At 39.9% G+C, this 547,517-nt stretch overlaps 4 protein-coding genes and 2 pseudogenes across 26 annotated transcripts; 1 reads left to right on the top strand and 5 right to left on the bottom strand.

The window, feature by feature from the left end:
• Nucleotides 1-6,334: 6,334 nt before the first annotated feature.
• On the bottom strand, nt 6,335-67,028 carry DYNC1I2 (dynein cytoplasmic 1 intermediate chain 2). 9 transcript variants are annotated; one of them, XM_038001925.2, is made up of 17 exons: nt 66,808-67,028; nt 64,187-64,303; nt 61,566-61,683; nt 47,619-47,709; nt 42,509-42,568; nt 39,914-40,029; nt 30,017-30,112; nt 29,641-29,803; nt 29,430-29,529; nt 28,809-28,934; nt 27,775-27,921; nt 27,313-27,426; nt 26,877-27,010; nt 25,876-26,020; nt 11,468-11,608; nt 9,736-9,861; nt 6,335-8,249 (listed from the first exon to the last, which is right to left on the bottom strand). In XM_038001925.2, exons 2-17 carry the CDS (start codon nt 64,292-64,294, stop codon nt 8,136-8,138), a joined length of 1,899 nt encoding a protein of 632 aa, XP_037857853.1. In that variant the 5' UTR covers nt 64,295-64,303; nt 66,808-67,028; the 3' UTR covers nt 6,335-8,135. The 9 variants fall into 9 exon arrangements, with proteins under 9 accessions (XP_037857853.1, XP_007963536.1, XP_072875917.1 ...); XM_007965345.3 differs by lacking the exon at nt 66,808-67,028 and adding an exon at nt 66,562-66,737; XM_073019816.1 differs by lacking the exon at nt 66,808-67,028 and adding an exon at nt 66,269-66,683.
• Nucleotides 67,029-183,849: 116,821 nt separating this feature from the next.
• Nucleotides 183,850-211,779, bottom strand: CYBRD1 (cytochrome b reductase 1). Of its 2 annotated transcripts, XM_007965335.3 has the most exons (4): nt 211,436-211,779; nt 192,457-192,665; nt 188,528-188,682; nt 183,850-187,443 (listed from the first exon to the last, which is right to left on the bottom strand). In XM_007965335.3, the coding sequence occupies exons 1-4, from the start codon at nt 211,626-211,628 to the stop codon at nt 187,140-187,142; spliced, it is 861 nt and encodes a 286-aa protein (XP_007963526.3). In that variant the 5' UTR covers nt 211,629-211,779; the 3' UTR covers nt 183,850-187,139. The 2 variants fall into 2 exon arrangements, with proteins under 2 accessions (XP_007963526.3, XP_007963527.2); XM_007965336.3 differs by lacking the exon at nt 192,457-192,665 and having other exon boundaries at nt 211,436-211,735.
• A 23,113-nt stretch (nt 211,780-234,892) lies between these two features.
• Nucleotides 234,893-237,240, bottom strand: LOC103217304 (ubiquitin-fold modifier 1 pseudogene; annotated as a pseudogene).
• On the bottom strand, nt 234,893-296,332 carry DCAF17 (DDB1 and CUL4 associated factor 17). Of its 4 annotated transcripts, none has more exons than XM_038001930.2 (15): nt 295,905-296,332; nt 295,390-295,493; nt 286,072-286,162; nt 281,624-281,760; nt 280,185-280,263; nt 276,921-277,010; nt 272,076-272,180; nt 271,674-271,779; nt 261,211-261,353; nt 255,980-256,089; nt 253,007-253,097; nt 251,569-251,652; nt 249,437-249,592; nt 248,569-248,661; nt 234,893-239,671 (listed from the first exon to the last, which is right to left on the bottom strand). In XM_038001930.2, exons 1-15 carry the CDS (start codon nt 296,028-296,030, stop codon nt 239,507-239,509), a joined length of 1,680 nt encoding a protein of 559 aa, XP_037857858.2. In that variant the 5' UTR covers nt 296,031-296,332; the 3' UTR covers nt 234,893-239,506. The 4 variants fall into 4 exon arrangements, with proteins under 4 accessions (XP_037857858.2, XP_037857861.2, XP_037857859.2 ...); XM_038001933.2 differs by lacking the exon at nt 295,905-296,332 and adding an exon at nt 295,596-295,896; XM_038001931.2 differs by lacking the exon at nt 248,569-248,661.
• METTL8 (methyltransferase 8, tRNA N3-cytidine) lies at nt 295,821-475,836 on the top strand. 11 transcript variants are annotated; one of them, XR_012094219.1, is made up of 16 exons: nt 296,470-296,730; nt 340,505-340,659; nt 359,775-359,866; nt 380,912-381,282; nt 382,973-383,022; nt 388,365-388,428; nt 389,257-389,396; nt 394,948-395,054; nt 395,196-395,261; nt 396,672-396,988; nt 410,211-410,428; nt 412,410-412,606; nt 412,945-413,088; nt 425,121-425,223; nt 430,497-430,616; nt 475,478-475,836. XR_012094219.1 is itself a non-coding variant. In XM_007965331.3 (10 exons), exons 2-10 carry the CDS (start codon nt 340,517-340,519, stop codon nt 396,860-396,862), a joined length of 1,224 nt encoding a protein of 407 aa, XP_007963522.1. In that variant the 5' UTR covers nt 295,821-295,934; nt 340,505-340,516; the 3' UTR covers nt 396,863-397,243. The 11 variants fall into 11 exon arrangements, 4 of the variants coding, with proteins under 4 accessions (XP_007963522.1, XP_007963521.1, XP_072875911.1 ...); XR_012094218.1 differs by lacking the exon at nt 475,478-475,836 and adding an exon at nt 439,514-440,103 and having other exon boundaries at nt 412,185-412,606; XR_012094217.1 differs by lacking the exon at nt 475,478-475,836 and adding an exon at nt 439,514-440,100.
• Nucleotides 443,497-444,008, bottom strand: LOC119625163 (small integral membrane protein 26-like; annotated as a pseudogene).
• Nucleotides 475,837-547,517: the final 71,681 nt, after the last annotated feature.

Genomic DNA, 547,517 nt, shown 5'->3' with positions numbered 1-547,517 from the left:
TAGAACCAGAAATACCACTTGACCCAGCAATTCCATTACTGGGTATATACTCAAAGGATTATAAATCATTCTACTGTAAAGACATATGCATATGTATGTTTACTGCGGCACTATTCACAACAGCAAAGACTTGGAACCAACCCAAATGCCCATCAATGATGAACTGGATAAAGAAAATGTGGCACATATACACCATGGAGTACTATGCAGCCGTAAAAAAGGGATGAGTTCGTCCGGGTGTGGTTGCTCACGCCTGTAATCCCAGCACTTTGGGAGACTGAAGCGGGCAGATCACAAGGTCAGGAGATAGAGACCATCCTGGCTAACATGGTGAAATCCTGTTGCTACTAAAAAATACAAAAAAAATTAGCTGTGCGTGGTGGTGGGCGCCTGTAGTCCCAGCTATGCAGGAGGCTGAGGCAGAAGAATGGCATGAACCCGGGAGGCGGAGCTTGCAGTGAGTTGAAATCGCACCACTGCACTCCAGCCTGGGCGACAGAGTGAGACTCCATCTCTAAATAAATAAATAAATGGATGAGTTCATGTCCTTTGCAGGGACATGGATGAAGCTGGAAACCATCATTCTCAGCAAACTAACACAAGAACAGAAAACCAAACACTGCATGTTCTCACTCCTAAGTGGGAACTGAACAATGAGAACACATGGATGCAGGGAGGGGAACATCACACACTGGGGCCTGTCTGGAGGTGGGGCGTTAGGGGAGGGACAGCATTAGGAGAAATATCTAATGTAGATGATGGGTTGATGGGTACAGCAGACCAGCATGGCACGTGTATACCTATATAACAAACCTGCACGTTCTGCACATGTACCCTAGAACTTAAAGTACTTTTTAAAAAAAAGTTCTAGAATCACTTTCCTAGAAGCCAGAAGAGTAATCCTAGTTCCTCTCTCTCACAAAGAGTTGCTTTGTGGTCTTTTAAATATGTAGTATTATATGTAGGCTTATTTGAGCTGAAAACTATCATAAAAGTAGTGCAGCAACTTGGTTAAGTACACAACTCTAAAATCAAGACTTTGTGTTTAGTTCCTAAACTATGACTCGCTTAATGCCCCTAGTCCCAGGGATATGCTGGACCTGGCTTGTACCAGTCCAATGAGGGCCCACTATGTGTGTATCTTCCCAATTCCATTTTCACTGATACTACATTTGTTGTTTGCAATTGGCCATGGTGGGAACATCTACATCATGCAAACTGGCTACACACCAATTTCCTCTTTTTTTTTTGAGACGGAGTCTCGCTCTGTCGTCGGGGCTGGAGTGCAGTGGCCGGATCTCAGCTCACTGCAAGCTCCGCCTCCCGGGTTTATGCCATTCTCCTGCCTCAGCCTCCTGAGTAGCTGGGACTACAGGCGCCCGCCACCTCGCCCGGCTAGTTTTTTGTATTTTTTAGTAGAGAAGGGGTTTCACCGTGTTAGCCAGGATGGTCTCGATCTCCTGACCTCGTGATCCGCCCGTCTCGGCCTCCCAAAGTGCTGGGATTACAGGCTTGAGCCACCGCGCCCGGCCCAATTTCCTCTTTTGTAGATTAGCAATCATATTTCCCACATCTGTGTGTGTGTGTGTGTGTGTGTGTGTGTGTGTGTGTGTGTAAGATCATTTAATACATGCTCAGTAAATAGCAGTTATTACTACTACATGGCCAGAATGTACACAGGCCAGTTCTTTGTAAGGCAGAGGAAATGGTAACTTTAGGAACAGCTGTACATTTCCACTAAGTATAAAGTAATGGTAAAAGATCTTTGAGTAGGTTCTCATATCACTCCCATCTCTACTGTTTTTTGTTTTTTGTTTTTGAAACTTATACTGATTTAGCGCTCTCTTTCAAAAGCAGAATAAAAAAGCTAAGATAAAGATTATCAGTGAATCCCAACTGGTCAGGAAGGCTTTGTGTGGTAAAGCAGCTGTGTCAGCAAAGATACCTGAACTTCTAGGAGCCTGTTTTTAACCGCTAACAGCCAGGAGACAGAGCCTGCAAAGCTTACAGGAGCTACTGAAGATCAGATACTGAACCTGTTGAAGGTTCACCTTCCATAATACCAGTGCTTCATACCTGTATGGTGCTTCATAGATTAGCATGCATTTTCACATATATTCGGGTATAATTCTCATAACTTCTTTGAGAAGTGGTACATGAAAGAATAGGCTTAGAGAGGTGAAAACATTTGCCCAAAGACATGGTTAACTGAGTTTCAACACAAGTTGACTCTTAAAATTCAAGGCTGTTAGAACTAGAAATATAAATTTCAAGACTATCATGTTTGAAAAGGCTAATCTACCAACTAAATATTAATATTTGGAGTCAATTATTTCCTCTCAGTTGACGTAATTCCAATTAAACCACATCTTCTTAACATTCATTTAGCATTTTGGGGCATCTGATCTACATGAATGTATTATTCCAGTTATTCCCTGGTAATGCTGATACTGCAGCACTCATTTTACAGCAAAGAGGGGGAAGGTCTAGAGAGATGAAGAATTTGTCTAAGATGAGGAGCAGGAAACTCAGGGGCAGTCTTCTTTGTATCACACTGTATTACTCCTTATTGGACTTTTAGCACAAAATAAACATTTTTTCTTGATACAAATACTACTTAAGTAACTCCTGAGTTTGAGGAAAAATAAGGCTCATCATTTCTTTTACCTCTAGAAAATGAAGTTTCCTTCAAATGCATTTAAGAACCCTTAAAGTACTGACAAATTCATGACTATATCAAACATTATTAGAAATGAGGCCCATTAATAAGGGGCTAGTCATTTTACCACGTTTCTTCCTCAGTGGGTATTTATTATATCAGGTTTTGCCTTGTTTCTGGAAATCACATTTTGGATACAGTAAGAGAGATCCCTACCTGCTAATTCAGATAAGAAGCAGGTAAGAGCTATTTCTGCAGGACTGATCTCAAGGTGTCCTGTAAGCCCGACAGCCAATACACAGTTCCTTAAGGAGCAAAGGTCTTCCTTTTAGTGATCATCTTCTCACATGAGCACACATTATTTCCAAGGGGACTAACCCTAGGGAAGGGAGAAGTACTATGTAAAGAGTGTAACAGCTGAATAGCTGTTGTTCCTAGATTTACAGAGAAGTGACTGATTCCGGTTCTGCCACTATGTAACTGTGTAGTCTTGAACCAAGTTTGTTCTCTCATTGATTCAAAAAAGGAGTTCCACTTCCCCTTTTCACAGGCTCCAGATACCACAGTCGATGTTCTGTATATAACTAACAGAAGAGCAACAGCTGAGTCTACGATAGAAATTCAGAGTGGGTCATTTTTTTTCAACTAAGCATAATCTGTAACTTTATCATAGAATGTAATAAAACATTCCTAGAAAAAATATCACTGATTAAAAGCAATTGGTATTTTTCTCAGTTCACTGCTACTCCTGAAAACCTGAGGATTCTGCTGAGGGTTTAAGTTATGTGATTTCCTAGAATTAAAAAATAATTTCTTAAACACCAACCCACTTTATCCTGAGCTCGTTACATTGCACAGAGGGGTACACAGATGGTCTCTCTCCATTCTTGTATTCTTAAAAAGAAAATGAAAAATAAAATCTCTTATTTGTATAGTACTTTGTAATATAATTTACAAAGGTCTTCACATATACATTTTCTCACATAATTGTCACAGAAAGCAAATATTTTCCTCATTTAAAAGATGATAATACCCTTGTCCTAGATTATATTATTAGAAATGGGGGAAATCAGGAATAGAACTTGGGTCTTTTGTGCCTAGTGTTCTTTCTCTTATATACCAAGCCACTCTTAAATGTAAGAAATTTTGTTTCAATGCATTTCCATTACCTTGTTCAGACAAAAAAAAAAAAAAAAATCTAGTACAAAAATTCACAAAAGATAAAATTACTGCTATCAAAGTCTTACCACTGGCATACCTGATTTCAGGAGTCACAGTGTCAGGTCTCTGCATGTTCGGCCCAACGCAGGTGTGTTCTACATCTATACAATCACCGCCCCACAGCTTTCTGACCAAATCAAGTACATTATAAGAGAGGCAGGATAATACATTACCAGAGACCTGAATAAGTGACCTCACAAAGTGAAACAGACCTTTCAGAAAGCTTACCTGAGTGCAAGCTGTTCCGTCCTCTGACTGGGAACTGGTAATGGAATATTAAGAAGCCAAAACTGGGATTCCTGCTATGAAACTAACAACACAAAATACCATAATTTTATAAAAGTTTATAAAAGTCTGCTGATTGGCTATGTGGAAACTATCAGTGGCTAAAAGCTACATACTGAAAACTTAAAATACCTGCCATCCATTTGAACTTTTAGAAGTTTGGGAATTGTGAACATGGCAGGCAGAAAGACAATCTAAATACCTAAAGTCCAACAAAAGGAATGAGAGAACTGGCCTATTGTGAAAAGCATTCCAGTGTGAGGAATTCCAAGTCTTATAAGTTGGTATTCTGGTTAGCAGTGTAGGATTTTTCTTTAAGATGGACTCCGTAACATGTTTCCTATTTATGAAAAGGATTTACAAAATCTAATACAGTACAAGCAAATTACTACCATTTGGGGGCTGTAAAACTTTTGAAAAACTTGATTAAAAGAATGTTCCTAATTGTAATCTTCCCCTTCAAAATACTGAAAATGGCTGTTCTCTTAATATTGCCTTTGGGGCAATTTCCAATTCTTTGACAGCATTAGGAGCCCCTAGATTTGTAAGCCAGATCTCTAAGTAAATAATTTCACAGCATCAATAATTTTTAATTAGTAAATGATAAGGTCCAAGTTGGGAGTGACTGTTCCTCAAACCTGTAAGGTCCTTAAGTTGCCAAGCAAAGGGGTCCCCAACCCCTGGGCTGCAAACCAGAACCAGCAGTGATCCATGGCAGGCCATGTAACAGGAGGTGAGTGGCAGGCAGGCAGGCGAGTGAGCAATACCACCTGAGCTCCCCATCCTAGGGATCTAGGTTGTGTGAGCTCCTTCCTTATGAGAATCTAATAATGCCTGATGGTGACCTGAGGTGGAACAGTTTGATCCCGAAACCACCTCCCAAACCTCCCCCTGGTCCATGGAAAAATTGTCTTCCTTGAAACTGATGCCTGGTGCCAAAAAGGTTGGGGACTGCTGGCCTAGCAATCAGCAAGATGGTAGCGGGAAAGCAAGAACTCCTTTCTTGTTGCTGTGTAGCTTGGATTAAAAACAAAACTCAATGGGAACCCCATCACTAAGTCATCAAGAAGAAGCAAAGCTGTTGGCTATTTAACCTTAGCTTATCCTGAAGACTGAGACATGACACCAGCACCCTAGATGATAAGCAGCATCTGGAGCTGCACTTGGAGCTCCATTCTCTTTAGCATACATTTAATTATACAGTCTTCTCATTTAGAAAACTATTAGAATATCAATGTTGAAACGCTGGGGTTGTGGAAAAGACATTTAAAAATGCACTGCCTAGTGAGTGGCGGGTGACCACTGAAATTTATGACAGCGCTTTAGGAAAAAAAAAACCTACTGGATTTCTGACTTAAAAATAATGCACTACTCAATATAAGGAAAAATAGTATGATATGCTTCACAGCAGATTTTCACTCATCCATTCAAGTCTTTCTGTATGGTTCAAGGGGTGGATATTACAGTCTGTCCACACTAGTACAGAACTGACTAAAACATTTGAACAACACTGAAAGACTAGGACCAATCATTCCTAAAACTACTTTCCTATAGTTCCTCCCACTAAATTTTAAGTCATCCATTCCTTCGAGATGCAGTATTTCAGCATTATTGTAACAACATTTTATATAAGGAGACTTTCTAAACTTTATAGGGAACTGGATCTGTAAATAGGAAGAAAGCTTCTACCAATGAATATTTGGTTTAAATACCAAAAAATGATTATTTCAGAGATTTATTGCAAGTTAATTGTCTGTGAAGCTGGATATTCCTTAACATAAAGGTAATCAACTTTAATGTTCCATTCAAAAAGACAAAAACCAAACAACAAAAATTAAGAAATTAACCAGAAAGCTACAGCTTGTTTTCTCACTCAGAAAAAAAGTACAACTGATAAGGTACAATTTCTGTAACTGGATATTTTTCAAAATTATAAGCCTTTTAGTTCTAAAAGTATAAAGAACTGTGATACACTTCTAGTCAACCTAATCCAAGCTTCTATATCCACACTGACAGTCTCAATACTTTCTCTTTTGCTATTATATAGTCAACTTAAGGTAATTCCTTAAAGTAAATTTGTGTGTTCCTAAAAATACAGACTAAAGTTGAATGGGCAAAGGAATACATTGCATTTTCTGGGGGAGAAGGGGAGAAGTCATTCCCAAAAAGTGAAACATTTAAACAATTTTATTCTTTCTTTCACAACTAAACACAACACCTGGAGTTTGAGGAACATCTGATTTGACATAGGATTTCCAACCTTTTCTTGTTCATTATATTTTAACACTTGTTTTCCCTACTTTTGGTCATTTTTACAAACTGAAGGTAGAGATACAGTAACTACATGAGTAGTGAGTACATGAATTTTTCTATATAAAGACAGTGTGACTGCTAAAATTGAAGATTTGACTCACAGACACTGCTACAATAAGATAACTTGAGGTGTTGTCTTTGGTATATAATGGGCAATTATGGGGTATCAATTTATGAAACTGAATACAGAAAAGCAAAGAATTGCTTACTTTTCTATATTCAGTTTCATATATTGATACCCCATAACTGAGTAGAGCTGAGAGAAAAATTCAGAAATCATTAAATCAAAACTTAATTCCCACATATAAAGAATGAGGCACAGACTTGGCTAAAATCACACTTCTCATAGGTGCTTCAGCAAGAATGAGAGTTTGGGGCCAATAATTCCAGGTCAATTATTCCTTACACTATACACTACTCATTATTTGGAAATTTCTCTCCCAACAAATCTTTGTTACAATTATTGAAAGAAAAATGTTCAAATTCTGATTTCTAATCTTTCTTCCTAGTTCATGTTCTGTTGAATAAAAGACAGTTACACTTCAGAAGTACAAAAGTTTGGGATCAAGTAAATCGACAATTTAAAGTAGATAAAATCAAGATCTGATCATAGTCCTTTCCTCTATTCCTGAAATTCACTGATTTCAATACTAATTCTTAGATATTTGTCACCTACCTTTCTGACTTGTAGACAATGCTGTGGCAACAGATCTCAAGATGTAGATTTTAATGCCAAAGTATGGTCCATCTGAGCACTTTGCCTTTATGGCTACTGAAATTATGAAATCAATTTCTCTCAAAGGTTTTACTCTCAGTGAGGTCACATACATAGTTCTTAATCAGTGAAAATTATAGGCAGCTTTCTATTTATCCTTTAAAGGAAATATGTCTTAGATGGAAAGAATATAAAGTAGTAAAACAAAAGTTAACCTAGGGAAAATTTTTTCACCAACAGATTATCTAGACATCAATTCACAATGCACTGGGAGATCTATAGTATATACCACATGGTATATTTAGAGCACACAGCTTTGAGATGGCTGCTTACAACAGGAGCTTAAAGAAAGATATGGAAAAAATTTATTTTATAAAAGATGGAAAAATTCAAGTTGTAAGGAGTAAAAATGAAAATTTGAGAAGTTAACGCATATTTGTTTTTATTTATAGGTAACTACCACATGAATTATAAAGACAACAAAGGATGTCAGAATGGAACATGGATAGGTGTATGCATACTACGGCCAATGAGAAACAATGTTCCTATATATTATGGGTAGTGAGAATTATCTGTGTCATAGGGAACCGTGATCATTTAAAAATATGCAGAACTTATTTCATCTGTGCTTTAGAAATAACTGTATACAGTGTTATAAGTTGAAAAGAATTCAAAATAATACCAAATATACACCTGTGTATTAGAATTCAAAAAAGCTGCTTTCTGTGAAGTCAATGAGCTATATTAAAAAATGACACAAATCCAAAACAAGATGCATGTTATATATAAAAGGACATTGTAAGTCACCTTACTGCATTAAACCCATGGTTTAATCCATGAAATTTCCTTTTAATTATCATTTAGATAGAAGCATGCAAATAATCTTGGGATCTACTTAAGAACCTTTCCCAAATCCACTAGTTACACTCCCCTTTTCAGGAACTAAGCAGGTATTCGGGCAGCTGCTTCCTCCTCTGCATCAGCTCGGTTTGCATTTATTTCTGCAAGTGTTCGGCCAAACCGTGCCCATTCATCATTGCGGGGAACAGCAATCTGCTATTAAAAGAAAGACAATGTTTTATATACAATGAAATAAAAGATCATTTTACCCACTATTATTCAGTTTGTTTTCAAATAATTTTTCTGTTAAAAAGTAATAATTGACCTGAATGGCCTTTCCATAATTACGGGGACTATAACAATGATTTACAACATTTCAAAACAAAAGACGGTGTTTGTGAAGTGTGTTGTGACAGCCTCAGAAATGACTTGGCTATTATCACCACCAATCCAAGAGAGAATAACAATGATGCTTTGTAAATATAACTCCTATGCACCATCTCATGGATTCTGCTGGAGAAGAATTCCTTAAAATTTTTTTACTGTATTCTTGCATACAGTAAATAACTGAGTTTTTTTCTGTAAGAAACAATGTTTGAAGCATGGTTTCATAAGGGGGCTGGTTTGTTGTATTTTTGTTTGGAACATAAGGTAATCTTTCTTGATACCCTAACTCCTTCATCAAAAGCTATGCTACTATTCACTGCTTTAGTGTTGCACCGGTGGCAAAAGAGGCTTGTGATGCTTTACTTCATAGAGGCAGCTATATATATATATATATATATATATATATATATATATATACAAAATTTTTTTTTTTTTTTGAGACAGAGTCTCACTCTGTTGCCCAGGCTGGAGTACAGTGGCACGATCTCGGCTCACTGTAACCTCTGCCTCCCAGGTTCAAGTGATTCTCCTGCCTCAGCCTCCCGAGTAACTGGGATTACAGGCATGTGCCACCACACCTGGCTAATTTTTGTATTTTAAGTAGAGATGGGGTTTTGCCATGTTGGCCAGGCTGGTCTCGAACTCCTGACCTCAGGTGATCCACCCACCTCAGCCTCCCAAAGTGCTGGGATTATAGGTGTGAACTACCGTGCCCGGCCCCAATAACAAATATTTTCGATAACTGCCATTATAATATCATAGGAGTCTGACACTGTCATGTTAGGGCACAAACCACTCACTGTGGCAAATCGCTGTGCCTGCTTCTAAATCTACACTATCCAGTAGGGTAGCTACTGGCCACATGTGATTATTTACATTAAAATTAATTAAAATTAAAAATTCAGTTCTTCAGTTGTAGTAGCAGATATTACTTTTGGTTTCTACTACTTGGCTCAAATTAATGAATACAGAAAAATAAATCTTATTTCAATATCAAGAAAACCCCAAAGTCCACCTATAACTCCAAACTTCTCCCCAAAGAATTTCTAATTTCCAGCAATGCATGCTTCAAGAAACAAGGTACTTTCAATGTATTTATTATATTACCCTCAAAATCTGTTGCATGGGAGACAGACCATTCGGTTTAGAAAGAAAATATTTCAAGAGTTGCTTCTGTGGTAGAAAGTAAATTTTATCTTTACGACGATATAGTTTATACAACTCATAAACCTCAAAGCCTAGGGTTAGCCACAAAGATGCCTTTACTACAATGCAACTAAATAGATATGTCAAAATTATAGGCAGAGTCCCATACCTCTCCCACATCATATATAACAATCTGTCCTTCAGAATCACCCACAGCAATCTCTCTGCCAGAATGGGTCCATCTCACACGATTAAGAGCAGGATTACCCTCCACAGAAATGCTGGCAGTTGGTACCTAAAGTCATTTAAAATAAAGGACAGTGTTGAAAGTTTCATCAAGATTTCTATAAACATGTAAAACAGTAATTCTTCTCTCAATCTGGCTACATTTTTAAAAACAAAGATGAAAATAGATAAAGAATTTCCCCAACTTTTTTCTTCTTCAGTGACATACGATGAATGACATTATAGTCAATCCTTGAAAATTGTTTGCGAAAGCAAGTCCTTGTATAAAAAATTCTCAGAAGATTAGACACATTATTTTGAAAGGTCTTCTCTTAATAAAGAGTCCTTTTTTGTTGTTTTAATGTCTTTAAGAAGTCAAGCTGTTTGAAAACACATGGCCAAAACCCATTTAAAAAGAAAACACTTCAAAAGCCCTCATAAACAGATTATGGTTTGATTGTAGAGGACAGGAATCACTTGTGTAGCGTGTATCTCTGTCAGCTGAAACCTGTATTTGACTCATTGTTCCTAGAAACAGTTCATACTGAAGGTGCAGTATGAGTCTGTCTAAAGCCTCCTGTTCCATGAGCTAGCGGGAGACAGCCAGGATGATGGCACCAAAACAATGGCACCAGCTCCCTGGAATCTGACTGTGCCTCTTCTTTGCTAAGGAAGAAGAGTTTTATTTGCTACACATGGAGCAAAAAAACATTCAGTGTTTGATTCAGACTAAAAGTATGATAAAATTTTTAAAAATTTTTGAAATTTGACAAAAAAATCCTTTGTATTAGTCATCCCCAAATAATTTAACCCCATACACAGAATACCAAAATTGTTATAAAGAAATATTACATTTCAATCCACATTTAACTGTAACCTCAAATCTCTAAGACTGAAATCCAAATAAAACAGAATTGGTACCATTCTAGGTAACTAGGAAGAGATGTGGGAGATCTGAGTTGACTCTCTCTCAACAATTGTTATTGATAGAAATACTAATATTAATTCTATTACCAATAGCAATATAAAAGAATTCTAAGAACATTTTAAGCTTCTCTAAGCTGGTAAAAATACATGTGACTAAAAATAAATAAGAGTTGCAATTAAATTTAATTGCTAATAAGTGATTTTAGTACAGCAATTAGGAAATTTGACAGTTGCTATATTCATTTTATAGTAATACTCTGTTTTCAATCCTTCATGGAAAAAAAACTCATCAAAAATCAAAATACATTTTTCCTTCCTTCAAACTAATCAGGCTAAGATTAATGTTTATGGATGATATACAATGCTATCAAGGCTAAGAGATAATTTAGAAATTCAGAATTAAGGTTAACATACTTCGACAGTCTGAAACTATCTGCCTGCTAGCCTATGAATGAAAAATATCCCAGTTATCTTATGAATGAGACTTTGCCAGGACATTAGAGACATGATAGTGCTTTTCAGAAGTAAAAGGAAATGCCCCAGTGCTCCTGTCAACATTATTTCTCCCTTTAGTTCTTCACAGCATGCTGTTTATTATTTAGGGTACAAAGCTTATTTGAGTTCTTTGTGATGAAGCTACAATCACAGAGCCCTTTTACATTCTTTGGAATAAAAGGAATTTCGCAAATTATTCAATAAATATCCAATTTTCTATTTTTCAATGCAATTTTTGTTATTTTCCTGCTCACCTCTGTGTCATTATTGAGATTCCACAAATCCAATCTCCCCATGCCATCCACACAGGCAAACAGGGCTGGGTGGGTAGGTGACCACATAACATCATAAACATAGTCTGCATTATCTTCAAATGAATACAAAGGCTTGTTATTCTGAAGGAGAAAAGTTGATTTTTAGCATAGTCCATATATGACATACAAATCATTAAACTACTTATCACTGTTAAAAAAAGACATTCAACAAGTATAACATTTTATGATATTTAACTCAGCCGAGAAAAAGTTCCTATAATTTGTTTCACTACAGAATTACCCGGTATTATAAACTAAGAATCAACTATTGATTGCATTTTCCTTTTAACTTGTAGATGCCATACCGCTTAAAAAAAGAAATAGAACATGCTTCAAAAACATCTGTCAATGAGAAGATTCTGGGAAGATAACAGCAATAGCAGTGTACTTTTTAAATCTCCTCTAGATCTCCCCATAAACTCAGATAAAGCAATGAGGGTGGGAAGAGCAAAGATTCACAGACAGCATCTACAGCAGAATCAGGAAACAAACTTCCAAATAAAATCAGGTGGAAACAAACCTCTGACAACTACAAGACTTGCATGGTATCAGTATCTGTGTGGGAAGAAGATGAAGGAAGGCACAAGAACTTCTGACAGGTGGAGAACAGAACCTCAGTCATAGCAGATGCTCACTGGACAGTGTGGTGGGCCAATCTGAGAACAGCAGCAAAAACTAGGAGACAGTTTGGCACAATTCCGTTTATAAATACATTTGACCCTTGAACAATACAGGTTTGAATTGCACAGATCCACTTATATTTTCTTCTGCCGCTGCCACCCCTGGGACAGCACAACCAACCCTTCCTCTTTCTTTTCCTCCTCAGCCTACTCAACTGTGAAGATGATAAGGATGAAGACCTTTATGATGATCCACATCCACTTAATGCATAGTAAATATATTTTCTCTTCTTTATGATTTTCTTAACATCTTCATTTCTTTAGCTTGCCCTTAAGATGACAGTATATACTTCATATAACATAAAAACTATGTGTTAATCAACAGTTTATGTTGTCAGTAAGGTTTCTGGTCAGCAGTAGGCTATTAGTAGTTAAGTTTATTGGAAGTCAGAAATATGTGGATTTTGAACTGCTGGGATGGGCGCTGGCACCCCTAACCCCTGCATTATTCAAAGGTCAACTGTAAACGCAAGCAGACTACAGTGCAGTATAAGTAAGGTCTCATGGTACAGTCTGGGTGCTATAAACTCTCAAAATTAACAAATCAAAGTTCCTTTCCAAGACAAAGTCTCACAGAAGAGAAACTGCTGGGAATAGAATCCGAGTTGTAGAATGCTGGACAAAAGAGACAAAGCAAAAAGTTCAGATAGAAGTGGTGGAGAGAAGCAGAAAAGGCACATCTCAGAAAGCACAAGATACATGTATTTTCACTTTGCAAAAGCCAGAGAAGAGAGAGCTTTAACCTAGAAAATGAGCTAGGAAAGCTATCCTTGCCCATTCCCTCCCTCCTAAAAGTACAGAAAAATTCATTTCACTAGCAGACAATAGCAAAGAAAAGGATCTCAGATTCCATAAAAGTTATTGTGGTGTCAAGAAAATTATATGGGAAAGGAACAGTCTTTTCAAGAAATGGTGCTGGGAAGACTAGATATACATATGCAAAAGAATAAAGCTGGCCCAGGCGCCATGGCTCATGCCTGTAATCCCAGCACTTTGAGAAGCCGAGGTGGGTGGATCACATGAGCTCAGGAGTTTGAGACTAGCTTGGCAACATGGCAAAACCCCATCTCCATGAAAAATACAAAAATTAGCTGAGCATGGTGGCATGCACCTATAGTCTCAGCTACTTGGTGGATGGCTTGAGCTCAGGATGTTGAGGCTGCAGTGAGCTGAGATCACGCCACTGCACTGCAGCCTAGGCGATGGGAGTGAGACCTTGTCTCAAAAAAAATAAAAAAAATAAAACAAAGCTGGATCCCTCCTTCCTTAAGTCATACAGAAAAATTAACTCAAATGTATCAAAGATCTAAATGGAAAGTAAAACCATGAAACTTTTTTTTTTGTTCTTTTTTGAGACAGTCTTGCTCGGTAGCCCAGGCTGGAGTGCAGTGGTACGATCTTGGCTCACTGCAACCTCTGCCTCCTGGGTTCAAGTGATTCTCCTGCCTCAGCCTCCCAAGTAGCTGGGATTACAGGCATGCACCACCATGCTCAGCTAATTTTTGTATTTTTAGTGGAGAAGGGGTTTCACCATGTTGGCCAGGCTGGTCTTGAACTCCTCACCTCAGGCGATCCACTCACCTTGGCCTCCCAAAGTGCTAGGATTATAAGCGTGAGCCACCGCGCCTGGTCAAAACTATGAAACTCTTAAAGGAAGCATACAAGTAAATCTTTGTGACCTTGAACTTAGAAATGATTTCTCAGTTAAGAAGCCAAAAGCAAAATGACAAAAGAAAAAGTAGGTAAACTGAGCTAAATCAAAATTAAATACTTTTGGGCTTCAAATGATATCATCAAGAAAGTGAAAAGAGAACCTACAAAATGGGAGAAAATATTTGCAAAACCATGTATCTGATACATCACTGTGTCCACAGTGCTTACAATAGCCAGTAAGTATTAACACATGAAAAGATGCTCAACATCATTAGTCGTGAGAGGAATGCAAATCAAAACCACAATGAGGTATCACTTCATACCACTAAGATAGCTAGAATAAAAAAGTAACAAAGGTTGGTGAGGATATGGGAAATCAGAACCTTCATACCTTGCTGGGGAATGTAAAATGGTGCCGCCACTTGAAAAATAGTTTGGCAGTTCCTCAAAATGCTAATTAGTTACCACGTGACCCAACAATCCCACTCCTAGGTATATACCCGAGAGAAATAAAAACTTGCACATTCACAGCAGCATTATTCACAATAGCCAAAAAGCAGAAGCAACTGAATTGTTCATCTGATGAATGGATAAACAAAAAGTGGTATATCTATACAATGGGGTATCATTCAGCTATAGGAACGATACACTGATACAAGAAATATCAATATGAAGGGATGACCCTTGAAAACATTATGCAAAGTGAGAGAAGCCAGTACACAGTTGAATGATTCCATGAAATGTCCATAAACTGTCCATAACAGGCAGATCCAAAGAGACAGAAAGCAGATTGATTAGTGGTTTCCAGGAGCTGTGGGGGATAGGGGAGAATGTGGAGTGACTGCTAATGGGTATAACGTTTCTTTCTAAAATTTGAAAATGTTCTAGAATTAGATACTGGCAATAATGCATGCCTCTGTGAATATACTAAGAACCACTGAATTGTGTACTTTAAAAGGGTAAATTTCATGGTGTAAGGATTTTGCTCAATAAAACTGTTATTTAAAAAGAAACTAATTTTAAAAGAAGCGATAAGGTGATTTAGAAAAAGTGATAAAGAAGATCAGCAAAGGTACATCTACAATGGCAGGTCCTGAAGAAGAAAACCAAAGCAGTAATACAGATCAAATATCAAATACAACTCAAAAGAACTCTCCTAAAATAAGACAGCTTGAAACTACATATTGAAAGGGTATCCTGCGTATCTAGGAACACTCCCCCTTTAAAGAAAAGGGAAAAAATCATTTGATCACCCAGGTTTTTAAAAAAGACCAAATTGCAAGTAGGGAAAAGAAAATCAGATTGTCATCAGACTTTGTGACAGCAATGCTTTTTTCCAGAAGTCCATAGAGTAACTAAGGTATGCAAAGAAAGAAAATGTAAGTCATGAATTTTATAAACAATCAAACTAACCTTCATAATCATATACTTTCATGGAATATGGGAATAATGCACCTGTGGGCACCTTCTGCATCATATACTATAGAATGAGCTTCAGATGACCAAAAAGACCGAAGAGACGTTAACATAATGTCTGGTGGATAACCAAGTCATTTACGAGGGTAAACATCTCATTATGGAAACATAAACAATCTGCAACCACACACATTAATATGAATGACATCACAGGAATGCAAAATTGAGACTGAGAAACCCTACAGCACCAACTCGACAGAGATCAACCTGGTTTCTTCCTCAAGAATAAAACAGCAAGAAAAAAAAGAGGGATGCAAACCCTACTTTAAAGAGGAACTTAGAAGATAATGTCAATTGTGGTCGGGCTTGGTGGCTCATGCCTGTAATCCCAGGACTTTGGGAGGCCGAGGAGAGCCGAGGAGGGCCGAGGCAGGCGGATCACTTGAGGCCAGGAGTTTGAGACCAGCCTGGACAACATGGTGAAACCGTCTCTACAAAAAATATAAAAATTAGCCGGGCATGGTCGTGGGCGCCTGTAATCCCAGCTACTCGGGGGGCTGAGGCGTAAGAATCACTTGAACCCGGGAGACAGAGGTTGCAGTGAGCCGAGATCGCGCTACTGCGCTCCAGCCTGGGCAATAGAGTGAGAGTCCATCTCAAAAAAAAAAAAAAAAAAAAAAAAAAGATATGTCAATCGCAAATGGATGGCCCTCCTTTGGATCCTGTTTCAAATACATAGTAAAAAGAAAAAAAAAATTGAACACTGATAGGCCATTTGATGAAAATAAGGAGCCAATGTTCATTGTGGGGGGTTTAATAATGATATGGTAGTATTTTTTAAGAGGTTTTATTTTTTAGTGATACATATTGAATATAGTTGAAATGGTATGTATAGGTTTGATTTTAAATAATGCAGAGATAAGTATAGACAAGATTGGTTATGTGTTAACTGTGGAAGCTGGGAACAGCTTCCACAGTTTCATTATATTATTATATTATAATGGTTTCATTATATTATTCCCTCTCCTTTTGTATCAGCGATTTTCCATGTTTTTAAATTGTGAATTAAAATTTTTGAGATATAGTAAATGTCAACAGCATGATCATTTTAATAGCCAAAAATGTTTTTTAATTTAAAACCCAAAATTTTAATAAAACTTAACTAAGCTAAACACAAAAATTAAAAGCCTTTTTCTTTTACGATCACTGTCTGTCACTCTCCCTGATAACATTACCAAACGAAGTCTCACTCTGAGAAGGTGGTTTTCTTTTTTTTTTTTGAGATGGAGTTTGACTCTTGTCACCCAGGCTGGAGTGCAATGGTGTGATCTTGGCTCACTGCAACCTCTGCCTCCCAGGCTCAAGTGATTCTCCTGCCTCAGTCTCTCGAGGAGCTGGGATTACAGGCATGCACCACTACACATGGCTAATTTTGTATTTTTAGTAGAGATGGGGTTTCACCATGTTGTCCAGGCTGGTCTCGAACTCCTGACCTCAGGTGATCCACCTGCCTCGGCCTCCCAAAGTGCTGGGATTACAGGCGTGAGCCACCGTGCCCGGCTGAGAAGGTGGTTTTCAACCTAGGATGTGCAAAATCATCTGCAGAGCTTTTGAAAAATACAGATGCAGGGCTCAACTCCAGATGCACCTCATCGGATTCTGATGCACACCAATGATTAAGAACCACTGTGCTAAGGCCGCTGACTCCTGAGGTGATAGTGTACTTCAAAACAGCTTATTTTTAGGCAATGTTATGTCTTCCACCAAAGACCAAGTAATTCCACTCTAGGTATACACCCAACAGAAATGAGTACTTACGGCCATCAAAAGACATCTACAATTATGCTCACAACAACACTATTTGTAATGGTCCCAAACTGGAATTAATGCAAATACCATCAGCAGTAGAATGGATAAATTATGGTATATTTACACAATGGAATAGTATACAGCAGAGAGAATAAATAATCTACAACTATACTAAAAAAAAAAACGAATGAATCTCACAAATATAATGTTAAGCAAAAGAAGTCAGACACAAATGAGTATTTTTTTTTCTTTTTTTTTTTGAGGTGGAGTTTCGTTCTTGTCTCTCAGGCTGGAGTACAATGGTGCGATCTCAGCTCACTGCAACCTCCACCTCCCGGTTTCTAGCAATTCTTCTGCCTCAGCCTCCCGAGTAGCTGGGATTATAGGCGCCTTCCACCATGCCCAGGTAATTTTTGTAGTTTTAGTAGAGACAGGGTTTCACTACGTTGGCCAGGCTGGTCTCGAACTCCTGACCTCAGGTGATCCGCCCGCCCTGGCCTCCCAAAGTGCTGGAATTACAATCATTAGCCACTGCACCTGGCTGAGTATTTTATACTGTATGATTCCATTTTTATATGACACAAAATATGAAAAAAGCTACGTGCAAATTAGATTAAAACTTACTTGTATTTATAATATAAAAGAAGATTGCTAAATGTATCACAAAGTGGTTACTAGGCTGAGTACCTAGGTGATGGAATAATCTGTACAACAACCCCCCATGACATGATTTTACCTATATAACAAACCTGCAAACATACCCCTGAACCTAAAAGTTAAAAAAAAAATTCACCTACTCAGTGGACTAATACGCAGCCAGAGACAAAAACAGGATGCACTGTAACTGGGTAAAAGATTACAATAAAAAGAAAAACAGGGCTGGGCGTGGCTGTTCACACTATAACCTAACCACTTTGGGAGCCCGAGGCAGGCAGATCACTTGAGGCCAGGATTTCGAGACCAGCCTGGTCAAGGATGGCAAAACCCTGTCTCTACTAAAAATGCAAAAACTAATTGGGCATGGTGGCACATGCCTATAATCCCAGCTGTCTGGGAGGTTGAGGCATGATAATCGCTTGAACCTAGAAGGTGGAGGTTGCAATGAACTGAGATCACCCCACTGCACTCCAGCCTGGGCAACAGAGTATGGTCACGAGTCAAGCCATATTTTTCCTAAGCTCTTTAAGGTTGCACGCTGAGTTGAATAGTGTCTTCCTAAAATTTGTGTCTACCTGATATCTGTAAATGTGACCTTATTTGGAAATAGGGCCTTTGCAGATGTAATCAAGTTAAGATGAGGTCATGTTGAATTAGGGTAGGTCCTAAATCTAGCACGATTGGTATTCTTAAAAAAAGAGAAAAATTCGGACACAGAGACAAACACGTAAAATGCCATCTGATCACAGAGGCAAAGGCTGGAGTGATGGTAGCTGCAAGTCAATGAACAGCAAGGACTGCTGGCAACCATCAGAAGTCAGGAGAGAGACAAGAAACAGATTCTCCTTCAGAATCTCCAAAAGTAACTAGCCTATCGACACCCTGATTTTGGACTTCTAGCCTCCAGAAATGTGAACGAATAAATTTCTGTCATTTTAAGCCACCCAGTTTGTGGTGATTTGTTATGACAGCTTCGGGAAAAGAATATAGATTACTTTTCAAAGCTGGGGTAAGTGGGGAGTTCTAGATTAATAACAAAGAGAGTCCCTACAGTGAACACATGAAGATAATAGTGAGATGCTTCCTAGAGAACTGGGAAATAAATATGTCATCAATTTGGATCAGAAGAGAAATAAATGGATTCTCTTTCAAAAGAAATTAATTCCAAGGTCAGAAATACCTTTCTATATAACTTGACTGAATGTATTAACTTTTTGAGACCAAATGTGTCTATTAAAATAGAAATACAAAGAAACAATCTTACAAGGAAAATGAAGACAGCACCCACTCAAGCATCGTCCAGGAGAAAGGAGTCTCAACCAATAGATTTTGAGAATTACTACCCCATGGCAAGGCTAGAATGAATCAGGCTATCTTAGCTTGGTGCCATTAAACATTCAAATTATAAAACTCCTTTTGTTCCAACTCCTTACTCACCAAGCAATCTTTTGATTATAATTTGGCTTCCCATGTGGATTGTCTACAGGGAAACAATGAGCTGGTCAGGCTCACAGGAGTATCTGGACCTTCTGGCAGTTATGTTTTTCACTGTAAATTAATAAATTGACATTCTCCAATGTACCAGTGTCTTAGGAGCCTGTTAGCTCCAGTTAGCACTCCCTGTCTAATCAACTCTAGTATACTGATTAAATTGAGTTTCTGAATATGCAAATGAGAGGCTGGACATTGGCCAGTAGCAACTTACTGAGGCAAATGCTGCTATGCAGGCCTGGGTCCAGATGAATAGGCAGCCTGCCCTTAGAACACCCAACTTCAAAGCATTTTTTCATTTTAACTTGTCTAAATACGCAGAGTTGTTATTCTAAGGACTAGTAGGAACTTTTCACCTTGTTTAAATGCTGGTGCCCTCTGAGAGTTAACTAAGTAAGCTATTAAAATAAGGAGGGGTTCTAAGACTTATCAGAAAGTGTGAATAATTTCAAGATGTGTAAGGACTACAAAAGTGTGAAAGCTCCCCCTTCTAGGAAATTACCACATTAACAATCTTAACTTTTCGTCACTTTATGGTAAATACGGTTCTGATAAGCATTTGTGCACACAGCTCAAAATCCATCTTGTCCCCAAGTAAATAATTCTTATGTTTTAACAGTAATCTGTAACAAGTATGGTTAAATGTGGTAGAACATTAAGCGAATCTACCAGGTTTACCCATAATCAAACTCTTCTAGAATCCTTGTTACCCTGCAGAAGCTTTCACTCTTTATTCTCCCAACCATTTTTCAGACCTGCCAAAGTGCTTCTGTTGTGAATTTAAAATTTGGTATTTTGAGATGGTAACAGAGTCTTTTAAATATATTAGAAGCACTGTCTTATTGGTTTAAACTTCCAAATATGGAAAATAATCTATTTCTGTTTGTCTTCTATACAGGTTGAATATCCGTTACCAGAAATGCTTGGAACCAGAAGTGTTTCAGATTTCAAATGTTTTTGGATTTTTGAATACCTGCATTAGACTTACGGTTGAGCGTTCCTAATCTGAAATGTGAAATGTTTCAAAGAACATTTCCTTTGAGTGTCACATTAGTAGTCAAAAAGTTTTGAATTTTGGAGCATTTCAGACTTTGAATTTTCAGATTAGGGGGCTCAGCCTGTATTAAAAATAGTTGAGTTCAATAAAGTAATGAAAACAAGTTGATGAACCAGAACTCTGTGACTGAATTATAAATCTCTGGCTAGGCAAAGATTAGTGGCTAGCTGTAGATGACTTTAAACTAAATTTGAGGCTGTGCCAAATTGAGATTCCCAGGGATTTTTAGAGGACTCATAGAAAGAGAGAAAAGGAAGAAATCTTGTTTTGCTACCAGGGCAGAGCCAGATCTTAAGGACACAAAGGTACAGCAATATCCCACGATTCAGCCTTCCAGTTTATGAGGACTCAACTCCTAGAGTCAGAGAGCACTTAAAAAGTAGAGGCAGAGAAGCAAAACATTTAAAGTCTGTTAAATTCAAGAGTGTGAAGACTTTGGTTTAAAATGAAATTGGAAAAATGTTTTTAAAGAGAGATTATTTAAAAACACTGCCTATTACTCTTTATCATTCATTATTAATTAACATTGCCCATCAGTCATTATTACAGCATAGAGGCTCTATCAGTTTTTCAGCAGGGCAGAAATAAATACCAGCAACACAATTAACCAGGAAGTGTAAATTGACATGGCCACGGTTTGGCCAAATATAAAAGAATTCATCAACAGACTACTCCTTCTCTACCCTTCACAGAGTAGAACTACTTGTGTGCAGAAAGTTAGAATAAAGGGTGATTCTTCTGATAAAGTTTCAGAGGGTCCTTGGGCATTTGTAAAAACACCGTGTTCTACGGTGGCCCATCCTTTGTACACTAACATCGGAGGGACGTTGGGGGCAGGGTGAGAGGCATGTATCACAATTGAATGAATAAATGAGTCTTCTATATAAGGCTCAAGGAAGGAAGCAATGCCTAGCCTAATTAGCAAAGAAAGAGATATGCCCACTTGTCATTCTTATTCAGAAGGCACTTCTATGTTGAAACACATTAAAATACAAGACTAAAAATATCAACCACCCCTCAACTAGCTGTGTAGTACCACAAAAGCAAGTATCAATCAGTCTGCTATCACAAGATAAATTGTTCTTGATTAGTCAAGATGAACTCCTTATTTTCAAATCCTATTGTTAATGTATATAAGGATGGAAGCCTCAAATTTAAAGCCAAAGGATGCTGGCAAACTGACACCCTGAGATAGTAAGAAATAGATAAAAGATTTTCACACACAGACTAAGAACAGAATAGGGAACCCAGAAATAAGACCGCACACCTACAATCATCATCTTTGACAAACCTGACAAAAAACAAGCAATGGGGAATGGATTCCCTGTTTAATAATGGTGCTGGGAGAACTGGCTAGCCATATGCAGAAAACTGAAACTGGACCCCTTCCTTATATCTTACACACAAATTAACTCAAGATGGACTAAAGGCTTAAATGTAAAACCCCAAACTACAAAAAACCTGGAAGAAAACCTAGACAATACCATTCAGTACATAGCCATGGGCAAAATTTTCATGATGAAGATGGCCAAAGCAATTGCAACAAAAGCAAAAATTGACAAATGGGATCTAATTAAAGAGCTTCTACACAGCAAAAAACAAAAACAAAAAAAAAAACCCTGAAAAACAAAAAAACTATCAAGTAAACAGACAATTTACAGAATGGGAGAAAAATTCTGCAACCTATGCATCTGACCAAGGTCTAATATCCAGCATCTATAAGGAACTTAAACAAATTTACAAGAAAACAACCCCATTAGAAAGGGCAAAGGACATGAACAGACATTTCTCAAAAGAAGACATACAAGTGGCCAACAATCATATCAAAAAAAATTCAACATCACTGATCATTAGAGAAATACAAATCAAAACCACAATGAGATACCATCTCACACCAGGCAGAATGGCTATTATTAAAAAGTAAAAAACAAAACAAAACAAAACAAAAAAAACTGGCAGGGTTGTGGAGAAAAAGGAACGTTTTTATACTGTTGGTGGGAGTATAAATTAGTTCAACCATTATGGAAGACAGTGTGGTGATTCCTCAAAGACCTAGAGACAGAAATACCTTTTGACCTAGCAATCCCATGACTGGGTATATACCCAAAGGAATATTAATCACTGTCATAGAGACACTAGCAAAGACATGGAATCAACCTAAATGCCAATTAATGGTAGATGGCATAAAGAAAATGTGGTACATATACACCATAGAATACTATGCAGCCATAAAAAGGAATGAGATCATGTCCTATGTGGGGACACTGATGAAGCTGGAGGCCATTATCCTTAGCAAACCAATGCAGGAACAGAAAACCAAATATCACATGTTCTCACTTATAAATGGGAGCTAAACAATGAACATACACACAGACACATAGAGGAGAACAACTCACACTGGGGCCTATCGGAGGGTGAGGGTGGGAGGAGGGAGAGGCTGAAGGAAAATAACTACTGGATACCAGGCTTAATACCTGGGTGACACAATAATCTATATGACAAATCCACACATCCTTTACATGTACCCTTGAATGTAAAATGAAAGTTAAAAAAAAAAAAGATTACTTTCAATTACTGAAAAGGAAGTTGGCTAACAATCTAACAAAAATGTGTCTCCTGTGACTATACATGGGACTACTAAGATGAAAGCGCATCTAAAAATCTAGCAACTTACATGGCTGTATGAAGCCTTTGGAGAAATAGTTGGCTTCATCTCACCAATTCTGCATCTTGCTTTGGTTTTATAGGTTTATCTGAAATACTTGGAACCAGAAGCATTTGAGATTTTGGACTTTTTCAGATTTTAGAATACAGGAAGTCCTCACTTAACATCATTTATAGGTTCTTGGAAACTGTGATGTTAAACAAAACAACATAAAACAAAACCAGTTTTACCACAGGCTAATTGATACAAACAAGAGTTAAGTCCCTATGGCATTTATCTGGTCACAAAAAATCACCAAATTTCTAAATAGTGACCCTAAACACTTCAAATATTAAACACTGAAATAAAATGTGAGCTACACGTACAATCCAGAAAGATTATCATTACTTTTTCAGGTGGAGTTTTGCTCATCACCCAGGCTGGAGTGCAATGGTGCGATCTCGGCTCACTGCAACCTCCTCCTCCTGGGTTCAAGTGATTCTCCTGCCTCAGCCTCCCGAGTAGCTGGGATTACAGGTGCCCGCTACCATGCCCAGCTCACTTTTGTATTTTCAGTAGAGATGCGGTTTCACCATGTTGGCCAGGCTGGTCTCAAACTCCTGACCTCAGGTGATCCACCCACCTCGGCCTCCCAAAATGCTGGGATTACATGGTCACATTTCAGAAAGATTAATAAAAACAAGATAATTATTAACCCAATTTTTGGTGAACCAGTGAATGATGGTGGTAGTAGAGGTAGTAGGTTAAATCAAGGAATAAATGTTTTGCAAAGTGAAAATTGTAAGGAGCACACCCTATCACCAGGCAGTTCTACAACAATGACAAAGACAGCAGGTTCGCCGAGCGGTTTCACACTGCATCCTTTAACTGCCGTGCCTTTGTATGATTACTATGTATCTTACAAATTTTTATTTTATGACAATTTGTATTCATTCATTCATTCATTTTCCAACCTGCTTTTTGCAGTTCAAGGTCACAGCTGGTCAGAGCACAAGACAGGAACCCACCAGGGACAGGATGCTATTCTATCACAGGGCACACTCAGACACACACACACTCATTCAGACTGGGACAATTTAGACACGCCAGTTAAGCAATCCTCCCACCTCAGTCTCCTAAGTAACTAGGACCACAGGTGCGCACCACCATGCATGGCTAATTTTTAAATATTTTGTAAACGTGGGGTCTCCTTGTGTTACCCAGACTGGTCTTGAACTCCTGGGCTCAAGTAATCCTTCTGCCTCGGCCTCCCAAAGCGCTGGGATTACAAAGAGCCACTGAGCCCGGCCAGTGTTTTTTCTTGTCAATTTTATGACAAAACACACTATTTGATGACCTGCTGTTTTTGTGTTATACTTATGGTTATACATCTCTAATCCAAAAATCCAAAATCCAAAATGCTCCAATGAATGTTTCCTTTGAGTGTCACGTCTGCACTCAAAGAGTTTTGAATTCTGGAGCATTACAGATTAGGAATGCTCAACCTATGCTAGCTAGATTATGCGTTTCTTTGCTTGTGAGCTTTGAGAATCTTCTTCTACCTTTTCCCACTGTATAAATTTCATTAAAAGAACAAAAATTCAAGAACAATCCAAGAAAGGAAAGAGACAACTTATTAAATGTATTCAGGCTCTGTCTGATCCCCATTAAGAGGTAAAAGAGACACTAAACATTGGTAAGTGCCTATTATTTGCTGGACACTGTGTTAAGCATCTCTCTGTCTCCTTTATTAGAGTTAAGGTAAACACTATTTTTATATCTGCTACTGATAAACCCGAAAATGCTCAATTTTAAAAGGCGAGCTTTTAGAGGCAAAGTTTTCTAAACCATTTCATTATTAGACAGAAAGGAGGCATCCAGAAAGGACAAGAATGAATAATGAGTTCATCACAGACTTCTAAGGCCAACACTGGATAAATAATTAGGAGTTCACTAAAATAGTGAAGAACATCTCTTACATTAGGTTTTCTCACAGAAACTGAAGAACCAAAGATCTCTAAACTTTGTCTCATGATGGATTATTTAAAAAGTTAATATTTAGGATAAGGCAGATGGAAACAGAAAAAAAAAAAAAAAACCTTAGAATTTAAATAGAATCTGATGCTTAGTATGCATTTTCCCAACAATAATGTAATACCACAGAAAAACCAGACAGCAAAGTTAAGGCACTTTCATTATAAAATGAGATTAAATGAAACTACAAGTCTATCACAGGAGGTAATGTTGCCTACTTGGATTTGTCTTGAGACTTTTTAACAGGTAAGACAATGTCACATTTATCTGGAATTGCTGAAGGATCAGGAATCATTTTATCACATAAATGGGTTTTTTAAATACTGAAGTTTATTAAAACCAAAATAAATGATTTAAATGGCTTATCATAGAATAACAAAAAATATATGCATCCATGCTGTTACACAATGCTTTCCTAAGGATTCCAGTTTACTACATACAGCCATATTATACACGACTTAATTATAAATCACTTTCTCTCTCTCTTTTCCCTATTTCCCATCAACTCTGTGAACCACTGTAGTTATGAATAAGCTGTTAAAAACTCTCCAAAGGGCAAATGCATAGCTTTTGTGCCGAGCTGAATGACAACTATATGAGGTGCTATGCGAGATACTCAGGGCTTTTTCCCCAATGCAGTTCAGGGTAAACAGTTTTGGATTCAAAAAGACTGAAGTGGTGGGAAGACTGGTCTTTGATTCTGTGTAGGGTCACCATACTTGTTAGCATACTTTTATAAAAACTACAACATCTAGTAGTTCACTCATGCTCTGTGTAACTTCTTTGCAGGTTTCATCTATTAGTAAACAATTGTGATTTAAAAGGTTTTCATCATTCCTGTGTAGTATCAGATCACCACCTTGTGTCAGAAACCTGAGCAAATAGCAGACATCTATATTTTAGATACCTTAGTTGTCCAAAGCTTTACTGTCCAGTCAAATGATGAAGTGACAAAAAGATGTGAGAAGTCTACTGCTCCAACAGCTGCATGACAATGGATGCCAGTGATTGGTCCTTGATGCCCTTCAAACATCTCACTGATTCCAGCTTTGCTAATTTCATAAAAGTGAAAATGTTAGCAAAGTCTCCTATAAGTAGACCAAATACACACACTTTTTATTATAGGTTTATATATCAGGCCTTGACTTAATTTTGACAGACTTAACTCTGTGCTCATAACTTATCAGAATTAACCTTGTTGAGTGTTATTCCATCCACATTTAGTAATACTACTAAAGCAGTAAGTACCTTTGGAAGTGTAAACATCATGCTGTTGACAACAGACCTCAAAAGTCCAGTATCTGAAATGGTGTAATAGAAACAAAGATACGCTACATTTAAGAGAGACAATCAGGGCTACTTTTAAATCAAAAGCTTTGAAGTGAAGGTGATCTATATTTGAGATGAAATCTGGGCAATTTTTTTTTTTAAAGGAAGCAATAAGGTACAGCTAGACAATTTCAAAACAGACAGAATGGAAAGAAAAATATTACTCAGTTTAAAATATGTATGACATTACTGTACAATTATCAGGAGACTGAACTAATACTGAAAGTCCAAATACATCAAAATAGGAAACCGCTGAAAATCTCATTTATAAGTCTATAGGTCAATATTGGCATGTGTATATTGTATTTGTAACTACTGAATGTTCCTGCCTATCACTAACTTATGTGAGTACATGCACACACACAAAACCACAACCCACAAAATCTAGAACACATCATGAATCCCAAATTATCTTTTATACAAAAAGGTATTAAGTTTTAATTTTATGTGCCTGAACACAAAAAATCTGTCACAAATAACAAGTAGATCTATGACAGATTTCTACTTAAATAAGGCAATTTGTTTCAATAGGATTAAAGGAAGAATTTTAAATTATTGCAAATTCCAGTTTAGGTTTACCTGCCATGGCGGCATGCTGTGTACACAGAACCTTCTTCACTCCCAACAACAAAGTTGTTGACATCTCCAACAGGGAAGGACATAGATGTCACAGCTACTGCTTTTGACTGTTTATGAACCAACTCCATGCTATCCTACATAGAAAAACCTGAGAAAATTAGTTTGTAAACTTGCAATTTTAAATTTCTGTAGAAAAACTTCTAGTCTTTGATTGTAAACAATTCTTTTACTGTATTATTTACATAAATCTACCTCAATTAAATGAAGCAGGTTTCAAAGTAAAATATATACATAAAAAACTATATTAAACATGCTTCAGCTTATAAACTGTTGTAACACTACTATAAAACAGTGTATGAGAAACATAAGTTGAGGTATACACACATGTAAAACATAACATTTACCTCAAAATTTCAGTTTCCCAAGTATAACCCACCTGTGGATGGGAAAGCATGTCCAGACTCCACGAACAAATTTTTCCATCAGTAGAGATGCTAATCAGATTGTGAGCATTTTGTGTTCCAACAACATTCACACAATATACAGGGTGCTAGAGATATTTAAAAAAAAAGTTTTCAGGGATTATTTTACCAAAAAGCAAAACAAAATGTTTAGTTTAATTATAAGCATTCTATTTACTATCAAGTCCCATAACTTGTAGGTATTCTTAATATGAAGTTTGCTATTAACAGAAGGTTGTCACAGAAGAGAGATGAGTCTCCAATAAATCTCCAAAAAAAAAAAAAAAGACGGCCTTCATTCTTGGTTGCTAAATGGTGAGGAATTCATACACCAAAGGAAGTGCATTCTGAGATGACTCTGATGGCCACAACACTAAGTATTATAGCTAAGGGTGAAGGAGCACAGAAGCCTAATGGAAATAACCTTATTTACTTACTGTGTGTGCAGCTGCTGACAGTGGAGTTCTTTGCACTGGAGTTCTTTTATTGCTACGGTTATCCCAAAGCACAATTTGGCCTGAATATGTACCACCAACAACAAGATTTGGATGAAATTTTGCAAATGTGGCAGACATCACAGCTGACTGCAAATAAGTAAGATTTTCATACTTGAGATTCAAATGAATAAAGCCTGACAAGTTCTAAAAACCAATCTATTTCCGAAATATTTCTTTCTTCATTTTATGATATTAGAGGTTATAAAAAACAACTAAATTAAAGTTTTCACTGTTTCAGAAATATAAAAATGTATCTTTAAGATATTTTTTGCTTAAAAGTCCAATGTAATGGCTGTTTACATAAGTAGGTTTAACCAATTTATCAAAGAAAGCAAAAAGTTATTTAACTATAGTATTAAAAAGATAACTAGACCTGCATTAGCCTCTGAGACAGTAATCTAACAGTAGAGTACATGCTAGTTTGATTCAAGTAAGTGTTTACTCAAGATTATGACATTATTAAAATATTTTAACTTATGCAACCAGAAAAGGCTTGCAAATTCTAACCTTCTACTAAATCTACTTTAAAAATCTGCATCTGTTTTGTACTTCAACCATATGTTTCTACTTAAAACCATTTAGTTCCAATTCCTCAGGCCATGTATAAGTAATTCAGTGGGCCAATCATCTAATTGTATATTCACAAATAAGTTCCTGGGAAACTCCCTGTAGGAAAGACATTTTATAAAAGATTCCTTTTATACAGTCAATCACCATAAAAGAAAATCACAACTGCAAAGGACTTTAGGTGTGATTAAACATTATAAGAGATGTCAGAAAAGCTACAAAAGGCAGATCATGTTGAACTGAGAAGTCTTCAGTTTTCTGTTAACATCTGTTTGCAAATATGGAGTGGTTTAGTAAAATGCCAATCCAATGAAATCATTATGTTGACAAGAAAAGAAAAAAGGCACTTGTCTTAATTCATCAATGAATTCTTAAACTTGAGGAAGACTGTTAAAAGACCACCATACCTGGCAGTGAAACACATACTCTGGGGTAGTTTTTTTGTATTTCATATTCCATACAAGGGCCACACCATCAGGCTCATGAGGGGCATCTTCATTGTTATTATAGGAAGCCACAAGTAACTCCGGATACTGCTCAGAAGAATCAAGAGGAAAAGAAATGCTATGCATTATAATAAGAACTGTTTTATATTCCTAGTTATTTATCAGATTATTATTCTGAAAATACAAAAATCTAACATTTCATCAAGAGAGACATCTCTAGCGTTATGCTCACTGGGACATTAGTACAATTTTAAATTAGAACAGTTAATTATTTTAAATGTTTTAATGTTAAAACATTTAATTAAAATATGTGTCCACATTTTACACAAAGGATTTGGTGAGCAACTGAAATTAGTAAAACTGGCCTATAGCATCAAGTCCTGAATTTTAAAAATAAACAATGCTTCTAATCTTTCTTCTAAAGTACATAGGATGAGTATGTTAACATTAGAGCCATCATCCAATTAATTTTAAATAATACATATTGATTTATTACACAAAAATTCCCATAATTAAAATAAAATGACCTGCTAATTATAATTTTAAAAATGAGTTAAGAGCAGCCATTTTGTTGCATTTTACCTGAGATGACCAATCCAAACAACTAACAACCCGATGCTTCGACCAACGTTCGTCAAAAAATTGTCGATTTAATGACAGCTTAGCACCTGCTTGAATCTCTCTACAAAAAAAGACCAACCCCCACAAAAGATGGTGTTATAATTTTTATCACTCTTAATCTTAAAGTAATTTAACATTATTGAAGCTAAAGATCTTAGCAATTCAACATTACCCTTCTTTGTCTTCCAAATCTCTCCCACTGTAGTCAAAGAAGATGTTAATCTGCTCAGAAAGAGCTCTTTCTACAATTCTTGTAGAATGGTCAAAGAAACTTAAGAATTCCTCAGAGTGCAAGATTTGTTGCTTTTCTTCTTCAGTCAGCTCATGAGGGGGAGCTGGAAAATAAATAATTTTTTGAAGTATGATTTATGTCAGGCAAATCACATCAACTCACTATCACAGTATGGATCAATGAATATTACACATTCTTTTTCAATCAGATTCACTTATTTGATTTACAGCATTTCATACTGCTTTAATACATAAGTAATAAAAGGAATCTTAACAGAAATCAACAAAATTTTTTAAAGTTTAATTCTTTAAGATACCTTTACTATCATTTTCCTCATCTTTCTTTAAAGTTTTTTCTTCTTCAGGTTCAATAGGTGGTTTAGGAGCCACTACATCATCATCTTCCTCTTCATCTGAAAAAAAAAAAAAAAAGAAGGATATAATAAATTATTTTAATGAAAACAGCTGGTAACTTTTGAGACAGTATTTCCGAAGGTATCACAACTCCCAAGATAAAAGCAAAACTAAACCACGGACAGGACAGAACAAGTACAAATAATAGGGATTTTTATCAACATAATCAAATAATTAAGTGGAACCTCTTGGTTTTTATACATACCTATGTGGTACCTCAGCAACAGCCACCCTAAATTCTGTAGCTACATAAACTGAAATAAGATATATAAGCAACTAGGATGAATTCCTCATGAAGTCTCTAAAAGCTTGCAAGCATTTATCATTCTAGACAGAACAACATGCAACTCCTGCATAGTTTTATATAGCATGCTGACACATTAATGCTGTAGAATGAGGAAAATCAAATGTCTAAAATAGCCTACAGAGCTGGCTGCTTACTTGTGATCTGAAACCATCAGTGTCTAATGGGTCTTCATATGGCATAAAGATGGCTTACATTAACTCTCAGGTTGCTATTTGAGAGGCAGATTTTGAAGATAATAGCTATAAGACCACATTTTCTATTCTGTCATTTTAAATGCAAGTCTCATCATCTATTGTTACATGATGTGGCAATAAGCACTTAAAATAATGTTTTCTTAATTTGAATAAAAGTATACATTGGGATAATACACAATGTTTATAAGACTTCTAAAAAATTACTAAATCTCTTACATCCCAAACCAGGAAGTAATTTAAAATCATTTATTTTAAAATGTTATAGAACACATAACCCTGCCTACCTTTTCTTTTGCTACACACTGAGATGGGTTTTTATGAAGAAAATGTTTATTTTTATTGCCTAAACACATGCGTTATTTGTCTATAAGGGAAAGGCAGCAGGCATCTGCAGCAGAGTGCAGCTCAAGTAATGAAAGCCTATTCAATAAGGGGACTTTACTTGTTATAGTCATTTCCCTGACTCATGTTCAAAATTATCTAAAACACACATACATACAACGTACACAAAAGAATGGTCAAGAATGGGAACCAGCTGCCAAGTCATGGTCCCAGCAGCCAGGCCAGCTGACTAGATAGCAACAACCAGATGGCACTGCTGGGATTGTGTCTTTCTGCTACAAGGTGGCAATGGGATGGCATAACATTCTTCCGCTTCACTGCTTCCAATCCTGTGTCTCTCCCCAATGGCGGGCCTGTGCAATTACCAGCACTCCAGGAGGCCTAAAGACAAGCCTTTACCCTGCAAACAAAATGCAGCTTGTAGGCCACACCAGCTGCCAAACCACACACATAGTGTTAGGTTTAGAGAGCTATGAAAATCTTTCTAACTCTATAGTATAAGCAATAAAAATATAACTGTACCTGTGGAAAGAAAGCTTTAAATGACACTGTATAATGCACACAATGATACAACCTCCAACTTAATCAAAATGATAATGACGTATGCCAATCCTACATTACTTGAAATTGAGCGATTTTTACGTTCTGACAAGTTTACAGAACTAGGATAAATGGCACGAGTGATTTCAATATATGCTCATACTTTTGAACCAAATGGTGAAGGTTAAAATTTTTCCTTTCAAGGGCCTCAATCAGCCACAAAGGAAAACAGTAATCACTGTCTTTTCAGCCAGCCCAACCACATTTGTCAGCCCTTTCTCCGTCAATGCAGCCAGAGCAATCAACCTGCCAAACATTCAGAATGGAAAAACAATCTGAAAATACAGGGTATAATGCACCTGCCAGTGAAAATGGCCATTTCAAGAAAAGCTAGTGATCTCAGTGACCCTGCTGAGGAGGCGGTGGTGCAAAGGGGAAAGAACACGTAAAAGAATTCTTAGTGATCGCCACTCTCTTGCACACTGACACTTCCTTACAAAGCATGCCAATTACAGCTTTTGTGCTACTTAAAAAAAATGAAAAGCTTTTTGGGGCAAAATAATCACATAGAGAAACAGAAAGACACTACTCCTTTTTAGATGAATTCTCATATGCAACAAATTATTAATCTGAAAATAGTATAACTGGTAGCAATTCTATACTACATTACTCAAGCATTAGAATGAAATTCTTCCATAAAGTCACCTGCAGGTGTAATGTAATAAAATAATTTTATTACATTTAACTTACAAGTTGTCTTTTAGAATAATAGGACATCTACTTCAACTAAAAATTCACTGTAAGAATATACATATATTCTCCACTTTCTGCTAACGCTACCAGTTACCCTAATCAAGTTTACTAGTAGGGTTCACTGTATGTAAATCCTAAAATCAAAGATAGGAATTTTGAATCACCCAGGACGGGTCATTCTTGAGCACTGTGAATTATAAATTACAGCCTCCTACCCACATCTTATTCTCCTCCTTCAACTTGGTTGTATTATACGGCCTCTAAGTACCATTTCCAATGACAGGTGTCAAATTCCTGTCATAATGCATATGGTCAGTACTTTAGTGCTAAGTGACCTCATAATTTACATATTTAACAGAAAAGATCTTGTTTATAGACACTCTTTTCCTTCTAAAATTTAAAATGTAGATGAAATATGTCAGACAGTGATCTATATCTGTGTACTATACAGCATGTGCCATGCCTGTTTGTCCATATAAATTATTTCAGTTGTAGCTGAATGATGAGTATCAACTATTTAAACACATGCTCTCAGGGTTTTATTTTAGAATTAAAGAACATACCCTCCCTTTCTACATGGATTAAAACCAGATTTTAAAACTATCATTGGTACTTAAGCTTCATAAAAATGATTAAATTTCAAGGAACATAAAAACAACGCTGTTCTTAAAAACTGTAAAATGCAATCTTTTTGCTGTAAGGTTGATCTTAAATAATTATCAAATTTACTAAATATTTGACAAAAATGCTTAACAACAATAACATCAGATTAAAGAATGTTCTTCTGAAACAAATACGCTTTTCTTGTTATAAGCTAATATGATAGCTACCAAAGGACTATTAACATGGCCAAAAAAATAAAATTACAGTTCTAAAGATTTTCTAATCTAGTCCTTATTACATGATGAGCTATATTTAAAACTGGAAAAGACTGTAACAGAGCAGGAAGGCTGAAAAATGGGGCTGCCATGTCACATCAATTTATTGATGAATATTCATTACAATATGCTAAGTGGTTAACTCCATGCTTTCTCTGACAAGGAATCTAAGGTTATAAACTGAGCAGTAAAGAGTGCATAAAAGTAGCAGTTACTTTTAAAATGACAAATCTCTTGTCAATGAATGCTAAAACTAGGTTTAATGAACCACTGAATTTTTACTGAGTTAACATCAAAATTGTGATGTATTTTGGTGAGACAGAAAGAAAAGCTGTTTTGTAAATTAAGCTGCACCTAGAAATAACACCAAAGAATGAAATTCCAGTTGTTGGAATAACCTGTTACAATGGAGTAGGTTAATCAAAGTTAAATCATCTGTGAAATGGGTGGCTTTTGTTAAACTGAAGGAAGGAGCCTTCAGAGCAAGTTTTCTCATCTGTACCTCATGGTACATTTAAGATACATTTTACATTCAAGATACCTTTAAGATAAGCTATGCCACAAAGCATACTTTGACGTTCATTTTACATTCAAGATACCTTTAAGATAAGTATGTCACAAAGCATACTTTGAATTATTTTAAAATATTACGAGACATTTAAAAGGTAATACAGTATCTTAGAAAATCCTTACTGAACAAACATTGCTACTTATGAATCTATCACTTTTAATGATTAAATCTCAATAGGAAGTGAAAAACAAATCCCATCATTAGTGCACTGTTGTTTAGGAAATATGTTTGTTGTCCATCAATTTACTAATGTAGTTTTATTATAACGGTGCATCCCATTTTAAGATAATTTAATATCCTATGAAAAATTCCTAACTTATAAGGTAGTCTGATTATTCCTGGTATAAAGGAAGCTGACACTGAATTCTAAAAGTCAGGACATTTTGCTGCATATAAAAATATGATTTGACTTATAAAAATTCAACTTATGAATAACTTGACAAACATCTATGAAAATATTAGAGGAAAATGCTTTAATCATTAGTTTAAAAATACAGATTACATAGGAATGATTTTCCTTTAATATTTTCAAAGAATCCCTTCTTTTCTGGGTGAATTTCATTTTGAATCACTCTATTTCAATCCATTTGTCCATCATTTCATCTTCTTATACCTTACTCTTTAAAATCAAATGTATATTAAAGAAAATCTTCATTGGGACAAAGCTTCACGAATGTATCAATGGAATCCATTCCTTTTCTTTTTTTACACCATCTAGAATAAGATGCAAGGTCACTTGGCTTTCTTTGGCTTTTCAACAAGGAAAAAATACACAGCTGACTTTTTAATCAGAAATGATTTCAATATAGATATAACGCTAGCTTGGGGAGGAAATAAGAAACGACTAATAGTTTAATTATACCACCTCCTTTAACACAAAATTTGTCTCTCCGTAGCCTTTTTTTTTTTTTTTTTTTTTTAAGAGATCGGGTCTTGCTATGTGCCTTGGCTGGCCTCAAACTCCTGGGCTCTAGTGATCCTCCTGTCTCAGCCTCCTGAGTGCCTGGAACTACAGGCGCACACCACCTTGACCAATTACAGTCCTTTTTATATAAAATTTGGGTTTCATTCTGGCAGTATTAGCATTCTTACATAGGTCATGTTATCTGTGATCTCATCAAATATTACATTTTTCTGAGGCCAGGGTTTCAGATATGCTGGTTAAAGTCTTTCAATCAAGATTAAGAACAAATGCTTCAATTTTCAATTATATTTATATTCTCATAGGTCCTCTGAGGGTTAAAACTAATTTATTAAATGTGTTATTCATTCCAGAATCTTTTAAAAATCCATTTTAATTAATTATTTATTTGAGATAGAGTCTCACTCTATCGCCCAGGCTCGAGTGCAATGGCACAATCTTGGCTCAATGCAATCTCTGCCTCTGGGGTTCAAGCGATTCTCCTGCCTTAGCCTCCCAAGTAGCTGGCATTACACGTGTGTGCCACCACACTTGGCTGATTTTTGTATTTTCAGTAGAGATGGGGTTTCACCATGCTGGCCAAGCTGGTCTCAAACTTCTGACCTCTGGTGATCTGCCCCACCTCGACCTCCCAAAGTGCTGGGATTACAGAAAAATCCATTTTAGATAAGGACGATGTATTAACCAGAAAGCATACAAATTTGGTCTTCTGGGAGTGAATTCCAAATGTTAAGATCATGCAATAAGTGATTACAAGATATTCACATATAATAATTTTCTACACACTATGAAGCTAATCAACAGGTATTGAAGAAAACATATCTGGCTACTAAGCCAATACCAACAGTAATTATAAACTCCTTCACAGAAAAGAAAGTGAAATGGAGTAAGAGAAATGGCACTTCACTAGAAATCAAGTGCCAGTTTCTGGATGTATGCCTGATATTCTCTCAGACGGTGGACTCAGGCTCACCAATTAATCCCCTTAAACCTCAGTTTCCTCAGAGATAAACAAGCTGATTAGATTAGGTAACCTTCAGGATTTCTTTTTCCTTTAATAATCTTTCAAAAAATAGCAAAATTAAAAAAAAATTCATACAGAAGAAGTGAATAAGAAAAAATAATGCCATTTTTCAAAAGAGGTAAAACTTTTAAAAGGTAAAGAATAACTTTTTTAGGAGTATATCTGTGGGCACCACGTTCTTGCCAAGAGAAGCTTTCACCTGCTGAGAAGAAAATTGACTGAAGTCACGTGGTACTAGTCAATTTCATTCACAGTAGGTGCTTTAAGACAGCAAAGCACCACAGTTCAGAGACAGTACTACCAACTTACAGAGTAAACTTGAAAGCAAGGTGGCGGCCAGAAGGTGGAAAAAGAAAAACAAGGCAGAATAAAAACTGCTTTTTTAAAGGAATAGGCTTGGCCATTTTTATTTAAAAAAAGAATACAAAAGAAAGGTAAGAGTTAAGTCTATGACCAATTTTTACCTTCAATTTGGTAAGTTACATCTGCACGGATTTTACTGCCTACCGAAGTTCAGTTTGCTGTCTGTTACATGCCAATTGTGATTTCACCAATTTTGTTTTACGGTGAGTTTTGGAATTCATTACATCATTCTTAAATGGGAACTAACTAGGCAAAGTTTGAGAACCACTGTATTAAAGTGATGGGTAAGCAAAAGAACAGTTAAGCACACAGTGTTTCCATTATAAAACCTTAATTTCAAGGTTTTTCTCTTTCCTTCTTTCTAAAACTTATAAAATTTGGGAAAAGAAACTTAATGTGAGAGGTCCTGACATGAAAATAACTATAATGATAGAGAAAAGAAATTATCTCATTTTTTCCCCAAAGGATACTGCCCAAATATCTCATTTTTATAAATATTTCCAAAGGGTAAGGATACCTCCATCGTATCAGGACGCATTTTTTTCCTCCCCTTCACTTATATACCTCAACCTGTAACTAAAAGGATGACAAATCCAAAGAAAGGATAAGCTAGTGCCTCTATATAGAGCAAATAAACGTGTAGAATCAGTGCTAGATAATATAAACTAAACAACTTACTACAGGTTACTATAGAAAAACAGGAGTTGCTACTTCAGTGGCAAGACAAAGTACACCTTAGACTCAGTCATATTTGGTTTACAATCACAGCCTACTAGCTATGTGATGCTCGATAAACTAACTCTTTCAGTTTCAGCTTCTTGGTGTGTAAACAAAACCAATACCTAACTTTTAGGGCTTTGGTGACAGCATTACTGATGATGTAAAGTGTCTCATACTATGCCTGATATGTGGTAGGCACTTCTTGGTGTTATAATTTTTAGTCACCAAGTTAAATAAGAAGTTTGGAGACATATTCATTGGAACCAAAATATTAACAATGGGTGGTACACAGCAGTATCAAAGACATTTCCTCTCTATATCCTTTCTGTACTTCTAAATTCTCTATAATATACCACTATAGTAATTAGAAAAAAAATTTTTTTTAAATGAAAGTCTTGGCTGGATGCAGTGGCTCATGCCTGTAATCCCAGCACTTTGGGAGGCCAAGGTGGGTGGATCACTTAAGGCTAGGAGTTTGAGACCAGCCTGGCCAACATGGTGAGTCCCCCATCTCTACCAAAAATACAAAAATTAGCTGGGAGTGGTGGCGCACGCCTGTAGTCACTGCTACTCAGGAGGCTGAGGAGGGAGAATCACTTGAACCCAGGACGTGGAGGTTGCAGTGAGCTGAGATGGCACCACTGCACTCCAGCCTGTGTGACAAAGTGAGACTCTGTCAAAAAAAAAAAAAGAAAAAAAGAAAAAAAAGGCTTCACTTAAACTGGGTATAACTATATATATAATAGGCATTACTCAAAATAGTTTCAGAATACTTTATATTTGAAACAATCCAAAATGCACTGTACCATAAGTGTAACAGTGTAACTAAAAATACAATCTCCAAATTATCAGATGAAGAAAAAGGCCTAAATTTATTTTTTTAAATGAGTTACGGTGCCTTCGTTTTGGCTACTCTGCTCACTTTCTGAGTTAACGTATCTACTAATGTAGCTCCTAAATGGCAGACATAATACTCACCAAATTAATATACTAGTTAACAAAATAATATTCTCTAGCAATTATAGAATCCTGCAGTATTAGTATTCTCATATTGACAGCTCCACACTTTCTTTCCTTCCTTTTTTAAAAAAGTTGCTTATGTCTCAAGCAAGTTTATCATCAGTGTTTTTCTTGTTAGGATGAGGACCTTGCATCTACAAAAGCTATCTTACCAACCAATGGAGCAGCAGGAATGAAAAACAATGAATACACAGAAAATTTACATGGCCAAGTAAAAAGTACTTGGACATGGCCGGGCGCGGTAGCTCATGCCTGTAATCCCAGCACTTTGGGAGGCCAAGGTGGGTGGATCCCCTGAGGTCAAGAGTTCGAGACCAGCCTGGCCAACATGGTGAAACCCCATCTCTACTAAAAATACAAAAAATTAACCAGTCATGGTGGCAGGCACCTGTAATCCCAGCTACTCAGGAAGCTGAGGTGGGAGAACTGAGCCAAGATGGCGCCACTGCACTCCAGCCTGGGTGTCAGAGCAAGACTCCGTCTCAAACAAACAAACAAAAAACTTGAACAAAATTTCCTCAAAATTTTGAAAGTGTAATTATATGTATCATAATGTTGTCATCCCCTTTTGAGAAGAGTGAAAGGAAAAGTTTAATGTATTTATTTCATTTCCATCCTCAGAGGACAGCAAAAGGAGAATAAAGTGTCTGTGATGATCTATTATTAAGTCAAAAGGTTGTAAATAGCTACAATCCTAATTTTTTTTGAAACGGAGTCTCGCTCTGTCGCCCAGGCTGGAGTGCAGTGGCACAATCTTGGCTCACTGTAACCTCTGCCTCCTGGGTTCAAGCAATTCTCCTGCCTCAGCCTCCCGAGTAGTTGGGATTACAGGCGCCCACCACCACGCCCAGCTAATTTTTGTATTTTTAGCAGAGACAAGGTTTCACCATGTTGGTCAGGCTGGTCTTGAACTCCTGATCTCAAGCAATCCACCTGCCTTGGCCTCCCAAAGTGCTAGTACAGGTGTGAGCCACCGCGCCCAGCCACAACCCTAATTTTTTTTTAGGTATATGCAAATATGAAATTTTAAAGATTTTCTTTGGCAGTAGACAGGGATTTCAAGGATTTCTCCTCGCTTCTGCTTACCTGTATTTTCTGACTTTCTGCAATGAATATAACTTTTGTTTTTCCTTAATGGAGAAACATGGTAATTTAATTAAAAATTTAAAAATACATTAATTCAAATATTTGATAAAACTTCTATTCCAAAATTGTTAACAGCTCTAAAATCCATAACTCATTTGATGGTAAACTCTGACATGACCAGAGGTAAAGCTATTTATAATCATTACTTCTCTCACTCAGTATGTTCACATGCTTTGCTGCCAAAATATTAATGCCCAAAATACTACTGGAGTGTTAACATATGATATATATGTTTTATTACTTTTATATAATCTGAAAAATTCGGAATTCTAATACATATGTGGCCCCAAAAGCTTCAGATAAGATACTGTGAAGTGTATTAGGGATCTTACATAAATCTTTTTTTTTTTTTTGTATGATATGAATTCATTAGCCTTACTGGGAAATGAGATCATAGTACTTTATGCTGGAATCATTAGCTATTTGCAATGCTTTCTGGTTTAAGAACCAAAGGGTCTCCACATTCAATAGGTCTGTGCATACTTCCCCATATTATACACAAATTACAGGCTACTAACTAATCAACACAATAGAGCCACTATACCATAAAAGAGAAAGTTTAAGAATTAAGTCTAGATTTGTTCATTAGTATGAATAACATCAGGGTACAGTGTGCTATTCAGAAATAATTTACATGACTTTGTTTACTATGGGACCCACTCTCTTTTGGGGAAGAATTATGCTCAATGACAGAAATAGAACATTCTTAAGCTTTTTGGCTTCTAAAGGCAGTATATATTAATGACAAAATAAGGGCTGAAAGACTTAAATTTATGTCAACAAAATTAAGAAACCATACATACAGCTTACAACATTAACTTCTAGTAAGTTTTAAAACTCCAAAAAATGAAGACATAAATACAGAAACTGTAAAGCATTAGTTCTCTCATGTTTCCCTAAGAAAATATGCCAAAATACAAAAGCAAAAAAGAAATAAAACAAAAATCAAAGGAAGAAAAAAAGAATCTATGTATTTAACATAGGCGCTCAATGACAATTATACTAAGGATAGATACTCACCTTCTTTGGGTTGAGCCATAACTGGAGTCTGAGTTTCCTTTGTATATGTGACAATTTCTCGAGGAGGAAAGTCGACTTGAGTGATTTTAGCCATTCCAAGTTTAATAGGTCCTCGTCTAAATTGAGTAAATACAAACAATACATTTTAACTACATCGAACCATGTTATTTTCAAAAATTAAGAATTAAACAGTCATTTGCACCCAACATTGTAATTTCAATCCATTTTATTCAAGAAATTTTAGATTAACAATTGGCTTTATTTTAGCAAAAGAATGAGAAGGTAGCAAAAGCAAAAGATATTTCTGAATCATTCGGTGTTTTCATTTTTCATTTTAAAAAGGCAAGTAATTTCGTTATTTAGAACAAATGTGTGGGCAATAATGCAGTAAGAGAATAGGAACTTCAGAGTGGACCACTGAATAAGGTTGTTATAAGAACTGGTTTCAGCTGGGATATGGTTCTTTCTGGATTTTTTTACAGAATCAGACATGGATATCACTCAGACCACATTTAGTTGATCTCGCCACTAGGAGAATTCAGCTTTACGACTGAAAAACAGGTTTCTACTGAAAGCTTTTTTTCTACTTATATTTGGCAGAAATTGAGGATTACACTATCAATTTGGACTTTAAAATGAAATATTTAAAACTTTTAAATCTCTAATCTCTGCATGATCAATACTGTCCTTGATTCATATATGGACAAACTAAGGTCCAGATATTCTACTTAGACTAAAACAACAGATCTTTTGAATATCATAAATCTACTAAAGTCACTTCTGTTTAAGTTAAATACAGGGAACACATTCTTTTTTGACAATGAAAGAGAGCTGTGGCTGAGGAAAATGAACCAAAAGAAAAATATATTTTATTAGCTATCTGGAAGATCTTTTATTGGTTTTATTAGATGTTTAAATTCTAAACCAAATAAAGTACGCTTCCAAACTCCCAAAAAGGTTCTCAGTGATGAAGCTGCCTTAAAAGGATACACAATAAAGACACTGCTGCAACTTTCAGAATATAAGGCAGGCTATCACTGGTAATCTAACTTTTTTCTTATGTAAACATTCTTTTCATTCTGTTTAGTAACTAAATCCAAGCCCCATACAATCTAATAAAGCATAATAAAGTATTATAAAGTATAATAAAATTAGTACATTTAAAAAATTAATGTTCCAAAATGTGGGCCGTAACAATTTTTTAATGTCTTTTCTAGTTTAGAAATAAAAAAGAAAGGGAAAAAAAGTATAGTCAAAGAATTAAGTGGACGATTTAAGTAACCTGAAGTAATCTAGAAGTCTAAGAATAAAATTTGAAGACACTTTATATTCTGATTTTTAAGATGCAAATTATGTAAAAAGTAAATCACTCACATAGCTGGAAAAATATCGTCAAGCCTACAATATTAGGAACAAATTACCAACTTGAATGCATACAGAGTCTAACAGACAAAAACCATAATATTAAACAAACAAAATATTCCAAGATTTTATAGGAGGAGGTGCGTAGGGAAGTAATACCTCACTTATCCAAAAGCTACTTTTACTGAAAATAAGCAAGCAATGGGAGGCAGTGGGGGAAGCCTCAGTGTGGCCAATACAGAGGGCTTCCAGTTCATGTACAAGAAACTCATATTATTCTTATATGCCTCAAATCAAGGCTTATTTACCTTACTTTAGACACAATTTCAAAAGGTATATTCATATGTTTTAGAAGCTGTAAATTATCAGGGGAAAAGGGCTATCTGAGTCAGGCAAAATGGCAGCAGCAAACATTTATAATTTGCATTAGAATCTAGAATAAATAATTGAATGAATGAATGGATGAATAATCTTATCTCTATGTCAACAAAATTTTAAAAAACCATACATACAGCTTACAGCATTAACTTCTAAAAGAACAAGTTTTAAAACTCTAAAAAACAAAGACATAAATACAGAAACTATAAAGCATCAGTTTTCTAATGTTTCGCTAAGAAAATATGCAAAAAAAAAAAACAAATATAAAAGGAAGAAAGAAAAGAAATCTATTTATTTAACATAGGGGCTCAATGACAATTATATTAAGAATATTCATCCATACATTCTATGAATAATCTATTCATCCATTCATTACTCATTTATTCTAGATTCATGAATAGTTTTATTCTAGATTCATGAATAAATAGTAATGAATGAATGAACAGTGTAAGGACCAGTATCTCCGTTACTCTCAAAACCTTAGAAATCATCAGTGAATTTTAATACAGAAAAATAGGTTAATATTCATATCAAGTAACCCTGAAAAGGTTCAATTACATGTAGAATATTAGAAAAAGTCTGAGAAGTTTTTCAATACATCCTGGAAAACTTGTATTAAAAATACAGAAATAATTTTAAAAGTTTGGACACTTAAATGGACTTAGGGTACCTAGAACATCACATAGAATATCCTTTCACTAAAGATACTGGATAAATGAGGTGTCACAGTAAAATGTAACTCTTGTCCTTACTACATGATACAATATTATAAACTTAAGCAAAATAAAATTAGGACAGTTTCACAAAGAATCAAATTCATTATAAAACAGGGAAGGTAAAAAATCTATTCAATACCCCAAATCGGAATCTGAGTGAAGCTGAAGAACTGATGGATCTGTATCCCAATGCAGCGTCCTAAATGGTTGTAGGACAACCATGAAGCATTAGCAAAAAAGGCCATAAGTTAGTCAAGCAAATACATTCTATGAATAGCTAAAGCTAAAGTACTATTCACAATTTAAAAACACATGTTCTGGTTAGTATTGAAAAAAAAATCAAAAACAAAACAAAAAATCCACCAGGTCACTCAACCATCTAGTGCATGCAATAGGCTTCCTATTGTTAAAGATACAAGCATACAACCCAGAATAGTTAAAAGACATTATGTGCAGATTATGGGAAACTAATATTGTATAATAATAGATCTGCTTTAGAACAACTAAAGGCACACAACCCAAGTAATTATTTATGGATAACAAGCTAGGCTATAAAATGGTTGAAATGTTAAGATCCCCAATGAAAACAAACACATTTAAACCTCTTTAACATTTTAATCTTCCCCAAAGCATTAAATGAGTGCAGGAAATTGTCATACTGGTAAAGGAAATGAGTCAACACATAAGCCTTTTGGTAATAAAACCAAAGACTATCCCACTGGGATACAAAATAGCTAAAGTTTCCAAAATGTGACCCTTCTATAATCAATGGGTTAAGCACTGCCTTGGGCTTACATATCATCTGCTTAAAGAAAACAACTAAATATTTCTGTCTCTAGGAAAAAACAGATTTTTCCCTGGAAAAATATTTTATGTTCAAATATCAATCCTAAATATTCAGTGATAAGTTTTAGCATCGCCTGCTGGCTAAGTAACTTACAGAGCATCTTTTCCACTTAAGCCAAACTTAGTTACTAATAGAACAAAAGGTACTTTATCATACTGACATTTATATAGGTTAGCAATATATAAGATAATTATGTACGGTACTGCATAATGTTCACAGTCCCCACTAAAAAAAGTTAAGCACAATACATTTAGTATTACCATTTTTGTCAAATATATTTTTTGCTTACGTAAGACATTATAATGTACAACTAGTTTTAGTTGCTGCAATGTTTTAATACAGCAAATGGTTTCTCTACCTGCCTGTATAATTTATCAAGAAAAATAATAATGAATCTAGAGAAATCCTTCATTTTAAAAAACATAAAGAAAGATCTTGGAATTTAAACAAGGTTATGTGTATGCAATGTAAGAAGCAGCCACAGTGAAGATCTACTTTGTACTAAGCAATGAATAGCAACAAGCTTAGGCTTTGTTAAATCGAAAGTTCTATGAGATGGTCTCCAAGGAATGTTCTGTCAACAGCCTTTACATTATGTAAGTAAGAGCTCTGTTACCAATGACATAAAATTCCTTGTTGAGGACGTCATTTTAGTCTAAAATCAAGTAAGACTGTACCTCAAAATACAGCCAGTACTGAAAACGCACTGGACATACCTGTACATGATTACATTTATTAGGGGCATCTTCAGGCATATAGAGTACAACTGCAAGTACAAAGCTTGAGAAGTAAACTGATCAAAAACGGAAAAATGGGCCAGGCGCGGTGGCTCACACTGGTAATCCTGGCACTTTGGGAGGCCGAGGTGGGCAGATCACTTGAGGTCAGGAGTTCGAGACCAGCCTGGCCAACATGGTGAAACCTGATCTCTACTAAAAATCAGAAAGTAGTTGGTGTGGTATGGTGACACACACCTGTAATTCCAGCTACTGGGGAGACTGAGGCAGGAGAATCGCTTGAACCCAGAAGGCAGAGATTGAAGTGAGCCGAGATCACGCCACTGCACCCTAGCCTGGACAACAGAGCAAGACTCCAACTCAAAAAAAAAAAAAAAAAAGAAAGGAAAAAAGAAACAAGAGGCCTAGATTACCCCATTGAATAATTGTTCCTAAATTTCTGAGATAACAAATGTAATGCAGCTTCCTAATCTGCAAAGTTAGAGAGAGATCATTTCTCATGGCCTTTTATATTTATTCATAAACTACCACCAGTCCCAACAGAAATTCTTGGCACTCAGAGTGATTCAAACATGTTTAAATAGCATATTTTATAATGTCTTATCTATTCCTACTTCCTGAGTGTACTAATCTTAGACCATCTTGGTCAACTGAAACTACACGTACAGGTGCATACACATATCTCACATTTCTTCATGCATTTTCCTATTATATTTCTTCTAACTGTCTTTATTCTTACATTAACATTGTGTTTGCTCAATATGAGTTCCTTAGGTTTCATTCTCAGACCTGGGCACTCTTTTTAAATGTCACATATTTAGAAATGCATTATTTCACTGCCAATATCACCATCACAATTATAACTGCCTCTATGAAAGCTGGATATGATTCAGTAGAATTCATCATTTTCTATTATTGTGTGTGCGTGTGTGTGTATACATAAAAAAGAATACACTTAGCCCTCTTGAAAATTAATGTTTCCAAGTGAGTCTGTGCTCTCAAAGGAGACAATGTACATATTAAGGTTAAAAAGATGTGGCTCGGTACGGTGGCTCAAGCCTGCAACCCCAGCACTTTGAGAGGCTGAGATGGGTGGATCACCTAAGGTCAGGAGTTGAAGACCAGCCTGGCCAACAGAGCGAAACCCTGTCTTTACTAAACATACAAAATTAGTTGGGCGCGGTGCTGCATGCCTGTAATCCCAGTTACTTGGGAGGCTGAGACAGGAGAATCGTTTGAACCCGGGAGGTGGAGGTTGCAGTGAGCCAAGATCGTGCCACTGCACTCCAGCCTGGGTAACAAGAAGGAAATGTCATCTCAAAGAAAAAAAAAAAAAGTAAGGTCACCTCACTCAAAAAGAGGATTTTTCTCTCTGTTAAACTCACAAGAAACGAATTTTGTATTCATTATCTAACAAGAACAAATACTTTAAAAAATATTAACTATTTGTTTTTGTGTTTTACAATTTATCATTTAAAAAAAAACTACGCTTCACACTAAACATAGGTTAGCACACTACCCTTATGGCTTTTCAATAAAGCCAACAGTATCTTTAAATTCATGATGTAATCAATACAATGTAAATTCTATGAAAGCAAGGACCATCAATGTTTTATCTTCTGTGGTAAGCCATAGTATTTAATAAAGTTGGTAACTTAATATTTGTTCTATAGACAAATAAATATTTTTCTTACCAGCATTACTCCCTCTATTAATTTACAATATTCTAAAAGGTCTCTAATAATCTCTGGCTTGTCCATAAAACTCATGGGGACATGTTTTAATTCACATTAATTTAAAAAACTTAAGTAGGTGTCAAAGTACTTTTGAAAGCAACCTTGCTGACACCGAATTAAAATAATCTACTATTCAAAATCAGGAACAATGAGTCATAATGTACACAGTATAGTATCTACATAAAATAATGTATAATATCAAATAAAGACATTTAATAAATATAGTAATTTTTTATATTGGGAAATATTTTTACTATGGTAATGTTGTAGAAGGGGAAAAAAAACCCCTTCACTTAAAAATGCCAGTTGATTATTAATTATCTAAAGGAACAGTGGCTGGGTGCAGTGGCTCATGCCGATAATCCCAGCACTTTGGGAGGCCAAGGTGGGTGGATCACTTGAGTCTGGGAATTCGAGTCCAGCCTGGGCAACATGGCAAAATCCTGTCTCTGCAAAAAACACAAAAATTAGCCAGGCATGGTGGCGTGTGCCTGTAGTCCCAGCTACTCGGGAGGCTAATGTGGAAGGATCGTTTGAGCCCAGGAGGCAGAGGTTGCAGTGCGCCAAGACTGCGCCACTGCACTCCAGCCTGGGTGACAGAGACCCTGTCTGCAAAAAAAAAAAAAAAAAAAAAAAAAAGGAATAATGACATATTTGTATAAAAATACAGAAGTACAAAATACAAAAAAAAAATTTAACCTATAAAAGTGAATTTACATTAGACAAATTGTCCTTATTCTGTAACACATACTATATTATAAGCTAATAACATTATTTCTAAAAAGAAAATTTTGATTTTTCTTAAATGAAAGAGTTATGTCATTTACCTCCAAAGAGAGCATAGCTTAGATATGCAATTTTGGTTCTATTTGGAAAGCACTTCTCAAATTCAAGCTGGCAAGCTTTATGTGGCTTTTAATCATTAATGATAACCTGATTATTCAAGAGCTGATTGAAGTATTGAGTTTACAGATCATCTAGTCACTTGCTTCTTTTTTCTTGCCCTGTCTTTTAGATATTTATTACTGGTTTGCAACTTCAGCTAGAGGGACTAGACAAAAAAAGGATAAAACTTCTAACAGTTTATGTCTTATTAAAAGGTGTGTGAGAGATTTTCTTGGTGAGGACATGCAACTTCCTGGCCCAAAATAAGCATTCTTAATCAGCTGTGGATTTTGACTACCTATGTTTAATTTCATTTCAGAAGTCAAAAAGTATGATACTATTAAATACTATTTTGTGTGTGTATGCATGTGACAAAGAGGAATAAGTAGTGATACTTTTCCCAATATGATCTTTGAAAGAAAGCTGAAATCTTACTGAACTTTTGAAAAGCAAGACCCAACATGTATGCGGGATCCTAAAACAAACATGAAATGTAATTTTACAAGGAAGATGCAAGTTCAGGAATACTTGACAGTAAACATTCTTAATGTTGTCCTTAGCAGTTACTCCTTACTCTTGACATTTTATGCATTATTATTCACTCTCTTAATTAGTAGAACTAATGACTTAATAGAACAGAATTGAGCTGTTTAACAGAATTGTTTACATTTTCAATTACTGAATGGGGAATCAAGCACAAGAGAGAGGTTTTACGCTATTTACACCCAAAACATTCACATGATAACCAACAAAAAGTTTGTTTAAACAGAAAAATCTAAATCCATTAATATCACTATTTTTAATATAAAATAATTAGCATAAAACCGGTTGACTAGTACTAATTAAATGTGACGGTCAAAATATTATTAACAAAAAAAAAAGTTTTTTTCTCCCAATGTCCAACAGAGAATTTCTATACCATTTTAGATTTTAAAATGTTAGGACTAACTTGACACAACTATTTAGAGGCCCTTTAAAGTATCAACAGTATTTGGGCACTGAATGCATTCTATCATTAAAATATTAAAAGGAAAATTACTGTACCTAGATCCCACGGCGCCATCTCCAGAGTCTTGGCTTCCAGCTTCACTTGGAGTGCTCACAGATTTGGAGGATGGAGACATAGGAGGAGGGACTAAATAGTGAAATAGACAGGTATCCGCTGTTACTACACGGAGAGGTTGCTCAGCTTATGACGTTTCAAAAATAATTTAACATGAAGTAATTAACAAAAAAGAAAAAAACAATGGCAAACCAAAAATCAAAAATATATGAATGAAAATGAACAGCAGAAAGAAAGGGGAAAAGACAAAAAGTTAACAATGCATGCTGAAGATTCATGCAATTTTTCTGGCAAAATGCATTTGAGCTTTATAATTTTTTTTAAAAGGCAAGATTATGGAAGGATGCATCTTCATCTCATCCACCACCAAATGTGGCCACTAATTTTCAAAGGAGAGCATTCCTTCTCCCCTTTATAACTTTTCACTTTTAATATCACCAGATTATAAATATTATTTACAATTGCTGCCAAAATTCAACTCTGAAATATGTTTCATTAAGTTATTTAATCTCTGGTTTCTCAAGATTTATTTTAAAATACTAACTTTTGTCTAATAATTTTTCCTTCAAAAATTAATGTTTAAAATGATTTCAGTCCCCCCAAACCCCCCTAAAAGATGTCAGTTTAGAGAAACGACTGCAGCTAAAGGAATGGCTCCTTTAAAACGTTCATTAGTTTCCAGCAATTTGGGTGAAAAATGCAAACAGGCCATAAAACAGCATGCCTTCTAGACATTATGCATAACATAAAGTGACGCATGCAAATAAACAAGGCAAGACTTATGGGAACTTCCTTACCCCAGTATTCAGAAAAAACTGAAGTGTACAGACAAAGATACAGACACCCAAAATATTCTTAATCCCTTCTTATAGAAAAATACACATTTTTCATAGTATATAAAATAAACAGCAAGTGCTTTCCCCTAGATCCTCAACTTTTAACATTATATAACAACAGCTGAACGTGCACATTTCATGCTATGACATTTGTAAAACTTTTTGATTACCGTTGCAGGGAGTATAGGAGGATCATCACTGCCATCTTCTGGTTAAATATTACCATAAATGTCCCCAATCCCAAGTATCTTTTCAAAATAATTTTTCAGTGTATGATATTAAGTGACTAATACAGTTTATGTTGAGCTGAAAGCCCTTCTTTTAATAGTCTACTGAAAAGAAGGCAAGTTCCTAGTTATAGAGGAACTAAAGAAATAAGTATTTAATTAAAAGTCTGTGTTTTTTAGGATAGTCACATCCATTGAACCTTAAAATTAGGTCTAAATGTTTATACACGCTGCAGTAAAAACAGTGGGTTTGGTAATGTAACGAAATGTATAATATATTACGATGACTTGCATCTTAAACATAGGTATAAAACTGATCATCCTTATTTTTTCAATGGCAAATTCTAATTGACACCAATAAGATTAGAAGAAAAAAATCACAACTAGAATATTTCTTTCCTAAGATATAGTGACTAACTGCTTAAATTTCAAAGGACTATAGAAACATAATGTTTCTAACATTGTGATTAAATCTGTCAGAAAAAACTGTAAGACCAGATAGCTTCCTATAGTTTACATGTAGATGACACTGTGCTAGGTGCTATATGTATAATTCAAAGTAGCTAAAAATGATTTTTATCTAAAGTAGAAGAATATTAATGTCCCTTAATTTATCTTAGGTTACATTTCCTCATCAAAATTTTTGTCCATCTTTCACTGTGAGGCTTCCCCTAGTCTAAGTCCCAACTGATATAGGAATAGAGTAATACTTAACAGTTGTTTGCCTACTGTGCTGTAAACACAAATAAATGTTTATTAAATTATAGTGAGGCACCACAATGTTTTCAAGATTTTTAAAGAAGAAATTTTGTACGCTTTAAATTACATACTTAATTTCATACTCAGAAAAACAATTTTTCCAAGTGTACATATCAGAGGGGTTGAAGGAAAATTAGTAAAATTCCCATCAATCTATTTGTGATGAACTAGAGAATTCTTTTTCAGTTTAACATGCTTTTCCCCCTTTCTGATGATTTCAAGTACCAATGACTCCACTGAACAAGTTCAACAGTATTTCACTTGGTTAAAGACTACATTTTTAAAAAGTGTTAATCAAAATTCTTTACAGAAACAGGCTAAATACTAATTATACAGACATAAATAGACACATTAACATAGCCAGTTCTGAAATAAAAGTTTCAGAAATAAAAAATAAATCCAAAGGGTGATGCTACCATATTATCACAGTTTCTTAGCCAAACAAAGGCAAAATAAATCGGTGACTTCAAATTTGTAATTATATAAATATCTCCATCCCAGAACTATCTTCTTTTACCAAAACATAGTTTCAAGCCAAATGATGGAAAAGACTCTATAAAGGACTCTTAGCTATTATCTGAGCCACAGCTACATCTTGCAATAATAAATAATGTATACCACAGAAGGGACAATCCTAGAAAGAAATTACTATCATTACAAAACGAGGAAAATTAATTTTTAAAAAGGGGAATGATAGTGTTATTTGGTGACTGCTACATTTTAACCCAACTAGTCTAGAAAAATCAAAGGATACTATAATTACACAATAAGGCAAATACCACTATATTCCCAGACTTCAATAAACCCCTGAGAACAAATGAATGCATGCATTCGGGAGGCAAAACCAAAACAGAAACACTAATCAACTCATAGGTTCTCAAACGTAAGAAAAGACTCGCTTCTGGAACTCATTTTTAAGGACGGTTTTTAAGTCTAATCAGCCTTGAAAATAACAAACCATTAATAATTTTTGCCAAGTATCTGAGATATGATCTGCTTAGTAAGAACAGTGATTCAATCAGATTACCTTTACTCCACAGTTCTGTATATAAAACAGCCTAAAACAAGCTTTAAATGGTATAAAATAAAGGAATTAATATAAACACAGGTGAGTATGTTAATGAATTTCATCTTCTTAGAAGTTTCAAGCACAGATACCTGTTTTCTTTGACAACCATTGCAGAAGAAAAAAAAAAAAAGCTAAACCATGGCAGTCACTGATCATGTAAGTAATGTGAAAAAGACTGTACCTCTGTACCTCTTTAACTCTCCAGGACAAAAAGCCAATCAAGAAAGCCTTTCCTGCCAGCTTAGATCTTGGCCTTCCAAGGATATAAAATTAACACTGTTGGCTTTTGGCCTGTGAAGAAACAACTAGAATATTTTTAGACGACAAAGGACCTGGGAATGCACCTAGATTTAGAATTAGCATTAAGTCTGGGTCAACCACTCAGAACTACACAGAAGTCTCAAGGGCAAAGGATAGCACATAGCTGAATTATTTTTCAAGTAGAAGAAAGCCTCTGGCAAGAAGGGGTTTTTATCAGGAAGAAAGACCTGGAAAAGCTAGACAGCCAAGTAAGGTGAATGTAGGGATTGGAAGTGTTGGTAGAAGACAGTGAAATGCAGGAGTGAGATTTTGGGATGCATGTAACCCAAAGTCGTGAAGTCTCTTCTAAGCTCATTAATGATACTCAGTACTCAAACATAGCCCACGTTACAATAATGCCCCCTTCTGAACACAAGTGTTCTTAGCGTGGATTATTAAAATTTAAATAACTATCTATTTTTCATACCTTACTCTTTTTTTTTTTTGACCTTCTGAAAGATGTTACTTTAAACCTTAACTCTCTGAAATATTAATTTATCCCTTCCCCTTGCTCCTTCTCTTCATAATGAGGTTTAAATATCCTCTACTAATCTCTCTTAAGTGTTTCATTTCCTTTATTCTTTTCAATGTGATTCAGAGCATTACATTAAAAAAAAAAAAAAGAAAGAAGTGAAAATAAAATTTTAGCCCGGGTGTGATGTGTCATGCCTATAATCTCAGCACTTTGGGGGACTGAGGCAAAAGGATTCCTTGATCCTAGAAATTCGAAACAAGCCTGGCCAGCATAACAAGACTCTGTCTCTCAAAAAATTAGCTGGGCATGGTGGTGCATGGCTGTAGTCCCAGCTACTCGGTAGGCTGAGGCGGGAGGACTGCTTGAGCCCAGGAGGTCAAGGCTGCAGTGAGCCATAACTGCACCACTGTATTCCAGCCTGGGTAACAGAGTGAGCCCTGTCTCAAAAAATAATTAAATTAAATTAAAATACAATTTAGTTGTTGACCTAAAGCAGAATGGCTTTAATTCGCCCTTACCAGGTGGTAAGACATATATGACCTAGAAATAATGGAACAAAAATTTAGGTGTCTAGCCTGTGCTGGTACCAGGGGTAAAAATATAAGTAATATATTCTGCTTGCTCTCAAGAATCTCTAACAAAAGTAGTCAAGTTACCAACTAATTAAGAATCTACCAGTAGGAAGGGATGGTGACTGATGCCTGTAATCCCAGCATCTTGGAAGGTCAAGGCAGGAGGATCGCTTAAAGCCAGGAGTTTGATACCAGCCTGCCCAACATGGTGAGTCCCCATCTCTACAAAAATAAAAAAATTAAGTGGCTATGGTAGAGTGAGCCTGTAGTCCAAGCTACTCGGGAGGCTGAGGTGAAAGGATTGCTTGAGCCTGGAGGCAGAAGCTGTAGTTTGTGCCACTGTAATCCAGCCTGAACAACAGAGTGAGATTCTGTTAAAAAAAACAAAAACAAAAACAAAAAACTACCAGCAAAGAAAAGTTATGAGAGGTTTGATTAGCTGTATCTCTTTTTTCTTTAAACAAATTCTTTTTAGTAGGAAAAAAAAATCCACTTTAGGAAAACAATAGATTGATTTTTTAAAAATAAACCCAGTGTTTTTATACTACTATAATTTAAAAATATTTAATAAATACTCAAGGAGTACATTCTATATTGAAAAGAACAACAAGTATCCATCCTGAGTCATGATACAAAATAGATTTTTTACTGTGGTTTACTGTCAAAAAAGGTTTGAAAGCCATTGCCTTCATCTGTATCCTGTGTTTTTCAGGCCAAATTATAAATAAGTACTGGACTTGTAGGCATATGTTTTAAGGATTATGACATGCACTTAGCCTAATTTTCTAAAGGTAATGAGATCTTCAGAAAGCCTTTAACCCTTCACAGATTCCATTATAATGGTAAATCTGCCAACAAGAAAGGGAAAAATCGTTTAGAAATAAGAACCTCAAAGAAAGGAAAAGACGTCTGTAGATCTAACTTAGAAACTTAAACTCTTACATCTAAACACAGTGTTAACCTTTTCTGGAAAGGAACAGTCAACACTGTTTATAGCTATTTGAGGAAACTGGTAATTCGATTGTTAATCAGCTCAAGCTGCTTTGATAAACACAATCTCACATGCCTTCACATTATTGAAAAGTTCAACTCGATATCATAAGCTAAATAAATTAAAGCAATGACATTTGGATTGTTTTTCAAAGCATATTTACTTACTGCTCCCTACAATGCTGTATCCTCACCAGAACTGAGTCTCCACTCTTAATTACTGACAGCTAAAAACTCTGAAGTTAAATAGTTCACAATAGATAAGCTAATATTTAATCAAGAGGAAGATACTATTCTGCCCCACTGAGAAAAACCTTGGTTGAAAATTAGGCCAGAAAATATATTCTGCAAAAAAATAAATTTTATTAATAATTTATTTATAAAATGACTGGAAATAAAATATGCCACCTTCCCCACTGTCTTGCAACTAATCCAAATATTCAACTAAGTTTAAATCACATATAAAATGTTCTTCAAAACCTTTCTATAGCCAATCATGTTCACTAAGGACATTTTTATTTTAAAAAGTAGCTACTTACTAAATTATCTCTCCATGGCTTAATTTAGTAATAACATTAAACTAACAGTATGAGGTTTAGTGATATCTTTCTTCCTTCTCCCTTTCTCTCTCATATCTACACTCATAAACAACAAAAAAAAGTTGGCATAAAGAAACAAGGGGCTGGGCGAAGTGGTTCACGCCTGTAATCCCAGCACTTTGGGAGGACCAGGTGGGCAGATCATTTGAGGTCAGGAGTTCGAGACTAGCTTGGCCAACATGGTGAAACCCCATCCCTACCCAAAATACAAAAATTAGCTGGGCTTGGTGGAAGATGCCTGTAATCCCAGCTACTCAGGTGGCTGAGGCAGGGGAATCGCTTGAACCTGGGAGGCGGAGATCGCACCATTGTACTCCAGCCTGGGAGACAGAGCAAGACTCGGTCTCCAAAAAAAAGAAAAATAGCAAGGGAATGATCTCTTCTAAAGTTTATAGTCTAAACACGCCCATTCAAGATGAATATAAAAATAAAATACTAATACTACAATATTTACCCCCAGCAAAAAGTTTTTTTTTGAGTTCTAATCGATTAAGATAAAATCAGTTTGTTATTGGCTACAAATGGTTTATCAAGACATATTTTTTATCTTAACCAACTTTTCTCAGAGTCAACTCTCAAAAATCAGAGTCACCTAAGAGAAGCTATAAAACTAGGATAATTGGCTAGGCACAGTGGCTCACACCTATAATCCCAGCACTTTGGGAGGCCGAGGTACACGGATCACGAGGTCAGGAGATCGAGACCATCCTGGCTAACACAGAGAAACCCCATCTCTACTAAAAATACAAAAAACTAGCTGGGCGTGGTGGCGGGCACCTGTAGTCCCAGCTACTTGGGAGGCTGAGGCAGGAGAATGGCATGAACCCGGGAGGCAGAGCTTGCAGTGAGCCGAGATCCCGCCACTGCACTCCAGCCTGGGTGACACAGCAAGACTCCGTCTCAAAAAAACAAACAAACAAAGTAGGATAATTGAAAGCTGGTTATAGCTACGATTAAACAAGTCAGTCTTTAGTCTCTACAGTAGTTTGGTTTAATGACCCATCTAAGACACTACCCTGCTTAAAACTCTATGAAAATGCCTTTCATCACCTATAAGGCTACAATTTTTTTAAATGTTGAAATCTCTCAGAAAATCCCTCAAAAATTTGTGACTTTGATTTATGGGTAAATTCTCTGTGAATGTGGGCTGGACTTAGTGTTTCTCTTCTAATGGACAGAATGTGGCAAAGGTGATGCTTTGTGACTTCCAAATCTGAGTCATAAAAAGGACAGTTTTCTTCTAACTCTCTTTTTCTCTTGGACTGTTCACTCTGGGAGAACCCAGCCAACATGCTACAAGGATACTCCAGTAGATCTGTGGAGCGGCCCACAAGGATGGGAACTCAGCTGTCTCACTAGCAACCAACAGCAACTTGCCAGCCATGTGAATGAAAAACCATGAAAGCAAGTTCTCGAGCCTCCGTCAAGACTTGAGATCACTAAAGCTCTAATTGAAATATTGACTTTGACCCAATGAGAAAACCTGAGCCAGAACCACCTAGCTAAGCTGCTACCAAATTCTTAACCAGCAGAAACTATGAGAGATAATAAGTGTTTATTGTTATTTTGGGGAGAAAAAACAGATATAAGAAGAAATAGAAAATCTGAAGAGACCATAACTATTTAAACAACTTGAGCAGTTAGGGAGGCCAAGGCAGGAGGATCACTTGAGGCCAGGAGTTTGAAACCAGCCTGGGTAACATAGCAAGACCCCATCTCTACAAAAAAATTTTTTTAAACTAGCCAGGCATGGTGATACCTGCCTGTAGTCCCAGCTACTTAGGAGGTTAGGCAGGAGAAGGACTTGAGCCCACGAGTTTGAAGCCACAGTGAGTTGAGATCACACCACTGCACTCCAGTCTGGGCCACAGACTGAGACCCTGTCTCTAAACTGCACCTCCACCCGCGCCACACACACGTGCACGCGCGCACACACACACACTCCAAATGAATAACCCCTGCTCTCTACTCTCTGTAGAAAAAAGTCATAATCCAAGGCAGTTCTACAATGGAAATCTATCGAGTTTTTAAGAAACAGGCATCTTTTATAAATTATTCTACAAAATAGCAAAAACAAAAACTGACCAATTTATTTTAAAACCATAACCATGATGAAAAATGAACATGGACAGTACAAGAAAATCAAAGGCAAACTTCATTCATTAGTACATATACAAAAAACCCTCAATAAAGTATTAGCTAATCTTTTTTCTTTTTTTTCTTGAGACGGAGTCTCGCTCTGTGGCCCAGGCTGGAGTGCAGTGGCGCCATCTCTGCTCACTGCAAGCTCCACCTCCTGGGTTCACACCATTCTTCTGCCTCAGCCTCCCGAGTAGCTGGGACTACAGGTGCCCGCCACCACGCCCGGCTAATTTTTTATAGTTTTAGTAGAGACAGGGTTTCACCATTAGCCAGGATGGTCTCAATCTCTTGACCTCGTGATCCGCCTGCCTCGGCCTCCCAAAGTGCTGGGATTACAGGCGTGAGCCACCGCGCCTAGCCTGTGAGACCTTGTTTCTACTAAAAATACAAAAATTAGCTGGATGTGGTGGCACCACGTTCCTGTAGTCCCAGCTACTCGGGTGGTTGAGGTGGGAGAATTGCTTGAGCCTGGGAGGGGCGGAGGTTGCAGGGAGCCAAAACGACACCACTGCACTCCAGCATGGGTGACAAAGTGAAACTCTGTCTCAAAAAAATAAATAAAAAAGATAAAATACATGCGAAACTCATCTGCCACGCCTGGAGGTGACTATTAGTAACTAAAGCAAAAAAGTAAACATGTCTCCTGCTTTTCTACCATTTAGGGTAACCAAAAAGCCCTAGTTATTGAGGAAACGCTCCCCTTTACAGAAGAACTTTAGCCAATAAACGTAGAACAAATGGCAGAATTACAAAAACAATGTTGCAACTCCTAATTAAATAACTTAGATGAGGATCGTCAGTATTAACACCATCAGATAAAAGGCTGATAAAGAAATGAATAGTCACATAGTGCCCAAGTATCACCCTCTGATATTACCTATTAGTCACAAGGGGGTAATTATGATGGAGAGATCAGCTTATCACAATTGTAACCCAATAATGAAGCTCAGCATCGCTCAATAGCCAGAGAGATGTGCTACTGATGTGATACAATATGAAGGACACAACATCACTTACGAGATTTTCTTGCCAAAAAAGTTCAGCCTAAAGTGAATCAAGCTTATTTTCTTTTCTTTTTTTTTTGAGATAGGGCCTTGCTGTGTCTCCCAGGCTGGAGTTGAGTAGTGCGATCACAGCCAGCACCTCAACCTTGCAAACTCAATTGATCCTCCCACCTCAACCTCCACAGTAGCTGGGACTATAGGTGCCTGCTACCATGCCTGGCTAATTTTTTTTTTTTTGTAGAGACAGGGTCTTGCCATATTGCCCACGCTGGTCTTGAACTCCTGGGCTTAAGCGATCCACCCACCTCAGCCTCCCAAAGCAATGGGATGACAGGTGTGAACCACCACGCACAGTTCGAATTAGATCAAAATCAAGCTTTTTAATCTAACTTCTAGTTCAAAGGAAATATAAGGGATAAAAGCTAAATGTGAGAATGCCATCAGACAAACCCAGGAGGGGAGACAGTCTACAAACCAATTGGCCCACCCTCTTCAACAAGTAGATATCATGAGGCAAAAAGTAGTATGTGTGTGGAGAATATTCTAGATTTTTTAAAATTAGAAAGGGTATAGTGGCTCATGCCTATAATCCCAGCACCTTAGGAGGCCAAGGCAGAAGGATCGCTTGAGCCCAGGAGTTCAAGGCCAGCCCTGGCAGCACAGTGAGACCCCATCTCTACCAAAAAAAAAAAAAAAAATTAGTTGGGCATGGTGGTGTGCACCTATGGTCCCAGCTACTTAGGAGGCTGAAGTGAGAGGATCGCTTGAGCCTGGGAGGTTGAGGCTATAGCAAGACATGGTTGCACCATTGCATTCCAGCCTAGGTGGCAGAGCAAGACCTTGTCTCAAAAAATAGTAATAAAAATTCAAAAAATAAAAACATATAGCAATGCAATGTATGTATGGTATATCAACACTTTGGAGGGAAACAAACCAAATTTCTTGAGGGGAAGAAAAATGTTTGTGAACCTAGGACTATTTTGTTAAAGGAACACAGGGGGTGATTTTCTATACCAGATATTAGAATATAACACAAAGGTACAGTAATTAAAACTAGGTTGTGTAGAATCAAACAAATAGATCCCAGAAATGCCCAGAAATATATGGGAATTTACTGTATGACAAAGTTGACATCAGACTTCAGCGGGGCGGGAAAGATAGACTAATAAATGGCATTGAGAAAATTAGCTAACTATACAGAGAAAAATTAGGTTGGATCCCCACCTCATATTTTAAAAAATATAACCCAAATATCTACATGTGAAGGGTACAACTATAAAATTAATATGAAAAACACAGAAAAATATATTTGAATCCACAACACAGGAAAGGATTTCTTTTTAAAAAGACCAAAAGCACACAAAAAAGGGTCATACAGGTTGAGTATCCCTTATCCAAAACGCTTGGGACCAAAGGTGATAGATTATTTTGGATTTTGCAATATTTGCATTATACCTAGCAGTTCAGTATCCTAACTTAAAAATCTGAAATCTGAAATTCTCTAATCAGTATTTCTTTTGAGTGTCATGTTGGTGCTTAAAATGTTTCAGATTTTGGGGCATTCTGAATGCTGAATTTTTGGATTAGGAATACTTAGCCTGTAATTGCTAGATTTGACCATATCAAAATGAAGGATTTGACCATACCAAAATAAAGGATCCTGTTCAATGAAGAATACTATAAACAATTAACAGGTAACAGATTAGGAGAAGGGTTTTTTAAAAGACTAAAACAGACAAAAGTCCTCCCTAAAATATACAAAATACACAAAGAATGCCTACAAATCAGAAGATAAAGAACCTCAATTGTAGTAAATGGGGAGAAGGATATGAATATGCAATTCGCAGAAGGGAAAACTTGAATGGTTAAAAGATATATAAAGAGGTGGTCAATCTCACTGTAATCAGATAAATGTATATTAAAACATTTTGATGTACCACTTTATATTCATCAAGTTAGCAAAAGTTAGAAAGCTGGATAACCTCCAGTCATGACGTGAATATGGTAAAGCAGTTACTTTTTCAGGCACTGGTAATGGGAGGGTAAACTTTGTAGCCATTCTGGAGAGTGATATGCAGAACCTAATTAAGCTAAGTCTTATATACAATAACACAGCCAGTCAATTCTTGGGCATACACCCCAGAGAAAGTATTCCACAGTCCTCAAGGGAAAAAATACATACTTTCTGCAGTGTTGTGTATGATGGTAAAGCAAAGAGACAAAAGGAAACTGAGTGCATATCACTGGGGGAATGGATAAGTAAAATGTGGTACATAATAGGATACAGTATATTAGAAATAAATACTAAATTTGTATATAGCAATATGGAATAAACAAAAGACATACAGCACTATGCCATTTATGTATATAAAGTGTGTATACACAGATATGTGAAACCTTGAAAAACAGAGGATAATCTGAAGGATGTATGTTAAAAATTCAAAAGTGGGCCAGGCATGGTGACTAATGCCTGTAATCCAAGCACATTGGGAGGCCGAAGAGGGCAGATCATGAGGTCAGGAGTTCGAGACCAGCCTGGCCAACATGGTGAAAGCCCGTCTATACTAAAGACATAAAAAATTAGCCAGGTGTGGTGGCATGTGCCTGTAATCCCAGCTGCTCGGGAGGCTGAGGCAGGAGAATCGCTTGAACCCGGGAGGTGGAGATTGCAGTGAACTGAGATCACGCCATTGCACTCCAGTCTGGGCGACAGGGCAAGACTCCATCTCAAAAATCAAAACAAAAAACGAAAAACAAACAAAAAAAACTGCAAAAGTGGGCACTTAATGCATTAGTGGGAATGAGAATGGAATTAGATATGAGAAATGAGGGACACATACACAAACCCTAAAGAATGGTCTTTCAAGAATTAATGATGGAGATGGGCCATTGATACAGTTTGGACATCCCCTCCAAATTTCTCGTTGAGATATAATCCCCAGTGTTGGAAGTGGGGTCTACTGGGAGTTGCTTCAGTCATGGGGGCAGACCCCTCATGGTTTCATTTAAAACTGTGTGGCATCTTCCCCCACCTCTTGCTCTTGCTCACTGCATGAGACATGCTGACACCCCTTTGCCTTCTGCCATGATTGGAAGCTTCCTGAGGCCTCGCCAGAAGAAGTCAGCACCATGCTTCCTGTAAAGCTTGCAGAACCATGAGCCAATTAACCCTCTTTTCTTTTGTTTTGAGACGGTGTTTCACTCCTGTTGCCCAGGCTGGAGCGCAATGGCCAGATCTCCGCTCACCACAACCTCTGCCTCCTGGATTCAAGCAATTCTCCTGCCTCAGCCTCCCGAGTAGCTGGGATTATAGGCATGCGCCACCAAGCCCGGCTAATTTTGTATTTTTAGTAGAGATGGGGTTTCTCCGTGTTGCTCAGGCTAGTCTCGAACTCCCGACCTCAGGTGATCTGCCCACGTCAGCCTCCCAAAGTGCTGGGATTACAGGCGTGAGCCACCCCACCGGGCCACCTCTTTTCTTTATAAGTTATTACCAACCTCAGTATTCCTTCATAGCAACACAAAGAACTAACCCAGCCATAAATTAGGAAATATGAACACTTTGGGGGTGGGCAGATCATGAGGCCAGGAGTTTGAGACCAGCCTGGCCAATATGGTGAAACCCTGTCTCTACTAAAAGTACAAAAATTAGCCAGGCATGGTGGCGCAAGCCTGTAGTCCCAGCTACTCAGGAGGCTGAGGCAGAAGAATTGCTTCAACCCAGGAGGTGGCGGTTGCAGTGAGCTGAGATTGTGCCACTGCACTCCAGCCTGGGAGAGAAAGTGAGACTCAGTCTCAAAAAAAAACAAAAAGAAAGAAAAAAAGAAATATGAACAAGTGAAACTAAAGTCTTAAGAAGAATACAAAAGAAAAAAAACCCTATAGGAGGAAAACAAAAGCCATTTCACAGAAAAAAAAGGTAACTCAAACAAAGCCTAACAAGCAACTTGGTTTAGTTACAAGAAAAAAGTGTTCTGATTCATTTACTCTTAAAATTGCATATTCAACATAAGCTTATTGAATAAATACATAAATTAATATACTTCAGTCTTCAAATTCTACAAGAAAAGAAAAGGAGCTGAAAGAAATAATTAAGCTGACCATAAGAGTAGCCAGCCTTTTCACCTTGAAACCTTTTAGAAATATCAGCTCTAAGGACAGTCATGTTGCAGTTTCACAACAAGCATAGAGCATTTACAATCTCCAGTATTTGTCCCCTGGACTAGATAAAATAAGCCCACAAACTAGCCCTAAAATGTTAGGTCTCTAAAGGATAAAGGCCATGTTAAACTAAACTACTATGTAACAGCACCCAGCACAGAACTATTTTAAGTAAGCGTTTTTTCCTGATATGTAACTGGATTGCCTGTGTACCTCTACTATTTCAGCTTTTTTTGTCTAGTACAGTTATCAAAATTAATAACTCAGAAAAATAGTAAGATTAAGTCAAATCACTGCCAAAATAAGCTACCAAAATTATCTCCCTTATTAGCAATGACAGCAGAAGGCTATAAGCTTATCCTTCCAATCCTGTACCTTTGAATATTAATATATTTTGCATACTAACAATATAATTTTGATTGTATCTCTCTCTAATCTCCAGAAAGGAATACAGAGTTCAGATCAGGAATCCCAGTTATCTTTGAGCTTAACACAGTATAGCACACAAAACCTGCTTAACAAATGTTTGTTGAAATAAATTACTGATTTAATAAGAGAAGTCAATTGGTAGTCCAGTATATGTTAATAATTACTCTTGCAGCTCTTTTGAACAAATAAAATAACCATGTACTAGCATATGTGGAAAAAAGACAATTCCAAATAAATTATAAGGCTAATAATTTTAGAGACACAAGGAAAATATGTAAAATATATCAAATCAACCCACTCACTTATGTCTGAGCTGAACAGAATCTATGCCTATCTCTTATAAATGGATATATTCTTAACCTTACCAATGGGGGATTCTGGAGTTAGCCCCATGCTTTGAAGCAATGCTTCAGCTTCTCTTCTTTTTTTTTCAAGATCTGATTCTTCTTGCACAGGAGCAACAGCTTCCTTCTTCTGATCAGTCTAAAATTTTTAGGTTAAAAACTTATGTTTACATATAGTATGAAACACTTATTTGCAAAAATGTTTTAAATAATATGCTAACACTGTATACTTTTAAGGCATGAACTTAGTTTTGAGTACAGGTTAAGTTTTTTTTATAGTCATTAAATGAAAATCATTCTCAACAGAGTTCTAGTAAATAACCTCCAAATGATATGTACTAAACTGCTCTATTTTATATGTAATCAAGGAGTTTCCACAAAAATTTTCCTAAAAGATACACTCAAGAAGTACAGTCAACTTCAAATTATCTACAGTATGAAATTGCTGTCTATGGTCAGGAATAACAGACAATTTTCCCCAAGTGGCACAAAAGGTTAGATACAATATCACATACAATGAAAAAATTAAAGTGTAATTATTTAAGAGGTAACAAATTTTAAGTAAATGACAATATTTGTTGAAAAACAGTATCACAGACTTCTGTATAATGTCTTCATTTTATTTGGGATTGGGTTTTGTAAAATTAAACTCACTTTTGCATAGCACAAAACATTTTGTTATGAAAATTTTTGCCAGCTTTTATCTCAGCCATTTATAGTTTTAGCACAATCTTCTGGTTAAACTAGATAAACCTCAATACTCTCAGATCATCCAAGACATCTCAAGTAAAATATAAGCTTTCCAAGGAAAAGTTTTTTTATGTAAATCTCAAATCCCTATGCCAACCAGACAACTATTACTCAGACATTGTCTGGAGTGAATTTTGTTAGCCATAACATTCTATACCATTTTGACTTAAAAGTCACCAGAAAAATTAATCAAAATAACGAAACAGGTTGTAGTATCAAGCTGATGCTTCACTGTTGATAAAAATATATTAATAGACTCACAGTTTAATACTATTGTGTTATCTCTTATAACATTTTTATAAACTTTGTTTTCTCCCATTGGTCTGTGTGACTCAATAGTTTTATAAACTTTAAATTAGGTATGGATCATGCAATAGATATCCCTTAGAAGCCACTTTTGCCAGTTATGGCCATTATTAGAAAACAAAAATGAAATCTGCTCTCAGCACGGAAATGTTTAGGGTTATAAACATTTTTTTTGGACTAGCTCTGCCAACCTGAATCATGCTTCTACCAGTCAGCTTTTAATCTAATAGCTAATGTAAAGCTCCAACCCTCTTATAATGTATCACAGAAAGGTGCAGAATAAACTAGCAAATTCTTCAACTACAGGCCTTTACAGCATCATAGTAAAGCTGCACATAAATTGTACCTTCAACTTTTCTACTACTTATTTTTCTCCTAGTCCCCAAGAGATAGTTCTGGCAGTCTTGGCTATTATTTATGCTATCATATATAAAAACTTGGTCCTAAAGACACACAGGAAAAAGTACCTTACGCTAGCTATTTAAAACATATCTGCAGTAAAAGTACACAGATATGTCTAAAGAGTTTCCATAGGGATAAAAGTATATTTCAATGTAGGAACAAGTAAAATGTCTCCAGCTCAGGGTCAATGTACATTTGCTGTATATAATGTGATGCATATTTCTGATACAAAAAATCAAAAGAAGTACCTGGTCCACCTTTATGGTACCATCATACCTACTGCTCGGTATAAATATTTCAATGACTAACTCATAAGAGATAAGAACAAATTCCTTAGTCAATTAAATCATCTATTATGTATATTTTATTTGCCATTAATATTATCCATTCTTACAAATTAGCAGTTCAGACTAGCAAAATATTCAGATAAATTCAAAGTCCAAACTAAGTTATGATACATATATACCATATTTATGAGCTATTATAATATAGACCTCTTGGCTGAGTGTGGTGGCTCACGCCTGTAATCCCAACACTTTGGGAGGCTGAGGTAGGAGGACTGTTTGAGCTCAGTGGTTGCAGACCAGCCTAGGTAACATGGCAAAACCCCGTCTCTACAAAAAATACAAAAATTAGCCTAGCATAGTGACATGTGCCTGTAGTCCCAGCTACTCCAGAGGCTGAAGTGGAAGGATTACCTGAGTCAGGGGAGACTGAGGCTGCAGTGAGTTGTGATCACACCACTGCACTCCAGTCTGAGTGACACAGTGAGACGCTGTCTCAAAAAAAAAAACAACCCCAAAACAAAAAAAAATACAGATGCACCTTACTTTATAATAAATATACTCCTAGAAGACTAAATATGTAAACTGAACTTTTATAAATGAAATTTTAGAAATGCATCAATCTATATGAAATTGTTTTTAAAAATCATATTTTATCAGTTTTGTCATTTTCACATATCTTGCTTCTTTCAAGATTCACTTATAGTGCTATGTCTGCAGTCAGAACTGCCAGATTTTTAAGTATCCTGAAATTATTAGGTTTGTCCAAAAGTAACTGCAGTTTTTGCCATTACTTTTAACCACAATTACTTTTGCACCAATCTATATGTAAATACACAAATATGTGAAATAAAACACAATTACTTTATGTTGTTTATTTAAGAAAAAAATGAAACATACTTCTTTTTTTTTCCTTTCTTCTTCTTTTCTCTTCTTTTCCTCTCTGATTTGGGCCAGTCGCTGCTTCTTACGTTCCAACTCAGCCTTTAATTCACTTTTGTCTGACATGTTTGTGACCTTAGAAACATGTAATCGTTACATTAGTAAAAGCAGTACAGTTGAAAAAACTAGTGTTCCAAGAAAAGAACTGTCCCAAAAGGCCATATAGTTCAATGCTATCTCAAAAGAGCACAAAAATCTTACTTTTAAAATAATGGGGCTGGGCAGTAGCTTACTTTGGGAGGCTAAAGTGGGAGGACTGCTTTCAGGCCATGAGTTTGAGACCAGCCTGGGCAACACAGCAAGACCCCATCTCTACCAAAAAAAAAAAAAAAAAAAGGCAAGAAAAATAAAAAATTAGGGGGGCATGGTGGCATGTGCCTGTAGTCCCAACTACTTGGAAGGATTGCTGGAGCCCAGGAAGTCAAGGCTGCAGTGAGCCGTGATCATGCCAAAGCACTCCAGCTTAGGCAGCAGAGCATCTCTAAAAAATAAACTTTTAAAAAATAAAATAAAGGAAGCATATATATTATTACTAAGACTTAAAAAATGTATAAACAAATATATATAATATTACCTAGAGTAGAGCACAGTAGCTAGCCTATAGTAAGCACTTTAATGTTTGCATACACAATGTCTCAAAGTTTTTGATGACAATATAGTAGGTACCCAAGATAAAGGTCAAAACTGGCTCTTAAAACAGAGGACAAGGTTTGGCATTTAGAAGCTCTTAAGCTATATGACAGGGATCAAAACTATTACCAATTCTATTGCATTCATAGAAACTTGACAAAAAACAATAGGAAGTCAAACTGAAAATTTCTGTAAGTTCTAAAAGTGTTGTAGTAATACTAAAGACAAGCAAAATGCCAGAGTTACCATCATTAGCTATCAAATCAAATGACTTTGTATTTCTCTACAACACCACCTTACCTATATCTTGTGATGGCACTTTTAGTACAATTATTTGTGGACATACCTGAAATGTTCCCTATTAGATTGTAATGTACTTGAAATCAGGGACTGTTTTTTAGTTATTTTTGTCGTCTTCACAACATCCGGCAGAAGTATCTTAACATTACAATTGACACTGGCTAATGAATAATAGATACGGTAGACAGAATTATAAACTGAGCTTCAAAAACCAATTGCATTAACACTACTTCAGCTTGAGTTTTAGGAAGAAGCAATGAATTAGGATTTTTTTTTTTAAAGTAGCCTAGCAGCTGAGCATAAGGCAGGAGCCACGAACTCGTTACCTTTTCCACAGGATTGACTTATTGCCTAATGATCAATCTCTTTCAATGTCTCTGTACAAGTGAAGTATTAAATGTTTTAGATCAAGAAAACTAGGAGAATAACCTCTGACAGTTTTGTATTCCCAGAGGTTAGGGGAAATCTCTTAAAAAGCACAATTGTTAAATCTGAATAAAGGTAAGTCAGTCAAGAGGAGAAATTCACCTACTAACAAATGGATAAAGCAAATTTCAGCTACTAAACTCCATTAAGACTGGCAAGCGAACTGACAATTTTCAAGCATACGAAAAGGATGAAAAGTTGACATGGCAGACCCTGAAATACATACACAGTATTTGTTTGAACAAACTAAAAGCAAGAGACCGTGTTTCTTATTCTACCCTTTCTACACCTCTAAACAGCTCCATCCAAATGGCTGGCAAAGAGAACTTCCATACGTAATTGTATACTACGCTAGGTATATTATGCTTTGCTCAACGTCAACTGTAAAATAGATATACCAACACTAATTGATATTAAAACAAGCGCATTTTTAGTTAAAGCCCAACAACAAAGTCTTGACCAGCTGAACTATAGCTGACCAATCCTCTCATCCTCACAGAAGCCAGAGCCTTCCTCCATGACTGACATGTTCACGTTCTTAAGACTCAAGAGAGACTCTAGAGTTTTGTGCTAGAACCTCCGTGTTCGGGGACTTTCCATCACACTTAAGGTGAGAGGAGACCCTATCAAGGCAAGTACAGATGGACTTAATTTGTAAAATGGGGCAAGGCGAAAAGGAATCACCTTCTCCCCTGGGGTCACCGCCAGGAAGGCGCGGTCCAGGGCACGGAGTCCAGGAGAAGCCAGTGGGCGCCGGAGAAGCCTCAAGGCTCCCCAGGCCGCCTCTGGAGGGTCGAGAAGGGAAAGGAATGGACTCCTCTCGCCGCGCCGCCCTGAGTCACGGCACCCGGGTCTCCCCGCCTTTCCTCCCCAAAGCCGGGCCGGGCGGGGCTGTCAGCAGGAACTGCCAAGCCGCCCTTCGAATTGCGACGTGGAACACAGGCGGGGAGGCCTTGAGGGATCAACAGTCAACCCACCTGCCAGGTGACTGGATAAGGAAGAAACCTCCCGCTTGCAACTTCCCGGTAACGTCTCTCGCCTAAGCCCCCAACACCAACTGTAGCCACCACCAGCTCTACAGCTTTCCAAAGCACACAAAGAGGGATGGGCGGCGGCTGCTACGGCGAGAGCTTAGGGACAAATATCCTCACCAGAACGAGGTCGCTCCCAGAAATAAAAGGTGGGGCCCTGCTACGAGGAATTATAGCTCCTCCGTGACTTACCTGTCGTAAAGCAGAAGCCGGTAGATAAAACAAAGAACCCAGCAAACCCAGGGGCCTTAAGTATTTCCGCTTTGCCAAAAACTGGAAAACTACGCCTAATATCCTCGGGCCAGGAATCCAACTACCGCCCTTGCCTTACAAACTGACACGACCAGGAAGAACTACAAGCCCCGGCAACAAGGAAAATCTGCGTGCGACGTGCAGTGCATTCTGGGAATTGCAGTCGCTGGGCGTTGCAAGGTGTGCTGGGACATGTAGTGTGTCCCCTCCTTTAGGTTTCCAACTCCAAGGCCTTCTTCCGTTGAGAAGATTCTCTGTATTCTCGTCTATTGATCCGTGCTCACAGTGTAGTATGTGTTGTAGTGTAAGATCTTTGACCCAACATTGGCGGCATTTTAAGAAGGGCTATTTTCCAGTGGTGAACCTGTGAATCACACTGCTGCACATTTGGTGAAGACACGAAGTAGATTTTTTAGGATGTAAAACATATATATATGTACATACGTATGTAAGTTTTAGGGAAAAAATGTCTTATAGAGGCTTCATGTGGCATCTTAGGCAAAATCTAAATAAAAATATGTCAACCGACATAGCAAATAATTCTTCAGTATTTTGTTGCAGTGTGGTAGCATTTTGGTTTTCTCTCAAAGAATTTTAGGAGATAAAGCATTTTGTACTATTAGACTCTCAAACCAAACTAGAATGTTTTCCACAGTTAGATTTTTAACATACAAAGAAAAGTTACTGGAACATGAATTTACCAGCAATGTATGCGTTGATACACCTTTTTAAAGTTTAAATAATTTAAAGCATTATTTGGCAGGAGTTAAAGCTAACATCAAGGCAATATCTTTCCTATGTTATAGAAAACTGATTGTTCTAGAAGTTCTAGATATTGCCCAAGTCTAGAATGAACCTTTATGATTCAAATTCCAAGTCATTGGGTTTGTGGTCTTTTTCTTACCTTTCTCTGTATTATCTGTGGTCTTTCGTATAGAAAAAAAATCCTAAAAATGAATTTGAGAAAGAAAAATCCTTGGCTTTCCACAGCTTTTCCCAATAACCTAACATTCAAAGAGCTTTATAGCTATGTTATTTTCTTACTTCTTTCCTAATATTTAGTTTTCATTTATTAATTTGAAAAAAATATATTATTGATTGCCTACCATATGCCAGGAATAGTGATGGGTGCTGTATTAAGAGCTAAAATGGACCAGGCGTGGATGTAATCCCACACTTTGGGAGGCCGAGGCAGGCAGATCACCTGAGCTCAGGAGTTAGAGACCAGCCTGGGCAACATGGTGAAACCCCGTCTCTACAAAGTTAAAAAATTAGCAGGGTGTGTGGCGTGTGCCTGTAGTCCCAGCTACTCACGAGGCTGAGGCAGGAGGATGGCTTGCGCCTAGGAGTCGGAAGTTACAGTGAGCTGAGATCGCACAATTGCATTCCAGCCTGGGAGACAGAGCAAGACCCTGCCTCAAAACAAAAACAAAAACAAAAACAAAAACTGTGCATCCTTCTTCTCAAGGGAGAAAGACAGGACACTCACTCAACTAATTATGGATGGCGACTGACAGTTTAACTTACAATTTTTTTTTTCTCATTACGATGGGCTTATTAGAGTAAAATGCATTTTCAACATATATTTTCGACTTAAAATGGGTTTATCAGGACATAACTCAAGGCACATCTCTATAATGATGGGATTAGGTAAGGAAGTCATAGAAACACCTGGAAAAACTTTTCAGGAAACTTCTGGAAGGAGGTGATTCTAGAGCTAAGTCTTTGATTCTCAGAGGCTGAGTAGAAGTTAACCAAGCAGATTCAGAAAGGTACCTTGGGAAGAGAAAAAAATATGGACAAAAGACAGAGGTGTGAGAGCATAGAATGCTGGTGAATCTGGAAATAATTCACAGTGGCCATAGGCTAAGACAGGAACTGGGGAATGAAGCCATAAGCAGGGGCAAAGTCGCACATCCCAGTTTAGATTTAGTCCTACAGATTATGTAAATCCACTGATAGATTTTAAGCGGGTGCATGGTGTGATAAGGTTTGCATTTTAGGTAGCTGACCTTTCAAAGTAGTCTGGAGAAAGACTAACATGCTGGTGATTTTCTTTGCCCCCCAGATTCATTTCCTGCCCTTCTCTGCTAAGCTCTATGCCTCTGAGGGTTGACCTCAGTTTCTTTAAGGACTGCCTTGTGATTGGACATAAAGAAGGCCAAGGCAAGGATATCAGAAGGTGGGTAGAAAGGGAAATTGGGGCGTCTCTTCCTTGCTCCTTCCTTCTTTGAGTGTCACATGTCCAGCAACAGCTTCGTTCCTTCATGACTATAGTACCTGCCAGATGGCTCTTTCTCCATGGCTCTAGTTTTCGCTGGGCTCTCTGGTGATTTTATGTTCTCCTTTTATCTCTTGAACACCTCCTCTGTAGCTAGTCTCTGAGTGCCTCATTATCTCTTGTTTGTTCCCTTACTACCTGCTCACCCCTCTGTAACTCGTCCTTTCATTAAAGTATTTTCATATGAACTATCTTGTGAATTCTGTTTCTTGTTGAGACCCTTATTGATACAGCTTGCCTAGAGGGATGAGAGGTGGAGAAAAGAGGTAAGGTAGAGACTGGAAGCAGGGAATGCAACTGGAAGACTTTTGGGTAGAGCCAGCATTTATAAATGCATGAACTAATACATCATCAGTGAGAATTAAGAAAAACAGATGGATTGGAGAGATGTTAAGATTATGTGAGACTTCTACAGCAGTAAAACAGACTAGATACCCCTTCCCACTGAAAACCACTAAATATGCTGACTGGATAATATAGCTTTTAGGTGGGTATAGTGGCTCTTGCCTGTAATCCCAGCACTTTGGGAGGCCAAGGTGGAAGGATCACTTGAGCGCAGGAGTTTGAGACCAGACTGGGCAAGATGGCAAACCCTATTTCTATAAAAAATTTAAAAATTAGGTATGATGGCACTCACTTGTAGGCCCAGCGACTTAGGAGGCTGAGGGCAGGAGGATTGCTTGAATCCAGGCATTTGAGGCTGCAGTGAGCTATAATCACACCATTGCACTCCAGCCTGGGTGACAGAGTGACATCCTGTTGCTTAAATAAATAAAATTTTAAAAAATGTTTTAAGATATAAAATATGTAACTAAAAAACTCCCATGTTTTTGTTGTTTTATTTTTAACACTTTTTTGAAGAAACTCATTATCAGCACTGATTAGAAAGACTGTACCCTGGACATTACATAGTTCAAACCACTATGTCTTCCTACTTTTTAAGTTGGAAGGGCTGGGGAGGAATCCTAATAAGCATATGTGCTGCAGGATGTTTTCGAAAGGGAGAATTTGCATTTTAAAAATTCTTATAATGGTTTGTAGGAGAGGGTAGAAATATATACAGATGAATTTATTGAACAAATTCATATCTGGATTTACATTTGAGTTCAATATGCCAAGGTTTGCAAAATTTTAATACAATTAATATATTGACATAATGCAGGATTTCATTTATATAGAATGCAAAAGCAGGTAAAACTAATGAAACGTCAGAATAGTGGCTATTGAGGTATAGGGGTATTGATGGCAAGAGACATAGGGAGGCTTCTGTGGTGCTGGCAATGTTTCACTTCTTCATCTGGTGGGGGTTACACACATTTACATATCTGTAAAACTTCATTGACCTCTACCCTCAACATGGGTCCTTTTTATTGTATGTATGTTATATTAAAAAAATAGTTAAGAAAAAAGTAGCTATTAAACCATGGGACTTAAACAAATGTATAAAACATCAAAAAGATGTAGCAAACACCAAATTGGAAGAGGAAGGAATTTGAAGGGGTTAAAAATGTATTCTGCTACCCAGCAGTTCAGGCATCTCAAAATATTCCAGGAACTCTAGTACGTCCCAAGTAATCAGCTAGAGCATCTATAGCCATTTGTTGATGACCTTATTATATACATCCTCATCATACAAGTTTTTAATGAAATTATGTTGTGTAAAGAAAGTTGTGTCTCCATAGCAATGCATGAAACTTTCTAGTAATTATACTTTCAGTGTTCTTGTGTAAATGTCACTTGATTGGTTTATAACTTTGCTAAAATGACATGTAAAATTTAATACACACATTCTTGTGACCTTCTTACCATGCAAAGAATATATTTCCCAGGACCTTTTCATAAATATTAGATCGTTATTATTTTTTCCACATTTTAATCAGAGGCCCTCTAAGATTTCACTTTGGTTAAGTTCACGAGGTCTCTACCAGATTGCCTGTGGAATCTTAAGATTGTTCGTTCTTCTCATGTTAACAGCTCTTTCTGAGTCACTTGTGTTTTTAATTTTTTTCTAAATATTTCCACTTCACCTTCGGGAAATGTATTTGACCCTTTTAGAAACATTGGCATAAGAAAATATTTTCTTCCAACTTTGGAAACTATCTTGACTTTCCCATTTCCTCTCATGTCTAAGAGAAGCTCTTTAAGAAACTATCTTCACTCAGGGGAGTGTTCATGAGCCGACCAGCAAGTCTCTGATAATTTAACAGCATTACTTTTCTATTATCCTTATTATTGTTCTAGTCTGTATTTTTCCCTTTGGAGTGTTTGCTGCATTGTTAACTTAATATAGGTTTTTTTTTTTTTTTTTTTTCATTATTACCTCTACTTGTCTTGATGCACATATTTTCTCTCTTAGTGTCAAAATAAGGTGATGGTGAATTATGAGTCCCTTCTGAGCCTAGAATACTTTTGTAATCTGGTAACCTTTGGCATGAAGCACATATCCTAGTGAATGATGGAGCACTTAAGAGTGATTCGCCACTGAGCATTACAGAAAATAGGCTGAGGGGCTCACAAATTCAAGGCAAGTTCCTTCTACTCAGCATGGTGTATATACTGCACTCTCACTTTCCTACCCCCTATTATGTGGTTAAGAGAGAGGAGATAATGATGGCTTCTTAAAGTTACTGATAATGCACTAAAAAAAACTCCGTTAGGTGTAATGGTTTTAAAAGGTAGAATGAAAACACAGCTAGGAGATCAACACAAAAGGAATCATTTTCTGATAGAGATGGTGAGCCTGTGCTCTTGATAACACACACACGCAGCTCCCATTAACTATAATGGGAATTATGAGTGCCCTGTTAAAGGAGCATATACCCCCAAAATGTGGTAGGGGGATACTCTTTCTTCACCAGAGTTTCTTGTACTGATTTAGTTTCTTATGGTAGAATAAAATATTGTATTATATTTTTAATTCCTCTTGACTATTCAATATATCATCTTTTGAATGTGGGAATGTAAAATAAAAATTGCTAAAATTGGCAGCTAGAATATATTTAAACAACCACAAACCCTATGTAAAGCCCAAACCTGACCCAGATTGATTAATTCTCAGGCTAGAAGCATTGACCTGTAATACTCCTCATTGAATAAATATTTATTCAACATTTGACCTTACTGACTTTAGATAAATTTAAGAATGGTTAAGACTTTCAACATTAATGTTGAAATGAGCTTCTAATTTTGGAGAGCTGTTGACTGACAACATGCACAGATTTGCAAAATAAGAGCTGTGGTTTGCTCGGTGATCTTTCCAGCTATACGTAAGTATAGAAATATAGAAATCTTGATCACCGACAGAATTTTAGGGTTGTTTTGTTTTGTTTTTGAGACGGAGTCTTTCTCTGTCACCCAGGCTGGAGTGCAGTGGCGGGATCTCTGCTCATTGTAAGCTGCACCTCCCGGGTTCAAACCGTTCTCCTGCATCAGCCTCCTGAGTAGCTGGGACTACTGGCGCCCGCCACCACGCCCGGCTAATTTTTTTTTTTCATATTTTTAGTTGAGATGGTGTTTCACCGTGTTAGCCAGGATGGTCTCGATCTCCTGACCTCGTGATCCGCCCACCTCGGCCTGCCAAAGTGCTGGGATTACAGGCGTGAGCCACTGCACCCAGTCAGAATTTTAGTTTTTAAAATGTTGTTTTTGGATATGCTTGAATGTGTGTGCGTGCACACGCGCACAGAGAAATATTCGCACAAATGTAACACCATTTCCTGAGTTCCCAAGCCGTGCATCCAACTCTCCACTGGCTATCTCCTGGAGATCCTGCAGGCTCCTCAACTTCTACATGTCTACAACTGAATTGTCACCTTTCCTAACAAGCCTGTTCCTCCTCCCCTGTTTCCAACCTCACTGATGAAACCATCAGTCAACCAAGCCACAATCTTCAAAATCATCCTATTTCAGATTTCATATCCTCCACATTTGTTGATTCCATCTCCTACATATTTTCTGGAGGCAACAGGAAGACATTTGTGGTGTGAATGGGCAGGCTGTAGCAAGCGTGAACCTAGCATCAGATCTAGGCAGATGGTCTTCCTGAGAGAAGTGTGAACACAGGAAGTGAGAATCCAGCCACGGGACTGGCATTGCAGAAATTCAGGCAAGATAGTCCCAAGCTCAGATAACTAACAGATTAGTGGGGAAACGAAGCAGTAATGAGCGAATGCCGGGGTTGGAGACATAAGATGGGGAATATATTCCTGGAACTGGGATGGCAAGCAGGATGTGGTGAAATATGGCCTAAATGGTCACTTGCTACAAGTAAGATAAAAGGTCACAACTGGGCCAGCAGTAAACACTTTTATTAATGCAGAGCCACAAAGCTCTGGATCCCATAGTCCTTACATTTCCCTGGCCTGGGAGCCAAATTAAGCTCAGAGGCTGGAATAGGAATGCAGGAGCAGATGGGAGTTGGGTGGTCCCAGCTTCCATCTTCTGGGACTTTGCGGCCAGAAAGGTCATCACATAGCTATCTCTGGATGCTATCTGTGTGTCATTAACAGCTCCCTTATCATTTTAATTTATTGGTTAAGATATGTTTCTCTGAATAATTTCACAGTTTCAAAAGAACAGTATTTGTGCCATGTGTTAATATTTGGCTGTTCTGGCTGGGCGCGGTGGCTCAAGCCTGTAATCCCAGCACTTTGGGAGGCCGAGACGGGTGGATCATGAGGTCAGGAGATCGAGACCATCCTGGCTAACACGGTGAAACCCTGTCTCTACTAAAAAATACAAAAAACTAGCTGGGCGAGGTGGCAGGTGCCTGTAGTCCCAGCTACCTGGGAGGCTGAGGCAGGAGAATGGCATAAACCCCGGAGGCGGAGCTTGCAGTGAGCTGAGATCTCGCCACTGCACTCCAGCCTGGGCAACAGAGCAAGACTCCTTCTCAAAAAAAAAAAAAAAAAAAAAATTGGCTGTTCTCAGGTATATACTAGATTACTAAGGTACCTGGATTAGGACAGTAAATTGCAGGAGGGCAAATGCCTCATCTTGCTTGGCCACCACTGTTTCTCCAGCCTTAAGAATAGTATCTAGCACATGGAAGGTATACAAGAAACAGTCATTAATTTTGGTTGAATAACTATGTAATTATAATGGTATTTGTTGCTTTGGACCTTACAGATTTAGATTCTAATAGTTAAGACATCACAAACTGTAATCTTGCTTTTCTCATTGTAACAAAGTAAACAAGGAAAACTAGGAGTGATGTTCAATATATTGTTTTCAAGCAGCTCTATAGCAAAACATTTAAATTAATAAAGATGCTACTTATAAATTATTTTTGAGGGGCCGGGTGTGTTGGCTTATGCCTGTAATCCTAGCACTTTGGGAGGCCAAGGCAAGAGTATCACTTGAGCTCACAAGTTCAAGACCAGCCTGGGCAACATAGTGAGACCTCATATCAAATAAATAAATAAATGTTGACATTCCAAAAACTCATAGAAATCATAGAAAAATACTAGTACTCTCAGGTATGAGATGGTGTGAGATAACTACAAGTGACACTGTGGGAACCAGCACAGAGCCCACAGCTGCGGGGGCATCAGCACCCCCAAGACCCGAAGAAAGGGAGAGAGAGTAACACAAACCTGACCCAAGAACATTGCACAGTGTGAGGTGTCTTGAACCCAGGCAGCTCAGGTGACCTCACAGGGAGGAAACCAAGGAATAAGTGACCCTGACGTCACTCTGATCTCCTCCTGGGACTTCCCATTGGCCAAACCCTACTGGAAACCAGTAGGCACAGGAGACCATTCACCCAGGTCAGCCTCCTGAGGCCGAAATCAGGGTGGAGAAGGGTGAAAGTGCATCTAGAGGGGCAAAGGGAAGGTATCAGATGACATGTTACAGGTGATAATGGTAAGCACTTGTTCCTGGTAGACAACCATGCATTCTTAAGTTTTCAGTTTAAGCTGACTGGAGCTACTGGCTTCAGGCAAATAATAGCTCATCTCAAGGTAGCTACATGTCACAAAACACCAATGGGGATTGGAACAATGCCTGTAAGGAGTGTGTGTGTGTATGTGTGTGTGTGTGTTGTTACTATTCAAGGACAATATTTTCCAGGAATAAAACCAATGTACATTTTGCCACTCATATAAGAAGTTGCACGTGAAACCCTGAGCTAATTGACACTATGTTTCTAATTAATTCTAATAATAATTAGAATCCTTTAATTGGGCCCCCTGAGCAATGACCCAACACTGCCCTTTATTGTGAACTGATTAGACATAAGGAAGTAGAGGGAGATGAAGGACTTAATTATTTAAAGACAATGTATTTGATGGGGTAGATATGTAACACTGCTTTTTCTCTAGCCAAATTTAGAACTATTTGAGAGAGAGAAAGAGACGGAGACAGAGAGACAGAGGCAGGGACAAATAACTCAGGCAGGTCCCCTTGGAGGGCCTGCTTGTATGAAACTCATAGCAGAGGACAGCAATGTATGTGTGCTTTCTTTAGGTGCACAGATGCCAAAGGAAAGAATAAAGTAGAGAGAAAATAGGAAGCTGCATGTACCAAAGTTTTTTTCTCCCAAATTCACCAATCAGATAATTCTCTCCCCCTCCTGCAGGGAGGAGTAAGGGAGGGGATGGAGAGAGGGCAAGGGTGGTACTCTGGAGAGATCCCACTACAAAAAACACTAAGATGAGGAGAGAGGAAGTGCTTTTCCTATAGAAGACAATATCTTGGCTTACTGGATACCAATAGAGAATATACAAGGAAAGGAAAAATAGTGACTTGGTTTGAGAAATGTTTGACTTTAGTTGCAAGTGAACATTAAGTTGGGGATATACAGTAGGAAGGTGCATATATGGATCTGGAGTTCAAGAGAGATGTTGGGCTGGAAATGTAGATTTGAGAGTCATATACATATGGATAAATAATAGTTGGAGATGGACATGAATAACAATGATTTGGATTTATGTACATAAAAAGAGGAGAAGATAACTCTTTGGAATACTGGCAAACACCAGCACTCAAGGAATAGGTGAGAAGAAGTGAATATTAAAAGGTAATGGAGAAAAGTAGGTAGAAGAAAATCCAAGAGTGGCTAGGCACAGTGGTTCATGCCTGTAATCCCAGCACTTTGGGAGGCTGAGTTCGGTGGATCACTTGAGGTCAGGAGCTTGAGACCAACCCGGCCAATATGGCAAAACCCTGTCTCTACTAAAAAGTACAATACATTAGCCGAATGTGGTGGCATGCGCCTGTAGTCCCAGCTACTCGGGAGGCTGAGGCAGGAGAATCATTTGAACCTGGGAGGTGGAGGTTGCAGTGAGCCGAGATTGTGCCACTGCACTCTAGCCTGATCCACAGAGCAAAACCCTGTCTCCGAAACAAAACAAAACAAAAAAGCCAAGAGAAAGTAGTATTTTTAAAAATTTGATTCATTTGGATTTATTTCTTTGTTCTGTTGACAGGTTATAGGGCATCCCAAGTATAATACATACAATAATATAAAATAACAAATGTTAACAGTTGAACTGTTGTATTCAACTATAGTGTTGAGCACTAATGATCAATGACACAATCTGGGCATAAAGACCAAAATTTAATTATTTTATTTTAAAGTTCCGGGTTATATGTGCAGGATGTGCATGTTTGTTCCTTGTAGATTCTGGATATTAGAATCTGGATATTAGCATCTACATGGATTGTTTTTCCATCTGTTTGTGTTCTCTCTGATTTCCTTGAGCAGTGGTTTGTAGTTCTCCTTGAAGAGGTCCTTCACTTCCCTTGTTAGCTGTATTCCTACATATTTTATTCTCTTTGTGGCAATTGTGATGGGATTTCATTCATGATTTGGCTCTCTGCTTGTCTGTTATTCATGTATAGGAATGTTTACTCTCGCATTTACTGTAGCACTATTCACAAAAGCTAAGATTTGGAATCAACCTAAGGGTCCATCAACAGATGAATGGATAAAAATGTGGTACTTATACTACATGAGGTACAATTCAGCCATAAAAAAGAATAAGTCCTATCATTTGCAACAACATGGATGGAACTGGAGATCATTATGTTAAGTGAAATAACCCAGGCACAGAAAGACAAACATCGCATGTTCTTGCTTATTTGTGGGATCTAAAAATCAAAACAATTGAACTAATGGAGATAGAGAATAGGATTATTACTGGAGGCTAGGAAGGGTAGTGGGAGGGTAGGGGAGACGTGGGAATGGTTAATGGGTATAAAAAAAATAGTTAAAAAGAATGAAAAGAACTAGCATTTGATAGCACAGCAGCATGACTGTAGTAAAAAATAATTTAATTGTACATTTAAAAATGACCCAAAGAGTATAATTGGATTGTTTATAACACAAGGGATAAATGGTTGAGGTTACCATTTACCCTGATGTAATGATTATACCTTGCATGCTTGTATCAAAATATCTTGTGTACCCCAGAAATATATATACCTACTATGTATCTACAAAATTAAAAAGTAAAATTTAAAAATTAAAAAAATATATTTTTGGTAGTTATATAGAAGATGGATGAGTGGGGAATCTAGAGCAGGGGTAGGGAGACCAATTAAAAATTTAAGTGAGAAACAATGAGATGAAAGAAGACAATGAGAGAGTTGGGAATAGATCTGAGGAATATTTATAAGGAGAAACAGTAGGGTTCCATGACTAATTTAGGTTATGGGACACATAAGAGTTCTGAGCAGCATAATAATTTAGTTCACCATTTATTAAATGGGTTTAGAAACAAAGAAATTTTCTATGAATACAATTTGAAGATAGAAACAATTGAAAATAGAAATTCATATACTAGTTTACTTTCACTGACTAAAGCAGAGCCAATAGGCTAAAACAGATAATACACGCAAATTAGGATAATCCAAGGAGGGTTCATTTGCCCTGGGGACTATAATTATCGACTGTGATAAGTGCTTCGAAGGAACAAACCAGGTGCAGATAATAACAGACTGAAGATCTTTTAAGATAAAGTGGTCTAGGGAAGGCCTCTTTGAGGTGTTAGTTCAACAAAGACCTCTGTAAAGAGGTCAGTCTTGAAAAGGCAAGCAAGGAAATAATAGAGGAGTGAAATTTTTTGGCTGCCTAGCGTCTGAATTCTTTTCTTGTGTGTGAGGACTTTCCACTATGTGAGTCTTGGTAGGAGGCGGGCTTCTCCAAAGCCCATTTACTCACTTTCTTAGCCTTCCTAGCAGTTAGGGTATGAGCACTTGAGCCAGGCTTGGATCAGAGTCACCTGCCCAAGTCAGTGAATCAAGAACTAGTGCTACTCAGAAGCACAGCAGAGAAATGGTTTTGGTGGCAGTGATTGTGGTAGCAACCTCCAGTTTCTGGAGCAACCACTCCAGGGTTCCTTTATCTATGACAGCTTTACTGACAGAGGCTAAAGCAACAGGGGCCTCTTAGACTGGGTTCAGGTGTGACCTTGCCTGAAGCCCTGTTTGTCCAGGCTTGCTTTGTTTCTTCCTGTTCTCCAAACCTGATATTCCAGCCCTCCTGGAAATTCTGTGAGCCACTCAATGCACTCCAATACATTTCTTTTAGGCTTAAATCAGCCCAAGTCAGTTTCTGGTGATTCCGTCTAAGAATCCTGATGAATATGGGGGGTGGGGGGAGGAATTGGAGTACACGGCAGTGTTGGAGGACATTGGGATTACAGGAATGTGCAGAAGCCCTGAAGTGGGAGTGGAGGTGGAGAGAGAGCTTGGATTACTTGAGGAACTGAGAAAGAAACTAAAGTGGTTGGGGTTAGTGAAAAGGTGGCAAGTGGATAAGATGGGTGCAAGTGGGTGAGCTAGGCAAGAGTCCAAGCTAGCAGGTACCTGTGATAGAAGTAGGAAATGTGCTGGGCCTATTCTTTTCTCAGCCAGACTCAACTGTCTCATGTGTCCTGATCAGATGGGTCTCCATCGGTCAGCAGGACTCCAGGGCCATTCTAGTGTGGTGGTATCCACTCTGCTGTGCCAAGAAATTCCAAACCACGTCCTACACAGAAGGCTAGGCCTTGGGCTTTCCACTTCCACTCAATGAAATCTCTCTCCTTTGAAGACCAAGATACTGTTTATATATCTCTAAAGACATTTATAACATTCAGCTTTTGTTACATGTTTTTGAGAATTTGTCATATACCTTACTAGACAGTTAACTCCCTGAAAACAGAGTGGGGAGGTGGAATGATCACATGCTTTGGCAAATATACATCTGGAATTAAAAAATGTTTTGGTCCTTTCAATTACACGTTATATGATCGCAGACAAATTGGTTCACCTCTCTGAACTTCAGTTTTCTTATCTGAAAAATAAGCATACTAGTATCTACTTTTTAGGAATATATCGAGGGTTATTTTTACTGCAAATCACTACACAATGCCCCCAACATAGGAGGCACTCTAAATCACACAAAAGGTGCTCTGTAAATGTTAGTTCCTTTGTGTCTTTTGTGGTATTTCATTGAACAGAATAGAATCTGCTGGATTTAGGAAAACAAAATAAAATCCTTGCTTTCTGTGCTTACCTCATTGTGAAATGCTAATTTAAAATAATGTAGATTACACTGCTTTCTTAGTTCAGAATTTGATCAGGAAAAATTTCTTTTTCTTAAAAATTTACTTTTTCTTAAAAACCATTTTAAAGCATTATTGGCTGGGTGTGGTGACTCACACCTGTAATCCCAGCACTTTGGGAGGCCGAGGCAGGCAGATCATCAGAGTTCAGGAGTTCGAGACCAGCCTGGCCAACATGGTAAAACCCTGTCTCTACCAAAAATACAAAAATTACCTGGGCATGGTCGTGGGTGCCTGTAGTCCCAGCTACTCAAGAGGCTGAGGCAGGAGAATCTCTTGAACCCAGGAGGCAGAGGTTGCAGTGAGCTGGGATCACATCACTGCACTCCACCAGCCTGGGCAATAGAGTGAGACCCTGTCTTTAAAAAAAAAAAAAAAAAGTTATTGCCATTCACTCAGTTCACTTCAGAAAGTGTAGTGATTTTTAAAAATCAACAATTTATTTTCTTCAAACATCTCTGGAGACATGATCTAGGGTATAAACAAAACACTGGGTCCAAAACCAGAAGGCAGATTTTATTATCTTGGGAATGCAGCAGGATATTACTCAAGTCCTGATTATCTTAACCAAAAACACTCCCTTATGCAATATTCCCTCTTTTCCATTTTAAGAACTTGAAATCATATATGCTCTATATGATTGTCATCAACTGATCAAATATGTAACTCGGCTGTTAAGTTAAAACTTTTAAAACATTATAAGACAAAAATCTTGAGTCTCTCAAGCCCCTTGCTTCCTGACTTGCTTAAGCAACTTACCTAATGGAATAAACAAAGGTCTTTCAGAACGCTTTTCTTTCCTCCTTGCCCTGATCCTTTAACATACATTTCCTGATCTCCATCTTCTGATTTCTTTCTTCTGTCTCCTAGGATTTTGGTGCAGTTTCTTTTTTCACATCTGGGAATAGGTAAAGAATAAAAGTTTGCATTGTAAATGCATGATGTTTCACTTCAAATCACAAATGAGACAAGGCAGATTGGACAGAAGATTCATCCACCTTTTTGTCTCTAGTTACTTTCTATAAACCACAAGAACTTACAACCAGTGAGGGACCAGTCAAGGAAAAGCTTGATTACATAAGGTTCTTGTTTAATGACATTTTAAAAAACATATAGCCCTCTCTTTAAAAATTCCCATATTCTCAGGCTGGGCACAGTGGCTCATACTTACGATCCTAGCGCTTTGGGAGGCAGAGGTGGGTGGATTGCTTGAGCACAGGAGTTCCAGACCAGCCTGGGATGGTGAAATTCCATCTCTACCAAAATATATTAAAAAATTAGCTGGGCATGGTGGTGCGTGCCTGTAGTCCCAGCTACTCAAGAGGCTGAGGTGGGAAGATGGCTTGAGCCCGGGAAGCTAAGGCTACCATGAGCTGTGATCATGCCACTGCACTCCATCCTGGATGACAGAGTAAGATGCTGTCTCAAAAATAAATGAACAAGTAAATAAATAAATAAATATTCTCGACCCTAGTGACGTTCCCAACACTGAGAATACCCCCATAGCCCTGGCGATTGAAGCCTGAGGTGAAAACATTATTGCAACTTTCTGCAGAGGGAAGGGAAGAACCTTTTGTTATTTCTAAATACAAATGCGACAAATAATAACCACTGAAAAATAAATAATCAGGCCCTTGTCATCAATTCTTGGCATGTTTGCCTTGGAATTCTAAATCACTAAAAATAACAGTTCAGATTCTCAGAGAAAAGACTTGCAAAGACCTCAGGCAAACAAATGGAAACACTTATTGCCAAGAAAAGCACACGTAGAGCAAGATGTATTTGTTGCATGTGAAAAGGATATGCAGGTGAGCATTGGTGTTCTTTTTGTATTGGCCCTGAGGTTGTTTTAGGAGGATTTAACCAAGTTGACTTTGAAAGCATCTGGTCTTCGTAGGAAGGATTCCTTTTGTCAGGTTGGGAGGAATCAAGGAACAATCCCGCTCTTTTGTTGTAGGTTTTGTGCCCAAATAGATCACTGGTTTCCAGATTTCCAAGACCAAACTCCAGTTGATGAGAGGAAATAAAACTGTCAACAAACAGATTAATTTATGATGCTTGAACAATTATTCTGTTCTTGTTTAGCTATAGGTTTTAGGTGGCATGTATCAGTGGCTTTAAAGGACAAGCCAGTATCAAGAAATTTGAACAAATATTTTTTCACACACTTAAAACTCAACCAGGTTAATATACCTTGTGCCAGATTCTCTCAGAACACAAACTTCTCCCTAGCGCTTCAGTAGGTTGGCTGATTCAGTGCAGGTGTGGGTGTCTGTGCATCTCTGTGTATTTGATGGTTACTAGCAATGGGTAGAGTTAAGTCATTTGTGTTCAACTCAAAAATTGGAAGTCCATTGCTTAAGAAAAAATACATAGGCTGATTGGGCATGGTGGTTCACTCGCAGCACTTTGGGAGGCCGAGGCAGGCAGATTGCTTCAACCCAGAAGTTCAAGATCAGCCTGGGCAACATGGCTCTACAAAAAAGTACAAAAATTAGCTGGACATGGAGGCACACACATGTAGTCCCAGCCACTCTGGAGTTTGAGGTAGGAGGATCAGCCTGGGAGATTAGGGCTACAGTCTGTCGAAGGAAGGAAGGAAAGAAGGGAAGGAAGGAAAGAAGGAAAGGAAGGAAGGAAGGAAGGAAGGAAGGAAGGAAGGAAGGAAGGAAGGAAGGAAGGAAGGAAGGAAGGAAGGAAGGAAATACGCAAGTTGTACTCTTTGAAATGATTGCTATTTTAAATGGAATCTTTGACAAAACAATAGAAACATAGAGCATCACAACCCAAGTTTCATTTAAATTCATACCTGATGAGTATGTAAGCCTCTTATGCAAAGGCAAGTATCTTTCTCTATTTTCCATCTTTCCTATTCAATTACTGGAACACTGGAATTGACCCAATGAAATGTCAAATCTAAAGTGTCTTGTAGTGCCTGGTATGTTGTACACGTTCAATGAATGTTAGCTACTACCTTTTCCTTTCTCTGCTATTGCCTTTTAAAGTTTTGATCCAAACAATACAGTTTAAGCATATAATAATTACATAATCTTATTCAATGAAACTGCTAATATTGTGTATGTATTCATCTTATCTCCATGTATTAGTTTCTTATTGCTGTAACAAAGCACCACACACTTGGTTGCTTTAAACAATACAAACATTATCTTACAGTTTTGTAGTTCAGATGTCTAAAATGAGCCTTACTAGGCCAAAATCAAGGTGCTGATGGGGCTGTGTTTCTTCCAGGAGCTGCCAGAGAAAGTCTGTTTTCTTACCTTTCCCAGATTTTAGAGAAGGTCCACGTTCCTTCCATCTTCAAAGTCAGCAATTGCCAGTGTCTTTTTCACATTGCATCGCTCTAACATTCTGACTTCTGCCTCCCCCTCCCATATTTAGGGACCCTGGTGATTTCATTGACCCCACTAGTCATCAGCAGCAGCAGCAGCATCTTACATGCTATAAGCTTCATATATGTCTCATATTTTTATCTGTGTTTCTCATAGCAACAAGAATAGTTCTAATTATGTGTTTTTGGTTATTTCTTAAGCTAATAGAATAAGAGTTCTTAAAGGGCAGTCTGAAAAGCTCTGGTGATCTTTGACTTTCAGGTAGTATGCAAGTTGCATTAAAATTCAACACAGAAAAATATGTAGCTTAAAAAACCCAAAAGAACATTTTTTAATATTACAACAAATTTGTAATATATATATATAAAGAAAATTTAACGACATTGCTCAACAAAATAAGAGAGTATGCCAAGGAAGAAGACGTGGGACCTGGAAAGAATTATCTAGGCCAGGGGGGAAGGGAGTTCTTAGCATACAGCATGCCTGGACACAAGCCAGATATGAGCCTGAGAATGCAGTACAGACATGGCTAAAATGATTATAATGAAACTGCTAGATTACTTGAAATGTCCAAATGTATTGGAAGGATATTTATATGTCTTTTAGAGAGTTTAATGATGACTCATAGTGAATTAATCAAATAAAAATACAAGGAAATTATACCATCAAGGAACTGTATTTATAGTATACTATGTAGTTTAGCTCTGAATAATATTAACAAAATGATAATAATGTAAACATTGAATATTGGTTGAATGAAAATTATGTGAAAACTACATAAGAGGATGAAAAGAGAAAGAAGATATACCAGGGGTGAAGAGGGTGGGGCTATATGTGGGCAACAATCAAATTCTCATCTACCATAGTAGGAAGTCAGAAAAAAAAATCAAAATATTAGAAGAAACAGCTAAAAGTACAGATATTATTACTGGGGAGGTTCAGGACGGGACCCTTCTATTACTATTTGACTGTGTAAATGACATATGTGTGTTATTTTGGCAAAAATTACAATTAAGACAAAAATTTACCTGTATTTATTTTGAAAATAAAAAAGTAGGGATTATTTACAAGGGCAAAATCCCTGCAAGTGTTTTTGCAAGTGTTGTTGCTTTTCTTTCTTTCTTTTTTCTGCCTCTGGCAAGTAGCAGTTTCCAGAAATGTTTATTCTAACCAAAGTGATTTTATTGTTATTGTTCTTTGGTTCCAGAAGTTGAAAGACTTTAGTATGACTTAGCCAATTAATAAACATGACTAGCCGCAATGAGACAGACCAGGTAAAGTCCTCAGACAGTGCCTGTACAAAATGATCAGGAAAAACTGTACTAGAAGTGGCAAAGTGTTTAGGAAGAATATTACCAGAGGCAAAGATAATATTGAAAATATTGAAACATTCTTGCTTATATTTCCGTCAGACTGAACTATTCCAAGTTTCCAAAATGTGTTGTATTTTCTTAGCTACCGATTTTTCATACATACTTTATGAGGCAACCATAATTAGTCCTGCAGCTCCTGGTATTACCTTTTTACCTTATCTGTAGGAGGCTTGCCATACGTGATAGAGTTTTTAATAATTAACAGAATGACATATCTAGAGGAGATAATTTAGTTCAAATTAAGCTTGGGAAGAGCCTCTTACCTCCTTCCTGCTCTCTTAGTTTTTTGCTCTCCCTACCTTCCAGTCTGTGATGAGCACATGGTCAGCCAATGACTTAAGGGACAGGGAGACAAGATACTTAAAATCAAAACTGTTTCAGGAATTACAGCAAATATGACTCTCAATTGTGTAGATTTCTTTTAACGTACCAAGGTTTGGGGCAAGAGGATAAATTCACAGGTTATTTTTCTTCTATTTGTTTTCCCAGTTAAGAGGCCCCATTACTCATTATACATTTTCCCATGAAGTTGCACAATTGGATTAGCTGATTCCAGAAAAAGGTGTCTGGATGCAGAAGGAGCCACAGCAACCAGCCCCAAAAAGTCAGTCAAAGAATGGCTGGCTACTGATACAACCCAAGGCAAAGCAACTGTTATTCTTTCCATGACTAAACAATGAGGACGACTCTGTTCTATTGCAGTTTATTCATTCAGACAATATTTATTGAGTATCCTAGTGCCTGGCACTGTTCTAGATACTGGGCACACAGCTGTGGAGACAGTGACACAGTTCTGCCTAATTGTATCCTTTTCAGACTCAACCATGAAAATTAAGAAGAGTACAGTTGAATTTTTCACCCCCTAATCAAAGTCCAATCCAGATTTTGCCAATTCTTACTTGGCAGTATTTAACCAAAAGTTTCATAGGAATGAGGCTTTCTCATGAATTTGCAGTGTTCCCGGATTCTGATCCTTCAGGAAAAACAAACTTTATTTCTGCAGTACTGTCCTCTTCTGTGTGTTCCACTACCTCGCCACCTCTCAGATAAAGAACTAAATTCCCTGAAAAACCACAACTACCTTGTAGTAGAAATCGGTCCCTAATGATATTACACTTGCACAAATTGAAATGGGGTTAAAAGCTCACATTGTGGATTCTTAGATTTCTTGCTAAGCTGGAAGCTTTTATGGGGCTCACTTTAAATTGAGAGGCAGAGTTTAGACCCTTTTGTTACTTAAGAGATTGAGCGAATTAGCAAGTCCAAGGCAAATCTTTTTTGATTACTGAACTATTACAAATGTCTCCTGGCCAAAGAATAACCTCTCTCCACAGAGAAATCTTCAGCAGGACCTTTTGCTTAAATTCATAAAATCTGTTAAAGCAAATCTCTCACATTTCCATTAAGTCAGTAAATTACTTCTAGGGGAAAAAGAAAATGCTAGTGATAAAATGGCTGGACTATATTAATGATGGGAGGTGGGGCTGCAGAGGTGGAAGAATTGATGCCACATTTACAGTGCGGAGAATTTCAGCCTTTTTCACGTGTTGGGCTAAATGTAAATGATGTCACCTTCTCCTTCCTGAGTGAGAGGCAAAGTTATCAGGCCGCAGAGGCTTCACAGAACGCGTTCTGTGGCTGACACTAAAATGACTACAAGGTTATTCTTTCCATATCTATTCTCTTGGAATTTTTTTCAAGATTTTATTGTAGATGGGAAAAATGCATAATGCTTACAGAAACAAAGCCCTAGCTACATTCTTGCTACTGGATTATTGTCATTCTATCTCAATGCTGATTGAAATCCAAGACTTTGTATCGAAGCCTTAATGAGATGCTGGCAAATATCTTTCTGCCCCACTGGAAATGTAATCTTTCTATTGAACATTTTGTACCAGTGAATTTCATCTGCAATAGCATTTTGCATTTGAATCAGAGAGGTCACTGCTTGAGAGCAGACCATGTGGTACTGGCTTGGTTCACTTTTGGGTGAAATTGATCCCTAAAGGTGTTGAAAGTATAACAGTGAGTCATTATAGATAATTAGCTCATTGTTTCATTCAGATGATTAGAGTCATAATACCAGTGTGCAATCTGTTATATTTCTAAATATCAGATTTTCCCATAAAAATGAACTGCCAAATCTCATGTTCACAGTGCATCAAGTAGATTGAATTAGTGTATTATCTTTTAATGCATCTTGTTTATTTACATTAGATTTACTTAGGGAGACTCATGCATGTCATAACAGTTGTCCCTAAAATGGTAATATTTTTCTAGCTTTTTCTCAGTTTCGTGTGAATGAAGTAGTTTATGCTGTGAACATAGGCTAAAATACAAAGTAGAAATACTCTCTCCCTTGCCTAACCATCAACATTTTCTTGGCCTTTAGACAGTTAATCATCAAGGAAAAGTGCTAAATTGTACTCTTGTTTGCTAAGGTTGAGATAGCAGAAAAGGAAGCAACAACGGTCTTTTATACAGATAGGAAGCAATAACAAAACACATTTTCAAATATTTGGCTTGGTAGCTAACTTTTTTATTTCATGTCTATAAGCAATAAAGCATATCATGGTAGGAAATTCATATATATATGTATGCGTGTTTTTAAAGTAAATGTATGCCACCAAAATATAAAAACTGTTGCTTTTCATGCTGTGCTAATATCAAAAGACTGAGCATTTAACTGCTATATGGACATGGCTTTTCAAGTAAATTTGCAAATCAAAAAGGCCTAGCATTGCCTTCATTGAATTCACTTAAATAGTAGCAGCTTACTGTTCTATGCAATATGATCAAGTTAATCAAAAGATGAATAGAACTACAAAAGAGATTTACCTACATTAAGAGACCAAAAGATTGGGCTATAAAACCCAATTATTGGTATTCCAAGTGTGGAAGAAATTCAAGAAAGCGTGAAGCTAGTAAATAATGGAAGAATTTTAACTTTGAGTAAAAATAAAACCTACAATTTCAGAATAGTAAGTTCATCACCATCATAATGTAATAACCTTGTTATGATGCTGTTAGGTATAGAGAAACAAACTGAAAATTTTGGTATAATTATTTAAAAGGCCGATATAATTTTCTGTAAGTAGAAACATTATTTATAAAAATATTTAAATGTACCTTTTGAAATTTGCAATATATATTTAAAAGAACATTGTACAAATACCTTGTTTTTAAAGTATTTATTTTTAAAATTATATATATTATTTATTTCAGTAGCTTTGGGGTTACAAGTGATTTTTGGTTACATGAATGAATTGTATAATGGTGAAGGCTGAGATTTTAGTGTGCATTGTATCTAATATGTAGTTTTTTAATCGCTCACCCACCTCCCATGGACCTTCCTTCTGAGTCTCCAGTGTCCATTATACCACGCTATATGTCTTTTGTACAAATAGTTTTAACCAGCAAGTCCATGTTTCAGAAATTACACTAAGGAATTTAAGAGTTTAATAAGGAGGTTTAAAAGGAATTTGGCTACAATTATCATAGTGCTTTTAATTATAACAACAAAAACTTAGAAAAGCCTCAGGATCCCACACTAATGATTTGGTTGTGCATATTACTTATAATATAGAACATACAGATTCTATATAATAGAGTACTATGTAGAGATTATAAATGATGTTGCAAAAATATAATTGCAGAAATGTATTTGTTGATATGGAAATGTACTTGCAATGTTATGCTATGTAAAAAAAAAAAACCAGTTTACATAAGTGTTTATAGATAATGATCCTATATATATGAATATACGTGTGTGTGTGTGTGTGTGTGTGTGTGTGTGTGTGTTCAGGAAAAGTAGTCACCAAAATACTGAGTGGTTATCTCTGAGGGGTGGTTTATATCTTATTTTTATTTTCATTTTGCTTCTGTATTTTTTATTTGCATAATTTTTTAAAAATTACAAATACAAAAGGAATAAATTGTTCCATAGTGCCAGAAATGTTATACAGTATATTTTTCTAAGTAGAATTAAATACAGTATATTATTCTTTTTTTTTTTTTTTTTTGAGATGGAGTCTTGTTTTGTCACCCAGGCTAGAGTGCAATAGTGCAATCTTGGCTCACTGCAACCTCCACCTCCTGGATGCAAGCAATTCTCCTGCCTCAGCCTCCCGAGTAGCTGGGACTACAGGCGCTTACCACCATGCCTGGCTAATTTTTGTATTTTTAGTAGAGACAGGGTTTCACCATATTGGCCAGGCCGGTCTCAAACTCCTGACCTCAGGTGATCAAACTTCCTCAGTCTCCCAAAGTGCTGGAATTACAGGCGTGAGCCACCGCACCCAGTGTAATGGCTTATTTTACAGCAAAGAGTGGTCAGTTGTCTTCCATGGTCACTAAGACAGGTTAAGAGCCTGAATTACAGCCTCAGAAAGCTCCATTGTCATTTCAAAGAGCCAGACAATTGTGTATTGATTATCTGTATTTTTCCTCAGTGTTAAAATCATCTCTTTATCAAGCACTTACTATGCACTAGTTTCTCTAAACACTTTACATGCTTTTTTCTTCATTACATGTTTATACCCACCCTGTATAGTAGCCATTATCTACCCTGATTTATGGACAAAAGGACTCATGTTTAAAGACTTCAATTATTTCTCAAGTTTACATAGTACAAGTTAGATGGCAGAAGCAGGTCTATTTCAAACCCTTGTTCTTAAATGCTACTTTTGTATCATTTTGGATGCATTTGGCTGCAAGTAACAGAAAATCTCAACTCACATTGTCTTAAAGAAAATGTCATAACTCACAAAAGCAGAGATGCGGAGGTCATGTGGCTCCAGGGCACCTTGTCAGGGCATCAGTTTCTCTTGGCAGGGATTCTATTGGCTTTTCCCTCCTCTATGTCTTGGCTTCATTCTCAGGCTGATAGCAAGACACTTGTCAGTTCCAAGCATGATATCCAACCACAACACCATCCAGCAAAAGAAAGGAACCAAACCTTTCTTGTCTTTCATTTAAGAATGAGGAGACTTCCTGGAAATCTCTCCTCCCCCACAGACTTTCTCCTGTGTCTGTTTTATCAGAATTCAGTCATATGTAGATTCTTAAAACACTTACTAACAAGAGGTAGGATTACTGTGATTGACTTAGATTTATTATCTCGGATGAAATAGACTCTGAAGTAGACTCTGATGACTAGGAACTTGGACCACTCTATTGCTTTCTATAAAAGTAGTTATTATCAATTAATTGGAATGCTCAGAGCCAGATTTCAGGCCTCCCACTAGCAATTTATGAACTTTGGATATTAACATTACGCTGTACTTTATCTTATTTTCTACTTCAGTTTTCTCACATCATGTTTATTTTTTAAAATATTGAAATGTGTGTCTTATTGTAAGTGACCTTGAATCCTTTATGGAATGAGGTGGAGTAAAAATAATGGTTAAGTAGCAATTTAAACATTTCAAATTAAAAAAAGTACTGATTTTATTTCCAACCTGGTTTATCATCTGTGAACTACTTACAAAGAAAAGGGCTAGTACAAATTATGTGCATATTTATGACATTTTGGGGCTATTCTGTAAAGCTGGGTTATTTTTTAGGAGGAACTCCTTGACAGTGATTATTGTTAAGCCTAGGATTCAAGTGATGAGGGACATTATTTCCTCTGGAGGTCTGCATATAAAAAATTAAGACCCTTGACTACCTACATGATTGGAGCAGTTTCGCTAGATGAAGAGGGCTCAATCAATCAATTATTTATTCAAAATCTTACTTCTTATTTTTCTACACACTGAGCAGGGCAGAAAAATATGAGATTCAGATCTTGCCCAAAAGGAGTTTACAAATGAAATGGAAAGACACCCCCCAGCCCCATATATACAACAACCAGATAGAAGTCCCATACTCTACATGGTGAAGGCAGCTATGGGATGAACTCCCAGTTTTCCCATTTGTCGTACAAGGAATTTGGGCTGGCTGGATAATTCCTTGGTTCTGGCAGTGCTTTAACCTTCTGAAATCCTGTGGTGCTTCTAACACTGGAAGTCTGTCATTTCTTCTCCACTTACCCATTTTAATAAGGTTGAAAGATAGACCTTAAACAACACAGAAAATCCAGAACCTAGGCAAATCCTGATAGATCAGACCACTCAAGTGATGTATTTTATAGGTACCTTTATTGGGGCAAAAACTGCATATCACTGCAGAAAAAAGCTTATGTTAGGTTGGGATTTATTCAAAACAAAAGATAACTTCTAGGATAAATTGTGAGTTCCTGTCTTAAACCTTTAAGATCTACAACTAACAAATGAGGCTCAGGATGGTTAGTTTGAGGCACTAGATCCTGATTTACAAAATATTCAAATATGGTCACTGAGCCATACTTGTGAAAGCAAGCACATGGCACACAGTAGGTACTCAATAAATGTTTATTGAATGAAATAAAATGAATGAGTGAATGAATAAAGGAGTGAATGAATGAATGAATGAATGATTTTCGTCTAAGTGTTTCAGGCTGGGTTCCCTGCGAAGCTGAGTCAGAAGACACTGACCAGGAGGACCAGGGAGAGGAGGAAGGGGGGGACGAAGGCCAAGGAGAAGTTGAGCCTGGTGCAGTCCTAATGAAGGCCTCAGCTCACCATAGTGTGAGCTCTGGAACTGGAGTAGTTCTGAAGTATAGCTCCAAGCTGGCCTTTGTACCCATTTTGACCAGTGTTGGCTATGAGCTCCCCCTAGAAGGAAACCTGACCATGGACAAGGCAGCTTCTTTCAGCTGAGGCAATCCCCAAAGAAGGCTAATAGCTGAGACTTCCTTCTGGCAGCTCTCCCAGGAGTCCAGGGAATAAGTCTGCAATGGATTGATTGGTGGCCCCCCAAAATATATGTCCCCATCGTAACCCTCAAAACCTGTGAATGTGACCTCATTTGGAAAAAGGATCTTTGTAGATGTAAATAAGGACCCTGAGATGAGATCATCCTGGATTACCTGGGGGGGGCGGTCCCTAAATCCAATGACAAGTGTCCCTTTAAGAGATAGAAGAGGAGACAACCCAGAGACACAGAGGAAAAAGCCATGTGAAGACAGAGGCAGAGACTGGAGTTATGCAACCACAAGCCAGGAAATGCTGGAGCCATGAGAAGCTAGAAGAAACGTAGAGGATTCTCCTCTAAAGCATTCAGAGAGAGCACAGCCCTGCCTACACATTGATGTCACACTTTTGGCCTTCATGGCTTTGAAAAAATAAGCCCATGTTGTTTCAGGCCATTCAGTTTGTGGTCATTTTTGTGACAGCCCTAGGAAACTAACACAAAGTCCTTCTTCCTGACGGACATCTAGGTGACTTATTACAGTGTCCACGAAAGATTGAGTTTAATGGTATTTCTGGTTAGGCCTAGGAAAACTCAGAAATCTTTCTTTTAGGATATTTCAATTCAATTAAGTTTTTTTGTTTTTTGTTTTTGTTTTTGTTTTTGGTGAGGGGGTACTGCTCAAAAGAAGTGATTAAAAAAATGGACACTAGTAATCTTAACAATCATTATTCATACCTATAGAATTAATCCAGACTCCGAGGTTGGTATCTGTTCTCATTGTAAAAAGACCAAATTAACTGACAGGACCCCCACAGAATTCCTGAAAAGGAAGGCTTAATTGGTATTCTTTCAGAAAGACCTACCCTACTTACTTTACATCTTACCTGAAAATGTTATTTTTGTTATAGTATATTTCCAAAAAGGACTATTTCTTGGTTTGAATGTAGCAGCATTTATAGATTTTTACCCAAAGAAATCCAAATTACATACATTATATGACTATAATTACTTATAAACTATGTATGCTATAATTTAATTGTATTTTGAATAAGTGATTTGCATTTTGTAAAGAGCATTTGGTATTTAGCCACTAAGTCACTGGGAGAAAACTTCCATATTGATATGGAAGGTTTTAAAATATTTACATTTCAACTAAGTAAAGGGGGGAAACATCCCAGGTTTTTCTTACAGAGAATTAAAGTAATCTTTACCATCCAGAAATAATGCCCCATCAAGAAAATCGCATTTGTGCTATTTGAAAGGAGAGGGAGGATATCTATGAAACATAAAGCATAGAATTGAAGGTTTATAGAAAAACCTGGAAAATCAGCATAGCTTATTTGTGAAAAGGTTCTTGTTCTCATTAAATTTTGATGTATTCTTTACATCCTGGAATTGTTTCCCTTCATTGTTGAGTGTCACAAGGCAGAGAAATCTGGAAGTACCACGTCATGAATGGGACTGAATTCATTTCAAAAATATTTCAAAATAGGTAATTACGAACAGATAATTGAAATTCTCATTTAGCAATCACTATTATTTCAGACAACTGCAAGATTTCTTTTTCCACAGCTAGGCAGTACAAACTGGTTACATCAAACACACACAAAAATGTTATATTTGGGAATGTTAAAAACATTGATTAAAATAAAAATCCTGATGCCTGGGCTTCAGGCCAATTTTGTAATGCTTTTAAATCAAAGGTGGTCTTACTGGTGGTAGAGGAAAGGAAAAAGAAAGTGAATATAGCAGGAAGGAACAAAGAGAGCAACAGGGAGAGGAAGAGATGGGAGAAAGGAAGACTGGGGAGAGGGGAGGAGGGGAATCGAATGAAAACCACAGACAGACAAACATTCAAGACGCAGAGATTTTCAGTCTCAAACTCTTCTAGAGAATAAACAGATTAAGAAAATGACTTAACTCATTTTATGAAGCTAGCATAGCCTTAATACCAAAAGCAAACGAGGGCAGTATAAGAAGGAAAATTTACAGAGCAGTTTTTCTCATGAATATAGGTGCATAAATCACAGATAAAGTATAGGCAACCCAACCTGGGTGTAGTGGTGCAGGCTGTAGTGGGAGACCGAGGTGGGAGGATCTCTTGAGCCCAGGAGTTCGAGGCTGCAGTGAGCTATAATGATGCCACTGCACTACAGCCTGGGCAACAGAGTGAGACCTCATCTAAACAAATAAACAAAAATTTGGCAGCCTGAATCCAGCAATGTATTGAAAAGATAATAAGCCATGATAAGGTTAGTTTTATTTCAGGAAGGCAGTTAGTTTAACATCAGAAAATCTTTTTATGGTTATCATATTAACAAAATAAAGGAGAAAATGCATGTGACTATTTTGATCAATGTAGAAAAAGGGTTTGGTATCCATTAAGGTTTCATTTTAAACAATCCTTAGCAAACCAGAAACAGACAGGAACTTTTTAACCTTATAAAAGATACCTAGCAATTATATAAACATTAAATGTAAAATGCTAAAATAATTCTCTTTAAGACAAGTGTCACATGTTCTGACTTCTACGTAGAAGCTAAAATATTTGAACACATGGAGGCAGAAAGTGTATAAATAGATAACAGAGACTAGGAAGAGTGAGTGGGGTAGGTGAGGAGGATGCAGAGAAGTGGGCTAATGGGTACAAACATACAGTAAAATAGAAGGCATAAATGCATGCAATGTTTGATAGCAGAGTAGGATGTCTATACTTACAAAAAAGTGTTGTACTCACGTGATGGACATCCTAATATTCCAACTTGGTCACTACGCATTATATACATATAAAAAATTTCTTATGTACCCCATAAATTAGCACAAATTTTAGAAATGACTTAAATAGATGCAGAAATACATTATGTTCATAGGTCAGAATATTCAAATTTATAAAATGTTTACAAAAATTAGATTAACAAGGTAAAGGAAAAATCATATCATATTGAAAGATGGGAAAAATATTCTATAAAATTCAGCATATTTGTTTATAATTTAAACAAATAACCCTCTTAGCAAACTAGGAATAGGAGGAAACTTCCTTAATACATAGCAAACAATATATTCAATATTGGAATACTAGCATTTTCTGCAAACTAAGGACAAATAAATGGTGTTATTTTGGTTGAACATTTTACTGGAGGATCTAGGTTGTGCAATAAGATTAGGAAAAGTAGTAAGTTACAGTCAAATTATCAGAATTAATAAGAGGTTATCAAGGTTGTTTTATACAAGATATACATAAAAACTAAATTTTATTTCTAAATACCAGTAGCAAAGATTTTAAAATATAATATAGGGCCAGGCGTGGTGGCTCATGCCTATAATCCCAGGGCTGTGGGAGGCCAAGATGGGCAGATCACGAGGTCAGGATATAGAGACCAGCCTGGCCAACATGGTGAAACCCTGACTCTGCTAAAAATACAAAAATTAGCCAGGTGTGGTGGCATGCACCTGTAATCCCAGCTACTTGGGAGGCTGAGGCAGGAGAATCACTCTAACCCGGGAGGCAGAGGTTGCAGTGAGCCAAGATCGCACCATTGCACTCCAGCCTGGGTGACAAGGCCAAAAAAAAAAAAAAAGTAAGAAGAACAAAAAACGTAATGTACTTAAGAATTAACCTAACAATATGCATGTAAGATCATTATAGACAAAATTATAAAACTCAATAGAAAGATATTAAGACCTAAATAAAAGAAGTACGATAATCATAGGAAGAGAGAATCAGTATGAGTGTGAATATTCTCCAAATTGATCTAAAGAGTCCATGTAACTTCCATTAAAATCTTAACAGAGCTTGTCACAGAACTGGTAAACTGACTTTAAAATTACATATACAACAGCAAAGGTCAAGAATAGCCAAGACACTCTTGAAGAATAGGAGACCTGCTCTACCCAGATATCAAAACTTAATAGAAAGCCACAGTAATTACTCCCATAGAGGTAGACAGAATGGAGAGCCCAGAAATAGACACACATATGTGAAAACTTGCTCTGTCACACATCTGGTATTGCAGATCATTTAGGAAAGAAGGGTCTAAACAAGCAATAGTACTGGAAAAGTGGATATCCATATAGGAAAAAAAAAAAAAGTGAAATTGGACTCCTACCTCACACCATAGCCCAAATTTCTTTTTTTTTTTTTTTAACTTTTATTGTAGGTTGGGGGCACATGTAGAGGTTTATTTTATGGGGAAACTCGTGTTATGGGGGTTTGTTGTACAGATTATTTCATCACCCAGGTATTAAGCCCAGTACCCAATAGTTATTTTTTTCTGCTCCTCTCCCTTCTCCCACCCTCCACCCTCAAGTAGGCGCCTGTGTCTATTGTTCCCTTCTTTGTGTTCATGAGTTCTCATCATTTAGCTCCCACTTATAAATGGAAACATGCAGTATTTGGTTTTCTGTTCCTGCATTTGTTTGCTAAGAATAATGGCCTCCAGCTCCATCCTTGTTCCTGCAAAAGACATGATCTCATTCTTTTTTACTACCCACCAACTTTCAATTCCAGTTTAAATTAAAGATGCAAATGTGAAAAGCTAAATTTTTAGAATAAGTTATGAGAAAATATTTTTATGACCTTAGTTAAATAAGATACACAAAGTTCTAACTGAGAAAGTATGATGAATTTTACTACATTAGAATTAAGAACTCCTGATCATCAAAAGACCACCATTAAGAAAATGAAAAGACAAGTCATAATCTGGAAGAAGGTATTTGCAACACACATAACCAACAAATCACTGGCATCTAGAATTTATGAAAATTTTACAAATCAATATAAAAAGAAAAAACAGCCTGATAGAAAAATGAGCAGAAAGCATGAATAAACATTTCACAGACAGGAAATAGGAACGACCAATAAACATGAAAAGATGCTTAACCTTATTAGTAATCAGGGAAATACAAATTAAGATAATGAGGAGATGCCATTTACATCCACGGTATTGGCACATACTTAAAAGTTGGAAAATATCAAATACTAGCAAGACAGTGAAGCAACTGGAATGTTCATATAACACTGATGGGAATATAAATGGATACAGCTACTTTGGAAAACAGTTTGCCATTATGTAATAAAGGTAAATATGGGCATACTCTGTGATTCTACTCCCCATATGTATAACCAATAGAAATCCATTTATATCTTCACAAAAACATATATATTCATAACATATATAATGAATGTATTGAGTTTCCAACCCAAATGTCCCCCAACGAAAGGATGGATATGAAATGGTGTTTATGCTGTAGATTCCCATGGAACAATATAAATGAACTACAGCTACTCAGATAGAGATGAATTTTTTTAAACGGAGTCTTTTTTAAATTTTTAATTATTGTGGGCACATAGTAGGTGTATATATTTATAGGGTACATGAGATGTTTGACACAGGCATGCAATGTGAAATAAGCACATTATGGAGAATGCGGTGTCCATCTCCTCAAGCATTAATCCTTTGAGCTACAAACAATCCAATTACACTCTTTACAGTTATTTTAAAATACGCTATTAAGTTAATGTGCTATCAAATAGCAGGTCTTACTCTTTTTATTTTTCCTTCCTTCCTTCCTTCCTTCCCTTCCCTTTCTTCCTTCTCTCTCTCCCTCTCTCTTTCTCTCTCTCCCTCTCTCTTTCTCTCTCTTAGTCTCTCTTTCTCTCTCTCACGCTCTCTTTCTCTCTTTCTTTCCTGTCTTGCTCTGTCACCCAGATTGGAGTGCAGTGACACAATCTCAGCTCGCTGCAATCTCTACTTCCCAGGTTCAAGCGATTCTCCTGCCTCAGCCACTCAAGTAGCTGGGATTACAGGCATTCACCAACATGCCTGGCTAATTTTTATATTTTTAGTAGAGATGGGGTTCCACCATGCTGGCCAGGCTGGTCTCAAACTCCTGACCTCAAGTAATCTGCCTTCCTTGGCCTCCTAAAGTGCTGGGATTACAGGCATGAGCCACTGTACCCAGCCTTATTCATTCTTTCTAATTATTTTTGTAGCCATTCTTCTAATATCTATGTCCATGAGTTCAATTGTTTTGATTTTTAAATCCCACAAATAAGTAAGAACATGTGAAGTTTGTCTTTCCCTGCCTGGCTTATTCCACTCAACATAATGATCTCCAATTCCATCCACGTTGTTGCAAATGACAGGATCTCTTTTTTTTTTTTTTTTTTTTAATGTCTGACAACTGCTCCTTTGTGTATGTGTACCACATTTTCTTTATCCAATCATCTGTTGATGGACACTTAGGTTGATTCCAAATCTTAGCTATTGTAAACAGTGCTGCAACAAACATTGGAGTGCAGATATCTCTTTGATATACTCATTTCCTTTCTTTTGGGTATATACCCAGCAATAGAACTGCTGGATCATATGGTAGTTTTTTTAGGAACCTCCAAACTGTTCTCCATAATAGTTGTACTAATTTACATTCCCAGCAACAGTGCAAGAGAGTTTTCTTTTCTCCACATCCTTGACAGCATTGGTTATTGCCTGTCTTTTTGATATAAACCATTTTGACTGGGGTTTGATATAGAGGCTTGCTCTGTTGCCCAGGCTGCCGTGCAGTGGTGCAATGATGGCTTACTGCAGCTTTGACCTCCCAGGCTCGAGGAATCCTCCCACCTCAGCCTCCAGAGTAGCTAGAACTACAGGCATGCACCAGTATGCCTGGCTAATACTTAAAAATTATTTTTTTGTAGAGATAGGGTCTCACTATATTGCCCAGGATAGTCTCGAACTCTTGGCCTCAAGTGATCCTCATGTGTAGGCCTCCCAAAATGCTTGGATTATATGCCTGGCCAAGAGCTGAATCTTATAAACATAGTATTGAGAAGAAAAGCCAGTGGCCAAAGTATTTACAAAATATATTAAATAAAGTCTAAAAACAAAGGATATCATATAAAGTCTAAAAACATGCACAAATGAACCATTTATTATTTAGGGTTATAATGATATATGGTAAAAACAATAACATGAAAACAAGAGAATCATAAGCAATTTCAGGATAATGGTTATCTGAGAGTAAGGTTGGGACTAGGGAGAGGCAAACAAGGGGCAAACATGGGCACATGGAGTTCATTTTATTTTTTAAATTTAACTCACTAATACGTACATGTTATAGTACATGTAGTTTATAAAATATTTCAGATGGAGGAAACTAAGACTATCTTAGCTATACTCTTAGAACTAAAATAATTCTGATTTTATAAATGGGGCAATTGAGGCTTTTGGTTGTATTTATCACATTAATCTAAATCTGGGAAGTATTCATGTTAAATCTTAATAACCTGAGAAAAAAGGAACAAAATGCCAAGAGAAAGAGGAAGTTAGAAAAGAGGAAGTAGAGTGATGGACGGAGAGACAGAGAAGAGAAAGAAGAGATGTCCGGACAGAGCTAATTTAGGAATACATTTTGGTGTTTTTAAAATCCAGTTACCACCTGCTTAACTTGTCTGCTAAAAATAATGTACTTAGTAACATCACCAGTCTATATTCTCTAATGCAGAGAGTAAACATTTGCCTGGTGTGTTGCCTGTAAATGTCTCTAGATACAGAACACTGGTTACCTGGGAGAACCCATGGTCTTCTTCCACTGTCACACTGTAACACTGATTAGTTAACCATATTAGTTGAAGCCTTGGACCTAGAGAAGATGAAAGTTGGAGCCAGCTAAACTGGAGGAATGGTGTGACAGGAAAAGAAGGGAGCCCAGGAGGTTGGGCACAGTAATCCCAGACTGGAGAACACACAGGGAGGATGAGAAAACAGAAATTTGGGTGTCTAGAAATCTGGCCCTAGAAAAGGGAAGGGATAGTTTTGTCCAAGATCAGTCCTAGCCTGAAAAAAGAAGTAAAGAAAAGGGAGAACAGACCATCATCATGTCAACTCCATTAACTTTGTGTGTGTTTCCATTCATGAAGTTTTGTTATAAACTGGTGATAGGAAACTTAAAAAATCTAATATTGGCCGGGCGCGGTGGCTCAAGCCTGTAATCCCAGCACTTTGGGAGGCCGAGGCGGGTGGATTACGAGGTCAGGAGATCGAGACTATCCTGGCTAACATGGTGAAACCCCGTCTCTACTAAAAATACAAAAAACTAGCTGGGCGTGGTGGCGGGCGCTTGTAGTCTCAGCTACTTGGGAGGCTGAGGCGGGAGAATGGCGTGAACCCGGGAGGCGGAGCTTGCAGTGAGCCGAGATCGCGCCACTGCACTCCAGCCTGGGAGACACAGCGAGACTCCGCCTCAAAAAAAAAAAAAAAAAAAAAAAAAAATCTAATATTACCTAAGGTGGGATTACATGATCCATTATAAAAGGTTAACATGTGGTATGATTTGGGGATGTTGGAGTTGGTCCCAAATCTTAGCTTAAAGTATGTCCACAGTCCCCATTAGGTGTCTGAAATTCTCTTAGGGAAGGTCTTCATGACTTCTCTTCCCTCTGCCAAGGAAAATGGCAAATGCTTCTTTCCAGAAGTGCTTTTTCTTTGAAGGCAGAAAGTTTTATGGGCTGACCTGCTGAGTTTAGCCTAGAAGCTGAGCCTGACATAAAATTTTAGGAGATAATTTAAAGGGCCATCAATCTTAAGTGAAAAGGATACAGGGCAACTTTTCAGTCTGCAGAACCTCTGGTCCCAGGAAAAGCCAGCACAAATGGAAACTCTCAGGTGGATACCAGCTGGCTCCTTGCCACCACACCCTACTGCTCTCTCTGATCTGTTCTGCCTCAGGCCTCTTGGCAGACAAAACCCATTAGATATTTAGTTTGTCGGTTTAAGGCTTTGCCTCATCCAGCAAACCTTTTTTTTTTTTTCTTTTTTTTTTTTTTTGAGACAGAGTTTCACTCTTGTTGCCCAGGTTGGAGCACAATGGCCCGATCTTGGCTCACCACAACCTCCACCTCCTGGTTTCAAGCGATTCTCCTGCCTCAGTCTCCTGAGTAGCTGGGCTTACAGGTATGCTCTACCACGCCCAGCTAATTTTGTATTTTTAGTAGAGACGGGGTTTCTCCATATTGGTCCGGCTGGTCTGGAACTCCCGACCTCAGGTGATCCGCCTGCCTCAGCCTCCCAAAGTGCTGGGATTACAGATATAAGTCACCGCACCCAGCCCAGAAAACCTAAGCGACATCTATTGAAGGATTAACATGTTAAGAAAAAATATGCTACTGACGTCTTGGTGAGAATGAGTTGGTTATATTCTTTCCTTCTTGAAACCCAGAGATGAGCAGGCCACAGAGGGAATAGAAATGTAGTTGGGGTCATGGAAAAGAAAGGAATCAACTTTGAAGTGCAGAGTAAAGTCCAGGAGGAGTGGTCTATGTGATGCCAGAATGCAAGCAAGGTCTTAGCATCAGGGAGATAGGTAACGGCAAAGAAAGCCTGGGAGACCATCCAAAGGACTTGAGAGGACCCAAAGACAAAGCCTTGTGCCATAGTGCACTACCGGAGTTCCATAGACATATGTGTCAGATTTCAATGATCTGAAAAGTTTCTTCAATCTTGCTAAATAACTTCACATGTGTCTATATTGTATATAGTAAAGAATTATGGTGGGATGTGCACAAAGTATTAACAGTGCTATACGTTGGTTGTGTCTGAGGAATTTTAAGGCTGTCTCACTCTTCTTTATTATTTATTTTTCAGGTTCTCATGGTTGAATTTCTACAATGAATTTCTACACTTCCTAAGTAGTCACTTCATAGGAAGTAGCTTGACTCCTCCAAATTCCTTCTTTTCTAAGAATATTCCCAATGTAGAAGTAGGCCCCAAGGGACTTTGTCTGCAACATATAACCCTGTCTCCCTTCCACCTATGACGAACCCAAGAATGAAAATTAAATCAAGTTGAGTCAATCCAATTCTCTCTCCTTGAGTATCAATTAGGATTCTCTGGACCACAAGTAACAGAACACCTCAAGTCCACTGTTTTAAACACTAAGGGCAATTACTACCTCATATAACAAGATACTCAGGGGCAGAGTAGTTACATAATGACACCAAGGAAGCAGGGATATTCTACAATGACATAAAAAACACAGCTTCCTTCCCACTTTCAGTGCGGACTCAATCATGTTAACTTTGATCTTGGCTAGCATTCCTTATTGCTGCAAAATGGCGCGATCTAGACTCACCGCAACCTCCGCCTCCTGAGTTCAAGCAATATTCCTGCCTCAGCCTCCCGAGTAGCTGTGATACAGGTGTGCACCACCACGTCCAGCTAATTTTGTATTTTTAGTAAAGTCTGGGTTTTACCATGTTGGCCAGGTTAGTCTCAAACTCCTGACAGGTAATCTGCCCGCCTTGGCATCCCAAAGTGCTGGGATTATAGCAAGCCTCGCCACTGTGGGCTAAAAAGCTCTGGGGTTCTAAATAAACTTGAAAGGCAGTCTAGGCACGAGGACTGCAATTCCTGGGCAAGTCCTGGATTCAGAGCCAGTAGACTTGGGATGCACGTGACCTGGTGAGACACCAGCTAGGGCAACCAAGGGAGTGTTTGTGACACCCCTCCACCAACCCCAGATAGGAAAGCTCTCAGCTCCCGGAGACATCTTTTGTTCTGCTTGAGGAGAGGAAGGGGAGGGTAAAGAGGACTTTGTCTTGCAACATGGATACCAGCTCAGCCACAGTAGGACAGGACATCAGGAAGAGTCCTGAGGTCCCTATTCCAGGCCCTAGTTTCCAGATGACATTTACACACACCATGGGCCAGAAGGGAACCTGCTGCCTTTAAGGGAAGGACTCCATCCTGGCAAGATTCATCACATGCTGACTAAAGAGCCTGAATAATCAGCAGTGGTAGTCAGGCAGTAGTCTCTGAGGGCCTTGGGTGAGACTCGGGGTTGTGCTGACTTCAGGTCTGACTCAGCACAGTCCCAGTGGTGGTGGCCCCAGGGGTGCTTATGTCATCCCTGCCCTGGCTCCAGACAGCTCAGCAAACAGAGAGAGACTCTGTTTGGGGGAAAGTAAGAGAAGAGAACAAGAGTTTCTGCCTGGGATTTTAGAGAATTCTTCTGGATCTTATCCATGACCACCAAGGTAGTACCTCTATGGATCTGCAAGAGCCACAATATTACTGGGCTTGGGGTGCTCCCTAATGGAGATATGCCTACAGTGACCAAAGAGTTAGATCACAATACACAGGTCCCTTAGAATACTTGGAAGCCTTCCCAATAAGGACAGGTACAAACAAACCCAGACTGCAAAGACTACAATAAATACCTAACTTTTTAATGCCCAGACACTGACAAACATACACAAGCATCAGGACCATATGGGAAAACATGACCTCACCAAGCAAACTAAATAAGGCACCAGTGACCAATCCCAGAGGAACGGAAATTTGTGACCTTTCAGACAGAGAATTCAAAATAGCTATTTTGAGGAAGCTCAACAAAATTCAAGATAACACAGAGAAGAAATTCAGAATCCTATCAGATAAATTTTACAAAGAGATCTAAATAATTTAAAAGAATTGGGCAGAAATTCTGGAGCTGAAAAGTAAAACTGACATTTTAAAGAAAGGATCAGAATCTCTTAACAGTGGAACTGATCATGCAGAAGAAAGAACTAGTGAACTTAAAGACAGGCTATTTGAAAATACAGAGTCAGAGGAGAAAAAGGAAAAAGGAATAAAAAAAAAAAGAATGAAGCTCACCTACAAGATAGAGAAAATAGCCTCAAACGGACAAACCTAAGAGTTATTTGGCCTTAAAGAGGAGGCAGAGGCCGGGCGCGGTGGCTCAAGCCTGTAATCCCAGCACTTTGGGAGGCCGAGACGGGCGGATCACGAGGTCAGGAGATCGAGACCATCCTGGCTAACCCGGTGAAACCCCGTCTCTACTAAAAAAATACAAAAAACTAGCCGGGCGAGGTGGCGGGCGCCTGTAGTCCCAGCTACTCGGGAGGCTGAGGCAGGAGAATGGCGTGAACCCGGGAGGCGGAGCTTGCAGTGAGCAGAGATCCGGCCACTGCACTCCAGCCTGGGCAACAGAGCGAGACTCCGTCTCAAAAAAAAAAAAAAAAAAAAAGAGGAGGCAGAGAGAGAAAGAGAGATCAGGGTAGAAAGTTTATTCAAAGGGACAATAACAGAGACCTTCCCAAACTTAGAGAAACATATCAATATTCAAATACGAGAAAGTTATAGAACATCAAGCAGATTTAACCCAAATAAGGCTACCTCAAGACATTTAATAATGAAACTCCCAAAGGTCAAGGATAAAGAAAGGATCCTAAAAGTAGCAATAGAAAAGAAACAAACAAATAACATACAAAGGTGGCTGAGCATGGTGGCTCATGCCTGTAATCCCAGCACTTTGGGAGGCTGTGGCAGGCGGATCATTTGAGGTCAGGAGTTTGAGATCAGCCTGGCCAACATGATAAAACTCCGTCTCTACTAAAAATACAAAAATTAGCTAGCCGTGGTGGCACATGCCTGTAATTCCAGCTACTTGAGAGGCGGAGGCAGGAAACTCACTTGAACCCAGGAGGTGGAGGTTGCAATGAGCCAAGATTGCACTACTACACTGCAGCCTGGGTGATAGAGCGAGACCCTGTCTCAAAAACAACAACAAAACAAAACAAAACCCATATGAAGGAGCTGTAATACATCTGGCAGCAGACTTCACAGTGGAAACTTTACAGGCCAGGAGAGAGTGGCATGACGTATTTAAAGTGCTGAATGAAAAAGTTTTTGTCCTAGAATAGTATATCCAGCAAAAATATCCCTCAAAATCATGCTTGAAGGATATACTATTCTTTATATCATTAACAATAAAGATATTCTCAGACAAACAAAAGCTGAGGGATTTCATCAACACCAGACCTATCCTACAAAAAATGCTAAAGGGAGTTCTTTAATCTGAAAGAAAAAGGATGTTAATGAGCAATAAGAAATCATCTGAAGATACAAAACTCACTGATAATAGTAATCACACAGAAAAACACAGACTATTATAACACGGTAATTGTAGGGGTAAACGACTCGTATTTTGAATAGAAAGACTAAAAAATGGAATTATCAGATATAATAACTACAATAACTTTTCTAGACATAGAATAATAAGACATAAATAGAAAAAACCAAAACTTAAAAAGCAGAGGGATGAAGTTAAAGTGTAGAGTTTTAATTAGTTTTCTCTTTACTTGTTTGTTAATTTGTTTATGCAATCAGTATTAAGTTGTCATCAGTTTAAATAACAGGTTATTAGACATTATTTGTAAGCTTCATGGTACCCTCAAATAAAAAAAATATACAACAGACACACAAAAAATAAAAACTAAGAAATTAAAACATATCACCAGAGAGGATAGGAAAGGAGGAAGAGAAATCCACAAAACAACCAGAAACAAATAACAAAATGACAGGAGTAAGTTCTTACCTACCAATAACATTGGATGTAAGTTTATGACCAGCTTGGGCAACATGGTGAAACCCCATCTCCACTAAAAATACAAAAATTAGCCTGGCATAGTGATGCGTGCCTGTAGTTTCAGTTATTCAGGAGGCTGAGGTGGAAGGATTGCCTGAACCCAGGAGGTGGAGGCTGCAGTGAGCTGAGATCATGAAACTGTACTATAGCTTGGGCAGAGCGAGACCCTGTCTCAAAAATAAATAAACAAACAACAACAACAACAAAGCCAGGCATAGACTGAAAATAAAGGAATGGAAAAGATATTCCATGCCAATGGAAACCAAAACAGAGCAGGAGTAGCTATATTTACATCAGACAAAATAGACTTCAAGACAGAAACTATAAAAACAGGCAAAGAAAGCCTTTATATAATGATAAAGGGATTGATTCTGCAAGAGGATATAACAACTGTGTGTATATACGTACCCAACACTGGAGTACCCAGATATAGAAAACAAATATTTTTAGAGCAAAAGAGAGAGGGAGACCCCAAACAGTAAGAGCTGGAGACCACAACATCCCACTTTCAGCATTGGACAAATCTGCCAGACAGAAGATCAACAAAGAAACATTGGACTTAATCTGCACTACAGAGCAAATGGACCTAACAGATATTACAGAACATTTCATCCAGTGGCTGTAGAATATACACTCTTTTCCTCAGTACATAGATCATTCTCAAGAATAGATCATATCTTAGGCTACAAAACAAGTCTTAAAACATTCAAATAATTGAAATAATATCAAGCATCTTCTCTAACCACAATGGAATAAAACTGGAAATCAATAACAAGAGAAATTATGGCAAGTATTCAAACTCATGAAAAATAAACACTATACTCTTGAATGACCAGTAAGTCCATGAAAAAATTAAGAAAATTAAAAAATTTCTTGAAGCAAATGATAATGGAAACACAACATACCAAAACCTATGGGATACAGCAAAAGCAGTACTAAGAGCAAAGCTTATAGCAGCAAGTGGCAACATCAAAACAGTACAAAAACTTCAAATAAACACCTTAATGATGCATCTTAAAGAGCTCAAAATGCAAGAGCAACAAAACCCAAAATGGGTAGAAGGAAAGAAATAATAAAGAGCAGAGCAGAAATAAATGAAATTGAAACAATAAATAATACAGAAGATCAGTGAAATGAAAAGTTTTTTTTTGAAAAGATAAAATTGACAAACCTTTAGCCAGATTAACTAAAAAAAAAAAAGAGAGAAGACACAAATAAATAAAATCAGAAATGAAAAAGGAGACATTACAACTGATACTGCAGAAATTCAAAGGATCAACAGAGGCTACTTTGAGTAACCATATGCCAGTAAATTGGAAAACCTAGAAGAACTGGATAAATTCGTAGACACATACAACCTACCAAGACTGAAACATGAAGAAATTCAATGCCTGAACAGACCAGTAATGAGTAATGATAATGAAGTCATAATAAAGTCCAGGATCCCATATTTTCACTGCTGATTATTGTGAGAAATTTAGAGAATTGAATCCTACTCAAACTACTCCAAAAAATAGAGGAAGAGGAGAAAACATTTCTAGACTCATTCTATGAGGCCAGCATTATTCTGACACCAAAGCCAGACAAAGACATGTAAAAAAAAAAAACTACAAGCCAATATCCCTCATGAATATTGATTCAAAAATCCTCAACAAAATACTAGCAAACCAAATTCAACAGCATATTAAAAACATCATTCATCATGACCAAGTGGGATTTATCCCAGGGATGCAAGGATGGTTAACATATATAATCAATCAACATGATAAATCAAATCTCCAGAAAGAAGGACAAAAAACATATAATCATTTCAATTGATGCTGAAAAAGCATTTGATCAAATTCAACATTTCTTCATGATAAAAACCCTCAAAAAATTGAGTATAGAAGGAACACACCACAACACAAAAAAGCCATATATGATAGGTCCACAGCTAGTATCATACTGAAAGGGGAAAAGCTGAAAGTCTTTCCTGTAAGATCTCAGACACAACAAAGATGCCCACTGTCACCACTGTTATTCAACATAGTAATGGAAGTCCTCGCTACAGCAATCAGACAAGAGAAAGAAATAAAGAACATCCAACTGAAAAGGAAGAAGTCAAATTATCCTTGTTTGCAGATGATATAAGCTTATATTTGGAAAAACCTAAAGGTTCCACCAAAAAAACTATTAAAACTGATAAACAAATTCAGTAAAATTGCAGGCCACAAAATCAACATACAAAAATCACTCTGGCCTTGGCAACAGAGTGAGACTTTGTCTCAAAAAAAAAAAAAGAAAAGAAAAGGTAAACATAGAGTACACAAAGCAGTCAAATATGCATTTGTCTGAGGTAGGGGGAGACAATTTCTAATCTCCTCTTGTTGCGGGAACCAAGGAACCAGAGAGACCAATAGGTGGAATAGGAGGATTTTATTTAGGTGCACTGGCTCAGCAGATTCACATCCAAAAGGCTGAGCCCTGAACAAAGACAGGGCTTGACTTTTATACATGTATCTGTGGTGTGAAATGCAGTGGTGTGAAAGCAGGTTTACAGAAGCAGAACAAAGGCAGTTTATCAAACAAGGACAGGCTCATAACTCAGGCTTTCATGTGACTCTTGCTATGTGGGCCAGGTGGCTGTTATCTAGGCTTGCTCAAGTTGCCTGCACAATCTTATCTCATGTCCTCAGCTATGGTGCCCAGATTGCAATCATGTCTCATGACCTCTATGGTGCTACTCAGATGAAAAACAGAGACTTACAGACACTAGTTACAGAAAACAGGAACCTATAAACTCATAAAAACTTGCAGAGCAGGGTACAATTGCATGAGTGGGGAGGGATTCAAGGGGGAAGCAGCTTATACTAAAGGAAAGGAAGAAAATGTGTTTTTTCTTCTGCATCGCCTGCTTTACTCTTGTCCTGCACCCATGGAGATAAGCTGTTAATTTTCATTGTCAGGGTTGGGGTGCGAGGTCCCCTGTGGAGACGTGTGGCCTTTTATCTGTACCTTTCAGTTTAGGAGCAAAAGGAAAGGCAGTTTTTTTGTTGCTGTTTTTTGTGACTCAGTTTTCAAGCTTAACTTTTCCCTTTTGGCATAATGAATTGGGAGTCCCTAGTTTTTATTTTTCTTTCACGATGAAATGATCTGGAATTCAATCTAAAGCAATGAGTTTACTGGATGTGGGGGTTGGTAGGTGACAATGTCACCTTTGAATGTCGGATGGTTTAGAAGACTCTGTTTAAGTGTATATGTGGGTCCATTTCCAATTCAGAAATAGATACTGTAGAGGAGGAAAAAAAGTCCTGTTTCACTCATCTTAAGTTCTCCAGCTGGTGCCATATAAATTAGGCTGGCCAAAGACAGATTAACAAGAAAAAAATAAACAGACGTTTATTAGCATATGACTGGTGCTTACATATGGGCATACTCAGAATTGATCGACTCCATTATGTGGTTAGAAGTTGGCTTTCTATCATCTTAGGCTTAAACAAGGAAAGAAGAGTTTTAGGCTTCTGCATGGGGGAGGCAAGTTAGGGGTAAGTGACCAGGAAAAGTATGGTAAACAAGGGTTGTTGGTTTGTTATGCAGATGGAAGTGCCTTCTCCATTGACAGGCGTTGTTAAGGATCCTCTTCCTCCTGGTACAGAGGGAAGCACCATTTCTAAATGTAAATTGACTTTCTAAATGTAATTTCCTGGTCTTCTGGTTCTCAGTGGCCTTTAGCTCAAAATAAGCCAAATGCCAAATAGGCATATTTTAGGTTGGCATATTCTGGTACTCCTCAATATTCATATGAAACTAAATATAAACTGTCTTGGAGATTGACTCTCAAATGTTCAAGAAGCTCAGCTCCAGAAGGGCTGCTACCAGAATGAGGCCTGCAGAATCTGCATTCAGAAATGTGACTGTCTTGGAGAATTAAGAGAAAGAGAAAGAGGAAGACACCAATCCAGCTATTCAAATGGCTTTTGATGTATAAGGGCTAAATTCTCACTTCTGGGTGTGAATAAGTAAATATGCTAAAATAACACATCTGTAAAGTTGAGGATTTTGTCCCGAGAATGAAACAATAAATTAATTTTAAAAAGGGGGATTTTAGTTTTAGGAATGTATTATTTAGAAATATATTCATGCTAAAATATCTTTTTAATTTCTAAAGTTACTATGGATGTCTACATCCCTGTATTCCCCCCTAGCTGCCATTTCTTTTTTAAAGACATGGTCTTGCTCTTTCACGGAGGCTGCCATGCAGTGATGCAATCATAGCTCACTGCAGCCTGGAACTCCTGGGCTCAAGCAATTCTCCCACTTCAGCCTCATGCACTACCACAACCAGCTAATTTTTAATTTTGTGGAGATTGGGTCTCACTGTGTTGCCCGGTCTGCCCTTGAACTCATGGCCTCAAGTGATCCTCCTGCCTTGGTCCCCCAAAGTGCTGGGATTATAGGCATGAGCCGCCACACCAGCGCTTCTTCATTTCTTATTCTGAGAGACTGAGACTAAATGGAGAAGAAGAAGAATGGATGTAGTCTGGAAGTATAGAATTATTCAATTTGGCTACATCTGTGTTTAAACTGAGAAAAGAAAAATAGGTCAGAACACTTTGAGCTATTGGTGGAATGCAACGTTTAACAGGACCAGAGAGACACAACGATACAACTTCAGTAATAGTCCTGCTGCCCAACATGCCCAGGGGCAATTCTTTGAATTTTATTCTTTCTTTTCTTCTCTGTAGTTTCCTCACTAGCTGCCTCACTCATTATCTTCATGTTTTTAGAATTTGGGATACAAGGAACAATGTAATGCAAGGAACAAGCCAATCAACAGCTTATGTTATCTTACTGTAAATTATTGGTAAACAACTTAGAAACTGCCTCTTCTTTTTTTCCTTTAAAAACCAACTTGTGGCCAGGTGCAGTGGCTCAGATCTGTAATCCAAGGAATTTGGGAGGCCAAGGTGGGTGGGTCACTGGAGGTCAAGAGTTTCAGACCAGCCTGGACAATATGGTGAAACTCTGTTTCTACTAAAAATACAAAAATTAGCCAGGCATGGTGGCATGTACCTGTAATCCCAGCTACTCAGGAGGCTGAGGCCAGAGGATTGCTTGAGCCCAGGCGTTTGAGGTTACAGTGAGCTATGATCACACCATCGCACTCTAGCCTGGGCAAGTGAGTGAGATTCCTGTTGTCATGGAATCCCTGGGGTGTTGCTTCATCAGCCAGAAACCTCTGTGGCTGGCAGTATGTTCTGCCTGAGTGTTGCTTGCACCCGCTGGGCTCATTCTGCTCACTCAGCCTGGCAGGCTGTGCTCGGCTTGCACTACTGGCCTGGATCCCACACCTGCCAAAGGCAAGCCAGGCAGAGTGGCAAGGGGTGTGTAGGTGAGCAAGCACGAGGTGAGACCACTGTGCACAGCAAGGGATGCTGGCTGCTGCAGCAAGGCAGGCAGCTCCAGGCTCTGGCACAGGTGCCTCCATGTGAGGCTGTGATTGGACAAGATGTTCCACACACAGCTTCTGCTGCAGGCATCCACATCTGGATGAGGGGAATGTGGTGGTACCTGGAAGGTTGGAGATACCGGGAACCACTGAGCCCCAAAGAGGGTGTCACAGCTCTGGCTTGGGGATCCCCTACATCTGGGCTCCCTGAAGGGCCACAGCTCTTTTCCCCTTCTCGTTGCCCACAGTGTGGCAAGCAGGGAGGTGTTTCAGCCCTGTTTGTGTTACAGCTCTTTCAGTCCTGCCATTCGGCAGTTCCTGAATCCTTGTCCCATGTACAGGAAGAATGAGATACACAGACCACTGCAGGGCAAGCAAAGCAGAGAGGAGCTTCATTGAGCAACAGAACAGCTCTCAGGGGATCCAAAGTGAGTAGCTCCTTTCTGCAGGCAGGTTGTCCCAATAAGTGTCCAGCTGTCAGGAGAGAGAAGACCCAGAGTGGGTAGCTCCTATTCATAGGCAGGCCATCCTTACATCTGTCTGAGTCCAGTGTTTTTATGGGCTTAGAAGGGAGGAAATGCATGCTAATTGGCCCATGGGTGGTCATGGATGCGCTCGGAAAAAGCACCGAGTTCTTTTTCCAGGTGTGGACTCCACCTGGAAATGGTAACCCAGCCCCCAGGTTTCAGGCCATCCCTGGATTGAAGGTGGGTAGGGACCCGCTGTTTTCCACCCAGGAACCTGTCTACCTCCCACCATCAACATTCCATCCATGGCACCCAGACTGTTCATGCTAACGGGCATCTGCAGGCCCACACTGAGCTGCCCTCAGCACGCCCCCGCCACCTCCCTCCTGCACTCGTCAGTGCCCAAAGTCCAAAGGGGGCCAGGGCAGCATGTCAGCACCACCCCAAGTGCACACACACCTGGCTGGGTCACAACAGCGTCTGGCTTTGGCCACAACTTTGCTTCTGTAACAGAGTGGGCACTGAGTACAGGGAGAGGCCAGGGAGGGAGAGCAGGCACTTCTGAGCCTGTGGGGTCTGGGGGCACTTCCTGGGCACCCAAGAGCACAGGGATGCCTGGGTCTGGAGCTGTAGCTGGGCAGCTGCAGCTATACTCAGGAAGCACAGGGTTCCCGCCCTGCCAACTTGGAAGCAGGCAGGGCTCCTGCCTGTTCCCAGCTCCTGCTGGCTCCATGGAGCACGCAGCCCTGGCGGTACTTCCCCCACTACAGCCAGCGTCTTCACAGCAGCTGCTCCAGACAGGCTGCCACTGCCATCACTGTCTCTAAAAAATAAGAAAAAAGTCAAACCCTCTCTTTCCTCTAAGAGGGCTTTGGTCTCTGTGTCTGGATGGGAGATTTGGGTAAAGAGTTCTGCAGAGAACTGCCTTCTCTGCCTCTGCCTCAGGGCAAGAAGTTCAGGTTATGGTATGGGCAGTCTGGTACCAATAGTTACACTTGTTTTGGCCTAAAATTACATAGCATGCTTTAAAAATTGCAGCTATTGGCTGGGTGCAGTGGCATCTCTACAAAAAATTTAAAAATTAGCCAGAGGCAATGGCATGTAGCTGCAGTCCCAGCTCCTTGGGATGCTGAGGCAAGAGGACTGCCTAAGCCCAGGAATTCAAGGCTACAGTGAGCTATGATGGTACTTCTACACTCTAGCCTAGGGTCCAGAGTGGAAACCCATCTCAATCAATTAATAAAGTAAAATAAAATAAAATTACAGCTGCTATCCATTCCTTGTCATTTAGACTTGTATTTTCACTTGTGGCCAATTCCTGTTAGTTTCAATCTGAAAGGTGCATAGCATGAGTTTTCTCGCCTCCAAGAGAAGAGGCAACTGCTCCCTCTGACCCATTCAGGTGTTCTATGTGACTAGAGATTTTATAGAGGTGTCAGGACTATTGTGTAGGATGGGAAGCAGCCTCATAGGGCGTTTTTCACCAGAAGAACATTTTAGGGAATCTAACTCATCAGGAAAGGTAAAAATTAAGGAATTGGTTACCCCAATACCTTGAGCACCCTACTGCCACCTGGCAATTAGAGGCAGTCTGGAACACATAACAGAGAAATTCCTGACTTTTAGGTGACACCCTGAGGAGTGACACTCATAAGAAGCACACTTCTCAAAGCAAAATGCATTTCTGGCCTTGATCACTTTTGAAAAGTTCCTAAATTATGGGAATTCAAGCTTCAAAATCGTAGTGCTCTTTTAAGGGACAGCCTCCTTTAGAAACACTAGCTGGTTTTTATGTACAACACTTACAGGGCGTCCTCTTGTAATATCTAGGAAAATGGACCCCATGACCCAGGATGGTCATAAGCAGCAACGGCTGAAATGAGCGTCCTTTGAAACGCCTAGAATAACTCAAGTATGTGCACAATTGGAAAAGGCTGGTTTTAAAACCAGACAAATTGAAGGAGAACTACTCTCTATTTGTGCTGGCTGAAATCTGATACAAGATTTGAATTTTTTTTTTTCTTTTTAAGTTATGGTCAGAAGTCAATTTAATTAAAAGCTGATATTTAGGCTATAATTTTTTTCGGAAAAAATATCTCTCTGCTTTTTTAATTTTAGGTCCTGTTTCTGAGAATTTTTCTCAGTCAACTGAAACCCTTCGTAAAATATGTTTGGTCCCTCTGTTTCTTGCTTTCCTGTTGACACGATTCTACTGAGAAAAATGTAAAACTGCATCAGCCTTTTAGAAAGCTTAAAACCTCCCAAATTGGCTACTCTAGACTTACTCTTCTATTTCCTTCTACTTCTGCTCCTCTTCACCTTTGCCACTTTTAAAGCTACATGAAAAAATCTAGGGGACCAGCCTGACCAACATGGTAAAACCCCCTCTCTACTAAAAAAAAAAAAAAAAAAAAAAAAAAAAAAAAAAAAAAAAAAATTAGCTGGGCGTGTGGCACGTGCCTGTAATCCCAGCTACTCAGGAGGCTGAGGCAGGAGAATTGCTTGAACCCGGGAGGCGGAGGTTGCAGTGAGCCAAGTTCATGCCACTGCACTCCAGCCTGGGGCGACAGAGTGAGACTCCATCTTAAAAAAAAAAAAAAAAAAAAAAAAAAAAAAAAACATAAAAAATAAATCTAGGGGAGACTTCTAGCAGCCCCAAGCCCAGGAACATCAAGCAACCATCAGGTGATGGTCAGGGGGTTGTTAAACTGTTTCTCTAAAAATAATAATTGTTTGCAGCTGGCACCATGGAAGGCCCGCCTCCCAGTGGATAGAAAACACCTGAAGCTGGTGATTAGCGGCTTCCCAATAAGATCTCAGGAGTTGGGTGGGCTCAAGCATGGGCATTAAGAGGCAAATGGTGGAGTTTAACTGGTATATGATCTTCCTTTAGAACACTTGACAGTTATGGGAAAAATGTCTCAAATGAGCATGCACACAACTTCAGCAAACACACTGCACAAGCAGCCCCTCCCAAGTGCTGGCCGGCCACCCTGCATGTGGACAGCCTGCTTCAAGGGAAGAAGTGAGGGAGAAGAAATGAAAACCCTCCAACCATGCCAATGTATAAAACCCCAAGTCAACGGCCAGATGGGGCACTTGGATTTCTCATCTCCCACTTGGCCCTCTTCCAAGTATATTTTACTTCCTTTTGTTCCTGCTCTAAAACTTTTTTTTTTTTTTTTTTTTTTTGAGACGGAGTCTTGTTCTATTGCCCAGGCTGGAGTGCAGTGGCACTATTTCAGCTCACTGTAACCTCTACCTCCCAGGTTCAAGCGATTCTTGTGCATCAGCCTCCTAAATAGCTGGGATTACAGGCATGTGCCAACATGCCTGGCTAATTTTTGTATTTTTAGTAGAGACAGCATTTCGCCATGTGGGCCAGGCTGGTCTGGAACTCCTGAACTCAAATGATCTGCCCGCCTCAGCCTACCAAAGTGCTGCTGCTGCCGCTGCTGCTGATGATGATTATCTTGTATGGTCAAAGTTGATTGAGATTGGATGGATCATCGTTTCCATTGTGCAAACCACCCTCAGTCTTCCAGAATGGTGTAATGCACAAATGGGATAATAAAAAATCAGTTGGAAAAGTTTAAAGAAACATTTACCCTTCCCTGGCCTAAGGCTCTTGCATTTGCTTTTCTTTTCTTTTTTATTTTATTTTATTTATTTATTTATTTTGAGACAGGATCTCTCACCTCGTCACCCATCACCCAGGCTAGATTGCAGAGGTACAATCTCAGCTCACTGCAGCCTCAACCTCCTGGGCTCAAACGATACTCCCACCTCAGTCCTCCAAGTAGCCAGGACTACAGGCACACATCATCACACCCAGCTAATTTTTTGTAGAGACCGGATTTCACCACGTTGCCCAGGCTGGTCTTGAACAGCAGAGTTCAAGCGATCTACCTGCCTAGGCCTCCCAAAGTGCTAGAATTACAGGCATGAGTCATCATGCCCAGCCTCTTCCATTTTCTTAACTTACACTCTACCCTGTTGGAAAACAGCAACTTTCTCCATTTGAAATAATAACTGCAAGACCCATGCACCCAGATGAAGGAGCCTATAAACCAGCTCTCCTTAAATGTGATGCTCCTCATTTTTGCCAAGGCCTTAAACGCTTCTGGTTAAAGTTTCTAAATTAGTTAAGGATTCTTTTAACATTGAGCTCCTGGGAGAGGAAGACATCAAAGATCCTGGCGTACAACCTGGAGATTTTGTTTACTGGAAATGACATCAAATAAAGGGACTATATCAAGTATTGTTAACCAATCCTTGTGCAGCCAAACTCAAGGCCATCTACTCATGAATTCACATTTCTCATTTTAAAAAGTTAGCCCCACCTGAGCAGACATCGTCCATCACTGGAGAAGATCTCCAACTGGAGCTGACCTGCAGCTAGTCACCTTGTTCTACAGACCAGGATGAAAAGTAGAAATTCAGTTAGAAAGAATTACCCAAAAGACTAAATGGCTACAAGACATTAGAAAGACAAACCCCTTACATGATTTACTTGATTGGTTACCTTAAGAAATAAAAACACCTTTCAGATCTGGATTTCAACTTGTTTTGTTAATAATTGTCCTTATTTGCATCATATTGATACAGAACAGCTGGGCTCCCAGCTAACCACCACCCTCAAGCCTGAACCCTCAGCCCTAAGTAAAAACAGTTGGCCCCATTTTTCTGCCCAAGTGATTGCATTTTTGGCCTGCCATTCCCCTATCCAGTGCCCGTAAAAAGACTTCAGCTGGCAGAGCAACACAAGTGACTGATACAAGTGGTTGGGGATGCAAGCTGCTGAAAGTTGGAGATACATGTGACTGAGCTTCAGGGATCCATGCAGCTGAGTGTCAGAAACTACAAATAGATGCCACTAACTTCAGACAGTGCAGCTTCAGGGAAAGATCACCTTCTTCCCATGCCATCCCCTTTCAAATTCCCCATCCCACTGAGAGCCACTTTATTGTCCAATAAATCTTCCAGATACACTATCCTTCAAATAGTTCATGTGACCTGATTCTTCCTGGACACTGAACGAGAACTCAGGTGTCAAAAAGGACAGGTGCAGGAAGATGTCACCCTGACCCTTCACTGAGGTGTTACACTTAGCCATCCATGGACTGCAGGCTGAGTGAAATGAGCCACTCCAGTTTCTGTTCATGAAGAGGGTCAAGGTCAGGGGGAAAATCCCATCTCAATATTTTTGGTCCTTAAATTGATTATGCTTTGTATTTCTAGATGTCTAACATCAAGAAAGAAGTGATCCAACATGCTGTGGCTCCCCTGAAGGTGGATGGCCTAGATCTTGTTACTCTGTCCCTTTGCATTGCCAGTCAATTCAGCCTTGAGACCTCTCTAAATTCTTAAGTTTAAAGTTTTAAATTTTTTTATTTTATATTTTTATGTAGAGATGGGGGTCTTGCTATGTTGCCCAAGTTGGTCTTGAACTCCTGAGCTCAAGTGATCATCCCACCTCGGCCTCCCAAAGTGCTGGGATTACAGGTGTGAGCCACAGTGCCTGGCCATCACTAAATTTCTTAAGCCGTGGTACCTGTCCTCTTTCCCTCAGACATGAAATGAGATTTCTTGGAATGAGCCTTCCCAATGACATGAGACAAACATCTAAAATTTTGATCATCAATGATTTCAGAAGAGAAAGATTTTGATCAAAAGGGGGAAATGAGAAAAGAAAGAACAATGTTTAGCCAATCAATACCTTAGGTTACTTTAGTGTAAATTCTTGATAAACAACTTACAAACTTGCCTCTTCTCTTTTCCTTTAAAAACCCACTTGTAACTTCTGCTAATTGGAGCATATATTCAGGCAACTTGAATCTGTGTTCCTTGGTTGCAGTCCTCAAACTTGGCCCAAATACATCCTCTACTTATGCTAATTTGGCCTCAATTTTTTTCCTTTAAGTCAACAAAGCTATTCTCCAGAAAGCAATACAGATATACAATTTGACCTCTGGTTTCATTATTCTACATGTTTATATTTCTTTTAATAATATCTTTTAGTGTGTGTGTGTGCCCAGGCAAAGAAATTCAGACTTCTTTTTAAAAAGCAGCAACAAGGCTGGGTGCAGGAGTTCATGCCTGTATTCCTAACACTTTGGGAAGCCAAGGTGGGAGGATCACTTGAGACCAGTAGTTCAAGACTAGCCTGGACAAGACAGTGAGACCCCCACCTCTCTACAAAAAATTTAAAAAATTAGCTGGGCACAGTAGTGCATGCCTGTAATCCCAGCTACTTAGGAGGCTGAAGCAGGAGGAGAATTGCTTGAGCCTGGGAGTTCAAGGTTGTAGTGAGCTATAATTATAACACTGCACTCCAATCTGGATGATGGAGTGAGACCTTTTCTCAAACATTCAACCAACAAACAAAAAACCCCATAACAACAACACTGTATGCTTAAGGAAAATGTTTGGATGGTAAAATAAAAGCAATACCTAAACCAAGGTTATGATTTATTTGAAAAGTATTTGTTGAACTTCTGTGTGAATGGCACTATGATGATTAACAAGAAAATGTAGTAGTAGGCAGAGCACAGTAGCCCACACCTGTAATCCTAGCACTTTGGGAGGCCAAGGCAGAAGGATTGCTTTAGGCCAGGAGTTTGAGACCAGAATGGACAAAATGATGAGATGCCATCTCTACAAAAAATTTTAAAATTAGCCAGGCATGGTAGCATGCACCTGTAGTCCCAGCTTCTTTGGAGGCTCAAGTGGGAGCATTGCTTGAGCCCAGGTCGTTGAGGCTGCAGTGAACCACGATCACACCACTACACTCCAGCCTGAGCAACAGAGTGAGATCCCATCTCTAAGTGAAAAAAAAAAAAAAAAAAGAAAATGTGAAATGTGGAAGTCCTTGCAATATTAGTGTGGACTCTCAAGGTTAGTTTAAAAGGATAGAAATACCATTCAAACCAACTCAAGTGATTAAGGACATTTATTGGCTCATGGTACTGAAAAGTTTGAGAATTGCTTCGGGCACTGCTGGATCCAGAGGCTCAATGTCATACCTGTCTTTCTATCTCTAGACTGCCTTCCTCTGAAGGACTTAGATGAACTAGAAAAGAAACCCACAGTTTAGAAAGTCTAAGGCATTTCCAGTCACCATTAAGGAAAATTTCCCTTGAGATTTATGTCTCCAGGTCCCACTTTGTCTTTAGAATTAAAGAATTGAACTATGATTTGCAAGGTTCCTTCTGGCTTCAACATTTAGATTTAGCAAATAAAAATACAGGACACCCAGTTAAGTTTGAATTTCAGGTAAACAATGAGTAATTTTTTGGTGTAAGTATGTACCAAATATTGTATGGTACATTTTTACACTAAAAATTGTTTGGAACATGAATTTTATTGTTCCAATATTATTACTCATACAGCAATAGTTACCACTAGTGGTTTTGGTGTGACATAGCTGCCATTCAGTAAAATATTGTTTCTTGAAGTTATCCTGGGTATATTGAAACTTGAATATTTACAAATGTGACATTAATATGTACTTTTACAGGTTTTTCATCTGTCAAACAAGAATAATCATAGAATTTGCGACTCTCCCATCAATGTGGGGTTGAGAGAGTTAATGTCCTTAGGGCTTCTTGAAAGTAGCTAAAAACAAATATAGATTTTGATTATTATTGCTACTTTTATAGCTGATATTTCTTTTTTAACACATTAACTTCCCTTCACTGAGCAAACTGCTCAGTTGTTGGAAGGACTCATGTCATCGTCCCTCTTTTCTCAATGTGTCTCGCTGCTGTTGAGCTAAACAATTCTTTAGCTCCCAGGGTGCTTATTTAATAAATGATGCTGTGAAGTTCCCAAAGAAAGACTTTCAATTTCCCTCTTGTGTGATGGCTGTGATCAAGCTGCAGCACCCTGTGGTCTGCGTCAATGGAATGTATACTTGGAACTCATTCACTAACTTGCTTTCTGTATTTAATCTGTTAAGTTCTATAAACTGTAGAAATACCTGATGCTTTTTTTTCTTCCCTCAATAATTTTCTCCTCTACTTTTCCTCAAATTTGGAAATAAAGGTTAATTGCTATATATTTTTTAGCTAATTTTCTCTTTCACGAGATGCTTGGAAGTCATCAGTATTTAAAAATGCACACACACACCATCCTGTAGCTGATTCTACAATTTCAGCTCATCAGCTATTATTTACACTCAAGCTAGAGTGTAAATAGCTTACACTTGAGCTAGAAGTTGAGTATAAATAACAGTTGATGAGCTGAAATTGCAGAGTCATGGAGTTATTAGAGAATTTTGAGATTAAGTCAGATTTCTTCCTTTCACAGGTAAGGAAACTGAGGCTCAGAGAGATTACATGCTATAGTTAAGATCACACAACCCAGGTGACACTAAACTTGGGTCCTCCATGAACCAAATCCAGCCCCCCACTGCCTGTTTATGGAAATAAAGTTTTATTGCCACACAGCTGCACCCATTTGTTGCATTGCCTATGACTGCATTTGTACTACAATTACAGAATTGAGTGGTTGCGAGAGTTGCCCACAAAGCCTAAAATATTTACTATCCAGCTCTTTAGATAAACAGGTTGCCCACTAGGCCTCCGTAGTCCTCTGCCTCCAGCTAGAAGAAAGGGAACAGGCATGGAGACGTATACATGAAGCAGGGACTGGCGAGGTGGTAGGGACAGCCAGGCCTGGAGTGGGGTACATCATTTCCGCCCATGTTCCATTGATGAACATGAGTCATATGGCTTCACTTAGTTGCAAGGGCTGGGAAATATAGTCCTTTGAGACACAGTCCAAAGTAACTGATTCCCAGTACAATTCTACCCCATGAAAGTAGAGGCACGGATTCTGATAGGTAGCTAGTTTTCTGGAGCACAGTTGGTCAGTACCCTGTTAGTCTCCTGTAGCATAATAGATACATTTGGTAGGTATCTGCTCAGCACATGGCCCCCATCTCCAAGAACTGCAGAATCTCAGAGGATGGGGCCCTGTGGTGGTGTCTTTATTATCTGACCCCACCAGTTGTCACAGATCGTTACTGAATTAAAGAGCAACACCTAGCTCAAAGGATCCTTCCAGAGATTTTGGTCAGATACTAAGAGATACTTGTCAGGCTCTGGGTTTTAAAAACGAATATTCTTCATTTACTAAGCATTTTAACTAAAATGACATATGTACACTCTCACTAGAGACAATGTTTTGTTTTTAATCTATTCCAAAATGATGTACGTTACTGGGCCTTTTTTCCTAGAAATAGTTTTTTAAGCCCTGAAGACTTAAAACAGACTGATGTTTTACATTCTGACCTCTATGTTATGCCCTTCCTCCAATCCCTCTTCATTTAAAGAAAGCTACTACACTGATCCCTTGGGCTGTTTTGTGTGTGTGCATGTGTGTGTTTATCTTCAAGTATTTAGGGAGTACAAGTGCAGATGTCTCACATGCATCTATTGTGTCATGGTGAAGTCTTGGCTTTCAGTGTACCCAGTACCCAGATAGAGAAGATTGCACCCAACAGGTGATTTTTCGACTCTTATCCCCTCCCAATCTCCCACCTTTTGGAGTCTCCAATATCAATTATTCCACTCTGTATGTCCACATGTACTCATTGTTCAGCTCCCATTTATAAGTGAGAACACACAGCATTTGACTTTCTGTTTCTGAGTTATTTCACTTAGGATAATAGCCTCCAGTTCCTTCCATGTTGCTGCAAAAGACATGATTTCATTTCTTAAAAATTATTTTATATTTTACCATCATTTGGTGGTTGAGTTTCATTCTTTTTTATGGCTGGGTAGTATTCCATGGTGGGTGTGTGTGTTTTGGGGGGGGGGGTGGGTGTGTGTGTGTCTGCATATACAATACATTTTCTTTATCCAATTCTCCATTGATGGACACTTAGGTTGATTCCACATTGTATTTCCATTCTTGCATTGTTATAAAGAAATACCTGAGACTGGGTAATTTATAAGAAAATAAATTTAATTAGCTCACAGTTCTGCAGGCTGTACAGGAAGCACAGTTCGGGCATCTGCTTCAAGGGAGGCCTCGGGAAGCTTTTACTCATGGCAGAAGGTGAAGCAGGAGCAGGCATATCACTTGGCAAGAGTGAGAGCAGAAGCGAGTGCAGGGGGAGGTGCCACACGTTTTTAAATGACCAGATCTCATGAGAACTCACTCATTATCGCAAAGACAGCGGCAAGCCATCAGAAATCCACCCCCATGACCCAAACACCTCCTAGCAGGCCCCACCTCCAGTACTGGGGATTACAATTCAACATGAGATTTGAGTGGGAACAAATATTCCAAATATATCACATGTCTTTGCTATTGTGAATAGTGCTGTGATAAACACACAAGTGCAGGTATCTTTTTGATATTAACATAAAGATTTCTTTCCCTTTGGGTAAATACCCTTTTGATATTAACATAAAGATTTCTTTCTCTTTGGGTAAATACCCAGTAGTGGGATTGCTGGATTGAATAGTAGTTCTATTTTTAATTCTTGGAGAAATCTCTACACTATTTTCCATTAAGGTTTTACTAATTTACATTCCCACCAACAGTATAAAAGTGTTCCTTTTTCTCCACATTCTTGCCAACATCTGTTGTTTTTTGACTTTTTAGCGATAGCTGTTGTGACTAGTGTGAGATGGTATCTCATTGTGGTTTCAGTTTGCATTTTTCTGATGATTAGTGATGTTGAGCATTTTTTCACAAGATTTTTGGCCGCTCGTATGTCTTCTTCTGAAAAATGTCTGTTCATGTTCTTTGCCCACTTTTTTTTTTTTTGAGACAGGGTCTCACTCTGTCACCCAGGCTGGAGTACAGTGGCATGAACATGGCTCACTGCAGCCTCAACCTCTCTCACCTCAGCCTCCCGAGTAGGTGGAACCACAGGTGCATGCTACCACACCCAGATAATTTTTTACTATTTGTAGAGATGAGGTCTCACCATGTTTTTCAAGTTGTTTGCCTATGTTTGTTTGTTTGTTTGTTTGTTTCTTTCTTTCTTTCTTTCTTTCTTTTATTTTTTTATTTTTTATTTCTTAACATATTGCAGAATTTTATTTGCATATATTCGCATAACTGACAAAGGGCTTTCTCTACTAGATAGCAGTCACATTAATTAAGGCATTATATTATTGATCAGAAATGAAGAGGTACACTATTGTGACAGAATAGTGAATAATGAACTTGTACATATGCTGCTTCTATATTTGTAAAAATGGTGTAAACACTAAACAATGAGGAAAATTTTGAATTTTTTTCAAAAAAATGCTTTCTTACTTGGAATAAAATGTGAAACATCCCATCTTACACAATATTAAATAAAAATATAAAAAGACATAGATGATTTTAGAGATTATCTGCATGACTGTAAAGTAGAAAAAGTTTTCATAATGGGTTATCAAGTCACTAATACAAAGGAAAGACTGATAAATTGGACCATTTCAAATTAAGAATTTCTTCACCTTTAGGAAAATGAGAATGTAAGCTGAATTCACAGGGTACTAAATTAATTCAAGATTTCCCTGAAGAGGAAAGCAAGATAAAAAATACTCAGGGATTAATTAATACATCTGCTTATAGCTCTTGACATTGAAAAAAAAATAGCTGATTTAAAAATAACTATAGCTTTTCTTTTTTTTAATTTTTTAAAATTATTATTATACTTTAAGTTCTAGGGTACATGTGCATAACATGCAGGTTTGTTACATATGTATACTTGTGCCATGTTGGTGTGCTGCACCCATCAACTCGTCAGCACCCATAGACTCGTCATTTACGTCAGGTATAATTCCCAATGCAATCCCTCCCCTCTCCCCCCTCCCCCATGATAGGCCCCGATGTGTGATGTTCCCCTTCCCGAGTCCAAGTGATCTCATTGTTCAGTTCCCACCTATGAGTGAGAACATGTGGTGTTTGGTTTTCTGTTCTTGCGATAGTTTGCTGAGGATGATGGTTTCCAGCTGCATCCATGTCCCTACAAAGGACACAAACTCATCCTTTTTTATGGCTGCATAGTATTCCATGGTGTATATGTGCCACATTTTCTTAATCCAGTCTGTCACTGATGGACATTTGGGTTGATTCCAAGTCTTTGCTATTGTGAATAGTGCTGTAATAAACATACGTCTTTCTTTTTTTTTAATTTAATTAATTTATTTTTGAGTCAGAGTCTCACTCTGTCATCCAGGCTGCAGTACAGTAGCACAATCTCAACTCACTGCAACATTCAACCCTGGGTTCCAGCGATTCTCCTGCCTCAGCCTCCCAGGTAGCTGGGATTACAGGCACACACCACCACACACGGCTAATTTTCATATTTTTGGTAGAGGTGGGGTTTCACCATGTTGGCCAGGCTGGTCTCGAACTCCTGACCTCAGGTGATCTGCCTGCCTCAGCCTCCCAAAGTACTGGGATTACAGGCATGAGCCACCACGCCCAGTCTGCCCACATTTCAGTGGGGTTATTTTTTGCTTGTTGAGCTGTTTGACTCCCTTATAGATTCCGGATATTAACCCTTTGTCAGATGCACAGTTTGCAAATACTTTTTTCCCATTTTGGAGGTTGCTTGTTTACTCTGTGGATTGTTTCTTTTGCTGTGCAGAAGCTTTTTAGTTTAAGTCCCATTTGCCTATTTTTGTTTTTGTTACATTTGCTTTTGAGAACTTGGTCATAAATTCTTTGCCTAGGCCAATGTCCAGAAGAGTTTTTCCCAGGTTTTCTTCTAGGATTTTTATAGCTTCCGGTCTTATGTTTAGGACTTTAATCCATCTTGATTCAATTTTTGTCTGTGATGAGATGTGTAGGTCCAGTTTAATTCTTCTGCATACAGCTATCCAAATTTCCCAGCACCATTTATTGAATAGAGTTTCCCTTCCCTATTGTCTATTTTTGTCGTCTTTGTCAAAGATCAATTGGTTGTAGGCATGTGGCTTTATTTATGGGTTCTCTATTCTGTTCTATTGATCTATATGTCTATTTTTATAACAGTACCATGCTGTTTTGGTTACTATAGCCTCATTTTTTTTTTTTTTGAGATGAAGTCTCGCTCTGTCACCAGGCTGGAGTGCAGTGGCACAATCTCAGCTCACTGCAACCTCTGCCTCCCGCGTTCAAGCTATTCTCCTGCCTCAGCCTCCTAAGTAGCTGGGACTACACATGCGTGCCACCACACCCAGCTAATTTTTGTATTTTTAGTAGAGACGGAGTTTCACCATGTTGGCCAGGATGGTCTCGATATCTTGACCTCATGATCCACCACCTCGGCCTCCCAAAGCACTGGGATTACAGGCGTGAGCCACGGTGCCCGGCCGCCTCGTAGTATAATTTGAAGTCAGGTAATGTTCTGTTTGCTTAGGATTGCTTTAGCTATCTGGGCTTCTTTCTAGTTCCATATGAATTTTGGAATTGTTTTTTCTCATTCTGTGAAAAATGACATTGGCAATTTGATAGGGATTACATTAAATCTGTAGACTGCTTTGGGCAGTATGGTCATTTTAACAATATTTGTTCTTCCAATCCATGAGCATGAGATGTCTTTCCACATGTTGAGTGTCATCTACTATTTCTTTCATCAGTGTTTTATAGTTCTCTTTATAGAGCTCTACCCATTGATGTCAGTCTATTTGGGTGTTGCAATTGCTTGTTTCAATTTCTTTACATTACTTTTGTTGGGAAATTTTTTCCTGAGTAGTATGTATGTTGTTGGCTGAGTAGGATACTTTGACTTTTATTTTGGGTGCCTGAAATAGTATAATCTTTGTACAACTTCTTTAGCAGTGCAAAGGGCCACTGGTGTATGTGATTCCCTCAGTGGCTTAGGGCACACTTATTAGTTGAGGTTGTGATAGTTTTGCTGGGAACTTGGACACCAACTGAACCAGTCTCCAGGCCCTGATATTAGCAGCAATGGGGTGAATGTGGCTGTTTTTAGACACTAGAGCAGCTTACACTGGCTCTGATGTTAGTTAGCCCTGGAGGACTGATTTTTGGGCCAACCTCCAGTTGGCTTGCTTAGAAGCTAGTAGTGGGAGTGGTGGGCTGGGTAGTGGGTGGATTCTCAGGCAGCTGGTGTGGTGTGGGTGATGGCAGTACTGTAACCCACAAGGTCTCACCTGGTCTGTGCTGGTGTTCCTGATAGCTTAATGTGTTGAGCAGGCTAGTCTCCAGCCCTACAGCCACCCATACCAGTGTGGTAGGTATTGTCCTAAGTGTGCTTGGGACAGCGTAGTCTCCTCTGCCCCTCCCCTGGCTTAGTGGTGGCTACAGCTGTGTCACCTCAAACTTGGCCCGAGGATGGGGCACAACCCAGTGGGGAAACTCTGAAAATGGTGCTAGCTGTGGGCTTGTGATCAAAGAGAGCAAGGACCTTCTCAGGTGAGCAGCATGAGCAAGAAGCTGTGGGGAGTGTGGTCTGCTTGAGTGTTAGTCTCACAGCAGCAGGGCAGTGGATATCGTCCTAGGTGTATGCAGGACAGCCTGGTTTCCTCGTCCTTCCTTGGCCAGGCAGCAATTGCAGCCATGTAAACTTGAATTTGGCCTGAGAGTGGGATGCAGACCAGCATTAAACCCTCCAAATGGCACACTGGGCCTGTGACCAGAAAGGGTGGAGTATCTCCCAGGCAAACAGCATGGGAAGGACACTGTAGGGAGTGCTGTCTCAGTTCCACAGCAGCTCATTGCAGGGTAGTAGGTGTTATCTTAGATGCACATAGGAGGGCTTGGTTTCTCTGGCTTTCCTTGGCTGGATGGTGGCTTGTGTTAACCCATTTTGTGTTGCCATAAGGAAGTACCTGAGGCTGGGTAATGTATAAAGAAAAGAGGTTTGGCCAGGCATGGGTGGTTCACACTTGTAATCCCGGCACTTTGGGAGGCTGAGGTGGGTGGATCACTTGAAGCCAGGAGCTTGAGACCAGCCTGGCCAACATGGTGAAACCCTATCTCCACTAAAAATACAAAAATTAGCCATGTGTGGTGGTGCGTGCCTGTAATCCCAGCTATTTGGGAGGCTGAGACATGAGAAAAGCTTGAACCTGGGAGGCAGAGGTTGCATTGAGCTGAGATCACATGCCACTGCACTCCAGTTTGGGCAACAGAGGGAGACTCTGTCTCAAAACAAGAGAAAAGAGAAGAGAAGGGAAAAGAAGGGAAGGGAAGGGGAGGGGAGGGAAGGGAAGGGGAGGGGAGGGAAGGGAAGGGAAGGGAAGGGAAGGGAAGGGGAGGGGAGGGGAGGGGAGGGGAGGGGAGGAGGGGAGGGGAGGGGGGAAGGGGAGGGGAGGGGAGGGGAGGGGGGGAGGGGAGGGGACGGGAAGGGTTCATTTGGCCCACGGTTCTGCAGGCTGTACACAAAGCGTAGTGCCAGCGTCTACATCTGAGGAGAGCCTCAGGAAGCTTACAATCATGCGGAAGGTGAAGGGGAGCCAGGGTGTCACATGGCAAGAGAGGGAGCAAGGGAAGGAGGGGAAAGGTGCCAGGTTCTTTAAACAACCAGCTCTGGATTGAACTCACAGATCAAGAACTCACTCATCACCAAGGGGATGACACCAAGCCATTTATGAGGGATCCACCCCCATGACTCAAAAACCTCCCACCAGGATCCACCTTCAACGCTGGAAATCACATTTCAACATGATAGTTAGAGGGGACAAACATCCAAAGTCTATCATGGCAGCAGCTGAGTGAGCTCAAACTCAGCCTGAGGGCGGGGTGCAACCCAGCATTAAACTCAAAATGGCACCTTGAGCCTGGGACCAGAGAGGGTGGGGTCCCTCCCAGGCTTGGGCAGGCAGCTGAGGGAAGTGTGGTCCGCTCATGTCTCATTTCTCAACAGCAGCCCACTGCAGGGTGGTAGGGACCCTTCCAGGGGTGTGTGTGAGTGCCCAGTCTCCTGTCTTGCTCCTTGGAGCAGTGGCAACAGCCATGTCTGTAGATCCCCAGTATGTAGGCTCTCAGTATGGCGCCTGGCTGAGGCTGCTCTAGGCTTGGGCGCCTGTGAGATTCTGTGTGGGTTCCCATTCTGGAGCAACATCTCTGTGCAATCTTCAGGCAGCTCCGTATGTCAGACCCAAGGCACTAGCTCATGAGTTGAGGGTTTCTCTTATAGCCAAGATTGTAAAAGCTGAGCCCTGGGGTTTCACTCTTAGTCTGTTTACCAATGTATAGAAGATTCCTGGCTCACAGGCAGTCCCCGGCCAGGCAAGCTGCCTTGAACCCTCTCCTTACTTCTGGTGTTTCCCATCTCTTCTCTGGTGAATCCCAGCACTCTTTGCTGGATGATCTGTTTGAAATCTATCTACTCACTATTCAGGTTCCTCCCTGAAGAGGAGGCACATACTACCTGTATCTAGGCAGCCATTTTGATCCCTCATCTCTGGGCCTTTTAAAATAATACACATAGCTTATTAGGCTAGGAAAGGAGTATAGCATCATAAAGACAAAACTTGCCTGATCTTAATATTCTTCAGCACGATATAAAATGTGAGCATAATGATATTGTAAGCATTTTAGTAGGAAAAACATAAGCACAGAAGCTGCAGAGCAACCACCCCACAAAATTGAGCCCCCACAGAAAGGCCTAGAAAGCTATACTACAGAATGAGCAAAGAATGAAGCAGTACACAGAGAAGGGTAGAGTCAAAAGAGGTGAAATGGCTCCATCAGGAAAGGAGCTCCTGCTAGTTTTTGAGTTCCTGGTTCTAGTTCTGCATGAGGCCCATTTGTGCTTCCTAACTTTGAGATTTTTAAGACACCCACTACTATAGTGGACAGATACGGTTTTGTCTACACTGCACCCCCCTTTTTTTTTTTTTTTTTTTTTTTTGAGATGGAGTCCTGCTCTGTCACCCAGGTGGAGTGCAGTGGCGTGACCTTGGCTCATTGCAACCTCTGCCTCCCGGGTTCAAGCAATTCTCCTGCCTCAGCCTCCCGAGTAGCTGGGATTACAGGTGCTCGCCACCATGCCTGGCTAATTGTTGTATTTTTTTAGTAGAGACGGGTCTCAAACTCCTGACCTTGTGATCCACCCACCTTGGCCTCCCAAAATGCTGGGATTACAGGTGTGAGCCATCATGCCCAGCCTCCTTTCTTAATTTGGGAGAACAGCTCCTCCTCCACCCTTGATGAGTTCTAATATGTAATGACATGGCCTTGCTTTTTTGTCTACAGTGACATACACAGAGGAGAAGCACATGACCCAAGCCAGGACAATCAGAGTCTTCGGGGATGTTTTTGAAATAGAAATGAGAGAACAAAGTTCTTTTCTCCAAAGAATGGGTCATCAAACTATGCCTGGGCCAAATTCAGCCCACTGTGTGTTTTGCTTTTGTTTTTTGAAATATTAAAGTAGGGAATTCCCCATCCCCACCACCTAGCTTCACCCAGTGATAGCATCTTATGTAACTGTACAGTAGTACATCCTCAGCACCATGAAATTGACACTGGCACAATACAACTAACTCGACCACAGGCCTTACACAGATTTCACCAGTTTTTCACTCTTTTTTTATGTCTTTGTATATAATTCTATGATATTTTATCATAGCTACAGAATTACGTAGCCCACATCACAATTAAGACAAAGAACTGTTCTGTCACTTCCTCTACCCTATTATACTCACATAATCCCTTCCTCCTTCCCTGGTGTTTGACAATCACTGATCTGCTCTTCATCTCTATAATGTGGCCATTTCAAGAAGGTTATATAAATGGGATCATAGAGCACGCAGCATTTTGAAATTGGCTTTTTTCTCTCTTTCTAAGGAAAATTTATTTGTGCTGGGCACGGTGGCTCATGCCTGTAATCCTAGCACTTTGGGAGGCCGAGGCAGGTGGATCACGAGGTCAGGAGATCGACACCATCCTGGCTAACACAGTGAAACTCCATCTCTACTAAAAACACAAAAAATTAGCCAGGCGTGGTGGCAGGTGCCTCTAGTGCCAGCTACCCAGGAGGCTGAGGCAGGAGACTAGTGTGAACCCGGGAGGCAGACCTTGCAGTGAGCCGAGATCTCACCACTGCACTTCAGCCTGGGTGACAGAGCAAGCCTCCATCTCAAAAAAAAAAAAAAAATGAGACAAGGTATTTATTATATGTTGCCTAGGCTGGTTTCAAACTCCTGGCCTGAAGTGATCTGATCCTCCCACCTTGGCCTCCCAAAGCACTGGGATTACAGGCATGAGCCACCACACCCAGCCAAAATCGGCTTTTTTCACTCCACAGAATGCCTTTGAGAGTCATTCAAGCTGTCATATGTAACAACAGTTCATTCCTTTTTCTTTCTGAGTAGTATTCCATTGTATGGATGTACCACAGTTTAACCATTCACCTGTTGAAGGACATTTAGGTTGTTTCCAGTTTGAGGTTATTACAAATAAATATGTGTATGCAAGTTTCTGTGTGAATATAAGTTTTCATTTCTCTGGGATAAATGCTCAGGAATGTAACTGCTCGATTATTTGGTAAATATATATAGAACTTTTTAAGAAATTGCCACATATAGTTCCACAGTGGCTGTATCATTTAACATTCCCGCCAGCAATGTATGAGCAATCCGGTTTCTTTGCATCCTTGCTAGCATTTAGTACTGCTGAGCATTTGGTACTGCTGATGTTTTTATTTTAGTCATTCTACTAACTGTATAATAGTATGTCATGGTTTTAATTTGAGCTTCCCAAATGGCCAGCAACTTTTAATTTTGAAACAGGGTCTCACTCTGTTGCCCAGGCTGGAGTGCAGTGGCATGATCACAGCTCACTACAGCCTTGAGCTCCCAGGCTCAAGTGCTCCTCCCACCTCAACCTCCCACGTAACTTGGACTACAGGCGTATGCTACTACGCTCAGCTTTTTTTTTAAGAAATGAGGTCTCTCTATGTTGCCCAGGCTGGTCTTGAACTCCCGGACTCAAGCAATCCTCCTGCCTCAGCCTCTCAAAATGGTGGGATTACAGACATAAGCCACTATGCTTGGCGCTGGCTAGCAATTTTGAATGTCCTTTCATGTGTTCAGTTACTATCTGTATGTCTTTAACTCACATTGGGCCACTCTCACCATTGCTCCCAGGAAGCAGCTTTAGTTTACCCCCTTCAAAGGCAAAAACTGGAGTAGCCTCTACAACAGGGAAGCTCTTAACCTCCCTCCCTAAAGAAGGAAGTGATGGAGGGTTGGGGAGTAAGAGTGTTGGTGTGTGAGGGCTGGGCAAAAAATCCTGGATCCAAGAATTTAAGAGTTTGGCTCTTGCAGGAGGCTGGAAGAGAGGAGAATTAGGTTTTTATTCTTTAGAATCTCCTACAACTGTGGGACAATACATACTTAAATAGCTCTATCAATTGCCCTGGACACGACTTTTATTCATTTCTTGAGAAGAGCAGACCCAAGTCAGATGGTGGAGAGGGGACTTGACAGAGTCATGCATCTGGGTCCTCATTGTAACATTGCTGTTATTTATAGAGATTTGTTGAATAAATATACAAATTACTTCAGTGATGTGGGTTTATTATTACCTCTTACTACCTCTCTTGCTTCACTTGGAAAACAGAAATGGTCATTATTCCATTGTTCTACCTCTCCTGGAGAATAATTACTGTAAAGATTTTTTAAAGTGGAAAATGACCATTTTGAATGAGTGCAAAGATTGGTTACTGTGGTAGATAGAATATGCCCTATGCCCCTATCCCCAGATTATAGAAAGAAGAGGTAAAATTGCAAATGGAATTAAGGTTGCTAATCAGCTGACCTTGAAATAGAGAGAGTACCCTGGATTATCCAGGTGAGCCCAATGTAGTCATAGGGTCTTTATATGTGAAAGAGGGAGGCAGAAGAGTCAGTGTCAGAGGAATGTGATATGAGAAAGACTCAACCAGCCATTTAAAGCCATCAACCTGGCTTTAAAGATGGAAGGAGACCCCAAGCCAAGGAATGCTGGTGGGCTCCAGAACCTGAAAAAGGCCAGAAAAGAGACTTTCCTTTACAGCCTCCAGAGGGAACACAGCCCTACAAGCACTTTGATTTTAGCCAAGAGAGACCCGTTTTGGATTCCTTCCAAAACTGTCAGAAAATAAATTTGGGTTGTTTCAAGTCACTAAATTTGCAGTGATCTGGTACAGCAACAACGGGAAAACTAATACAAGTACTTTCAAATGTTTTAGAACAGGAGTGGGCCTTTCTCGATTATTGCCATAATCAGGTGTTTGTCATGAAGACTAAGGCCCCCATGGGTAAGGTTCTGCGTCCCAGTTAGTTGAATATATCCTAATACTGGCCAGGTGTGGTTGCTCACATCTGTAATCTCAGCATTTTGGGAGGCCAAGGCAGGCAGATCACTTGAGGTCAGGAGTTCGAGACCAGCCTGGCCAACATGGTGAAACCCTGTCTCTACTGAAAATACAAAAAATTAGCCAGACGTGGTGGTGCACACCTGTGATCCCACTTGGGAAGCTGAGGCGGGAGAATTGTTTGAATCTGGGAGGTAGAGGTTGCAGTGAACCAAGATTGCACCACTGCACTCCAGCCTGGGTGATAGACAGATGCTCTCAAAAAAAGGAAAAGAAAAAAAAAAAAACTATAGTATTGATATGGACAGGAGACAGGGAAATACTGAATAGAAGAGGGCAGGATCCCTGGCAAGGGTTCCACCCTCAAACCTGGACCCACAGCCCTAAATGAAACCATGCATTCCTGTTTTCCTGTCCAAAGGTTGCCTTTTCCAAAACCACTGTGGCCCACCACGCCCCCCACCCTGTAGCCATAAAAACCCTGAGCTCCAGTGGCAGAGAAGCAGAGCAGCATAGAAGGAGTGAAGAGAAGAAGCATTTGAATGTCAAGAGAAGAAGCAGTTGAACACCAGAGACTATGGTCAGAGAGGAGTTTGGCCAGGGACGGTTGGAGAGGGGTTCGGCTGGGGATGGCCAAACTTCAGGGGAAGATTATCTTCCCTCTCCATCCCCTTTCCAGCTCCCATCCCACTGAGATCCACTTCCATCACTCAATAAAATCCTCTGCATACAGCACCCTTCAATCTGTTTGTGTGACCTGATTCTTCCTGGACACCAGACAAGAATTCGGGATGAACCGGGTGCAGGAACCCAAAAAGGCAGTCACACTGACTCTTCACTGAGCTTTTTAACACTTAAGCTGTCCACAGACAGCAAAAGCTAAAACATGCCCTCTGGGGCTCCACGGGTCACGGGCAACCCCTAGACACTGCCACAGGCCAGTACAGGGTTTGCTCCTGCCGGTGCCCAAGGTACTCGCCGCAGCTCCTGCACTCTCTCACTGTGTGCTCCCATTTCTGCAAGGGGTTTGAGCAGCGGAGTAAACAAGCCACACCCCTGTCACAAGTCCTACGAAGGGGTGACAGGAACTCTCCCATCTCAGTATCAGCCATCAAGCACATTCTATTGAAATCCATTTTACATGTTTTTGCTATGGATAGCAGTGTTTCTGAAAGTGAGTACTAGGGCTGCCATAACAAACTGGCATAGTTTAAAATAATAGAAATTTGGCCATGTGCGGTGGCTCATGCCTGTAATCCCAACACTTTGGGAAGTTGAGGCAGGTGGATCACCTGAGATCAGGAATTCAAACTGGCTTGGCCAACATGGTGAAACCCCATCTCCACTAAAAATACAAAAATTAGCCAGGCATGGTGGCACACGCCTGTAATCCCAGCTATTCGGGAGGTTGAGGCAGGAGAATCCTTCAAACCCAGGAGGCGGAGGTTGCAGTGAGCTGAGATCGCGTCACTGCACTCTAGCCTAGGTAACAGAGTGAGACTCCATCTCAAAAATAAATAAAATAAAATAATATAATAACAAAAATTTATTCTCTCACAGTTCTAGAGGCTAGAAGTCTGAAATCAAGGTGTCAGGAGGGACAGGCTCCCTCTGCAGTTTCTAGAGAAGCATCCCTCCTCACCTCTGTGAGCACCTAGAGGTTGCTGGCAGTCTTGGATGTTCCTTGGCTTGTGGCAGCATAACTCCAATCTATGAGTACATCTTCACATGGCCTTTTTATATGTGTGTTTGTCTTCAAATCTCTTTCTTTTTATATGAATACCAGTCATTTAATTTAGAGCCCACCCTAATCCACTATAACCTAATTTTAACTAGATGACATCTGCAAAGACCCTTTTTCCAAATAAGGTCTCATTCAGTGGTACCGGGGCTTAGGACTTCAGCATATCTTACTAGGGGACATAATTCAAGGCCACAAAAGACGGCCACTTCCTCAAAATTCCCTGGTGTGCTTGTTAAAGATGCAGATTCTGGGGCCCACCCCAGACTACTTGATTGGGTTTCTAGGGTTCAGGTCTAAGAATGTGCTTATTGAATAACCCCCTCTGGCTGGGCGCAGTGGCTCAAGACTGCAATCCCAGCACTTAGGGAAGCTGAGGTGGGCAGCTAACCTGAGGTCAGGAGTTGGAGACCAGCCTGGACAACATGGTGAAACTCCATCTCTACTAAAAATACAAGAATTAGCCAGGCGTGGTGGCACAAAGCTGTAGTCCTGGCTACTCAGGAGGCTGAGGCAGGAGAATCCCTTGAACCTGGGAAGTGGAGGTTGCAGTGAGTTGAGATCACATCACTGCACTCCAGCCTGGGTGACAGAGTGAGACTATCTCAAAAAAAACAAAAAACAAAAAACAAAAAACCACCCTGCACCCTCTCATGAATATCACTTATCCTAACATTTAAGAACCATTGATATTTTTAATGATTTTGGTTTTCATAGTTTAAAAATAGGGGATGACAGCAGGCTGGGTGCTGTGGCTCACGCCTGTAATCCCAGCACTTTGGGAGGCCGAGGTGGGCGGATCACGAGGTCAGGAGATCGAGACCATCCTGGCTGACGTGGTGAAACCTGTCTCTACTAAAAATACAAAACATTAGCCAAGCATGATGGCAAGCGCCTGTAGTCCCAGCTACTCGGGAGGCTGAGGTAGGAGAATGGTATGAATCCGGGAGGCAGAGCTTGCAGTGAGCCAAGAACGCGCCACTACACTCCAGCCTGGGCAATAGAGTGAGACTCCATCTAAAAAACAAAACCAAACAAAACAAACAAACAAACAAAAAACAGGGGAAGACAACTCAGTCAAAGTCACTTCCTGGCTTTCATATCTTTATTTTACATATTTATAGAGGTGAAGATGCAGCATTCTCTTGCATACCACAGGTATCCAGAATTTCCACAAAATGCTAAAGGCTCCCAAGAAAAATATCAGGTGTTCAAATGCTTCCACAAACACGAAACTGACCCTTTTTTCCCTTTAAGCTTCCCACAAATGACATCCAAGTTGGAAAATGTCTTGGCTGAAAAACAAACACTGTTCTAAAGGAGAAAGAGAAGGTGGCCTTGGAGTCCCTGAAGCACAACGTGAAAGAAACAAGAGAAAGAAACCAGCTCTGATGTGTTTTCCGACCGTGACCCAGGTGCCTCTGGAGGAGGTGGCTCAGGAAAGAGGGGAAAACAGGAACAAAATTAATTGTGGGGAATCTAAAAGGGGCAATTCAAATTTCTGGAAAAGTTCTAAGTGGCTTGTTAGCAATAAGGCAAGACACATGGACATATGGGTCCTAAATCAGTAACCCCTACCCTTTGTTTTCTCTAGCCAAGGTTGATTTGAAGAATGTTAAAGCACATGGATTGTATATAGAAATACCAGGAAAGATGGCTGCCAAAATATGAACGTGGCTGTCTCTGGATGTCAGGATTTCAGGTGTTTTTTGTCTTTATCATTTTCTGTACTTGGGTTTATTTTATTTCAACAAGCAGGTATTATTTACAAAGTCAATAAGTAAACGGTTATTATTTTAAAATAGTTGTGCATATGAGTACGTTACATGTGAAAGTGAGATGGTAAAGAAAATAATAGGAAATGATTGTGTTCATGTAATCCATGAAGAGTCCCCTGCCCTTTGTAGCAGATCACTGTCTCCTGATCCAGGAACAAATAAAGGAAAAAGACCAGGACCCGTCACCCTCTAACAAGCCTTAATATGTCTCCCACCACCTCCCGCCTCTCAAATCTGAGGATGAGGAGGAAGTAGGAGGAAGGAAGAGGGGAGGGCAGGTCAATTAGAGGAGAAGAGGTGAGAAGGGACCTGAGGGGTCTGAGCTGGGGCTGAGACTCTCCTCAGGCAACTGAGGGACTGGCTGGAAGATGGATGGAGAGTGGATCACAGATGAGCTTGCTGAGATTTTCATGTACACATCAGATTTACAAGTTAATTACTTTGTGGACCAGGCAAAGGGTATTTTATTAAGAAATAAATGATTTAACTGTCGGTCCATGTTTGGGACCACTGTCAGTTTTTACACAGAACAACACGCCTTATCAGATGTTTTTGCCTAACATGGCAGTAAAGGTAATTTTTCTCTAGGGACTATCCCAGCTTTTAAATAATGTTTTCTAGAACATTTCTAGCTGACAGGGAGTTTACAGAGTTTAAAGTTTAAAATATAAGCTTAAAGGGTTAAGCTTATGTTTTTACTTTCTGAAAAGTAAAAAATAACTTTGTAATCTTCTCCACACAGCAATATATACCCATAATCCACACTTCCAACCACAACATGATTTTTGCAGGGATAGGGTTAGGCTTGGCTGACTAGAGATGTTCTTCAAAAAGCCTCCTCACCATCAAGGTCCTTTGGAGTTTAGAATGTGGTGGAAGGGAAGATGCTAACGTGAAGTGTGTGAGAACAACGGAAGGAGCAGACTTTCTTTTACTTTTTATTATTTTATTTTCGAGATGGAGTCTCCCTCAGTCGCCCAGGCTGGAGTGCAGTAGAGTGATCTCGGCTCACTGCAACCTCTGCCTCCCAAGTTCTAGCAATTCTTCTGCCTCCGCCTCCTGAGTAACCGGGATTACAGGCACGTGCCACCACACCTGGCTAATTTTTGTATTATTAGTAGAGATGGGGTTTCACCATGTTGGCCAGGATAGTCTTGAACTCCTGACCTCAGATGATCCACCCACCTTGGCCTCCCAAAGTGCTGGGATTACAGGCGTGAGCCACTGTGCCAACGTATTTTTTAATTTTTTAAATAGAGATGGGGTCTCACCACGTTGACTAGGCTAGTCTCGGGCTCCTGGCCTCAAGTGATCCTCCCATCTTGGACTCCCCCAAGATTATAGGTGTGAGCCACTATGCCTGGCCAGAAGGAGCAGACTTTGTCCAGAGAATTTTTAAAAAGAAAAAATGCTGGTTGAAAGTGGGGATCTGGGGCAGAGCATTTGGGAAGGTTATGGAAGCTGGAGGCCAAGAGGGGCCATGGCAGAACAACACAAAAATTCAGGTGAGGCAAGGAGAAGGGAGAGCAGCTTTGGCAGCACAGGGGGCAGCAAATACAGAAAATTATAAAGATAAAAAACCTGAAATCCTACCATCCAAAGACAGCCACAAAGGTATTTTGGTAAACATCTTTCCTGATATTTCCATATTCAATCATGTGCTTTAACATTCTTTAAATCAATTAAAAACAAAAACAAAAACAAAAAAAACAGGGTCTGGCTCTGTTGCCCAGGCTGGCATGCAATGGTACGATCATGGCTCACTGCAACCTCTGCCTCCTGGGCTCAAGCAATCCTCCCGCTTCAGCCTTCTGAGAAGCTGGGATTACGGGCACGTGCTGCTATGCCCGGCATTTTTTTTTTTTTTTTTTTTTAGTAGAGATGGGGTTTTGCAAGAGCCTATGTTGCCCAGGCTGGTCTCAAACTCCTAGGCTCAAGTGATCCACCTACCTTGGCCTCCCAAAGTGCTGGGATTACATGCATGAGCCACCATGCCCGACCCACATCAATCTTGGCTAGAGAAAACAAAGGGGAAAGATTACTTATTTAGGACATGGACATCCATGTGTGCTGCCTTATTGCTAACACATTCACAAACCGCTAGAAAGAACTTTTCCAGAAACTTGAATTGCCTCTGTCAGATTTTCCAGAATTTCTTTTTTTTTTTTTTTTTTGAGACGGAGTCTCACTCTGTCGCCCAGGCTGGAGTGCAGTGGCCGGATCTCAGCTCACTGCAAGCTCCGCCTCCCGGGTTCACGCCATTCTCCTGCCTCAGCCTCCCGAGTAGCTGGGACTACAGGCGCCCGCCACCTCGCCCGGCTAGTTCTTTGTATTTTTTAGTAGAGACGGGGTTTCACCGTGTTAGCCAGGATGGTCTCGATCTCCTGACCTCGTGATCCGCCCGTCTCGGCCTCCCAGAGTGCTGGGATTACAGGCTTGAGCCACCGCGCCCGGCCCAGAATTTCTTTTGTTCCTTCCCCCACCCCTTGCCTGGGCCACCTCCTTCATAGGCACCTGTGTCACTGTCAGAAAACATATGAGAGCTTGTTTCTCATGGGACTGCATTGTGCTTTAGGGGTTCTAGGCTCACCTTATCTTTTCCCTTCAGAGCAGTGTTTTTCTTGGGTACCTCTTTGGAATTCATCAGGAAAGCTCATCTCTTGAGTATCCAGGAACCTAACAGGGCAGTAGCTGCCCAGAATAGATCAGGGAAAGGCAAGGGAAAAAACTCTATGCTCACCACTTAGCTTACTCCTATAAAGTGTGTGCAGCCCATCATCCAGCCAAGTTACGACTTGCCTTTGAACAGTTAACTGAGCATGATACTGCCTGACCGAGGGGTGTGGAAAGGAAACCAACATTTGGTGAGCTCCCGCTCTGTACTCTGTACTAGTTAATTTTTACATTATTTTATTTAATTTTTAAAAATGCAGAGAGACAGCATTGGTGTTGTTGACATTTTGCAGATGAAGAAACTAAGGCACAGGGAGGCTAAATAACTTGTCAAAGGCACCAAATTAGTAAGTGGCAGAGCTGATATTCAAATCCAGGTGTGATTTATCCAGCTCAAAAAATCATCATCCTTCTCACTGGGTAGAAACCCTGTGATCAACTAGAGAGTCCAGATCTCTACCTTTTGTTCTTGCTTTGGATTGCTGCTGCTATCCAATACAGAAGGACTTTGGCCTTGAACTTTAAAAGTCATTCTTTAGGGTAGGCATTGTCATTGCCTGATGTGTTAGTCCTGATCCTCTGAAAAGCAGACACCAAGATGTAATTCAATGTGCAAATACTTTATTAAGAAAAATTCTGCTGTGAGAGAACATGGGCAGAAGAAGAAGGCTGAGAGCCATCAGATGGCAATGCAAGTCTGATCTCGAAGAAGAAAAGGAGGGAAGGTTGGATGAAGCATCCTGGACCACTGAGCAGTGTAAGGAAGGTTTGACAAAAACCTTCGGCCGTAAGAGAAGTCCCATGTCTCCAGGAATGAGCCTGCCTTATTATCCCCTCCCTGCTCAGTTACCTGCTGGGAGGTGCGATGGGCAGCACGGTCTTAGTGCAAATGCTGGGATGGACAAAAAGTGAAAGACAACCCACAGAAGGTGAGAAAATACTTGCAAATCATATATCTGATAAAGGACTTGTCTCCAGGGTATATAAATAACACAATTCAATAATAAAAACATAAATAACTTATTTAAAAGTAGGCAAAGAATCTGAATAGAAATTTCTCCCATGTAGATACACCAATGGCCAATAAGCATGAACAGATACTCACCGTCATTAGTCATTAGGAAAATGCAAACAAAACCACGATGGGACACAAGTCACACTCACTAGGATGGCTATGATAAAAAAAAAAAAAAGGGACAATAACAAGTATTGGTAAGAATGAGGAGAAATTGGAACCCTTATACATTCTGGTGGGAATGTAAAAGGGTGGAACTGCTTTGGAAAACAGTCTTGCAGCTCCTCAAAAAGTTAAACATCGATTTATCATATGGTTCAGTAATTCTACTCCTAGGTACATACCCAAGAGAATATTGAAACCCTACGTCCACATGAAAACTTGTACTCAAATGTTCATATCAGCATTATTCATATGAGCCAAAAGTGTTTATCAACAGATAAAAGGATAAACAAAATGTAGTATATCCATACAATGGAAGGTTATTTGGTCATAAAAGGAATGAAGTATCTGTATTCATACCATGGAATATTATTCAGCCTTTAAAAGGAAGAACAATCTGACACGTGCTACAACCTGGATGAACTTTGCAGACATTATGCTAAGTAAAATAATTAGTCACAAAGAGACAAATTCCTCTGTGATTCCACTTATATGAAGTACCTAGAGGAGTTGAATTCATAGAGACAGAAAGTAGAATGGTGGTTTCAGGACTGGGCGGGGAGAGGAAATGGAGCATTGTTTAGTGGGCACAGAGTTTCAGGTTCACAAAGTGAAAAGAGTTCTGGAGATTTGTTGCACAGCAATAATGTACTTAACACTACTGAACTTACTCTTAAAAATAGCTAAGATGGTAGATTTCATATTAGGTATATTTTGCCATGATTTTTTTAATGAAGAGAGGGAAGAAAAGGAATGAAGTACTGATATTATACAACATTGATGGACCTTGAAAACATTATGGTAAGCAAAAGAAGCCAGACACAAAAGACCACAGATTGTATGATTCCATGTATATGAAATATGAAGACTAGTCAGGCATAGTGATGTCTGTCTGTAGTCCCAGCTCAGCCAGCTGCTGAGGTGGGAGGATCACTTGAGCCCAGGAGTTAATTCAAGGCTGCCGTGAGCTATGATCATGCCACTGCACTCTAGCCTGGGAGACGGAGCAAGACCACATTTCAAAAAAAAAAAAAAAAAAAAGAAGAATAGGCAAACACATGGAGACAAAAAGTAGGTTAGTGGTTGCCACGGTTAGAAGGAATGGGGAATGGAAAGTGACCACTGATGGATACAGACTTTCCTTTGGGATGATTTAAATGTTACGGAATTAGGCCGGGTGCAGTGGCTCACGCCTGTAATCCCAGCACTTTGGGAGGCCGAGCCGGGCAGATCACGAGGTTAGGAGATCAAGACCATCCTGGCCAACATGGCCAAACCCCATCTCTACTAAAAACACAAAAATTAGCTGGGCATGGTAGTGTGCGCTTGTAGTCCCAGCTACTCAGGAGCCTGAGGCAGGAGAATCGCTTGAACCTGGCAGGCAGAAGTTGCAGTGAGCTGAGATCACGCCACTGCACTCCAGCCTGGGCAATAGAGCAAGACTCCATCTAAAAAAAAAAAAAAAAAGTTACAGAACTAGATAGTGGTAATGGTTGCACACCTTTGTGTACATACCCAAAACCTCTAATTCGTACACTTTGAAAGGGTGAAATTTTATGGTAGGTGAATTATATCTCAATAAAGATGCTATTTTTTAAAATGCTAAAATTGATTTTGGAGTGTATCAGCCACTAGGACTCCTTTGATTACACTCCCTGTAGTTGCAGATCCACAAGGAGCATTTCATGGCTACTACACGTGAAGCTCTATTACAAGTATATTTTTGGTGTTGATTGTGATAATAGTTACCTGAGATGCATTCAGGGCAGACCCAAGCAGGGTAATGGACTGAATTATTTCTCCCAAAGATTTATTTTTCTAGGATTCAGTAAGTGCATGGTCCCAGATTTCTCACTGAGGATATATGAGTTTTGATGCTGGTATTTCAATGCTGCAACCATTTTGATTTTCAGCGAGCAAAGGATATAGGAGCAGAAAATGTGAAATGATTTCATATCTACTTTATGACCCTAACAAACAAAAAATTGTATTCGTATTTTCAACTACAGACCAGAATCACACTTATGCAATACTGTCACTAGTATTGTTACTCTCATTATCCTCACTTTGGGCTAATCAAATGGAAAGAAGGGAGGATGGGACAAGCCTTGAAAGAAGGTGGGAATTCTTATGGCTCACGTTACTTTGTAACTTTTATTTTTATTTACTTGATTGATTAATTAATTAATTTATTTATTTTGAGAGGGAGTCTCGCTCTGTCACCCAGGCTGGAGTGCAGTGGTGCGATCACGGCTTACTGCCAGCTCTACCTCCTGGGTTCACACCATTCTCCTGCCTCAGCCTCCCGAGTAGCTGGGACGACAGGCGCCCACCACCAAACCCCGCTAATTTTTTGTATTTTTAGTAGAGACGGGGTTTCACCGTGTTAGCCAGGATGGTCTTGATCACCTGACCTTGTGATCCGCCCGCCTTGGTCTCCCAAAGTGCTGGGATTACAGGCGTGAGCCACTGCGCCCGGCCGTAATTTTTTAAAGTTCCAGATTCGCTAGTTTAAGTGAAAGATAAACCAAAACTTAACTTTAAAAAAACCTTCCCAGAGAGGTGGGAGGGACAATAGAAGAAGGAAATAGTAGTAAAAACTGGACATTCTGGAAATTACATTATTTAAAAATTTGACTTTGGATTCACAACAATGTTTTACATGATTAATATCATATGATGTGAAAATTAAAAGTGAAATTAACAAACCCAATTGTAGATTAAGTGATAGCTAAAACACACAGTGAAGGAGCTACTTCAAGGTATTTTAAAATATCGTAATTTGACTGGGATGTACCCAAAGATAAAAAGAACTGCAAAAACAAAAAGCAAACAAACTTAAATTTTTCCAGTCATCATATTGTTAGCAATAATATTGCTATAGTTATTCTAAACTATTATGTATGTAATAGCATACATTATTATTTATTTAAAGCAAATAAATAATTGTTAATTCATTATTCACAGGGCACAGTGGCTCATGCCTGTAATCCCAGCACTTTGGGAGGCCAACGCAGGCAGATCACTTGAGGCCAGCAGTTCGAGACCAGCCTGGCCAACATGGTGGAACCTCATCTCTACTAAAAATACAAAAATTAGCCAGGTGTGGTGGCGGGCATCTGTAGTCCCAGCTACTCAGGAGGCTGAGGCAGGAGAATCACTTGAACTTGGGTGGTGGAGGTTGCAGTGAGCCTAGATTGCACCACTGCACTCCAGCCTGGGCAACAGAGCAAGACTCTCTCAAAATAAATAAATAAATAAATAAATAAATAAATAAATAAATAAATAAAATAACTATGAACCAAGATTTTCAATGTAAGAATTACAAATATCAGAAAAGTTAAGTAAAAACTATGTAATTCTAAATTTGAATTAGAAATATAAACACATGATACATTTTCTCATGAAAACATTTCTTAATTCTATTGGAAAGGCCTAGAAACAACAATGAATCCAGTGTCAATTATCTAGCCTAGCACTCAGACAGTGGTCTCTAAATACAATCTCCCACAAAAAGGAAACAGGACTTCTTAGGAAAATGGCTAATTAATTTGGGCAGGAAATGATTATGACAATCCCAGAACCTCTTGCCATATTAGAGGCAAGGAAGCTATTTAAAACTACCGGGGGTCACAGCAAAAGGATTCAGAGAATTCAATTGGAAGAGGCTCCAAGGGACAATTCAAGAATCAAGAGGAAAAATAACTGCAATGGATTGAAATGCATTGAAACCAATGAGTTCATAATAATGCTAAACAAACAAACACTATTATCCTTAGAGAATACAAGGAAATAAATTCATTTTTCTGAAAAAGGAAAAAAAAAAGAAGCATTTATTCTGTCTTTCCTGTATAAATTATACCTCAGAGCAATCAAACTATTGTTCAGTAGTTGTTTTCTTGATAGATTTCAGCTAATAAATAAAGAAGGAATGATAGAAATCGAGTCTTACCGTTTTACAACTGCTCTCACGTACAGGTATGGACAAAGATCACCAATGGGCTGCTAACTTTACAGACAACCAGGCATTGTGCGCCCCCTAGTGGAAGTTCACCATGTATGACATATTCTTGATGATAAACTGGAATCCGATACAGCGGCCACTAGCCACATGTGTCTATTTCCGTTTCAGTTAACCTCTATGTGCTGTCCATTATGGTGGGCACTAGCTGCTTGTGGTCAAGTTTAAATTAATTAAAACAAAATAAAAATAATACAATTCCTCGGTTACACTAGCACAATAGCCACATGTGTAGATATAGAATATTTCCATCATCACGAAAAGTTCTACTGCACAGGGTTGAAAATGTTTGTAGGAAGTACAGGGGACTAAAGAACATAATTCACACAGTATAAGGATTCTATCAGCAAATCTAGGATGTGGGAAACTTTATAGGACAAATGACCCAGTTCTTTCAACAAATAAAAGGGGAAAAGGGAGAGAGGAAAGAACCTTTCAATTAAAAGAGATTGAAGAAAAATATCACCAAATGCAAAGCGTGACCTAATTTGGATCTTAATTGCAAAACTTTAAAAAGATTAGGGAGGCAACTGGGGAAATTTGAACCCTGGGTATTTTATGGTCCTAAGGAAATATGGTTATTTTTTAGTGATATTATGGTTATGTTTAATGAAAGAGTCCTTATCTTTTAGAGATACATTCTGAAAGGTTACAGGAGGAATGGTCTAGATTTTTCTTTAAAGTAATACAGCATGGAAAGACGGTTGACTAGGGTATAACATAAGATTTGCCATAATATTGATAACTCTTAAAGTTTGAGACTCCATTACACTGTTCCCTCTATTTTATGTATATGTTTGAAATTTTCCATAAGAAAGGTTTTAAAAATTACTGGTTTTAAGTTTATTTTTATTTTTAATTTTTTTTTCAGACAGGGTCTATGTTACCCAGGCTGACCTCAAACTCCTGACCTCAAGCGATCTTCTCATCTCAGTCTCCCAAGTAGCTGGGACTACAGGTGTGCCACCATGTCCAGCTAAGTTTATTTTTTAGAATCATAAACTAGGTCTGATTTTTTTGCTGTTATATCTTTCTTAGTCTCCATGTCAGAATGTTTGAAACATAGAAGTAAATGGTAAGACAGACAGGCATGGAACAGGCTGGCATGTTTGGGAGATGGCATGCACAGTCTGGCCACTCTTTAGGTTCTCATTAGTAAAATCGCTGTGTCTTTCAAATAATTACTGCCTTGTTAACAGGAAGTTTTAATTCAACTGAATAAATTCAATTCAATAAATTTTCAGAACAATTTGATAAATAACTCACGAAGCCAATGTATAACAAAGTATTTTATCATTTGAGCACTTTCTCTGTGCATAACACTCCCCTGGAGTCTGTGGATGATCCAAAAGAAAAAATAGGGAAAACTCCTAAAAAAATTCTCTGGCCTTGTAAGAGAGGTAAGATTTATACGTATAGAATAATTACAAGAAATGACTAGAGGATTTCCAAGGAAGGTTAAAAAAAAATAGAAAGGGCCCAGCGCGGTGGCTCAAGCCTGTAATCCCAGCACTTTGGGAGGCCGAGACGGGCGGATCACAAGGTCAGGAGATCAAGACCATCCTGGCTAACACGGTGAAACCCCATCTCTACTAAAAAATACAAAAAAAAAAAAAAAAAAACTATCTGGGCGTAGTGGCGGATGCCTGTAGTCCCAGCTACTTGGGAGGCTGAGGCAGGAGAATGGCGTAAACCCGGGAGGCGGAGCTTGCAGTGAGCTGAGATCCAGCCACTGCACTCCAGCCTGGGTGACAGAGTGAGACTCCTTCTCAAAAAATAAAAATAAAAAAAAAATAAATAAATAAATAATAAAAAGGAGAGTTGAAAAGGGACTTACAAAATAAAAAAAAAAAAAAAGGTAGCCCAAGGTTTTGCTCTAATCTAATGTTGACAATGACAGTGTAAGATCTCAGAAAATGATAACCCAAAATGAAGACCTCAGAGGCAGCTCTCTCTGACCTTCTGGCTTCCTGTCACTGGCCTCTCATTCTTCCCCAAGGCTAGCCATAGAAGAAACTCTTCTGCAAGGTGTATCTCGGAAACCGGAATCCATTTCCCCTAAAGCCAGCCATAAAACCTAAACATATTATTCTAACTCCACTCCTCCACCTATGCCACCTTTCTGTGTAAAAACTGGCCATGAAGTGATTTGACCTAATTTGTCTGATTGTAGGTCATAAGATCTCCCCATTCCAGAGAGGGTCCAGCCCCATACCCAAGAGGAAGGAAGGATGCACAGAGGCCAAGAAGAACCTAAATAGAGGCCAGGTGGCTCACGCCTGTAATCTCAACACTTTGGGAGGCCGAAGTGGACACATCACCTGAGGTTGGAAGTTTGAGACCTGATGAAACCTATCTCTACTAAAAAATACAAAAATTAGCTGGGTGTGGTGGTGTGCATCTGTAATCCCAGCTCCTTGGGAGGCTGAGGCAGGAGATTCACTTGACCTCAGGAGGCAGAGGTTGCAGTGAGTGGATATCGCACCACTGCACTCCAGCCTGGGTGACAGAGTGAGACCCGGTCTCAAAAAATAATAATAATAAATTAAACATAAATAATAAATAAATAATAGACAGGCCTTGCTGGGTTTCCCCACTCAGTCTATTATAGCTCATAGCCTTTTCATCCACATTTTGGTGAACCTAAGCATGAAAGTAGACAGTTTCATCTGTATCTTTGGGTCTTCATTCTGAGGGCTCCTGTGTCATGTAAAATTATGGTCAAATACATTCATATGCCTTTTCTCCTATTACTCTGCCTTTCGTCAGTTGGTTTTTGCAAACGTTTAAGGGCCACGAGGAAGTTTTCCCTTGGCTCCTATAACAGCAAACACAGGGCTTAGTACACAGCCAGCCTTTGCACGAGGCACTCACACTTTACCTTATTTAGGCTCATATTCTTGGACAGGAAAATTGAGTTCATAGTGGCCTGTATATTTTTCTTCCATATTTTAACTGTAGACACCAGGAATATCACTCCTCAAGCTTGCCTCACTCAACCTGAGCTGGTCTTTGCGCACATACACGTGCCTGTGAGGAGGTGGTGGGGGAGTATGGGGAGACTGGGAAGATGTAATGGAGGTAAGACTCACCCAAAGGAAGCCCTTGGGCTAACTCACTGTGGTGAGACTCGGTGTGAACTGATGAGCTGGGCCAATGTACTTTTTTCTCTAGGGAAACTGCTTTGCAAATATAGAAAGGAATTGTCTGCCTGGAAGAGGAGAGAGAAGGGAGCAAAGGCAAGAAGAGCAAGAAGCTGAATCACATTAATGGCTAAATGCCAGCAAAAACCTACTGTGACTCAACCCGACTCTCCATTTTGTTTTTTCCAAAGTCTAGTTATTTAGATTTTTCAAGTCCTCTTTGTACATTTATTATTTTATAGTTACTATGAATTTCAGAGTCTTAGGACTCAGATATGCAAAGATGTTTTTCTAATTCAAACTGTAGCCTTTAGTTTTGACTCAGTCTCTTCTGCATAAATATACATCAACTATGAAATTTTCCCTTCCTTCTTCTCCTTCCTTTCACCCTGGAGAGATATGAATTCCCAGGTGGAACACAATGGGAGTGTTCACGGAGTGCTGGCATCAGGAGCAGCTCTGGTCTGAGCATTGCTCACCCTCACCAAGGGACCCACATGGTCCTAAGTGATCTTTCTACCGCATGCCTGGCTGATGCTCTGACCCCAACAGCTCTGGGGCTGGTCCCATATTGCCTCTTCCTCCTTCTGTGGCCTAAATAGTCACCTCTACTTTCTCTTGGAGGGTCAAGGGCTCTTAGTTTTGTTCCCTGGAACATGCTGGCATTCCCTGGCTTTTGAGACGATTTTCCATTTTATGGAAAATGTAGAATCTGCCTGGACCTGTCCCTCAGCCACCACAGTCTGTTCAGGAACTGTTGAATGTAGCACTTTAAAATATATGTTTTTAAAAAATTTTAACTTTTATATTAGGTTTAGGGGTACATGTACAGGTGTGTTATATAGCTAGACTCATGTCATGGGGGTTTGTTGTACAGATCACTTCATCTCTCAGGTATCAAGCCTAGTAGTCAAGTATTATTTTCTTTCTTTTTTTTTTTTTTGGAGATGGAGTCTCACTCTGTCACCAGGCTGGAGTGCAGTGGCATGATCTTGGCTCACTGCAACCTCCGCCTCCTAGGTTCAAACGATTCTCCTTCCTCAGTCTCCTGAGTAGCTGGGATTACAGGTGCACGCTACCACACCTGGCTAATTTTTGTATTTTTAGTAGAGATGGGGTTTCACCATGTTGGTCAGGCTTGTCTCGAACTCCCAACCTTGTGATCCATCCGCTTGGCCTCCCATAGCACTGGGATTACAAGCATGAGCCACCGCGCCCAGCTGAAGTGTTATTTTCTCTGCTCTTTTCCTCTTCCTATCCTCCACCCCCAAGTAGACCCCAGTGTCTGTTGTTCCCTTCCTTGTGTCCATGTGTTCTCATCATTCAACTCCCACTTATAAGTGAGAATATGCGGTTTTTGGTTTTCTGTTTCTGTGATAGTTTGCTAAGAATAATAACCTCCAGCTCCATCCATGTTCCCACAAAAGACATCTTTTATGGCTGTGTAGTATTCCCTGGTGTATATGGACCACATTTTCTTTATCCAATTGGATGCAGCACTTTCTTTCTTCTTTTTTTTTTTTTGAGATGGAATCTCGCTCTGTCGCCAAGACTGGAGTGCAATGGCGCGATCTCTGCTCACTACTACCTGCTACCTCTGCATCCCGGGTTCAAGCAATTCTCCCTGCCTCAACCTCCCAACTAGCTGGGACTACAGGCATGCGGCATCACGCCTAGCTAATTTTTTGTATTTTTAGTGGAGACGGGGTTTCACCATGTTGGCCAGGATGGTCTTGATCTCTTGACCTCTGATCTGCCCACCTCAGCCTCCCAAAGTGCTGGGATTATAACCGTGAGCCACCGCACCCGGCCTGGATTTTTACTTTCTTATTATCTATGGCAAGGATCTTCCTTTTTTCCCCCAAGAGTTCAGATAAGTATCTTCTCAAAAGTTTAAAATATACTTTATCCAGAATTTTAGTTCCATACCAGAAGACTTTTTCTGGACGTCTAGTCTTTCATACAACCAAAAATGGAAGTCATCATTTTTATAATATAAACACTGCTTTTTCCTACACTTTTCAAGTGGAAGGTTTATTTTGGTTTTAGGGGCTTTATTATTTTTAATATCAGTATTTAAATTATAAATTTCCCTCTGACTACCCTATATTAATGATCAAGATAAAATTTTGTTTATTACTAGGTACAACGCAATATAATACTCTTTATTCTTGTTTCATTAATCTTCACAACATCCAGTGCAATGTATATGATTCTTCTTCATTTTATCAATGAGGAAACTGAAGAGAAGGAAACTTAAATAATTTCCCCTTGGATCCTGAAGATAGATAGCAGGCAGGGAAGCTGGGATTCCAACCAGCGTCTGCCTGAGTTCAAAATGGGGTCTTGCAACTCATTCAATGGGTTTTATGAGAAAAGAAAAACAGGATATTTGAGGTGAGAGTAAAAAGGAAAAACTGACATTAGATTTTAGGATGTTCATGTCAAAGTTACCTCATGGTTGGAAGTAAGGGAGAGAAAAGGATGAAGGCTGTTAAGGGGATAATAGCTGTCCAGCCCAAGCGCAGAGAATGTGGGGCAGCCTGAGAATGTGCGGCAAAGCAGGAACAGCTGTGCACAGACACCTTCTGCGTTCGTCCTGGGTAGACACAGTGGCAGAAACTCACCTTTCCCTGCCTAGTTCAAATTGTTATTAACTGTGCTTTCTTGGCAATATCAATTTACCCAAAAAAAGAAGAATTTTTAATCCAATGGCCATACGTGTAATGTATAGAACATCATTAATGAACACATTTTTTTAGCCCTAAATAAAATAGTCTTTGGTAATTCCAGACCTTGGCTCCAAGCCAGCTAGCTTCTTGCTTTTATTATTTGCAACAGAATCCAGAATTCAGAGTGAATAGAAGAGCCGAACAGGAATATAACTCCCGATAATATTGTCTCTGCGCCTTATGCACTTATCCTTTTTGTCTCTCCCCAGGGGAAAAGCAGTTATTCTTACTTATGCTAAATCCAGTTGTTCCCCACCGTGGTCATGTAAATCCCGGCACCGAGTATGCGGCAGAATAAAGTCAAGGCAGTGGGAGGTGCTCACACAAGAGCAACAGGCGGCCCCAAAGCCCCAGACTGTTCCATCCATTTTCTCCTAAAAATAAAGGGTTCTATTCATAAAAAAACTTTCATATATTCTTGGGATTTTTCTTATCAAAAAAAAAAGCCAACATGATATGCAGGCAAAGAATAACTCCTGGTTCACAAACCACGCCATCCTTTCATTTCCCAGAGTAAGCAAATAAACCAGGGACAGGACATGTGGGAGAGTTGACTGTATTCAGCATATAAAAAACATCTTCTGTAAAAAGGGATCGGACCTCCAATTAGACCCCTAAGTTGTTCCATTTAAGGGAAACTGCCTCCTTTCTGCACATCCATTTAACAAAATGAATTACCCAAAGGTTAAATGTGAGAGATTTTATAACTTTATTTTAATGGGATTTCTAAATATCATAGATTTCATTTCTTCTCAGCAAAGAAGAATGGGTTACTTAGAATTTGCCAAGATTCTTCTATTCTCTCTCCTATTTTCAATCTTTAAAAACTATCTTTCCATTATAAATCCAAATTATTGTATGCTTTAGAATGCTTCCTCTGCTGGGGATAACCTCCCCTTAAACTCTAGTAATCCCAGGCCCACCCTGGCCCACCTGCCCTCGGCATCCCCAATAGTTAAAGGATCAATATCTTGGGTTTACCTGTAATCCATATTTTGCATACCAGTATGCCTTGGCTTATCTGCTGGGAAGGTCTGTGCTGGGATTTATACTCAGGTGTGTTAACTACTGTATTAGTCCATTCTTATGCTGCTATGAAGAACTGCCCAAGATTGGGTAATTTATAAACATAAAAGATTTAATTGACTCATAACTCCTTATGGCTGGTGAGGCCTCAGGAAACTTATCATCATGGTGGAAGGGAAAGCAAACACATCCTTCTTCACATGGTGGCAGGAGAGAGAAGTGTGGAGAGAAGGGGAGAAAGCCCCTTATAAAACCATCAGATCTCTTGAAAACTCACTCACTATCATTAGAACAGCATGGGGAGCCACCCCAATAATCTAATCACCTCCTACTGGGTCCGACCCCCAACATATGAGGATTACAGTTCAGTTTACAATTCGAGATGAGATTTTGGGTGGAGACACAGCCGAACGTTATCAATTATCTATTGCAGCATAAACAATTACCCCAAAATTCAGCAGATTAAAACAATATATATTCATTATCTTACAGTTTTTGTGGGTGAAGAATCCGGACATGGCTTGGCTGGGTCCTCTGGGGCTCTCACAAGGCTGCTATGAGCAGCAGGTGCTGCTATCATCCTCTGTTGAAGAATCCACTTCCAAGCTCACTCACATGAATGCTGGCAAGGCCAGTTCCTCCTTGGCTATTGAGCTGCAGGCTTCCTTTCCTCATTGGTGAGGATGCCCAATTCCTTGCCATGACAGTCTCTCCAGAGGGCAGTTTGCTTCAACAAAGTGCTTCTCTAAAGTTATCAAGAAGAACAGAGAGAGAGAGAGAGAGAGAGAGAGAGAGAGAGAGAGAGAGTTAGGAGAGGCAGTCTTCTGAAACCTAATCTCAGAAGTGCCATCTCATCACTTTTGCTGTATTCTACTCATTAGACACAAGTCATTAGGTGCAGCTCATATTTAAGGGAAGGAGTTACATGTGGGCATGAAAACTAGAAGGTGCAGATGCCTGGGGACCAACTTAGAAGTCTGCTTACCAAACTAGGAGACAAATTGCTGAGTGGTAGGGGTAATATACATGTCCAACCTTGCTAGATAGTTCCAGATTACTATCCAGCAGAGTATGAGAGTTGCCATTATCATAAGTTCTCACCAACATTTGCTATTGTCAGTCTTTTTAATTTTTGCCAAGCTGTAGGGTATAAAATGGTTAATGAGGTTGAGCATATTTTCATATGTGTACCACATAGAATTGTTCTTCTGTGAAATGCTTTTCATGTTGTCTATTTTCCTACTAAATTTTTTATTTTTCTTATTGATTCAAAGGAGCTCATATAGTCTCAATTCTAACCCCAAGGCCATTATATGTGTGGTATCTTCCTCTAGATTTTAACTTATGTTTTCACTCTCTTGGTATCTTGATGTCTTTGGAGAAGCCATAGTTTATTTTTTAAGACAGAATCTCACTCTGTCACCCAGGCTGGAGTACAGTGGCATGATCACAGCTCACTGCAGCCTTGACCTCCTGGGCTCAAGTGATTCTCCTGCCTCAGCCTCCCGAGTAGCTTTGACAACAGGTGTGTGCCACCATACCCAGCTAATTTTTGTATTTTTTTTAGAGATGGGGTCTCACTATGTTGCCCAGGCTGGTCTCAAACTCCTGGGCTCCAGTGATCCTCCTGCCTTGGCCTCCCAAAGTGCTGGGATTACAGTTGTGAGGCACAGTGCATGACCTGTTTATTTTAATGTAGTTGAATTTATGTTTCCAGTTTTGCATTAAGAAATCCTTCTTTCCCTCAAGGGTAAAAAGAGAATATTCTACATTTTCTTCTAAAGTTAAAAAATTTTCCCTTTAGGTCATCTATCCATCTAAAATTGACTTTTGTGTATAGTGTAAGGTTGGAGTCAGTTTGACTTTTCCCTTGTATGGCTAATCAATTAATTTTTATTAAATAGTCCTCCCTCCCCCTAATCTGCAATGCTAGTTTTTTCATAGGTGAGGTTTCTGTTTATTCATCTATTCACGAGTCTTATTCTAGATTCTGTTTTGGTCCATGAATCTATCTCTAAATTTATATGATGACTTTATAACAATTCTTAATACCTGGTAGTAGTGTAATTACTAACACTTTTTTCTTCTTCAGGATTATTTTGGCTATTCTTGGCCCTTTGCTTTGCCATATAAAATATATAAATTTTAGGGTCAGTTTGTCAAGTTCCATGAATAGAAAGTCATTAAATCTACAGCTTAGTTTAGGGAAATACTGTTTATATCTTGTTTATTGTCTTTTACTGAAGTTTTTATTCTTTTTTTCTATAAAAGCCTTCACATTTTTGTTAGATCTACTCCAAAGTTGTCTTATTTTTTTTATTGTCCTTGTAATTGGCATCTTTTAATTATGTGTTCTAAATATTTGTTGAAGTATAGATGTGCAACTGTATTTTGTATATTGACCTTACTTATGCAGTCTTGCTAAGCTCCTGTTAAGTCTAATGGCTTTTTGATGGAGTCTTTTGAGTTTCCTAGCAAGATATTCACAAATAGGAACAGTTTGTTTCTTTCAGGTCCTCATACCTTTTATTCCTCTTTCCTGTTTTAAGAGCAAGCTAGATCATCTAGTACAATGTTACAGAAGTGGTGAGAACAGTCATCCTTACCATGTTCTTAGTTTTAAAGAAAATGCTTTTCAAGGTCTCGCCATTGAGTGTGATACGTGCTGTTAGATTTTTGCAAATTCCCTTTATCATGTTAGATAGTTTCCTTTCAGCCTTCGTTTACTAAGAATTTTTAAAATCATAGATGACTAGATTTAATCAATTGCTATGTTTTGTATCTCTTGAGCTAATCATATTTTTCATTAATCTGATAATGTGGTAAATTACTCTAATGTGAAATTAAACTTTTATTGTAGGAATAAACTATGTTGGTCACAATAGATTGACTTCTTTATGCATTGTTGATTTGATTTGCTAAATTTTTAAAAGGATTTTAAAATAAATTACACTGGCTTGAAAAATTTTTTTCCAGGTCCTTATCTGGTTTTAGTATCCAAATTACACTAGCCTTATATAATGAGTTGGATGCTCATCTCTCTTTTTCTATTCTCTGCAAGATTTCACATACGATTGCACTGATCTCTTGAATGTTTGGTTATGCTTGCCTTTTGAACTAACTAGGCCTGGTGCTTTCTTTATTGGAAGAATTATAGCTACTAATTAAATATACTTAGTAATAAAAGCAGAGCTTTTTTTGTAAATTATTTTATTTCTTCCTTTTTTTTTTTTTTTTTTTAGACAGAGTCTTGGTCTGTCACCTAGGCTGGAGTACAGTGGTGTGATCTCAGCTTACTGCAACTTCCGCCTATCGGGTTCAAGCAATTCTCATGCCTCAGCCTCAGATCTCATGCCTCAGCCTCAGAGTAGCTGAGATTACACGCATGTACCACCATGCCCAGCTAATTTTTGTATTTTTAGTAGAGACGGGGCTTTGCCATGTTGGCCAGGCTGGTCTCAAACTCCTGGCCTCAAGTGATCCTCCCTCCTGGGCCTCCCAAAGAGCTGGGATTTCAGGTGTGAGCCACCACGCCCAGTCCCATGATGATTTAGAGGGACTATGTTCAAGCCAGTACAGATATTTCATAAAAAATATCTGGCCATTTTCTAACCAATTAATTTGTTGCACCATAAGCTACCTCACATCTTTCAGCAAGAAAAACTTTAAATTAGAATAGTAAAGATATTACACAATGAATTAGGACACAATTAAAATTTGCTTTAAATATTTCTTTGTGGGAGATGACACCACACTTCTACTCAATGAAGAGAAACATTTTTACAGTCCAGAGGTCTTTGATTTTTTAAACATCTATTATGCCATGAAGTCATAGGGAATAGGTTCCAGCAGCTCAGGCTCCTTCCCATGGGTTCTCACAAAGTGTGCTTCTCTGGGTGGAGCAGGCTGGCACTTCAGCTGAACCCAGGTGCCTTTCTCTTTGGCTTCCTTCTTTTTCTGATCATTTTCCTTCACGCGTTTCAGGAAAAGCTATCAGGGCTCTTAGAATGCTTAACATGCTCAATACGCACATTAATTCTCTTGGCAAGAATCTTGCCCTTAGCTTGTTTGTTTATAACAATACCAGCAGCGCGCTGGGAAACATTGTAGACTCTCCCAGTTTTGCCATGGTTAATGTTCACGGGGCATTCCTTTTTAAACAGTACCCATCCCCTTGATGTCTACAATATCACCTTCCTTATAGGTTCACATATATGTGGCCAAAGGAAAAGCCCCATGTTTTCTAAAAGGCCTAGAGAACATATATAGGGTGCCTCTCCTCTTTTCCTCCATGTTAGTCATTTTGGCGAATTACCGGAAGATGGCAGTTCCAGCTAAAAGGCAATAGCAGAGCTTTCTATCTGGTGTGTTCTGAGTGGGCTTCAGAGATTTTAAACACTCAGCCCTGAAGAGGCCAAGGCAGATGGGTGAGAAGTGGACATGGGGCTCCAGGAGGCCCTGGCCAATTGCCTTTGGTCATAAGCATTCTGATGTCTCTTTTTTATTGTTTTTGAGAATGGTCTCACTCTGTCACCCAGGTAGAGTACAGTGGTGCGAACATGGCTTACTGCAGCCTCAACCTTCCGTGCTCAAGCGATCCTCCCACCTTGACCTCCCAAAGTGCTGGGATTACTGGCATGCATCACCATGCCCAACCCTATTTCCATGTCGTTACCCTACTGTGCCATTGAAGTATTTTGCCATTGAGGCATTGGAGAGACAAAATAACCTCCAGTTAAGAATCACTACTCTAGGGCCTGAAGTCCAGTCTTTAAACTTCTGCTTGATGCCCAGAGTCCTGGTATCTGTTGACAAAACTTCCTAATACCAAACGCAAGGCAATTTCTCCAAATATAACTTATTCCTGACATTCCCATTGTCATGCCCCGCTGTCCTGGGAAGATGCTGCTGTAATTCTTGCAGCCTCTTTCTCATGCCAACAGCTTGGCTGGACTGTTGATTGTTCTTTAGGGAGATACCATTTTCTCTGACTTGAGAAAGTGACCCTTCATCTCCCATAACAAGATTTCCTATGGGGATGGGGTGGGGCTGGTTTCAGTCTTTGGATCTGGCCTGTTGAGATCCAGTTTGTTCTTCCAAGAGTGGCTGTGTCATGAGATATGACACTGAGAATGTGTTTGTTTTCCTTGAGAAAGTAATCTTCCCACTGGTTTTATGTGAGAGAGCCTGTCCTTTTCCTATGTAAGAGGACATGGAGTTTTCCAAAGGGGATAAATTGCCCCACTTGACTGTGCAACAAGTCAGTTGGAAATGAGCAGCAGAACCACAGAATTGCAGCATTAATAGATGCCAGCGGTACAAAGGTGGTGAGCTTAATAACAGAGCCTTAGAGAAGGGGAGAGAGTGACTGATTGACTGAAATCTTAGAGCAGAGAACAGAAGGAGGGAAAAAACATTGTGTAATGCTTTTCACAGAGAATGTGTCTAAGAACCACAGGGTAGGGAGCGAGAGGGAAAGTATAGAACAAATTGTACCTTGCACTATCCTAAACCTGGCCTAGTTAATTACAGTGGGATAGGGGGTGCCAAGAGGGCCCAGAGCCTGAGACAGATATGACATTGGGTGGAAATCCACTCAAGCATGTAAGAAATCGTATCCAATGGCTTTAACATGTGAGAAGATTATTCTTCTCTCACAGGAAAACATGGTGGCTTTCTTTTGCTAGGTAGTCAAGGGCTTAGGTCTTAGTCTTAGTCTTTTCTCTTGTTCTGTGATGTGTTGGGTGTCGCCTTTATCTTCATGAACAAGATGACCCACTCCCACCCCCATATTCCTGCTAGCAGAAAACGGGAAAGAAGAGAATCATATCCCTTCATCTTAAAGGCATAACCCAGAAGTTATACACACTATTTTGACTCGCATTTCATTGGCCAAAACCTAGTCATCTGGCTAATATGGTCACACCTAGCTGCAAAGGAAGCTGGAGATTCTGGGAAGCTGTGTGCTCAGATAAAAGCAGGGGTTTCCTCTGAGAAATTTCTCTACCACCACTAACCTGAATGCTTCTTGTCCTCAATCTTCTTCCTTTTCCTCCAAATTCAATTTCCTAAAAGCCCAGAGAACATATCTGGCAGGCCCATCCTCAGAAGAAAGAAGATGAAAAAGAGGAGGCAAAGATGGGATCCTCTTTAACAACAAGGGGTTGTTAAATAGTTAGATTTTGTTACCACTAAAAGAAAGGGGACATTAAGCATCATCAGGAAAGCCAAGTGATACTTGGGGTCCTCTCCTGGGGTCCCCACTTCTACCAGAAGAGTGACCAGCTAGTCATTGCGATGAAACTCTACAGAAAATTCAGAGGCAATGCTGTGGGCTCTTGGCCAGTGAGGGGCACAGGCTTGTTCAGTTGGGACCTGAAGTACATCTAGTGTTCTAAGACAATCACCCCTAGGAACACTCATCTTCCAAAAGGGGTGAAATTTTATTTATGGAAGTCAGCACTTCTCTGGGGATGAAAGAGTTAGAGACCCAATGGGGAAATGTCTTTGGCCACATTGGAAGAGATGCTTCATTATACCCAGAGACTCTCAATTCTGCAGGCTATGGTCTGTCAGCTGGAAGATCACAGCAGTCTAGCATTTACCTGGGGGTCTGTGTTTGCCAAACATCACAAGATTTTTTTTTTTTTAAGAGATGGGGTTCTTGCTTGTTGCCCAGGCTGACCTTGAACCCCGGGGCTCAAGTGATCCTTCTGCCTCAACCTTGAGAGTAGCTAGGACTACAGGCACATGCCACTACTCCTGGCTAATCACAAGATTTTAAAAGCAGTAAAGACAGAAATGGAGTTAGGAAGGAACTATTTAAATAAAAAACATTTTAACACAGTGTATATAATTTTGTAAGATTATATATTTTATTTTACATGTAAATAAACTTTTATTTTAGTTTTACATTTTTAGAAAAATTGAAAAGATAGTGCACATAGTTCCAATATGTATCTTCTATTTTTAAATGAAGGCATTTCAATTCTGAACATTTTGATAGGAAATAAAGTTTAGGAACAAAAACTAATCAGTAATAGAAAATTTTAATAGGTACCATTTTCTGTTCCACTTCCTGAACATGAGACTTTTTGGAAAATCACTTAATGTGTTTGAATCTCAGTTTTCTCACTTATAAAACAGAGATAAAACTAGTGTTTCACAGAGTTGCTATGGTGACAACGTAATAAAGTACATGTGAAATGTCTGTATATGGACACAATGTAAATTCTGAAACACTGATCAAATCTTAGTTCTGGTAATGATTCTGCAGTACCCTCTAGTATTTTAACTGATTGGGCACAGTATGTGAGTTGACAAGCAGGGTTTAATGTGCTTAATTAGCTTGTTGTAGGGTGGGTTGCCGTCTTACTAATGAGGGGTTGCTAAACTGATGCTGGGGAAAAAAAAGCTTGAAACTACTAAACAATTAAATTTCCACTTGTAAAACAAGTGGAGTAATTTTGCTATGAAAATAAATATAAAATTTTAGATGATTTAATGGCTTTCCCCAAGGAAAACATATTTTATATGATTCAGAAGGGATATAAAGAAGAAATCATTCTTGGCTGGGGATAGTGGCTCATGCCTGTAATCCCAGCACTTTGGAAGGCTGAGACGGGCTGATTGTCTGAGCCCAGGAGTTTGAGGCAAGCCTGGGAGACATGGCAAAACCCCATCTCTACCAAAAATAGAAAAACTAGCTGGGCATGGTGCATGCATGTAGTCCCAGCTACTCAAGAGGCTTAGGCAGGAGGGTCACTTGAACCTGGAAGGTGGAGGTTGCAGTGAGCTGAGATGCACTATGGCCTGAGTGACAAATCAAGATTCTGTCTGAAAAAGGAAAGCAGGAGAGGAGAGGAGAGGAGAGGAGAGGAGAGGAGAGGAGAGGAGAGGAGAGGAGAGGAGAGGAGAGGAGAGGAGGAAAAAGAAAAGAAAAGAAGTAGTTATTAAGAGTGTCTCAGATTGACTATGCCTACTTCCTAGGATAAGGGGCAGTAAAATTGGACAAGATTTGTGTCTGGAAATGAGGTATAGAATTTTACAAGACAGAAGAAATGAGAATTTCCCTAATTTGCTGAGGCATCTGGAGTTGTATGTCATAGATTTTTAATAATGATTGTATCTGGATAATGAGATACAGGAGTAATCTTTATTTTCTACTTTTCAATGTGTCCAAATTTTCTACAACGCACATGCATTTTTCTTTCTTTTCTTTTTTCTTTTTCTTTTTTTAGACTTAGTCTTGCTCTGTCACCGAGGATGGAGTGCAATGGCCCAATCTTGCCTCACTGTAACCTCCACCTCCCAGGTTCAAGCAATTCTCCTGCCTCAGCCTCCTGAGTAGCTGGGATTACAGGCATGTGCCACCATGCCTGGCTAATTTGTGTATTTTTAGTAGAGATGGGGTTTCACTATGTTGGCCAGGCTGGTCTCGAACTCCTGACCTCAGGTAATCTGCCCACCTCTGCCTCCCAAAGTTCTGGGATTACAGGCATGAGCCACTGCGCCCGGCCAATGTATTGTATTCTTAAACATTGCTAAGACAGTAGGTTTTGAGTGTTCTTACCACCAAAAAATATATGAAGTAATACATATGTTAATTTGCTTGATTTAGCGATTCTGTAATGTACACATATTTCAAAAATAACAGGTTGCACACAATAAATATATACAATTTTTATCAATTTAAATTTTTAAGAATTTAAAAGTTTCACTTTTTACACCATATACAAAAGTCAAGTCGAGATGGATTAAAGCGGACATGTGCAGTGGCTCATGCCTCTAATCCCGACACTTTGGGAGACTGAGGCGGGTGGATCACTTGAGGCCAGGAGTTCAAGACCAGCCTGACCAACATGGGGAAACCCTGTCTCTACTAAAAATGCCAAAAATTAGCTGGGCATGGTGGTGCAAACCTGTAATCCCAGCTACTTAGGAGGCTGAGGCACGAGAATCGCTTGAACCTGGGAAGTGGAGGTTGCAGTGAGCCATTGCACTCCAGTCTGGGTGACAGAGCAAGACTCTGTCTCAAAACAAAACAAACAAAAACACACACACACAAAGAGATGTATTAAAGACTTAAATGTAAAACCCAAAACTATGAAAACCTTGGAAGACAACCTAGGCAATACCATTCTGGACACAGGAACTGGCAAAGATTTCATGATGAAGATGCCAAAAGCCATTGCAACAAAAGCAAAAATTGACAAATGGGGTCTAATTAAACTTAAGAGCTTCTGCACAGCAAAGAGTAAACAAAGTAAACAGACAACCTACAGAATGGGAGAACATTTTTGCAATCTATGAATCTGACAACAGTCTAGTTTGAATCTAGCCTAATAGAACCATCTAATAGAATCCAGCATCTATAAGGAACTTAAATTTACAAGAAAAAAACAACCCCATAAAAAAGTGGGCAAAAGACATGAACAGATACTTCTCAAAATAAGACATACATGTGGCCAGCAAGCATAAGAAAAAAAACTCAACATCACTGATTATTAAAGAAATGCAGATCAAAACCACAATGAAATACCATCTCACACCAGTCAGAAAGGCTGTTATTAAAAAGCCAAAAAAATAACAGATGCTGGTGAGGTTGCAGAGAAAAGGAACACTTATATACTGTTGGTGTTAGTTCAGCCATCGTGGAAATAATGTGGCAATTCCTGAAGAGCTAAAAACAGAACTGCCATTCAACCCAGCAATCCCATTACTGGGTATATTCCCAGAGGAATATAAATTATTCTGCCATAAAGACACATGCACATGAATATTCATTGTAGCACTCTTCACAATAGCAAAGACATGGAATTAAAAAAAAGACATGGAATCAACCTAAATGCTCATCAATGACAGACTGGATAAAGAAAATGTGGTACATATACACCATAGAATACTAGGCAGCCATAAAAAGAGAACGAGATCATGTCTTTTGTAGAAACATGGATGGAGCTGGAAGCCATTATCCTTAGCAAATTAATGCAGGAACAGAAAACCAAATACCACATGTTCTCACTTATAAGTGGGAGCTAAATGATGAGAACTCATGGATACAAAGAGGGGAATAGCAGACCTTGGGCCTACTTGAGGATGGAGAGTGGGAGGAGGGAGAGGAGCAGAAAAAATAACTAGGGGGTACTAGGCCTAGCACCTGGGTGATGAAATAATCTGTACAACAGATCTTGTGACATGAGCTTACCTAGATAACAAAGCTACTCATGCCCCAAATCTAAAATGAAAGTTAAAAAAAGAACCCAAGTTATTTAAATGCCAAGTGTCAATATTCCAAATATTAAAAACTGAGCAGTATTTATTTTAATCTGGCCAAAAAAAAAAAAAAAAAAAAAAAGTCGTGTTTCCCAAAACATTCCAATTACAGGCATGTTCATTATACTTCAGATAAGCCACCCATGAAACGATTCCTATAATGAATGGATGAAAGAATATTTCTGCTTTGATGTTCACTTCTGAAATCTTTGATATATCAATTTCAGCTATAAAATCCTAGAATTTCTCTTTTGTATAATTACTAATGTTAAAAGAAAAGTTGCCTGTAGTCACCTGGAAATTAGAGAGGACTAAAAATAAAGGAAAATTTTTTTCTTTCAAAAACAAGGTTCAAATGAACTGACTTGAATAAACACATATTAAACATAGATATTCAATTCAACCCTGCCCCTTTATTTGTGGAAGTCATTTCGTTTATACAGTTGGGAAGCTCAAAGATGAAACACAGGTGTACTCAGCCGACGTGATAGAGCCGCGGCCTGTGCTCCTCAGGTGTGGTCCACTGACCAACGTCGCAGCGTGCCCTGGGAGCTGGTTAAACAGTGCAGAATCTCAGGCCCCACTCCAGAGAGGCAGGGGCTGAATCTGCATTTTTGACCAGATCCACCAGTGATTTATATGCACATCAAAATTTGAGAACCCCTGTTTAGTAAATGTTTGGCTAATTTTGAACCACCCTGCATGATAGTATTGGCTAGGAAAGCCAGCTGTTCGGGAGGCACTGCTGAAATGAGGAGGTAGTTCATTGATGAGCACCTTCAAGAAGCTCAGCTTCCTGTCGCTGACTCATCTAGAATCCTGCCCGAACTGGTCAGGAGTAAATACTAAAAGTGAGGTAATGGCTGGCTGTGGTGGCTCATGCCTATAATTCTAGCACTTTTGGCGGCTGAGGCAGGTGCATCACTTGAGCCCAGGAGTTCGGAACAGCCTGGGCAACATGGCAAAACCCTGTCTCTACTAAACACACACACACACACACACACACACACACACACACACACACAAAATTAGCTCAGCATGTGGCAAGGGCCTGTAGTCCCAGCTACTTGGGAGCCTGAGGTGGGAGCATCACCTGAGCTTGGGAAGTCAAGGCTGCAGTGAGCTGAGATTATGTCACCGCGCTCCAGCCTGGGCTACGAGAGGGAGAACCTATCTCAAAAAAAGAAAAAAAGAAAAAAGAAAGAAAAGTAATTATTCAAAGAAATTATCAGGACTGCATGCAAAGAGTGTATTGAAGGAACTTCTAATGTTTTTATCACAGAATAATTGAAAACAACTTAATATTAAATAATAAGAGATTTTAAAAATTGTGTATCCAATAGCTGCAAAATATCTATTAAAAACTGTATCATAAGGCCGGTGTGGTGGTTCACTCCTGTAATTCCAGCACTTTGGGAGGCCGAGGTGGGCAGATCACTTGAGGTCAGGAGTTTGAGACCAGCCTGGCCAACATGGTGAAACACTATCTCTACTGAAAATACAAAAATTAGCCAGCCATGATGGCAGGTGCCTGTAATCCCAGCACCTCAGGAGACGGAAGCAGGAGAATCGTTTGAGCCCAGGAGGCAGAAGTTGCAGTGAGCCGAGATAGCACCACTGCACTCCAGCCTGGGCAACAGAGTGAGACTGTTTGTAAATAAATTACTTAAAAACTGTGTCATAGAAAAAAGTATTGGCATGGGGAAATGTCCACATTGTGTTCCTGAGTGAACAAAGCTGGCCATAAGACATGCAGGGTTCCATTTTCATTTTAGAAATACATATTTATGCACAAGGAAAAAACCCTGCAAGGACACACGCCAAAGTGTTAACAGCAGCTACAGATTAGGAGTGCTTTTGTCCAAAGTGTTTGAACCAGAGAGGCTCCATCTTGAATAGGGGCTGAGTAAAGTGAGGCTGAGACCTACTGGGCCACATTCCTAGGAGGTTAAGGCATTCTTAGTCACAGGATGAGATAGGAGGTCACCACAAGATTCAGGTCAAAAAGACCCTGCTGATAAACAGGTTGTGGCAAAGACGCTGGCCAAAACCCACCAAAACCAAGAGGGTGATGAAAGTGACCTCTGGTCATCCTCACTGCTCATTATACGCTAATTATGATGTATTAGCATGCTAACAGACACTCCCACCAGCCCCATGACAGTTTATAAATGTCGTGGCAATGTCAGGAAGTTACCCTATATGGTCTAAAAGGGGGAGGAACCCTCACTGCAGTGAATTGCCCATCCCTTTCCTAGAAAACTCATTAATAATCTACCCCTTGTTTAGCATATAATCAAGAAGTAACTATTAATGTAAATATACTTAGCTGAGAAGCCCACACCACTGCTCTGCCTATGGAGTAGTCATTCTTCTGTTTCATTTTTGTTTTTCTTTTCTTTTTCATTTTTAGGGATTAGGGTCTCACTATGTTGCCCAGGCTGGTTTTGAACTACTGGGCTCAAGCCATCTTTCTGCCTCGGCCTCCCAACAGGTGTGAGTCACTGTGCCCAGCCCTTTTGTTTCTTTACTTTCTTAATAAACTTGCTCTCATTCTACTCTATGAACTCACCCCAAATTATTTCTTGCCCAAGGTCCGACAACCCTCTCTTGAGGTCTGGATTGGGACCCCTTTCCCGTAACACTTTTGTTTTGATTGTGCTTTTCACACTTTCTGCATTAAGTGTGTATTTCTTTTGTATAAAGCCAGTCATAAAAAGAAAAGTAATCAAGACACAGCCCTGTATTTCTAGCACATAGTTTTTTTCCAATTAGTAACTCATTTCTACTGACTGATGACAGCCAATATTCAACAATGACACTAACTTCCCTGTCAATGCTGACTGCATGTTACCATTGCCAGGGGACCTTCAACCCACCAACCAAACACCGCTAAAACGATGGATGCTTCTCTTCTGCTGGCCAGCAAAAAAAAACCCCATGAGCACCGGGATGTTTAAAAGCCTTCCCAGTGTGGAGAACCGCTGTTCAGTAATGTTTGGAAGGATATTCATAGTTCATTCATTTTTGAAAATCATTCCTGCCGGGCGCGGTGGCTCATGCCTGTAATCCCAGCACTTTGGGAGGCTGAGGCAGGCAGATCACCTGAAGTCAGGAGTTCAAGACCAGCCTGACCAACGTGTAGAAGCCCTGTCTCTACTAAAAATACAAAATTAGCCGGGCGTAGTGGAGCATGCCTGTAATCCCAGCTACTCGAGAGGCTGAGGCAGGAGAATCGCTTGAAACCCGGGAGGCGGAGGTTGCCGTGAACTGAGATGGCGCCATTTTACTCCAGCCTGGGCAACAAGAGCAAAACTCCGTCAGAAAAAAAGGAAGGAAGGAAGGAAGGAAGGAAGGAAGGAAGGAAGGAAGGAAGGGAGGGAGGAAGGGAGGAAGGGAGGGAGGAAGGGAGGAAGGGAGGAAGGGAGGGAGGGAGGGAGGAAGGGAGGAAGGGAGGGAGGGAGGGAGGGAATCACTCCTACAATATGTGTCTTAATTACTAAAGGAAAAAAAATGTTTCTCATGATACTCCTGACACCAAATGCATGGGGTTTTTTCCCCCTCATACTAACAAATTTTCCAACTCTCTGACAACTTTGTATCTTATCATTTAATTCAATTCTGACACTAACTACTGGGAGTTCACACAGACCCCACAGGTTGTGTACGCAGTCCCACAAAACTGCCCACTTACAACTTCAGATGCCAATTGCAAGTCATGGGTCCCCGGGTGACTCATGCTTCTGTCTGACTTGGCTACAAACCAGACTTCCATGTCCCACTTAGGTTCCATCTTTTGCTCTAACCCCTCACAGCGAGGAGAGTGAAATCAGCTGGTGACCATTGAGCATGCACTGGAGACAAAAACTCCTTATCTGAGGAACTTAGAAGGGAATAAAGACACCTGGTGACCATCAAACGGCAAAACTCCTTGTCTGGGGGAATTTAGAAGTAATTAAACTTCCCTAGTATCTAAAGTCAGCTTCTGGTTCCAGGCATTTTTCCAACTTAAAATGTGTAAGTAACTAGAATTTCTATACATCTCCAGAATGCCATGCCGAAACTCAGTGTGCAACCCTTGTTGACATTAAGGCACCAAAATGTCTACAAATGTAATCATTTATCATGACCTACAAGGCTAATATGGCCCAAATTACCCTTCAGCTCCTGCCTTAAGGTCCATAAATACCCCTAAGGAAAGAAAAAAACTGTGTGTAGTGCGCTCAGTCCTCTTGCTGATATGCCCCACTACACTCTTCTGCAGTATTCTTTCTTTCTTCTTTTTTTTTTTGAGACGGAGTTTTGCTCTTGTTGCCCAGGCTGGAGTGTAATGGCGCGATCTCAGCTCACCACAACCTCCACCTCCTGGGTTCAAGTGCTTCTCCTACTTCAGCCTCCCAAGTAGCCAGGATTACAGGCATGCACCACCACGCCCAGCTAATTTTTTTTGTATTTTTTGTAGAGATGGTGTTTCTCCATTGGTCGTGCTGGTCTCGAACTCCCAACCGCAGGTGATCTGCCCGCTTCAGCCTCCCAAAGTGCTGGGATTACAGGTGTGAGCCACCGCACCCGGTCTTCTTTCTTTTTTCAAACCTATCTGTTGTCAGTAAAGTCTTCCTACCAAACCAGGAGTCAACCACTTTCTGATGCTAGGGCTCTGACACCTTGCCGGCACACAGAACATAGGGAAACACTTTGCTATTGCCAGATTATTATAAAGGATATAGTGAAGAAAACAAATGAACAGCCAGATGAAGAGGTACCTAGGGGGTGGTCGGGAAGAACCCTGAACACAGGAGCTTCTGTCCCTGTAGAGTCTGGGGTGCAGCACCCCTCCTGGCACATGGATATATTCAGCCCGGAAGCTCTCCAAATCCCATCATTTAGAGTGGTTATGGAGGCTCCGCTACATAGGCATGATTGATTAAATCATTGGCCATCTGTGACTGAACTCAATGGCCACCTCCTCTCTTCCCTTCCCAGAGGTCTGGGAGTGGGACTGAAAGTTCCAACCCTCTAATCACATGGTGGGTTCCTCTGGCAACCAGCCCCATCTTCTAAAGTGGACTCAAGTGTGGTGGACTCAGGTATGGTTGAAATGCTTATTATGAAAAACAAAAGACATTCCTCTCACCCCATCACTTGGAAAATTCCAAGGGTTTTAGAAGCTCTGTGCCAGGAACTGGAGACAGAACAAATACATATTTCTCTTATCACAGTTACAAAACTCTATGACTATGTATTTTTGGTAGTCTATAAAAGTCCACTCATCATCATTTATTCAACATTTATTGAGAATCTAGATTATTCCATTTGAGTTTCACAGCAACCCGTAGGTCGGTAGGAGTGGTATTATTAAGTTCGTTATACAGAAGAGACATCCTAGATTCTACAAAATGAGGCAGAAAATTAGGCGGCATCTGCTGAGAAAATTCTGAAGGCCACCATCTAATCATCCTTCAGAAGACGGGCTGTCAAGGGTTCAGAGCTTCCAAATCTGGCATGGAAAGACACAGCCTTGATGTGCCATTTCTCAGCTGATTCTGAATTTTAGCAATATAATGCCCTACAAGAAGAGACGGCTGGATCCAGTTGTAATTTACCTGCTGTCAAATGATTCTGTCCTTTATAAAATGCTAATTATTTGGAAGACTGTTTCTCTTTGAATATTGTAGATACAGATTTTCAGGGTACCTTTCCTATATAATTGTCATTATTTTGTAAATGTTGACGTACCTAGCACACTTTTGGAAACAGGCATTTTTTATAAGATTTTATTTTTTAGAGTAGTTTCATGTTTACAGCAAAATTGAGTAGAAGGTACAGAGATTTCCCATATCCCCACCCCTGCCCTGCATATGCACTGCCTCCCCTGTTATCAACATTCCCCAGAGGGTACATTTGTTACCTTATCACCCAAAGTCCACAGTTTACCTTAGTCCCAAGTGCTGGGATTATAGGTGTTCACTCTTTATGGTGTACATTCTATGCGTTTGGACAAATGTATAACTACGTAGAACTCATTATGCTATAATACAGAGTATTTTCACTGCCTTAAAAATCCTCCGTGCTCCACCTATTCATCTCCCTCCTCCCCAACCCCTGGCAAACCGCTGATCTTTTTAGACTCCTCATGGTTTGGCCTGGGCATGTTTTTAAAGTAATGAAGCATTTCACCATCGAGTGTCCAAAACAGAAAAAAAAAAGGAAAGAGAAGGCTGCTTATACTAGATATCGAATTATGCTTGTATGATTGGCATGAATAATTTTTAATTGAAAATAATCACAAAGTTTGTCTAAATCCTACCGCTCAAGGAAACAACCAGATCTGGTTTTAAAACCAAGACCACCCTGTTGGTGATGAGGAAGTCAACTGCGCAGCCTCAGTCGCCCGTGGAGGCCCCGGGCGGGCGGCCGTGACGTTGCTGCCACCTCGTGTATATTGTAGGTAGTGCAGCCAGCGACGAGTCCTCAGCCACGCCGAGGTAGCAAGCGCTGGACAGCCCACTCTGATGGTCTTCAGCTTAGCTCATGTACTACCTAGGAAGACCAGGGGCCCGTGAAGTTTATTATGGGTTTGTGGTGTTTATTAATCCACAGAAGTATTGTTTTTGATAGACAACCTAAGATTAAGGCCAATAAAAGACTCTGAGAATGTGGACTCGATAATTTTGTTGGCTTGAGAATAAAGAAAAAAGTCAGTAAATGGTACCTGGATCCTCCAGTAATTACTCCATCTTATAAACTACTATTTTCTCTCATTCCAGCCCACAGTCTGTCATTCTAGAAAGTGTGATATATTAATTTTTAGCTAAGCAATTTCCACAGGGAGTAATCAGAGTTGGCACTGTACAGGTGTTTTTCCAATGAAAATGTTACTTTTGGAATTATTTATAAGCAACATCAGAACACTGAATATTAACAAAGTGAATTTCACCTGGTTATTAAGTATCAGGAGATACATATGCACCAAATCATCCCGCTTTGACCTTGAATGGTCATATGTTTATCCAAGAAAGAAGCTCCCCCACCTTCAAGGTGCTATTAACCTTCCTTTTTATCCTTTCTCATTTCCTCCCTTTTAAATTTTATTATAATGAAATAGTTAAGTCCTACACAAAGGTGTAAACCTATGATACTAATCCTACATGACTCTGCCGCTCAGCTTGGGAAACACATTATTATCCAAACAGGTGAGGCCTTTGTGCCCCCTCAGCTGTATTCCCTTCTTTCTCTTTACAGTTTCCACTTCTCTAAATTTGGTGTTCATCATTCCCATTTGTTTCATTATGCTTTTGTCAATACATATGTATTCTTAAATGGTACAACGTATGGGTTTCAGGTTTCTGAAATGCTGTTGAGATGGCATCCTTGTTTTCTGTAACTTGGATTTTTTTCATTCAGTGTTAGGATTGTGAGACCCATGCATCATATTAATTTCCCAGAATTGTCATAGCAAACAACCACAAACTGGGTGACTTAATAAAATGAAAATATATTCTCTCAGAGTTCTGGAGGCCAGAACTCTGAAATCAAGGGGTGGGCTGGGCTGGGCTCCCTCTGGGGCTGTAAGGGAGAATGTGTTCCTTCCTTCTTCCAGCTTCTGGTGGCCCCAGGCATTCTTTGGCTTGTGAATCTCTGTTTCTGTCTTCACATGGCTCCTGCTCTCTGTTGTGTCTTCCTGTCTTAGAAGGACACTTGTCATCGGATTTAGGGCCCACCTGATCCAGAATGATCTCATCTTCAGGTCATTAATTACATCTGCCAAGCCCCCAGGAAATACGTGGTGGAGTTAGGTGTCCAACCCATGCATTTTGACCAACTCCTCCAACCATTGGGTGACATTGCCTCTAAGCTCAGATAGTTGCAATTTCTGCTTACACAAATAACGGGCATTTAATGTGGCACTGGATCCAATACTCAGTTTATATAGGTGAGAACTAACTAGTATTGGGGGGTTACAGGGCAAGGAATTGGGCATCAGTTGGAAAGGCAGGCAATCTGGGTCCTAGAGCTAATTCTCTGTTGAGAATTAAGCTCCAAGAAGTAGGATGCTGCTTCACCCCTGCCCCTCTTCCAAGCCACTTTACCTGATTTAACAAGAATGGAGGTCAGTGAAAAGAACTAATCTAGTTTGGACTGGGAATGCACAATAAAAATTTTAAAATATATGAATTTATTTGGATTGTTAAAGTAAAAATATTACAGAAAATTAGGGCAATGGAAGAAAAAATCATTCCCCCACCACCACTCCTCTAATCCCTCTACTTCTCTTCTGTGCACACTTAGAGTTGTAATCATTTGATTCTAGTGTTATAACTGTGGAGTCAAATGTGGCTCCCTCTTGGATGCTAACCTGTCAGGTTGACTTCTGGTTAGCCCCAGTCCCGTGAATGCCTCCTGATTCCTACTTTATTTGCTGTCCTTAGCGTAAGAACATGTCAACTTTGCTGTTATCACATGAATTATAGGATATGACACATAGCCTTCTTGCCTGTTCTAGAGAGTTGCCTTTCATTGTCTTGCTGGAGCACATATACCTTTTCCCCATGGTACATCAGCCCTAGGTCTGGGGAGTAACAGTGCAGAGATCTACCTGTCTTGCTGCTGCCCAAGACCACACTTCTGTCTGTAAGTTCCCCCATAAAATGCGCTTTACCGACACACTGGATTTATCGGCTACCTTCTTTGGTTTCTCAGCTCTTCAGCATTTGGGAGCAGCTTTGCCTATCTGACCATTTCACAGAACAATAGCCTATAATATATTACCATTTTTCTTCTTGCTACATCGCTTTCGTAATTGATTTTCTACAATAAGACAAGTACTGATATACAACATGGTGACTCAGACAGCCAAGGAGTGCCCACTGGGGTGGAGTCTCCGGAATTTCCCTCCGTTCGCGGGCAGGGAGGAGCCTGGCCTCTCTTATTCCAGAGTGGAAACTGGAATTCAATCTGTGATTCTAGAAGACTAGCTAGCAGGACTCTCACTCTGCTGAGAGTCCCTTTTCCCCCCCCCCGGCCCCCCCCCCCGGCTTTTTGCCTAATAAATTCCATTTTTCTCATCCTCCAAATTGTCTGTGAGCCTAATCTCTCATGGCCATGTGAGAAGAACCCGGCTTTCAGCTGAACTAAGGAGAAAGTCCTACAACTCCAGTTAATGATATGGTACCGTGTACTTAAAACTTGCTCAGGGAGTAGATGTTAAGTGTTCTCACTAAACACACACACAAATGGTAGGCTTTGTAGGTGATGAATGTGTTAACTAACTTGATTGTGGTAATCATTTCACAATGTACAGTATATTGGTCATCACATTGTACACTTTAAATATATATAATTTTGGCCAGGCATGATGGCACAAACCTGTAACCCCAGCACTTTGGGAGGCTGAGGCAGGAGGATTGTTTGTACCCAGGAGGTCAAGGCTGTAGTGAGCTATGATTGTGCCACTTCACTCCACCCTGGGCGACAGATCAAGACGCTGTTTCAAAAAAAAAAAGATGAAAGAAAGAAAGAAAGAAAAGAAAGGAAGGAAGGAAAGAAGGAAGGAAGGAAGGAAGGAAGGAAGGAGAAAGAAAGAAAGAAAGAAAGAAAGAAAGAAAGAAAGAAAGAAAGAAAGAAAGAAAGAAAGAAAGAAAGAAAGAAAGAAAGGAAGAAGAAAGAAAAGAAAGAAAGAGAAAATAAAGAGTTTTATATGTCAATTATGCCTCAATAAAGCTGGAAAAATAAAATGACAGGTATTCTAGTCTTCACTTTATCGCTACAGAAACTAAAGCTCAGGAGCCTGACTTGCTGAAGGTCCCACAGTTGGTAAGTGATAAGCTGGGGACCATGAAGCCATTGTAATTCAGAATGTATAAAATGTTGCAACAGCTGCAAGATTTTATTTTAATATGTGGATTTTTTCTTTCTTTGGAGACAGGATCTTGCTGTTACCTAGGCTGGAGTGCAGTAGCATGATCATGGCTCACTGCAACCTCAACCACCTTGGCTCAGCGATCCTCCCACCTCAACCTTCCAAGTGGCTGGAACCACAGGTATGTGCCACTGCACCATGCTAATTTTTAAATTTTTACAGAGATGGGATCTCACTGTGTTGCTGAGGCTGGTTTTGAACTCTTGGTCTCAAACGATCCCATCTCGGTTTCCTGAAGTGCTGGGATTATAGGTATGAGCCACTGTACCTTACTGATATGTGGATATTCTAAGTAGGCATTTGCATATCAATATCTGGTTACCTGTTGCTGTAAAACAAATCACTTTAAACTTTGTTCCTTAACACAATGACTGCATTTATTTTGCTCGTGAATTTGTAATTTGGGCAGGTCTTGAGAAGGACAGTTTGTCTTTTCTTCTCTTGGCAACAGCAGGGGTGACTTGAGGCTGATGGCTGGAATCATCTGAAATCTCACCCACAGGTCAGCCAGTTGGTGCTGGGAGCTCAGCAGGGCCTATGGCCACAGCACCTCCACACGACCTTTCCATGGGGCTCCTTGGCTTTTTCACACAGTGCTGGCTGGGTTCCAAAGGTGAACATCCCCAGAGAGAAGAGAAGAAGGCAAAAGCTGTGTCCCTTTTGACGACCTCGGAGAAATCTTACAGATTCACTTCTGCCATGTTTTATTGGTTAAAAGTGAGCCGCTGAGGCCAGCCACGATTCAAGGGAAAGGGAATTAGGTTCTACCTTTTGCTGAGAAGAATATCATAGAATTTGTGGACATATTTTAAAACCATCACAATTTGCCCATTGGACATAGATTACCTACATTTTCCCCTACTTGCAAAATAGACTCACTCCCCTCCCTAAACCCCTTAAACATTGTATCTCCTGTAGCATCAGGCTGGGGCTCAAGGTCCATGATCTTAACATGTAAATCAGGTGCAGGAGTGGCTGAGGCTCCTTGGGCGCTGTTCCTGGAGTAGAGCTCCTGCAGAGCAGTTCCTCTCCACCTGAAGACCTGTGAATCAAAAGACAAGCTGCCTCTCTGCCCGCTGCACCCAATATATTGTACAACAGTGGAGCAAGCACAGGATAATCGCTGTAGAGGCTTCTGTTCAAAAAGGAGGCAAAGGGGAGGCACACAACAGCCACTGGAGCACAGCGATTCTGAAATCCAGCTGAGCGTATGTTGCCAGTTCCTTGATGGGGTTTGGTCCTACACCTGGAAATTGTCCACCTTGCTTTTGGCTCCACCCACGGCGCTCTCAGTCCCACCTTCTGAGCCATTCTTTCTTTTCCATTAAAAGTGGTCCATGTTGGGCCAGGCACAATGGCTCACATCTGTAATACCAGTACTTTGGGAGGCTGAGGCGGGTAGATCACCTGAGGTCTGGAGTTTGAGACCAGCCTAACCAACGTGGAGAAACCCCATCTTTACTAAAAATACAAAATTAGCTGGGCATGGTGGTGCGCACCTGTAGTCCCAGCTGCTTGGGAGGCTGAGGCAGGAGAATCTCTCATGACCTTGGGAGATGGAGGTTGCAGTGAGCCAAGATCATGCCATTCCACTCCAACCTGGGCGACAAGAGCGAAACTGCATCTCAAAAAAAAAAAAAAAAAAAAAACAGTAGCCCATGTTTGCAGCTGAGTGACAGTCTTTTTAGACTGCTTCCTGCTCTTAGAAGCCTGGAATCCAAAGGCCTGAATGTCCTTTTCAGTCCAAGCTAATTCTAACTCTTTTTTAAAAAAATTATAGTCTTCTTGTTAATCAATTTATAACTAACTCCATTAGGCAAAATCTATACCAATAAATCTCCTTCAGCCCTTCTCTCCCTTCTCTTAAAGCTGCAGTCCGATAACTCCCTTGAGATCTGTAGGCCTTTCAAGCCAGCAATGGTGTGTTGAAAACAAATAAAGAAGGAAACAACAAACAAACAAAAAAGTTGCTGGGCCTTTTGTCTGCTTGAAAGGCCCTATGAAACAACACCTTATAGACTTTCTGAGGTCTCAGCAAAGAGTTTTATAGTCACACCCAAAAATAAACTCACTATATTTTTGGACCATGTTTTTCTTTTTCTTTTTCTTTTTTTTTTTTTCTGAGATGGAGTCTCCCTCTGTCGCCTAGGCTGGAGTGCGGTGGTGCAACCTCCCCTCACTGCAACCTCCGCCTCCCGGGTTCAAGCTATTCTCTTACCTCGGCCTCCCTGGTAGCTGGGACTACAGGCACATGCCAACATGCCCAGCTAATTTTTGTTAGTAGAAACAGGGTTTCTCCATGTTGGCCAGGCTGGTCTCCTGATCTCAGGTAATCTGCCTGCCTCAGCCTCCCAAAGTGCTGGGATTACAGGTGTGAGCCACCCCACCAGGCCCTCAAATTGTAGATTCATGAAGAAATAGATGTTGTTACTGTTTTAAGTTATTAAATTTTGGGGTGGTTTGTTATGCAGCAATAGATAACTGGAACAGAGTTTGGTAGCGCAGCAAAAACTGTTATCATGTGGCAATGGCTTCAGGACTGAGTGGCAGGCAGAATTTGGAAGGGTCTTCAAGAGACTGTTAGTGGAAACCTCATGGTTCTTGTAGAAGTCATTGGTTAGGGCTTATGGGAAAGTGAGGAAAATGTTACTGGGAGCTGTCATATAGCAGCAAAAAGTTTAGCAATACTGTCACCTGTGGTAACATGGAGAATAGAAAATATACCAAGTTAACTTAACCATCTATCTAAGGAGATTTTTGGGAAAAGTGTTGAAGAAGTTGCCTGGTTTTTCTCACTGAGTATAGTAAAATTCAAGAGAAAGAGAGAAGTGAAAGAGAACTGTGAAATATAGAGGAGCCAGGAGTTGCTGGGTTTGAAAATAGAAGTTTCTCCTTTCTAGCTTCTTCATATGGCAAAATGAAATGGCTTCCCGGTGAAGATTGAACCCAGGAGGCGGAGGTTGCAGTGAGGTGAGATTGCGCCACTGCATTCCAGCTTGGGTGACAGAGCAAGACTCTGTCTCACAAAAAAAAATAAGAAAAAAAAATTTGGGAAGAACTTAAAGGGGACAGTTTATCTCTGCTCTACTCAGTGTCAGCTGGGGTGGTTCAAAGATTGGGGGCTAGAATAAACTCAAAACTCACTCACTCACATGTCTGGAGGCTGATGTTGGCTGTTAGCTGGGAGCTCATGCAGAACTGTTGTCCAAATGTCGACTTGTGACTTTTCCATGTTGATATGGTTTGGCTCTGTGTCCCCACCCAAATCTCATGTCGAATTGTAATCCCTATGTGTGGAGGGAGGGACCTGTCATCCCCACATGTTGAGAGAGGGAGGTGATTGGATTATGGTGTTAGTTTCCCCCATGCTGCTCTCATGATAGTGAGTGAGTTCTCATGAGATCTGATGGTTTTATAAGGGGCTTTTCTCCCCTTTGCTTGGCACTTCTCTCTCCTGCTGCCATGTGAGGAAGGACACATTTGCTTCCCCTTCCGCCATGGTTACAAGTTTCCTGAGGCCTCCCCAGCCATGTGAACTGTGAGTCAATTAAAATTACTTTTTAAATTACCCACTCTCAAATATTTCTTTATAACATGTGAAAATGGGTTAATACACATGTAGTGTTTGGTTTCCCCATCAAATGACAAGGTGGTTGGGTTCCCAGAGGAAGCCTTGCAAGAGAGAGAGAGAAAGAGAATTAGGAAACCTAGTCCCTGAAGTCACATAGTATTGTCTGCTGCCTTCTTGTTTTTTGTTTGCTTGTTTGTTTGTTTGTTTTAGAGATGGGGTCTTGCTCTGTTTGCTCTGTTGCATAGGCTAGAGTGCAGTGGCAGATCATAACTCAGTGCAGTCTTGAATTCCTGGGCTCAAGTGATCCTCCCACCTAAGCCTCCTGAGTAGCTGGGACTACAGGTGTGTACCACCATACCTGGTTAATCTTTATTTTATTTGTAGAGACAGGGTCTTGCTATATTGTCCAATCTGGTCTTGAACTCCTGGCTTCAACCTTGGCCTCCCAAAGTTGTGGGATTACAGGCATGAGCAACTGCACTAGTCTTGCCTTTGATCCTTTACAAGTGAGTCACTAAGCCTGGTCCATGTTTAAGGAGAGGAGAATAAGGTTCCATCTTTTGATGCGAAAGAGTGTCAGACAATTTGAAGACCTATTTTAAAACCAGCGATATTAATGTATCCTTAGCTCCATTTTATAGATGCATAAGCCATAATTCAGAGAACTTACTGAAGTTCTCGAAATTAGTAAGGGATAAGGCTTGGGACTGTAAAGTGACTGTACTTTACATATTTAATTATATTATATATAATGTACAATCTGTAAGGCATTGTAATGCTATGACATGTTATTTACTGTCTCAATTGAGCTTTCATAGCTTCTTGACACAAAGAAGAGAGCCCATCAGGCATATGGGTTATGAATCAAGAAACTTTATTATTTTTTGTATAATAAAACATGAGTTTGTTTTGTTCATAAGTGTTCATTTATCAGATCAATCTATCATAATGGCTGGAAACACCTTCTGTCCTGATTTCAGAGCATGTAACTAGGTTCTATATTCCTATTAACCCTCTATCTAACTTAACATACAACGTACCTTTACCTTGCTAGCCCTATCTTTGGCTAAGACAGCTGAGCTGAGGGGAGTACTTTGACATTACATGACATGGAGCTCTCACAAAGAGAGAATGTCCTCACCAACTTTTGCTCAAAGGTATTTTTGGTTTTATAGTTACATTTCTGGTTAATGATCAGTTTTGCTAATTGAATACCTCATATTTCTTTTTGTTAGATGGCATTTATCGGTATCTGTGTGTGTATGTGTTCAAATGTCAGTGCATATCCTCATGGGAGCATGTTTCCAACTAGTTTATTTTCTAGTTGTTTGTTACTAACAGACCTTTGAATTTTCTTAATGAGCACTTTCTTGTTCAATGAGGGAAAACAATTAACTGCACAAAATTCTTGTGTGATGGCAAAAGACAATCAAATTATAATATATCAAAAACAAAATAGAGCAAACCATTGTGCCTAGCAATGTATGGAAATATCTTCTGAGAGGCATACAAATAACTTTTCCGGACACCATGGTCTTTTTTAAGGTTATGTTTAGTTTGCATTATTTTTTTCATGGAAGAAAAACCAGTCTCTATTGATTTTGGCTCATAGTCCCCATATTTCTTGAAACCTGTTACCTTAGCCATTGTGTACAGTATTAGATCTTCAAAGGTGTTTTGCTCGACCTCTCCTTCTCTTGCAATAGTAGCGAACACATAAACACCATGTGGTACAAATTATTGTTGCCAGAAAAGAATAATGAATTGTACATTGTGGTGAATAAAGTATTTAAACCACCATGTTTTGGAATTTACCACCATGATCTGTAATTTCTTTCACTGCTTTTTGCTCAGGGTTTCATTCCTCCTCCCTGCCCTCCAAGCTAATCTGGGCCAAGCGGATTCTGTTCTGACCCACGTCTAACTCTACTCAGTCTATTCCTTACCCCATTTTGCCTCTTTTTTTTTTTGACATAGAGTTTCACTCTGTTGCCCAGGCTTAAGTGCAGTGGTACCACATCAGCTCACAGCAACCTTTGCTTCCCGCCTCCGGGGTTTAAGCGATTCTCCTGCCTCAGCTTCCCGAGTAGGTGAAATTACAGGTGTGTGCCACCACGCCCAGCTATTTTTTTGTATTTTTAATAGAGACTGGGTTTTGTTATGTTGGCCAGGCTGGTCTCGAACTCCTGGCCTCCAGTCATCCACCCACCGCAGCCTCCCAAAGTGCTGGGATTATATTCGTGAACCACTGTGTCCAGTCCCATTTTTGCCTCTTTTGTCACTTTCACAAAGCCTAACTTTTTTTTGAAACCCTCGATACCTAGATTACAAAGGTTTATTCCACTTGTAAGCCATGACAATTGTAGGTAATTCTGTGCTGAAGGATGGAAATGGTGTATGAATTAAACTGGCTGCAATAGTCTATAAAATAACAGACTCATAGAATTCAGCATGAGCCCCAGGCAGTGCCTATGAGCAGTGCACACAGGAAAGCCTCAATCACTAACCGGTGAGTGAATAGAAAAGGACCTGTTTTTTGTAGCAGATGGAGAGATGAAGCGGCTTGCCCAAGATTACACCCCTGGACCATGACAGAGTTCCTACAAGAATCCAGATCTTTCTGCTTTGTCCAGTTCTCATAAGTATATACTGCCCAGCTTCCAGTAATTGCATTACCTTTGGAAGACTTGTAAATGTTTATGTCTCTGCGATCTGGAGATTAACGATGCTACAAAGCAAATAGTCCTTCAGGTCATTCCGGTATCTGACCAAGTTAGGCTCTTGGCAAACGGTTTAGTTCCTCTTTCCTGGTGTTAGGAAAGCATTTATTTTACTTACAAATATGTTATCTTCAATTTCTTGATAAATTAGACTAAGCAAACATTTGGATGATGTCAATGAGGCAGATGGGGTTCTGATAATACATGTTTTTCTTAGTACAAAAGTAACACTTAATTATAGAAAATACAGAGAAAACAAAAAGAAGAAAATGAAAAATGCCCATTATCCTACCATGTCTCAAAAATAACCATTTTTAAAAATGATTTTATTTTATTTTACTTTATTTTTTGAGACAGTCTCGCTCTGTCACCCAGGCTGGAGTGCAGTGGCACGACCTTGGCTCACTGCAACCACCAACTCCCAGGTTCAAGCGATTCTCCTGCCTCAGCCTCCCGAGTAGCTGAGATTACAGGCCCGTGCCACCACACCTGTCTTTTTTCTTCTTTGTATTTTTAGTAGAGACAGCATTTCACCATGTTGGCCAGGCTGGTCTCTGACCTTAGGTGATCCACCCACCTTGGCCTCCCAAAGTGCTGGGATTACAGGCATGAGCCACCACACCAGGCCAAAGATAACCATTATTAACTAATTAACTATTTGGTATATTATGCTTCCAGTTATTTGAGAGTGTATGCACTTTCACATTTACAAACCCTTTTATATTCCATTTATTTCACTTAATATTTTATGAACATATTTTCATATTGCTAATTATTCACTTGAACAATATAATTTTTGATGACATAGTTTTTGTATAGTATAACTTTGTATTTGCCATTCTTTATTAGACGTTGTTTCCAAATACAAGAAATCTTTAAGATGATTTGGCATACACATACAATCACTACAGTGGTGATTCTCAGTCTCTACTTGCAACTCCATTCACAATCCAGTGCTCTGGTAAATGAGACAGAGAGAGAGAGAGAGAGGTTGAGAGAGAGAGAATAATGGAGGAAGGCTAGGTAAGGAGAGGCCTAAATCCTAATCATCACTCTACATTCTTCCATGTCCTTGAGTTTTGTTTGCACTTTTGCTTGTTCTTGGGGTGAATTAGCTCACACTTAAGGCTGTCACTGCTCCTCTTGCCTCTCACTCTTTCACTTCCTTCATGTGCATGTTCCAGGTGAGTTCACTGGGCCAGAACCTCCTACAATCTGCTGAAGACCTAGAGGTTTGAAGGGGAACGTGAGTGCTGATACAGACAGGGAGCCAGGTTGTGGGCTGGGGAGGGCAAAGATGCTTCCCACCCTCCTCCTTCATCACAGGTGGCTACTCTAGGGGAGGGAGACCTGCCTGCCTGTGTGTGCCAGCGCTGAGCTAGGGCCTGGCCCCCTGGAGTTCTACAGTCCCTCCGGCCCCTGAGCCACAAGAGAGGGACCTGTTCAGGAAATCTCATCAAAATCTAAACTTTAAGAGGAATCTCAGAACTTATCCATTTCAACATTCACCCAATGCTTATATTTCTCTTTTTCACCTTCATTCCACAAGAGAGAGATTTGTGACATGTCTCAGTCTAGCCTTAATGTGATAAGATTCATATAAATAGATATGAGAATATAGAAAACATTTATTTGGACTAGACTTCAGACTAAATTTCTACCATAACATTAACCAAGCTGAGGGATTGCTTATGTGCAGTTCTGACCCTGAGGCTGACAACGAGATATTCTTTCAGTTGAAACAGAAAAACTCATACTATTCCACTCAGCCTAGAAATTTCCTAGTTATGTACCGGTAGATATTAAACCAACCAGATTGCCAACTGTGTTTGAAAGTCAATCAGAAAGCTCCTCCTTCCAAAATTCTCACCCTAATAGAATACTCACCGGCCAAACCCTGCATAAGCCTTCTTCCTTTCACTCTAAACCTCACTCGCCTACCACGCCCCTTGAGCTGCTACCAGAAGGAAAGTGATGGTAGCTAACCCACTCTAGTCAGATCTGAAAAAACAGGTTTCAGATAATTCTGTAGACATTGTCTTTCTGACAAAACAAAAATGTATTCTTATGGATTGTGATATAAATGAGCACTGCCCTGTGGGCTACCTCTGACATGAACAAAGGTCGGCAGACGTGTGCTCCGGGACCGCTCCCGTGTGCATCCTCACCCACCCAAATTGGCCTGTCCTTAGAATGGCTGGCCTTACGGGCTGTGCCTCTGTGGTGAGTGAGGGGAACCCTTTTCAGTTTGTGCTCCCCACTCCTCTATTCTAGCTCCCTGAAGCCTAGTATCCTATGAAGATGTATTCTCTTGGCTCCAAGACATTTCTTCATGAAGCTGATAATCATGGAAGAAAGTCCACATTCCTTTAAGAAGAGATGTGGACCCAGGGGAATAAATGGTAAGGGTTGTTTGAAATGCTTGTTCCCAGGTGCTGTAAAGAAATAGCACTTGAACATAAATTTAATTTATTTAGTAAGGCCATTTTTACTTCCTGCAGAAAGGGTACCCTTGCCAGAAGTTTTGCCACGAGAGTACACTGAACAAATGAGACAGGGTCATTTATAACCTGACGCATTCACCCTAGTGCTGCGTCCGGTTTCCATTGACTGGAACAGGACCTCCTCAAAAAATACAGGACCTGTATTTTTCCCGACTGGCTAGCAACTTAGAATTTAAAAGAGGCAAAGGTAGAGGAGAACAAAGGAAGGAAGAAGTAACTTGTGGAATGCTGAGAAAGGTAAAAACACTTTTAAAGAGGAAGAGGAACAGGCTATGACCTCATGCTTGCTTGGACCAGTATAAGCATGCCAGGGCAAATATTTAGGCTAATCTGTGGGAGCTAAGAACATAAAGTACATTGACTTCTTTATTACGGCTAGCAGATATTTAAGAATGATAGCACAGGTCTTTGAATACATTTTGCTTTTAAGAGAAGTTACTATTTATTCCTAATTAGATGGGGAGGAAAGTCTTTGAAAAGGAACCTCTATTTTACTTTTTACAGAGTCATCCTAGATCTTGTCTAAGAAGGCTGCCTACAAGGGCAAACACTGTCTTAAAGCAGAAAAGCCGTAGGTATCACCAGATGTCTAGGCGCTGGCTAAGGACAGAGGAAGTGAGCCCCTTGGAGAGACGTGCTTTCTGCCCAACAGGCCCAGGCCTAGGGTAGCAGTGGCCTCTCTTTTGCTCCGTTATTGGAGCGGCAACCAGCCTGTCTCCCCAACGTTTACATTTTCAAGGTGGAGGCAGACACTTGTTCATGATGCTCCCTAAGTTCCTAGGGCACATGTCAAGCTCCCCAAACAATCCCAGGAAGCTTCCCTGAGATCAAGGTGCCCTCCCCGCCCCCGTTTTGCCATACCATACACCTTAATATGAATGACTTTCAGTGAGGGGAAAATAGTAGGCTTAGGGCACTGAGAAACTAAGGAGGGAAGAGATTAAGAAAAAATGTCAGTGATCTAGGAAGGGAGATTAAATTCAGGCCAGAGCGAATCCCACGGTTCTTACCATCCAGTCGCAGAGCTCTCACTGGTTCCACCATCCAAAGCTACTCTCTCTTTCCCCTCTACTTCCCAATTCTCTTGCTATGACAGTCTGCTTACCTTTTTGATTAACCTTCCATAAACATTCAACAAATACCTGTCTGGCCCTATCACAAATCCCAACTCACCAGTACTCGTAGAAATCAATGGAGGAGAAGCAATGAGCCATAAATACAATGTGATAAGATGGGCTCAAAGCAGGAACCAAGTTCTTTGAATGCTCTGAGGAGAAACACCCCACCCAGACTGTGGCATGGTGGGAGCAGGGACAAAGGAGATGAAGCAGGAGCCGAGAAGCTCTAAAATCTGAGTTTTAGAGGAGATGCTGAATTTCGCAAGGTGGAGAAAGTTGGGTAGGATATTTGAGTATGTTTTACTAGATCCTGACTATATTGTAGCTATTACAAGGCAGAAATCTTAAGCCTAGCAGAGAACCACTACTTAGAATAATTTGCTATTCCCATAGACTATATTAATAGTGTACTAGAATACTGTAGTATCCTGTACAATAGTGCTTCACGTACCATATGTACTTTATGAACTAATGACCATTATTAACTTCCCATAATCTTTTCCTTCTTTTGTCCCCTCGGCTTTCCGCTTCTATTTCACCCTTCTTTTCTGAAAGGGAACATAATTTCTGTACTAAAGAGGACTTCATCTGGGACAAGATCTATATGCTTTCCTTAAGTGGATACTAGATGATATAATGCAATTAATTTATTCTTAGACGATATCTTACCATGTCTGCAACTTACCTTAAAAACTGTGTGGGAAGGAAGAGATGGAAAGAAAGAGAAATCAAATGTAGCAAATGCAAAATGTAAATAATTGTTAAATATATTAGACAGTATGTGTCTTTATTATACTATTTTTCAATTGTTCTACAGTTTCAAATTTAAAAATAGAAAGTTGGGAAAAAATGAATAGCTTGCTCACTTGGAACAAAAGACTGAACTGGTTGGTAGTAGATGCAAAAAATGCCTTTGCCTTTACATGATGCTTTTTGCTTCATGTATCTATTTTTTGCATGAATTTGTTTTGTCCGTATTTCCATCTCAAAGTGTCAAGCTGCCAGAAGACAATCTTACATGCAGAATTTTTCTCTCATCCAATAACCCAAACCTTGATGCTTAACATTTTTAAGTGGAGATCACAAGTACTTAATATACTCTTACCATACTTACCTTACAATGAGGGTCAAACTCTTGCCTTTAATTGCAAGGTATTTAAAGCAGCTATGATTTCCACAGCACTTAATTAGGCAAACATTAAAATTTAAGTGGATAAAAAGCAAAGTCTGTAACTTGGCAAACAGTTGTAAGGGCATCTTGAGTAAAGCTGTTCTTTGACCAACTTTTCCCAAAACAGAGCAAAGTAGTAATTCTGTAGCTGTTCCATTAAAGACAAAAATGAAAACTCCTTGATCAAGTAAGGAAAATATCATAACTATAAATACTGTACATTATATTCCCTATTTTGGAAAATCACATTACATATTAGCAATTAAAAGTGTTACAAAGTTCTGGCTTCCAGTAATGGAGGCATTAGCTTCTATTGGTACAAGCTTCCCACAGATAACAACTAAAAATTCTGGGCAAAACATTTTTTTAAAAAACTACCTGAAGAGGCTGGGCTTGGTGGCTCATGCCTGTAATTCCAGTATTTTGGGAGGCCAAGGCAGGTGGATCAGTTCAGCTCAGGAGTTCAAGACTAGCCTGGCCAACATTGTGAAACCCATCTCTACTAAAAATACAAAGATTAGCCCGGTATGGTGGCATGTGCCTGTAATCCCAGTTACCTGGGAGGCTGAGGTGGGAGAATGGCTTGAACCCAGGAGGCAGAGGTTGCAGTGACCTGAGATCCTGCCACTGCACTCTAGCCTGGGTGACAGAGTGAGATTCTGTTTCAATAAATAAATAAATAAATAAATAAATAAACTAATTTTATACAATTTAACACCCATTCATGATTAAAAATTTAAAACTCAGCAAATTAAAAGTCCCCAACCCGATGAAGGCCATAATGACATATTTAGTGATAAAATATTGAATGTTTTCCTTCTCTGATAGTAAACAAACCAAGAATGGCCAGCCACACCAATTTACTGACGTTGCAATATTTTGAAATGTGCCAGAAATTTAAGATGATAAGGAAGAGAATCTAAAAAAAAATTTTAAGAGGAAATATTTGAATAAAGAGATGGATAGATAACTAGAAATGTGAATAAACAAAAATAACAAATTATTAAGAATAGACTATAGGGTAATGTATATTACCTATATGTTATGTAGTACAACTGTAAATTAAATTAAATGAACTTATATATGTAAAATTGTATGGTAATCTGCTTGAGCCATAGAGTCGTAAGTGTTGAAAGTACTTGCCAATTAAGATATCTGAAATGAAATACAATTCTTCTGAAATTAATATGTTAGTGACAAAATATGATGTAACATAAAAATTCAATGCATACATAATATTATAGCTGTATGGGATAAAAGAACATGTAGTATTATGGTGTTACTACAGCAACATGACATAAAATACCATGGAAACAAAAAGTAAGTGAAAAAGAGCTAAATGAGTGACCATATTAAGAGTGGATGAGTTTTGGCACTACTTGAATGCTAATGAAACTTCTTTCTTATTTGGAAAAAAAACCAGTTCACCTATTATAAATTATGTACCATTATAATTTATGTACTATAAACACAGAGTTCGGTAATAACTGACAGTTTTAATAGACTCTTCTTTCATGATTTTCCAACTGAAACTGCATCTGTGTGGGCTGCCTACATCTCTGACACCTTTTCTACGCTACAGAATGTGGCTCCAATTCGGATCTTGTACGGAAGAGAACACCATGACGATTTTCAAACAGTCCTCTGATACTTGTAGCAATGTAAAAGGCATGGTACCAATATACATTTTAATGAAAAATCGGACAGCATTTTCTATTGTAAACTAAAAATAAAGTCTTAACCCCACTCCTCACCCCCCACTGACTAGACTCCTTTTTGGCCAAAAGTACCCCAAAAAAGTCTTAAAAACTGCATTCCCAGCAACAATCAGAAGGGAGGTCAGACACCCTTCATGATAGCCCCTCCCTTTTGGAGTTTAGGTACAACAGACCAGCATTAATGTTAAAATAGAGATCATACGACTAACAAAATGGAATCTTTATGCCAATAAAATACCAAATTATATACAGGACTTAAGGTCATGTCAGATAGGGGTTAAGTCACACACCCTTACATTTCACCCCGATTCAGTGTATTGGTTAATGGAGCTTCTTATCTTAAAATATTCCTTTCTGTTGACTCCTTTTTTTTTTTTTTTTTTTTTTTTTTTTTTGAGACAGGGTCTTGCTCTGTCACTTAGGCTGGAGTGCAGTGGCATGATCATGGCTCACTGCAGCCTTGACTTCCTGGGCTTAAGTGATCCTCCCATCCCAGCCTCCAGCCTCCTGAGTAGCTGGAACAACAGGCACATGGCACCACACCTAGATAACTTAATTTTTTTTTCAGAGATGGGGTCTTACTTTGTTTCCCAAGCTGGTCTTAAACTCCTGGGCTCAAGTGATCTTCACACCCCAGCCTCCCAAAGTACTAGGATTACAGGCATGAGACATTGCACCCAGCCAACTCCAAATTTTCAGACAGAGCTCTATTCCTTTAACCAATTGCAAATTAAAGAGTCTGTGAATCTACCTATAAACTAAGCTTCTGTTTCAAGTTATCCCACCTTTTTGGGGCAAACCAATGCATACCTTCCATGCATTGATTTATGCCTTTCCCTATAACTTCTGCCTCCCTAAAATATATAAAACCAAACTGTAATTCCGACTGCTGGGGCACAGTTTCTCAGGACCTCTTGAGACTGTGTTCCCCAGGTCATTGTCACTTGTGTTGGCTCAGAATAAACCTCTTTATTTTACAGGCTACTCTCTGCCTAGGGGGCAGCACTGCTCTACAGGATCAGTCATGGTGCTGTAACACTGCCTCTTCAGTAAAGCTGTTTTCTTCCACCTCTGGCTTGCCCTTGAATTCTTTCCTGGGCAAAGCCAGAAACCTACACCGGCTAAGCTCTACGTTGGGGCTCCCCTGCCCTGCATCAGTTTCTCTAATCTCTTACTGCTCAGGAATCAGGTGGCCAGAGGTCACAAAAGTTGTGACTTCCCTAGTTGCTCCTATAGATAACATCACTATTGTAGAACCTAAGATTGGTCAGGTAGCGAAGAGCTGACCCCACCCGGACTTGTGACTCATGACTTAATTGGTCCTGTGGCCCCTCTCCAGAGGGGGACTCTGCATGAGGTACGTTTTCTACACACCTATGATTGCATCCCCAACCAATCAGCAGCATCCATTCCCTGCCCACCAAACTGTCATTGGAAAACCCTAACCTCTGAGCCTTCAGGAAGAGCGATTTGAGTGATAACTGCAGTCCTTCTGCTTGGCTGCTTTGCATTAATTAAATTCTTTACTGTGAAAAATTTTATCTATATAAAATATTGAATATTATATATAATTATATAATATTAATATTAAATAATATTATAAAATATGTATTATATATTACAGAGTCTAGTTTTTCAGTTAACATAATCAAGAAACTGAAAAAAGACTACCTCTGCTGAAAAACAAACAAACAGACCAAAAACCATATTAAAGAAACTTTCACAACAATGCCTACCCCTGCTACCCCGGACAAATAGATTAGCACACACAGAGCTTCCAAAATAACTTTTATTACTATATAAAAAGAAGTCAAGAAAAAATAGATGCATATTTTTCCTACAAAATTATAAAATATTCAGGACAGTTAATATTTTTCCATAAATGCACTAAGATAAAAAGATAGAAATCTTTTCTACTTAAGGTTTTCAAGTACCTCGTAGGAATTAAAGAATAATAATTTTCTTTCTTCTACATTTTCCTGAAGACATAGCAGTTACAGTTTTCTGCTGGAGTTATCTAAAAAAGGACATACCAAGATAAATTTTCTATCATATTGAATAAAAATAGCATAAAGCTTTACTTCTTTGTGCTTTTAGATTGGCAACTGTGGTCAATCAGTGCTGCACTGGAATTTCCAATTCAGCAGGGGAAAGAATCTAATTAAAAATGACACACACTCTGTATTTTGTCCTTTAGAACACAGAAACCGCTTGTGAGTATCCCTTAAAAAGTGCAACTGCTTTCTTTGTCATTTATTTGTAAAGTCTGAGATGTTGTTTCTAAACAGCACAGCTTACATGAAACCATGCAAGTAAAGGAAAGAAAGTGCTTTAGAGGGCAGGTTCCATTTGACACAAGCAGCACAGGAAGCCATACACTTTTGATGACATTAACTCAAAAAGTATATTCATTTGAGTTTCTTAATAAGCGCTTTGAGAGAAAAGGCTTTAATGTTGATTCAGATGAGTGTTAAAATAAAGCTTTCCTTTCTGAAATTAGATTATGGGGTAAACCAAGCCAGACTCTATCTGGAGATGATAGAAGTCATAATTATTTTGAGAAATTTCAATCACTGTTTTGGAATTGATACTTAAGGCTTTCTTCTCCCCTATTATTTGTGGGATTTTTAATGAGATATTTTTCTGGGGAGATGCTTAGGTAGGAAATATCAGCTTTTGAAAGATAAAGGCACAATTATCATTAGAATCAAAAGCCCATTAAAGAAGAGTCTCAAACAGAAAGGTTTTCTAGATATATTTTATATGCATTGTTTTCATAAAGATAGAAAGAAAAGAAATTCCTATATCTGTAAGATTATCCTCACATTAGCCCACATGAAAGATAAAATAAAGGGCTGAGATGAGGGGTGCTTAAATACTTTGCAACAGAGCTATTCTAGTGCCAAAGCCATAATTAACTTTTCACTGATAACCTGTTTCTCAGCCTATATAAAAAGGAATGGCTGCCTCAATTCTGGCAGCTTAGTCACTATCTAATCCCTTCCTCCAAAAACCCTGGAATTTTGGTACCTCTATGTAATGGAACATCCAACTTATCAAATGATGTGTGACTATGCAACTACTCCTTCTATGGCACCAAGACTGTATCATGCTCTACCCATACTGAATTTAATTGCGCTACCACTTTGTGCCAAGCAGATGGCTGGGTACTGGGGATCCTTCTGGCTCTATTACCAATTTTGGAAATAGAATTTAGTAGAGAAGAAGAGAACAGTGTTGCAGCAAGGGGATCTTGAATGGTTTTTCATGAAGTTTAAGGGATATGATGGAGTGTGGCGTGTATTCAGTCTTTGGAAGTAAATACCAGTTACCTAAAAAGAAATCCACTAAGCACCAATATGTTTAGTGTATTTGGTGTAGAGTTTCTACCCACATTAAAATGCTTCAGTTTAAAATTGAAGGGAAGGCAAAAAAATCAACCAAAAAATGAAAAGTATCATTTCAGCATAAGCACTACTCTAGGTTTTAATTTGTCAGCCCAGAGCCCAGACAGAGATGATACTCCATGAATGAAAAGTCACCTCCAAGTCTCAATTCACTACTGAGGACCCAAAGCTCAAAATATCCCCTAAAATTCCATAAAAATCAGGAAAGACCCTAGCTATTGCCCCAGGGAAGGGCAGACCATGAGATAGGCCTCTTTTAGCTCCAAACTGAAAGTTGTTCAGCAGCTAAAATCCTGAAGAAAAAAAAAATTGCAATTAATTAACTTGAAAGCCACAGATGTGCTTGTCCAAATCTTTGTGTTACCAAGACACAATTTTAAGATCAAACAAGAATCAAGGTAGGCCATGGCTTGTTGGCAGTGGCAGGGGCCCTATGACCTATTTCCAGGTATGGGTGGCCCCTTTTCCTTGGTTATCTGGGGAATCTGCCTCAGCAGACAGCAAAAGGTAAAAAGCATCCCCTTAACTCCACCCTACTCCAGCAATTGAGGTTTATTCAGGGGTAGGTCAAAGAAGTACAAGACAAAAATAGCATAGTGAAATGGTTAGAATCCAGACTGAGGTGTCAGACTGCCTGCATTTGAGTCTCAGTCCCACCATGTATGAGCCGTGTGACCTTGGGGTGAGTTACTAGCCTCCCCAGCCTTCAAATCTCTCACCTGTAAAATGGGAACGGTAACAATACCTACTTCATCCTGTCTGTCTAGGGACTGAATGAGTTAATATTTGTAAAGTGCTTAGAGGAGTGTTTGGAGCATAGTAAGTGCCGTGTGAGTACTTTCAAAAATAAAAATAAGAACTTGGGAAAAAGTGCTCTTTGAGGTTTGTAGGGCAGTGTATGCTACTTAAGTGTTGAAGCATATTTTCATTCTAAGAGGTTTAGCATCTGGATCATAAAGTACACCAACCCTAGGGAAGTCTTGGGGCTAAGCTCAGTTTTGGAAATTCTTCCAAGTCTGACCAGAGAAGATCTCTTCAACCACCTGCTCTAATCTGTCAATACCCTAACATAAACCCTTGTCTCCAGGAACAATTTGAGCCCAAACCAGCTGGGGAGGGAGCAGAAGGCAGGCATGGGGAGAAAGGAACCAGGTGCTTTCCTAAATTTTTTTTATATACTCTCATCATGATATCTGTGTAGCGTCATGATCTAAACCCTGTCCCAGATATTCATGATCTGATTTTAAACCTTTAGGACTGCTTTCCTTGAGTTGTGAAATCATTGGCTCCCAGAATTAACAGGAAATGACTGCATGACAACAGGCCAGGGATGCTGCCAGTTTATCCAATTAACCACTAGTAGACACACATTGAGCATCTATTCTGCACAAGGCACCGTGCTAATGCTGTGGTCCTCAACAAGATAAAGGTAACGTAACCACAATTTGTATCTGCTATTATTTATATTAATCACATCCTTTCCAGTTCAAGTCAGTTCACAGGCCTCAATCAATACAAATTATTTCAAGAAATCATCCTTTGTGATTAAAGTAAATATTGATACTACATAGCCCAATAATCATATGGCTAATAGCAGAAGCTAAACTGTAGAGCTAGTTTTGAAACGTGAAGTTATATGGCTCTATCTCTACAGCATTTTACATGGTAGATCTCTGCCCAGCCTCATCAAGGGCTAAGTTTCTTTTCCTTGCTGCTACTTCATTGTTTAACTCTGAATCTGATTTGTCCATGTTGTTGCCAGAGTAGGCTGGCATGGAACCTCTTGCTCCCTGTTCAGTGCCTCCATCTGGCTGAAGAATGATAGAATTTGGCTCCTTAGGACGTTTCCATTGTGGTCTGGTGACTATCCAAAAAATGAGGGCCCCGAACACCAGGATCAGAAGGCCAAGCGTATTTACGAAAACACCTTCTGGTGGGAAGGTACTGTATGCAGGATCTCTCCTATGAAATAAAAGATGTATCCAATTACTAACAGGATGATACAGCAACATGCAAAACAGTCTTGAATTTATCTGCTCAAATGCACACTAGTACAGTTTCAATGTAAAGTCTCAAAGCTTGCTATTAAGGAGAAATATAAATTATACTACAATTCACTCAGGAATATATAATGAAATTGATTTAAAAATAAATACGAAAATAATATAGCATCTGTAACACTTGTTTTGAGGCAGGTAGGGTCTGGAGGCGGCAACCTCGAGTCAATTCACACAGACTTCCTAGAACTAAACCAAAAGGAAAACCCCAACTTTCCACATCTAAGCAGCAAAACGACCGGATGCTACTCCCTTTGCAAACCCCGCTTTTCTGCATGGCAGATGGAAAATTGAAAGTATCTCTGATTGGTTGCTTTCTACAACCAATCAGACATTTGCATAGGAATGTAACTTTGTAACTCAACTTCAGCCTCTAACTGGTTGCTTTCTGCAACCAGTGAAACTGACTGCGGGCCACCACTTCATTTACATGGGGTGAACACCAAGTGGCCAATGGGAAACCTCTAGGGACTATTTGGACCCAAGAAGATTCTGTATCAGGGCCCTTGAGTGGCTGCTCAGGCCACTCACACCCTGTGGAGTGTATTTTCATTTTCAGTAACTCTCTGCTTTTGTTGCTTCATTCTTAACTTGCTTTGTTTATGTGTTTTGTCCACTTCTTTGTTCAAAACGCCAAAAACCTGGACACCCTCCACCAGTATCACTTAAAATTTTAAAAAAGGATAAAACAAAAATGTATGTACACTATAATTACAATTAATATAAAAACATGAATATCAACAAGATTGAAAGGGAATGTATAACTTCAATAGTTGTTTTGTAAGAGTAGTACAATTTGTCAGACTTTTTGGTCCTTCTAAACTTTTAGTAATATCATATTACCTATATGATATAACAGATTCTTTAAAATATTTTTTTAATTTTAATATCTAAAAAATTTTGTTATATTTATATTACATTTTCCCAGTGAACAAGTCTTTAACATTTTATGGCTTAAGTATTACAATTAAGAAGACTATGCAACTTACAGGGAAAAAATTAGTTTCTCTGTCACTCCCATAAGTGCTGTTGCAATCACTGTTCCAAAGATGACAAGTCCAGAATAAACATGTATGGGCATGAGAAATGCTCGGAGAGAAAGCGGAGCCCATGGAAGCAGAAAGATTAAAAAACCTGAAAGAAGCTAAATACCAAAAAGTGTAAAGGTTATCATTTAATTTTAAGTTTTAAACTAATTTTAAATTATTATTTAAAAAGCAACATGTGTAATATGAGAAAACCTTTCATATAGAGCCAAAGGGTAGAAAGTGAGGTTTCCTCACTCCAGTTCCACTACCCAATGTAACCCCTTTTATCACCTTCTCATGGATCCTTCCAGAAAATTTACTATCCCTATACATATTGTTCCGCATCTTGCTTTTTTCCCTTAACAGAATGTCTTGGAAATCTTTTTCATATCTATACATTTATCTAATTTATTCCTTTTAATGGCTAATATCCTAAGGTATAACAATTTATTTATACAGTTCTCTGTATGGATGTTTCTGTTTGGTTTTTGCTATCCTTAATCCGACTATAGTGAACTTTCTGGTACTTATTGGTTTGTTTTTACTAATCTCCTAAGGTTGCTAAATAGGAAGGGAAGGAACAGATTTTTTAAATCACTAAAACCAAGTACATGAGGACACAGAATTTAGTGAGTTCAACCTAAAAAGCTATGTGGAAAGAAGTTGACCTTTGTTTTATGAGAAAGAAATGAATTCTGCAGAAAAGTTTTCTTCATTTCCTTGATAATTAAATCGCTAGTGGGATATATCTTTGCAGAGAAGACAGCAAGGTTCCTATATAAACTGAAGTCTGTTATGTTTTCATGGTTTTGTCACCCCACACCTTTGCCCATCAAGTATCCTCTCTTCAACAAGATAAAGATGACTTAGTGGCTACTGAATTACTGAGTTTAAAGGAACTTTTTTTTTTCAGATGCCTATTGAGGATCTACCATCCTAGCAAAACAACTATGAAAAGAGAGGAGAGTGGGGAGAAAGCAGTAACATCACTGTTCAGTCAACTTTCTTGATTGAGATCCAAGGGCTAATGGGGAGATACTAGAAGAAGGGGGGCAGGGGGAGGAGTCCAACGCACTAATTCACACTGAGAATCAGCTCATGTGTAATACAAAATAGTAACAAATGGAAACTAATAACAAAACAATTTGTATGATTTGTCACTTTAACAGACTGCAGAGGAAAAATCATATAATCATCAGAACAGATGGTGAAAAACATTGGTAGGATTCAACAGTCATGTATGAAATGAGATGTTTTAACAAACTAGGAATAGAAGATAATTATTTTAATCTGATTATATTAGGACAGAACGTGGTATAGGAACTAACAGGCTCCATTTTCAAGAGCTTAACATATAAAAGTATATTTCTTGCTCACACATAGTCTGCTTATGCTCTATAGGCATTTCAGATTAGCTCTCTTCCAAGACATGACTCGGATGCAGAAGGGATTTGTCTTATATCCCTTATCACCTATTCCTATTCAGCATTTTTCTGAAAGTCTCAGCTACTGAATTAGGCAAGAAAAAGAAATATGATGATAGAAAAAGAAACAAAACTTAATCACATAAGATTATAAAACAATCCAAAAGAATCTTGAGATTAATTACTAACATAAGTTTATCAAGTTTGCTAGGTATAAATTTATACTTGAGATCAGTTGCACTTTTTGTAAAGAGGCAACAAGTGAATTAATTTTTAATGATACCATTTTTAATAGCAAGGAGCTAGCAATAAGTTGGAGACAACAACTCTACAAAGAAAATATAAAGCTTTGCAATATTTTGGAAAAGGCTAAAAAAAACAGGCTCATGATAATTAGTTGGATGGCTTGTATTATACAGATGTCAGTTCTCAAATTCATCTATAGATTAAGTAAAATCCTAATAGATTTTTTGGTGGAATTTGATGCATTGATTCTAAAATTTACGTAGATCAAAGGGCCAAGAATAGCCAAGATTAACTTTCGTTTTCTGAAGTATATCCTAATACAATAAATTCTGTAATTTACATTAAAAAAAGTAATAACAAATGCATTTGATAGGTTGGTTTGCATATTTTATTATTTAGTTAATACCCAAAATGCCTGAATATATTAGAAATGGTTCAGAGGGTTCTCTCTTGGTGGTTCAGAATATTCCTAAATCTTCAGTGAACTTCAGTGATTCTATTAGTATCAAAGAGCAAGCTTCCTGATGTCCATGTTGTGCTTTCTATATGAAAATGGGGTCCGAGTGCGGTGACTCAGGCCTGTAATCCCAGCACTTTGGGAGACCAAGGTGGGAAAATCACTTGAGTCCAGGAGTTCAAGACTAGCCCGGGTAACATGGCAAAACCCCATCTCTACAAAAAATTAGCTGGGTGTGGTGGTGCATGTCTGTGGTCCCAGCTACTCTGGAGGCTGAGGCAGGAGGATTGCTTGAGACTTGGAGATGGAGGTTGCAGTGAGCTGAGATTGTGCCACTGCACTCCAGCCTGGGTGACAGAGATAGACCCTGTCTAAGAAAGAAAAATGAAAAGAAAGGGAAAGAAAATGGGGCTCAGGGATTTAGCACAAATATATCTCCATAAATCATCATATCTTTTCTGTGGCTTACCCACAGAAACATACATTTCTCATTCCTGCTCTCCTATTTTCATTCCTAAGATTCTTTCTGTTTTCTCTCTTTTCCTGGTGTATTTTGATGTTCCCTTATAGTTAACTAAGTGAATAGCTTATATATTTTAAGTTTTCTTTCCAAAAAATGTAATAAAAGCATTTAAGCCTATATTCCTCTGGGAACCATTTTAATTAACTCCAGAGATTTTTATTTATTTATTTTTTTGAGATCAGGGTCTGGCTCTGTTGCCCAGGCAAGGGTGGCATAATCTCAGCTTACTGTAACCTCTGCCTCCTGGTCTCAAGGGATCTGTGCACCTCATCACCCCAAGCAGCCAGGACAATGGGCGTGCACCACCCTGCCCAGCTAATTTTTGTGTTTTTGTTTTAGAGATGGGGTTCCGCCATGTTGCCCAAGCTGATCTCAAACTCCTGGGCTCAAGCGATCCACTGGTCTCAGCTTTTCAAAGTGCTGGGATCACAGGAGTGAGCAGTGCACTATGCCCAGCCAAGACCCAGATTTTTAAATAGGTATTCTCTTTATTGCTAATTGTTAGATCGAGCTCTCTCTCTCTCTCTCTCTCTCTCTCTCTTTCTTTCTTTCTTTTATTTGTGGAGACAGAGTCTCCCTATGTTGCCAAGTCTGGTCTTGAACTTCTGAGCTCAAATGATCTTCCCACCTCGACCTTCGAAAATGCTCGAATTATAGGCATGAGTCAGTGTGCCCAGCCTGATATTTCTTGATTTTACATATTAAGATATAGAGCAGAGTATAAGTTGGTTTTTAGAGAATCCAGATTAAAAGTTTATATCCAGCATAGGAAATCTTGATTTCTTATTATTTTATTCTGCGAATTCTGCAATTTTGGTGCCTCCTTAGGGGAAAACAGTTATAATAGAAACAAATGTAAAGAATGTTTAGAAAACATTTGCAGTCACCAGGCGTGGTGGCTCACACCTGTAATCCTAGCACTTTGGGAGGCCGAGGCTTGCGGATCAACTGAGGTCAGGAGTTCAAGACTAGCCTGGCCAACATGGTGAAACCCCATCTCTACTAAAATACAAAAATTAGCCAGGCATGATGGTGGGTACCTGTAATCCCAGCTACTTGGGAGGCTGAAACAGGAGAATCACTTGAACCCTGGAGACACTGATTGCAATGAGCCAAGATCGCGGCATTGCACTCTAGTCTGGGCGGCTAAGTGAGACTCTGTCTCAAAAAAAAAAAAAAAAAAATTTACAGTCTCTGAATTGTTTTTATAACTTGCTTGTAAATACACTGAAATACTGACCTGTAAGAAATACCATATGACAGCTATCAGTCCAACCCAGCTGTGCAGACTGTACATATTGGGTATATTGTTAACATTGTGGTTCTCAAACACGGCCACCAGAGCGATAATTACAAGAATGGCAGCAACTGCATTCAACCCTGCATGGATGCATTTCATCAGGAACTTGCTGCATTTCCAGGTCCATGGCAGTCTGTAGACGATGATGGCTAGGGAGAGATGAAAGGACACAGAATGTGTTTTCTTTTGTTTTTTAATCATCACAAAATGAACAGTTTGATACACTGGACACTCCCTTTTTGAAACCTTTTTCTCTTGGCTTCTGCTTCTCCCCTCTTCCTCATGTTACCCCTGCCTCTCAGTAGCTCCTTCTAGGGGACGGTGGAGGGGCTCCTTTGCTGGCATTTTCTTCGCTCGCAACTTGTGAATGAACCTTGGTGCCTCTCAGGCTCGGTCCTAGGGCTTTTTCTCCCTCTGGACTCCCTCTGTGGGTGATCTCATTCACTCTTTCACTGAGATGCTGTCTCCATGGCAGGGACTCCAAAATTTATATCTCCAGCCCAGACCTGTCTTCTAAGCTCCAGCCCTGCATACTCCAGTGTCTTCTTGGTATTTCCATACGGTGTTTGCTTCCCAGACATCTCAAACTTACCACATCCAAAACCAAATTCCTAAGATTAACAATCTGATTTATGCCTGTTGTCTCCTTTCTTCTTAAAAATGTCTTAGTTTGGCTGGGCCGAGTGGCTCATGCCTGTAATCCCAGCACTTTGAGAGGCTGAGGCAGGGGTATCACTTGAGGTCAGGAGTTCAAGACCAGTCTGGCTAACATGGTGAAACCCTGTCTCTACTAAAAATACAAAAATTAGCCAGGCATGGGGTGGCATGCACCTGTAATCCCAGCTATTCTGGAGGCTGAGGCATGAGAATCACTTGAACTCGGGTGGCAGAGGTTGCAGTGAGCCGAGATTGCACCACTGCACTCCAGCCTGGGCAACAGAGCGAGACAAAAAAAAAAAAAAAAAAAAAAGTCTTAGTTTGATAAGAAAAAGAAAGGGACAGAAAAATATGCAAATTTAAACCATGCAATAGAGAAATACAAATTTAAACCAAATGAGAATACCTCTACCACATATCTGAATGGCTAAACCTGGAAAACACTGAATATCAAAATGAATGTACAGCCGTCAGAACTCTAATATTCTGCCGATGAGAGCTTTAATGAGAACAAACTTTGGAAAACTGGCAATATCTACTTAAGGTAAAGTTATGCATACCTTATTGTCCAGCAATTTCACTCTCAGGTATATGCCAAAAATAAATATGTATATATGTTCATCAAAAGATACTAGAATATTATTAGCAGTACTATTTATAGTAACCAAAACCTGGAAACTCCCCCAAATACCCATCATCAATAGAATGAATAAATAAATTTATACTATGGAAAGAAATGATCTACAACTAGAACTATACCCAGTAATATGGATCAACCTATAATGTCAATCTCAAGAAGTCAGACATTAACAAGTATACAGTGTAATTCAATTTATATGAAGTATAGAAACCAGCAAACCTCATCTCTGCATTGGAAAAGTCAGAATAGTAGTTGCCTTAAGCGTATAGCAACTACAATGGAACACCCAAGGGGTTTTGAAGACTCTACTAACATTCTGTTTCTCAGTCTAGGTGCTGGTTTCACAGGTGTCATAGAAGATTCATCATTCTGCATGTAGAACAAACTCCAATTAAGTTTTTTATGGCCGGGTGCAGTGGCTCACGCCTGTAATCCCAACACTTTGGGAGGCCGAGGTTGGCAGATCATTTGAGGTCAGGAGTTCAAGACCAGCCTGACCAACATGATGAAACCCTGTCTCTACTAAAAATACAAAAAATTAGCCAGGTGCGGTGGTGCATACCTGTAATCTCAGCTACTTGGGAGGCTGAGGCAGGAGAATCACTTGAACCCAGGAGGCAGAGGTTGCAGTGAGCTGAGATCATGCCACTGCACCTCCAGCCTGGGTGACAGAGCAAGACTCCATCTCAAAAAAAAAAAAAAAATTTTTTTTTACAAAGTGCTTTCTTAAGCATCCTGGTTTAAGCAATAAATTATATGGCCACCTCAACCAACATGCAGTTAATTTTTGTTCTGAAGATAAAATCCTGCCCCTATCCATCCCTCCAGTCTGTGTCAGGGAAAATTTAGATATCTGGAAATGTGTGGCAGATTGAAAAAGTTTATAGAATACTTCCTCAGAAGATAGATTCCACTATATCAGCAGGGTATCACGTATATTTCTTTTCTTTTCTTTCTCTGTCACCCAGGCTGGAATGTAGTGGTGCGATCACAGCTCACTGCAGCCTTGACCTCCTGGGCCCAGGTGATCCTCCCACCTCAGTCTCCTGAGTAGTGGGGACTGCAGGCACACACCACCACACCCAGCTATTTTTTCTATTTTTAGTAGAGATGGGATTCCATCATGCTGCCCAGGCTGGTCTTGAACTCCTGGGCTCAATTCAACCACCTGCCTCAGCATCCCAAAGTGCTGGGATTATAGGCATGAGTTACAGTGCCTGGCCTCATGAACATTTCTTAATTCCAGAAAATAAAAAGGAGCCTCACTTCACCAAAGGCTTTTATAATTTTAATATATAAAACTTCAGGCCAGGCGCAGTGGCTCACGCCTGTAATTTCAGCACTTTGGGAGGCCAAGGCGGGTGGATCGCCTGAGGTCAGGAGTTCGAGACCAGCCTGGCCAACATAGCGAAACCCGGTCTGTACTAAAAATACAGAAATTAGCCGGGCATGGTGGTGGGCACCTGTAGTCCCAGCTACTTGGGTGGCTGAGGCAGGAGAATCGTTTGAACCCGGAAGGCGGAGGTTGCAGCGAGCCAAGACCGTGCCACTGCACTCCAGCCTGGGCAACAGAATGAGACTCTGTCTCAAAAAACAAACAAACAAATAAACAAAAACCCAGGAACTTCATAGGATTATAAAAATATAAGGGATTATCTATTCCTTTTTCAGGCAGAAACACATCTAAACCTATAAACACAGATGTGAATTCAGCCCCTTTAAAGCTTTCGGCACAAGATGTCATTTTTCCTATTCTTTGGTTCCATTCTAACACTTAACAGTCCTCACCATTAGAACAATACTTCTTTTACTTAATCCCAACCCTGAAGGATTGCTGCTTACTAAATGTAGTGTGTATATGGGTATCCTGTAAATGTTGATTGGTTATTCTTCCTTGAGAATGTGGAGACTTTTTGGATAATCATTTCTATATTCAAGGAATCTTTTCAAATGATTTAATGCAATACCTTAAAAAGTACACTTTTAAAGCAAGCTCAAGGCCCCTCTCACCCTTACTTCATCTTCTCTGAGGGCATTAATGTGTCTTGCTGTTTCTCTACTGTATCCCCAGAGCCTAAGGCAGCCCTGGACTCAAAGCATGTAGCTCCTCCATAAGTATTTTTAAAATCTCTGTATTTTTCTTTTTGAGATGGAGTTTTGCTCTTGGTTGCCCAGGATGGAGTGCAATGGTGCAATCTCGGCTCACTGCAACCTCCATCTCCCGGGTTCAAGAGATTCTCCTGCCTCAGCCTCCCGAGTAGCTGGGATTACACGCTCAGCTAATTTTAGTAGAGACGGGGTTTTGCCATGTTGACCACGCTGATATGGAACTCCTGACCTCAGGTGACCCGCCCACCTTGGCCTCCCAAAGTGCTGGGATTATAGGTGTGAGCCACTGCGCCCGGCCTAAAATTGTAACTTGACATATAATAATTGTACATGTTTATGGGGTACATAGTAATGTTTCAAAACATACAATGTATAGTGATCAGATCAAGGTAATTAGCATATTTATCACCTCAAACGCATTCCTTTTTGTTGAAAACATTCAATATCCTCTCTTCTAGGTACTTGAAAGCATATAGTATATTATTGCTTCGTCATCCTACAGTGCTATATAGAACACTAGAACTTATTTTTTAAACTATTTTGAGATTATCGTAGATTCACAAGCAGTTGTAAGAAACAGTACGGAGAAATCTCATATACTCTTCACCCAGTTTTCTCTAACATCTTATATAACCATGGTACCACAGCACAACCAGGAAATTGACATTGATGTAATCCTCTGACCTTATTTAGGTTTTTTTTTATTTACTTATTTTTTGTTTTTTTCTCTCCCTCCTCCTGCATCCCTTATTCAGATTTCACTAGGTTACTTGTGTGTATGTGTGACCCATAAGTTTTGTTTAAATAAACAAGCGCAAAGCACTTTCTACAGACTCATCAAATCTAGAAACTAAACTGATGTCAATGCAAACACTGTGGTTTCCCCTCCTCATGCTTTTTCTCCTCTAAGCACACCGTACAGAATTCTCTAGTTTTCTGGGAAAGCAAATGCCTCCTTACCCAATGACCTAGTGAACTTTTATCTACAAAGTGGAGCCTTCTGCAATCTGTGTGTGATCAGACAATAGTAAAATAAAAATGTGCGATATATGAAGACCTAATAACACATCTCCCCTTTGCCTGGGTTGGGCTCATTTATTACACACACACACACACACACACACACAAAATTCAGTCCTTGCTAGGTAGTAGGTACCATCTAAGTGTTTCCCGGTTTCATTATAATTCTCACCTCAACTCTGTGAAGATAGAATTATTACTACTGTACAGAGGAAGCCGAGGCAGAGAGGGTAAGTAGTTTGTCCCTCCTCAATTCATGGTTTAAAATTAATATTGCTGTTTTTTTGTTATCATCATCACCATCATATTATACAAACACCACCCTGGGTAAGGAGTCTTAGATGAGTGAATTTGAATATCTACATACAGGAAAAAAAATACTCAGGGTTTCAACACTCGAAAAGCAAATTATGAACAATGAACCACAGTAGCATTTTCTCCCCAATCTGGATCATATTATATCAAAATTTCCCAAAATAAAAACTAATCTCTGATATTACAAGTCAAGAGTAGGCTGGGCGCAGTAGCTCACACTTGTAATCCCAGCACTTTAGGAGGCTGAGGCAGGCAGATCATTTGAGGTCAGGAGTTCAAGACCAGCCTGGCCAACACAGTGAAACTCTGTCTCTGCTAAAAATACAGGCTGGGTGCAGTGGCTCATGCCTGTAATCCTAGCACTTTGGGAGGCCAATGTGGGTGGGTCACTTGAAGTCAGGAATTTGAGACCAGCCTGGCCAATGTGGTGAAACCCCGTCTCCACTAAAAATACAAAAATCAGCTGGGCATGGTGGTACACGTCTGTAATCTCAGCTACTTGGGAGGCTGAGGCAGGAGTATCGCTTGAACCAGGGAGGCGGAGGTTGCAGTGAGCAGAGATCATGCCACTGCACTCCAGCCTGGGTGACAGAAACAGGGTCTGTCTCAAAGAAACAAAAAATTAGCTGGGCATGGTAGCATGTGCCTGTAATCCCAGCCACTTGGGAGGCCAAGGCATGAGAATTGCTTGAATAGGGAGGCAGAAGTTGAGGTGAGCTGAGATCGCACCATTGTATTCCACCCTGCCTGGGGGACACAGCAAGACTCTGTCTCAAAAAAAAAAAAAAAAAAAAAAAGAGGAACTATCATGATATCATGACTCAAAGGAGTTACAAGGGTTGCTGGGGGGGGTGGTTCTGATGTGCCTAGAATATTGCTTCTTGGTCTGGGTACCCAGAAGTGTTCATGTTATAAAAACACATCCCTTCTGATTTAGGTACTTTTGTGAGTGTACGTTGTTCTTCAGTAAAAAAAGTTTACTTTTTAAAAATGTTGGGGCCAGGCACAGTGGCTCACGGTTGTAATCCCAGCACTTTGGGAGGTCAAAGTGGATAGACTGCTTGAGCCCAGGAGTTCAAGACCAGCTTGGGCAACATGGTGAAACCCCATCTCTACAAAAAAATACAAAAATAAGCCAAACCTGGTGGTGTGTGCCTATAGCCCCAGCTACTCAGCAGGCTGAGGCAGGAGGATTGCTTGAGCCCAGGAGGTGGAGGTTGTAGTGAGCTGAGATCGAGCCACTGCACTCCAGCCTGGGCAACAGAGCAAGACTCTGTCTCAAAAATAAACAAATAAATAAATAAAGCCAAAACTTCAAAGACAACTGTGTTCCCAGTAAAGACTTCTTACTCTTTCTAATACTATGAAGCATCACAGAGAAATGTGTCAAATTTGCTGTAAAACTGAACATCACCCCCTTTGAGTGTGAAAACTTGATTTTTAAAAACCTTTTACATTTACGCAAATTGGCTGCACACTGGCTTTCCCTGTCCAGCAGTAGAATGAATAGAATACATTCAATCTTTTATTGATCATTTGGGGTCATCAAACACCAATTATTATCCTGTTACTCTAAGGGGAAGCCCTTAGGGGTTTCTGAAGCAGGAGAGGTGCTCACCTCTGATCCAAATGAGCCCGGACAATTATGGTGTGAGAGTCTCCCTGGGTCTCTTTAAGAGTTTTTCTATCTCTCTTCGTTTCTGGCTTGGGTTAGGGCACCTACTTACAACCTCTCTCCTCCATCACTTTGTCTCATCCTTGATTCCCACCAGCTCTAAGTTTTAGCTTATAAAATGTCTTATTTTTATTTATTCATTCATTTATTTTTAGACAGGGTCTCACTCTGTCGCCCAGGCTGGAGTGTAGTAGTGCGATCTTGGCTCACTGCAACTTCTGCCTCCCGGGCTCAAGTCATCCTCCCACCTCAGCCTCCAGAGTAACTGGGACTACAGGTGTATGTCACCATACCCAGCTAACAGCTTATAAAATTTTATGTTGCTGAAAAGCTTAACATCTGTTAAGTCTGGGTCGTGGGTACTTAGGATCTATTATGTTTTTTCTTATGGTTGAAACAGCTCATTCCAGTTTTAAAGTTAAACCAATATTTTCATAAGCCTGCAAACCCACTAGCCAATTAGTCTTACCTACTCAATAGGCATCTTGCGGAGATTTGAGGAGCTCTCCCACAAGTGAGGCATGTGACCTCTAGCACATGGAGTTTTCACAGCATCTATCCTGGCTACATAGAGGCTCTGCTGCAAAGTTCAATATGCTTCAAAATGCTCTCTGGATAAATGAAGGATAAATGCAAAATGTTGCACTTGCATAAGCTGTTTACATTCTTTTTAAAATGTATAAGCAACTGAAATATGGTGGACTTTGGGAAAAAAGGGCAATCTTAACAAATCAAGCCATATTTCCTAAACAAGAACCTATTCTCGACAGTTATAAAAACTGCCTGGAGAGTGGAATTTAAATATTTCTTGCTTCTTTGGCTTGGCACTTACCTAGACACCATTCCTGAGGTTCAGTGAGAAGGAAGAAAAAGGTCCCCTAAGCCCACAAGAAGGGGAAATGGTATAAAACAGCTACTTGTGACCAAAACAAGGGTTTGCTGTTAGAAGCTCTAGTTGGCATTCCATTTCTCCCAGAAAAGGAGGGGAAATACAAACATATATATATGAGAAATATACTTTAAATCCTTTAAAAGAAAAGATATTGATGGTGGACCATGCTAACATGATAAACTTAAAAAGAAAGGGAGGGAGGAAGAAATTAATACCTATGTATAATTAGCTTAAGACAATGAAGAGAAAAATACAGTAATTTGAATTTGGGTTTAATTATTAGAAAATGTCAGCTGGGTGCAGTGGCTCACACCTGTAATCCCAGAACTTTGGGAGGCCAAGACGGGCGGATCACTTAAGGTCAGAATTTCAAGACCAGCCTGACAAAAGTGGTGGAACCCTGTCTCTACCAAAAAATACAAAAATTAGCCAGGCATGGTGGCGTACGCCTGTAGTCCCAGCCACTAGGGAGGCTGAGGTGGGAGAATTGCTTGAACCTGGGAGATGGAGGTTGCAGTGACCCACTACACTCCAGTCTGGGCAACAGAGCTGGAGTCTCTGTCAAAAAAAAAATAAAATAAAAAAAGAAAGAAAAGAAAAGAAAATGTCTCAGCTCCTTGTTGCATAACCAAAACTCAGGAATATGTGAAAATATATACTCTCTAAAATGTATACATTTTAGATATTTAAAAATGTCTGTGGTTTGACACCAGATTTCCATCTATATACCATTACAAAACTATTTATATATATGAGTTTGTCTTATAGCAGGCAATGCAAATTTAGAATCTGTCAAAGTGTGTGTGGTAGGGGAAGAATGCTTAGAGGGAGAGAAATGTCCTCAAACATGGAAAACATTTTGACTCTAGTTCTTCTGTGTTAAAATCTTGTGACTCATGAGGGTGGGAACATGCCTATCTTGTGCACTGTCACATCCCAGTATTTAGCATAGAGCTTGGCATACAGTAGGAATTCAGTAAGTATGTTTTTGTTTTTGTTTTCTGAGACAGAGTCTCTCTCTTTGTCACCCAGGCTGGAGTGCAGTGGCGGGATCTCGGCTCACTGCAACCTCTGATTTCCAGGTTCAAGCAATTCTCATGCCTCAGCCTCCAGGGTAGCTGGGATTACAGGCAAGCACTACCACACCAGGCTAATTTTTGTATTTTTAGTAGAGATGGAGTATCACCATGTTGGCCAGGCTCGTCTCAAACTCCTGACCTCAAGTGATCTGCCACCTCAGATCCCACCTGCCAAAGTGCTGGGATTACAGGCGTGAGCCACCATGCCCGGCCCAAATAATTCTAAATAAAGCACAGGAATAATTCCTAATAAAGCACCGTAGTTCATTCAGTATGCCCAGCAAATGAGCAAATCCTCTTTTACTTTTTTTAAAATTTATTTTTAATTAAGAGAGTTGACAAATAAAAATTGTATATATTTGTGCTATACAACATGATGTTTCCATATATATATACACACACGTACACACATTTCCATATACACACACACACACACACACACACCATGAAATGGTTAAATCAAGCTAATTAACATATCCATCACCTCACATATTTATTTTTTAGTCTTTTTTTTTTTTTTTGAGACAAGAGTCTCACTATGTTGCCCAAGCTGGAGTGCAGTGGCGTGATCTTGGCTCACTGCAACCTCTGCTTCCTGGGCTCAAGATATTCTCCTGCCTCAGCCTCCCCAGTAGCTGGGATTACAGGGGCACACCACCATGCCCGGCTAATTTTTGTATATTTTTGTAGAGACAGGGTTTTGCCGGCTACCATGCCAGGCCCATAAAATGCACAAATAAAAAAACTCAGAAAAATTGTACTGCTGATCCAAGTATTAGCTAATAGAAGACCAAATGGCCCTTTCAAATAAGTAAAAAGCATTCTGCACTTGGACCCACTTAACAACTTGAAGTGAATTCAAAAATAAAATAAGAGTAAGTTATTGAGTTTGAAGTACACTGGAATTTTACAACACTTACAAATTCTACTTAAACATGGTGTGCCCATTACACTTCCCTTCCCTCTTTGAATAAAGTATTATTTCTGTCTCCTTAGCAGAATGCTCAGAACAGGATTATCAGTCTCCATAACTCATTTCCCTCTGCACGCAAGAGCTTACCAGATTCTATCCAAAGGATCTTAAGTTTAAATGAAAAAGCAGAGAATCTGCTTTAAATAAACTTCTTGAAAAGATTCCTGCAGTGGCTGTCAAAGAAAATCAGAGCTTTGAAACATGGCTGTGCATTCAAACTGTCTCACAGCATGAAAGTCATGAAACTGAAAATCTCTGAAAAGTCAAAATGAAGGAAGTGATTCGGATGATTTGGAAGATATTTTTAGGCCTAGAAACATCTCTGAGTGATTAAAATCCTCGCAAAGGCAGCTACATCCTACCAAATATATGTATAAAAAGAAAAAAATTCAATTAATTGAATACACATTTAAAAATATTCAGAAATTGTGTGTTTTCAGAAAGATCAGCTATATTTTCTTGTGCCTCATATCAATATTATGATGGATTAGAAAGAGTACTGGCTCTGATACTAGCTGGTTGTCTGACCCTGGCCAGACTTTTGGTCTCTAAAATGAAGGGTAGAACTTAAGGTCCCAGCCAGCTCTAAATATTTAAGGATCAGTATAAACTACATCTCTAAACAAAACAACAAAAATCCCCATCATAATTTGAGCTGGGACGGTGTGGAGGTTCACAACTGTAATCCCAGCACTTTGGGAGGGGTGGAAGAGTCACTTGAGCCTGGGAGGTCAAGGCTGCAGTGAGTCATGATTTCGCCACTACACTCCAGCCTGGCTGACAGAGCAAGACCCTGTATGAAAACAAACAAGCAAAAAGAAAGAAACCATAATTCGTGTCCAACCAAATCAAATGGGAACAGCTTGCAGACTGAGTTGTATCTTACTTGTTTTACAGTGTCTGGCACACAGTAAGTACTTAATAAATATGTTAATTAAATGGATAGGATAATATATTAAGAAATTGAACAACAACAACAACAAAAACTTAGAAAAGTACAGCCGAAGTCTGTATAGACATTTCAAAGCTTGTTTTGACCTTTTAAGGAAGTTTCTATATAAAGAAAAAAGTTATAACAAAGATTTCTAGTCTAACCTTCTTTTGTTCTTTTTTTCTTTTTCTTTTTTTATTTTTTTTGAGACAGGGTCTCACTCTGTTTCCCAGGCTGGAGTGCAGTGGCATGGTCACAGCTCACTGCAGCCTCAACCTCCCAGGCTCAAGTGATCTTCCAGCCTCAGCCTCCCAAGTAGCTGGGATTTACCAATACACACCATCACGCCTGGCTAATTTTTGTATTTTTTTTGTAGAGATGGGGTTTCACCATGTTGCCCAGACTTGTCTCCGTACTTGGCTTCCCAAAGTCCTGGGATTACAGGCATGAGCCACCGTGCCTGGCCCTCTATCTTTCTTAAAAAGGAACAATGTTCTACCTTTTAAGGGAAAAATGTAAAACCTTGCAAAGTCAAGTCAGAAAACCCTAGCAGGAGTCACCTGTAAACTGGAAGCTATGGACTGGAATTTGGTCCAAAGATGTTGTTTTGTTTGATCAGCCCAATGTTTTGGAGGTTTTGTTTTCGTGGCTGGTTTACTTTTCGTTTGAACCAATTTTTTAAAAATCCGGATTCTCTTGGGACAATTAGAAGCCCTGGCAACCTTGGACTGGCATCCTCATGTAGCCATGACCCACTAGGGCTAAGTGGAAGCTTCCTGTTTTGCCAGGAGTGGGCACTCTGTAGTTCCCTACAGTTCCCACCTCTCACACCTGTGCTCTGCTGCATGACGATCTGATCTTTAATTAACTGTCCTCGTAAACAGATAAAGTGGCTTGTCACCAGTTATTAGGCAACACTGGTAATAATAAAAACTGACCCAATTGGTAAACTGTGTCTGGACTGAAACAATGAAAAATCTGTAAATACCTGATGAGGATACCAATACTTTGGGCTTCCCAGAGTGCAGTGATAACTGTTATATCCTATATTAATCTTCTAGAGCCACCATAACAAATTACCAGAAATTTAGTAACTTAAAGCAACACATTTATTCTTTCACAGTTCTGGAGGCCAGAAATTAAAAATCAAGGTGTTCTAATAGCAGGATGGTCCTGAGGAAGAAGCCGTGCCATACCCTCTTTGGCCTCTAGGGGCGCCGACAATTCTCCATTTTCCTGGGCTTGTGGTCACATCACTCCAATCTCTGCCTGTCTTCACATGGCCTTCCTCTCTGTGTGTCTTTGTCTCAAATCTCCTTCTCCTTTCTCTTATAAGACGCCAATCATAGGATTTAGGGCCCACTCTAAATCCAGGGTGATCTCATCTTGAGATCCATAGTTAACATCTGCAAAGATCCTATTTCCAAATAAGGTCACATTCACAGATACCTGGGATTAGGATTTGGACATATCTTTTTGGGGGCCACTATTCAACCCACTACATATCTCTTGCAGGGATCATGGAACTAGGCATACAGAGTACTACAAAAGACAATGGTTCCTATGTGGCATGGGGACTTTAAGCTCTGATCTCACCAGTGCAGATCTCATCTCCCAGTGCCTGAGCTGTCACCTGAGGAAAGGATAGCTTACTGAGGGCTATGTTGACTGCTGCTGCAAGGATGCCCACTGCCACTGCCCTGCCACTGCCCTGCCAGCAAGCTCTGGCTTCTGTCCTACATCCTTCTGAGTAGACTGGTGTCCAGTATGGTCTTAATAGTCTCTCATGTCTTTTTTTTTTTTTTTTTTTTTTTTTTTTTTTTTTTTTTTTTTAGACGGAGTTTCGCTCTTGTTACCCAGGCTGGAGTGCAATGGCGTGATCTCAGCTCACTGCAACCTCCGTCTCCTGGGTTCAAGTGATTCTCCTGCCTCAGCCTCCTGGGTAGCTGCAATTACAGGTATGAGCCACCGTGCCCGGCTAATTTTATATTTTTAGTAGAGATGGGGTTTCTCCATGTTGGTCAGGCTGGTCTCAAACTCCCGACCTCAGGTGATCTGCCCGCCTTGGCCTCCCAAACTGCTGGGATTATAAGCGTGAGCCACCGCCCCTGGCAGTAGTCTCTCGTGTCTGAATATCTAGTTGAATCCAGAAAGACACCCTGGTGGGTGCTGTATACTAAATCGACTTCACCTATTTACTTTGTACACTGATCCTTGTAGGTGTGACCCTCTGGTTTAAAGAACTGGCCAAACTTCCATCAATTTAGTAAATATTTATTGAATGCTTATTATGTGTTAGGTAATGCTATGGATACAGCATTGAAGAAAACAGACAAAATCCCTTCCTTCTGGGAGCTTATATTCTAGTAGGAGAAGACAGACAATAAATTAATAGTCAGTGGTCAGAATTTGGAAAATACTGTATTTTGAATTTGGAGTCTCTAAGATTTTCTAGTGAAATGGCTGAGGAGTATAGAAGAGAAGAATCATAGATGACTGCATAATTTTGTCCTAACGGCTAGAAGGATAAAGTTGCCATTTACTGAGATGGTGGAGCCTGTGTTGGGAGGAATTGGTTTTGCAGGCATGAGGAAGATCAAGAGCTGAGATTCGGATATGTCTATTTGATATTCAAGTAGAGAGTTTGAGTAGGCAAATAGATATTTGGATCTGGAGTTCAGGGAACAGTCTGGGCTGAATACACAAATTTAAGAGGGTTCAGTGTGTAGATAGTACTTAAAGCCAAGAAGAGACTGGATAAGATTGACCACTAAAGAAGTGAGTGTAGAAAAAAAAGAAGTGGTCAGAAGACTGAGCCGTGGGATACTCTAACCTGAAGTCATCAGGAAGATGAGGAAGAACCAGCAAAGGAGACTGAGGATGAGGCAGCCAGGAAAGAGAGAAGAGTCACGAGAATCAGGTGTCCTGGAAACCACCCAACTTACCAGGTGAAGAGAAGCCAAGTAAAGAAAGTGTCCTGGCTGGGTGTGGTGGCTCACACTTGTAATCCTGGCACTTTGGGAGGCTGAGGCGGGTGGATCACCTTAAGTCGGGAGTTCAAGACCAGCCTAACCAACATGGAGAAACCCTGTCTCTACTAAAAATACAAAATTAGCTGGGCATGGTGGCGCATGCCTGTAATCCCAGCTACTCAGGAGGCTGAGGCAGGAGAATCACTTGAACCCGGGAGGTGGAGTTTGCAGTGAGCCCAAATCGCACCATTGTACTCTAGCCTGGGCAACAAGAGTGAAACTCCATCTCAAAAAAAAAAAAAAAAAAAAAGAAAAAGAAAAAAGAAAAAAAGACAGTGTCCCAAGGAGTGAGGGGTCAATTATGTCCAATGCTGCCTTCCACTCAAACACTATGAGGACTAAGAATTGACCAATGGAATTAGCAACGTGGAGATCATTAGCTACCATGTTAAGCACAATTTTGGTGGAGCAGGAGGTGAAAACCTAATTGGAGAGGGCTCAAGAAAGAATAGGAAGAAAGGAACTAGAAACTGCAGGTATGGACAAAAATTTCAAAAAGTTCTGTGGTAAGGCAAGCAGAGAATTGAGGCAGTAGCTGAGGGACATACAGGGTCAAGAGTGATTTTGTTTTGTTTTCAAAGATGATAGAAATTATACTATGTTGGAAATAAGCCAGTTGGGGGGGAAACTTGATGCGGAAAAAGGAGAGAAAACTGGGATGAAGGGAAAAGGAGGCACAGACTGTACTTAAGCAGCAACATTCTCATCAGCTAGAGGCCTTAGAATAAAGATGCATTTGCAGTGCAACAGATGTCCATTCTTCCTGGAGGTTGATAAGCCAGTGCTTTTAAACTGGCTGAACAGGAGAATTGCTAGGGAAAGACAAGCGTGTATTTACTTTAGACACTATTATTATAGTCACAAATAAGTGGCTGTAAATTGCATTTTGTTACTAACAATTCAATGATGGTACAGAAATAATCATTCATTCAACAACCACTTACTCATCTACCATGTGCCAGTTCCCAGTGTTATTCTAGGTGCTGGGGATATAGAACTGAGCACCACAGTCGTATCTAAAACATTTTTATTGGTTGCATTATTTTAAAATCTATGTGTATTTGTTTACAACAAAAAATATGTTGGGGATATTTTTTGTGGTTTTTGTCACAAAATTTCTTTAAATCATCTCTTTATGCTTTGTAAAAACCCTTGTATCGCTAAGATTGACAGGTTTTATTATCAATGGTGTCCCTGAAGCTTATTTTAAAGTAGGTATTTGGGGCACTTTCTCCATTTTCTTATTTACTGGATTTTACCCCAAGAGATTTTCAAGTCTATTTAAGTAATCATGGAATTTGGTCACTTTTAGATAAATTAACAGGATATCCCAACTGCTTTTTAAGAACTGCTCTTAATTTCTGTTAGTCTTTTAAATGTTACTTAAAGGTAGTTATATTCTCTCACAAAATCAACTTGAGATCATTAAACTATTTAATTTCTCTCCCTTCAGTTTATACAATAAAAGGAGTTCTACACAGGAAAGGAAGGAGTATAGAATTGCCAAGGCTTCTTTTCACTAAACTTAGATACCTGAATTTTCTACCTTTCACTAAAGAACACATTCCACCTTGCTGAACCTTTAAAAGGTCAACAGCCACTTTGAGAGCGTTTATTTGTTTCAGTCTTTTCTGTGGCCTCCTTTTCAAGGTTCATTTCTCTGATTTCCTAGTAGTATACTTATTTCATGGGAAACATTTCTTTCAGAGAAGCACAAAGCCTCTTCTAAACTCTTCCTCATTCATGTCAGAGTCTGTTAGCTAGATTTCCCACTAGTTTAAAATTTTATTTTAGTTTTAGATTTCCCATGATCTGCTATACTTTAATATAGAATATATACATTTTCCAAAATATACTTGGAGTGTGGGAGGTGGGGAGAGAGAAGGGGAAAGGAAGGGAGAGCGAGAGAGGGACACGGAGGAGAAAATGGGACACGGATAGAGCGGGTTAGCGAGAAAGGGAAAGGGGAATAAAGGAGGAGAGGGATATTTGTTTTGCAACTTCTATGTTAACTTTGCTTCTTTGGAGCTTTTTCTTTTTTTTTTTTTTTTTTTTTTTTTTTTTTTTTTGAGACAGAGTCTTACTCTATTGCCCAGGCTAGAGTGCAGTGGCACAATCTTGGCTCACTGCAACCTCCGCCTCCCAGGTTCAAGCAATTCTCCTGCCTCAGACTCCCGAGTAGCTGGGATTACAGGCACGTGCCACCACACCCAGCTAATTTTTGTATTTTTAGTAGAGACAGGGTTTCACTATGTTGGCCAGGCTGGTCTTGAACTCCTGACCTCAGGTGATCCACTCACCTCGGCCTCCCAAAGTGCTGGGATTACAGGCGTGAGCCACCATGCCCGGCCAGAGCTTTTTTTTTTTTTTTTTTGAGATGGGAGTTTCACTCTTGTTGCCCAGGCTGGAGTGCAATGGTGAGATCTCCGCTCATTGCAACCTCCGCCTCCCGAGTTCAAGCGATTCTCCTGCCTCAGTCTCACAAGCTGGACTGCACCAGCCCAGAGCTTACTTCTTAAAGGTGTTTCAAAGGACTCATACCTGTTCTTAATTTCAAATATTATTTACTATTTGTATATTGCATTTCTAAAACATTTTATACTCAGAGTAATAACTGTACTTTAGCCTTCCTTTCCTCATCTCCAAATATTTGTGTATTACAGAAGAGAAGAACTCCATTACATCGTGTTCTTTGTTAGAGATCTGAAATCTCATAGACTAAAATTTTCCTCCTTGCAGCAATCACACACAGTAAAAAAAGTCTGCTATAACATGGCAAGTCTGTAACGTGTGGGTCCCTCACAGCCTATAAAGTTTATTTATTACTCCCCCTCCTTCCACTGGAGCCTTCCTAATACTTAGGGTGAGGAATGTGGGTGGGTGGGCCAAGATATGGAAGAACTGGGGAGAAGTATGCTTGTGCCTATATTTATGAAAACATTTATGCTCATGTCAATTAAATGCATTATATGATTAAAGTGATTTGCACATCCAGGATCCAAACAGGAAACAGGATGAGTAATGATGGGACAAACTCTGGACCACTGATACAAATACAGTAATTGAACCCAAAGAAAACAAGATCGGCTGGGTGCGGTGGCTCACGTCTGTAATCTCAGCAGTTTGGGGGGCCAAGGCAGGTGGATCACTTGAGGACAGTTCAAGATCAGCCTGGCCAACATGGTGAAACCCTGTCTCTACTAAAAATATAAAAATTAGCTGGGCGTGGTGGTACACACCTGTAATCCCAGCTACTCGGGAGACTGGGGCAGGAGAATTGCTTGAACCTGGGAGGTGGAGGTAGCAGTGAGCCAAGATCGCACCACTGCACTCCAGCCTGGGCGACAGAGCAAGACTCCGTCTCAAAAGAAAAAAAAAAAAAAGAAAGAAAGAAAGAAAAAAAGAAACAAGATTTTCATAAGAGCAGCAGATGAAAATTGCCAAAATTTACACATTTTTGTCCAAGAGTAAATATGAACAGATTAAGAGAAGTACAAAGTTTAGAGAAATTAAAAAACCTTTTAGGGAAACTGTATATTGGACTCTAACATGAATGAAGAGTTTCAAAACATATTTTACATGAAGGTTTTTGCTGTCTAAAAAGATTTGGCAGAAAATAAGCATATTGCCATAAAAGCAGAGAATCAAACTTTGACGATAAGGTCACTGAAAAGACTCAAAACAACTTTCATGGGTAAGTTACATAACTCTTCTCTGTCTCAGTTTACTCTTACATACATGTGACATAATGCACTTAGTGGACATACAGCATGCAATTACTGTTAGCCATTCTGACGTCTTCTCCTCTATGGCAAGTCAGGCAACGAGTAATAACACTTGTTCCCTTAACCTCAATTATGAGAAGATATTCCAAGACCTCCAGAAAGTTTTTTGGTATTAGAAGCTGCTCTGAAGAGTTGGGTAGAAGAGGAGACTGGTTCTACTCTTTGAGCAAACAAGGTGTAGACAGCTCTGGGCCAAACTTAAGGGTTCCAACCATGAAGGAAAGAGTGCTTCTGACAGTTACTTTGGAACTTGAGTATGTTTTTCTTTTATAAGCGTAGTGGCAAAATAACTGAGAGTTACGCAACGAAATGCCTTAGGTGCCCAGTGGTGCTCACACCCTGATGCCGATCTCACACCAGGGAACCCTTTGAATGCTGAGGGTTAGTAACACCTTCCACTACATTCCAGAGTGGGAGAATGCTGGCCACACTTGCGAAAGCTGCAGTACAAGTTTAAAACAACCAACAAAAACAAAAACCAAAATCACTTTTCTTTAGGAATGAGGTCAGCACTATTTTGCACACTCGTTTGTGGGGAGTTAAATATTTGGTGAAGAAAAGGCAGCCTGCCCGGAGGCAAAGCTAGAGATTTCAGCCAGTGGGCATATCTTTCCAAACCCTTGCTACTACTCTCGATTATTTTCTGCGACATAACCCCAGTCCACCCCTTGCTGCCTTTCTCTAACTACTTTCTCAAGGCCATGCCTTTTGGGAAGTGGTTACAAATAAACTGTTCGCGCCACAAGCTAGAGGTTCCTCCAGCTACACGGCAAACCGAAGGAAGCTGTCAGGACATTGTGAGAGGCACTACACAATGACAACAAACACTGCCAGCGACTGCCGAGCCCCACCCCCACGCCAGCCTCAGCCCAGAGAATGCAGGCCCGGCCGGGGCTGGCTCGCCGCGGGCCAAACACGGTCGCAGCTCGCGCCGCAGGCAGCCGACGCACAGGCATCCCTCGGTGCAAGGCAGCCGCGGGCCCTCTCCAGGCATCTCCCACCCGGAGTGCTGGGCCAGTGCCCAATAGGAAGCCCGGCGGGGGAACTTTCGCCCTCTGCTGCCACATAAACAAGTCGGGCTCAAGACTGTCCAATGACTGGGCAGGGCGGCGAAACATTCTTTGGAGTCCTGGCAGCTTCCCGGACTCGACTGAGCTTAATGCTCTAGGAGGAGAGGAACCTAGGGCGGATGCTTCACTCGCCCCCCTTGGCCAGCCCCTTCACCCAGGGCCGAGGATGTTACAAATAGGGGCAAATTCTCGCTCCGGCAATCTTTCCCCGGGGCCTTGCCCTCCTAGTCTGCAGGCTGGAAGCAAGTTCAGCAACAGGCTGGGGCGAAAGTGTTTCCGCGCCCCCGACTGCGCAGGCTCGGTCCACAGGGGTGACTTTCCGGGGCGAGTGGGCTGCAGCGGCCCGACTGCGCGGCGCTCCGGTATCGCTCCCGGGCTCAAGTTTCTGGGTCTTGGAGGCGCCTCCCATGCGTCCCAGCCACTCGCCGCAAAGAGTTAACCAAGTGGGGCCGGCCACGCTCCGCCGCCCCCAGCAGCGCGTCTCCACCGCGCACCCCCGGCCCCGCGCTCGCTGCTATCCTCCCGAACCACAGCTGCGTCTCGCCCCCAGAGCCGGCCAGCCTCCCTCCCGCGCCGCCTTCCCACCCCGCCAACTTGGCTTCCCGCGCGCTCCTCACCGCACTTTTCTGGGCCCCGCGATACTCCAATATTTCCTCAGCTGGGAGGCGCTTCACGGAGGACCCTCTGCCCCCAGTCGCCTTCCCCGCTTTCCTCCCCGCACCCCCCAGGAGGTGCCAGTACCGATGCCCTGGATGAAGACGAAGCCGGTGACCACGAGCACCGGGTGCCAGTTAAACTCGAGTGCGCTCCCGTCCCAGCCAAGCCCCTCTCGGTAGTGGAGGACCCAGACGAGGGTGAAGATCACCGACAGGAAGCCGACGAGCAGTGCTGACCCCAGCAGCGCCAGGAAGCGCCAGTAGCCCTCCATGGCCATCAGCGCCCCATACTCCGCACCGCGGGGGCCACAGTAACTTGGAGAGGCGGCGGCAGCCTCTGGGTAGTGGCCGGGCGGCGGGACCGGGGCGTCGACTTCTTGGGGCTGTCTCCGCCTGCGGGGAGGGACTTTCTGGGCTGCTGGCCGGGAATGTGGGGCCCCTTGGGGGTGGGGAGCTAGCCCCAACTCAGAAACGGGCCCCACCCCCGGGATCACGCGGCCGCCGAGGGCGCTCACTGCCTGGTGGCCTCACCCTCGCCCAGCATCCAAGCTCGCAGAGGGCTTCAGTAACAGCCCTAGTTAGTTGCTCAAGGAGAGAATTCCGAGGATTTTATACCCACCACTTGCTTTTAACCCTTCCCGTATCTCGTCCTTATTTGTGGGGAGGCTGAGTAGGGCAGTGGTGCTCCCTCTTGATTAAGAGAAGAGAGGGATCCGTTGGGTAAGGTTATGTGTGTGCTTTTAACTATAAAGAAGCCTCCTTAGCTGCAGTGCTGGAGAATTGCTGTCTCTGACATCAAAGGGTGTTAAGAAGGAACCCGTAGGGTGGTGTAAATTAAAAGTAAAATCCTAAGCCCCTCACTGACTGAATGGACCCCCTTGGCTAAGCAGACCCCAGAAAATCTTAAAGCTGAGTTTCTAGCTACAGCCAGAAGGGAAATCAGGAAGTCTACCCCCTCCCTTTTGGAATTTAGACTCAACAACTGACTGGCATTAATGTTTAAAAGAGAAATCATAAGGCGGACGGAACAGACTCTTTGTAGCAATAGGACATCAAATTATAAAAAGGACCTAAGTCACACACCTACACTTAAGGAATAAACTATAGTCTAACTGCCACAAAGGTTTTCTTTTTCTCTAGAGGCTAAACAAGCACTGGTTTGAGATAAGCGATGTTAAAACTATTACAACTTAATCAGCTCACAGATGCTGGCCAACTGAACCCCTGTTCCACAAGCCAGAACTACAGCTTTCATTGGACAAGAAACTGATTTCAGGAACTTTTTCCTGATAAGAAGACCACCGACCATGGACCAGTTCTGGCCAGTTTACAGGATTGTGCACTTGTATGCATTCACGGCCTAAAAAGACCTTTTGAAGTATAGGTTTGAAGTAATACATTTAAATGTTAAGTCTCCACCCCAAAGAGAACATGTTACATGCATGTTTGTTCAATATGCATGTATAAGGACCACCTCCATCAATATTCATAGCTCCTCCTGTAACCTGTTAAGTATGTATGTTTGGCCAAACTGTTCAGCATAAAGCTTCTACCCCAACCCCTCTGCCTTCCAAGTGCCTGTCTCTGGTCTTAGGCCAGAGGCTGTGTTTATCAGCCTATGGAATGGTAACCTTGCAGGCTATAACCTTTTAAAAGAAAGTCTCCTCCTTTTTCAAATTTATACTTTTTTGTTTTAAGTTAACAGTAAAGGCCGGGCGCAGTGGCTCACACCTGTAATCTTAGCACTTTGGGAGGCTGAGGCGGGCAGATCACTTGAATCCAGGAGTTTGAGACCAGCCTTGGCAACAAAGTGAAACCCTGTCTCTACTAAAAATACAAATGTGTGCACCTGTAGCCCCAGCTACTTGGGGGACTGAGGAAGGAGGATCACTTGAGCCCAGAAGGTCGAGGCTGCAGTGAGCTGAGATTGCACCCCTGCACTTCAGCTTGAATGACAAAGTGAGACTCTATCTCAAAAAACAAACAAAAACCAGTAAACCGGGGTCCCCATGAAGTGTCTCACGGCTGTAATCCCAGGGCTTTGGGAGGTGGAGGCAAGAGAATCACTTGAGCTCAGGAGAGCTATGATCGCACCACTGCACTGCAGCCTGGTGACAGCTAGACTTTGTCTCGAAACAAAACAAAAACAGCATGGGCAGCAGTGGGCTTGGCCTTATCCTGCAATGAAACTACTTGCAGTTTGCTGTTGAGAGAGGGAAGACAGGAACCTCCTGGACCTGGACTTGCCATTTAGTGTGATAAATGGATTTTCAAAGTGCCAGGCCACCCAAACCGATTTGAACCAAAGCCCCTGTTGATGAAGTGAAGCTCGCTCCCTGCCCTCTTTCCAACATTATCCTCACACTTCTCCACTGGACAAAAATAGTGTCAGCATTATCTAATGCTATCAAAGACCACCAGGGTTCTGACCACCAGGGCTTCCAGAATGCATTTGGGAACGTTCACTTCTAGCCCTCTTCTGTAGCTCATCTCCAAGGACTAGTTTGCTGTATTGTCTTGTTGCTGTCTTGAAAGACCTTAGAATGTGCAGGAAGTATATGGAGGTGATTTTCAAAGCAGACTAAAGAAATAGGAGTGGCAAGCCATGGTAGTAGGGCAGGATTAAGGGCTCAGAGTAAGAGGCTGTAAACCTCACCTGTGTCATTATTTTTCCCTTGGTGAGGAAAGTAAGCAAATGGAAGAGAAGGACACCTTTCCCCAGCACAAGGCTTTGATCTGGTCCAGCTTAGCCCTCCCCTCTAGTCTCTTACCATAACCTAACTGGTTCTGATGTCCTTGGCTGTAAACTGCTCTGGCAGCTTCTGACCACTTCCTACCCACACCCCTGCCTCTAAATTTCCCTGACCCCATCTCCACTGAGAAACCTTCCCTGAGTCTGCCCCTGCCCAGACTTTTATATCCCACTGACCTCCCCATCCAGTGCCTCCTTGTGTCACCTGTCAGGATGTAATATAATGATCTGCCTCTCTGGCTGTCTCCACTCTCAGACTGCCCTATTGAAGGCATTGATTCTCCAATTAATCATTTTATTCCTCCTTGACATGTGGTGGTTACTCAATAAACATGTGTTGGGAGGCTAATAAGACTGAGTGTGTTAATCAGGGTCCTGGCAGAAAACACACAGCATATTGGAATTGAGTAATTTAATAATGAACAAGACTGTTTATGAAGTTGTGGGCAGTGTGTGGCAATCCTCAGGGTTAGGCAGTGCCCCAAGTCTGAAGGGTAGAGAATTACTGGAATCTAGAGAGAAAATTGTGTGGAGGGGGAAGTCCGATAGAGGCCTTGAGTACAGGGATGCAGCCAGCCTGCAGAGACCCCACAGGGAGAAAGATGGAAGCAGATAAATATTCCAGCCTTACTCTTCTCCCCTCTGATCTTCTGCCCAGGGTCTCCCAGGGGCTAACCAGAACCTAATCAGATGCCACAGGGCAGTTCATGTAATCCATCCCAGGTCAATTTAGGGCACAGAGCAGAGGAGAGAAGAGTGAGATCCCTAGGAATACATGGAAACTATCCCTGAATCTTCCAGTTTTATTTTTTCAGACCTTTTTTTTTTTTGGTGGTTGTTCCTGAGTGCTGCAAACATTCCGTGTTTCATCTTACACTGATTCTTTTCCTTTGTGAACTTTAGCTTATAATTCTATAATGACATCATTGTATCTCTATCCCTCTCCCTAAAAGTATCTAGTCTTTTTCCCCAATTAATGTTTTCACCCCCTTGAAACATTACTCCTAACACCTTCACTCCACTCTTGAGTTAATTTTGCTTCATAGCAGCAGCAGATGAGAATCTCTGGGATTCCAGACCCCATTTAACAAAACATTTCAGGAGGATGAAAACGTGGCCAAATGGTACCAATGGTATTGAATCATCTTGAAGTTATATGCAAAACTGAGAGAATTTCAACTTTTAAATTATCTTTTAAGAATCTGGCCGGGCGCAGTGGCTCAAGCCTGTAATCCCAGCACTTTGGGAGGCCGAGACGGGTGGATCACAAGGTCAGGAGATCAAGACCATCCTGGCTAACACGGTGAAACCCCGTCTCTACTAAAAATACAAAAAAATTAGCCGGGCGTGGTGGCGGGCACCTGTAGTCCCAGCTACTCGGGAGGCTGAGGCGGGAGAATGGCGTAAACCCGGGAGGCAGAGCTTGCAGTGAGCCGAGATAGCGCCACTTCACTCCAGCCTGGGTGCCAGAGCGAGACTCCGTCTCAAAAAAAAAAAAAAAAAAAAAGAATCTAACTTTGATATTAAACAAAACTGTCACTGAGAAGGGGAAATTTTTCAATAAATATTGTTGTGGCTTACTGTTAACCTTTTAATTAATTATTTTTCTTTTTGAGACAGGATCCCACTCTGTCACCCAGATTGGAGTGCAATGGCATGATCTCGGCTCACTGCAACCTCCACCTCCTGGACTCATCCTCCTACCTTAGCCTCCCAAGTAGCTGGGACCACAGGCACGTGCCACCATGCCTGGCAAATTTTTGTATGTTTGGTAGAGAGGGGGTTTCATCAGGTTGCTTAGGCTGGTCTCGAACTCCTAAGCTCAGAAGATCCACCCGCCTTGGCTGCCCAAAGTGCTGGCATTATAGGCATGAGCCACCACCCCTGCCTGTGAACTTTTTTAAAACAGAGTTGTTAAATGATAGAAGTTTCCCTCTGGAGATTGTAAGCAGTTTGTCACCAAAGTATCTAATCAGACTCAATAACCTGTCAGCAATGCTGTTGGGTGATTCCTGATGTAGCAGGTAGGGGACAGCATTGAAGAAGATGCTTTCTGAAAAACCTAGATGGTGGCTCATGCCTGTAATCCCAGCACTTTGGGAGGCCGAGGTAGGCAGATCACAAGGTCAGGAGATTGAGACCATCCTGGCTAACACAGTGAAACCCTGTCTCTACTAAAAATACAAAAAATTGGCCAGGCGTGGTGGCGGGCGCCTGTAGTCCCAGCTACTTGGGAGGCAGAGGCAGGAGAATGGTGTGAACCTGGGAGGCGGAGCTTGCAGTGAGCCGAGATCTAGCCACTGCACTCCAGCCTGGGCGACAGAGCGAGACTCCGTCTCAAAAAAAAAAAAAAAAAACAACAACAACAAAACACCTAGAGGCTAGAAACATGTTGATGCAGAATTTTTTGTCCCTGACAGAGATGTAGAATGTAGAGTAAGGAGACATGTTGTGAAGGTTGTGGAAAGAAAACCGAAATCCCACCCATTAGGAGATGAGGTACCGGGTGCTCTAGATGCCATCTGTCTGTTGAACTTCCACAAAGTAAGTCGTAATAAGCCGCACACAGTGGTTTGCTTTGTGGGATAAGCCGACCATTTTTCAATTCTGATTGTTGACTGTGTGTTGGTTCCTCTCTGTTTGCCCCTCCACTCTCCACCCTTTGCCTTGGCTTGTGCTCTGGGAGGCTGACGCCTACAGACTGTGTCATCTGACACTTCTTGTCCCCTGGCTTCCAATTGGGTTTGGCTGATGGCTGGTGCTGACCGGGGATTAGAAGGCAGGAAGCCAAGTCAGCCTATTTATCCCACTGTGACTCCTTGTTGGGACATGGTTTTGCAGTGGCTGCCCTCTTTGCCACGGGACTTTCAGGTGTTCCCTCCTCCACAGCTGTGGCTCTCACAGGGGTCAGGTAATACCATCACCACTTGCTTCTACGCATCTATGAGTGGCACTGGCTTCCTGCTGTGTTTGTCCCTGGTCTTCACCACTCTTCGCCGAGTTCCCTTAAGGCTGTTGCACCTCTGTAAATAGTTCATTTATTAAACTCACTTCAATTAAATGATTTATGCAAACCAGCTGTTTCTTGCAAGATCAGATACAAGTGGGGAAAATATTCTGACCTAATACTCCTGTTCCCCTAGCCTTTTGTTCATGCCTTCTGAGGACATATGATGAATGGAGGAACGGACACAGTATGAGAAAATCACAGGCAGAAGGGATGAGCTCACATGCTTTCCCATTTTCTCTTTTGTCCCTTCTGCTGGTTAAGAGGTTTGGACCAGTGGCTGGGCACAGTGGCTCACGCCTGTAATCCCAGCACTTTGGGAGGCTGAGGTGGGCGGATCACAAGGTCAGGAGCTTGAGACCAGCCTGGCCAACACAGTGAAGCCCCATCTCTCCTAAAAATACAAAAGATTAGCCAGGTGGGTGCCTGTAATTGTAGCTACTCAGGAGGCTGAGGCAGGAGAACCGCTTGAACCCAGGAGGCGGAGGTTACCGTGAGCCGATATTGTGCCATTGCACTCCAACCTGGACAACAAGAGTGAAACTCCGTCTCAAAACAAAACAAAACAAAACAAAACAAAAACAAAAAAAAACAGATATGGACCAGAAAGCTGCCCCAGATGACCAAGACAAAGGAACTCCCTGCCGGCACCATGACTCATGAGGCAAGCCAAGCCCTGGAAGTGGTCAGAGGCTTCTTAATGAAATAAAGCAAGGATTACTGCTTTGAAGAGAACATAGCCAAACCCATATTAATGGGAGGAATAACTTTCTTCATGTGAGGCTGGACTGTGTTGTCTAAAACAAACACCTGCATTGCTGAGGGACTTTTCCTCTGAGGGAACTGGAGAGATTAGCCTCTGCTCTCACTGTGGGGATAATGGCTGTGGAAGTAGCCTCTACCGGTTCTCCAATTCAAGACGCTCTGGGTCCACCTGCCACATGTGGGCAGGGCTGGGGCAGTGGAAGGTTTTATTTCTATTGGTCCATAGCCTCTTCCTTTGGGAAGAGGCAGGAAGAAACTCTCTTACTAAGGGAACAGAGTAAGACACTGGACTGACAAGCAGACACAAGGATAAGAGAAAGGTGTCTGGGAGAATGGGGAGTGAGCAGAGCATCTTTGAGAGGCATTCAAGCAAAATGTCTAACTCAACAGAGCCTCTTTCATGCTACGTGGGGAGCATGGGAGAAGAACATGGGAAGAAGAGTAGGTTAGACCTAGGCATGACTTCTGTTCCCTCCACACTACACTGCTTTGTAAGATCTGCCTCATCCTCCATTTAATTTTTAAATACTTCTGTGAAATCCAAGTAACTGAGACAGGCCCCAGTCAATTTAGAAAGTTTATTTTGCCAAGGTTAAGTACATGTGCCCATGTCATAGCCTCAGGAAGTCCTGACAACATGTGCCCAAGGTGGTTGGGACACAGCTTGGTTTTATACATTTTAGGGAGACATGAGACATCAATTAATATATGTAAGATATACATTGGTTCAGTCTGGAAAGGCAGGACAACTCAAAGTGGGGAGGGGCTTCCAGGTTATAGAAAGTTGCAATTTTTAAAGTTTCTGATTAGCCTTTTCAAAGGAGGCAATCAGTTATGCATTTATCTCAGGGAGCAGAGGGTTGACTGGATAGAATAGGGAGGCAAGTTTGCCCTAAGCAGTTCCCAGCTGGACTTTTCCCTTTAGCTGAGTGATTTGGAGGCCCCAAGAGTTACTTTCCTTTCACACTTCAGTCAGCATCCAGTGCAAGTTTGGTTTAAGGAAAACTGGTAAGGCAGGAAGCACTCAGGAAAGACATTGGTAAGTCTTCCTAATCATCTCCCTCCCCCTCCTTTTTTTTTCTCTCTTTTGAGACAGGCTCTCCTGCTATCACCTAGGCTGAAATGCAGTGGCATGATCACAGCTCACTCCAGCCTCAAACTTCTGGGCTCAAGCAATCCTCCCACCTCAGCCTCTCGAGTAACTGGGAGTACAGGTGTGTGCCACCACACTCAGCTAATTTTTAAAATTTTTTGTAGAGACAGAGTTTCCCTATATTGCCCAGGCTGATCTTGAACTCCTGGACTCAAGGGATCCTCCTGCTTCAGCCTCCCAAAGCGCTAAGAGTATAGGTTTGAGTCACCACACCTCTTCCTAATCATCTTGCATCTTCCTAATCATGTGGCAAGATAAAATTAAAAGGACCCTATCCTGGTCCTTTCTCTCCAGCCTAGGCATTAGTAGGTGGAGTGTGCTCTAGGTAGAGTCTGGTCTTTATCCAGGCAAAAGAGAATTAGGATTAAATCCTTGATTCCCCAATTCTCATCTACCACCTTTACCCCACATGTTAGCAGACAATACCCAGGTGGGGAAGAAAAGAATGGTGCTTGGTCACATCTAGGTTCTATTTGTTTTAGAGCCCATGCTCATGCAAATTTATAAACCCTAGGCTAAAACATAAGCTCCTTCAAGGATTTTCAGCTCTTCAAAGACAGATTTGGTGTGTCTTACTTGCTGCTGTTCTTCCAGCCTATTGTCTAAAAATGTACCTGGAAATTGTTTGGAGCAGATATAGTACAACACAGAGACATAAAATGATCGCCATGAAGGAAGGAGGTTTTTTATGTTCACAGTCCCCTAGAAACGGGAGGCAAGGCATGGCAGGCAGGGCCACACAGGGAAGGACCGAAGCCAGATGAGCAGGCAGAAAGTGCAGAAGCCTTTGTTGTGGTTTTTGAAAAGAGGAAAAGGGAAAGTGAAGTAAGCAGGCAGAACAACCTTATGATTGGACAGTTTGAATAATTTCAGCAGCCCTGTAGTGATCTGTTAAAAGGAGGTAGGTTGGGGCTTGGAACCCTAATTGGTTGGTTTGCATATCAAAGATGTGCTGGCAGGCAAATTGTTATCTCTAGGAATTAGTTAACTCTGGGAGGGGTGGTTCCCCAGGTCCACAAGGCTCCACATGCCGGAGATCTAAGAATACAGACAAATAGTTAATATAGCCTAGAACAGTTGTCAACAGAGAAGAGGTCATTAAAAACAATTCATGCACTGACTGGCTGACAGACTGATGAGAAGTTTAGACGGCCTAAGACAGAGAATTAGCAAGGAAAGAAATGCCCTGGCACATTTTTTTTAAAACCAAATTTTATAAGATATAGGACTGTTTGGATGGCACATTTTAGTATGTAAGAACTGGGTTATACTATTATTACAGAGTAGCCAGCAACATTGTTTTCCCTTTGGAGTTTTTTTTTTGTTTTTTGGTTTTTTTTTTTGAGACGGAGTCTTGCTCTGTTGCCCAGACTGGAGTGCAGTGGCACTATCTTGGCTCACTGCAACCTCCACCTCCCGAGTTCAAGCAATTCTCCTGCCTCAGCCTCCCAAGTAGCTGGGACTACAGGTGCGTGCCACCACATTCGGCTAATTTTTTTGTATTTTTAGTAGAGACAGGTTTCACCATGTTAGCCAGGATGGTCTTGATCTCCTGACCTCATGATCCGCCCACTTCAGCCTCCCAAAGTGCTGGGATTACAGGCCTGAGCCACCACGCCTGGCCCTGGAGAATTTTATTGGATGCTTTCTTGTTTGGCTTTGTAATAACAGGAATAAATGTTCTAATTATAATCTCTATCACATGCATTTTTTTAAAGGACATTCACTGGCAGTGTCTCAGAATTTTGGCTCATAGGTCTGAGGGCCTTATTGAAGTATGGAGGAATCATGCATGTACAAAAAGAACTCTGAATGTAGACCAGAGAGGCCCTCTTAATAGGTCAAGTGTTTGGCTAGATAAATTTTGCCTACAAACTTTATCTTACATTTCAGTGGATCTTAGGAAGGCTTGACTGCATTTCTGTTAGCAGATAAAGCTTTTTTAAAAAGCGAAATCAAATGGTATAAGTCAACCTTTTACTTTTGTCGCAAAATAATTTAGCTTGACTTCTGTCATTTGTATGTTGCTAAAGCCAATGCTAAATCTCTGAGATTCTAGTCAACAGGAAGCAGTTTGGAATAAGGGAATAGACATTGCTCTAGGCCTTCAATCTGCTACTAGTTTACTTTGTCATCAAACAATTCACAGGGGTCAAAAACTGGGCTGCAGTTTGCTAATCCATGACAGGACACTTTGGGACTAGATTAGTGTTCTTAACCTGGTATATGTGGACAGAACATGGATGAGGGGAAATTGCATCTTTATTTTCAGTAACTCCTAGCTGAAATTTAGCAATTTTTTGATTATGAATGCAGCAAACCCTACTAGTATTCATAGGACCTGTGACCTTGTCACCAATAGAAATCACTGGTAATTTCATGTTGTGTCAGAATTTTTGCAGTTATCTCAATTTATCAATTATAATCAGCACTTCTTCAAAGTAACCCTAGTTACTTTGTACAGAGGGAGGAGGGAGGAGGGAGCCTCAGAGGGAGGCTCCCCTGCTGAGCCTCTCTGGCTATAATTCCCGTCACTGCTGTACAGCCTATTCCTCGGCTACTGTTACCCGCTCAGCTCTGGGTTTTTCATTCAGACTCTTCCTATTGCAACTTCATCATCTGCTTCCTCTTCCCTAAGGCAGGAGCAAAAACACCTGTTCCACAGGAAATGATCTGTTTACTCTGTCCTGACAAACTCTGGGAGAGACAGGCTGAGCCGAACGTAGCTGCAGACTTTCATCCTCTGAAACCAAAGCAGATCACCAGCTCATCTTTCTTGCCCTTTAGGTTTCCTGAGCAGCAGTTAGACTCAGTCCTTTGTGGCCCCAAACTCAAGGGGATACAGATTAAGTTCTCAAAGCCCCTCTAATTAGTGAAGGGAAGGGGAAGTTACCCTTTGTCCCTTCCCACTGGGAGGGGGAGTGCAAAGTCACTGCACAGCACTGCCCAAAGAAAACCTCACAAAGTAGTCCATCTCTGTTTTGCCATCTTTCTATATCTTCCTTTGAGTTTGAGAGCCGCATCATATATTCTAGGCCATCCACTTGGAAATTCCCACTTGGTATTCTGGCATGCATGGTGGTCTTGACCATTTATTATGTTATGGTGCAGTATTAGTTTTCCATTGCTGCTGCAACAAATGACCACATGGCAGCTTAGCTAACACAAATGTATTATCTTACAGTTGTGGGGCTTGTAAGTCTGACATGGGTCTCACTGGGCCAAAATCAAGGGCTCACAGGGCTGCTGAGCTCCTCTTTGAAGCTCCTAGGGGAGAATTCATTTATCTGCCTTTCCAGTTTCTATAGGCCACTGACATTCTTTAGATCATGGCCCCTTCCTCCACTTCAAAGCAAGCAATACCTGCATCTCTCTGACCCTTCCTTCCATTGTCACATCTCTTTCTCTGACCCTCTTCTCCTGCCCTCTTCCACTTTTATCCACTCTTAAACATTCCACCTAGATACTTCAAAATAATCTCTACTTTAAAGTCAGCTGATTATCAACCTTAATAATTCTATCTGTAACTTTAATTCTCCTCTACTGTGTAAGCTAATATATTTACAAGTTCTGGGATTAGGAAGTGGCCATCTTTGGGATGCTGTTAGTCTGTTTGCCATAGTGACTCAATAGCATTTCGTATTTACACAACCAGGTACAATAATAATGTATTGTGAACATATGTTCATGGGCTTAAACATCCTTTTACGTCCTTTATAATATATTTTAATTTCAATTTGTTTTTGAGACAGAGTCTCACTCTGTCGCCCAGGCTTGAGTGTTGTGGCACAATCTCAGATCACTGCAACCTCCGCCTCCCAGGTTCAAAAGATTCTCAAGCCTCAGCCTGCTAAGTAGCTGGAATTACAGGCGTGTGCCACCATACCCAGCCAATTTTATATTTTTGGTAAAAATGGGGCTTTCACCATGTTGGTCAGGCTGGTCTTGAACTCCTGGTCTCAAGTGATCCACCCACCTTGGCTTCCCAAAATTGGGGATTAAGGGTGTGAGCCACGACACCCAGCCCTCTTTGTAATATATTATAATGTGTGGATGTTTCATACATTTTTAACCATTTCTGTATTGTTGGAAGTTAGGTTATATCCTATTCTTTATTATTACAAGTAATACTGCAATAAAAATCTCTGTAGTTAATTTGTGACACACATTACACAATGACTTTGTATGGTGTCAAGTAAATTGGACTTTACATTTCCCAGACCCCGCCTCCCTGCATGCTTCTGAGCTAATGAGAACCATAAAAAGACTGCATGAGATTTGGATGGTGGAATAGTAGCAGCAATCATGCTTAGGCTTGGAAGATTGGTGCAGAGTCAGGCACCATTGCAGCTCATGTGTATTGTCATGCTGGCCCACCTTGTTAAAGGAGCCAGCAACCAGGCCAGTAGCAATTCTAGCTCTATCTCCATGGGGTAGCATCTGGGCCCAACAGATCCAGCTTTCAACTTCTCCAGATTTTGGCCCTGGTACATGTGCAGCTCCATGGTGGAATGCATTAGATCATCTCAAAGTCTTCCACGTCGTTGAAGTTGGATGTTTGGAAGCAATGAGAGGCAGATGCAAATTTTAGCTTCGGTTTATCAGCGTTAGCTCATCCTGTGAATCCCCATTTGTCCTTGCTCACTCCCACTTCACATGCATCTTCCCTTCCTAACTACAGGCCCTGCTGACTTCAGGTTCAGTACCACACAAAGGACCACAGTCATACAAAGACAGTGCAACCAGCTCCTATACTGACTTAATGTGTAAGGTCTGTCCTCTATACAAATCCCTCTGGATCACTCACAGTGGTTCTGCTTCTCTGATCAAACCTTAATTGACATTCATAATTATTTCATTTGGATAAATTCCTAGACATGCAAAAGCTGAGTAAAGATAGTTCAATTTTATATTACCTTAAATATTTATTTTTTGTTCATTTTTTTGTATTTAGTAAAATCTTTTTTTAAGAAAAATTCCAGTTTATTTCTATTCTACACAGAAGAATTAAAAGAAAGTATTTTTGCCCACTTGTGCCAGAACTTTAATGGCATAGTAGTACACCACTGAACCACAGTGACCATGGCAATAGCAAGAATCCAGAGGAGGTGAAATTCAAGGTGACACCTTCTGAATCACTCCTTGATGACACCCCGAGCTGACAAAACCTATAAGATTCTGTTTTCTGTTAAAGACAGAAATATTTCCTTTTGGGTCCATCTTCTTATTCTGGAGTCCTACCTCTGAATCTTTGACTATTGGTAGTCTTTCTCTGTTCCAACTGTATATATTTCCTATTTAGACAACTATTTATTTATCATTCCTGCATTCCCAATCTATGCTTGGTCTATTTGTTAGGACATACCATCTACGTAAATAGCATCATCTAGGGTTGTGCAGTGCATGATCTGAACAACCATATGTGGGAGCCTGGATCAGCTTTATGATACCTCGGGTTGCATTTTCCTGTTACTGAGTTGGTTTTTCTAACTGTTGTTTATGGCCATAGCTTTTGGATACCATGTTCTGACTGCTGGGCTGGACATCCACTCATGGCCATCATTAGCTGGGTCTGTCCCTTCAGGGTCTTCTGCAACCTGGTAGGTCAATTAATTCTGAAATCAGAAACTATAGAAAGCCGCGCAACCCAGATCATAGCCATTAACCAAACCAAGTCCAGGTCTAGCCATGTTACAAGCTATGACAAACCCAGCTTCTAGAAATTCCTCCAAGTCCACCTGCCCGTCTCGTAGGTAATACATTTACATTTGAGGTGTGTCAAGATGGTTACTTAGCTCTAAAGTACTAAAAACGTGTTAGTAACCTCCTGGCTTTCCTCCTGTAACATAAAAAAGGCTTTCTTTACTATTTAATCAAATATAACTTAATCAGTGGCTCAAGCAAAGAAAGTATAAGAATATATTCTGCTAGTAAAATACACATAAGCTATTAGGTCCTTGAAGACGTCAAGTAATGTGAGCATTAACTTGCTTTACTCTGAAGATATTCTGCATTAGATACCCTGGTGTTCTAAACTGGAAAACTTGGAAGACACGAACATCCTTTTTCTTTATTTGCTTCCAAAACCTTACAACTATAATCTTAAAGCAAGAAATGGACTTCAGTTCAATGAGTAATGTACTAAGTTAATGATAATTTATATCCTTATCATTTAGATTTATTTGTTTATGAATGCTTAAGAGGCAGGGCTAGTTTTCTATCATAAAAATATCATGGGAAGGTGCTATTAACTTCTGTGTGCAAAGGAAGAAAGACAAAAGAATCTGTTACTCATTTTAGCATCATACCTTCAATTCTATGACATCTAATCTGTTATGAGACTACAGACTTGCATGCACAATTGCATCATTTATTGAACTACTTTCAAATAAATGATTCACAAATTTATTGACTAGATTAAAAGTTTGACAGTAATAAATCTTTGTAAAGATTGGTTCTTGATAGGGAAAGAAAAACAAGATATTCTTCCACATGTAAAGAATAGCATTTGAGACACTTGAAGCTCATGAAGCAATGAACTCATGGTCCAGCATTTGATCAATTTTGCTTAGTATTCCATGTGTACTTGGAAAGTTTTACTTTTTCCTTCAAATCTCATAAAATCTCCTTCTTAATGAGTTCAGTGAAATATCCAAATTGTAACACTGCATTGATTCTTTGTCAAAAAGTAATGTGGTATATTTCTTTACATAAAGCAACTATTCCATGTAAATTTCAGCATGTATAAACAATATAAAATGATAAATTGATACAACCTCTATGGGGGAAATATGACCCAGTAATTTTATTTCTAGGAATTTATAATACAGATATACTCACACAGGTGTGAAATGACACTGCAACATTGCTTGTGATAGCAAATGGTTAGATGGAATCTACAGATCAATAATTGGGAAACTGGCTAAATAGATTCCATACAACAGATGGCTATGCAGGCTCATAAAATGAAGAAGCTCTATATGTAATGATCTGGAGCACTATGCAAAATATATTATTAGGGACTTTCAAATATCCTATAAAGGCTGACTAGGTTTGCTGAAGCACCCTTCTGCTATGGAATAATTAGACCTTGGATAGACTCATTTCTCTGAGATATTGTTAGTCTCTTAAGAATTAGGGGAGGTCTCTAAAGAAACTTCCCCTCCAAAAGAGAAAACAAAACCAGAGTTGTCCTGAGAAAAGTGCTGATAGTAGTAGCACTGCTATTAAAATACTAAGGTTTTGGCCAACACATGGTTGGGAAGGATGAATTGAGCCAAGACGCTGAAGTGATCCTGAAATGGTAGTAGGTTGGTGCAAAAGAAATTGTGGTTTTGGCCAAGTACGGTGGTTCACGCCTGTAATCCCAGCACTTTGGGAGGCTGAGGCAGGTGGATCAGCTGAGGTCAGGAGACCAGCCTGGCCAACATGGTGAAACTCCATCTCTACTAAAAATACAAAAATTAACCAGGCATGGTGGCATGCACCTGTAATCCCAGTCACTCGGGAGGCTGAGGCAGGAGAATCGCTTGAAACTGGGAGGTGGGCATTGCTGTGAGCCGAGATTGTGCCATTGAACTCCAGCCTGGGTGACAAAAGCAAGACTACATCTCAAAAAATAAAAAATAAAAAAATAAAAAAATTGTGGTTTTGTCATTAAAAGTAATTGCAAAAACTGCAATTACTTTTGTACCAACTTAGCATCTTTGGCTACAAACAGAAACAGGAACAAATCCTCTCTGGAAGAGAGCTTTCCACTTTGGAGCTATGGGATCCACAGATTCAGATCGAGCTTGCAATCAAAGATGATCAAGTTCATGAGAAGACAAAGCAAGCCACCATTAGTGAGAATCTGCATAAACAATAAACAAAATATAAAACAGCTATAAATGAAATGTTTAAGGAAAGTTTTTTAAAAACACAAAAATCAGTTCCAGGGATATGAAAGACCTAGCTAAGAAAAGCAAAATAATGCTCCTAGAAAAGAATGTATAATAATATCTAAAAACAATGCAGTCTTTTGAGGAATAGATGTTCTTAATTTTAATGTGGTTGAATTTATCAGTCTTTTATTTTATGGTTGTTATAGTTTGGATCTTTTTTCATAAATTCTTTACTATTCTAAGGCCATGACCTGCAACAAAGCAAATAACCACATAACTCATTCCCCAGGTCAAAAAATAGATTATCATTGCACCCTACAAGCTACATGCATATGCCTTCCTGATAATAATTCTCTCTCTCCTCCAAGATATAACCAGTATCCTGATTTCTATTATACTAGTTATCCTGCTCTACTTTATAAATTTACTCTCTGTGTATGCATATCTAAGCAAAAGAGCTTATTTTATCCTCTTCTTGAACTTTTTAATTCCCTCACATCATACAAAACTTACTTTGTGATAGATTATGAACTTAAATATAAAAGCCAAAACCATAAAACTTTTAGAGGAAATTGAGTATCTTCATATTCACAGATAGGTAAAACATACTTAGATAAGACACAGAAAGCAATAGCCATATAAGAAAAAGATGATAAACTTCATCAAAATTAAAAACTTTGGCTCACCAAAAGGCACCACTGAAAATAAATATAGCTCTGGATGCGGTGGCTCATGCCTGTAATTCCAGTAGTTTGGGAGGCCAAGGCAGATGGATTGCTTGAGCTCAGGAGTTTGAGACTGGCCTGGCCAACATGGTGAAACCCCCGTCTCTACAAAAAAGACGAAAACTAGCTGGGCATGGTGGCTCACGCTCGTAGTCCCAGCTACTTGGGAGGCAGAAGCAGGAGTATCACTTAAGCCTAGGAGGCAGAGGTTGCAGTGAGCTGACATCATGTCATTGCACTCCAGTCTGGGCAACAGGGCGAGACCCTGTCTTAAAAATAATAAAATAAAATAATAAATAAATCAATAAAAAGAAACCTAGCAAACCACAGACTGTGAAAGAATATTTCCAAAATGTATACCTGAGGGCAGTTTAACATAAGAAAATCAATCAATGTTGTGTACCACATTAATAGAATGAAGAAAAAAAAGCAGATGATCATTTCCACTGATGAAGAAAAAACATTTGACAAAATCCAACACCCATTCATGATAAGGAACACTCAGTGAACTAGGAATAAAAAGAGAACTTCCTCAACATGATAAAGGGTATTTATGACACTTCCCTCCAACATACACAAAGCCCTCAGTTAACATCACATGCACTGGGGAAAGACTGGAAGTTTTCCCTTTAAGATCAAGAAAAAGATTGGGATGCTTGCTTTCATTGCTGTGGTTTGACATTGTACTGGAAATTCCAGTGACAGTAATCAGGCAAGAAAAAGAAAAGGCATCCAAATTAGAAAAGAAATAAAACTATCTTTATTCACAGATAACATGATCCTATATATAGAAAATCCCAAAGAATACACACACGCACACAAAATACCACCGCCACAACTAACAACAAAACCACTAGAGCTAATAAATTCAGCAAATTTGCGGAGAACAAAATCAACACACAAAAGTCAGTAGCATTTCCTTTTTTCTTTTTTCTTTTTTTTTTGAGACGGAGTCTCACTCTGTCACCTAGGCTGGAGTGCAGTGGCGCAACCTCAGCTCACTGCAACATCTGCCTCCTGGGTTCGAGGAATTCTCCTGCCTCAGCCTCCACAGTAGCTGGGATTATAGGCACCTGCCACCACACCCAGCTAATTGTTTGTAGTTTTAGTAGAGATAGGGTTTCACCATTTTGGTCAGGCTGGCCTCGAACTCCTGACCTCAGGTGATCCACCCGCCTCAGTCTCCCAAAGTGCTGAGATTACAGGTGTGAGCCACCGCGCCTGGCCAGCAGTGTTTCTAGACATCAGCAATGAGCAAATTCAAAAGAAAATCAAGAAAACAATTCCATTTACGATAATGTCCAAAAGAATAAAATACCTAGGAATAGATTTATCCAAGGAGGTTGTTCTGCAGTGGGCAGGTCTATGCAAATCTGCCCCAGAGTCTGAGGAAGTTGAGAGGGTGAAGAAAGAGATTGACAAATCCAATTTCTTGGAAAGAAACATTTAATAGGAACTTAAGAACAGAAGTCATGTCTGTCTTGGGTGGTGGTGAGACAAGATGGTGGATCCCTGCAACATTACCCCTCAGACCCAGGGCTTATCTACCACAGGGAAAGAGTGACTCAGAAGCGATGTGTAGGACGAATGAAGTACAATAACATCAAGGTCGTTTGACCTAAGGTCAGAACTCCTGACTAACCTGGTGAAACCCCGTATTTACTAAAAATACAGAAATTAGCCGGATGTGGTGGTGGGTGCCTATAATCTCAGCTACTCAAGAGACTGAGACAAGAGAATCACTTGAACTTGGGAGGTAGAAGTTGCAGTGAGCCAAGATCACGCCATTGCACTTCAGCCTGGGCCACAGAGCGAGACTTCATCCCCCCAAAAAAAAAAAACCATTAAAAAAAATAAATAAAAAGGTGGGGGGTTCATTAGGGTGCGTAATGGGTAATGTGACTGATGTCCGTATAAGAAGAGGAGATTAGGACGCAGACACACACATAGAGGGAAGACCATGTGAGGACACAGGGAGGATACTGTTACTACAAGCCAAAGAAAGAGGCCTCAGAAAAAACAACCCAATTGACATTTTTTTCTCCCCTCATTAGTCCATTGGGAGAAGACTAATTGACATCTTGATCTTCGGCTTTTAGCCTCCAGAAGTGTGAGATTATAAATTTCTTTTTTTTTTTTTTTTTTTTTTTGAGACGGAGTCTCGCTCTGTCGCCCAGGCTGGAGTGCAGTGGCGCAATCTCGGCTCACTGCAAGCTCCGCCTCCCGGGTTCACGCCATTCTCCTACCTCAGCCTCCCGAGTAGCTGGGACTACAGGCGCCCGCCACTGCGCCCGGCTAATTTTTTCTATTTTTAGTAGAGACGGGGTTTCACCATGATCTCGATCTCCTGACCTTGTGATCCGCCCGCCTCGGCCTCCCAAAGTGCTGGGATTACAGGCGTGAGCCACCGCGCCCGGCCGAGATTATAAATTTCTGTCTTTTGGCCGGGTGCGGTGGCTCAAGCCTGTAATCCCAGCACTTTGCGAGGCCGAGACGGGCGGATCACGAGGTCAGGAGATTGAGACCATCCTGGCTAACATGGTAAAACCCCGTCTCTACTAAAAAACACAAAAAAACTAGCCGGGCGAGGTGGTGGGTGCCTGTAGTCCCAGCTACTTGGGAGGCTGAGGCAGGAGAATGGCGTGAACCCGGGAGGCGGAGCTTGCAGTGAGCTGAGATTCGGCCACTGCACTCCAGCCTGGGCGACAGAGCAAGACTCCGTCTCAAAAAAAAAAAAAAAAAAAAAAAAAAAAAAAAAAAAAAAAATTCTGTCTTTTAAGTTTTGTAGTCTGTGGTACTTTGTTATGGCATTCCTCGCAAACTAGTACTGTGTTAGTCCATTATTTTGTTGCTATAAAGGAATACCTAAGGTTGGGTAATTAATAAAGAAAAGTTTATTTGGCTCACAATTCTTCAGGCTGAACAAGCATGTCACCAGCATGAGTGACAGACTAGTTGTGAATTTGTGAAAGACTCCTTTCCCTTCGTAGGATTTTTTCCCCTAAGCAGAACGAGACAATGGGAGAGTTCAGTTTGCCTTTTTGGCCCAGCTCCCAGCCTCACAGATCACCCTAAAACTCATACGGGAAACTAGCCTTGTATTTGGGTTCTTTCAGTTTCTTATAGGTCACAACAGCCCTGTGTGACTGTCAAAAGTTCTACTGGTTCTTCTACTAGCGTCTTTCTGCCTGGGGGTCAGGCCCAGAGGTGAAGAAAACAAAGACAATTCATCTAGAGAGGGTTCTTACCCTTCTAGAATTTTAGTTCATCTATTCCTCCTTGTTCCACAGCTCTCTGATATCTTTAAAAATATAATTTTGCAATTTATTCATTTTATTTTCTAATTGTTGCAGCAAAACATTAGACTACTTCAAATTAATATAAACTGCTTATAAGTTAAAATCTTCATTAAACAAAATAATAGCAAACTAAATCTAAGAAAACATAAAATGATACATCACAACAAAGTTGGGTTTATTTCATGAATACATGATTTTTTTTTTTTTTTTTTGAGACAGAGTCTTGCTCTGTCACCAGGCTGGTGGCAGTGGCATGATCTCAGCTCACTGCAACCTCTGCCTCCCAGGTTTGAGTGATTCTCCTGCCTCAGCCTCCCGAGTAGTTGGGACTATGGGTGTGCACAATCATGCCCAGGTAATTTTTTTGTATTTTTAGTAGAGACAGGGTTTCACCATGTTGGTCAGGCTGGTCTCGAACTGCTGACTTTGTGATCCGCCCGCCTCAGCCTCCTAAAGTGCTGGGATTACAGGCATGAGCCACCGTACCCTGCCGATTGTTTTAACATACAAATAATCAATGTAACTTACTACATTGACAGAAAAGGGAGAAAAATTATGATTATCTTAATAGATGTAAAAACGTAAAATTCTACATACAGTCATGAAAAAAACCTCAGCAAACTAGGATAGAAGGAAACTGCTTTAATTTGTTAAAGGGAATCTATTTTTTAATACTACAGAAAACATTGTACTTAATGGCTGAAATTGTTTACTCTAAACAATTAGAGTACTAATTATATTGGAGGTCCCAACCAGTACAACAACAACAACAACTACAAAATGGAATTAAGGATAGAGGAAGTAATAAAATTGAACTTTTGCATTCCTAGTTAAGCATCAAATGATTAAAAAATGAAATTTAAGTGAGATTCCCTTTACCATGGCATCAAAATATATCAAATACCTAGTAACAACTCTAAAGAAAGGTATATAATGCCTCTGTCAGGCCTCTGAGCCCAAGCTAAAGCTGAGCCCCTGTGACCTGCACGTGTACATCCAGACGGCCCGAAGCAACTGAAGAATCACAAAAGATGACATTCCATCATTGTGATCTGTTCCTGCCCCACCCTAACTGATCAATTGACTTTGGGACAATACACCCTCCCTGCCCTTGCGATAATGTACTTGGTGATAGTCCCCTGTCCCTGTGAATGTACTTTGTATGATACACCCTCCCCACCCTTGAGAAGGCACTTTGTAATATCCTCCCCCGCCCTTAAGAAGGTACTTTGTAATATTCTCCCTGCCCTTGAGAAGGTACTTTGTGAGATCCATTCACTGCCAGCAAAAAATTGCTCCTAACTCCACCGCCTATCCCAAACCTATAAGAACTAATGATAATCCCACCACTCTTTGCTGACTCTCTTTTCAGACTCAGCCTGCCTGCACCCAGGTGAAATAAACAGTCTTGTTGCTCACACAAAGCCTGTTGGTGGACTCTCTTCACACGATGCATGCGATAACCTCTATACAGAAAACCTAAAAAAAATTTTAAAGAAATGGAAAATGACCTAAATAAATAGAGGCATGTGCTTTGTTGATGTACTGAAAGACCTAAAATAGTAAAGACGTCATTTCTAGTTAAGTTTGTCAATAGAGTCAATGAAGTTCCAATCAAAATTGCAGTGAGTTAATTTTTGTGGAATTGACAAGTAGATTCTAAAATGTGTATTTGTTTGGGTCAAGAATAGTCATGACACTCCTGAGAAAGAAGAATGTGCAAGGACATACTCTACTAGATATTAAGACATGTTATAAATCTACACTAATTGAGACAGTGTGATACTGGTACAAATATGGACAAATAAACCAATAAAGCAAAGTCCATATGTAGAGAACTGACTTATGACAAAGGTGGTATAGATGATGCTGGATTAATAAACGTCTCTTTTTTTTTTTTGAAACAGCATCTCACTATGTTGCCCAGGCTGGTCTTGAACTCCTGGGCTCAAACGATCCTCCTACCCTGGCCTCCCAAAGTGCTGCAATTACAGACATGAGTCACCACACCTAGCCTAATGGAAATTTTTTATGAAGGCAAGGAAGAGTTAGCCCCCATTTCACATTATAGATAAAAACAATTCTAGGTGGATTGTAGCTCTATATGTAAAAGATAAGGATCAGGAAGAGAGATAATATGGTTTGGGTGTTTGTCCCCTCCAAATCTCATGGTGAAATGTGATTCCCAATGTTGGAGGTGGAGCCTGGTGAAAGGCCATTAGATCATGGGGGCCCATTCCTTGTAAATGTTTTTGAACCATCCCCTTGGTGATAAGTGAGGTCTCGCTCAGTTAATTCACACAAGATCTGGTTGTTTAAAAGCATGTGGCACCTTGACCAGGCACAGTGGCTCACACCTGTAATTCCAGCACTTTGGGAGGCTGAGGCGGGTGGATCACCAGGTCGATCGAGACCATCCTGGCTAACATAGTGAAACCCCGTCTCTACTAAAAATACAAAAATTAGCTGGGTGTGGTGGCGGGCGCCTGTAGGGTCCCAGCTACTGGGGAGGCTGTGGCAGGAGAATGGTGTGAACCCAGAAGGCGAAGCTTGCAGTGAGCCGAGATTGCGCCATTGCACTCCAGCCTGGGCGACAGAGCAAGACTCTGTCTCAAAAAAAAAAAAAAAAAAAAAAAAATGCATGTGGCACCTCCCCCTCCACTCTTACTCCCCTCTTACCCTCTGATGTGCCTGTTCCTGCTTCACCTTCTGCCATGATTGGAAGCTTCCTGAAGCCTTACCAGAAGTTGAGCAATGCTGATGCCATGCTTGTACAGCCTGCAGAACCATGAGCCATTAAACCTTTTCTCTTTATAAATTACCCAGCCTCAGATATTTCTTTATAGTAATGCAAGAACAAACCTAGAGAGTTCAGAAACAGACTGAGAAAGGGGATGAGAGGGTGATTTACTTTTCATTTTTGAACATTTTGAATTTTTTTTTTTTTTTTTTTTTTTTTGAGACGGAGTCTCGCTCTGTTGCCCAGGCTGGATGGAGTGCAGTGGTGTGATTTCAGCTCACTGCAAGCTCCGCCTCCTAAGCTCATGCCATTCTCCTGCCTCAGCCTCCTGAGTAGCTGGGACTACAGGTGCCTGCCACCATGCCCGGCTAATTTTTTGTATTTTTAGTAGAGATGGGGTTTCACCATTGTGGCCAGGTTGGTTCCCTGACTCCAAGTGATCCACCTGCCTTGGACTCCCACATTGCTGGGATTACAGGTGTGAGCCACTGTGCCTGTGCAGGTTCTTTGAAGAGCTCTAGACCTCTTTTCTGAGATACAGCCCAACTTAGGAACGACGCTGTCAAAAACCATTTCAAACCAGGTTCTTTCCTTTGTGATGCTGATCATGAGGCCAAGAAGCTCCATCGAACTGTGATCCCAGGTTTTCTGTCCTCAGTTACATCCTGAAACAGTCCAGTCCCAAGTGGGGCATTTCTAGCTGCTTCGAACATCTTGGATAGCTGCTGCATTAAGACATTTCCCTATCCTGCAGTGTAGTTCATTCACAGTCCTTCATGAGTCTGGGCAGTTCTGCTAAAAAGAACTATGTGCCAATTCTGCTCCTTCCTGATAAATCTGTGGATTCTCTTTGAATCGCCAATATATTTCTCAAAACTTCTAAGACAAGTATTACATGTTCTAGGTATTTAAACACATTAACTGCAGTACCATAACCCAAATGACATTCTCAGAATGACTGTCAGGGACTATGCACTTCTGAATACACCTAAAAATGGGATTTCTTATTCAACAGAATTTTAAAGTAACATCAGCACAGATGAAAATAGTTTTGCTTCACCAATCTGTATATAATCATAGTATTCTTTGATGTGGAAATTCTACTTTCTAGCTACATCTCCCTATCTAATATACATGTCTTCTAGCAGGTATCAATAGTTATCAAAATGCATTTTGTTTATTTTATTCCTACATAGTTAAAAGCACAATTGACTGCTGTTTCTTTTTTTTTTTTTTTTTTTTTTTTTGCTGATAGAGCATGTACTGAGTTCAATGATCAAAGTCATGAAATAGACACACAGGTCATTGTGTATAAATATAGCAGTTATTATTTTGTAATGTAGTTATGACTACAGTAGTTACTACTCTGTGATGGGGTTATTACTCTGTGATGACTCAAAAGCCTACTTAGACACTTGTATGTAGTCTATTAAGTTCAAAATAACGAATATTTATCACAGCACATTGACGAAATTCTGATAGGTTCACAGGCACAAAAGGTTAACAATTGCTTGCATACAAGCTAGCAACATAGTCACTATTTTGCTGTCACCTATTAGTGTCAACATTTATAAAATAACAGGTATTAATTTCACAGTATCATAGAATGTGTAGTCACTTACTGTAGGGAGCATATGAAAACCATATCCACCTGAAGATTGGGGAAATATACTTAAGATGATAGAATAGATAGCCCCTCTCAGTGAGCCTGTACTGGTGTGTTGGCAGTATCTTTGTGTTTCTCCCATACTTCCTCTTAGGAGTAGATAAAATCTTGTTCCTCCAGCTCTAAGTGAGGCCAGTGGCTGGGGCTTGCTTCTGTCACCAATTCCTGTTTCAAAGTGGGCTCCCAGCAATATCTCTTATGGCCCTCATGCTCACCCCTCATGGGGCAGTCCCCAGCCTTGTATTAGTGAATACACTTAGAATCAAACACCATTTGTTTCCTGTGTAGTAGAAGGAGGGAATAAGAAAGTAAATAGTGTTAACATTAAATTCCATTCGTTCTAAGATTATAGATTAAAGTAATGTAAATGTAAGAGCTAACTGAAACCTCTTAGAAGAACACATAGGAGTAAGTCTTTGTGAACTTAGACAGTTGTTTCTTAAATATAACATGAAAAACATAAGTAACAAAATTAAAAAAATGAATCAGACTTCACCAAAACTAAAACTTTTTGTGCTTCAAAGAACACCACTGAGAAAAAGACAACCCACAAAATGAGAGAAAATACTTGCAAATTACGTATCTGATAAGAGGTTTGTATCCAGAGTATTTAAAAAAATTCTTACAACTCAACAACAAAAAGATCATCCCGTTAAAAATTGGCCACAGATTTGAGCAGACATTTCTCCGAAGAAGTTATACAAATAGCCAATAAACACATGAAAAGATGCTCAAAATCCTTAGCCATTAGGGAAATACAAATCAAAATCATAATGAAATACCACTTCATACCAACTACGATAGCTATAATCAAAAAATGGAAAAGAACAAGTGTTGGCAAGGATATGGAGGAATTGAAACTTTCATACCTTGCTGCTGGTAATGTAAAATGGTATAACAGTTTGGCAGTTGCTCAAAAAGTTAAACATAGTTACCAAATGGCCATTAATTTCACTCCTAAGTATTTACCCAGGAGAATTGAAAACATATGTCTACACACAAACTTGTATATAAATGTTTACAGCAGTGGTATTATTATTTAGAAACAGCATCTTGTTGTATTGTCCAGTCTGGTCTTGAACTCCTAGTCTCAAGTGATCCTTCTGCCTTGGCCTCTCAAAGTGCTGAGATTACAGGTATAAGCCACTGTGCCTGGCCTACAATAGCATTACTGATAATAGCTAAAATATGAAAATTATCCAATATCCATCAACAGATGGATGGATGTGATACACACAAAGTGTGATAGATTCATAAAGTAGAATATCATTTGGACAGAAAAAAATGAAATTCTGATACGTGCTACAGCATGGATGACATTTTGAAAACATTATGCTAAGTGACAGAAGCCAGACACAACAGGTCACATTTTGTGTGATTTCATTTACGTGAAATGTCAAGAATAGGCAAATCCATGGAGACAGAAAGTAGATTAGTGGTTGCCAGAAGTTGTGGGGAGAGCGGCATGAGAGTGACTGCTAATGTGTACAGGGTTTCTTTTAGGGCTATACAATGTTCTGGAATTATATAGTGATGATGGTTGCACACCTTTGTGAATATACTAAAAACCACTGAATTCTACACTTTAAAAAAAAATTAGCAATATTTATTCTGAAAAGTAATCGTATGTTTCAAGTAACAGATATTACCTTCCAATATAATCTCTAGGCATACTTTGTAGTTCTGAACCATGTTTTAGAAAAACATTTCCAGCAGTCTGTGCAGAATTTATTTATATTCCATCACTGGCAGTAATTGCACTTGTTGCAGCAGAAACTTTAAATTATTCTGCTGCAATCTTTAAGACTGCTGTGAAAGGTGTACTTTCAGAAACACTGTGTACTTTGTACAGCAGCCGCAGGTCGGACGTCAGAGTGATCTTAAAGGAAACCTTTTACATGGTGAAGCTGGTAGGAGCAGAGAACCTGTGCCAACTCCAAGTAGCCCCCCTTCCTCCGTGAACTATACACTTTGAAAGGGTGAATTTTATGGTATAGGAATCAGAGCTCAATAAAAGTATTATATTATAAAAAAGCAGTAAGGCAGAGTCTCGCTCTGTCGCTCAGGCTGGAGTGCAGTGGCTCAATCTGGGCTCACTGCAACCTCGGCCTCTCAGGTTCAAGCGATTCTCTTGCCTCAGCCTCCTAAGTAGCTGGGACTATAAGCGCCTGCCACCACACCCAGCTAATTTTTGTAATTTTTTAGTAGAGACGGGGGTTTCACCATATTGGCCAGGCTGGTCTTAAACTCCTAACCTTGTGATCCGCTCGCCTCGGCCTCTCAAAGTGCTGGGATTACAGGCGTGAGCCACCGCGCCCCACCTTTTAAAAATTTTTTTTTTTTTTTTTGAGACGGAGTCTCGCTCTGTCGCCCAGGCTGGAGTGCAGTGGCGCGATCTCGGCTCACTGCAAGCTCCGCCTCCCGGGTTCACGCTATTCTCCTGCCTCAGCCTCCCAAGTAGCTGGGACTACAGGCGCCGCCACCACGCCCAGCTAATTTTTTGTTTTTTTAGTAGAGACGGGATTTCACCATGTTAGCCAGGATGGTCTCGATCTCCTGATCCCGTGATCCACCCGCCTTGGCCTCCCAAAGTGCTGGGATTACAGGCGTGAGCCACCGCGCCTGGCCTAAAATTTTTTTTTGAGATAGAATCTCGTTCTGTTGCCCAGGGTGCAGTGGTGCGATCTTGGCTCACTGCCTCCTAGGTTCAAGCGATTCTCCTGCCTTAGCTTTCTGAGTCGCTGGGACTACAGGCAGCCACCATGTCTGGCTAATTTTTGTATTTTTAGTGGAGACAGGGTTTCACCATATTGGCCAGGCTGGTCTCAAACTCCTGACCTTGTGATCTGCTTGCCTCAGCAGAATTTTTTTTTTTTAAAAAGATAATTTATTTTTTAGGAAAAGAGCCATAATTATCTTAAATGTGAAAAACCACATCCAATAAACTGATATAAGTTTCTGGAACAAGGCAGTATCTTGTCACGTGTTCACAGTGAAACCCATTTTAACAGGTCCAGCGCCAACTGCAGTCCTGTCCAATCCCCCGTAGGTATAAGGGCCTGGCTCCTCTTCCTGTGTACTGCCGGACTTCCTCATCTCATTGGGTCCAGCCTAAAGCAGATGTCCATTGTCTTCCTCGCATGTTGTGATTGTGGCTTAGAGGTAGGCACAGTGCCGCTCCAGCAGCAAGGGGTTAGCGTTACTTAAGAACAGCCGCTCTTTTTTCCCTTATTCTGTATGAGCTTTCTCATGTTGAAGCCAATTGTTTTCCAAATAATACTGAATACAACTTTCGAATTCCTTTGGCTTATAGTTGGAAACCAGGATGGGAATAAAGGGATCCAGGGCATCAAATCCGTCCTTTCCCAGCAACTCCTTGAGCAGATACCCTTTCCGGGGCTTAAAGAGAGACCCAGTCTGGCTCAAAGTCAACACAATGGCACCTCCATGCCGGTCGTTTTTCATCATTTTCCTCAGGTTGTGAAACAAGTGCTAATTCCTCTGGGGCAATTGGGCACTTATCTTCTCTTTTCAGAGCGGTCCTTCCCCAAAGAGCATTGATTCCATCCATGGCCACCAGGAGGTGAAAAACATCCAAAGAACTTTGCCTCTTGAGCTCTTTCAGCACAATTCCAGCTGTATCTGTGGCGTTCCTCACCCGTCTTATGCCCTATTGGGAGAGACAGTGGATTGCAGTGCTGCCAGAGGCCTTCTCTCATTCACATTACATATTCTGTGTCTTCTTTTTCTCTTTTTCTTTTTTTTTTTTGAGACGAAGTTTCACTCTGTTGCCCAAGCTGGAGTACAGTGGTGTGATCTCGGCTCACTGCAACCTCCACCTCTCGAGTTCAAGAGATTCTCCTGCCTCAGCCTCCTGGGTAGCTGGGACTACAGGAACGTGCCACCATGCCCAGCTAATTTTAGTATTTTTAGTAGAGATGGGGTTTCACTGTGTTGGCCCAGCTGATCTCAAACTCCTGACCTCGTGATCCTCTCACCTTGGCCTCCCAAAGTGTTGGGGTTGCAGGCGTGAGTCACTGCGCCTGGCCTTAAAACTGTTATTCTTACAGTGGATCAGAACTCAAAGACATATATGAAGAAATCTGAGTCCAGGATCCAAGTTTTTTTCATTTACCTCTTTTTTAATTCCAATCTTTTTCGTCTCACTATTCTCTTGTTCCAGCCACTGTTACCAAGACTGTTCTGTGTGGACTCTGAACTTCCAGCTGGCAAGACCTGCCAAGCCAATAGTACTTCATGTACGTCATGTTGCTCTGAGTCCTCCTTGCTGCCTGTCCACTGATGTCAAGGTGAATTCTGCCTTGGGCAATCTGAAAATTCAGGAGAGATTATGTTCTGGGGTGAATCTTTGAGGAGTGGCAGATAAGAGCTGAGGAATCATTAATTCTTCCCAACCCATCTCACACATACTGTTTGGAGGTGTGGTTTATGTGGTTTCTCAGAGGTGTGACCACGAGATTAAGCATTTCATTGCACTTATTGGTGGCCAGCTTGATGTCACATCCTCATATTGGGTTTCCTTCTGGGTCTGCTTCACTCTGCTTACCCCCCATTTTTGCTCTCTGAGATTTCACTCCTTACCAAGGAGGTAGCATATAAGCTTTTGCCTCAGGGTCTCCTTTTGGGGGAACCCAAGCTAAGACATCTCTCAATCTTTTACAACTATTTTGAACACACTGCATTTGACAGCAATTTCTAGTGACCCAATTTTAGCAAGTCTTTCCAAAGTGCTCAATCTTTTTAAAATAAAAAGCAAATTTTTCATCACATTTCATGGGTAAAGTCATAAATATATAATTATAATAACACACATAACTGGCAAAAAGAGGTTTAGAAATAAACACACTTGGCCCTTGCTAGGTATACAGCCCATGAGTATGCTGGAGAGAAGCTTGCAGTTTAATTTTGTTTGGCTTGTGCAATATTTTAATATTCTAATTAAGGGCTGTCATTTAAAAATTTGAACATTTAACATAAATCAAGATTTCTACCATTAAAAAAATTGCAAGACCTGGCAACACTGGACTCGTATAAATGGACTCCAGATAGGTATGGGGAAGTCTAGGCCTGCTAAGGGATATTAAATCTAGGAAATTAGGGTCGGGCGCGGTGGCTCACGCCTGTAATCCCAGCACTTTGGGAGACTGAGGCGGGCGGATCACAAGGTCAGGAGATCAAGACCATCCTGGCTAACATAGTGAAACCCGTCTCTAGTAAAAATAAAAAAAATTAGCTGGGCATGGTCGCGGGCGCTTGTAGTCCCAGCTACTCAGGAGGCTGAGGCAGGAGAATGGTGTGAACCTGGGAGGTGGAGCTTGCAGTGAGCTAAGATCGTGCCACTGCACTATAGCCTGGGTGACAAAGCGAGACTCCATCTGAAAAAAATCAACAAGAAAAAAACTAGGAAATTAGACTTCATCTTATATAGTCTCACAGTAAAAACTGAGGCATGTGCTGAGATTGCTTTGTACTAGTTGTACCTGGTGAACAGGTGGCACTTAGAGTCTCTAGAACCAGGAAAGTATAAAATTCCCTGTAACAGAGCAAAATTGAGTAGTTCATGCCTGGATGAACATCACTCTGCGTAACGGGTAACATCGTCAGCTATATAACCTTGTGAGAATTTGTAAACCCTGTGCCTCCAGCATGCTGTGTTGTTCCATCATTTTTGGGATCATCTCTGTACATTTCATATACTTTTCTATTACAGAAATGTTTCCCATCCTGTTAGTGTTTTTGTATTACTTTATATCACTTTCCTGTTTGCAATACAAATTGGTGTCAGAAATGAGACTAATACAAAGACCCCAGACCTGAAAGCCTAGGTTAATTTGAGGGAGACATAGATGCACTGCAGGAGAAAATATGATCCTGGAATGCCAGGGCAGCAATAGGACCACCCTTGGCAGAAGAGACTGTAAATGATTTGTAGATAAAAATGGAAAATTGTTTCAATGGACTATGTCTATTACCCCTTTGACTGATTATGGGAAGTCTGGCATACCAGATTGAAAAGAAATAATAATCTGTAAATGGGCAGATTTACAATTTCCTGGTTACTTTTATTAGCTCTAGCTGGGGTGACCATATGTTCCCTTTTGCTCAGAATAGGCTTGGTTTGTGCCTGTTGTCCAGACATAATGATTATTGGTATCTCCTTTCACTTTCAAAAGTGTCTGGGTTTGGACAATAAATTCTATGATCACTCCAGAGGGGCAGAGGCACTCAAGACTTTCTACAGAAATTGAAAGAGGAAACTACTGGATCATGATTCCAGCTGGTAGGGCAGACCAAGACAAACTCTGAGAATGGGACATTTGGGATGTTCTATTAGGTGTGGCAGTGAGGCCGAAGGACCTCTTCAAGTCTACATTGGATTCAGCACATCGTCAAGCAGATGTTGTGCAATAGCTGAGGTTTTAGATGAGGTAGGGATTGGGGATTCCTTTAATTCCCACTGGTTTTGCTCTTTAAAGAGAGGGAGACAGATTAGAGACAGGAAAATTAAGTGTTATAATGGCTTTTAAAGTGCAATTCTTTTAACATGCTTTAACTAGTCTTGTTTCTTTAGTCTTGTAACAGGTAAAACTTGAAAAGCTGTGCCTTTGGAGCTTGTGCTTTTCAAAAACACAAGTGGTGTTTAGAATAGGATTTGAAAATGGCTGTCTGCTTGAGCACATACCCTTTTAAGAGAAAATAAAAAATACTTGAGCCATAAAACATTTATTGTTACAGAGCATTTGCTCATAAATGCTATATGGCAAAAAAAATTTGCTAAATTATTGGTAAGTAATTCTCTTTTGAAAATTTTACTTAAGAGGTCAATTTATAGATGCATATTATCTGGGCAGGTAGAGTGTCCTGAGTATGAATTTCACTTTCACCGACTGTTATCTTTATGAATTTTGTTAACTAGAAGTTTCATCACTTCCATGGTGATTCAAGGTTTCAAAGTACATTGAACTAAAATAGGTTCAAGGCATTAACTAGGTCAGAGCAGGTATTAACTAACTTTAGATACAATTTATTAGATATGAAGTACTTTCGACAGAATTTTATTCAGTATATGATCCTTCTGAACTGAGATAAGATTGGGAGAGGCTGGCAACATGCCCAGAGCTTCTTCAAGGTTGTAAGTCCTGGGAAGAAGATAATTTGAGTCTGTTAATATTTGTGCCTTTGGCCAGGTGTGGTGGCTCACGCCTGTAATCTCAGCACTTTGGAAGACCAAGGTGGGAGAACTGCTTGAGCCCAGGAGTCTGAGAACAGCCTCGACAACATAACATAGTAAGACTTTCTCTCTCTCCATATATATATATATATATATATATGTAATTTTTTTTTTTAAGGGCTCAAGATTTTGGTTGGGCACCTGTAATCCCAGCACTTTGGGAGGCTAAGGTGGGTGGATCACTTGAGGTCAGGAGTTTGAGACTAGCTTGGCCAACATGGTGAAACCCCATCTCTACTAGAAATAGAAAAATTAGCTGGGCATGACGGCGCACACCTGTCGTCCCAGCTACTTGGGAGGCTGAGGCATGAGAATCTCTTGAATCCGGGAGGCAGAGGCTGGAATGAGCTGAGATTGCGCCACTGCACTCCAGCCTGGGTGACACAGCGAGACTGTCTCAAAAAAAGAACTGCAGTTTACTGCACGTCAATTATACCTCAATAAGTCTATAAAGAAAATTTAAAGATCTCTGATAATTCTAAGTAATAATTTGATTTTATTTGCTGACATCTTTTAACTGGATTTACCACCTTTGCAAAGTTGGTTATTCTAATTCTGAGAAAAAAAAGTGTAGCCAAAATTCTTTATGAAACTCAAATTCAATGTTGTCTCTAATCAGGAATAACACTTGTATCCATGAAAACAAAGAGTTAAAGGAGAGTATCAGACAAATCTTACAGGCTTTTGCTGATCTCAATCCTCCCTTTCCTTGCTATTGTCTGTTAATCTCAGTGGGTTCTATCTGAGAGCCTAGTGTTCAGAGCATGGTGTTTTTTAATGTGCCCATATAGGAGGCTGAGAGTCCCCCTTCTTCCCACCTTTACTCTTATATAGGACTCAGGTTATAATGAGGAAAGGAACTGAACCTGCAAACTTCGGCACAAATTCTAAGACACTTGAATAAAGAGTCAAAAAGAGTATAAATAAATAAATACTTCTGAAATTTTGTGCACCTCTAAAATTTGAATATACTAATTTGCTATCACAACATATCCAGCCTAGAATACTACAGTTAGTGAGAAAAGGATACAGCTTGTTTAATATGCTTTCATATTAGAGAAAAAAAATCACCTGATTTCACCTATTATCATGTTTATGAAAACATGAACTCATAACTTTTAAAGAAAAAAGTCACCTTTCTGCTTTTATTACAATGATTGCTGTGACCTATTCTCCAGTGCCATTTTGTCCAGCTCCAGTAGTCATGTGAAACACATGTCCTTAGAACCCAGGTTGTTCCCAACTATAATCTCCATTAAAGGAATCAGGGTGCTTTGATAAGCAATGTATCCCATGTTTGAGAAAGAGTAATTCAAGCTGAGTTTTGGGGTATCTTAACTATTATCACAAAGAAAGTTTTCAGCAGTTCCTGGGGAAGGAAGGAGGTCAAGTTGACAAGAGGGTTGCTAACCACAAGTAGAAACAATCTGAGTTATCAACTAGAAATGATTACACACCCAGCATAAATACTAAGATAAAGAAGACTAACAACCACAAATGTTGGAGAATGTGTGGAGCAAGTGGAAGTCTCCTATATTGTTGCAGGCATGTAAAATTGTACAATCCTTTGGGAAAAAGGCCTGGCAGTTTCTTATTAAGCTAAATATACACCTACCCAAGGACTCGAAAATTCCATCCCCAGATATTTACCCAAGAGAAATAAAGACATGTGTTCACAAAAGAATTGTCTAAGAATGTTCATAGCAGCTTTATTCGTAACAGTAAAAAAAAAAGCAGAAAGAGCCCAGTGTCCATCAACAGAAAGATAAACAAACTGTGTGACATAGTCATCCAAAAGAATACTCAGCAATAAAAAGAAATGAACCACTGACACATGCAACAACATGAATAAATCTCAAAAACACTATGCTAAGTGAAAGAAGCATTACATTTTGTATAATTTCACTTATATGAAGTTTTAGAACAGGTAAATTTAACCTTTGACATAAAAGAATGAGAACAGTAGTTATACCTGAGGGGTGGGGAGGGGATAGACTGGGAGAAGGATTTAGGAAACTTTCTGAAGATGACTGCAATGTTCTAAATTTTGGAAAGGGTTTGGGTTACACAGGTGTATATGTCTGCAAGAACTCAGTAAATTTATACTTGAGATTTGTGCATTTTATTGCAGGTAAATCTTAAATCAAAAAAATTAAAAACTAAATAAATACTAAACTCTAGTTAATAATATGCAGCTGAAGTACTAGGGGGAAGTGTATCAGCAACTGCAATTTATTTTGGAATCCATCAAAAAGTATGCTGGATAGGAAAATAACAAAACAAGTAGAGTAAGATGTAGAATCCCTGTAGTCAGTATTTCAGTATTTACTATAAAATTCTTTCAACTTTACTGTATGTTTGAAAATTTTTCATAATAAAATGATGGGAAAAAGACCTCAGTAGGTCTTATCTTTCTATTGTATGTGCCTTGTTTGAAATAAATTATTCTTTCTGCAAGATACAGATTTGATAGCAACACAGGGACCAGAAATTAGCTCCCTGGGATTCCAAAAGATGGATGATACATGTGAACATGGGAAGAAGGAGAAGAAAATATAAAAATTATTAATAAGGAAGCCAAATAATATGAAGACTACTAATACTTATTATCATCACCACAAAGGGAAAGTACCTTTTAATGACTGCTGACCACTGAATGAAGAACTATATTTTCTGTCAATTTATGTGTGACTTGTATCTTACCCAAATTTGTTCAAAATTTAGACATTGAATGACCAGTAAAAAACAATTATTAAGCATTTTCCTATATACCCAGTATTATGGTTGTTGGTATGCTATATATGGGATAAAATCACACACATTGCCTTTTGAGAGCTTTGGAGGAAATTTGGCACAAGTTTATGCCGAACAAATCTGGTTCTGCTTCCCACCTCTGCACTTATTAGTTGTGGGACCCTGGGCCAGTTAACTTCTGTAAGCCTCACTTTCCTCATTTGTACAAAGGGGGAAGATAACGGCAGTTCATACTTAATGTGGTTATTTTGAATATTTTGTTTTTTTTTTTTTTTAGACGGAGTCTCGCTCTGTCGCCCAGGCTGGAGTGCAGTGGCCAGATCTCAGCTCACTGCAAGCTCCGCCTCCCGGGTTCACGCCATTCTCCTGCCTCAGCCTCCCGAGTAGCTGGGACTACAGGCGCCCGCCACCTCGCCCGGCTAGATTTTTGTATTTTTAGTAGAGACGGGGTTTCACCGTGTTAGCCAGGATGGTCTCGATCTCCTGACCTCGTGATCCGCCCGTCTCGGCCTCCCAAAGTGCTGGGATTACAGGCGTGAGCCACCGCGCCCGGCCTTTTGAATATTAAATGAGACAACCCATTTTACTTATACTGTATCACAGTGACTAGTAGATAGAAAGTACTCAATAAATGTATTATTAATAAAAAAGAACTGTAAGACACAAAACTTTCAATTGGTGGAAGAATGTGAAGTACCTTAATTTGTCTAAACAGAGCAATGTCTCTTCACTAGGGAGCACAAATAGTAAATAGGATAGGATTTGTTTTGTTTTCTCCCAGAGTTGTGATAAATATTGTAAAAAATTAAGGAACAATAAGCTTGCCGCCGTCGATGCTCTGAGAATACAGAAACTCAGATCCAGGAGTGCAATGCAGAATGTACCTCTTTTCAGCTTAACGTCTGCACCTGATAGAAGCTACCCTGCTTCACCAGGGCTTGCATTAAACACTCAGAATTGTTACCCATAATGTTTTGTACCTGTCACTAGTACCTGTTAAGTAGGTGGGCACGTAGCTAGCATCTCGAATTAAAATAGTCAGGTAAAGAGGGGGTTTATGTAGGGCAGGAAGACATTAATGTCTGGCAGGTGGCAGAATGAGCAGCTGTGTGACACTCTGGCGAGCTAGGAAGCATGCTTCATTGTCTCTTGCTATAAGTGGTATCCAAATTCCCCACATTCTTTGCTATCTTCTGTATCTTTTGGCATATTTTTACCACCTATCTTGTTAACAATCATGCAGCCTATATTCCCACATACTGTTGCAACTGGCTGAAACTAAGCAGTAGCAGCTGCTCCTTTTAGTTGGGGCATCGCTCTCCTGTTACACTGCCCACAGCTCCTTACTGTCTTTCACATGAGGTACATTTCCTGCCTGGCCTGGATGGCCTCTGGACCCTGGTCTAGTTAGATTTAGGCAATGGTGACATGTTGGGGGTTTCTTAGTGGTAAGTTATATCTAGATGAGAAGTATTCTACCCTCTACCCCCAGCAAAAAAGCAGCCAGGAGTCTCAGATATTTCTCAAATGCCTTTCAGAGCAGATGAGTTCCTTACTATCATTTCATAAAAAGAAGGTGATGACTTAAAAGGAGAAGGAGAAACTCAATAATCACCTAAAAAAAAAAAATCTCTGACATGATTGAAGTCTTAAGACATCCTATTCTGAAACACTCTTGGAAATGGAGAATGAACATTCTACTTTTACACAGCCTTGCATCTGCTTTGAAACTCACACAACATTGGTTTCTTTCTTTAGTACTTTCCCTGTCCTCTTACTGGTCTTATTTTTCAAGATGTAAGTTTACTGAGTGGGACTATTTAACTGGTGTCTAATTGAAAGTTTGGGGCAATGTCTAGCACCAGGGCAGAACTGGGAAGAATTCACATCATTCTTAACATGGCATCAAGCCAAAACTGAAGAAAAAAATGAAAAGATTTTAATGTAAATCATCCAAGCTAAAAATTCCATATTTTAACTTTAAACTTGAATCAGCAATGATTGTTGCTGCTGTTTCCTTCCCTTATTACTAATTATTCTTTTGAGGTTAAATCAGATAAATGTGCAGAACATGCGAAATGGAAGCAACTGAATTTCTCAAACACGAAGCACAAAGAAACATTCTCTCCCTTTAATTGGATTGCCTTTATTTAACATTCTAAAGAATGATTATTAAAGTTCAAGGATCATATTTAGATCTTTCCTAACAAAGAAGAAATAATGCTTGTTTCATAAGTAAGCCAAAATTTTCTCTGGTTAATCAGGCAACTCCCAAGCTAGTAAGAACTCCTCCTGGGACCTTATCTACTCTTCTACAGGAAACAGAACTAGTGCAGGCAAGGGTACCTTTATCTTACTGCATAAGTATCAAAATATTGCCTAAACAAGATCAGAAAACTCACTAAATGAATAGAATGGTGAGATGAGAACATCCTTAGATACATTAAGAGCTAAACAGGATGCATATCAGAAAAAAATTTCACTTAAGGTTTGCTTGGAATCTTTTACATTAGTCTATATAGTAACACAACCAACTATTCAATGTGAACATCAAGCCAGGAGAACAAAACCAAGGAAGAAAAGATAATTTGGGAACTAGAACCAATTCAATTCCTGATACTATATACAAATACAAAACACATATAAATACATGTATAAGATTTTAAAAACCTGTGATGACATATTTTGGGCTCAAAATACTGTTCTCACATAACACATCTCATTTCTCATCCTTAAGCAAAGTTTGGTATAGAGGATATGTGGTTTCTTGCTGCATGTTTACTTTTGTCTCTCCCTGTCTTTCCTAGCCTTAACAAACAAAATTCCAAACCATCCTTTAAGAACCCATCAATGACCCATCCCATCAATGACTTACTCCTCAACAATTGGAATTAACCTGTCCTTTTCTTTTCCCAGCATTTTATATTTGCATTATCACCTAGCTCAAAGCTGCAAAACACTAAACTTCTTGGAACAGTATTCTAAAAAACCTTTACAAAAAATGATGTCCTCACCATCTTTTATAGGAAGAGTTTAAAAAAGAAGTCATAGTTATCTGAAGTCAACGCAAGACTTTTTTGGAAAATATTGGAGAATGTGCCATGCTGATAATAAAATGGATTGGACACAGCTGCTGGGGTAAAAGTCTCTTAGGTTACAATTATCTCACTCTTTTTAACAGCTTCTGTTTATGGTTTCTTCTTCTTCAGCAGTGTTACATACCATCTGGTAAACATAGCAGCTGAAGACTCTGTTGGGTTTCTGCTCTATGTGTAGCACTAAGTCTCTGTCAAAGTAGACTTCATGGCTATATGTCTGTAACAAAAACACAATCATATGGACTCTCCTTTTCACACAGCCATATTCACTACTGTGTTACTAAAATGTCACAGTACCTATGCTAGGGATCTTCGAATATACACTTAGAAGAAAATAGTTGCTAGAAAGAGGTTTATTTTTCATTATTTGTGGATATGCATATTATTAACAAGAAAAGGCATTCTACAAAATATAGAGAATAGAAAGAACTCTGGACTCGGGAGTCTAAATACCCAGATTCTATTGCCAACACTGCTACTATCTATCTTATTGTGTGATCATGTATGAATTGCCAAACTTCCCAGGTTCTCCACTGGTAAAACAAGACCTGGATAAAATAGTGTCTATTGTTCCTTATAACTTTGACATTCTATAATAGTTGAAATATCAAACAAATGTATTCAAGAGTACCTGGGAATCCTACATACTTAGATACGGTCTCTATTAAATAACTGTCTGGATTTATTACTGTATTCTCTTATTTTAAAAAATTTTTCCAAATTTTTAATTGAAAGAAAATCAAAGACTAGGGTAAGGAAAGAGACAATAAGTCTCAGGAAAACACATGAAGTTTTATCTTTAAGGCCACTGGTGCCAAGGGGAGGAAGGCTTAAGAAGTACTCTTTTGTTCTGTATATAGGACAATAACCTCTTTCATGTGGTCATTGGCATAGGTGAGTCTGGACTGACATGAACACAGTAACATCTGTTCTAATAAACGGCACCTATAAAGAAAAGGTTTACAACTTTGTATTCCACGGACTCTACTTACCACATCCCATGACTCCACTAGTGGAATGCTTTTAAGTAAAGTTCCATATTCATTACAGTGGAAATCCAGGTGAGCTTTTCCTTCAGCGTCTATCTGAGTAACCGCTACCACAGAAAGCAAATCTAACTCATCTTCATAGTCCACAATTTTGAAAGTCTTTGGGATAGACAGATAAAATAGAGGGAAAGGGGCAAAATCCAGTTATTCAGGTAGGCTTATTTCTGCATTTATAGTTTAAGTATTCCATTACTTACAAAAATATGAGAGAAGAATGAATTAATGGGAAGAATAATAGGTAGAAATGTATCTATTTATATGCCTAGTAAAACATCAGCTCCAAGATTTTCAAGAGTTAAGCAGTATCCTACAGATTTGATAAACAAAACCAAGTCTATGTAGATCTCAAAGTATAACTGAAATTCTCTACAGTGACAGCAAATCAGAGCTTCTCTAAATTTAAAAGAGTATTCAACTGCTGCCTCTCACAAGTGTGTTTGCTGATTCCTGGACAGGACTAAACACATGAAGCTCAGTTCTGAAACCTGAAGACTGCTCACTGAGCTCTCAAAGTTCTCACACTAGAAAAACATAGTCATTTCTAGAAGGATGGATAACCCATCATACACTATTTATGACTTTTTACCACCTTTAAAAAAAATCCTTTTGGTTTTTTAAATAAAGCAAAAATGGCTGCTTATTCTTGAGGGAGACTATTAGGAAATGAAATCCAACCCACAGAACAGGACTGGGACAAAAGGGTTAGCTATGGTAAAAAGAGAAAAATTCCAGAACTGTGTCTCAAAGAAGAAAACTCAAGATTTCAAAAACCTTGCAGGGAAAGCAGATCAGTGCCCAACCATCCAGGAATGGACCACAGGAAGGTACATCTTGGCTGAATGCCTGGCATCAACTTTAAAGACAGGCATAGCATGTTTCTCTCAATCACTATGCACTAATTCTTCACCTATGTTTGGTCAACTGCTCTCTAATACACTGACATTTTCTGCCTTTGCCACCTTAATACATAAAAATTTATATGGATTTATTACCTTTGATTATTAAAATGTACTTTTATGTTATTTCCTTTTTGCCTTCACCTTACCATGGTCAAACTTCAAAGCGTGACTTCTTGCCTTCGTGTCAGTGATTCTATAGATTTTAGTCACAATTTCTTCAAACTTTTCCTTTACAGGCTAAAATATTTTGTTTTTTAATCTCATGATATAGAGCATCTCTCGTTTAGCTACCACCTCTTCCCTCTGAATGAATTATGCTACCTTTTGGAAATTTTAGTACATCTTTCTGTAATATGGTTTTATATGCAGAGTATGTTGCTTTCTTCTTTGTTCTCAATAGGTGTGTATGGTCCAAAATAATAATTTTTTGTGTGCTTTTTGGAGAACTGCTAAATATTGGGCCACCTCTAACATATTTTAAAAGAAGTTCAAAAACTGTCCTTAGAAGGCCACTCTAATGTTTCTACCTGAAAATGGTCATACAAATAATATAGTTAGATAGTCTAAATGGATTTAGAATTTATGCAATGGTTTATATATTTAAGGCATGATCACTCAGTTGATTTCATAAATACTTCCAATGCCTCTTTAAAGGAAGGGGATAAAAACGTATTAGCTCAGTGACTCATAAAGTCAACTTGAAGATAAGAGCTGAACTGATGTATCACACCCTCACATCCTCTTCCTCTGACCTGTGGGCATTAACAAACATATTCAAGTCTAGCAAGTAAAAAATAAGGCAAAAACCATAAAGTCATCAGGATATAACTCAAGAATTTTCCCTTAAGAGAGTTCCCTAGAAAATATACACATCAACAAAACAAAACAAAACAAAACAAAACAAAACAAAACAAAACAATAAGCTAACAGTGTTTTCAAATTATTTTGGTCCTATGAACAACTTTTCTGCAAATAAAACTTTAAGAATAATTACAATATGAAAAGAGAGGATGGTGGGGTTGCACTGGTTGAAATAGCATGCACAACCCCAACCAACTGGCCTGCCTGGAACCCCTCAACCCCAACCTCTACCCCAGGGTATGGGGAAATATTAATATGAAATTCACAATGCAAGGACACACTGGTTTGGTTTGTCATCTCTGGCCAAAGCAATACCTCTTGTTCTGGGTCATCATCCAGAAGGTTAAAACTTTTTTTTACCACCCGTCCAGAAGCTGTAACAGTGAGTACATTTTCATTCTATCATATGGAAAGAAATAAAAAGATATGACAAGTTCTATTACATGCAGTCAAAAGTAAAACTGTATTAACAAATTTGGTAAAACTTACCAACCCTTCTCCCGCATCCACAATTATTTCCTCAACTGAGAAAATTCTGAATCAGATTTATGATCCTCTGTTTCATATTTTGAGACAGGGTCTCATTCTGTTGCCTAGGCTGGAGTGCAGTGGTGCGATTTTGCCTCACTGCAGTGGTACAATCTTGGCTCACTGCATCCTCTGCCTCCCAGGCTCAAGCAATCCTCCCAGCTCAGCCTCCCAAGTAGCTGGGACTACAGGCATGTACCACCATGCCTGGCTAATTTTCTACTTTTTGTAGAGACAGGGTTACACCATGTCACCCAGGCTGGTCTCGAACGCCTGAACTCTAGCAATCTGTCTGACTTGGCCTTCCAAAGTGCTGGGATTACAGGTGTGAGCTACTATGCCTGGCTCAAAAATACTTTATTAAAGTTTTTAATGGCTAAAATGCCAGAATGGGCAAAAAAATAAATTATTTAAAAGATTATAGATTAGCTGCCTCATTCACCTGACTTTTGCCTTAGTATACAGTACAGCAAATAAAAAGTGGATCTGTTTTAGATACTTCCCTCCCATAATTTTCTTTGTGGTCTTAATTTATACACTAAAAGTAAAGTACCATCTGGAGTTAAAGTATGGTATGTGATTTTTAAAGATTTATATATTACCCCAATTAAATTTAAGTTTGCACAATTAATTAGACCCAAAGGTTGATAATTCATCAATAAAAACTTAAAAGGAAACTCAGCTAAGAAACAGAAATAAGCAAAAGAGAAACTCAATATAGTCAACTTTCTTTAAATCTCAAATGTACATGGGGTTAAAACTGGCTACCCATGTAGACAAAATGAACAGACTTTTTTTTTTTTTTTTTTTTTTTTGAGACGGAGTCTCGCTCTGTCGCCCAGGCTGGAGTGCCGTGGCCGGATCTCAGCTCACTGCAAGCTCCGCCTCCCGGGTTCACGCCATTCTCCTGCCTCAGCCTCCCGAGTAGCTGGGACTACAGGCGCCCGTCACCTCGCCCGGCTAGTTTTTTGTATTTTTTTAGTAGAGACGGGGTTTCACTGTGTTAGCCAGGATGGTCTCGATCTCCTGACCTCGTGATCCGCCCGTCTCGACCTCCCAAAGTGCTGGGATTACAGGCTTGAGCCACCGCGCCCGGCCATGAACAGACTTTTATAGGGCTGTGCTGTTGTTTTCCGCTACACTCAAAGGCAAATACAGTAGCATATTATAGTCTTCTACAGAAAGACAATGATATACAAAGGATTTTAAAGTACTCTTGACTTACTTTATTGTTCTCCCTGTCGGCCAAAATGACAAAATCTTCAGAGATCTGATGCTGAAAACTATTATTTTCTATTTCAGTTAGCTTCAAAACTCTGAGAAGGGAAAAAGGATTCTGAGAACATAAGACTTCAAAACACCATCACAGTGCCAAAGTTTAAGTACTGATATAAAACTCAACAAATAAAAATTATAGTAACAACACTGAGGTAGTTCTCTTGATTACTCTGCAGTACTAAGTGATCATTGAATGTCCATAAACTCCTTCAAATTCAGAGATTCTGTTAAACAGAAAAACGTGGGAACTTACAACAGGTGCCACTGAAGTAGGTAATGATCAGCTTGGTCAGGCCTAAGCTATTTTCCAAACTGGCTTAATAAAAGTTACTCTGAAGAACCTTATCTCTGCTATGCTGTAACAGGTCTCTAACATTTCAGCTCTAACAATTATAGCAGATATTTGCATTTTTATTTCTGAAGTAGGATGAGATATCTATGAGCAACACTTAAGGTTAACTATAAAGAAATTCAATTAGCAACGAAATCTATACCTAAATAGAAACTAAGAGTTTTCATGATAGAATAATATTTAAAAGTGACAACTGAAAATGACTCTTCTTTTTTTCTTAGGATTGGTTATATTTAAATATTTGGGTTTTTTGAGTGCAAATGGCCTCATGGATCAAGCCTATTTGCTCACCAACCTCAGAAATCTGTTTACATCGTTAACAAGCTTCAAAAGCACAATGTTTTACAAGCTCAAAGTCTCAAATGCAGAAAAAAAGAACAGCAGAGAGAAGCAGCTATGTGTCCAGAGAGTGCTGGAGGCCTTGGAGTTCCCGAAGACCAAGAGATCAAATAATAATTTAAATTACTCACTTAGTGTTTTTAGAGGCAATATTTTTAAATGCTTATATTTTAAAACCTGGCAAAAGGCCATACACTCTTTTTGGGCCTTATTTTCTTAAGTTCAAACTAATATGGGTGGTAACAAACATTAAAAGTAAGGCTTACTGAAGTGGAACCACAGATTAAGATGTGTAAAAATTAATAATCTTATTTCATTAAATCCTTTCATCTTCATTATATGAATAATAGATCCAGAGAGGTAGACTGATTACCATGAAGCATAAAAAATAAAGGTAGACACTTCCCTTTTTTATTTTTTATTTTTTTAGAGACAGGGTCTTACTCCATTACCCAGGCTGGAGTACAGTGCTACAATCATAGCTCACTGCAGCCTCGAACTCCTGGGCTCAGCTGATCCTCCTGCCCCAGCCTCCTGAGGTGCTAGGACCACAGGTGCCCACCATCATGCCTGGCTATTTTTTATTTAAATTTTTTGTAGAGACAAAGTCTCACTATGTTGCCCAGGCTGGTCTCAAACTCCTGGTTTCAGGGGATCCTCCTGCTTCGGCCTCCCAAAGTGCAGGATGATAGACTTAAACCACCATGCCCAGCGCCTTCTCTTCTTACTCAACAAATACTGAGCATCTACTCTGTGCCAAGGACTATGCTTAGTGCTGGGGTTATAGGTGTCAGCAAAACAGACTCCTTCCCTGTCATCATAGAGTTTATGATACCAAATAAGGTATTTAAGCAGAAGATCACAAAAATAATTTATTTAAGTTGCCCTAAGTGCTACAAAGGAAGATGATACCATGGGTAAAATGAAAATATCATGGGCAAGCAAATCTGACAAGGGGCATCAGGGAAGGTCTGTGGAAAAGTGTCATTGAAGCTGGGTCATAAAATATGAATAGAAATTAGGCAGAAGAACAGGTAGGGGAAACAGACTCCAAACAGAGGGAACATGCCCTCCATTTTCTGAAAAGACAGCATGACTAGAGTAAACTGAGTGGGAGGAGGGTCTTTCGGACCATGCTAACTATGTTGATTTTTATCCTAAGAGCAATGAAAAGCCATAAAAAGGTTAAAGCATTTGAATTCACTTGCATAGGTTTTTATATTTCTTCATGTTCTTAAAAATCATGCTAGCTGCTGAGAAGAAAACTGACTTAGTGCAAGAGTGGATCCTGGAGCCCTGGAGTGGGCTATTATTGTAACCTAGGCTAGTGATGACAGTGACCTGACCAAGACGATGACAGTGGCCAAGGGCAGAAATAGGCAGATTTAAGAAATATTTTGTAGCAAAATAAACTGGATTGAGAGGATATATGGTGTGTATGTATGAGAGAAGGAGAATGCCTCTAAGTGTTTAAATGTATGTATACTGATGAAAGACAAATTGGTAAGAAGGTATCAGGAATGATTCAAGATTTCTGGAATGAGCTTAGATGAGAGGTTGGGGTTAGTATATACATTTTGGAGTTCTCATGTATACATGATCTTGAAGCCAAAGGAATAAACAGAATCAAGCAGAATGGAAATAGTGAGAAGAGAAGAGGGCCTAAGACCCAACTATGGACATCCAACAATTAAAGTCTGGGTAGAGGAGGAAGAGCACAAAAGCATACTAAAAAAGATAGATGAAAGAGGAAAATATTCAGAACCGTGGTGTCAGGGATGCCGAACGAAAAGTGTTTAAGGAAAGGAGAGGTCAGTTTGTGAGAGATGAGTGTGCCCTGAAACCAATCAAAATAAAACAAGATTTACTTCAAACAATCCACTTCCTTTCCTGTGTCTAGGCTGTCTTTCAGAACAAAGACAAATACTTTTCTTTCTTATTAACCCTAGAGAATTAATTAAGACCTGATGAGAAAGGGCCAGTCTGTAATTACCTTTTACTCGCATATCATCCATCAAATAACTTTTTCAAATTTAATACTTACAAACAGTAATGTTGAGGCTGAAAGAATAAATTCAGGTTTTCTATATGCCAGTCTCTGAGAAAGCACTCAACAACAAGCTAATTATTTCCATTAATTGGCTCACAAGTTCGCTGGCAAAAATAAAGATGCCAATAAATGCTACCAAAAGCTGCTCTTAACTTTCAAGTGCTAATGAGATTACTCACTTGACTTGATTTGGGCCAACATGTATTATTCTACCAGAAGCATCAGGATGGAAATAGATCCAGTCAGATTCTAGAGAACAACAATCCATTTCCTGGATCCCGTTTTTTGCCTGAAGTTGGAAAAAAAACATTAAAGACAAAGATTAAGGGAAAATCAAATGATTTTAAAAATCAAACCCAAGTGATAGATCAGTAGGTCATAAAAGAAAAAATATTAACCAATTAAAGTGGAATATATTTGAGGGCCAAATGAGGACATGCAAATTTGAGAAATTCTGAACATTTAAATTCAGAAATGTCATGGATTTGCTCTGTAACATACCCTATATCTCACAAACAGGTGTAATAACACAAGAGATACCATATCTCAAGCATCTACTTTGTGTCAGGAACCGCATTCAATGCTTTATAGTCACTGCTTCGTTTAATAATAACACTCAAAGGAAGTACTGAAAACTGATACACAAAGAGAATAAATCATTTGTCCAATTTTTTTTGGGGGTGTGTGTGTGTGTTTAAATAGAGATAGAGTCTCGCTATGTTGCCCAGGCTGGTATCAAACTCCTGGCCTCAAGTGATCCTCTCACCTCAGCCTCTTAAAGTGCTAGGACTACATGTGTGAGCCACTGCACCTGACCTTGTCCAATATTTTGAACCTACTAAACAGCAGATCTGACTCAAAATCCATGGACTTTCCATTATATAACTCTGCCATAATCATGCACATGCAGTTCTCCACAACTTCTTCCTCTCTTCCCTATCCCCAACTGTCTTTCAATCAGAAGAGCAGATAACAAAAAAATGAACATGTAAACAAACCTAAAGTCTCAGACATGGGTCACAGAATCTTGGATAAGTCAAATGTTGAATTCTAGTATCTGAGGAAATGATCTAATACTGCTTAGCTTTTAAGGCAAGAAGAGACTTCCCTGTAGTATATTTAGATATCAAAATAAAGAAAAAACCCATCTGATATGTTATCACATGTGTACACAAATGTTTTACCTTATATCCAGGAGCACTGGGAACGAATACCAACTTGGATATATTAACTTCACTGGCTTTACAGAAATCATTTAATTTAATTTCTCTAATGTAAAATGAAATGATGCCACATTTCCTACTAGATACTCATGAGTTTTGAAATACTAAAGCTTTTAAATTCCATTTGCATACATTGATAGGCTACTATGTTCTAGGTATCAGACTAGGCATTCATGCCTCACATTAATTAAACAATCCTTGTCGTCAAGAAGCTTATAGTCTAGGGGGAGGCAGAAACATAAATAAAAGAAAATAAGGCAGTTACTGTGAGCTACGATTGTGCCACCGTACTCCAATACGTAATTGACCCATGCACCAGACAGTCAAGTGAAGAGAATTTTGGGAGTTAAAAAAAGGTTGAAATGAGCCTTAAAGGATAAGCAGAAAATAGCTACAAATAACAGACAGCAAAATCAAAAGTACAGAAGTGTTACTCGGCCGGGGGCAGTGGCTCACGCTTGTAATCCCAGCACTTTGGAAGGCTGAGGCGGGCGGATCACTTGAGGTCAGGAGTTCGAGACTAGCCTGGCCAACAAGATGAAACCCCATCTCTACTAAAAATACAAAAATTAGTGGGCATGCTGGTGTGCGTCGGTAATCCCAGCTACTCAGGAGGCTGAGGCAGGAGAATTGCTTGAACCCAGGAGGTGGGGGTTGAAGTAAGCCGAGATCACACCACTACACTCCAGCCTGGGTGACAGAGTGAAACCGTGTCTCAAAACAAAACAAACAAAAAACCCAAAAGTATAGCGATGTTAATCCATACAGTATGCATATAAACATGAGTAACAGGTAAAATTAAATTAAAAAGTATAATATCCACCCATGAGACTGGAAAGGTAGGCTGGGGTTATATTGTAAGTGCTTTGTATGCCATGATTTATTTTTATTTTTTAGTTTTTGAGACAGGGTCTCACTCTGTTGCACAGGCTGGAATGCAGTGGTGTGATCTCGGCTCACTGCAGCCTTGACCTCTTGGCCTCAATCAATTCTCTCACCTCAGCCTTCCAAGTAGCTAGGACCACGGGTGCACACCACCACACCTGGCTAATTTTTGTATTTTTTGTGGAGGCAGGGTTTTACCAAGTTGCCCAGGCTGGTCAACTCCTGGGCTCAAGTGATCTGCCTGCCTACGCCTCCCAAAGTGCTGGAATTACAGGTGTGAGCTACCATGCCTGGCCTCATGATTTTTAAATTTTTGGAATGTAATACATTTTATGTATCAAATTAATGAATGAGTTTCAATTTTTCAAGAATTTCTACAAGAATCCTAATTATACCTAATAGAAATAGTGGTATTATTACATTTTACATAAAATAAAATTAATGTAATTAAATGTTGATTGTAACCACTGAAATTAATGTGTCCATGATAGTATTAGCTCCAGATGCTCCTTTGTTTAATACAAAATATGCACATACTATACATATCTTTTTTTAGGAGATTGTTCTCTTTACTGTAATATCTAATTAAAACATGCAAAAAAAAATCTTTGCATGAAATACTAGGCAGTTTATTATCAGCTTCTATTGTTTTTATTTGCTCAAATGTTAGATTTTAAAGCTCAGTTTAATAGAGAAAGCTATGAAACATTTTCTGAAATCTTAAGTTAGGCTGCTTACATGTCTTTAGTTATCTACTCTTCTGACTAACAGGTGGGGAGTTAATAGGTATACAAATCATTAAGACAATGTCACAGTGATAAAAATTGTTCAGTAAAAGGACTAAAAGCTTCCCCTGAATTTGGCAGCTCTTTAAGAGTATGCTGAAATATAGATTTGAATAAATGTTATAATCAGTTATTACAGAAGGAGAGTGTGTGACAAGCATGCTTGATAACATGTTCAAGTCCATTATTTAGATATAAAGTAATTCCTCGGAAACCATAGGGGATTGCTTCCAGGACCCCTCACAAATGCCAAAACCCACTGGATGCTCAAGTACCTTGTATAAAATGGTGCAGTATTTGCATACAATCTATGCATCTATGCACATCATCCCTTATACCATCCTTTTTTTTTTCTCTGAATATTTCCAATCCATAGTTAGTTGAATCCACAAATGTGGAACCCATGGATATAGAGGGCCGGCTGTATGTGTACGTGTGTGTGTGTTTGTGTATGAAGTAATAGGTACTATCAGTTCTTATAAAAAAGAATATGTGTTAAATGTTCAGAATATGAACTGTGCAGGATTTCACTAGATCCAAAGTTAAGTGAAAAAGAGATGTGACAGGTCCTGGTGGCTGAATGATGTTCACTGGGTGGGAGGTGACCAATCAAACCAAGACTTGTCACAGTGGAAAACAGCCCTTAGAGAGTCCTTTAGAAAAGAGAATGTCACTGGGCTGGGCCACATAGGAGCTGCCATGTAATAAGTATTTGGGGAAATGGAAGGGAACAATGCTCCTACAAAAGAAAACTAGAAGACACTACACACATTGTCCCCTGATGGCCATGACATCAAGGGAAGTGGATAAATGGACCCAAGGCTATGCTGATCTGCAACGTGGTAAAAGGTGATCTGTAACGTGGTGAAAGCCACTGGAGTCAACAGTGACTGACTGAGCAAGGTCAGCATAAACTGAACCTGTCTCAAAAAAAAAAAGGCAAATTCTTCTGCTATATCAAAAGGGAGGATCATTTGAGGCCAGAAATTCGAGACTAACCTGGAAAACATAGCGAGATCCCATCTCTACAAAAAATAAAAAAGTAGCCAGGCATAGTGGTGTGCTCCTATAGTCCCAGATACTCGGGAGGCCGAGGTGGGAGGATCACCTGAGCCCAGGAGGTTGAGGCTGCAGTGAGCTCTGATTGTGCCACTGCACTCCAGGCTGGGCAACAGAGTGAGACTCTGTCTCTAAATAAATAAATATAAAATAAAAGTAGTGTTGACCAGGCGCGGTGGCTCACGCCTGTAATCCCAGCACTTTGGGAGGCCGAGGCAGGTGGATCACGAGGTCAGAAGATCGAGACCATACTGGCTAACACAGCGAAACCCTGTTTCTACTAAAAATACAAAAAATTAGCCGGGCATGGTGGTGGGCGCCTGTAGTCCCAGCTACTCGGGAGGCTGAGGCAGGAGAATGGTGTGAACCCGGGAGGCGGAGCTTGCAGTGAGCCGAGGTTGCACCATTGCACTCCAGCCTGGGCGACAGAGTTGAGACTCCATCTCAAAAAATAAAATAAAATAAAATAAAAGTAGCGTTCCACTGACACGTCCATATGAAATGAGAAAAAATATCAACAATGAAAGCTTGAGTGATTTTTCTGTAGCGCTAGCTACTCAGGAGGTTGTGGCAGGAGGATCACTTGAGCCCAGGAGGTTGAGGCTACAGTGAGCTATGATTGTGCCACTGTACTCCAGCCTGGGTGACAGAGTGAGATCCTGTCTCAAAAAACAAAGTAATCAACAAAAAAACATAATCAGCAATACAAAATAAAAATGGAACTGCCCCCTTAACTCACTTTTTGCACTGATTACAATCACTGTACTTAATACACTGCATCTTATTTTTCTACATGTTTCCTTTGAGAGTATAACTTGAGGGAAGAGATTGTGTCCTTAGTCATGTCTGGCACATGGTAGGCCCTCAATGTATGTTTATTAAATGACAAATCAATGCCTATGCCATTTTAAAAAAAGAAAATAAAAATGAATTCAAAGGGGAGAAATTTCCATTGTTTTACCATGTACCATTTCTACCTACTCTGCCATAGATAACTTAAGAATATCCTTAAAAACTCAAAGTGCTTCAATTTACCTACACTGTGACTACCAGAGTTCCACCTGGTTCTGCTCTGGAAGGCAAAGAGCAATAAACCATGGAGAAGCAAAACCAATAATACATTCCACCAGCAATTTCAGAAGCAATGTGAACATGTTCCACTGGTGATTCCCACTGTGGAGAGGTTTTATATGAGATCCCTTGCTGGGAGATTGGTGAGATTAAAAAAACCATAAAATTCTTGGTGCTATAAGAATTTTCAAAGGTTAATATTTTAAAATTATGGGTGATACACACAAATGTTTTCTATATTGTCTCTATTCTGTATTTTAAATTGTTTGCAAATTATTAAAACAAATACATAAAAAAGTAATTCTTAGGAATGTGGGCCTATTCGAGAGGTAGAAAACAAAGAATTTGATACAAATTTGCTACTAAAAAGTCTGATCACTCATTTACCAGGCAATGGTCTTTTAGGGCACAAATATGGAAAACTCCTTTCTGTTTCCTCTTATTAGGTGTGATGATGTAGTGCCAAGGATGGCCTCCAATCTGAAAAGCATTCTCCAGGGATGACACCTCAAAGAGCAGTGGTGGTAGGTCTGCAGAGACAGGAAAAGGAATTCATTAGCTGCACTGTTCTGGGAGCTCTGGACTATTCATTAACTGAATTCAACCTTTCTTTGCATGCAACATCTATAAATTTCTATTAATGAAAAAATCACTATGTTCAAGGAAATAAAATACAATCAGGTAAGGAGCTTATTGTAAGAAAAGAAACAGCTAGTCGGAACCAAAATTAGGCTGAATCAACTTTCTAGTTATCTGTTTTCAGGAGGTATTTGTGGCCCGCAGGTGAGCAGAGATTAAAACTTGGCTAAAGGTGTTTACAATGGTAAGAAATGACAAAGTACATTTAATAAAAGTAGCTGACACTTACTGAACATCTACTATGTAAAAGACTCTGGGTTAGATACTATTTCCATCTCTCATAATAATCCTACAAGGTAATTAGGTCTAACAATGCCTTCAAATGTGAGGAAGAGATCTTCCACATCCTGGACTGACAGGTATACTCAGGTATACATCTATCTTGCTTAAGATTTCCAGTACAGAGGCAGTATTAGTCCCAATGAATGTAACCACTTAGGATAGGGCCTGTCACAATGAAAGTTTTATTACAGGATAGTCACTACAACTACTATTATCATCAGACAAGTTAACTTTAAGGTAGTTCAGATATGTCGTCAGCTTCTTTTGAAGACGGACACTGTAAAATAAATTTCTATTGGTGCTTTTTAGTCATCTTCTTTTATCACAACTTTAGGGCATAATAGATCTATTCTTAGATGCATAAATGGAAGGTACAGCAATTTTAGAAGACCTGAATTCATTTCAAGCAGCCTTTAGGAAACACCACATGGTCTGTTCGGGCAGGTGGCTAACCTATGACTCTCTCATTTTCCCCTCCAACTTGAGAATTTAATTTTTAGTTTATGAGGCCACTACTATTAGTAAAGAGGCCTGTCTTAGGAAGATCATTTGTGTAAAAGTCACATGTTATATACAGAAATGCATACTTTATTAAGCCTCTTCATAAGGACAATATACTACTTGAGCTATACATGGAAAAAAACAAAACAAAACAAATGGTTCACCCTTAAACAACATGAGGGTTAGGGGCACCAATCCCCTGTGTAGTCAAAAATCCACGAATAACTTTTCTCTCTTTTTTTTTTTTTGAGACAGTCTTGCTCTGTCACCTAGGCTGGAGTGCAGTGGCACAATCTTGGCTCACTGCAACCTTCTTCTCCTGGGTTCAAACAATTCTCATGCCTCAGCCTCCTAAGTATTACACAGCCTCATAAGTATTACAATCTCCTAAGTATTACACCTGGGATTATGGGTATATGCCACCACGCCCAGCTAATTTTTGTATTTTTAGTAGAGATGGGGTTTCACTACGTTGACCAGGCTGGTCTCAAACTCCTGGTCACAAGTGATCTGCCTGCCTTGGCCTCCCAAAGTGCTTGGATTACAGGTGAGCCACTGTGCCCAGTTAAACTTTTGACTTCCCCAAAACTTAACTACTAATAGACTACTGTTGACCAGAAGCCTTACCAATAACATAGTCAACAGATAAACTAGTATCTACATATGTTTGATGCACTCATGAGATATCTTTTTCTTAATTTTTTCCATATTTCTAGGCTATGCAGTTCATCTGTGATTTTTCGTCAAATTGTGGCAAATCTCCAAAAAATTTTCCTGTATTTATTGAAAAAAATCTGTGTGTAAGTGGACTTGTGCAGTTCAAATCTGTGTTAAGGGTCAACTTTCATAAAAAGTGGTTCACAAACAATCTTGAGGAAAAAGAAGAGACAGGCATAAACATATCAAATATATGTCAAGTGCTTTTTTTTTTTTAACCTTTTAAGAAAAGGGTAGTATCTTTAATATATAAAGGTCTTTTTAAGCAGTAAAAAATACAAACACCCTAATAGAAAAAGGGACAAAGGTCAAGAGTTGGCAAATTATAAGAGAAATACAAACATTGTATGTGATGATATGGTGGATGAAGAAGAGAAAAATTATTAAAAGAAAAACATACAATTAAAGAGTTTGAATTTGGGGTTGAAATCAACTAGGTACATTATAGAGAATGTGAAATTTAATATATAGAGAATATGAAATATATGAAATTCAATATAGAGAATACAGGAATTCAAAACACAAAAAATAATCAGTACAAACAGACGTATTTAAAAAGAAATACTTTTCCCAGTAAATGCAAAAAATGACCCAAAAGTAGCAATATTACTCTGCCCACAACTCTGATGTGCCCTGCTAACCCAAGAGCCCCAATTTTGATCTCTAATATTATTCTTAATGAAAAAGGCCTAAAAGTTCTCAGAGTAGCTGATTCCATGCCTTGTGGTAAGAAAATTTTACGATGGGCGTGGACCATCTGTTGTTTCCAGAAAGCAAGTATGTTTACAAGGATATCAGAGGATAGTGTTAAAAGAGTAGGAGAACCAGCAAAAGGGCTTCTACTTGCTACATTGTGGGAAAAAAAAAAGGGGCCTTAAAAAGAAAATAAATATTATGATTAATTAAAATACTCTGGATCTGTGAAAGGTCAAACAATACTTTAAAAGACAAATTTAACATAATGCATACAAAATAACTGTATTATTTATCAAAGAAGGGCTACACCTATAATACAATATGATTTTTTCTAGAATTTTTAAAGGTAGGGGATAATTAACTTGACATATTTCTTCTACCAAATAAATGTTTACTTAGAAAATTTGCCCAGGTGTGGTGGCTCACACCTGTAATCCCAACATGTGGGAAGCCAAGGTGTGCGGATTGCTTGAGCCCTGGAGTTCAAGACCAGCTTGGGCAACATGGCAAAACCTCGCCTCTACTAAAAATAAAAAAAATTTTTTTAAATTAGATGTATGTTAAGTAAAATTATAAGGTATAGAAGAGAGGATATAATATACTGCATTTGTTGTGAGAAAGAAGATTAAATATTTAAAGTATACAAACATACATTTGCTCATTTTTGCAAAAAGAAACAATAGTAAGATAAACCAGAATCTAAAAACAATGGTTATTGATGGGAGTAACAGGATTAAAGAAAAGAATAAAAAATAAAAACAGAAGGCAATGAAATAGAAAATGGGGCCAGGCACAGTAGCCCATGTCTGTAATCTCAGCACTTTCGGAGGCCAAGAGGGGTAGATCGCCTGAGGTCAGGTGTTCAAGACTAGCCTGGCCAAGGTGGCAAAACCCCATCTCTACTAAGAATACAAAAAAACAATTAGCCAGGTGTGGTGGTGCGTGCCTATAGTCCCAGCTACCCAAGAGGCTGAGGCAGGAGAACTGGTTCAACCAAGGAGGTGGAGGTTGCAGTCAGCTGAGATTGGGCCATTGCACTCCAGCCTGGGTGACAGAACAAGACTCTCTCAAAACAAAAAGAAATTTCTGAGTGTACGTTTTTATACAGTTTTGATCTTTCAACTATATACACATTTCACAACTTCAAGAATAAACTCAAAACGAAAATAACAAACCCCAAAATCGAAAACAAAATGAAACAAATGAACCTAATTAGATTATGTTGGTAGCTTAATCCTATAGAAAAAGATTTCAAATTGTCTTTGAACACATCACTCCATGTGTATACTTCCTGGGCTGTACACTAAGGAGAAAAGAAACTGCAGGGAAATCTTAACCTTCACTCCATACTTTAGGTTTTTTTTTTTTTCTTTTTGAGACAGAGTTTTACTCTGTCACCCAGGCTGGAGTGCAGTAGCGCAATCTTGGCTCACTGTAACCTCTACCTCCCAGGTTCATGCAATTCTCCTGCCTCGGCCTCCCGAGTAGCTGGGATTACAGGTGTGCACCTCCATGCCTCGCTAATTTTTTTGTATTTTTAGTAGAGACAGGGTTTCACCATGTTGGCCAGGCTAGTCTCGAACTCCTGACCTCAAGTGATCCACCTGCCTTGGCCTCCCAAAGTGCTGGGATTACAAGTGTGAGCCACTGCGCCTGGCCCATACTTTAGTTGTTAGTAGTAACACTGGTACTGCAATTTTAAGACTATCATATATATATAGAGTAGGATAAAGTCTTATTAGAAATCAAGAAGTTCCGTATGAGTTAAGAGAAATACAAATATAATCAAAAAAGAATTGCTAAATTTGGAAGTATGAAAATGAACTAATGAATTTTTGTTTTAATGTATTTCTCAGCTCTATTAATCGAAAGGACCTAAAAGTAAAGATATCCAACTGCAGCGAACACAACTAGATTTGGGTCTCTGTTGTGAGCTGCTTTGTGTTCCCTCAAAAGATATGTTAAAGTCCTAACCCCCAGTACTGGTAAATGTGACTTTATTTGCAAATAGGATCTTCAAGATATAATCAAGTTAAGATCATACTGGATAAGGATAGGACCTAAATTTAATGACTGGTGTCCTTATAAGGAAAAAGAGATTTGAAGACACAGAGGGAGAAAGGCCATGGAAAAGTCAGAGGCAGAATTTGGAGTTATGCTGCCACAAGCGAAGAAACAGCAAAGATTGTGAGCAACTACCAGAAGCGACAAGGGGTAAGAAAGGATTCTTCCCTAGAGCCTTCAGAGGGAGGCTACCTCTGCCAATACCTTAATTCTGAATTTCTAGCCTCCAGAACTGTGAGAGAATAAATTTCCATTGTTTAAAGCTGCCCAGTTTGTAGTGTTGCAGGAAACTGATAGTCTCTAAAGACATTCTCTACTAAAATGGCCCCCTATCAGAAATAGGAAAGTTAAAGGTAAGCCTGGGACACATTGTTGTTCTAGAAAGCAAAGAAATTCTCTAAGATTACTCGAGTGTGTCAAAATGGAGTTTCTGTTGGCCAAATTCAGGACAATTTGAACATCATTAAGAATAATAACTATTACTATATACTATTACTATATAATAGTAGACAAATAAAAAATCTATGAGTCTGTTGTGTTTATGTATGTGTATTTATCTGTAAAACATTTTGCTGCCATCAAAAGTGACTATTATACCAACTCCTTGCTCTGAATATTGATAATTAAAGGGAAGAAATAAGTCTTTAATTTGCCTTTTGGAAGGAATTACAATTTATCTCTAGTTGATGAGTTAAAGCTTTTATTTCTAGAAAAATGCCAGCTATTGAAGGTAAAAGGAGGAACAGAATTTTAAAAACTGCCATTCTGCAACTCACATGACATAACTGATTCAGGCAAGGATCACTAATGGTTAGAGAAATACGCTATTTGTTATCACAAAATTAGAAACAAACTAAATGTCCAAAGTAGGGAACTGGTTAAGTAAATTATGGTTCATCTGTAATGTGGCATATAGGTCAAGTTCTTAACATCTCAAGGAGATGCACACACACAGAGAGAACCACTTTTTGGCATAGGTAATACAAGCACTACATTTTAAAAGTATTAGAAGATATAATGAAAACTAAGTCTTCCTTTGATCTGTATCTCTTCCGATATAACTATTTATCAAGTTTTTGTGTGTCCTTTCAGATATTCCAAGCAAATCCAAAAGCACATCACCATATATATATATTTCTTTAATACATGAGTATGAATACTTACACAAATGAAGATTTTTACATACACAATTTTGCACCCATTTTTTTTACTTAATAGTACACATCGTGGAAATTATTCTCTACCAGTGCAAAAAGAATTCCTCTGTTTTTTTTTTTTCTTTTTTTGCATCTCACTCCATCCCCCAGGAGTGCAGTTGCACAATCTTACTCACTGCAACCTCTGTCTCCTGGGTTCAAGCGAGGTTCGTGCCTCAGCCTCCTGAGTAGCCGGGATCACAGATGCGTGCCGCCACACCTGGCTAATTTTTGTATTTTTAGTAGAGACAGGGTTTCGTCATGTTGGCCAGACTGGTCTTGGACTCCTGACCTCAAGTGATCCACCTCCTTCCACCTCCCAAAGTGCTGGGATTACAGGCATGAGCCACCATGTCCAGTTAAAACTCCTCCTTCTTTTTAACAACTTAGCAATTAAATTTATGATACAGCTATACAATGATAAAATAATACTGATGTCACTTACCAATGTATAGACTGTTTCCAATCTTTTGCTATTAGAAACAACATTTTAATTGTACATTTATCACTTTCTATACAAGTGAATGTATCTGGGATAAATTCCTAGTACTGGAGTTGCTGGGCTCAAGGAGTATATGCATTTAAAATTTTTATACATATTAACAAACTGTCATATTGACAAACTGTTGGGGGCCATGAAGGGTCCCAACAATAAATGAAAGTGCCTATTCTTAACTTTTACCAACCATATTTTATCGAAAGTTCTAACTTTTTGATATTTAAGAATCTGAAGAGATGTATCTTATAATAATTTTAATTTACATTTCTCTTATCAGTGACATTGAGCTTTGCACTCCCCTAATTAAAAGTCATTTATATTTCTGTTTCTTTTAAACAATATCCTTTGATCATTTTACAATTGTACACTGCTCTTTTTCTTATTGATCTATAGAACCCTTTACATATTAAGCAAACTGCCATATTATAGTATGATTTGTAACTATGCCTCTTGTTTGTTATTTGAGTTGGTTTATGTTGTGTATGTCTAGGGATTTTTTGCCATGCAGAACTTTATTTTTATATAATCAAATTTATCAATCTCTTTTTGTATGGCTTTGGGTTTTGTGTCGTACTTAGAAAGGTCTTTCCCACACTGAGATAAAAAGATTCTCCCAAGTTTTCTTCTAAAACTTTTAAGTCTTTGATCCATCTATTATTTATTTTGGTGTAAAGAGTGAGACAGGATTACAACTTTGTTGTTTTCACAAGGCCACCTATTAAACAATCTAGATGGAAATATTCATAATATTAACAACAAAAAGTGAGTTAGGCTATAGATACTTGCAACAACATGAAATGAATCTCAAATATAATATCCTGAGTGAAAAAAGCCAAACCAAAAAATACATGCCATGTGGTTTCATTAATATAAAACTCCAGAAAATATAAATTTAATCTACTGTGGAAAAAAAAAGCAGATCACTGGTTGCCTAGGGCTGGGTTAAGAGAGGAATTTACTGGGTAGGGCACAGAGGAACTTTTTGGGATGATGAAAAGATTCTAAATCTTGACTGTAGTGGTGATTTCATGGATGTGTACATTTGACAAAACTCAAACTGTACAGTTAAAATGGGTGCATTTTAATTACATGTAAATTATACCTCAATAGAGTTGATTTCTTAACAAATGAGTTATGAAAGAGCACTTATGGTATGATTCTTTTCTTGGTTTTAAACATATAGAAATACACACATTGTAAGATTAGAAAATAACACATCAAGGGGATAACAATCCCATGTAAGAGGACTACAAAATGTTTTACATTTTCTCTTTTGCTTATCTTTACTTCACAATTTTTTAATTTTATTTTATTTTATTTTATTTTCCTTTTGAGACAGAGTCTTGCTCTGTTGCCCAGGCTAGAGAGCAGTGGCACAATCTCGGCTCACTGCAACCTCTGCCTCCCAGGTTCAAGCAATTCTCCTGCCTCCGCCTCCTGAGTAGCTGGGATTACAGGTGTCCACCACCATGCCCGGCTAATTTTTGGGGTTTCACTGTGTTGGCCAGGCTGGTCTTGCACTCCTGACCTCAAGTGATCCGCCCACCTCAGCCTCCCAAAGTGCTGGGATTACAGGCATGAGGCACCACGCCTGGCCAATTTCCCAATTTTTTAAATAATGCAAAGGAACTGCTTTTGCACTAAGAAAAAAATTATTTAAAGTTAAAATAAATACTATTTGTATAGACCTCAAGAATGCAAATCAAAATTGGAGAAATGAATAGGATTTAAGTCTCTACAGGATGAAATAAACACTGAAAGCTTCCAATATAATGTGCTACTTTTCTTAGTCAAACATACAAAAATCATCGAATTTTTTTTTACAATGAGAAATTATTTCATAGATCATGTTTTCAAATATTTCAAAGTTTTAAAATGTGAGGCTCAGAGAGGTTAAATAATTTGCCCACTATCAGCTGGGCACAGTGGCTCATGCCTGTAAGCCCAGCATTTTTGGAGGATGAGTTAGGCAGATTGCTTGAGCCCAGGAGTTCAAAGCCAAATTGAGCAACATAGTGAAACACCATCTCTATCAAACAAAAAATACAAAAATTAGCTAGGTGTGGTGGCACGCACCTGCAGTCCCAGCTATTTGGGAGGCTAATGTAGGACGATCACTTCAGCCCAAGAGGTGGAGGTGGCAGTGAGCTGTGATCTCTCCACTGCACTCCAGTCTGGGCAACAGAGTGAGATCCTGTCTCAAAATAATAATAATAATAATTTTTATTATTGCCCACGATCATACCACCAGTTAGTAGCAGAGTGTCACCCTTACTAGTCAGCAGACTAAGATTCTGATCCCAAATCCAGTCTTCTTTCTAAGAAAAGGGACAAAACTCCAGGACAATTCTTCAGGCTCTATGTGCTTTGTCTTTATCATCTTTGTTCTTTTGTTTTACTCACTTTTTTTTTTTTTTGAGATGGAGTCTTGCTCTATCACCCAGGCTAGAGTACAGTGGCGCGATCTTGGCTTACTGCAACCTCCATATCCCGGGTTCAAGCAATTCTCCTGCCTCAGCCTCCCAAGTAGCTGGGATTACAGGCGCCCGCCACCATGCCTAGCTAATTGTTGTTTTTTCAGTAGAAGACTGGGTATCACCATGTTGGCCAGGCTGCTCTTGAACTCCTGACCTCGTGATCCACTCACCTCAGCCTCCCAAAGTGCTGGAATTATAGGCTTGAGCCACCGTGCCCAGCCTTTACTTACTTTTTATTTGCATTTCAACAAGAATAATGCTACCATTTGGAAAAACTCTGTCTGAAATAACCCTTTTCAACATAACCCAGTTACCACTATTAATCTATTAAAAATTCTTAATAGATTCCCTTTAAAGTATTTGTATTGAATACAGGAGGTATTGCTAGGGCTGAATTTTCATACAACTGCCTAATTCAGTTTGTCCAAGGCATCTAAAAACTTGAGTAATTTTTAAAATATTTATTTTGAACTTCATGAATAACTTACTTGAACTCCCAGTAGTTTTTATAATTTGTCATTTACTACCAAAAATAATATTTTTTTCCTTTTGAACAATGACATCTTTCATTTCTGTTTCTTGGTCTATTACTAATACAACGTTAAAGAAAATGATAGAAAAAATTCTTATCTTATTCTGTCTATATTAGAAAATCTTTTGGTGTTTCACCTAAAAATATAATGCTTATTGGTTGATTATAAATAAGAGGAGTGTCTTCAACATGATAAGGAATGACTCTTAATGAACAAGAATTAAGATAAACAGATATTAGGATAATAAAAATATACTTTCTCTTTTAGTTTACTCATGTGCTCTTTATAGCTACTAAATTTGTAAACATTAAACCATCCTTGGATTCCTGATATGAACTCTGAACAGTCATGATTTCTTTTAATGTACTACTGAATTTGAATAATAGTTGATTTCTTTTCTTTTTTTTGAGATGGAGTTTTGCTCTTGTTGCCTAGGCTGGAGTGCAATGGCATGATCTCAGCTCACCACAACCTCCACCTCCCAGGTTCAAGCAATTCTCCTGCCTCAGCCTCCCTTGCGAGTAGCTGGGATTACAGGCATGCACCACCACGCCCGGCTAATTTGTATTTTTAGTAGAGACGGGGTTTCTCCACATTGGTCAGGCTCGTCTCGAACTCGCAACCTCAGGTGATCTGCCTGCCTCAGCCTCCCAAAGTGCCGGGATTACAGGCATGAGCCACCGCGTCCGGCCAGTTAATTTCTTTTCTAACAACTGAATTCGATAAGCTACTTAAATATAGAACATTTTTACTATATTTATAGAATTGTATATAATTTTCTTTTTTGTGCTTTGGTACTCTTTAAGTATACTGGGAAGTTCTGTCTGTGTCTAAGCTCTATGTTCAGATGACATGGTAATAATTTTTTCTTGGAAAACACCTTTCTTAGAGAGGGGGTAAATTTCATCGAATTGTAAAATATTAAATTGTAAGAGAGCTAAGATGGTATCATTTGCTGCAATTCAGTTTGCAGATAAGGAAATCAAGGATCATAAAAGTAAAGTGAATTGCTAAAGGTCTCTGGCCAAGCAAGGCTCAGCATACCCAGGCCTTCGTTTCAATGAATAACTGATAGATTTTCCTCGACACTTATTTGTTATTGAATAGCAAGGTATATGATGTATAGGAGTAAAATGAATTGAGTTTTTTAAATAAATGAGAAAAACATTTGGATGACTATAATTAGTAACTATTTATATGACCACTTATTTTTTTAAGGTGAAAAAATACTATAGAGTAGCCATACCTGTGATTTTAATATTACAAGGAATGCCAAAAGGAGCCTCTCCTACAGTTCCAGTAGTCCCACCCCATCTGCATGCACACCCTAAGTCAAGTTTCTGTTGCATGAACTAAAAACAAAACAAAACAAAAATGGTGGCTTTAGCACCTATTTTTTTGATATCTGGAGAAAACAAAAATAAAATTCACATGTATATGACAAAGAAAATGTCTTTTTCCAACGGCCTTTCTGTTTATCTTCCCCACCCCTGCTTTAAAGGTTACTTGTCTTTCTACATTTCTACAGTTTTTTAGAGTCAAAATCTATACAAGTGCCTTACTCTAAAATCATCTCACTAAAAAAAAAATCATACTTTAGTCAAAACATCATGCTAATAGTAATATGACAAATTTCAGTTTTCTCTACCTGTTCAGTGATGGTTTGGAAGCTATAGAGTCTGACCAGTCCTGAGCTGTACATCACAATCAGTATTCCATGAGACAAGGTAGCATCTGTAACGTTTCCAAAAATCTGTTGTGGGGGAAGACAGATATCACCTGAGAAAAGACTGGAAGTCCAATCCTCTGAATGTTCACAGTGGTTTGTACTCTTGCTTAACATTTATGTCACTACTATAACACTGCTGCCTAGAATTAAAACCTAATTATAATTTATCACCTTGAGGCTAGGGTGTTATTAGGGGTGAGCAGTGAGCCACTGGATTCTCATACTGGAGCACTAATGAAAGAGCGGCACATATCCCTCAGAAAAATGCACCAGCATTCATTTGCTTCGTAGCATTGTCAATAGCTATTAATAACAAATCCTATTTCTCATAGACACTGGCATACACCAAGGCCATGTTGTTCTAAATGAATATTTAATCCACTATTCATACTCTTCCAAGGATCCATTCTTTATGCTAAAATGTTCTTTATAAAGAGACAAATGTTTAGTTAATTAGAGGTGCTGAGCCCCTGGATAGTTTTTCATGCATGGTAAGTGAAAGATGTTCTTCAATCCCAAGTAACAATATTTAAAACCAAATCTCTCTGATTGCATATTTTTCTATTATTCTTATTTTTATACAATTCACCAGCTTAATCAAAAACAAACTATTTAAATGAAGATGTCCTTGTTCAATTACCTTGGAAATACAGGAATAGAGGAAGATGTCCAATTACCTTGGACATACAGGAATAAATACAGTTTATGACTTTGCCACGTGTTCATTTCTGTTGTAGACTGTAATAAGCATACATAATTACTTAATCTACAAGCACAGAGAGAACAATTAAGAGTTGTATTTTTTGTCATCTCTTAGAAGGATAAGTATTGTTTACTCTGACATTGACTAGTTCATGACTTTTTAATTCACTGATCCTAGTTTCCCACTTTGAGAAAAAGACAATTTGTCACTCCCCTTGAAAACCAGCACAAGACAAGGATGTCCACTCTCACCATTCCTATTCAACAGTGTATTGGAAATTCTGGCCAGAGCCACCAGGCAAGAGGAAGAAATAAAAGGGATTCAAATAGGAAGAAAGGAAGTCAAACTATTCCTCTTTTCATACGACATGATCCTGTATCTAGAAAATCCCATTGTCTCATCCAAAAGCTTCTTAAACTGATAAGCAACATCAGCAAAGTCTCAGGATACAAAATCAATGTGCAAAAATTGCTAGCATTCCTGTACAACAACAACAGTCAAATAGTTAAATAATGAACAAACTCCCATTCACAGTTGCCACAGAAAGAAAAAAATACCTAGGAATACAGCTAACAGAGGAAGTAAAAGATCTCTAGAAGGAGATCTACAAAGATGACACAAAAAATGGAAAAACATCCGTGCTCATTGTTAGGAAGAATCAATAGCATTAAAATGGCCATGTTGCCCTAAGCAATTTATATATTCAATGCTATTCCCTTAAACTACCATTGATGTTCTTCACAGAACTAGAAAAAACTATTTTAGAATTCATATGGAACCAAAACAGAGCCTGAATTAGCCAAGGCAATCCTAAGCAAAAAGAACAAAGCTGGAAACATCAGGCTACCTGACTTCAAACTATACTACAGGGTTACAGTGACCAAAACAGCATGGTACTGGTACAAGAACAGAAACATAGACCAATGCAACAGAATAGAGAACCCAAAATATTAGTAAAACTGCACACCTATAACCATCTGATCTTTGACAAACTTGACAAAAACAAGCAATGGGGAAAGGATTACCTATGGTGCCGGGATAACTGGCTAGCCATATGCAGAAAACTGAAACTGGACCCTTTCCTTACACCATATACAAAAATTAACTCAAGATGGATTAAAGACTTAAATGTAAAACCCAAAACTATAAAAACCCTGGAAGATAACCTAGGCAATACTATTCTGGACATAGGCATGGGCAAAGATTTCATGATGAAAATACCAAAAGCAATTGCAACAAAAGTTAAAATTGACAAATGGGATCTACTTAAACTAAAAGAGCTTCTGCACAGCAAAATAAACCATCAACAGAGTAAACAGACAACCTACAGTATGGAAGAACATTTTTGCAATCTATGCATCTGACAAAGGTCTAATATCCAGAATCTACAAGGAACTTCAACAAATTTACAAGAAAAAAAAAAAAAAAACAGTGAAAAGTGGGCAAAGGACATGAACAGATACTTCTCAAAAGAGGGCATAAATGTGGCCAACAAACACATGAAAAAAAGCTCAACATCACTGATCATTAGAGAAATGCAAATCAAAACTACAATGAGGTATCATCTCATGCCAGTCAGAATGGATATTATTAAAAAGTCAAAAAATAACAGATGCTGGCAAGGTTATGGAGAAAAAGAAACACTTATACACTGTTTGTGACAATGGAAATTAGTCTGACCATTATGGAAGACAGTGTGGTGGTTCCCCAAAGACCTAAAGACAGAAATACCATTTAACCCAGCAATCCCATTACTGGGTATACACCCAAAGGTATATAAATCCTTCTATTATAAATATAAAAGATACATGCACACATATGTTTACTGCAGCACTACTCACAAGAGCAAAGACATGGAACCAACCTAAAAGTCCATCAATGATAGACTGAGTAATGACAATGTTGTACATATACACCAGGGAATACTATGTACCCACAAAAAGAACAAGATCATGTCCTTTGCAGGGACATGGATGGAGCTAGAGGCCATTAACCTTAGCAAACTAACACAGCAACAGAAAACCAAATACTCCATGTTCTCGCTTGTAAGTGGGAGCTAAATGATGAGAACACATGGAATGATGAGAACACATGGACACACAGAGGGGAACAACACATACTCGGGCGTATCGGAGGGTGGAGGGTGGGAGGAGGGAGAGGATCAGGAAAAATAACTAATGGATACTAGGCTTAAACCTGAGGAGTAAAATAATCTGTACAACAAACCCCCATGACACATGTTTATTTATATAACAAACCTGCACATAATGCACATGTACCCCTGAACTTAAAAGTTAAAAAAAAAAAGAAAAAATATGAAGAAAAGCTTTAAAAAAAAGAAAGAAAAAGTAAAAAAAGAAAAAGAGGACTTGTGTAATTCAAACTTTTTTTTTTTTGAAATGGAGTTTTGCTCTGTTGCCCAAGTTGGTGTGCAGAGGTGCAATCCCGGCTCACTGCAACATCCACCTCCTACGTTCAAGCAATTCTCCTGCCTCAGCCTCCTGAGTAGCTGGGACTACAGGCATGCACCACCACCCCTGGCTAATTTTTGTATTTTTAGTAGAGACAGGGCTTCACCATGTTGGCCAGGCTGGTATCAAACTCCTAACCTCAAGTGATCAGCCTGCTTCAGCCTCCCAAAGTGCTGAAATTACAGGTGTGAGCCACTGCACCAAGCCAATTCAAACATATTTTAAAATAATGAGTGCTGGCTAGGCGTGGTGGCTTATGCCTGTAATCCCAGCACTTTGGGAGGCTGAGGCAGGCAGATCACAAAGTAAGGTGATCAAGACCATCCTGGCTAACACGGTGAAACCCCGTCTCTACTAAAAATACAAAAAATTAGCCAGTTGTGGTGGCGGGCGCCTGTAGTCCCAGCTACTCAGAAGGCTGAGGTAGGAGAATGGCATGAACCCGAGAGGCAGAGACTGCAGTGAGCGGAGATCACACCACTGCACTGCAGCCTGGGTGACAGAGCAAGACTGTCTCATTATTAATAATAATAATGACTTCTATAATAAAGTAGCCAATCTATTTTAATTCTAACTCCTCTACTTGCCACCTTTAGGATTTAGGTAGCTGCTTTTTATTTTTTATTTTAATTTTTTTAGAGACAGAGTCTCACTCTGTCACCCAGGCTGGAGTGTAGTGGTGTGATCATAATTCATCAAAGCCTTGAATTCCTGGGCTCAAACCATTCTTCTGCCTCAGCCTTCTGAGTAGCTGGGACTGCTGCTTAACTTCTTAATACATATGTATGTTACAATGTTGTAAAATATTCAAAATGCATGGCACAAAATAAGCAATAAATGGTAACTAGTATTACTCTTTAGCCATTACGCAGTTTAGTATATAATGTTTACATAATGTAAAATTTTAATACATTCATCTTGTTTGCTTATAAAGATCAGTAGATCCTCAAGATACAGTCCTCTACAATACTTCAGGTACTGAATTAAAGACTAATAGAGGAGCTCAATAAATAACTATTCACCAACAGTGAGTAACTTTTTTTTAAGTAGAATCCTATTCATTCTTTTACTCAAAGGAAATTTGTTCCTTCTTTCCTCCCATGTAACCGATCCACAAGTCAAGAACAAATGGGAACAACAATAAAACCCAAAACTGAATGAATTGGAAAATTTACATATTTAAATACAAGGCTTGTTATATATCATAAAGCGAGTTTTAGACCTATACCTTGTGATTAAAATGAAATATTTTGTTGCAACTTTTCACCTCCTTTAATGATCTTTTCAACAAGCTTTGCAATGTTCCCTCTGAAAAAAAAAATACCTTACTCATTCTGTAATTTCATAACATAGTAGTTTGTTAATAACCACAGGTATCCAATATGATCCACTTGAGAGGCATAAAAACATGCAGAAAGATGAAGGGATATTAAGCAAATGTTCTCATGTGTTTTGTTACAATATAAACCAGGTTAGTGAACTTTTTTATGGTGAGGGGAGCATTTCCAATCAAATATCTCATAAATAATTAAATGACATTACTCTTATTGTCAATAAAATATTGCAATTAAATAAGAAATGAGTTCTTACCTTTTTATTGATCTCTAGAATCCCTACAAGTGAAAAAGGTAGAACTCGGAACACTGCAAGGTACAGCAAAACAGGTTGTTGAATGCCTGCCTAGAAGGAAAGACTAAAATTACACGCAGCTCTCAAAAGTGCTTCCAGAAACACTCTGTTTTCATTAGTTGAAAAAATCCATCTGTTCGTTATGCAGACGTTTTCATATTATGAAAACATCCATCTATCTAGATTGCAAAGTTACTTAAACAGGAAGGCAACATATTCAAAACATGTCCACTAAAGCTTCAGCCCTTCAGATACACACATGTGCATATATACAGACAAAAATCCATAAAAGTAAACATTTCTTAGCAATAAAATACCATGCATTTATATTTTGAATGGGAGTTTGAACAATAAAGAACCTAATAAAAAGATATGTAGTTATTACGCTCATATCATTTGAAAGTTGCTGGATCAGGTAGCTCATGCCTGTAATCCCAGCCATTTGGGAGACTAAGACAGGAGGATCGCTTGAGGCCAGGAGTTTGAGACCAGCCTGGCCAACACAGTGAGACCTCGTTTCTACAAAAAATAAAAAAATTAGCCAGACATGGTGGCGCATGCCTGTAGTCCCAGCTACTCAGGAGGCTGACATGAGAGGAGCATTTCAGCCTAGCAGTTTGAAGCTGCAGTGAACTCTGATCAAGCCATTGCACTCCAGCCTGGGCATCCAGACAGGCTGTCTCTAAATAAACAAATAAATATATAATGAAAGTAGTGTTGTGCTCACTCCTCTACAGGAAATGAGAAATAATATCATCAATGAAAGCTTGAGTGACTTTTCTGCTTGAAAAGGATAGCCCCCTTGCTTTGAAGAACAAAGTCCAATCAATTTCTTGCCACTATGAAATGTAAAACAATCTGTAGTACTTCTCCAATACAGTTTTGAAGGAAATTTCTTAAATTTGTGTTAGGCAAAGCTGTCTGCCCCATCACAGCCAGTCTCTGCGTCAATAGAACTTTTAAGGCTGGAACCACCAATCAAAACTGCTATAACTAAAAGTTAGAAAACAAACGACAAAAAAAGATTGTAATGTTTAAAGCCCAAAAGACTCTCCCTTTGAAAGGGATAAGTTTTTATTAAACTAGTATCTTCAAGGTAAATCAGACTCCTTCTGTGTTCCTTAAACCCAAAGGAAAAGTAGTTTATATACCCCAACTAAGAGCTACTACTTGTTGGCTGGAGACTGTAGGAAAACAGTCCAGAATACAGAAATACTGACAAGACTTTTATTAACATTATCAGGTGATGGTAAATGTAAAACATTAATATATGATAATGTATAGAATTAAACTTAAAAAAATTCTTGGCCGGGCGCAGTGGCTCACGCCTGTAAATCCCAGCACTTTGGGAGGCCGAGACAGGCAGATCATGAGGTCAAGAGATCAAGACCATCCTGGCCAACACGGTGAAATCCCATTTCTACTAAAAATACAAAAATTAGCTGGGCTAATTTAGTGGTGGTGCACACCTGTCATCCCAGCTACTCAGGAGGCTGAGGCAGGAGAATTGCTTGAACCCAGGAGGCGGAGGATGCAGTGAGCTGAGATCTTGCCACTACACTCTAGCCTGGCAACAAAGCAAGACTCCATCTCAAAACAAATCTAAACAAAAATTCTTGCTCTTTAGCAATTTAAATTATTAAAAAGGTACATCAGACAAGACACTTTAGAATTCTTAAAGTAGCAAACTGTTTTGCTACTTTTTTATACTATCCCACTTTTCTGAATTTTCCTTTACCAAGTAAAATCAAGGTAGTGAGTAAGAGTATAAAGAGAGGAGTATTACTAAGAGAGAGACAGCATTTCTCTTTCTTAGATATCATACTAAATAAATCAGGAAAAGGGTAAGGAGATTCCAATAAAAGGCATGCAGTTAAGTTATTAATGTGACTGGGCAGGATTAGTAAAGGCTAGGAAAACATTTAGATAACCATGATAAAAAGTAAGTAGAAGTAGCCAGCAAATAGTTTGCTTGGCTTCAGGGGGATACAGAAAAAGTAGACGAGAGATGAGAGAGGAATGAAAAGCAGAGTTCACAGACCCAGCGTGTATGGGAATGCACTGGAGGGTTAAAAAGGAAATGCTTGATTTAGTTATCCAAATAAGGTAAAATTAGAGGAACTACTTAATTTTTTTTTTATGCTAGAATTATATATAAACTTCACCTGCCAGTTCAAATTACAGAAATTTCAAGAAGGGGCAGCATGCTATAGTGCATAAGAGCAGGGACTCTAGAGCTAAACTGCCTGAGTTTGAGCCTAGGTTCTACCACTTACCAACACTATGATGTCGGATAAGTTACTTAGCCTCTCTGGGGCTCAGAACCCTCATCTGTAAAATGGGATGATGAAAGTATCTACTGAAAGGAGTGTGCTGAAGATTAAATTAGCAAATACAGGTAAAGAACTCAGATCAGTGCCTGCCTGTTTTGCAATCAAGGACACTAGTGAGAAAAAGCTGAAGTAGTTCAAATTAAAAATGAGAAAGAACCACAACAGACTCTGCCAAAATGAGACAGAAAATAAGTATTTTTCTAGATGTCCTGGTGTACAAAGAAACAGAAAACCTCTAAAAGCAGTCTATATCTATTTTTTAAGTGCTCAATAAATGCTTTCCATAGTATTTCCCCATAAGTCACCAATAAAAACAAAAAGTTTCTTGATATAAATTTCCAGACTTTATAAAATTTAGTAAATCCTGGATAATTCTTTAAGAGAGAAAAATCTTTTTAAATAGCATGCTTCAGGAAAAAAAATCTACCTATCAACTTTTCTTTTTTAAAATATTTTTATTATTATTTTATTTCAATAGGTTTTTGAGGAACAGGTGGTGTTGGGTTACATGAATAAGTTCTTTAGTGGTGATTTCTCAGATTTTGGTGCACATATCACCAGAGTGGTATATTCTATACCCAATGTGTAGTGTTTCATCCCTCACCCACCTCCCACCCTTTCACCCCGAGTCTCCAAAGTAAATTGTATCATTCTTATGCCTTTGCATCCTCATAGCTTAGCTCTCACTTATGAGAAAATACAACGTCTGGTTTTCCATTTCTTAATTACCTCACTTAGAATAATGGTCTCCAAATCCATCCAGGTTGCCATGAGTCTTATCTTTTATAGCATGCTTCAGAAATAAAAGATCATTAGATTTTTCATAACAAATCTACAGACAAATTCCTATGAAAAAAATTCTACATTTTATTGAATGTTTAAAAATGTATACCTGACGGGCCACTGCTGAGCCTCTGTTCTGAGCTGACTTAACTGCAATGACTTCTTGAGGAGTGTCCCAGCTCAAGTATCTTTTAAAAGAATGAAGAGAAGTTTATTTATTTGGGTCAGTTTCCTTACACTTAAAATCAAAATATTATATTTTATAAGTAAACTATTTTTTAGTTATCTAAATTATAAAAGCAAAGTGATATATTTTGAAAAATAAATTGCTAAAATAATTTCCTCTATATCCCTATATGGACATATCCCTATTTAAATATATACATAATTTTAATCTTTCTAGAGCATTGGTGAATTAAAATTGTTTTTGATCTAAGAGTATTCAAAACTTAGGAAACAAAATAATCATTTCTACTTTAAAATGGAAGTTATAAAAAGCACTAAAAATGTTATTTTCACACATTCCATGAACATATTCACTCCAAACATTTACATCTAATTTATAAAACTAATAGTTAAAATAACAGTTCTTAGATTGTATACAGCAGACAATTTAACTGAAACAGACTAGCCTTCAGGAAAATCTACCATAAAGTGCATCTTACATAGAAAATACTATTTGTAGAATACAGGGAATTTTTTTTTAAGCTTATTTAAACTACTACAGGTTAGTTACTTATTAGGGATACAAAGATAAATGACAACTGGGTGCGATGGCTCATATCTGTAATCCCAGAACTTTAGGAGGCTGAGGTGGGTAGATTACTTGAGGTTGAGAGTTTGAGACCAGCCTGGCCAACATAGGGAAACCTCATCTCTACCAAAAATACAAAAAGTAGCTGGGCGTGGTGGTACACACTCATAATCCCAGCTACTCAGGAGGCTGAGGCAGCAGAATCGCTTGAACCCAGTAGGTGGAGGTTGCAGTGAGCAGAGATTAGGCCACTGCACTCCAGCCTGGGAGACAGAGCAAGACCTTGTCTCAAAAAAGAAGAAAAAAAAAAAGATAAATGATAGAGGGTCTCTACTCAGACCTCTAAATGTAGTCATGAGGGGAGAAAAAAAAAATAGGTTTATTAATTGAGATCTGGTTATGGACTAGAAAACTGACGGGGGAAAAAAGGCTTGAAATTTCCTGGGCCACAGGTTTCAAATTTTTAAAATAAAACCTTTTTTTTTTCTTTTTTTTTGAGACGGAGTCTCGCTCTGTCGCCCAGGCTGGAGTGCAGTGGCCAGATCTCAGCTCACTGCAAGCTCTGCCTCCCGGGTTTACACCATTCTCCTGCCTCAGCTTCCCAAGTAGCTGGGACTACAGGTGCCCGCCACCTCGCCCGGCTAGTTTTTTGTATTTTTTAGTACAGAAGGGGTTTCACCGTGTTAGCCAGGATGATATTGATCTCTTGACCTTGTGATCCGCCCATCTCGGCCTCCCAAAGTGCTGGGATTACAGTAAAATAAAATCTTGAATAATAAACTCATAGTAAATACCTGAATTTGCAATAAGGTGCAAGATATATTTTCTCAAGGATTTTTCCCGTAGTTGCTGATATACGAAGTAGCCAATTATGAGCAGTCAGTGCTATGAGTGAGGACTTATAATCTGATGAATTGGGAAGTATATCTCCCTAAAAAAAAAAAGAGATATAAAAATGAAACTGCTTGGCCATGAACAATTTGCAGTAATCAATGTCCAAAGAAAATAGCTAAATATTCAAATAGTCAAATAAATAAACCACAAAAGAAAGATTAAATGCCCAAATAGAGAATTAAGACAAGGAAAGATAGGATTGTGGGAAATTATTTTCATCATCACTTATTGAGTTTATTCACATAAAGCACTTAAACATGGCCTGAAATAATTTATTATTATGTATTAGTTATTATTTTATTAAGTATTCACAAATGTTAGTCATAATAACAGTAGATGAATAATGATGATGCTACTTCTGTGATAACAATAACAATAATAACAGCTCTTAAAATCATGTATAATATCACAGCGATTAAGAGTCCTCTGCTATTAGCACGGTGGTGAGTGCCCAGAGTCCCAACTACTAGGGAGACTGAGGCAAGAAGATCACTTGAGGCTGGGAGGTCAAGGCTGCAGTGAGTGATGACTGTGCCACTGTGCTCCAGCCTGGATGACAGAGAGCCTGTCTCAAAAAAAAAGCGTTCTCTGCTGGAATAGACATTCATATTGCCCCCTTTTCCTTTACCACAAGACTTGTTTCCTTTAGATGGAAGTTAAAACTGGCAAAATGCAAATTACTCCATTATTCACTGTGGTTCTGACCTAAGCTCAAATGAAAAGCTAGAAACCAATGAAGACAGCCGAAGTACAGAAAATGGACCTGGTTTGAAAGATGACCTGTGTCACCAATGAATTACCCTAGAAAAGGGAGAGGATAGCTGCATGGGCACTCCTGTCACTGAGGAGCCACCACAAGGTGGAAGTCTAAGGCAGGAAGAAAAAGAGAAGCAAAGTTTTCTACTTTAATTTGTAGACTAAAAGCACGTTGTGGTCGCCACCTGTAATCCCAGCACTTTGAGAGAGTGAGGCAGAAGGATTACTTGAGCCCAGGAGTTCGATATCAGCCTGGGCAACTAAGTAGACACTGTTTCTAGTTAAGAAAGAAAAAAGCAGCAGCCAGGTGTGGTGGCTCACGCCTGTAATCCCAGCACTTTGGGAGGCTGAGGTGGCTGGATCACGAGGTCAAGAGATGGAGACCAGCCTGGCCAACATGGTGAAACCCCATCTCTACCATAAAAAACACAAAAATTAGCTGGGCATGGCGGTGTGTGCCTGTAGTCCCAGCTACTTGGGAGGCTGAGGCAGGAGAATTGCTTGAACCCGGGAGGTGGAGGTTGCAGTGAGCCGAGATGGTGCCATTGCACTCCAGCCTGGTGACAGAGCTAGACTCCATCTCAAAAAAAAAAAAACAAGAAAAAGAAAAAGAAAAAAAGAAAGAGAGAAAGAAAAGAGAAGCTGAAATTAATCTAGTATCTGCGTAGGTCAAAAAGTAAACAGAAAAAAATGAAGACATAGTTATTTTATATATGCTCCCTAAAAATTTGTCTTGCCTTTCAAATATTAAGGAAAAAAATAGTTTTTGTTTGTGCGCTAGTTCTTTTTTTTTTTTTTTTTTTTTTAAAGTTTATTAACCCTTGAAGTCTTACACTGGATTCAAGGCAATGATATACATGCATTTATTTTACAATGTCTTATCTAAATGTTGTTTCATGGAGATTTAAAAGTTTTTGGCTGAGCATGGTGGCTCACACTTGTAATCCCAGCACTTTGGGAGGCCAAGGCAGGCAGATCACTTGAGCCCGGGAGTTCAAGACCAGTCTAGGCAACATGACAAAACTCCACCTCTACAAAAAATACAAAAATTAGCTGGGTTTGGTGGTGCACACCTGTAGTCCCAGTTACTCAGGAGGCACAAGTGGAAGGGTCACTTGAGTCCAGGAGGTAGAGGCTGCAGTGAGCTGTGATCGTGCCACTGGACACCAGCTTAGGCAACAGAGTGAGACCCTGTTTTAAAAAAAATTTTTTTTTTAATTTTAAGTTTTAAAAAATATACTATTTATATCTTGCCTATCAAAATAATTGGAAACAGCAAATATAATATGTTTGAACTACGTTCTTAAACAAAAAGTTGTAATTCACGGAATCTTGGAAAAGATGGACACTAACTTAAAAGTAGCTTCATATCAGTGTGTTAACAACAATTCAATATGCTTCCTGGTTTTTCTTAAGGGAAAATCTTGCTGCAGCTGAAATGAGAATAAAATGTCTAAAAATAAGTGAAAATAGGGGCCAGGCATGGTGGCTCATGCCTGTAATCTCAGAACTTTGGGAGTTCGAGGCGGGCGGATCAAGATCAGCCTGGCCAACGTGGCGAAACCCCGTCTCTATAAAAATACAAAAATCAGCGGGGCATGGTGGTGGGTGCCTGTAGTCCTAGCTATTTGGGAGGCTGAGGCAGGAGAATTGCTTGAACCTGGGAGGCGGAGGTTGCAGTGAGCCGAGATCATGCCACTGCACTTCAGCCTGGGCAACAAAGGGAGACCGTCTCAAAACAAACAAACAAACAAACAAAAAACGGTGAGAATAGGAATTAGGTTACTAAATTTTTGGTGTTTTATAATAGGGTATTAAAAACTTTCTCAATTAAGAAATCTGTCATCTTCCCCCATACTCCCCAATGAAAATGGATCAAAAAGCTTTAAATTGCTAAAGGCATGACAGTTATTTTCAGCTTTCAATAAGGAGTTGAAGAAGAAAATATAGGTTTAAAAGCTTTCTAATTTTTAAATAGGAGCCTTCAATAAACAGACCATAAGTATTCAGAGAAAAAGCAGCAGCCCCAGAAAACTAAAACTTTATGTAAAAATGATAGCCTGAAAAAAACATTAACAGTAAATTTAGCGTATAGCCTTTTATCCTTTAAAAATTATTTTTGGTCACATATTATGAGTTCTGTTTTTCCTCAAGGACAACCAACCAGATTCAAAGACCTGATTAATCTGTTGTAATATTTCCTAAGTGCATTTCTTAGAATAAGCACTGATCCTATAGAAAACAAATACAGGTCGATTATCCCTTTTCCTACTGAAACGCTAGGGACCAGAAGTGTTTCAGATTTGAATTTCTTTGGATTTCGGGATATTTGCATATATATAACGAGGTATCTTGGGGATGGGACCCAAGTCTAACTACAAAATTCATTTATGTTTCATATATATCTTATACATGTAGCCTGAAGATAATTTTACATAATATTTTACATTTTGTGCCTGTCACATGAGGTCAGGCGTAAAATTTTCCACTTGTGGCATCATGTCGGCATTCAAAAAGTTTTGAATTTTGGAGCACGTCGGATTTCAGATTTTCAGATTAGGGATGCTCAACCTGTATTTAGAAATATTCCTCAAACAAGGAAGTTCTAGGATCAAAAGAATTTGGGAAAATGGCTTGACAATCATCATACCTATTAGTATTATTGTATTATTATTATTAAAGGCTCTGAGAAGTAATTCTATCAATAAACATGTTTAAGTTCTCAAACTCAGTATGTCCCAAACTTAGTTTTTCACAGCCCAATTCTCCCTAATTCCTCTGGCACCTGTTAATATTCCATGAAAACAGTGTTCTGAAAAATATACACCCAGGCAAAGCTAGTCTTACAAAAATGAGCTTATCCTATTATTTTATCTTTATTATTTTCCTAACAACATTCATGTAAAATAACTGTTGATCTAAATACTTTGTTATTGTTTCAGTATATTGAGTGGAATGATCTCTTAAACACTAAGATAATTATACATAAGCTTATGCTGCTTATATAACTTTTAATCGATTATAACTTTCTAGTTTTCAGGATCTGAAAAAATTCTATCTAATTTAAAAAACATATTCATAATATTAGTACTTTTTTTTTTTTTTTTTTTTTTTTTTTTTGAGACGGAGTCTTGCTCTGTAGCCCAGGCTGGAGTGCAGTGGCCGGATCTCAGCTCACTGCAAGCTCCGCCCCCCGGGTTCCCGCCATTCTCCTGCCTCAGCCTCCGGAGTAGCTGGGACTACAGGCGCCCGCCACCTCGCCCGGCTAGTTTTTTGTATTTTTAGTAGAGACGGGGTTTCACCGGGTTAGCCAGGATGGTCTCGATCTCCTGAGCTCGTGATCCGCCCGTCTCGGCCTCCCAAAGTGCTGGGATTACAGGCTTGAGCCACCGCGCCCGGCCCAATATTAGTACTTTTAATACAGAAATTATTTCATGAGGAAAATAAAAGATATATCTCATCTTGATTGCTTTAAAGATGCAAGAGTCACTATGATATTTAAGTTGTATTCTTTTATGCAATATGTTAATAATAACCAGTTCTTCTAGGCTAAAATTGCTTTATAAACAAATGCTATAAAAACAAATCTTACCACTGGGCATTCCCATAATAAAGCATCCTCTATTTTTTCTGATTTGGAACATTTTGGCATTTCATAAAGTTTTCTTGGCTCAGATGCAACACTGGGAAAAAACAAAAATAAATGATTATTATTCTTGATAACCAAGACAGTATTTGTTCAGGTTTGTGAGACTATTTTTATTCAGAGATTTGAAATACCAAGGCACATTTGCTTTCCTTTTCTTAACTAAATGTTAGTATTTTTTCTGATCACATAGTTCATAGAAAAAAAATCTTAAAAATATAACAAGATTGCCGGGCGCGGTGGCTCAAGCCTGTAGTCCCAGCACTTAGGGAGGCCGAGACGGGCGGATCACGAGGTCAGGAGATCGAGACCATCCTGGCTAACACGGTGAAACCCCGTCTCTACTAAAAATACAAAAAACTAGCCGGGCGAGGTGGCGGGCGCCTGTAGTCCCAGCTACTCCGGAGGCTGAGGCAGGAGAATGGCGTGAACCCAGGAGGCGGAGCTTGCAGTGAGCTGAGATCCGGCCACTGCACTCCAGCCCGGGCTACAGAGCAAGACTCCGTCTCAAAAAAAAAAAAAAAAACAAGATTAACACAGTTTACAATACTATAAAACTGCCAAAAATAACCCTTATTAACATTTTGGTTCATATCCTTCTCATTTACATACATATATGTACCTGCACATTGTTTTTCAAAGCTGTTTCATATTAAATTCTTTCTTTACCTCTGAATATTTACTAAGAATATCTGAATTCCATCAAGATCGAAAACTATTGTTCTGATATTTAAAATGAAAATTACTGGATAAAAAGGGTCCCATTATTTTAGGATGAAAACTAGTAGATTAAAAAAAAACAGGGCCGGGCGCGGTGGCTCAAGCCTGTAATCCCAGCACTTTGGGAGGCCGAGACAGGTGGATCACGAGGTCATGAGATCGAGACCATCCTGGCTAACATGATGAAACCCCGTCTCTACTAAAAAATACAAAAAACTAGCCAGGCGAGGTGGCGGGCGCCTGTAGTCCCAGCTACTCGGGAGGCTGAGGCAGGAGAATGGCATAAACCCGGGAGGCGGAGCTTGCAGTGAGCTGAGATCTGGCCACTGCACTCCAGCCTGGGTGACAGAGCGAGACTCCGTCTCACAAAACAAAAAACAAAAAACAAAAAAAAAAAATCAACAACAACAAAAAACCTTTATGGCTTTTTCTTTATTCCCAAATTACTTTTCAGAAACGTTAAGTTTATACTTCTGCTAATATTGAATGCTATATCTTTGATGTGAAAAATAGTCTCTTAATTCATACTTCTCTGATTAGTTGAGATGTGATCATAAATGTTTAATTTTATTTTGTTTCTTTTGTTTTTTTTGAGACAGTCTCTCGCTCTGTTGTCCAGACTGGAGTGCAGTGGCATGATCTTAGCTCACTTCAACCTCCACCTCCCAAGCTCATGTAATCGTCCTGCCTCAGCCTCCCAAGTAACTGGGACTACAGGCTCATGCTACTATGCTTGACTAATTTTTATATTTTTTGTAGAGGCAGGATTTTGCCATGTTGCCCAGGATGGTCTTGAACTCCTGGACTCAAGTAATTCACCTGCCTCAGCCTCCCGAAGTGTTGGGATTACAGGCGTGAGCACTTTTCTTTTTGAGACGGATTCTCACTCTGTCTCCCAGGCTGGAATGCAATGGCGCTATCTCGGTTCACTGCAACCTCTGCTTCTCAGGTTCAACCGATTCTCCTGTCTCAGCCTCCTGAGTAGCTGGGATTACAGGTGCATGCCACCACACCCAGCTAATATTTGTATTTTGTATTTTTAGTAGAGACAGGGTTTCACCATGTTGGTCAGGCTGGTCTTGAACTCCTGACCTCGCGATCTGCCTGCCTCGGCCTCCCAAAGTGCTGGGATTACAGGCATGAGCCACCACGCCCGGCCCCTTTTCATTTTTTTTAAATGAACTTTGAAATTAAATTACTGTTGAAAGAGAAACAATTTTCAGGCTATAATTTTATTACATCTCTTTGACATTCTCTCACTGATTCAAAAGTTTAAACCAAACAGTTTCACAGGAATGAAGGCAACTTCATATGTGATTATAACCTGTAGATAAAATACCCCTGGACATTAAATAACTCAATAATATTTAATCACTAGAACACTAATGAACACCACTTACTCTAATTTTTTTTTAAGTTAAAGCAGGTATCTCTAAATCATGGAAGTTATAAACTTGACATTAAATGATCATTTCTGTCATTGTTGCTCATTTTCCTAGGTGTGATAATGACATGACAAGAACAGAACATGTCCAGATTTCCACTTCCAGCATGAGGGCATGAAGAACTCTGTGGACAAACTCTTTGGCAAAACTGGTGAAAATCATGAAAGGACAACTCTTTAAAGTCTCTGCAAATGGTCCTGGGGACATACAGCATATGAAGAAACATTTATTCAAGAAAACCTACTGCTAAGTAAGAATAGTGAGTCTGTGGTGTCTGAACCAGGACATAGTCCCTTCCTTCCCAATCCCAGCTCAGCAAGATGGAAACTCCACTCCAGACTGGTGCAGGCAAGAGGACAAGGCTCCCTGTATTCCAAGCTTCCACTCAGAGGGCTATCTTCCCAGGAGGGTGGGATGACAGCATTTCTCATCAGTCCCCAGCTGCCTATTGCTGGGCCTGAGTCCTGGGTCAGTACAGTCAAGAGGTGGGGCTCCCTTCTTCCACCCAGCCCCTATTCATGGGATGGAGGAGCTACCTTGGATGTAGCACAGCTGAGGATACTGAGGCCCTAATTGGCTTTATTCCTCCTTAGAAAACAGTGGTCCTATACTGAAAGAGAGACAAGCTGACAAGATCTGAGGCCAGTGTTTCCTCAACTCCAAGTGCTCAGCTTCAAGTAGGGGAGTCACTCAGAGAGAAGCATGGCATTGACTCCCACAACCAGCTAAAGACCCTTAGCTCAAAAACTGTGCAGGAGGGGAGAAGCAGGCCATAAAACAGATAGCTCTGCAGCTCTTTCCAGAAAAACTAACTTTATTTGCAACACAGTGTGGAGAAGTTAAGGCCTAAGAGCACTCACAAAACCTGTGGAGTTTGTGATGAAAGGCAAATGGGAGGAGATTGGTAGACTAATTGGAGATATAGGCTAAACTGTAGGCTGGCTAATTTGCCAGAAATCACCAGAAAAAGATAGCAGGACAGAGCCCTCTTGGGGTTAGAACAAATCTCAAAAGCTGATTATTCTCTCTACATTCTGGTTTCTGGTCCAAGATGAAAACAGCCTGGAAGTGCCACTCCTGTCTGTTCACACAAGACGAAAAACGCTGAACAATCTGAAAATCCATAATTCTTCCTAGATCCATCAGAGAATTGAGGTCACCAGGCAAACTGCTGCCTCCAAAACTGGAGAGAAAGGTGGATACTGACAATCACAGCTTTCCAGGAACATAAGCCCAGGAACAAGCCACTGGAGCCAACAATGCAGGAGACAAAAATAAGGACACTAGAGGAAATTTTAATCTCCGATACCCACAACTACAACAAACAATAATCATAGCCAAACTCCTACTCAGATAAACACAAAATCTCACTCTAAATGCCTATTTACTTCAATTCTTTTAATCCAATATATCTTAAATTTGTAAATTCTTTTTTTGAGACAGAGTCTTGCTCTGTTGCTCAGGCTGGAGTACAGTGGCATGCTGATGGCTCGTGCAGCCTTGACCTCCCGGGCTCAAGCGACCCTCCCACCTCATCCTCCCTGGTAGCTGGGACTACAGGTGTGTGCCACCATGCCCAGCTAATGTTGATTTTTTTTTGTAGAGATGGGGTTTTGCCATGTTGCCTAGGCTGGTCTCGAACTCCTGGGCTCAAGCAATCCCCAGACCTTGGCCTCCAAAAGTGCTGGGATGACAGGGGTGAGCCACTGCGCCTGGCCTATCCAATATATCATACATAGCCCTTAACCAAAAAAATTACAAGGCATGCTAACAGGCAAAATACAAAAGTTTGAAGAAACAAAACAATCAGAACTGGATTCAGATATGGCAGAGATTTTAGAATTAGCAGACCAGGAAATTAAAATAACTATGATTAAGCCAGGTGCGATGATATGCGACTGTAGTTCCAGCTATACTCAGGAGGCTGAGGGAGGAGGATCACTGGAGTGTAGGAGTTTGGGGCTACAGTGCACCATGATCATACCTGTGAAAAGCCACTGCACTCCAGCCTGGGCAACAAAGCAAGGCCTCATTTCTTGTTTTTTATTGTTTGTTTGGGGTTTTTTTGGGTTTTCTTTTTTGAGTCTCGCTCTGTTATCCAGGCTGGAGTGCAGGGGCACGCAATCACAACTCACTGCAACCTCCACCTCCCGGGTTCAAGCAATCTTCTGTCTTGGCCTCTGGAGTAGCTGGGATTATGGGTATGTGCCAGATGCCCAGCTAATTTTTGTTTTTTTAGTACAGATGGGGTTTCATCATGTTGGCCAGGCTGGTCTCGAACTCCTAGCCTCAAGTGATCTGCCTGCCTAGACCTCCCAAAGTGTGAGATTACAGGTGTGAGCCTCCACACCTGGTCACAAGACTTCATTTCTAAACTAATTAAATAGCTGATTAACAGGATCAGAGATGGGAAAAGTGGACACCATGCAAGAAAAGATGGGCAAATTAAGCAGAGATAAAAATTCGAAAAAAAAGAAAAGAAAAAAAAAGAAATACTAGAAATCAAAAAACACCATAAGAGAAATGAAGAATGCCTTCAACAGTCATCAGTAGACCGTATGCAGCCAAGGAAAGAATCAGTGAGTTTAAAGATAGGTCAACAGAAACTTCCCAAGCTGGGGAATAAAAGAGGAAAAAGAAAGAAAAAGTAGAACAGAATATTCAAGTACTATGGGAAAATTGGAGAAGGTATAAAACATCCACATAATGGGAATACCAGGAGGAAGAAAATGAGAGAAAAATAAATATTTGAAGTAATAATGGCTGAGATTTTTCCAAAACTGACAGACACCAAGTCACAAATCTGGGAAGCATATTCAAACTGCAGAAATTCAAAAGTGAAGAGAAAATCTTGAAAGAAGCCAGATGAAAAAAAAGTACCTTAACTACATAGGGGGAATAATAAGAATTAACTTGGATTTCTCTTCAGAGAGCGTAAGAGCAAGTAGAGAGAGAGATGTGAAATACCTGAAGTGTTCTGGTGGCTCACGTCTGTAATCCTCAGCAGAGGCTGAGGTGGGAGGATTACTTGAGGTCAGGAGTATGAGATCAGCCTGGGCAACACAGCACGACTGAGACCCCTATCTCTAAAAAAAAGTGTTTTAAAAATAGCCACACGCCTATAGTCCTAGCTACTTGGGAGGCTGAGGTGGTCGGACTACTTTAGTCCAGGAGTTCAGGGTTACAGTGAGCTATGATTGTGCCACTGCATTCCAGCCTGGGAGACACAGTCAGATCCTCACTTTGTGGGGAAAAAAAAAAAAGGCACAGATAGATTAAAAGTAAAGTAATGGCAAAAGATACAATGTGCAAACACTAAACAAAAGAAAGCTGGAGTAGCTATACTAATTTCAGACAAAGTCGAATTTGGCAAGGAAAATTACCAGGGATTAAGTGGGCATAAGATAATGAAAAAGGTGTCAATTCTCCAAGAAGGCATAACAATCTTTAATATATATGCATCTAACAACAGAGTTTCAAAACACAATATAGCAAACACGGATAGAAATGCAAGGAGAAATAGATAAATCCACTCACTATGATAGAGATTTCAACACCCATCAGTAATGAACATCTCCAGCTGGCGGAAAGTTAGTAATTACGCATATACTTAAACTGCAAGGTACCATCAGTCAACTCGGTATCTCATCCAACGACAGCAGAATACACATTCTTCTCAAGCTTACACGAAACATTCACCAAGACAGACCACATTCTGAGCCATAAAAGACACCTTAACAAATTTAAAAGACTAGAACTAATATAAAGTATGTTCTCAGGTCACAGTGGTATTAAACCGCAAATCAATAAAACAATGATAACTGGAAAATCCCAATACATTTGGAGAGTGAACAACACACATCTAAATAACACACGGGTCAAAGAAATCTCAGGAGAAATTTAAAAATATTTTGAACTAAATGAAAATGCATATACAACATATCAACACTTGTGGGATGCAACAAAAACAATGCTTAGAGGAAAAGGTATAGCAGTAAGTGCATATGTAGAAAAGGGAAAGACTTAAAATCAGTAACCTAAGTTTCTACCTTAGGAAACTAGTACAAGAAGAGCAAATTAAAACCAAAGTAAGCAAAGAAATAACAAAAATTAGTCAAAAAGTAGTAAAATTGAAAACCAAAAATCAATAGAGAAAATCAACAAAACCAAAAGCTGTTTTTTTGAAAAGGTCAACAAAATTGATTACTAATATGAGAAATTAAAGAGTGGCTATCACTACCGATCTCATGGTCATTAAAACAATAATAAAGAAACATTATGAATAAGTGTAGGCTCACAAGTTTGGATAATTTAGATGAATTCCTCGAAAGACACAATCTATCAAAATTTACTCAAGGAGAATTAGATAACTTGAATAAATCTGTATCTATTAAAGAAATGTAATCAGTAATGAATAACCTACCAAAACAGAAAGTGCCAAGCCCAGGTGCTTTCAATGGTTAACTCCACTAAGCATTTAAAGAAGAAATAACACAGCAGCAGTGATCAAGACAATGTAGTACTGACATAAGGACAGACATACAGATCAGTAGAATAGACTTGAACGTCCAGAAATAAATCCAAAAGTGTCTATGGTCAACTGATTTTTGACAAGCATGGCAAGGCCTTGCAGTGAAGAAAAGTCTTTCTAATAAATGGTGCTGGGACAAATGTACAGCCACGTTTAAAAAAATGGAGTTGGATACCTACCTTATATCATATACTAAAATTAACTCCAAGTGGGATCAACCACCTAAATATGAGCTAAAACTATAAACCCTTTAGAAAAAAACCTAGGGGCAAATCTTCATAACCTCAAATTTTGCAATGGATTCTTAGATATGACACCAAAAGCATGAGTAATGAAAAAAATTTAGATAAATTGGACTTCATCAAAATTAACCTCTCTGTGGCTGGGTGCAGTGGCTCACACCTGTAATCCCACCACTTTGGGAGGCTGAGGCAGCTGGATCTCCTGAGGTTGGGAGTTCAAGACCAGCCTGACCAAATGCAGAAACCCAATCTCTACTAAAAATACAAAATCAGCCAGGCATGGTGGCACATGCCTGTAGTCCCAGCTATTCGGGAGGCTAAGGCAAGGGAATCACCTGAACCCGGGAGGTGGAGACTGCAGTGACCCGAGATCACACCATCGCACTCCAGCCTGGGCGACAAGGGTGAAACACTGTCTCAAAAAAAAAAAAAAACGAACAAAATTAACCTCTCTGTGTTTCAAACAATAACATCAGGAAAGTAAAAAGACAATCTACACAATGGGAGAGAGTATTTGTAAATCATATATCTGATAAGGGACTTGTATCTAAAATATGTAAGGATTTTTGTAAAAAAAAAAATAATTTACAAATGGGCAAAATATCTAACCAAACATTTCTCCAAAGAATAACATACAAATGGTCAATATGCACAAGAAAAGATGCCTGACATCACTAGTCATCAGGAAAATGGAATCAAAACCACAGTGAGATGCTGTGTGTCACACATCAAGTGTTGACAACAATGTGGAAAAAGCAGAACCCTCATATACTGCTTATGGGAACATAAAATGGTACTATCACTTTAGAAAAGCATATGGTAGTTCTTCCAACTATTAAACGCAGTTACAATATAACTTTATGACCTACCAATTCCATTCCTAGGTATAATCCAGAACTGAAAATAAGTGCCCACATAAAAACTTACGTGGAAATGTTTATAGCAGCATTATTTATAATACCTAAAAGGTAGATATGGATAAGTAAAATGTGGTAACTGATACAATGCACTATTATTCAACTTTATAAAGGAATTCTGATGCATGTGACAACATGGATGAACCTTGAAAACACGCAAAGGGAAAAAGCCAGTCACAAAAGACCACGTATTATATGATTCCATTTATATGAAAAGTCCAGAATAGGTGAATCTACAGACAGAAAACAGACTAGTGGTTGCTTAGGGCTGAGGGTAATGGTGGTATTGAGGTGATTGCTGAAAGGTACATGGTTCTATTTTGAGGTGATGAAAATGCTCTAAAATTAACTGTGGTAGTGATTACATGCATCTGTGAATGTACTAAAAATTATTGAAATGTACACTTCAAATGGGTAAATAATATGGTATGTGAATTATATCCTAATAAAGCCTTTAAAAAGAAAATGCCCATTTTTAAAAAAATGTAAACTGACGTATGTTTAGAATATGCTTTAAAAGAGGTAATGCAGGCCGGGCGCGGTGGCTCAAGCCTGTAATCCCAGCACTTTGGGAGGCCGAGACGGGCGGATCACGAGGTCAGGAGATCGAGACCATCCTGGCTAACACAGTGAAACCCCGTCTCTACTAAAAACACAAAAAACTAGCCGGGCGAGGTGGCGGGCGCCTGTAGTCCCAGCTACTCGGGAGGCTGAGGCAGGAGAATGGCGTGAACCCGGGAGGCGGAGCTTGCAGTGAGCTGAGATCCGGCCACTGCACTCCAGCCTGGGCGACAGAGCGAAACTCCGCCTCAAAAAAAAAAAAAAAATAAAAAAATAAAAGAGGTAATGCAAAAGGAAAAGTGGGTTAGATAAAGCAAATGTGGCAAATCTTGATAGTTTTTGAATCTGGGTAATGAACATATGGGGATACATTGTGGCTTTCCTTCCCCCCTCATGTTGGACAGTTGTGGATGAGGTTGACTGTTAAACATTTTGGATCTCTAAATACTAGGCTTTTGTTTGAAAAAATGTCTCTTTAAAAAAAAAAAAAAAAAAAGGCAAGTACTTCCAAAACACAATCCATCAATTCTCCAAAGCAGCATCTAATTATTTGGTTGGCAACTGAATTTCTTGACTGTGGTGTAAGTAGAATAAAATACTAAAGAGTACTCTGAACAATCTATGGTTTTGCCTGCACTATAGTTTTGCTTTAAGTTGGTATTTACAAAAATGACAGCTGCAACTTTAACAAGATTTAAAAATTACATGCATTTTTTACTCCCTACTCTTATTTTGGACCCATTTTTCATTTTATTTCACTAGGCACTAATGTAGGCATGTGGTTCTATACGAATTAGTTAAGATCAACAGCGAGGTGAATTACAGCAAAATTATCAATAAAAAGTTACCTGCTGACACAGCGCCGATAATTGTCAAAATATATTCTTCCTCTCTCATAGGCTATAGGTGACCTGGAATGAGTTGTCCAAACATTCTTAAATTTAGTACTTTCCTAAAAGACACAAAGAATTTCCGTTTAGGAAAGAACCCTTAGGCTTCCACTGTGCACCAATTTTAAGTTGGATTTTTAATTTTCAAAGCAATATAATTTCACCTATGTTATTTAAAAACATTATTTTGCATCCTTCCTCCACTCTGTCCTCATGTTTTGGCTTAATGAGGTGACCAACTATTAGAATAATAGTTCCCAGGTAAGACATAAGAAGGGTAAAACTAAAAACATCTGGTGGCCCTATTACCACCTATTAACTAATCTCCCAGATTCCGGGCTTGTATCCTCCTCCCCATCACATGTGACCCTATAAAGCGGGGGGGCCCAGCGCGTTAAAACCGCATCCCCTCAGGAGGCTCGGCCTCCAGGCGCCCGAGGCCCTCCGTCCCGCCCTGGCCGGCGGGCGGTCACCTGGCACACCAGCGCCCGCAGGATGCCCAGGTTGGTCCTCTGCACCACGCCTGCGTCGCGCGAGAAGCAGCCCAGCGCCCGGCGACTCAGCCGGCGGCACACGTTGGGCTTCCGGTTCGGGCCCATGGAGGCGCGGGCCGGGCCCCGGGTAGGCTGGGCCGCTGAGGGGCGCGCCCCACACTCCCGTGCTGGGCAGCCGCCGCTGCCTCCGAATTTCCAGGCCCAGACTTTCCCGGCGGGGCCCAGGAAAAGCTGACACGGGGAGGCGGGCAGGGGGCACCCGACAGCGGGGCGAGGGAAAGCAGAGCCCCTTGCACAGCCAGAGCACAGAGAGGAGGGAAGAAGTACTCCCTTTTCGATCTGCCCCTCCCAGGCTCTCTGGCCGCTAACAGTGCGACGCTCGGGTACGGCGCGACCGGCCGGAGCCGCTCTCTCACCGGGAAATGTAGTTCCCAGTGCCTCGTGAGGCAGCCCGGCTTCTCCCAGGAACTACAATTCCCGTCAGGCGGCTGGGAGCGAGGGCTTGCCCGGCCCCGCCTCTGCCCGCCGCGGCCCCGCCTCCTCCGGCCCGCGGAGGCTGCGCTGTCTAGCAGGCGCGCCGTTCTGGGCTGCGAGTGGCTCGCTGGGCAGATCGTTGGGGACGTGGTGCTCCCGCTTCCAGGTCTCCGCTTCGTGTGTGCGCCCTGCACTTAGGGATCTGTCCCTCACTGCCCTGGTACCCGCAAGCCTCTCGGCCCCTGACCTTCGCCCTGGGAGGTTCTGGCCAGGTACCGGGAGGGACGCTGTGTCGAGGGCGATCCCCCCAAAGCAGCGTCCCGTGCTAAAGGTACGCCCCGCGGCTTTCCCTTCAGCCGCACGTTAGCTGAGAAGGACGGTAAACTGTGCTTTTGTATTAGGAAGATGCTGGCTTCCCATTCACTCTTAGTTTCACCCTCCAAACTGGGATTGAGTTACTCTTTCCCGGAGGCCAGTCCTTGGGTGGCCTGCCGGGACTCTGGCTGGTTTTGCGATAATTGCTTCATTTTCCTTCCTCTCGCTTCCATTCTTTTTCTTTATAGGGAATAAAATATGAAATGCTTACATTCTTATTGGACGGCCTAAGATATTCCTTGTCGATGTCTCTAAGTAAAAGATACACTTTAGCCCTGCCTGTGTGTTCAAAGTTCCCAGCACACTAAACTTTCAGCAAGCATGTACCACATGTGTCCATAAGTCCCTTAAGGGTGATGCTGCTGTATCTCCCACGTGGACTTGGGCATGCTACCTCTTGTTCATAGGTGCTGACTGGCAGAGCAAAAAGTACAGTACAGCAGGGTCTCTTATCGCATTTTTTCGTTCAGTGTCATTTTGTATAGCTTGAGGAGAAAAAAATAATAGTAAGTTCCTACCGGGGCTACTATTTTTGTGGACCTTGCCCCTTCTCCCCACGTCTGCATGGGTTTTCACCAGGTGCCCCAGGGTACTGCCTGCCACATCTCAGTGCAGGCTGGGTGAATTGGCCTTGTCTGTTTTTCCTGTCTGAGTGTGGGTGTGAGTGCTCCCTGCGATGGAATGTCCTCGTGTCCAAGGGTTAGTTCCCACCTGCACCCTGAGCTGAGTGGATAGGCTTCAGCCATCCTCAACCCTGAACTGGAATAATTGGGTAAATAACTATCTGACTTGTTTTTATTAATCTTCCTTAAATGTATGTATAGCTCCCAATTTCAATGTATAATATTAGAAGTGTTTTGGTTTTTATTTAGTAGTTTGGTGATGTTTTTGTGACCAGAAATATGTTATAGGAACTTAACTCTTCTTTATATAAATTGGCCTATGGTAAAATGGTTTTGTTATATATCATTTTGCTTACAGTCAGTTTTCAAGAATCTGTTGATAACATTAGGTGAGTACTTACAGTACTGGGTGAGTGTGTTAGGTCACAGTTTAAGTGTTTAGTAAAAATTGGCCATATCTCTTTTTAACACTGCTGAATTTCCTTCAGGCCTCAAGCTTTTGCTGATTTTTCATGACTTATTTACAGCATACGGTAGAGTGCTTTGTATATTTTTAGAGAGTGCTACAATAGTTAATTTGGTAATTCATGAATGCAGCTGTCACTGAGACAACTGGAACCCTAAAAAGATAACTGGGTTTTCTTTGGCTTAAATGAAATTCAAATCATTGCTGAATTGAATTCATCAACTCTCTCATTTCTTCTTCCTCTTTGCCCCCACTTGTTTGTCTTTTTCCTGTGGCCTTTATTTCACCACTAAGTCATCACCAAAGGAGAGTCATCCTGGATGCCTTGCTGTTCCTCACCCACAACCAAGTCCTTTAGATTCTCTTATCCATCTCATCTTCATTTCATCTAAGTAATTTAGGGCCTCACCATTTTTTATCACATTATTAAGTAGCCTTCTAATTTCTGCCTTACTTGTGACACAGGATTTTTTTTTTTTTTTTTTTTTTTTTTTTTTTTTTTTTGACGTTGCTTTGCCAACCGGAGACCTCCGCAGCCAGAGACCTACCCAGGCCTTTCTTGGGCTGGCATTGCCACAGGAGGTGCCCTGCACAACTGGCCCACTGGGCCACTCCTGGCTTGCATGCAGGCATGGATCCTGTGGCCACCTGACTGTGGGCTCAGCCCCTGGCAGGAGAGGGTGTCTGAGCTAGCGAGTGCAGAGTTGTGTGGCGTCCAGCTGGTTGCTCCAAGTGCCGGCACAGGAGCTGGCTCCATGCACGGTTTGCGACTGGACCAGGCATGTCACAAGTGACTCCCACAGTGGACTCTGGAGTCCAGACTAGGGGAAGGTGGTGGTAACCAAATGGGTCAGAAGCCCCAGAGGTGGGTGTTACAGCATGCTAACAGCTCTTTTAGACCTGCCATCTGCAGCCTGATGAACAGGGGCGTGTTAACAGCCCTATCAGTCCTGTTACCCCACTCCAGCCCACGGTTCTGGGGCTGACCTGGCCACCTGCCCTGCTTCTTGTTGCATGGGGTGGCCACCAGGTGCTGCTGGTGGGGTGGAGAGCTACTGTGTTACTGTCTTCTTCCTACCCATGTTTGGTGGCATTCTGAGCTCTTGTCCCTTGTCCAAGAATGAGATTACACTACACTAACAACTGGAGGGTGAGGAGAACAGAGAAGAGTTTCATTGAGCAACTAAACAACTCTTGATGCAGGATTTTTGCTCTCAGCTAAGCTAGGTCTGAGTTTTTGTCTCACAACCAGGAAGAATTAGATGTGTGGACCCCAGAGAGTGAGTGGAGTAGAATTTATTTAGTGAAAGGAAAGCTCTCAGTAAAGAAAGGGGTCCTGAAAGCAGATTGCTGGTTGCCCCCTTTACAGTTGAATACCTGGGCTTAATGTGCAAATTTCTGGAAGCTCCACCTCATCCTTCCAGTGTGCTTATGGGCCCTTAGTCTGAGCTACTCCATATTGATTATTTCCCTTACTGCCCATGTGTTAGGGAATGGAATTTTCTACTGTGGGCATGTTTAGGCAACCCCTCTGTGCAAGTTCCCTTATCTGCACTAAACATCTGGTGTAAGCACTTTTGGGGCAGGTCGTAGGTTCTTCATGGACCCTTCCCTTACTGTCTGCCTAAAGCAAGCTGGTTAACTCCTTTTATTCTCAGCCAAGGGGGGAAACAAGGGTGGTCCCCTACCCAAAGTAGGGTGGCCTCTTTGCCAGCATGGCTGGGTCTGGGGATTTTATGGGCTCAGAATAGGGAAGTGCCAGGTGATTGATTTGTGAGTATGCAAAAGAGGCTAAAACAAAGGCACCACTCAAAGGTGGGCACAACAGTATGAAAAAACAAATGAGAGAAGGGTGGGTATCAATCAGAGGAAAGTGTGCCAAATGGAAAGAGAGGTTCTCGATCTGGTCCTTAGATTTATTCAGGACATGTAGCTAGGCTTTAAACTGTCTTCAGCTTAAAGGTCAGGTTTCACTGGGGACCCGCCCCCATCTGCCTAGGATTTGTCTGCCTCCTGCTGCTATCACTTGGGTACTTTTAATTCCAGCCCTCCTCCATACAGGTGCCAGAGTGATTTTCCTAAAGCACAACCTGTCACTTGCCTGTTGCATTGTTTCAGTGGCTGCGAACACCCATAGCAGAATTTCTTATATATTTATTTATTTTTATTACACTGTAAGTTCTGGGGTACATGTGTAGAACGTGCAGTTTTGTTACATAGGTATACACGTGCCATGGTGATTTGCTGCACCCATCAACCTGTCACCTACATTAGGTATTTCTCCTAATGCTATCCCTCCCCTAGTCCCTAGACAGGCCCCTTTTTTGTTGCTGTTTTTGTTTTTTGTTTTTGGGATGGAGTCTTGCTCTGTCGCCCAGGCTGGAGTACAGTGAGGCGATCTCAGCTCACTGCAGCCTCCACCTCCCAGGTTCAAGTGATTCTCCTGCCTCAGCCTCCCCGGTTGCTGGGATTACAGGTGTGCACCACCACACTTGGCTAATTTTAATATTTTTAGTAAAGACGGGGTTTTGCCATGTTGACCGGGCTGGTCATGAACTCCTGACCTCAGATGATCCCCCCACCTTGGCCTCCCAGAGTGCTGGGATTACAGGCATAAGCTACCACTCCTGGCCCATAGCAGAATTTCTTTCTCTTTTTTTTTTTGAGATGGAGTTTTTTGCTCTTGTTGCCCAGACTGGAGTGCAATGGCATGATCTCGGCTCACTGCAACCTCTGCTTCCCGGGTTCAAGTGATTCTCCTGTCTCAGCCTCCCAAGTAGCTGGGATTACAGGCGCATACCACCACACCTGGCTAATTTTTGTATTTTTAGTAGAGATGGGGTTTCATCATATTGGTCGGGCTGGTCTCAAACTCCTGACCTCAGGTGATCCGCCCGCCTCTGCCTCCCAAAGTACTGGGATTACAGGCATGAGCCACCACACCCAGCCGAGCAGTATTTCTTATACCCAGATAAGATACCCAGGATCTTCCATTGTTAACTTAAAACCTTTTTAGTATGTCACATATATGCAAAGATAAAACTAGGTATAAACTCTTCATGTTGTCTCTTTCTCTTTTTTTGTCTTTTTAATTTGTGTGTGTATGTGTTGTATCTTTTATATACCGATAACACCCAAACATCTACAAGATAAATGAAACAAAGCTATAAAACCAGTAAATTCAAATGATTGTGAGCAATGAGACTTTAGTTGGACCTAAAAAGCTCTAATCATGAATGTCCTCTGTGGCGTACCTTCCTTAAAGAAAGGTCTGTCCATATTGCCCTTGTGTTGAGAGATTACTTGATGCCTTCACCTCTTTTCTTTATTTAAATCACCACAAAACCTTCCTTTGTTCAATATGTCATGGCTTCATTTGTCCTTCACTTGACAAACAACATCATTTACATATAGTAGTCCCCATTTCATTCTCGTTAACATGCACCAATGACAAACAGCACCACTTGTTTAGCAGTACACTCCTAAACACACATGTGTGAATTCAAATCTTGTGACAGCACTCAATTAAAAAGTGCTCATTCAGATGATCCAGTGTCCTTTTGTTAATATTCTTTTTTTTAAAGATTTTTATCAAATTGAAAATGAAAGGTTTCTCCTACAGAAATCTCATAGCCTTGAAGATATGTGTACAAAATCCCTAGGAGTTCACATAAGGTATACCTTATAGTACAAAATCTGAATCTCTTTGGGTAGAGTAGCGGGCACTTCATTATCTTCCCACATTTTCATGATCTTGCCCATATTTTCAGCTTCATCTCTTTGGCCATCCCTCATGTTTGCTTTTGTGGTTCTGACATGTTTGCCAACTTTCTCAAGCCCATGTGCCTTTATATTTGAGATTTTTTTTTTTATCTGAAGCTTCCTTTCCTTTCCTCTTATCAGTTTATCTCAAGACTCATCCCAGGTATCCGAGCTCCACTGAGACCCTTCCCCTAACTCCTCCAGCTTACTTAGTAGCCTTTTCTGTGCTTCCATGTTACTGTCTACACTGTTGTGGCATTATATTAGAATTGTCATTTGTCTGTCTTCCCAACTAACCTGGGCAGAAACTGAGTCGTAATATAATTCTCCCTGCTTTACACTACCTAAAATGTGGTTAATGCATATGTATGTTGAATGAATGAATGGACTATAAAAAACAGTATGTTTGTATAGAATCTATTATCAGCAGCTAAGTACCTTTTTTTTTTTCTTACTTTATTTTATTTTCTTGGGAATAAATCTCAAAGGCTGGTCCTGAACTCCTGGGCTTAAGCAATCATCCTGCCTCAGCCTTCCGAGTAGCTGGGATGTATAGTGGGATTACAGGCATATACCACAATACCTGGCAATAGCAGCTACTTTTAGCTTGGATGCAGATATAGTCTCCACTTATTCTTTAAATCAGTAGGAAGTCACAATATTATTAAATAACTTTCAAAAAAACTTAAATCCTTAAGACTTCTACCTATAAAGTAGATATTTTCCATTTGTTGAAGGTAAAATGGCATAAATAGATATAGTTTTATGACTGGAAAATGACGTCTCTTGGTTTGGGGCATAGAACAAATATTGGTTCTTTTTTTTTTCTATTCTTTGTCTGTGTTATGTTTACAGAATACTTAACCATCCTAGTCATGATATTTTAAAGACAAGAAAGAAGAAATACTAATTCAAAAGTTAATAAAATGCTTTTTGTTCATATACTTTGTTTAAAGAAGCATAATATAACTGAATAAATGTATAAAATACTCAGGTTATTAAACTTGAACATTTATTCAGAGACAAATTTTAACCAAGCTATAGGAAGTCATTTATTCAACATGTTTTTGTTTTTCATCCATAATGTGCAGGGAAAAAATTTTGGCTTAGCGTATAGCTGTAAACAGGATAGACAAGGTCCCCACATGTGGGAGGAGATAGACAATAAATAAATAGATGAAAAAAATAAGATTTTCAGGTAGCGATAAGTGCTGTGAAGAAAATAAAACAGGGTGATGTGCTGGAGGGTGGTTGAACACCCTGCTTCAGCCAGAGTGGAAGAGAATACTTGTAAGCTGAGCCCTGAATGATGAGGAGGAGCTGATCAGTAACAGTCCAGAGTAGTAGTCCAGGCAAAGGGATGCTTGAGTTCAGGATCCCTAAGGCTTATAATAAGAAGTCAAAAACTCTTAGAAGGCCAGTGTGACTCTTTAGTGTGCAGGAGGGAGGTAAACTTGGAGCAGTTGAATGGGACCAAGACATGTCAAGCTTTGTAGGCCATGGTAAGGAATTTTGGATTTTATTCTGTTATGATAGGAGGCTTTGAAGAGGGGAGTGATGTGATCTATTTTGTGTTACAAAAAGGTCATTATGGCTATAGAGTGGAAAAAATATTGTGGAGGGCAAGAATAGTTAGAAGGAGACAGGTGGCTATTGTGTTCATCCAGGTAAGAGATTATAGTGTTTTAGACTAGAGTGGTAACAGGAGAGATGGAAAGAAGTGAACAAGATTCAAGATAAATTTTGGAAGTAGAGTTGACAGGACTTCTGATATAGTGGATATTAAGGATGAGGAAAAGAAAAGAATCAAGTGAAATCCTTTTTTTTTTTTTTTTTTTTTGAGACGGAGTCTCGCTCTGTCGCCCAGGCTGGAGTGCAGTGGCCGGATCTCAGCTCACTGCAAGCTCCGCCTCCCGGGTTCACGCCATTCTCCCGCCTCAGCCTCCCGAGTAGCTGGGACTATAGGCGCCCGCCACCTCGCCCGGCTAGTTTTTTGTATTTTTTAGTAGAGACGGGGTTTCACCGTGTTAGCCAGGATGGTCTCGATCTCCTGACCTCGTGATCCGCCCATCTCGGCCTCCCAAAGTGCTGGGATTACAGGCGTGAGCCACCGCGCCCGGCCCAAGTGAAATCCTAATAAAACAGAAACACAATAAACATTCCCAAACTCCTCAAAACAAATTGGAAACATGATGTGATGCCAAAGAAACAATGCCTGGATTTTATTAAAAGTGCACATCAGCATTATACATTAGTGCTAAGGAATGTTAGGATTTGTTATGTGGCTAGGGCATGTGGGAAAGGGGAATAAAATCGGATCCCGAAAGTACGTAGGGGTCAGACCATGTGGAACTATGGAAATGTGATGAAAAACCATTAGAGTGATATGATATTCTTTTTAAACAGATACTTGGCTGCAGCATTAAGAACAAGAGTAAAATATGAGAGACCACTTAGCAGGTGATTGTAGTAGTCCAGGTGCAAGTCACTTTTGGAAATTTATTTTGAAGTTATTGAACCTTTTGACCACAAGTTTGGTTCTTATATTTTCTTTCCTCTCCATATTTTAATGATGTGTGTCTGAACACACAGTGTATTAATGCATATACGAAGTTTTCAGAAAGATTTAGGTTTAAAGGATTGATAGTAAAGCTTGCAGACTCACCCTCTTATTTTGAACAATATTTATTCAAAAGAATATCAATCCTTTTATGCTATGTTACAGATAACATAGCATAATATACAAATAACAGTTATAAAATGAACACCCGTATACTTATCATCAACTTAAAAAGAAACAGAATATTACCTAAAACTTTGACATCTCTTATGTGCCCTGCTGGTTCCCAGATCCCTCTTTCTTCTTTAGATAAATAAAAAATTTTTAAAATGTTTTTGAACATCATTCAAATGTGTACTCTTCTATAGCTTGTCTATATTTTTCTCAACATTACATTTTACGCTGTTCATTCATTTTTACTACTGTATTGTATTTCCTTGTATGAATTTGTTATAATTAATTTATCCCCTTTCTACTAGCTAGGCTTTTTGTTTCTTTCAGGTTTTTTGTTTTTCTTTCTGTGTTTTTTGAAATAGAATCGCACTCTGTTGCCCAGGCTGGAGTACAGTGGCGCAATCTCAGCTCACTGCAACCTCTGCCTTCTGGGTTCAAGCAATTCCTGCCTCGGCCTCCCGAGTTGCGGGATTACTAGTGCCTGCCACCATGCCTGGCTAATTTTTGTATTTTTAGGAGACACGAGGTTTCACTATGTTGGCTAGGCTAGTCTCGAACACCTGACCTCATGATCCGCCTGCCTCGGCCCCCCAAAGTGCTGGGATTACAGTGTGAGGCACCGTGCCTGGCCTCTTTCGGGTTTTTTATTTCTAGAAAAGTGCTGTTATAGACATTCTTATCCCTGTCTCCTGGCACACATGTTAAAGAATGCATTAGTTTTCTTTTGCTGTGTAACGAATTACTACAGTTTTAGTAACTTAAATTAACACCCATTCATTACCTCAAAGTCCTTTAGAAGTCCTAAAACAGCATAGCCTAATTCTCTGCTCAGGATCTCACCAGGCTGAAATTGTGGTGTCAGCCTGGGCTGTGGTCTCATCTGTGACTCACAGTCCTGTTCTACCCTCACTGGATATTGACACAATTCCATTCCTAGCAGCTATAGGACTGAAGCCCTCAGCTCTGAGACTAATATATAACTATTCCCTGCCACATGGCCCTTTTCACAACCTGGCAGTATACTTCTTCAAGGCAAATAAGAGAATGTCTCTCTGGCCTCCTCTGCTAAGATGAGGTCTTACATAAAAGTAACCTATGAAGGAGATGACTGTCCATCATTTTCACAGGTCCCATCTACACTGGTGGACTATGCAGAGGATGAGGGGGTGAGTATCTTGGGAACTGTGTTATAATTTTGCTGCCACAAAGAGTTGCTCCAGAGTACATACCTAGTTACTTAATTACTGAATTATGTGGTATGTGCATTGTATTAGTCCGTTCTCACACTGCTAATAAAGATACCTGAGACTGGGTAATTTATAAAGGGAAGAGGTTTAATTGACTCACAATTCCTTATGGCTGGGGAGGCCTCAGGAAATTTACAGTCATGGCAGAAGGAGAAGCAAACATGTCCAGAAGCAGCAAGGAGAAGTGCAGAGCAAAGTGGAGGAAAAGCCTTTTATAAAACCATCAGATCTCGTGAGAGCACACTCACTATCATGAGAACAGCATGAGGGTAACCACCCCCATGATTCAGTTACCTCCCACTGGGTCCCTCCCACAACATGTGGAGATTATGGGAACTACAATTCAAGATGAGATTTGGGTGGGGACACAGCCAAACCATATTCTGCCCCTGGCTCCTCCCAGAGCTCATGTCCTCACATTTCAAAACACAATCATGTCCTTCCAATTGTCTCCCAAAGTCTTATTCCAGCATTTACTCAAAAATGTAAGTCCAACATCTCATCTGAGACAAGGCAAGTCCCTTCTGCCTATGAGCCTGTAAAATCAAAAGCAAGCTATTTATTTCCTAGATACAATGGGGGTACAGGCATTGGGTAAATATACCTAATCCAAATGGGAGAAATTGGCCAAAACAAAGGGGCTACAAGCCCTATGCAAGTCTGAAATCCAATAGAGCAATCATTAAACCTTAAAGTTCCAAAATGATCTCCTTTGACTCCATGTCTCATATCCAGGGCATGCTGATACAAGAGGTGGGCTCCTATGGCCTTGGGCAGCTCCACATCTGTGGCTTTGCAGGGCACAGCTTCTGTCCTGGCTGCTTTCATGGGCTGGTGTTGAGTGTCTGGGGCTTTTCCAGGCACACGGTGCAAGCTGTCGGTGGATCTACCATTCTGGGGTCTGGAGGACGGGGGCCCTCTTCTCACATTTCCACTAGGCAGTGCCCCAGTAGGGACTCTGTGTGGGGGCTCCATCCCACATTTCCCTTCCACACTGCCATAGCAGAGGTTCTCCATGAGGGCTCCACCCATGCAGCAAACTTCTGCTTGGACATCCAGACATTTCTATACTTCTTCTGAAATCTAGGCAGAGGTTCCCCAAACTCAATTCTTGACTTCTGTGCACCCACAGGCCCAATACCATGTGGAAGCTGCCAAGGCTTGGGGCTTGCCCCCTCTGAAGCCATGGCCTGAGCTGTACCTTGGCCCCTTTTAGCCACAGTTGGAGCAGCTGGGGTGCAGGGCACCAAGTCCTGAGGCTGCACACAGTAGGGGGTCCCTGCACCCAGCCCCGGAAACCATTTTTCCCTGCTAGACCTCTGGGCCTGTGATGGGAGGGGCTGCCTCAAAGTTCTCTGACATGCCCTGGAGACATTTTCCCCATTGTCTTGGTGATTAGCATTTGGCTCTTTGTTATTTATGCAAATTTCTGCAGCTGGCTTGAATTTCTCCCCAGAATATGGGTTTTTCATTTCTACTGCATTATCAGGCTGCACATTTTTCAAACTTTTATGCTCTGCTTCCTCTTGAGCACTTTGCTGCTTAGAAATTTCTTTCTACAGATACCCTAAATCATCTCTTTCAAGTTCAAAGTTTCACAGATCTCTAGGGCGGGGGCAAAATGCCTCCAGTATCTTTGTATAGCAAGAATGACTTTTAGCCCAGTTCCCAACAAGTTCCTCATTTCCATCTGAGACGACCTCAGGTAGGACTTTATTGTCCATATCACTATCAATATTTTGGTCAAAGCCATTCAGCAGGTCTGTAGGAAGTTCCAAACTTTCCCACATCTTCCTGTCTTCTGAGCCCTTCATGTCTCTAGGAAGTTCCAAACTTTCTCACATTTTCCTGTCTTTTGAGCCCTCTAAACAGTTCCACCCTCTGCCTGTTACCCAAATCTTGTTTTTTTTTTTTTTTTTTTTTTTGAGACGGAATCTCACTCTGTCGCCCAGGCTGGAGTGCAGTGGCCGGATCTCAGTTCACTGCAAGCTCCGCCTCCCGGGTTCACGCCATTCTCCTGCCTCAGCCTCCCGTGTAGCTGGGACTACAGGTGCCTGCCACCTCGCCCGGCTAGTTTTTTGTATTTTTAGTAGAGATGGGGTTTCACCATGTCAGCCAGGATGGTCTCGATCTCCTGACCTCGTAATCCGTCCGACTCGGCCTCCCAAAGTGCTGGGATTACAGGCTTGAGCCACCGTGCCCGGCCCTGTTACCCAATTCTATTACTTCCACATTTTTGGGTATCTTTATAGCAGCACCCCATTCCTGGTACCAATTCACTATATTAGTCTGTTCTCATGCTACTGTTCTCATACTACAGTTCTCATGCTACAGTTCTCATACCTGAGACTGGGTAATTTATAAAGGGAAGAGGTTTAATTGTCTCACAGTTCCACATGACTCAAGAGGCTTCAAGAAACTTACAATCAGAAGGGGAAGCAAACATGTCCTTCTTCACATGGCAGCAGCAAGGAGACATGCAGAGTGAAGCAGGGGAGAAGTCCCTTATAAACCCTCAGATCTCATGAGAACTCACTATCATGAGATCAGCATGAGTATAACCACCCCCCATAATTCAGTTACCTCCCACTGGGTCCCTCCCATGACATGTGGAGATTATGGGAACCACAATTCAAGATGAGATTTGGTTGAGGACACAGCCAAACCATATCACGCACCTTCAGCTTTATTAGGTGATACCATGTTGACTCTATATGTCATTATAGTAATTTCTATCCTATTAGCTGACTTCCCATTACTTTACATCCTTGCCTGCATTTGTATTGTCAGACTTAAGTTTTTGGCAGTGTGGTGAATATAAGACTCTATCATGTTATGATTTTTAATGCATTTTCCGTATTATAAATACAGTTGAGCATCTTTTTTAATGTTACTAGGCATTCCTTTTTTCATTCTTGTGCAAAGCCTGATCTTGACTTTTGCCCATTTTCTATTAGATTGTATGTCTTTTTCTTCTTAATGTTTACAATGTTTCTGCATGTTGGCCAGGTGTGGTGGCTCACACCTGTAATCCCAGCACTTTGGGAGGCCAAGGTGGGTGGATCACGAGACCAGGAGATCGAGACCATCCTGGCTAACACAGTGAAACCCTGTCTCTACTAAAAATACAAAAAATTAGCTGGGCGTGGTGGCAGGCGTCTGTAGTCCCAGCTACTCTGGAGGCTGAGGCAGGAGAATGGTGTGAACCCGGGAGGCAGAGGTTGCAGTGAGCCGAGATCGCGTCACTGCATTCCAGCCTGGGCAACAGAGCAAGACTCTGTCTCAAAAAAAAAAAAGAGTGTTTCAAATGTTTCTGCATGTTTCTCCATACCAATCCTTCATCATAATATGTGTTACAAATATCTTTTCCCAATTTTTGGCTTATTTGATACTATATCAAAAAAGAAGATCACATTAAATGTGGTAAAAGTAATTAGTATTTCCTTATATGTATTTCCTTATAGTATTTCCATATAATTATATGGTTATAATTTTACTCTTGTTTAAGAATTGCTTAACTTGAGGTTATAAAGATATCCTCTTATTCTTTTTCTAGGTTTTAAAATTTTAACTTTCCCACTTAAGTCTTCAATCAGTAATGAAATTGATTTGAGGATATGGTATAAATTAGAGATCCTTTCATTATTATTATTTTTTAAATATGAATAATCACTTGTTCCAGACCCACTTATTGAATAGTCCCTTCATTTCTTCACAGATCTGCGGTGCTAGTTCTGTTGTAGATAAGTTACCTATCTGGTCAAGTCTGTTTCTATGCTCTGTTTTCTGTTCCATTATCCTATTTTTCTTTCCCCAGTGGTGATAAGTCACCACTTATTCACTGCGGTTTTATCATAAGGCCCATTTTTCTTTCCCCAGTGGTGATAAGTCACCACTTACTCACTGCGGTTTTATCATAAGGCTTGAGAGCTGGTAGGGGAAGTGTTCCATCTTACTCCTCTTCTTTAGGAGTGTCTTATTTCTTTTTTGCCGTTGGAACTTTCATATACCTTTTAAAATCAGCTTGGGCTTCCCCAAAACCTTATTGAAATTTTGATTGGGATGGCATTAAATCTGTGTATCAGTTTGAAGAGAACTGATGTCTTTACCATATCAAATAATCCTATCTATGAAGACTATAGAGTCTTTCCTCAGATTACTAGGGAGTTTGGTTCCAGGATGCCCCATACAGCAAAATCCACACATCCTCAAGTCTTTCAGTTGACCCTGTGGAACCCAAGTATATGAAAAGTTGGCCCTCCTTATATGCAGATTTCACATCCCCCAAATACTGTATTTCCAATCTGAGTTTGGTTAAAAAAAATCCTCATATAAGTGGACCCATGAAGTTTAAACCCATTGTATTCAAGAGTCACTATGTAACTCTCCATTTATTTAGTTAGATCTTCATGAGTGGCTTAGTGAAGTTTTATAATTTTTTCTTTAAAGGACCTGCATATTTTACAACTTCCTAAGTATATTATATTTTTCATCATTGTTATAAATATGTGTTTGTGTGTGTATATATGTGTATATGTATTTTTTTTAGAAGTAGGGTCTCACTGTGCTGCCCAGGCTAGAGTGCAGTGGCTGTTCACAGGTGTGATCATCATGCATTACGATCTCAAACTCCTAGGCTCAAGTGATCCTCCTGCCTCGGCCTCCTGAGTAGCTGGGACTACAAGTGGTACCACTGTGTCCTGCTAAATAGTATATTTTAAAATTAGGTTTTCTAACTATATGTTTGCTAGTATATGAAAATATAATTATCTATTTGTATATTGATCTTTTATTTGGCAATCTTGTCAAACTTTCCTTTTAATAGTAATAATTGTCATTTGTAGGGTTTAGGGGATTTTTTCTGTGTAGATAATCATATCCTTAGGAAATTGTGACAGTTTGTTACTTCCTCCTCTACCTTTTACTTTTTATTTTTCTTTCCTTTCTTACTGTCCTGGCCAGGACCTCCAGTGCAGTGTTGAGTAGGACAATTGATAATGGACATCCTTGTCTTATTCATGTTTATAAAGGGAATACTTCTAATATTTCACCATTAAGGATGACATTGTAAGTTTTTGGCAGCTACCCTTTATCAAGTTAATGAAATTGTCTTCCATTTCACAGTAACTAAAAGTTTTGATTTTTAATCATGAGTGAATGTTGAATTTTATCAGATGCCTTTTCTGTATCTGCTGAGGTCATTATATGATCTTTTATTTTAATCTGGTAATGTGGCACATTACATTGATATACTTTCTATTGTTAAACCAAACTTGGGTTTATTTAGATCAATTTTTGTGACATATTTTGTTTTTTATACATCGTAGGCTTTGGGTGGCTGCTAACCTCAGTGCTCATTCAGCTCTGGACTTTTGCTAGCTTTTGGTCTCTGAGAATTTCTCTTTCTTGCTGGCTCAGGGGTATGTTTAACAGGATTTCTTTTTAAAACATATTAATCCAGCCATTTAGGGGTGGTTGATAGCAGAAAGGATTTTGGAGTGTCAAGTTCACCTAATTTGCGGAACTAAAATTCCACTTTATTATACTTTTAGTTTAAAAGCTTCTGTTAATGTAAGATATGCCTTAAATAATCACTTACCACCTTGTCTGCCTCCTCTTCTTTTTCTTCTTCTTGTCTCTCTGCATAACCACGCCACTCTGTACTGAAAAGACAAAAGAATAGTCTAGCGGGAAGAGCATCATACCAGGAGTCAAAAGCTACAAGTTCTAGTGGCAGCACCATCACTTCCTGAGATCTTGACCAAGCCGCTTTCTTTTGCTGTTTTTAAATAAAATTATTGTATTTTTTGTAGAGACAGGGTTTCACCACGTTGCCCAGGCTGGTCTTGAACTCCTGAGTTCAAATGATCCGCCCACCTTGGCCTCCCAAAGTGCTGGGATTACAGGTGTGAGCCACAGAGCCCAGCCAACGCTTTCTTTCTCAAAGTTTTACTCAGTCATCTGCTTGGTGGAAACACTCAGGATTGAAGTGAGATCACATATTTATAAATGTGAACATGTTGTAAGGGGAAAGGATGAGAAGCAATGATATACAGTACATTCTCTGTTTAGAAATGTAACAGAAACAGAGTTTGAGGAAAGGAGAGGTTTAAATCAGTCACATGGGAACTATTTTGTCTGAGACTATAATGGTGGGTACATGACACCATGCTTGTCTTAAAACCCATAGAGCTTTAAAGCACAGAGTGGAATTTAATATATTCAAAAATGTTAAAATAATATCAGGAGTGTGGGGATTCCAGGATGGAATGCAGAGTGACAAAAATAATCTAACTGTATTACAAATGTGTGCAATAACCTCACTGAAAGGGGCCAGAGAAAAGGTGTTGGCCTGAGTAACTTTGGAAATGAGACTGTAAGACTAAAGGCAATGGGAACTGTACATAAGCACTGTACTGCAGTTGATAAAGTTTCCTGTGGTGATATGGGGTAATAATTCTGAAACCACTATACAAATGTACTGGAATTGAACAATTAATAACTGGATGGTGATTAAACCAGGTTTCTTACTGTTAGAGTAGAAGGCTATGGACAAGCAAGAAGGGAAGGTTGGAGTGATCTGCGTGGTAATGGATTAGAGTTGGAGATACTAGTATGAACTCTAGTTTAATATAGATACAGATGGATGCATATAGAAACACATTATATATATAGATATGTGTATATACTTGGTTTATTATGCACACCGATATTTCCTTGCTTTGTCCCTTGAGAGGACTGAGAAGCAAGGACAACCTAGTAGCAAGGAACACACCTGGTACCCAGACCATTCTCTAATAAAAGGGACAAAGATTCTTTGGAGAGATGGCTGTTTCTAGGACTAAATCAAGGAATATACAAAATGAGTGCCAGAAAGTAAGGAAGTGCTGAAAACAAAAACACAGTGATGGAACTATGTCAAAAGGAATATAGGAGCCAACTGAAAGGATTTTCCTTTTTTGTTTTTTTTTTTTGAGACAGGGTCTCACTCTGTCATGCTGGAGTCCAGTATGAGGGTAGTCACCCAGGCTGGAGAGCAGTGGCATGATCTCAGCTCACTGCAGCCGCCGCCTCCAGGGGTCAAGCAGTCTTTCCATCTCAGCCTCCCAAGTAGCTGGGGCCACAGGCACATGCTACTATGACTGGCTAATTTTTTGTATTTTGGGTAGAGATGGGGTTTCGCCATGTTGCCCAGGCTGGTCTTGAACTCCTGAGCTTAGATGATCCTCCAGCTTCAGCTTCCCGAAGTGCTGGGATTATAGGCATAAGCCACCATGCCTGGCCTGAAAGAGCTCTTAATGGCCAAAGCTCAAAACAATTTGAGCAGCAAAATAACTAAGTTAGTATTTAGTTATAACCTGAAGTGTAACATAAATATCCCTGGTCTGTACTGATATGAATAAAGGATTGAATAAATAAATGAATGGGAGAGAAGAGACAAATTGTCCATACAAAAGAATTCCAAGCATTTTGTGTAGATATTCTGCCCTTAAGGAGGTAGAGCTTAACTGCCCATTTCTTAAATGTGGGCTCTGCGTAGTGATTTCCTTCCAAAGAGTACACTATGTAAAAGGGGCATATACCTTAACAGTGGAGAGAAACCTGTTAAACCCTGACCAGTATACCTCAAAATTCTTCATAAACAAGGAAAATCTGAGATACTGTTAGAATAAATAGGAGGCTAAGAAGACATGATGACATGGCCGGCCGGGCATGGTGTCTCACACCTGTAATCCCAGCGCTTTGGGAGGCCGAAGCGGGTGGATCACAAGATCAGGATATCGAGACCATCCTGGTTAACACGGTGAAATCCCGTCTACTAAAAATACAAAAAATTAGCCAGGTGTGGTAGCAGGCACCTGTAATCCCAGCTACTTGGGAGGCTGAGGCAGGAGAATGGCATGAACCCAGGAGGTGGAGGTTGCAGTGAGCTGAGATTGCGCCACTGCACTCCAGCCTGGACGACAGAGTGAGTCTCTGTCTCAAAAAAAAAAAAAAAAAAAAAAATGACATGATCTCATGTAATAAGGGATCCCGGAACAGAAAAAGGACGTTAGGTAAAAATTAAGGAAATCGAATAAAGTATGGACTTAAGTTTATAATAATATACTACTATTGAGTTGTTAATTATAATAAATATACCATAATAATGTAAGATTTAATAGTGGGGGAAACTATATCAGAAATATGGAAATTCTCTATACTATCTGTAACATTTTTGTAAATCTGAAATTAAAAGTTTACTTTAAAAATGCAACAAGAATATGGTAGACACCACTGTGTAGGGGTAGCACAACTTAGTAATTAAGAAGATGAACTCATGTACCAGCCTGCCTGGGTTCAGATCTCAGCCTCACTGCTTACTATCTGTGTAACCCTAGTTACCTTAAGTAACTAGAACTACTTAACTTCTCTGTGCCTCAATTTCTTTATCTATTAGTGAAGATTCTTGGAAGGTCTAAATGAATTTGTGTGTGTGTGCATGTGTATGACTTAGAGTAGTGCCTAGCACAAAGCAAACCCTATACAATTGTTTGAATCTATTTATTATTACTACTTTTGTTCTTTAGTTTTGGGGATTATGGCTAAATTTCGCTGCATCTCTCTTCTTCAGCGTACTGATTTTTAGCTTGGCAGTCCAACAGAACAGTATCCATAATGCTTTGTTCTCATGGGAAAAATCATCGAGATTATAAAGATTCAAGGAAAAGCAGGACCAGAACTTGAGAATCCCCAACCCAGTTTCATGCTTCACATATAGCACTGACTTAGTGAACGCTACAAAGCCTGACAGGATCTACTTTTTATGGGCATAGACATGCCACACATAGAAATTCCGAGTTAACTTTATTTGGTTTTCAGTAGATTCCTTACTAAGATATCCACTTGCCTTGTTAAGCTGATGTTCTTTTTGGGAAAAGCACTGTCTGCAATGCAAACCCCTCATATGTAGGGTTCAACATCTAAAATTTAGATGACATTTGAAGCAAAAATGGGATGTATTATGGAAACATGCATTTCAGGTCTTTTACCTCTCTGCTAAAATAGATGCCAGCTCTTTAGAAAACCTCTTACGGATCAAGCAGCTCAGATGGAATAGCGTACTGAGTAGAACATAGAATTTGGAGTCAGGAGCCTGCTTGGAGAGCGGGCTCTTGTGGCTGTGTGACCAAGTGCTCGAGCCTCAGCTCCTGCATTTGTACAACAGTGATAACAGAAATGCTTTTCCCACCTTTGTCCCTCGCTTACAGGATAGTTGAAGATCAGTTGTGAAAATAAATGTGAGAGCTTTTGTAAGTTATAAAATCTATACAAATATGATCTGTTAGAGTGGTTCTCAGATTTTTCAACCAGAGTAAATGCTAATGGAGCTTTATAGCCTTATTAAGTGTTGCAGCCATCTGGACACCTTTAATTATTAAGGAATAAGGTGAAATCATTGAACTTAAAATGCTCTTGATGGAACATTTTCTCACAGCACTTTAGTTTTTAGGATATTTCTCTTTGGCATAACAAAGGAAGGCATTGTTTTAGTCTGGAATTGTCTGTTTGAGGTGGCAGTTTGAGGAAATGGTTCCTAAAGTCTTCACTGAAATTAGCTGAAGAATACAAAGGTAAATCCCTGTGATATGGGAAGCTACCTACCTCCTTTGGACACAGATCCTCTTGTCCTGGTGTAGAGATGACCAGCAGAGGGTGCACGAGCTTTCCTAGGAGCTGACTCCAGCTTCAGCAGCAAGGCTGGGCAGACCTGACTGGTACCATCTGTGTTTGCTGTCTGATGATTAACAAGTACTATAAATGAAACGATCCTGGTGCGTCAGAAACACAGTCACCAAATGGAAAGAGAGAGCAGCCATAATGTCAAACGACAGTGTAGCAAGTGCCTGCCATAGTTGATGAATAGGAAGTTTCTCGATAATTGGAATTCAGCATTCTAGCATGGGCTGTTTGTTTCTCACATTCTCCTGTTACCCTTTTCCATTTCTAATAATCTCTTTCTACTTTCTGTTTCTTTGCTCCATCGTAATCAGCATCCATAATCATCTGCTTTACCTGTTCGGACAATTCGGGGTCTTTTAAGCAACCCTTCTCTGGACGTTGACCCTTGGGTATTTGGGTCCGGAATCCAGCATTCTAGTGTGGCTGTCACCTACTGCCTATTATACCATCTTTTATTCCCTAGAGTGGATCCTCCACTCATAAATATTATATAGAATTTGTATACTTAATGATTTTAAAATATTTTTATATTTTCAAATTATAAAGGTAATTTGGGTTTACATAGAAAAAAGAATATTTTAGGCCAGGCGTGGTGGCTAATGCCTATAATCCCAGCACTTTGGGAGGCCGAGGCAGGTGGATCACAAGGTCAGGAGTTCAAGACCAGCCTGGCCAACATGGTGAAACCCCGTCTCTACTAAAAATACAAAAATTAGCCGAGCGTGGTGGCAGGTGCCTATAATCCCAGCTACTTGGGAGGCTGAGGCAGAGAATTGCTTGAACTTAGGTGGCGGAGGTTGCAGTGAGCCAAGAATGCGCCACTGCGCTCCAGCCTGGGCAACAGAGTAAGACTCTGTCTTTAAAAAAAAAAAAGAAGATTTTGAGATATATTAAGAAAATGTAAGGAAGATCTGTGAGCCTTTCAATCAGTGATAACTGCTATAAATTCTACTAGACTTTCCCTATGCATATGCATGTTTCTTGGTATACAGACATTAATTTTTTAAGATGAGACCATGCTATAAATACTATTTTGTACCTGACTTTTTTTTTCTACCAAATAAATCATGGACATCTTTTCACACTGTGTTACTTCATTTTCATGCTGCTGATAAAGACATACCCAAGACTAGGTAATTTATAAGGAAAAAGAGGTTTAATGGACTCACAGTTCCATGTGGCTGGGGAGGCCTCACAATCATGGCAGAAGGCAAAAGGCACGTCTTACGTGACAGCAGGCAAGAGAGAATGAGACCCAAGTGAAAGGGGTTTCCCCTTATAAAACCACCAGATCTCGTGAGACTTACTACCACGAGAACAGTATGGGAGAAACCGCCCCCATGATTCATTTATCTCCCACCAGATCCCTCCCACACCATGTGGGAATTATGAGAGCTACAAGTCAAGATAAGATTTGGGTGGAGACACAGCCAAACTGTATCACATACCAATAAATTTAGGGTTTTAGCAACCTTTTTTTTTTTTTTTTTTTTTTTTTAAAGAAACAGAGCCTCACTCTGTCACCTAGGCTAGAGTGCAGTGGTGTGCTTATGGCTTACTGCAGTTTCAACCTCCCAGATTCCTGTCATCCTCCTGCCTCAGCCTCCCAAGAAGTTGGGACCACAGGTACACACCACCATGCACAGCTAATTTTTTTTATTTTTTTGTAGAGATGGGGGTCTCACTATGTTTCCCAGGCTGGTCTTTAACTCCTGGCCTCAAATGAACTGCCCGTCTTGGCCTCCCAAAGTGCTGGGATTACAGGTGTGAAGCCACTGAGGTCAGACTTTAGCAAGTTTTTTTTTTTTTTTTTTTTTTGAGACGGAGTTTCACTCTTGTTGCCCAGGCTGCAGTGCAGTGGTGCGATCTCAGCTCCCCGCAACCTCCACCTCCTGGGTTCAAGCGATTCTCCTCCCTCTGCCTCCCAAGTAACTGGGATTACGGGCATGCACCACCACACCTGGCTAATTTTGTATTTTTAGTAGAGAAGAGGTTTCTCCATGTTGGTCAGGCTGGTCTCAAACTCCTGACTTCAGATGATCCACCCGCCTCGGCCTCCCAGAGGGCTGGGATTAGAGGCATGAGCCACTGTGCCTGGCTTTAGCAACATTTTTAAGCAGCTACGTAATTTTCCTTTCTATGGATGTACAATAATTTAGTCAGTCTTCTGAAGATTAATATTTGTATTGTAGTTTTTCAGTATAATGTACAAATAATGCTGTGACAAATCCTTAATATATTCTTCTGATTATATCAATAGGATATATTTTTAGAAATGAAATTTTCTGTCTAATTTTTTCTTTAAAATTTTCATATGTATTACCAAAGCCCCCTCAGGAAAGGTCTCAGTTTACAGCCCCCTCAGTTTGCGAGAATGCCTGTTCCTGCACACCATTTATCACAATGTTTTCACCTTTAGCAAAATGACAGAAGATTATTTTACTGTTTTCTGGGTGATAGGCTTTCTGCTATCCATATCACCCAGAAAATTAATCTAAGGCAGTGAGTCTACAGCTTTTTGGTCTCAGGACCTCTTGACACTGAAAAATTATAAAGGCTCCAAAGAATATTTGTTTATGTGGCTTGTAGCTATGGATATTTACTACATTTGAAACGTAACCTAAGAAAATATTAATTGTTTAAATATGTATTAAGTCTTTTTTATCACACCACCTATAAAAACTGCATTATTAAGTGATTTAAAAATAAGACTAATAAACCCATTGCGTGTTAGTATGGCATTTTTTATAAAGAATATTTTCCAAAAGAAAAAAATTAGAAGAGTATCATTGTTTTACATTTTTTGCAAATCTTAATGTCTGGCCTAAGAGATGACTGGATTCTTACATCTGTTTCTGCATTAAGTCTGTTGTGATATGTTGTTCTGGTTGATATATGTGAAGAAATCTGGTCTCACACAGATATATTAATGTAAGTGGTTAGAAAGGGGAGGAGTGCTTTGTCTCTTCAGATGAGTATGGGTATTCTACTTTGATACCACACCAAATTCCAGTAAGTGGTAGTATCTTAAAGGTTAATTGCAATATACAATTTGACGGCTTGTCAGTGAATTTTTCATATTCTGCTACATTTAAATCCATTGGTCTCTCTTGTATTATACTTTGACTGGATCTTTAACCCTTGTGTGATTTTGTAACACTACATGTTGGTCATCTGGAAAATATTGACTCATAGGTCTTCCAAATGTTGACACAATTCATTTTATAGTATCAAAAATATCTTATTCTTATCTGAACAGTGTTTAAGAATTAGAAAGCTGATAGGTTCATAGTGGTGGACACAGGTTTTCCAGAATTCTAATTTTTGCTTAAAAGCTTAAATTTTATCAAAGGCAACAAATGGTGTCAGTTTTCTTGACAGTCTTACTTCATGTATTTTTGAGAAAATACCAAACTTAAAATGATGCTCGTGAAAACAATTTTTATTGCTTCATCAAGGAAATGCTTACGTGAATCTGCCTTTTTTTTTTCTTTGAGTCCATAGTTGGTGAAGAAGACAGTGATCTTCTATATAGTTTGATGCCACTGTTTTGATTCAGGCACAGGTGCTAATGCTTTTATCCACATTGCTGTGCACCATCAGTGCAAATGGCACTACAGTTGGTTTTTTTTTTTTTTTTTTTAAGGCAAATAATATGTTGATATTATCATGAAAATAATTGTAACCTTTTGAAGACCATCTAAAGCGGGGTAGGGGTCCCCAGGAATTCGTGGACCATACTCTGAGAACTTCTAGCTTAAGATTCCCTTACCACACAGAGATTGATTTGGGAACAGTTTGTGACCAAATTCTGGCCAGTGAAATCTGAGAGCAAGTCTGGCTAGGAAGGAAGTTGTGGATAAGTTTCCTCCTCCCTAAAAAGAGACACAAGAGATGGTCCTTTTCTTTTGCTGGATGTTGCCATGTCTGTGTGATGCTTGGAACTGCTGCAGCCATTTTGTAATTGACAAAGGGCCTTAGCCTTAGGATGAAGGTGATGATGCTGCAGAGAGGAAGATTGAGAAATGGCAGGAACCTGGATCCTCGACGACATTGTAGAATGGCAGATGAAACCTTACCTGGAACTTGCCCAACCTTTGGGCTTCCAGTTAAGACAGATATTATTTCCTTATCATTTAAGCCACTTTGAGTAGTGCCTTCTGTTATTTGCAGTCAAAAGAATCCTAAAGAGACATTTATTATTAGTGTGATGAACAGTTTCAAGTGTCTAGTGGCCATCTGCATTTCTTTAGTAAATGCTTATTCATAGCATTAGCACATTTCCGACTGAGGTCATTTCTACTTTTTATTTTCTAAGCATTCCTTATCAATTAACACATTGTAATATTTTGTAGGTTATTTCTACCAGTGTCTTTTATAGCATATTTTCCCATACATTTAAATGTAAGCAATCCATGTGTCGTGTTCTCTTTTTTTAAATAGTTCATGGTTTTGGTGTCATGTTTAAGAGTCTTTTTTATCCCATTTTTTGGGTAAATATTCACTTTTTTTCTAGACTTATAAAGATGTAATTTTTTGCATTTAAAAGTTTAACTCATCTGGAATTTATTTTGATGTTAGATATGGAGTAGCGATGTACCTTTTTTTTCCAAATGGGTGGCCCATTTTCTTAATATGCATCTTTTAATAGGCCAGCTCTAACCCACTAATTTGAAATACTAGCTTTATTACAAATGGAATTCTTATATATGTATTCTAACTCGTTTCTGGACTTTCTGTTCTGTTCCATTTGCTTTGACTATATCTCCTGCATTAGAGGTATGCCCAGGACTTATTTGTTTGACAGTGTGTTGTAATGTCTGGAAGAACAAGTACACACCATCCCCCAGCTCCACCCAACACAATCACATCACTCTTTCTCCCTCTAGTATTTATCTGGTGCTTCCTGCATGTTTATTTGTCCAGGTGAACTTTTAAATTATTTGTTAAAAGTTCCCCCAAAACATTTTTGGAATTTCTATTGGAATTAATTTAATTTTATAGATGATTTGGTGAGAATTTATATTTTTACAGTGTTGAATCTTCAGCCCCAGAAACCCATGTAACCTGTCTTCCTACTTAATAAAATTGTCTTCCGTGTCCCTCTGTACAGTTGTATAGCTTTCTTCATGTTGATCTTGTACATTTCTGGCTAGGTTTATTCCTAGGTATTTCACATTATTTTGTGTTGAATTTGTAGAGGGATCTTTCCCACTGTATATGTCCCATTTAAATAAAAACACTTTTTAAAAACATCCAGCTCATATTTCCAGATAACTTTGGTTCTTAGAAAAGAGTAATATCTAAGGCTATTATCTAAGTAATATCTAAAGATACTATCATTTGTGGTATTACAGTATGTACTATGTGAACTGGATTTATGAGGTATGACTGCTTAAGACTGTTCAAGGAAACAACATACCAGAAGGTGTATCTTAATGAGTATTATTCCAAGCTGTTTATGTTGGGAGTTTATACATTTATGGCAACAAGAACAACACCTTACTCTGAAAGCAAAATATATTCTTCTAAAGTAAAGAGTTTGCCATCATTGAGGATATGAAAAAGAACAATAGCTTGCTATGAGGACATTATCTGAAAATGGAATTTCAAAAGTGTTTTGCTATTATTGGAATAAATAGTAATCTCTTAAAGTGACTTATTTGAAGGGACAACACTTATTTTGAGGTACAGGTCTAGTTTTTAACTAAACAACACTAGTACCTTCTAGACATATCTTATGTTGTCAGGTGGCAAGGAGATGGTTGACAGGTTTTATGTGTTTTGTTGTTGATTCGAAAGAATCATATTTAATCAGATTGTTTTTGTATTAAATAAGATTCAAGTTGCCCCAGGCAGTGTGGATTGGCAATGTTTCAGCTATTTGGGAAAATAGGATTTGCCAGTTTTCTAAGACCATTTAAAATAAACAAGCACATTTCTTTTCATCTACATTATGGATTTAAAAAGCATGTGTGGACTAGCCTGGTTTCTTAATCACCATTTAAAATGTTCCTATAGAAAATGTGGTTCTGAGCTCTTAACAGCTGTCTTACAAATGAGCGTGGGAGTAAGACCTTTCATAGGTGAAAGATTACTAAGGTTTCTCTATATGATGTGTTCCTTGGAGATTAAGAACATAATTAATATTCTCAATTATTCTTCAGCTGCTTGCTGTGACATTATTATTCATGGACTTTTCTAAACCTTTCTTAAATTTATTGATTTTTTTAAAGTTTGTATAGTTTCCTGGGATAAGGTTTACTTCTTTGCGGGTGAGGAGTCTGGCTCTAGGTCGAAATTCCACATGTGATCTTTCCAGCCTGACCATAGACAATTACAAGGCTCTGCCTGGAGGACTTCATGGGAAGAAGCTGCCTTCCCTACACCGTAGTTGGTGCACAGCTAGAACATTGCAGTTTCCTGGAGGGACTGTAGTCTAGGAGTCAGCCCCCTGCATTCCAGATGCCTCCATTCAGAGGACTTCCTTCCATTCCAGGCTCCCTCCTCTGCCCTCCCACGTCCCTGACCACCTTCACCCCAGGGGTCCATTTAGAAAAGCGAGAGCCTTCTCCCACCCCTCCTTGACAGGAAGACAATTTCCCCATCTATGCCGTGTCTACTTGATCCTCACCCAGTGCTACCATTCAGTGGGGGAGAATGGAAAGCTGGGGAGCTAGCACTTCTTTTTGCCTCCTGCTTAGACTGTTGCAGAAAGTAAGACTTGATTGTTACTTTCATTTTAGCTTGTGGTCCTAACTGACTGCCTCAGCACTTGATTGCCAGACAGCGGGAGGTGGGATGGTGTTCCTATTTATTAATTTTATTTTGTGGGTTTTTTTTTTTTTTCTGTTTTAGGTTTCAAGAGGTGCGCCTTAGAAATGTTTCCGGAATTTGTTGAATAATAATTTGACTTTACATTTGTAAGGCACTATGTAGTTTATAATTTTCTTTGTAAGAACTTTGTGACTTAGAATTCTGTCCGTTTTACAAATGCACTGATAGGCTTAAGCAGAGTGACTTTCCCTAAAAAATCATGAACTGACGACAGACTTAATCTCAACTTCAAGTCCTGGCTCAGCCACCTATTAAGTGACTTGAACTTGAGACTAAGCCTGTTGTCGGTTCAGCCCTCTACTATACCATCCTGCTTCATTGGTAAATTAGTCTTTTGCCTTCTTGAAAAGTTGAGACTGCCTAGGGCTGTTCAAACTAAGCAGCATCTTAGTGGAAGGCTTGATCCTGTGGTATTCACAAAGTCCTTTGGAAATCGTGAGGAGAGGCAGACTAGTGATAACAGCAAATGAGTTAACACTGATTGAATACTTACTACGCACCCAGCACTAAGCTACATGTGTTACCTCCCAGAAGCTTCCTATCTTTGGAAATAACCTTATTAGCCACATTTTATTACAGAAATTGAGACTAGCAAAGTTAAATATCATGCCAGAGGTTGTAAAACTAAGACAACCTCTGGTAGTGATACAGCCTGTGGTAGTAAGTGGCAGATCCTGAATCAACCTAGTCCAAACCCTTCAGCGCCACCTGAAATTGCTTTCTGCGGAGAATTGAGGTGACTCTGCCCTACTTAGGGATATTTCTGCTATTAAGGAGCAGTAAGAGGATAATTCCCAGTGGCTGGGCACGGTGGCTCACACCTGTAATCCCAGCACTTTAGGAGGCTGAGGTGGGTGGATCACCTGAGATTGGGAGTTCCAGACCATCCTGACCAACATGGACAAACCACCTCTCTACTAAAAATACAAAATTAGCCAGGTGTGGTGGTGCATGCCTATAATCCCAGCTACTCTGGAGGCTGAGGCAGGAGAATCACTTGAACCCGGTAGGCAGAGGTTGCGGTGAGCCAAGATCGTGCCCTTGCACTCCAGCCTGGGGAACAAGAGGGAAACTCCATCTCAAAAAAAAAAAAAAAAAAAAAAAAATCTGGAACAGAATTTTCTAATACTATTTCTAAATGCTGAGAAATAAATCTCTGTTTAAAGGAAAAATATTTTCAGTTCCCTCAGTTGACTTACAATATTCTTACTATGTTGTTTATGAACACAAATCTAGGTATAAGCTCCTTATGCATAGAGCTCCTATTCAGCCACAAAATCAAAATAAGTAGAAGTACAACCACAAAACCAATAAAACTCAAATTAACAGCAGTATAGTGTGACTGCTGATGTTTTACTGAAAATAAATTGCAACTCTCATTGTAAAGAAGCTACTGACCATCATCACGCAGGTTCTTTTGACTTCAGCCCATCTGTGCTGTTGTGTGCTATGTGTCTTCCCAGTTCCCTCACCACTTTTCTCTATCCAGAATACTGCAGAATCTTTTTACAGTGTGCTGTATACTCAGATGCATCATTATGTGTTACATCTGTGCTGCTTATTGCCAACAAGATCATAAATGCAAACAGACAGTGAAATCAAGTAGCAGTTATACATGGCTCTTATTGAATTTTAGATTGTTATCATAATAAAAACACAATTTAAATAATTGTCATAGGACCTTGGTTTGACAAACCCTTTTTTAGCAGATGTGTCCAGTGGGGGACTGTTTCTGAAGGGCAAGGGATGGAGATCTATTATAATGACTTTTCAGAAGATTAGCATAAGATGGTGGATGGGAGTCCATGTTTTAGCTGTTGTCAATACTGAAACCGTTCTCTTTCATAGGCATTTGTGGCCTTGTGGTTTTGGCCACACTGTAAGAGCCTCTTGTTCAAAGCAGTAGTTCCTTCTCATTGTTACAGTGTTTACTGTTTTTGTTACTAAGTGACATGGGTTAACAAAAAAACTTAGAAGGTCTCATTCCTAACCAGTACCTCCTGTCTGTCTTCTCCATCCCCTGTTTCTTTCCATTTCCCCCTCCTTTTAGAGTCGGGGTCTTGCCCTGTCGCCTAGCCATGATCATGGTTCACTGCAGCCTCAAAATCCTGGGCTCAAGCGATCCTCCCACCTCAGCCTCCCAAGTTGCTGGGTCCCTCCCCTTGTTTCTTTTAAACCCAGACTCCAGCCACTTCAAGTCCATCAGCTCCTCCAATTCATTCTACCCTCCTCTTCCCTTTTTATTGTTTTTTTCCCAGTCAGCATGGGCTTACTCTGTGGTTACTAGTTATATTTTCCTTCACTTCCACCATCTTAAATCACCATTGCTTTCCATACTACAAGCCTAAATAGTCCTAATCCAGATCAAATCAAGTATTTTGCCCCACAAACTAGGTAGTAGAGGAAATCAGTAACTGCTCTATCAGTGATGTTACTTTTGGTTGCAGATAACAGCAAACTCAGACTGGTTTAAATAATTAAGAAATATATTGGCTCAATAACTAAAAAACAAAAGAGGAATTTAATCCAACTAGTTAACAATGGGACTTATTAACCTCTTTTTAGCTTCCCAGTTTTCTTGCCTCATAGTTGGCTTCATCCTGCATTTGTACCATGCATTCCTAATGCTAGGCCCACTCATGGCTCCAAGGTGGCTTTTGTTATGGACTGCATTGTGTCCCCCTAAATTCATATGCTGAAGGCCTACCCCGCAATGTGACTCTATTTAGAAATGGGCCTTTATGGAGGTAATAAAGGTTAAGTGAGGTTTTAGGGGTGAGGCCCTAATTCAATAGAACTGGTATCCTTATAAAAAGAGGAGAAGATATCAAAGATATCTCTCTCTCTCTGCAAATGTACAGAGGCCACTGGAGGACACAATGAGAAGGTGGCTGTTTACAAGCCAGGAACCAAATCGGCCAGCATTTTGGTATGGGACTTCTAGCCTCCAGACCTGTGAGAAAATAAAATTTCTGTTGTTTAAGCAACCCAGTCTATGATATTTTCTTGTGGCAGCCCAAGCTGACTAATACAGCTTTCAACAGCTTTGGGGCTGTTGAAAAAGCCCCTCTTTCATCATAACAGGTGCTTCCTCTTTCATACCTAATAGGTATTAGAAATTATCTTTGTTCCCAGATCTCTAGCAGTAAAACAGAAAGGTACTCTGTTGGACAGGTTTGGCCACATGCCCACTTCCTAACCAATCACTATGCCCAGAGGTATACAATGTGCCGATTGGCTTAGCATAGGGTATAAGTTAACCTCTGGCTTCAATCAGGTCCACTCTGGCCTCTCAGAAAATGTACAGATTTCAAGTCCATGAGCTATGGGAAGTAGGGAGTGAATACTTGAGAGACAACCAATAAATAACCACTAATTTGAGCTGCATCCTTAGATAGGCAACTTATGTTCATTGGCATTCCTTTATTCAAATGTTGTTAGTGTCCTTTCCCATTTTTTTCTGTTCCTCCTTTTCTCGTGCCCCCTACTTTACAGCCTCTTACTTCATGAAGAAGAGCGCGTTGGGAAAGGACTGTCTTAGCCATCTTCTCTTCCACTACAAACTCACCTGTTCTTACTCTTCAGAGCATGAAGTTGTTCTAGATACCTCACATAGCTGATGTGTTTTCTGTGTACTTATTTCCCCTTTCTTTGGCCTACTTATTCTCAAAACTTGTTTTGTCAGCAATTTTCTCTTTTCAGTATCTTCAGTCTGTGTGTGTGTGTTTTTTCTCATCCTACAATGATACTCAAGATGCTTTGCAGCTTAACAAATACCCTTCTTTGACCTACATGATCCCTCAAAAGACAGCCCAACTTCTCTCCTTTTCTCTCCTCTGCCTATCAGTCGTCTACATTCATTACCTCCTTTACTCCAATGACTTATATATTCATTAAACTGTATTCTGCTGGCAAAGCCAGGGTTCAAATCACCTTGATAAAGGTCATCCCTGATCTCCTATATTTCCAAAAGTAATTGTTAATTTTTGGCTTCTTTTAGTATTCAGTCCCATAAACTAACTCCTCTTCTTCCTAAATATCAGTATTACCATTAGTTCCATCTGCCCTATTTTTTTTTTTTTCTTGATCAGTTCCTCTTGACTTCAGCCACCACCTGTAAACCCAGGACTTGACTCCCAGATACACATCTTTAGCACCTACCACTCACATGGATTCATTTCTAACTACTTATTGGGGATATCTATTTGAATATATTGTAGGATCCTTAAAGTTCATCATGTGCAAATTGAACTCATTATCTTCCCTTCCCTACCTTCATCCCACCATTATCCAGCCTTTGTGTGTGTGTGTGAACTCTGTTTTGAATATCATCAACATCTACTCAGCTAGTAAGCCAGAAACCTTGTCTCCTATTTCACTGCAGGCAACTTTTACATTTAGTCACTGCAAGAAATTCATTGATTCTGCCTCTGAAGTGTGACTTGAATGTGTGCCCTCGTTGATACTCATGGCCACTGTTTTCTTTACCTCTCATGATCTGATAGACTTAGTGTGTAGCCCTGGGCCTCTTTCTCTTCTCATTAATTCTGTGTCTGAGTGGTTCTCAATCCTCAGTGTACACCAAGATTGTATGTGGAGATTTTAAATGCTATGCATGTCCTGGTCCCAGAACTTTGATTTTCACTGATCAGTCATTGGTAGTTTAAGGCCATTATAATTGATATAAATACATTTTATAAATCTTTATAAATAATGTCCCTCATTATCCATGGTTTCACTCTCCATGGTTGATTTACCCACTATCAATCATGGTCTGAAAATATTACATGGAAAATTCCAGAAGTAAACAAGGCAGAAGTTTTAGACTGCATGCCATTCTGAGTAGCATGATGAAATGTCACACCATCTCACTCTGTCCTGCCCAGGAAGTGAATCACTCTTTTGTCCAGTGTATCTACTCTGTAAATTCTAACTCCCCGGTAGTCATCATCTGCTCCTGACAGCCAACCATTGACACCGTATGGCTCCATGATCCAGGATTACCTGAAGCAGCTGATCCTCCTTCAGATGTAGGTCAATAGTAGCTTAACACTATGTCACAATGCCTGCATCATTCACCTCACTACATCTTATCATGCAAGCATTTTATCATCTCACATCAACACGGGAAGGGTTAATATAGTATAATAAGCTATTTTGAGAGAGAGGGAGAGACTACATTCACATAACTTATTGTATATTGTTATAACTGTTCTATTTTATTAGTTGTTAATCTCTTATGCCTAATTTGTAAATTAAACTATCATATATATATATATATATATGAAAAACCACAGTATATATAGGGTTTGTTACTATTCACAGTTTCAGGCATCCCCTAGGGATCTTGGAACCTATCCCCTGCAGACAGGATGGAGGGGGGACTACTGAACAGATCTCATCATCTTGCTCTCTTATTTAAAATTCTGTTTGTTGCATTGCCTATGAGAAAATATTCAAACTGCTTAATTTGGTATACATAAAGATTCCTATCTGGCCTCTGTCTAACTTTCCAGCCTTATAACCACCTCCCCACTCCACTTGTCTGCCCCTTACATCGTAGTCTGTAGTCATACAAAATTATTTTGTTTTACTTTTTTTTTTTTTTTTTTTTTTGAGACGGAGTCTCGCTCTGTCTCCCAGGCTGGAGTGCAGTGGCCGGATCTCAGCTCACTGTAAGCTCCGCCTCCCGGGTTTACGCCATTCTCCTGCCTCAGCCTCCCGAGTAGCTGGGACTACAGGCGCCCGCCACCTCACCCGGCTAATTTTTTGTATTTTTAGTAGAGATGAGGTTTCACCGTGTTCGCCAGGATGGTCTCGATCTCCTGACCTCGTGATCCGCCCGTCTCAGCCTCCCAAAGTGCTGGGATTACAGGCTTGAGCCACCGCGCCCGGCCTTGTTTTACATTTTTAATTTTAGAACACTTTTAGATTTATGAAGAAACTGTGAAGTTAGTATAGAGAGTTTCCATATAGTCCATACCCCGTCTCCCTTATTAGTAACAGATTCCTGTGGTACATTTGTTACAGTTAATGAACCAATATTGATACATTATTGTTAACCAAAGTCTATATTTTATTCAGATTTCCTTACTTTTTACCTAATGACTTTTTTGAGTTCCAAGATTCCATCCAGGACACCACATTACATGTAGTTATCATGTCTCCTTATTTTGCTTGGCTCTGGCAGTCTCTCAGACTTTGTTTTTGATGACCTTGACAGTTTGGGGAGTATTAGTCATATTTTATAGAATGTCTGTCAACTGGGGTTTATCTGATAGTTTTCTTACGATTAGACTGAAGTTATGGGGGTTGGGGAGGAAGAATATAGAGGTAAAGTGCTGTTTTTACACATCAAAGCAAGAATACATACTATCAGCACTATCACTGTTTTTGTTAACCTTGATCACCTGGCTGAGGAAGTCTTTGTGAAGTTACTCTGCTGCAGAGTTATTTTTTCCCCCCTTTCCACACTGAACTCTTTAGAAAGAAGTCACTATGTGCTGCCCACACTTAATGAGGAGTTATGTTCCACCTCCTTAAGGGAAGAGTGTTTATTTACATAAATTATTTAGTAACTGTTTGCATGGACGATTTCTCTCTTCTCCCTCATTTATTTGTTTAATCATTTATATGAGTATGGATACATGGATATTTATTTTATTCTTTGGGTTGTAATCCAAAACTACTTTTTATTTTGTTGGTCAGAGTGTTCTAGCTTTGGGCATTGGGTGCACGTTCAGTTGGCTCCCGTGACCTTTTGACAATACCCTCAGCACTGCAGGTTTTTTTGTTTTTTGGGGTGTGTGTGTGCACTTCCTTATTTTCTGGCACTATAAGACGCTCTTGGCTCATCTTATATTCTCTGCCTCAATCCTAGAATCAGCCATTTCTCCAAGGAGCCATGGTTCTGTTTTATTAGAGAATGGTTAGAAATGAAGATCTGGGTACTGAGTGTGCTTGTTGCCACCGGGATGTGGTGACTTCTAGGCCCTCTCAGATGACAGAGTAAGGAAATATATGTGTGTATACTAATCAATGTATACATACATATCTACAAATATTTCTATATGTAACATGTATATTAAGCTAAATGTGAGTGCATACAAATGACTCACATTCTAAGCCATCATCATATAGATTATTCTAGCCTTTTCTTCCCTTTGTTTGTAACCTCCCACTCCAACAGTGAGAAACCTGGCTTCTACCAAGTATCACCTACTTACTAATTGTTCAATTCTGATTTCCTTGTGTACTGATTTCAGAATTGTACCCTTTATCAACTAGAGTACAGTGCTTATTACCATTCCTATTGCCTTTAGTTTTACAGACACTATTTGTATCTAGAATTATTTAGGTCAGCACCTTTTTCTATATTACTTTTTATTCTCTGAATATTCCATGTTTTCATACCTGTTTAATCTTTATTTGTGCTAATCATCCTGCCTGAAATTCCCTGGCTTTTACCCTTTTCTCCGTGGAATGTTACTCAGTCTTCTATACCCAGCACAAATATTGCCTTCACCAGAAAGCTTCTCAGAGCCACCACTAGTAGACTTAATCATTCACTCCTCTGTGCTCCAATAGCATTTTGTACTACCTTTACTATATATCATGTCAGGACTCTTTGTTTGCATCTCTTTCTTCTTCACTTAATGGTAATTCTTGACAGCAGAAAACAGATGGATTTGTCTCTGAAATCCCAGGACTTAACAATAATACATATTACATAACAGAAAACCTAATAGTGGCTAAAATACAAAAGGATTTACTTTTTTCACCTAGCAAGAAGTCCAGAGATAGACTATCACTGGTTTACCTGTTCAATGATGCCATCAAGAATCAGGCTTTTTTCCTCTTCTGTACACAGAAGTCTAAATGTGAAATGCCAGGTAAATAAGTTAAAACCAATTTCATTCTGGCCCAGTATAACATGTTTAGAGACAATGTCCAGAGAGATAAGAATAGTTCAGATATTTTAGATTGAGATGGCTTTGAGATGAGCTTACATTAAATCCCTTAGAGAGTTAACTTCTGAGTCCCAGTTGTCTCTTTTTGTGTGAGTGAGTGTATCATGTAGCCACCATTCAGAGCAGTCATGGAGAACAAACACTAAGCATGAGATTCCCATTTTGAAGCTGCAGAGTTACTGACGTCATAGTGTGATCAAAGTGCTCTGCAAATACTTACTGTAATTATTGTTGTTGTTCTGTTCTTGCTAATAACCTTATTTATACCCTGAAATTATAATCATCCAAAGAAAGATTAAAACAAGATGCATGAGTTGCCTGAGCTGTTTGCCTGGCAGATGGTCACCCTCTGAGTTCTCTGAAATTGCCAGGGTTAATTGAAGCTTCAGTTTTCACTGCAGTGTAGTTGATACTTAAGTGTTTCTTACCTGTCAGCTTTCACTCTCCAAAAAAGTACAGCAGTAGTGCTTAATTTGTTCTCATTAATGCTAGCCCCTCAGGTAATGTTTAGTGCAACTTCATTCTAGATGATGTTTGCTCCTCTGAATGAAAACCTTTGTACCAGCTTCCCCGCTGAGAAGAAATGCTAAACAGTTACAAAGGTGAAAACATGAATGTCTCACTAATTTATTTATTTAAAGGATACTCAGAAGTCAGGAAACATTGAAGGGAAGTTAACTTTTAAGTGGTGGACTGGTATTTAGTGTATGGTTAATAGCAGTTCCTCTCCCTGGGGTTGCAGCAAGCTGAGACAACTGGGAATCATCCTTGGGGAATTTTACAAATAGTTTTTCCTAGAGCTAGCTAAGTGCCCCAAGGATAATTGTTATAGATTCATACAAACAGCAGTACGATCTGCTCTATTTCTTTGGTGTTCCTCTAGTAGTATTAAAATGCAAGAAAGCAGTCTTAGGAACCAGCTTAAAAAGCAAGGGAACTAAGAAGTCGTTCTTTGTCTCTACTACTCAGCTCTGCAAAATCAAACCAGTGAAAAGACCTGGGTGTTAAAATGTTACATTATTTAGGTGATGCAAGAGCCGTTTGTCTGCACCTTGAGATTTGAGTACATATTATACATATTGTTATATATGGGTTCAGCATATATAGTAATGTGACAAGCCAAATAAGAGAATGACTCTGCTCTCCTAAATCTGGGGACTGCTGGCTACCAATGGCATTGCTTGCTATTTGATTAAGGCCCAAGAGAAAAACAGTTGAGAGAGATGAAGGGAGAGAAGGAATTCTGGGCCTCCTGAAATCAGTTACAACAAATTAGCAACCCCATTAAAGACTGGGGAGTCAGTAACATGATCCTTCTTGTATATATGGTACACAAAAGTAGAAGGCAAATAGGGTATATGTATGTGAATAATAAAGCTGTTCAAAAAAGCAAAAACAAAAAATCCAAAAAGGTGGAATGTGGATTCTTTAATTAGATGCTTGGACTGGAATTGAATTTCTGTCAATTTTTAGCTGGGTGACTTTAGGCCTGTTAGTTTACTTCGTCCTTTATAGGCTTTTTCCTTAAAACAGTACCCCTTGATAGGGAATGGAAGCTAAATAAGATAATATACTCTATATAAGTGCTCAGGATAGGTCATCACACATGGTACATATTTAACTTTTCTAAAAAAAAAAATGAAATTTACATGGAAGATATATTGGAATTGATGCTTTATTTCCTTTTATTTATTTATTTTTATTTTGAGATGAGGTCTATGTTGCCCAGGCTAATCTCAAACTCCTGGGCTCAAGCAGTCCTCCTGCCTTGGCCTCCAAAAGTTCTGAGATTACAGACATGAGCCACTGTGTTCAGCCTTTACTTTCTAAAATATTTTTTCAATTTGCAAAATATACTATGGAGTCTTTCCTTTTATTAAAATCCTTCTTTTAAAAAAAAACAGTATTACTCAAAACTGTTGCTCCCCAAAAGCAAAATTTGCAGTTAAGAGGTATTTTGTCATGTACATTCCACACATTTTACCTATTCCTGTAGCATATGTTATAGTTTGTTGATATGGTCAGGCAGATGTATGAATCATTGTGAAAAGGACTCCATTTTAGTGGTAGGCAAAGCATCTAGCCAAAATTTGTAGCTGGGGAGAGATCTGCTCCCCACACGTTGGCCTTCTGTATCAAGGCTGCTGCTTTTGCCACTGCTCATTGTGGTGGTGGTCCGCTCAGGAAACTGGAACCTATTAAAACCACCTTCCCCTTGGCTTGTCAGATTACTATGTATGCTGAACCCAAGTCCTTTTATACATTTGTTCTTTTCCTTACATTCTAAAATAGGCACATACCTACCTACACCTAGAGCTGGCAGGAAGTCTGTCAGCTTTTCTTGGTATGCTTTATATTTGGTAGCATAATAAATGCGATTTTTAACGACACTGTCAATCTAACACTTGAATGAGTTTCGTTTTCTTTCTTGTCTGTTCCTTAGTGATTGCTTTAGCCATTGCCTATTCATGACTGAGCCTTAGCGTTAAGATCTCACGCGGCATGCCCCTAAAGTCATGCTTTTTCTGTTTCATTTTGGCCTTCTTAGGATTCAAGAGGAAGGACCTTAATAGGATGGTGAGCTGAAAATGGGAACCTGTGGGCAAAGTTGGTACAATATATGCCTTTTATGTGACATTAGTTTGAGTTAAGTGAAGGGTCAGGACCACGTTCTCAGATTTTTCACATAGTAAATTTTAAAAAACTGAAACACCTTATCAGGAATTGTGGAAATTTCTGTTGCCTTCTTCATACTGTTTTGTTTTTCGTTTTTTTTTTGTTGTTGTTTTTTTTTTTTGTGACAGAGTCTCGCTCTGTCACCCAGGCTGGAGTGCAATGGCGCCATCTCAGCTCACTGCAAGCTCCGCCTCCCGGGTTCACGCCGTTCTCCTGCCTCAGCCTCCCGAGTAGCTGGGACTACAGGCGCCGCCACCACGCCGGGCTAATTTTTTTCGTATTTTTTAGTAGAGACGGGGTTTCACCGAGTCACCCAGGATGGTCTCCATCTCCTGACCTCGTGATCCGGCCGCCTCGGCCTCCCGAAGTGCTGGGATTATAGGCTTGAGCCACCGCCCCTGGCCGCCTTCTTCATACTCTTAGACTTCATCCATCTCCAGAACTTTTTCATCTTCCATAAATGAAACTCTTTATTTATTTTTTACCTTTTTGGTGTCTAGCGTCTCTTCTTTAATTGTATATATCTGGTATACAAGAAGATGTTTTAATACACATATACACAGTGAAGTGGTTGCCATAGGCAAGTAGATTAACAAATATATCATCTCACATAGTTACCTTTGTGTGTATGTGTGGCAAGTGTACCTAAAATCTACTCTTTCAGCAAAAATCCCAAATATAATAAAATACTATTGACTGTAACCCTCGCATTGTACATTGGATCTCTGGACATGTTCATCCTACTTATCTGCAACTTTGTATCCTTTGATCTGCATCTCCCCATTTCCTCTCACCCCTTCCCATATCCATTGGAAACTTAATTCTCCATTCCCCAGCCTCTGCCAAACACCACTCCACTTCCTGTCTCTGTCAGTTTGACTACTCTAGGAACCTTATACAAGAGGAATCATACAATATGTGTCCTTTTATGACTGGCTTATTTCACTTATCATAATATCTTTAAGATTCATCCATGGTTGTAGCATGTGTCAAAATTTCCTTTCAAGGCTGGATAACGTTCCATTTTACATATATATATGTATGTATGTATCACATTTTGTTCATTTATCTTCAGTGGACACATGAGTTGCTTCTACCTTTTGTCTATTGTGAATGATGTTGCTATGAATATGGGTGTACAAATATCTCTTTTGTCTCTACTTTCACTTCTTTTGGGTATATACCCAGAAGTAGAATTGCTGAATTGTATGGTAATTCTATGTTAATTTTTGAGGATTCACCATAATGTTTTTTCATAGCAGCTGTATCATCTTATATTCCAATAGCAATGAATAAGGGCTCCAATTTCCCAATTTCTCCACATCCTCACCAGTACTTGTTATATTCTGGGCTGTTGCTGCTGTTTTTAAATACCAGCCATCCTATTAGGTGTGTTGTTTGTTTCGATTTTAATTACAAATGTAATTAATAAATTTAGGGCTATTCAGATTTTCTCTTGTGTTATTTTGTTATTATTAGTAAGTTATGGTTTTCAAGGACTTTGTCCCATCTAATGAATGCAATAAAATTGTCCATAATATCCCAGTATTAGCTTTTCAATGTCTGTAAGGTCTGTGGTGATATCTCATTTCTTATTCCTATTATTGGAAGTTTGTGTTTTGTGAGACACATGTTTGATATCAGTCTTGCCAGAAGTTTATCAGTTTTATTAATCTTTCCAAAGAACTTTTGACTTTGATTTTTCCCTGCTTTGCTCATTTTCCCTCCTTCCCTCCCTCCCTTTTTTTTTTTTTTTTTTTTTTTTTTGAGATAGGGTATTGCTCTGTTGCCCAGGATGCAGTGCGATAGCATGATCATAGCTCACTGCAGCCTTGAACTCCTGAACTCAAGTGATCCTCCCTCGTTGGCCTCCCAAGTAGCTGGGACTACAGGCACTGGCTAATTTTGTTTGTTTGAAGTTTTTGTTTGTTTGTTTTTTTAGAGATAAGGTCTCACTATTTTGCCTAGGCTAGTCTCAAAGTCTTGGCCTCAAGTGATCTGCCCACCTTGACCTCCCTTCCACAGCTCTGAGATTACAGGCGTGAACCACCATGCCTGGCCCCATTTTCTATTTCATTGCTTTCTGTTTTATTATTTCCTTCTTTCTACTTACTTTGGGTCTAATTTATTCTTATTTTTCTAGCTTGCGAAGATAGAAGCTGAGGCCAGGCAAGGTGGCTGATGCTTGTAAATCTCAGCACTTTGGGAGGCCAAGGTGGGAGGATCCCTTGAGCCCAGGAGTTCAAGACTAGCCTGAGCAACATAGGCAGACCTTGTCTCTTAAAAAAAAAAAAAAAAAAAGTAGCCAGGTGTGGGTGGCACATGAGTGTAGTCCTAGCTACTTGGAAGCCAAAGCAGGATGATCACTTGACCACAGGAATTCAAGGCTGCAGTGAGCTATGATCATGCCATTGTACTCTAGTCTGGGTGATAGAGCAAGACCTTGTCTAAAAAAAAAGAAAAAAAAGTAGCCAGTTGTGGGTGGCACATGAGTGTAGTCCTAGCTACTTGGGAGGCCAAAGCAGGAGGATCACTTGACCCCAGGAATTCAAGGCTGCAGTGAGCTATGATCGTGCCATTGTACTCTAGTCTGGGTGATAGAGCAAGACCTTGTCAAAAAAAAAAAAAAAAAAAAAAGAAGCTGAGATTAATGATTTGACATCTTTCTCCTTTCTAATAAAAATGTTTAAAACTATAAATTTCTCTCTATACACTGCTTTAGTTGCATCCCATAAATTTTGATATTTTGAGATTTTGTTATTCCGTTCAAAATATATTTTAATTTCAGATTTGTTCTTTTACTCATAGGTTATTTATAGCTGTGTTGCTTAGTTCCTTAACATTTGGAAACTTTTGTAGCTATCATTATTATTTTGAATTTGGATAAAAAAGCAAGGATTGACAATATGCTGCCTATCAGAAAAGCACTTTAAATGTAAACATACAAATAAGGCCGGGTGTGATGGCTCAGCCCTGTAATCCCAGCACTTTGGGAGGCCGAGATGAGCAGATCACAAGGTCAGGAGATCGAGACCATGCTGGCTAACACGGTGAAACCCCATCTCCACTAAAAATACAAAAAAAAAAAAAAAATTAGCCAGGCGTGGTGGCAGGTGCCTCTAGTCCCAGCTACTCGGGAGGCTGAGGCAGGAGAATGGCGTGAACCCAGGAGGCAGAGCTTCCAGTGAGCCGAGATTGCACCACTGCACTCCACTCCAGCCTGGGCGATACAGCAAGACTCTGTCTCAAAAAATAAAATTAAATTAAAAATAAAATAAAAAATAAAAACACACAAATAGACTAAAATTTTTTAAAAAGATACACAACATGCCATACACAACATTACATTAGACACCTGGTAGGTCTGTGTTAATATCAGACAAAGTAGACCTCAAGAAAATGACTATTACCAGAGATAAGAAGGGACATTTATTAATACAAGTTAGTTCATCAAGATATTAACATTTAATATTATTATAGCCAAAAAGCACACTGTATGATTTTAATACTTTGGGATTTATTTTTATTTATTTATCTATTTTTTGAGACAGAGTCCCACTGTGTTGCCCAGGCTGAAGTGCAGTGGTGCGATCTCGGCTCACTGCAACCTCCGCCTCCTGGGTTCAAGTGATTCTTGTGCCTCAGCCAATTGTAGGCACCTACCACCATACCCAGCTAATTTTTTTTTTTTTTTTTTTGTATTTTTAGTAGAGACAGTTTTTCACCATGTTGGCCAGGCTGGTCTCAAACCCCTGACCTCAGGTGATCCTCCTCGGCCTCCCAAAGTGCTAGGATTACAGGCATGAGCCACTGTGCCTACCCAGCCAAATTTATCTATTTATTGAGACTTGTTTTATAGCCCAGCATCTGGTCTACCTTGGTGAATATTCCATGTTCATTTGAAAAGAATGTGTATTCTTTCTATTGCTACATATGATGTTCTTTCTATAAATATCATCTAGGTCAAGTTAATAATGTTCAAATCTTCTTTATCCTTTTTGATTTTTTGATAGCTTGTTGCTGATTATTTTTGTATTTATTACTGAAAAAGGGTTGTTAAAATCTCCAAGTATTACTGTGAATTTATTAAGTTCTCCTTTTAGAAAGTTCTGTCTTTCTGCTTCATTTTATTTTACAGCTTTGTTATTAGGTACATGCATATTTAAGACTGCTATGTTGTCTTGATGAATTGGCTTATTATCATTATTAAATGTCCCTCTTTTTCTCTATAATAGTCTTTTCATTGAAGTCTACTTTGTCTATTAATATAGCCCCACCAGCTTTCTTATGCAGTGTTTGCATGGTATACCTTTTTTTTATGCTGACCTTTTTGTTTCTTTATATTTAAAGTGCTTGCCTTATAAACAGTATATCACTGGGTCTTACTTTTTTTAATCCAAGTTCATAATCTGCTTTTTAATGAGAACCCATTTACATTTATTGTAAGTATTGATATGGTTGGGTTTAAATATGCCATCTTGGTATTTGTTTTCTATTTGTCCTATTTGTTTTTATTTGTTGTATTTGTTTCTATTTGTCCTATTTGTTTTTCATTCCTCTGTTCTTCCTTTCTTGCCGTTTTTTTGATGAATGGAATATTTTAACTGTACCTCTTTGTGTTGTTTCAAATAAAAATACTAGTTATTCACACAGTTTTGTGTGAATAAGATATTATGCAAATAATATCTGAGTTAAACTGGTATTCAAATTAGAGTATGCCAAAAAAGAGCTAAGAGAAGGTACATAAAGGGATTGGGTCATTCTGGTGGCAGAAACCTACTCTTTCTACCAGAATTTTATTTGGGGCTGGCCCTGCCCTTCTTTTCCCACAAAATTGAACCATGACCTAGCAAACCTTAGGCTAACATGGTAGTAATAATACAAAGCACATATTTGTTAATCATTGTAGTTAATATAATTGGATAGCTACCTGTATATTGTCACATTCTTCTGTCACTTCCTTCGCACTGCAAGGATCTTAGTTAGGATCCACCCTGGAAAATATGAAGTAACTTCCATCCAATGAGACTTATGTCAGACAAATACCATTTTTATGTAATCAGTCAAACAATTCATGAGCAGCTTGGTGCTGCCTCTAGAAGCTTGCAATTTAAGTGAGAAGGCATTTATATAATTTTATTTTGTGTTTATATTATATAGTCTCCTATATACGTTTATTATATATTTATATAATAAGATAAATAGCAATGCAAGGCTGTGCGTAACTGTTATGGATAAGTAAATGAAATAAAGATGTTTATGTAGTTAATTAAAGAAACAGCTACCTAAGTAGGGAAATTGCCACATATTTAGACCCTGGTCACACTATGCTTTCTCCCCAGACTAGCAGCCTGCAAGATTCACATTTCTCTGACATTTTCCTGAATTGCCTAATAATCCAATCTGGTTGTATCTTTTTGTCTCTGTCTACAGAGGCTCTTGGTCATTTATAGTGAGAGAAACTCTTACTTTTTCTTTCCTCTTCTATATATAGATGGGTATAGATAAGTATCACGTGATTATTTAAAGGATTGAAATTCCATTTTGATTTGCCTTTCCTGGGTAGGAAACATTTACATCATTTTATACTTTTGAGCATGAATTGCCTCTCTTTCTAGGTGTAATCAATTTCTACTCTTCAGCATACAGAAGATTTTATGAATACTATTCACTGCAGAAAGAGCTCTAAAAATAATTTTGCAGGTAGGGTTTTATAGAACACTGATAGTCTTATGTGGAACATTGGCAGGCAAAAAGAACAAAGGCACATCAGGGTAAAGGTGGTAGTAGATGGAGCATTTCATTTCATTTGCCTCCACCAAAGAGCTTGCATTTACTGGAGAAGGAAAACAAATAAGAAACAGGAGCATCTGCACTTGCTGTTGAAGGTTTCATTTCTCATCACTGTTAAGTCACATTTGAATGGAACCATTACAGTCTTGTTGGTATGTGTAACTATGCCACCACTTTTTTTTTCCAAAAGGAAAATCTTGAATTTTATGTTTAAAAGTACAAAGAGCTGTTTTCGACATTCTGCAGTTCATTTTGGAATTCACAGTCTTAAACCTATTCATTTTCAGTAGGGTGGTAAAGAGTGCACAGTATATGGCATTTTTACGCCTAATAGCACCTCCAATAATCTGTGATGCATATTACATACACACACCTTTTAGCATCTGTTTCCACCTGACAGCTGACAGCATTAGGCTGAACGTTGTGATGAACAACTGAAATGTCAAGCAGTATTACAATGGTTTCTTATTGGAAAAAGTAAGCTCCTTAGAGCTTCTTTTTAATACTTTTCCATAAAGATTTTAAAGTGACACATTTACAAGTATGTAATTAAGATGACATCTTCTTTAAATGTTTGTTATTCTTCCAGAAATGGAGATGGATTTGGGCTAATCAGCAGATGATTCTCCTCTCGAGCTAGGGTGTAAACATGCTTTTTTTTTTCTCCTTTTTTTAAGACAGGGTCTTGCTCTATGACCCAAGCCAGAATGCAGTGGCACAATCATGGCTCACTACAGCCTCATCCTCTAGGCTCGGCCTCTCATGTAGCTGGAACCACAGACGTGCACCACCACCCCCGAGTAATTTTTTTTTTTTTTTTTTTTTGTGGAGACAGGGTCTCACTATGTTGCCCAGGCTGGTCTCGAACTCTTGGATTCAAGTAACTCTCTCGCCTTGGGCTCCCAAAATGTTGGGATTACAGGTGTGAGGCACTGCACCTGGCCTTAAGCATGCATTTTTGTTTTGTTTTGTTTTGTTTTGAGACAGAGTCTTGTTCTGTTGTCCAGGCGGGAGTGCAGTGACACAATCTCGGCTCACTGCAGTCTCTGCCTCCTGGGTTCAAGCAATTTTCTTGCTTCAGCCTCCAAGTGGCTGGGATCACAGGAGCATACCATCACTCCTTGATAATTTTTTCTTTTTGTATTTTCAGTAGAGATGGGGTTTTCCTATGTTGGCCAGGCTGGTCTCAAACTCCTGACCTCAAGTGATCCACCCTCCTCGACCTCCCAAACTGCTGGGATTACAGACATGAGCCACCGTGCCCAGCAAAGCATGCATTTTGTTCAGGGAAATCTATTTTGCATCCATATTGCTGACTATTCTTAAAAATATATGTATACAGTATTGTTAGAATTAAGAATTGCTATGATTCTGTCTTAATATTTATTTATTTGACTGATTTTCATATTATTCATTTCAGCACAGAGAATGAGAGTTACAGGTTTGTTTTTTTATTCTTCTACCGTACTTGGGATTTTTGTCTAGTGGTCACAAAATATTTCCTAGAAATATGTTTTCCTAGAATTACCCTCCCAAAAATAAAATTACTTTTTTAAAAAAAACTGTCTTTAGTACACAGATTCAGATTTTGGACTTACATGCTTTGGTCATGCACTAAAAATTAAATGAACAAATAAAATGTCTAACAAAACAAAGTTGGTTAAGGCTATGGCTTTCACAAAAAAGCCAGCCAGTGTTGCCCACCCTAAATATTTCTTTCCCATCTCTTGGCCTGAATATACTTCAGGAGAGAAGCTGTTATGCTCATCTTTCATTAAAAAGTTTCTAGTTTTCCTGTGCTTTCTCAGATTGAAAACCTTTAGAACCAGGTTTTGGGTGTTAGGTAAACAATACACTGTTTAATCTATGTTGACTAATTAATCATTTGTAACTTTTTAGGTACTGCTTAGGATGAACATGATTTGGAGAAATTCCATTTCCTGTCTAAGGCTAGGAAAGGTGCCACACAGATACCAAAGTGGTTACCACCCAGTGGCCCCTCTGGGATCAAGGATTTTAACTGACCCAGCCAAAGTTTTTGAACACAACATGTGGTGAGTTTTCTTTTTAAGTCTGATATTATGTGTGTTTCTTAAATATCACCAGTGGTATTATTTTCATTTAGAACTAAGAAAGGGATTTTAAAGCTCATGACCTAACTCATATTGTAGAGGTCCAAAAGCTAGGGTAACCAATCCTGTGACATAAGTGTTGCCGATTCTGAATTTCATTGCAAATGGAATTGGAAAAGTGAAACTTCCCATGTGCTTTTAGTAGCCTTGAAGTTCTTGCAGGCCCTTCCTGCTTACCTCTGATCCTGATTTGCCTGCTGTCACTGGGTGGGGGTGAGGATTCTTTCCTAGGTGGGGCCCTCCTGCAGCTCCACAGTCCTTTCCCTCTTTTTCATACTTGTCATCCGGCAAATGCGTATCAGTACCTGCGGCTTACTGAACACCAGGGAGATCACATTGATATGATTCTCACCCATGCTTTCAGGGAATCCACACTATTTGGAAAGATAGATATTTACAGAAAAAGCTGATAATTACCCATACAAGGCAGTAAATTGTGAGAGCTCAGTGAGTGTTACAGACTATGTGCCGTATGAGAACAACTCTGTAATGCAAAACCACTCCTGTTTGGGCATAGTCAGAAAGTCTTAAAGTGAGGGAAACTGAGGTTAGGATTATAGGTATACCTCAAAAATGTTGTAAGTTTGGTTGAGACCACTGCAGTAAAGCAAATATTGCAATAAAGTGAGTCACACAATTTTTTTGGTTTCCCAGTGCATATAAAAGTCATGTTTACACTATACTGTAGTCTCTTAAGTGTACAATAGCATTATGTCTAAGAAACCAATGTACAAACCTAATTAAGTAATTTCTTGCTAAAAAATGCTAACAGTCATCTGAGCCTTCAGTGAGTCATAATCTTTTTGTTGGCAGAGGGTCTTACCTCAATGTTGATGGCTGCTGACTGATCAGGGTGGTGGTTGGAGTGGCTGTGGCAGTTTCTTAAAATAAGACAACAATGCAGTTTGCCTCATCAGCTGACTCTTCCTTTCATGGAAGATTTCTCTGTAGCATGTGATGCTGTTTGATAAGATTTTACCTACAGTAGAACTTTCAAAATAAGTCAGTCCTCACAGATCCTGCCACTGTTTTATCAACTAAGTATATGTAATATTCTAAATATTTTGTTTAATATTTAGAATTATGTCTAAATTCTTTGTTGTCTAAATTATGTCTAAATTCTATTGGGGGAACCCGCCCCCAATAATTCCACGTAAGTTGTTTTTTATTTCCCTATGTTGGCCGGTCTGAGAAATAAAGGGAAAGAGTACAAAAGAAATAAATTTTAACGCTGGGTTTCCAGGGGAGACGTCACATGTCGGCAGATTCTGTGATGCCCTGCAAGCCGCAAAACCAGCAAGTTTTTGTTAGTGATTTTCAAAGGGGAGGGAGTGTAAGAATAGGGTATGGGTCATAGAGATCACTTGCTTTACAAGGCAATAAAATATCACAAGGCAAATGGGTGCAGAGTGAGATCACAGGATCGGGGCGAAATTAAAATTGCTAATGAAGTTTTGGGCACGCATTGTCATTGATAACATCTTATCAGGAGACAGGGTTTGAGAGCAGACAACCGGTCTGACTAAAATTTACTAGGCGGGAATTTCCTCATCTTAATAGGCCTGGGAGCGCTATGGAAGACCGGACCTTATTTCATCACTTATCTGCAACTGTGTAAGACAGACATTCCCAGAGCAACCATTTTAGAGACCTACCCCTAGGAAAGCATTCTCTTTCTCGGGGCTGTTCCTTGCTGAGAAAAAGAATTCAGTGATATTTCTCCTATTTGGTTTTGTAAGAAGGGAAATAATGACTCTGTTCTGCCCAGCTCTCAGGCAGTCACACCTGATGGTTATCTCCCTTGTTCTCTGAACATTGCTGTTATCCTGTTCTTTTTTCAAGGTGCCCAGATTTCATGTTGTTTAAACACACATGCTTTACGAACAATTTGTGCAGTTAACGCAATCATCACAGGGTCCTGAGGCCACATACATCCTCAGCTTACGAAGATGATGGGATTAAGAGGTTAAAGTAAAGACAGGCATAAAAAATTATAAAAGTATTAATTTGGGAACTAATATATGTCCATGAAATCTTCACAATTTATGTTCTTCTGTCATGGCTTCAGCCGGTCCCTCTGTTGAGGGTCCCTGACTTCCCGCAACATAATTCTTTGTTGTAATTTCCACAGTGTTCACAGTGTCTTCACCCCGAGTAGATTCTGTCTCAAGAAGCTACTTTAATTTGCTCATCCCTACAAAGGAACTCCTCATCTGTTCAAGTTTTATCATGAGATTGCAGCAATTCAGCCTAAATCTTTAGGCCCCACTTTTAATTCTAGTTCTCTTGCTGTTTCCACCATATCTGCTGTTACTTTTTCCACTGAAGTCTTGAACCCCTCAGAATCATCCATTAGAATCAACTTCTTCCAAACTCCTATTGATGTTGTTATTTTGACCTCCTCCCATGAATCACAAATGTTCTTAATGGCGTGTAGATTGGTGAATCCTTTCCAGAATGTTTTCAGTTTACTTTGCCCAGATCCACTAGAGGAATTACTATTTATGGCAGCTGTAGCTTTACGAAATGTAGTTCTTAAGTAAGTCTTGAAAGTTGAAATTACTCCTTGATCCACGGGCTGCAGAATGGATATTGTATTAGTTGGCATGAAAACAACGTTAATATCCTTGTACATTTCCATCAGAACTGTGGGGTGACAAGGCATATTGTCAGTGAGCAGTAATATTTTTCAAGGAATTCTTTCTTCTGAGCATTAGGTCTCAACAGTGGGCTTAAACATTCAGTAAACCATGCTATAAACAGATATGTTGTCATCTAGGCTTTGTTGTTTCATTTATAGAGTATAGGCAGAGTAGATTCAGCATTTTTTAGGGCCCTAGGATTTTTGGAATAGTAAATAAGCACTGGCTTCAACTTAAAGTCAGCAGCTGCCTTAGCCCTTAACAAGAGAGTCAGCCTGTCCTTTGAAGCTTTGAAGCCAGGCATTGACTTATCCTTTCTGACTATGAAAGTCTTAGATGGCATCTGGCCGGGTGCGGTGGCTCACGCCTGTAATCCCAACACTTTGGGAGGCCAAGGCAGGCAGATCACGAGGTCAGGAGATCAAGACCATCCTGGCTAACGTGGTGAAACCCCGTCTCTACTAAAAATTAAAAAAAAATTAGCCAGGCATGGTGGCGGGCGCCTGTAGTCCCAGCTACTCTGGAAGCTGAGGCAGGAGAATGGCTTGAACCCAGGAGACAGAGCTTGCAGTGAGCCGAGATTGCGCCACTGCACTCCAGCCTGGGCAACAGAGCGAGACTCCGTCTCAAAAAAAAAAAAAAAAAGAAAGTCTTAGATGGCGTCTTCTTCCAATAGAAAACTGTTTTATTTACATTGAAAATTTGTTTTTTAGTGTAACCACCTTCATCAGTGATCTTAGCTGGATCTTTTGGATAACTTGATGCTACAGCTTCTCCATCAGCACTTACTGCTTTGCTTTGCACTTTCATGCTATGGAGATGGCTTGTTTCCTTAAACCTCATGAACCAACCTCCACTAGCTTCACTTTTCTTCTGCAGCTACCTCATCTCTCTGAGCCTTCATAGAATCAAAGAAAGTTAGGGCCTTGCTCTGGATTAGGCTTTGGCTTATGGGAATATTGTGACTGGTTTTATCTTTTATGCATACCACTAAACCTTTATTCATATCAGTAATGCTATTTCATGAGAAATAGCATGTGTTCATTCATGTATTCACTAGAGTAGCATCTTTTCATTTTTTATTTTATTTTATTTTTTTCAGACAGGGAGACTCTGTCACCCAAGCTGGAGTGCAGTGGTGCAGTGGTGTGGTCACAGTTCACTGCAGCCTCAACCTCCTCCGGGGTCAAGTGATTCTCTGGCCTCAGCCTCCCAAGTAGCTGGGACTATAGGCATTCACTGCCATGCCTGGCTAATTTTTGTATTTTTTGTAGAGATGGGGTTTCACCATGTTGCCCAGGCTGGTCTTGAACTCCTGAGCTCAAGTGATCTTCCCAACTCAGCCTCCCAAAGTGTTGGAATTACAGGTGTGAGCCATAGCACTCAACCTGGAGTAGCATCTTTAATTTCCTTTAAGAACATTTCCTTTGCATGTCACAAGTTGACTAGTGCTAGAGACTTAGGTTTTGGCCTATCTCAGCTTGCAGTAGGCCTTCCTCACTAAGCTTAGTCTTTTCTAGCTTTTGATTTAAAGTGAGAGATATGTAACTCTTCCTTTCACTTGAACATGTAGAGGCTACTGTAGGTAATCAACTGGACTCATTTCATATTGTTTTGTCTCAGGGAATAGGGGAGCCTGAAGAGAGGGAAAGAGACAGGCAAAACCAGGTCAGTGGAGCAGTCAGAACACACATAATATTTATCAATTAAATTCGCTGTTTTATATGGGGATGGTTCATGGTGCTCTAAAACAATTACAATAGTAACATCAAAGATCACTGATGACAGCTCATAACAGATATAATAATAATGAAATAGTTTGAAATATTGCAAGAATTACCAAAATGTAACAGAGACATGAGGTGAGCACATGCTGTTGGAGAAATGGTGCCAATAGACTTGCTCAATGCAGGGTTGCCACAAACCTTCAATTTGTAAAAAATGCAGTAACTGTAAAATGTGATAAAGCAAAGCATAATTATACAAGATATGCCCCTATTTATATTGCCTCCAGTGCATAGCACAATGCCTGACACACAAATATTTGTTGAATTAATGCTTTGAATAGGTAAACTGAAATAAGGGCATTCTAGTTGGATAGAAAATCATAAAGCACTGAGATGAGGAAATATAAGGCATTTTCAGGAGAGAGAGCATAGGATAGTTTGCCTTAACAAAGGCTTTCCTAGGAGATTGGTGAAAGATAAAGTCAGAATGACATAGGCCAGATGAGGGGGTAGGTTTACGATTGTGCATGGTCCTGAATTCATAGCTGAAGTTTAAGGCATTACAGAGCCACTGAAGATAAATGACATTATAGCTAGTGTATTAAGTGTATATATTTGGTAACACCATACTAGACTGATCAGCAGGAAGAATTAGAAGCAGGAAAGGTCCAGCGAGCAAGAGATCATGACAGAAGAATAAATAGAACTTGGTGCTTGTGCAGAGTAAAGAAAAAGGAAGAAGTTGACTCTGAAGTTTTGATCTTAAGTAACTAATAGAAATAGGAAAATCAAGAGGTAAATGTATTTGTTTTATTTTGGAAGAAAGATGGTGAATTTGGTTTTAGACATTTTGAATAGGCTTTGTGAGCAGGACATTCAGGTGTAAATGTCCAGCACGCAGACACTGCTGCTGGGAAGAGGGAGAGTGGTCAGAGCTGAAAAAGTCAAGTCGGGTATGATATCTGCAGACAACATTGTTATCAGACTAGCCTCTGGAACAGCATCTCTGGGGCTAGGAAAGTGATTCACGGGCCTTTTATGTTTTGATTGCAACTGAATCTCAATTTTGAAAGGGAATACATTGATTTTTTAATTAATTAGTTCTACACTGTACAATATGGTAGCCACTGGCCGCATGTGGTTATTGAGCACTTGAAATACATTAATAACTAGGCTGAATTGAGATGTACTGTAAGATTTTTAAAACTTAGTACAAAAAAATGGTAAAGAATCTCATTAATAATTTTTATATTGAATTATATGTTAAAAATGAATGAAAATTTGGATATATGCAGTTAAATTATATATACACACATACGTACATATATATACACATACGTACATATATATTATATATACACATACATACATGTATATTTTATATATATATATATTTTTTTAATAAGACAGTCTCACTCTGTCGCCCCGGATGGAGTGCAGTGATGGAATCTCAGCTCACTGCAACCTCTGCCTTCTAGGTTCAAGCAATTCTCCTGCCTCAGCCTCCTGAGTATCTGGGATTATAAACATGCACCACTGAAGCGGGAAAAGCTCCCATGTCCCCCTCGCAGGATGTGTGATGGGGGTGTGGCTCACTTCTTCAGTGACCCACTGCTCAAACCTCTAGGGGAGCATACAGATGGGCAGGCTGTGGGGCTCCGACCCCCTGACAGTGTTTAGGGGTGAGTGTTTACAGCTCCTGAAGCCCCAGCGGGCGTGTGTTACAGGGTGCTCTTTTAGTTTAGCCATCCATAGGCAGCTTGTGTTAGCTCAATTATACCCCTGCCTTGTCGTAAAGACAGAGGACTTTCTGTATCCCTGGGTTCTTGCCTTGTTGTACGGGAAGAATCAGATCACTTACGAGCTTGGAGAATGAGTGCAAGGTTTTACTGAGTGGAAGTAGCTCTCAGCAGATGGGGGAGCCAGAAGGGAGATGGTTTTCCCCTGGAGTCGGACCGCTCGTTGGACTGGGCTGTCCCCTGGCTGCCCTGCCCAAATGTCGTTCTGCTGGTTGGTGGCCTGCTGGTGTGCTGGTTCCTGCTGATGTGCTTCTCGCGATGTCCAGCCACCTATGTGTCTGCCTGCTAGGGTCTGGGGGATAGGGGGTGTTTATAGGCATAGGATGGGGACGTGGCAGGCCAGGGCGGTCTTGAGAAAATACAACATTTGGGCAGGAAATGCCTGTCCTCACCTAGGTTTGTGTGGGTGAAGCCCTAGCCAGGGACCATGTTCTCCTCTAGCTAGCACTTCCCTTCCCCGCTTCTGTATCGTTTAAAGGGACCATGCTCTTCTCTTCCATATCGCCACCATGCCCAGCTAATTTTTGTATTTTTTGTAGAGACAAGGTTTCACTGTGTTGGCCAGGCTGGTCTCAAACTCCTGACCTCAGGTGAACTGCCCACCTCGGACTCCCAAAGTGCTGGGATTACAGGCGTGAGCCACTGTGCCTGGCCTAAATAAAATATATTTTTAAAATTGGTTTTACCTCTTTATTTTCACTTTTCTTTACCATGGCTACTAGAAATTTTAAAACTACATATGTGGTTCACATTATACTTTTTTGGACAGCTGCTCCATTAAACCATTTTGACTACCATCACCAATATGGATAGTTATCGCAGGCTATGAGTTGAAATGGGCCCTTTGCCAGGCAGTTAAATCTCCAGAGCAACTTCTGATCTTAGGCAAGCTCCTCATTTACCAATTTTTTTGTTTTCTTCATTAGACCCTAGTGATTTAGCTATCTATATTCTCTTTTTCCATCTGCTACCACGTGCTCTCTTGCCTGAGATTCTTGCCTACTGATTTAAGTCGTTTTGTCATAGACTCTCAAACACATGGGCTAGCTTTGGGCTGGCTGCACAAGAATCCTTCAGGGAGTTACTATTTCAGTAGGTCTAGAGGTATGACCCAGGAATTTCTAACTTGAAAAGGCTCTTTTAGTAATTCTGTTGAGGAGCCAGGTTTGGGAACCCTTGATCCAGTCCAATGGTTTTTATAATTTTCTTTAGCAACAGAACTATTTTCAAGTGAAGCTTTAACATGGAATCCTAGGATTTAAAAGATAAAAGCAAACCTGCCCTGAATGAAGTTGGCATAGAGGCCTGGAGCATCAACAGCACCATTTCCTTTTCCTTCTCACTTCTCTTCACTTACTCTAGCAGCCTACAGGACCCTTAGGGCTCTGTTACTCAGTTTGAAAAACATTGATCTAGTCTAAACAGCCATCTGTCTTCATAGCATACCCCCCAAGGGGTTGGCCAGTCTGCACCTGACACCTGTGGTGAACTCTCTACCAACACAAATACACACTGTAAGAGCAGTAATAAAAATTGTTTCACCCAGGGAAGAGGAAGGTAGTTGATTCACATTATCTTCCCACACACTTTTTTTACATATTTTTCTTCTTAAAGAGAAGATTTGTAAATTAAACGAAATGTGGTTTTGTCTCCCCATCCTTCAAGTCCAAAATTCTGTTCAAAAGTTTTTGTTTTCTTCCTTATTTTCTCCTTTATATTTAAGAATAGTATTTCCTCTCTTGCTGAATTTGATTTTTTATTTGTTTGTTTGTTTCTGTTTGAGACAGGGTCTTGCTCTGTCACCCAGGCTGAAGTACAATGGCACCATAGTGGCTAATTTTTTATTTTGTCTTATTTTATTTTTTTTAGAGAGGGGTCTTGCCATGTTACCCAGGCTGGTCTTGAACTCCTGGCCTCGAGCAGTCCTCCTGCCTTGGCCTCCCAAAATGCTGGGATTATAGGCACGAGCCACCACACCCAGCCTGAATTTGATTTTTTAAAGATGTTTCTAGAAAAGTACATGTCAATTTTCTCTTAGAGGTGTTTCTCAGAATTATCTACAATTCATTTTTCCATTTAGCCTTTGGTTTGTAAGGATGATTTACTCTCCGTATGACAATACTTTTTTTTAATTTTAAGAAAAAATAAAGATACTCTTTTTTATTTAGTTTGTAATATCCTGAGAAAGATTTGCCTTCCAGATTCTGGGTGTTTATATTACTAGTACTTATAACTGCCTATAGTCTTTTACTTACTTACTTACTTACTTAATTTAAAGACAGCATCTCGCTCTGTCACCCAGACTGGAGTGCAGTGGCACAATCACAGCTCATTGCAGTTTTGACCTCCTGGGCTCAAGTGATCTTCCTGCCTCAGCCCCCCAGGTAGCTGAGATTACAAGTGTGTGCTACCACACCTGGCTAATTTTTTATTTTTTATAGAGATGGGGTCTCACTATGTTGCCCAGACTGGTCTTGAACTCCTGGGCTGAAGTAATCCTCCTGCCTCAGCCTCCTAAAGTGCTGAAAGTACAGGAATGAGCCACCACAGTTGGTCTAGTCTTTCATTTTTTGTCTGTCTGTTTGCTTATTTGAGACAGGTTCTTGCCCTGTCACCCAGACTGGAGTGCAGTGGCATGGTAACAGCTCACTGCAGCCTCGACCACCTGGACTTAAGTGATCCTCCCACCTCAGCCTCCCAAGTAACTGGGACTACAGGCATGTGCCACCATGGCTGGCTAATTTTTTGTGTTTTTAGTATAGACGGGGTTTTACCATGTTGCCCATGCTGGTCTTGAACTCCTAGGCTCAAGTGATCCACTTGCCTCAGCCTCCAGTGTGCTGGGATTATAGACGTAAGCCTCTGCACCCAGTCATTCTGGATATTTCACAGACATGGAGTCATGCGATGTGACCTTTTATGTCTGACATCTTTCACTTAGCATAATATCTCGGAGGGTCATATACCTTGTAGCATGTATTGGCACTTTGTTCTTTTTATGGCTGAATGATATTCCATCATTTGTATACATCACAGTTGGTTTATTCATTCGTCTACCAATGGACATTTGGGCTGTTCCACTGTTTTGCCTCTTGTGAATAGTGCTGCTATGAACATGGGTGAACTATGTTCTTGTTTGGGTCCTTGCTTTCATTTCTTTGGAATATATACCTAAGAGTGGAATTGCAGGGTCATGTTTTAATTCTGTGTTTAAGTTTTTGAGAAACTCAAATTGTTTTCCACAGTGACTGAACCATTTTACATTCTGCCTATTGTCTTTTAATTATACTTAGTACATTTATCAATTTTGGAGGGTGGTGACAGGAAACGATATTCAAAATGCTTTTGAGACATGGCCCTGAGATCTGTCTATATTGAGGAACTTACACGGTTACTTGGAAAAATCATTCCTTATTCCACAATGTTCTTGGTTTAAGCATATAGAAACTTTTCAAGGGATCTCAGCCATTTATAAGGAAGCACTAAGCACTTGTATTACGTGACTACATCAGCTAGGCCATTGGCATGCTCCCAGTAAGGAACACACTTTCCATCATGGACCAGCACTTGTGTACATAACATATACACATATATAAAACAAGAAAAAAGTTTCCAGTACAGTTTTTACCATGTGAGGTGTGTATGCAGTGTTTTCCATTTATTTTATTCTACTCTGTTTCTGTTTCTTTCTTCACGGGTTGCTTAGAGTAACTAAATTGATTTCAGGACTCACCAAGGTTTATGACCTTTAGTTTAAAAACACTGAGCTAAGCCTTTTTTTTGTAGATCCAAGGTAAGACTGTGTGTTGCAACATGATTTCTATTATGTAACCCACTTAAATAATAGACAGTTTCCAGAATCTCAAAGGGGTTCAGATCCCAAGAATTCTTCATTATATAATTTTCCTTATATAAAAATTTTACTTATCATCTGATTCCTCTTACCCTGTTTCTTACATAGTTCTTTTTGTTTTTTACATGTTCAGTACACATGTGTGTTTTTTGGGGTTTTTGTGTTTGTTTGTTTTTTTCAGACAGAGTCTCGCTCTGTTGCCCAGGCTGGAGTACAATGGCTCGATCTCAGCTCGCTGCAAACTCCGCCTCTCAGGTTCAAGTGATTCTCCTGCCTCAGCCTCCCAAGTAGCTGGGATTACAGGCGCCCGCCACCACACCCGGCTAATTTTTTGTATTTTTAGTAGAGATGGGGTTTCACCATGTTGGCCAGGATGGTCTTGAACTGCTGACGTCAGGTGATCCACCCCCCTCAGCCTCCCAAAGTGCTGGGATTACAGGCGTGAGCCACTGCGCCTGGCCCAGATGTGTGTGTGTGTGTGTGTGTGTGTGTGTGTGTGTGTGTATTTTTTTTTTTTTTTCTTGTAGTCTTCTTTTTTTCTTCTTTTTTTTTTTTTTTAATTTTACTTTGAGTTCTGGGATACATGTGCAGAATGTGCAGGTTTGTTACATAGGTATACATGTGCCATGTGATTTGCTGCACCTATCAACCCGTCATCTAGGTTTTAGGCCCTGCATGCATTAGGGATTTGTCCTAATGCTGTCTCTCCCATTGCCCTCCACCCGCCGACAGGCCCCTGTGTATGTTGTTCCCCTCCCTGTGTCCATGTGTTCTCATTGTTCAACTCCTACTTATGAGGGAGAACATGCAGTGTCTGGTTTTCTAGTCCTGTGTTAGTTTGCTGAGGATGATGGCTTCCAACTTCATCCATGTCCCTGCAAAGGACATGATCTCATTCTTTTTTATGACTGCATAGTATTCCATGGTGTATATGTACCACATTTTCTTTATCCAGTCTATCATTGATTGACATTTGGGTTGGTTCCATGCCTTTACTATTGTAAACAATGCTGCGGTAAGCACATATGTGCATGTGTCTTTATAGTAGAATGATTTATATTCCTTTGGGTGTATACCCAGTAATGGGATTACTGGGTCAAATGATATTTCTGGTTCTAGATCCTTGAGGAATTGCTACACTGTCTTCCACAATGGTTGAACTAATTTACATGCCCACCAACAGTGTAAAAGCATTCCTAGCTGGGCGTGGTGGCTCATGCCTGTAATCCCAGCACTTTGGGAGGCCAAGGTGGGCGGATCATAAGGTCAGGAGATGGAGATCATCCTGGCCAACATGGTGAAACTCCGTCTCTACTAAAAATACAAAAAAATGAACTGGGTGTTGTGATGTGTGCCTGTAGTCCTAGCTACTCAGAAGGCTGAGGCAGGAGAATCACTTGAACCTGGGAGGTGGAGGTTACAGTGAGCCAAGATCATGCTGCTGCACTCCAGCCTGGCAACAGAGCAAGACTCCATGTCAAAAAAAAAAAAAAGTGTTCCTATTTCTCCACAGGCTTGTCAGCATCTATTGTTTCCTTTTTAATACTCGCCATTCTGACTGGCGTGAGATATCTCATTGCAGTTTTGATTTGCATTTCTCTAATGATCAGTGATTATGAGCTTTTTTTCATATGTTTATTGGCTGCATAAATGTCTTCTTTTGAGAAGTGTCTGCTCATATCCTTTGCCCACTTTTTGATTTTTTTTCTTGTAAATTTGTTTAAATACCTTGTAGATTCTGGATATTAGACCTTTGTCAGATGGGTAGATTGCAAAACTTTTCTCCCATTCTGTAGGTTCCCTGTTCACTCTGATGCTAGTTTCTTTGGCTGTGCAAGAAGCCCTTTAGTTTAATTAGATCCCATTTGTCAACTTTGGCTTTTGTTGCAGTTGCTTTTGGTGTTTTGTCATGAAGTCTTTGCCCATGCTATGTCCTGAATGGTGTTGCCTAGGTTTTCTTCTAGGGTTTTTATGGTTTTTGGTTTTACATTTAAGTCTTAAATCCACCTTGAGTTAATTTTTGAATAAGGTGTAAGGAAGGGGTCTGGTTTCAGTTTTCTGCATATGGCTAGCCAGTTTTCCCAGCACCATTTATGAAGTAGGGAATCCTTTCCCCATTGCTTGTTTTTGTCAGGTTTGTTGAAGATCAGATGGTTGTAGACGTGTGGAATTATTTCTCTGTTTAACAGAGGTCTCTATTCTGTTCCATTGGTCTATATGTCTGTTTTGATACCAGTACCATGCTGTTTTGGTTACTGTAGCCCTGTAGTATAGTTTGAAGTCAGGTAGCGTGATGCCTCCAGCTTTGTTCTTTTTGCTTAGGATTGTCTTCACTATGTGGGCTCTTTTTTAATTCCATATGAAATTTAAAGTAGTTTTTTCTAATTCTGTGAAGAAAGTCAACAGTAGTTTGATGGGAATAACATAGAATCAATCTATAAATTACTTTGGGCAGTATGGCCATTTTCATGATGTTGATTCTTCCTATCTGTGAGCATGGAATGTTCTTCCATTTGTTTGTGTCCTCTCTTATTTCTTTGAACAGTGGTTTGTAGTTCATCTTGAAGAGGTCCTTCATATCCCTTGTTAGCTGTATTCCTAGGTATTTTATTCTCTTTGTAGCAATTGTGAATGGGGGTTCATTCATGATTTGGCTCTCTGCTAGTCTGTTGTTGATGTGTAGGAACGCTTGTGATTTTTGCACATTGATTTTGTATCCCAAGACTTTGCTGAAGTCGTTTATCAGCTAAAGGAGTTTTTGGGCTGAGACGATGGGGTTTTCTAAATATAGGATCATGTCATCTGCAAACAGAGACAATTTGGCTTGCTCTTTTCCTATTTGAATACTCTTTATTTCTTTCTCTTGCCTTATTGCCCTGGTCAGCACTTCCAATACTATGTTGAATAGGAGTGGTGAGAGAGGGCATCCTTGTCTTACGCCAGTTTTCAAAGGGAATGCTTTCAGCTTTTGCCTATTCAGTATGATATTGGCCATGGATTTGTCATAAATAGCTCTTATTATTCTGAGATAAATCCCATCAATACCTAGTTCATTGAGAGTTTTTAACATGAAGTGATGTTGAATTTTATTGAAGGCCTTTTCTGCATCTATTGAAATAATCATGTGATTTTTGTCGTTGGTTCTGTTTATGTGATGGATTACGCTTATTAATTTGCATATGTTGAACCAGCCTTGCATCCCAGGCATGAAGCCAACTTGATTGGTGGATAAGCTTTTTGATGTGCTGCTGGATTCAGTTTGCTGGTATTTTATTGAGGATTTTTGCATTGATGTTCATCAGGGATATTGGCCTGAAGTTTTCTTTTTTTTGTTGTGTTTATGCCAAGTTTTGGTATCAGGATGATGCTGGCCTCATAAAATGACTTAGGGAGAAGTCCCTCCTTTTCAATTGTTTGGAATAGTTTCAGAAGGAATGGTACCAGCTCCTCTTTGTACCTCTGGTAGAATTTAGCTGTGAATCTACCTGGTCCTGGGCTTTTTTTGGTTGGTAGGCTATTACTACCTCAATTTCAGAACTTGTTATTGGTCTATTCAAGGATTGAACTTCTTCCTGGTTTAGTGTTGGGAGGGTGTGTGTGTCCTTTAGATTTTCTAGTTTATTTGCCTAGAAGTGTTTATAGTACTCTCTGATGGTAGTTTGTATTTCCATGGGTCAGTGGCAATATCCCCTTTATCATTTTTTGTCTATTTGATTCTTCTCTCTTTTCTTCTTAGTCTAGTTAGCAGTCTATCTGGTTTATCAGTTTTTTTCAAAAAACCAGCTCCTGGATTCATTGATTTTTTTTTTTTTGAAAGATTTTTTGTGTCTCTATCTCCTTCAGTTCTGCTCTTGTCTTAGTTATTTCTTGTCTTCCTCTAGCTTTTAGATTTGTTTGCTCTTGCTTCTCTAGTTCTTTTAATTGTGATGTTAGGGTTTTGATTTGAAATCTTTCTAGCTTTCCAATGTGGGCATTTAGTGTTATAAATTTCCCTCTTAACACTGCTTTAGCTGCATCCCAGAAATTCTGGTACATTGTCACTTTGTTCTTATTGTTTTAAAGAACTTTTTGATTTCTGTCTTAATTTCATTATTTACCCAGGAGTCATTCAGGAGCAGGTTGTTCAATTTCCATGTAGTTGTATGGTTTTGAGAGAGTTTTTAAATCTCGAGTTCTAATTTGATTGTACTGCGGTCTGAGAGACTATTCGTTATGATTTCAATTCTTTTGCATTTGCTGAGGAATGTCGTATTTCTAATTATGTGGTCTATTTTAGAGGAATATATATTCTGTTGTCTTGGGGTGGAGAGTTCTGTAGATATCCATCAGGTCCACTTGATCCAGAGCTGAGTTCAAGTCTTGAATATCCTTGTTCATTTTCTGTCTTGTTGATCTGTCCAGTATTGACACTGGGGTGTTAAAACTGCCACCACTATCGTGTGGCAGTTTAAGTCTCCTTGTAGGTCTCTAAGAACTTGTTTTATGAATCTGGGTCCTCCCGTATTGGGTTTATATATATATATATATATATATATATATATATATGTGTGTGTGTGTATATATATATGTGTGTGTGTGTGTGTGTGTATATATGTATATATATATGTATATATATGTGTGTATATATATATATATATATTTTTTTTTTTTTGAGACGGAGTCTCACTCTGTCGCCCAGGTTGGAGTGCAGTGGCGCAATCTCGGCTCACTGCAAGCTCTGCCTTCCGGGTTCATGCCATTCTCCTGCCTCAGCCTCCCATGTAGCTGGGACTACAAGCGTTCATCACCATGCCCGGCTAATTTTTTGTATTTTTAGTAGAGACGGGGTTTCACCATGTTAGCCAGGATGGTCTCGATCTCCTGACCTTGTGATCTGCCTGCCTCGGCCTATAATTCCAGCTACTTAGGAGGCTGAGGTAGGAGAATCACTCAAAATTTTGAGTTCTACCAAATCTTCTCATCTTTGTGTCCCCAGTTCACAGGCCCAGTGCCTGATAGATATAGGTTCCCACTGAATACTTAATGAGGGAGGTGGGTATTGGTTTCTTCAGCAGCTGTGACCTCCATCCCATTGTGTGCAAAGTAGGAAGGCATTGGCTCTATGTTTGTATTTTTTGTTAGTCACACAATTAAGGAACTCAGGCAGGTGTGGTGGCTCACTCATGCCTGTAATCCCAGCAGTATGGGAGGCCAAGGCAGGAGGATCGCTTGATGAGGGAGTTGGAGACCAGCCTGGGCAACAAAGCAAGACCCGTCTCTACAAAAAAAAAAAAAAATTAATTGAAAAATTTTTAAAATTAGCTGGGCACAGTGGTATACACTTATAGTCCCAGCTACTCAGGAGGCTGAGGCTGAAGGATTGGTTGAACTCAGGAGTTTGAGGCTGTCAAAGGTTTTTCCAAAGGCTAAAAAGGTTTTTTTAAAACTTGTTATAGGCTAGGCACGGTGGCTCACGTCTGTAATCCTAGCACTTTAGGAGGCCAAGGCAGGTGGATCACCTGATGATGATGAGATATGGTATTTTAGTAGATAAATCTCTACTAAAAATACAAAAATTAGCTGGGCGTGGTGGCACATGCCTGTAATCCCAGCTACTCGGGAGGCTGAGGCAGGAGAATCGCTTGAACACAGGAGGCAGAGGTTGCAGTGAGCCAAGATTGTGCAATTGCACTCCAGCCTGGGCAACAGAGCAACTCCATCTAAAAAAAAAAAAAAGATATATATACATAAAATGTGGGGATCTACTTTTTTAACCTCATGTTATTTTATAAATACTTTTCCATATTGTCATGTAATAGTCATATTTATTATCTTAATGTCTGCATAATATTCCTTTGATTTACTATAATTTTTTCATTTCCCTATCACTGAAGTTGTTTCTCATTTTTTGCTACTAATATTATATTTAGTGTTCCAGTGAATATCTTCATACAAATATTTCCCTGTACAGAATTTCTTAGTTCTTTTGAGTTACTTCATTTCAGTAAGTTCCCAGTAGTACAATTTATTGGCCAAACTCTATAAACCACTTTTTTCCTTTGGTTTTTGTTGCTGTTAAATACTTGATTATTTTCAGTTTGTTTATTATTTGTTTCTATGCTTAAATTCTATTGTAGTTGTATTATTACTAATAAAAAGCTGTATGATTCTTATTGCCAGCTGTTGGGTTTTGGGATACATGAATCCAGTTCCTCCAAAATAAAGAACTGCCATAAAGCAGCAGGGCTGGAGGAAGTCCCCATAAATACAGTAGGAACATTTTATAGGTTTCTGTGGGGATTCTGTAACTGTAGTGTAAAAAAAAAATCTGTTCTGCAGGAACTTAGGATTTAATATTCCCCTCACTTAGCAGTTAAGAAAATGAAGTAACATAAAGAACAGGGTAAGGAAGGTACAGTTAAAAAATAACTGTATCTATTAAATACTTAAGAAATAGCAAGTTAAACTAAAAGCTTAAATGCTTAAAGTGGAAGACCACATATACTCTTACTGTCTTACAGCTTGATTCTTCCCAGGGAAATAGATTATTCTATTTTCTTTCCTATATGTGGTAGAAATTTGTAGATGAAAAACTCATCCCTAACCTTAGAAATACTATTTTTTCAATAAATAACTTGTTGCCTTTAATTTCACAACTGTCATGTAATTGTATTCAACATAGTGTATTTAATATATACAGAATTTAAAGTATAGTTGCCCGCCCCAATTTGTATGTGATTGCTCGCATATGTTAAAGTAAGTCAAAATAAGTCAAAAAAAAAAAAAACAAAAAAAAACTAAAACCTATTCTAATCTCATTTGTTAAAGCAAGAGACAAAGCTGTTTATGATTATTTGGCTTGTACATGATTGAGTTTTATTTAACTACTGGCGGTTAAACTTTTATCTATGAAACTCTGAAAACATTCTCATTCACATTTCCTGGAGACTGCAGCATACCAGTTTTGATTGATTGATTGATTGATTTAGTTAGTTAGTTAGTTAAGGAAAACTGTATCCCACCGTCAGTATTTATAGCCAGGTCACTGGAATATACCCTCTCATATCTGATTGTATAAGCATTACTTAAAATAGTACCATGCTTATCATCATTCCACCCAATGCACCTCCACATTCTGTCATTGTTACCCCCACTTTCCTAGATACTCAGTTTTAAGACCTTGGAATCATTCATGACTCTTACACTTCTCTCCAATATCTAGTTAATCTCTAGGTCGTAATTTCAGTGTTTTCAGTGTCTCCCTCTCCCCCTTTCCTTCCTGTTCTCCATTGCTACCACTTTAGTCCTGGGACTCATTACTCCTAGACCATTCCAACAGTCTAATTGTCGCTTTTCCTCCAGTCCATCCCCACTTCATTGTGTCTCGCACACTACTTAACTCTTCAGCCCCACATTTAAGATCCTCTGAAATCTGACCATTATCCAGCTCCCAACTTCATCTGCAGTAGTCCAAGAGAACCAGTCAAAATGGAGTTTCTTTTAATTGTTCCCTGTATGCACTGTCTGTATTGTCAGCTTCTGAGTGACATGAATTTGCTCCACCACTTTTCCTCCTAACCTGAGCCCAAACCTACCTTCTCTCAAGTCTTCCTATTTGCCCCAGCTGCATTAATTGGCTGCACTCCCCTTCATCAGGTGCTAGCCATGCATGCTTCACTGTATTATCATTTACTTATTGTTTACCTGCCTGCACTAGCAGAATATAAACCCAAGATGGGCAAACATTACATCTTAAGTCTCTCTGTGTCCCCCACTGCCATGGTAGAAAATAATAGACTAATAGTTGAGAAGGTGGACTTTTAAGTGACACAAACCTAGGTGAATTCTGTTTCTGCCACTTCCTGGCTATGACCTTGAATAAGTTATTACATTTCTGTTAGCCACTATGCAAAGTGGGCATGATTATAACCCTACCAAAGGGTTTTTGAAAGGATTAAATAAGACATATGTATGCAATGTGCTTATTACAATACCTGATATGTAATAAATAAATGATGGCAATTATTATTATTATGATGATGATCATGCTAACTGCTCAATGTTTGTCGGTCATAGCATGATGCACTTTCAAGAACTGTATAATTTATCCCTTGTCATCAGTCAAGTGACTACATATATGATAATAGTGTTAGAGGTTTTTCTTTTAGGCTACATGCAACTTGAATATGGGGTATGTAATTTTTTTATTGTTTAGTGATAAAAAAATATTCCTGGTTTATTCCAGGAAATTGCTTTACTTAGAGTCTAACCTATTGCAAAAAAAATGCAAACTTTGTGAAAACAAAACTTAAAAAAAATTACCTTTCTTGCATACAGTTGTTGCTTCTATTCCAAGAAAGACATTTTTTTTGCAGCAGAAAATATCTTCTCACATAGGGAGAGTAGATTCTGAAACTAAAAATACTTATAGAAAGTGCCAGAACTTAGAAAGGTGACCTTTTCACGTGCTATATCAAGTACTCTATCACTTAAATGCAAATGAATCCTTTTACAGAATTTAAAGTAGCTAATAAGAAAAATAAATCTAAAGTTACTTTAAAAATTGCAGGCTAGGTACAAAACATTTTTAAACTTTCATCTCTTTGACAGCAAAGTGTTAGAATACAAGTGTTATAAGAGGAGCATTTAAAAACTACTGAAGAATGTTCTGTTCATAAATTAACAAAAAGGCAAATAAATTTAGCCTTAGAGTAAAAACCAGCAAACCATACCAGCACCCAAATAGTCATACACCAGGGTGTTCTGAGGACATTACTTTAGCAGCCATTTCCGAGAGGTAGTTGGGGCTTGCAGCACAACCAGATTTAAACAGAAGAATCGTAGGAGTTCCAGGGTTGTACCAGCGCTATCAGTAGGAACATCTGACACAAAATGTATTCATTCCATGTGGAATTAGTCTGTATCATTTGTCTTCAGCTAATCTAGAATGAAAGATGTGGTTCCCTGTCACCTTTTTTCTGTCTTCTTCAATGATAAAGCATATTTTACAATCTTTTTATTTTTATTTGTTTAATAGGGATCACATGCAGTGGTCTAAGGAAGAAGAAGGAGCAGCCAGAAAAAAAGTAAAGGAAAACTCAGCTGTGCAAGTCCCTCTCGAAGAGCAAGGTAGCCAACTGTATGCTGTAGCTCCTAGAGCCAGAGCTTTAGTCACTTCTCCTCCTCCTCATGTCATTACTTCTGAGAGTTCTTAGCCTCTCCTGATTTCCTCCTCTTGTTCTATTTGGTAAAATTCCCAGTTCTTCCAGTGTAGTGGGACCAAAGTTAATTAAATTTGTATTCACCCTATAATTGGGTCTTTGAGTAGTCATATTATTGCTTTTTCTGGGAGATATACACATGGGTGGCATTTCAAACAAAATATGAAAACATAATTTTAAACTTTTCCACTTGCTATGCTGCTATTACTATGCTATTATGCATTTCACTTCCTAGGAACTTTGAACAAATTTATAAACTTTGAGCAAAGAAGATAAAGTCACATCAAAATGGTGCTGAAGTTTTAGGATAAATATAAAGTTTCAGTAAGGATTGAAGGCAGTTTTCTTGAAGGCCTTTATATTTGAGTTTAATTTAGGTAAAGCCTCGCCAACCTTCATAAATGGCTTTTTAAAACTTGGCCTATGCTACCATGAAAAAAACTCAAGAGCCGGGCGCTGTAGCTCACACCTGTAATCCCAGCACTTTGGGTGACCGAGGTGGGCAGATCACGAGGTCAAGAGATTGAGACCATCCTGGCCAACATGGTGAAACCGTGTCTCTACTAAAAATAACAAAGATTAGCTGGGCGTGGTGGTGCATGCCTGTAGTCCCAGCTACTCAGGAGGCTGAGGCAAGGGAATCGCTTGAACTCGGGAGGCAGAGGTTTCAGGAGCCAAGATTGTGCCACTGTACTCCAGCCTGGCGACAGAGCGAGACTCCATCTCAAAAAAAAAGAAAAAAACCAGGAAATGTTCATTCCATGTTATGGCTGCTATGAATAGAGCTGCAGTAGACATGGGAGTGCAGTTATCTCTTTGATATATTGATGTCCTTTCTTTTGGATAAATACCCAGTAGTGGCATTGCTAGATGATATGGTAGTTGTATTTTTAGTTTTTTGAGGAAACTCCACACTATTTTCCATAGCGGTCATACTAATTTACATTCCCACCAATAGTATATGAAGGTTCTCCTTTTTCCACATCCTCACCAGCATCCATTCATTATTCCCTGTCTTTTTGATATATGCCATTTTCGCTGAGGTGAGATGATATCTCATTGTGGTTTTCATTTGCATTTCTCTGATGATTAGTGATATTGAGCATTTTTTCATATAGCTGTTGGCCATATGTACGTCTTCTTTTGAGAAATATCTATTCAGATCTTTTGCCTTTTTTTTTTTTTTTTTTTTTTGAGACAGGGTCTTGTTGCCCAGTCTGGAGTACAGTGATGAGGTCATGGCTCACTGCAGCTTTAATTTGCCCGGGATCAGGTGATCCTCCCACCTCAGCCCAGGTTGGTCTTAAACTCCTCATCCTCCCAAAGTGCTGGTATTACAGGAGTGAACCACTGCCCCAACCTTGCACATTTTTAAATCGGATTTTTTTTTTTTTTTTTTTGGCTGTTGAGTTGTTTGAGCTTCTTAATATACTCCAGTCATTAATCCCTTGTCAAATGGGTAGTTTGCAAATATTTTCTTCCATTCTGTGGGTTGTCTCTTCACTTTGTTCATTGTTTCTTTGCTGTACAGGCACTTGTTAGTGTGACATAATCCCATTTTCTATTTTTGCTTTGCTTGCTTTTGCTTTTGAAATCTTTTGACAAATGACAAAATAAACAAATAAAAATGCTCCAATGTCCTGGAGCATTTCCTCCGATGTTTTCTTCTAGTAGTTTCATAGTTTCAGGTCATAGATTTAAGTCTTTAGTCCATTTTGATTTGATTTTTGTATATAGTAAATGAGAGTCTAGTTTCATTCTTCTGCTTATAGTTTTCCAGTTTTCCCAGCACCATTTATTGAAGAGACTGTCCTTTCCCCATTGTGTGTACTTGATACTTTTGTCAAAAATGAGTTGGTTGTAAATGCATGGAATTATATTTGGGTTCTCTATTCTCTTCTATCAGTCAATGTGTCTGTTTTTATGCCAGTACCATGCCAATTTGGTTACTGTAGCTTTGTAATATGTTTTTAAGTCAGATGACTCCAGCTTTTTTTTTTTTTTTTTTGGAGACGGAGTTTTTCTCTGTTGCTCAGGCTAGAGTGCAATGGCACGACTCTCAGCTCACTGCAACCTCTGCCTCCCAGGCTCAAGCAATTTTCCTGTCTCGGCCTCCCAAGTAGCTGGGATTACAGGTGCCCACCACCACACCCAGCTAATTTTTGTATTTTTAGTAGAGATAGGGTTTTGCCATGTTGGCCAAGCTGGTCTTGAACTCCTGACTTCAGGTGATCTGCCCACCTCTGCCTCCCAAAGTGCTGGGATTACAGGTGTAAGCCACCACACCTGGCCTCAGCTTTGTCCATTTTGCTCAGGATTGCTTTGGCTATTCTGGATCTTTTGTGGTTCTATAAAAATTGTAGGGGCCAGGCACAAGTGGCTCACACTTGTAATCCCAGCATTTTGGGAAACCTAGACTGAAGGATTGCTTGAGCCCAGGAGTTCAAAACCAGCTTGGGCAATATGGCAAAAACCTGTCTCTACAGAAAACAAGTGTTGTGGTCATGCGCCTGTAGTCCCAGCTACTCATGGGGCTGCAGCTGGAGGATCATTTGAACCCAGGAGTTTGAGGCTGCAGTAAGCTGTCGTTGTGCCACTGTACTCCAGACTGGGTGACAGAGTGAGAACCTGTCTCAAAAAAAAAAAAAAGGAAAAGAAAAAAATTTCAGGATTTTGTTATTTTGTTTTCTATTTCTGTGAAGAATGTCATAGGTGTTTTGATTGGGATTCCATTGAATCTATAAATTGCTTTGGGTAGAGTTGTCATTTTAACAATATTAATTATTTGGACCCATCGGCATGGAATATTTTCCCATTTTTAATATCCTCTTTAATTTCTTTTATGAATGTTTTACAGTTTTCCTTGTATAGATCTTTCACGTCTCTGATTAAATTGTTTTCTAGGTATCTTATATTCTTTGTAGCTATTGGAAATGGGATTACTTTCTTGATTTCTTTTTCAGATTGTTCACTGTTGGCATATTTAAGTGCTACTGATTTTTGTGTGTTTATTTTGTATCCTGCAATTTTACTAAATGTATCAGTTCTAACAGTGTTTTGGTAGTCTTTGGGTTTTTCTAAGTATAAGATCATATTGTTGGCTGGGCACAGTGGCTCACGCCTGTAATCCCAGAACTTTGGGGGGCCAGGGTGGGCAGATCACTTGAGGCCAGGAGTTCGAGACCAGCCTGGTCAACATGGCGAAACCCTATCTCTACTAAAAATACAAAAAATTAGCCAAGAGTGGTGGTGCATCCCTGTAGTCCCAGCTACTCAGGAGGCTGAGGTGGGAGAATCACTTGAACCCAGGATGCAGAGGTTGCAGTGAGCCAAGATCACCTTTGCACCACTGCACTGCAGCCTGGGTGACAGAGTGAGACCCTGTCTCAAAAAAAAAAAAAAATTGTCTTTGAACAAGGCTAATTTGACTTCTTTGTTTCCAACTTGGCTATCCTTTATTTCTTTCTCTTGCCTGATTTCTCTGGCCAGGACTTCTGGTATTTTGTGAAATTAAAGTGGTAAAAGTGGGCATCATTGCCTGTTCCAGATGGATGAATGGATAAAGAAAATGTGGTATATATACACAATGGAATATTATTCAGCCATATAAAAAGAATGAAATCTTATCATTTGCAGCAACATGGAGGAACTGGAGGTCCTTATGTTAAGTTAAATAAGTCAAGCATAGAAAGACAAATATTGCATGTTCTCATCCATATGTGGGAGCTAAAACAGTGGATGTTATGAAAATAGAGAATAGATTGGTAATTACCAGAGGCCGGGAAGGGGTGGGAGGTGAAGAGAGATTGATTAATGGGTACAAATATACAGTTAGATAGAAGGAATAAGACCTCATGTTCAATGGATCAGTAGGGTGACTAGTTCACAATAATCTACTGAACATTTCAAAATAGCTAGAAGAGGCCAGATGAGGTGGCATATGCCTATAATCCCAGCACTTTGGGAGCCCAAGGTGAGGGGATCACCTGAGATCAGGAGTTCAAGACCAGCCTGGCCAACATAGTGAAACCCCATCTCTACCAAAAATATAAAATTAGCCAGGTCTGGTGACACACACCTGTAGTCCCTGCTACTCGGGAGGCTGAGGCAGGAGAATCACTTGAACCCAGGAGGCGGAGGTCGCAGTGAGTCAAGATCACGCCATTGCACTCCAGCCTGAGTGACTGTCTCCAAAAAAAAAAAAAAAAAAAAAAAAAATAGAAGAGAATAAATGTTTCTAGCATGAAGAAAAGACAAATAGGTGCAGTTCCAAGATGGCCGAATAGGAACAGCTCCAGTCTACAGCTCTCAGCGTGAGCAACGCAGAAGATGGGTGATTTCTGCATTTCCAACTGAGGTACCAGGTTCATCTCACTGGGGCTTGTCGGACAGTGGGTGCAGGACAGTGGGTGCAGCCCACAGAGCGTGAGCTAAAGCAGGGAGAGGGATCACCTCACCCAGGAAGCGCAAGGGGTCAGTGAATTCCCTTTCCTAGCCAAGGAAAGCCGTGACAGACGGCACCTGGAAAATCGGGTCACTCCCACCCTAATACTACGCTTTTCCAACAGTCTTAGCAAACGGCACACCAGGAGATTATATCCTGCACCTGGCTTGGAGGGTCCTACACCCACGGAGTCTCACTCATTGCTAGCACGGCAGTCTGAGATCCAACTGCAGTGCAGCAGTGAGGCTGGGGGAGGGGCGCCCACCATTGCTGAGGCTTGAGTAGGTTAACAAAGCAGCCAGGAAACTCAAACTGGGTGGAGCCCACCACAGCTCACAGAGACCTGCCTGCCTCTGTAGACTCCACCTCTGGGGGCAGGGCATTGCTGAACAAAAGGCAGCAGAAACTTCTGCAGACTTAAATGTCCCGGTCTGACAGCTATGAAGACAGTAATGGTTCTCCCAGCATGGAGTTTGAGATCTGAGAGCGGACAGACTGCCTCCTCAAGTGGGTCCCTGAACCCTGAGTAGCCTAACTGGGAGGCGCCTCCCAGTAGGGGCTGACTGACACCTGATATGGCCGGGCGTCCCTCTGAGATGAAACCTCCAGAGGAACAATCAGACAGCAACATTTGCCGTTCTGCAATATTTGCTGTTCTGCAGCCTCCGCTGGTGATACCCAGACAAACAGGGTCCGGAGTGGACCTCCCGCAAACTCCAACAGACCTGCAGCTGAGGGTCTTGACTGTTAGAAGGAAAACTAACAAACAGAAAGGACATCCACACCAAAACCCCATCTGTATGTCACTATCATCAAAGACCAAAGGTAGATAAAACCACAAAGATGGGGAGAAACCAGAGCAGAAAAGCTGAAAATTCTAAAAATCAGAGTGCCTCTTCTCCTCCAAAGGAACACAGCTCCTCGCCAGTAACGGAACAAAGCTGGACGGAGAATTACTTCGACAAGTTGAGAGAAGAAGGCTACAGAAGATCGGTAATTAGAAACTTCTCTGAGCTAAAGGAGGATGTTTGAACCCATCGCAAAGAAGCTAAAAACCTTGAAAAAAGTTTAGACGAATGGCTAACTAGAATAAACAGCATAGAGAAGACCTTAAATGACCTGATGGAGCTGAAAACCATGGCATGAGAACTACGTGACACATACACAAGCTTCAGTAGCCGATTCGATCAGCTGGAGAAAAGGGTATCAGTGATTGAAGATCAAATGAATGAAATGAAGTGAGAAGAGAACTTTAGAGAAAAAAAGAGTAAAAAGAAACGAACAAAGCCTCCAAGAAATATGGGACTATGTGAAAAGACTAAACCTACATCTGATTGGTGTACCTGAAAGTGATGGGGAGAATGGACCAAGTTGGAAAACACTCTTCAGGATATTCTCCAGGATAACTTCCCCAACCTAGCAAGGCAGGCCAACATTTAAATTCAGGAAATACAGAGAATGCGACAAAGATACTCCTCAAGAAGAGCAACTCTAAGACAGAATTTTCAGATTCACCAAAGTTGAAATGAAGGAAAAAATGTTAAGGGCAGCTAGAGAGAAAGGTCAGGTTACCTACAAAGGGAAGCCCATCAGACTAACAGCAGATCTCTCAGCAGAAACTCTACAAGCCAGAAGACAGTGGGGGCCAATTTTCAACATTCTTAAAGAAAATAATTTTCAACCCAGAATTTCATATCCTGCCAAACTAAGCTTCATAAGTGAAGGAGAAATAAAATCCTTTACAGACAAGCAAATGCTGAGAAATTTTGTCACCACCAGGCCTGCCTTACAAGAGCTCCTGAAGGAAGCACTAAATGTGGAAAGGAACAACCGATACCAGCCACTGCAAAAACATGCCAAATTGTAAACACCATTGATGCTAGGAAGAAACTACATCAGCTAACGAACAAAATAACCACCTAACATCATAATGACAGGATCAAATTCACACATAACAATATTAACCTTAAATGTAAATGGGCTAAATGCTCCAATTAAAAGACACAGACTGGCAAATTGGATAAAGAGTCAAGACCCATCAGTGTGCTGTATTCAGGAGACCCATCTCACATGCAGAGACACATATGGGCTCAAAATAAAGGGAAAGAGGAAGATCTACCAAGCAAATGGAAAACAAACAAACAAAAAAAGCAGGGGTTGTAATCCTAGTCTCTGATAAAACAGACTTTAAACCAACAAAGATCAAAAGAGGCAAAGAAGGCCATTACATAATAGTAAAGGGATCAATTCAACAAGAAGAGCTAACTATCCTAAATATATATGCATCCAATACAGGAGCACCCAAATTCATAAAGCAAGTCCTTAGAGATGTACAAAGAGACTTAGACTCCCACACAATAATAATGGGAGACTTTAACACCCCACTGTCAACATTAGACAGATCAACGAGACAGAAAATTAACAAGGACATCCAGGAATTACACTTAGCTCTGCACCAAGCGGCCCTAATAGACATCTACGGAACTCTCCACCCCAAATCAACAGAATATACGTTCTTCTCAGCACCACATCACAGTTATTCCAAAATTGACCACGTAGTTGGAAGTAAAGCACTCCTCAGCAAATGTAAAATAATAGAAATTTTAACAAACTGTCTCTCAGGCCACAGTGCAATCAAACTAGAATTCAGGATTAAGAAACTCACTCAAAACCACTCAACTACATGGAAACTGAACAACCTGCTCCTGAGTGACTACTGGGTACATAACGAAATGAAGGCAGAAATAAAGATGTTCTTTGAAACCAATGAGAACAAAGACACAACATACCAGAATCTCTGGGACACATTTAAAGCAGTGTGTAGAGGGAAATTTATAGCACTAAATGCCCACAAGAGAAAGCAGGAAAGATCTAAAATTGACACCCTAACATCACAATTAAAAGAACTAGAGAAACAAGAGCAAACACATTCAAAAGCTAGCAGAAGGCAAGAAATAACTAAGATCAGAGCAGAACTGAAGGAGATAGAGACACAAAAAACCCTTCAAGAAAATCAATGAATCCAGCAGCTGGTTTTTTGAAATGATCAACAAAACTGATAGACTGCTATCAAGACTAATAAAGAAGAAAAGAAGAAAAGAGAGAAGAATCAAATAGACACAATAAAAAATGATACAGGGGATATCACCACCGATCCCACAGAAATACAAACTGCCATCAGAGAATACTATAATCACCTATATGAAAATCAACTAGAAAATCTAGAAGAAATGGATAAATTCCTGGACACATACACCCTCCGAAGACTAAACCAGAAGAAGTTGAACCCCTGAATACACCAATAACAGGCTCTGAAATTGAGGCAATAATTAATAGCCTACCAACAAAAAAAAGTCCAAGACCAGACGGATTCACAGTCGAGTTCTACCAGAGGTACCAAGAGGAGCTGGTACCATTCCTTCTGAAACTATTCCAATCAATAGAAAAAGAGGGACTCCTCCCTAACTCATTTTATGAGGCCAGCATCATCCTGATACCAAAGCTTGGCAGAGACACAACAAAAAACGAGAATTTTAGACCAATATCCCTCATGAACATCGATGCAAAAGTCCTCTATAAAACACTGGCAAACCGAATCCAGCAGCACATCAAAAAGTGTATCCACCATGATCAACTGAGCTTCATCCCTGGGATGCAAGGCTGGTTCAACATATGCAAATCAAACGTAATCCATCATATAAACAGAACCAAAGACAAAAACCACATGATTATCTCAATAGATGTAGAAAACACTTTGACAAAATTCAACAGCCCTTCATGCTAAAAACTCTCAATAAATTTGGTATTGATGGGACATATCTCAAAATAATAAGAGCTATTTATGACAAACCCACAGCCAATATCATACTGAATGGGCAAAAACTGGAAGCATTCCCTTTGAAAACTGGCACAAGACAGGGATGCCCTCTCTCACCACTCCTATTCAACATAGTGTTGGAAGTTCTGGCCAGGACAATCAGGCAGGATAAAGAAATAAAGGGTATTCAATTAGGAAAAGAGGAAGTCAAATTGTCCCTCTGTGCAGATGACATGATTGTATATTTAGAAAACCCCATTGTCTCAGCCCAAAATCTCCTTAAGCTGATAAAGCAACTTTAGAAAAGTCTCAGGATAGAAAATCAATGTGCAGAAATCACAAGCATTCCTATACACCAATAACAGACAAACAGAGAGCCAAATCATGAGTGAACTCCCATTCACAATTGCTTCAAAGAGAATAAAATACCTAGAAATCTAAATTACAAGGGATGTGAAGGACCTTTTCAAGGAGAACTACAAACCACTGCTCAACAAAATAAAAGAGGACACAAACAAATGGAAGAACATTCCATGCTCATGGATAGGAAGAATCAATATTGTGAAAATGGCCATACCGCCCAAGGTAATTTATAGATTCAATGCCGTTCCCATCAAGCTACCAATGACTTTCTTCACAGAAGTGGAAAAAAATACTTTAAAGTTCATATGGAACCAAAAAAGAGCCCACATTGCCAAGACAATCCTAAGCCAAAAGAACAAAGCTGGAGGCATCATGCTACCTGACTTCAAACTGTACTACAAGGCTGCAGTAACCAAAACAGCATGGTACTGGTACCAAAACAGAGATATAGACCAATGGAACAGAACAGAGCCCTCAGAAATAATACCACACCTCTACAACCATCTGATCTTTGACAAACCTGACAAAAACAAGAAATGGGGAAAGATTACCCTATTTAATAAACGGTGCTGGGAAAACTGGCTAGCCATATGTAGAAAGCAGAAACTGGATCTCTTCCTTATACTTTATACAAAAATTAATTCAAGATGGATTAGAGACTTAAATGTTAGACCTAAAACCATAAAAACCCTAGAAGAAAACCTAGGCAATACCATTCAGGACATAGGCATGGGCAAGGACTTCATGTCTAAAATGCCAAAAGCAATGGCAACAAAAGCCAAAATTGACAAATGGGATCTAATTAAGCTAAAGAGCTTCTGCACAGCAAAGGAAATTACCATCAGAGTGAACAGGCAACCTACAGAATGGGAGAAAATTTTTGCAATTTACCCATCTGACAAAGGGCTAATATCCAGAATCTACAAAGAACTTAAACAAATTTACAAGAAAAAATCAAACAACCCCATCAAAAAGTGGGCAACAGATGTGAACAGACACTTCTCAAAAGAAGACATTTATGCAGCCAACAGACACATGAAAAAATGCTCATCATCACTGGCCATCAGAGAAATGCAAATCAAAACCACAATGAGATACCATTTCACACCAGTTAGAATGGCGATCATTAAATGTCAGGAAACAACAGGTGCTGGAGAGGATGTGGAGAAATAGGAACGCTTTTACACTGTTGGTGGGACTGTAAACTAGTTCAACCATTGTGGAAGACAGTGTGGCGATTCCTCAAGGATCTAGAACTAGAAATACCATTTGACCCAGCCATCCCATTACTGGGTATATACCCAAAGGAGTATAAATCATGCTGCTATAAGGACACATGCACATGTATGTTTATTGCGGCACTATTCACAATAGCAAAGACTTGGAAGCAACCCAGATGTCCATCAGTGGTAGACTGGATTAAGAAAATGTGGCACATATACACCATAGAATACTATGCAGCCATAAAAAAGGATGAGTTCATGTCCTTTGTAGGGACATGGATGAAGATGGAAACCATCATTCTGAGCAACTATCACAAGGACAGAAAACCAAACACCACATGTTCTCACTCATAGGTGGGAACTGAACAGTGAGAACACTTGGACACAGGATGGGGAACATCACACACCGGGGCCTGTTGAGGAGTGAGAGGAGAGGGGAAGGATAGCATTAGGAGATATACCTAATGTAAATGACAAGTTAATGGGTGCAGCACACCAACATGGCACATGTATACATATGTAACAAACCTGCACGTTGTGCACATGTACCCTAGAACTTAAAGTATAATAATAATAAAAAAAAGAAAAGACAAATATTTAGGTTGATGGATATCCCAATTACACTCATTAGAAGGTATTAAATTATCACATGTACCCTGAAAATATTTATATCAATAAAAATAAATAAATGTTTTATAAACCTGACAATGACAAGCATTGACAAGACTTTGGAGAAATTGGAGCCCTTGTGTATTGTTGGCAAGATTGTAAAATGATGTGGCTGCTATGGAAAACAGTATGGAAGTTCCTAAAAAAATAAAAAATAGAACTGCCATATGACTCAGCAATCCCACCTCTGGGTTATATGCAAAAGAATTGAAAGCAGTCTCAAAGAGATATTTGCACACCTGTGTTCGTAGCAGCACTATTCACAATAGGCAAAAAGTGGAAGTACCCTAAAATGCCCATCGTCAGATGAATGGTTAAAACAAATGTGGTGTATACATAAAATGGAATCATATTCTGGCTTAAAAAGGAAAGAAATCCTGTCACATACTACAACATGGATGAACCTTGAGGACATTATGCTAAGTGAAATAAGCCATCGCAAAAAGACGAGTACTGTATGATTCCACTTATTTGAGACATCGAAAGTAGTAAAATTCATAGAACGAAAAATGGTGGTTGCCAAGGGCTCAGGAAAGGGGGGAAATGTAGAAAATTTAAGACAATTCCCTCTTAATCCTACTGTTCTAACATAATTGTTTTTAGTTCACCATTTAGAACTTTTTTTACCCAATGTGTACATAATTTTAAGCAGTTATAATTATAATACATATATAATTTGGGGATCTACTTTTTTAACCTCATATTATTTCATAAACACTTTTCCATAACAGGGGGAGTTGTCATTTAATTGGTATATAGTTAAAGTTTAGCAAGATAAAAACATCCTGGAGGTCTGTTTCACAACAATGCGAATATACTTAACGGTACTGAACTATACATTTTAAAATAGTTAAGATGTTAAATTTTACATTATGTGGTTTTTAATCACAATTAAAAAAAAAAAAAAGCACACTACAAACAAAAGAACTTGGCCTGTGTCGTCCTCATTGCATAACTGGGAACCCACAGACACTCTGCCCAACTCTTATATTCTCTTCATAGGACTTTCTGCCTTATTTTTCTGAAAATGATTTCTCCCTTAGAACATATTGGTTCTTTTTTTTTCCTTTTTAAAAATAGTTTATAAAATAGACACAGAAATTTATACAACTCATAAATGAACTCTCGCATAGTTCAATTAATTTTCACAAAGTGAGCACACCTATGTAAACATCACCCACCTCAAGAAACAGATATTACTGTTAACCCAGAAGCTTCCATGTGCTCCTTCCCAATTACAGTACTCCCCCTGACCCCTGACCCCACTAATCCCACAAATAGTGGCCCATAAGGGCCGCTATTCTGGCTTTTAATACAGTAGATTAGTCTTGCCAGAACAACTTGGTTCTGGTCATCGTTTTTTGGTCACTGTTGTGGCAATATCAGTGTAACCGTTAGATAAAGCAAGGGTCAGCAAACTATAGTCTATGGTCCAAATCCAGCCTGCTGCCTGTTTTTGTAACTAAGTTTATTGGAACACAGACACACTCATTTGTTGACGTGATGTCTGTGGTTACTTTTGAGCTATAGTCACAGTATTGAGTAGTTGCAACAAAGACTGTTGCAACTGGCCCACAGAGACTAAAATACTATCTGGCCCATTACAGAAAAAAGTTTCCAACCCCTGAGATCCAGTTTTGTTTCTAGATTGATCAACTGTCCTGGAACTCCCCAGGGAAAGATGTTAGCATTCCTCTGTGTAAACCAAGTATAGGGAAGATCACTAATCCCACTGGTAGTTAACTTTTGTTCTGGTGACTTTAGTCTACAAATTGAGGCCAAAGTTTGAAGCAGTGGTAGCTAGGGGAGCCTAAGCTAATGAGACTGCCCTCATTAGTTGCCCTTATCTAGTGAAGAGGGCAGTGTCTACCTATCTTATCTTCTGGTATCATTTGCTATTCCATAGAGCCAGTTCTCCATCCTCCTCCTAAGCTCCCTATTGTATCCTGGAGGATGGACAGAAATGAAGAGCACCTGATCTACAATGACATCATTCTATTTTTATGAGCTTCAACCATGAAGTCCTTGAGGGAATACAGCCAGGGAGTATTAGAGTTGGATTTGAGGGTGCATACCAGTGGCAGTACTGCTTACAAATCAGCCAATATTGCATTCCTCTGCAGGAACTCTATCACGCTGTTTCTGAGGAAGTATAACTTTGCTTCTTTGCCAGCAGCTACACGGACATATTTTCCGCATTACTCAAGCTTCTGCTAGTGGCCACCTGGATGTGACAGACAGAGTCAAGCCTAAACTGAATTAAAAGTTGTCAGCCATCTTAATTCATTTCCAGGAAGTTAAAAATTATCCACAATATATTTCCTGGTAATAGGAAAAACCAAGGATTTTTTTGCCCTATTTTGAATATTTCTGTTTAGAACATAAATAGATGAGCAGTGCTGATAATGTTCCCTTAAAGTCCTCTGTATGTGGCTGCCTATTTTGTCCTATTTATGTTAACAATGAACTTGAGTGAAGCTAATGAGAAGGTTATTTTAGGGCCTTGGAAACCACAGTAAAGGAAAATGACAGTTCCTATAGAACCGTAGTGTGACTGAAATAGAAAGGTGGTGACTGGCCTCTCTCTGTAGAAGCAGGAAAGGCAGGCAGGAGAGGGTTGATGATACCACTTTGAAGCATTTGATTTGCTTATTAGTATGTCCAGTCTCTTTCTGTGCAAGTTTTCTGACTGCTGTGGAGACACAGAACAAAAAATTCCATGTCAAAATGACTCAAAGAGGTAGAGGCTTCTGCTAGGTCCCTTCTGCATCCCCTCTGTAACACTTCAGTGTGGTGGACTTCATACCTCTCAGGGGACCACTGCAGGGAGAAGGAACGCATTATGGGGGTGACCATCTTATCACACGTAAGCAAGAGCGCACTGAGCAATAACTGAGGCTGCCCGGAGGGTGGCAAAGGAAGAATATTTTTGTTCTGAGGAACCATGTTGAGTGGCAGGACGTTACAGTGAGGGTCATCCAGTGCAGTTTCTGCTAGGGATCACAGATGTGCCAGTCTGCAGCACCCTGGGTGAGGCTTCGGGTTTGATATTTAATGTCTCTGATGAATATGGGTCAAGGCAAATAGATTGTTTAAAAGCTCTACTTTCAAACACTGTGAGAACCCAGAGGAAGCCGTGACTTGGCTCTTCGGCAAGTGCCTCTGTGAACCACCATCTTTTCTTATCTAGGCAAGTCCTAAGTCTTTGAAAGAGCCAGTGTTGTCCCATCACAGAGTATTCTATATGCAGATTATTATACAGCAGAAGCACTGTTTACTGATCTTATCTCACTTTATTTTGATGCAACGGGGAGGAAGTACTGGTTGTTCTCCCATGCTGGCCAACTCTCTGGCACATTTCTTTTGGTCTCTGTGTGTCTCAGGCTCTCCTGTCACTCCCATTTCCCATTTCTCACATATTGTCTCAGCTGTTGGTGAGAACTGAAGTCAGGAAACACTCTCACAATCTGAAAGTAAGAAATTATGCATCACAAATAATAGTCTTGCTGCAGGATGGTTGACATTTCATTTTTGTGATTAAAATGTATATGGCATCTAGGACCGGATGCAGTGACTCACACCTGTAATCCCGACACTTTGGGAGGCTGAGGTGGGAGGATCTCTTGAGCCCAGGAATTTGAGACCAGCCTGAGCAACAGTGAGACCCCATCTCTACAAAAAATTTGAAAGTTAACTAGGCGTGGTTACATGTGCTTGTAGTCCCAGCTACTTGGGAGGCTGAGATAGGAGGATCACTTGAGCTCAGGAGGTGGAGGCTGCACTGTGAGCTATGATTGCACCACTGCACTCCAGGCTGGGCGCAGAGTAAGCCCCTGTCTCAAAAAATAAAAAAAAGTATAGCATCCAGGCCCTCATTTCTTTCAATAAGATTGCCCAGATTAATGATTTTTAATTCCACATTTCCTTTTTGTAATTTATTTTCAATTTTACTATAGCTCAAATTTATTTTAGAAGCAAGTTAATTCAGAGAAATGAAAGATACATTTGGCAATTTTTGAGTTAACATAATTATATTTTATAATTTCCTAAAAAATATCTCCAGTGTGTCATATCTCAGTTATTTAGCAAATGTAGTGAGTCTTTTCAACTGAATAACAAAAGCAGCTACTATTTTTACTTTAAAATATCCTGTAATTAACTACCTATGGAAAGTTATCTATGTCAAGCAAAAGAATGAGTCTCACTATACTTCACTTTGTGAATATCTTACCATTGAGAGGATGTTCTATGTGAAAAAAAAATATGGAGAGAGTAGCTAAAAGTTTTACGCTTATAAATTTAGGTTATTTGTTTATAAGCTGACTTTGTTTAAAATTTTATGCAGTGCTCTTAGAAACATACTTTTAATTTCATAAGTTTAAAGAGTTTTCTTTTATTAGACAATGAATTTTCTCACTGATGTGTGGAAATTTCCAACTTTGAGAGCTCAGGTATTTGCGTAATTGATGTGCAAAAATAACTTTAAATTGCTTTTTGTTACATGGAAACCTAGAATAAATTTTCATAATTCATATTAATCATATTATGTCATACATAAATGGTTTAATTCAATTTCTTAGTTGTGATGTTCAGTGTGATTCAAAATGAATTCTGAATATTTAAGGATGGTTAGTGTGCATATTCCTTCTTTCTCTCAGCAATATTGAATTTAATAAGTGAATAATTGAGAATTTGCTTCATTGGGCTGTACTTGCACAGATCGCTACATCCCTCTTACTGCCACTGGCATAAAGCAATTAACTCTGAATCACCAACCTAGGAAAGAAAAAAGAAAAAAAATTTTCCTCCAAGAAAAATTAGTCATTAATATACCTGTTTAGAAAGTCAGTTAGACAAGATGAAGACAGGGCAGATTTCTCCACACTATATTATTTTATCAGTACTGACCTGCCTTACGAGCAGCTTGATACTGAATATTTCACTCATGGTCAGAGCAGTAATTCCTCCAATTCCCCTGTTAACACAGATACTCTTGCAGTTCAGGAAATTAAATCATACACTGAAGGTGTTTGTTGTCTCATAATCATAATTATGATGATTGACCAAGCCGTGGGGTCTCAGAAGCTCTCACACATTAATGGGAACTATGGAGTTGTCAGCACTGATTGGAGAAGCTGCTGAAAGCCAAATTGCAGACTCCGGTGCTGCTTCTCTGTTTTGTTTCTGTCCCACAAACCCATATATTCTCATAGAGCATTTAATGTTCCTGTTGCTCATCATTTCGTCATATAACTTTGCATCGTTTATATTTCTTATAATTCAAAGTATGAGTTTAATTAATTATGTATTTCTGATCTGTCAATGAAGGGTAACTCCAATCAGCATTATTTTTACAATGTATTTACACTGTAAGCCACAATGAGGTTTTAATTTCAACTTGATACTTCATAATCGAGAAGAAAGTATGAATCAGAAAAGCAGAGATGATTTTCAGGGGGTTCATATTGACTTTGTGTTAGGGAGGCAGTGTAGTGTAATGGGAGAGAGCCTGGGCTTTAGAGTTTAGCAGACTTAGGCTAGGTTCTGACTCTGCTCTTTCTAACTGAGTGACCTTGGGGAAATTCTTTATTCCCTCTGACATTGAATTTCTTTCTCTGCAAATTGGAATAATAAAATCTATCTGAGAGATACTGCTAGGATTAAATGGGGAAAAAATCCAAGTAAAGCATTTGACATAGTGCGTAGCCCATAATAAACATGTAATATGTGTTATTGTTGTCATTTTTAATGCTATTATCGGTATAATTTATGTAATTATCTGATTTCTTTTCTCCTAATTCCTGAGTGGGAAATAGTTGGAAAAGGCTTGAAAATATGTATATTAGCAAACCCTGACTATTGTCTTCTAATAGTAATCGAGCTCTTTTTATGGATTACATAGGCTAGAGTTGAATTTAGATGCTTGACATGTTTGGTTTCTGAACCAGATTGCAGTCACGTCACTACAGATTCATTTTCTCTTTAAATTGTAAAAATTAAAACAGTAGTACAGACTCATGTTTAAAACAGCAATCTGATCCAAGATTTTGTAGTCTGTAGAACTGATAATGTTTAATGTTCTCCATAAATTCATGGGGCTTAATAGGAAAGTACACAGAATTTTTAGAGCTTAAACAGACTTTAGAGATACTACTCTAATTCAAACCCTTCATCAAATGAGGAAACTCTGTAGGCAATTTGAATGAAGAATTCAGCTAAGATTCTTTATCTTTGTGTAAGAAGTAGATACAGCTTTGCAAAAGAAAGAGCTACCTAATAATGATTAAATTGTTATCATTGCTTCAAATTTTCATCTTATTGTTATGAATGACTATAAAATAAATTTTAGAGCTGCCATCAATGTACATACTGTTCTGTGTATTTTCTCTTAATATTATTTTCCTTTATTTTATTTTTTATTTTTATTTTATTTATTTATTTATTTATTGAGACGGAGTTTCACTCCTGTTGCCCAGGCTGGAGTGCAATGGAGTGATCTCAGCTCACTGCAACCTCTGCCTCCCAGGTTCAAGCAATTCTCCCGCCTCAGCCTCCTGAGTAGCTGGGATTACAGGCATGTACCACTATGCCCGACTAATTTTGTAGTTTTAGTAGAGACGGGGTTTCTCCATGTTGGTCAGGCTGGTCTCCAGCTCCCAACCTCAGGTGATCTGCCCTCCTTGGCCTCCCAAAGTGCCGGTATTACAGGGATGAGCCATCACACCCGGCCTATTATCTTTTATTTTTAAATTGCTACATAAGGTTACCCTCTTTGAACTGCATGGTTTGCTTGCTCATTCCCATGTTGTTGGGCATTTGAGTTTTCCTCGCTTTTTCCTAATATAAATGGAACTGCTATACACATCTTCTGTTTTTTTTTTTTTTTTTTTTTTTTTTTTAAAGTAGAGACAGGGTCTTGCTTTGTTGTCCAGGCTCATCTTAATTCCTAGCCTCAAGCACTCTTTCTGCTTGGGCCTTCCAGTGTCGGGATTACAGGCATGAGCCACCTCGCCTGGCCGCTATGCACGTCTTTTATTAGGTTACTCCCCTGCACTTCTCCCACCCCACTTAATTCTTAGAGGAATATTCCCACAAATTAATCAAGATACAGTATTACAGTACATTCTAGTTACTGGTAATTGGGCTCAAACTCACTTCACAGGTAGCTTGATATTGTAAACTCAAATACTATAGATTTCACTAAATATAGGTCTTCTTAGGTGGCTGCTTTTTGTTAGGCAGAAAATCTTTTACCTGCATGGAATGAGTTACAAAGAGAGTTTTTTTTTTTTCAAGGTAAAGGAAGAAGGGAAGGCTTGAGAAGACCCTGGGGAAATTTGACTCCTTTATAATTTCTCCTGAGTCTGATTTTCAGAGTGTCATTTTGTTTTCTTACACAGTATATCAGGCATACTCCAATTTTTAAAAGTGGAGATATACCAATGTTATTGAAAAAGAAGGAAAATAGAGATAAAAATATTTAAAAGACAAATATATAGTTTTAGATTAACCATAAATAGGTTTCTTTCCATTAGTGCAGAGGTGAGCATGTTTTGGACTTAACATCACATAATTCTTTTGTTACAGAGATCTACTTTCATTTCCCAGACCTTAAATACAGATGGGAGTTTCAGTCTTTATAGCAGTCCTGTTGCCAGATACAATTCAGTCTTGATGGGAAGGAAGTCTTGTGGCCAGATGGGTGGCGATCCATGGTACAAGGCCATAAAGATAAAATTGGAAAGAAGAAAATTAAAACTATAAGGGCCCCCGGACAGGTCTTTGTAACAAAGATGAACCTGATTACAGGCAACTGCTTGTTCTGAGAGTAGGGGCTTCTTTAAAATTGTGAAGGAAATGCATCTCTTATTTTTATTTTTAGTTTAATTTATTTTTGGAATATATAATAAATTCACATAGATCAAAATTCAAATGAAAATTCTCCTTCCAACTGTGATCCCCAGCCACTCCTTTCCTCTCCCTAGAGCCAACCAGTATTACTGATTATGTGATTATCCTTCCAGAAGTATTTTGTACCTTCTACAAGTGTGTGTGTGTGTGTGTGTGTGTGTACATGAATATTGTACATGTAACCATACACGTGTATTTTCTTCTTATTTTAATGAGTGGTTACAGAATATAGACACTGTTATATACCTTGCTTTTTCACCTAACACGAAATCTTGGAAATTATTCTGTATTCCTAGAAAGAAAGCTTTTGCATTCTTTGAAAATACTTTTAAGATGGCATGTGTCTACAGTAGGTTAAAGTAATTCCTAATGCGTGGATTAGGCCTATTACATAATAGCACTCAAGAAATTGTTGTTGCCTGTTGTTGCCTGTTGCCCAAGAATACAAAAAAAAAAAAAAAAAGCAGGGGGGGGGGGGAAAAGGAATTTTCCAGGTGCAGTAGCTCATGCCTGTAATCCCAGCACTTTGGGAGGTGGAGGCAGGCAGATCACTTGAGATCAGGAGTTCGAGACCAGCTTGGCCCACATGGTGAAACCCTCTCTCTGCTAAAAATACAAAAATAAAATAAAAGGAATGTTTGATGAATAAATGAGGGAGAGAGTGAGTTACTTTATTAATTTAAGGAGCAAATAGGAAGAGACAGAGAGCTAAGAATTACCTGAAGCTCTAAGACTGTTGACCTAACCCTGACCTCAGGATGACATCATAAAATGCATATTTGTTTTAAGAGCATCAGAAATTTTCTTTAAGGCTTCATCTTGGGACATGTCAGTGGGAAGAGATGCTTTGGAGGTTGGGGGAAGAATGGAGTTATGGGATGGCCTCCAGATTCCAAAAGTCAGGAGACGTGGCCATGGATTCACTGTGATGGTACTCTAGGACTTAGAACAAGTGAATTTAGGTCCTCTCTTCAAATGCAAAAAGAGGGGGTTGGAGTAAATTATTCCAGTGGATCCTTTTAGCTCTTAAATTGTGTTGTTTATAATTTTGAAATTTCCTGTCTGATCACCAATTAGGACATTTGTTATGCTGAAATTGTATTTGTAAATATATTAAAAATGAGGTGTCCTTTCTTTTTTATATTTATTTATGAGACAGGGTCTCACTCTGTTGCCCAGGCTGGAGTGCAGTGGCACAATTATTGCTCATTGCAGCCTTAAACTCCTGGGCTCAAGCAGTCCTCCTGCCCCAGCCTCCTGAGTCACCTGGACTACAGGGCATGAACCACGGCACCAGGCTCTTTTTTTTTTTTTTTTTTTTTTTTTTTTTTTTTAGACGGAGTCTTGCTCTGTTGTCTGCTGGAGTGTGACGATGTATTCTCTGCTCACTGTAAATTCCTCCTCCTGGGTTCAAGCATTTCTCCTGCCTCAGCCTTCTGAGTAGCTGCGATTACAGGTGTCTGCCACCACACCTGGCTAATTTTTGTATTTTTAGTAGAGATGGGGTTTCAACATGTTGGCCAGGCTGGTCTCGAACTCCTTACCTCAAGTGTCCATCTGCCTCATCCTCCCAAAGTGCTGGGATTACAGGTGTGAGCCACCACGCCCAGCCCTTATCCTTTCTTTTTTTTGAGACAGAGTTTCACTCTTTTTGCCCAGGCTGGAGTGCAATGGTGCAATCTCACCTCACTACAACCTCTACCTCCCAGGTACAAGTGATTCTCCTGCTGCAACCTCCCGAGTTGCTGGAATTACAGACACCCGCCACCACCCCCAGCTAACTTTTTGTATTTTTAGTAGAGACAGGGTTTCAGTATATTGGCCAGGCTGGTCTTGAACTCCTGACCTCGTGAGCCACCACACCAGGCCCTTTCTTTAAGATAATAAAAAAAAACACACAGGTTATTGGTAACAATGTGATTGTTAAGATAACAAAATTAGGCTGGGCGCGGTGGCTCATGCCTGTAATCCCAGCACTTTGGGAGGCCAAGGTGGGCAGATTATGAGGTCAGGAGATTGAGACCACGGTGAACCCCATCTCTACTAAAAATACAAAAAATTAGCTGGGCCCGATGGCGGGGGCCTGTAATCCCAGCTACTTGGGAGGCTGAGGCAGGAGAATGGCATGAACCTGGGAGGCAGAGCTCGCAGTGAGCCAAGATCATGCCACTGCACTCCAGCCCGGGCGACAGAGTGAGATTCCGTCTCAAAAAAAAAAAAAAGATAACAAAATTAGAAAGTTGTTTGCCATGATTATATTTCTCACAAAAATTGGCTAAACTATTAAGATAGAAGCAGATTTACAGGGGTAGGACTAAATATCCCACATTTTGACACATTTTGAGAGAATTAAAGCTCTGTAGTTTCAACCTTTTATCAAAATATAATATTAAAGTTATTCACTAGTAAATATAATTGTCATAAATGATAATGTATATGTTTAACAATATTTAATTATCAAGATAGTAGCTAATAGTAAATATAATTCATAGTGAAATAAATCTTTCTTTTTCTTCTTTATTTTAGTTAAGTATGAGAGAGAAGCTAGTAAATACTGGGATACATTTTACAAGATTCATAAGAATAAGTTTTTCAAGGATCGTAATTGGCTGTTGAGGGAATTTCCTGAAATTCTTCCAGTTGTTCAAAAACCTGAAGAGAAGGCGAGAGAATCATCATGGGATCTTATAAATACGAGTGCTACAAATTGTTTCTCAAGAATACACTGTCCTACTATGCCTGAAGAAAAAAATCATTATGAGAAAAGTTCTGGCTCTTCAGAAGGTCAAAGCAAAACAGAATCTGATTTTTCCAACCTAGACTCTGAAAAACACAAAAAAGGACCTATGAAGACTGGATTGTTTCCCGGTAGCAATGCCACTTTCAGGATACTAGAGGTACTGTGCTTAAGGGACAAAAATGGGAGGTGACAAATAATTTGAAAATGTACATTCTGTATTTATTAATAATGCAGATTTTTTTTTCGGTAGAGAACTATCAAATCTAAATAAGCATTCAGTATACTTTGGTGCATAAATAATATTTAAGGGACTCATGTCTTTTAATCAGTCAAGTTTTAAGCTTGTGGTTTAAATTTGGTTTTGTTGTGCTTTTTTTAAAAAAAAATTGTCTGTTTTCATTTTAATCTGAGGTTAGTTTTAAGTACCAATGAAGTTTTGGCCTTAATTTTTACTCTCTGTTATTACCCCTTTTTTGGCGAAATAGAAATAAGTGAGATATATAATTTGCTATAATCTGGTGTAACCTTGGTTTTCTATTTTTACAACTAAACCCTGTCTTTCTGATTTTAAAGGCAATGTATACTGATTAGAGAAAATTTGCTAACGAGGAGATAAATTATCACCAGTCCTACAAACAAAGGATTTAACCACCGTTAACATTTTAGTGACCTTTTTCTTCTTCTTTTTTTTTTTTTTTTTTTTTTTTTTTTTTTTTTTTTGAGACAAGAGTTTTGTTCTTGTTGCCCGGGCTGGAGTGCAGTGGTGCCATCTTAGCTCACTGCAGCTTCTGCCTCCTGGGTTCAAGCGATTCTCCTGCCTCAGCCTCCCGAGTAGCTGGGATTACAGGCGCCTGCCACCACACCCAGATAATTTTTTTGTATTTTTAGTAGAGACAGGGTTTCGCCATGTTGGCCAGGCTGGTTTTGAACTCCTGACCTCAGGTGATCCACCTGCCTTAGACTCCCAAAGTGCTGGGATTACCAGCAGGAGCCATGGCGCCCGGCTGACTTTTTTCTTCTTTTATTACTGTACATGTATTCTAAGTTTTGTTTGTTTCTATTTAACATGGTATCATAAGCAGTTTTCACTATCTTTAAAAATTCTCTATATTTTCATGGCTACAAAATATTTTACTATGTGGAGTACTATAATTTTACCTATCTATTTTCACACTACTGGACATTTTAGTTGTTTTCAGGTTTTCTGAAGCAAACATCTTTGGGTATAGACTTTAGCTGCATTTTCTTTTATTGTTTTAGCTTAGATTTTCTAGTTCATAATTTATGAAGTTTTTAATACTTTTAAAACATATTGCCCACTTGCTTTCTAAGAAGTTGTACTAATACCATTCCATGATGGTGTATGTCTGTTTCATCACACCCTCATTGATTGAAATATTATTTTAATGTTTCCCACTTTGTTAGACAAAAATTGTACCTTGTTTTAATATGCATTTCTTTCATTACTAAGTAGGTCACATAATTCAAATGTTTAGAATCATTTGTACTTCTTTTGTGTTTTGTCCATTTTTTTTCTCTGCTTATCCTTTTCTTTCTAATGAGCCCTGCCCTTTATCATATATATTGCAGTTTTCTTCACAGAGTATTGGTTATTTTTTAATTTGGTTTATTTTGGGTTTTGGTGTGTAAAAATTTTAAACGTTTCCATAGTCAGATTTCTTAATGTTTATTCCTGTGATTTATTTCATTGCTTTTGAGTTTAGCAAACTCTACTGAACCCAGAGATCCAGTGAGTCTAATTGTTTTTTGGTTTAATAGAAAATCTGACATTGGTGACAAAAATTTTACCTTGCTTTTTTGATATTTGCTTGTTCTTTTGATTTTAGGTTGGTTGTGGAGCTGGAAATAGTGTGTTTCCAATTTTGAACACTTTGCAGTGAGTTTTAAGAGTTTTATTTCTATAGAATTTTACATATTTATGGAATGTTGAGAAATTCTGGGAAAATATTGTCATGTGTGTGCCAGTAGTGTTTCTAATTCTTATATGAACAATGGCTCAAGCAAATTTCAAAAGAAATGTCTTAATCTCAATGTCTACTTTCATGTGAACTGGGAATTACTCTGAACATAGTGTTTCATAGCCATGGGTTGTCCGTCATTGTTTTGAAGTAATTTTTTAAGCTTATGTGTATATGTATGAGAGAATAAGAAAAGAGGAAGCGGACCAGGCATGGTGGCACATGCCTGTAATCCCAGCACTTTGGGTGACTGAGGTGGGTGGATCACTTGAGGTCCGGAGTTCGAGACCAGCCTGACCAACACAGTGAAACCCTACCTCTACTAAAAATACAAAATTAGCCAGGCATGGTGGCACATGCCTGTAATCCCAGCTATTTGGGAGGGTGAGGCAGGAGAATCTGCTTGAACCAGGAGGCGGAGGTTGCAGTGACCCAACTGCATCATTGCACTCCAGTCTGGGCAACAAGTGCAAAACTCAGTCTCAAAAAAAAAAAAAAAAAGAGGAAGTGAGTTCATCCTTCCACTGAGCTGTGAACTGCTAAACTTCAGAGCTTATTTACTCTTCCTGGATACTTAGATGTCATTTTACACATAGAGAATTGAATGTAAAGCTTACAACTTAACCCTCATTTTGTCATCCCTTCGGAAGCAACACCCTATGTAAGATGTTTGCATGCCAAATCATTGTGTCTAGGCTTAAAATTATTTGGAGGTAGCAGCAACTCATCCTAAGACTCAAAAAAGCAGCCGGGCGCAGTGACTCGTGCCTGTAATCCCAGCACTTTGGGAGGCCGAGGCAGGCAAATCACAAGGTCAGGAGTTCAAGACCAGCCTGGCCAATATGGTAAAACCCCATCTCTACTAAAAATACAAAAAATTAGCTGGGTGTAGTGGCGGGCACCTGTAATCCCAGCTACTCAGGAAGCTGAGACAGGAGAATCACTTGAACCCATAAGGTGGAGCTTGCAGTGAGCTGAGATGCACCACTGTACTCCAGCCCAGGCAACAGTGCAAGACTTCGTCTCACAAAAAAAAAAAAAAAAAAAAAAAAAAAAAAAAAAAGCAGAGTTTGACTACAGGGACAGAGATTTGCTCCAGGCTCACCCTTCCTGTTCAGCATTTCACCTGTGTCTTTTACTCTTTCCATGATGAACACACAAAACTCTTCAAACACCTTTTATCTATGGCCAGTCTGCCAAGCTCTGTTCTTTTTTAAGTTTACACATTATTTTTCCATTATAAAATCAGCATTAGCACGTTGCAGAACATTTCCATTAGAGGGAAAGGGGAGGGAGGGAATCACTCATCATCCCCATCATCCTAACATAGCCAATGACAAAATTTTTGTTTTAATTCCTTTCAGTCTTTATGCATATTTTTAAATGATGTGATCTTTTAAATTTTTTATTATGAAAATGTAAAAGCATCTGGGGCCTGGTGCGGTGGCTCATACCTGTAATCCCAACACTTTGGGAGGACAAGGCAGGCAGATCACTTGAAGTCAGGAGTTCAAGACCAGCCTGGCCAACATGATGAAACCCTGTCTCTACTAAAATTACAAAAATTAGCTGAGTGTGGTGGTGCACACTTGTAATCCTAGCTACTCAGGAGGCTGACGCAGGAGAATCGCTTGAGCCTGGAAGGCAGAGGTTGCAGTGAGCTGAGATCACACCACTGCACTCCACCCTGAGTGACAGAGAAGAGACTCTGTCTCAAAAAAATTTTTTTTAATAAAAAATAAAGCATTCAGAAAAGCAAAGAGTACAGTGAATTTCCATATGCCCACCACCTCAATTCAACAATTACCAATATAATGCCAACATCATGACACTTTGTCTTTGATTATTTGGGATATATCTCCCAAAACTTAGTATACTCTCTAATATTGTTGTAAATCTAACATAATGAATAGTGAGTAATTCCCTACTATTATTTAATAACCAGCTAATGTGGCCAGGCATGTGTGATGCTGGTAAATTTACAGTTCTGAATGTCGTTTCTCTTTGTGTTTTTGTTAGTTTTGTTTTCCTTTTTCTAGTTTCTGGGCTGAAATTTCCAGTTTCCTTATGTCACATAGCCATATTCCTTTACCCCAGTGATCTCTGAGCTTATAATACACATAAATACACTACAATGGCAGTTGATTGTGTGTTACTTTACGACTGATCTCAAGGTATTATTTAGCATGTCATTTCTTTATGCCTTGTCTCTCCAACCACTTTTTATATTCCTTAAGGCAGAGGGCATATTTTATCCTAATCTGATTTCCCAGGTTGCCTAACAGTACAGCATAGTTAGAGCTCAATACATATTACCTGATTAATATCTCTGATTCCCCAACTTGCTAGTTATATTTTTCACCTCTCTGCTTCTCCCTTCAGCTTGTAATTGTAAGCTCTTGGTTCCTCACTCCCTAACTCTTTCTTCTTGGCTGTGTCTTTCTTTCCCTCTTACCTGTGTTTTAGAAATTACTGTAGCTCAATAACCTGAGATAATTAATTCATCTTTAAAAGGCAACCAGTGATTAGCCTTCCAAAGGAATGATTAGACTTTTTTTTTTTCTCCTTAAGAAATTATGTTTTACTACTTTTAGAGAGTATAGGATTAATGTTTTACATTTTCAGAATATTTTACCATAATTAGACCTCTAAAATGAAGAGGTCATATCATTCTCCAAGGATCATTTAATTCATAAACCCCTGCCAAGAGAGTCCTTGGTGGTATGGTGGTAGTAGTGATATTTACACCTGTTTGCTGGGAGAAGGGCCAAGGTGGTCAGCTGATTTTACAGAAAGGTTCTGGGAAGTCATTGAGTGGTCACAAGACATCAACCTGGGCTGCTGATGCAGTGGGAATTCCATCTCAGAGGTCATGCTGCCACCCTGGCAGGACACATGGCAAATGGCACATGCTTTCCTTTAGCTCCTAGACTGTTCTATATCTTATGGGTATTTGGTTTTTTACTGCCCACAGGTAGACTGCAGACCTTTTATAATGAGCTAGACATACCAGTGTCCAGAAAAGCATTTTGAGCTATATGGAAGTTTTTTGGGTTTTGTTTTGTTTTGTTTTGTTTTAGAGGACTATGTTAGTGTTTAAGTTCCTGGAAGGCAAAAGCAATCTCCTTTAATAATAATAGTGACGATAATAATAGCAACAACTCATTATAATAATGACTAACATTTATTGAGTGCTTACTCTGAGTCAGACACCTTTCTGGAAACTTTAGCTATAAGAATCCATTCACTTCAAACAAGCATCTTAGATGCCATGTTTATCTCTTTTTTAAAGATGAGGGAACTGAATTAAAGAAGAGATTAAGCAACTAGCCCAAGGTCACGCAACTAAGTAGTAAAGCTGAGAATCAAACCTTAGGCAATCTGGTTCCAAAGCCCTTGCCCTTAACCTTTAGCCACACAGTGCTACGTGTATCTGAGTGTTTGCTGAGAACATTTCAAATATATTTCAAACCACCCAGCAAATTACAAGTCACAATTATATGGATTTCATAGGAAACAACAGGGGAACATGTAGAAGTAAAGTGCTATTTTTATGTTTGACAGATGAGAAAAGACCAAGCAGTACAAGTTTTAACTTTGATTCAGTACTGGTTAGCTTTTCATAAACAAATCCTATTCATCATACTTTAACTTATTTGGATAGATCTTAAATTGAATGCAAATCCCTAGTGCCATAGAATGAGTGAATTATATGTTAACATAGTTATTCATCAATGAGTTGCCTTTAAGAATATAATCTGAGGCCAGGCACAGTGGCTCACTCCTGTAATCCCAGCACTTTGGGAGTCCGAGGTGGGTGGATCACCTGAGGTCAGGAGTTCGAGACCAGCCTTACCAACATGGTGAAACCCCATCTCTACTAAAAATACAAAATTAGCTGGCTGTGGTAGTGCATGCCTGTAATCTCAGCTACTTGGGAGGCGAGGCAGGAGAATTGCTTGAACCCAGGAGGCAGAGACTGCAGTGAGCCGAGATCGTGCCATTGCACTCCAGCCTGGGCAACAAGAGCGAAACTTCATCTCAAAAATAAAAAAAAGAGTATAACCTGAGCCTGGGTCAGATATTGCTAAATGCATATTTGGGCTTGTATTCCATATTTATTTAGAAGTTCGCCTTGCTTGGAATACTTCTTGAGTCAGATTAGAAGTCTTAATGATATGCTTCAAGGCTCACCTTTTTATCCTGCCATATACCAGTTTGGGCTCTCAGGATTAGTGCTGCTTCTCATCCCTGCATGTGACTCCCACTTCTAAACTCTTCAACCATTTCCCCTTCTTGTCATTTAACAATATTATCCTCCTCCTTCAGAAATTTTAAGACTTATACCTCAGGGTGCTGGCCCTCTCCACACCCCTGTAGAAGTCGTATAAAACCAATTATGTCGCCAATTAGACTATAAAACCCATGAAAGCCAGGACCATCCTTACTGTTTAATGACATGCTGAACTCTTTCTGTAGTTCAGACATGGTACTAAGCAACATGATGCAATGATTATTTGATACCAGCATACATAGTATAATCAGGAGGAGTACTGGCCTACAAATTTCAGAGTATATGACTGCCTTAGTAACCATGAACCAGCCATCATTACTGAATTTCAAATAAAGGCCAAACAGAACGTATTTAAGTTAAGAAGAGGCCAATTAAAAATCATATCGCCTATTGGCCAGGCACAGTGGCATGCATCTGTAGTTCCAGCTACTCGGGAGGATGAGGCGGGAGAATCACTTGAGCCCCAGAGGTCGAGGCTGCAGTGACCTGTGATTGTGCCACTGTGCCCCAGCCTGGGTGACAGAGCGAGACCCTGTCTCAAAAAAAAGCTGAGGGGTGGGGGTGGAAATACTTATTAACAAGTCAGACCTACAGTTTCCTTTCTTCTCTAGTTTGAGCATTTCTGGACTCCAGATATAAATATTTCTTCTGGCCGAGCACAGGGGCTCACACCTATGATCCTGACAGTTTGAGAGACTGAGGCAGGAGGATCATTTGAGAACAATAGTTCAAGACCAGCCTGGGCAACATAGTGAGACCCCATCTCTACAGAAAAATCTAAAATTAGCTGGGCATGGTAAGGCACATCTGTAGTCCTAGCTACTCAGGAGGCTGAGGAAGGAAGATCGCTAGAGCCCAAGAGCTCAAGGTTATAGTGAGCTATGGTCGCGTTACTGTACTCCAACCTGGGGAACAGAGCAAGACCTTGTCTCCAAAAAAATAAAAATATTTCTTCCATCTTCATAGGAACTCTCCAGAGTCCTTTCTGTATTGTTGTGATTTTGCTTCTGGAGCTGTGGAGCTCATAAAGGTATGCTACTCCCGGGAATCATACCAACTGATGCCTAAGGTATTACCCCAGAAAAATAAAAGTTGTTTTGATTTTAAGATCACTAGAGGTGGGGCGTGGTGGCTCACGCCTGTAATCCCAGCATTTTGGGAGGCCGAGGTGGGCAGATCACCTGAGGTCAGGAGTTCGAGACCAGGCTGGCCAACATGGTGAAACCCATCTCTACTAAAAATAAAAAAATTAGCTGGGTGTGGTGGCACGTGCCTGTAGTCACAGCTATTCGGGAGGCTGAGGCAGGAGAATGGCTTGAACCCGGGAGGCAGAGGTTGCGGGTGACAGAGAAAGAATCTGTCTCAAGAAAGAAAGAAAAAGAGAGAGAGAGAGAGAGAGAGAAAGAAAGAAAGAAGAAAGGAAGGAAGGGAGGGAGGGAGGGAGGGCCAACAGCACATAAGAAATGACCAGAAAGGGTACTGACCTACAAAATTTAGAATGTATGCCTGCCCATGAATAATCGTAGTCCAAGCAGAACCTCTTTAAGTTCAGAAACAGCAACCCAGAGCAGACCTCTAATAATACTATCTACTAACTCAGAAAGCCTACCCTCCTCTACTTTTAAAGTTAAAAAGGGATTGCGAAGGATATTTGTTATCAAGGCCAAGAGCTAGCCTTAACTTTTTTAGGGCAGCTGGAAATAAGCTAACAATACTGAATTGGAAAAAAGTGTTCAGATTGACAGAGGAAAGGTTTTTGGGAGAAAAGGTTAAAATTTTGACCTTTTTATTAAAAAAAAAAAAATTCCCGGAAGTCTACTAAGTCCTCTTTTTGCTTTCTGTTCCTTTATCATGACAGTCACACTCGTCCTACAGAGCAGCCCAGTGTTTTGCCTTTGTTCACGATGTATGTGATGATGGCTTACCTTACCCTTTTCCAGATGGGATCCTGGATGTCATTCTCCTTGTCTTTGTGCTCTCTTCTATTCATCCTGACAGGTAAATGAAGACGAAAGGGCAAAGCAGATGTGTAAAGCTCCTTTATCAGTAGTGGTTTTCAGAACTATCAAAGCAAAAATGACAATTTTTGAATTTATTATTTAGTGAGCGACATTATGTATAATATGCAGCCTTTTAATGGCAATTTTTCTCTTCTTCGTACTTTTAGACAGAAACTGGTCAGACTACTTCATTAATGAGCTTTCTGTCACTGTCAGAATGAAGTGAGCATATTCTGGCAAGACACATACCTATTAAAAGTGACAGTGCTTCAAGGAAATTACAAATTCAGAACAATCTAATAGACTCCCAAGAGGGAAATTGTACTTGGCGATCAGAAACAAACATCTTTAGTGTAGTGTCTTCCTGAATGTTCATGAAGAGGTGGGCTTGGGATCTGTTTGGCTTCACACAGGCCTGTTGATGGGCTTTAAAAATTTTGTTCTAAAGAAGCACACTAGGGAATTAGGAGTTATTAAGATTTGCCAGATTATCCTTGGACCTTTATGATCTAAGGTTAGCCTGATGCCATCATTTAAATATTTATGACTTAAAGTTTCATACAGTGTTTTAAAACTATAAACATAGCTTTTCTCCAGAGAGAAAACATAAAAAGATATTACCAGCAATTAAAATGATTACCTTTCTTAAATCTTGCCACCTTCTATGTATTAAAGGGTAAGTATCAGGTCTGTGCTTTCATAAGGTTTCTTAACATTGGGTTCTCATAGTTTCCTGGTAGGAGATACAGACTTGGCGTCAACCACTTTTTGTTTGATGAGTATGATACCCTTTTCCATAGAAACTGAGTCACCATGTGCTTATTTCTTTGCAATTAAAAGGCCACTAGGACCTTTATAATTCTTTTACTTCCCATTGAGAAGTGAGCACTTTGATTACTTGTAGAAGAATAAATTCCATTTCCAAATAAATCTGAAATAAGATACATTAGCACCTAGTGAGGTATGTCAGGTTTTATGAAGCTACTGTTTCCTCCCAGTTTCTATAACCTATTTCTTTCTGCTAATCTGTTTAGACTGTAGGCATTGTTCAGGTACTAATAGAAAGATGTCATATATGTGTTTGGTATCCTCATATGAACAGTTAAAAGGATGGAGGAGGCATATAGAGAACAAGATTTCCCATTTGATACCCATAACAAGAAACATTTAAATTCTACACATAGCCACAAAAAGACTATTTGAAATTGGTTCAGATAATGTATTTTCTCGTGATTTGAATTGAATGTTAAAGAGAAGAGAAAGGCCGGGTGCAGTGGTTCACGCCTATAATCCCAGCACTTTGGGAGGCCGAGGTGGGTGGATCACCTGAGGTCAGGAGTTCCAGACCAGCCTGGTCAACATGGTGAAACCTCGTCTGTACTGAAAAATATAAAAATTAGCCAGGCATGGTGGTGGGTGCCTGTAATCCCAGCTACTTGGGAGGCTGAGGCAGGAGAATTGCTTGAACTCAGGAGGTGGAGGTTGCAGTGAGCTGAGACTGTGCCATTGCACTTCAGTCTAGGCAATGAGAGTGAAACTCTGTCTCAAAAAAAAAAAGAGAAGAGAAAGCAGATGCCTTGGGAAGATTGTGTCTATCATATAGCATTTCATTCTATTTATTATAAAATGAATTTAGAATTTAGATGTATCATGACAGTGACCACTGTCTTACCTACATAGAAATGATCTAAAAATAAGGTGAATGAATAGAAAAGGGACAATAGTAAATTTATTTAAAAGGCAAGGCAGGCCGGGCCGGGCACGGTGACTCACCCCTGTAATCCCAGCACTCTGGGAGGCCAAGGTGAGCGGATCACGAGGTCAGGAGATGGAGACCATCCTGGCTACCACAGTGAAACCCCGTCTCTACTAAAAATATTTTTAAAAATTAGCCGGGCATGGTGGTGGGTGCCTGTAGTCCCAGCTACTCGGGAGACTGAGGCAGGAGAATGGCATGAACTTGGGAGGCAGAGGTTGCAGTGAACCGAGATCACGCCACTGCACACTGGCCCGGGCAACAGAGCAAGACTCCATCTCAAAAAAAAAAAAAAAAAAAAGGCAAGGCAGGCCAGGCGCAGTGGCTCACACTTGTAATCCCAACACTTTGGGAGGCCAAGGCAGGAGGATCACTTGAGGCCAGGAGTCCAAGACCAGCCTGGCCAACATGGTGAAACCCCCATCTCTACTAAAAATAGAAAAATTAGCTGGTTGTGGTGGCACAGGCCTGTGAACCTAGCTACTGGGGAGGCTGAGGCAGAAGGGTTGTTTGAACCCAAGAGGTGAAGGTTGCAGTGTTCCAAGATTGCACCACTGCACTCCAGCCTGGGCGACAAAGCAAGACTTTGTCTCAAAAAAAAAAATAAAAGGCTGGGTGCTGTGGCTCACGCCTGTAATCCCAGTACTTTGGGAGGCCAAGGCAGGTGGATCACCTGAGGTCAGGAATTCAAGACCAGCCTGGCCAACATAGTGAAACCCCGTCTCTACCAAAAATACAAAATTAGCCGGGTGTGGTGGCACACACCTGTAGTCCCAGCTACTCGCGAGGCTGAGACAGGAGAATTGCTTGAAACTGGAAGGCAGAGACTGCACTGTGCAGAGATCATGCCACTGTACTCCAGCCTTGGGCAAGACAGAGTGAGACTCCATCTCAAAAAAATAAATACATAATAAAAATACAAAAATTAGCTGGGCGTGGTACTACACGCCTTTGATCCCAGCTACTCTGGAGGCTGAGGCAGGAGAATCGCTGGAACCTGGGAGATGGAGGTTGCAGTGAGCCAAGATAACGCCACTGTACTCTAGCCTGGGTGACAGTGAGTAAGACCCTGTCTCAAAAAAAGAAAAAACTAAAGGCAAGGCAATGTGTATAGTGTCACTTAGGACTATAGTAGTAGATTCAACCCCAGAAAAGTTCTAGAAAAGTAGCATCTTGGTAGCTTGGAAAATTCAGGCAGAAGTAAGTGGCAAGCAATTTGGCTAGATCCTGAGTCTGGAGGACCCAGCTTAAATGGGAATAAATTGTAGGTGGCTACAAAAGAAGAGTAAGTTGTCCTTCTTGTCACTGAAATGGAAGTACACAATATTACAGAGCTGGCCGGCCGCGGTGGTTCACGCCTCTAATCCCAGCACTTTGGGAGGCTGAGGCAGGCAGATCACAAGGTCAGGAGATCGAGACCATCCTAGCTAACACGGTGAAACCCTGTCTCTACTAAAAATACAAAAAATTAGCCGGGCATGGTGGCAAGCGCCTGTAATCCCAGCTACTCGGGAGGCTGAGGCAGGAGAATGGCGTGAACCCAGGAGGCGGAGCTTGCAGTGAGCCGAGATCACAGCCACTGCACTCCAGCCTGGGCAACAGAGTGAGACTCTGTCTCAAAATAAATAAATAAATAAAATAAAATAAAATATAATATTACAGAGCCAAGCATAAAGCAGGCAGTCTATACGTTTTTTGTCTCTTCTTTTCCTTTTCCTCTCCCTCTATCCAGAGATAAGTGAAGACAGCAGAGTTGGCCCAAGTAGGGTGAAGAAAGAAAAGGGGCTTCATACCATTCCTGTCTTGTCCATCTCACCCCCAGCCCACCCCCACCTGCAGTTCTCAGGAATTGTCTCGGGAGCTGCACTATGAACCAAGATGAGATTATCAAGAAAAGTAGCTCCCCTTCCTTACCTTTATCCTCAACCCCAGACATTAAAGGATAGCTGAGAGGAAAGGATTTGCAGGAGGAGGCGGCTGCATTTTAAAGTGTTTGTTTATTTTTCTGCATTTTAGTTTCATGCTTGTTTTACTAACAATTACAGAAAGATTTTGCTATGTACATAAAATATTTATCCTGAAAGTGAATATTTTAAGGTTTAGATATGATTTTCCTTCATTGGCAAAGCCTACGATATAAGCACAGTGTGAAAATAACCTGTAATAAAATAAACAAAAAATACGTTTCTTTTTTTCTTTTATGTCCTTATGTTCTAGTTCTTTAAAAAGGGCTTTTCACCTAATCATGCCACCTCCTTCTGTCCTACTTCTCTCTTATTTTATAGTTGCTTTCATTTTCTCAGTATCTGCTTCCTTCGTAATATGACATAATCTGAGTTTTACCTCACTATTCCACTGAACAATGTTTTAATTGAAAGGAATTTACAGATTATCTGATTCAAACTTTTCATTTTTTTCAAATAAGAAAACCTCAGCAGCTTTAAGTAGCTTAGATAAGGCAGAGACAACAAGGACTTAGCACACAAGCTTGCATTTACCATTCTCTGCCCATGGCAGACATTGATAATCGATTTTATACTCTGTAACTCCCAATGAGCTTTATGAGTCCTTCTCAGAGCTCTGTAGGCAGCCAATGCTGTCACTCAGAATGAATATGAGATCTGAAATCTATGCCATCCCTGGCCCATAATCACACATAAAGCCATGAACACTTAGCTAAAAACACTAAATCAAGAGCAGCTATAAGGGATTACATTTGACTAAAAGCCAGATAAGTAGAATAAACAGTAAAGGAGAAAAGCAAAGGCTCCCTGATATTGAACTAGGCTTGGAATGTGAATAAAATTTAAATAGGCAGACAGTAAGGAGGAGAGAATTCTTTGAGGAAAAACCATGTGAGCAAAGGCAGAGGCTGCTCAGGGCCAAGCATGACAGTTTGGCTAGGGGAGCTGCTTCAGATTGGAAAACTGTTGGAAAGATTAATTGGGGTCAGTAGTAGGAGATCTTAAGAGCTCAACTAAGATATTAAAATTTTATCCTATGGATTAAAATCATGAAAGTTTTTGAGCAAGGAGATGATTTGACAAAATTATCATTTTAAACAGAATTATTCATCGATAACATGCAGGAAGGATTGACAGGGAGAATAATACAGCGTGTTAGGAAGCAGATTTGTTTCCAGGCCTCAGGAGATAGAGGTTGTACTAAGGGAGTACCAATGGGAAACAAAAAAGACAGGAAATATCAAAGATGGCATTAAAAATAAAAATTAAAGAGGACATAGAATTTTATGGCCAATGGAGAGGATAGTGGAAGAAAAATAATTTATCTTCATGAGGTGAATGATGGTGGTACCTCTGAACTAAATAAAGAAGTCAAAAGGAGAATGAGCTCATTTTGGAGGAAAGATATTCCCTCTTTAGATACGTACAACTTGGGATGGCTTTGTCATATTTTTTATCTTGCAAGAAAAATGAAGCACACTCAGTTTTTATCTGTCTCAGAACTACCTTCATTTTCTGTAAGTACCAGGAAACATCTGTGGTTTTGAAGTTTAGCTTTGACATCATATATCAAGCTCTGTGAAGTTACCACTCTGGCCATTTGGGTGATTTCTTGATACTCTAGGACTTTTGAATCTAGTCATTTAGCAAGTTGGTATTCTTTTTTCCTTCTTTACAAAATATTTTTATTTTTGTTAGCCTTACGTTTATGGTTTAGATTTCTTTGGCCTTATCAAGCTTTTCTTATTTTGTCTTCAACAAAGTTAAAGCTAGCATATAAAACAAGATTTCCACAAACTGGGTATCTTTTTAATACTTTGTTTTCAAAGGATGCAAGGTGTTGTAAACCGACTGTCCAAGTTACTGAAACCTGGAGGAATGCTGTTATTTCGAGACTATGGAAGATATGATAAGACTCAGCTTCGTTTTAAAAAGGGTAATAGTATATTCAGTTTGAGGTTATTTTTAAGTGTTCTAAAGATGCCTTGATTATATTTCACATCAAAGTATTTAGTTGTTGTTGTTGTTGTTTTTAAGGAATACCCTTAAAAGTCTCTCTTTTCACAATTTTTTTCAGGACGTTGTTTATCTGAAAATTTTTATGTTCGAGGAGATGGTACCAGAGCATATTTCTTTACAAAAGGTATGCTAATCTACAAGAGGAAATGATTGGTCATAATGGTTCTTGTTAGTTATTATCTCATAGATTATAGCTCAGAAGCTATAAAACTGACGCTTCTATCATTGATTAAGCATTAGATGTCTTCATACTTTGATGCTTATAACTGGTCTACATAAAAGGTTGAAAATGGCCATTTATTTTTTAATCTTTTTCCAGTTGAAACTGCTTTAAAGAGGCTCTTGTTTTACCCTCATACCCAGATGAAGGTGAAGGCTGTTCCATTTTGGAGATATTGTTAGCCTAGATATGAAAAAAATTGATGATATACCACAACCAGAGGAGGACATTTGATAAATTTATAGAAAATTACTTATCTTGGCCCATCACAGGGGTGCTCACCTGTAATTCCATCACTTTGGGAGGTGAAAGTGAGAAGATTGCTTGGAGCCAGGAATTTGAGACCAGCCTAGACAAGACTCTGTCTCTACAAAACAAATTTTTTTAAATTAGCCGGGCTGGTGGTGCATACCTGTAGTCCCAGCTACTTGGGAGGCTAAGGTGGGAGGATCACTTGAGCCAGGGCAGATGAGGCTACAGTGAGGTATGATTGGACCACTGTGCTCCAGCCTGGGCAGCAGAATGAACCTTATGTCTAAAAAAACAGTACATTTTCAAAATAGAAAGAAGGAAAATTACTCATCTCTAGCTAATTTCTCTTTTTTTTTTTTTTTTTTTTTTTTTTGAGATAGAGTCTCCCTCTGTTGCCTAGGCTGGAGTGCAGTGGCACAATCTCAGCTCACTGCAGTCTCCACCTCTCCAGTTCAAACGATTCTCCCACCTCAGCCTCCCAAGTAGCTGGGATTACAGGCACCCACCTCCATACCTAGGTAATTTTTGTATTTTTATTAGAGATGGGGTTTCACCAGGGTGGTCTCAAACTCCTGACCTCAGGTGATTTGCCTGCTTCAGCCTCCAAAAGTGCTGGGATTACAGGCATGAGCCACTATGCCCAACGAATTTCTCATTTTAAAAATGCATTTCTGACAGTACCAAGTAAATGCTGCATTCAAGGATTTTCCCAAATTTATGTGAGTACTTTTATAATCTGCCATTTTGGGTTTTCGTAAACCAACAAAAACTCAGAAAGGGAGCACCTTTCAAAATATTGAAAGCTGCAACCAATAGTGTTATATATCTGTTGACGTCTGCCGTGTCAGTCTGTAAACAGGTGTATTTTTATATGCATGGTGTATTTTTGTGAAGTCGAAGAAACTCGCTTGGTTTCATAGGTTTCCTTCACCAAATTGTTCTAAAGAGTGTTTCTTGTATAAATGAAATTTAGATGGTCAGTTACTCCATCAATGTTCTATTCCTTACCTCCCCCATCCCTAGTCACATGTCATATCTTTTATTGCCATTTTTGTCTCACAGGGGAAGTCCACAGTATGTTTTGCAAAGCCAGTTTAGATGAAAAGCAAAATCTGGTTGATCGCCGCTTACAAGTTAATAGGAAAAAACAAGTGAAAATGCACCGAGTGTGGGTTCAAGGCAAATTCCAGAAACCATTGCACCAGACTCAGAATAGCTCCAATATGGTATCTACACTCCTTTCTCAAGACTGAACTTTGTAACATGTTAAGGTACAAAGCCAGAGGACTGTTATTCAAGGACTACTATAAGTCTTTCGTTTCTCAAAAGACAATGAGAAAAAAAGAAGAGAATTTGTGTTTCCTGCTGTTTTGTCATAGGTGAGCTGCTTTGTACATTTTAAGCAATGTAAGTGGTTTGGCACAGTGTGCCTTTTTCTGTGCTTTGAAAACTTGATATGCCGAGCTTGTTTGAATTTATTACATCTAACCATTTTGCTTGTTTCTTGAATTTTATAAGCATTCAATTAAATTAGTATTATGTCAGGTAATTTTGAGAAATCTTAACTTGACATTTTTTGGAAGTAAAAAAAATTGTTTATTTGTTTGGGCTTAGTAAACCAGTTCCCAAACACAGTCGGACTCTTCCCATTGTCATCTGATTGCAGAGAGAAAGCACACCTTGTTTCCAGGGAAAGCTACAACAAGCCCAAAGTCAAAGTGTATTATTTTTTGTCTTGTTGTTGTCTATTTTCTCCCACTTTTTTTTCTTTAATTCAGGGGCTGACACCTGAAATCGAATTTTAGTTCCTCTTTCCTTTCCTAAAATTGGGGAAGTATAGCCCATGCTAACATTATTTTCAGGCTATTCTTAGATATACATGTTGTTAGGCCAGGTGCAGTGGCTCACACCTGTAATCCCAGCACTTTGGGAGATTGAGGCAGGCAGATCGCTTCAAGTCAGGAGTTCGAGACCAGCCTGGACATGGCGAAACCCTTTCTCTACCAAAAATACAAAAATTAGCCAGGCATGGTGGCACATACCTGTGGTCCCAGCTACTCGGGACACTGAGGTGGGAGGATCGCTTGAGCCTGGGAGGCAGAGGTTGCAGTGAGCTGAGATCGTACCACTGCACTCCAAACTGAATGACAGGGTAAGACCTCATCTCAAAATTAAAAAAAAAAAAAGATATGTAAGCTGACAAGCTCTTGTATCAGGGGCTTTTGACCAGAGCAACTTCATCTTGAATAGGGACTGTGTAAAATGAGGCTGAGACCTACTGGGCTGCAATCCCAGGAGGTTAAGGCATTCTTAGTCACAGGATGAGATAGGAAGTCAGTACAAGATACAGGTCATGCAGACCTTGCTGATAAAACAGGTTGCAGTGAAGAAGCCGGCCAAATGCCACCAAAACCAAGATGGCAATGAGAGTGTCCTCTGGCTATCCTCACTGCTACACTCCCACCAGTGCCATGACAGTTTACAAATGTCATGGCAACATCAGGAAGTTACCTATATGGTCTACAAAGGGGAGGCCTGAATAATCCATCCCTTGTTTAGCATATAATCAAGAAATAACCATAAAAATGGGCAACCAGTAGCCCTTGGGGCTGCTCTGCCTATGGAGTAGCCATGCTTTACTTTTTTTCTTTTTCTTTTTCTTTTTTTTTTTTGAGATGGAGTCTCGCTCTGGCACCCAGGCTGGAGTGCCGTGGCATGATCTCAGCTCACTGCCAGCTCTGCCTCCCGGGTTCACGCCATTCTTCTGCCTCAGCCTCCTGAGTAGCTGGGACTACAGGCGCCCACCACCATGCCCGGCTAATTTTTTTTTTTTTGTATTTTTAGTAGAGACGGGGTTTCACCATGTTAGCCAGGATGGTCTCAATCTCCTGACCTCATGATCCGCCTGCCTCGGCCTCCCAAAGTGCTGGGATTACAGATGTGAGCCACCATACCCGGCCTATTCTTTACTTTTTTTTTTGTTTGTTTGTTTTTTTTTTTGAGAGGGAGTCTGGCTCTGTCGCCCAGGCTGGAGTGCAGTGGCCGGATCTCAGCTCACTGCAAGCTCCGCCTCCCGGGTTCATGCCATTCTCCTGCCTCAGCCTCCCGAGTAGCTGACAGGCGCCTGCCACCTCGCCCGGCTAGTTTTTTGTATTTTTTAGTAGAGACAGCTTTTCACCGTGTTAGCCAGGATGGTCTCGGCCTCCCAAAGTGCTGGGATTACAGGCTTGAGCCACTATTCTTTACTTTCTTGATAAACTTGTTTTCACTTTACTGTATGGACTCAATTCTTTCTTGCACAAGATCCAAGAATCCTCTCTTGGCGGCTGAATCCAGACCCTTTCTGGTATCAGTGGTAAGCTCTGTTTAAGACAACTGTCATACCTAAGAAAATTATTAAATTGTGGCAGTTAAAAATGTATTTATCCCCTTGAGGGTCAGGCGCAGTCACTCAAGCCTGTAATCCCAGCACTTTGGGAGGCCAAGGAGGCGGATCACGAGGTCAGGAGTTCAAAACCAGCCTGACCAACATTGAAAAACTCCATCTCTACTGAAAATACAAAAAAAATTAGTCAGGCGTGGTGATGGGCACCTATAATCCCAGCTACTTGGGAGGCTGAGGCAGGAGAATCACTTGAACCCGGGAAGCAGAGGTTGCAGTGAGCCAAGATCAATCACACCACTGCACTCCAGCCTGGGTGACAGTGCAAGACTCCATCTCAAAAAAAAAAAAAATTTATTTACTTCCTTGCTTCAAAAAGGACATAAGTTGACTTGCAAATCACATTTTGTAGAAATGAAGTTTTTAAGATTGGTCTCGTACTCATTACATAATATTTATTGACTACTTACATATTGAGTGCTGAATTCTGTGCAATAATATAAACAATAAAGACCCAGCCTTGTTTATGCTCTTCAGGGAGAATAAATAGAGTCCAGCTGGCAAAACAAAATGTGCATATCCCAAACCTATAAATCATGATCTAAGACAATATACAAACAAATACTCAAATAGGGAACTTACAGCAGACTTTGATTATGAATCACAGAACCTAGAAGAAATGAATACTCTCTTGAAAGAACCATCATTGGAATAATTCAGTTCCAACTGTTTTTTCTTTCTGAATTCACTTAAAATCCAATTTTCTAGAAGAATATCATTGGTCCAGCTTTAGTCATTGGTTCATCTCTTAACAGGCTGGGGCAGGGCAGCTTAATTGATGGGGCCACCAGAATGGGCAACATGGTGAAAACCCTGTCTCTACCAAAAATACAAAAATTAGCCAGGGATAGTGGCACGCACCTGTGGTCCCAGCTACTCAGGAGGCTGAGGTGGGAGGATCTTTTGAGCCTGGGAGGCAGAGGTTGCAGTGAGCTGAGATTGCACCACTGCACTCCAACCTGGAATGGAAGGAAATTTCACTTCCTGGAATGGAAGAAAGTTCTTCAAAGGAAAATGAAGACACTGCTATCAAAAAAAAAAAACAGGGGAGGGATGCTGTCCAGTCACACCCAACACATCATATAGCAGTGGTAGCAGTAGTAATAGTAGTTCCAGAGAGAGAGAGAGAGAGAGATCAGCTCTGAAAAAGAATGGAAAAGAATCAGGTTTCTTGGGGGAGGTAGGTCTTAGGCTAGTTCTTGAGTCTACGTTCTCAGCAGATGGTGAGAAAACAAGTGTGGTGTGGGATATTAATGATGAGGAATAGGTAGAAAAGACGGGGAGGGGGTCATCTCGTTGATAACCTAGAATAGCAGGTATATTGACTTCTCGTCTCTGAACTGGAGCCATCTGAGATCAGTTTGTTTTTGCTTTATCCTAGACATGGTGTCTTATAAATGTATTGAGAGAGGTTGAGGAGTTGTCTATAGAATGGAATGGAGTGAGGTCAGAGATCAATGGCAAGGAAGAGCACATAAAGGTTTTTCCACAAACTTGCCTTGATGGCAAGTCCGCAAAAGTACAGTTATCAAGCTTTCTGTTGAAACATGGATAAGTCAGTAAATATAAATGTTAAAATTTGCCCAAGACTCTTAACTCAGTTGTATTTCATAATTAAAGTGTACATTAACAAGCCAAACTAGTCATGAAAGTATTACATACAATAAGGGTAGTTTAGATAAGTTAATGTTGCTATGGGAACCCCAGCAGATCTCCTTGTGTCTCCATTTAAAAATCATGGCCCAAGGTGGTTTTAAAAACAACAGAAGGTAAAATTATTCTCACATTCTCACACATGTAAATTGTACTGTCTCTCTCAGTTCTAAATAGCGGATTCAAGCCAGCCTCTTGACTGGCACAGTAAAATTCAGCTTCGTGTCTTTCTATAATGTATTACAGCATGTGAGTTAACCTTTAGAAGCTTCAAAAATACATCAACCAAATTTGGACTGTGAGACACAAACTGGTCTCTTTTGGGCTCTGTCCAGCATAGCCTTCCTATTCCACATGGCTGCGCAGCAGGGCCATTTCCACCAGTGTCTTCTGCTTGCCTGGTCAGTCTTTCTCTCTCTTAACCTACCTACAGCTTCCTTCTCAGGGTTTGCTGCTATACGGAAGTGTAGATTTTGGCACAGAAAGAAAAGGGAAAGACCTATTTGGAATTTTGTCTATAGATGTTAAGAAATCATGAAGTGTTGCAAATGTAACTGCTTGGTATTAGTTTAAAATATTTGATAACTGCATGAAATTCTAATTTACCCCTCACATCCATAAAGCTAGGACCAGTTGGTTAGGCAGAGTTTGATACTTAAAAATTCATCTTCTGAGAGAGCTGAATTTCAAACAGACCATTTTCTTTCCAGCAGTAAAAGGTGTATTATTTCATCTTCTTACAATACAGAAACAATGGAATATATTGTTTAAATGCACCCTTCATTTTTTTTCTCCATTTCTAAAAATTCACTTTTGAGCATCGTCCAAATGTAAAAATTCTCACACATGAGGAACTATTTCCAAAGGTGGTGAGAAAGTTAAGATAACAGTTTCTATTATTAAAAGTTTTGCATTCGGTATGACACATTTGCCTGTATTGAAACCCATTTAACATTGACTTCTGAGAACTTATTTGCTTTGCCTCTCTCGGTTCCATATGCTTTGTCTCCAAATTGTGAACATGTCCCTGTTTCTATCCGGGTGTGATCCTATGTCGTTGCTGTACTCTAGTTGGTACTGAAAATTCACCCATATGCAGATAGCTGCCCTCTTGGAGGCAAAACTTAAAGCTATCAGAACCATCTGGATTGTTAAACCCCAAAACTTCCAACTCATCAAAGTCCTGAAGCCTGAATAGATCATACATTGTTACTTCTAATTGGTTTTGATGTTTGTTATGCTCCTCACAAGTGCAGATAACTTCACATTTGCATCGCTAATAGACCTCTTCAAAGCCTCTGCTCCTCCTGCTTCCTGCCTCTGTTAGTCATCGGGAGACTCAGTGTTGGCGTGGGTATTTTCCCCGCTTGTGAAAGTGCACTGTCAATTCTAGAGCATTGAATATATGTGAGGTATTGTTATTAATCTACAAGGCAGTACACACAGTATTCCAGCAACAGAGACTTTTTCAAAGGTTTTATGAGACATTGTAAGAAAGACAGTGTCTTTCCATGGAAAAAAAAGTGTTGCCTCAGAGTCAAACAGGAAGCATGGGTCCTAGTTTCTATTGAACTGCTTAGCTGATCTTAATTTAGCTCTGAATGCTAGATTTTGTGTATACTATACACATTATTAATCCTCAAACTCCTACAAATTCATTTTGATGATAACCATTTACAGAAGAGATATTGGGTAACTTGCTCAGGATATCATATCTAATAAATAACAGAGTCACAACTCGGACCCAGAACTCTCTGATTCCAAAACCTCTACTCGCTGCACTTGTAATGGATGGGCCCAAATGCTGCTGGGAAAGGCACCAGGGAAGAAAGATCTTCTGAGTCAAGCAGAAAACAATAGCAGTGGAGAGGAGTTTGTTTCAGATGACCTTCAAGGTTATGGCTCATTCTAGATCCAATCATTCTAGGAAATAAGTAGGTTACACTTGTCCACAATTACAAATTGGAAAGGAAGAGAAGGAAAGGAACTGAGAGGAATGACAAAGCAAAAAGCTTTCAATCAGTTCTTTTCAGCATTCTGCTTCTGCCTAGTTCTGCACTCGCCCCACCCCCTCAGACTTCAGCCTTCCACTTGGCATCCCTCCTCGCAGAGCACTCTCACTTGCATACTCCTCACTTAAAGAAAAAAAGCATTCTGTACTGCAAGGGGGAAAAAAACCCTTAAAATGTCTTCATAAGGATTCAGCTCTAGGGTAATATAAAATATGTGAAATCAGGAGGTGTCCATAAAAAAATATGAGTGAAAACATCGTTATTTAAAACATTGTATGTACATTAATGCCACATTAATACCAATTCAAGCATGAAATGTTGAGCATTTCTTGGAATACAGTTTCTTGGAATATGGTTGGGGATCTGAGAGGCACAAAGGTACCCACAAGATGGCTTTGGTGTAGTTGTAAATATAAATAGAAGTAAAATAACAGTTGCATCTTTTATAATCTATATTGTGGCCTCAAAGCTACAGAAAAAAGTGGATGCCAAAATCTGTCTTTCATTAACATATGTCTTAAATGACAGGGAAGAGGTGTTGAAGATAAAATTACTTTTTCCTAAGAGTATGAATCAGCAACATGCAGTAACAAGCAAGTAATAATAGTTCTGCGTGTGAGTGCCTACAGAGGGTAAGAAAAATAGCATCAGATTGAAAAAGCAAGTGCACCTGCAGGAGGGACCCAGGAGGCTGCAGAGCACAGCTCCCTTGAGCACCATCTCAAAGTATCTCAGAGCACAGTGACCCTAATTCTGGCAAGTCAGGCTGGCATAAGATGGATGGAGCACACTGAAACCTCCAGATGGTCAGACAGCCCACCCTCAGCTGCCCCTGGAGCTCGGCAGAGGCAAGCTACAAGGCATTGCTACTTGGCCAAGAGTTTAAAACAACAGCTCCTGATTCTACACTGTCTGTGGTTTCACAACCACTTAACCTTAAGTAAGGAACAGCTAGAAGCAGCTGAATGAATAAATACATGTTAACGTTACATAAAGAGGAAAAAAAGCAATACTTGAGCACATGGACTTAAAATAGTGTCCAGGTAGCTGTGTCCTTGGCATCCCAGTGATCTGGGTCTTTATCTTTGATTTTCTCCAGCAGGTAGACACTAAGTAGATCCAGGCCCCAGGGCGGGAAATGCTTCTCTATCAGATGTTACCTATCAAATAAAATGAGCCTTTGATTGCCTCCTAAAATAAAGCCCCGGCATCATCTTTCCTAGTTGGGCTGATGAGGTTTGGTCCAGGAAAATGGAATTTTGTTATGCTTATAAAAATTATTTGGCCAAATGTTTTCAGTCCATTGCTCCTAGTTCATTGCAGAAAACGCAGAAATTTTTTCCTCAGTTAATCTTTACCAAGTATTGGTTGTTTCAGAAAACACTGGAGGACATTCACCCTTTGGGTTTTTAAGGCTTTTCCACTGGAAACAAGCACTAAACCTGTGTGACTTCCTAAAATTAGCAATGAGCCCGCTGCTGAGTCCACTGGATTAGTGGGGCTTTTTTTTTTTTTTTTTTTTTTAATGCTCTGTACTTAGCACAAGCAACACTATGTAATTGCTGCCTCGTTTCTCTCACCTTCTGCCTCCTGAGAGCAACTTGTGTTCCTCCTGAGGCGGTCCTGCTGAACAGAATGTTTGGCATAAAGAATGCGATCGCTGTCCTTACATCTTTAGTTGTGCCCTGCTCCCTCAGGTGAGCAGAGACATATCCCCCTAAGCAGCATTTGGCACTAGCACTGAAAATTGCCTGAAAGAGAATGGCTGGAATTGCCAGCATCACATGCTGCATCGAAACAAGAAAGAAATTTCTGCCTCCAAGGATAATTGCTTTTCTCATTGCTCATACTTTTTCTTTCACAGCCCTCATTTATTTTAATATTTATATTTTTACTTTGACTTTCTAGAAGATATTTTTTAAGTTTATTTTTAATCCAAATGAAAGATGAAATTCAGGATCCCAAAAAGCATGGAAAAATCTATCCTTTCCATGAATATATTCTTAATCCACCACTCTTTCAGAGTGTCTCTTCATTTGCAGCTTTGTTTCTTAATAGAACACCTGGGCTCTGGAGATTAGTGAGACAAAGCTTCATTATAACCTTCCTTGTTTTACTCCCATTTCTTCCATGCTTTCTCTCCCTAACTCACTCTCCAGGTGCTTCTTTCTCTTGCCAAATAGTGCAAGGAAATACTTTTGCAGATCTTTTGTTTACTTTAGGAAAAAAAACATGGATCCAGGCTTTCCCATTCGGCACTGCTGCTCATTTCCTGACTGGCCTTTAAAGTTTGGCTCAGTAGCAATTTGGGGACTTGTTTTCTACCCACAGTAAAAGGAGCTGGGTGCCCAGCAGCCCCATGCCGGCATGAGAATTAAGTTCTGCTCATTCCCTGGATAAGCAAGCTGACGTTTTCCTCATAGATTTTCTTTTCCATTTCTCAAAGCTTTATTGCATACTCATTTAGCTTTGACTTTTAAAAAGACATTTTAATAGTGGTGTTTTTCCTCCAAGCGTGTGCAGAAGCTGATCATGTGCACGAGGAAGCTCGCGAGAATAAATAATTACCTCTTTGCTGTTTTTCACGTACTACCTCACACACTATACAACACACCCAGGGCTTACCCCAACTCCAATTTCATTAGCAAGTGCCTGACCTGGTATAGGAGGAACTGTGACACCAAAGGAATTTGACTTGGGTTACCTCACTTTCTAGGTTCCCAAGATTCCCAAGTTAAGGAAGCTTTGGTTATTACATAGTTGAACATTTTCTTATTTCATGTAAGTTTTGTAAATCTGTGATTTCTTCTCCTCTTTGGCACATTTACATTAAATTTTATTCTAGTTATGTAACTGTATAGTATAATTATGTTTATATATGGATATAAATTGCTCGGTTCATCCTACTTTGGGGAGTTTATTCATAGTTTGCTATGAGGTCAGTAACTTTCCAAAGAGACAGGCTTTCTAAACTTGAAGACTATACTTTTATATATTAATGCATTTTTTTTTTTTTTACATTAGAAGATAGTTAACCTAAGAAAGTTGAATGATAAGGCCGGGCGCAGTGGCTCAAGCCTGTAATCCCAGCACTTTGGGAGGCCAAGACGGGTGGATCATGAGGTCAGGAGATCGAGACCATCCTGGCTAATATGGTGAAATCCTGTCTCTACTAAAAAATACAAAAAACTAGCCGGGCGAGGTGGTGGGCACCTGTAGTCCCAGCTACTCGGGAGGCTGAGGCAGGAGAATGGCGTAAACCCGGGAGGCAGAGCTTGCAGTGAGCCGAGATCCGGCCACTGCACCACAGCCTGGGCAACAGAGCAAGACTCCGTCTCAAAAAAAAAAAAAAAAAAGAGAAAGTTGAATGATAAGTAGAATGAAAGTAGAAAGCACTGACTGACAAATCAAAGATCTTCAGTACATCAGGGATGAGTGTTGTCTTTCTTAAGGACTTAATCTGTAATATAAAATGTCAAATCAAATACCATATTCGGCCAGGCGTAGTGGCTCACACCTGTAATCCCAACACTTTGGGAGGCTGAGGCGGGTGGATCACCTGAGGTCAGGAGTTCGAGACCAGCCTGGCTAACATGGTGAAACCCCGTCTCTACTAAAAATACAAAAAATTATCTGGGCATGGTGGTGTACACCTGTAATCCCAGCTACTCAGGAGGCTGAGGCAAAAGAATCACTAGAACCCAGGAGGCAGAGGTTGCAGTGAGCTGAGATCACGCCACCACACTCCAGCCTGGGCAACAAGAGCAAAACTCTGTCTCAAAAAAAAAAAACAAAAAAAACAAACAAAAAAAAACAATAAATACCGTATTTGTGGTGGTACAGACAAAGACTAAGCTATTGGCATAGACAAGGTCCAACTGAGGAAGCACACTGTGTCACTGGTGATGAAGAATCCAGAGTTGGTCATTCCTCTAAAGCTCAGTGAGGAGCAGTCACCTCCAGGGAAGGCTACCAGCAGAAGCCAATAGCACTCTGACCTTATGGAAAGTGGACACACTTACACACAGACACATTAGCCAAATGCTGCTTCAGTGACCCAAAGAAAAACACAAAGTCACAGAAGATTGTTGCAAGAGTGACTTATGACTGAATCTCAGAGAACTGGACAGTAGGCTTAACTGTCCCCTGCCTAAGCTCAGAGAAAGAACCCAAGAAAGAGCACTGGTGGAGCTTTGGAAATAGGAAAGCGAGAGGCTGTCAGCTTTTTTCTGCTTACCTGAAACACCATTTCCGGTGTTTTTGTAGCACAGAAATGGCTACTAAAAGTATTAGGGTGCAGAAAACAATGGTCCAAAGGATGGTTCTTCAGCATGCTGAGCACACTGAACTAAAGGAAATTAAAACGCCATCAAAGCTGTCTCAGAACCAAGGAGTTGGCCGGGTGCGGTGGCTCACACTCCCAGCACTTTGGGAGGCGGAGGCAGGCAGATCATTTGAGGTCAGGAGTTCGAGACCAGCCTGACCAACATGTAGAAATCCCATCTCTACTAAAAATGCAAAATTAGCCAGGTGTGGTGGCACATGCGTATAATCCCAGCTACTCGGGAGGCTGAGGCAGGAGAATCGCTTGAACCCAGGAGGCGGAGGTTACAGTGAGTCGAGATTGTGCCATTGCACTCCAGCCTGGGCAACAAGAGTGAAACTCTGTCTCAAAAAAAAAAAAAAAAAGAACCAAGGACTCTTGGTTTCTTCACCCCACGTCAAACACAGGAAGGGGGTTCTCTGTGGAAGTTTCCTTATCTGACTGAGTTCTTCCAAAAGAAACACCATTGGCCCAAAACCCCTTCCCTAAGAAATCTCATTAAATAACCAGAGAAGATTAACCACCAGAAAAGATTGAAAGTCACCTTGCCCAGACAGAATTTTCATCTGTTTTTCTGAGGGCAGTTCCAAGAGGTTACTGGGGAGACTTTATCTGCATAATAAGACAACCTTTGGTCACAATGAAGTTCTGCCTCTTGCCTTCCTAAAATTTGTTGCCACCTCTCACAGAGCACAAAAAAACTTTGTTGCAGGCCATTATTTCTTCTCTGGTCCCATTTAGTTTTCAAAGTTTCATTTATAAACTACTGTCTGCTCTTTGGGTCCACTCAATTCTCCTAAAAATCATTCACTGCCTGTTTTAGTTTGTTCTCACACTGCTAATAAAGACATACCTGGCCAGACATGGTCTCTCACACCTGTAATCCTGGCACTTTGCAAGGCAGAGGTGGGTGGATCACCTGAGGTCAGGAATTTGAACCTCCGCCTCCCAGGGTTCAATCAATTCTCCAGCCTCAGCCTCCCGAGTAGCTGGGATTACAGGCACCTGCCACCATGCCCGGCTAATTTTTATATTTTTAGTAAAGATGGGGTTTCACCATGTTGGCCAGGCTAGTCTCGAACTCCTGACCACAGGTGATCCACCCACCTCAGCCTCCCAAAGTGTTGGGATTACAGGCGTGAGCCACTGCACTGTGCCCAGCCTGCAAGTTAGTTATTTTCTAGATACAATGGGGGTACAGGCATTAGGTAAATATACCCATTCCAAATGGGAGAAATTGGCCAAAATGAAGGGGCTACAGGCCCCAAGCAAGTCCAAAATCCAATGAGGCAGTCAAATCTTAAAGCTGCAAAATTACCTCCTTTGACTCCATATCTCACATTCAAGTCATGCTGGTGTAGATTCCCACAGTCTTGAGCAGCCCTGTCCCTGTGGCTTTGCAGGGTACAGCCCCTCTCCCAGCTGTTTTCATGGGCTGGTGTTGAGTGTCTGTGGCTTTTCCAGGCGCACAGTGCAAGCTGTTGCTGTATTTACCGTTCTGGGGTCTGGAGGATGGTGGTCCTCTTCTGCCAGCTACACTAGGCAGTGTCCCAGTAGGGACTCTGTGTGGGGGCTCCCACTCCACATTTCCCTTCTGCACTGCCCTAGCAGAGGTTCTCCATGAGGGCTCTGCCCCTGCAACACATCTCTGCCTGGACATCCAGGTGTGTCCATACAACCTCTGAAATGTAGGCAGAGGTTCCCAAACCTCAGTTCTTGGCTTCTGTGCACCTGCAGGCTCAACACCATGTGGATGCTGCAAAGGCTTGGGGCTTGCACCTTCTGAAGCCATGGCCCCAGCTGTACCTTGGTTCCTACTAGCCATGGCTGGACCAGCTGGGATGCAGGGCACCAAATCCGGAGGCTGCACACAGCAGGGGGTCCCTGGTCCCAGCCCAGGAAACCATTTTTCCCTCCTAGGCCTCTGGGCCCATGATGGGAGGGGCTGCCACAAAGGTCTCTGACATGCCCTGGGGACATTTTCCCTATTGTCTTGGTGATTAACATTTGGCTCCTTATTACGTATGCAAATTTCTGCAGCTGGCTTGAATTTCTCCCCAAAAATAGGGTTTTCTTTTCTATCACATTGTCAGGCTGTAAATTTTCCAAACTTTTATGCTCTGCTTCCTCTTGACGCTTTGCCACTTAGAAATTTCCTCCACCTGATACTGTAAGTCCTCTCTCTCAAGTTCAAAGTTCCACAGACCTCTAGGGCAGGCAAAATGCCACCAGACTCTTTGCATAGCAAGAGTGATCTTTACTCCAATTCCCAATATGTTCCTCATCTCCATCTGAGACCACCTCTGCCTGGACTTTATTGTCCATATCACTATCAGCATTTTGGTCAGAGCCATTCAACAGAGTCTCTAGGAGGTTCCAAACTTTCCCCCATTTTCCTGTCTTCTTCTGAGTCCTCCAAACTGTTCCAACCTCTGCCTGTTACCCATTTCCAAAGTTGCTTCCACATTCTCAGGTATCTTTACAGCAGCACCCCACTCCTGGTACCAATTTACTGTATTAGTCTGTTCTCATGCTACTAATGAAGACATAACTGAGACTGGGTAATTTATAAAGGAAAGAGGTTTGATTGACTCACAGTTCCACATGGCTGGGGAGGCCTCACAATCATGACTGAAGGCAAATGAAGAGCAAAGTCACATCTTACATGGCAGCAGGCAAGACAGCTTGTACAAGGGAACTCCTATTTATAAAACCATCAGATCTCATGAGACTTATTCACTACCACGAGAACAGTATGGAGGAAACTGCCCCCATGATTCAATTATCTCCACCTGGCCCAGCCCTTGACACATGGGGATTATTACAATTCAAGGTGAGATTTGCGTGGGGACACAGTCAAACCATGTTATTATCCTTCAAAATAGGCTGTATTGCCCCATCCCCTCTCTTCTGTGAAGAGGGAACTATGTAAGTTCCATCTGGCCTTTCCTTGAGTCTCATATTTTATGTGGCTCCGTGCTTATGCAAGTTAATAAATTTGTATGCTTTTCTCCTGTTAATTTGTCTATTGTCAGTTTATTTCAGTGGGATGACTCACTTATTGAACCTTCAGAGGGAAAATTTAAACTTCCCTACATAAAACACTTTTTTCTTGACACTGTTTTGAAGAGCAGTGACTCACCTTTACCTGATTCTTTGTTTGATTCCAGAGCCCTTGGACTTTTATATTTGTTTTCTACCATGATATCACAAACCATGAGTTTGTTGATGCTTCATAAATCTGGAAAGATGTGGCATGGATTTAGGAGAAATATACCCAGAGATGTAAAGAGGAAGGAGACACTGGCCAACCAGAAGATCACCCTCATTCCTCAGTGAAGGAGAAAGGCCTGACTCCTACCTTGTATAAGGGAACTAAGGGAACTGGGTAGGTATCAGTATAATGGAGTCACCAAGTGATTCAGGATTTACTGCCCCCATCTGAGGAAATAAACAGAGGGAATCAAAGAATACAGGGCAGAATAGTCTACTAGACAAGACCCCAGTGTGGAATCACAGCCATCCAGTGGGGTTTGAGAGAAACCCAATAAATAATATCCCTATGTTCTCTGCCCAAGTTTTAAACCAATCAAATAGATTAAGGTGTCAATAAATGAAGATTAAAATGTCAGCTCACCCTGGGCACAGTGGCTCTTGCCTGTAATCCCAGCACTTTGGGAGGCTGAGGCAGGTGGATCACCTGAGATCAGGAGTTTGAAACCAGCCTGGGCAACATGACGAAACCCCGTCTCTACTAAAAATACAGAAGTTAGCTGGGTGTGGTGGTGGGAGCCTGTAATCCCAGCTACCCAGAAGGCTGAGGCAGGAGAATCACTTGAACCCGGGAGGTGGAGGTAGCTGTGAGCCGAGATTGTGCCATTGGACTCCAGCCTAGGCAACAGAGCAAGACTCTGTCTCAAAAAGAAAAAAAAAAAAAGAAAAAAAAAATAGCTCAATTACTGATGAAGCTGGTACTGGAAAAAATGGACTTTGGGTACAAGGAATTAGTGTCTTCCTAATACTGAACCCCAGAATCAGGGCTCACAGCTAGACAGCCAAGGACTCTACACAGGGGGCCCTGCCCCTTTGAGGCCTATTGCAGCACACTTTCCTCCAACAGAAAACAAAGAAGAGCTGGATTAAACAAGCCTAAGTAACCGCCCATATTCACTGATTAGAGAAATCACTCCACCTCTCCCAGGAATGAGGAGGGTGGGATTAAAGAGGCTGGCAGTCTTAAATCAGTTGCTGTCCCTCCACATGGCAGGAAAGAACAGGAGTGGGAATTACCTAAACCTTTTATAAGTGTTGGGTAAAGCATATGCTACATAGACCAAATCTAGAGCAGTGTGGGGGTAGACTCTGCTTTATCCTTTTGCTATTTGCTGAGTAGTCTGCTCAGAGATGCACTTGTCAATGGTTCTTCAGCATCTCACCACCTAGCTCTCACCAGGGGTCTGGGTAGTTATTATTCCTTTTATTTGTTCACTTTCTAAAAAAATTTGACTTTTTGTGAATATTTGAATAGTTATAAAATAGTTTCTATGCTGATTTAACATGGAAAGGGAGATGGTTGTATTTTTGTTGACATTACAATGCATACACACGTGTGTGTGTGTGTCACACTGAATGATACTGTCAATGCTGGGCTGATGCTAAATTTAAGGAACATAGAGAACTTGGGAAAAGGCCAGAGATGGAGAAAAGACTGTTAGTGGTTTGTTTATAGGGAAGAAATGGGTTTGCCCTAAAATAAATGCATGCTAGAAGATGAAAATAATAGTGCCCAGGTAGAAACTGGCAAAAAGGGTTCTCAAAGCAGAAACATGGGACCCATTTTGGATATAAATCCTAACTTCACTATTGGTGGTTTTGTAACCTTAAGCAAGACACTTGAAATCTCCAAGGTTCAATGCACTGAACTATGAAATGGAAATAATGCTTACCTGCAGATTGTTGCAAGGACTAAATATAATGCACATCAAATGTTAGGTATGATGCCTGGAGATAACTGGTGCTTAATAAGTGGTAATTAATATTGTTATTAATATATAGTATGATATTTTATAATATATGACATATATTTATAAAATATATATTGTTATTTAGAGATATATATATATATATATTTTTTTTTTTTAAAGGATGACGTGATGGTTAACTTTAGGTGTCAACTTGGCTGGATTAAGGGATACCTAAATAGCCGGTAAAGCATTATTTCTGGAGATTGGTATGTGAGTCAGTGAACCGAGTGGGGAAGAGCTGCCCTCAATGTGGGCGACCTGAATAGAATAAGGTAGAGGGAAGGTGAATTTTCTCTCTCTCCTGGAACTAGGACACCCCCTTCTTCTCCTGCCTTTGAACTCCAGGTTATCTGGCCTTTGGACTCTGGAACTTGCACAAGCAGCATCTTTGGTTTTTAGGCCTTCAGCCTCAGACTGACAGTTACACTGTTGACTTCCCTGGTGCCGAGATGTTTGTACTTGGACTGAGCTATGCCACTGGCTTCCGTGGGTCTCCTGTTTGTAGATGGCCTATCATGGGACTTCTCAGCCTGCATAATTCTGTGAGGCCATTCCCCTAATAAATCCTCTCTTCTCTTTATCTTTCTCTCTCTCGTTCCGTCTCTCTCTGTCTCTCTCTCCCCTATTGGTTCTATCTGTCTGGAGAACCTTGACTAATACAGATGGTGAACAAGTCTTTGTCTCTTTGAGAAGAATAAATAATTACAGGATAAATAATATAAATATTATTTAAGTATTTATATCTAATATAAATATATGTAATATAAAAATTATTTAAATAATTATTTTAAAATAATTAGCCTTAAACTTGCTAACTGAAAAGTTGAGTTTTCTTATTTAGGAAAGTCATTGCTGTTTCTTTGGCTTATGTTTAATTCAGATAATCAAATGCTTATTAAGCATCTACTGTGTGCCAGAACTGTGCTGCATACTGAGAATACTGAAATGCACGTGGCTTATGAAATGAACCCCCGCTCTTTAGATGCCTGCAGTTCAGGATAGATGCCCATTTGTCTGAAGTGTGGTAAGCACCTCCTACTTAAATCTTTGGCTTCAGCAGGCCACCACTATTTGGCCACCATAGTTTTGCCAACCTCAGCTTATTAATTAGTATCCTCATTTTTTAGACCCTTTTCAAGAATCTCAGAGAACAAATCTAGCCATGTGCTATCCAGCAAAAGCCAAACAAAGCATGTGAAATGGGTCCTTACGGTATAGTTTTTGTACCATCTATGCTTTGGCATCCAAGGTCACTTTTAATAATGCTGCCCATAACTCTATGCAGAATGCCTCCTGCCACAGCATTTAGGACTTCCACTCACAATACCTAGCAGCACCTCTAAGCATCACCACTGTCCATTCAACTGGTCACAATTAAGATAAGATCTGAGCTGCTTTCCGAAGATCTGTAAGATTCTCCAAAATAGGCCAAAGACGGCTATAAAGCCTCACACTGTGCATCATTTACTCGAGGTGGTCATCCAAGCATAGAACCTGATCTGACTCACCTTTACCACAGTTATCTCCTGATCCTCGCATAAACTCAACAAATAGCCCTTTTGGAGTCCAGAAATAAACACCTGCACATATGACCAAATGATTTTCCATAAGGGTGCCAAAACCATCCAATGGGGCAAGGACAGTTTTTTCAACAAATAACATTGGGAAAACTGGGTATCAACTTGCAAGAGAAATTGGACCCCCATTTTATGCCAGATACAAAAATTAAATCAAAATGGATTAAAAACCTAGATGTAAGACCTGAAACTATAAAACTCTTAGAAGAAAACAGAGGAAAAACTTCATAACATTGGGTTTGGCAATAATTTCTTGGATACGACAACAAAAGTACAGACAACAAAAGAAAAAGAAAAGTTGGACTACATCAACATTAAAAGGTTCTGTGCATTAAAGGACACATCAGCAGAGTAAAAGGCATCCCACACAATGGGAGAAAATGTTTGCAAATCATACGTCTGATAAGGGTTTAGTATCCAGAATGTATGAAGAACTCTTACACTGGGCATGGTGGCTCATGCCTGTAATCCTAGCACTTTGGGAAGCTGAGGTGGGAGGGTTGCTTGAGCCCAGGAGTTCAAGACCACCTTGGGCAACATAGTGAGACCCCTGTCTCTACAAAAAAAATAAATACATAAATAAATAAAATAAAGAACAAAATTAGCTGAGCGTGGCGGTGTGCATCTATAGTCCCAGCTACCTAGGAGGCTGGTGTGGAAGAATCGCTTGGGCCTTGGAGGTCAATAGTGCAGTGAGCTGTGATTGCATCACTGCACTCTAGCTGGGGTGACAGAGTGAGATCCTGCCTCAAAACAAAAAACAAAGCAAAACAAAACAAAACAAACAAAACTCTCACAACTCAACAATAAAATCTTCAATTTTAAGATGGGCAAAGAATTTGAATAGACATTTCTCAAAAAATGTTATACAAATGGCAATAGCATATGAAAAAAATGCTCAATGTCATTAATCATTAGGGAAATGCAAATCAAAACCACAATGGGGTACCACCTCAAACCCATTAGGATGGCTACTACCAAAACCCAGAAAATAGTAAATGTTGACAAAGGTATGCAGAAATTGGAACTCTTGTGCACTGTTGATGGGAATGTAAAACGGTGCAATAGCTATAGAAAACAGTATGGTGGGCCCCCAAAAAATTAAAAATAGAATTATCATGTGATTCAGCAATTCTTAGTATATACCCAAAATAACTGAAAGCATGGACCTGAGGAGATATTTGTACATGCATGTTCATAGTAGCATTTTTCACAATAGCCAAAAGGTGGAAGCAATCCAAGTGTTTTATCCGTTTTGTGTTGCTGTATCACAATGCCTGAGACTGGGTAATTTATAAAGAAAAGAAATGTGTTTGGCTCATGGTTCTGGAAACTGGGAAGTCCAAGGGCAGAGTACTGGCAAATACTTGACATCTGGTGAGAGCCTTCTTGCTGTGCCATTCCACGGTGGAAGGTGGAAGGGCAAGAGAGCATGAGAGGGAGAAAAGGAGGTCAAACAAATCCTTTTATCAGGAACCCACTCGTGTGATAACTGCTTTAATCCATTCATAAGGGGAGAGCCCCTCATGACCTACTCACCTCTTAAAGGTCTCAACACTGTTGAATTGGGAATTAAGTTTCCAACCCATGAGCTTGGGGAATACATTCAAACAATGGCACCAAGTGTCCATCATCAGATGAATGGATAAGCAAAATGTGGTATATACATAAAGTGGAATATTATTCAGCCTTAAAAAGGAAGGAAATTCTGACACATGCTACAATATGAATGAACCTTGAGGACGTCATGCCAAGTGAAATAAGCCAATCACAAAAGGAAAAATATAGTATGATTCCACTTACATGGGGTACCTGGAATAGTCAAATTCATAGAGATGGAAAGTAGAATGGTCGTCACCAGGGCTGGGCGACAGGGGGATGGGGAATTGTCACTTAATGGGTACAGAGTTTTAGTTTTGCAAGATGAAAAGGGTTCTATGGATGGTATTGATGGGCCCGATATTGATGGTAGCACAACAAGGTGAAAGTACTAATGTTACTGAATTGTGCACTTAAAAATAGTTAAGATGGTAAATTTTATGATATGTGTATTTTACCACAATGTTTAAAAAAGCAACTAGCGGCCAGATGCAGTGACTCGTGCCGGTAATCCCAGCACTTTGGGAGGTCGAGGCGGGTGGATCGCGAGGTCAGGAGTTCAAGACCAGCCTGGCAAATACGGTGAAACCCCATCTCTACTAAAAATACAAAAATTAGGCGGGCATGGTGGCACGTCTGTAGTCCCAGCTACTCAGGAGGCTGAGGCAGAAGAATTGCTTGAACCCGGGAAGTGGAGGTTGCAGTGAGCCAAGATCTCACCACCGCACTCCAGCCTGGGTGACAGAATGAGACAGTGTCTCAAAAGAAAAAAAAAAAAATGCAACTAGCCCAGTGTTCAGTCTGGCCTCTCAAAACTATGAACTTCTGCCCTCTATTTCTAGTTCCCTGGCCTTGCCATGCACTTTTTTTCTTTCTTTCTTTCTTTTTTCTTTTTTGAGACAGTCTCACCCTATTGCCAGGCTGGAGTGCAGTGGCGTGACCTCGGCTCACTGCAACCTCCCCCTCCTGAGTTCAAGGGATTCTCCCGCCCCAGCGCCTGCAGGTGGGACTATAGGCGTGCACCACCATGCCCAGCTAATTTTTGTATTTTTAGTAGAGATGGGGTTTTACCATGTTGGCCAGGATGGTCTCAATCTCTTGACCTCGTGATCAGCCCGCCTTAGCCTCCCAAAGTGCTGGGATTACAGGCGTGTTCCACCGTGCCTGGCTGCCATCCACTTTTTATATACACCACCCTGTTTTCCACCGTTTCTCACTATGGCCAGCCCATGTGGACTCTGCCTGGCAATGTGCATATACTCTTGTCATCCAGTGCAAGAGGAAGGACTTAATTGCAAGATATCCTGGACTCCCACCACCACAGAACCTTCTCATAACACTCCACCCCACAGTATGCTCTGGGATCATCACAACTCTTTGCCAAGCAAACCTGGGAAAGTTCAGCCCTTCCATTACTCCTTGTGGTTGGTGATGGACAAGTAGAGAGAGCCTGAAGCAAAGGAGTTACACATGACCTCCCCACTCAGTGTGCCTGGCACACCATAGGAGAAAAACCTCAACATTCTATGAGGGCCCAGTTTGGCATTTTAAAAACTATATTTTTTTCTGTCTCTCCAGCCTCTTACTTTTTTTTTGTTTTTTGTTTTTTGTTTCAGACAGAGTCTTATTCCTTTTCCCAGGCTGGAGTGCAGTTGTATGATCACAGCTCACTGCCACCTCAAATCCCTGGGCAGAAGCAATCCTCCTGCCTCAGCCTCCTGACTATTAAGGACTACAGGCACATACCACCAAACCTGGCTAATTTTTAATTTTTTTTTTTTTTTTTTTGGTAGAGACGGGATCTCACTTTGTTGCCCAGGCTGATCTCAAACTCCTAGGCTCAAGCAGTCTTCCCGCCTCAGCCTCCTTAAGTGCTGGGATTACAGGCATGAGCCACTGCACCTAGCTGCCTCTTGACCTCTGACCAAAGTGCTCATTTCCCATTTTCTGGTCTTAAATCTCCCTGCAGAGTTGTGTGCTCATCTTCTTACCTATTACTTCAGCTTCTCTGTTATTTCAATCCAAATGTCACCTCCAACTGCATAGCCTAAAGCTTGGTCCTAGGGAGTGTCACTCACAGCAGGCCCCTCTAGACTGTTATGACATGACTACAGCCACATACAGCAAACTTGGGAGGTAGGAGGCAATGTGGGTATGTCCGTGCTATCAATTTAGCATTTTCTTGACTTTAATTCATATTTAGATGAGGTGACTGTCTTAGTCCATTTGGGTTGCTATAACAACAGAAATGTATTTCTCACAGTTAGGGAAGCTGGGAAATTCAAGATCAAGGCACTGGAGGATTTGGTCAGATATGCTGGCTCACACCTGTAATCCCAGAACTTTGGGAGGCTGAGGTGGGCAGATCGCTTGAGCCCAGGAGTTCATGACCATCCTGGGCAACATGGTGAAACCCTGTCTCTAAAAAAAAAAAAAGGCACTGGCAGATTTGGTGTCTGGTGAGAGCCTACTTCATAGAAGGCACATTTCGCTGTGTCCTCACATGGTGCAAGGGACAACTGAGCTCCTTCAGCACTCTTTTATGATGACACTAATCCCTTTAGTTCTCATGACCTAATTACCTCCCAACAGCCCACCTTCTAATACCATCACTTTAGGGGTTAGGATTTCAACATATGAATATTAGAGGGATACAAACATTCCAACTATAGCAGTGACCAAGTTAAAAATTTGGGTCATAGGCTGGGCACAGTGGCTCAAGCCTGTAATCCCAGAACTTTGGGAGGCTGAGGTGGGATCACCTGAGGGCGGGAGCTTGAGACCAGCCTGACCAACATGGAGAAACCCGTCTCTACTAAAAATACAAAAATTAGCCGGGCATGGTGGTACATGCCTGTAATTCCATCTACTCGGGAGGCTAAGGCAGGAGAATCACTTGAAGCCATGAGGAGGAGGTTGCAGTGAGCCGAGATTGCGCCATTGCACTCCAACTTGGGCAACAAGAGTGAAACTCCATCTCAAACCTATTAAAAGAGGTCCTGGCCGGGTGTGGTGGCTCATGCCTGTAATCCCAGCACTTTGGGAGGCCGAGGTGGGTGGATCACGAGCTCAGGAGTTCAAGACCAGCCTAGCCAACATGGTGAAACCTCCTCTCTACTAAAACCATAAAAACTTAGCTGGGTGTGGTGGCGGACACCTGTTATCCCAGCTACTTGGGAGGCTGAGGCAGGAGAATTGCTTGAACCTGGGAGGTGGAAGTTGCAGTGAGCCGAGATTGCACCACTGCACTCCAGCCTGGGTGACAGACCAAGACTCGGTCTTGGAAAAAAATAAAATAAAATAGTTCCTATATACTTTTATTTTTACCCTTTTGTTAACGTTAAAAAAATTTTTTGTTTTTTTTTTTGTTGTTGTTGTTACTTGTCTCTGACCCCTCTACTCTGGAATTAACCACCTGTTTTAATTTTCCTAGATCCTTTTAAAACTTAAAGGTGGTTTGCAGACTATTAGCGTTAGCATCACCAGGAGAGGTTGTTAGCAATTCAACATCGCAGTCTCCAGCTCAGGCCTAGCAAATCAAGATCTGCAGCTTAATAAGATCCCCAGGTGATTTGTATGTACATTAAAATTAGAACTGTTCCAGAAAGATTCTAACTGCTCTTGTTGGAACAATGGGTCTCTACCCTCACTGTTCATTAGAAGAATCTCAGAAGCTTTTAAAACATACTGATTTGGCCTGGCACAGTGGCTCATGCCTATCATCCCAGCACTTTGGGAGGCTGAGGAGAATTGCTTAAGACCAGGAGTTTGAGACCAGCCTGGGCAACATAGCGAGACTCCTCTCTACACACACCCTCAACCCCCTCCCTGTCACCCCCGCCCCACCGCCACCCCCAGGCAAAAAAAATTAAGCATGGTGGCATGTGCCTGTAGTCCCAGCTACTTGGGAGGCTGAGGTGGGAAGATTGTTGGAGCCCAGGAGTTCACGGCTGCAGTGAGCCATGATTGCTCTGCTGCACTGCATCCTTGGCAACAGAGACCCTGTCTCTCTCTAAAAACAACAAGCACAGCTACTGATTCCTGTGATCCACCACCAGATTCTGATTTCATCCATCTATGGGAGGCCTAGGCATTGGTGTTTGTTATGTTTTTTTCATTTCTTGTGTGTGTTTTTATTTGTTTGTTTCCTCTGTACAGATGATGTCTTTTATTCTCTAGGAGATTTTGATAGTTAGCCAGGCTTGAGAACCACTGAGTTGTGACTAAGAGAAAAATATCATGGAGAATACCATAGGCTGTGAGCTCGTTTACAGTTGTGAAAAACAGATTATTAAATTTGAGTAGGTCTTAACCTTAATATATGACTTGTTTTCTATTTCCTTAGTCCCTAGGGTATGTGTCTCAACAGCTCTTAACTTCTATTAAGTAGTGTTCAGGACTTCCAACCAAGTCTCATGAGAGGGTCATGCTCCTGTCCCAGTGCCCAGAGCTGGTGCTGCTTCCTGCTGCTGCTGAAGCCCCAGCTGCAGAGCACTGATGGGATCAGCCATCACCACCACCTTGGTTGCTGGTGCGATGTTTGGTTGATGCCCCTAGAGACTCACATGCCCTGAAATGAGCACATGATGCTTTTACATACTCCCTGAAAATCAACCCTGTGGCCGTGACATACCAGCCCCAACAACCAAAACAACTTTGGTAGCCCCATCAGTCTGTGACTTCTAAATTTTCTTTAGCATCTTCCCATTTTTTTCCTTTTTTTTTTTTTTTTTTTTTTTTTTTTTGGTGAGACAGAGTCTTGCTGTGTCGCCCAGGCTGAAGTGCAGTGGTGCAATCTCAGCTCACTGCAACCTCCACCTCCCAGGTTCAAGCGATTCTCCTGCCTCAGCCTCCTGAGTAGCTGGGATTACAGGTACAGGCCACCACGACTGGCTTTTTTTTTTTTTTTTTTTGTATTTTTAGTAGAGACGGGGTTTTGCCATGTTGGCCTGGCTGGCCTCGAACTCCTGACCTCAAGTGATCTGCTGGCCTTGGCCTCCCAAAGTGCTGGGATTACAGGCATGAGCCACCGTGCCTGGCCTCCATTTTCCTCTGTTTTTTCAGAGAGCCCAGGTGCCTGGCCTCCATTTTCCTGTTCTTTCAGAGAGCGCAGGCAGAAGCTATTATCATCAAAAGTGAGTTTAAGACTAGTGAGCCTCCCTTGCCACCTGGGTCTCACCTCTCCTGAGGACATGCTTTGCTTTTTGTGATCACAGGTGAGTAGATGAAGGTCTCCCTGTAAGGCTATATACATATTTACATATTCACTCATATTCTTCCTTTGCATCCCAGAAACTAATTTTTAGCAGATTTAAAGCAGATTTTTTAGTCAATGTTAGAAAACATTTTTTAATGTATGAAAGTGAAATTCAATGTAATTAATTTATTAAATCTTAATTGAATTCCTGCTGTTTCCATCACCAGAAAATGACTGCTACGTTTTCTATTGTTATTCGAAATACTCATCTTCTTTATAAATATTTTGACATTTTTTGAAATGCCAAAAATATGCATGGTGTGTGCTATGTAGTCAAGAATTAGCACTTTTGCTTTGGCATAAAGCAAATTTCAGGTGGGGAAAGGAGGCAGTTGATAATGCAGATTTTAAAAAGTAGAATTAAGTTAAAATGGTTATTTTTATTAACATAATCTGTTTCAAGATAGGGTCCTAACAACTTGATTTCTCTATAAGAAATGTCCCCTAAATGATGGTGGGTCACTTTTGGAGTTGAAAATTCTGGCTCCTAATTAAATATGTGTGGTTGAGCAAGTCAGTCTTTTTCTGCCTCAGAGTATTTATCTGTAAAATTAGGAAGTTGCACCAAGAGTCTGATAAAGCACCTTCCAGCTCTAAAAGTCAATGATTCTATGAATGCTCAGCTACATTCTCTATCACCAAAAGGTAGAAACGGTGTCTTCTATTTTTTCCTAAATCCCGATTTTGCCATCATATGGAAAACAACAAAAATAAAGGTAATTAAAAATAGGAAAGAAATGGACTTAAAATTATGCCATCTGATGTCTCAGGCATTTTCATTTTATGTTCCATTCTGGTCCTTGAACATATGTATACATAATTTTACATAGTTGCAATCATAAAATAGGTAAAATGTTATATTTGGCCTACTTCACTTAACATTATGTAACTTTAATATCACCATTATCACTGATAATTATAGTTTAAATGGCCACATGGTATTCCGTTTCATTGATGTATCATAGTTTACTTTAAAAGTCCCTATATTTGGAACTTTAGACTGCTTTCAATGTTTGATACCATAAAGAAGCTACAGCAAATTTTTTATTCATATGGCTCTTTCTTTTGAATAACTTTCTAAGAATAAATTTCTAGGAGTGTAATTACTGAATTAAAGGGAGCCTCTTTACCATTGTTTATAAGTATTAGCAAATGGCTTTCCTGAAAGCTTACACTGATTTACATTGTTGCCACCACATCTGAGAGTGATAGTTTAAGCCTCCCCAAAGGTGTGGTATGAAATTAATTAATGTTTTAATTTACATTTCTCTGATAACTGGCAATCTTGAACATTTTTTCATTTGAGATTGCATTTTATCTTATGCAAATTGTCTGCTTGTACCCTTTTCCATTTACATTTATCTGACTGTGAAACCATCGGTGAGTCACTTAACCTCTCTGCGGCTTGGTTTTCTCATCGATAAGCAGGATAATAATAATTTCTATCTCAGAAATGTTGTATGGATTTCTCAATGTAAAGTATATAGAATAGTACTTGATATATGGAGAACCTTTAAAAAAATGTTAGTACTAGTTGTATTAGAACATTCCTGATTTTCGTTACAATTTATGATTTCCTCTGGTCTTTGTATAAATGCATAAATATCTTTGATTAACTTAGAAGTCTTTATAAAACATAGATGTAATCATTTGGTCTGCTGGGTTTGGCTAAGTGTCTTTCTCTGTTGTTTTAATTACTGTATTGGTTTTGCGTATATGTTCAGGCATGCACATATGAGCGTACGAGTATGTATTTTCTCACAAGTCCAGAAACACAGAGTCTATGCCAAAGGGGCAGCTCATAAAAATGTTGACTGCCTGACAGTGCTCAGAATGGTGCAGTCATCTCTGTTGAATAACTGTTCAACCAAATCATTTAGAAAAATACCAAACAAGCAAAATCAAACCACATACATACACGCACTCACAAAATCAAAACCAAACCCAAACCATGCACATACTCACATGCACATTACAAACAAAATGTTTTAAGCCAGAGAGATAAAAGATATTGTAAACTATATAAATTATTTCTCTTTAAGAATAACTGATTCTTTTTCTTTTTTTTTTGAGACTGAGTCTTGCTCTGTCGCCAGGCTGCAGTGCAGTGGCACGATCTCAGCTCACTGCAACCTCTGCCTCCTGGGTTCAAGCGATTCCCCTGCCTCAGCCTCCTGAGTAGCTGGGACTACAGGTGCCCGCCACCATGCCCAGCTAATTTTTTGTATTTTAGTAGAGACGGAGTTTCACCTTGTTGGCCAGGATGGTCTCGATTTCCTGACCTCGTGATCCATTCGCCTCGGCCTCCCAAAGTGCCAGGATTATAGGCGTGAGCCACCGTGCCTGGCCATAACTGATTCTGTATATACAATTGTTGCCTAATTCCTAGCATACTGAGATCCTATTTATTTATTTATTTATTTTCTGAGATCTAATTTAGACCATGGAGAGGAAAAACATAAAGGTGGTATTAATAAACTGCTTTGGGGAGTAAAAGAACCTCTTAGAATCCACGACATCATGGATGGAAGAGATCCTTAAGGAGGGAATGAAGCACAGCTCAGAGTGGGAAGGTTAGCAGTGTTGAAGACCAAAGTTATTCATCTCTACGTGAGTCAATTGAAAGAAAAGAATTAAAAGCATTAAAAAAAACAATATGAGTAATGGGAGGAACTGATGAAGCCTGCTGCCCAGATGAGGATTGGAAACTATTTAAACTGGATAATACAGTGTGTGTTTTGGCTCTGAGAAAACAGAAGTTGAACTTTTGAGTAGTAATCAAGGACATGGTCTCAAAGTGTTTGCAAATAGTGCTGGTATGGAGAACAGATGCCGACATTATTGCCAATGGGAATCACAATAAGAGACTAAAAGAAACCACAGGAAATTTTTGCAGAAAGCTTGGCATTGAGAATGATTTATGGTTGATTTAAGAAGGAGACAAGGAAAATAAGGCTACAGTGTATACCATCTGACTGCTGCAGACCAAGGATGTAAACAGTTAGCCATGGCTTTCCAGCCTCCTGGAAATCAGGATTCTGCTCATACAGAAAGGCGCCAGAATGTTTGTCTGAGTTAAGTGCATACTTCTTTTTTAGTATCTAAGAATAGTTATCCTCCTTTCCTCTCCCATTACTGCTTGGGTATCCTTAAAAATCCTCACCAGCTATTAAGTATCATGGAGTTACGCAAAGAGGTCTGCAGGGAACTTGATGGCTTCCCAAAGCAGATCAGAGAAACTCCCAGGAGGCCCTAGGCTTGAAAGGTGAGCAGCTCTATTTTGTTGCTGTTATGTGTGTGATGTACTTTTATGTTAGAAAACTGAGGTTTGGAGGATTTAGGAGAGTGAGGTGAATCTTCCAAAAATATCTAACAAAGTATGCTGAGAAGGTAAGTTAGAGCGGAAAACACGTGACCATTCCTTGGCCTTGGGTCACTGAAGTTATAACCTCCCTTCAAAGAGTAGAGAACAAACATTGCCTCTGAGACAAAAATAAGAACTTCTTTTTGTTTGTTGGTTTGTTTGTTGTGAGAGAGGGTCTCGCTCTGTCACCCAGGATAAAGTGCGGTGACGTGATCATGGCTCACTGCAGCCTCAACCTCCTGGGCTCAGGTGATCCTTCCACTTCAGCCTCCTGAGTAGCTGGGACCACAGGTGCGTGCCAGTACACCTGGCTACTTTTTAAATTTTTTGTAGAGACAGGGTCTCCTTATGTGGCCCAGGCTGTTCTCAAACTCCTGTCCTCAAGCCATCCTCCCACCTCGGCCTCCCCAAGTGCCGGCATTATAGGCGTGAACCGCCATGCCTGGCCAAAATAAGAAGTTTTTGAGCTATCCTATAGGGTGTCTGAGTTTTGAAATGGGAAAAGAGAGATATATTTGACTAAAAGTAGTAGGATTTTCATATGAGAGAGACAGTCTAGAGGGAGGTCAGTGCTGGTCCTCAAGTCCTTGGGACTACTAGAGAAATATAAGGGGAGAAGATGAAAAACAGTAACAACCAAAATGTTGCCAAAGGTTAAAAACAATGAGCCTGTGACAATGCTTTCTGAATAGCAAAGGAAACAGATTAGATGAGGAAAATAATGTTAGACTTTGTGCCCAGGAACCTGAGCCAATGAAGCCTATCAGTGACCAGAGTTCCATTACCTTAGGAAACTGACTCCAGGCTCTCTCGTCATGTCTGTTTATAGGCATTCTCCCCACATTCATATCTCGCCCTTTTTTCCTAGTTGTGTTTCCTTTGAAAACTTGTACTCCTTGAGCCTGTGCTAAGACTGCAGAGGTCCATCCAAACCTGGACCACAGTAGCTAGCGAGATCCAAGTGTACCCTTGGTGTGCAGGGTGCCCGTCTCAGGAGCATAGTCAGAGAAGAGCTGATACAGCGAGGGTAGATGGAAAGGTGAGGATTCTCTCTGTCTGCCTGCATTGTCCTCTCCACCCTCTTGTTTTCTTGGCAGAATCCTTGATCATTCAGGATCTACTCAAATGTTATTATCTATTATCTCTCTGTAAACCCCATTGATGGAAAGAGCTCTATTCCCATGGCATCTTGTACATAGCATTAATTACACATTTGCTGCATTGTTTTCTAATAGTTTGTGTGTCCATCTTTCTTACAGGACCATCAACTCTAAGATGTTAGGGACTGTATTTTGCATCTATCTCCAGCCCTGAAGCAGTATCCAGAACTACATTGTGCTGTATGGAAGCTGTCAGCTACATGTGGGTATTGAGCGCTTGAAATGTGATAAATTCCAACTGAGATTGTTGCGAGTGTAAAATACACATCAGGTTTTGTCAACCTAGTATGAATAAGAGAATGTAGGCTGGGTACAGTAGCTCATACCTGTAATCCCAGCATTTTTGGAGGCTGAGGCAGGCAGATCACTTGAGGCCGGGAGTTCGAGACCAGTCTGGCCAACATGGCAAACCCTGTCTACTAAAAATAAAAAAAATTGGCCAGGCCTGGTGGTGAATGTCTGTAATCCCAGCTACTTGGGAGGCTGAGGCTCAAGAATCACTTGAACCTGAGATGCAGAGGTTGCAGAAGGCTGAGATCGTACCCCTGCACTCCAGCCTGGGCAACACAGTAAGACTCTGTCTCAACGAAAAAAAAAAAAAAGAGCCAGGCATCGTGGCTCATGCCTGTAATCCCAGCACTTTGAGAGGCCGAGGCGAGTGGATCACCTGAGGTCGGGAGTTCGAGACTGTGCTGGCCAACATGGGGAAACCCTGACTCTACTGAAAATGCAGAAATTAGCCAGGCATGATGCAGGCACCTGTAATCCCAGCTACTCAGGAGGCTGAGGCAGGAGAACCATTTGAACTCAGGAGACGGAGGTTGCAGTGAGCTGAGATCTCACCACTGCACTCCAGCCTGGGTGACAGAGAGAGACTCTGTCTCAAAAAAAAAAAAAAAAAAAAAAAAAGAGAGACAGAGAATGTAAACTATCTCACTAATAAATTTTTATGATTACATGTTAAAATGATAATATTTGGGATGTATTGTGTTAAATAGGATATATTATTAAAATTAATTGTATCTGCATCTTTTTACTGTCTTACATGGCTACTAGAAAATTTAAAAGTATATATATGACTCCTGTTATACTTTTATTGGACAGGGATGGTCTAGAACATAGTAGAGGCTTGTTTGAGTCAGGGTCTTAGCAAGCAAAAGAAAATACATTCATTTTGGATTTTGAAGAGATGTTAATGAAGGGGCAATTTATAGAAGTGTGGGCAAGGTTAAGGAAACCCACAAAGGATGCTGAAGCACCAAGAGACTAGGAAAAGAGGGGAGCAGTTAGCCTACAAAGGAGAGGAAAAGCCATTACTAGAGCTAATGAGCACTGGAGGTGCCTAAGAGGAGCACCCAGCAGGAGCTCTAGTTCCCGTCACTGCCAGAACCATGTCTTGCTCCCACTGGCTGTAAGGAATCAGAAGCCGGAAGGCAGAGATCCTGGATGATGTAGCCCTTAGGGGACCACTCCCACCACCCCGGGCAGAGAAGATGGAGAATAGGTGAGGGCAGGAGGAGAGCATGGGATAAAGAGTAATGAGCACAGAGCTCAGTACATTTGTTCAGTGAATGAATGAAATGAAACTAGTCACTAAGGAGAGAATGGAGGATGGTGCAAAATTAACTTTTTCCCATCTGGGATTATTTTGCAGTAGTGCTTTTCAAACTGTTCTGTGACACTGAAGAGTTTAATGAAATTATGTTAGGGGTTCCACAGACATTTCTTTCCTGTTCTAAATATATGTATTTCTAACTATTAAAATACTGCCCTCGAGGATGGGCACGGTGGCTCACATCTGTAATCCCAGCACTTTAGGAGGCCAAGGCAGGTGGATCACTTGAGGTCAGGAGTTTGAGACCAACCTGGCCAACATAGTGAAACCCCATCTCTACTTAAAATATAAAAATTAGCTGGGCATAGTGGCACATGCCTGTAGTCCCAGCTATTCGGGAGGCTGAGGCAGGATAATTGCTTGAACCTCAGAGGCAGAGGTTGCAGTGAGCTGAGATTGCACCACTGCGTTCCAGCTTGGGCAACAGAATGAGACTCCATCTCAAAAAAAAAAAAAAAAAGAACTCGCCTAAAGCACAGGAACATGCACATCCAAACGTGTTATATATCAAAATTTTTAACACATGGGAAACAGGTCACACATCAACTTGTGCTGCCAGGTGAATTTTTGTGCAAGCCTAAAAACAAGAGTTCCTCCTGTCTCTTTTGTGGTTTTATTTGAATATTATTTTTTATTCTTTTAATTTTTCTAGTCAGTTTCTGCTTATCCATTAATTGAATATCTTAAATGTGTCACTTATTAATGTTTAGGTCTGCATTAGTGCTTTAGAAAAATTCAGGTCTACATGTGTCCATTTATATAAAGTTGCACACATTAGTATACCATTGTAACACATGGGCACAGCTCAATTAAATGCTGAGCAATGTTCAGGAATGTGTATTTGACACATGTTCTTGTCTCATCACATATCTCACTTGCTATCATGTTTATGTAAAAATGATACATTCATGTTAAGGAATTCTACAATAGCAGATATTATAGGAATTCAATCTGAAATGCATTTCTGGCCATTTGCATTTGATGTTCCCTATGCTTTGAAGGTATTTCCTTTAGCTCTTGGTAAGGCTGAGATTAAGATGTTCCTTAGTTCTATTTATCCTTTTATCCTTTAGCTTTTAGCTGAAATGTTTCCTCCTTGGGAAAGGCTTCCCTGACCACCTAATCACTTAAGTAGGTTCCCCTCCCCATTCTCTCTTTAAGCATTATTTCAGCCTTCATAGCACTTATCACAATTGGTAACTATTTTGCATAATTACCTCTTTATTGGTTTTTGCCCGTTTCCCTAACAAGAATTTAAATTTCATCAGTGTAGCGATGGGGTCTCTACTTAGCATGGGTTAGGGACTATTTGAGCTTTACCCATATTCATTCATCTACTCACAATCACCTTGTGAGGGCCCCTTTGAGAGACAAGGACACTGAGATGCAGAGAGGGTAAGTGGCCTGGTCAAGGTCTCCTAAGCTATCATATGAGAGAGCCAGGATTCAAACCCAGGAATCAGTGGGGGCCCAAGAGTACAGCAGCATGTTTAACATTAAAGGCTTCCAACTCCAGGCCCCAAAGTGCTAACAAAAACACTGGATTTTTGTTTTTCTTTTCTTTTTTTTGAGACAGTCTCACTCTGTCACCCAGGCTGGAGTGCAGTGGCACCATCTCCACTCACTGCAAGCTCCACCTCCCAGGTTCAAGCGATTCTCCTGCCTCAGCCTCCCGAGTAGCTGGGATTACAGGTGCCTTGGCCTCCCAAAGTGCTGGGATTACAGGGATGAGCCACTGCACCCGGCCCAGCAAATACATATTCTTCCAACTCATGGATGAGAAACTGATGTCCACGCATGGTCTGAGACATGGTACTATGTAGCACGTAGGAGAATCGGAATTCCAGGCAGGTGATAGGGCATGATGGTTAGGAGGATAGGTTCAAATCTTCATTCTGCCATTTTTGGGCTGGGTGATCTTTGGAAAGGTACTTAATTTCTCTAGGTCTCAACTCATTTGTAAAATGGGGATAATAGTACCTACCTCATAAGGTTATTGTAATAGTTATAATAATTCACATAACCCAGCACCGTAGGAAGCTTTCAAAAAATGTTAGCCTGGTCAGGCACGGTGGCTCATGCCTGTAATCCCAGCACTTTGAGAGGCCAAGGTGGGAAGATCACGAGGTCAGGAGTTCAAGACCAGCCTGGCCAGCATGGTGAAACCCTGTCTCTACTAAAAATACAAAAAAATTAGTCGGGAATGGTGGTGTGCACCTGTAGCCCCAGCTACTCGGGAGGCTGAGGCAGGAGAATTGCTTGAACCTGGGAGGTGCAGGTTGCAGTGAACCGAGATCGTGCCACTGTACTCCAGCCAACAGAGTGAGACACCATCTCAAAAAAAAAAAAAAAAAAGGTATTTGCTGAGCGCATCTGTGTTCTCTGGGTGGAGAGCTGGAGGGCAGGTGTATGTAGACGAGTTCATTCTTAGCAGAGGTCACCAGGAAACCTTTTGCTCCTTCTGAACTATGTCCTGTCCTCTCCAAATGGTGTTCTTTTTGGGCCTCCCAGTTTAACATTGTCATTTTCCTGTGGAAATGCTGGGAAACACAATATGTGGAAATTAAACAACATACTCCTAAATAACTCATGGGTCAAAGAACAAAGAAGAAATCAAAAGAGAATCTGAAAATAATTTGAGAGGCAAAAAGTACTTTGAAAGAAGGAAAAATGAAGACACAACATACCAAAACTTAGGGGATATAACTGAAGCCTCCTGTGTACAGAATAGAGGGGACTTCAAAAAGTTCATGGAAAATTATTAAATTAAAAGATAAAAATGAAAAATATAAGCTTTATTTTTCAACATAAGCTCCATCAAGTCCAAGACACTTTTGTAAACAATGATACCAGCCATTTAATCTTTTCCTAAAGAATGCAGGGTCCTGGGAATGTAACCATGTCAAGGCAGTCTTTTTTTTTCTTTTGAAATGGAGTCTCACTCTGTCACCCAGGCTGGAGTGCAGTGGCATTATCTCAGCTCACTCCAACCTCCACCTTCTGTGTTTAAGCAGTTCTCCTGCTTCAGCCTCCCAAGTGACTGAGATTACAGGCATACACCACTATGCCTGGCTAATTTTTTTTTTTTTTTTTTTTTGTATTTTTAGTAGAGACAGGGTTCACCATGTCGACCCACCATGTTGACCAGGCTGGTCTCAAACTCCTGGCCTCAAGTGACCCGCCTGCCTCGGCCTCCCAAAGTGCTGGGATTATAGGCGTGAACCACTACACTCAGCCAGGGCAATCTTTTTTGCATTGTCATCTGAAGAAAAATGGATGCCCTATAAAGGATATTTTTAATTTTTATTTTTAGAGACAGAGTCTCACTCTGTTGCCAGGCTGGAGTGCAGTGGTGAGATCATAGCTCACTGCAACCTTGAACTTCTGGGCTCAAGCAGTCCTCCTGCCTCAGCCTCTCAAGTAGTTAAGAGTACGGGTGCATGCTGCCACACCCAGCTAATTTGTTAAATTTGTAGTAGAAATGAGGTCTCGCTATGTTGCTCAGGCTGGTCTCGAACTCCCGGCCTTAAGCAGTCCTTCCACCTCAGCGTCCCAAAGTGTTGGAATTACAGGTGTGAGACACCAGGCTTGGCTAAAGGCTTTTTAAGATTACAAAACAAAAAGAATTTCAGGGCTGGGCACGGTGGCTCACCCTGTAATCCCAGCACTTTGGGAGGCCAAGGCAGAAGTATTACTTGTGTCCAGGAGTTCAAGGCCAGCTTGGGCAACATAGAAAGACCCCTGCTGATCTCTTTGGGACATTGTCTCCATAAACTTTTTGTAAAGCATCAATGATTTCACTATTTTTCTACCCAAACTGTACATTTGATGTTAGTTCTTTTTTTTTTTTTTTTTTTTAGATGGAGTCTCGTTCTGTCCCAAGCAGGAATGTAGTGGCGTTATCTCAGCTCGCTACAACCTCCACCTCCCCGATTCAAGCAATTCTCCTGCCTCAGCCTCCCGAGTACCTGGGATTACAGGTGCGTGCCACCATGCCCTGCTAATTTTTGTATTTTTAGTAGAGACGGGGTTTCACCATGTTGGCCAGGCTGGTCTTGATCTCCTGACCTCAGGTGATCCGCCCACCTCAACCTCCCAAAGTGCTGGGATTACAGGTGTGAGCCACTAGTTGTTGCTTCAGTTTTATTAATAGAATTCATGTAGCTCTGATGGGGGCTGTTCTCAAACTGATGTCTTATCCTTCTTAGTGCCCCAAACTAGATCCTGTTCAGACATGCTATAACAAATTAGTATGAGTTTATTTTTGTGCACACATTTTGAATTATCTGTGTAGGTTTTTCATAATACACATTTTCCCTGAATTTTTTTGAAGAGCTCCTCATCTATTTGTGTGTTTAACTTACTTCTATCCTCTCTTTCACATGATTCACTTTTTTTTTTTTAATGTATTTAAGCAACACTTACTGAAGGCCAACTCTGGGCCAGACACTGTGCTGAGGTTTGGAGACATGGATGACCAGAGCACGGTCACAGTCCTCTAGGGATGCTAGGCAGATGGAGCCCATAAACTAATGATTACACCAATTAATTGGCTAAGGATTTGAACCAGGATTCTAGTCAGCAGGACCAGAGGAAAGATATTACCCTTTTGGCCTGTTACTGTCTCATTTTGTTTTTTATTGTATCTTCCTCCAGCTTTCCTTTCTCTCAAAGACTTTCTTTTCTGGCTATCTCATGTTTCCTTTTTTTCCTACTTTTTAATTATTTATACAGCCAATTCCAGGTGACCTCTTTTGTGAATTTTATACAATTAATGCTTGGTCCCCCAACTGCTGGAATCTGGATTTAATCCTCCACATCAGCCCCCCACTCCCCAGAATGATGAATGCGCAGGGAACAGGGATTAATTGTAACATTAGCCTAAGGAAAGCTGAATGAGGCAGTCATTAGTTCTTTACCACTCCCTATTTCTCTGCTTTCCACAAAATTTAAGATTTCTTCCCAACCCACATAGAAATGACTTTTAAAAAAAATTTTCTCAATTCTCTGCTCCATCTCTATAGGCACAAACATTACAAATAGGTGTCTGTGACTTCTTTCCTGCTGTCCCTGGAATTGTGGAATGTTGTTTTGAAATTCTTCTTTGGATTTTTGTATCCAGAGTTATATCCCCAATTCTTAGCATACTGCCTGACACATAATAGGTTTTTGATAAATATATGTGAAAATAAATGCAAAGTTAAAAGAGAGAAAAATATTAGTACATAATTTTTGCACGAACAGTGTTGCTATGTTTTTATTTAGAAGTTTATGCATCCGTTTGACCCCTAAATTATACGGTCCTCAAGAATAAGGGGACTAGTTTTTCTTCTTCTTTGTATTCTCTCCTGCCCTGTGCCTAAAATAATGCCTGGTAGGATACAAAACCATAATCTATATTTGTTGAATGAAGAATGAGTAAAGACTAGACAGCTGATATCTGTGATTGATGTGGATGAGGACTTATATTACTAATGTTGTCTTAACTATTTTCTGGAACAAAGTGTAAATAACTTGGGTAAATAAACTATAAATGGGATTAGAGGAAGGTCTTGGAGAAGAAACATCATGGGTGGCACTAACGCCGGGGGAGCCCCTGCTTAAGATGGCGGCACCTGCCACTGTTTCACTCCCCTGGAGATAGAACTCTGGAGACAGCTTTGCACGTGGAATGGGGGTACAAGAGTGTGAACATGTGGCTGTGGGATTTTGTTAATGTAGTAATTTCCTTCCAAACACTTGAAAAGGACTTTTCTAATTCTATTCTATTGCTGTTGCCTCTGTGCTGTCGCCTCATATCACATTTAAATTCTATGAGTTGTCTAGTTAATATGGACATGCATAACAAGTGGGCCCAGATCTTATTCTAAATGGAAGCCAGAGCCAGTGTCCAGACACTAGAAAAGCGTGATTACCCCAAGAGCAGAGTTGTGTTTTCTGAGAGGGCTTTGAGCAGTGTTTATGGAACTCCAGATGTAAATTTCTGCATTAGACAAGTAAAAAGATTTATGAAACACGTTTATCCTCTTTCTTGGAGAAAAAAAACCTTCTCTTTTGCGAAAAGACTTAGTGTTTGAGTACTTCTTGACCCTTAAGGGAAAGGAAGAAAATTATATCAGAAATCTATGCATGCTAAAATAATATTCATTCAAAAGGAGAAATGATTGATACTTTCCATATGTTCTTAGACTATTTCAATTTAAGTTAATTTTGCAGGAGTCATTAACCGTCTCCACAAAATTTGTTTGGATTTTCTCCGAATGCTGGCTTTGGCACACCTGCAGCCAGTGCATGTCTTTATGGTTAATCCGTAGGAATCAAAATTAATTTCAGTGAAACAGCTAAATTGTCCTCAAGAGTCCTTACTCATGTGTCTGGTTAGCATTCACCAGAGGCAGTAAACACAGCCTGACAAGGGTGATAGAAATGTTTCAAGGGACCTTTCCAAGTTTTCTTGCTATCTTTTTTTTTTTTTTAATTTGCAGGTGCAAAAATTCCATTTATAATTCTTTAATTCCAAGGGCAATGGGTATCTTGGGGTCTCAGATTCAGGACAAGTGGCCAGCTGGGATACAATATTCTGCTTGCAAGTCATGGCAGGTGCAGAAGGAGGGCAAGCCATTAAAAGTTTGGCCTGTTCTCCTTTTCTCTCTTTTTGTGCTTCCTTTTCCTCTTCTAGATGGGTGTACAATTACATGAGCTGAATTAGTTATCTCCCAAAGCTGTGCTGTTGTACATCCAGGAAAAGGACTTGATTACTCAACCCATGGTTCCAGGAGCCTTATTTGGGTTCTTTTGTGCAGCAGAAGAAAAAAGTGCTGAGTGCACCCTCTATTTGTTTTGCGATTTGCCTGCTGGGCACATTGCTTGCTATCACTCTGGTTTCAATAGATGTCTTTCCACGGAGGTTTTAGCGTGTCTATATTTAGAAAACAATAAAAGATGTATAAGATGGAAAAATTAGGGGAAAGCAGAAGTGCACTGAGGAGGAGAGAAAAGGGCAAGAGACAATCATGGATCCTTCTCATGACAGGAGCTGTCCCTAGCATCCAGGCTTGATTTCTTTCTTGCCTTGCCAAGTGTTCCACTGTGCAATGTGGAGTCATTAAGTGTGGAGATGAGGGGAGGAACAAGAGACAAGGAAAACATAGCTCCAATACTCTGTGGTGTCTTGGGAGTGAGTTTTGCCAAGGCGTGTACCAGACACAGTGTGAGAATCCAGGAAGGGAGAGACATGTCAGCTGTGAGAGGCATATCCATGCAGTTATGACGGCCACATGTGGTCTCCTTTGTTGGGCTTTGTCAGCATATGAGCTGCTGATGAGGATGACTTCTTTCCCAACCAGGAATGGTTTGTATGGCTTTTCTGCAAGCTATTGTTGGGAGCTTAGGTTTGGGGATTCCTGAGGTGGGTGTAACTAGAGCGGGCTCTGGTTTATCTTCACTCAGACTTTGATGCTTTGAAAAGATTAACAGGCAAAATACTCAGAGATTAAAAACAAACAAACAGATGGAAAAAGAAAGGAAGGATGGAGAAGTTGAAAGCAAGGAAGATATGACTTTGAGATGGTCTAGTCTCTTGACCTGTGTAGCTATAATGACTTCATTGCACATAATCTCAGATAGTAGGTTTATTTGATTGTGGGCTTGATATATGTTTGTTCAATTTTACATGATCTCCTTAATGCTGTGTGGAATATTGTGAACTTGTAGTTATTTATGTATGTATGTATATATCTACTTACTTATTTAACTGTACACCTAGCATGGAGACACAGCTAGTTGGGTACTTAACAAATAGATATATGAGTTGCCATAGCTACAAACTACTACTAACAGTAAGATGTTCATAGCCATTTCTTTTTTTTGAGATGGAGTTTTGCTCTTGTTGCCCAGGCTGGAGTGCAATGGCGCGATCTCGGCTCACTGCAACCTCTGCCTCCTAGGCGATTTTCCTGCCTCAGCCTCCTGAAGAGTTGAGAATACAGGTGCCCACCACCAAGTCCAGCTAATTTTTGTATTTTTAGTAGAGATGGGGTTTCGCCATGTTGGCCAGGCTGGTCTTGAACTCCTGACCTCAGGTGATCCACCCACCTCAGCCTCCGAAAGTGTTGGGATTATAGGCGTGAGCCACCACGCCCAGCCCCCATTTTTTTTGATATTAAAAATGCAATGAAAAAAGAGAAGAAAAGGTTTATTTGGCCAAAAAAATCATAATGACTTTAAGATGTATAATTTAACACCAATTTCTTCCTTCAAAAGTTAAAGGCCCATGACCATTTTAAGTGATATGATTAGGAAAAATACAATTGTGTGATGAAGTACCATTATCAGGTTTCAGCTGCCTGGTTAGACTTCACCGCAGGACTAGCCCTGTCTGAAAACATCAGATTCCAGTGTTGTGAATAAGAAAGTAGCCCCCATTAGTCCATCCTTCTATCGGGGGACGTAACTTTCCTCCAGCGTTGAATCGCTTTTCTAGGTGGAAAGTTTTGGATATAACTCCTTCTGACCTGTTCCTCTCCAGGCCAGACCCCTGAACTTTCCTGAGGAAAGGAAGCAGCCCACAACCTTTCTCTGCCTCATGGTCTCCATGCAGACTGGAAAAAAGAAAATAATACTGCCAGAAAACTTGAGTTCCGCTTCTGGCCCAGTCACTCGTGTGCAATGTAGAAAAATTAACTTCATTTCCCTGGACCTCAGGTCCTCATGAATGTAAAGAAGTGTGCTACTTGCTCTGATACTTCAAAAGACAGTTTATGGAGTAGCAAATGATGTCATGAAAAGAATGAAGGCTTTGGAGTCAGCCAGATCTGGTTCATTATTCAACAAATCTTTATTTAGCATCTACTATATGGCAGGTGCTATTCTTGGTGCCAGATGCTGCCTATGTGAAGCTCACATTTTAATATGTGGACCAATACTAGTTAGTCTGTGGCCTTGGGCAAATCATTTAGCCCCTCTAAGCTTGTTTTTTCCACCTATAAAATGGACATTATAATAACATTTCAAGATGCGTTGTCAGGATTAGATACAATGATATTCAAAGCACCTATTATACAGTAGAGGCTCAATGAATGGTATGTAAATAATACTATACAATATATGAGAAAACACTTTTTTCAATTGTACAATTCTATTCAGATATGCAAATTATTATTTTTTTCTCTGTACTGTGTGACTCTAAAGCCATAGACAATCACAAAATTACACTGCAGATTTAATAAATTTCCTTCTCTTTACTGCCTTAAAAGCAACTTCATTTATCAGAGAAATATTTTTTGAGTCTCTACTATGCAGGGATATGGAAATAAATGAGACTTCCCTGCCCTTACTTAGGATCATAACAGTAAATGTTTGGATTTCACCAGGGTCCTCACTTTTGGAGAGCTTATTCTTCCAGAGTTTATATTAGTTATTGACTGCTTAGAAAGAAATCAAGAAAGGAAAACAACTCTCTACTTGGCAAGTGGGTTAAGCTAAGGTGTTATTAGAGAGACCTAAAGCTCTGTATATAAGACCCCTGGCAATCTCACTCTACTCAAAATGAAACAGGAGAACACATCTTCCTATAGCTGCCTTAGAGGTAAAATTTCAATCTACCAACATCTTTTGCAACAGAAGAAAATCAATTAAGTTATTTACTATACCCCACCACGTGACCAATGTTGTTACACATGTTTCAGAAATATAAATGAAAATAAGGAGATATTCCTAGAGATCAGCAGGAGACATGACACCTGCCCTTGAGGTAGGAGGTAGAATGTGTTCATTTATTTACTCATTTATTTAGACATGAACAATCTGTTTAGTAGCCATGGCGTTTGAGGAATCACACTGAGTGCTGGGAACACTAAGTGGGAGAACCAATAAAGTGGAAGAACAGTTATTGAGCACCTATTGTGCACCAGGCACTGCCCATCATTTCACTTTCATCATCTCAATGCATTTCCATCAATCCTAAAATAATTTTTTTTAAAAAAAAGGTTGTATGCTTCGACCTAAAGGCGTTCATTGGGGTGTGACAGGTCAGAAAGCATCAATCCACAGCAAGAAGGAATGCCATGGAGGAAAAGGTCCCGAGCCAGTGAGCTCAGTAGAGGAGAGAATGGTTCACTGTCCCCAGAGGGTAGGAGCAAGCTTTGCAGAGGTTGTGGCATTCTAGTTTTTAAGCAGGAGCAACACAGGTGAAAGAGATCACTACGAGGTAGGCAGGGATACAGATGACAGAGAGATAGGGATTGACAGCACAGACTATTCGTGCTACAGGAGCTGGCCAAACCCCAAGGCTCTCAGAACACCAGGTTACCAGTTGTTTCCCAAGCATTCACCCAGAGTAGTTGCTCATCTGAGAAACTCTGTTTCCCTGAAATAATGACACTGGGATTCAGATTTCTAGCCCAATTCATGGTGCACTTGGGGCCTCACTTATAATTCATTCTTGGTTTTATGAAGAAAACAGTTTCCTTCTGCTCTGTGCTCTGTTTTAGAGTCAGGAGCTGATCTTTGCACTGATGCCATGCCAGATCTTTATTTGTTTTGTGCTGATAAGATTTAGGAGTGAGAAGTGGAAAACAAACTGATCCTCTCTATCTCCCACTACTGGGTTTTGATAGATAAAGTGATCCTCTTGAAGTTTTTCTTCTTTCATTTGGAAAGTGTCATAAGATACAGGTTAAGCTGGGCGCAGTGGCTCACACCTGTAATCCCAGCACTTTGGGAGGCTGAGGCCGGCATATCATGAGATCAAGAGATCCAGACCATCCTGGCCAACTTGGTGAAACCCTGTCTCTACTAAAAATACAAAAATTAGCTGGGCGTGATGGTGTGCGCCTGTAATCCTAGCTACTCAGGAGGCTGAGGCGGGAGAATCGCTGGAACCCGGGAGGTGGAGGTTGCAGTCAGTAAGCCGAGATCGCTCCACTGCACTCCAGCCTGGTGACAGTGCAAGACTCCATCTAAAAAACAAACAAACTATATATATATATAGGTTATATATATATATAGGTTATATATATAATATATATAGGTTATATATAATATATATAGGTTATATATATAATATATAGGTTATATATAATATATAGGTTATATATATTATATATATAGGTTAAGCACTAAGGTACGGTGTCAAGCTGGGAATGATGGCTTACGCTTGTAATCCCAGAACTTTGTGAAGCCAAGGGGAGGGTGGATCACCTGAGGTCAGGAGTTTGAAACCATCCTGGCCAACATGGTGAAACCCCATCTCTACTAAAAATACAAAAATTAGCAGGGTGTGGTGTCGTACACCTGTAGTCCCAGCTACCCAGGAGGCTGAGGCAGAAGAATCGCTTAACCATGGGAGGCAGAGGTTGCACTGAGCCAAGATTGTGCCACTGCACTCCACCCTGGGCAACAGAGTGAGACGCCATCTCAAAAAAAAAAAAAAAAAAGTGTGGCACCAGATTGATATAAGTTCAAATCCCAGATCTACTTCTTATTAGTTGGGTGATCTTGAGTATTGACTTTTCACCCAAATTTGGACCCAAATTCTGAGAGGTGAGATACAACTATAAATGTGGAGTGCACCAAGGAAAAATTTAGAGAGCTCTTCTTTACCCCTCTGTTGTTTGAATAAACTGGTATAACTCAGTGATCCCGTCTACCGCATCAAGGCCATGGAGAAAGAAAAAAGCAACCACAGGCTAGCTCTCTAACTGGTTTGCTCTTCACTGCCTAATTCAGCAAGCTAATTTACCGGATCCACAAGGAAATTTTTGAGAGTTTTTTTGCCATAAATATGGTATACAGGCTCCACTTTATCTTGGAGGTCTGCGATTATGTTCAGAAAACAGCTTTTATTGGAAAGCTAAACTTGTGAATAGGTAGGAGGCTAGAACTTTCAACTTACAATAATAATAATAGCAATAATAATAACTTTGGGAGGCATTTACTATATGCTAGGCACGATTTTAAGCACTTTATTATGAATTGATTCATTTAATCTTATAGTCATCCTATGAAATAGGTACTATCATTATCTCTATTTTAAGATCAGGAAATTAGGCCAGGCACGATGGCTCATGTCTGTAATCTCAACACTTTGGGAAGCCAAAGTGGAAGGATCCCTTGAGACCAGGAGATTGAGACCAGCCTGGGCAAAAAAGTGAGACCCTGTCTCTACAAAAAATTTTAAAAATTAGCCAGGCGTGGTGGCATGTGCCTATAGTCCCAGCTGCTCGGGAGGCTGAGGCAGAAGGATTGCTTGAGCCTGGGAGGTCAAGGCTTACAGTGAGCCATGATAATGCCACTGCACTCTAGCCTAGGCAACAGAGCAAGACTGTCTTAAAAAAAAGAAAAAGAAAATTGAGCCACAGAGAGGGACAGTGGCTTGCTGACTTGTCGGAGCCAGGATTTTTACCTACGCTGTCTGCTTTAGAGCCTGTGTCATGAACCTCTCTCCAGTTCTATAAGCCAACTTCTTTTAAAATAATTATAATAATAACATTTTGTGTTCTAATTATAAAACTAAGTCATGGTAGGAATTTTTGAAAATAGAGAAAGGGGTAAAGAAACTGAAATTATTTATATTTTTATTACCCAGGGATAACATTTATTAACATTTGGGTCTATTTCCTTTTGGAAATTAAATTGCATATATAATTCTCTTTTCAAATAGCATGACACCATATATGACTTTTTAAATTTAATGTTACAATTTGAGCATTTTCCCATGTTATTAAATATTTTTGTAAACCGTAGATTTTAATGGCTGCAAATATTCCAATTATCTGGCGGTCCCATAATTTACTTTAAAAATCACATAATATTGGGTCATTCGGTTGTTTCCAGTGTTCTTGAGAAATGTTGGTTGTATTTCTGTGTTGGCTTCCAGAGGATGCCGTAGCCTGGTATTTTCAAGAGCTGCCCGGGCTGTTCGAAGAGTGGCTAATTTTCTACTGAAGGGACTGTGCCCGAATCCCTGTCCCCCAAGTAAGAACACCCTAAGCCACTGAAGACAGGTGAGAATTTTGAAAAGTCTCTTGAGTATCTGAATTCTCAGTGAGGGTCCAGAATCTTATTCAATTTTTTTTTAACTTGTATTATTTCCCCCAGTTTAGTAAGTAAAACTTATCTTCTGTAATAAAAAATAAAAAAATAAAAAATAAAAAAGTAGTACATGAAAATGAACAAACAAGAAAAATAAAATTACTCTAAAATCACACCACAGCTTGTCAAGTATTTATCTTTGCACACTACACACTATCTTATTACCTGTTGTTTTACTCAGTGACATAATATGCACATTTTCCTATTAATAAATGTAGGTCATCATACCAGATGGTAGCTGATCTCTGCCCAACTGCTCTCCCACCCTCAGGCCTGATCCCTACAGGCAATTGCTTTTCACTGATTTATGATTGCATGAATATAAAGCGTGGTTCCTCCTTCTCCATTGTGCCACACTTACCAGAGACTAGTTCTTGTACTTTCCAAACTCAAAGCAGCTGTCCTGCCATCAAGGAGTTGGCCTTCTACTGGAGAAGTATATTATTGAAAAAAATAAATAAATACAATAAATCTGTTAAAAAGTGACCCAAAGTGGTGTTTTTCATAAGGGGGAGTAAGGAAATGTGGGAATAAGGAAATATCCAGACCACTTTACAAACCCAAACCCTTTTTCCTATTTATGACACAGCCTATGGTGTTGAGTTTTTCTTGTGTTTCTCTACCTTGAGCTGGTAGAGAAAGGACCTATCGAGTTAGCTACGCCCATCTATGATCCCCCGGTTAAATTTCTGCCTCTGACTTTTAAGGAGACACTTTTACCTCATCTTCTTCCTAATTTTCCCAAAAAGGAGAGTCCTATCCAAGTTGAGTCAGAAGCTAAGTCTAAACTTATTTTAAATGACTGTGTTTGAAATTAGTAAAGACAGGACTCTGAGCCCCTCCAGTCTGCCCAGACAGACTTTTTTTGTTTTTGTTTTTGAGATGGAGTCTCACCCTGTTGCCCAGGCTGGAGTGCAGTGGCACCATCACGGCTCACTGCAGCCTTGACCTCCCTGGGCTCAGGTGTCCTTCCACCTCAGCCTCCTGAGTAGCTGGGATTACGGGCGTGCGCCAGCACACCTGGCTTCTTGTTTTGTATTTTTTACAGACAGGGTTTCACCGTGTTTCCCAGTCTGGTCTCAAACTCCTGGGCTTAAGGCATCAGCCCGCCTCGGCCTCCCAAAGTGCTAACATTACAGGTGTGAGCCACCACACTCAGCTCAGACAGACTAAAGGGATCTTTATACTATAAAGGGATCTTATACCCGGATGAACTGTGTGCTTAGATATTACTATACTAAGACCACAAGTGGTAAAAATCAGATAAAGCAGTAGTCATCTTAGTTTGTGATCAAATTAATGCAGAAAAAGTAAAAAATGGTTCGACGTTATAAGCTCTCTGAGGAAATAGGCAGTTTCAGTTAACACTGCTGCGGCAATCCCTATCTCACAGCTTCAGCTTAATCCCATAGCAACACTCAGAACTCATTTATATTATAATTACGGTTGACCCTCAAACAATGCAAGGGTTAGGGGCACTGCCCTCCCCCTTCATCTTGTACAATAGAAAATTCTCCTGTAGCTTTTGACTTCCCCCAAGCTGAACTAACTTAACTACTAATAGCCTCTATTGACCAGAAGCCTTACTGATAACCTAAACAATTGATTAACACATACTTTATATATGTATTATACACTGTATTTCTATAATACAGTAAAATAAAAGACAATGTTAAGAAAATCATAAAGAAGAGAACATACATTGTCAGTACTGTACTGTATTTATCCATACCAGAAGTTCACACCATCCATTTACAAGATATATCATCTGTCTGAAATGGTGGCAACTGCAGTGTCTGACTGCAAACGGTGGTACATATCAAGCCATTCAACTTTTTCTTTTAATGTCATGACTTTTCTCTTCTTCTTGGGAGCACTTCCAGAATCACTAGTGGCACTTTGTATGGGTCCCATGATGTTATTCAAGGTTTATGGTATTGTACTAAACACGATGAAAAATAGCGAGAACCAGGGGAGATCACTTTTTACTGCAATATGCAATTTACTCAAGAGACAACTGCTCATAAGGAGATTAGGGTCATGTGGTGTTTTAAGCAGATACTCCCAATACTTGAGCTCACAATAGCAACAGGAGGTGGCAATGAAATATTAGAGTAGTACAGTATGTACTGCTGTTAATTTTATGCAGCTATGATTTAATACTGCATTCTTATATTTGCTTACATTTTACTCGACTTCAAATGGTGCCATGTATGGTCTATGTTTGTGTGCGTAAGTTTTGATAAATTTTAACTTTTTATAATAGATTTGTGTATCTTTTATGGTAGTAAATGATAAAGGCTTAGTATCTACATGTATTTTATGCATTCATGATATGACTTTTTCTTAATTGTTTTAATATTTCTAGATATGCATGCAGTTCATCTGTTTTTTCAAATTGTCTCAAATCTCCAAAAATGTTTTCAATATATTTATTTTTAGAAATCTCTGTATGTGGAGTCACACAGTCTAAACTCATGTGTTTCAAGGGTCAACTGTACTTATTATAGTCCCATAATATCTTATTATTTTTGCTTTAAATGGTCAATTATACTTTAAAGAGGTTTTTCTAAATAACAAAAGAGTCTTTTATTACTACTCAAATAGGTACCACTTCTGATTCTCTTCTTTCCTTTGTATAAATCTAGATTTCCATCTGATATCATTTTCCTTCTGCCTCAAGGACTTCCTTTAACATTTCTTATAGTACAGATTTGCTGGTGAAAAGCTTTTAGCTTTTATATGTCTGAAGAAGTCTTTATAAGGTTTTCACTGGGTATAAAATTCTACGTTGACAATTTTTTTTCTGTCAGTACTTTAAAGATGTTGCTTCACTTTCTTCTGGTTTGCATTGTTTCTGACAAGAAGTCTTTCTACTTTCATTCTTATCTTGTTTATTCCATACATAATAAACCTTTTTTTTTTTCCTGGCTGCTTTTAAGGTTTTTCTCGTTATCTCTGGCTTTGGACCATTTGTCATGTGCCGTGGTATAGTTTTCTTCTTGTGTCTTATGCCTGGGTTTGTTGAGCTTCTTGGATCTCTGGGTTTAGAATTTTCATCAAAATTGGACAATTTTCAGACATTATTTCTTCAAAAAAATTTTTGTTCTCGTATTTCTTTCCTGTCTGTTAATGGATTACATTCATACGTTGAAACTAACCCCTTTCAATCTGCTTTTGAAGATGGGGCCTTTAAAGGGGTAATTAAGGTTAAAGTTCTAAGGGTGGGGCCCTAATCCAGTATGACTGGTGTCCATATAAGAAGAGGAAGAGATAACAGGGAGGCACACATAAAGAAAAGGCCATCAGACGAGACAGCAAGAAGGTGGCTGTCCACTGGCCAAAGAGAGAGGCCTCAGGAGAAACAGAACCTGTCAGCACTTTGATCTTAGACTTACAGCCTCCAGGAACGTGAGAAAATACATTTTTATTTAAGCTACCCAGTCTGTGGTATTTTGTTATGGCAGCCCTAGCAAATTAATATACTCTCTCTCAGGACTTCAATTACATATATATTAGGTTACTTGAAGTTATTCCACTGCTTATTGAAACTGGTTTTTTTTCTTTAGTCTTTTTTTCTCCGTATGTTTCATTGTGAACTTTTTTTTTTTAGTTTCCTTCAAGAAAATATTTATTGCACATTATTAGTGATTATGTTTTATAGCAAAATTAAATATATATGCTTTTCACAAACACAAAATGGGAAGCAAGGCATCTATCAAATTTCAATGTTGAACCAAATCCTGGTTTTCAGAATTCAGCAGCCAGTCATGGTTCTGCACCAAGGCCTGCAGTCCGTGATTTCCAGTTGTTGAGGATCTTTTCAGTAATTGGAACAAAATCTTCTTTATATGTGACAGTTGTTTCCACATAAAACCCTTTTGGGGGTTCAGATAGTTCACTGGGTACTCCACTTGTTGAGCCATCCTTTTGCTGTACTTCAATACCTGATGGCTTTGCCATTTTCTAGCCAAAGCAAAGCACTGAGCCCACCAGAGACCAGGTGCCGATCCCACAGACCACCAACATTCGCCGGTACCAGGCCATGAACTGGTTTTGATACTTGGGTATGCTGGCGAGGGCCTCGATTCTCGCAGGCCCACTGTGGAGGCGGCTCATTGTGAAATTTCTATTGCTGTGTCTTCAAAATCCATAAGTTTTTCTTCTGCGTGGTTTAATCTGCCATTATTCCCACCCAACGTATTTTCATCTCAGATGTATTTTTATCTCTAAAAGTTTGGTTTGGGTATCTAAATTTTTTTTAAAAATTTTGTGAGTACATAGTAGGTATATATATTTATGGGATATATGAAATATTTTAGTACAGACAGGCAATGCATAATACTTACTTCAGGGTAAATGGGGTATTTATGACCTAAAGCACTTATCCTTTGTGTTACAAATAATTCAATTATATTCTTTTAGTTATTTTTAAATGTACAATAAATTATTGTTGACTGTAATCACCCTGTTGTGCTATCAAATACTAGATCTTATTCATTCTAACTATATTTTTGTACCCATTAACCACGCCCACACTCCACCCCACCCCCAACTACCATTCCCAGCCTCTGTTAACCATCCTTCTACTCTCTATCTCAATGAGTTCAATTGTTTAATTTTTAGTTTCCACAAATCAGTGAGACTATCTGAAGTTTGTCTTTCTGTACCTGGATTATTTCACTTAACATAATGATCTCCAGTTCCATCCATGAAAATGACAGGATCTCATTCTCTATTCACGGCTGTATAGTACTTTATTGTGATATGTTCCACATTTTCATTGTCCATTTGTCTGTTAATGGACACTTAGGTTGCTGAGGGAATCTAAATATTTTATTAATGCATTTTATATTTTAGAACAGTTCTAGATTTACAAAAAACTGAGAAGAGGCAGGGCACAGTGGCTCAGCCTGTAATCCCAGAACTTTGGGAGGCCGAGGTGGATGGATCACCTGAGATCGGGAGTTCGAGACCAGCCTGACCAACATAGAGAAAACCCATCTCTACTAAAAATACAGAATTAGCCAGGTGTGATGGCACATGCCTATAGTCCCAGCTATTCAGGAGGCTAAGGCAGGAGAATCGCTTGAACTCAGGAGGTGGAGATGGTAGTGAGCCGAGATCATGCCATTGCACTCCAGCCTGGGCAACAAGAGTGAAACTCCATCTAAAAAAACAAAAACAAAACGAAACAAAAAACTGAGAAGATAGTTGTTATGAACTGACTCATGTCCTCTCAAAATTTATATGTTGAGGCCCTAGCTTCCAAAGTGACTGTATTTGGAGACAGGGCTTTTAGGGAGGTAATTAAGGTTAAATGAGGTCAGAAGGATGAGGCCCTAATCCAATAAGACTGATGTCCTTATTTTTAAAAAGGGAAAAGACATCCCTCTGACACTCTCCTTCTCTACAAGTGTAGAGAAGAGGCCATGTGATGACACAGTGAGAGGTAGCTGCCTACAAGCCAGGAGGAGAGTCCTCAACAGAAACCAGCCCTGATAACTCCTTGATCTTGGACTTCTTGCCTCCAGAACTTAAAGAAAATAAATTTTTGTTGTTTAAGCCACCCAGACTGTGATGGTTTTTGTGGCAGTCTGAGCTGATTAATACAGAGCACAGGCTGGGCATGGTGGCTCACACCTGTAATCCCAGCACTTTGAGAGGCTGAGGTAGGAGGATCACTTGAGGCCAGGAGTTTGAGAACAGCATGGGAAACATAGGGAGATCCCATCTCTACAAAAAGTAAAAATAAATGAGCCAGACATGATGGCACATGCCTGTGGTCCCAACTACTCAGGAGGCTTGAGCTCAGGAGGTCCAGGCTGCCGTGAGCTGTGATCACGCCACTGTACTCTAGCTGGGCAACAGCAAGACCCTGTCTCAAAATAAATAAATAAATAAATACAGTGTACAAATATATCTGTTCAAGCCATGCTTTCAATTCTTTGGGGCATATACCAGAAGTAGAATTGCCAGTAGTTCTATATTTAATTTTTGGAGTAACTGCCATACTGTTTTACATGTGATTAATTATTAGTAATAATAAAACAAGGCAACGGTATGTTGTTTAAAAAAATCATAAAACTAGAATTTTAGTCATGCCTTTGCTACCAGCTCACTTCACTATGTGACCCTGACAAAATATTAAATCTCTTGGGGCCTCAGTGTCCTCATCTGATATAAGAGTTGTGCTGAATGATTTCATGGTCACGTCAGTGCCAAAGTTTCTTGGCTCTATGATTCTAGGTGCTAGGATACCTGGTATCCCGAGTTGTGCATACTTGACAATACTACTGCTTTTTAAGTTGCTTGCTATTAAGGGCTGAGACAGGGTAAGGTCCCTAGTGGACTGAATTGAGTGTGGTGATCTCCAGAATGGCCAAAGGCAAAAGGCATTTTTGTCCCAATTGAAGATTGGGACAATAAGGGTAATGCTAGTCATCAAAACTAAGGGTCAGGAGCAAGGGCTTTGTGTAGGAGCCAGGGACACCAGGAAGAGGTCAGGCTAGAGGTTGCCTAGCTAGACTGCAAAGCTGAGTGGTGACTGGCTTCCTTAGGCTGGTCATAGGTGGTGCTGGACCCCAGAGTTCTGTTAGACTTCTCTGTGTCTCAGCCTCCCTTGCTGTAAAACAGTGCTATTAATTGCTGTTTTTCTACCAGTTAGGCTAGAGATAAATGGAAACACAAACTTTGAAAAGAACTAGACCTTAATTTTTTCTCTCAAATAAAGAAACTAAATGTGAAATTTATTTAAGTTGGAGTAAAAATAAAAATTGGTGAATTTGAGTAAGAGTATATGGGAGTTCTTTGCACTATTCTTGCAACTTTTCTGTAAGTTTAAAATTACATAATTGGATTAATGTGGACATAAAGACGGGAACAACAGACACTGGAGACTCCAAAAGGAGAAAGGGAGAGAGGGCGGGCAAGGCTGAAAACCTTCCTGTTGGGGGCTATGTTCACTATCTGGGTAATGGGACCAACAGAAAGAAGCCCAAACCCCAGCCCCATATGACATACTCTTGTAACAAACCTACACATGGGCCCCCCGAATCTAAAATAAAAATGAAAATTTAAAGGTAAAATTACATCAAAACTATAAGTTACCAAGTAAAAGAGGAAAAACTTATTTAAGAAGGAGAGTGAGGCCAGGTGCAGTGGCTCACACCCTATCATCCCAACATTTTGAGAGGCCTAGGCAGGAGGATCACTTGAGCCCAGGAATTAGAGACCAGCCTGAGCCCAGGAGTTAGAGACCAGCCTGGGCAACGTAGTGAGACCTTGTCTCTACTAAAAATTTAAAAAAAAATTAGCTGAGCATGTGTCACACACCTATAGTCCCAGTTACTCAGGAGCTGAGGCAGGAGAATAGCTTGAACCCAGGAGTTCGAGGCTGCAGTGAGCTGTAATTGTGCAACTGCACTCTAGCCTGGGTGACAGAATGAGACCCTGTCTCAAAAAAATAAAAAAGAAGAGAAAAGAAATTTACCCACAGCTTCTTTAGAGTTGATTTTGGCCCAGCATGGTGGTATGTGTCTGTAGTCTCAGCTACTCTGGAGGCTGAGGCAGGAGGATCATTTGAGCCCAGAAGTCTGAGGCTGTAGTGTATTATGGTCATAACTGTGAATAATCCCACTGCAGGCCAGCCTGGGCAACGTAGGGAGATCCATCTCTAAAAACAAACAAACAAAAAAGGATTGATTTTGTATGCATAGATGAACAGCTTCCAAGGCAAAACATCCAAATCATCTTATTAAAATGTCTTTCGACATTGATCCTAGAAGTACATCCAAATACCAATGTATTCATATTAACAACTCTAATTTGTCATTAGAAATTCAAGCAGCCACACTTCCAGATTTATCAGCTGATGATAAACCCTTGCATTGTACACTTAAATATTGTGAATTTTATTATGTCAATTATAATCAATAATTTTTTTAAAAAAGAAAACTATAAAAATAAGTCATTCCTTTTTATTGCCCCAATATGTTTATCCCAGTGGACATCTGGTGTTAGGATCACAGTAACTGCCATTGGTAATAAATAATAAACAGCATCAATTGATAAATGCTGAACATGGGACACTTAGAATGACCTAAATTCCTACCTTCTCTCTTTTGTCAGTATAAATTAAAAATAAGAGAGAGCAGGTGGTTAACATAATGGAATTTGCTTCACCAGGAGGCTGCTATGGTGAATTATTTGATCTGAAATAAAAAGGTGATAACGATGGGGATCATTTGAGATCAGATGTATCAACTCTCCTTTGTATTCTAGAGCAAATATTAGAGGGTTGAATGATTCTCAAGCTGTAGATATTTCTCAGGTCTATTTTTAAGCTCAAACTGGCTCTTTCCCAGAAAGAAGAGAAACAAAAATCTACTGGCAGTAAAGCCTTTACCTTTTTTCATTGAATTTTCTGAGGGGATTAAAAAAAAATCTTCTGAAAATCCAGGACAGATGGAGCATTATGAAGAACACTGCAAAACAGAATACTTTCAGAGAGTACTTAGAAGAAAATAAAATGTTCAAAAAGACCTTGTCTTCAAAAAAAAAAAAAAATCGGTTGACTAAAGACAAAGTATCTGATGTAGTATTTGCCTTTCTTTGAAGGAACTGGAAACAATAAAAGCCAGTCACATTAAATTGTTCTCAAACTCGGTGTATTAGGCACCAGTCCAAAGGATTTCCACCTGAAAAGTTGGTAGAATTCCTTTTAGCAATAAAATAGTTGAATGATTTGGGTAATGTTGGAGAGAATTGATAAAAATGTGCTCATTAACATTCATTCTCTCTTTTTCCTAACTCTGAAACTATTTCTTAGATATCAGAAAAGTTAAATTTAATACAGTGGAAATTCTCCAAGGGGAAAGGAATAGCAGAAAAAATCCAGATGTGGCAGCCCTGTTGTGTGCTCACAGAGGTTGCACAATCTCCACTTGTAGATGGGTGAACAGGTATTAGAATCAGTTACCTGGCTCTTTGTAACATGTACAGAATGTGAGGTGGCCTATGCCAGGCTGGAGGGAGAGTGGGAAGGGCTCTGACACTACTTCCCAGTTCACCATGACTCATTGCTACCAAACCATTGGGAATGAGCCAGTATAAGGGAACATGTTACAGCAGCCAGTGAAATAGACCAAAAAACTGTCAGTCCCAGGAAAGTACTGGAGAGAAGAATTGCAAGTGTGGCAGCGAATCTTTGCCAAACAGATACAGTTGATTTTTTTTTTTTCTTAAAAAGTCACACTTGACAAATCCTTCCGAAGTTTCAAGGGGAAAAGACATAAACTTCCATTTTGCTATCAATAAAGGTAGCAGGATATAACGGGCTTAAATACCATCTTAAGAATAAAACATAGAGGCAACATGGCAAGCTATAGCAAGAAAAGAAAAGAAAAAAAAAACAATGAAGAAAAAGAAGTGCAGTGAAAAACAACAAAAGCAAAATCTTCCTTGAAGGGAAACTGGGAGCATATTTCCTTGGCTGAAGATCCAGTGTGAATAAAAGGGGAAAAAAATAACATCTTGATAAGGCCAAATGAAATGGTAAACCAACCTTTAGTATTAACGAGATTGTCAAGAGATCTTTAGATGGGTGATTTGGAGTGCTGGCATTTTGACACCTGAGGCTGTTTACCAAGCTTAAAGAAATTGGCAAAATCTCAAAATGCTTTCAAAATCACTTCATTGTGATTCTCTTTAGATCAGCAAAAATCAAATAGATGCCTATAGCTCATAGATGAGGGGGTACTAAAAAGCATGAGTGTGGTATTGTAACAAATCCGAAGTGTTTGTAAACCATTGTCTGTGTCTTTGAATGTTTGGAATTGCAGGATGATTGCAGAAAGGATGACCTAAAAGTGGATGGTCAGGCCTGGCTGCAAATGGATGTCTGAAAGAAAACGGGGATCCTAGGTAACCCATCACAGCCCTCTATGCACTTCAGAAACCAGCATGGTTTGATTATGTCATTGCCTCTAAGTGAATGCAGGTGACATTGTTTTGATCATTTGATGAACATTCCTCCTCCAGGGACAGTGTGATCCAAGATGCCAGGTCCGTTTCAGGGCCTGAATCAGATGTCCAGAATCTCAAAAAGACTGGGAATTAGACCTGAGTTCTCAAGGGGGAGGACTTCTTAAGGGAAATTTTTTTTCTTGGCTAAAGAAGCACTCAGGAGGAAATGTCTCTTGCTGCCATTGAATGACTAGATCGATCTATCTATCTATCTATCTATCTATTGTTATATTCAAAAAATATTTTCTCAGCATCTACTATGTGCCAGGGATTATGGTAGGTGTTGGGGATAAGATTAGTTAATAAGATCCTCATGGAGTTTACATTCTAATGAGAGTTCCAAATAAACAAGTACACAGATAAATATTATACTTACAGATTCTGAAGAGTTCTGAAGAAGAAAAAACGGGGTGATGAAGAGTGCATGGAAAGGGGACTAAATTGAATGAAGGTCCCTTTAGTCAGAGTGGTCAAGTCATGGAGAGCCAAGTCTTGAGTGAGAAAAAGCTAGAACTATAGATGGAAAACAGTGACAAGGAAGGAAAGAGTATTTCAGTTAAAGGGAACAGCAAGCACAAAGCCTATGAAGTAGAAAAGAAGAGGCATGCTCTAATGTGGTTGACTCAAGGGAAGAGTGATAGTAGATGAGGTTGCAGGGACAAGAAATTAGGATTTTATTCTGAGTGCACTGGGAAATCATTAGTGGCTTTTAAGCCACAGAATAAGGTTAGACATATTTTATTATTTTTTTGTTTTTATTTTTACTTTTTTTTTTTTGAGATGGAGTCTCACTCTGTTGCCCAGTATGGAGTGCAGTGGTGCCATCTCAGCTCACTGCAAGCCCCACCTCCCAGGTTCACGCCATTTTGCTGCCTCAGCCTCCCTAGTAGCTGGGACTACAAGCGCCCGCCACCGTGCCCGGCTAATTTTTTGTATTTTTAGTAGAGATGGGGTTTCACCGTATTGGCCAGGATGGTCTTGAACTCCTGACCTCATGATCCGCCCGCCTCAGCCTCCCAAAGTGTTGGGATTACAGGTGTGAGCCTCCGCTCCCGGCTAGACATATTTTAGTAAGATCATTTTGACTGTTACATAAAAAATGTATTGGAGGAGGACAAATATGGAAGCAGTAAGACCAATTAGTTGGTACCAGGTGATGGTGACTTGTGCTATTTATCCCACTAATATGGTTTGGATCTGTGTTCCCACCCAAATCTTGTGTTGAATTGTAATCCCCAGGGTTGGAGGTGGGGCCTTGTGGGAGGTGATTGGATCATGGGGGTGGTCCTTCATGAATGGTTTAGCACCATATCCTGGCGCTGCTCTCCTGACAGTGAGTGAGTTCTCGTGAGTTCTACTTGTTTAAAATTGTGTGGCACCTTATCCTCCCCTGCCCCACCCCTGGCACTTCATCCTGCTCTGGCCATGTGAAGCTCTTCACTGGCCTTTTGCCTTCTGCCGTGACTGGAAGCTTCCCCAGCCCTCCCCGGAAGCAAATGTTGTCATGCTTCCTGTATAGCCTGTGGAACCATGAGCCAATTAAACCTGTTTTATTTATAAATTACCCAGTCGGCCGGGCGCGGTGGCTCAAGCCTGTAATCCCAGCACTTTGGGAGGCCGAGACGGGCGGATCACGAGGTCAAGAGATCGAGACCATCCTGGCTAACACGGTGAAACCCCATCTCTACTAAAAAAAAATACAAAAAACTAGCCGGGCGAGGTGGCAGGCGCCTGTAGTCCCAGCTACTCGGGAGGCTGAGGCGGGAGAATGGCAGGAACCCGGGAGGCGGAGCTTGCAGTGAGCTGAGATCCGGCCACTGCACTCCAGCCTGGGCGACAGAGCGAGACTCCGCCTAAAAATAAATAAATAAATAAATAAATAAATAAATAAATAAATAAATAAATTACCCAGCCTCAGGTACAGGTATTTCTTTATAGTAGTGTGAGAACAGAGTAATACACCCACCAAGAAGGAATCTCTACACCGCCTTCTCTTGACTCTGGGCATGCGTGTGGCTGCTTCTACCAATAGAATAGCAATGGAACCAACCCTAGGATGTCCACATTTAGACCATAAAAGGCCATGTGAAGCCTCTGCCTTGTCTACTAGGACATTGCATGATCTATTACATGAGAAGTCCGCCTCAGGCCAGGCGCTGTGGCTCACACCTGTAATCCCAGCACTTTGGGAGGCTGAGGTGGGCAGATCACTTGAGGCCAGGAGTTTTTGCTTTTTTTTTTTTTTTTTTTGAGACAGAGTTTCACTCTTGTTGCCCAGACTGGAGTACAATGGCACGGTCTCGGCTCACTGCAACCTCTGCCTCCCAGGTTCAAGTGATTCTCTTGCCTCAGCGTCCTGAGTAGCTGGAATTACAGGCACCCACCACCATACCAGGCTAATTTTTGTATTTTTGGTAGAGTTGGGGTTTCACCATGTTGGCCAGGCTGGTCTCGAACTCCTGACCTCAGGTGATCCACCCACCTCGGCCTCCCAAGTACTGGAATTACAGGCATGAGCCACCACTCCCAGTCCGAGGTCAGGAGTTCTAGACCAGCCTGGCCAACATGGCAAAACCCTGTCTCAACTACAAATACAAAAATTAGCTGGGCATGGTGGAACGTGCCTGTAATCCCAGCTACTCGGGAGGCTGAGGCAGGAGAATTGCTTGAACCCACAAAGCAGAGGTTGCAGAGAGCTGAGACCTTGCCACTGCACTCAGCCTGAGGCAACAGAGCAAGACACTGTCTTAAAAAAATAATAATAATACAAGTCCACTTCAGCTGAGGATGGTGGCTCACATCTATAGTCCCGGCTACTAGGAAGTCTGAGGAGAGAGGATCACTTGAGCCCAGGAGTTCAAAGCTGCAGGAGCCATAATCACACCTCTGCATTCCCATTCTAGCCTGGGGAACAGAGTGAGACCTCATATAAATAAGAATAAGGAAGCCCACCTATCCTGAGGCTGCCCTGCTCTGAAGGAATCCAAGTCACATGAAGTGTAAATGTTCCAGTCAACAGTCCCAGCTTAGGTCCCCGTCAGCAGCCAACATTGACCACCAGATGTGTGAATGAAGAGGCCTTCAGATGATTCCAGCCCCTATTGTTAAGGCAACCCCAATCCCCGAGTCTTCCCAGCAGAAGATTCAGCTACTATGAAGTCAAGATAAGTCATTCCCACTGTGCTCTGTCTGAGGTCCTGACACAGGAAGGTTGGAAGTGGTTTGTCACATAGCAATAGTAACTGAAACACTGGGAGAGGGACATCTTTAAGAGGAGAAATTAAGTTCCCAATGAGATTTTAAAGATGTACTAATGAAACAATCAAGTAGAGACATCAAGTAGTTAGTTGGACATGTGAGTGTAAGCAGACTTCTTGACTGGAGATATACCAATGGCAAACAGCATATGGATGTCGTTTAATTTCCCAGGCCTGGGTGAGATCACCTACAGCAGGAGGTGGACAGAGAAGAGGAGCTGGTTCAAGACCTCATTCTGAGGAAGCCCAGTATTTAGAGGTAGGGAAGAGAAGGAAGAGCCAGAAAAGGGAATTGAGACAGAGTGCCCAGGGAGGCGAGGGGAAAAAAAAAAAAAAAAAAACCCAAGAGAATGGTTTGTCACAAAAGCTGAGAGAGAACATTATTTCCAGAACAAAGACAGCGGTCAACTTTGTGGGAAACTATTGAGAGTCAAAAAAGATAAGAGAAAAATGGTCATTAGATTTGGCAGCAAAGAGATCACTTGGGACCTTGAAAAGAACAATTTCAGTGGGAGTGGATGGGGCAGACATATAATGGGGGTTTTGATCTCTCAGGGAAAGAAGAGCAGTCTATTATTTCAGAAAAAGTTGGATCAGCCATGCCATATGCAGCTAGCTTAAGTGCTACTGAAATGACATAATTTACCTGCTTAGAAGGACAGCATAATGTAGTAAACAGCATAAAGTTTTAGCATCAGACAGAACTGGGTTGAAATTCTACACACAAATTACATAAACTCGTTAAGGTTCAGTTTGTTTATCTGTAAACTGCAGAGGAAAAAGCACTTTTCTTCTATTCTCTTAGGTTCTGCAGTTAGGAACCTAGAAATTGAACTGACAAAAGACAGGTTAACAAGAGAAAAACAGAGTTTATGAATGTATGCAATGCACATGCATGTGGGATAAACTCAGTGATGAGTAACTTGCAAGAGTAGTTGGAACTTGGGGCTTATGTAGCACCATAACAAAGAATGGTGAATTTGCAGAGATGTGGCAAAATGAAGGAAAAGGGGTTTAAACTTTTGGACTGACAAATTATGGGGAGGTAAATATGTGGAGAGAAACTAATGGAAAATAGGAGTTATTTTATTAGAGTTTACTATGAGGTACCTTTTGGTGCTATCTCTGGGCTAGAGTTATCTCCTCGTCTCTAGTGATTATAAGTCTAAGAGTTTCCTCTTCCTGGTATGCGACAGAGAGAGAGAGAGAGAGACCTTTGCAAAGGTTTTTTTTTTTTTTTTTTTAATTAAAAAAATTGTTAATTGCAGAGATGGGTGTCTTGCTATATTGCCCAGACTGGTCTCAAACTCCTGGCCTCAAGTGATCCTTCTGCTTCGGCCTCCCAAAATGCTGGGATTACAGGTGTGAGCCACCAAACCTGGCACAAATGGAAATTTACGTCCTACTTTTAGGCAAGTAGGGAGGAGGGCAGAGATACTTCTTGGCATGTGCTGCTTCTCAACTGTTTTCAGCTCAAAATAATCCTCATGCAAAAGTACGTATTTTGGGGTGGGATATTCTAATCCCCCCCAAATAAGAATAATACTTTTTCATAGGGTCGTTGTAAGCATAACATGAGAGACCATTTTAGCATAGTAGTAAGCATATGTAAGTTGCTTAAGCTCACTCATTTAAAACATACTTATTAAGTGTACTTAATAAGTGTACCAGGCCCTGTGCTGAGTGCCTGGCATACAAGGATGAAGTCTCAGTTCGTGATCTGCAGAAATTTATCGACTAGTGAGGAGACAGACCTGCATACCGTTCCATTACAGTAAGATTATTGCTTCAGTGGGATTGTGACAAAGGAGAAGAAAACCTGAATGAGTCTGAGGGGATCAAGAAAGGCTTCACAGAAGAAGCAGTATTTTATCTGCGACTTGAAGACACGGGGTGGGTTTGCCAGGTGGACAAGCTGAGGAGGGTATTCCAAGTAGAGAGAACATTGTATGCAAAACTTCAGGAATGGAACTGAGCATAGCATGTTCTGGAACGAGATAGCTGAGTGTTACTGGAGTAAAACTTGTGTGGAACAGGTGGAGGTGTGGTGGTAGGAAAATGGTGGGGGATGAGGCCAGACAGGTACAAAGAGGATGGAGAGTCTCATTTGTCATGAAGAGGAGTTTAGATTTTATCTAAACTGAAGTACTTGGTAATAAGGAAGTGAAAAAAACATTCTTTTTGTTGTTTTTTAGAAATGAGGTATCAGTCCGTCACCCAGGGTGGAGGGCAGTAGTGCGATCACGGCTCAATGCAGCCTCAAACTCCTGGGTTCAAGGGGTCCTCTAGCCTTAGCCTCCCAAGTAGCTGGGATTACAGGCAGGAGCTGTGACCCCGACGACAAAACCATTCTTATGTGTAGAAGGTGAACTGAGAGCTTGCTTAGCTTTGTAAAATGCCCTAATCTTTGCACTTAAAAAATAACACTGGCCTCTGACCAATGCTCAGCAGTATATGTGCTATGATTTGTTTTTCCAAATGTTCCTCTGAACTGTTCTCATTCTCTTGTAGGGAGATACTCACAGATCAATTGAACAGAATAGAGAATCCAGAAAGAGACCATCTAGAGGAAAGACTGAATTACCTTGCCATTCTTTCTATAGAGAATATCAATGTCATACAAAGTCACATCTATGATCAAAGAGTACATATCCATCCTGGGCAACATAGTAAGACCCTGTCTCTACAAAAAATAAAATATTAGCCCAGGAGTGGTGATGTGCACCTGTAGTCCTAACTACTTGAGAGGCTGAGGTGGAAGGATTGCTTGAGCCCAGGAGATTGAGGCTGCAGTGAGCTATAATCGCACTACTGCACTCCACTCTTTCTCGAAAAAGAAAAAAAAAAGTACATAGCCAAAAAACAATATTTTTTATATGTATATATATATATATGGAAAAAGTATTAAAGAGAAGTGATTGTGATATGATGACATTATCTAGATTTTATCATATTTGATACTTTGTGATATTTTATGACAATTTTGATATTTATAGTCTTAGAAATTTGGTTTGATGTGCTTTCTCATTCTAAATTCATTCTTTTTTTTTTTTTTTAAGAGGTGGGGTCTTGCTGTGTTGTCCAGGCTAGAAAACAGTGGCTATCCACAGGTGTGATCATAGCACACTACAGCCTCAAACTCCTGGATTCAAGTGATCCTCCTGCCTTAGCCTCCAGAGTAGCTGGGCCTATAGGCATGTGCCACTGTGTCCAGCTATTTAATTTTATTCTTGCACCTACTTTTGTGTCATAATTTTGCATTTTTTTCTTAAAGAAGTACATTCTTTTTCTTAAATAAGGTTCTAAAAACTGAATATTCATTAGGCCTCACAAAATCTAGATAAGTGTCTGAGTACTGCACTGTCCTTTATTGATTTCTCTAAACCTGCCTGCAATTTTGTAAACAGTCATTTTATTAAACTCTCTTCAGTTTCTCAGTTTGCCATGCCCTCTGTTTCTAGGACCATGATATTCAACAATGTTCATGTTAGTCATAATCTTTGTTCATCGCTTATACAATAGATTCTCTTGTATGTATAAAGACATTCACAATAATAAAAAGGATATGTGATATATACATATATACACATACCATCTGTGTGTGTGTATATATATAATGTGTATGCCAGTGCCATGTATAGATACTTAGTAATTGTTAACAGTACTTCCTGGAGAGAAACAGGGGAATAGGGGACAGAGATTAGATGAGGAATTATTTCATTGTATTCCTCTTTCTTTTTTTCTTTTTTTAATAATTTTTTATTTTTGTAGAGATGGAGGTCTTGTTATGTTGCCCAGGCTGGTCTCAAACTCCTGGGCTCAAGTGATCCTCCTGCCTCAGCCTCCCAAATTGTTGGGATTACAGACATAAGCCACTGTGCCCGGCCTATATTCCCCTTTCTTGCCTAACCTTTTCCATGTTTATATATTTGTTACTCAATTAAATTAAATTTTGATTTCATTTTTGTTCAAACAAATTCACTAGATACTTTTTGAGGGGGAGGGGTCAAAACTTAAGAGTTAGGTTTCATTCAAGGTTAATCAATATAGTTTATTTTCGTGTTCTCATGACGGTGTTCCCATAGTTGGAGGACTTCTGGAACTGGTGAGCAGCCCCTAAAGAATAGGATAGCCTCATGTTGCCCATCAGGTAATGGGCATAAAAGTAGCACTTTTCACTTTATTCAGATCTTACCTTTGTTTGAAAATATTCTCTGAGATTTTCCTATGAGGACAGATTACATTACTAGAGGACTATGTTGATTTTTATTCACTTCGGGGGCACTCTCCAGAATTCCATGGGAATTTCTAGACATGACATGAAGTGCCCACATTTATTTCACAGATCTCCCCAGCCATATAGCTGAGTCTCAGTGTTGCACCATCAGGAAACAAGAACGTGCGCCCTGGGAACCTGGAAATAGAAAATAGATCCTAGCCCCATCCAGCTGACTGAGACCAACGCTGGATTCCCCAGCAGGGCAACCTGCCAGGAGTAGAGTCTGTAGTACTGAGTAACTCTCCTGCAGAGGTTCCTGTCACACACTCCACTTGTGCAGAAGACTAGAAAGATGGCCAGAAACATCATAAAAAACATCACTCTGCAGAGTGGCCTGCCTCTTGGCCTGCTGGGGTGGCAGCCCTGGTGCCAGGGAGGCAGCTGAGGTATGGAAAGTTATATTAGGGAAGAGAGGAAAGGGAAATATAGCCCCACAAACCCAGAAAAGAAAGAATGGAGAAATAGGGCTTTCAAAGTTGAATTCCTAGCCAGGCATGGTAGCTCATGCCTGTAATCCTGGCACTTTGGGAGGCCAAGGCAGGCAGACCACCTGAGGTCAGTTCGAGACCAGCCTGACCAACATGGAGAAACCTCGTCTCTACTAAAAAAAAAAAATTCAAAATTAGCCTGTCATGGTGGTGCATGCCTGTAATCTCAGCTACTCAGGAGGCTGAGGCAGGAGAATCACTTGAACCCAGGAGGTGGAGGTTGTGGTGAGCTGAGATTGCGCCACTGCACTCTAGCCTGGGCAACAAGAGTGAAACTCCATCTCAAAAAAACAAAAACAAAAACAAAGTTGAATACCTGGCGTGGTGAAACCCCATCTCTACTAAAATACAAAATTGAGCTGGGTATGGTGGCGGGTGCCTATAATCCCAGCTACTCAGGAGGCTGAGACACGAGAATCGCTTGAACCCGACAGGTGGAGGTTGTAGTGAGCTGAGATCACACCACTGCACTCCAGCCTGAGGGACAGAGAGAGACTCTGACTAAAAAAAAAAGTTGAATTCCTTGTTTCTTATAGTCATGTGCCTGCAATGTATCTGCTTCAGTCACCCAGTGCCTCAGGAAAGCAAATGATTTCTGGAATACGGTAGCTGATGATATTTGATGATATTCAGTTTCTTCACTACACAAATGATTCCATCGTAGCCAGGGAAGTATGCAACCTTGTGACTTCCCTCCCCATAACCAAAATATTTCCCCTTCTCCCTGTGCCTCAAATTCTTTCAACAAGACAAAGCCTTTTATTCCACAATTAGGGACAAGGAGCCCAACTCTAAGAGCTGGAACATATTGGCTTAAATACACAGGAAGGTTGTTATGGTCTTCCCTTGGGAAAATCCCCCTTATGGGGCCTGAAGACCCTCTGACACTTCATTGTAAAAATTCTTTCTTCTTTTGGGAAGCAGATGGAGTTAACAGGCTGTAACATTTGTCTATTGTTCTTAAGCAAGGCACATACTAATCTCTTTGTCCTCTCTCAGAAGATAGGCTTTATATCTGCGTCAAGAGACAAGACCATCTACAAATACATTAATTTGTTTAGAATTTATGCTCACTCTTTGTTTCTATGAAATAAAACAAAGGATCCTGCCCCATAGTGACTCAAGTAGGTCAAGAGAATTGTGATTGAAAAACCCCAAGGGTCTTTAATTTCTTCCTGGAACAAAGAAAAAAGCTCAACACTGTGGCCCCCATCCCCTTTCCATCACCTTTGATGGCTTGCAAAGAACTTGTCTGTAGAAGAACAGGCTTTTATCAGGTCCCTAACTCCACAAAAGAACTACTAGTTCCTAGGCCTGAACCATGTTGATGACTAAAAGAATCTCAGCTTCAAAGAGTCAAAAGACCAGAGCGTGGTAAAGTCTAACACTAATTGATCGATTGATTGACTGATTGATTGATTTTTTGAGATGGAGTTTCGCTCTTGTTGCCCAGGCTGGAGTGTAGTGGCACAGTCTCAGCTCACTGCAACCTCTGCCTCCTGGGTTCAAGCGATTCTCCTGCCTCAGACTCCCGAGTAGCTGGGATTACAGGCACACGCCACCATGCCCGGCTAATTTTTGTATTTTTAGTAGAGATCGGGTTTTACCATGTTGCCCAGGCTGGTCTCAGCAACTCCTGACCTCAGGTGATCCGCCTGCCTTGGACTCCCAAAGTGCTGGGATTACAGACGTGAGCCACCATGCCTGGCCCCTAACACTGATTTTCAAAAATAACTAATATTTATGTTTCTACAGCTTTATTGGGGTATAACTGACTTACAATAAATAACTTATAGTTGAAATGTACAATTCGACAGGTTTTGACATACATGTATGTAAACCAAAAAGTATCTGAGACAGGTCTCAATCAATTTAGATGTTTATTTTGCCGAGGTTGAATAGACACCAAGGAAAAAGAGACACAAGCCGCAGTAGGATCTGTAACCCTTATTTTTTCTGCAGAGAATTTTGGGGGCTTCAATATTAAAGAGGAAAAGTGGGCAGAAGGGGAAAGAAAAAAAAAGAGGAAGGGTATGGTCACATTCTTGTGAAGTCACATGTTGTACATGAAAAGGAAGGGGTAGGGGAAATATCAATGATGTATTTGACTCAGTAAATCTGCCCTTTTACATAAGATAAAGTAAACATAGAGTGGAGAAGCAGTCAAACATGCATTCAGCTCAGGATGGGAGGGGATTTCGAATCTCCTCTTTCCCCTCACCCCCTCCCGCCCCCGAGTCCATGAAGATAAGCTGTTCATTTACATTGTCAAGGTAAGGGAGGTCCCCTGTGGCCTTCTCTCTGTAGCTAGCAGTTTAGGAACAAAAATAAAGGCAGTTTTTGTTTTTTTTCATGACTCAGCTTCCAAGCTTAACTTTTCCCTTTTGTCTTCATGAATTTGGGGTTCCAAGATTTTATCTTGCTTTCATGTATGCAACTATGAAACCATTGCCACAATTAATGTACTGAAAATACCTCTAAAAGTTTTTTTGCTTTTGTAACACTTTCTTCCTGTTTTTCCACATCTCCTCATCCACCAGGAAACCACTGATCTGCTTTCTGTCACTATACATTAGTTTGCGTTTCCTAGAATGTTGTATAAATGAACTCATACAGTGCATACTCTTTTTCTGGTCTGGCTTCTTTTGCTCAGCATTAATTATTTGGGGATTCATCCACGTTGTTGAATGTATCAGTAGTTCATTCCTTTGTATGGCTGGGTAGTATCCCACCGGGTGGATATACCAGTTTGTTTCACCTGTAAGTGGACATTTGGGTTGTTTCCAGTTTGGGGCTGTTACCAATGAAGATTCTATGAACATTTATGCATAATTCTGTATAGATGCATGTTTTCTTTTCTCTTATACCTAAGAGTGAATGGCTGGATAAAATGGTAGGTTTATGTTTAACTTTCTAAGAAACTGACAAACTTTTCCAGAGTGGTTGTACTATTTATACTTTGCCCAGCAAGGTATGAGAGTTCAAGTTCCTCTGCCTCCTCACCAACACCTGGTATGGTCAGTCTTTAATTTTAGCCATTCAGTAGTTATGGTTTTAATTTGCATTTTCCTAATGACTAATGATGCTGAGCATCTTTTTACATGCTTCATATGCTTATTTGTCACCCGTTCGTTTGATTCTTTTGCTTATTCTTAATTGTGTTGTTTTCTTATTTTGGAGCTTTTTTTCTTTTTCTTTTTTCTTTTTTGAGAATCTTGCACTGTTGCCCAGGCTGGAATACAGTGGCACAATCGCCACTCACTGCAACCCCCGCCTGCCAGGTTCAAGCGATTTTCCTGCTTCAGTCTCCAAAGTAGCTGGGATTACAGGCGCCCGCTACCACACCCAGCTGATTTTTTGTATTTTTAGTAGAGATGGGGTTTCACTATGTTGGCCAGGCTGGTCTTGAACTTCTGACCTCGACCTTGCAAAGTGCTAGGATTACAGGTGTGAGCCACCATACCAGGCCTTTTTTTCTTTTTCTTTTTGAGATGGAGTCTCACTCTATTGCCCAGGCTGGAGTACAGTGGCATCATCTCAGCTGACTGCAACCTCTACGTCCTGGGTTCAAGCGATTCTCATGCCTCAGCCTCCCAAGTAGCTGAGATTTCAGATGCATGCCATCATGCCAGGCTAATTTTTGTATTTTTAGTAGAGATGATTCTTCTGCCCCAGCCACCCAAGTAACTGGGACTACAGGCGCCCACCAGCACACCCAGCTCATTTTTATATTTTTAGTAGAGACGGGGTTTCACCATGTTGGCCAGGCTGGTCTTGAACTCCTGACCTCAAGTGATCTGCCTGCCTCAGCCTCCCAAAGTGTTGGATTACAAGCGTGAGTCACGGTGCCTGGCCACAGAATTTTATAATTATATACCTCCATTTTTCCCTCCCAGCACTTAGGCTACTGTTTTCTTCATGCATATGTTGTAATCCCTACAACACATTGTTATTATTTTTGTTTAAACAATTAATTATATTTTAAAGATATTCAAATTATAAGAAAAAAAGTCTTACATATTTGCCCATGTAGTTGTCATTTTTGTTGCTGTGAATTTTCTGTATAATCATATTTCCATCAGGTGTTATTTTCCTTCTGCCTGAAAGATTTTCTTTAACACTTCTTATATTGCAGATCTGTCAGTGATACATTATTCCAGCTTTGGTATATCTGAAAAAGTATTTATTCTACCTTCATCTTTGAAAAATATTTTTGCTGGGTATAAATTTCTAGGTAACAGTTTATTTTTATTTTGGGAGCTTAAAGATGTTGCTCCACTGCCTTATCACTTATATCGTTGTTTCCTATGAGGAGTCTTCTGTCATCCTTATCCTTGGTCTTCTGTACATAATGTGTCTTTTCTTCTCTGGCTGCTTTTAGTATTATCTCTTCATCACTAATTTTGAGCAGTTTGATTCTGATGTGCCTTAGTGTACTCGTTTTCTTCATATTTTTGTGCTCAGGATTTATTGGCTTTCTTGGACGTGTAAATTTTTAGTTTTCATCAAAATTAGAAAATTTTCAGCTACTATTCATTTGAATAGCTTTTCTGTCCCTCCCCCTACTTTAGGGACAAAAATTACATATAAATCAAACTGCTTAAAGTTTTCCCACAGCTCACTGATGCTCTTTTCGTTCTTGTTTTTAATTCTCTTTTCTCTTTGTGTTTTACTTTTGGATCAGTTCTGTTGCTATGTCTTCAGATTCACTAATCTTTTCTTTTGCCATTAATTTCATCAGTGTAATTTTAATCTCAGATATTATAGTTTTTATCTATAGAAGTCTGATTTATGTTTTTAAAATAGTTCATGTCTCTCCTTAACTTTTCAAATATCTGGAATATAATAATAACTACTATTTTAATATCCTTGTTACTAATTCCTGTATCTGTGTTAGTTTTTTTTATCAGTTTCAACTAGTTTATTTTCCTCCTCCTTATTGGTTATATTTTCCTGCTTCTTTGCATGCCTAGTGAGGTTTGTTAATGCATAATATTGTGAATTTTAATCTATTGGGTGCAGGATATTTTTGTAATCTTATAAATATTCCTGACCTTTATTCTGGGATGCAATTAAATTATTTGGAAACATTGAACATTTTGCATCTTGCTTTTAAGATTTATGAAGTGGTTGTTTTCGGAGCTAAAAATTGAAACAATTGAACTCATGGAAATAGGGAATAGAATGAAGGTTCCCAGAGGCTGGGAAGGGTAGTTGGGAGGAGTAGGGGCAAGTGGGGATGATTAGTGTGTATTAAAAAATTGAACAAATGAATAAGATCTAGTATTTGACAGCAAATAGGATGACTTTGGGAGGCTGAGGCAGGCAGATCACTTGAGCTCAGGAGTTCGAGACCAGCCTGGGCAACATGATGAGACCCTGTCTCTACAAAAAATACAAAAATTAGCAGGGCATTGGCCAGGTGCAGTGGCTCACCCCTCTAATCCCAGCACTTTGGGAGGCCGAGGCCGGTGAATCACCTGAGGTTGGGAGTTCGCAACCAACCTGACCAACATAGAGAAACCCCGTCTCTACTAAAAATATAAAATTAGCTGGACTTGGTGGCACATGCCTGTAATCCCAGCTACTCAGGAGGCCGAGGCAGGAGAATCACTTGAACCTTGGAGGCAGAGGTTGTAGTGAGCCGAGATCGCACCATTGCACTCCAGCCTGGGCAACGAGAGCGAAACTCCGTCTCAAAAACAAATCAACAACAACAACAACAACCACCACCATTAGCTGGGCATGTTGGTTCACGCCTATAGTCCCAGCTATTCAGGAGGCTTAGGTAGGAGGATCACTTGAGCCTGGAGGCAGAGGTTGCAGTGAGCCAAGATCACACTACTGCCCTCCAGCCTGGGCGACAAAGTGAGACGAGATCTTGTCTCACACACACACACACACACACACACAGAATTTTTTTCTTTTTTTTCTTTTTTTGAGACAGAGTCTTGCTCTGTCGCCCCAGGCTGGAATGCAGTGGAGCGATCTTGGCTCACTGTGACTTCTGCCTCCCCAGTTCGAGCAATTCTCTTGCCTCAGCCTGTTAGCCAGGATGGTCTCGATCTCTTGACCTTGTGATCCGCCTGCCTCAGACTCCCATAGTGCTGGGATTACAGGCGTGAGCCACCGTGCCCGGCTAAGGTAGTATTTAAAAAAAATGAAAGTGTGTTCAATTCCAGAGAAAGGAGGTAAATTCAAAATTCAAAGTGGGAAAGACTGATAACAGCTCATCTCTGGAGAAGAGAATTTAGTAAGAGAAAGAGGGAGACACAACAAGCATATTGTAGGAAAATTTCAACTTTCCCTCTGAAGATTCAATAATTGAGTCATCCTGCAAAATAAACAGACAATAGACAGATTGACAGGAGAGAAAGCATGCAAGTTCATTAATATGCACGTGGACATGGGAGTCCCACAAATATAAGACTCAAAAGGCCAGGTAGCTGAAGCTTAGATAGCACCAATTTCATAGGGAAGAGAGAAATGGAAAATGTAGGCAATTATGAAGGACAGAAATTATTTTCAAGGGAAATGAATGAGTCCAAAAAACAGACAATGGCTTGGGACAAAGTTCCTCTGAGCTCTGGGGGAGGTGGCAGGAAGATGAGGGGTGGAACTTTACTGTGAACAAAGGTTGTCTTATTACGTAAAGTCTCCCAGGTATTCTCTCAGAGCGCCCTCAGAAGAATAGATGAAGAGTCTGTGTGGGCATGATGACTTTTAGTCTTTTTCTCTTTTCTAGTGGTTCATCTTTTCTGGTCTTAAGACAATTGCATTTCTTTTCTTTTTTTTCTTTTTTCTTTTTTTTCTTTTTTGAGACAGAGTCTCACTCTGTCACCCAGGCTGGAGTGCAGATGCACAATCTTGGCTCACTGCAACCTCTACCTCCTGGGTTCAAGTGATTCTCCTGCCTCAGCCTCCTGAGTAGCTAGGATTACAGGTGCGCAGCACCATGCCCGGCTAAGTTTTGTATTTTTAGTAGGGATGGAGTTTCACCATGTTGGCCAGGCTGGTCTTGAACTCCTGACCTCGTGATCTGGCCACCTCAGCCTCCCAAATTGCTGGGATTACAGGCCTGAGCCACCATACCAGGCCTGACAATTACATTTCTTTTGGAAGAAGTTTTCCTCAGATAAGGGAATGTCCAGAGAGAGCCTCTCCCTGCACTTGAGGGGAGGAGACAAGAGAAGGTTAGAAAGTCCTTGGTTCTGAGGCAGCTTCTAAGGCTTTCCAATTTCTTTTAACTCAAAAGTGCTCAGCAAGCTGAAGCTTTATACTTTGGGGCATCATTCTCCGTGACCCAACCATGTCATGCCACTGCAGAGAGGTTCCTAATCATTAAGTCCGGCTTTTGCCCGTTTTATCAAGAACAGTCTATTGACCCAGGAAGGCTTTGTTCAATGTTGGGATGCCACATGGCTATACTTCCCAAAGAGAGCAAGTGTTCATTCAAGGCAGCTCTGATAACAATTCTCAGGGAAAATAGTGGAAGGGAAACAATGTAGGAACAAGTTATTTTAACACTGTGACTTGCTATTAGAGAGTATCTCTACATATTTAGGGAATTCCCCACAATATGGGTTCCCACCCCATCACTGCAAAAGCCAGACACTCATTGTTCCAGCCTCCTTTGTAGCTGTAACACAGACATGTGATCTGGGATTCATCTATCAGATCCACCAGTACCAGAATCCAAAGCTTGTATACAAGTAGCAGGCGCTGGCTGAATCCATTCTGGTGAGGTGGAAAAGTGACATTCCAGTTTACAGAGGTGGCAATGCCAAGGTTCCTACAGTCCTGTCCAGTGTTGGAAGTATTAGCAGGACCTTGGGTGGTGCAAGTGAAATCTCCCTGAATCAGCAGTGTGAAGTGTAATTTTATGAATTTCCTGGCTCTGTTTCCTCTGAGACTAGTTTTCTGGTCCCCTTGGAGAGTCTGCATGTGTCCTAATATTCTTTAATACAAGAATTGAGGAACTTTTTCTATAAAGGGTTAGCTAGTTGCTACGAACTGAGCTGTGTCCGCCCAAAATTCATATGTCGACACTCTAATGTGATGGTATTTGAGGATGGGGCCTTTGGTAGATGAGGTTATGAGGTGGGGCCCTTATGATGAAATTAGAAGAAATAACAGAGTTTGCTATCTCTCTCTGTCTTTGCTGTGCAGGGCACAGCAGAAAGGTAATCATCTGCAACCCAGGGAGAGAGCCCTCACGAGAAACCAACCATGCTGACATCTTGATCTTATATTTCCTGTCTCCAGAACTGTGAAAAAAATATATTTCTGTTGTTTAAGCCACCTAGTCTATGTCATTTTAGTATAGCAGCCTTAGCCAACTAAGACATTAATAAATATTTTAGGCTTTGTAGGCCATATATGAGAATCTTTATTGCAATTACTCAATCCTGCCACTATAGCATGAAAGCAACAAGAGACAGTACTTAAGCAAGTGAGTGTGACTGTGCTCCAATAACATTTTATTTATGGATACTGAAATGTGAATTTCATATACTTTTCATGGGTCATGAATATCCATCTTTTAAAATGTTCTTTGTCCAACTAATTTTTACATATTTAAAATATATGTTAGCTTGTGGGCCATACAAAAATAAGTGCCAGGTCACATTTGCTGACTTCTGCAAAAACATGCCTTTTCTGCTTAAATGACCTAATGTTGGTTTCTGATTTGCAACTAAGAACCCTGACTAATACATTTAGTCTATGCCTGTTTTGGGAGAAGGTTATTCTTAAGCCACTGAGAAAGACAAACACTCATTCTGCTTTTCTTCAACTGCCAGAGAAGAATTTTTTACATAAACCTCTCTGGGTCACCTGCTACAATTTTTAGCAACTCATAGGCTCCTCGAACTGTCTGATATAATCCCAGAGTCTCCTCACAAGGAAAGATTTGAAATATATAGTTTTTGTTCCTCTCCTATAGATTACCTTGCTCTGGAGAGCCTATGCTCATCTGAGTGAGCTATTTGTTTCATTGTCACTTGAACCACATGACTGTGGATAGACACAGCTCAGTGGCCATAGCTATAGCCCAGCCTTTCTGTAACTGACAGGAAAGATATGTGAAATAAGACACACAGACATGGCAATAAAATGAAGTAGGCTGCAAGATGAAAGCAGGTCATTCCCTGGACTTCTTTGTAAGGTGGATTTAGGAAACTGTACCACAGCATTCTAGAAGTTCACACTGACCAAAATCATTGACATTTAGACTCTCCCTTTTTACCCAGGCACTTCACTACAAGACCCAGGCTCTGTTTGCATTTTCAAATAGAGTACCTTGGCTAATAAAAATATGGTGCTTAGCAACAGAAATGCATTGCAACTATATTTAGCCAAACCAAAGCTGTCTAGAAATGTACTGGACAATATGATTGACACAGCTGGCAATTCCTCTTGTCCTTTACTGACAGTATCACCTGCTTTATATTCTGATGTGAGAAGAGTCTCGTCAGTCTGAGATGATTTGATTTTTCAGGGCAGCAAAGAAAAGGTAGAGGCTGAGGTAGACAAAGAGTCATCTCCTTGGTTATGTTTATAATTTGTAGAATTCTCTCCACCTTTGAATATTTGATCCCCAATTTCACTTTCGAAATTACAATAATTAATCAAAAGAGAAAGCAAAGGCTGGGCATGATGGTTCATGCCTATAATCCCAACTCTTTGGGAGGCCAAGGTATGTGGATTGCTTGAGCCCAGGAGTTCAAGACCAGCCTGAGCAACCTGGCAAAACTCCATCTCTACAAAAAATACAAAAATTAGTCAAGTGGCTGGGCATGGTGGCTCACACCTATAATCCCAGCACTTTGGGAGGCCGAGGTGGGCAGATCACCTGAGGTCAGGAGTTTGAGACCAGCCTGGCCAACATGGTGAAACACTGTCTCTCCTAAAAATACAAAAAAATTAGCTGGGCATAGTGGTGCACACCTGTAGTCTCAGCTACCTGGGAGGCTGAGGCAGGAGAATTGCTTGAACCCAGGAGGCGGAGGTTGCAGTGAGCTGAGATGGTGCCATTGCACTCCAGCCTCCACAATAAGAGCAAGACTCTGTCTCAAAAAAAAAAAAAAAAATTAGTCCAGTGTGGTGGCACACTCACCTGTAGTCCCAGCTACTCAAGAGCCTGAGGTAGGTGGATCGCTTAAGCCCGGGAGGTGGAGGTTGCAGTGAGTTGTGATCGCGCCACTGCACTCCAGCCTGGGTGACAAAGCAAGACTCTGTCTCAAAAAAAAAAAAAAAAAAAATTACATACACACAAAGAGAGAGAAGTCAGTATTACCTGGGGACCTGGAATAAGGTCCCTGAGATTGAGAGGAAGAAAGGGGCTCCCAAACATAAACAGTAGTAAGTCATGTTAACAGTATGTACCATTGGTATGATATGAAGAAAGGGGCATTTTGCCTCTGTGGTCGTCCTCCCCAAAACCCATAACCTCATATTAATTATGAGAAAAACCACACACATCTCAGTTGAAGAACATCCCACAAAATGCCTGACCAGTACTCCTCAAATGGTCCTCACAAACAAGGAAAGATTGAGGAACTGTCACAGCCAAGGAGACATGACAGCTAAACGTAATGTGCTATCCTGGATGGGATTCTGGAATAGAAAAAGAACATTAGGAAAAAAACTGAGGAATTCTGAATGAACTCTGGACTTCTGTTGATAATAGCACCAATATTGGTTCATTAATTGTAGCAAATGTACTATTCTAATGTAAGATGTTAGCAACTGGGGCATATGAGAACTCTCTGTACTATCTTTACAAAAATTCTGTCAATCAGAAACTGATTTAAAATAATAAGCTTATTAGAAAGAAAAAAAGTGGACCTTTCCTTTTGCTAGACTTACTTCCCAGCCTTCCACAAACAACCAGAGATTCACTCTGCACTGAGCTCAATCTGTGTTCCATTGTCTGCGTCTGGGTAATAAAGGACGTAAATGATCAACTAAACATTTTTTTAACCAAATCTAAACAAAGATTGGAATTAAAATAGTGTACACAAAAGAATAACTTTCCAAAGAATTTTGTTATTTGTCGATGCGAATAGAACATAATCTGAGAAACTCCCAAGATTGAATTCGACCTTTTATTTTTAACACAACAGCTGAACTCTCAGTGGTTGCCTGCAACAACTACCATCATTGCCTATAGACAGCACCTCTTTCAAATTAAGGAACATTCCTTGAAGTTCTCATTAAATGCACATTAGTGTTTGGGGTTTGATATCCTGGGAGGGATGATGGTTCAAGTTACTCTGTACAGAGTTGAATTCTTATATGAAGCAGAAGCATTATGAGGAATCTGAAATGGATTCTGCAGAACAGGTTTGTTTTAAGTGTGTTATTCGGTACAAATATCTCCTTTGGGAATTTTATGAGAGAAAGTAAAATTATGACTGATTACGACTCTGTGGCTATGATTTTAGCAGTCATTTCTCCTCTTAATATAACCTCACAGAGGTCATTCTTAAACAGAGAAAAATTGGTGAGTGATTATCTTGTCACTGCCCCTCACAATTGGTCACAATCTAAGCTGGCCGATAGAGGAAGGAGGAATCTCTTGGTTTGTCTCTTTAGCAGTAAAAAAACAGGGGACTCAAAAGCCTTTTTCTGCTGCTTCCAGGTCCTGTATTTGAGATTTGGAAGCTGTATCAGGTCATTTTGATGACCTTTCTGATCTTTATTTGAATTGAGTTCTGATCATGTGCCTTTCTCTCTGCTTTTCTTTTGTCTGCATGATAAAGATTTATAAAGGAGGCTGGGCATGATGGCTTACATCTGTAATCCCAGCACTTTGGGAGGCCAAGGCAGGTACATCACCTAAGGTAAAGAGTTTGAGACCAGCCTGGCCAACGTGGTGAAACTCCGTCTGTACTAAATATACAAAAATTAGCTAGGTGTGGTTGTGGGCACCTGTAATCCCAGTTACTCAGGAGGCTGAGCCAGGAGAATCTGTTGAACCTGGGAGGCAGAGGTTGCAGTGATCCAGGATCGCGCCACTGCACTCCAGCCTGGGTGACAAGAGTGAGACTCCATCTCCAAAAAAAAAAAAAAAGATTTATGAAGGCAAGAAGAGAAAGATCACAGGACTGGATATCAACATCCCCAGCTTTGCCATTAAATGAGTTTTGTCACCTGGACAGGGCACTTTGGCTCTCTGTGCCTCATTTTCCTAAGCTATAAAATTGGATTCCTAATACTTGCTCCAGTTTCACTGTTACTATGAAGATCAATGATCCTAACACATGTCAACAAGATCTTGCTGTATCACTCAGACTGGAGTGTGGTGGTACAGTCATAGCTCACTGTAGCCTCCAACTGCTAGGCTCAATCTATCCTTCTGCTTCAGCCTCCTGAGTAGCTGGGACCACAGGCACACACCAACATATATGGCTTTTTTTTTTTTCTTTTTTTAAGTTGAGACAGAGTTTGTTATGTTGCCCAGGCTGGTCTTGAACTTCTGGGCTCAACTATCCTCCCACCTCATTCCCAAAGTGCTAGGATTATAGGCGTGAGGTACCACACCCAGCCTAAAATTTAAAATGCAGCCCAAAGTCATATTTGAATACTTAAAGGGAACTACTCAGGATTTCAAAGTGCCCTTCAAGCCCCCTAAAATGGCATTTTACTAGTGACCAAGGTGTCAGAAGCTATAATTTAGTCACAAGTTTCACATGACAGAAATGAGTTCTGGCTGATTTAAGAAGAAAACAAAAAAAAAGAATTCTCTGCAGTATCTATGTCCTGTGTCACTGATTCAAAGTCGAAGGCAGATATTTCTAATTGGCTTTGCTCACATTGTGTAACACCATCTTCCAGTATGGGAGCTGGGAAATGAAGATCTGGCATTTTCTGCTTCTGAAGCGGGAAGTAGGCACTTTTTCCCATTAAGACTCATAAAGTAGGATTCCCCAAACATAGGAAGAAGTTTCAGATGCTGAGTAGTACCCCAAGAATAATAAATATCTCATGTGGAATTTTTAGTTGGGTGAGGGACTGCCTACTATTGGAGAAACTGCAAATATACATCCAACACAATTGGCCTCTACCCTGGGTGTGTTTCTGGCACTCCTATCTGTGACCCCTTATCCATTCTATAGCCTATTTCCATGAACTTAGTTTTCTCAAACTTTGCAAAATTTGCTTCTGCTAGCCAACTCTGAGGCTCACTTCTGACTCCCAGCTAAGTCACAACCCTTTTCCCATAAATCCCAACTCGGGGCACAACTCAGAATTGAAGCTATAAGAGAAAAATAAGTCATACAGCAATGTGGACCTCTAGCATACTTCATGAAATTAGCAAATAGCTTGTTTTTTAGGTAGGACATCAGTAGCCCAAATTATTAGAATGGAATGTATTTTTATATGTACTCTTAAAGTTAGTTATTCTTTCAGATTTTGGAAATGTTGGTTCTTCTTCTTATCAGAAGTGTTCCCTAAACAGTTTGTGCAGGCATTCTCCTGATGGTGCCTGTGAGTGCCAGTGACATTTTTAAAAGCTTCTTTTCACTTTTTAATTTGATGAATGTAGAACTTAAGCCCTGATCTGAAGATGAGAAAGGCCTTTTCAAATCAAAGTTTCTAAAGAGTGCTCCGAAATGATCAAGATGCTCGTCAGGGTATTGAGGCAAAGTGACTTGCGGGGTGATGGAGTTGGGGGGGCGGATATTCAAAATGAAGGCAGCAGGGAGGTTGGAGGCCTCCTTATTACCCAGTGGATTTGCCAGCCCTCTCTGCTTTTAGGCAGCAAGGAGAGACTATGAGGTATGTGCTGCAAAAGTTATTTTCAGAGCTGTAAAGATTTAATCATTTCACTGTTTTTAACCAGAGGAACCTTTTATTTCTTCTACTACATTGGAACAAATTTTAAAAGGAAAGCACACAGTCCCTGACTTAGAGTAATGGACTCAAAGCACTTACTCACTCCTTCCCTGCGCATGCTATCATTATTGCTCTTCGACAGGCTGCCCACAGATGAACTCTCATTTGTGCACTCTACAAACACTTGTAAAGTACCTATTTTGTGACTACTACTGTGTGAGGCAGGCAGGAATCTGACATGAAGCCAGTAAATCTCTAGCTTCAAAGACCCTCAGTGTCATGTGCCTCTTCCAAGAGGGCACCTAGCAATATATTTTTGTGGTCATATGTTTTTGCAAAATTTGCAGAGGTAAGATACTCTAACCACAATTGATTAAGATTATTATCTCTTTCCACTTTGACATCCCCTTTACTACAGTTCTCCCTTGTGTCTAGTGGCATTGGAGATTCACAGTCATTTTGAGATTCCTCTAAGGTAATTTGGACTAGGAATACATTTAGTTCAGCTTTAGTGGGATACGTTTATGTGTTTGGCAGCCATTTCTGTAAATAGTTAAGCTATGCTGGCCATCCCAGCTTAGGAATGGCTGGTAGGAATACTTCTACTCTTCAACATGACAAGTCATCGGATGTTGTGACCTGATGGTGCAAGGCATTGATGATACACTGGTTAATAGGAGTATAGTCAATACAAAGAACAGTTAAGTTTAGTCACTGTGTATCATAATTTGAAATGCTCTGAAATGTTATAACCCATATATGTAAGACACTTGGTAGAGGCTTCCAAAATTTGATAGCATTGTGAAAATTTACATGACTTAGCAGTAATGAATTGGGGAACTGAAATAAGCTTTTCTAGGAAATATTAGAAAACATGTTGATCAACCATGCTAGAGAAAAGCATGAACGACCTTTCTAATCAGTATAGGAAATGATCTTATTATTGTCATATAAAAGAGGAAATCGAAGGCTGGAGCCAGTGGCTCATGCCTGTAATCCCAGGACTTTGGGAGGCTGAGGCAGGTGGATCACCTGAGGTCAGGAGTTCGAGACCAGCATGACCAACATGGTGAAACCCCATCTGTATTTAAAATACAAAATTAGCCAGGTGTGGTGGTGCACGCCTGTAATCCCAGCTACTTGGGAGGCTGAGGCAGGAGAATCACTTGAACTCAGGAAGCGGAGATTGCAGTGAGCTGAGACCAAGCCATTGCACTCCAGCCTGGGCAACAAGAGTGAAACTCTGTCTCAAAAAAAAAAAAAAAAAAAGAAGAAGAAAAGAAAAAGAAAGAGGTAACCGAAGAGTACAAGTTGAAAAAGTAGGAAAAAAAGATAGAGATGTGTCAGGCAGTTAATAAAGAAAAATATTTCATTTTCAGAGATGTCATAGTGTTTATTAGCTTTTTATATTTGTAATTTGTGATTTCTTCATACCTAATTTTGTATTCTTTTGAAAAATCCTTCCTTCCCCAAACTATGTAAGCTTCAGGCCCACAGACCTGGATTTCCCCCTGGTAAGTGAATGAAGATGCATTAAGGCCCATCTTAGTCTTGCAAGTGCTCACAGTCTAATAGAACAGACAGACAAGGAAACAAGCAGTTCCACATAGTGTGAGAAGTGCTACAATATGACATCATCTAACCAACTGGGGGAAAATTGATCCTAACCTTGCATATATCCATGTGTGAGTTTTTTCTGACACCAAATGTGTGGTGTTGAAACCGCCTTTGCTAAATTATGACTGAGATAGCGAAAGAGATCTAACTTAATTGACTCCATCTTCCTTCTAACCTCTGAGCAGTCCTTGTTCATTCCTGGACGTGGACTGACCTAACTTTGGGAGGAACTTAATTTATAGTTAAAAACAAAGATGATAACAGCCCTTTCCCAAAACAGACCTCCTTCTTTTCTGGGGACTAGACTGCCTTTGTAGGACTAAGAAATTAGCCACAAGATTAGAAATTATGGTTTAGGAGTCATGCATCTGGAGGCTACAAGATTCTGACCCTCTCTAAACTGCTCCTAAGATCAGCGCCTGAGATATTTTGCACATTCTGCACTTGATGGATCAGCTGGCACCACCCAGTTCAATAAACTGGCTCATTTGATCTTGTGCCCCCTCCCCACCAGGAACTGACTCAGCACAAGAAGACAGCTTCAACTCCCTATGATTTCATCTCTGACCTGACCAATCAGCACTCCCAGCTCACTGGCTTCCCCCCATCCACAAGTTGTCCTTAAAAACTCTGATCCGGCCGGGCGCGGTGGCTCAAACCTGTAATCCCAGCACTTTGGGAGGCCGAGACGGGCGGATCATGAGGTCAAGAGATCGAGACCATCCTGGTTAACACGGTGAAACCCCGTCTCTACTAAAAAATACAAAAAAAAAAAAAAAAAAAAAAAAAAAAAAAAACAACTCTGATCCCCGCATACCCAAATGCTCAGGAAGATTGATTTGAGTAATAATAAAACTCTGGTCTCCTGCACAGCCGGCTCTGTGTGAATTACACTTTCTCTATTGCAATTCCCCTGTCTTTAGAAATCGGCTCTGTCTAGGCAGTGGCCAAAGCGAAACCATTGGGTGGTTACAGTGTCTTTTCCAACACATTGTTCCAACACCCATTCACCAATTACCTCTCACCAAGTGGGTGCTCTTCAATTCCATTCAACTCTGATGCTAACTACTCAGAGTTAGTGCAAACCCCACAGGTTAAAGTCATGGTCCCACAAGACTGCCCTCACTTCAGATGCTAGGTAGAAGTCTTGTGTTTCCAGGCTACTCACAGTTCTATCCTATTTGGCTGCAAATTTGGGGTTTCCCATGACCCTCCCTCATGTTTGATAATTTGTTAGAACAAATTGCAGAACTCAGGGAAGCACCTTGCTTATGATTACTGTTTTATTATAAAGGATGCAATTCAGGAACAGCCATATGTAAGAGATGCATAGGGCAAGGCTGTGGGTGAATGGAAGTGGAGGACTTCTGAAACTGTCCTTGTACCATCACCCAACGGGTGCTTCCAGCTTGCTGCACAGACAAAACAATTCACTGAGACCATGGTATTGCAGTAAAGAAAGAGCTTAATTAACCCAAGACAGCCAAGCAGAAGGACTGATGTTATCATTCAAATCACTCTCTCCAAGAACTCAGGCTAGGGTTTTTATGGATAGTTTGGCAGGTGGGGGGCTAAGGAATGGGTGCTGCTGATTGGTTGGGGATAAAAGCATAAGAGTGTGGAAAACAGTCCCCGTGTGCTGAGTCTGCCTCTGGGTGGGCCTACAGGACCAGTTGAGTCATAAGTCACTAGTCCAGTTGGAATTAATCAGTTGCCTGAATACAAAAGTTTGAAAAACATCTCAAAACACCAATCTTAGGTTCCACAACAGGAATATTTCCTACAGGAACAATTGGGGAAGTCACAAGACTTGTGACCTCTGGCCACATGACTCCTGAGCAGTAAGAGATTAAAGAAATTATGCCTACATTTTAGCAGAATTCAGGCCCCTTCCATTACAAAGGCAGTTTCAGTCCCTGAGCAAAGAAGGGGATCAGTTTCAGGGAGGGACTCTTCTCATTCTTGCTTTAAACTATGAGCTATATTCCTCCCACAGTTACCTTGCCCTAGGCTGTGAGACTAGAAGCAAGGTGGAGTGAGCCAGGTTAGATTTCTCTCATTGTCATAACCTTTGCAAAGGTGGTTTCAATCACAGAGTTGACAAGAATTACATGCCAGGTTCTGGACAGAAATACAGTTATAATTAAGCATGAGTCAGGCTGCATTTTGGCCTACTTACTTGTAACTGAAAGTCACATAGCACTGGATACTGACCATTTGCATCCCCATTGTTTCTATAGGTGGGATTTTGGATGTTAGAATCATGAGGCTTTTGTTTAAGAGTTGCTTAAGATGTTCTTCAGATCCTGAATTCCAGCAGAACAGCTGACATCCACAACCAGTTTGAGGATCCCCACAGAAGAGCTGAATCAACATGAGAATGCAGTTTCTTCATCTCTCCAGTCCATGATTTCTCCCTGCAATCCCCACACCTCTGCCCACTCCAAACCCCTTACAAACTCCTCAGGGAGGTAAGTTTGAGGTTTCCTTCCATCTCCTTGTTCAGATGCCCTATGATTATTAAACTCTTTCTCTGCTGCAATCCTTGAGGTCAGTGTGTCGACTTGCCATGCTTTGGGTAAGGAACCTGTTACAGTCACACTTCCATGTCCTCTTCGGCGGTGCCACTCTCCCACCATATCAATGTTACCAACCCAGAAGCTCTCTAAATCTCATTGTTGAAGAGTTTTTATCAAAGCTTTGTTATGTAGGTGTGATTGATCAAATCATTGGCCATTGGTGATTGAGCTCAATCTCCAACCTTTCTCCCTCTCCCCAGAGGTTAGAGGGTGGGGCTAAATGTTCAACCCTCTGATCCCATGTTTGGTCTTTCTGGGGACCAGTCCCCAACCTGAATCTGTCTAAGGTCACCCTGAGTCACTTCGTTAACATAAACTCTAGTATGGTCAAAAGGGGCTCATTATGAATAACAAAAGATATGCCTATCACTCAAGAAATTCCCAGAATTTAGGAGCTCTGTGCCGGGAACTGGAGGCAAATAAAGACCAACTATACTTTATTATACCACAACTCAACACCATTAATTTGATTTATAAAGCTATGAAGTTAGACGATGAGACAAACTTTTCTGAACCATGTACCCAAAGACTACCCCCAAAATTTCCCTCAAAGTTACTTCCCCAAGAAGTTTTGTCAAAATTTCCATTAGAATTTATTTTCGGCCGGGTGTGGTGGCTCATGCCTATAATCCCAGTTCTTTGGGAGGCTGAGGCAGGCAGATCACAAGGGCAGGACTTTGAGACCAGCGTGATCAACATGGTGAAAGCCTGTCTCTACTAAAAATACAAAATTAGCCGGGCGTGGTGGCATGCACCTGTAATCCCAGCTACTTGGGAGGCTGAGGCTGGAGAATCACTTGAACCTGGGAGGCAGAGGTTGCAGTGAGCTGAGATTGCGCCATTGCACTCCAGCCTGGGCAACAGAGCGAGACTCCATCTCAAAAAAAGAAAAAAGAAGAAAAGAAGTTATTTTCAGTTCCTTGGCCCAAGGTTCCTTGCAACAATCCTTTCATTTTTGCTTTGCTACAATCAAAACAAGGAACAAATTATGAAGAATATTAAAAGAGACTTTCTATAGTGTATGCATAAGTTGTTATGAAATTTGAAGTTGTGTGTGATGAATTACTATTTAGAGTACACTATTCAGCATTAGATATATAATTTATTGACTATAGAGTATGAGGTTGCTATTCCATATTTGTAAAATAGAAGAATTGGAGTCTCTGGATGGTTTTAAAGTTCCTTCCAGTTTTTTGCTTCTTTCATTTTAATAAATACCCAGCATTCATTAAATCATGGGCTTCAGGGCCTTAGACGCTTCATCTCCTTCTTACAGCTTCAAAAGGGAAAACCAGATTCCATTTACATCATTTTAATTAACACCATTTTTGAGAATATAAATCAATTGAATTGTATGGACTTCCTACAGCTATGACTTTATCATGGTATAACTTATGTTTAAATAGTTCTGAGAAAAGAAAAACAGCTCAAAGAGATCTCAGCTCTGTGAGATTTGCAGGCCCAGAGAGACACAGTGTGGGGCTTGCAGTCATCCCCTACTCATGCCTGGGGGTAATTGTTTAAAGTCATTTTGTTCCTGACTAGCTGCCTCACCTACTGTCTTCATGTTCATGTTTCTGGAATTCCTGATACCAAAGACAGTGTATAGACAATCAATAGCTTATTTTATTATATTTATCTCTTTTTTTCCTTTTTTTTTAAGAGACAGGGTATCACTATGTTGGCCAGGCTGGTCTTGAACTCCTGAGCTAAAGCATCTTCCCACCTTGGCCTCCCAAAGTGCGGGATTACAGGCATAAGCCACCATGCCCATCCTACTTATGTTATTTGAATAGAAATTCTTTTCCTTTTTGACGAGTAGATTAAAAACAACAACAAAAAAAATAATGGAAATTCTTGGTAACCAACTCAGGAAGTGTCTCTTCCTTTAAAAATCCTTGGCCAGGCACGGTAGCTCACACCTGTAATCCCAGCACTTTGGGAGGCTGAGGCAGGCAGATCATCAGAGGTCAGGAGTTCAAGACCAGCCTGGCCAACATGGTAAAACCCTGTCTCTACTAAAAATAAAAAAAATTAGCTGGGCATGGTGGTGGGCGCCTGTAGTCCCAGCTACTCAGGAGGCTGACCCACTAGAACTGCTTGAACCCAGGAGGCAGGGGTTGCAGTGAGCTGAGATTGCACCACTGCACTCTATCTAGCCTGGGCAACAGAGTGAGACTCCGTTTTTTTTTTTTAAAAAAAGTATTTAAAGGGTTTTCTTTTCTTTCTTTCTTTCTTTCTTTTTTTTTTTTTTTTTTTTTTTTTTGAGACGGAGTCTTGCTCTGTCCCCCAGGCTGGAGTGCAGTGGCCAGATCTCAGCTCACTGCAAGCTCCGCCTCCCAGGTTTAGGCCATTCTCCTGCCTCAGCTTCCGGAGTAGCTGGGACTACAGGCACCGCCACCACGCCCGGCTAGTTTTTCGTATTTTTTAGTAGAGACGGGGTTTCACCAGGATAGCCAGGATGGTCTCGATCGCCTGACCTCGTGATCCGCCCGTCTCGGCTTCCCAAAGTGCTGGGATTACAGGCTTGAGCCACCGCGCCCGGCTCTTTTTGTTTAATTGGGCAGCCCCAGAACCAGAATAGATCCAGAGAGACCCCCCCACCCCCGATTTTTCGTAAGTTTCTCTGAGGATGCAGGTTGGCCACAGCAGATTGTAAAACTGCAGGGTTTAGCAAAGAAATCACTTAAGCTAATTGAGAAGCGATTAAGGAGAAGGTTACCTGAATGAATTAGTAATTTAGTTACTAGAGTAAATTTTTTCTGATTGAAAGGAAATAGTGCCAGACGCAGTGGCCCATGCCTGTAATCCCAGCACTTTGGGAGGCTGAGATGGGAGAATTGCTTGAGGCCAAGAGTTCCAGACCAGCCTGGGCAACACAGTGAGATCTCTGTCTCTGCAAAAACAACTTAAAACATTAGTTGGGCATGGTGGGACATGCCTGTAGTCCTGGCTACTCAGCAGGCTGAGGTGGGAGAATCACTTAAGTCTAGGAGTACGGGGCTGCAGTGAGCTATGATCATACCACTGCACTCCAACCTGGTTGACAGAGCAAGCCTTGTCTCCAAATAAAAGGAAAAGAAGTAAACAAGTTTTAAAAAATACATAAATAAATAAGAAAGGAAACAAAGTGGTTAGACAGAGACTTCAGATAGTAGTAGAAGGGAAAAAAGGAGGGTGAGGGGAGAATAATTTTTCCTGAACAGAAAGAAGAAAGAGCAAGGAAAAGAGGTATTAGAGAAAGACTATTGCCTTTAAGGACATAGAAGTCATACTCCACAAGATTCTGAATTAACGTACACAGTGGGAGAAACCCTGTAATATCTATTAGGACTTTTGAAGAGCGATTTATTCCTAGCATGTCATAGGCCTGGAAGCTTTAAAACTGAGAGAAAAAGAAGGATTTTTTTGAAAACTAGAAGAGAAAAATAAAGATTTTGTTATGAAGTGTCAACTAAATGACATAGTAACAAAAGTGTATATCAAGACCTGTTTGATTATTTTAAAAGTTTGTTTGATTTTATATAGTGCCTAAATATGTTGATACATTTGTAATCAGTGTTTCAGTGTAATAAAATGATTAAGAACACAATCTTCAAGACAGATAAGACTGGATTCTATTATAATTAAGACTGGTAACTTAAATTCTCTGAGCCTCAGTTCTTCATTTGTAAAGGCAGAGTAATATTTGATACTAGCCTGCCGAGAGGATTCAATAATGGAAAGAAAGCCTTGACAAGGTCTGGTGGGTCCAGACACCCCAGGAAGAACTGATTTCCTCCTGAGTCTTTGGACAAGCAATCAGAATCAAGTAGCTCTCTAGAACACTGATTGTCAGAGCACAGCTCTCCCTTTAGTCCCGTTGAATGCCATGGGATTGTGGAAAGTCTAGAGGTCACCTAGTCCTTTCTCCCCACTGAGGCAGGAATTCACTCTACAATATTGTTACTTATGCCTAAACATGTCTACTTTGGAGAAATTACTTCTTATTATGGCAGCCTATCTTGTTTTAGAATAACTCTATTAGGAAACTATACCTTATATTGAACCAACATACACAAATCTGCCTCTCACTTCTATTCCTGGGTCTTTGTTCTGCTACCTGAAGTTCACACAGTCAGTTGCGTCCTTATTTCTTTTTCTTTTTCTTTTTTATTTTTTTTTTGGGGGGTGGGAGGGGAACGGAGTTTTGCTCTTGTTGCCCAGGCTGGGGTGCAGTGGCAAGATCTCGGCTCACTGCAACCTCTGCCTCCTGGGTTCAAGTGATTCGCCTGCCTCAGCCTCCCAAGTAGCTGGGATTATGGTGCCTGCCACCATGCCCAGCTAATTTTTTTTATTTTTTATTTTTATTTTTGTATTTTTAGTAGAGATGGGTTTTCACCATGTTGGCCAAGCTGGTTTTGAACTCCTGACCTCAGGCGATCCACCCACCTCAGCCTCCCAAAGTGCTGGGATTACAGGCATGAGCCACTGCTCCCGACCCGCTTCCTTATTTCAATCAGCAGACAGGCTCCACCTGCACTGCCATGGGCCTTTCCTTTCCAAGGCTCTTTTCTCTCTAGTCCCACTGTTGCGTTTTGTCCAAAATGCAACATGAGGAAAAGCCTCATGGGGAGGCTACCTCTCCTTTGAGCATAGTGATTTGAACAGAGGACCTTTTGCAAATTTTTGTCTAGGGTCAGGACAGAGGGCATAATTTAAACTGACACAATGACTGTTCACTTTATCGATCATCTGTTACATAATACGATCGAAACAGAGCTTCTCTCTCCTCCGAGAAGGTGCCAGCTGAAGAGCATATGGACTCCTCTTGCCACTGACCTAGCCCTTCACTATGGAAATCAAATAATGTTAGATTCTTTAGTCAAGTAGAGCCTAATCTGAAGCATGGGAAAATAGAGCAGAAACGGGCCACTTGTTCACCAAAGGACTGAGAAAACACTTGAATGGGGCTCATAGTCTGTCTCTCTTCTTTCTCTCATCTCTCCTTTTTTTTTTTTTTTTTTTTTGAAATGGAGTCTCGCTTTGTCACCCAGGCTGGAGTGCAGTGGTGCGATCTTGGCTCACTGCAACCTCCACTTCCCGGGTTCAAGTAATTCTCCTGCCTCAGCCTCCTGAGTAGCTGGGACTACAGGCACATGCCACCATGCCTGGCTAATTTTTGTATTTTTAGTAGAGATGGTGTTTCACCACATAGGCCAGGCTGGTCTCGAACTCCTGACCTCGTGATCCACCCACCTCGGCCTTCCAGAGTGCTGGGATTATAGGTGTGAGCCACTGCTCCTGGTCTCCTCTCTTCTCTTTTCTTCTCTTCCTTTCTCTCTCTTTGTCTCTTCATTTTACTCAGAAGAGATCTTTTGATAGAGAAAAGTATCAAGAATTAGAGCACATGAATGGCTGGGCACAGTGGCTCACATCTGTAATCCCAGCACTTTGGGAGGCTGAGGCAGGAAGATCACTGGAGCCCAGGAGTTCAAGACCACCCAGGGCAAGATAGAGAGATCTTGTCTCTACAAAAAATAAAATAAAAAAAATTAACTGGGTATGGTGGCATGCTCCTGTAGTCCCAGACATTTAGGAAGCTAACGTGGAAGGATCGCTTGAGCCCAGGAGGTCAAGGCTGCAGTGAGCCATGATTGTCCCACTGCACTCCAGCCTGGGTAACCAGAGTGAAAATCTGTTGAAAGCAAAGAAAGTAAGGAAGAGAGGGAGGAAAGAAAGAAAGAAGGAAAGGAAGGCAGGGAGGCAGGCAGGCAGGCGGGCAGTCAGGCAGAGACAGAAAAAGAGAGAGAGAGAAAGAGCTATCATTGGGAAACAGGCTATTATTATTCTGTTTATAAATGAAAAAAATAGGGAAGGAAATGGTAGATGGCAAGTAGCCAAATGAAACCTCAGACTCAGATTATACAACTCCAGTAGCTACACATTGCCTATCAATATTCTCTTCCCTGTAAAGCAGCTGTACCCAACATTTTGATGCCAGTGACTGGTCTCATGAAAGACAATTTTTTCCATGGACAGTAGGGGCGATGGTTTCAGGATGAAATTCTTCCACCTCAGATCATCAGACATGAGATTCTCATAAGGAATATGCAACCCTCGCACGTGTAGTTCACAATAGGGTTTGTGCTCCAGTGCGAATCAAATGCCGCTGTTGATCTGAGAGGGAGCAGAGCTCAGGTGGTAACGCTCACCCACAGCTCACCTCCTGCCGTGTGGCCCAGTTCCTAACTGGTACCAGTCTGTGGCCTTCGGGTTGGGGACCCCTTGCTGTGAAGGAGAATTTTTTTCTAAGCCCTAGCCTTACAAAGTTACCAAATGATTATGACAAATTGTACATTTCATGGCAAGGGATAGGATATCTACGATATCCAACTTGAGCTTTTCTTTGACAGAATCTTCTACTGGAGTTCAATTTGTTTATGAAACCACCATAAAGTTTGTATAATGACCCTGGTCGAGTATTTTTGTTTGCTGAAAGAAATTGCTCGAGGAACAGTTATCCTGAAATAACATTTCTGAAGTTGTATGTTTCTTTGAGGTCAAGTAAAGCAGATTTTATTTTACCCCAGGCTCAACACATTATGAGGTTCTTAAGACACTCAAATAAGGTGCCTTTGCAAGTTCTCCATTTATTGCCTCGCAGCTCCAAATTCACTCTTCATTGCCTGCTCTGCAAAAATGGAACTGGGCCCTTTAAATGTTTTTCCTTCTCCAACTGGTAAACATTAAGTTTTGTCACTAGGAGTCTTTGGTAAGATATTGCAAGATGAACAGAGTTTCCTTCCTGGTTCCTGTGTGTCTTGTAGCCATCTCCTGCAGCATAAGTGGCTTCTCTGACAACCGGTAATGGATGTGGCTTCTCCATCCCTGGGCTCCTGCTGTGCACAGGGTGGTCAGCAGTACCAGAAGCCAGCAACTTCCCCTGGCACCCCTCTTATGTGGTTTTGTAGTGGAACATCTCCAGGAAGATACCTCCTCCTTAATAGCTTTCCTTGGCAGGGTGAATTTCCAGCAAGTTACACTAACCTGGCACCACACCGACTTCTCCATTCAGGGAGTCACATGCCCATGCCCTCCCTAACAAGGTCTGGCTCTCAAACTAGAGGGGCAGGGAGACTCTTACTTAGTGATTTTATCTCAGCCCTAGAGGTAGTGGCTGCTACTTTTATCTAATATTCCTGTATTATTTAGAACTTTTTTTTACTTCTTACTAGACTTCTCTAATTATTCCAATCTTCTGTTATGATTACTAGTTTTTTATATTAAACTTCACCTGTTTGAGGCCAGGTGCAATGGCTCACACCTGTAATCCCAGCACTTTAGGAGGCCAAGGCAGGCGGATTACCTGAGGTCAGGAGTTTGAGACCTGCCTGGCCAACCATGAGCAACATGGTGAAACCCTACCTCTACTAAAAACACAAAAATTAGCTAGGCGTGGTGCCAGGCACCTGTAATCCCAGCTACTCGGGAGGCTGAGGCAGGAGAATTGCTTCTTAACCTGGGAGGCAGAGGTTGCAGTGAGGCGAGATCACACCACTGTACTCTAGCCTGGGTGACAGAGTGAGACTCTGTCTCAAAAAAAATTAAATAAATAAACTTCACCAGTTTGAATTAGTGTGTGGTTTCTGCCTCATGATTGACCTTTGGCTTAAATAGTACCTGTATTGTACAATTTAAATGTTGGCCCTCCTCAACTATATAGTTTAGATTATTGAAATACTCTTTAGTGAGGGCTCTTCTTGCTGCAATTAAGAATAATCCAGTACATATTAGCTTAAACAAAAAATACTTTATTGGTTAAAAGCACAAAACGTCAGAAAGGACAGGAATGGTGGGTTCAGTGAATCAAACACTATCATATCTATGTCTCTGTCTTTCTTTTCTCTCTCCTTCCTCTGTTATTGCCTCTGTTTTTTGCATCTTTTTTTTTCTGTGTGTGGCTTCATTGTCTCAGGTCTTCTGTAACTGTGCAGCTAGAATCGTGGCCACATTTGTGTCCAAGCTTTATAATTCTATGCTTGGGAGGAGACCCTCATCCCACTTCTAAAAAAAAAAAAAAAGTATCATTTTCTTTCATCTCCAGTTAGAAAAGTCTTGAGAAAGACTTGACTTGACCTAAGTCATGTGCTTATCTATAGATTAATCAGTGTGGCCAGAGAGGTAGGAAAAATTGGCCCATCCTGGGCTACATGCTCACCTTTATTGCCAGAGGAGTGGGTACAGTGATTAGCGGTGCCCAAAAGATTCGCTTGTGTAGAGTGGTGATACTTCTGATTGTCCAAAATCATGAGGGATGTTGTTCTAGGCAAACAAAGCTATAGTCTTTAAAGATACAGGCTCAAGCTTCGTGTACTGAAAAAGATAAAATTTTTCTGGTAAAAGCAATGGTCATTCATAGCAGTTTTATGGTTAAATAATGGCAGTAGGTCCCCCTTCTTTAACCAATCGATCACGGTAATAATTGTTAGCATATTTCCTCAGTCCAACAGGACTTAAGTGTGGCAGATATTGTTGACTGCCTGTCACGTTGCTTATCAACAGAATCCAGATTTGGTGTGCCCTCACCATGGCCACGTGCTCAGTGAAGGAGCCCCTCCTCAGCACCAAAGGGTGAGTCTCTGTTAGCAAAGTCTATTGTGGCAATTCCATTTTTATTGCCTTTGATTCTTTGGTTTTGTGTGTGTGTGTGTGTGTGTGTGTGTTTTGTTTTGTTTTGTTTTGTTTTTGAGATAGGGTCTTGCACTGTCACCCAGGCTGGAGTACAGTGGCATGACCTCAGCTCACTGCAACCTCCGCCTCCTAAGCTCAAGCCACCCTCCCACCTCAGCCTCTTAAGTAGCTGGGACTACAGGTGCTCGTCACCACACCTGGCTAATTTTTGTATTTTCAGTAGAGATGGGGTTTCACCATGTTGTCTAGGCTGGTCTCGAACTCCTGACCTGAAGTGATGCACTCGCCTCAGCCTCTCAAAGTGCTGGGATTATAGGCGTGAGCCACCATGCTCAGCTGCCATTGATTCTTTAGAATGAGCATGTGAGGTAATTCTAGAGAATGAGACTTGAAAGAAATTTTTCTGGGATAAGTAGTAGCTTCTGGAAAGTTTTCCTCCAATTGGGAGGGCAAAGTGCCCCGTTGGGATGTTTCAACATTGCTGTATGAGAAGGAGATGCCTGGAGATGTGCAGCCAGCCTGCAACTATGATGAGATAACCCGGGGACAAAAACCTAGCACACTGGGTACAGGAGCAAGAAAACGTGGCGAGAGACAGAATCCCTGATGGCGCTGTTGAGCTTGCTGGGGCTCAGAGCACGATAGCCCAAAGTATGGCACCTTGGCATGCTGAGTACTTTCAACTGAGGGACATTGTAAAGGCCCCAGAAGCAAGGTGTCTCTAACTGTCTCCTGTCCCCCTGTCTCCTGCATAGAAGCCAAATTCCTCTTTCCTAAGGTGAGTCATAGAAACTAGAACCCTTCTCCCTCAAAGCAAGCTATGAAGCCTAGAAAGGTCACTCTCTCCATTTTCCCTTGAAACCCTCATTCCAGAGGGTCCTGCCCCATGCCCGGGAGGAAAGAATACTACACAGAGAGGCCGAGAAGAATCTGAACAGACAGGCTTTGCTGGGTTTCCCCTATCAGTCTGTTACCATTAGATTGTCCAGCCACATTTCTACATGCTGTCTATTCTTCATGGAACCTCAGTGTAAAAACAGTTTCCTCTGCATCTTTGGGTCTTCATTTCTGAAGGTTCCTAACCAAAGTCACATAAATCTTTGGTTAAATCAATTGGCTATGCTTTTTTGTTAACCAGTCTTTTGCTATCACAGTCTCAGCTGTGACCCTCATAGTGGATGAGGAAAATAGCTTACCTTCCTTCCCCTACAATTTCTTAAATTAACTGATCTGAAAAATCACTCTGTCTCCAGAATTCCTAAGTGGAAAAATAAATTCCTTACTCTTTAACCCATTTTTAGCTGGGTTTTCTGTTATACACAATCAAAAGAGTTAGAATTGAAATCTGGGACTTCATTTATCATCAGATTTACATCAGGAAATAGCATATTTATTTGGAAAATCAGATTTCTTTATCTTAGGAAAAAATGAAGAATGGGAATATTAGGAATTCTAAACTCAGCTAGAGCACCTCTAACTTCAGAATCACCCAGTATTGTTAGGTCAGCTGCCACCCATAATCTGATATTGACATAGATTTAGATCAAATCCAAACAAGGCAGATGTGCATCTCTTTACACATGGATATAGCCTTGAAAATATATTTCTACCTTTTCAAAGCAATGTCACTTGCCAGAGACAGACATAGACATTTGAAATGCATTATAGCCTTCACAGTCCATGTGGGCATCTCTCATTTGGAATGCCATCTGCTGAGCTCTTCCAAAACTGTGCTCGACAGGTAATTCTATCTGTGAGGAATGCATTCAACTGACATGCAGCTATTTGGTTTCCCTCTACGGGAATGAAGATACACACACACATACACACACTCCACATTGATAGTTTCCTTTTATAGTTTTTTCATTTTGGTCCTTAAATATACTCTGATTATTTCATTTTACCTTTTTAAAATGTCTCTTCTTGTTACAATTTCTGACGAGGCCACATAGTAGAGAAAATATGTGCTTTGAGACCTCAGAATCAGCCTAAATTCTTGGTTCTGCCACTTAATGCTTTGCAACTTTGGGCAAGTTCCTTTGCTTCTGAGCCTCAGTTTCTCGTCTATAAAATGTGAATACTAACGTGTCTTCTCACACTGGCATCACTCACTTTTATATAACATTTTAATCTATAAGTTGTCACATTTTAAAATCACACTGATCTTAAGTCACACAGGGATTTTGGCTGGAAGAGAATGTTATTCCTTGATTCTTAGTGCTAGGGTTCTCGGTGGAAAGCAGTTGGCTCTTCAGTTCTTCTTTATGATCTCACAGAAGAGTAAAGAGGATTCAGGACCTTCTGACTGATCACTATGGAGGACAGAGCTGACAAAGAACCTCTTCCCAATATAAACACATACAAATGCTAGATAAAATATTACTACATCATTTTTTTAAGTGGAAGAAATGAAGAAAGAAAAAGGTAAGAGAAATAAAGCAGTCCATTCTAGAAATGAAGCCAAAGTAGTAAGATTCAGGAGTTACCAACAGTTCAGGGGAAGACTAAACCAGGATGTCAGCCGTGTGAGATGGATGCTGAGTGGCGGCCTCCACACAGCCCTGGGACTCTACAAGAATCTCAAGTCCAGGGTCAATAAATACAGTTCTACCCAGAGAATCTTAATGAATAACATAACATTAAAGATAAGGGGAAAAAATCTTAAAACAAACAAGGAAAGGCAGATTGTCTACACTGGATCAACAGGCAACAAAATAGAGGTGAGGGACAAAAGCCATGAACATCTTAAAAGTACTAGGAAAAAATCACTGTCATCCTTCTATATGCCTAATAAGCAAACCTTAAAATATACAAAGCAAAAGCAAATGGGAACACGAGAAAATTTTACAAGTCCAGAGTCATAGTAGAAGATTTTAGTGCCTGTATCCAAAACTGATAGATTAAAGGGTCAAAAAATCAGTAAGCTTCTAGAAAATTTGAACCACACAATTATCAATTTCATATATAAATAGTACCCTACCACCAATAATATAATATGCAATACTATGTTCACTTTTTAAGCATGCATGAATTTTTTAAAAAATGAATTACATTCTAGGCCATAAAAGAAGAGAAATACCAAACATTGGTATATTTTCTCTGAACAAAATGTAATATAATTAAAACTGAATGATTAAAAAGATGCTAAATAAAACCTTAATGTTTATAAAAACTAAAAAGTACACCCCTTTTAAATAATTTACTTTTCAAATAAAATAAGATAAAAATAAAAACATGTTGAACTAAATGACAGTAAAATGACTACTTATTAAAATTTGGATACAGCTAGGAGAGTTAAAGCCTTAAATGTATGTACATCAGAATTAAAAAATATTAAAAATCTATATGATTAATATTCGGTTAAGGAAGTTAGAAAAAGAGCAACAGAGTACATTCAAAAATGGTAGCAGGAAGAAGAAAGAAAAGCAAAAGTAGAGATTAATAAAATAAAAAATAAACAATAAAGATTAATCTTATGTTTTGAAAGACTAGAGAAGTGTCTGGTGACAAACCAAAATATACAGGAGGCACAATTAATCATATTGGGAATGAAAGAGACTCATAATTGCAGTTAAAGAAGGAAAATTTAAACCACAGAAATTATTATGTTGAGTAACATTAAATTGCTGATATTCAACCTTTTGACTTTACAAAACTGCAATTTGATGTTAATATGAACAATCATAAGTCCTAACATTTGAAAACCTAAAGTGGATAATTTTTCAGATAAATGACAAAAATTTACTAAAGAGGAAATTTTAAAACTTTAATATACTTATAATCATTAAAGAAATTGAATTATAATAAAAAAAATTTCCCCAAACAGCATCACTCAGTTTACAACCCAGTGTTAGCAAACCTTCAAGAAATAACAGTTTGTACCTACCTTATTGTCTTCCAAAGAATAGAAAGATAGAGAAAAGAAATTATTGGTTCATTTCAAAGTATCAATCTTAGAGAAATTCTCACACATGTATATAAGGATAGTAAGACAACATCCAAGCATGTTCATAATCACAAAGTTTATAATATCCAAAATCATAAATAACTAAATGTCTTTCAATAAAGAACATGTAAGTAAATTAAGGGATATTCATATCATAGTCAAAATAAATAAATCAGAGGTATATGTATCAGCGTAGAAAAATCTTTTCTTTTCTTTTTCTTTTTTTTTCTTTTTCTTTTTTTGGAGTCTCGTTCTTGTTGCCCAGGCTGGAGAGCAATGACACCATCTTGGCTCACCGCAACCTCCACCTCCTGGGTTCAAGTGATTCTCCTGCCTCAGCCTCCCAAGTAGCTGGGATTACAGTTATGTGCCACTATGCCCGGCTAATTTTGTATTTTCACTAGAGACAGGGTTTCTCCATGTTGTCAGGCTGGTCTCAAACTCCTGACCTCAAGTGACCCACTCGCCTTGGCCTCCCAAAGTGCTGGGATTACAGGTGTGAGCCACCATGCCCAGCCTGAAAAATCTTTAACTATTAAAGATCAGTTTAAAAACAAGTGGCAAAAGAAAATGTACAAGGTGATATCATTTATAAAAATATTTTCATCTTATAAAGGTGGTATTTGTATAAAAATAACTACAAGTTCGTTGTGGATATAGATAGTAAAAGTATGAAACATACATGACAGTGACACTGAGGATAGTTGCGATATCTGGGGATGAAGGGAAGTAGATGGGAGGGGCTTGAGGAGGGAATTTCAATATCTGTCACTGTTTATTTGTGAGGGTTAAAGTAAATACTTGTAGTGGGTGGAATGGTGGTCCTCCAAAAGCTATGTCCACCAAAAGCCTGTGAATATGACCCTATTTGGAAAAAGGGTCTTTGCAGATATAATCAAGTTAAGGGTTTTGACATGAGATCATACTGGGTTAGGGCGGGCTCTCAATGCAATAATCAGTGTCCTAGAAGAGAAGAGAGGGAGAAGGCACACTAAGGAATGCCAAGGACTGCCAGCAGCCACCAGAAGCTAGGAGAGAGGCACAGAACAGATAGACTCTCCCTCTGAGCCTCCAGGAAGAACCAACCCCAGTGACATCTTGATTTTGGACTTCTGGCATCAGAACTGTGAGAGAATAAATTTCTGTTATTTTTAAGCCATCCAATTTGGGGTAATTTGCAATATTGTATTTCTTTCCTAGAACTGCTGTAACAAAAGTTATTATGTGTCAAACCTGGGAGGTTTATGTGTATTGTTTACTGTATTTCTCTTCATATTTTAAATACCCGAGAAGGACGTTTGCAGGTGTAAACCTGCAGTAAAATGCCCTTTAATGTCTCTCAGCTGCTTTTGCCTCCAGATATACAGGTAGACTTGATAGTGGAAAGTGAAGTCAGTTCTCTGTTCCATTTTCTCCTTTGCCTAACTCTGACCATTTACCAAAGAGTTGCTAGAGTCTTGGCTTTTGGTGTTCTCTACAGCATGTTGAAAAGTTCTGACATCAAGCCCAGAATCAACATTTTCCAGAATGATTATGTAACGGTAGTAGCTCTGTTGCCCGATGAATGGGGCAGGTCAATATGCCCAGACACCAGGTTGCAGAAGAGAAAGCAGCTTAATCGTACGGCTGCTGAACAAGGAGACAGGAGGAAATCTCAAATCTACCTTCCTGAGGAGTTTGGGGCTAGGGTGTTTAAGGGTTTTAGAGTGGTCCAAAGTGTGGAGATTGTTGATTGGTGGAAGGGTGCAGGGTAGTCTCGGCACAGGGGGATGAAGAAACTGTATTCTCTTGCGGATTCCATTCCTCTATAGGGGCCTTCAAACTGGGTGGTGTCAGCTAGTTCACTGGAATTTGGAATTTGGAAAACATCTTAAGCAAGTCTTAAAAAAGTCTTATGACTCTAATGTCACAGATCTTATCTATGGGGACAGTGGGGATGCAAATGGGCAGTATCTGGAGCTACATAGTTTTTGGCTGCAAGGAAGTGGGTCAAAGTATAGCCTGACTAATGCTTAATTATAACTATATTTCTGCCCAGGATTCTTGTTAACTGTGTGAGGATGGCTTCAATTACAAAGTCTTTTATTGTTTCTTTGTTATTTGTGCAAAGCAATGAAGTGTCATTTAATGTATTTTGTAGCAGTTAATGGATAAAAAGAGTTAGATGGTGGGCTTCTGGAAATAAGTATTAGCTTTTCAAATGAATAATTATGGAAGTAATCACTTTTTATTAGTCCTTTTTTTACTGTAATTTGCATTTTCCTGGAATATAAATTTGACTTGCAATGGGAACTCCTACTAAACAGAGGTAGTACCTTACTAACATGGGTGTAACCTAAGGAAGGGCAAAAACAGCAAGGCCTTGTGCATGGTAGAACCTGGAGCTTTGTGCAAAGTCAGAAAGCCTTTCTTTCAATCAGCTTCCTCTGCTAACTCGCCATGCCAATGACCCAAGATGGCACAGCATGCCTGGTGAGGTACGATTTTTAAAAATTGATTGAGAGGTGTCTGTGTTCTTAGGTGGAGACAATACCTAAGCCAGGAGAAAGGATTTGTTTTTATGAGAGGGCTCTCTTGAATGCTCCTACTTAGTTGTGCAAATGCAAAGTTGGCACCCTATCTCTTGAGGAAAGGACTTCCTAGGACTGAAGAACAGAGACTCTACCAATTTTTCCTTAGAATTGAAGTCCAGTGGTTCATCAGGGTTAACCAAAGTGGTTCTGTCCTCTGGCAGAACAGGATACCACAGCTTCCAAAAGGGATGGCACCCAGAGGGAAGAGTGAGTTTAAGCTGGCAGCTTGGACTAAACACAAAATGCCAATAGCTGGATTCTCTGAGGCCCGGCTCTCCTGGCGTTGAGTTGAATATGTGAATGCAAGTCAGAAAAGTTCTGATCTTGGAGACCAAGCATTAGACTCTGGGCTGAGGAAGACAGGCAAATATCCATTAGCCTGCACAAGACTGGCACTGAATGTTGAGGCTGCATGGCAGGGATCAGACTCATACTGCTGTGAGCTCATGAGATTTCCCGTTCTTCCTTTTTGAGGTTTGATAGCGCCAATTCTTTTGCACCCAGAAAGACACTCTCTTTTGTCCAAGAGAGTCTTGGACAATTAAATGGGAAGGCCTCACTGGGCAGATCCTGGAAAATAACATGTGACAACTTGAGTAAAATATTGGAAAACAAAAGATGTAAGACCATACTGTTCCTTAAGGTGGAGAGGTGTGTGTCTTATAGGTCATGCATGTGCCCTTTCAGTTCAAGAATCTACCACTGAGTGGAAATTCCCAAGTGCATGAATCTAATTAGCTTGACCAGGTCAGATGTCCAATTCTGGTCCATGCAGCTGGGACCTCCTGAGCAGGGAGGCCAGTTGGCAGAGGTGAGTAGGCAGGCATTGACAGAAAGGTTATCCTGCATGCAACACAGAATTTTTTTAAATTACAGTTAAACCACTAGCTTAGTAAAATATATCTCCAGAGTACAAAATGCTACCTTCACAGATTCGAACAACCATTATCTAATAATATAGGCTAAAAAAGAGACAGTCAGTGTTGCTCAGAACAACACAGAAAACTCCAGAAAGACATGAGTTTAAATGTTGTCAACTGAACTGAATCACTTGGGAAAATTAATCATTCTGAACCTCAACTCTCCCATCTGTAAAGTGACCATAATAATACCTACTTAATAAAAGACTTCTAAATATTATTTATTTTGGGGTTTTTTTTAGAGATAAGGTCTTACTCTGTCATCTAAGCTGGACTGCAGTGGCACAACCATAGCCCACTGCAGCCTTGAACTCCTGGGCTCAAGCAATCCTCCCACCTCAGCCTCCCAAGTAACTGGGGCTATAGGTGTGCACCATGCTTAGCTAATTTAAAACATTATTTTAGAGATGAAGTCTTTCAGTGTTGCTCAGGCTGGTCTCTAATTCCTAGCCTTAGGTGATCCTCCCACCTCAGACTCCAGAGTAGCTGGGATTACAGGGATGCCTAACAGGTTGTGAATATTAAATACGGTAACATCTACAAAATGCCTTGTCCCTGACCTATAGCCTATTCTCAGGAAAAGGTCAATGTTCTTTTATTGATTGATTGATTGATTGATTGAGATAGAGTCTCACTCTGTCACCCAGGCTGGAGTGTAGTGGCACAATCTCAGCTCACTGCAACCTCCGCCTCCTGGGTTCAAGTGATTCTCTTGTCTCAGCCTCCCAAGTAGCTGGGATAACAGGCGTGTGCCACCACACCAGCTAATTTTTGTATTTTTAGTAGGATAGGGTTTCTCCAGGTTGGCCAAGTTGGTCTTGAACTCCTGACCTCAAGTGATCCATCTGCCTCAGCTTCCCAAAGTGCTGGGATTACAGCCACCGCGCCTGGCCTTCAATGCTATTTTTAACTATATTAACAAGAGTTAGCAGTGTTCTTCCAAGGTATCTAATATACTCCAGGGTCTTGTTCTCTGAAATTTTTAAGTGCTTTCAGATTCTTTGGGAAAATGTACTGTACTGGAAAGAAATTTTATTTGTGTTGTGTTTCTGATTTACTGACTAAGTTGTAGAGGTAAGACCAGGGAGGGCTATAATATTTTTCTGGCTGTTTGACTGTTCTAAAATGGGGAGTGAATTAGTCACAACTTTTACAGTTGCAAGTGAAAGAAATCCAACTGGCTTAAACCAAAAAAAAAAAAAAAAAGGAGATTTACTAACTCATGTAAATGAAAAAGCCCAGGGGTATGGTGACTTCCAGATTATTTGGATTCAAGTACACAAAAGTCAAAGCTAGAAAGCTTTTGGTCCTGCTTTCCCCTGCATGGATGCATTGTTAGACAAGCTCTCCTGCAGTTGTGACAAATATTCCAGAAGCAACTCCAGGCTCTCATTCTATTCACTGAAAAGAGATCATCTCTTTCTTAATAGTTTCAGCAAAAAACTGGAAGAAGTTTCTCATTGGCCCAAGCTGAGTCACACGCCCATCTCTGAACCAATCATGAGGTCAGGAGATATGCTATTCTAATTAGCCAGGGCTGGGTCATGTATTTACCATTAGAACTTGGGGCTGGGGTGAGGGTGAGCTCCACCTCAACTACATGGAGGGGTGGTAGGAGTCTCAAAGCTTGATTGGGACACTTTTACCAATAGAAAGAGGGTGGGGATGGTATGCCAGAGAGGCATCAAACAAACAAACAGTCCCTGCAGAAGGAACTGCAGCTGTAGGAGAAAAGTTAAAACAAAATGACTATTCTCTGATTGTTTTGCTGCTACAAAATGATTTTGTATCTACCTCATGGTGGCCACTGAAATTTATTTTCTAATTCCATTTAAAAAAATTATGTAAATCTGTCTGAGAATGTATTCTAGGATGACAAAAATGAGGCCAACTACATGAAGATTAACTTATCAGTAGCTGCAAATAAATTGATTATTTTACATAAGAGTAGTTTCATTCTAGCTGGATGATTTTTGTATGCATGACCACTACCCTAACCATCCTATTATAACAAAGGAAATTGCCATCTGTCACTTTGCTTGTATGAAATATTTCTGGAGGTGGCTTGCCAACTTCAGCCAGAATTATAAAACTAATGAGTTTTTAGCTACCATATGCACAGAGTGTAATAATAGCAGGTTCTAGGCAAATGTTGTCTACTTGCTTCTGGAAGTGCTTTCCCTCCATGATAGGAGCAGATGCCCAAGGCTCTATTAAGAATTCTGTTTTCTTCATAAATCTGTACAGTGACATGGAGTCCTCATATTCTCATGAAGTGATTTTTATATGGAAAACATGGCCCTCCTTACCCTGTTTCTCATGGGGTTTTCAGCCTCTGTTTTGTGGAGACTGGCCCTTATTATGTCAGGATTGAGTACCAGATGCCTTTTAGGAAATTTGGCCAGTTTGAAATTTTCAATAGATCTTCTGCTCTTTTGATGCTTTACTGATTTCTGTGAAGGCAAACAAGATTTTAATTTCCTAATACTACTTGCTATTTATATTAAAATGTCTGTTTGTACCTACCCCAGTGCTTTATGCTGTAACAGTCAGAATAGGTTAGATTATGTGGTTGTAACAAAGGCCGCTGAATGTCAGTGGTTTACAATAAAGCCTTATTTCTCATTCTCACTACATGTTTCACCATTTTCCACAGATTAACATGCAATTTGTTTCCTTGGGGTTCTAGTACATGGGACTCACCAAGGAAAATCCGTTAATACTCACAGGAGAATATTAGGGGGGTGGTGAGAGAGTATTATATCAATTTGTAATTTAGGATGCTTAAAATAAACAAACCTAATACCAGAAAATCCAGCTCTGTCTACTGATAGTTCTTAGAAGCAATTACAGCCCGTAAGAATAAGCACACCTAGATGTTGGTTTCTAAATTCCATTCAGCAATGATGAAAGAAATCAGGGCTCATTGGAAAAATGGCTGCTTCTCAGTTTAGGTCAGGGAAAGATTGTTTCAGAAAATAAGGACACATTAAGGAACTGAAAATGATGTGTGTATGCACTCAACAATTGATGGACATTTGGATTGTTTTCACTTTTTTGCTATTATAAGTAATAATGTATGAACATTCATTTGTAAATAATAATGTATAAACATTAGGGGTTTTTTTTGTGGACATACATTTTCAGTTCTCTTGTATGTATAGAGTGGAAAATCTGGGTCGCGGTAACTCTGTGTTTAAGTTTTTAAGGAATTGCAAGACTGTTTTCCAAAGCAGTCATGCCATTGTACCTTCCTACCAGCAGTGTACAAAGGTTCCAACTTCTCCATATCCTTGCTGACACTTGCCTTTTTCCTTTTTTTTCCCCTTACAGTCATCCTGGTGGGTGGCTGTCTCATTGTGGTTTTGAGTCCCTAATGACTAATGATGTTAGGCATCTTTAATATGCTTATTGGCCATTTGTATATCTTCTTTGGGGAAATGTTTGTGCAGATCCTTTGCCTGTTTTTAAATTGGGTTTTCTTTACACTGTTGAATTGTAAGAGTTATTATATATTCTGCATACAAGACCCTTATTAGACATATGATTTACAAGTATTTTCTCCCAATTTGTGGGTTGCTTCTCACTTTCTCACTGATGTCCTTTGAAGCAGAAAAGTTTTTAATTGTGATGATATCCAATGTTTTTTTTCTCATTACCTGTGCTTTTAGGGTCATATTTAGTGCCTGCCTTTAGATATTTGATTCATTTTGAGTTAATTTTTACATATGATGTGAGGTAGGGGTCTATAATAAATTCATTCCTTTGTATACAAATATCCAATTGTTCCAGAAACTTTTTAAAAAGACTATTCTTTCCTCATTAAATTGTCATGAAACCCTTGTTGAAAAATCAATTAACTGTAAATGTGAGGATTTATTTCTGAATTATCAATTATATTTCATCGATATACACATATGTCTATCACTAAGCCAGTATCACTGTCTTGATTGCCATAGCTTTGTAGTGAGTTTTGAAATTGAGAAATGTGACTTTTCCACAGTTTTGTTCTTTAAGATTTTTCCGGATCTTCTGGGTCTCTTGCATTTCCATATAAATTTTAGGATGAGTTTGTCAAATTCTGCAAAAATTTAAAAAGTAGCTGGGATTTTTATAGGGATTTTGTTGAATCTGTAGATCAACTTGGGGAATATTGCCATCTTAATGCTATTAAGACTTTAGATCCATGAACATGGAATATCTGTCCATTTATTTAGTAGTTTACTATAATAGAAGGATAAGGTTTAAGAATTAGGACCATACAAAGCAATCTAAAGTTTCAATGAAATCCCTATCAAAATACCAGTGGCATTTTTCTTGGGGAAAAAACAAATTCTAAAATTTAAAGACCCAGAATAATCAAAGCAATCCTGAGCAAAAAGAACAAAATGTTAGGCATCACATTACCTGACTTAAATTATACTACAAAGCTATAGTAACCCAAACAGCACAGGGCTGACATAAAAACATCAACCAATGGAACAGAATACAGAACCCAGAAATAAGTCTACACATGTATAGCCAATTGATTTTTTACATCAGTGCCAAGATCATATATTGAGGAAAAGACAGTCTGTTCAAAAAATGGTGCTAGAAAAACTAGATAGCCATATGTGGAAGAATGAAACCAAGCCCCTATCTCTCACATATACAAAAATCAAAACAAAATGGAGTAAAGACTTAAATCTAAGACCTCCAACTATAAAACTACTAGAAAAAAATGAGGAAATGCTTCATAGCATTGGTCTGGGCAAAAATAGACAGATAGGATCACATCAAACTAAAAAGCTTTTGGACAGCAAAGAAAAAAAGTCAACAAAGTGAAGAGACGACACAGAATGGGAAAAGATATAACTACCCATCTAACAAGTGATGAATAACCAGAATATACAAGGAGCTCAAACAACTCAATAGCAAAAAAAAAAAAAATTGATTTAAAAAAGTGCACTGCCAGGAGTGGTGGCTCAGTCCTATAATCCCAGCACTTTGGGAGGCTAAGGCAAGTGGATCACCTGAGGGCAGAAGTTCGAGACCACCCTGGCCAACATGGCAAAACCCTGTCTCTACTAAAAATACAAAAATTAGCTGGGTGTGGTGGTGGGTGCCTATAATCCCAGCTACTCAGGAGGCTGAGGCAGGAGAATCGCTTGAACTCAGGAGGTGGAGGTTGCAGCGAGCCGAGATCATGCCACTACACTCCAGTCTGGGCAACAGAGTGAGAGTCCTTCCAAAAAAACAAAATGTGCAAAATATCTGAATAGACATTTATCAAAAGAAGACATAAAATGGCCAACAGGTATGGGAAAGAAAAATGATCAACATCACTAATCATCAGATAAATGCAAATTAAAACTACAATGAGATATCATCTCACCCCAATTAAAATGGCTTTTAGCAAAAAGACAAAAAATAATGGATGCTGGTGAGGATGAAGAGAAAGAGGAATCCTTGTACACTGTTGGTGGAAATGTAAATTAGTACAATCACTATGGCAAACAGTATGGAGGTTCCTCTAAAAACTAAAAATAGAACTACCATATGATCCAGCAATCCCACTTCTGGGTATATATCCAAAAGAAAGGAAATCAGAATATCAAAGAGATATCTTAGGCTGGGCATGGTGACTCATGCCTGTAATTTCAGCACTTTGGGAGGCCGAGGCAGGCAGATCATTTGAGGTCAGGAGTTCGAAACGAGCCTGGCCAACATGGTAAAACCTTGTCTCTACTAAAAATACAAAAATTAGCTGGGCATGTTGGTGCATGCCTGTGATCCCAGCTACTCAGGAGGCTGAGGCAAGAGAATCACTTGAACCTGGGAAGCAGAAGTTGCAGTGAGCCAAGATTGCACCACTCTATTCCAGCCTGGGTGACAGAGCAAGACTCCATCTCAAAAATAAATAAATAAATAGACTATAGTTAATAATTTCTATTGTATATCTCAAAATAACTAGAAGAGTAGAATTGGAATGTTTCTAACACAAAAAAATGATAAATGCTTGAGGTGATGGATATCCACTTATCTTCATTTGATCATTACACATTATATGGTTGTATCAAAATTTCACATGTCCCCCATAAATATGTAAACTATTATGTAGCCATAAAAATTAAAAAAGAGCACTTTGGGAGGCAGAGGCAGGTGGATCACTTGAGCCCAGGAGTTCAAGACTAGCCTGAGCAACATGGCAAAACCCTATCTCTACAAAATACAAAAAAAATTAGACAGGCATGGTGATGTGCACCTTTGGTCCCAGCTACTGGGCAGGCTGAGATGGGAGGATGGCTTGAACCTGGGGATGTTAAGGCTGCAGAGAGCTGTGATCGTGCCACTGCACTCAAGCCTAGGCAACAAGGCAAGAACCTGTCTCAAAAATAAAGAAAGAAAGAAAAAAGAATTAGGAAATGGCAGGTTTTGCTTAATTACAAATTTACCCTGAAATCCCAAAGACTTAACACCACAAAGATTTCTTTCTAATTTGTGATGCATGCCCAGTGCAAGTGGACTGGGGCTGTGTTCCCACGTAGCCATTCACGGACCCAGGCTAAGGGAGTCTACAGCATTTTATAGCTGACTTTTAGGTTGCCTTGAGAAAAGAAGGGAGAACTGAAGGATCATGCATCAGTATTTAAAAGCTTCACTCAAAAGGGACATATGTATTTTTTGTCAGCAGCTAATTGGCCAGAACCAGTCACATAATCCTGACTGACTATAAGAGGCCTGGGAAATGTTGAGGAACGCATGGGTATTTGGTGAGCAGTAAATGTGTCCTCCAAAAAATTCATATGCTGACGCCTTAACCCCGATGTGACTGTATTTGGATATGGTGACTTTAAGGAGGTAATAATGGTTAAATAAGGCCCAATAAGGGTAGGGCCCTAACCTGACAGGACTAGTGCTCTTATAAAAAGAGACAGAGACCCCAAATATGTTTTTTCGCATGTGTACAGAGGAAAGGCCATGTGAGGACACAGTGAGAAGGAGGCTGTCTCCAAATCAGGAGGAAAGGTCCTAACAAAAACCAACCCTACTGGCACTTTGATCTTGGTTTCCAGCCCCTAGAACTGTGAGAAAATAAATGTCTGTTATTTAAGTTACTCAGTCTGAGGTATCTCGTTAAGGCAGCCCGAGTTGAGTAATACGCGTCAGCCACGAAGAGGAAGGGAAGACTAGAAAAATAGATTGGACCATATTGTAGAATGCTTTAAATTAATCTATGTTTAATTTTTAGGCAATGGAAAGCTTTGGATTTTTAAAAAACAGCTTATAAAGCAATGCATCATCTTCTTCCCTCCAAGGCGTTCATGAAGTTTAGGTGAGGCGCAAGGCGGCGCCACAATAGGCACTCCTTTAAATGTTTGATTCATAAGGACGATTGAAGTCATATGCCAAGCATCTAGCTCTGACCTCAAATCTAGTTCTTTTTCATTTTTTTGTTCCTTATGCTGTCTTTTCAGGGTAGTTCCCCAGAGGAAAAGTGGGACACTGTTACCAGAAGGAAAGCAAATGGACACTGTCTAAATAATGATAACAGATATTCATTACACTTCCTGGTAAAAGAAAATAAAGGGTAAGTATGACAAAACCAGAAATGTGCTCTCTGCTCCCAGAAATGCGGAATGCTGTATGGCACTCAAGTCCATTACTTATTCCTAGAAATTATTAACATATAAGCCCCAATGTTTCTCTGTGGAAATTTGTTTCTTAAATTTTTTGTAGAGTCGGGCACTCACCATCTTGCCCAAGCTGGTCTCAAACTCCTGGGCTCAAGCGATCCTCCCACCTTGGCTTCCGAAAGTGCTGGGATTACAGACATGAGCCTGGCCTCTCTGTGGACATTTTAAAAATATATAATTTTATTTAAATGCGTGGGTAGGATGAGGAGATTTTGTTTGTTTGTTTAGGATAGGGTTTTTGGGAGATGAGAGGGGCAATGAAGGAGGCTTGGTTTCTCCTTCTCCCACATCGCTACCTATATTACAAATCACCTTCCCAACTTAATGACTCAAAACAAAACCAAACACTATCTTCATAGTTGTATAGGTGAGGGGAAGCTTGGCTGGCTAGTTGAGCTGTTCTAAGTCTGCAGTCATCTAAAGGCTTGCTTGAGGATCAAGGATCTACTTCCAAGGTGCCACACTCACATAATTGGCAAGTTGGTGCTGGTTGTTGGTGGGAGGTGATAGTCCTCCCCATGTGAGTCTCACCATGAGGCTGCCTGAGTGTCCCCACATGATGGTTTACCCTCAAAGCAAGCTACCAAAGACAGCAAGGCAGAAACCATAACATCCTTTATGACTTTGTCTGGAAATCATACACTGTCACTTCTGTCGTGTTACGTTGGTCACACAGACAGCTCTCATTCATTGTGGGAGCTGACTACAAAAAGGCATGAATATCAAGAGGCAAATCACCAGGGCTCATCCTGAAGGCTGGCTGCCATGCTACTCTCTTCATATTGATGATGTAGTATATATCTTTTGGAGGCTGAAGAATGGTCCCCAAAAGATAGCAGGTCCTAATTCCCAGAACCTGTAAATGTTATCTTATATGGAAATGTTATCTTGGTTTTTTTTTTGAGACAGAGTCTCGTCCTGTCGCCCAGGCTGGAGTGCAGTGGCGTGATCTCGGCTCACTGCAAGCTCCGCCTTCCGGGTTACGCCATTCTCCTGCCTCAGCCTCCCTAGAAGCTGGGACTACAGGCGCCCGCCACCACGCCCGGCTAGTTTTTTTTGTATTTTTAGTAGAGACGAGGTTTCACCGTGTTCGCCCGGATGGTCTCCATCTCCTGACCTCGTGATCCGCCCGCCTTGGCCTCCCCAAGTGCTGGGATTACAGGCGTGAGCCACCGCGCCCGGCTGGAAATGTTATCTTAAATGGAAAAAGGGTCTTTGCAGATTTAACTAAATTAAGGATGTTGACATGAAAATATTATTCTGAGTTGTCCAAGTATGCCTTAAATGCAATCAGAGTCTTTCAAAAAGAGTACAATGGACAGAATGTTTGTGTCCTCCCAAAATTCCTATGTTGAAATCCTAGCTCCCAACGTGATAATGTTGGGAGGTAGAGACTTTGGGAAGTAATTAGGTCATGAGGTTACAGCACTCATGAATTAAATTAGTGCCCTTAAAAAAGGACCCCAGAGGCCGGGAGTGGTGGCTCACACCCATAATCCCAGCACTTTGGGAAGGCAAGGCAGGCAGATCACTTGAGGTCAGGAGTTTGAGACCAGCCTGGTCAACACGGCAAAACCCTATTTCTACAAAAATACAGAAATTAACCAGGTGTGGTGGCACATGCCTGTAATTCCAGCTACTCAGGAGGCTGAGGCACAAGAATTGCTTGAACCCAGGAGATGGAGGTTGCAGGAAGCCAAGATGGCACCACTGTACTCCAGCCTGGGCGATAAAACAAGACCCTGTCTCAAAAAAAAAAAAAAAAAAAAAAAAAAAAAAAAGGAGGGGGAGGGACCCCAGAAAGCTCTCTTGACTCTTTCTGCCATGTGAAAATACAACAAGACATTGGCAATCTGCAACCCAAAACAGGGCCCTCACCAGAATGTGACCATGCTATCACCCTAATGCTGGACTCCTAGCCTCCAGAAGTATGAGAAATACATTTCTATTGCTTATAAGCCACCCAGCTTATGGTATTTTGTTATAGCAGCCTGAACTAAGACAGAGAGAGACAGAGGGAGACTTGATTCACACAGAAGAGAAGGCAGTGTGACCATGGAGGCAGAGATTGGAGCAATGCAGCCACAAGCCAAAGAATGCCAGCAGCCTCCATAATTTGAAAGAGGCAAGGAATGAACTCTCCTGGAGACTACAGAGGGAGTGCAGCCCTGCCAACACCTTGCTTTTGGCCTAGTGAAGCTGATTTCAAACTTCTGGTCTCCAGAACTGAAAGAAAATAATTTTATGGGTTTTTTTATTGTTTTGTTTTAAAATTGGAGACTGTTTATTTTTCTTTCGGTATGATTAGGAGGAAGGCCTTTAGAGTCCAATCTTCCTGGATTTGAATCTATCATTGTGATCTTGGGCATATTCTTGCACCTTATTTATCTTCAAAATGGGGCTAGAAAACAGTACCTACCTCAAAGGTAAAGCTTTAAAAAACTGTGGTTTTTTTGGTAAAATACACAAAATATAAAATTTACCATGTGTTATGATTTGAATGTTTGAATTCCCTCCAAAATTTATGTTGAAACTTAATTTTTAATTCAAGGGTATTAAGAGGTAGGGCCTTTAGGAGATGATTAGGTAATGAGGACTCCTCTGTCATGAATGGGATTAAGGCTCTTACAAAAGAACTTCACACAGTATTTGCCCCTTTTTTGCCCTTCTGCCTCTCCACATTAGGACACTAACATGAGGGTTAGTCCCCTCCAGAGGATGCAGCAACAAGGTGCCATCTTGGAAGCAGAGAGCAGCCCTCACCAGACATGAAACCTGCTGACACCTTGGTCTTGGACTTCCCAGCCCCGAGAACTGCAAGAAATACATTTCCATTGTTTATAAATTACCCAGTCTCAGGTATTTTGTTATAGCAGCATAAATGAACTAAGACACCACCTTTTTAAGTGTATAGTACAGTAGTGTTAAGTACATTTTCATTGTTGTACAACCAGTCTCTTCCAGAACTCTTTTCATCTGGCAAAACTGAAACTTTATACCCATTAAACGACACTCCATTCCCCTCTGTCTTTAGCCTATGGGCAATCACCATTCTACTTTCCATCTCTATGAATTTGACTACTCTGTTTTTGTTTTTGTTGTTGTTGTTGTTTGTTTGTTTTGAGATGGAGTCTCGCTCTGTCACCAGGCTGGAGTGCAGTGGCGCAATCTCAACTCACTGCAACCTCTGCCTCCCGGGTTTAAACGATCCTCCTGCCTCAGCCTCCCGAGTAGCTGGAACTACAGGTGTGTGCCACCACACCCGGCTAATTTTTTTGTATTTTTAGTAGAGACAGGGTTTTACCATGTTGGCCAGGATGGTCTTGATCTCCTGACATTGTGATCTGCCTGCCTCTGCCTCCCAAAGTGCTGGGATTACAGGTGTGAACCACCGTGCCTGGCCTTACTCTGTTGTTTTAATACACCAGATTTGTACCGATACAAACGTGGTGTATTAAACTTGGTATTTGAATACACCAAGTGTGTAGTAATTTGTTATAGCAGCCATAGGAAACTAATATGGTATTCTTCCCCAACTTTCTCCATGTTCATAGAACTTTAAATATTTATAGATGTACACAATTTTACTCACACATATATATGCAGGAATTTTTGTTATTGCTCTATAAAAATAAGACCATATTACACGTACTCTTCTTTGTTCTCTCTTTTCACTCAACATGTTTATTGAATTTGTGTTCAGAATAATCATTTCACTCTTTGACTTTGGGCTAACCTGTTTCAAAGTACCTTTATAAGCTTTCATTAGATGTTAATGTCTGAAGCATGTTCAGAGTACTTTCTCTGCCATCTGACAGTGGTGTCCTCTCAATTATCCAAGCCCTCATGATCAGCTTTAGGAGTGTGCTCCTCCCTCCTGCTGTCTGCTTTTCATACCCTTCTCCATTCATTAGGGCCTCCACCAGACGGGGGGCAAGGAAATGGAAAAGAGGTGAAATACGACTCCAAAACTGACAAAGAGATCAATGAAACAGGAGGGTCTAGAAACCAGTTCTTAAAATGGTCATTTTTCCTTATGTTAGGGATGCTGGAAGAAACTTCAGTAATAATACTTACCAAGTTATCTGTGGATTTGAGAAGGAAAATGGTATCTACTGTCTACTCTTGATTTGTAAGTTGGTTTGTCCCATGTTTATATAATCATGGCAAAAAGCAATCCCTTCATGAATGTTGGAAGAATTCATTCAATCAACAAACACTTATTAAGTATCTATAATGTGGCAGGAATTATGCCAGGCTCTGAATGAATGAACAACTCAGGTTTTTGTTTCTTTCCCTAACAAGTGGGACTCCTGTTCTGTAGCACTGTTGTTGGAAGGTAGGAGGTAACAGTGAAAAAGTAGGGAGGATAAATGCATCAGTTCGGTATCAGTTTCCTAGGGCTGCCATAAAAACATACTACACACTGAGTGGCTTAAAATAACAGAAATGTGTTGCCTTATACTTCTGTGGGTTAGTAGTCTGAAATCAAGGCAGGGCTGCATTCCCTCTGAATCCTATAAGAAAATTCTTCCTTGGCTGTTCCAGCTTCTGGTGGTTTGCTGGCCGTCTTTGGCATTCCTTGTCTTGCAACTGCATAACTCCAATCTCTGTCTTTGCTGTCACATGACGTTTTCCCTGTGTATCTTTGTCTTTACATGGCTGTCTTTTAAGAACATCAGTTCTTAAACATTGTATTGGGGGCCCATAGTACTCCAGTATGAGCTCATCTTAACTAATTACATCTGTAATGACCCTACTTCTAAATAAGGTCCTATTCTGAGGTACTAGGGGTTAGGACTTCAACATGTGTTTTAGGGGGTGAGGAGGGACACAATTCAACCCATAACAGTTTCTACTTGTCAAACAGACAAGTCAAATAAGACCTTGGAATTCTGGAGTTTGTTAATCTAGGAAGTTGTTCTCTGGTTTTGTTTTGTTTTTTAAGGCAGCATAGTGGTTAGTGTGCAACTCTGGAGCCAGAATTAGTTTGAATAGTATCTCTACCTCTTACTAACAGGTATGACCTTGGGCAAGTTAACTAATTCCTGGTGCCTCAGTTTGCTGTCTGTAAAATGGAGATAATAACAGAACTTACGGAATTGTTATAAGGATTAAATGAATCAATGCCAGGAAAGTCCTTAGAACAAGGTCTGGCACAAAGAGAATCTTGATATGTGTTAGCTAATTTTATTAAAAATGAGTAACCATGAGTTGATTATTCTTGTAATCAATTCCCACTAAAAGGGGGTGTTGGTGAGCATATTGTTAAAGGGAATAAAGTGTTCCACTGTGTGCATGTACCCACTGGGGCCTCCTTCTAAGATGAACGGGACTTCCAAGGAGTGGACAGCTGCTCACTGCATATGCTACTAAAGTGCCTTTCTTAGCCTGTGACAGACTATAAAGTCAAGAGACTTCCAAAGCCCCCAGAGAAATATTTCTTCTTTTGGACAACCAACCTCTGAAAAACGATTGAAATGTTTTCACGGAAAATATATCATTATTAGGGAAGCCTATATATATAATTTAAATTTCCTTTGGTTCCTTTTGGATTTCAACTTAAAATGACCTGTAGGCTCTATCGGAGTAAGAGCAATACATCACCGTGCCTGTCTTAGACATTCTTAGAGCAGATTTGCTCTGCCTGGTGTGACCTTCCTCCAGTCACAGCAGAGCCTGAATGTAGACTTGATTCCCTCAGATCCCTGAGGAAAAGCGAAAATTCTCATCACAACTGACAAGATTTGGAGAAGAGCACTGTGTTCTGTATTTGTGTTGGAAACTAAACACAATAAGCCATCCTCGTTTCCTATGAAAATGAATGTTAGCATCTTTATGTAGGTGGAGTGGAAGGTGAGGTGGAGGGGATACTGAAGGAGTTGAGAAAGAGAGTGGGTGCAGAGGCTCACGCCTGTAATCCCAGCATTTTGGGAGGCTGAGGTGGGCAGATCACTTGAGCCCAGGCGTTTGAGACTAGCCTGGGCAACACAGCAAGTGGCCGCCTCTACAAAAAATATAAAAATTAGCCAGGCGTGGTGTTGCCAACCTGTAGTCCCAGCTACTCGGGAGACTAAGGTGGGAGGATTGCTTGAACCCAAGAGTCAGAGGTTACAATGGGCCATGATCATATAACTGCACACCAGCCTGGGAGACAGAGCAAAGCCCTGTCTCAAAAAAAAAAAAAAGGAGTTGAAAGAGAACCTGATTGCAGACGGAGTCAGGCTTCAATTGCTGAATCAAGACCCATTGTCTTGACTCACTTAAACATCACAGAATTCTTCAGCTGGAAGACCTTGAGGGGTTACTAATTCAGGAGTTGAAACAAAGTATAGAAAGTAATTGTTAGAAATAATAAAAGTGCAGTTTATGACTGTTGATTAGTTACTAAATTCCAGGGGATTCTATGTTCTTATCATACAGTGGTCCTCAAAGTATGGTTCTTCCAAGACTAGCAACTTCGCATCACCTGGGAAACCTGGGAACTTAATAGAAATGCAAAATTTTCAGCCTCACTGAAGACTTAACTGAATCAGAAATTGTAGGGTGGGGCCTGGCAACCAATGATTAACAAGCCCTCAAGGCAATTCTGATGCCCACTCCAGTTTGAGAACCACTGTTAAAATCGTATCAATGTAATGCACCTGGCATTCAGGTGTGCTATATCAAGGGAGTATGAATGGGTAAAGTATACAACTAGCGCCTGGGGACTGGGGCACAGAGAGCCATGCACATGCACATGTTATTCTCTGAAGTCCCATTAGGATAAAGATAGACAATTAGTGACCTTATCTAGACCCCATTGTACAGATTAAGAAGCTGAGGTGTAGAAGGGTTATGTGACTTACCCAAGCCACATGGATACTAAGAGGCAGAGAAGACACTAGGTCCCACCTTGCCCAGAGACCACCAGCTCAGAATTTTCTTCTGTCTTTTTTCTTGAGACAGGGTCTCACTCTGTTGCCCAGGCTGGAGTGCACTGGCTTGATAAAGCTCACTGCAGCCTTGAGCTCCTGGGCTCAAGCAATCTTCCTTCCTCAGCCTCCTGAGTAGCTGAAACTATAGGCATGTGCCACCATGCCTGGCTAATTTTTTTTTCGTTAAAAATTTTCTAAAACTATTCACCAGAGTCTGAAAGAAGATGATGGCTGCTAGAGGTAGGCTCCAAACTCCTCAAGAAAGATATGGCTGGAGTTTGAGACCAGCCTCGGCAACAAAACAAGACCCTCTCTCTAAAAAAAAAATTTTTTTTAAATTACTGGGCATGGTGGCATGTGCCTGTAGTCCCAACTACTTGGGAGGCTGAGGTGGGAGGGTTATTTGAGCCCAGGATTTTGAGGCTGCAGTGAGCCATGATCATGCCAGTGCATTCTAGCGTGGGTGACAGAACTAGACCTTGTCTCTAAAAAAATACAAGCCTCAAACTCCAGGGCTCAAGTGATCCTCCCACCTCAGCCTCCCAACTAACTGGGCCTTCAGGTGCATGCCATCATGTCCAGCTAATGTTTTTTACATGTTTTTGTAGAAAGTAATTTTATTATATTGCCCTCCTGCCTCAGCCTCCTAAAGTGTTGGGATTATAGGAATGAGGCGCCAGGCCCAACCTAAAATAATTTTTTTTTTTTTTTTTTTTTTTTAAAGATACAGGCCCAGTGTGGTGACTCATGGCTGTAATCCTGGCACTTTGGCAAGTCGAGGTGAGAGGACTGCTTGAGCTCAGGAATTCAAGATCCACCTGGGCAATATGGTAAAATACTATCTCCACAAAAAAAATACATAAATTAGCTGGGCACAGTGGTGCGTGCCTGTAGTCCCAGGTACCTGGCAGGCTGAGGTTGGGAGGATCACCTGAGCCCAGGAAGTCGAGGCTGTAGTGAGCCATGATCATCATGCCGCTGTACTCCAGCCTGGGCAAAAGACCCTGTCTCAAAAAAAAAAAAAAAAAAAGAAAAGAAAAAAAAAAAAGAAAAAGAAAGATATGGCCTGATATAGAGCCCTGTAGTCATCTAGTGGAGCCAGACTTGGAATTCACCCATTAGCAAAACCTTTTGGAGATAAAAATATTTTTTCTAAAAAAAATTTTTTTTTAGAAAAGGCTTTATAACTTTTCATTTTGGTAAGAAGGACAATTTTACAAAGAAATGTCTACTCTGGCCATAATTTCATAAAAGAGATGACTTTTTTTACAGCAAAGATAGAGATCAGATATGAAATTAGGATAAAAGACCAGTTTTTTTATGTTAAATACATTTTGCTTTTTTTTTTTTAAACAAAAAATAAACCCAAAATGCTTTTTGCTGTTTTCCTCTTATTTCTTCATGAGCACAGAGCACTAAAACTAAAACGCTGTGTACAATCATAGGAAGCTCGAATGTCCTGCTAAAGACCCCTGATTACCAGGGGCTCTGACTGCCTGCCTTAGCCCAAATGCAAGCTCTCATCACCAAGCAGGCATTTAATAAATGTCCTTTGATAATAAAAATTATGAGGACAGAATGGGTTTATAATTTTTTTTTTTACAGTTAAGAAATTACATGCTAGAGGTAGAGAGGACTTAAATTGCTTTTCCAAAGTCACACAACCAGTTTTAAAAGGAGCTGGTGCTGGAACTGAAGTCTTCTATCTACTGGTTCCAAATCCTTTTCCCTTAGACTACACTGACATTGATAAAGGAAGTCTAAAATGATGTCTTTTATTTCCTTAGGGGGAACACGTTTATTTACTCAGGCAAAGGTATAATGAAATCAAACGTCAGGGACCTATTACCAGATATAAAGATATCAACTGAAGAGATGTTGGGAAAATTGGGGGTGTCAGGTTAAAGTGACAAAAAGGCAGCATAACAGGGAGTGAAGCTTGGGGGCGGGGAGGGGAGGTGAGGGAGGGGGCAGCAAGGGGTGAGCCAGGAATGTTTCTCTATGATAAAACAACTGCTGGAGTGGCCAGGCTGAGCTTATGCAGATGCTAACTGATTTCTTTGGAGGTCCAGAAAGACTTGTTAGACAAGCTTTAAAATGAGAGGAGGCCGGGCATGGTGGCTCATGCCCGTAATCCCGCTCTTTGGAGGGTAGGTGGATCACCTGAGGTCAGGAGTTCGAGACCAGCCTGGCCAAAATGGTGAAACCCTGTCTCTACAAAAAATACAAACAATTAGCTGAGCGTGGTGGCATATGCCTGTAACTCCAGCAACTCGGATGGCTCACTTGGATGAACCCCGGAGGCAGCGGTTGCAGTGAGCCGAGATTGCGCCACTGCACTCCAGCCTGGGCAACAGAGTGAGACTCTGTCTTGAAAAAAACAAGAGGGCAGGCGCAGTGGCTCACACCTGTAATCCCAGCACTTTGGGAGGCCGAGGCAGGTGGATCACGAGGTCAGGAGTTCGAGACCAGTCTGACCAACATGGTGAAACCCCATCTCTACTAAAAATACAAAAATTAGCCTGGCGTGGTGGGGTGCGCCTATAATCCCAGCTATTCAGGGAGCTGAGGCAGGAGAATTGCTTGAACCCGGGAGGCGGAGGTTGCTGTGAGCCGAGATGGCGCCATTGCACTCCAACCTGCGCGACAGAGCAAGACTACATCTCAAAAAAAAAAAAGAAAAGAAAAGAAAAAGAAAAAGAGAGGAAATGCAAACAGAGCATCAGCATCCATTTAACTCAGATATCACTAGATACATTTATGACTGAGTGTAGTCAGTGCAAAATAGCATTGAACAATTAAACTTTCATGTGCACCTCAATGAAGTATCTTTGTATATTATATTTCCTGTGTATTAAATAAGTATAGGGTAAGCCACGCATCTTAGGTGAGTTCAACTACATAAGAAAAGAAAGAGGAAGTGAACTTACCATGACAAACGGTTTGATATAATTCGTGGTGAAAACCAAAAGGCTTCCTACAGTCCAAACCGGTTATAGAAAGGGAGCCAGTAAAAGTAAGTAATAAAACAATGCTTGTTTAAATTTTTGTCGCATGAAAGGCTCTACAGCAATGTAAACTGTGTTACAGGCACTAACAATCTTGTAGGATTCGAGGTCTCTGAATTGTTGAGCATCTGTCTTCAGAGCGCTTTTCAGTTTCTAAGAATGTAACATGGGGCAGGAAGCAGAGAAATCAACCAGACGTAAGCTTTTCATTTGCCCAAAGGATGTCACTGCAAAGATCACAGGAGATAATGTAGACGTATCTGAAGAACTGCCTTCTGGGCTGGCTGCTTATGACTGCTGTCTCTGCCACATCCAGCTGCATATACCTGCTGGCTGAAGTTACTCTCTCAGCCTCCTGGATATATTCAGTTTCAAATGCACCTTCCTTTCTCCCTCCTGGTAACAGTCAGAGAAGCCTAGATCCTGTTAGCAGTTCCTAAATTTCCTCTCAACATTTCATGGCATTCTCTCAATGAATTAACCTTGCCCTAATTTAATTAGCCGGCAAATTCTCCCTTGTAAATTGTCCTGGTTTAGTTTTGTCTCTGGATGATTCAGATATAAGGATGTTGCAATACAATGCAAAAAAGTCAGAGTCCGAAGTGTCCGTGAACATTAAGACTGGGTGTTTGTTTGTTTGTTTTGTTTGACTTTGTTTTTGCACAGGGCATTGTTTTTGTTTACTGTGGTTCTTAGCCCATTGGATGTATTAATTGGATATACTAATCAGAGATTTTTCTGATTATGTCTGAAATTGAAATTCTTTTATTTCCCAAATACTTGCCTAGATGTGGTCTTGGTGGGGAGCAGCCCCAGCCAGGGCTGTTACTCTTAAAGGGAAGATACTGATCATGGCTGGGTGTGGTGGTATGTGCCTGTAGTCCCAGCTACTCAGGAGGATTGCTTGAGCCCAGGAGTTCATTCTCTCTTATAGCCACATTCTAGCCTGAGCAACATAGTGAAACCCTTGCCTCTTATGAAAAAAACAAACAAACAAAAAAAACAAAAAAGAGAGACTGTGAAGGTGTGAGTGGCATTATAACCTTATTTATCTTTCAGAGGGGCTGCTATAATACACACCTTGGTTACCACATTCCAGTCCAGTTCTATTCATCTAAAAATAATCAGTTGCTTCACTGATCATGGTATTATAATAACATTCAAATTCATAACAGTAATACAACTTTTTAACATAAGGAAAATGTAAATAAACATAAATGAAGATATGACACTGTATTTTGATTTACCTAATTAGCTAGTAGGAGGTACAAAACAGGCATTCTCATACACTACCTGTGCCTACAAGCTTCTAGAAATTTTAAGAATGTGTATCAGTGTTGTCATTAGTTTGCTAGGGCTGCTATAACAAAGTTCCATGGATTGTGTGGCTGAAATGACAAAAATTTATTTTCTCACAGTTCTGGAGGCTAGAAGTCCAAAACCAAGGTGTAGGCAAGGTTAGTTTCTTTCGAGATCTCTCTCCTTGGCTTGTAGCTTGTAGATGACCGTCTTCTCTCCGTCTTTATATGGTCTTCACTTTGTACATATCTGTGTCCAAATTTCCTCTTCTTATAAGGACTCCAGTCATACTGGATTAGGGCCCACCTAATGAACTCACTGTAACTCATTATAATTACCTCCTTAAAGATCATATCTTTAAATACAGTCCCATTGTGAGGTATGGGAATTAGGACTTCAACAAATAGACTTACAAAAGGACCCATTACTGAGTCAGCTTTTAGTAAACCATACTAAATAAATGAATATAATTTCTTAAGTTATAGGAGTATATATTACTTTCTTAAAACCTGCTTTTCTTACCCAATATATATTTGAACATTTTTGTGTGTATTTAAACACAACATACATTTTCATCACTATCTAGGATTCTATCATGTAGACACCTAATAATTTATTTAGCAGTACTAACTTAAATTTAATTTTTTGAATAAGAAAAACATTCATATGGTTCAAAATCAAAACAATATAAAAAGGTAAATACTTCCATCCTGCCCCTGTTCCATATAAGTAACCCCTTTTATTAGTTTCGTGTGTATTCTTCCAATGTTTCCTTATGCAAATATAAGCAAATGCAAATACATGCTCTTATTTCCCCTACTTTCTTATACAAAGGAACACACTATTTACACTGTGCTGCACCTTACTTTTTCTAAAGAGCAACATATTTCTGAAGCTTCTCCATTATCAGTACATAAAGAGCTTCCTCATTCTCTCTTATAGCCACAATGTACAATTGTGAAGCTGAACCATGGTTTACTTAACCAGTGTCTTCTATACAAGGTTGTCTCTAATTTTTCTTCTGTTACAACCAGAGGGGCAAAGAATAAACTCATACATGTTATTTCCTACAAGTGCAGGTGTATTGCTAAGATAAATTCCTAGGAGTGGGACTGTTGAGTCAAAGTGCATTTATTATTTTGATAGACACTGCTAAAATGCTCTGCACTGGGCTTGCATCATTTTGCCGTCCCACCTGCAGGGAACAGTAACTAATTTTTCACAGCTTCCCCAAGAGAATGAGTTGTAAACTTTGGGATAGGTGTCAATATCAAATGCCTCATTTTTGAATGTTTAAGTTGTTTCTACTTTTGCTACACTTAGCAGCACTAGGATTAATATCCTTAGAGCTACACCTTTGCTCATTTTAATTGTAGCCTTAAAATAAATTTCTTAAAGTTGATTATGTTGTTCTGGGAGTACATGCCTTTTTAGGGCTTTTGATCTGTACTATTTTGGGGATTCTTGAAGTCTCAGGGTTTTTTAAGCACAGAGAGGAGAACTCTCCACTCATAATGTAATTAATGCTCTAAGTTTATATAGCTAATAAACAAAACTCAGAAAATTAGTTTCCTTGAGCATTTAAACATTGATTCTAAACATAATTAATTAAAATTCCTTCAATGATTTAAAATTTAATTACAAATTTAATTTGAAGGATTATTTAGAATCCTTCAAATGCCTTAAACAACAGTGAGAATAAAACTTATACTTACAATTTAAAAATAGCAACACCATGAATTCAATTTCTTTTATAAAAAGTCTATTCTTATTCTTATACCTTCCTAAAGTTGCAATAATACTAATATCTATACTTTGCCAGGATTACATTAATTTTACTAAAGCCAAAAGTAAAAAAATAAGAAAAAAGAAGATTAAATCAGACTAATTTACGTTAGAGAGCCTGTGTTGTTAATTTAGTTGAGATATACTTGTATCTTTGAAAGTGATTCAAGCCCTGGCCAGGCACAATGGCTTATGCCTGTAATCCCAGCACTTTGGGAGGCCGAGGTGGGCAGATCACTTGAGATCAGGAGTTTGAGACCAGCCTGGCCAACATGGCGAAACTCCATCGCTACTAAAAATACAAAAAATTAGCTGGCCGTGGTGGCAGATGCCTGTAATCCCAGCTACTTAGGAGGCTGAGATCTGAGAAGAGAATCACTTGGACCTGGGAGGCAGAGGTTGCAGTGAGCTGAGATCATGCCACTGCACTCCAGCCTGGGTGATAAAAAGAAAGTGATTCAATCCTGTATCAAGGACTAGTCTAGACCCCCCTCCCTTTTAAAAATAGATTTTATTTTTAGAGCTGTTTTAGCATCACAGCAAAATCAAACAGAAAGTACAAAGGGTTCCTATATCCCTCCATCCCCAAACATGCCCAGCCTCCCCTACTGTCAGCATCCCACACCACAGTGGTACATTTGTTACAATGGATGAGCCAACATTGATGTATCATGATCACCCAAAGTCCATAGTTTGCATTAGGGTTCACTCTTGGTGTTGTACATTCTATGGGTTTGAACACATTTATGGTGACATATATCCACTGTTATAGAATCGTACAGAATGGTTTTACTGCCCTAAAAATTTTCTGTGATCTGCTTACTCATCCCTCCTTCCCGCTAATACACTTACTGATCTTTTTAGTGTCTCCCTAGTTTTGACTTTTCCAGAATGTCGTATAGTTGGAATCATACAGTGTGTAGCCTTTTCAATTTGTCTTCTTTCACTTAGTGATATGTATTTTCGTTTCCTCCATGTTTTTTCATGGCTTGATAACTCATTTATTTTTAGTTCTGAAGAATATTCCCTTGTAGGATATCCCACTATTTATCCATTCATCTACTGAAGGACATCTTGATTGCTTCCAAATTTGGGCAATTATGAATAAAGTTTCTATAAACATCCATGTGCAGGTTTTTTGTAGACATAGATTTCAATTCATTTAGATAAATACCAAGGAGCATGACTGCTAGACTGTACGGTAAGAGTATGTTTAATTTTATAAGAAACTGCCAAACTGTTTCAAAGTGGTTGTACCATTTTGCATTCCCACCAGCAATGAATGAACATTCCTGTTGCTCCACATCCTTGTCAGCACTTGGTGTTTCAGTGTTTTGAATTTTGGCCATTCTAATAGGTGTGTAGTGGTATCTCATTGTTGTTTTAGTTTGCAATTCCCTGATGACATATAATGTTGAACATCTTTTAATATGCTTATTTGCCATCTGTAGATCTTCTTTGGTGAGATACGTCCCTTTTTATAGTAAGGTTTTCCTCATGTCAATGGGACTTTCGTGTCCAGTCCACACTTTTACATAGATTTTAGTTTCTAGCAAGCTGGTCTCTTTTCCTAAAATAATGCATTCTTTTGCTTGGTCAGCATTACATAAACCAGTATCATGTCCCCATTAAATATTGACCTGGTCTTCTAGCACTGTTGGAACCTGTATATGCCCTACTAGGCCCTAGAAGTGATAGGCCCCTTAAAGGTTTCATCTCCACGAAGACAAGGGGTAGAGATTTTCTTGCCCAGCCTCCCTCTTTAGAACATTTGTCTAATCCATCACCTTTCTACCTCTCCTCTCTCATCCATCCTAATGTTGGTAGGGTTCTTACTGTTTTTCGTTATAATTTGGCTGTCTCACCATTTCACAACTTTCTCTTTTCTTAATCAAATAAAGAAAAATGCATTCCATATTTTATTAAATGTAAGATGCTATTGATTGTCAGCTGCTTCATTATGTTATGTGCCTCTAGGAAAGAACAAAAACTAATTAAACTATGACACAATGTCTTACTGATAATCTTACATAGTTGAAGAATCAGTTAAAATAGCCTCTCATTACTCTGAAATTTCTTTCTATGAGGGATTTGGCCATTTGTCCCATCTTCAGTTGTATTTCTCGACATGTAATAATAATCGTTTTGCATGTATCTCAGTAACAAAATATAACATAGTTTCATTTCCTGCTGGTAGCTTTTCTTTCTCGGGTCCCATAAAGCACTTAGTTGTTGCATTGGAAAAACAATATGGGAGATATGCTGACATTCTTCTAAAGATGAAGATTTGTTTCACTAATAGCAAATGTACATTCCACTGCTCTGTTTCCTTGCCTTTCTGTGTATACAATATTTTGTTTCAATCCCAAGGTTACAGAGGAAACCTTTATTTTTAGACATTTCAAATAGTGGTTTAACTCAATCTGTAAAATAACAACGAAGCAGATTACTCAACTGAAGTGAAGAGAATGGACAGCTGTTACCAAGTGTGAACATGCCGCTCTCCACCCAACAGCAATTAAAAGGCCATCTACTGTAGAACCACTTCAATTTCAGAGGTGTTAAAATACAAAAAACAGCTGTCCTGGCCTGGTGCCATGGCTCATGCCTGTAATCCCAACACTTTGGGAGGCCAAGGTGGGAGGATCGCTTGAGCCCAGGAGTTGGAGACCAGCCTGGGCAACATGGCAAAACCTCATTTGTACATAAAAAATACAAAAATTAGCTGGGTGTAGTGGCATGAGCCTGTAGTCCCAGCTACTCAGAAGGCTGAAGTGGGAGGATCGCTTGAGTCTGGGTAGTCAAGGCTGCAGTAAGCTGAGACTGTGCCACTGCACTCCAGCCCTGATAACAGAGCAAGACTCTGTTGGGGGGAAAAAAAGAGCTATCTTAGAATCAGTAAGTATGTATCTTATAATTTCTATAATTTAACTGTCATATATTTAATAGATGATAGATGGAACACCTATGAATGTCAACATTCTACTATTTTTAGAGACAGGGTCTTGCTCTGTCTCCCAGGCTGGTGTGTGTGCAGTCACATGATCATGGCCCACTGTAACCTCTAACTCCTGGGCTCAAGCAATCCTCTCACCTCAGCCTCCCAAAGTGCTGCGATTATAGGCATGAGCCACCACACCTGCCTATTAAAAATGCATTTAAAAAATATAGCATATTCCATTGCATTCACCCTTATTTAACATCATAATTTCCTTTTGTTTTTTATTTACTTAAAATCTTTTTTTTTTTTTTTTTTGGTGGAGTCTCACTGTATCGCCCAGGTTGGGGTGCAGTGGCACACTCTGACTGCAACCTCCAAATCCTGGGTTCAAGTGATTCTCCTGCCTCAGTCTCCTGAGTGGCTGGGATTACCTGCCACCATGCCCAGCTACTTTTTGTATTTTAGTAGAAACGGGGTTTCACCATGTTGGCCAGGCTGGTCTCAAACTCCTGACCTCAACTGATCTACGCACCTCAAGCTCCCAAAGTGTTGGGATTACAGGTGTGAACCACCGTGCCCAGTCCATAATTTCCTTTTTATATAAAATACATAGATTTTTCCTCTTTGGAGTGGCTTACAGATATGTAAATCATTTCAATTAGCCATAACTACCTTTTTTTGTTATTTTTTTTGGATGCTCAAATGACACAAAATGACACAAGTTGACCAGGCCTGCCTTTAAGCAGGCTCTTTTGTCCTTTCAACATGACTCTGACATTTTAAAAACATCTTTGCTTCCTGAAAACATTAAGATATTCTGAGTCTATCTTTATTTTTCTCCCTATCGTAGGACATGGCATTAGCTACTTTTGATGGCTACTAGAATTTAAGACCAAATCTGGGCACGCACTGGGGTTCCAACTTAGATCGTTCCATTTTAGTATCAGTGTAGCCAGGACTATAGCACGGCAAAGTGCCAATTTAATGGCAGAGCTGGAAAAGGCATTTCTCTTGAAAATCTTGAGTTCATTTCTCCATGTGTAATGGAGAAATATTCTAATCTAACTCTAAATCCCTTTAAATTCTGATCTAATCACAAGTTTTAAATTTGTTTTCTATACAAAATGCTTACTTAAATGTTTAACCTTTCACTTATCCATAATTTTATCATCTTTTCTTTTTTTTTTCTGAGACAGTCTTGCTCTGTTACCCAGACTGGAGTGCAGTGGTGTGATCTCAGCTCACTGCAACCTCTGCCTCCCAGGTTCAAGTGATTCTCCTGCCTCAGCCTCCCAAGTAGTTGGGACTACACGCATGCGCCACCACCCCCCCGCGAATTTTTGTATTTTTTTAGTAGAGACAGGGTTTTGCCATGTTGGCCAGGCTGGTCTTAAAATCCTGACCTCAGGTGATCCACCAGCTTCGGCCTCCCAAAGTGCTGAGATTACAGGCATGAGCCACTGCACATGGCCCATCTTTTCTTTTATAATTCTTTTTTTTTTTTTTTTTGAGACGGAGTCTCGCTCTGCCGCCCAGGCTGGAGTGCAGTGGCCGGATTTCAGCTCACTGCAAGCTCCGCCTCCTGGGTTTACGCCATTCTCCTGCCTCAGCCTCCCGAGTAGCTGGGACTACAGGTGCCCGCCACCTCGCCCGGCTAGTTCTTTGTATTTTTTAGTAGAGACGGGGTTTCAGCGTGTTAGCCAGGATGGTCTCGATCTTCTGACCTCGTGATCCGCCCGTCTCGGCCTCCCAAAGTGCTGGGATTACAGGCTTGAGCCACCGTGCCCGGCCTCTTTTATAATTCTTATATGTCTCATGGATCACCAACCTGTAGTAATTTTATTGACACTGTAAAATTTCCTCCGATATATTTTGTATCAATTAATACTCACAATGCTCATGCTCCTAGCAGCATTATTTACAGTAGCCAAAATGTGGAAGCCACCCAAGTGCCCGTCAATGAATGAATGGATAAACAAAATGTGGTTCATACATGTAATGAAATATTATCCAGCCTTGAAAAGGAAGGAAATTTTGACATATGCTACAAAGTGGATGAATCGGAAGGACATGATACATTACATAAGCCAGTCACAAAAAGACAGATACAATGTTATTCCACTTATATAGAGTGCCTAGAGTAGTCAAATTCATACAGACAAAAAGTAGATGGTGGTTGCTAGGGGCGGGGGATAAAGGGTATGGAGAGCTGTTGTTTAATGAGTATAGAGTTTTAGTTTTACCAGATGAATTCTGAAGACTGGTCACACAAAATGTGAATATACTTAACACTACTGAACTATACATTCTGTATACCATAAAAATGGCTAAGATGGTACATTTTATATTGTGGGTTTTTTTTTAAACCACAATTAAACATTTAAAAACAATTACGCTCTCACCAAGAGGGTATGGGGATACTTATTTCTCCTAAAATTACATTTGCAGTAGAAAAAACAACTAGCTTTATTTTTTAAATTTTAAAGAAATTAATTGGAAGAATTAACAATACTTAACAATATGTTAATATAGTGTATGTTCCCCCACCACTGAGAGAGAATCCATTGTTTACATCAAATTTCCAAAAACATATCTGACCCTAAAAGATGCTAAAAACCATTCTTCTACAGAAATGGAAATTTTCAAAAAGAGCTTTGGAAATTAGATCAATATTTTGTCCAATAAAACTATGAGAATGATATTTATATGTGCCAGAATTAAGATCTGAAAATAACTTAAAATATTGTTAAGTAGTCCAGATCTAACAATTTAACAGATAAATAGAAAGTTCTATTTTCTGTTTTGTTTTGTTTTGTTTTGAGATGGAGTCTTGCTCTGTCACCAAGGCTGGAGTTCAGTGTTGCAATCTGGGCTCACTACAACCTCTGCCTCCCCGGCTCAAGCCATTCTCCTGCCTCAGCCTCCCGAGTAGCTGGGACTACAGGCGCACACCACCACGCCCAGCTAATTTTTGTATTTTTACTAGAGACAGGGTTTCACCGTATTGGCCAGGCTGGTCTTGAACTCCTGACCTTGTGATCTGCCCACCTCAGCCTCCCAAAGTGCTGGGATTACAGGCATGAGCCACTGCGCCTGGCAGGGAAATTCTTATACCCAAAAATTATTTGTTGTTTGTCTGAAATTCAAATTTAACTGGGTATCCTGTATTTCATCTGCCAACTGTATGTTTTAGGTATAGTAAGAACTCAATAAACATTAAGAAAATCTAGTAACAGTCCCCAACTCCAGTTTCTCCATGAGCTCCTCTTCCCTGTGCAAGGCAAATTGCCTAGATAGATAGATAATATATATGATTGATGATAGATAGATAGATAGATAGATAGATAGACACATAGATAGATAGATGCTAGCTGATAAAGTGGTCTTAGGCTAAGTTCATAGTCATAGTGGTGTCTAGACCCAGCGAGCGAGGTTCTCACTGCCCTCTCCAGTTGGTCACATCAAGCTGTAGTAAAGACCTGCAGAGACCGTGCATGAAGAGATACGACTTCAGGGTGATGGAACAGCTCCCTCTAAAAAACAGAAAACTTGGGGCCGGGCGCGGTGGCTCAAGCCTGTAATCCCAGCACTTTGGGAGGCCGAGAGGGGCGGATCACGAGGTCAGGAGATCAAGACCATCCTAGCTAACGTGGTGAAACCCCATCTCTACTAAAAAATACAAAAAATTAGCCGGGCGAGCTGGCGGGTGCCTGTAGTCCCAGCTACTCGGGAGGCTGAGGCAGGAGAATGGCAGGAACCCAGGAGGCGGAGCTTGCAGTGAGTTGAGATCGGGCCACTGCAGTCCAGCCTGGGAGACAGAGTGAGACTCCGTCTCAAAAAAAAAAAAAAAAAGAAAAGAAAAAAAAAAAAAAAAAGAAGCAGCTTTCCGCACACTATGAGGGAAATTCTCAGTGGTTAGAGCAGTCTACAGAGCCGGTAAACGAAAACCTAAACAGTAGTGACCTTCTTGCCAATTGAGGCTGGATGATCACCTATCAAATGTGTCATGAATGGGATTTCCTAGTTGAGTGGCTGGATATATGGCCCAGCTGTCCTCAAAAAGGCTCTGAAGTGAGGTCAGGCAAGGTTCATGTTGATAGTGTGGCTCTTACTGAATGGCAGCTCTCTAGCCAGTAATTTCAAAGATGCTTAATAATGATTGATGACAAAATATTAAGTGTAAATCTGTAAATAATGAGATGGCATTTCAACAGTAATTAATTAACAAGCATTGATAAAATGAATTTAAAATTAATCTCAAACATACTCTATGAATGTAAAAACTTTTGTAATGAACTTAGGGTAAGGAAGACAGATAATATAAAAATAGGATTTGAGACCGGGCGTGGTGGCTCACGCCTGTAATCCCAGCACTTTGGGAGGTTGAGGTGGGTGGATCATGAGGTCAGGAGATCGAGACCATCCTGGCTAAAAGGATGAAACCCACGGTGAAACCCTGTCTCTACTAAAAATACAAAAAATTAGCTGGGCCTGTTGGCATGGACCTGTAGTCCCAGCTACTCGGGAGGCTGAGACAGGAGAATGGTTTGAACCCGGGAGGCGGAGGTTGCAGTGAGCCAAGATCATGCCACTGTACTCCAGCCTGGGCTACAGAGAGAGACTCTGTCTCAGGAAAAAAAAAAAAAAAAAAAAGAAGGGATTTGAGCCAAGTGCCTAATTTGACTTGTCAGGAGCAATTTTTAAATGATTTAGATTAATAAAAATAATATAAACTAAAATCTGATTGATCCTAATATATTTATGATGCTAATTAAGACTCAAAAGGACCTAATATGAATCTCCCTAATAATTTGTAAAATTACAGATGAGGTCTCACTATATTGCTCAGTGTAGTGCTATTCACAAGTACTATCATGGCACACTGTAACCTCGAACTCCTGGGCTTGATCCTCCTGCCTCTGCCTCATGAGCAAATGGGATTACAGGCATGCACCACCATCCCCAGATTCCAAATAATCTTGATTTTGATCCACTTTTATTTAGCTTGCCTGAATTTTAAATTCCTAAGCTTAGGCCTACCTTAATGGATCCCAATACATTGCAGCAGGACTGTAAAAGCTGGGCTGTGCAAGTCATTCTAACAGTTCAGAGAAAGGAACCATGGCTTCCAGATAGTCATATGATAAAGATAATTCCAAACCACTATTGTAGCACAGACCAAAATTTTAAACTCCTTTAAGTAACAATATCACGCAACTGAAATTTAATAAAGGATGGCGGGGGGTAGCAAAAACAAGCACTTGAAGGATGAAGCAAAGCACACTTTAAATAATGTAATATAACTGTGGAATGCTGACAAATGGCATCTTGATGGGAGGGGAAAGTGGAAACTCCACAATTTCTATTTCTACTATATTTTCTAAAGACACAATTTGCTTATGTTTGTATGTAAACAGGGCTTTATTTTCTAATAGTATTGGTTCTGATTTAATCAGGGGAAAAAACTCTTGCTTGGCTTCACCTTCCAGTCTCTCACATTTATGCTAGTGGTTTCCTGTTTTCTGGAAAAGGGAATTCTTGAGTCATTGGACATTATTGTAAGCCGTGTCAAAGGTGTGCCTTCTGCTCAGCAGTTACTAATGATCTATTGTGGGATAGCTTCTTTTTTTCCCTTACACTTGCTGTGTTGAAAATATCAACAAAATCTGAGTTCATTTGCTCACCAGTATTGTGCATGCTGGAGACACGAAAACATCCAACCTTATATTCCTTGATTTCTACCTTGCAGAAACTTTTCAGTAAATGACGCTCTGAAATTTTCAGATTCTATTTTGAATTTATAATATGATTCTCCTCCATAATTGAAAAGTTTTTCCCCAGCCAAAGGGCCCACTGGATTTACTACTTTGACTGTGCCCCATCCCAAACACACACTTAAAGGAGGATCCACTGGCTGAGGGATCCCTCAAACTTCAGACTGATTCTGGGCTTTAGGACTCAAGGCTCAGAGGCTCAGACAGACTCCTCACTTTGTGGTTTGTTTGTTTCTGATTTCTTTCTTTCTTTCTTTCTTTTAACCCAGGACAGAGTACAGTGATGTGATCATGGCTTACTGCAGCCTCCATCTCCCAGGCTTTGGTGATCCTCTTTCCTCAGCTTCCCCAAAAGTGCTGGGATTATGAGTGCATGCCACCATACCCAGTTAGTTTTAAAATTATTTGTGGAGATAGGGTCTCCATATGTTTCCCAGGCTGGTCTGTAATTCCTGGGCTTAAGCAATCCTTTCACCTTGGCCTTGCAAAGTACTGGGATTATAGATGTGAGCCACTGCACTTGATGCTTTCGGCGAGTTTTGAGTTCAGAATGACCTTGGCATGATTTTATGGGCTAGCCTAGAAAACTGATCTGGCAGATACTCATGCACATTCCTAATATAACACTACTTTTAAAATAAATTAGTTCCAAGCCACAAACAACTTAGTTACAGATGGCTGTTTGGAAAACAATTCTTTCACTTTTTTGAAAAACAAATTTTGGGTACATGATTCTTTCATTAGAAACTTATTGGATGGACAGGACTTGATCTTTACTTTTAATAATTCATGTTATATATTACCAAAAATGTGATTCTGGTGATGTCAAAGTCATGCTTTGTTCATTTGAATCTATTAAATAAAGTACTTATATGGGAAATAAACTTACTTTAAAATTTATCAACAGGTAAATAGGAAAAGTCTTAAATAATCATGAGTAAAGAACTAAAACAGGCAAACATTTGCTTTTCTAGGTTGGAGGATAAATTTATCAGAGTCAGATTTTCCTCACCATGCAGAGTTTAAAGGCCGTTTATAATTATTCCTCATCTCCATCCTTTAGTCTGTCAGACCTCTCTTCTAACACATCTTTGGATGCTTGTCTAACTTTCCACTCTCATCACTGCCAACCCAACCACCAGCTCTGTCTAGTCCCAGCTGCTCTTACAACCTGCTAATTGAATAGTTTCAATGGCCCTTTTATACATCTATCCAAATCCACTCCAGTCCTCTACTTTGTCACATTCATTCCTGGATTTTTTTTCCTTGCAGTTTTGAATGTGCTAATATTTCTATTGAAAATTATTCTACTCATCCATAAGACGCAAATATTTTACATTATTTTTCCAATTGAGATATTGTGGCCATATTGAACCATTGATATTTCTTAAATGATGCCTCTGAGCAGAAAAGCTTCATGCTCTAATTAATTAGCTGACACATTTATAGAATATTAAATGTGCTTACACACATATATCACACATTAAATATGTACATCAAATACATTTATAATGTATTTCCAGCTGGCCAGCCCACGTTTCTTTGCCTTTATCATTTTTTTCTCTGTTCTTGTTTACCTCTGGTAACTATAGAATATAGATGAATACTTCAGTAAATGCTTGGATTTAAACTATAATTAAGAGGAGAAAGACCATCTCCCCTATGCAAGTTGTTCATGTAAACATTTATTGACTGTCTACTGTAGGCCAGAAACCAGGGTAGGTACTGAGGATACAAAAATGGACACATCATATCTATCCACAAGAAACTTTGTCTGGTGCAGTTGTTTCATAAGTTAGTGTTCTTGTAAGAATCATGTAAGGGTACTAGCCAAAAATGCAGATTCTGGAACCCCTAATTACCCCACATTTTAATTTTAGAAGTTTAGAGTAGAGCCCAAGTATATGCATTTTAGCAAGTCCTCCAAGTGATTCTTTTTTTTATTGTTGTTGTTGTTTGTTTGTTTGTTTTTGCTTTTGAGACAGAGTCTCACTCTGTCTCCCTGACTGGAATGCAGTGGTGTGATCTTGGCTTCCTACAACTTCTGCCTCCCGGGTTCAAGCCATTCTCTTGCCTCAGCCTCCTGAGTAGCTGGGATTACAAACCTGCACCACCACGCCCAGCTAATTTTTGTACTTTTAGTAGATACAGGGTTTCACCATGTTGGCCAGGCTGGTCTCGAACTCCTGACCTCAAGTGATCTGCCCATCTCAGCCTCTCATAGTGTTGGGATTGCAGGCATGAGCCACCATGTCCGGCCTGATGCTCCAAGTGATTCTGATGCAGGTAGTCCGCTGATAACACTTTCAAAACATCACATTGAATACTACTGAATGTTTTATATTTGTGCCTATAGTTCTGTACTGTTATCTTACTTTTTGGGGGGTACTTTTGTTTTTTTGTAAAAAGCTATTTAAAAGAATATGTTATTTAACCAGTTTCCTTTTCCTCAAATGCTTTTTTCTCTTTCATTTTTAAATAAGAAATCTTTTCATATTCAGAGATTATCAGTCAAGTATAAGAAAATTTAATGTATGAGTGCTTTTCTAAAAACCTAGAAGTTTATCATATATTTTCCTTATTTTTTTCACCTCCATTTGACCATAACACAAAACGTAACACTGTTACAACAATATTATTACTTTACAAAATTTTAGATTTCAAAGTTTAGTACTGAGTATTTTTTTCTTCGTACTTTCCCCACACTTAGGGTTCTCCTGCTTCTAGGAGGAAAGAAACATTTAGTTTCTCTAGTCCAACTAAAGGCCCAAATGATGACTTATGTGAGATGTAACTTCTAGCTGAATGCCCATTACTTTGAAAGAGACTATGAAAGTAAGTTTAAGTAAAGCAAAACATGAAATAATCTTACTGAGTAAGTTTTTAGAGCTATATTCTTATAGGAATAGTTTGTTACTTTTTTAACTAATGCTTACGTTTGATGGAATAGTCCTCCCAATCTGTCTTCAACTTTCTTTGCTAACTCACTGTGAAGTCTCTTGTACAACCAGGCTGACAGTGGCCTCCAGACTGCTGCCTTCAGACACCATACCATTTTTTTAAAATTTCCCCTGCAAACTGCTTAGTTTTTAGAGTCCATTGAAGGGATGCCCAAGCTCACCTTACAGAGAGGAAATCCATCCTTCTGCACTGACTTCTCTGTAACCTCTGTCCATGTAGCTGGGAAGGGGTTGTGAGAGCAGACATAGAAAAAACATACAGATATATGGCAACCCAAGTAACCATTTAAATTTTTTTTTTTTTTTTTTTGAGACAGAATCTCACTCTGTCGCCCAGGCTGGAGTGCGATGCCACGATCTCGGCTCACTGCAAGCTTCGCCTCCTGGCTTCAGACCATTCTCCTGCCTCAGCCTCCTGAGTAGCTGGGATTACAGGCGCCCACCACCACGCCTGGCTAATTTTTTTGTATTTTTAGTAGAGACGGGGTTTCACCATGTTAGCCAGGATGGTCTCGATCTCCTGACCTCGTGATCTGCCTGCCGTGGCCTCCCAAAGTGCTAGGATTACAGGCGTGAGCCACTGTGCCCGGCCAACCATTTTAATTTTTTGAGAACATTTTTAAAAATCCCCATGGGTTTGATGTTTTCTAATTACCAAGAGATAATTATCCATATTACATTTAAATAAAATGAAAAGGTCACACCACTTCTGGCTATAAGGCCTGGCATGGTGGCTCATGCCTGTAATCCCAGCACTTTGGGAGGCCGAGGCGGGCGGATCACCTGAGGTCAGGAGTTTGAGACCAGCCTGGCCAACATGGTGAAACCTCGTCTCTATTAAAAATATCAAAATTTGCTGGACGTGGTGGTGGGCACCTATAGCCCCAGCTACTTGGGAGGCTGAGGCAGGAAAATCACTTGAACCCGGGAGGTAGAGGTTTCAGTGAGCCAAGATCACACCACCGCACTCCAGCCTGGTAGGCAGAGTGAGACTCTCATCTCAAAAAAAAAAAAAAACAGCTAATGCCTTCCTCCCTCCCTCCCTCCCTTCCTTTTTCTTTCTTTTTTTTGATACAGAGTCTCACTCTGTTGCCCAAGCTGGAGTGCATTCGTGCAATCTCAGCTCACTGCAGCCTCCACCTTCTGGGTTCAAGTGAATCTCCCACCTCAGCCTCCCAAGTAGCTGGGACTACAGGCACACACCAATATGGCAAGACTGGGTTTTGCCATGTTGGCCAGGCTGGTCTTGAACTCTGGACCTCAGGTGATCTGCCCGCCTCGACCTCCCAAAATGTTGGTATTACAGGCGTAAGCCACTGCTTCCGGCCTACAATGCCTTTTAGCTCATTGGGATCTCAACAGAAAATCTTATAAATGTAATCATTTTAGGTGTTTATCCATATGCTCCACCAAAATGAGATGTAAGAAGACAATATTTTACAAAATGAACAGTGTTGATTATTTACAAACAATATGCTTAATTTCAGGAACAAAAGACAATGACATATTTCATTATTTCCCAGTAGAAAATAATATATATTCAAATATAGAGCTTATTCATGGTGGATTATGTTTTATACAAGTACTGTATTCTTCTTAGTGTCTGACATCTTGTTATGAAAAAGGTGTTTTCAGTTGTGAAGAGTGTTTCATATCTTTAAGGGTTTAGGGCTTGAAGGATTTCACTAGTTGAATCTTTACTGACAGCAAGTATATGAAAATGCATATCAGAGAAATTTTGCTGCTGACTTCAACTTGCCAGCCACAGACATTCTGCGTTTTGAACTGATTAAGGAAAGGACTGTGTTAGAAAAGGAGCAGTGAATGAGCAGAGTAGTGATTCGTGTAGTGATTGCCAAGAACCTTGCGTTTCAGTCCTCCCTCTTTTTTCTAATATAACCAAATGAATTTTTCTCTTAATGGAAAATAATTACAATGGCTTTTACCTTTTTTTTTTTTTTGAGACGGAGTCTCGCTCTGTCACTGAGGCTGGAGTGCAGTGGTGCGATCTCTGCTCACTGCAAGGTCTGCCTTCTGGGTTCACGCCATTCTCTTGCCTCAGTCTCCTGAGTAGCTGGGACTATAGGTGCCCACCACCACACCCGGCTAATTTTTTTTTTTTATGTTTAGTAGAGATGGGGTTTCACTGCGTTAGCCAGGAGAGTCTCGATCCCCTGACCTCGTGATCCGCCCGCCTTGGCCTCCCAAAGTGCCGGGATTACAGGCGTGAGCCACCGCACCCGGCCCACAGTGACTTTTACTTTTAATTTTTATTCAAATTTTGTTTCACTGAACTTTTTCTCAACCCCAAAACTTTACTTTGTTTCATAATAAATGGTGGAGAACTTAAAGATACATAATAAATGATCAACCTTGCTCATGTATGGGAGGAAACATCACAGGATTTCATAACATTTCTTTACATTCCTCTCTTCTTCAGTCAATTTTTTTCTGCAGGTATGGAAGATGAATTACAGGCCCCATTGAAGACTGCTTATAGTTGTTTGGGTTGTACAGTCCACAAATGGCACAATTATATGTAGCAGCCCTGACTGTTGAGGCTCATTTTTCTACACTTCCTAAGTGTTGTGTTCACAGTTTAATGTGAATAAGGATTAAAGAAATACATTTCGTCAATAGTGAGCCCCAACTACGCCCCGCCATGTACTGGTGTGTAAGCCATTTGCTTTTAGCCTAAAAGGGAAAAACGATCTAGACATGCTAAGACAAGGGCAATCGCATTATTAAAACAAAAACGGCAGGGCACAGAGGCTCATACCTGTAATCCCAGCCCTTTGGGAGGCCAAGGCTGGTGGATCACCTGAGGTCAGGAGTTCAAGATCAGCCTGGCCAACATGTTGAAACCCTGTCTTTACTAAAAATACAAAAATTAGCTGGGCATGAGGTGGCGGTGCCTGTAATCCCAGCTACTTGGGAGGCTGAGGCATGAGAATCACTTGAACTCAGGAGGTGAAGGTTACAATGAGCCGAGATTGCGCCACTGCACTGCAGCCTGGGTGACAAAGAGAGACTCTGTCTCAAAAAAAAAAAAAAAAAAAAAAAAAAAAAAAAGGCCAGGCGCGGTGGCTCACGCCTGTAATCCCAGCACTTTGCAAGGCCGAGGCGGGTGGATCACGAGGTCAGGAGATCGAGATTCTCCTGGCTAACATGGTGAAACCCCATCTCTACTGAAAAACAAATACAAAAAATTAGCCGGGCCTGGTGGCGGGCGCCTGTAGTCCCAGTTACTCGGGAGGCTGAGGCAGGAGAATGGCGTGAACCCGGGAGGCGGAGCTTACAGTGAGCCGAGATCGGGCTACTGCACTCCAGCCTGGGCGACAAAGAGAGACTCTGTCTCAAAAAACAAAAAAAACCAACAACAATAAAAAAACCCTAAGTGATAAAAGAAAACAGAAAACAAACAAAAAAATATTAATAGTCACTATGGAGACACATTTATGTCATCTAAGAAACAACGGTTTTGGTGAGGTTTATGAAGCCCTAGCAGGGGTGATTTTCACTCCTCCTAAAGTAGACTTTTCATTCTCTCCCAGTATTGATATTTCTAAGTGTGGCTGCTGGCCTCATGTATTTGATTTATGTCAGCATATGGTTGAGCTCACAGATTGCTTTCTTTTACCAAATGTGTGGTTACCAATACTATATAAGTCTGTACCTGAGCAGAAGGTTTTAAAGAGCTAATTTCTACAGATTTCTTGTAGTGATTTACACCAGCTTTATTGTTAACCAAGGAAAATTAGCAGGCTTTACATCATAATCATTTAATAGATTCTGTAACTAAAAACTAAAATGTACATATGTTAAAGTATATCGATCCACTAGCAGCTAATTCCAAATCTGAGAAGAATAGCATGGAAACATGATCAAGTAACAACATTTTCCAAAATAATCCTCTCTTGTGAACAGGTTCAAGACCCTTCTTATGAATGACTAGTTCAGTCATCAAGATGTTGGAATTTGAAGCATGTACAGATGGCCCTAACTCTTAAACTATCTCTAACCTTTTGGCCATGACACCTTAAAGTCCACTGGTTCAGACTGATTTCTTTTGTCACCAATAACTTCTTTTTTTCTTTTTTTCAAGATGGAGTCTCTGTCACCCAGGCTGGAGTGCAGTGGTGTGATCTCGGCTCACTGCAACCTCTGCCTCCCAGGTTCAAGCCATTCTCCCACCTCAGCCTCCCGAGTAGCTGGGATTACAGGCACATGCCACCATGCCTGGCTAAGTTTTTGTGTTTTTAGTAGAGATGAGGTTTCACCATGTTAGCCAGGATGGTCTCGATCTCCTGACCTCGTGATCCACCTGCCTCGGCCTCCCAAAGTGCTGGGATTACAGACGTGAGCCACCGCACCTGGCCCTGTTACCAATAACTTCTAAATCCAAATGCCCTTTGGAGGGTTGCCACTTGTATTATGAAAATAATCGTCAGTCACAGTGGCTCACGCCTGTAATTCCAGCACTTTAGGAGGCTGAGGCCTGCAGATCACTTGGGCCCAGGAGTTCGAGAAGAGCTTGGGTAACATGGCAAAACCCCGTCTGACAAAAAGTACAAAAAAATTAGCCAACATGGTAGTGTGCACCTGTAGTCTCAGTTACCAAAGTGGCTAAGGTGGGAGGATCACCTGGGCCCGGGCGGTCAAAGCTGCAGTGAGCCAAGATCGCACTACTGTACTCCAGCCTAGGCAACAGAGTGAGACTCTTTCTCCAAAATAAAAATAATAATAAATGTGTGTTCATCTATTTAGAGCAAAAATTTTCAAAATGTATTCTGAGGTAAAAAGGATTCTGTGGTCAAATTAGATTGGGAAATGCTGAATTAAATCTGGACCTCTCAAAGCCTTGAAGATGCTACTATGCACTGGGAGTCTTCAGAGAAGATTCCAGTATTCAGCATCTCCTCAATTTATTACATCAAAGGATCAGAGTTTTTAAACTGATCACAGTTTATAGCACACATTTAGGAAAGTGTGTTGGCCTTGCTGGGTAAACTCCTTCTTACGTCTTGGTAGAAAGACTGCTAATATAGGTCAATGACAAAAAGAGAAGTTCTTAGGAAGGCAGTGGGACCAGGGATTTTAGTTTTCAGTGGCAGAAGTAAGATTATTTAAAACTCAATTTCCCTTTATTTCCTCCCAAGGCCCTCTCCTGGCTGATGTGAGATGCCTAAAGATGGCCTTCATTGAGGAAGGAAATGAATTCAGGGTGTGGCTCAGGAGAAAGGGGTGGGTATCTCTGGCCAGTTCTAATTCTGACTTGAGAGAGACTTCTGGGCGCAACCAATCCTACTGCCGCAGTCCCTGGAGTAGCTGGGACTGTAGGCGCACACAACCATGCGGCTAATTTTATTTTTATTTTTTTAGAGATGTCGGGGGGTGGGTCCCACCATGTTGCCCAGGCTGGTCTCAAACTCCTGGCCTCAAGTGAACCTTCCACCTTGGCCTCTCAAAGTGTTGGGATTATAGGCATGAACCACCACTCCTGGCTAAGATTGCTTCTTGGTAGGGTTCTTGAGGCATAAGGGCAGATCCTGATTTTATGGGACTTGAAAGTTCCCCAATTTGGAGTTAGGGGGAACTTCTTTAAAAGAAGAACATAAACTTTTTTTTTTTTTTTTTGAGACAAAGTCTCACTGTGTCACTCAGGCTGGAGTGCAGTGGCATGATCTCGGCTCACTGCAACCTCCACCTCCTGGGTTCAAGCAATTCTCCTGCCTCAGCCTCCCTACTAGCTGGAATTATGGGCACACACCACCATGCTCAGCTAATTTTTGTATTTTAATAGAGACGGGGTTTCACCATACTGGCCAGGCTAGTCTTGAACTCCTGACCTCAAGTGATCCACCTGCTTCTACCCCACAAAGTGCTGGGATTACAGGTATGAGCCACCACGCCCAGCCAGAAGAACACAAAATTAAGGGCAAAAGTGACTATTTAAAATAAGGAAAGAAATCACAACAAATTAGATTTTAAAAACTGATAAATACCATTAAAAATCACAAAGAAAGACAATATAAATTTTGTAAACTGCCTGACATATTCCTTAATTTTTAAAACTATTTTTTGCTGCATGCTTGTTGTTTGCCTCTTTATAGGAAGGTTTCACATTTTGAAAGAATATTTTACATAGAATAGAAAGATAATCCAGGCTTTCCTCTAGCAAGTTTGTTTGAAATTTTTTTTTTTTAAATTGGTAATTTAGAAAACTTTCTTTCAGCATCATAACATGGAAATGTCATGTAAAATTTTAGGATTATTGTCAAACTTTGGAAAACTTTTACCTAGACTCTTTCATGTATCTGATTTGAGAGCATTTCAGATTTTCTTGTGAGTGACTAATGCAACTCCTCCTTGAATTGAAGACACTCATTTAACAGTTTGTCATCAATGTCCTAGTGTAGTGGCTTGACAGTAAGCTTTATGTTGAGCCCTGTACCCTCACATCATGGTGCCAGGCGAGTTAGCACCATGGGCAGCAGGAGTTTTCCTGAAAATGATTCCTATACCTCCAAGGTTGGCACTAACTCAACTATACACAAAAGTGACTGTGTACCTCCTAAATAGATTCCACTGAATTTCCCCTTAGCTTCATCTCCCAAAAACCCATGCCACTCCAACAACACTCACTTTGTGTTGTGAGGATGGAGAAGTTCAAATGGAAAAGTCATATTAATGATTGCAGCTAAAATATCTTAATTGTGCAAATTTGACAAAAATATATGACCTTGTGAACATACTGCCAGGGTCTCTTCCGCACTGAATGGAGATGTCTGATAGATCTCTTTCCGTGTTTTAGCTGGCACATGCCTTCTGCCCTTTTTTTTTCTTTTCTTTTGAGACAGGGTCTTGCTCTGTCGCCCAGGCTGGAGTGCAGTAGCATGATTTTGGCCCACTGCTTTCTGACCTTTTGATTTTCTTCCTGCTTGGAATTCAAATACAATGCTGGAGGTTAAGCAGCCATCTTGTAACCACAAAATGACAACATGAGGGCAAAAACCATATACAAAGGGAAAGGCACAGGAAGATGGAAGGCTCCCAGCTGATTTCACGGCCTATCTTCAGACTTCTTGGTACACAAAAAATATCTATCATATTTCCTGTTATTTGCTAATGAATGCAATCACAAATTGAAATGCTTCCCATGATAGTGATTTTGAATTAATATTAATTAATATTAATATTGAATTAATATTCAATTAATATTGAATTAATATTAATATAGGTAACAGAATTTCTTTTGCTACCCTGTAGGACTTTGAACATTTTAAAAATCGGTTGGCCTATGCAATAAACAATGCATGTTGTTTTCTCAAGTCTTTCCCATACTTCTTATGAACATTTTAAAATCAGGAAATATTTGAAATCTTAAAATTGTACTATCATAATCCCAGCACTTTGGGAGGTCAAGGAGGGCAGATCACGAGGTCAGGAGTTCGAGACCAGCCTGGCCAACACAGTGAAACCCGTCTCTACTAAAAGTACATAAAATTAGCAAGTCATGGTGGTGGGTGCCTTTAATCCCAGCTACTCAGGAGGCTGAGGCAGGAGAATCGCTTGAACCCAGGAGGTGGAGGCTGTAGTGAGCCGAGATCACGCCATTGCACTCTAGCCTGGGCGACAAAGTGAGACTCCATCTCAAAAAAAAAAAACTGTGCTATCAATATTTGAGTTGATCTTTTCATGTTATTTAAATTCCCTCTCTATAGTCTGGTTGCATGGATATTTCACTTAAGATGTGATATTGATTTAAGATGATTTTCACAGCTGACTTATAATTCTTACATGTTTACTTTGTCCTTTTGTAAAATGAAAATAATTACTAGTTCTTATTAAGCACAAAGGATGTAAATGAGTCTGTTGTAATGTCTTTGTATATCATGGATAATGTATCAAATGATTCTCCTATGAGGTATTTTGCTTGAATCTTTTTCTTTTTCTTTTTTTTTTTTTGACACAGAATCTCGCTCTGTTGCCTAGGCTGGAGTACAGTGGCATGATCTTGGCTCACTGCAACCTCCACCTCCCTGGGTTCAAGAGATTCTCCTGCCTCAGCCTCCCAAGTAGTTGGGACCACGTGCCACCATGTCCTACTAATTTTTGTTTTTTTTTTCTTTTTGAGACGGAGTCTGGCACTGTTCCTGGGTTGGAGTGCAATGGCCTCCAACCTCCGCCTCCCAGGTTCACGCAATTCTCCTGCCTCAGCGTCCCTATTAGCTGGGAATACAGGTGCACACCACATACCTGGCTAATTTTTTGTATTTTTAGTAGAGATGAGGTTTCACTATGTTGGCCAAACTTGTCTCAAACTCTTGACCTTGTGATCTGCCCACTTTGACCTCCCAAAGTGCTGGGATTACAGGCATGAGCCACTGCACTCGGCCTAATTTTTGTATTTTTAGTAGAGATGGTGTTTCACCATGTTGGCCAGGCTGGTCTTGATTTTCTGACCTCAGGTCATCCACCCACCTTGGCCTCCCAAAGTGCTGGGATTATAGACATGAGCCAATGTGCCCAGCCTGCTTAGGTCTTAATGCCCATATTAGGATCCCGTAAAATAAGATTTTAAGTGTGTACAGGATTATTGCTTAAGCTAAGGAACTTTGGACTATTTTCAGGGTACTGCTTTAGAATTGATCATGTTTTTGCTAAAAGCTTACCAGGTATTTTTCACCTAAATCTAACATAAGGGATGAGTGAATTTCACTTGACCTTTGAACCATGCTCATGTGTTCCTTATGATTTAGTTATATCTGTTTTTATATTTCATGTTATGCATGTGGATTCCTGCTTCTTGCCCCTCCCATGACTTTGTAATTCAGTCCAGAGTTCATAATCTGTCATACAATCTCCCTTCCCTCAATATGAAGTTTCTTTTTATTGTAGAATATACCACTCTGTTCTTTTATTGGTATATAATTAAATCTGTACTTATAATAAGTTACTTATTCATTCATTCATTCATTCAACAAATATTTAATGAATGCCTCTATATAACAGATAGAGTTCTAGGCAGGGGAGATGTAGTATAAATAAGGGTAACAAGGTTCTTGTTCTCATGAAGCTGACATTCTATCAAAACCACGCAGACAATAAACAATATTTTAAAACTAGGAATGGATCTAGGGAATGGTGGAGAGCTGGCTTCCTAAAAAATCATGTTTGGAGGAACTCAAAAGCCAGTAGCTCAAAAAATATCTCTCACTTGACTGAGGTGATGTTGTGCCCCCTTCTTAAAATTCTCTCTAACACTTCAGCTCATGGCATCTGACATTCTTCCCTTAAAGACTGTAAGTACTCATTAATAGCTAGAGTTAGAAGTAAGTTTAGGAAGGACTTTTGAAACTGTCATAGACTTTTAATGGTATTGAGTCATAGAATGTTAAAACTGGAAGGCAGATAGTTTAGAAATATTCTCTGGGAGTCACCTGAGTTATCAGGCCAAACAATTAAGACCTTGGACCCTGAAGAATGACGTGTCAGGTGTATATATTCCAGCTAGGATGTCTATTTCCTAGGATGATGCTAAATTGATGAGGCTCCTAGGAGTGGATGCCAAAACTCAAAGGAGACTCCTAGAGATGGGAGGATTGATGGAAGAAAGTAATGAAGATGAACTTTGCTCTTTCTGTTAGAATTACTCTTACCTGGACCAACCAAAAAAATAAAAATAAGTGCCTGGATTTAAATACTTTATTCTTTTTTTTTTTTTTTTCCTTTTTTTTTGAGACAGAGTCTTGCCGTGTCACCCAGGCTGGAGTGTAATGGCATGATCTCGGCTCACTGCAGCCTCCGCCTCCCAGGTTCAAATGATTCTTCTGCCTCAGCCTCCCGAGTAGCTGGGATTACAGGTGCCCGCCACCATGCCCAGCCAATTTTTGTATTTTTAGTAGAGACAGGGTTTCACCATGTTGGCCAGGCTGGTCTCGAACTCTTGACCTCGTGATCCACCTGTCTCGGCCTCCCAAAGTACTGAGATTACAGGGATGAGCCATCACGCCTGGCCTAAAGACTTTATTCTTTTATCATTCATCTTTCATCAATTATATAAGAGACTAATATGGAAGTTACTATGAAAAGTGATTACAAAGTGATTATTTAAGCCCACACAACCTACAAAGCATGATGAGGTGTTCTGCCCACACTCCTTTGCAGTTTCAGTTCAGAGTGACTTTTAGTGCTGGGCTTCTTCTAGCCAATGAGAAATGGATGAGAAATAAAGTTTGCTTCTTAATTGAGTCACTGTGGGAATTATGGGGAGAATAATTCTTGGTCATATAGGATTGTCCCACACCTTGTAGGATATTTAGCATCTCTGGCTCCTAGAAACTAAATGACAAGGGCACTTCCTCCCATCATTATGACAAAAATTTCCCCAAACATCCCTCCAGGGGAGGGGACTGTGTCATCTCCCTGACTGAGAATCACTGGTAATCAGGAAGAGATTCTTAAATGCGTCCCTTCCATGTGACATGGTATGTGTGAGGCTAGATGTTTGTGTTCATTGCTATGAGAGCACAGAGGGAGAGGTATCTCACTGAATCTGGTGTTTCCTATAGGCATTTCGATGAGGATTATTCCTATCAAAAGAATCCAACAATGCCATTCCTACTCAAAATATTTTAAAGCCTCCCCTCTGGGTTTACTTTTAGAGCCTGAGTCATATTCTTTTGAATTTGTTCAACAGAAGAAAGTTTCTTCCTTTGGAAGCATCCCAAAGTCACTTGTAGCCAAGCCTTGTGAGTAAGATGAGTGAACAAGCTGGACAATATTATTTTTAGTTAAAAACAGTTTCACAGAACATAAAATTATGAGCCAGCACTTAGTAGTTAGTGAATTATGAAAAGCACTTAGTTCAGGTTTTAATAAGATTTACCACTTAGTTCATTATTTTTCAAACTCTTATTATCACGAGATTGTTAGCACTCTGTTAAGTGCTGCAGATATAGAAATGAAAAACAATTCCTGCCATTAAGGAATTCACTATCTAGGGAGAGAGCAAGAGAGAAAGATAAGTAAACCAATAATTGCAATAAAAATGTAAAAGTGTATGCTAGAAGAGGTATATTTGTGCTGCTATGGGAGTACAAAGGAAGGGCACTAGCCCGATCTAACAGCAGTGTGGACAGTTTGCCACAGGAAGTTGATGCTTTATCTGAGTTTTGAATGTGCAGTGCTAATTGGCTTGACGGAGGAATGGAAGATATTCTAGGCAGAAGCAGCAGCATATCCAAAGATACAAAGGATTGAAAGTGTGGTGCACTCTGCGAGCTTCAAGTTCTTTTGTGTCTGGAGCAGATGGTATCTATTAGGAGATGACACTGGTGAGATAGGCAGTGTCATGTGTCAATACTCTTTTTATTTGCCATACCAATGAATTTGGACTCTGTATTGAAGATGAAGGGTGACCATGAAGGATTTAAAGGGTAGAAATCTGATGATACTTACATTTTTACATCATCCTAGGAACAGAGTGGAAAATGAACTGGAGGAGGATAAAACCAGAGACAGCAGTTAAGATGCTAGGAAACATGGGAGAAATGATGAGGTCCCAAATAAAGAGGCAAGGATGAGGATTAAATGGAGATGGAGGATTCAATACATTTAAAAATATAAAGTAACAGTGATTAAAACATAATTATAAATGGTGAAAAGAGATCCTTTCTGATAAATGGATCAGGATACAGTTCAGAAACCAACGTTGAATAGGAATTATACATACAGTAAGGATGACATTTTAATTTAGTAGGAAGTGAATGGAATTTTTTTTAAAGATGTTGGTTAGAAAGATATACTAGTTTTCTTTTTCTTTTCTTTTCTTTTCTTTTTTTTTTTTTTGAGACGGAGTTTCGTTCTTGTTGCCCAGGCTGGAGTGCAATGGCATGATCTCGGCTCACTGCAGTCTTCGCCTCCCAGGTTCAAGTGATTCTCCTGCCCCAGCCTCCCTAGTAGCTGGGACTACAGGCATGTGCCAACACGCCCAGCTAATTTTGTATTTTTAGTAGAGACAGGGTTTCTGCATGTTGGTCAGGCTGGTCTCGAACTCCTGACCTCAGGTGATCCACCTGTCTCGGCCACCCAAAGTGCTGGGATTATAGGCGTGAGCCACTGCACCCGGCACTAGTTTTCTAATTATCAAACTATCAAAAACCTTATGGCTTAAATAATATATTTACATTTATTTTCTTATTGTTCAATAGGTCAAAAACCTGACATGAGTCTCACTGGGCTAAAATCAAGGTGTCAGCAGGGCTTTCTGCTTTTTGGATTCTCTAGGTGAGAACCTAGTTCCCTGCCTTTTCTAGCTTCTAGAAGCCACCCTTGTTCCTTGGCTTTTGGCCTTCTCAGTCTCCAAAGCCTGTAACATCGCACGTCTCTAACCATTCTTCTGTAGTCACATCGCCCTCTGACCACAGCTAGGAAAGTTTCTCTACTTTGAAGGACCTGTGTGATTAGATTGGACCCACACAGACAATCTGGGATAATCTTCTCATCTCTACAGTCCTAACCATATCTGGAACATCTCTTATGCTATGTAAGGTAACATACCCATAGGTCTTGGGTTTACGGCATGGACAGCTCTGTGGAGTCATTATTCTGTCTAATACAGATGAAAAAAAAAAATGTTAATTTAGAGTCCTACCTCATTACATAAATGAAGAATAAATTACTGATGGATTAAAGATCTAAACATCAAAACTAACGATGTATGAAAAAAATGTAGGAGGATATCTTTAAATAAGGAAGACTTTCCTGGATAGGATAAGAAATCCAATGGTCATAAATTAAACTATTGACAGACTTGGCCCAATATTTAAATTATTTAAAGCATCCATACAATGAAAGACAAAAAGTTACAAAGTTAACAGGCAAGCACTAGACTAGAAGACAATATTTGCAACATATATATATATATAATAGACAAAGATAATATCCATAGTATATAAAGAGTATCAAAAAATCAATGAAGAATAAAACCAACCAGATAGGAAAGTAAACAAAGGATAAAACAGATGATTTAGAAAAGAAAAAATAAAAGTAACTAATAAACAGAAAGTAAGAAAGCTAAACCTCTTTCACTATTAGGGAGTATTAGGAATTTCTACATATGTGGTAAATCTTTAAAGAAAAGCAAGGAAATGACAAGATATATTCAGGATATATCTTATCTAGTTTAGACTTATCTGTGGGTGGAGAGGAACACACTGGAAGCTTTAACATTATTGACAAATTCTCTATTTCTCAAACTTAGTAGTAAATTCATAGATGTTCATTTTTATTTTTAAATGTCATTATTGTATATTTATTACACTTATTCTTTTTTGTATATGTAATGTATCATGATTTTTAATATGGAAAAACAGGTTTTTAAACTTTATTTGCAGATAACTTATTTGAAACAACTTCAAACTTACAGAAAAGCTGCAAGAATTGTACAAATAACCCCCATAAACTCTTTGTCCTGAGACCCTGTTCAGGTTTGTCCAGCGTCACAATGTTTTTTTTTTTTTTTTTGAGACAGGGTTTCGATCTGTCACCCAGGCTGAAGTATGGTGGCATAATCATAGCTCTCTGCAGCCTTGACCTCCTGGGCTCAAGCAAATCTTCCTGCCTCAACCTATGGATGAGCTGGGACTACAGGCATGTCCCCACCACACCTGGCTAATTTTTAAATTTTTTGTAGCGATAGGGTCTCACTATGTTGTCCAGGCTGGTCTCATACTCCTGGGCTCAAGCAATCTTCCTGCCTCAGTCCCCCAAAGTGTTGGGATTACTGGTGTGAGCCACTGTGCCTGACCTCAGTATATTCTTTTTGCTATAAAGCAGAAGGATCCATTCCATCTATTGTACCTGGTTATCATGTCTCTCTAGTCTCCTACTCTGAAATAGTTCAATTTCCTTGTCTTCCAAGGCCTTGATATTTTTAAAGACTACAGGCCAATAATATTGTAGAATGTCTCTCAGTTTAGATTTATCTGAAGTGTCCTTTTGATTTGACCTACATCCTGCTGGAACATCATAGAAGTGAAGCTAAGTTCTTACTGCATTCTAATAAGTAGCCCATAATGTCAACATGTCCCATTTCTGGTGGTATTAATTTGATCAGTTGATTAAGATGGTATATGCCAGGTTTCTGACTGAGAAATTATTCTTGTATTCCTTTGTAATTAATAAGAATTTAGGGGAAAGTACTTTGAGATTGGGTAAAATTCTCTTCCTCATTCTACTTTCACCCACTAAATTAGCATCCATTGAGGCTTTTTCTGTATTTTTATTATGCTGATTGCCAAAAAGTGATTTTCTAATTCCATCTACATTTGTTAGTACAGTGTGATTTCCATATGGCCCTATTCCCAGAGATAGTCATCACTAGCATTCCTTTTTGATAGTCTGATGGGGATTTTTCTCTACATGCTCAGGTATAGGAGTGAAAAGCCAGTGATCCAGACTAGGTTCAGTAAGTGATCTTTCAAAGGAGTAAACAAGTTAATTGTCTTGGCAAGAGTAGGGTTGAAGAGATGGATTGTGGGGTGTAGCTGGATAAGGGAGAAAGTAAAGCCAGAGGCAGCTGACAGATTAGGAGGAGATGGAGAGAGACAAGGAATGCCATAGTTTGAATGCTCTACCCCTTGGAATCTCACATTGAAATCTGATCCCCAGTGTTGGAGGTGGGGTCTAATGGGAGGTGTTTGGGTCATGGGAGTGGATCCCTCATGAAGACATTAATGCTGTCTCTCTATTTAGAGAGGAATAGGTTATTGCTCTATTAGTTCCCTTAAAAGCTGGCTATTAAAAAGAGCCAGGTGCCTCTCCTTCTCCTTGTTTCCTTTCTTGCCACGTGATCTCTGCACACAACAGTTCCCCTTCGCTTTCCACCATGAGTGGAAGCAGCCTGAGGCTCCCACCAGAAGCAGATGCTGCCACCATGCTTCTTGTATGGCCTGCAGAACCAGGAGCCAAATAAACCTCTTTTCTTTATAAATTACCCACCCTCAGGCATTCCTTTAGAGCAACACAAAATGGACTGAGATGAGGATGTAGAAACTCTTTGATGCTAATATGTTTGAAGGGAAGCTTTAGGAAGTACAAAAAAATTAGAGCACTTGGGTCCTGGCTTGGTTTTTTACTTCGGATTTCTCCGATGCTTCAGAGTCTTTATATGGACACCTCATGGATTAAGTACATGGAATGATTCATACCGATTGAAGTCAAGAAACAAGTTTCACCATTTCACTTGTGAGTCTGACAATTTTGGGGTCTCAGTGATGGTGTTTTACAACTACCAACTTTGAAGTTTTGCTTCAAGATCATTAAAGGAACATGGAATTTTGTTTCAGCTACTGTTTCTCTCAATGAGACATTAATTCTTCCAGCTTCTGTTGAAAGATCAGAACAAATGGCAAACCTTTATTGTTTTTGTTCATTATACAAACAGAAACTTTCTTGTGCTCAAAGCTTTTTACAGAATGAATCTGTTCTAACTTTAACTCCTCAAACACCATTATCAGAGTTAATCATATTTTAAAGCCCGAAGTCTCCAAACTTTTTAACATTTGCATTAGACCTACAGTCTTACTTCTCATGAAGAGTCATCTTCTCCAGCTTTGAACATTATGCTAAAGTGAAAAAAAAAAAAGAAAAAAAAGGCATCCTCTTAACATTATTTGTATGCCCACCTAGTCCTAACATGTCAAGTGATTCATTTGCAGCATTTACATGACTGAAAACGTAGTCTCAAATCGGTGTCTCAGTAACAGTCACTCATTTTAAAGCCAGTGCAGAAAACCCTCCTGGACCACTGGAACTTTGTAACATCAGTGCAAAGCTTCAAACAGAGCAGATGCAAACTACTTCAGAACTCTGGAAAGAGTCATTCAAACCTGTGGCACTGAAGATGCACCAGATTACCCAATGCAATAAAAAGTATATATAAAATTTAATAGTCATCAGTGTAAAAGGCCATAATACTTGAAGTAGTTAAAACGTGTTGTAGTCTTCTCGGTTCTGACAGTTCTTCTTTTGTTTCCAGGGATCGTAAGGAGAAAACAATTGGTCTCCTTACTTTGTAGCACTCCCATGTTGCTAATCTATGATTTCGATTATTCATACTCAAGAAAAGAGACATCAGTATGGGTAAAACAACTGATAATATGCTAAGGCGTTCCTTCCTATCAGCTTAGGATCTGAATTTTGATGACAAATACTGCCTATTGAAACACATGGACCTTGGGCACAATTTTTTTCTTTTCTTTTGAGACGAAGTCTCGCTCTCACTCTGTCATCCAGGCCAGAGCCAGAGTTGAGTGGCCCTGAGTAGCTGGGATTACAGACGTCCACCCCCATGCCAGGCTAATTTTTTTTTTTTTTTTTAAAAGACAGAATCTCACTCTATCACCCAGACTGGAGTGCAGTCGCGAGATCTTGGCTCACTGCAACCTCTGGCTCCCAGGTTCAAGTGATTCTCCTGCTTCAGCCTCCCGAGTAGCTGGGATTACAGTCACGCGCCACCACACCTGGCTAGTTTTTTTTTTTTTTTAGTAGAAATGGGGTTTTACCATATTGGCCAGGGCTGGTCTTGAACTCCTGACCTCAGGTGATCCACCAGCCTCGGCCTCTCAAAGTATTAGGATTACAGATGTGAGCCACTGCACCCGGCTGCTCCTGCTCCTTAATGTCTCCTTTACTTATTCCTTATTTGTGAATAATGAAATTGATAAATAGAACAAGCTGGTCTGCTTGATTGTCAGACCAAAAACTACTTCCTTTTTCTCTTCTTTGCTTACTCCTCATAAAAGGAATAGAAGGAGCTAACTGCTTAAATGTCAGACTCATAGCAATAAAGAGCCTATCATGTTTCAAAATCTCTGAAAGATCTCTAGAAGACAAATAGGGGGCATTGGGGAATCCACACCTTCTCTAACATTTTTATCCTCTTAGCCAAGATTCCAATTCATGTCTGTCTGATTCTCTTAACTGCTAGATTATGAAAAATTAGGTCTTTGAAATGAGAATGAGAAAGAAAAAAATGTCATCATGTATATTTATTTTGTTTGGGAATAAAAGGGTGCCCTGTAATTTAGAATAAGAGACAGGGATGACTCATTACAACGATGAGGATTATTAAGAAAATGAATAAATCAATCACACCACTCCAACTGTACTTGTCATCACAGTAGCATTGCCAATTTCCCTATACAGCTGGTAATTGTTATTCCATATCTTCTTACATCGAATATAAGGCCCATTCTGGTGTAACAAGAAATGTTAGAATAGTCTTCAAACCCATCATTAGATGAGGCTATAAAAAGCACTAACTAGAGCAGGTGCAAGCTACCTCGGAACCCTGGAAGGAATCATTCAAAATTACAGCACCGAAAATGCATTGAATTATCCAACAAAATAAAAAGTATATATAAAATTTAATGGTCATCAGTGTAAGAGGCCATATACTTGAAAATTCAGACTGTTTTGATGTTAAATTGATACCCCAAACCAGGAAAATGGTAGAATGCCTAAACTAACATTTAAATTTCTTCTGTTTAATAAGTCTATAACTGCTTAACAAAAAGAATAAGAGCAATATATATTGCAGCAGCTTTGTTTGACTGTATTTAGACAAGAAAAATCTTAAGCTTCCCTGTAGTTTTCCTTATAAAGCTGACTGATTCTCAGTTCATTTCAGCTAATGTTTTGCTTGATATGTCTTCGCTGCTTTGTCAGGCTTGGAGTTACTTTTCCACTGCTGTTTTTGCCTGCTCCCTAGCCGAGGTTACTATTGTTGTCATGAGGTGTCTTTACCCAAGCCTATCTGTCTTATACTGAGTCAATGAAGAGAGAAGATGGAGGAGAAGAAAGGGTGAGAAGCCAAAGAGCTTCCCTTAAGCTCCTGTCTGTAACTGAAAGTTCCATGACATTCCATCCAGAAATCAAGAAGCGTATCTGTGGAAACTGAAAGAAATAAAGGCCTATGCAGAACAGTTGAGAGCACAGACTTGGCCTCAAGCAGACCTGGGTTCCAATCCTGGTTTCTTCCCTTAATATCTGCATGATGTTGGACAAGCTCCCTAATCCCTCTAAATCTGAGTTTTCCTGCTTACAAAAATGAGAAGAACAATATTATCTATCTTATAGAGTTCATTGATAGGAGCATATTAGATAATGCATGTAAACACTCTGTATAGAACCTAGCATATAGTAAGCATTCAAAAATGGAAGGCCGGGCGCGGTGGCTCACGCCTGTAATCCCAGCACTTTGGGAGGCCAAGGCAGGCGGATCACCTGAGGTCGGGAGATCTCAGGGGACCAGCCTGGCCAACATGGAGAAAACCCGTCTCTACTAAAAAATACAAAATTAGCCGGGTGTGGTGGCGCATGCCTGTAATCCCAGCTACTCAGAAGGCTGAGGTAGGAGAATCGCTTAAACCTGGGAGGCAGAGGTTGCGGTGAGCCAAGGTCGCGCCATTGCACTCCAGCCTGAGCAACATGAGGAAAACTCTGTCTCAAAATTAAAAAAAAAAAAAGCTAGGTAGTAAAATATGGATGCTATTAATATAAAAACTTTTTGTTCAAAAATGCACTATAGTCTTGGTAGGAGATGCTCCCATATCCTTTTGGGGGCCTTATTCAATAAGGACCTTGAGTCTAAAAATTGCTGTACTTCTATCACTTTGGTAGTTGAAAAGAGACAGGTTCTAAACAAAATGGTAAAGTATATCCTTGATGACCAGTTCTGTTCCTAATTTGGTTTCTCTTTCCAATAACCACGCCCTTCCCTCCCCTCAAGACACTTAGGATTCTGTATGCCAAGGTCTCTCACAAGGGCTTTCTGTCTTGAGGTAGCAGTACTTGTTCTGTTTGAGAAATAGCTTTAAGAAGGCCAATGAGGTGGCTAACGCCTATAATCCCAGCACTTTGGGAGGCTGAAGCAGGTGGATCCCTTGAGCCTAGGCGTTCGAGACCAGCCTGACCAACGTTGCAAAAAAACCATCTCTACAAAAAATCAAAAAATTAGCCAGCATGGTGGTGTGTGCCTCTAGTACCAGCTACTCTGGAGACTGATGTGGGAGGATCCCTTAAACCTAGGAGGTCCACTGCACTCCAGCCTGGGTGACTGTGATCGGGCAGTGTGAGCTGTGATAGGGCCACTGCACTCCAGCCTGGGTGACAGAGTGAGATCCTGTCTCAAAAAAGAAAAAAGGGGTCAGGTATACTGGCTCATACCTGTAATCCCAGCACTCTGGGAGGCAGAGGCAGACACATCACTTCAGGTCAGGAGTTCAAGTCCAGCCTGGCCAACATGGCAAAACCCCATCTCTACTAAAAATACAAAGATTAACTGGGCATGGTGGCGGGCACCTGTAATCCCGGGCACTCAGTAGGGTGAGGCAGAAAAATTACTTGAACCCGGGAGGTGGAGGTTGCAGTGAGCCGAGATTGTGCCACTGCACTCCAGCCTGGGTGACAGAGGGAGACTATGTCTCAAAAAAAGAGGCCGATGAGATGAAGCAGAGAGTGAGCAAGGCAGAGAATGCTCAGAGAGGAGGCTGAAGCTCTAGAACAGAGGCCAAGTCATTGTGGACGCAGAGGGCAATGCAGGGCAGGAATAGCTAGCTACGAGGTTATTGTTTTAGCTCAGTAAGATGATGGTAGCCTAGACTAGAGTGGTAGCCATGGAGAAAAGGAGAAATGGTAACATTAGAGTGTGCTTTTAATGCGTAGCAGATCAGAACTTAATTACATGGATGTGGGAAATGTGGAATCAGACAACAACTAGGATTTCAGCCTCAGCAACTACTAACTAATGGGGCCATTTACAGAGATGGGAAAACTGGGGAAAGAACAGGTTTGGGGGCAAAAATCAAGAATTTTGTTTTGGATATGTGAGTTATTAGACAGCCCAAGAGAAGCTGTGCTAGCCGAGGTTGGAGCTCAGAGAGTGGTCAGGGCTGGAGATGTGTATTCTGAATCAATCTGCATGGAGATGGTTTTTAAACCCACACAGTGTGCTGCTCAACACTGGTCCCAATTAGAATCATCTGGGCTGCTTTACCACCCTTGATATCCTGACTCCAGCCCCAGAGATTCTGATACAAAAGGGGCCTGGATTTGGTATCTGTTTTTTTTAAAAGCTTCTCAGGTGAGTCTAATATGCAGTCAAGGTTGAGAACCAGGGTCCATGGGAGGAAGTTGCGGGCATCAAGGTAGGAGGACAGTGTTCCAGAGGTCAAATAAAGACAGAGGTTTAAGAAGGAGGGAGCAATCAGCTGAATCAAATACTGCTAGGAGGGCTAGTTAGACAATGACTCAGAGGTAACTGTTAATTAGGCATGATGAAGTGTGTTACAGATAGAATGGGAGATAACAAATGGTCCTCCAGTTTTTCTTCATTGTGTATGTACAGTTGTCCCTTGGTATCCATAGGGGATTGGTTTAAGGACCACCTTCCCATACCAAAATTCAAGGATACTCAAGTCTCTTCTATAAAGCGGTATCATATTTACATACTTATAAACTTTAAATCATCTCTAGATTACTTATGATACCTAGTACAATGTAAATGCTCTGTAAATAGTTGCTACACACTATTGTTTAGGGAATAATGACAAAAAAGAAAAGTTTGTACATGTTCAGTATAGAATGCAACCACTACCATTTCTTTTTTTTCAAATATTTTAAGCCTTTAGTTGATTAAATCTATGGATATAGATACCATGAACACAGAGGGCTGAGTGTACTTTTTTTTTTTTTTTTTTTTTTTTTTTAAATCTCACTCGGTAGTCCAGGCTGGAGCGCAGTGGCACAATCATAGCTCATGGCAGCCTTGACCTCCTGGGCTCAGGCAATCCTCCCACATCAGCCTCCGAAGTAGCTGGGACTACAGGCTTGCACCACGGCACCTGGGGCTGATTTTATCCATTTTGTGTAGAGACAGGGCCTTGCCATGTTGCCCAGGCTGGTCTCAAACTCCTAGCCTCAAGCAATCCTCCCAACATGTTGGGATTATAGGCATGAGCTACTTCACCCAGCCTGGACTGTACTTATTAAGTGAAGTTGGGAGTCATAAGGCATTTTATAAATAAAAATCATTTAAAATGTTAAAGGTAATATTACTAAAAATTACATTCTAATCTTCTCCTTTAAAAAAAAAAAAGAGAGATGGTGAATCTAAAGAATACATAGCCACAGAAAATTTGGGGAATCGAGAAAAGGAAAAAAAAATGTTACCCAAAAGACTATTGTGTGAACATAATAACCATTACTTAGTCATTGATTCACTTTCATTTAGTGAATTCCTACTTTGCAGCAGGCTCTGTGCTAAGGATATAGAAATGAATATGACAAAGTATTTGCCCTCAAGGAACTCAGGGCCTAGTGGAGGAGGTGGACATGCAAAAATAATTATAAAACAAAGTGATAAGTGATATAATAAAAATTATACTAGTATACTATGGGAGCAAGGAGATAGCTTAATATTGCATGTTAAATAATAATTATGAAGAGCACCTTGGCAAATTAAAAAATTGCTCTGTTTTAATGTTAGTGATAAAAACAAGAAGGAGAATCAGTGTACCCCATGATTACAATCATATAAAAATGTGATTCCCCAAAGGTTCTCCAGCCAAGGAGAGAGGCTTGGGCTGTGTCTTGAATGGTGAGTTAAGCAAATAAGATTAGGAAAAGGGTATGGGAAAGAATAGGTAAGAGAAGGAAATTCCAAGCTGCAAGAAGGCAAAGGAAGTGAAACAGTGTATAACCTGTTTGGTCACTGTAATAACTTTGGTGTGGCTGCAGTGTAGGATTCCCATGAGGCAGTAACCAGATATAAAACTGGGGAGATAGGCAGGTGATAACAAGATTAAAAAGATAAAAAAGAATCACATAGTGCTAGAAAGACTAGTTGGAAAGCTTTTGGAATAATCCAGGAGGAAAAATAATAAAAGTTTGAACTAACACAATGGAAGAAGGATGGATGGATGGATAGATGAATGAATGGGAGGAGATGGATTCAAAAGGCTGTTTAAGAGACGCTGTAGTCTTAAGGAGTGGTAAGGGATGAAAGTATGGGAAATGGGGAGCTGGGGGGAAACAAGAATGACTCCCAGGTCTCTTGTTTGGATAACTAACTGGGTTCTTGTCTTGGTTCTTATTCCTGGTCCTGTTTCTACCCAAGATAGTGAATATAGGATGAAGACATTTGAGAAAACTGTGGAACATCCAAGGGGAGATGCATAGGGATGATTCTGAACATCCTGGAGCTCAGGAGAAAGATGTGGGCTGAAGATACAAATTTAAGAGTCATCATTAGGCTGGATGTGATGGCTCACACCTATAATACCAGTGCTTTGGGAAGCCGAGGGGGGAGGATGCCTTGAGCCCAGGAGTTTGAGACCAGCCTGGGCAACATAGTGAGACCCTGCCTCTTCCAAAAAAAGAAAAAGAGAAAAAAAATTAGCAGGGTATGGTGGTGCACACCTGTAGTCCTAGCTACTCTGGAAGCTGAGGTGGGAGGATCCCTGGAGCCCAGGAGTTTGGGGCTGCAGTGAGATGTGATGACATCACTGCACTACAGCCTGGGCAACAGAGTGAGATCCTGTCTAGCTCTGTACATATGTGATCCATATGAGTCACAAGAGTAGATGAGATTGGGCAAGAAAGTTGCATATATATCATTTGTGTGTTTTCCTTTTTAGTTATGCTATTCTAACTGGTATATTTCCTTAGTTATAATAATAGCATACAATTTTCTGTTTCCTTTTTCACCCTACATTATATCAAAAGCTTTTGTCATATTGCACCAGAGTTTTCAAAGTAGTCACAACTGGCTGAATAAAACTATACTAACAGGACATGCTATAGTTATAATTGACTTTGACTCTGTGATAAACATTTTTATTCATAGTATTTCTCCATATTTTGGATTTTTTTCTTAGGAAAGATTCTCAGAAATGGGAATATATGTATGCTACACAGTTAAAGTGGACTGTACATATATCCAAATCACTTTCCAAAATGTTTGTACCAGTTTACCAACAAGCTATGAGAATACTAGAGTATTAGTCTGCTCTCTCACTGCTATAAAGAAATACCTGAGACTGGGTAATTTATACAGAAAAGAGGTTTAATTGGCTCACAGTTCTGCAGGCTGTATAGGAAGCATGATGCTGGCATCTGTGTGGCTTCTGGGGAGGACTCAGGTAACTTTTAGTCATGGCG

Source organism: Chlorocebus sabaeus, chromosome 10 (assembly GCF_047675955.1).
Source record: "Chlorocebus sabaeus isolate Y175 chromosome 10, mChlSab1.0.hap1, whole genome shotgun sequence".
NCBI classification, from domain to species: Eukaryota; Metazoa; Chordata; class Mammalia; order Primates; family Cercopithecidae; genus Chlorocebus; species Chlorocebus sabaeus.
The sequence above is the reverse complement of the archived record's forward strand: the minus strand, read 5'-3'. Positions and strand labels throughout refer to the sequence as shown.

Excerpts from the sequence above, each read along its gene's own strand:
- DYNC1I2 (XM_038001925.2), bottom strand. The coding sequence starts at position 64,294 with ATGTCAGACAAAAGTGAATTAAAGGCTGAGTTGGAACGTAAGAAGCAG. Across the intron at positions 61,684-64,186 it reads AAGAAAGGAAAAAAAAAGAA|ACTGATCAGAAGAAGGAAGC; the intron begins GTATGTTTCATT and ends TAAAAATTTTAG. Across the intron at positions 27,427-27,774 it reads TGTCAGCAGCTGCACACACA|CACCCTGTATATTGTGTGAA; the intron begins GTAAGTAAATAA and ends AAATATCTCTAG.
- DCAF17 (XM_038001930.2), bottom strand. The coding sequence starts at position 296,030 with ATGGGCCCGAACCGGAAGCCCAACGTGTGCCGCCGGCTGAGTCGCCGG. Across the intron at positions 295,494-295,904 it reads TGCGGGCGCTGGTGTGCCAG|GAAAGTACTAAATTTAAGAA; the intron begins GTGACCGCCCGC and ends TGTGTCTTTTAG. Across the intron at positions 251,653-253,006 it reads CCGACAGGGAGAACAATAAA|AATGAAAATGTACTCACTGT; the intron begins GTAAGTCAAGAG and ends TCCATATGATAG.
- CYBRD1 (XM_007965335.3), bottom strand. The coding sequence starts at position 211,628 with ATGGCCATGGAGGGCTACTGGCGCTTCCTGGCGCTGCTGGGGTCAGCA. Across the intron at positions 188,683-192,456 it reads TCATATGGTATTTCTTACAG|CTTCTTTCAGGTTTTTTAAT; the intron begins GTCAGTATTTCA and ends TTTGGTATTTAG. Across the intron at positions 187,444-188,527 it reads GAGAAACTAATTTTTTCCCT|GAGAGATCCTGCATACAGTA; the intron begins GTAAGTTGCATA and ends TTTATTTCATAG.
- METTL8 (XM_007965331.3), top strand. The coding sequence starts at position 340,517 with ATGAACATGATTTGGAGAAATTCCATTTCCTGTCTAAGGCTAGGAAAG. Across the intron at positions 381,283-382,972 it reads CCACTTTCAGGATACTAGAG|GTTGGTTGTGGAGCTGGAAA; the intron begins GTACTGTGCTTA and ends TTTTGATTTTAG. Across the intron at positions 383,023-388,364 it reads CCAATTTTGAACACTTTGCA|GAACTCTCCAGAGTCCTTTC; the intron begins GTGAGTTTTAAG and ends CCATCTTCATAG.